The sequence below is a fragment of the Vanessa cardui genome, chromosome 7, assembly GCF_905220365.1.
Source record: "Vanessa cardui chromosome 7, ilVanCard2.1, whole genome shotgun sequence".
Classification (NCBI taxonomy): domain Eukaryota; kingdom Metazoa; phylum Arthropoda; class Insecta; order Lepidoptera; family Nymphalidae; genus Vanessa; species Vanessa cardui.
In genome coordinates, this window is record NC_061129.1 from 9,300,263 (window position 1) to 9,848,825 (window position 548,563).

The 548,563-nt window shown below is 32.2% G+C and overlaps 31 protein-coding genes and 1 non-coding gene across 39 annotated transcripts; 18 read left to right on the top strand and 14 right to left on the bottom strand.

Annotated features, from left to right (window-relative positions):
• Positions 1-102,450: 102,450 nt before the first annotated feature.
• On the bottom strand, positions 102,451-108,557 carry LOC124531040 (5'-AMP-activated protein kinase subunit gamma-2-like). Of its 3 annotated transcripts, none has more exons than XM_047105455.1 (2): positions 108,181-108,557; positions 102,451-104,797 (listed from the first exon to the last, which is right to left on the bottom strand). In XM_047105455.1, the coding sequence occupies exon 2, from the start codon at positions 104,717-104,719 to the stop codon at positions 102,647-102,649; it is 2,073 nt and encodes a 690-aa protein (XP_046961411.1). In that variant the 5' UTR covers positions 104,720-104,797; positions 108,181-108,557; the 3' UTR covers positions 102,451-102,646. The 3 variants fall into 3 exon arrangements, with proteins under 3 accessions (XP_046961411.1, XP_046961410.1, XP_046961412.1); XM_047105454.1 differs by having other exon boundaries at positions 102,451-104,796; positions 108,177-108,557; XM_047105456.1 differs by lacking the exon at positions 108,181-108,557 and adding an exon at positions 105,170-105,304.
• Positions 108,558-116,623: 8,066 nt separating this feature from the next.
• Positions 116,624-131,782, top strand: LOC124531332 (probable nuclear hormone receptor HR38). The gene is made up of 4 exons (XM_047105855.1): positions 116,624-117,037; positions 127,498-127,574; positions 127,818-129,246; positions 129,531-131,782. Exons 1-4 carry the CDS (start codon positions 116,974-116,976, stop codon positions 129,788-129,790), a joined length of 1,830 nt encoding a protein of 609 aa, XP_046961811.1. The 5' UTR covers positions 116,624-116,973; the 3' UTR covers positions 129,791-131,782.
• A 2,066-nt stretch (positions 131,783-133,848) lies between these two features.
• Positions 133,849-136,761, top strand: LOC124530776 (vacuolar protein sorting-associated protein 52 homolog). Its single transcript, XM_047105049.1, has 7 exons — positions 133,849-134,231; positions 134,319-134,464; positions 134,650-135,217; positions 135,300-135,455; positions 135,656-135,774; positions 135,846-135,969; positions 136,093-136,761. Exons 1-7 carry the CDS (start codon positions 133,980-133,982, stop codon positions 136,720-136,722), a joined length of 1,995 nt encoding a protein of 664 aa, XP_046961005.1. The 5' UTR covers positions 133,849-133,979; the 3' UTR covers positions 136,723-136,761.
• A 601-nt stretch (positions 136,762-137,362) lies between these two features.
• On the bottom strand, positions 137,363-144,122 carry LOC124530775. The gene is made up of 12 exons (XM_047105048.1): positions 143,943-144,122; positions 143,639-143,706; positions 143,338-143,476; positions 143,122-143,223; positions 142,781-142,946; positions 142,400-142,578; positions 142,170-142,212; positions 139,608-142,091; positions 138,798-139,328; positions 138,389-138,568; positions 138,049-138,300; positions 137,363-137,786 (listed from the first exon to the last, which is right to left on the bottom strand). Exons 1-12 carry the CDS (start codon positions 144,012-144,014, stop codon positions 137,590-137,592), a joined length of 4,413 nt encoding a protein of 1,470 aa, XP_046961004.1. The 5' UTR covers positions 144,015-144,122; the 3' UTR covers positions 137,363-137,589.
• A 1,068-nt stretch (positions 144,123-145,190) lies between these two features.
• LOC124531291 (BTB/POZ domain-containing protein 3) lies at positions 145,191-147,441 on the top strand. Its single transcript, XM_047105804.1, has 2 exons — positions 145,191-145,346; positions 145,626-147,441. Exon 2 carries the CDS (start codon positions 145,626-145,628, stop codon positions 146,964-146,966), a length of 1,341 nt encoding a protein of 446 aa, XP_046961760.1. The 5' UTR covers positions 145,191-145,346; the 3' UTR covers positions 146,967-147,441.
• A 1,412-nt stretch (positions 147,442-148,853) lies between these two features.
• Positions 148,854-150,676, bottom strand: LOC124531377 (spermine oxidase-like). Its single transcript, XM_047105939.1, has 2 exons — positions 150,322-150,676; positions 148,854-150,156 (listed from the first exon to the last, which is right to left on the bottom strand). Exons 1-2 carry the CDS (start codon positions 150,588-150,590, stop codon positions 148,854-148,856), a joined length of 1,572 nt encoding a protein of 523 aa, XP_046961895.1. The 5' UTR covers positions 150,591-150,676.
• A 1,077-nt stretch (positions 150,677-151,753) lies between these two features.
• On the bottom strand, positions 151,754-161,096 carry LOC124531378 (aromatic-L-amino-acid decarboxylase). Of its 2 annotated transcripts, XM_047105941.1 has the most exons (8): positions 160,975-161,096; positions 160,909-160,937; positions 156,160-156,244; positions 155,758-155,992; positions 153,844-154,093; positions 153,539-153,687; positions 151,890-152,617; positions 151,754-151,852 (listed from the first exon to the last, which is right to left on the bottom strand). In XM_047105941.1, exons 3-7 carry the CDS (start codon positions 156,237-156,239, stop codon positions 151,898-151,900), a joined length of 1,434 nt encoding a protein of 477 aa, XP_046961897.1. In that variant the 5' UTR covers positions 156,240-156,244; positions 160,909-160,937; positions 160,975-161,096; the 3' UTR covers positions 151,754-151,852; positions 151,890-151,897. The 2 variants fall into 2 exon arrangements, with proteins under 2 accessions (XP_046961897.1, XP_046961896.1); XM_047105940.1 differs by having other exon boundaries at positions 160,909-161,067.
• A 20,032-nt stretch (positions 161,097-181,128) lies between these two features.
• LOC124531024 (trifunctional enzyme subunit alpha, mitochondrial) lies at positions 181,129-187,018 on the top strand. The gene is made up of 14 exons (XM_047105416.1): positions 181,129-181,353; positions 181,492-181,598; positions 181,858-182,044; positions 182,187-182,379; positions 182,485-182,606; positions 182,919-183,148; positions 183,304-183,483; positions 183,566-183,732; positions 183,925-184,154; positions 184,617-184,809; positions 185,549-185,684; positions 185,824-186,047; positions 186,124-186,240; positions 186,459-187,018. Exons 1-14 carry the CDS (start codon positions 181,284-181,286, stop codon positions 186,595-186,597), a joined length of 2,295 nt encoding a protein of 764 aa, XP_046961372.1. The 5' UTR covers positions 181,129-181,283; the 3' UTR covers positions 186,598-187,018.
• A 1,756-nt stretch (positions 187,019-188,774) lies between these two features.
• On the top strand, positions 188,775-190,880 carry LOC124531300 (probable palmitoyltransferase ZDHHC24). The gene is made up of 2 exons (XM_047105817.1): positions 188,775-188,916; positions 189,098-190,880. The coding sequence occupies exon 2, from the start codon at positions 189,241-189,243 to the stop codon at positions 190,081-190,083; it is 843 nt and encodes a 280-aa protein (XP_046961773.1). The 5' UTR covers positions 188,775-188,916; positions 189,098-189,240; the 3' UTR covers positions 190,084-190,880.
• A 4,045-nt stretch (positions 190,881-194,925) lies between these two features.
• Positions 194,926-219,567, top strand: LOC124531145 (junctophilin-1). 2 transcript variants are annotated; one of them, XM_047105612.1, is made up of 8 exons: positions 194,926-195,290; positions 208,913-209,124; positions 210,527-210,804; positions 212,483-212,656; positions 213,614-213,948; positions 214,340-215,816; positions 217,862-218,068; positions 218,158-219,567. In XM_047105612.1, exons 1-8 carry the CDS (start codon positions 195,061-195,063, stop codon positions 218,242-218,244), a joined length of 3,000 nt encoding a protein of 999 aa, XP_046961568.1. In that variant the 5' UTR covers positions 194,926-195,060; the 3' UTR covers positions 218,245-219,567. The 2 variants fall into 2 exon arrangements, with proteins under 2 accessions (XP_046961568.1, XP_046961569.1); XM_047105613.1 differs by lacking the exons at positions 194,926-195,290; positions 208,913-209,124; positions 210,527-210,804; ... (1 more) ...; positions 213,614-213,948; positions 214,340-215,816 and adding an exon at positions 216,836-217,434.
• Positions 219,568-221,921: 2,354 nt separating this feature from the next.
• Positions 221,922-226,267, top strand: LOC124531162 (carcinine transporter). The gene is made up of 8 exons (XM_047105635.1): positions 221,922-222,041; positions 222,174-222,410; positions 222,475-222,645; positions 222,822-223,080; positions 223,430-224,056; positions 224,223-224,404; positions 225,013-225,191; positions 225,664-226,267. The coding sequence occupies exons 1-8, from the start codon at positions 221,985-221,987 to the stop codon at positions 225,857-225,859; spliced, it is 1,908 nt and encodes a 635-aa protein (XP_046961591.1). The 5' UTR covers positions 221,922-221,984; the 3' UTR covers positions 225,860-226,267.
• A 199-nt stretch (positions 226,268-226,466) lies between these two features.
• Positions 226,467-232,738, bottom strand: LOC124531163 (major facilitator superfamily domain-containing protein 1-like). The gene is made up of 11 exons (XM_047105636.1): positions 232,463-232,738; positions 232,182-232,309; positions 231,946-232,096; positions 231,646-231,771; positions 230,131-230,336; positions 229,400-229,613; positions 229,106-229,319; positions 227,982-228,079; positions 227,759-227,871; positions 227,551-227,644; positions 226,467-226,800 (listed from the first exon to the last, which is right to left on the bottom strand). The coding sequence occupies exons 2-11, from the start codon at positions 232,303-232,305 to the stop codon at positions 226,590-226,592; spliced, it is 1,551 nt and encodes a 516-aa protein (XP_046961592.1). The 5' UTR covers positions 232,306-232,309; positions 232,463-232,738; the 3' UTR covers positions 226,467-226,589.
• Positions 232,739-234,142: 1,404 nt separating this feature from the next.
• On the top strand, positions 234,143-235,345 carry LOC124531056 (protein catecholamines up). The gene has a single exon (XM_047105501.1). It carries the CDS (start codon positions 234,254-234,256, stop codon positions 235,307-235,309), a length of 1,056 nt encoding a protein of 351 aa, XP_046961457.1. The 5' UTR covers positions 234,143-234,253; the 3' UTR covers positions 235,310-235,345.
• A 1,135-nt stretch (positions 235,346-236,480) lies between these two features.
• Positions 236,481-237,505, bottom strand: LOC124531058 (40S ribosomal protein S18). Its single transcript, XM_047105502.1, has 3 exons — positions 237,358-237,505; positions 237,035-237,220; positions 236,481-236,774 (listed from the first exon to the last, which is right to left on the bottom strand). The coding sequence occupies exons 1-3, from the start codon at positions 237,358-237,360 to the stop codon at positions 236,505-236,507; spliced, it is 459 nt and encodes a 152-aa protein (XP_046961458.1). The 5' UTR covers positions 237,361-237,505; the 3' UTR covers positions 236,481-236,504.
• A 619-nt stretch (positions 237,506-238,124) lies between these two features.
• Positions 238,125-248,416, top strand: LOC124531053 (importin subunit beta-1). Its single transcript, XM_047105498.1, has 10 exons — positions 238,125-238,301; positions 238,792-239,033; positions 239,130-239,310; positions 240,386-240,645; positions 240,846-241,032; positions 241,108-242,249; positions 242,333-242,503; positions 242,582-242,704; positions 243,855-244,147; positions 245,837-248,416. Coding segments are annotated over exons 1-10 (2,658 nt in total). The 5' UTR covers positions 238,125-238,243; the 3' UTR covers positions 245,838-248,416.
• Positions 248,417-249,983: 1,567 nt separating this feature from the next.
• Positions 249,984-252,690, top strand: LOC124531054 (adenosylhomocysteinase). The gene is made up of 4 exons (XM_047105499.1): positions 249,984-250,186; positions 250,633-250,823; positions 251,341-251,493; positions 251,630-252,690. The coding sequence occupies exons 1-4, from the start codon at positions 250,165-250,167 to the stop codon at positions 252,554-252,556; spliced, it is 1,293 nt and encodes a 430-aa protein (XP_046961455.1). The 5' UTR covers positions 249,984-250,164; the 3' UTR covers positions 252,557-252,690.
• Positions 252,682-254,482, bottom strand: LOC124531055 (39S ribosomal protein L15, mitochondrial). The gene is made up of 3 exons (XM_047105500.1): positions 254,249-254,482; positions 253,801-253,955; positions 252,682-253,386 (listed from the first exon to the last, which is right to left on the bottom strand). Exons 1-3 carry the CDS (start codon positions 254,348-254,350, stop codon positions 252,759-252,761), a joined length of 885 nt encoding a protein of 294 aa, XP_046961456.1. The 5' UTR covers positions 254,351-254,482; the 3' UTR covers positions 252,682-252,758.
• A 271-nt stretch (positions 254,483-254,753) lies between these two features.
• On the top strand, positions 254,754-256,741 carry LOC124531167 (conserved oligomeric Golgi complex subunit 6). The gene has a single exon (XM_047105642.1). It carries the CDS (start codon positions 254,853-254,855, stop codon positions 256,695-256,697), a length of 1,845 nt encoding a protein of 614 aa, XP_046961598.1. The 5' UTR covers positions 254,754-254,852; the 3' UTR covers positions 256,698-256,741.
• A 2,562-nt stretch (positions 256,742-259,303) lies between these two features.
• On the top strand, positions 259,304-260,722 carry LOC124531013 (probable tRNA(His) guanylyltransferase). The gene is made up of 2 exons (XM_047105401.1): positions 259,304-259,973; positions 260,377-260,722. The coding sequence occupies exons 1-2, from the start codon at positions 259,377-259,379 to the stop codon at positions 260,701-260,703; spliced, it is 924 nt and encodes a 307-aa protein (XP_046961357.1). The 5' UTR covers positions 259,304-259,376; the 3' UTR covers positions 260,704-260,722.
• Positions 260,723-260,866: 144 nt separating this feature from the next.
• On the bottom strand, positions 260,867-263,055 carry LOC124531012 (V-type proton ATPase subunit d). The gene is made up of 4 exons (XM_047105400.1): positions 262,805-263,055; positions 262,165-262,673; positions 261,824-262,078; positions 260,867-261,717 (listed from the first exon to the last, which is right to left on the bottom strand). The coding sequence occupies exons 1-4, from the start codon at positions 262,923-262,925 to the stop codon at positions 261,556-261,558; spliced, it is 1,047 nt and encodes a 348-aa protein (XP_046961356.1). The 5' UTR covers positions 262,926-263,055; the 3' UTR covers positions 260,867-261,555.
• A 1,196-nt stretch (positions 263,056-264,251) lies between these two features.
• Positions 264,252-264,999, top strand: LOC124531023 (succinate dehydrogenase assembly factor 4, mitochondrial-like). Its single transcript, XM_047105414.1, has 2 exons — positions 264,252-264,416; positions 264,502-264,999. The coding sequence occupies exons 1-2, from the start codon at positions 264,371-264,373 to the stop codon at positions 264,807-264,809; spliced, it is 354 nt and encodes a 117-aa protein (XP_046961370.1). The 5' UTR covers positions 264,252-264,370; the 3' UTR covers positions 264,810-264,999.
• On the bottom strand, positions 264,922-268,181 carry LOC124531022 (pre-mRNA-splicing factor ATP-dependent RNA helicase DHX16). The gene is made up of 5 exons (XM_047105413.1): positions 267,820-268,181; positions 267,524-267,660; positions 265,853-267,416; positions 265,333-265,735; positions 264,922-265,249 (listed from the first exon to the last, which is right to left on the bottom strand). Exons 1-5 carry the CDS (start codon positions 268,149-268,151, stop codon positions 265,025-265,027), a joined length of 2,661 nt encoding a protein of 886 aa, XP_046961369.1. The 5' UTR covers positions 268,152-268,181; the 3' UTR covers positions 264,922-265,024.
• Positions 268,182-270,004: 1,823 nt separating this feature from the next.
• Positions 270,005-429,987, bottom strand: LOC124531011 (E3 ubiquitin-protein ligase MIB1). The gene is made up of 17 exons (XM_047105399.1): positions 429,758-429,987; positions 429,456-429,651; positions 429,002-429,198; positions 428,320-428,487; positions 427,968-428,075; positions 427,211-427,396; positions 426,167-426,349; positions 421,953-422,097; positions 421,533-421,714; positions 420,145-420,414; positions 375,032-375,183; positions 275,762-276,020; positions 275,129-275,315; positions 274,723-275,003; positions 274,096-274,354; positions 273,421-273,632; positions 270,005-272,883 (listed from the first exon to the last, which is right to left on the bottom strand). The coding sequence occupies exons 1-17, from the start codon at positions 429,866-429,868 to the stop codon at positions 272,743-272,745; spliced, it is 3,237 nt and encodes a 1,078-aa protein (XP_046961355.1). The 5' UTR covers positions 429,869-429,987; the 3' UTR covers positions 270,005-272,742.
• Positions 405,231-405,310, bottom strand: Trnal-uag. The gene has a single exon. It is a non-coding gene; the product is annotated as a tRNA-Leu (tRNA).
• Positions 429,988-430,406: 419 nt separating the features above from the next.
• LOC124531373 (CDK5 and ABL1 enzyme substrate 2) lies at positions 430,407-437,633 on the top strand. Of its 2 annotated transcripts, XM_047105926.1 has the most exons (9): positions 430,407-430,841; positions 430,916-431,022; positions 431,111-431,294; positions 431,371-431,631; positions 431,924-431,959; positions 432,687-432,801; positions 433,515-433,705; positions 434,123-434,330; positions 437,240-437,633. In XM_047105926.1, the coding sequence occupies exons 1-9, from the start codon at positions 430,504-430,506 to the stop codon at positions 437,378-437,380; spliced, it is 1,581 nt and encodes a 526-aa protein (XP_046961882.1). In that variant the 5' UTR covers positions 430,407-430,503; the 3' UTR covers positions 437,381-437,633. The 2 variants fall into 2 exon arrangements, with proteins under 2 accessions (XP_046961882.1, XP_046961883.1); XM_047105927.1 differs by lacking the exon at positions 431,924-431,959.
• A 9,533-nt stretch (positions 437,634-447,166) lies between these two features.
• LOC124530959 (radial spoke head 10 homolog B-like) lies at positions 447,167-452,022 on the top strand. The gene is made up of 8 exons (XM_047105332.1): positions 447,167-447,503; positions 447,696-447,759; positions 447,833-447,980; positions 448,309-448,539; positions 448,823-448,936; positions 449,004-449,970; positions 451,450-451,668; positions 451,742-452,022. The coding sequence occupies exons 1-8, from the start codon at positions 447,167-447,169 to the stop codon at positions 452,020-452,022; spliced, it is 2,361 nt and encodes a 786-aa protein (XP_046961288.1).
• An 8,194-nt stretch (positions 452,023-460,216) lies between these two features.
• Positions 460,217-464,388, top strand: LOC124531165. 2 transcript variants are annotated; one of them, XM_047105640.1, is made up of 4 exons: positions 460,217-460,487; positions 460,823-461,131; positions 461,842-461,971; positions 462,598-464,388. In XM_047105640.1, exons 2-4 carry the CDS (start codon positions 460,833-460,835, stop codon positions 462,817-462,819), a joined length of 651 nt encoding a protein of 216 aa, XP_046961596.1. In that variant the 5' UTR covers positions 460,217-460,487; positions 460,823-460,832; the 3' UTR covers positions 462,820-464,388. The 2 variants fall into 2 exon arrangements, with proteins under 2 accessions (XP_046961596.1, XP_046961595.1); XM_047105639.1 differs by having other exon boundaries at positions 460,218-460,436.
• A 792-nt stretch (positions 464,389-465,180) lies between these two features.
• On the bottom strand, positions 465,181-467,169 carry LOC124531203 (neuroguidin). Its single transcript, XM_047105693.1, has 2 exons — positions 466,940-467,169; positions 465,181-466,822 (listed from the first exon to the last, which is right to left on the bottom strand). The coding sequence occupies exons 1-2, from the start codon at positions 466,946-466,948 to the stop codon at positions 465,944-465,946; spliced, it is 888 nt and encodes a 295-aa protein (XP_046961649.1). The 5' UTR covers positions 466,949-467,169; the 3' UTR covers positions 465,181-465,943.
• Positions 467,170-467,553: 384 nt separating this feature from the next.
• LOC124530884 (transmembrane 9 superfamily member 4) lies at positions 467,554-471,166 on the top strand. The gene is made up of 9 exons (XM_047105239.1): positions 467,554-467,717; positions 467,790-468,178; positions 468,309-468,464; positions 468,592-468,869; positions 469,023-469,226; positions 469,323-469,740; positions 469,823-470,006; positions 470,085-470,223; positions 470,689-471,166. Exons 1-9 carry the CDS (start codon positions 467,709-467,711, stop codon positions 470,787-470,789), a joined length of 1,878 nt encoding a protein of 625 aa, XP_046961195.1. The 5' UTR covers positions 467,554-467,708; the 3' UTR covers positions 470,790-471,166.
• A 1,333-nt stretch (positions 471,167-472,499) lies between these two features.
• LOC124530885 (carbonyl reductase [NADPH] 3-like) lies at positions 472,500-473,543 on the top strand. Its single transcript, XM_047105240.1, has one exon. The coding sequence runs from the start codon at positions 472,634-472,636 to the stop codon at positions 473,456-473,458; it is 825 nt and encodes a 274-aa protein (XP_046961196.1). The 5' UTR covers positions 472,500-472,633; the 3' UTR covers positions 473,459-473,543.
• Positions 473,544-479,728: 6,185 nt separating this feature from the next.
• On the bottom strand, positions 479,729-493,589 carry LOC124531322 (zinc finger protein 771-like). Its single transcript, XM_047105838.1, has 6 exons — positions 493,164-493,589; positions 490,937-491,166; positions 490,059-490,190; positions 487,662-487,987; positions 484,485-484,635; positions 479,729-481,699 (listed from the first exon to the last, which is right to left on the bottom strand). Exons 2-6 carry the CDS (start codon positions 491,163-491,165, stop codon positions 481,434-481,436), a joined length of 1,104 nt encoding a protein of 367 aa, XP_046961794.1. The 5' UTR covers position 491,166; positions 493,164-493,589; the 3' UTR covers positions 479,729-481,433.
• A 20,530-nt stretch (positions 493,590-514,119) lies between these two features.
• Positions 514,120-545,562, bottom strand: LOC124530863 (schwannomin-interacting protein 1 homolog). 2 transcript variants are annotated; one of them, XM_047105211.1, is made up of 12 exons: positions 545,323-545,562; positions 528,814-529,177; positions 528,561-528,721; positions 527,363-528,399; positions 526,678-526,769; positions 526,335-526,432; positions 525,008-525,134; positions 524,540-524,746; positions 523,434-523,609; positions 522,546-522,686; positions 514,792-514,925; positions 514,120-514,219 (listed from the first exon to the last, which is right to left on the bottom strand). In XM_047105211.1, exons 2-12 carry the CDS (start codon positions 529,169-529,171, stop codon positions 514,138-514,140), a joined length of 2,613 nt encoding a protein of 870 aa, XP_046961167.1. In that variant the 5' UTR covers positions 529,172-529,177; positions 545,323-545,562; the 3' UTR covers positions 514,120-514,137. The 2 variants fall into 2 exon arrangements, with proteins under 2 accessions (XP_046961167.1, XP_046961168.1); XM_047105212.1 differs by lacking the exon at positions 524,540-524,746.
• Positions 545,563-548,563: the final 3,001 nt, after the last annotated feature.

Genomic DNA, 548,563 nt, shown 5'->3' on the forward strand with positions numbered 1-548,563 from the left:
GATAGTAGTTAAACCCTACGGGATAGGTAGCTCAAAATAATATACTACAATATCGTACACCTTAAAAAATTCTTCAAAAAAGTTCACGATGGTATATATCTATTTCTTAGGGATAGCCCACAGCAACCATTCTCCTACACTTTTTAAGAGAAATATTAAATTCGAAGATTTTTTAGCAATAAAGCATTAAGCTTTATCCTATTATGTGCCATATTCATTGTGCATTTAACATAGATCAGTATGGCCCTTTGCAGCGTGTTTGGCTTTGGATGCATTTTTATAATAGATAGAGTGATTCGAGAGGAAGAGTTTTGTATATAATACATGGACAATATAGAAAAAAAACGGGTAATGTTAGAAGTTTCTAATGTGATGTGAATCGTAAATAAACGAATTCTATAGTATATTTAGTATCAGTTGCACCCGTGCGAAGCCGGGATGAGTCGCTATTACTGTAATAATTATCAAAGTAATCTTATAAATGATGCATGAAGTTACATGTATGAAAAAAAAACTTAAACAATCGACTAATCATATAAAAAATATATTGAGAACAACAGAAGTAAAAAAACAAAACAAGCTTGAACAGATAACAAAATATCCTATCAGTATTTGACGTAGAACATTTAATTTAGCCTCGTTATCAGCAACCATTAAATACAATACGACCATTTAATGCAGATGATGGAACGTCCTAGAGTACATGGCTCTAGACGGCCATTATTCCATGACAGCCTGTGACTGATCGCTCATGTGGTGGACTGCTTCCTACATGATGGCCAACACTAAACAATGGCCACCCAGCTATCTATGATCGTCACAAAATGGCGTCTAATTGGATCCGCAAAACATTGTCAGCATTTTAAAGTGGCTCGTCGGCTGCGATAAAGTAATCATTCAACTCAAGGCTGAGATAAATGGGATTGTGAAAGTTTTAAATGCTATGCACATTTTCGATCAATGCTCACCGATATTTTGTTTATTACTCGCAGTCCATCAAAAATAATTGAAAACTGTGATAATTATTGAAAGAGATAAATTTGATTTTATTCATCATATTAACTGATTCGATAAAGTTATATACTTGAAAGTTTACGTTAACTCTATATGGTGTAGTAGATAGATTTATTTCAAAATGAAAATTTTAAAAGATTATATCTAAAATTTGTGAAGCTACCGCAAATTTGAATGTAATTACCTTAAACCAATTTACTTACAGTGAAAAACTTGCAAGAAACTCGGTAGATAGTATTTTGTTCCGTTTGAATTAAATATATAAGTCATCCTCTTTGGAAGTGATTAATAAGTCCGTGAAAAACTAGGGAATTTTAAAAGATAAAATTTATAATATTCAGAATAAAGTTCTGGCATATTTAAAAAGAGTAGTTATTTAAACATCTTTTAAAATAATTTCATACATTAGCAAGCCTGAAGTAATCGGGGTTGCATTCATGAAAATACAATAAACCTTAAGATGAGTTTTCGTATTTTTTGCGTCGGTAAGTGTTTTTAAATTAATTAACAAAGTTTTGAACCAAAAAGTATTTTATTATTAAAATGAATTGTTTTTTTTTATATTAACAAAAATGTTCAAATCGATACAAAATATTGCCACTGTAAAGGAGTTTGTATTAAATAACAATATTTTGTAGACTTATTGGACTTAGAAGGTCTGCCATTTCTTTATAATGACACTTTTTCTGAAAGAAGCCTATAACTGGTTTATTTTGAATATGACAAAGTTGCATAACATAAGCAATATTTACTGAGAAATATTAAATTTTCTTAAGAAACTTAAGTTAGTAAACTTAAAGATAAACATAATTACAGTTAATTATTTATAGCATGTAGTTAGTCAATTGCATAATATCTTTATTACAGTCAATATATCATTTTAATTCTAAAGCAAATTATAAACTGTAAGCACGTTACAGGCTGTACTGGGAATCTTTATTTATTAGGACATTAAATTTACCTAGATTTACTAGAAAACTATAAATTAAATTCAACTACGTCCTTTCAAACTTATGTATATGCAATAAAATCTTTATCAAAGATTCCTGATCTTACCTAACTGTAACTACCATTTGTCTGCGACTCTGTATATGGTATAAATGAAAGTAATTGTATTAATTGATGAAATGTTTTTAAAAACAATTATATCTGTGTCTTGCTTTTTCACATACAATTCGACCAAAATCTACATCTAATCCTTTTTCTATTGGCATGAGTTTTTTTAATAAGTTTGTATATTGTATGTTAAAAATATTTTAGACCATGTAGGCTCTAACATGTGAATCTTAATATATTATTGAACAGGGCCTGTTAAGAAAACGTGAATAAACCATCATTTCTCGGATGAAAAGCTTCAAGCTTTATCCTCAAGAGAGAGGTGGCCTTGGCCAGTGTTTTTATGACATAAATTAAAAAAAAATCTTTTTATTAAAGTATTTCATGTACACAGACATTTTATTTACTAAACGGGTGTAGGAGGTTGTATATTTACAAGTTTGTCTTTGAATCACATCTCAAAATCTGTCGTAATTTTCATAAAGCTACTTTTTTACTATTCATAAAATAAATTTTACTTATAATATCACAAAAACCATATGAGAAATGTCTTCAAATAAATAAACGATTAGAAACAACACATTTCTCGATGAACTTAGCGCGATAGTGTTGTTTATTTATGTTTGCAGTGAATCGTGTATAAAATCATAATGGCGATTAATCTGACACAAACAATATTTTGTTACTGAGCTAAAACTGTTGCGAGATCCGAACGTGGCGTGAAATGGCCAGTTAGTGAGTAATATCATGTTATTTGGAGGCGACGAGGGCGAGGGCGGTCGTGACGCTGGGAGACCGGTGCCGGCGCTCGGTCACGAGTCGCTCTGCTGACCCTACCCGGCTCTGCCTTTCCTCTTCACATCTCACAATAAATACTTATTTATGACAAACATTCTACGACATTATGGTACACGTTACTTCTCGTTTTCAACATAAAATCTATTATATTCGCTGACTTATTATACTTTTTATGTATTTTGAGAAAAATAATATAAAAAATATATCAGTTAGATTTATATTTACTATATGTTCTACAAGCATACAAGTAATGAAACCGATATTAATTAGTTCATTAATGGTATTGAATAATTGTATAATTTTTTTTTGTGGCAACCCTAGCAACAGTGTTACAAACAAGTGTTTTAAACGATCATATATATTTCGATGTCTTAATATTAAATATTAATGTGTGTGATAAAGTAAATGAAACACGAATGTAATAGACGAAACTCTTCGATGCAAGCTTAACTGGGCGCATTAAAGTAATGCCTGTTGCATACAACTGCAATTTTATTAACATTTTAGTGAAGGCAGTCATGCCGCTGGGAAACTACACAATCGGTAATCAACGAGCACGTAAATTATGTTCCTACTAATGCATTAAATTACATACTTCTAACAGACACTTTTGCCGCGTTAAGATATGAATTGCAACAATTAAATATTACAATGAGTATCCTAATTAAAAAAAATAAGAAGCCCAACATAATCGTGTTTATTAATTAAACAATGTAAATGAATCTTAGTTAATTATTACTATTTTATTAACGAAGTCGTGGACGAATGGTAATTATTAGTGGTGCCGAGTTAGGTTAAACATGCTCTAAGAATGTTGTGCTAATTAAGTACAAAGTTAAGAGAAATTTCCATTTGAATTGGTACATTACCTGTTTCAGCTGTTAGCAAATACCAGTAGAAGTAGACCTTAGTAACCCCAATTTTTAAGTGAATTATTTTACTGTTTTCCTAATGGGATACTAAAATGCATATCAGATTGCATATTTTAGGCAATTTCTTTGTATTCAATGTTGTATCATGTTGAATAACATGTTGAATATTGAGCTATGTTTTGTTTTCATCCATACGTGATATGATTAAAGTCAATGTATTTTCATAATAAGATTACGAATACATATAATTCATATACTATGTTATCATTCAGAAATTATGAGTAATAAAAATATGTAATAATAATAGAACCGGTTCAGCTTCTTGCTAGAAAAGTCATAATATCGTCTCAGTAGACAATAGAATTCCTAAAATTAAAAGTGATTGTTACTGTACTAAAGTTGCAGTAAGATGTTATTGTTTATGCAATATTTAATATAAGTTTAGTAAATAAATATAGTTAACACAATAGATACTATTGTAGTACTAAGTCTAATTTACGTGCAGAATTTCACAATTACAATAATTAGCGTAAATACGATGTAGCCAAAGTGCTGTAATAAGTTGGTAGATATTTAAATAAACGTTTGTGACAAAACAAGAAATCATTACGTTCTTACCGCATAGTACGTAAATTAAACACACATTCTACATTAATAAAATAACCGTGAGAGACTATTGCGTTGCTGCGCCCTGACTGCCATGTTTTGCATACATTTGGTTACATTACAAAGACACCGACACAAGAAATTATTCCATGCTATATTTTCAGTTGTTTAGTTTTAATTTTTGTCAATTTGCAAAAAAATCTTTGGATTTCTAACAATCTTAACAATTGTCTACTTGTTTTTCTATAATACATAACGAGTTGAAAAGGATATTAAATTAATATACCTAATGAAAGCTTACTATAAATAATAACATATTACAGTTAGTGAATATAAACTTCGTTGTTCATTAGTTTTCCGAATATAAAACTACCGACTCGAAAGTGTCTTCTATTTTTGCCGCGTTATATCATATATTATCATTAATACACATGACATTACTGTTCATTATAGGAGCAGATGGTCACGATATTATAGTGGGCCATGCAGAGCACTATTTTACGCGGACCGGTTGTGCGCACGCCGCCTACGGTTTATTCTATGATTTTATCAACAACTTATCACTTAGATCCTGTTTTAGTGTTGAAGTTTTCTGCTGGTCTCTAATGGCATGGGAACCAAACAATAAACAACTTCATCAATTTATTATGTACACTAACAAATGTGTGTTAAAATATCTTTGTAGCTAGCCACGTAATATAAAAATACTAAAATATGTTATTAGCATCGTCTAATTAGGCAAAATACATAAAATGCAAATGATTAATATGTATTTTGCGGCTAAATAAAGGTAATAGATAGAATAATATTTAAAATTCAAACTCGAGGTCGTCTTCTTTCCTAAACGATTGCATCCGTAGGTAGATATGCTAATGACCACAAGAAACTCAATAAATAAGACGTTACTGTATAATTTCCAAAATAAAATTGCATGTCATTCGAGGGCGTGTTGGAATCGAAATTATAATTCATGATTTATATTACGGCGTAATAAAACACAGTTTTTACGTTTTCCACTTCGAAAATCGGTGCAAGTTGAGCAATGGCCATGAATTTAATCTGAATCGTGCGGTTGGTGGGCAAGATGAGTGATACGGTGCTCGCAACTCTTGAAATTGTTTCAAGGGGCGTGCGTGTTATTTGGGTGTTCGATAATGCATTTTTGCAAGCGAAGCGGGCGCGCGGTTGTTACGCAAGGATGCCCGGCGGACTGGTCCGACCGGCTCCAGATCTGGGCCAGAGCCATCTCTCCGCTAAGATATTACCGCTAATAGATATTGAACACCCAGCCGTTAGCTGTATTGCTCCCGCGCTCGCGTTCGATCCCTTCAATTTCCTTTTATAATGTGGATTGTTGTGATTATGCTTGTATAAAATATTTGTAAAGAAAATTTATCTTTTTTAATATATGATCGAATACATTCGTATCAATGACTCGTTTGTGCAGTTTTATCAATGTAGCTCACAGACATCGATTTAAATATTCGATTTTTATGACTGTCATTACCTCTTATTTAAAATTTAATGATGTCTCGATATTTAGCCTTCATCGGTACATTTGATGATCTTAAAAGATTACCGACAGTCATGTATACTGGAGCATCAAGACGAGTTCATCTACCATTTTGTTTTCAGGTTCTTAAGTATATGTAAATGTATATTTCATATAAAAATGTTTATTAATCGTCTATTCTTTGATTTTATTTTTGAATTGTGAAAAACAACCTTCAATACCTATTTATGTATACAGAGAGAAAAAATAAATATGATATCCTAATATAGAGATCGAATTAAATGATCATATGATATTTTTAACTTATTATCAAATATGTATAAATAATAAACAGATACAATAAAGATACCACGACGAAGGTAAGTGAATATACTAAAATGAAAATAAATATCAACTATCTATTTTTATTAAATAGTTATACTTTCATTAATTTCAAGGTGATATTACTTTTAAATGATGCCTTTAATAAAACATCATGTAAAATTTTATGACAACAGACGATTTAAGGACCTACAATTTATAGTAAGTTAAAATAATGATAATATTTAATAAGATTTGTACATAGTACACACATTGCTGCAAAATTATGTATACGATTAATATTTGCAACTAACTCAGTAATATTTACAATGTCTTAAAACCTCAATTTAACGGTGTAGATGAAGAAAAGAGGATTTTCTCACGATCCGCAATATATGAATGAAATAGCTTTTAGTTATAGTTTCATCTTATGTACGATATATATAATCTGTTCCGACTTTCTAATAAATTGTATCACTAAGAAGAATAATTTTATTCGTATTGCACAATTCTTTCACGAGTTCTGACATTTCATTAAAATTATATCGAAATCGTGAAATGGAGCTTGCATCCGATTGATTGAAGCCGTCGGTGATCGTCTGCGCGTGCGTCGGTTACTGCCCGCCCGATATTGATTTGTATAATGTTACAAAATGTTATTACTGTTTATTATTAAGGTGTAACTGTCTATTATTAATCAATCATAATGATGTAATATAAATCGGGGAAAACAAATTCAATGGAAACCCGTGTATTGCTCTTGATGTTTTGTATGTGAAATCAAGTTTTTCCAGTACCATAAAGCTCGAAGGTTCTATAGCTTTATCCCAATATTATTGCCCATTTATGCAATGTGTTCAGAGGGTTCTTTATTTTAACGAGCATTCCGTATAAAATTGGAAATAATAATGTTGTTTATATCGGGTAAATTTATCGAAAATGAATTAAGCTTAAAATAATATAAAAAGTTTGATATGCATAAACAACGCCTTTTCATTTTGATACATATCATGACCTTGAGATTTTACTTTCAAAAACTGTCAATTTTACACCTCAGAATAAAAATAATAATCTTGAATTATAAAAATATTATGCCCAGATTTTATTAAAGCATTATTTTATTGTAGCTACGGAAAATATTTTATATGGAAAGTGTTTACTTTTTCCGAAGATATACACTATAGAAAATATACACAAGTAGATAAATGAGGATGGCGGATACATGAACTTGTTTTCTGTAGTAATAAACTTAAGAAACCCATTGAATTATAAAACAAGACGTAATATCTCATTTGACGTCTCCTAACAAAGCCGTATGTGTGCACTTCCCTTAATTCCCGATAAATCTAATTTATTGGGAGCTCGTGCAATCATGCGCGTGTACCCAGTAAACACAGAGTTTATCTCGGTAAATAACTAGACAGGGGAAGATTCATTAGGCGTCGATCCGTGTCGAGCCGCGCTTTAATCGAAGCAATTGTTCTCCGACGGAAATTCAATTATAAGCAAAGGATCCGCGGTGAAATAGAAAATAAACTATGATGAGACAATGTTGCTTTGTATTATAATGGTACTGTAATAGTAGATATCTTATTGTTTATTATAAATGTCGGCAGAGTCAACTAGCTTACCAATTACAATTAATGCTTTGGTAATTGAAGGAGCATTCGTTGTCTGAGCTACGGGTATAAATCGTTGACATCGCCCTTCGTCCTGTAGCGCGGTGCGATATTGCGGTGTCGTGCTCCGCGCTTGTTGTAATTTTGAAACAAACGGGCCGAGGGTTGTTTACTCTCACGCTTCCAATGAATTATCATTTTATTGCATTCTAAAATTATCTAATTGTAGATTTTTCTTGACAAACAAATAATCTTACACTTTATACTTTTGCTTTAAATATTTTCTATTATATGTATCATATTTGAAATCAGCTCGTGACTGCGACAGGTGCAAAGCTTTCGAAACATCGGAAAACATAATAAAGCGAATGTAATATATGAAAGAGATACGATTTCAGTTATTGATATATTTTGAAGTATAATTTGTTACTCTCATAATATGTAAATTAATGCCTTATAAAGTTAGAGACAGACATACGAGAAATTAATAAATTTGTAGATGATCTTTATTGTCATACCATTCAAATTTATTGCCCAGGTCGAAAGCGATGCTAAAGCGAAGAAAATTTATACAATAGCATTAAATTGAATTATACGAGAGCAACCTCTTAAGGGTCCATAATGGCTCACAATTATGCTATTCCGGCCAACCTCTAAACTCTTCAATAAAATTCCTCACGTGGAATACATAACTGCTCGACAAGACCCCGGCACATTGTAAGCCGCTGGGAATATGGAAAACATGATCCTAACTGTAAATTTATTTGTAACGTATTGCGCTAAATGGTGTGCCTTATAAATTTTGCAATTGTCTATTGTCATTAAATATTCCATAGTATAAATCAAAGCGTTATCAGGAGTCGTCGCAGTGTTACATCGCGGAGGCTTAGAGAAATAATTTAGAGATATCGATAGTCCGGATTACGAACAACGACAAAATAGAAACGACATCTACACCTAAGAAATATTTATCTTCCCATAAGAAAGCTATAAAGGGGTTTAAATTGTATCTCTATCTTCAGAGGACCAACCGTTGCTAGACCATGTTCGCGGGAGCTAATTTGCATTAGAATTATAGAGACCCGCTTTACGATTAAATAAATCTGATATTATATATAGAACTACATTTTTCCGGTTGAATAAATATGAAAAGAAACTCAATCAAGTAGAAACGAATTATAAGGAAAACGTTTTAACTTTTCTATTTTTCTGAGATATTTTTTTATACTAACAATAATGGTAATTAAATTGAAAAAAAAAACCTTTATCTTAATTAATTATCTGCTTAAGATACTATTAAACCATCCATCAAATTAATTTATTACGTATACGTAACGTGTAGTCCTATTAATAAATTTCATCAGAGTGTATAAATTATTACTGTCATTAAGATTAATACATTATTTACGACAAAGAGAGATTTGACATTAGTAATTATTAACTTTTATTTTTTTGTAGTGGAGTGTTTCGGAAAACATTACGGATTATTATTATTATCTTATAGAAATATATTATTTATCCAAATAATAAGTTTTAATTTCAACAGTGGCCGAAAATTCGGTTTCCACTTCGAATTTCAATAATGGTGACGTACTTCAAAGACTTGCTAGGAGTTTGCGAAGCAAACACAGGTGGTTTGTCAGAGTCTGACGTGAAACAGTAATCCAACATGACTGGATTGGTATAAGACACAAGACCAGCTGTATGTGTTTCTCGGACTCACGAGTGTGCGATTTCCAACATCGGGATATATCGCCTTATAGCTTTTCAAACCGAGTGGGTTAAACTATCTTGGGCTGATAATAAAATAAAATTATAGACGTTAACATATCTCCTTCGTAACCCAAGAAATATTAAATTAAGATAAAAAAAAATAATACAAATATTACTATGTCATTTTTGTTTCTACGTATAATCTATTTCAAATGCTTAATTTTTTACTTAATTTTATGTATTTTTATAAGATACATAAATAGTTTTTATAATTAAAATTATCATATTATTGTTTCATTCCGTTTAGTAAAGGGTCAATTAATTTTAAATTTATTAAAAATCTCATAATAAAATATAAAATGACTTTAATCCACCCATCAAAGTCATTATCTCCATATAAATGGTTAAAATTTAAATGATTAATCAATAATAAATATTAAAACATTTTAAAGGGTATGTTGTTATTATTTTTTAATTTATTTAAACGGAAATATGTACGATTAGTAAGACTATTTAATGTTTTTACATAACAAGTATTTTTATTAAATTGATTTGATATATTTTATGAAAATATATGATATTAAGTATCCTGAAACACGAGTAATATTCTAATATTCCACATGTTGAAACAGCAAGTACCAAGTTGGCCAATATAAGGTTTGTCACGACCAGGAACCAAAACCGTGACCATGATACAAAAGATACACAAGTTACTGTTAGAAATGAATTAAAAACAGCAAATTTATTCGATACGTCAGCTAATCCAAAGTAAAATTGTTTGTAACTTCCATACTAAGTAATTCATTTCACTCTTAGTGACATTTTGTTTCATAATTTATTGAGCCGTATCGTCGAGTTGGTCTGAGTAACATATGATATTCTATTGGCATCGGGACGTTATTAGCATATACCTAAACCGTGAGATACCGTTCGAGATTTGGGTGCCATTTTACTTGATAATAATTACGATGTGCGAATATTGCGGTTCTTTAGATTATGCTTTGACAAATCACGACTTTGCAATTCCAATGCAGCAGATTTAATGTATGGGCGGCAGTTTGCATTCTAACCGCGACCCGGGGCCACCTCTTTCCTAATGCACGCTTATTTGAGCTTTTTAACCTTTCATCTATTGCTGAGTTTGGAACATTAAACAATAAACATAAAACCGATAGTTATTGTACCGATCGCGTCTAATTACAAGCACTTGTCTGCCTCCGTGCATATTGTTTACGTCTCGACATTGCGCTAGCATATCGTAAAACTACGGTACGTTTTATTTTATTATTATTAATGACATTTATTACGCAAATGAAACATTGGTTCGTTTTTAAAACAAAATATTGTCATGCAATTATAGTAAATTATTTATATTGAAACTAGGTAAACAAAAGAGTTTTCATGTGTCTTTATATCGAAGATATCGCGTGGTGGAATATAACAAGTAATAGAATAAGCTTTAATATCCAGAATGTTATCCAGGTTATTAAAGTTGAGTTATAGTACGAAAATTACGTAGGCATATAATTAAAACATATTTTTAAATGTTGGTAATAATTTATAAAATGACTGAGTTACAACTAAATAATAATCAAAATAAGCTAAGGGTCAAAATTGAGTCTAGACATGTTTTGAACGCAGAGATTGCTAGCAAACAATAAGCACTTAAAGTAATTGCAACGATAAATTTTCCCAGTTATAAATTGTATTGATCTGCCAAAACAACGAGCATGTACTGTGAACTGTTATTATTAATCGAAGGACCCGGTCTAAAATAATTTAAATTTAACGAACCTCAGCTTATTCAACGCACGATAGTACACGAACATAATTAAAAGATCTCCCATGGTTATTTCATGCGAGAGTCGACAACAAAGCGGTTCCATGTTACTGTTAATTTGTTAAATCGTGACTTCATACAGTGAGGGTAGCACAATTAATACTTAAGATACTATAATATTTTGCAAGTCGGCTGCCCGAATGAGGTCAGCCGCGGGCTCTATTATATTCTGGGGGCAGTAAGGGTTACGTAACTCAGACTGTGCTGGTGGTTAAGGGTGGGAGTAGGCGGCGCAGTGAAAGGGCTGGGCGGGGCGGCGTGTTTCGCGCCGCCCACCACATTTCACCACCGCTTCGCGACGCTCCTCGTGCGTCCTACTTCCATCGGCAGGTTCGCTCTTGGTGTTCTATTGTGTGCCAACATCCTCGAACAATAGTCTTGTGAAACAAATAGATAAGATTTACGTTCCGTATACATTCAGTAAGTGGAGTATACAATTTCTATAGCTAACGGTGGTATCTGAGTGTTATTTAATTTAATGAAAGGTTTTAGGAGTACGAAATGTTATCATTGAAATTAATATCACCTTATCTTTCACATAAAGCATAACTGTTATGTCAAATAAGATTAAGTCAGTCATAATAACTGAAACAGCGATAAGTAAGGATTGATTAACCAAATATTGTCAAATACATCTCATAATTCTATTCAACCGCGTCAACTTAAAGTAGTTTCTAAATAAGACGTTGCTGAATGACGCTATAACAGACTGCATTACTCTCATTAAAGCCGGGGGCCAATATTATCGGCTCGCCGGGGGCGGCCGCGCGCCGTCCAACACACCAGTCACATGAATTTTCCTACAAAATATGTTGTACCTACTAAATCTTTTGGCGATACTATATTTCAAACAGTAATCGAAGTGATTTGTTATACGAAAATTATGTCTATAAGGTTTATTCATAATGTAATGAGGAAATGGTTTACAAGGTATGCAATTTCCTCATTACAATAACATTCAAAATATCCCAAATTACGTACAGTATAAAACCGAATGGAGTTTGGTGATGAGGTGTGTTAAATAGGATGTAAACATTAGCATTTCGAGTGTTGGATGTTAAAATATAATAATGAATTGACTGTAGATTCCGAGAGATCCTGGAATTTGTCTCCAGTTTTTCGTAAATTCGAAATTCTCCGTACCACGTGAACACGTCGTTAGGTTCGGGTCATGGTAGTAAAGCGGTATGAGTATAGAACCTTTACCTATTTGCACACATTTGTACTACAGCACCTCCTACACAATAGTCTAGTGTCTATTGTGCTATACCGTCTTGACCGAAATCGGTCAGGAGGACATGATTAATATCTATTTCTCTAAAATCAATGAATGTAATTTATCGCAAATGTAAACGGATAATGGACCATATTTGTTGGTCATCCTTTTTAATAAAAACAACATTATTCACTATACTACGACAGTTTCTCTAACGACGTGTTGCTTACGACATTAACATTATTATTTCTCACTATGACTCATAAAGAACGTCATTTCAATTACCCAACAAGCAATAACTGTCCTAAGCTTAGAATCTAATTTCGAATTCAACAACAATATCTAATTGAACTGGGCGTATCATAGCACGAACGGTGCGCCATTCATCGCGTCATCATTTATTGTTGCGTTAATACAACACGATATTAAAAAAAAACCGTTATGCTAATTTTCTAAGATAACCAAGTGAAGGGAGGAAAACTCTTCGCGTGACGCGCGCTCATAAATCACGGAACTATTTTATTCGTTATTTAATTACGATTAATTTATTTTATTAATTACTTTTTATATTACTTATTTATTTATGTGTTTACGTCAAAAACTCTGAAGAGAACATATATGATGTATTAATTGACTTAATCTCTCGAAGATGAATGTTTATACTACAGGACGAGTGTTGTGATGTGAAAAAGAGATGGCGAGATGTTGTAGAAATATTAACTATTCCTAACATCGTCAATGCGCCAACAACCATGGGAACTAAGATGCTATGTCCCTTGTGCTTGTAGTTACACTGGCTCACTCACCCTTCAAACCGGAACACAACAATACTGCGTACTGTTGTTTAGCGGTAGAATATCAGATGAGTAGGTGGTACCTACCCAGGCGGGCTTGCACAAAGCCCTACCACCATGAATGAAATGGAGACATAAGTACTGATAGAGATGATTGGAAGTAAAAATACAGTCTGCAAATCCTCCAAATAATTAAAGACATGTATACAACTTCAATTCTTTAGAGACATGTCTCCAAATATATGATTCATTGATGATGAGGATGGATTGATTAAATCGTGATTGTTTTAGAATTTTCTCTTACACACCTACAAATGATCTTATAAGGAAGTGAATCCTTTGGTCGGATGTAGAAAATGAGTTTTGTATCATTGCTATATACAGCTATTAGAAGTAACTACCTACATATATTATAAGTTGGGCAAAAAGTTTTTAATTAAAGACTAAGTGTTGTATGGTATAGAATAAAAGAAAATAACCCTTTATGATGAAACCTCGTCGAGCAAGTGCCGATTATCTTAATGACTGCTATTATTTTGTCAATCAGAAAATTTGCTCGCATCTATTGCAAAATAAATATGAAGTTTAGTGGTAGTTGCTTTTTAAATTGATGTCCATTATGAAATTTCATTAAAACGTTTCAAAACTATTTTTAATCAATATTATTAATTTACGACTTGAATTAAGAGCTATATCAAAAATTTACTGTATATGTACAATTATTCCATAAAATTTTGTAATTCAATGTAATCGAATAAAAATAAGTAAGCCGTTTTATCCAAAATTGATATATTTTGCCAATTTGTTGCGTACAATTTTTATGCTCAGGGCAAACTGACGTGGCTGTATGAAATATCAAAAATCTATTTTAAAGATACATTTCTATCATCGTGTCACGAAGATCAGCTAATATAGGCATGTATGTATAGTGTAGAAACATCTTAAGTACACAGAGTTCTAACTAAGCTATGCTGTGCCCATATTTTCGCGGCGTTGTCACAGATCCCGAAAGGTCGGTGAACCGAAATCCCATTGTTTCGTGTTGCGTCAACGTATCGTCTGCCTCGAGCTACAATGAATTGAATTTGTATCTTACTATTGTTACAGTGATTGCGTGACTAATTTATTTTATTTATTACTATTTTAATATTGCTGAATCTAAGCACCGGTACAGGTGAGGCAGCTGCATATTATATATACAAAATGCAGCATTAAAACATTTTTTTTGTTTAGTTTTTTTATTTTTTAATTAATATATTGTGTTTTTATACGTGTTATAAACGTACTTTTTAAGAATAAATGTACATATTCGTGGGAATATGAAATCTATATCTGTACAAGTCCATTGCCCCATTAACGATTTTCTATTAAACACGATTCGGCTTAGAGCGTTACAGTTACAATAAACTATATTTTGCTCTCACTTTTGTAATTGGAGTAAAAATTGTTTTCAATATCATTGCGATATCTTCAAATTTGAAGGCACTAACAACTAAAATAAGTAAGTAGTGAGCACCAGGAGTCCTTTCAAACAGTTAAAATGTTTAGGAGAGAGACGCACAAGTGGGCACGAATTGACAATAAGATCAAAGTTCACCGCGATTCAGGACTCGGCAAGAATGCCGGGCGCAGCCGCAGGGGAACATTTTGCTAGGTGCCGATACAAAGTTCTACTAAAATCACGATTACTATTTTATGTTGACGTCTCTGCGATACTGCATGAGGTTAATAATATAAGCATTGTTAAATAAACTTATATGAGTGTGGTATTCAAGCCTTGACCTGGTTCTTCTGGACCTGGTGAGCAATATCGTCATATTAATAAATTACTAACATGAATAAATTGTGTACATTATATTTTATTATTATTGAAAATATGTGTGATTTATTTAAATACGTGAATCGTCGTGCAGCATGGCAGTACTTGTTACTGACCTATTTTCTCGCCATTGTTAGAATGATCGCAACTGATTGATGATCATAGTGTCTAATTTACAATAGTCAACCAGCCCGCGGCCAGTACCTGTACCGGCGAAAGTGGTGGAATGCAAGAAACTGTTCTCACATGACCTGTAGGTCAACCGCACACATTCTGACACATGTCAATTAAGGCACTCACCGCCGCCGGGCGCGGATTGAGTGCTTGGACATGTTTGTGGAAACCCTACGTCCGCTAGATTGATTCATTACCTTTCGAAAGCGAAAGACGAATTGCTGATCCTTTAATATTTATACAATTTGATTCCTATCTACTTCAGAATATATTGCTTGCATTAATTTCCTAAATACCATCTGCGAGCTTGTTAAACTGTCAATAATACGGCCATAAATTTTCCCGCTGAGGTACGGATGCAAAAGTACAAATGTTATTGCGGTGTACATGTGCATTCAAAGTGACAATTAGAGTGTTTGTTGAACAAATACACGTTTCAATGATATACAGTTGCTTCGTTATTTCCCAACTATGTCTTAGCAATTTACCGCCTCGGCGATCGATCAGCTCCTATTATTGGAAGAGGTCGGACGTGTACAAACATCGATTTCGTGTCGTTAATCTGGCGCCCCGTCTCCGAGGTGAGAGCCAATACTGCGGCTCACCTCACGTATCGAGGAGATAACGACGTATAACAATCATAATGATACACTTAACCGATAAACAGCTGCTTTTGGGTGCAATTTGGTATGTTTTCATTCACATCTAATCCTTATGTACGAATATTATTGAAGTAAACCTGTGATTTCAAAGCGCTATTAAAGTCGGTAATTGTATAAGCAACTAACTGGCTAAGTGTGTACCAATATCATAATATGTTTAGGGTTAGGCAGTTAATTGTAATATATAATGTTAGGATGTTGGTCTTAAGCGGTTAAATAACTAAATGCCAGTAAATAATAACTCGGTTATTATTTGATTCAAACCGTGAGAAGTAGAAAATTATACTAGGACAAAATTTAATTAAGAAAGAAAAAGAAAACGAATATAGAACTGACAATTAATATCTGAACCATGTAACTGATGATATATAAGATATAATAAGAGACTTTGGAAAAACTTATTCATCAAACAATTTAGACAAACTTAAAAAAAAATCGCAGAAGATCTTAGTAAAATATAATATTTTCACTAAGATATTTTTGGCTTATAACAAGCCGAGCTGTCAGCTTTCCGTTTTAAAAACCAAGTTATAAAGATCCCGACTATAACGCATGTAATATTTATGGCAAATACCAATAAATATCTGTTTCTCTATTCGAGAGAGACTTGATCCTAAAACCATTGAAAGCTGATACGTGGCTCTTACATTCGCTAAGTTTATCTATCTAAACTTTCTGGTACTTTATTTTAATTAAATGTTTAAGAAACATGGAAACATAACCACAGAAGACAGGGCTGAAGCATTTCATACCAAAATGAATATCTGTTATTATTATTATTATTGAACTGTATCTATACTGTGTCTATCGTTAAACTGCCTCGTTAGTCAAATCGTCCGTTTATAGTGCTATAAATCATGAGATACCGAGTTCGAATCTAGGGTTAGGCAAAACTAAGGTGTTGGTTCTTTTGCCAGAAATAACTAAGTAGAAGGCCGGATTTAGGAAAATTGTAATTCCATTCACCCCTCCATCCGAAAGCACGTACGGTTAATAAAGGCTTTTATTATTATGAGTACACCTCTGTTTGCAAATTGTATCAGCAAATCGGCTTCTTTAAGACTGGTCGCCAAGATATAGTTCAGAGGACATTATTTTAAAATTTTAATAAAGTTTTGTAAATGAGACGATTTGTTCAATTTGTTCCGTCAGAATAAAAACAGCTGTATATACACGTGTAATAAACCCAAAAACGTGTTTCATTTTAAAAATATAATATAAATTTTAGGGGTATAAAAATATTTAAATTGTAAATTTTGCATAATCTATTAAGCCGTGTACAAAGCAGTTACTAGTATTAGTATTATCTAAAAGAGATACGTTATCCAAATGTTTACTTGTACAATTTGCTTGCGATATATATTATATTTGCTCAGTATTATTCAAAGCTATTAGAGCGTCAGTCTATTTGCATATTTATTTACGTTTTAATCTAAGCCTTTCCACGCTACTGAGCGGTGTGACTTAAGCTTTAATTGTTGGTTTCAATCGGTCCACAAGGTCAGGATAATTTATTACATCAGTGAATTGATGGAATATATCATTTCGTGATCGACATTAAGGATTAAATTTTAATTCTGAAAACGAGGTTATTCATCATTGAATCCGCCTTGCCAAGGGTAAAAAAAGATTGTAAAACATATTATTTGAATTTTATTTTGAATAAAATACATTTGTACTTTAAATTGAAATTACTTATAAAATAATAAGGAAATAGGTTATATATTATCGGTTTTTTTAAATGGCAACATGGAGAACTATTTTGATAGATTATTATCTATATACTTTCTCTTAAAATGCTTGACTGATAGGATGCATTACCTGTGTGGGGAACGATGTTATGTTTGTGTTCGGGCAAGCGAGTGATTGCATGATTTTTTCGTTATCAAAAAATATTTAGCAATAATTTAAACCATTAGTCAACACTCAATACATTGTTATTATATCTTGTACCAAACATCTTATTGACGCCCTTAAAAGTAGATAATTGTTGACTAATCTATTTTAGATTATACTGTCCGTAAGAAATATTACTAACATGTAGTGGGCTGTGATTAAATTACATTAAGTCATGTCGAATATCTGTGTAGCGATTCTGTTTATAATTCAAAGGTAAAGAGACAGGTCATATAAATGGTTTCCCAGACTATTACTAATTGATTGAACATGCTATGAAATATTGTGCCTTTTATTCAATCCGACCTTTGAGAGGTTTATGTTTCTAGTTCTTTTTATTATTATTTACAGTTAACAAATAACTTTAATAATTTGTTGTATTACATTTGCACGTAATTAATGCGTAGTATAACAAGATGTACAACATTATGTCAAATATTTATAGTGTTCTGTAGGGATTTAAAGTAATATAAATTTGTGGGTTTTAGTTTGTTCTTGTAAGATTAAAGAAAGTATCATATTCCCCGAGCGAGTGACGAGATTTATTCAATATCGGAGTCGCGTATCTTGTCCAGTAAATACCGTCGGCACTGAAAGGCCTAAGGAGCTTCCGCTAGCTAGAGCTTGTAAATCGCAGCTCGCAGGTACCGCCCTAGCACGTTCCTTATACCGCGTGATTGCGGCCAATTATTTTCTGTTTATCTCTAATTACGCATGCGCTGCAGACGTCGACGCTTATCAGTTATCTGCCCTTCGGCCCAAGATTCAATCGCTTTCGCTAATCAGCTCAATCCGTTTGCATAGACCATCTCCGCACTCTCAGTATATCTTAGAACGGGAATTTATTACAAACGGTTTTAGTCAAAACAATAGCATAGATGCCTCTGGCGTCTGTTTATAATAGGTTGGGGAAAAAGTTTCTTCGTATTTTATATGAAAATTCAAAAAGTTTTTTTTATAGTTTATTTACATTTGACTAAAGTATGTAGGTGCCATTTTGTTCCATAACTTTTTGCCATCTTGTTGATAGTGACATGATCCCATTGCTGTAAAAATTTGGGGCTTCTGATCAAAAAACTGCGACAAGTGGTTTTGGCAGTCCTCTCGTGATGTTAACCTGACACTGCCTAAGGAATTCTGCAGAGACCGAAACAGATGAAAATCTGAAGGTGCAAGGTCAGGACTAAACGGCGGATGCATTAATACCTCCCAGCCAAACTCTCGTAATTTTTGTTGAGTGGCTAAAGATGTGTGAGGTCTAGCGTTGTCATGGTGAAAAACCACACCCCTACTGTTGATCAATTCTGGCCGCTTTCTCTCAATTTCTTGCTTCAATCTCATCAATTGTTCGCAATACAGTTCTGAATCGATGGTCCTGCCGGGCGGTAACAGCTCATAATGAATGATGCCCTTCCAATCCCACCATACACACAGCATTACCTTGTTGCGAGTTAATCCGGGTTTTGCCACAGTCTGTGAAGCTTGACCGGCCTTTGACCACGATCTTTTTCGCACGTTCTTGTCGTATGTGATCCACTTTTCATCACCAGTTATCAGCTTCTTCAAAAATGGTTCGGTTTCATTACGTCGTAATAAAGAATCACAAATGAGTACACGGTTCATTAGGTTTCTTTCAGTGAGTTCATGAGGCACCCATATATCGAGCTTTTTTGTGTACCCAGCTTTATTCAAATGTGTCAAAACCGTTTTGTGGTCAATTGCCAGTTCTTCAGCTACATCGTAACTACTAATATGCCGATCTTGCTCCACTTTTTCAAAAATGGCATCAATTTTGTCCGTAACAGGGCGACCAGAGCGAGATGTATCTTTGATATCAAAATTTCCGGCTTGAAAACGCTTAAACCAAACTTGCGCTACTCTCACAGATACTGCATTAGGTCCATAAACATCACAAATTTTTTTCGCGGCTTGAGTTGCATTTTTACCTTTTTTATAGTAAAATTTTAAAATGTATCGAATTTCTTCTTTAGATTCACTCATTTTAACAACAAAAAAAACAAATGAAAATCACACAAATTCCTAATTTGAATTTGGAAGTGCCTTCTTTAAAATTAAAACTTTTTAATGATACAAAAACCAGCCAGATACAAATGGTATAAGCCAAAGAGATTTTATTACAAGTTCATACATACTATATGCGAAAAGACTTTTTCCCCAACCTAATATAATATTTCTCAAATGACTCGAGCTCAGTACTGCGCGATGACGAAATAATGATAAATTTTATTAAAAAAAATGTTGTCACATTTGTACAATGATATCGTATAGTTTTGTCGAATGCACTCCAATTTTAAATTGCGACGTCACGAAAAATTGGTTCCCCGTGCGTCTTATGTCGTGTGTTGCCATCAGCGGCGGGATGGCTGTGCGGCGTCGAATCGTGCGTGTCTCACTCTCGGGAGCACTCGGACAGTATTAATTTATCGACAAGTCGTGCAAACAGTGACGTGCCGGTTTTCGGCATGCATTACTGCGACCGCGGTGAAATTAGGGTGCATTAAGGCAACAAGGTCAATGCGCTCGGTCAGGGTGCGGTCTGATACGCTTTTTTACAAAGAACTGCTTGCGGTTGGCCGTTTCCGTACGAATAAATTATCAATTATTTTTTGATAATACGTTATTATATAGGATACGCTAATGAGTAAATCCGTAATTATGTACGAGTGAGGTCAAGTTATGATTGATGTTTTTATACGATGGACATTCCTATAAAATCAGCATGCTAATTAATTTAAAAATAACCTATAATTATTTATCGATATATTTACAAACACAAAATTTCCAGTTAATATATTTTAATACTAATTCAGTGAATATATTTAGTTATTTTATTTTATTATATTAAAATAATAATCCGATTGATACGGAACTAAAAATGATAAAAAATATCCTCGAAATCGTCTTTAGAAAGGTATAGATTACTTAGTCATCAACCGCAGATTTATCTAGACGCATTTATCTGATGTGAGAAATCCTAAGCCCAGCTCTGTCTGCCGCGTCGACCTAATCCTTGAATACTAAGTCGACTAATAAATAATGTACCTACTGCAATATAATATAACATTTGCGAAAGTCAGTTTGCGAATTAATTGGAATTAGCCGTCAGCATACAAATAACATGCTCTTTAATTTTACTCCATCTAAAAATATTAATAATACAACTCAAAGAAATGTTTAAATTAAATATTGATATTTCCGAGGTAGTAATGTATTTGATTTTCATATGAGAAATATTAGTAAAAGAGTTAACTGCTTTGTTTCTTGTTGGTTTTCTTCAGTACAATTTACGTTTTAAACCCGTGGTAGCTTAAATTTCACTTTAATTGTAAGTATTACTCAAAAATACTTGTAGGAGCCAACTCGAATAAAATAAAATAAATCATTTTGATTTCACAAAATCTCACACATTACCAGAAATCATTAAAAATGTGAGTTTAAGGTAAATACGCACAGAATTAACTTGAGATGTCCTCTGTATATTAATTCGAGGAACTTACATAATGACATCGATGTACAAAATAAGAAATCGGTTTTAATTTGTTATTTTATAGAATCTAATCGAAATATAATCGTTACCGTTTAGCCGTTTTCCTATTCTACAAACACAACGATCGAACGATCCAGTTGTAGTCGAAGTTGCATCGGAATAGAATCGGAAACGTATAGGAGCCAATACGACTATCTAACTAGGATTACGAATAGAATTGGGATTGTATCGAAACCATTATAGTCCAGTAGAATTCGACTCATAATATATATGTTATGAATGATATGTATGGTTATGTATATAATTAAAATTATGCAATGCAAAACTATTTAACATAAGAATAGGCACACATTTGTCAACGTGTTACGAAATTTTTTTAAATTGGACATTTTATAAATCGATCTAGTTCGAATGGATTATTTTGTAAGTCCGAAATAAATTACACTAAAAAGGATTAAATGTTGTATCAATACAATAATATGACAAAGAATATTAACATAATGACATAATTCAAAGCGATTTCATAGTCAAAAGCGAATGGCCGGCTTACTGAGATTCAGCCACTCCCAGCCAGTTCAACGTAGATAGATTCTGAGCATGGAGCGAGTGGTATCGAAGGCTCCGTCCGATAGATTAGATTAGACAGATAAATTACTCGGTTCTCACGGGGCTATTGCCACCGAGTGGTCGCTACTGTTTAGTCATTACTGATATTGTATCATATCACTCATTAATTTAATTAAGAGATGATTAATAGAATTATTTTATAACTGTAATATTCACACTAAATTGATCTTATAGAATTCAATGATGTTAAAACTTTTACAGTAAAACCGTCGAGAAGACCGGAAGTATGTTATGAACGCCTCATGACGCACAGCACTCGTTCGTTGCTTTAGTTTATGATGAATCTTCCGACCGCCGTATTGGGTATGGAGTGACTTGTGCGTAACAGAAGTGACCGCAAAGCAATGATTTAAACGGTTATACTCGTCACGAGTATTTGCTCCCACGATATGCAGATAAGATTGTGGTTGACTGATGCATAGGACAATGTAGTAATAGATAAGTAAGCCTAAAGTGAAACGACTCGCTCTGAATAATAGCTCATTTATCGAGATAAGTGTCCATTGACTGGGCGTTTCTTCGAACGAATAAATCGCCGAGAGAAAGAAATATGCGATAAATATTCTTATTAGTACCTATTTTATATCAATCTAATATTTGTCATATTATATTTGTATTTTATTATGTAAGAGAGTCAAAATATTGCATAATATGTAATACATATATAAATGTTTTTCAAATTCCAATAAAAAGGTACTGGATGTGTACCTAATTATTTCGCAATTATAAAAACTTTGAATGACTCTAAAACTATGATAATTATTACTTAATAACCAAGTCAGTATAAGAAGTAATTGTATTAGCAATTATGTATATTTAAGCAAAGCGCGAGGTTGTAAATTAAGTACTTATATCTAATCTTGTTTTCAGATAGTAACAATATTATTCAAGTGCTTAATATTCAGTCCGAAGAGGAAATGTTTTGACTTATGGAGCAACAACCCAGTACATTTCCATGCGATATACTCAAACTCAAAACAATAAAATATCCATTCAAAAGCGTTCGATCAAACAACCTTTTATTTAATTTTGTAAATAAATTGCATAAGCCGGAGGTAAGGTTCAATTTATTCGTGTACTATTTTAATTTTAATATTTAGATTTATTTTTAGTCTTTGGTAATAATTGTTTATGTCAATTAATTAATACCTATTTTTAAATTTCTTTTTATTTTATCGCTGTTTACCTTGTTTGTAATGTCTGTTTCAATTAAACTTTTCTTATTTTTTTTTCTGTATATTTGCAGTCTACAATTATTCTACCGCCGATAATCATGGTGTTGCTTTGTTCAAATTTGACGCAGCCAGTGTTTTAAAGGCACGTGTTTACAATGGTTTATAACGGCTTTAACGGGCAGAGGTGATCTCTACCTACCTTCTTAATAATGCAAAGAGCACATAAAACGTATTACAAAATTCAACCTTTTAAAATAACACAGAGGTTTTGAAATTTTTCTTTATATTTTTTTGTAAAAAATTCCTTCACAGTAATACCATTACTTGGCAATTCTGTTAATTGATATAACCCTTAAATTATTTCAATCTCGCGTCGATGTCATCATGTACGTAAGTTTGTTTGGCCTCTAGATGATTTCATATTAACATACAAACTAACTTACATTATCTCTTGCCTCACATATACTAAATGTTGTAATTGCGAATAAATAATAATTAAAATTCATAATCTGTTGAATTAAGGTAAATTGTTTTATGAAATATCAAATAACCATACGTTTTCTTGTAAATATTGTTATTATTACCACAACGCACCTATAACTTTTTTAATTAATTTTGAGATAAATTATTAACGCTAAGTCCGAATACGCTTAATATATTTATTATAATCTTTCTCCTTTTGAATAAAGTTTTCTTGGCAATACAAATAATTTGTGCGAAAGAGAGAGCATTATATGAAATACTCGTTTATGCAACAACAACAACAACAACAGCAGCCTGTAAATTCCCACTGCTGGGCTAAAGGTTTCCTCTCCCTTTAAGGAGAAGGTTCGGAACATATTTCAGAATTTCTATGAAATTTGTCACATGCAGGTTTCCTCACGATGTTTTCCTTCACCGCTGAGCACGAGATGAATTATAAAGACAAATTAAGCACATGAATCAGCGGTGCTTGCCTGGGTTTGAACCCGCAGTCATCGGTTAAGATGCACGCGTTCTAACCACTGGGCCATCTCGACTGATGCAAGGTTGAATGAAATACATTTCGCTAGTACATTGATCGAATTGGCCAAAACAAATCTAATATAAAAAAATCTGGTTTTAGTGGGAAAGGTCTTGAGAAACTGCCACTCAACAAACATTGTAAAACGATTTAATAATTAATTTAAAACGCATGCAAATGAGCAAGTAAATATTTCTTTCTTTCGTATTTATAAGTGCTAACATGAATCACTAGATGGAAATCAGATTACATACGAATGAATCGGTGACATTAATATGGCTTGAGGCCACAGATCAACCTCTTTAGTTCAAACCGCGGGTCGGGCCATTAAAAATTTAATTGGTTTTTCTGTCAAGAAAAGCTAAGTAGCAGAGAGTCTGGAAATTGTCAGTATAGATATCACCCATGTTTCTTAAAACAAGTGAAATTCAATTATAAGAATAAGGAAAAAGTAGAGCATCTGTGTTTGAGTCCATACTTATGCAATATAACATGCCCACTTGTCTGTCTCTATAATAACCGGCGTGAAACTGGTCAGGAGGACATCATCATAAATGTATGTAAAAATTAACCTCTTATATGCAAAATCGGGTCATATTTCTTTCTCATTCCTCCTTCGAGTGACAAACTGCGTTTAAATGCTGTTGTTAGGCGATATGTTCTTATGAGATTTATTGAATGATTTAATATATTTTTGGAATTAAAATCCAATTAACCACGTTTCATAATTATTACAAATGATTAAATTTAAAAATATATTCATTCAGATAAATTGCTTCAACATAATCTGTTTAATTTAAGATTCGATTGTGCAAATGAATTTATCTTTATACGATTTATTTCAAAGAATTTTATTTACCTCAATTTTAACGATTATTTTATAGTTTAATATACAATCGATATCAAATAGAGTCTATAAACACCTAATGATATAAAACATTCATAGTTTTAATTAATTACGATATTAAGATGTATTGTTAGACCATTACTTAGTCATCATACAACGCTTCTGTCAACAAGTCATAGTTAGACATTTGAATAGGATTTCAGAATTAAACTAAGAGAAAATTTCATTATGAACAATGATGAATAGGAGTCGTTCGGATATAAAGCGCACGTTAATGTTCCCCTTAATATATAATAGGATCTTGAGTAGTATCGTCGTTAAAATGGCGCTTCAAATACTAGTATCAGAAGATTACCTGCATGTCCGATCTACGGTCATACTATGTACATAATCATAGAGTGGGTGCAACGAACGCTTAACCTCTTTGCGATGATGATGCAAATTCGGCCGAGAAATCGTCGTGTATCGCACACTTTCATAACAAACCTGTGATTGATTACATAAATTTTGAATGCTGACGCCGTTAAAACCAAATTAAATTCATCTGCGGCATCGGATAAAGGACGACGCAACGTCTGATAAATTGCCGGAATAATGGCTAAATGAGTGTTGCGTACACATATCTGACTGTAATGTGTTGTATCGCATACCGTTAAGATACATTATGGTTATTTAATTGATATTATATTACCTAGTAATCAGTTGAAAGTAAATACAGGATTGATATTTACACTATAGTTATAAAATTACATAAATTTTTGTATGTATTGCTTTAGAGATAAGCGTAATCCTTTTTTAAATTTGGGTTAACTTTTGGTGACTTATTTTGTAATGTGGTATAAATACATTTTACTATAAATTGTACGATTAAGTTCATAACGTAATAATAATAATAAAATAAATGCGTATGATTGTTGGTGAACAATAGATAATGTACGTAGTGGTTCCTTTTAAAAATATTTTATGTACTTTATTAGATTCAACAGTGGTCATTTTAATAAAAACTTTTTCTTTTGTAAATATGTTATCGTTTATAGAAAAAGCCTTAAATGTATTGATAAGAAAGAAAACTAACAATTAGTGAGAAATGATATTTCGTTTCGACAATAACTGTCAAAAGCACTTGTCTAGACCACAAAGATATGACTTCGGCTTCATCGAATTTTGGATTAAAAGTTGTGTACTATTAAGGCACATTACATGATGTATTTTTAAAATATATTTTTACGAAATTAATTATAAGGGGTAGTTTCCAGGACATCACAAATTAGTAGAGAGCGGTGAAGCGTATCGAGTAGCCACAATCACCCTTATTATTGTAATTAACTTTATATAAAACCAGCTAATAATTATTTTAATGGTTATTAAACACGTGCGCCGGAGCGTAACGTTCCGTTTTACCAGTCGAGCACAATTATCACCATTGATTCTGTGGTTAGAACGACCGGCTAGAATGCAGGTGTACGTTTTATATCATATGTTCCCATGGCTATTATTTATCATCGCTGTGTTTTTTTTTTTGTGAAATTCGTCAATAATTAGTACATTATAGATTTTTCGTAATGGATTTTTTCCTATCATTATTTTCTATAAGATGAAAGTTTAAAAAATATATTGATATAATGTTTTACGTGTTGTTTAATTTACCATTTACCATTACTGTACTACCAATGTTATGCATAAAAGCCGCACTACATTTCAGTAAATACAAGAAAGGAGAGTAGACCCAACAAACAGCTTACACGAATTGAAGAAATACTTTGTTACTTGTTTATGTATACGTAAGGAAGTATTAAATATAGCGTATATTTATATGTAGAACGTATTAAAAAGTAAATTTGGTTAATAGTGTAAAATAATTGGTAAAAGTGTCGCTAACATAATTATGTCAATATTAACATTAGGTGAAAATATACAATGTTTTTGTTGCTTCTGAGTTATTTACTTAGATTCCGTAGATTTATTATTTAGTGTAGAAAAGAGCCACCTTATTTCCACTCATGATGTAGTAAGTATTGCCTATGTTCTGTTTTCGGTAAGCACAAACACTTAAATAAAATGTCTAGGTTAGCACTTGAGCGTCTAATAGTAAGGGGTGGTACATCGTAAGGTAGAGTGCGATTGCCTAGACGATGTCAATACGCGCTTGATTTTAAGGATTAGCCCGTTGTAAATAATTGCCAAATACATTTACCTAACACCTGATACTCAACTAATAAATAACCTAACTTAAACTCATATAAACAAAACCGTTTTTTATTCATCAATTCATCAAAATTTATCCACACAATAATCGAAAGCTTGAGGTTAAAACATATAATTCCTAATTAGGAGAAACGATAGTTTTCTTCCTTACCAATGTTCAAATTCATATAATTTTTAAACAGTAATTAACACCAGTATTCACTGTTGTGTACCTATATCATTTTTTATACCATAGGATTTAGTATCATTTAATTATCGGGGTAGCTACCATAATTTTTATGAGGTGAATAGTGAGTGAGTCAGTGTATCAATAGAAAAAAGAGGCATAATCATCATTATTTTCATAGATCCCATAACTGGCAGTACATTGACGTTAAGCCTTGTAGGGAGTGGTTATTACCTCATCCAGCACCAGGTGAACACTGACGATCTGGAAAACAATTTGCTCGTACGCGAAACTAAAAAATAAACTATATTTAATATTATAAATTTGAAAGTTACTCTGTCTGTCTGCCTGTCGCTCTTTCACAACCAAACCGCCGAACCTAATTAAATGAAATTTGGTATGAAGCGAGCAGTACGAGCCGAGATGGCCCAGTGGTTAGAACGCGTGCATCTTAACCGATGATTTCGGTTTCAAACCCAGACAAGCACCACTATATATATGTGCTTAATTTGTGTTTATAATTCATCTCGTGGCCGGCGGTGAAGTAAAACATCGTGAGGAAACCTGCATGTAACTACTTTCATTGAAGTTCTGCCACATGTGCATTCCACCAACCCGCATTGGAACAGTGTGGTGGAATATGTTCCAAGCCCTCTCCTTAAAGGGAGAGGAGGCCATTAGCCCAGCAGTAGGAAATTTATAGGCCGTTACTTTACTACTTTACTTTGGTATTAAGCAAATATGAACTGCAAGGAAGGACATCACAGGCTTTTTTACCTAACACATGACAACAAAATATATAAAACGCGAGTGAGGCCGCGGGAGATATCTAGTTAAAAATAATCCTTATAGTAGCATTGAACCTTTGAAATTTACACTGTAACGTAACATGTAGTGCAAACGATGGCACAAGATTTTGTTTCTGAATAGTTGTAATAAAAGTTTTTTTTATAAACATACCGTTCATCTGTTTCGCTATCAAAAGGTACCGAATAAACATGTTATGTTAATTTAGTCGACATCATCCATAAGGAATATAAATTAATATAATTATTTAATTGCACATTCGGATACTCGTATCAGTCTTGTAAACTAGCTCCCAAAGAATTTGCGTCAAAACCGGCATTCTGAAAGCACGAAGATATAAAGCAACTTCCATATTCTCGCCTGAGAGACTAACGTAAGCGTTTATTAAGTGTTCATTTTGTAAAATTCAGGTCTATCTTAATATAGATAAAATAGATAAGTAATTGAAATGTTTTAACGTCGTTAAAACGAGGTTAGTAACAGTCACAGGTGAGGACGCAGCTGTTTACATATATTTCTTTCAATACGTTAAACATTCAAAGTTCTTCTAGACAGATAAGTAAATGCCTTACATAAAAGGCTTTCTGCTTTCATAACAATCATTGTCGGAATGAATGCCTCGTAAAATTTTCTCGCTTATTACATTATGCCCTGGTCGAATTATCTTGATAAAATCCGGTTCGTATTATTTGAAAGAAATTCTTTTAATTTCTTGTAAGTATAAAGGTATGCCGCTTTTATCTTAAATATGATTGATGAAAACAGTTTGTATCTTAAGTAAAACCTTTGGTTTTATGTTTTAAAGTTTAATATTAAGTAAGTACATTGCACATATTATTGTATGCTAAGAGATTTAATAATTACATTTATCGCAAACTCAATTAACGCTGATGACATTTATTTTATTGTTTCTACATGATTCATAAGTAGTGTTTAAATTAATTAACTGTTAAACTTTTGTTACGGAAATTGTGAATATTTCGCCAATATATCTTACAAACTACTAACGCCGATAACATAACTATGTAAACTTGTTAAGCCTTAAGGCCTCTACGTACTCTCTAATTAGGCCTCCAGTTTGATATTTTTATACATTAATTGGTGATGAAACATCATTTAAATAGCATATAACAATAATATAAGTTTAACAACTTTATTGTTTTATTAGCTCGCTGACTTTTTGCGCAAGCGTATCTGGTTAGGTTAGGGTGATCTAGTATATATTCTATCGCCAAACAGAAATTCTATTAGGTTTTCGTTTGAAGGACGAATGAACCCCGGTAAACAAAGGGAATACCATCTTAGTTTCCAAGGATGATTGCGCTTTCCTTACGATATACGATTTCAGGAATGGTTAAAATAACGGCACCCATGTCTATCAGTAGTGAAGACCACTCACTAATTAAAGTTACTTAAAGTAAAGTTGATTTCAGGTTTTAGAAAAATTTGAGCACTGTTAGAAAGTTAGAGTTTCTCTGTCAAAGCTTTTCAATCGCAGCTCGGAATTACAATTATTATAATTCTACAGAGACCATGTATTGTAATTGAGAGAATTATCACCGTTTTTCTTTTAAGTGAAAATACTGTTATTGTTGCCATAGGAAAACCTAATAAAGAGCTCAGGGTACGATAACCACCATGCCAGTAACCGATCAGTAGGATATAATTTATATATCACTAAACGAGCATAGCTCCACATGATGCCTTAAATGAACAGTTTTCATAAAAATACATATATTAAGGTTAATAACAGAATTATATTTATATATAGCACTTGCATGTTTTGTTTATGATTACTGCGGAAACATTTATTTACGTAAGAGTTATTTATATCGGGCAAAATATATATATATATATATATATATATATATATATATATATATATATATATATATATATATATATATATATATATATATATGGATGAAAATACAAAGAAGCTACTATAGTAATTATATATATTTACGCATAAGTAGATTCGTGACATGAAAGCTAGTTTGTATTGTATATATGTATGAGAGAGTGTGTTTGTATCTGTGAGTGTATTATGTTGAATAAAGAATAAAAGTATCTTCATTATTTCTTCAAATTTGTCTTGATTAAATAAATTATCAATTGGAATTGTTACAAGAAATTGAGTTACACGAATGTAATATCTACATAATGTTTACAACGCCAATGGTGTTTATTACACGGCGCGTCGCATTACTTTATTCTGCAACACGTTACTGGACTAACGAATTAACTTCTTGGAATATCTTTACGTCATTAGATGCACTTGTAGCCGCGGAGATTAAGCAAAACTGCAGAGTATTCGCGCAACAATATATGTCTGGACACTAAAGGAATGTTATTTATGCGCCATGCAAATACTTCAATAGGCAAGTTTAATATTCAGAATATAGTTATGTTACAAATACATTGTATATAAGTAGGTTTTTCGCAATAATTATTTTACATAATTATTGTCCATATTTTATTTTTTATACAACAAAATAAGTGTAAGAAAATATTTCTCATATGGAATAAGGTGCGATATATTCTTTTTAAAAAGTGCATACATTTATTTTTAGTGCTCCTTCTTAACAATATAAGAGAGGAGTAATCAATGATAATAGAAAGATTGCTTCTGGGATATTCCTTCCTTAGATGGAATATTAAAAACAATGACGACAGTTTTTACTTTAACTACAAATAATGCACTAACGTGCTCTTATTTATAAAAAATAGAAAATTAAAATGATTACCAAATGGACAAAACAAACAAACATACAAATATTCCATTCATTATTATAATATTAGACGAAGTTCGTTACATTTTACAACAGTGAACATAATACAGTTGATATTAGTTAGTCATAGCTGTACACAGGTGATCATAAAGCAATAATGTCGTTGTAAAGCTTTAACCATCTCTGAGTTTTATGAGATTTAAGATTGGCGTGTTCATTAGCATTGACACGAATAGCGCTATCGACACAAATAAGATACACGATTGTGCCTCTAATGATGAGCTTTGTTCGAGTGCGGCCGTGTTAATTAAACGGATGCCATTTAACCTCGGACTTGCTTTCGTACTTTTGTTTAAAACTTTCTGATTTAACAAAAACACTATTTCACAAACGCTTCTACAAATAATAGAAAATTAAGCTTTTCATACGTTACGAAAATAACATACATAAATATTTTCTATTCAGAAGTAGGTATATTCTTAAATGACTAGAAATTTGAATGATTGTTTTGCACAGTTTTATAACTTAATAAGTCATTAATAACATCAATTTAAATAAAATACTAAGATGAGTGGAAAGGTTAAGGAGTTAATAGTGAAAAAAGTCGATTGCGAATGGTTTCATTCGGCGTCGGCGTTTCATTACGTTTCGATTCCATAAACAACAATTAAGGAATGCGAATGAAATTTGTTTTTATAACTTATCAAATTGGGTAACGCAGAAATGACGGTGAATCAGTGATCGCGAGCAGACACGTCCGTCTAAAACTAGTTCCACCGATTCGTTCTTGTAATATCGCTGTAATTTATTTAATGTTAGAAATAGACCTCGCTCAGCGCCACAAAGAATATTGGCTTTCACAACGTAACCCCGCAAATTTATGTGCAGCGAGATTTTGCCAATACCAAGAACAAAGCGTTACTGCAGTCTGGTGTTATTTTATGAGTTTCTAGGATACAGTTACATTAAAATATCTGTTCCATTGTAAGCCTTAAGCTTTGTATGGTAAGGATCTGCGAATCTAAACTCTTTGTGAGCGTCAGGCGCACCTTCTAACAAAATCTATGCCTATTTCGCCCAACACTTCCTTCTCATTAGCAGTTATTTGAATTACAAGTTCTCTATAATTAAAACTGATAGATTTAGTTGGCTATTTATTTGTAAGATCGACAATAATTATCTACCATACTGAAACGCCGCAACTTTATGATAGTTTACTACAAAATTGACTATTTAATAGAGTGATTAATTATATAAATATTTAAAACGATGCCACAATTATTAGTTTTATTATGAAGGCATCTACTAATTGCACATTGCATGGCAGTAAAAAACAGACAAGTCTATATTAAACAGCGCAGCGTTCTTCCATCATCGCAAACTAGATACGCTTACACAATAAACAATTGCCGTTAAAATGGTCAGGTGAAGTAGCTTAGAATTATACAGAGATCGATTATAGTGAACCAGTAATTTTGCAGCCTACAAGCACGCTTCCCTAGTACAGCCTTAAGCCAAGTCCGTTACTAGGAATTATGAGTTGCTGTCGCAGTTTACACCTGCTCTTGAAACCGTTGTTGTAATTACGCTAATTGTCCCATAATACGGATGCATTTTCTAGACGTAGGTATTCGTAATATGTACTTCAATCAACAGTTATTAGATAGAAACGATGTTTACTCATGAATATATGATATATAATTTCCCTTTTTTTATAATTCTGACTCAGTACCTCTTGCTCGATGTATTAACACTTTAAACATTGTAGCTACGATCATATTTGATTGGTGAAATACGTTTGTTAAATTTACTGAAAGTAATCTTCGTTCTAATTAAAAATTGCATAGCTATTTATAATGAGATACTTTTTGCTACCAATTATTATTTAATACGATCGCGTAATTGTATCAACAAGTCCGACTGGTTTCTTAATATCATCGCTTGCTCTAGACATATGACGGCTTGATTGACGACAGATGAGGCGTTACAATTACACTTCATCGCCTATATAATTGGCTGCATCATGTAAGTTGATGTCAAGTGATCACGATTGAAAAGCTTTTATTTTGATCATTGTTCTTAATATTATTTGAACCAACGATGTAACCCTGATAATATCTTCTAATGTACGTTCTAGTAGTCGCTGTATTGAAATTAACTAAATTAATTTTGATCATACTTTTCTTATTTTATCTCTTTTAAAGAGTAAAAATATAAAGACGAGACAAGTTATTGGAATAACAGTTTATTTAATTATAATTAATATTACAGATGATAAATATAAATAATTTAGCTTGCAATACACGTTTTTGAAGAACACATTAGTTTGAATGTCGTTGACGGTGTTGCAAAGCTTATCGCATACTTATATACTAACAAAAATATTTTCGATAATATTTTGCACTTAATTTTTGTAATAAATGGTATGGCATTGGCATTGAATGAGGATAGTGAAAATGGTTAATAGACGCTCTGACATGACACCGGGTGGGTCCCGCTGAACGCGAGCACGCGCCTCGTCACGCGCATGCGCCGTAGACGTTCGCGTGCGCAAGCGCAACGGATCAGCAGCTGAACCTAGTCATTGTCTTAATTAAAGTCAATAATGCCATCCACTAACAAGTCTACATATTTATGCGACGATAACGCTATTAAATATTTTATATAACGGAACGAAAGCTACACACAATAATTATAATTCAAAATAGCAATTAAAATTATCGATATTTGATACTATATATATTTTAATTTTATTACCGCCTGAATCCTGTTATTTTGTTTTAAAACAGGATGTAATAATTTAAACAGGAATTTAAATACATGGTAGTCAGTATTGAAAATGTTAATTTTGCGCATCTATTAATCGCTTCTGTACTTAAAGATAAACGTGTTAAGAAAATTTTGCATTCGATTGCACTAATGATGCCTGGAATTGTGCAAGTTTCACATAAAGCGATGCGACGGTCGTATATTGCAGGAGAAGGCCGGGTGGGTGCGGGTGCGCCGCAAGCGCCTGCGCCGAGGCACTGTCTAATTAAACGCGGTTCCAACTAATTTGACGCGAGAGTAGTTCGCCGCCGACTAATGAATGGTATCGCACACGTTCATCGCGCCACGTCCTCGAGCCCAGCTCAGCTGCGCTGTGCGAAGCCGACAGCCAGCGACGTGCTCGCCGATAAAAGAAATCATTTTCGCTAATAGCATTACCGATTCAACGTTCCAAACGCTATTACATATATGAGGAAGTAAAGGTACGCGCTTAAATTGGCTCAGCCATTCTCTGACTCCAGAAAAGCGAACCTAATGCTTATTCAGAATGTTTGCATCAGTCGGTAATGTTGATTATAGTCATCGTTACGAACAGCGTAAATGCAGTCACTGCATTGATGTATTCATGTACGCAAAATATTACCTTCAAAGATTAACATCTTGTGTAATAAGGTTTAATTTATTATTGCATTCCACAAGAACATCATTTATAATAGAATGCAATAGCTTTTTACATAAGTGAAAACTAAACGACTATTTCCATTAAATAAGAAAATATCTTAATTATATTGATGACATAAATAATTATATACTGTATTTCATATATCGTTCATTTTTATTGAACGCATCGGGGAATAAACTGCAAAAAACTTAGAAAAAAATGTGCATTTATTCGAATAGTATTTTCAAATTAGCGGAATATTTTGATTGGTATACTAATATAAATTAGTAAACAAAATCCATTAGCAAATCCGCCTGAAACGACAATTTAGCGTCTACATCGAATTACTTTCGAAATTATATTATGTAAATAAGTAATTATTACATTAAATTATACTTTATTTTCAAACTCAAACTCAAATTACTTTATTCAATATGCATTACACTTGCTTCTTGATAGTCAGAAGAATGTAAAACGAAATATTATGTATGTAAGTGTATAAGAAAAAGTATATTCAGTGATTTTTTTATTTGCTTGCTAATAATAAATTGTATTTTCTGTTTTTATTTGATTTGGATGATTGAAAATGCTTGTATCATTTATCACAGACATTAGACATATATATAAACTTATTTTTTAATTACATATTTATTTATGCGTATGTAAGATATTAATGTTATCTACACCCAGATTCGACGAAACTTGGAAAATCGTATTATAATATAATAAATTACTTATAATTTACCGTGTCTGATATTTTAATAGCGAGTCTTTACAGATATATATATATAAGTAAATAGGATCTATTACTGTCATATCATCATATTTCAAGCGCAATAAACTTATTTATAGTTAAAGTAAAGTTAAGTAACAGCCTGTAAATTTCCTACTGCTGGGCCAAGGCCTCCTCTCCCATTAAGGATAGGGTTGGGAACATATTCCACCACGCTGTTCCAATGCGGGTTTGTGGAATGCACATGTGGCAGAATTTCGATGAAATTAGACAAATACAGGTTTCCTCACGATGTTTTCCTTAACCGCCGAGCACAGGATGAATTATAAACATTAAGCACATATGTATATAGTTGCTTGCCTGGATTTGAACCCAAAATCATAGGTTAAGATGCATGCGATCAAACCACTGAGCCATCTCATCTATTTATAGGTGTTTTGTATTTTATAACACATACATAGTTATTCAATACAAAATAATACGCAAACGTTACAAGTACATACGAAATATTAAATAGTAATCACGTCAGGCGTCACGTGGAAGAGGTTTTCGTTACACAATCTGATTATTTATTGATATATAATAAGGGTACTGGTTACTCGTTTTAACCGACATCTCTTACCATTGGTATTGTCATAATGGGTTATTTCATTAAATTTGTTATACGATCGAAAATGAAAAATTTAAACGGTTTAATTTGTCTTGTGAAAAAATAATCACGTCAAAATTTTACGTAGCGAAAAACGAAGCAAAAAATTCTGCTAAGGCTACAATATGGGGTAGGTTAGGCGTTAATACATTAACGGTAGGATAGAAAAGCGATATTGTGGCGCCCGCCGAAAAGAAGGAGGTTACCGCTGGTTTTTCAGTGGGTGTTCCGGTGTAATATATATATATATACACTTCATGAGGGTAAATGCGTTTTTCAAGGGAGAAAAAAAGTAACCAAATTTAAATAGCTTTTACAGGTAAAAGTTTTTAAAAGATCTATGTCTTAATTAAAAAATGCAATTAAGACATGTATTTTTTTTCTAATAATAATTTCTTTGCAAAAGTCTCGTATATCGTAGTTACGTTAACGATTGATTTATTGTTGCAGGTTTATGATGAAGCGCGTTGTCTAGACGTCATTTCCTTTGAAAAAACACAGATTACAATGTACAGGCGCCGTTCTCGTAGTTTTCTTAGTGTTCGCTTGGAATGCGCTCGAGTCAACATATTTCTTGCAGACGAATTGAATAAGCAAAAACTTTAAAAAAATATTCATCAAATAAATTATATATTTTAAAATTTAAAATGTGTTAAAAGTTTCTTTTCAATTCCTTATTCATTTAGCGGTAGGGTTTAAAAAAAAAAACAGACTAGGTGGTAGGTACGACACACAAATCTGATGTCTACCGCCATGTGGCAATATTTATCATTGCTATATTGAGATTTGAATGGTGAGTGGACCAGTGTAACTAAAGGCACATGTTAGTTCCCAAGGTTAATGGCGCATTGGCGACGTAAATAATGCTTAATATTTCTTACAAAGCTAATGATATCCATTATGACACGGTGGTGACCACGTATGATCTGTCTGCCTAAATCTTACCATTAAATAAAAATAAAAAACGAATTCATCCAATCCAGTCCGTATATAAATATATAGCGAACATAAATTACCAGCAACTAAGATTGTCATTTTTCTGATAGCAATAATGTCAACGTATTGGATTAAAGCCAAACTGTAGGATTTTAAATATTGGGCTTAAGAATCTGCTTTAAATATGCTTTTTTATACTAATAATAATCGAGACGATGTGGGGGTCTCTGATTATATATTAAAAATGTATACACTATATCCATGCGACAGCTACTAAAATCATATACTACAGTGTAGCGATTAGTAAATTTCTTGAATTTATTATGTCTATGTGTGTAGTTTTATTGGTCAAATATACCTACTTTAAGATTTATATATTTAATTCATTTATAAATGTTGATTACCGCATACAAGAAAAAAGCTGGAATCTTTTTGATAACATTATATAATACAAAATTGAAATATAATCATTGAGAATTTAGACAGCAGTAAAAATGTTACGAAATTGAATTTCAATATCTCAAAATGTGTGTTCGAACAGTTTATTATTTCGTTGCGTATTTTTTTATTACATGAATTGAATTTCTTGAAGCTAGCAGTGACAGCGTTAATAAATTCGACAATTCAATGTATAATATACTTATCGCGTAATTTGTCACAACATCCAAAAGCTTTTCGTGCAATTACCACAAAAGTGCAAACAGTTTACAAAATAAATGGCAAGGATTTTACTTTAATATCATCAATTTTCGAAAGTGTGATAGGTAGGTATATAAATCTAAAATTTTACATAAAAATAGTTGCTTTCTTTTATTTATTCAACTCTTAATTTACTAATCAGACATACTTCTATGTGTATTACAAGTATCATTACAGTTTAATTGGTTTTTATTTAGTATAAAAGTATTCGAACCATGTTACGTTAGCATTTTTAAAAATTAAGTTAAGATTCGCGGTAAATAGTTTATGATAATTTCATTAGTGATTACACTGCAAGGTGATACAGTAAATTCACCGAGCATATTTATACTGACCTTAGTCAATTAAAATGAAGATAGCATTACAGATAAGGTGCACGCTTATTAAATACTTCGTAAAAAATTAGCTCAGTACTGTTTCGATTCTTTAACCTTTACTTGACCTACAGCTGACGTTATATCACTTATGACTTATTTAAGTGGTTCACTTATAAAACAGCAATAAGTCCTGCGCTAAAATCTCAAACCGGAACAATTTAAATATTATTAGGTTTTTCTCACTAGCAGTCATTTTTGAGCGTTTACAAATGTGCACTTATGTTACGGACATATTTGTGTATTATAATATCTTTTGCACATTTGGTTAGTCTCAATGTCTGCTGACGCTTTATTCAAGTAAGCTTTAGAAGCTCTTCTGAATCTTCATTTTTCAACTGTAGAAAGTGAAGTTAGCACCGGTTCGGAATGTAGATTCTGCTGAGAAGAACCGTCAAGAAACTAAGTAGTTACTCTTTTTCAACATTTGAAAAAATCAAAGTTATGTTACTTAAATACAATTACATATATGTCATATATTCTGCCTGGAAGTCGGCACGTATTAACTCCGCGCTTTTTCATCGTCAGTATAATTTTGTCATCGGTGATATAAACGAATATAATATTAGTTTTGAGTTAAATCGTCATTATGTATGCAGAATATTATGTATTTTTCTAATTCCAGTGTCCGTGTTTGTCGTGGCGGTCACTGAGCACAATCAGTTGCGGTTAATTACTCCAGCGACGACTCACGACTCGACCGCTTAAAAGGCATTAAGCTGTATCATTTGTTTCAATCCATAATGGACTGATACCGATAATGCCTTTTTTTTTCAATGCTTGTCTCTGATTGCGAGATGAATTTCGAAGAAATATTCAAAAGGTTTACATTGCTATCGTTATATAACGTTCGTTATGATTTAAGCTTCACTATATCGAATTACTATAATTTTATAGTTAAATATTACACGTTATTACAAAATAATCTTATAAATTTCTACATCAAATAACAAGATTTTACATATAAATTAAGTAATAAAAATATACATGCTGTAAAAGTACGAAGAGGTTGCGCGGAACATAATAAAAGTTTGTGAACTTAAGATAATTTTCACGTTGACCACAGATATCATAAATATTTACTTTTTTTTTTAAATATTAGTGGCTAAATCTTTGCTTTTTGTTTATTTATTTATAACACTTTACACACAATAGGTGAAAAAACGCGGTCGATTAAATCAATACAAAATGTATTTTAATGATAGGTGATAATTGGACAATAATGCAATCAAAATTTATAACCAATTTCTTTCTCTTTAATTTAAAAAAGAAATATAAATATACCTTTTTAAATTTTCTTATGTAAAACAAAAATTGTAAAGTATAATGTTTTAGCTTAAGCTAGTACCTATAAATATATCTTCTAAATTTGCCTACGCTGGTAGGTGTTGCTGGATTTGCTTATTAAATAAACGTCACATTAATCATATCCTCCGTGAACACTATGAAACCACTTAAGTAATTTACGTGAGAATTGCGCTGACGTACATTTAAATTGAAATCTACATTAATGTTCTTCAAAATATTTTAAGAACATATGAAGCAGCTATTAAAGTACAGACTAAAAATTAAAAAAAAGCAGACATTTTACGAAGGAACGTAATGTTTGGACATCCATTTAAAATGCTAAGAAAATTATAATAATTTCACTTAATTACAGCATTTATTTCGTGGCGAGGCCGCGCGCTCCGCTTTTGTGTTCACACTTTATAGCTCGTTTTGCTGTTTAATCATTGCATATAGAGATAATTAAAAAACTTTACCATTTTAAATTTCGAATCCCAATCATACGCTTTATTCACTCTACATCAATTTAATCAATTTCCGCTGCCTATTCAACTGTCATCTACGAGAACTGTGTTCTCACTCATACGTCTTTCACTTCTATCGTAAATACTCCGAGCTAATAAATTATATATTCCGTATGCAATCATAGTCATGTGTATGCGACAAAAAGTAGAATTGTAGATTATTATATGCGTGAAAGGAAAATGTTCCTTTGTTATAATTTAAATCAATTTAACGTGGTCGTTGGTGGCCTCAATGATATAAAATTATCCTCACAAAACATTTATAGTGTTTTTAATGAAAAAATAATAAATTCAACACGGAAAAGGGACATTGCTTACGAAGTTAAGAGACTGAAACACCAGATTATACGATTGTTTTATTAGACAAGTAGTCGTAAAACGGAAGGTTTTAGTGGCAAGTCTCGCCCGCACCGCCCCTCCGGCTACGTCGTCATCAGAACTGATTTTTGTATCTGGTCACTTGTCGATTAATAAAATATCGATTTTATTACATTGTATTTCTCTCGAGGGGAAAGTTGGGATGCTAAATAACACCTTAAATATAAAATATTTGAACAATATAAGTACTATTAAAAATGCTCGTTTAAACTTTCTACAACGTGCACTTTTACTATAATTCACTGAAATTATCGGACAGATAAAAACCTTACCACAACTAATGTAAATATACACGCCTTACATAACTATAATTAGGGTGAAAATTGCCAACATTATTTTTAATTTACTTTTTTGTTTGAAGTTTAATTTCCGATGTGATATGAGTTATTTTGCCGTACCTCCCCATTTGCGATCAGTCGATACAAGTTATCATTTACTATAAGTAGTATGGCCTTATTTATGTAGTTCCTTATTTTGTATGAAATAAAATAAAATTTTGTTGACCAATAAATACGAGGGACATTGGGAGCACATGAGATTTTGTTACATAAAGCAAATTGCGAAACAAAAGATTTCAACGCGCTCGTGATATGAAGCTAAGGTAAAGTATACGAGAGTAGAGTATATTAAAATGATTATTTCGAATACTTGTAATTAAATAGGTTTCTTTTTTTTCTGCAATTAAGATAGACATATATTTACGACTTAAATTTTTTGTTTGATTTTATAACCAGACGGAGCCGAAACAACGCATATCTAAGCATTAATATATAATAAATAATTCACGATATGGGTTCGATCAAATTAATGGTTAGCATATAAATTATAATAGCACTTATTAGTTTAAGCGATGCAGATTTTGTGCAAAATTTAAATTAAAAGAGAGAATGTTTATTAACAAGGGATAATAAACATTCTATTTACATTTCATTATAACAACAACAGCCTGTAAATTCCCACTGCTGGGCTAAAGGGCTCCTCTCTTTTTGAGAAGAAAGCTTGGAACATATTCCACCACGATGTTCCAATGCAGGTTGGTGGAATACACATGTGGCAGAATTTCTATGTAATTTGTCACATGTAGGTTTCCTCACGATGTTTTCCTTCACCGCCGAGCACGAGATGAATTATAAAAACAAATTAAACACAAGAATCAGCGGTGCTTGCCTGGGTTTGAACCCGCAATCATCGGTTAAGATGCACGCGTTCTAACCACTGGGCCATCTCGACTTATACATTTCATTATATTTAACATAAATGTTTATAAAAGAATAATACGAATTACTTATTACATTATACAAATTTGTTATTATTATAAATATTGCGTGTTACAGTCTATCGTACATTATATGAATCAGTTTAAAAGATTAGATCAGATAATATCGATGTTATTATAAATTCATTTTTCATACGATAGTCATCAGCGTAATCCGGAGACCGTAATGGTTCTCACGTTACGGATATACCTCAATCTCAGATAAGGCATTCAATGCAAAATTAACTGTAACTACTTTAGGCGGAGATGAGTTCCACTCATGATAAAAATTTTGCTGCGTTGGAAACGTTTTAACAATTGTATTCGTCACATCGATATAATTAAAGTATTCGTTACTGTTAATAATTGATAAAATTAATTTAAAATATTAATAATTATTATCACACTTATAAAAAAATGATAAGGAAAATATAAATAATTTAAAATACATACCGAGACAACTTACGTGTTGTTTCAATTGATTCAATTAATTTCTTATTAAAAATCGCCTTGAGCAATATTACCAATAATTTATTAGATGCTATAAAGTCAAATTCATAATGTTAATTAAATAACATTTATTTCTATCAGCATGCACTCTTGTGGATTTTAATGCAATTAGCCAAAATCATTAATTGATGCCATACATAATGTATGCATCGTAAATGGAACTACATTCACTCAGTGATTATTACGAATTATTTTTATTTACAAATAAAATAATAATTTGCTATGATAAACTACTACATAAATACTAATGGCAGAGATATCTTTAATAAGCTTACGTCTATGTGCTAAATCAAACGATAATAATTATTAAAATAAGTAATAATTATTTAATTAATTTATACATATTGCCGGTGAAGGAAAACAACGTGAGGAGACTTCGATGTGTCGGATGTTATTGTGACATGTTTTTATCCATCCGTTTTGCAACAGAATGGTGAAATAAGTTCAAAGCCTCATTTTCAGGAAAAGCTTGTCAGCAATGTAGCATATACAGGGTCATTTATTATATTATAGTATACTAAAAACAATTATTTCATGAAAATATCTCAGCAAAGAGATAAATATTACTTCATCCTATTAAATGTACTTGAAGTTAGCGCAGTGAGCTTTTCTTTTCCTTTCACCTTTTACCTCTAGTTATATGCTCAATAACTGCTCTTTTCACATTTTGCAAGTTTTATGTTTTGAAAACATTATTTTTGTAATGATTAGAGTAACTGTAAAAATTATTACAGCTGAATTTTTTTTTGCTAAATTTTTCTTAAGCAGAAAAAAGCCGAAAACGAAAGTATATTGTATTATCAAATTGCTTTACTAAGACTATTCAGATTCCTCATAAGAAGAAATACTCATAATGTTTTAGGTAATAGAATGTGATTATTTTTTTCTCATTAATATTCTTTGTATTAAATGTATTCACATTGGTTACAACTATATATGTAGGTACGTGTGATAATATTTTAAATTAAATTCTTATCTGTTAATTAATTATCACTATTTTCACCCAATCCGAGGTTGAAATGTGAATCACGATGATTGTCAACAACTCGTATAAATGGTCACTTAATACGACATTCTTCCGCAATAATATATTCTTAAAGAACGTGGAGGCGATATTTGTATGCAGTGTTGTTTAACCAAGGAAGTAATTATTTTTGACCGCTTTAACATTGGATCCAAAAAAAGGAGTTTTTTTCGCGTCCAAGTATGTTAGACTGTATTTTGATTAAACAAACATTCCTTATCAATGATATCCATAGACACACAAAAACTCAATTTACATTAATGGCTATTATAAATCAATGATAATTTAATTGTTGCTAATAATAAATATATGGGCCTTTTGCTTATTGCGGTCAGGCCGTGAATAATAGGATATGGGTATTACAAGGCCAGGTCGCTCGCCATCGCACTATCGAGCGCGGATCCGCAATCACCTCCGAATCCTTGACCCATCCAGAAGAGGCTACTCAAATAGAATGCACCGGTCCTGTCGCCGTACATAGATAAATAGGTATTTAAAATGCCGCTCTCCGTGGGAACTGCGCCGCGCCGGGCGCCCGGACCACGATAACCCTGCGCCTGCGCCGATCGCGCTTGCGCCTCAACTCGAAGAAACCACATCGCGAATCAAACAATGAACTTTGTAATCGAAAACGATTTGGTTGCTTAATTTCGTAACTACCTCTATCTATCTTTTTTATCTATGCTTTTATTTTCAATAAATATTCAAGACGTTTAAAATTAAACCCTAAGTATTCAGGCATAGAAGTGCTTTTGATTGAATCGTCTGTGAGATGTAGGAAAATAAACTTTATTAGTAGAGCACGAAGGTCGTAGGAAAGAGATGTTTAGAATGGCGCACGAGTTTAGAAGTAAGGTTGCACGCTGCGAGATGTCATCTCGATCTCCCGCTGTGACCCGCGAACAATATTGTCTCTGCTATAATGCATTGTGAATTTTAAAATCAATTCATATTGACTTGAATAAACTATTACGTTTTGAAATAGAGGGTCTTAATATTTTATGACTTTTTTATATTATTATGTTAATGAATGATAGTAAGTAATCCTACGAGTTTCTAATCCACTTACAAAATAATAAAGTTTCACATGTTCAAGATAAAAAATATATATAAATAAGATTTTAAATAATTAAAAGCTTGAAACATATCACTAATAATTAGCCAAATATAAATTAAAAGCTTCCTTATTTAAGTAATTAATTGCATTATAAAATTGATTTTATATTATGACGATAAATACGTTTGCAATAAAGTTATTTAACGACATCGGTTGGGGCTCAGGGCGAGAGAATAACTGGTTGTTGAACAATTTTATAACAGAATTGTTCAATAACAATCGTCGTGTTAGCGATAGGAATAACAGTTACCAATAAAATTTCATTACCACTTTACAACTTTTTATTGAAACAATACGTTGATCAATGTCAATCATTTCTGTTACATTGATAATGTAGCAACTTCGCTTCATGTATTTCAATGGAAATAATAAGTCACAGCTTCGCCCGACGAATAATTAAATAATTTTCGGTTAAACCGCAACAGGCACGACTAATCTCAAGAAAAATCTTATAAACGAACATAATATTGCTATACTTGATGAAGTTCAAAAACGCTACCGACAAAAAACGACAATAAACTATTTAGGTACTACCTTCCATCAGCTAAATTACATAATTATAGTTATTTATACAGATATATTAATTAAATGCAATTAGATAAAAATGTTGCATGAATGAATCAGTAAAATACTAAATCCACGCTTCTTTATCGTCTATATCATCTTGTATTGAATAATATGCCTTATTTATTAAGGATTTTCGGCATCAAATTAAAATATTTTGATTAGCTAAGTTAAAAATATCTGTGACGTTTTATTTAAGAAACGAACAGCTTGGAAGGAATATCCCAGTGTTTGATATTGCGAGTTGAAAACTTAGTATTATTAACAACAATTATTTTGAATACGGTTGTTCATATAAAATATAAGTTTGTTTTTGAAATTCAAAACCAACAGATTTTCACACAAAAATTACATTCACAAATTAAAATAACTATACTAATTATATATGTATTAATACTGTATACCTATGATGTATATAAATGATTGGTGTAACAAATATTTTGGGTAACTAAGGATTTTAAGAGACTTAAATTCACCAAGAATATAATTCTGCAAAAACATGTTAAATGGAAGTTAGTCGAAATATTTTAACCGTGATGGTAGGTAGGGCTTTGTGCAGCTTGTTGGTAGGCAACACTCACTCATCAGATAATCTACCGCCAAACAACAGTACTTTGTATTGCTGTGTTCTGTTTTGAAAGGTGAATGAGTCGTGTAACTATCTGTGTAAGGCAGAAGGGACATAACATCTTAGTTCCCAAGGTTGGTGGTGCATTGGCAATGTAAGGAATGGAAAATATTTCCTACGGAACCATTGTATAAAATTAATAATGTTGAATGAGTAGCAGAACCAAACAAGACTTTGATTTTCAAAATTATAGAAGCATAAGTTGAAACTAATATAATATAATTTTAATCTTCTTCTTCTGCCTGGCATTTATTAATCCCGGCTATATCCAGGGTCTGCCTTCCGACTAAGTCTACTCCACTTTGCACGGTCTTTAATATCATTCTGTGTGAGTCCATTGGGTCTCATGTCTTACTTCACGACATCCAGCCATCGCTTCCTTGGGCGCCCGGGAGGCCTAGTTCCAGGTACCAATATATCAAGGATATATACAAATATATAATATAATTTTAATATTATATATAAATATAACTTTCTTAATTATAAGCATATCATTATAAAATCCGTCGATAACACATACATTTATAATAGAATATCTTTATATAGTATAAAACAAAGTCGCTTTCCGCTGTATGTCCCTATGTTTGCTTAGATCATTAAAATTACGCAACGGATTTTAAAGATTTTTATTTCAATAGATAGAGTGATTCGAGAGTATATGCAATATAGTTAAGAGATACTGATAATTTTAGAAGTTTCTAATGCGATGTCGCGAATAAACAAATTCTGTGGTATATTTAGTATCAGAATTGCGTCTTTCTTATAAATTAATATCACTTTTTTATGGTATAGGTTGGCGGACGAGCATATAGCCACCTGATGGTTAGGGCCACCAACCTTGGAAACTAAGATGTTATGACACTTGTACCTGTAGTGGCTCACTCACCCTTCAAACCGGAACACAACAATACTGATTGTTATTTGGCGGTAGAATAACTGATGAGTCGGTGGTACCTACCGAGGCGGGCTTGCACAAAGCTCTACCACCACTACAGGCCTTATTTTAATATTGTAGGTGGCAAACTAGCAGGAGGCTGACCTGATGGAATGATGGAAAGTATAGGCTTTTTTTGAAGATTCCTAAGTCGTACCGCCGTTGAAAGCTGGTTTCACAGAAGGCAAGGCGTCAAAGACTTCTCAATGCAAAAATATATTAAATCTAAAATATTGTCCCTTGTATTTGAACAAGCAAAACCTTCAAACAAAAACTCCTTCTTAATACTTAAACGATAAAATAACAAACAAAATCTCGTGCCAATATAATCGCTCTAGCACTACTTTTTAACACATCCTATTCAATAAGGTGTTCTATTTAAATAAAATAATGTATTCAAAATTTCAGAATTGACTATTGTTTATTTAATAAGATTGCTTTATACTAAATTACAACAACGGCGTCTGCTGATAACGATTAATTAATTATTATTGATCTATTTTTTGGCGTAATCTGCCATAATATCTATTGAATAGATCACTAAAATTAAGACTGCTTCTAAAATTTGCATTTATATATTGTTTTATCTCAATCTATTCTAAAATGAATATTTTATCGAATCGATTCACTAATAATCTTATAGCTCACGTGTTTTGACTTCCATACCTAATCGCAAAATAACTAATAGTAGCAAAAACTTTTTTGGATATTTTAAATGAATATGATGCTGAACTTTGTTTTTTTTTTTATTTTTTAACTTGTATATACTCTTACGAATATTTTATTAATTTTATTTTATTACGAAAGCTGTGAACTATTAAGACAATGATATAAGTGATTAATGTTATATATATATGATGTTTTCAAAATTATTTTACTAAATAAAATTATACCCTACATTTTAATGAAATATTAAATTTAACATTCGTGAAATTGCAAACACCATCATTAATCTATAAACATTAATGTATAATACTTTAATTTATCATTTACTCAGCTTGATTTAAACGAAAGGGGACATGATGCGATCATATTAAGATATGGCACCACCATAGAAAGCTTAATATCATAAACGTTTCGACACGTTCTCCGATCCATATCTTCGTAATCGTTTTTTATTACTTTCTGAATGGATTTATGAAAGTACCATCTGTAAAATTTAAACATATAGTTCACATGACAATGGAAAATAAAATTGCCACCGTCGTTAGTTTGTATGTAACATATGCGATACAAACAGGAATCGTTCGAACCGTAAAGGCGTTATGAACGAGACAGTTAAACTAAAATAACACATCAAAATCGCCGTTCACCTGCGCAATCCCACGATCTGTTGTCTTTATTTATAGATAGGTATCGCAGAATCGAGAGGCGCTTCGTATTTTGCATAACGCTTGTAAGTTGTGTAGCGCAATGCCCCATGGCCCACAATAAATACAGCAAGAGATAAATAAAATGGTTTACACTTACATAGATCTGTATGTACGTAAACTTTCTATTCTCATTAAAAATACTTACGAACCGACATCACGACAATGTAATCTTAGCTTGAAGTATTTTTTTTTTTAATTTAAATACGTCAGAAAAACACATAAATCTTTTGTTGTCGAATTGGATCAACTTCCTGTATGGACCAGTCGGCGCTGGCGCGATCGGCGCGGCGTCAGGCACTTCCAAAACGGCGTTCTGATATTCTTTTTCTTCACGAATAAAAATAGAGCAAAAACAAGACGCCGTTTTTTATACTCGACGACCTTGCAGCTGAGTGGATTCAGATTGTGATACACAGTAAAAACCGGAGAGTGTGATGAATCGCAGCCATTAAAACGGACCAACGATAAAAGATTGTGCAAATAATAATTAATTTTACAGATTAAGCACTTCCTAGATATGCTACTTATACTTTTTGTACATATTACATGTTTCATAAGTTGATAAGCTTCCGTGCCTTTTATCATAACAATCGTAAGATTAAATATGACCATTAAATAAGAGTTAAGTTCATATTGAGACTAGACCTATAAATCTGCTTCGTAGGTATGAGAATTCAATTAAGACGCGAGGCGCATGCGCCCGCCATTAGTCTTTGTGAATTTACTTTTACTTTTCTTTAACAACACCTAAGTTAACTTATAAAATATTTATGAGAACAGCATCAGTCACCGGATATAACCGAACGCCTCATTTTTTACAGCTTATTCATCCATAACCTTCGTGTATTAAATTGACGGACAAGTAGATAACATCGATATTACTTATTTATATTTCAGTGGGCATGTTAGTCGAATATTCTATAAAATTGAATTGTAATAGTGTTACTGAGAGGGAGGTTTCGTTTGTTTATTCGAATTATCGATTAATAACAAAAAATAATCGAATTATAAATTAATTAAAAATTAAATAATCTTTCTGTAACGTTATGTTTGTCTTCACTTCATATTATTCAATACATACTGCAAAACAAAATTTCATTGAACTATATTTATTGATCCTTTCCTTTACATTATGATGTTTCTGACTTCTATAGAGCAGGTACAATTTTTTATTAAAGAAACAGCCGTAATAAAATTTCCTGCAGACTCACATAATCGTACTCAAAATAAATACAGTGACTGATAAAATAAATAAAAAATGCTTATTAATTCGATTGTTTTCATATATATATATGAAAATATAATTTAAAGAGAGTATAAAGAAATATAAAATTGTGTTCACAGTCCGATGATTTTTTACCATTTCTTAAGTTAATATATAATTCAACTATATAAAAGTGACAAAATATCTTAATCTGTACATAAAGTCGGGGCGAGTCACTAACTAGTACCTGCCACTTTTGCAATGTCTAAAAATATTTCTTGAAGATTATTTTTGTGACGTGTCGGCCTTGGTTTCAAAACGTATTAGTGGAATTGCTGCCTTTTTACGAGCAAGAGGAAAAATAACTATTCACAAATATTCTTACTGATAGTTAAATTAATAATATAAAATTTCGATCGAATTATTTGTTTAAGTAAACTTATACTATTACATTAAGCACATAATTGCATGATCGTAAAAAGATCAGGGAGCTTAAAAGTTTTTGCGAGCTTTTAAGGATAAAATTATAGATTAGTAATGTAATAATTGGTGTGTAATTTATAATAATTATGTATTACACCTTCATATAAATATATTTGTATCAGATTTGTTCATGTCATGATAATAATTTAAAATGTATTTTCGAGTGTCAATTCGTTGAAAAATAAAATGATCGATTTGCTACGACGAATTTGAATACATAGCAATTTATTTTTAAATAACTTTATATTGAATATAAGAAATAGTTTAACTTTGATGTAAGTTCGACGGACAACCGTAGGAGCGTATGTCTAGTCTGATATAATTCCGAATCATACACATATATATGTATATAAAATATTTGCATAAACATGATACAGTGTTTAAGAATATTGAATGTTAATAATAACAAAAGTAGGAACACATTATCACAGATCGCTTTAATATTTATGGAATAACAACTAGCTAAGATAAGCAAAAGATATCCTTACAAATTTTTATTTTATCTTTTTTGTCACACACACGACATGTAGCTATTATTATAATAATAAAAATTTAATAGATATGCTATAATAGCCTGTTGAACTCATTAGTATGTTCTAGATCTAATTTAGCGAGCATTTTATAATTAAAAAGTGGTTCCAAGGACTCACCTTATTTGGAGTTCTTACATAAATTTGTTTTATTAATTAATTTCATGAAACAGAATATTACTATATATATAATTTTAAATCCTAAGATTATTTTTATTAATTACTATTCATAATTTACATACTTGCACTTATCATTCTAGTGATTAGCTTATGTGGTACGTGCCTGTGGATCAGTGTTCAAAGCCTCTGAAATTTTAAAAAAGGATTAGAACTACTTATTATTCATGTATCGATATATGTCATATATTTTTTTGTAAAGTAAAAATAAATTTGTAATATTAAATAAATTAACTGTAAATCATGAATTAATTTCTAAGTATAGGAGTTTGTATTTATTTAACTACATGAACTAATTCAGCAATACGCTTACCTTAACGTCATCACTTACCCAATAGATAAAAAAGTTCAACACTTAATATCTACCAGAATATATATATATAATATAATCAGCTTGTTTACCAAAACTCAAGAGTTAACTTTTAAAAACTATAGAATATTATAGACAGAAAAAATGAGGAAGCGCAACAGTTATATTATTATAACATACGCCTATTATTGACGCCTCGTTGGGGTCTAGATATGAGGTCACGGATCTCGAGGTCATGGGTTCAAAACTCAAGTCGGACTAATAAAAAATATTGGGTTTTTCACTCGAAAAATTCTCAGTAACAGCTCGGAAATTTGAATTTTTCCAAGTTGAAAATATGTACATTCCCGTGTCTCGGAATACACGTAAACCGTTGTTGCTGCGTCTAATTTTATCCGGTCGTATCGGATTAGCCGCTCCATCGGATTATGAGGGTGAGGATATAGAGGGGTACACCTGATTTGCGCACAAACTTGTGCACTATAATGTATCCTGCGCAGTTAGCCTTGAGAATGGCTATGTGGCGGAAATCTGTCAAGACAACATTATTATTAATAAAATTATGCGTACATGACTTATTTTGTCATAAGAATGAGAAGGCTTGGCAATAAGTACTTATTCCACGCTAATAGTTTGAGAACCGAAATGCAAACACCATTAAGATGATAAAAGATTTTAGTATCATCACATTTAAGCATATTCCAGAAAAACAAGTGATAGAAGTGGCATAAAAAAAAACATCTAGGTAGCTAAGGATTCGAGACTCAATTATTATTCACCATTTACACAGTAGTTGCAACGACATTATGTGAGACCTAATAAATTGTTATTTACTTCAAGACATAGCGTTTATAAAGACAGCTCTAATACATGCCCTTAGGTATTCAAAATAATTTACACATGTAGATCTGATTTTTTTACAATGAAACAAAAAATAATTGAACATCCTTGCCAATCATTTTTAGTTGTATTCAATATTTCAAAATTCCGATTTCCACTTGACATTAAATTTGTATCTTTATTATGTAATTATAAAAAAAACTTGACAAAAAAGCTTATGTATATGTAGTAACTGATACGGATGCTACACAATGGCATTGTAGTGTGCACCTCGGTGCTTCTAGCTCGAAAGAAAGTTCGCTTATCAATTCAATTGTCTGCCCGCCCGCGGTCACACTGCGACATGCTGGCGCTGCCCAGCTCATTGTTACTACAATCATCAACGCCTATCATTTAAAATACAAAAAAATAATCAATAGCTCGATTTCCCGTTATAAGAAGTACAGTTTTTGCTTGTATTGTATCTACTACGAAGTCATAATCTCGTACTGCAATTCGAATGAATATAGTATTATGTACCATAATTTAGAAGCTGATGAGCTTTTCTTATTGGATATGACATGATTGTATCCTATATATTTAAATGTGTATCTTTATCCTTTCAATAAATTCTAGAAAGGGAAATTAATATTTATTTAGTTCATTTGTACAATAATAAAACTACTGTGAATAGATTCGGCAAACTCTGTCTACTTCTAGATCTCCGTTGGTAACGGTTTCATTTTTCGCATCGAATTGGGTCTCATTGTTTATTTTTGTTTAATAAATAATTTTTAGGTGGCCGTACAGATGGGCCAGCTGGTTATAAATGGTGTCCAACGCCTATTAATATTGGCATTGTAAGAAATATATTCCTATCGTCGCTTATGCACCGTCAGCCGAGCTGTGGCAACTGCTATGTTATGTCTTTTGTTACACTCACCCATTAAAATGGAATATTCCGTATCAAATGAGTGGGTAGCATCTACTCTGATAGTACCTACGCTGATACAATACCTTGCATGAATGAACCCTGAAATACAGTATGGATTACTTTCTTCAATTGTTTGTACAATGCAAGACCGCTTATAGAATAATTTTTAACTGGTTTTGTTAATTTTTACGAAGAAAGTTTCTAAAAATCATATTATCAAATTGAAATTGATTCATTTCGGTTTTTATCCACTTGTTGTTGGTAAGTTATATAATACTAGAAACTATAGTATGAAAATTCTAAAGCCACAATCATCTCTATGACATCGGAGAAATCGGCACATACAGAATACTTTTGGTACTGTCCCGCGTCTGGTGCGACAATGAGGCACATATACGGCAATAGTCTTTCATATGTGAACTTGCAAATACCCCTAACGAGACTGCTACGGGAGCCAACTATTGCTCTGAATGAGTTATTAGCTTATTGACTCAAAATAATAAATACATTAAATTTAGTGTATTAATATATTCCAGGCAGTAGTATCGCAGAATATGATTGATTTTGACAATAGGACAATTTAAAAAATATATTCACGGTCATCGCCAGTCATTTCCTTGTTGTTTATTTGAACTAAAAACTAGTTTTAGAAGTACAATTTTGTGCCAAATGAATACATATTAAATATTTAAGAAGCTACTCGCAGATGCATCAACATTTGTTATGTATTATGTACGCATATACGTTTAATAAAATCTGTATTTTCTTGTACACGGGTTTATTTAGCCAATATTCACCCTTTATTGAGTATTTCTAAAATCGAAAACGAGTCGTTAAAAATTTAACTGAAAGTTTTTTTTTAAGTTAAACAATAGACGATAATTCTTTTTTTTTATCTTTGTTTCCGTTAAACACTTATAAAACAGCAGAAATAAGTAATTCTAACAATTCAAAGAAAAATGTCCATGAAATAAAATTGCACATTTATAGACAGGTGTATAAGTAACTAGTAGATTCCTGACGATAGATAGGGAAAGGTAATATTTTAGAATTTTTATTTATTTATACAATTATTGCAAAGAACTACTCACGAGTTAAATATTTATATATTTACCTTTATAACGGATATATACTTCCTTCATATATATTAATTAATTCAATAATATAATCTATTATGAATTGACAACCGCAAAGAAGGTCGACATTCACATTTTTATCAACAAAACATCTTGTTAGAGACGTCTAACAATACGATAAGGAACATCCTTTCAGTTTCGACACTCAAGGTTTTTATTGAACTTTGGCTATATCTGACATCTTAACAAGGTTGCCTAATACGAGGTCGGAAAAGATATTTACCATAAAACAATTACGATAAATTATATAAAAGCAAATAATTTTTAACGTAATATTTGTTAATTACTTTTGAGGGTCTGGCTTTAAATAATTAAAATAATGGATTCTAGGAATATTCTAACAACTTTTGACAATTCTTTATAAAATTTTAAAATTGCTTAAGTCCTAATGTAGCACACACAGCATTTAGGTTTATGACACGTTTATTTCAAATACGCACACAGATGCAATAATACAAGTTAATATCTTAAGCTACTTAAAAATAAATTACACCTATTTTTTTATAAAATTGGGTGTAATTTACTTTTAAAAAATAGTCTGATTAATTCATAACATCTAGTTGGCGTCATTAAAGCGAATGTGAATTAATGTGCTTATTAAAATTGGTTACGACGCACACCCAAGTTGCTATCGGAACCTGTCCGCAGACAGTCCGTTGTGTAAAGTGACCGTTCTTTGTCCGGATCGTCCTAGACAGCCGCCATCGCCGCCGCCGCATTCATGCATAGTAAATAATTACAGTGATCAGCGGCAGGTGGACGCGCACGCGCACCGCGACGCGCGCATAGAAATAGAAAGGCACATTGCAGTAATTATTTAGTACAGTTATCCCTAATGGGCCGTTTTGCGAAAGCTGTAAAGTAAATAAGCGTCAACTTGTCCCGTAGTTCCTGCCCGGTGCGCGTGCGCGCAACTCCACCCCAGTGCACGCATAGGGCGGTACTTACCTACACGTAACTTATTTCATATTCAGCCAACAAATTATTTTAATACAGACTATAAAACGATTTAGAATTAAATATTAATGCTATTCTAATTTTATATCACAAATCTGTTTGTCTAGGTATGCATAGCTAAATAATTAAATAACTATTCGAAATGAGTCGCAAAGCCGTAAATTATAATTATCAATCACTCTTAATTACATAAACGACCTTCAGAACGATGACAACTGTACTAGATGAACGAGTTATTAAGAACCCAAATTAAGATATATTAGCATACCTAATAATCCTTCTATGTGAATATATAAGTTTTTGCGTCGGTAATATTTTTATATGTTAATACTAGTCTGTGTAAAAATACTGCAATATCGATTGGTGCTCCTTAAACAAAAGAATGACTTCGGACAACACAGAGACGGCCGCGTAGTGCAGCGAACGTGCGGCTCGCGGCAGCGGGTCAGGGGTTAAGCGATACTTTATTTTGAATAATTTATATGTCTTAGCGCGATAGACGGCGTGCCCTCCGCTTGGTACTGTTTATGGTAATGCGGGATATCGCGCATTGCAAATTCGCTGAATGTGTTGGCCGCGGCTGCGCCCGCACCACCGCCACGGCTCGCCTTCGATAAGCGCTCTGAGGAATGTACTTCTGCTTAGAAATTGCCATGTTTTAGGACAAACATTTTACAATGTACTTTCTACATATTCATTGTTTTTCTACACGATACGATTAAATCATTGTTACTTTTCGATATCTTTGAAATACGTGTTTATTATTTGTGTTGTTTGTTAAAAATCAATAAAAACGAAAAATCTTGTAAAAAAGAACGTGCTGAGACTGTTGATACAGATTAAAAAGGAGTATAATCACTTAAAAACAAAATAATTAAAACGTAAAAGGTTCACCGGCATCCAGGGCAAGATATGTCGAAGAACGTGGCGTATACGATGGTTAAGTTAAAAATCACTTTTAAGAAATTGTCATTAATCAAAATTAATGGAGTTATTATCGCACTGGAACTTTCAAAAAATATTTATTGCGCGCATAAATCAGTCTTAAGGGCCGTAACGAAGCAGTTCGGTGAAGTTTCTAGGACGTTGCTCAAAGCAATTATATATCGTACCTACTCCTTTAAACCTTCGAACTGTGACATAAAATACATAAAAGGCTTAATTAGAACATCTTTATACAAAATATTTCATTTAAAAATTGTTGTTGCTCGTGAAGACGTTTTAATCTGATATCATATTTTGGTTGTCATTAAATTATATTTAATTATTAACAATAACTTTCCAAATAAAGCGATTGAAATTTCGTTACGACGAATAACGCTTTTATTGTGTTTCGTAACAGAACATTTCTCTAACAAAACAAAGCATCACAAAGAAGTCCTCTTCACAACAATGCGACCTAATCAAAATATTTATCATAAAGATCTTACTTATTTTGCATATTTAGGTTAAGAGGGGGGGGGGAGCAGTTTCGTAATTATTATAGAAATGATTTATAGGTGTAAGAAGATGTAACAGCGATAGCGCGGTGTAGTTGTCAAAAAGTTGTTTTATTCAGAAAGCGAACAATATGACGTGATATTTTTAATAGATAATGATGTTGATGAACGACAGCGCCCCGCTACGGCGCGCGCGCACCGTGGGAACAATATTTCGACTCTTAACGTTTTGCAACAGTTAACCATTTCAAATATATCTAGTTAAATATTTATGGTTCATCATCTAGATACTGGAGATATATGCTTCAATTTATGATATATGGATTAATATACCGACCTATACGGCATTAAACGTTCCCCTATAGCCGTCTTCTTGTACGACCATAATTATAATCAGACGTGTCGTTAAACATAAAACGGGTATAAATTATCTTATTAATTATATAATGGCTGATGAGACAAAATTAATATAGAGGTGAACATTGGTTTTTACCGGTTAATTACCTACGTGCTTAAATTAAATTACGTGTATAATTAAAAGCGCAATGTTTCTTACGTTGTCATCCGATTTAAATAAAATCATAACGTTAAAATGGAAACGTAAACGTTAACAAGTTTGCACGCGAAAACAAAAGTGGCCAAAGAAATGTATTCCATTTATGGATTAAGAAATTGGCGACTGACAGTGGCGAGTACGGTTTGATTATAATTGGCAGTATATTAACAAACACAGTGGTACCAGGGGCGAGCTGTCGACATATTTATGTGCGACGAAGCGGGCTGACCTGCGTGGCGGCGACTTAACGAAAGCTCACGGAGGTCGAGACACTTTCTACGACCTGCGAACCAACATTTTTATTCATCGATCACGTTCATAATTTATCTGACATTTTTGTACCGTTCAATTGCTTCAGGGCTCTTTGCCGAAATTATTTCCAATTTTAACAAAGTGTGGAGGTTAATGGTTCGTCTTATCACACCGTGATTTGCTTTTCCAAGTTTTTTGCTTTACTCAAACTGTTATATACAATTAATTACTCATATAAAAAAATAACAAAAAACTTAAATATATGATGACTTATATGTATAAGCATTGAGATGAAACAAGAATTTCTACGGCCATCAATGTCTACGTGAAACCGAGGAATCGTCGTCGCCATGAAAAATATTTTAATGTTTAAACTTGTAACTTTTTGTGTAAATATGTATCACTTTCCTAATCCCTAATATATGTAAAAATATGTTTATAACTTTCATGTCGTTAACATTATATACATTTATCATTACCATATATACTTTAAGGAAAATACTGTGATGAAACATTACGAAGAATTAATAAAAATAACCTTTTATTTTAAAATAAAATACCTCTTGTGTTTTTGTTTATTGAAATGAAATGGAAAATTAGTGTTTCATACATTACGGTTTCGTATTTAATTTATACCTTCTATTACGCAAAAGAATTCTTTGTCAAGCATCGCTCTGCCTATATAAATATAAATTCCAAATTACATTATTCCGCTATTTATAGTACGTACATCGTTAAATAACGATATTATTAAATACGCAAAATTGTATAAGAAGATACGAAAATAATTGACAATTAAAAAATAATTTTTATTGCACAACTTTTATTTATATCAATACACTGGGCTTACACAATTACACGCGGTAATCAATTGAATTATATTCACGTAATCCAGTTACGATTGAATATGATTACTGATGCAGGTTAAATTAAATTCAAATTCAGACATTTATTATTAGCAATAACTTTAACCTTTGTGCAAGACATCAGTATTAGTTTAATTCTTATATACATAGTTACGCTATATATTTATAATCATTGAATCATAATCCTTAATTAAGAATGCTAGTTTTTTTTTCTTTAAAATTTCATTAAGTCAGGACCACATTTTAAACTGGCTACTAAATTGCTTCGTTGGTCATCACAAGACTTTATAATAATCTTACTAGGTCGGTTGATAATTCAGAAGATCTCAGGGTTCTGAGTTTGATCTCCTCGAATCAATGATATTTGTTGAGCTGATCTTTCAAAATAATTACAGTAATAACTCGGTAAGAAGTAGAGAGTCGCTATGTGCGTTTATCGAGAAGCACACAACGCGATTTGACCTGTATCTTTGTTCTCAACAACAACAGCCTGTAAATTCCCACTGCTGGGCTAAAGGCCTCCTCTCCCTTTGAGGAGAAGGTTTGGAACATATTCCACCACGCTGTTTCAATGCGGGTTGGTGGAATACACATGTGGTGCTTGCCTGGGTTTGAACCCGCAATCATCGGTTAAGATGCACGCGTTTTAACCACTGGGCCATCTCTGCTATCTTTGGTTTCGATTCGTGTCAAATTGCCAACTCATCGGATTATGAGTACGAAAAATAGATAATACGCCTCTCTTAAGCGCAATGTTACCTAACAATAATAATCAACTCTTTTTCCTGTGCGTGGATGGATAATGTTTAAAATTTATCACGGTGGCAAATTTAAATAAAATTCATGAGTCTTTCTTAAAGTGTTTAAGGAGTTAGGACATGCTTTGCTGCAGCGGCTCTCTCTTATTGAAGTCCTTGAAAATTTTCGTGATGATAGCAAGAGACCTGATGGACTAAAATAGGTACTCTGTGGGACACTACATGAGACCCTGATCCCCGATCTCACATATCAGAGAAACATAAGAGCCGAAATCATCGCGAAAAATCATAGTCTTTTATTCCAAATTATGTCTTTATTCCTTTTAAAGCCAAATTATTTGGCTCTTGTAATATGAGTGGAAAAACTTTTATTTAAAATTAATACAATTAATTGTAGTGCCTCCTTTAGTGCCGGGAATCCCGATCATTTTTTTCCTTGAAGATCAAATTGTGATTCAAGACGAATCTGTTAGCACCAGTCACCATTTTTCACGATCATGATTTGTGCAATTGCTATTTTTAATTTATGTGTAGATAAATAATAAAAGCCATTGTGTAAATAATTCTTATGTAGATAAAAAGAACGAATAAGGTAAATAACATTTTAACAAATTTGTTTCTATTCACTAATTAATACGACCAAGTAACTTTCTTAGTTATTAACTTTTTGGAAAGTCAAAACTTTTATTAACTCTACAAAGAAAAAGTTACCATAAAGTTAAGTCGACAATTACTGTACCGTTCTCAATAAGTGGTTGTCGACGAGTTTACATGAAGTAATTATTCATTATAACAATTACCGACATCTAAAATTACAATCCGTAAGTTAGCAAAATAGAAATAAATCATCGTCGGCAAGGAACATGTTGAAGATAAGCGCGCCGATGAAATACGGCCTGTGTCTATGTCGTTTAGCGAACAAGTAGACAACACAGCGTAGTGTTTCCCGACGAACGTCGCAGCCCCACCTGCAGGATTCAACAAGCTGACATCTGTAAACATAAGAAATTACCGTTAACTTATAAGCTTCGAAGTAATATTTTAATTTATTGCGAAAAAATCAATCGAAAATAAATGATGCTTGTCCGAGTAGCTTAGTTTTTACGACGCTCTGTAAGTACATTCTCTGTGATAAATTATACGTAATTTAAATCATAATTTAATCACGACAAATTATTTCGATAAAGTCAAGTGCTATTTAAACGAACGATCAGTTTAAGACATTATATTGTAAGAATGCCAATTTCTCCAAAGTGAAGTAGGTCAATCTGATATAAAGAGGCTATTGAAAAACGAAACCAATAGCAATAATCGCAGCATGCAAAAAGGCCTCGAATCTTGCGGCAACATGCCACAGCGAGCCCGCTCGCCATATTGTATTTGCTTGAATATGTACTTTTGTACAGAAATGATCAATAAATTTGTGCCGCCAATAAAGATATCGATCAAAATTACAGGGTTCTGTTGATTTAACAAATATAAGGAGATCGCCTGTGTGCTGCATGCGGGGTGGCCGAGTGACTCTTCCGTGAAAATGTAATATTATGGAATTAAACAATAATTTGCTTTGTCGGTTAAGGCTGGACCAATTGCTTTAATTATAATTCGAATTGAACTGTTGGAATCACATTATTGAAGACAAGGATCTCAATAGCATATAGTTAACAACAATTCTTTTAACCCATTCAAACTCAATACGAGAAGCAAATATTGCATAACATGAAAAAACTGTCTTAAGATACTTTAAATACAATAATAAAAATCGAATATAAATTTATATATTTTATATACATCGCTTTCAGAATGAGTTTAATCCATGTTAATAACAAGTCTTTTAGGATTTCAAAATTACTTCACTGAAACTTAAATTTAAGTTTTGAGAGTCCAGTTTATATGTAATCTTTATTTGAATAAATTTAATAAAGCAATACAATATATGCCTAATATAATAAATAATATACACAGTGCGAATACACAAGTACAGGAAGATCGGTAATGATAAAATAAAATACATAAAGACTTTTATATAAAATAGTCCTCTTAAGTCATTGACTTATGTGTATTCTTAAGTACTAATTAAAACATAACTGTAAGAAATAAATGTCGTTATTTGTAATATGGAATCTCTTAAAAATCTGGAACTGCGTCACATCTGAAATAACGTTGACAAAAGTCTCATTATCGTTTTGCGTAAGCTCGAAAGCGGCCCTTGGGCCACTCGTTGCCAGAGACAAGCAACGCAAATTACTTTGGCACCGTTTGACGGCGGGAAATTTCATTACCACGAGCACATATCATTATTATCTCGTTGGCAATCTACATATTTTACTTGGTAATAAATGCTCGGGTAGTTTCACTTTCGGACACTGGTTTTCGAAAATGACCCGACTTTATAAATTTGCGGCGCGGCTCTCTCGAAGGGCGTGTTACAGTTTTAAGTGAATTTCTTTTTGACCTCTCGTTCCAAGGTGCCGGTCGTAATTATTCGAGACCCGCGTGACATGTAATTCCGCGTAAATAACATCAATTGACATTTACGCAGTTTACGTTCGAACGACACCTGTAGGGGCAGGGCTGTGACAAACTCTTGCAGAGATTTGTGAATATAACATCTTAAAATTATGATCATCATTTCTCGAGTTAGTATGAAATCAATTAATGTTATGCAATGGTGCTTTTGTGAAAGGATATAATCGCTGGCTGTCTTCAACTATAATGAAGTTTGCCGTCTCAACGTTTATTTCAAAATAACACGGCACGTGACGTCATATGTTGGAGATATGTCAATATAATTATTTTAAGAAACACTTAGTCTTATTTATACACTATATATAATAAATATCTACAAATAGATATTATCCAACGTTATTTACGTTGGCCACAAATACTTTAAAAACTGAAGATTTCATTTAATTTATTCAGATTAGTATTATTAAACAAAAAAAAATATTAATAAGAGGTTGCGATGTTGCAAAACCTGCGTAAGTAAATAATAATTGTCATATTCCTTATATGTATTTCAATAAAGTTCAAATTTTCGAATAATAAATTATATATAACGGCTGTTTAATTGGTTCAAGTGGATCTGGAGCTCTTTAGCTACCAGAGCCGGACAAGGTAATGACAGGGAGCCGCCTCCGTAATCAGCCACGAATTTACTCCAAAATCACACCTTGAAATCATTTTACAATTTCTTTTGGATGTTATCAAAGTCGTCACACGTCCAAGCTCGCCAACTTAGTATATCATTATTTCTCTTGCCCTCTATAATTATCTGTTCCCGTTGAAGCAGAACGCTTTTCATAAAATCTTTACTTGTAAAAGATTTAAATTTTTCTGTATAAATCGTACGTGGATATCGATAAATTTATTTGTACTTGAATTTATGTTGACAATAAAATTTCGTTTCGTATTTAAATATTGTAAGAAGGACATTAATACGATTAGCTGAACGATAATTGAATGAATGTACGGAATATAATATTTTAGATTCTACAGTAGACAAATAGGCTGATTCTCATTTTTTTACAGTATCAATTTCTGTGAGTGAAGAAGATCACTTAAAAAATGATTTGACTGAAGTCATGCTCGCTATGAACTGTATCATAAAAAGAGGCACGAAGGATAGTCTACCGAAACTATTGAAACTGTTTGGTTCAGTTGATAAGCCTATAAATATGTTACGTCATTCTGAAAGCGATGAAACAAAACTGACGTCGATAAAATAAGATTTGGCTACTTATGTCTACTGATTCTACTGAAATCAAATTAAGATCGTTTTCTGAAAAGAAGTTTTAAATTAGACAAATATGTATTCCAAATGTAAAGATTCTTAGAAACATGCACAGGTTCGTTTCGATTGGATTGCTGAATTACTAGGCTGAAGCACTATTTTTTGATGAAGTTAAGTATGTAAGTTGAATTAAATCCAATGTGATCGGAACATCTCTCATTCTTTTGACTTATGATATTGTAAAGATGAGCAATTTAAATTTAATTAAGTCATCGTATTTTATGTCAGGGGCTTCAGTTAAAGATATTATCTATACATATAATAAAATTGGAATGTCTATTTGTAATATTAAAATAATCGCGTTTTACAAAATGCAGTACTTATACCAATATAACTTTATATACAATTTTTGTCTGTTTGTCAGTTTGTTCCGGCTAACCTCTGGAAAGGCTGGCCCGATGTATGGACGCTTGTTTTATTTAGATGAAGCGACGGCTATTAGCGAAGGACACGGTCTACTTAGTTCTATACACTTATCTATACAGATGCTACGTAACAACGTTTCTGTTAGTGAGACAGTGGATATTTGTCTCAACAAAACCCATTACTATTCGAAGTATATTCTTATTTATCTCATTGACTGACTTCGACAATCCTAAAATTTTATCCTGTTCAACATAGGTGCTACCAACACATGAGCAAACAATTACTTCAAAAATACATTTACATCCCATTCGATTATGAAATCTCTTAAAAAGCAAAAAAAGCATTGTGATATTATTATTACCGCTTATTAATTTTTGCTTAAGAATGTATATTATTTAATTATTTTAATATAAAAAGTTTCAAACAGTTTATTTATATTGCAGTAGGTAGGAACAAATACGAATGCTTCAATGAGATGTGCTGAATAGCTACGAACTGCGGGCGGGCTGTTAACGACTAAACAATAGTACTATTGAGAGCAAAATCTTGAAACAATTATAAGCGTCTATTTGTAGAAAAAGGATAAAAACAATCGTAGACATTTATGAAATTTACATAAATTCAAATATAACACCATTATTTATATATACCAGAATTTAATGTGAAATTAACATTGATTATTGACATATGGTTGCATATTGTTTTTTTTTTATTGAATTGCATCGAGATTTAATTTATGATAATAAATTTGGACAATATATATTTACACCTACATTAATATATCTTGTATTAAAAATAATTTTATCTCTTTGTATTTTGATGTCCAAACATAAAAATAAATTAAGTACGTGATCACAAATACACAATCTCAATTAATTTAATTAAGTTTTAATTATTACTAAAGCAATATTTACAATACTTTAATAAATATTTTTAATAATTGTGATTTAATTATTTAATTAAAAATGTATTTTTTTATCCTGAAATATCAGATACCTACGCAGCGCACAACTGTCATCGAAAGCTTGCCGCGTGAACAAATTTGAGTCAGTAATTATTACACATCGCCGAAATATTAAGGCACAGATACGATATATCCAAGTATTATGTGATAAAAACCGCGAGGGAACAGTTTGAGCGGAACGCGATGTCAACGGAGCTGAAACGATGTCGCTGAAGGCAAAGAGAAATGACGGCTCAGATGTTGTAAGGCCGAGAGAAATGACGGCTCAGTTGTTGTGCCTGTACCGTAAATCGATTAAGCTTTATTTTCTTTTCTCACATTTGCGTGACAAGCTTTAATTACTAGGAGGTGTCGATTCGGAAATCGGTACAGCGTCCACTTAGCGTTTCTGTAAATAATTATTATTACTGTCCTGGTCGGTATTTATTCAGTTTATTTGATGGAAATGATAAAGACAAATAATATATCTTTCAATGCTATATGTGCAGTAGTATCTTACACAAAATATATCCCAAAATTAATTAAAATAATCAACAGCTTTTTTTAAATTAGAATTTTTTAAAAATTATTTTAAAACGAAATTTAAAACTGCCCTTGCTTGCATATTTCATAAAATTGTTACGGTTTTTTAATGGAGATAAAGAGTAAAATTTGACATGACATGACTCTTATGACATTACTCTTTATCTATATATGCATAGCTTAAGCAAATTAAATAAATCTTTTTAAGTTTAAATCATAGAATACGATTTAATATTAAGCACTTTTACTGCGGTACATTGTTACAATAAGTATTACTATTAATAATTTCGTTAGTATTATACCACTAGACACTAGGCTGTAGAGACAAAGAATAGACAAGAGTCAAGTTTCGTTAGGAATGGCGAGGCGCGAGGGCGCGGGGCGGCGCGTCGGAGCCGCGGACGGTATCGGCCGTTCTATCTCACGCCCTGTTACCACGTTTCTCACCTCCAGACGCCACCTCCGAGCTCGCCGCTCCGATGTTTTATCTCTTGCAATCACACCACTCATCTATTACCCAAGCCTCACCCACTAAACCGAATGTCGATGACCTACATAACCTTATTTGGTAATTAGTGTTCACCTTTGAGCCTAATACAAAATGACGGTACGATAATATAATTACAAACGAATACCATCTATCTATATTATCCAAAATAAATACGTAGACTATAGATGGTATTTCTATTAAAACGATTACAACATTCAAACAGGATATGCATTTTATTTATAACATTTTTATGTTTTATTTTTCTAGAATTTCAATGAAATCTTCACACATAATCGAATTAATAAGCGACCAATTTTAATTGCCGGATATTATTAGCGATTGCCACTAAAATGGCACTTACGAAGCAGCTTGTAATAGGATTAAATAAGGTTAAATAATAAGTATTATTCGTGCATGCTATAGGTATATTTGAACTTAGCTACTGGGAATCTGGCATTTAATTTGCCGCAATATCTAGGCTGATCAGTCAAGCGGTAACATCTAGATTGCTAAGCGGTTTTATTGGTCTAATCCCAATTTAGTTTTTATACGTCTAGGTCTAGTCTAGCCTTCCGTTTGACAAGCTAAAAATCACAAATATACTTTCACTTGCTAATTGTTTATAATGGTAGCGTCATGCAGTCCGATAACAAAATGTCAACGTGTCTGCCCACATTTCAGCCAAGATCGTTATTCATCTGTTACACTTTTATTAAATACACCAAGGTGAGTGTGCATTTAGCCGTCGTGTTGTTTATTATCTGGCACTTTAGATTCATCAATGAGACAGTTCTAATGGTTGAAAATATCTTAAAAGCGGTAGTTCCTACTTATATAATGAATTCTAATAAATCAACAGATTGGCCTTTAAGCTTCTTGCACAGACATCCTGGCTACACTTCCGTATGCGAGGATCTATTTGCATTTATGGGTTTGGCCCAAAGGTTCTAGTACTAGTAATGCAAATCAATTATATTAAAATAATATCTCATTTTTATGAATACAGTATTACGTTAACACCGATACTTCGTGAGATTTCATAGCATTTGTGAAAGGAATTGAAAAGAAATAAATCATCATCTAATAGGTGAAATATACGAGTGGGTACGTCCGCAATTTTGTTTCTTATTGAGTCGTAATTTTTACGCGTTTGCTTCATGATCGGAAACCGTAATCTTAACATGTCGAGAATTTCTTGATAAATTAATATAAATGAAACATGAACATTTATTAATAATAATAAGTTGCCAACATTACAAATGATGCCGTTTTAAAATTTATCTTATAATTTATCATTACCCGAACTGTATTGCATTGTCTTATCTTCTTAATGTATTTTTTAACAGTTATTTCAGTCGCATTTTTAACAATCTATTGTAAGATTCCTAAACATATTCGAAAAAATATATTAATTGTTTACATATTAAGATTACATTGAAATTATACATAAGTATAACGCAACTGTACGCCTACAATCTACATATACTCGTTGCCATTGAACAACAATAAATAATTAAATCGTCTTCTAAGTAAATATGCTATTAAAATGCCAATAATAATACACAACAATATATACAGATGAAGTCTAAGTTATTTTATTTTAACTTATTACTCCTGTGACACATAAAGCAGCTGTCATCGTTTATCAAGTTATAGTCGAAGATACGATACGATGCCTGGGATTACTCAGCACGATACGAAATAAACAAATGCACGCAACTGTGAATTGTAATTAAACACGTCCCTCGTAGTTGCTATGAATGTTTTGCTACTATTTAGACTTGGAACACCTTACACGATGTTTCCGATAAGGACTTGTCTATAGTACTATTTTACACAAAACACACTCGCTGTCTCCATCATCAGGTGTAATTTTAATTACAATTTCAAAATATTACCGATAAAACTGCAGGATTATAAGACCGAAGTAGTCAATTAAAATTTATGGACTCGATCGAAATTGCAACATGTTTTTATGTTAATAAAGCATGAGAATAATAATATGTAATAGTAATATATTATATTATGTTTTGACTGCTACTTTTTTTTTTAATATAGTTTTAATTATATAAATTTTATCTAGAAGGCGTTAAATTGTGTTTTATGCTGCTACAAAAAGGACAGCTTATATAACTTATTAGTCAGAATTGTTCCGTACATATTATAATAGAGGGAAACGTCTATTCAAGGCGAAGTCGTTGGTTGGTCAGGATTTAAGCTGCCTACCTTGTTCCTACCTACCTCAACACGCGTAAATAATAATATAATTAACTATTTATAAGTTAACATATTAAAATATTTTTTTTTTAAATAAATAGGTAACATAAGGAAAAATATTTGAAAAATTGCATACGTAATTATAAAGAGTTAGATAGTTACTTAATATTAAAGTTAGGACAAGACATTCGTAGACAATGTCGAAATATCGAGCTCCACCGAACAAAAATAAAAAACATGGTAAATATCCCGAAATTAATAACTTTAATAATAAAAAAATAACCATGTTAATTTAAAATCTTATATTGATAGTTACTGATGATCTAGTCGATCTCCTGTGTTCTAGACAGGCTAAAAGTACAACTAATTCATCTTTAATACGGTTTTAAGTAGCTGGCTTGAATTCATACGGTCTAAATACATCGACCATCACAATGCATCAACGCAACAACGAAGTGAAGGGCACTTGGAATTCTCGGATTATTTCAAGTTGTCTTTTTCAATGTCAGCGTTTAAAATAATTGCATCACAATTTTTAAAACGCGAGGCTTTTATGACAGTTTAAGGAACAAATAATATTATTTCCTGGAAACTGTTACATATATATGTTATATCAAATTCTTGGAGCGATAATCTACGTTACATAAATTCTATCACAAATACGCCATATTATTGAACAATGAATTTTTTTGAAAAAAGAAACAGGTGTGTTGCTGGACATCAGAATCGTTTTTTTTTTTATTCATTAAGTGTCGTTAACTTTGAAATTTTATAATTCATATTTTATAATCCCTCACCTTAATAAGTTTCAGTCCAAATTAATAACCATTCTAATCTTCAACCTCGTGATCTAAGTTCGAAAATTGTATGCCCATCTGTAGTAACGTTAGCCAATAATAAATCGACGGTTAACTTAACAAACTTTATTAACAAGAACAATGGATGTCAGCTCGTAGATCAGTTTCTGTATGAAATCTACAATTTATACCTATTCATATCCGAAAAAATTAAGTATTTCGTACCCTTTATAAATACATTTTTTATTATTAAATTGTTATAAATTATCTGTTTTAAGGCCTTAAAAGCTTAGCAGTTTTTATTACAAATGCCCAATATTCTATTATTTAAATAATCAATTATATATTACCATTGTTACTAGGACCTCATAAAAACAAAGAGAAATTTAAATAATAAAGTTTACAGATAATATAATGAATGTCAATTTATCGCGACGTTTTAAATTTTATCAATCTATAATACAATTTCGTTATTGTGACGAATTTTTTTTTATTTTTTTTTTATACCATGCTTATCTTAAATATCGGTATATACAAATATGATCACTATTTACTTCCAAATAACATCCATTTTTTTTAATACATTAATAATGAACAAAGAGTGGCAATTAGAATATGTATATTCCTTATGTGAAATTTAATATCCTGTCGTCCGTACGTAATCCCAATACAATATAAGGCTTTATATTGTAATTGCGAGATTGAATAAGCTCAAACTTTTAGAATATCACAAAACTGTAATGTATTTAAATATCTAAAATGTTATATAATTATTAAACATTGGTTTTAAAGCATATTTAATAAATAAATGTCTGCTTTAATATGCGAATAAACTAGTATTACGAGAAAAGTTGATGATATCCACTAGTGTAAGATCATTTGATGCTCGCGTGACCGGATCGTGACCTCCTTCTCAGGCAGACCCAACAATGCTTATTTATAATAAGACTATATGAAAAGTATTACCCTACTCTCTACAGTAGGTCATTATAAAACGGAATACTGCAATGATAATAGTTACTTTGAAATTGGAGATAGTAATACTTTCTTCATATTAATTTTTATGTTCAACTATGACTTCACGTATGTAAACTAAGGAGGAAAATCTTACCGGATACGATGTTCTTGTACAAGTAACTTTTTTGCGATTAATGACTAAGCGTAGGCTGTACTCTATTGTGTTACGATCAGACCATTGGGTACTTAAATTCCGGCGACATTGAATGCTTCTCCGAAATAGATTCTGATTAGATAGGCCGGATGTTCTTCGAATACAGTTATGAAATTATGATCATTTAAGATGCAAATCGAATATTACGAAATTCTCTATTACCCGTCATTTATATAATGGACCAATTTGTGATATTAAGATTAGTTGTTCAAATCCATAAACAAATGATTGCAATTTTTGGATACGCGTAACAACAAAGATTTTATCTTTAAACTATAAATAATATACACGCTATAAGTTTCTTAAAAATAATAACAAGAATTTATAATGATACAAATGCAGGTATCGTGTAGTTAAGATAGTAATAATTGTAGTTACATCGTTAATTTAAGCCGTCAGTTTGTGGTGAGCGGCTATGAGACGTAGATTTCGGACGAGAACCGCCGGAGGCCTGTGTTGCATGGCTTGTTCTTGTAAAAACAACAATAGAAAATCACTTCGCGCATCACAGAATGTCACACATGCAGAGCTTATCCCTATATACTGGTTGCCGCTTCTGGCCTCGCTCGTATTTTGGGGATTCTTCGTCAGGTGGTAGGCATATAGAAGTACCCTTTATCCTCCCTTGGATTTCCAGCTAGCTGCATACTAAAATCCGTCAGATTCGATTCCGCAGTTTGACCATAATGAGTAACAGACATTACACTTACTTTCACATTTTTAACTTTGAAAACTACATATATTTTGGATCATTTTTGTTATAATGGGTACATTCTTACTATTTGCCTAGGGCACTAAGTTTGCTCGGGCACGTTTTGCACACATAAGCCGTTTAATACACATTGAGGTAAAATTTTCTATAAATATAGTATACAATAGCACTATTGTTAAATACTATAATTAAAAAAAATAACTTTTTATGTTTATATGTATAGATAGACAAAATATTATAATTTTGGTACTACATTGGTTTACCCATTACTGAAATTAATTTACAACAAAGATCAAATTATTAAAACCGATTTTAATATAATAACGTTAAGATACGAAGATATATCCACTAACATAGTCATAGTAAATTGTTCTCGTAATAAGGAAAAGTCGTATCTTAAGCGATAATGATCCTTAAACTTTAACCTCCGAACAGAAAACTATGTTTCTATCAATATATTTAGCGTGTACCACGAAGGACGATAATATCTTTAATATAACTCCATGTAAATAAAAGCTATGATGTAAATTAAATTTACCATACACGATAATTTTGACAGCCGAGATGTTTAACTAGTCGCTTGTTCCTTTTCCCCTTACATGGGCGAAATAGGCTTATCTTAATAAGCCTGCTAAACAAAGAGCTTTACTAGAGAGAACAGACATTTACGTACAATACAACTAACGAGACCTAAGTCGGGTCATGACCGAAAATAACTTTAGCGCTATTATAATAAACATTTAATTTTTACTTGACACTATTAATATTTATGCCGACTCAGTGTTCTTATGATTCCAGGTTCAAACCCAGGCGAACACCATTTCATGTGCTTAATTTGTGTTTATAATACATCTCGTGCTCAGTGGTGAAGAACAACATCGTGAAACATGCACGTATCTAATTTTAACGAAATTCTGCCAAATGTTTATTGACCAATCCGCATTGGGCATTGTGGTGGAATAATGTCCAATCCCTCTGATCCGAAAGGGAGAGAAGCAGGAGGATTAGGAGACAGCCTACAAATAAACTATATTTACTTTAAATTGAAAGTTAAAGTTAACATATACATGATATAAAAATGATCACTAATAATTTAAATAATGTTTATAATTAATAAATGTTTTAACTTAAATGTGATTGAATTATTATGCGTTTATAATATTCAATTTATATTAATATAATATGTCATGTCATGTCATGTTATATCAAAAAAAAAAATCTTTGATAATACGTAGTTTTATTTGTAGACATGTTTATGTGTTATTTGAATGTTAAGTTTACTAATTTGGGTGTGATTCAAAATTTATTGTTATTGATAGCTAGAGGATAACTACACAACTACTATTTCACAAATTTTAATGTGTTTTTTGTATGTTATTCGTATAAGGATATATTTTTCATAAGATTCTTGTTATATTATGGTACTTGTTTTTTATTTTTTTTTATAATAATATAAAATTTGCCATAAAAGCTATTTAGAAGAACCCTTGTTAAAGCTTTTACTTTTGAGTAAATTTTCGCTAATGCCGCTACTAATTTATTGCTGTTTTTCCGTTTGAAGGGTGAGTGAGCCAGTGTCATTTAAGACACAAAAGACAACATCTAATCTACCAAGATTGGTGGTGTATTGGCGATGTAAGGAATACTTAATTTTTCTTACAGCGCCAATGTTTTTGGGCACTTTGGGCAAGTGGCCCATATATATCTTCCTATATCATAAAATAAACAGTAAGATAGAAATTTTCTGCACGCATCACATTGAAACCAATGTAAGGAATCTTCATTAAACACAACGTTTCACACGATAATCAATAAATAGCTTACATTGCAATATGCAATACAAGATACTAAACAAATTGAATTTTCATGTCCGATTTAAATTCGAATGAAGTAGTTGGCACTGTTTGTATTAATAACGTTAGTTTAGACACTTTATTCTATCAAACATGATAATTAATATATGTTTTAAGCCAATCGTCGATTAAAGGCTGTAATTTATAATAGGTACGCGTAAGCGTGGGCTTACTCACAGACAAGAAGCCACTTCCGAACTGTTATAACCGGTCAAGTGTGTGACGAATCAGCCATGAAAGTTTCTAATAATAGAGTCATAATCGCTAAACCATGAAGCAATTAAAACATTGCATTAAACTATAGTATAATCTGTAAAACTTACAATATTATCTCCATTAAAATTTATCGAATTATGTTAAACACAATAAATTAATAACTATTGAAATAAATGTATTATAATATCTCTTAGGTGACTCAAAATCATTTACCCATAAATCTCAATGTACATAATTGAATTAAATGGTATCCATATTTCTTTTATATTGAAAATATTAAACGTAATTTTATATATTTAAATTATATCCTCGATCATCTGTCAAATGTAAGACCTTCATATAATATTGCTGGTTCTTTAATTCTTAAAAATAAAATTTAATTGCGGCAACATTAAATTTCGAATTTCAGATTTGTGTATTTTTAAACTTATTTATGTAATCCATTGATAAGATTCAATATATGCATTATGGTAAATATAAATAAATATCTAAAACGAATTTTATAAAGAAAACTAGTAATTTAAAAAACGTTCTTAAGGCATTAAAAGTCTATTATTTAAATTGAGAATATAAAAAGTAATAAAACAAATGATCTTCAATTGGTCACGCTCTTGATGAGGCTGTCTCTTTTCGAGGTTATATTGTATTGTATACAATATGGATTATATTCAAGTTTTAAAGGAATGAAAAATACTACCAAAGCTTATTAGTGATGGTAAGTTTATATTCTCATTGTTCAAATTTATCATTAAATATTGACAAGTATTATTCAATTTTTATAGCTGGCAATTATTGCACTTGACGAAGCAGAAAAATTGAATTTATTTCTTTGATTAATCAGCTTATCGGAGCCACCGCCACGGCGAACGCAGATACAAGAGTAGTTATTTTGCAACCTTTTTTATGTCGGCTTAATAGGTGTAATATTGAGTTGCCCACCTTTGAGTATTTTTGACGCTAATATATATTTTATCTGTATTATAATATTATTACTTAATACAATAAACTCTATGAACTACTTAAGAAGTCTAGGTATAAATTAGAAGAAAACGATACTCAAAATAAATTAGTACGTGCTTTTTAGAAATTATACAAAAAATATTTGACTAATTTAAAAAAAAATAAAGCATAAGACACAACGCCTCATCAAAATGATATTGTACTAATCATAATAAACTTTTTCGTGTTGGTCATCAATCTTCATTTCCGTATGTAAGCGGCGCCTTACGATTTATTTTAGATGTTGGTAAGTGAAAGTTGAATCATTACCGTTAAACAAACGCAATAATATTCATAGAAAAATGATTACAGCATTCAAGTTTTAAGGGATATATTGTTTCAGCAATATCTTAATACAGCTTGTACAAAGTGCATGGTACACAAAAGTACTCAATATATTACCAGCGCCATAATACAGTTTTGATTATTATTAAAACCAGATTCGCATTTGCCAACCGACACTGTGTCTTCGGTCCGTGCCCGTACGCGGGCGCCTTTCACCGCAGGTCGTAGGTCAGGGCGCGCTCAGGTGCTCCGCCCTCGGCCGCGTTGTCGCCCCCTCCGCCCCACCACACCGCACCTCAACCCCTCGGCACCCTTCGCGCCGCACAAACAGTGCAACATTGCTCTATTCAGCTGTCGTCGCGCAAGCAACATCGCCGTCCCTACGAACAACGACGCTTATGAATTATTCCAACGCTCTATAGTACTCACCGTTTTGAAACAATTACTAAACAATACGAATTCATATCATAAATTTCAAAGCCCTTTGTAAGCTTTCAGCTCAACACAGCCATATCTTATCTACCTCACATAGACGTCGTGCGCGTGATATAATATATATTACAAGTGACTATAATATCGATAGACGTGAGAAAACATATCACAGGCGTGCATTGCATAATCCTTCATTTTGTTGATTATAATGAAATGTTACTGCGTCTCGCAATCAAACATATAATTATTGTTCGAAGATTTTATTCACATCACACTAATTTAGCGCTAATAGTAAAATTGTGAAAAGTAACCGGCATGAACGTTTTTTGTTTTATTTCCTGTTTCTAAAGATAATAACCGTTTTATTGTAGTTGTGTACGGTTACCGTAGTGTGTGATGCATCGTTAGTTTGATTCGGGCGTAGCGGCGGAAGCTGGGCATAGCTTTCGGCGGTTCCCACGGCTCCCCTCCTCCCAGCGGTTACACAATGAGAGGTGAACGCGGATCTAAGCAATCGCTTAACCTCGCCCACTGCGCCTCTATGCTCTGTACCAGTGCACCTTCGATGCGCCTTCTATTTGTTAATTGCGGAATGATAAAATCGAACAATCGATTTAAAATTTATGTGTATCGATTTGTCATTTATATTCCGACTTTACCGCTAATAACAGTATTTATGTTACTGTTTTATTTTAAATAGTATATTTGCAAGATAGTAGATGTTAATTAAATACACCGAGTTTCCTTATGTATATTAACAGAGGCGAAAGTTTGACAAAGTACCATTGTGAACTGTTTATAATGCGCCTACGCAAGCTCACATAGATGTAGATATTTGTTCAATTAGAAATATTAAGTGTCACATAACTCAAAATTGCATTACGGAGATAGCCGCAGGCCGTCGTGATGAGCACTTTCGATACATCCGGCAGGTCGACAGAGGTCACGTTCTTTTTGTACGATACTAGCTTTGTCCGAGCACGCGACGTGATTATGTTCGATGCGCATAATTATGCTGTCACATCGTCACTTGATGGGTAATAGTGAAAGCGAACGATACTCGCCGTAATGATAGAGGAAAAAGATGCATTGTAATAAAAGTATGCCTAGAAAAAGTATACATTGGGCGTGAACCGTGACACGAAATTGATGCTTAACGGTATGTAAAGCTTCGATATTATATAACGCGTGAAAATTATACAGTGAATTAAGTTTTATTTATGAGACTTTTGAGTCTGCGGACTTGTTCTCACCGTTTCATCGCGTAATTCTCATTTTAAAATGTGAACCTTATTGAATATTTAGCTTTCCGTGACATGAGTTTTACAAAATACGCAATATTAATACTTTAGCAATAACAGTGGAACTGGTTGTATGAAATAAACCCTTCAACTAGAACATGCGTATTATTAATAATTGATTTAACAAGTAAGATTATAATTTAAAAATTCGTTTAAATCATAAATAACAGAGACACAATTTATTACACGGTAATAAAGAGAAATCCCAGATATTTATGATAAGCGGTATCTGATATCTCTATTTATGTGATTCAAATGTACACGATTGTTTCCTGAATATACCTCGTCTTATATGTATACGTTTTCTGTAGGTGTGTATGTAACTGAATTATTTGTATACACTTACTTTGATGATATTTTTGTGAATATTTGAGTGGGTCATTAGATGTTATTGTTTTGGCCTGGTAGGTAGATTGCAAAGTAAATGAAATTATTATGTTACACTGACGATGTCAGGATGTACAAATAGTATACTTATATAACATTAAAAGTTTCTACATTTGTTCTGTATGTTTCCTGTATCATTCAACCGGTTGAGTTGAAACTTTGCATATTTGTTATTGATACTTCAGACTTCAGCGTACAATGGGTGATACGCGGGAATCATATCGTAATATTGTTTACAAAGAAATGCGAATCTTGTAACTCGCATTTAAACCCACCTTTTTTATTTTTGCTTGCCAGAGGAAACACCGCTGAATTTTCATGTGCTTGATCGTGTACGTAAACATCGTGAGGAAACCTACATGTTTTCAATGTGGTTGGAAAAATTGGCTGGTTCATTCACGAACCCTTGAATGAGTGTACTAGAATAAGCTCCAAATTTCCTCTCAAACGGATATGATGCCTTAGACAAATTGTGGGACTTTTGAAGCTTGTTACTTTTACTTTTATTGCTACGTGCGTTAGCGTGAAACACAAACTTTAATATTGTATATTTTTATAGAATTATATTCTTAGTGATTTTTTATCAATTTTTGGGTCTAAACCCCCTCAAAATTATACGTAGATCCATAATTTTAACGACTAAATAATTTCGCATGATATAAAAATTACCCAATAGTTTTGTGATAGTAATAAAATAAACTTAACTTATTAAAGAAATTAAACAAATAAAATAATTATTGCGAATGATTTATTGTTCCGTGAACAATTTGTGAATATTAAATTTGATTTGTTTATGAGTTTATTTTTTAAACCTTTCTAAGTTAACCTTCGATCATATTCATTTTTAAAGATACTCGAAATTAAAAAGAAAGATTATCTGCAGAAATCTTAGTTAAAGTTTTTGGACGCTGTTTTATTATATATCAAGCCAGTTATTGGTTCATATTTCGAAACTATGCTTTTGTTGCAAGCGCATTCTTCGACGAAATAAATCTTAAAATATGTTTAGAAATTAGCATTTTTATTACACTATTTCTATAATTTAGAAAAAAAAAACTAGATCAATTTATAAAAGGAAACAAATTTGAATAACAGCTATTTTAATGATCCAAGCATTATACTAAAGTGTGATACAGAAACAAGTCGTATGACGGAAAGCGTCCAAGTCTATAATATATAATGAAACGGTATCGAAGAAACTCATTGAAAATGTTTTATTATATATTTCGCGAAGTCTCGATTATGCTGGTGAGCGATATTCATGTACGAGTCGGTTCCGGCTCAAGAATGGCCCGGTCCTCCTTGAGCGACAGACCGACGGGCTCGACCGAGATCTTTAGATCATCGCGTTTTACATGTGTAGGTACGCTGTACATAACTGGACTGATTTTTTGTTTTTTTTTTAATATTTTAAATTAAGAATCATGTCTGTGATTTAAACATGTAAACAGAATCCAATAAACTTGCCTTTTTAATTACAATTTTTCATTCCATCGAACACATGCAAATAATACGTTATTTATAAAACTATTTTTTATTTATAACGATATTGTAATTTAAAGAACCACGCATACGTTGTTTAATCAGTAGTAATACAGGATTTTTCTTTATGATAATTCCTTGGTAGACTTGCAAATTTTCAGCATATCATATGTTGGTAGCATTGTGTGCCCCACGATGGTACCAACATGGTGGTGTCTAGTTAAACTGGCTGAGACGCTTATCAAACCAGAACACAATAGGTTTTGCTATTTTGCTGTAGAATGATAAGTGAATTATACGCACTCAGACAGGATTGAGCGAAGGCCTATAACCGTTTATTTTAAATTTAATAATAATGTATAATATTTTTTGTAAAGTATATTTTATATCGCCGAAACGCAAATCTTTATAATCATGGCTCTCGTCACTCGTCTCGTAAACAATATCATATGTCATTAGTGTCATCGTCATTTTGCCGTATTGATTATACGTTTAATGATTATACAGTGTGTGTTTTTCTTAATTTATCCTTTACTTTATAATAAGCATCTTATTTGTGAAAAGCTAATTGAGGTGAATCCATACAAAACAATCTTTACCGGATATTGTAGATTTAATATGAATGTTTAATGAAGGATTTTTATATGTGATATTATATATTAATATATACAGTAGGTTTTAGCTAAAGAATGATTGACACATATATCACGCAAACGCTGGCGATGACAGCATGCAATCACGCGCCTCAATTAAACTTTATATCGAGAATATTATAAGTTACGGGAAATATTTATTTTAAGCGGTTTTTTTTTCGGTATTAATGATTCCAAATTACGTTTACATTAACACAAGTGTCCATAATAGCCGTATAAAGTTTCGACTCTCTCATATGTATGATATGGAACGCATACGGAACTAACAAACAAGCATCTGTTATATAGATACTAACTGTTCCCCACAAATAAATCCGCCTCTGACAATTTTTACCGTATATGAAGTTTCTTTCATCTTGGAATGTATATCCCTATATCAATAACTACGTTTCTGGCTGACTATATATAATAATACAATTATAGGCTTATTTGTAGTGTGTGTTTTCTTGATTGTGTAACAAACAGACAACCCGATATTTTTTTAACTTTAATATAATAGAGTTAAGTCTGATAAATTTTAGTAATGTTAAGTAAAATAATACTGCGCATGTTATTTTTTTTTATGGTATACGTTGGTAGACGAGCATATGGGCCACCTGATGGTAAGTGGTCACCATCACCCATAGACAATGACGCTGTAAGAAATATTAACTATTCCTTACATCGTCAATGTGAAACCAACCTTTGGAACTAAGATGTTATGTTCCTTGTGCCTGTAGTCACACGGGCTCACTCACCATTCAAACCGGAACACAACAATATGGAGTACTGTTATTTGGCAGTACTGATGAGTGGGTGGTACCTACCCAGACGGGCTTGCACCACCAAAGAAAATAAATTTTCATGTTAAAGAATTTTTCATCTGAATAATTAAGTTTTTTTTTTTGAATGAAATAATTTTATTACATTATTGATTATTAGTATAATACATAAATAGAATAAATAAAGCGTAGACAGTTCCTAATTAGGTATTGTCAATGCTAATAGCATAAATAAAAGTGTAATTTTTTTTTTTTTGAGATACCTACTACTTTAATTCTTTGTCTGTATCTATAGGCTGACGATCATAATGAGACCTTTTTCAAGACGATATATCTTCCGTTTTAAAGTTATATAGTATAACAAACAATTACTTCGAAAATTAAAAAAATATGTACATTATTTTTATTACTATATGACGTAACATACCAGAATATTGCGATATTACACTTTCTTTACGGTTATAATATTATTTGCAACGTTAAAAAGCACATAAATGTATTGTTTTATGGATATATACAATATAGGATATGCGTGAGGCGATTTGTCATGACAATACTGATAAAGGCACGTGTTATAATCAATGCCTTCACGGAAGTACAACTGTGTACGTTCTTACTAATTCAATAACACTTTTTTTCCACTGCATGCTTATTCATATATATCAAATCACAGGCCTGCATTTAACTTATCAGGTGATCAGTTATGAATCGCCATGCACGTCTATAACCTTATTGGCATAGATAATATGTGTCAATGAGTGTTACCGGTAGATCTAAAGTGATACGACTTTATTGTATCGATAAAGGATTTCCATTGTGAGTGTTTCGCTTTTTGCAACGTTTACTAGTGATCTCAACATCCTGTCTAACAATTGTACGGCAAATGTACAAGTTAAACGCAATTATTATAAACATACTAATATTATACAGACGTATTAATACGATTGATATGGAACTTTCAGAGCAGATCGGAAATATATTATATGTACCTAGTTAGTTGTATTTTCAAAATGCTTTTAATAAAGTCACCTTACTTCTTTTATAAGCACCTCGTAATCTTTGTTTTTAAAAAAAGTGAGGCAACTAACGACGACTATTTTTAAGATTTATTGTAACAAAGCACGCCTTATCAAAATAAATAACATATTAATTTTATGTATCTATCTAATTTGCTTAATAACTTTAAAATTCGAACTGGTAGCTGTTGAAATATTACAAGATATTTCATCAAATGTGTATAAAAATAAGCGGGCATATTGTACGATGGACACGTTTTCTCGTTGGTAGTCCGTCTGTAGGTATCGCCCACTCATCAAATATTCAACCGCTAAGGAGCAATACCAACTTAGTTATGTTCCGGCTTTGATGGGTGAGCCAGTGCTTACAGGCACACAGGACATAACACCGCAGTTCTCAAAGTTGGCGGCCCATTTGTTATGTAAAAAATGATTAAAACTTCAGATTGCGCTACATGCTGTGGTGACCACTACACCTGCCATATAACGGGTGAATAAATCAATTGACGAATGCTTAAATTGTCATTAGTTAATATATACATATATATAAATATAAAATGCCTAGTTTACCGGTACGAAGTCTAGACGGCCAGCGCGTTCAATTTGAAAAATAATATTATTCTATTGATAACCATACAATAAATGCAAATGAAACAATTAATCAATATGACAACTGATATTGATATTAAAAAAACTCATTTAAGATTAGGTGACAGACTAAGAAGCGAGGACACGTTATTTAATATTCCATGAATGTCAAATTAAAGCGTAATAAATTATAATCAAGCTCACTTCTAAATTCGTACGAAGCGCTGTAATAGCGCTGGTACAGAGATTCATATCAAGAGCCTTAATATTTATACAGCGCTGTCAGATAGTTAAGATCTGTTAAGATTAGCGCCAGAGGAGTGCCAAACGTCGGTCAACTTCTCAGACTAGTCGCACCTAACGAATGCAGAAATAGGTAAATTAAAAATTTTAAGTTATAGATAAGACAGTCTATTCAGAAGTATTAATAAAAAGTAATGGACTTCTTATTCATAAAATTGACTATTGTATAATTTCAGTAATATTCTTAGTCAATTCTTTATTGTATATTTCTTTTTATCACGCTTTTCCTTTGATCGTAATTAATAAAATAAAAGATCGTATGACGTTCTTTTAAATATTTGCATTGAATCAACAAAACTTAACTTGGAGTGGTTATTAGGAATAGTTTTGATAATATTTCTGGAATTTTCTAAATTAAAAGACGAGTAAAGTCACGCTAATATATTTATAACAGATATATCAATCATCACAGGAGCAATGTTGTCATATCAAAATAAACTAACAATATTTCATATTGTTCACCAAACTATTGATTCCTCTCTTTCTGTAGTAATTAATCTGACAGTTAAAATAAATCACAGGATTTATCAGTTGATCACCCTCTGGCGTCTAATGAAATGGTAACAATAGATAAAGCAGTAACTCATTTAAATAAATAAACTTAGCCCTAAGATTATCTATGCTATTCGGACGACATAATATACTACATTCTATGCATATATAATTTTAATAATGAAGCTCATATTCCAGTAGAATATTAACCATTTGTGATTAAGCTGATACTAGCTTAATAAATAGTGTCTCTTACAACTAATAATGGCATATGAATAGACGATTTATGATATTGTGCAACATTGTTTGAATGAAGTCACTACGCATAACAACGTTCGATCATTCCATTATACATATATCTAGTGCGTCAAACAAGCTTACAATTGATATGTTGGCTAGTGAGCAGCCTATTAAATAAAAATCGATTTCATAAATCAACCAATCAAATTAAGATCCGCACGTGACAACGTGGGCTGAATAATGCAAGCCTAATCACTCTCAACCATTCGTTCAATAGTGATGTGACATTATCTTCTACATAATTTTTATTTTAATTAATAACTTTTTATTCATTTTATTTCAAGGCTATTGTCAATCTTTTTCTATAATGTTTAATCATAGTTATATTAAAGTAGACAAGTAAACGTTTTACGCACGTAGTTTAGCCATCTACTAATATTTTCTTCCAATAATCAGAACAGGCTTTCCTTGTTAGATCTTCGAAAGGCTGTGCCAGTCACTTTGCTGAATCAGTACCAGGAGGATTGACCTTTATGCTACCAATGTTGCGTCGTGCATTTGCAATGTCCGACAAGCACTTTGAAAAGTACTTAATAAGATATCGACGACGACTTCCACTTCGATACATCGAGAGAACCTATTGTAATAAATCTGAATATTTATGTCAAATTTTGTATCTATATACAACAACAACAACAACAACAACAACAGCCTGTAAATTCCCACTGCTGGGCTAAAGGCCTCCTCTCCCTTTGAGGAGAAGGTTTTGAACATATTACACCACGCTGTTCCAATGTAACCCGCTGGAATTCACATGTGGCAGAAATGACATAATCGATAATATTTAATACATACTTTAATCGATTCAATATCGCAAATTATCTTATCATATCGTCGCCTATTAATCGTTTTCGCATTAAGCTTTACTTCCTCGTCGTATTCGGGTTCAAGAAAACATATTTTTTCGAATAATTATCGTCAGAGTTTAAAATACAGGAAGTGCTTTATAGTTTGCAAGAAGCGACATAATAATATCGATATATGTTTAATATAGATATATATAATAAATGATAAATATCTCCTTTGTTTGATACGAACTGATAAGTTCCTATAAACATTTATATGTCACTTTGTTGTAAGATATCATGTTAAATAGAACCCAAAAGTAAGCTATCCTTTTTTGTGAAAGCTTTTGTTTTATTTTCAACGTTTTAATCATCACCATAGGTAGCACACCCATTACTATTTACTTACTACCCATACTTTTATCTACCTTTAGCAATAAATATAACTGCAAATACCGTTAAATTATAATGTATACAAGTAAATTTATATTAAACAATAAAAAGTCTAAAATAACTAATCACTAAGTTATAATTATAACGGTACATATTTACAAATTTTACAGTGACATAATATGTATGTGTGAATATATATGTAATATTTAAAATGTAACGGCATCCATATTTTAAGCTACATATAAAAATTACATTGTTTCATATTATTTTATTTATTATAATGATTATTATCTCATGATCGAATTAAGCGGAATAACCCTCGCCTTTAGTCAGTTCCTTGAACAACACAATTTCTCTGTTATTTAAAGCCATTTTGATATCGTTATTCCTTATAGCTTTGTTTGAAGGTTCAGTGTGTGACAATATTAATTTTTCTTTTACAAGATAATTTCTTTAGACATATTTATTGGGTTAAGGCAGCAATATACTTTTATGAACAAGCTTACCGCCACAAATGTGTTGTTCTGAAACTCACGTACACACAGCGACAAAATATATTTGTTGGAAACAAATCATGAATTTGATTCCTTACACGAAGTTAAAGAAAAAAAGATGCAATGCAACCTGAACATTTTAAATTTCTCTAAACTTTTCTTCAGGATCTACCTAAGGTTCCTTTTATGTTTGGTATTAAGTAAAAGTTCGTCAAAGCTAACATTCTACCTACCGTTTCGCCAAATTGTCCTTCTATAAAACTGACTATTTTTATCAAATTTGTTTGGTTATGCAAAAAAATATTGAATACCTACTTTCTAATTTTTTGACGTTAAATTGATATCTAAATATACAAGTTACATGGGAACATAACTGAATAACTTTGGACGATCATAATACAGCCATAAATTGCGGACAAACAGAAGTTACGATCAGGAATATCTAATTAAAAGACGCCACCTTCGACTTAGTTAGTTTCTAGAATACTATTATTAGTAAATGCACACTTTCAAATTAGAATAATAGCCATTATAGCTATTATTATTTTGTTTGAACTAATGAGAAAGATAGGTGGGGAGTGCTATTGTGAAACTGTAGTTTTGTATAAATTAATCACAGGTACTGCTCATAATGTAACACCATCTTTTCGGTACATATTTAGTGTCCAGCTCTTAGGACCATATGCAAGAGTGGGATGGACACATATCACACACTTTTTCTTATATGTTCTACCTCTTTTGAGTTCGTGTGTTTGTATAACAGCTGCTACTGATTACTCTGTTTATCTGTGATTAAGTTTGGACTACTAAAAATGAATTTGAATAATTGAATGCTACCGGTTGATTTCGATAAATTGCTACTGATTGATGTCGACATTAAGCGAGGCCTTCATCGCATCAGTAATCTTTAACGTCCATTTAATAGCTTTAGGGTATTTAACATGAAGTTCGGCCAAAATCAAAGTGTTTTTTAGTCTTTGAGGTCACTTACAAATACAAACGTCAACGAAAGATGTTTGCAGTTGTTACCGATACATTACTAGCTTTTTTCAGAATCATTAACGAATGAGGTTTCTGAGATAATGAGGTTTCGTAGGCTGTCATGATTCTTGTTTTGGTTCTACTACTCAAGTCAAACCTTTAAACTTTACCAATTTATATTATGGAGGTCCACCAACATGCTACTAATTAAAACTTATCTTTATAAAATATCACAGCAAATATTTGAGAAATGTTTACAATATTTTCATTAAAATGTATTTAACTATATTAAAAAATACTGTACCTATGTTACAATATTAAATATTAGCTACATATTGGTTATGATTTATACATATTTGTAGTTATATACAAATAACAATAAATATAGGCCTCGGTGTGACCTGGCCTGGCCAAGGTCTATACTAACTATAGCCTAAAAGTGTTAATTTTTTTATATATTTACTTTCTTACACAATTAAGTTTGCAAGATTAAGTAAGGTGTCGAAAAAAATCCCGAAAATACTTAATTAAATATTCTAAAAATTAATTAAATTTAAACAAAAATATAATAATTATTCATTTCGTAACTAGTGTACATATACATTCTTTATATATATTTTTAATCAAACTTTTTTCCTCGACTATTTGCCTATAATCGCAGATATTAATTGACCGGAAATATGTAATAAAAAAATATATGTCAGATCAAATCCTTACCTAACCTAATACATTTTCTTACGCCATTAATAAACTATGCCACTCATAAATGTATTGTATTAAACTGTACAATGTCCATTATAAAAGTTCCATAAAAGGATCGATCAGGAGTTTGTAAATGCGAGATATTTATATCAAAATGCAATAATCGCCTCATCCAATAAATACAAAAGCTGAGTAAGCTCGGAGCGTAATTGTAACAATTTACAATTAAATCGAAGGCTTTGCTATGACATAGATAAAAGCAAATAAATAGAAAATATGATAGATTAGTTATTTTTATATTGCAAATAGACGGATACAATGGCACATAAATATTGGCACCGTAAAAAAATATTAAGCATTCCATAAATCCTTATATTGATATCCCTTGTACCTGTAGTTACACTGACTCAATTACCCTTAAAGCCAGAACACAACAATACTGAGTATTGTGTTTGGCGGTAGATTATTTGGTAAGTGGTACCTACCCTACCCTTTTGCATTTTTCACTTTCATGTTAGTGTTTGCTTTCACTAATTAAATTTATATTTATGTTTTGGGCAGCATAAAATAGTATACTTCCAACTGTAAAAGGAAAAAAAGCTAATATAACCAAACAATATTTGACAACAACATTGACGATATGATTGGTTGAAAGATTGATTAATAAAACTACAATTTTCACTATGGATTTGCGAAAAATTTACATATTCGTTTTTACGAAACTGCTATTGGAATTTTAGAAGTAAAATAAGAGTAATAGTAATTTTATTACAAATAAAGATATAGATATTGAGCTGAGATGGCCCAGTGTTTAGATCACGTGCATCTTAACCGATGATTTCGGGTTGAAACCCAGGCAAGCACTATATACAAGTAAACACTATATATATGTGCTTAATTTGTGTTTATAATTCATCTCGTGCTCGGCGATTAAGGAAAATATCATGAAGAAACCTGCATGTGTCTAATTTCATCAAACCCTCTCCTTCATGGAAGAAGAGGCCTTAGAATTTTGCGGGCTGTTACTTTACTTTATTATATACATATTAATCAAAAACTTAAGTTTTAAGTCTTAGTACTTCACATTATGGCTGAGTTATTAGCACATCGCATGAAATACGTGAATTTAAGATTTATTGATCTTTTAATTTCCATTCCATTGGAATAGGTAAAGATAAGGTAGGTAGGTCTTTCAAAATATTAAATGAACATCTTAATCTAACAAACATGTAAAAATGACACCTGTAAACATTTTACATAAATAATATACATAGTTTCATACAGAATATAAATCTATTCCTTACAAACTAAAGAGAACAAAACCGGTGAAAGATACTCAATTACTCAGTGAGTTTTTTTTTTGTCTATTTTATTATTTACATATATTAAATACGAATAGAAATCGATCGAATCGCTTCAAGCTTCGCTCGTTAAGCATGCATTTAAATTTGGCCTGAGACTTGCACTTATAATGATTATAATGAACTTCGTAACTAATAATGTAATAACACAGATAGGTAAAGATAACGATCACAGGATAAATTTTAAAATTTTATGAAAGTTCAGAAATAAGTACTCGTTAATCTACACATATTAACTATACCAGTTCAATGTGAAAATGTTCTTTAACGATCACACTTATGTAATCTTAGTAAAATGTACGAGCTTTTTATTGCACATCTTTATTTATATCTTAAGGTGGATTAGCAAATGTGCCACTGAATAGTAAGTAGGTGAAGACAGGCACTGAAAGCAATTCTGTTGGCTAAAGTTGAAGATTTAGTGAGTGTTTATGCGTTTTATGCGCACCATGTTTGTCTTATTTATTAACTATCATGTGTTTGAAAATAATGACAGTTCAAACGGTTTTATTAAACGTATTTGTTGATTTATTTGTTTGTTTTTTGTGTGTCATGTTTGTGTAATGAACATAACGTATATAATAGCCGAGATGGTCCAGTGAGTAGAACGCGTGTAGCTTAATTGTTGATTGGAGGTTCAACCCCAAGCCAGTTTGCATTGTGATTTGCATTGTGCTTAATTTTTAATTATAATTCATTTCGTGGTTAGTGTTGAATAGAAGGAAACTTGCTTAAGTCTAATTTAAATGAAATTTTGGCACATGCGTTACCATCTGTACTTGGTTCTAGGACTTAGTGCTTGCTCGTCTGCGTAAACACCACCCATACATATACTCTACCGCCAAAGAGCCTGTATTGATGTGTTTCAAAGGTGAGTGAGCCAGTGTTACTACGGGCACAAGGGACACAACATCGTAGTTCCTAATGTTGCTGGTGCATTGGCTATGGCGGGAATGTTTAATATTTCTTAAAGCGCTATTGTCTTAGGATGGTAGTGATCCTTTACCTTCAGTTGGCACATTTGCTAGTCCACCTACTCTACTTATATTATAGAAAAAAACAAACCCATTATTTTTGTTATGCTAAGAAAGATTAAGGTAACTAAAAGTTACTGACCTCTTCCCCCCCATTAAAATAAAAAAGTCCTGAAATCCTTAAATTTCTTACTTCAATCGATTGATGCACGAATGCATGGAAGTACTATTACAACTACTAATTTATTCGAAACAACTCGCACGCCATCTACTTAAATGTCAAACTTATACACACCCGCCAACTAAAACGGTAAGAACTTACAACTCAATTCAATTAATGATTTAAGAAACCATAGAAGACAAACAGACAAATATTACTTTTACATATATGAACAAATTCTAAGTGTTTTTTTTGGTATTTGGCTGCGATTACAAAGACATGTTAAACGAATGTTAACGCTTTTAATCTATTTATCTAGAACTCAAACATTGACATCGATTTTGATGTACATTACAGCCTTTACGAAATTTCTTTGAAGTAATAAAATCTATCAATTGAGACTAAATATTGCATACCAGCAATAATACTATAAATATTTCAATATACTATTGTAACGTTTGCAAATGTAAAAACTATTCAAATAAAGAGACTTTTGTAAACTATTAAGCAAATAACAAACACCTTGCATAAGTAAAGTAAAGTAACAGCCTGTAAATTACCCCTGGGCTAAGGCCTCCTCTTCCATTAAGGAGATTGTTTGGAACATATGCCACCACGCTGTTCCATTGCGGGTTGGTGGAATGCACATGTGGCAGAATTTCGATGAAATTAGACACACGCAGGTTTCCTCATGATGTTTTCCTTCACCGCCGAGCACGAGATGAATTATAAACACAAATTAAGCAAATATATATAGAGGTGCTTGCCTGGGCTTGAACCCGAAATCATCGGTTAAGATGCACGCGTTCTAACCACTGGGCCATCTCAGCTCTTCTAGCCATAACACGTCTCAATATTTGTAAGTAATTGAATGTAATAAATTCAACTTTCTCAAATTTTATTTTGAAATAATGACATTTATTTTTTGCTGTATGTAGAACTTGCAGATCAACAAGGTGCAGTATTTTTTAATATTATTTCAAAAATATTCGAATTTCAGTTAAGCGCGATTAGTATACACTGCACGTATTAATTTCGATACTAGGTATAACTTTCAAAACATATATTTAAATGAATATTATGTTTACTTAGTGCTAAAAGTACCCACTATATATCAGGAACGCTTAGAATGATTGCAAAAATTCTAGCAGCACCTTCCCGTTACATCGAGATACTGATTCTCTTGGCAAAGAATGAATCAGTTTCCTTTCTTCAATTGACCTCATACTACCATCTTGACCTCAACGTAAAAAAGTTTTTGCTGTATTATACCACAATCTTATTTTTTTTTATATGTGTAATGTAACAAAAACAATCGCTAAGGCATCAAAACATGAAAAAAATCGATGTTATTGTGATAATATTAAAAAAAGTTTGTCTCTTATATCAAAAGAAGCCGCGGTCTGCGGTTTCACTCGTGTTTAATTTGGTTTATAAACTTATTCGTACAAGATAAGTACCTACTCGGCATTTATAGTTGATGTTTGATACTCCTAAAACTAATCCGGCTTTATCACACATTTAATCGGTAAATTAAATAAGACACCTCTTGAATAGGATAACATATGTATAATACACAATACAATACACATACTAAGTTACTTATTTAGCGATAAGTAAAAATATTAAATTACATAATAGGAAATATTGATTGTTTCATTCATTAACATAATATACTGTAATACAGGTGTACCTACTTAAGAAGGTGTGTATGTTGCACTTTGCAATGAAACAGTTAATTAAAGAAAGAGAAGTGACAATAACAGGTGACAATAAGGATGTATCCTCATTAATAAATAAAACGGTTGTATACAGAACCCTAAAAATAGAAACAATAATTATTTTTAAACATTTATAAGGCTACTTTAAGACCAAATTAAATGCCAATTTAATTTTTCAAAGTCACGATTTCATTGTGCGGGCTCAATATTTCTTTGATTGGCCCGGTCCGACCTACAACAACAAAAATGCGACTCACGCGAACTTCCTTTAACGAGTTGAAAAAGTATTAACTTGCAAAATTTGCTTACAAATGTTTGATATTTATATAAATTAATCTACATATTTTATTGTATGACTATCGAATATTCTGGAATGTTTTTAAGTATTTATTATGAAATCAATTGGTAGTGGCTAAGTTTTGGATCCCAAAATGTCTCGAGTTTCGAGATTTTTCAAAATTAGCATTCTCGTTAAAATTAAATCATGATGGTGTTCTCTTCATATAATAATAATATTTTGTTCTTATGGTATAGATTGGCGGACGAGCATATAGGCCACCTGATGGTAAGTGGTCACCATCACGCATAGACAATGAAGCTGTAAGAAATATTAACTATTCCTTACATCGTTAATGTGCCACCAACCTTGGGAACTAAGATGTTATGTCCCTTGTGCCTGTAGTTACACTGGCCCACTCACCCTTCAAACCGGAACACAATGATACAGAGTACTGTTATTTGGCGGTAGAATAACTGATGAGTGGGTTGTACCTAGTACCTACCCAGACGTGTACCACCAAGTAAATTCCTATTCTGTCACTGAAATTCTTCATTATATTTATTTAAAAAGTATTTGTTAGAAATACCAATGCACAATGAGGTGAGGTGATAAATAATTTATAAACAGAATGAAGAGAACCTTATACCCAATGAGTACAAAAATACCTGAAATAGCTGCATGACAATTGGATAAAATCCTCATGTTTAGAGTTTGTTTACATCTTAACATCGAAAAGAGACATAGAAAACAATAAATAACAAAATACATATATAGACCTCTGGTAGTGGTTTTTGCGTCTCTGGGCGGAAAATAAAAATATTTTGTAATTTTTTTTTGTGAACTTTTATTAACACTCCACTGTTACAGACTTAATAAGCTTAGAAGTGAAATTATATTATTTTTATTATTTAAAATAAAACTTCAGTTACTTACTACTATTATATAAACAAATAATAGCAAAATTAAAAGATTTAGAAATTAATGAAAATTGCACTTTACATCTCTGAAACCTTATCTGCAGGTAACATCAAAAATATAGATCGAATATAAAGTATACAAAAAGTAAATCATTAACATAGACTATATAAAATACACAAGTTAAGGCTTACACGGTAAACAGTTGTTGTTTACAGTTACTACATTAAAGAGAATTACACTTATACTAAAACAACAACAAACTTTCTACTCCATAATATATCAGTATATTAATTTATTTTTTTCACTATTAATATGTATGTAAAAACTGGTTCTGCTAACTGTATTGTAACGTTGTAAGCTTACATTGTTACACGTTGTAATGTTTGTGCAACATACAATGTTTGCATTTGTTTGCAATAATAATGTTACAGAAGCCGGTTGCATGTCTTGTTGGAAAAAATTTGATCGTTTTTTGTCAAACTACTTATTTTAATTGATGATAATCAATATTATCTACAATAATGTGTGGAAAGACTTTGTTTTGTAACTAGCTGTGCCCGAGACTTTTAATTTTAATTTGCCGCATTCTCCCATTCTCTCCCGCGCATTTTAATTTGACAATAACGTTATTGTTGAAGCCTGAGTTACTACTTATTCCATCAGCTATTTGCCAGTGAAAGTCCCATCAAAATCGGTACAGCCGTTCCAGAGATTAGCCAGAACAAAAAAAACGAAAAAATATATATGCTTTTTTATATGTACCGTGTCTGTTTGCAATAGCAAAATAACCGCTTTTTACTAGATACATATGCATTTAGTAATAAGCGGTTATTTTAATATTACAAAAAGGCACTCCAATTTTATCATATGTGAAGATAACTTATTAAAAAATTAACTCAATTGTTTTTTATGATATAGGGTATCAGACGTGCAAATGGGCCGACTAAGGGTAATTGGTCCCCACCGACATAGGCATTGGTGCGCTAACAAACATAAACCAGGTACCCAGATACCAGATACCCAGAGAAGGTTGTTTAATTTAATTAAACGATTGCATCGCGTTTTATAGAAGGTTAGTGTATATTACTTTATACATTTCATTTTTCTTGTTAGTATAGAATATTATCGTATCTCAACTAATCAGCTAGTGACATGCGTTAATTTCATGTTCTTGTCAACGAATATAAATAAAAATATGAAATGATTTAGTCATTCATTAAAAAGAAAAGCGTATAAAGCTTAAATAGGTAATAAGAACATTGTTAATATATGTCACTGTGTAAAGATCATGCGTCATAATGTAATAATAATAATTTGTTAAAGACAATTAAAGAAATACCTTTTTCTGTATCATGTTGATGGAACGTTACACTTAATCACATGAGAAATATGCTTGAACGGTACTTATTCTTCAGTGCAAAAAGTAATAATCAATTTGTCATAAAATAGAAAAAATATACATCAACATTATTATATTTCTACACACATTGTGTTCCTACTAAATGAACTACAAAAAAAGTCGCAGTTTACATTTGTTACATATTTTATACATAAATTTTATATATAAATACAGATTTTATGTTATTGTTTTATCACAAAATATTGATATTTTATGAAAGTAAGTTGTAACGTCTAAATATAAGTGATATTTAGACGTTACAACATCAAAATTACGTGATACTATTCTGGAATATGTTTATATGAGCACTTTTACCTGCTCAGTTTGCAGGTAAATTAAATGTTTATTTGTTTACTATCAGCAAACATTACACTTACATAGGTTATTTATACTTAATATAAAGACTATTTAGAAGGCCGCAATTTACTTAAGATATTGTACCTCAAAATGCATATTTTAATGTACGGCACTCAAGTATATACTTTTATTTTCAAAAACAATGCAATAAATATTATAATTAACAAGTGTAGAAATATAATTTATCACATTAGTAAAATATAAAAAAAACAGTAAATATCAGCTTTCACAGTTTATCATTAAATCTCATCTAGCTTTTAAACCTCAAATATTCTTATTCTTAAGACATGCCTCCTGACATTACTTAACTGTGTTGTATTTCTAGGCTGCTAAAATTTAACATAAACATTTAACACACACCCATTGGTTTACTTTCAAAGTATATGAGTTTTTCCACCGATGCCTAAGACTCATATATAAAAAGGCTACAATAGCGCAAGTTAGTGATTAGCTCAAACCTGCCTGCCCAGGCGCTGCTGTTTAAACATCTTGATATACCTGCATTCCATCAAGTCAAATGAACAAATAGGCCCCCTGAAAAAAGTATTAACATCTCCAGCGCTCGCGTCGAAAACACAGGCCGCATGGGCTCGCATTTAAAAATCAAACATAACATTGAGGGTATAACTACAGTTAGATGACAGAATAATTGATTAGAATCCCGCATTGTACTTACCACGCAGGACACGCAGTACTGGAGAAATTCAATGATAGTGGCTTAATGAAAATAAATTTATAAACCGTTAGCAATTGAAAAGTGTTTTTTTTCCTTTTGTAACATAATATATGCATATAAAGTTTTTCTTTAGAATAATGACATCACAATTCATTAACACTTTGGTATTAAATTCTTATATCAAACTGCAAAAACATTCGTAAATTATATAAACAAACTTCCTTATAAAATACAATGATACAAACAAGGTGTTCCGCATAAATATATTTTGTTTCATATTTAATGAAGTATTTTAAGTACATACATTTAGAGACTAGCATTCTAAGTTAGGAAAACAACCAGACATGGGGTCCTCGAGAAAATATGTTGCTAATGAGTCCTTGGTACACGAAGTAACATTGAAAAGAAAAAAATAATAAATCTCGCTTATTTATAGTCCTACTAACGAGTAATAATAATAATAACATAAAATTTAGGTCAACTTACAATAAATAATTTTGTGCTAAATATAATTTAAATTAAATAAGAAAACAAAATATTTTTTAAATCTATACTGGGCTGTTACAAGGTTGTCAACTGTTTATTTTTGTTGTTTACCTATCACTTGTCATAAGCGACTGACAGGCGTCAGGAAAACATTCTCTTAACGGTCAGACTTACCAAACAATGATGATAAATGTTTCAAACCCAAAAAAATAAAATAATAAATATAAATGTTCGAATGTCTGGTCTATGCATTATTTTTCGACTTTCTTTTGGACGCAACATCTAATCTCACGAATAGCTTCAAGAGAAAATATTTGATCGTTTGCCTTTTACCTGTGATTCGCGTAAAACTTGTTTCATTAATATGAAACTGAATTTAAATTGCAGCTTGTGTTATATTTTTTAGAATGTTATATTGATCAAGCAACCATTAATAAAAGTAAATGTCTTACTGGTGTGCAAAAAAATTCCATGCTTCTGTTTATGTTTATAAGTAAACATAGCATTTCATCCAAGACTCACATATACCTAGATTTGCTTGGGATATCAAAGACAGTAAGATACGATATGAATTATATATAAATAAGTATAATATAAACTCGTGAAAACTTATGTGATGCTTAGATTTGAATTAAAATCCAAGCGTTCTGTCCATTCGGCCTTTCTTACCTCATTATTTGTATAAAGTACGTACCTTACAACAAGATTAACATTTTATTGTAGTTAATAATATCATATACCGCTGTTGTTCCAGAAAAAATTGTAGCATCTAAAAGAAAACCTCTGAAGTTATAGACTGAGGGCGACTTCCTGTCCCGATTCCGATAACGGTGACCATCATCACCGGAGTCTTGCCAACTCCGCAGGAGGAATTAAAAGGAATGGCGGAAAAATCTTTATACAACAATATTTTATTCAGAAAATTCCAAAGCTCATCCAAACATATTAAGTAATCAATAATTACTGTTTAAAATTTTTTTAGTTCATCAATTAAGTTTTTTATAAAACTTGTATTCAACTTACGGAACTCTAAAGGATATGAAAATCGGCCTCCCGCCTTCTAACTCTCAGGCGTTGAGTACCGCAGAGTATTATATCATCAGACGTTTCTCTCGTTGTTAAACAAAATTACATTACGTAAATGGGTATTCACTACCTGCATATTGAGTTTTAACTTCCTCAATACACTATAAAATTTGCTAATAATAGACCTACGAATCGCTACTGTTTATACCTCGTTCAATTATTTAGAGCTTACGCGTAAAGTCTTTATTTGTTACACAAACCAACATACATTTCCAGATTAGAATGATTTTTGTAATTGCTAGCACAGCCTTTCTATGTCGAATTTAAGTGAAAACCGACCTGCTCATAATTTATGCAAATAATTTACTCAAACAATCATTAGCTCTAAAGTAAGCATTGTTCGATCCATTGCCAAATAACTACATAATGCTTGAACTTAAAATGTTAACGTTTTTATTATAATTATTTTTTTATAAATAACAAGTTATTTTAATTTTTATCATTTATTGATTAAACTGAATAGATATAAAAGAAGGAATATTAACTTTGTAGTATATAAAACATCAGTATGTACTACAATTATTTTTGGTAAATGCTACATATATGTTAGTATCACACACGCTCACACAGCAATTAAGAATGTTTACATTGTTGCGCCAAAAACATTGAATTAGCAGTTTGCTATTTATATTCTTATCGCGTAAATGTTTAATTCAAATAAGCAAATTAAAGCTAATATGCAAATTAACTGAATTATCAATAATGTAAATAGTAATGAAGATATTTTAATCGGTGATTACTACTACAAATTATTTTATAAAATATTTTTTTATTTTAGTATCATGATCGTTATAAATAGATAAGTTTATGTGGTGGTAGATGATGTTATGTATTATATAAAATAGATAAACATATGGCACGACACATCAAAACTGTTCGTAAGTGTATTTCAATTTACTCCGTCGTAAAGCACTAGACTGAACCTCAACATGTAATTACAAGCAACATCTTATCGTATCTTGTATCGAATTAACGCGTCGGTCACTGTCTATCCTAGGTGCATGCATATAACGACCGTGTCAAGAGGTCATCGACTGGCTCCCAATCTCTATGACATCAGCCTCACTACTTGCGATTACAAAATGCTCACTCTCGCTGACGTAACACGACAACTTAGATAGGTTTTGAGCGTAATAATTTGGCTGAATTTAACAATCACAGTAAGCCACGTTTGTAAATAACTCTTAATTTTAGTGACATCTTTGATGTAACAGTTCCACTATCAAAACCTTGTAATAAAATCGCTAGGAGAAGATCAAATAATATTAAATATGTATGTCTAAATTTTGATATAACCGATAGATCCAAATTGTATTATACATATTCAACACCTGTTAACTCCTGTTAATGAAACGGTTATGGTACGGTCTACCACGCTGTTCCAATGCGGGTTGGTGGAATACACATGTGACAGAAATGTATTCAATCACGCTTTTCTATTACAGGGATTATAAGTCTTAATTTTATACACATGTAGATCTTCTTCGACGTTTTCTGTTACCGACCACGATGTCAGTACGAAAATAGTGCAAACCAAGAGTCTTTGATTTGAACCCACAATATAACTATTCCATGTGATTTACTCATTTGACCAAACATAGCAGATTATTATATTCGTACTATTTATACATCGCAGTTCAATTGTTTTTGTTCAAACAACATTCGTATTTATAATATTCATCGAGTCAATTTTTAACTATTTAATGTTGGCTTGATATGTACTTAATGTTATAAAGGATTATTGCTAATTCATTCGTATGGAGGTTTTTCTTTTATTTTAAATTATTTATATATGAGCATATATAACAATGAGTTTCAATAACATCCTATTACCAATGGAAACAGCTATTATACCGATTGCCTAGCGCCTGTTTGTCTCAACTGAAACTGCACCTGCCCTTGGCATTGCACGTAAGACCAGTTCTTACCTACCTATTTGTATTTATGAGCTCGTTGAAGGGATGACTTGAAAGTAAACCAGGCTGTTTAGTTATTCATAGCATGCTATTACTAATTAATTCAATAACTAATAATAATAAAAAAAATATTTATTGTTTATTATTAATATTTAACTAAAATACTCGCATGATACGACACAAAGTTTGGTCTGGAATAAAAACAAGTTTTAATAAACAACCGAAACAAAATGCTAAATTGCTGGCCAGTTTCGAAAGCAAACGTCTGTTGTCAACTTTTAATATCGCACCTTTATATATTTTTATGCAAAATAAATGTGATGTCTAAAAATTAACAGCGATCATTAATAAAAAAATTCGAGAATGCTAGTGTCCAAGCCTTAAGGCATTTTAGTTACAAGCAAAATAATCATAGAACTTAAAAAGTAATCAATCCATTCTCTTTGGCAACGTTTACAAATTGTGTCTTCAATGACTTGTAAAATCTTGACGCTCTCGCCCAACACAAATTGTGAAACATTTTTAACGATGCCCGAGTAACTTTAATGTGCGCTTACTTTCAAACGATTTTATGTGAACATGTCAACGCGCTACCTAATTATGCATGAAAATAATACCTAGTCCAATATCACATATGTAAAAATAGTAAACATTGGCTAATAAAAAGATACTATTTTTTTTATAAAAATTCCGGTATCCAGCTGACTTGTTACAATAATTAAAGCCTAATATGTCCTTTTGACCAAATTACATCTCCGGTAACCATACTCGAAGATTAGTAAAAATATCAGAGACCAAAAAATGAAACACACCTGTGTTTCCTCACCATTCCTATAACCCCGTAATCTGATAAGAAAACACTCACTTGCAAAACTAAGTAACGTGATACGATCTAATTTTTCAGTGTCGCTATTATTGAAAGTATCTTATAATAGTAATAGTAGTAATACCCAATCGATTTCATTGACCCTGTCCGGGATTCGAACCCAAAATGTCTACTACGCCTCTGAGTAATTGAATACAATATAATAGCCTAATAAATAATAAAATACTTACATTTCATTCGTATATTTTTTACTATGTAGAGTACATCATTATGAACATTTTGAAATATTCCGTACTACTATGAAATAGTTCTAATCAAACAAAAACGAAATGTGTTTCATTATTACATACTTACTGCTATGTAAACGACAATTATTATACACAGTTCTACGAATCATAGGCATACAAAAAAACTTGTTAAATTTAATAATACATATACAAGGTAAAACGATGAATTATCTAATTCAAATCATACGATTTCATTACCGTTTAAGTATATGTATACAGTAAATAGTTGGTCATACGCATCACTAAAAATATCCGGTAAAGTAAAAATAGGCCGGGGATTTACCTCTTATAATTTCGTTGTGTGATTGCTAATTGTTTTATTTGAATTCCATTTGATTTTTTTTTAAATCAATAGTTATCAATAAAAACTTAGGAAGATTGTATTAAATAAAAAAGTGATGTTACTGTTTCGTTTATGTAATAATTCGGTTGTATTTTGTTTTTTGTTATAACTGTAAAGTGATCGGACAAATAGGTTACTTGATGTTAAGTAATCTTAGTCCATAGACATCTCAGCAGTGGCATCACAGTTCATGCGATAATGTAGTACAAACAAAGTTATTGGTATTGATATATTATATTAGTATGTACTTTAGTATTTACTTTTACTAGTTTTCGCTCATTACTTAAAATTTGAGGAAAACTAATATGAATATTCTATGATGTTTGTATTTGTGACTTTCGTGCTCATCAGCTAGCAAAAAAAGTAATTACTTTACAAACGGAAGGCAACATGGTTTTAAAATGTTTATGTATAAACGAAGGGCACTTCGATTTAGTTTGCCATACTCTGGGTTACATTAGTGGTACGGCTTTGTGAAAGCTTGCCTCGGTGGTACCATATAATCATCATATGTTCTATTTCCAAGCTGTAATACTTTGGATTGCTGTTTGAAGGTTGAGTTAGCTAGTATAGGTACTTATAATAACAAGAAATATAAAATTTTACTTCCTAAGTATATTCCCATAATTCATTAATTTATATTGATAAAAACTCAGTTTTTTGATTGAGTTTTTGAAACCATTTTGATATGTAAAATTTATACCGTATTGCAGTTATTGTTTTTGTTTTTGTTTTTGTTTTATTTTTAAATTCTACATTTTCAACCTTGGAATCGAAATTGAATCAAAATAAAAAGTCAAAAAGTTTTTAAATAACTTTTCCTTGATACCAAGACGGTAAGTGAAAAAATCCTTTAAAAAAGGTGTTGAAGAAAACAGAACGAGGTAATACTTATACTTTTCCAATTTATATTTTTTTAATAACACAAAAAAGTATTTATTTATAAATTAGCTTTTGAATGCGATGACTTCGAAATCATGCACTAAAATTGAAGAAAAAAAAACATTTTTTTTATATAATTATAATTGGAACAATAATTTATTAACATATTTTAATAGCTTTTATTTCGGCATATTATAAACAACAACTCAATAATTAATATACCAAAATAAAAATATTAATTCCGTGTCAGAATATATAAGCTTTATATTTATTAATTGTTCTTGACTAACAAATCGATCCCAGATTTTAATGTCCTGCGGCTTTATTCAAATTAATTCAAACATTTCCGAAATAAAGACTAAGATTTATAAAATGATTTAATATAAGAATCGATTTGATAAAAATCGAATAAGCAGGTAGAATACAATGTCCTTGATATAACACTGACTGAAATAATATCTATCTCGTCTTTTCTAATTGTACAAATACTTGTATATTGTGTATAATTCCGATTGAACAAATATATTGTGTATAATATATTTGTAAAATCGGAATTTGTTTTCATTTAATGTTTGTTGGTTAAGTGGTTTTCTTGTTCGGCTCAGGTATATCGTGGTTTTAAATTTAATCACGGGATCGTGCCAATAGAAAAATGGTACTTTCTGACACTTTTTTTCAGAAGCAAGTAAAGTATGTATGTCATCCTATAGGACTATAAGAATGTGACTGATTGAATTAGTAGATTACACACTTTTACTAAATACCACGTTTAAGTGGTTATAATCCGACAGGAAAACATCATTATGAAGTGCTGTAAAAATGTAAATGAAATTCGACCTACACTCAACAGCGGTTACTGGGTAAGCTAAAAATACCCCGGCCCATGTATTCTATTCATGTTATTCCAATTATACTACTTTTATTTGTCCTTCATATTTATTGGACCACTTATTTCCTATTCTGCTTTAAAAGTAATCTTAGTTTTACATAATTGCAGCACATATGTACATATGCTTATAAGATAATTAAATCTTCATTTAATTTATTTATCTTATGGACTCCTTACCATCGTTCCAAGGTCCAAGGTCGTGTCATCGTACCAAGTCGATGTTGTTATTTTTCTTCTATCATTTATTACACTGTGAAACTAATATGTTATATTTATGATTGCAATGTATCTTCATGTTATTGTGGTTATGAAATAGTTTCGAGCCAAATATACATTATAAATAAATTTCAAGCAATTAAATTAAAGATACGGGCGCTTGGTCTTTGATGATTTAATTAAAATTATTAAAAATTAAAAGATTTCATTGAAATGTAATTAATTACATATTCATATTAAATATATTTACTATTCGTAAGGCTTTATAAAAACATATGTAAGTGTTAGGAATGTGTGTATTAGGTTCATAAAAGTAGAGATTGTCTATAAAACCATCTTATAGCCTTTGATAGGATTAGACTTCATAATACTGCGCTTCCATACATAATGTAGAGACTCATTGTGCATAGATGTCATCATCTGAAATTTCATGGTTGGGAAAACATTACTCATATATGAAATAGCGTGTACTCCCTGTCTCTGTGCAGATGTGCATTTAGATATCCCATATATCTTTCACATTATAAATATATATAATAAATTTACCAACAACAATTTAAAAAAATATATCTGTATGTAAAATCGTTATAGTTTTATGCATCGACCGCCAAACGTCAACAGACTGGGCAGTGCCGGTTGCCGTTGTGTAGGCAGATTTGTCTCACAATCGCGCGGCAAGCTTCCATATTTATTTTGCCAGTGTCAAGTGACTTACCGGTTTCACACGAGTGGGCCGCTACTGATTCTTATTCGTATGTTAATTTGAATAGAATGAAATGCCGTCACAGTACTCTCTAGTCCTAATTTTTACAAGCATACGTAACACTATTATTTAGAAAAGTATGTTATATAATTAGATATTGGTCCCAATTCTGTTGTGCAAATTCTCTAATCTAATTTGACAGCACTCAAAACATAACTCTCATAAATATCTTTCTCATGTGCATGATCGGAAAGAATAGCAAATCTATTGTCCTGTCAAATAATATCAACATGGTAGACGTCAGTTAGACTAACTAAAATATTCGAGATTACAATTGTAGAAATATTACGAATATACAAAGTTGCGATATACGATACGACTGGGTAGATACAGTAATCCATTCTGCTTTAAAGATACAGTGCAACCTTGAGACATAGTGGTTTGTTCCGGGTTTGGTCCTGCACCCGCGACCGGTCGCTGCGTCTCTCCGCCGCGCCATGCAATCGGCTGCACTCATAAAATTGTCTACACATAATAAACCGCTTTTGAGTTTGTATTTTAGGGATCCGTTTTAAAATTTACTCCAAAAAAATATTGCAAGTGGATATTGAGTGGGCCCTGTCTGTCCTTGACAAAAATCCTTCTTCCCCGTGCCTCATGCTTATATGGAGCGAGATTATCGGCTTATAAATATAAAAATAAATATCAATATAGATTAGACGTATGAAACTCATTACGATTAAAAGTAACAAAAATTTAAGTTTATACTAACGGTATGATGACACAAATTACAAACAAAGTCATTCTCATAGTTATGCCCCATTTCTTCATGAAAAGTAGGAGGTGAATCAAAAGAAATCGATATTTCAGTCAACTTTGGGAACAACGGCCGTAGACGTAAATACATTAAATCAGATTGTATTTAATGTTAATCTTGCAAATAATATATTTAATGTGCTAATTTATTTTAATACATATGTAAGCCTAATAAATAATGGTTATTTGATATAGTAATTCAATGATAATTTCGGCTATACTGATTTGTATTAAACATATATACGGTATACTATACAACATTAGTATCTTAAGTCATCGCGATTGTCCTTGTAAATATTTTAACAGGTTTCTGCACCACCTTGTTGACCGCTTCAAGTTCGGAAACAACAAACGAAGCTCGTATATTTTGATGCAGTGGTACACAGCTCTCTGAATAAAATATTTCTTGAAATATGATCCTTATTAACATAGTAATAAGAGACGCCCTCGCTGCGATGGCACAGACAAATTCATTAATCATACATAATAATAATAACCAAAGAATTATTGCAAAAGTGAGCATCATGGTCACATTGGAGATTTGATTACTTTATGATTTTACACATTCTGTTTTATTTGTAACTACCTATAGTCGCGACTTCGTTGGATGAGATTTCGCCTTTGTAATACTATTCCCATAAAATTACGTCATAAATGAACTGAAAAAACTTCATATATTTTTTTAACGAAGGCATGTCCTACCCAATTTCAGTTACTTAATAAAACTGTGACAAGGAATCACTTACCGACTAAGATTCTAAGCATGCCTTTACTTGCATATAATCTCTATTATGTATGCTTCTAACTTACTATAAACTTCTAACTTAGACATATACTAAGAAAATATTTTAACCTAACAGGAAGAGCGTGTTCTGCATGTCTGCATGGTTTGATTTAAACTACTAAACACATTAAAAATATTTGACCATAAAAACACAACATCTGTGGGGGATTTAAAATAAATATAATATTTAATAACTTATTTTTGAAAATCCATCGACTGAGGGGATTGAATCATTTAAAATTATTTATGTGGCAGTTCGTTTTTTAATTAGAAAATGCTTAGTTAGAGTACGTTTCTCAAAAACACTGAATTGTCGAATCTCCTGACAATACCTAATGCTATGCAAAATCCCATTATTCTGACAAATAATAAATATTAATTGTTGTTTGTACGTTACGTTACAATTATATAAAATTAGTCGTGTGCAATTTGATCTACCCACATGATTAACTTCACAGTTGACATACACACAGACAAGAAAACTTGTTTTTTTTTTCAATTCCCATTTTATTTAACATGTAATTTAGTTGGTTTTCAAGGTAAGTTACAGCCTAATAAAATAATTAATAAATACATAAACACATACAAATACGAACGGCAGACGTACCTCTATTAAAATCAAATCTCAATATTCTGTAGCAATCTTTGTTTGAATTATAAGCGAAAATTATTTGTCCTGAGGGGTCTCTTTCTAGTCAGAGTCTCAGTCTGTCAGATTGCCTTCCCATTAGAGTGAGAAGTGATAGACTCAGTGCTGCCATGGGTGCATGAGAATATTACTAAATAGAATCAACTTTTGAATAAACATGTCTTTAATAATAATAATATATACAGTTTTTATATATTGTCACTTAATATTAGCACCCTATAAAGATGTATATATTAGATTATTTCGCACATCAGTTGGAGAAAGAAACTCCTCTCAAAATTACGGTCTATTTTTTTACAATAGCGCAATCGGGCCGACAAAAAAGGCGACCTTGGTTTAATATTTCAGGGTCTTGATAATTTGACTGTCAATAATGTGTGCAAAAAGTATGTATATGATTACTATTTCGCATAGTTTCTTATGCAAATATTTTAATTAAATTTGGGACAAAGGATACAATATCAATGATAGGAAATGTTCTTCGATATTGAGCATTTACGAATGGTATCATATGGCTAGGCCGTATGGTGATGTTTTTTTTGTACAATAAATAAACTTACTGGCAAAGAGATGTAAATTGACACTTTAAGAAATATTAAGTAATTATACAATCGTGAAAGCGCCACCAACTTTTGGAACTAAGAAATTATGTCCCTTATGCCTATAAATTATAATTATTGACTTACTCATCAGATCAAACCAGAACAGCGGTAATAAGTAGTGTAGTTTAGTTGTAGAATAAGACATGAATACCAAAATCAAACCACCTAAAATAATTTGTTTATTGTTTACAGGTAAGTACTATCCGTATTTAAAAATATAATTTCAGATTTAATAATCCATTCAGAGTTAGTGTTAACGTTAAAGAAAATATACTTTTCTAAGTGTTCAGATTCTGTCTCTGATATAACTTACAGTTTATAAACACGTTTCGGATAAAATAACTATTATGTGCGTTCAAGTTCATGATTATTTAGTGTCATTTATTAGATATAAATCATTCTTAAATAAAGCTGTTTAAAAATCGAACAGCATGTTTTTATTGTTTTATAATAAATGATTTAATTAACGAAGTGGTCATATAAACTATTTCTCTTTGTTTTCATCTTACGTTTAATGCTAAATGACAACATTGTGTGAGCATTTTCTTTATTGATTATATTATAAGTTTTCCATTTAACTGTTAGAGACTTTACTATACTACTCAGTTTAAAAGTATAAGACTACTACATTTTTGGAAGTAAAAAAAAAATTAGATTTTCCTTCTTACTGTAATGTTTAATAAATGATGTAAACGGTCTTTACGTATTTATCAATAGCCTCACATACGGATTAAATTATACATCTTATCAATATAGTCAGATTTTATTACATTAGATTAGAAATTCAAAGTAAAGTGACATATTAAATTTAATATACTTTAAAAGATTATTAATATTTTACTGGACTAAATAAAAACATACAGAAATGCTGCTAAAATATTTTATTAGGTTTTTAGCGATATATTATAATGGGTTAAACAATAAATAAGGCATTCACGTGGTATTGATTGCTACTATTAACAATTAAGTAATAAGTTAATTTACAATATCATAAGTTACAAGCAGAAAGCATATTTGAGATGAATACACTAATTGTATTTATATCTTTGGAATTATTTAAAATTACGAATCATCATTTTTTATATCTACGTTCGAATGAGATTGTGGTATGTTAGCTGACTTCGTAGTATCAATATCTGTCTCACCATTTGGACTAGTGTCTTCTACTTCAGTCTCCAATTCATTAGTCATTACTTCCTTATCGTCATCTGTAGAATTATGTGACTCACAAATGGCTGTATTTGCCTCAGGTACATTTTGCGCTCTTATATTAGGTACAGTAAGAGTTATGACTTCATTCTCACTTTCTCTTAATGCTTCGGGTACTTTATTTACTTCCAATGGCCTAAATATTTCCTGCAGTGATGAAACTTTCTTTTCGGTCGGAATTATCCTATTTAGGTAAACTAAAATATCTGACAGTGAAACAATTCCTATAAGCTTATCATCCTTATTTACTAATAATAATCGATGACTCTCGGTTCTAACTATAATTTCTAAGGCCTCATATAAAGTAATACTTGAAGGACATTTTTGTAACTTTTCTTCCCAGTCTTTCTTTTTGTTTCGTACGTCACCTATGGTTAACGATAAATTCAAATATAACTTTTCACTCACCAAATTCAACACTTCGTATTTAGCGTAGACATTAATAAGAACACCGTTTTCATCTAAAATTGGTAAAGCTGAAACATCTTTCTCTAATAACAGTTGAAAAGCTTCTTTAATATTTGTGTTATCAGTAACAGATATTATATCTTCATATGTACCTATTTTTAAATCAAGCAAATTTTTGTGAAAAAACGTTAATTCTGGAAATTCATTCAAATATACGAACAAGAATCGTAATATTCTTTTATGTGATAATATATACAATACATCTCCCGTTAATGGATCGATCATTAAAAGGCGGTGAACTCTATTTTTACTAAGTAAATTTATAGCATCATGTAACGATTGATCAGGACTTACACTACATAAAGGCTTACGCGTAGGCCTTAAAATTTTCTTCCAATTATGAAGAGTGTGTTTCTCTAATTCATCCATAGACCCGTTTTCATTTTCAATGTGTAAAAGAATTCTAATGAAATCAGTGACAGTAATCATACCTACGAGTAATTTTTTAGAAGCATCCCACAACGGAGCCGATCGGATGCCATGGGAAACCAAAGTAGGAAACGTTTTCCTAACTGGGAACATAGTATCAAATATTATCACTTTTGCTGACTTGGGAAGAATTTCATAACACTTGTGGTATTTGAAAAAATTCAAAAGAAGTCTTGTTTTGTCACGACCACCTAAAGAAATTTGCACAATTGATAAGTATGGATCATACTTCGGTAGCCCACGAACTTCCCTAAACAATTGTTTAGCTTGCACAGGATCTAAGGAAGCGTACGAATTTTTATGATAAGTAGGTGAAGTCGTTCCTATGGAGGATCGCCGAGCTTGTTTCGTATTCTTTTTCTTAACAGTTTCAGCCGCATTCTGTTCCGGCTGCGGTTGGGGCTTACTTCTGAATATATCCATGACTCTAGTGATGGGACTAGACTTCCTTGAGGAGACTCCTGTTACGGTATAATAATATTTTTTATGAGACTCTTTTGTGTCTTGTAAATTTGGATCTTCTTTAGAATTTTCTGGAGCTTCTGCAGATTTGGTGGTCCCACCCAAAGCACCTTTAACATTTTGAATAAGCGATTGGTGCTTTTTGGAATCACTTTTCCTTCTTATTCGAAATATATCAAATATAGAACTTCTTGGACTAGACGATGTTCCGTGAAAGGTTTCGTATTCTTTTTTATTCGCCGTTTCCCTTTCTGCACTTGACGGCCTCGATGATTCAGCAGGTCTATCTCTAAAAATTGATCTTACATTGGGCCTCTGCGATTCAACGCCACGTGTGCCAAAATGAATAGTATGGACATTGCTTTGCGGTAAATGTTCAGAAGGTACATTTTGATCATCCGAGGTGGTTAAAGTCGTGACAACAAATTTTTTCCTTTCACCAACAACTGTCTGACTTTCATTATGAAATTCTAATTGATTTTTTTTCTTTTTATTTCTATGTTTAGATTTTCCATGTTTGCTTCCTGATTCCGAAGTTGCTGATTCATTTTCCAATATAGGATCCATTATTGTTATTAATATTCTTTACTATATATAATTTTTAAATTTATTACACAAACCAAAATCCAAAAGAAACGATGTTACCTGTAAAGAAAAAAAAAAAACATATTGTTAATAACACATTTTAGTATCTTAATAAAGCACAGTAAAATCATCATCAAACTAAAATTAGAACGAATTTTCAAGGTTACGTCGTTGCTAAGCAACGTGGTGAAGTTTAATGCGTCAATTTAATGCACCACTATTAAATTTCTGCTGCAATGGACATAATCAATTTCTGAATGGTAACGATTGATGAGACAAATGATAATTAAATTTTGTAATAAGATTTTACCGTCGAAATACACAAATAAATAACAATATTCACTGTTTCACGCGTGATAACCGGTTCACTAATCAATACTCAAGAGAGGAGGTGAGCCAAACACGCCACTATTACGTAAACACTTTACGTACCTGTTATAAATTGATATAATGTATCCGAAATCATTGTAACAAAGAAACAGAACCTTTTTGTTTAAACTAGAAACAAATAAGGAGTATTAAAATAAAATTACTTTAACTAACATCGCGTGTAATTCACGGCGACTGTGAATGAAACGCCATATTGTTATTTGGCGGTAGGGAACTCACGCCATCTGCTGACGGGTGGTGTAAAACGAGGGGAGTTTGAGCATTGGCAATGAAAAGCTTTATGTTGTGCACATTGTGTTCTGTAAATTTTCGCAGAGATGTCATGGGCGAAGTATTAGATGTTATAAAAACATATGTTTTCATAAAATAATTTCCGTTTTATTATTAATATTTAAGAAATATAAATTGAATTTCAATAAACACATACACTCGAATTTTTTTTTTTTAAATTAGACATGACAAAATTTTAAAAATATGTATTTCGTTAAAACAGAACTGAATTTTAATTAATACAAAATTTTACATATAATATAGAATAAACATCTATATTTAGAAAGAAGGGACTAGATATCTTTACACTGCGCATGCGTGGTAACTATGACGTCATATTTCGTCACAAATTCATGACGTACTAATGCGGGGGCGCGTGGCTAACGATGACGTTAAAGAGAGTCGGGGGAATCTGCGATCAATACTCTCCCGATATTAATAATATTCAGTCCAATGACGCTCGATTAATGACGGCACGGGAGTAGAAACGGCCTTTCAATCAACTACGGGTCGGTAGATCACGTGTTAGCCCCACTTGCGCTATAAAATAATATCGAATACACAGGTCAGCCGCTCGCGAGTAATAAGATGTGACATTCTTATGTTCAAGTGTAACAAATAGTTGACCCGTGAAGGATCAATGAATTTAAATTTTATCTCCCACGCTTTTTTTTTACCGCACAACAATGTTGCAGTGATAAACAAGGTTTAATAGTTTAACAGTAAGCCCGCGTAAAACGCATACATATTCATTATATTGTTTTACTTAAACTGCAAATTTTGATAAGCTTCGTAATTATAATTTCATGACGACAAAAGATAAACATTGAATGAAACAAGTACGTTCTGTTAATAGAGATTTGATTTTCATTTAAATATAGTTATTGTAATTTTAGTTAAATTTAACCAATGAAATAAGATTAAAATATTCTTACTTGCTCACAAATATAACACAGAACTTGTTTTATTTTTCAGAACTTATTTTTAGATAAACGTTAGATACAATCGAGATTGCTTAACAGATAAACTTTTAACCTTAGAAGGAAAGATTCTTCGCAGATACAAATTCGGATAAGCACCGGGTTTAGGTCGATATATTTTTTTACAATACATATTACGTTTCCGTTAGGATAAACTCGTAAACGAATACGATAAGAATTCAGAAAGAAACATCTAGTCCGTTATTGGCGTTGCTTGAAATTACTACCCAGCAGTTACTATTATCAGGCCGCCGCTGTTATTCGTTCACTGTAATTAATTGTATTACTTTCTAAATGAGAAATTAGATACTTGTAACTTAATAAGTGTCTAACGCCATACTATTGTAAAACTTGTTCAATAAAAAGCAAATTAAAATAATACGACCATCATTCATAGAATTTTTCAACCCTTGTCAATAAAGTACTCATATTTAAAGATATTCAATATTTTAAACTCGTTCATTTGTTTTTTTTTTTTTGTCAACACAGATAACATCGTCTGGAACAGTAAAACTAATGTATACAACTGGTCATTCCAAAATCGCAGCTAATAACTAGTTAATCCTGACATCTCAGTGATAAATAGCTCTTAGGTAGCCACTTATCTTTGAAGCAGTCTCGTTGATAAGATAAAATTCATTTTTGAGTCGTTGAAATATACTTAAGTAGGACTAATATAAGTGTTTCTACAAACTAGCAGCAGATTGATCGTTCGTTCTTTTGACTTATGAGAAATTTTATGCAGCCTCCACAAAAATAATAGTTGTGCTAATTGTATCGGTTTTTACAGAAATAAAATATCGCTATCCCTTTATCGGATATTGGAATGTTAAGGACATGGAATCTTTTGTGTTTTAGAATAAGCGGTAGTTGTTTAAAATACGATTATTTAACTACTTATTGCCAGTGACATTTAAGGCATATTCCAGACACTTATTAAACAATAGAAAAATCGTCAAAATCGGAAATTTCCGATCTCAATACTGTTTCCAATTCTCGTATCCATCTTTACTCAAGTTGAAAACCTAATTGAATAATTGATAAGGTAAACAATATGTATATATAAACTAAGAAACATATTATTGCTTTTACTTGTTGCTTGTTTTCACTGAAAGGTAACATTATCGTTCACTGTATATTTTTTTAAATATTGTAATCCAAACGTTCTTGGGTTTAATCTTATCTTTAATTTCGAAGTCATTCGATAAATTTATCGATTGTTTAGGCAATTAATTCGTGCCCTCAATCGTCTTGCATACAATCAATTATTTACAAGGTCAATAATATATATAAAACAGGCGTACTATGTAATTGGAACAAGACAACAAGTAATAAACCACATCAATATTCATGATTAAATATTATAATTAAAGATTACTTATTACATATTTAAAGCAAATATTTTAATATATTTTTCAAAATCTATACTTGATATCGGCTTAATTATTCTAGAACGTAGGTAACATCTTTATTACATTTTGCACAGAAATTAAAATACATTTATATTACTCGTATATTACACATGAATCGAGCCCAGAAAATGATGTCCCTTATTTAATCGTGACGAATTTAATTGTTGGTATAGTGCCAAATGAACAATGTACCTATATGAAAATTTATTTATTAATTATTGGCATAAAATGTTCCATGAATGACTATATGGCAAGGCAAAGGCGAACTTGTTTTTAACAAAATGAAACATATCCATAATCATTACACAACGATAATATAACGCCTCCGTCTCAATGTTAAACATAACCTCAAAATGTATCATCTCGTTCGATTGTAGTTATATTTACTTACAATAGTGATCATTCCGAACCCCTTTCGCACCGACTATTTGTGAACACTTCACGCACACATACACTTGTTACATGCATAATGCACCAGTCCTAGCAATAGTCTTGCTCGCATATGATTATAATTATTGTACCACTGGTTTTTGTTTTACAGGGCGAATGCGCGGTTGTTGTATAATATTGCCACTAGGATAGTAATTGTTGAAAGCACTGTTTTATCAGTAAAGACCGCCATGCCCAATTAGTACAATTTACAATCGCACTCAATGTACAGACATATGCGCTGACGGCATCGAAACAAGCTAGTCGCGTTCACGTAATAATTCTCTCGCGGCCCGCTGATGCCGCTGCGTTCGCGCTCAAATATGAACCGCACGCACACTACGATTCTCTCTCATGCATGAACTATAAACATCCAGACGCGCATATCGTATCGTAGGTGCGTATCAAATATAGACGAACGCGACTCATACTTGAGTTGCCTATGCTTGACAAATAATTATCATTATGGTAATGTTTATAATAAATATAAATATTTTTTTAAAAGTTATTATAAAAAAAAGTGTATATATGTATATTTTTCTTTGACAAATCGAATTACAGTGATATTAATTAAATAATTTAAAGAACATAATAGAGTAGTCATAGTATTGTTTACTGTCATAATTATTGTGTATTTGCTAATTACATTACATACCCGTCAGGTCCAAGCTTTATCTACATATTTGCCATAAGCAACATTTGTATATCCACACATTATATAATACCGAGGAATCAGGTTAAAGGTATGCTTACTTTTACATAATGAGCTAGGCTGAATTAGAATTAAAAAAAAAACAGTTTAGAAGTCTTCATGTACTTACGTAATTGTGTTGTCAGTTTTTCAAATAAATGGACTATATAATTTAGAATGTTTTCATCATCACATAAATATAAAATAATTATACGCATTTGCTATTAATTATCAAATACCGAGATTATATTATATAGCTATGTATGAGATAATAATATTTTGCAATAATTTAATTACAATTCGCAGTTCACAGATCACACAGCGGCTGTAATCTCCGAGCCGATACGCAGCGATAGTGACTCACTGAGATTACTGAACAGACATTAAGACCTCAGAAGCTGAAATCAACAAATTAATGTTTATAAAAAATGTGTTTTAATGTGTTCAAATAAACATTTTTAGACCCTTGTTATCCAATCAGTTTATTATTTATTATCAAATATCCTTTTTATATGGCATTATAATTTATAAACAAGAAGTAGATAAGAAAAGGAAAGCTTCAAAAGTAAGGAAATAAAAAAAAATATTAAATTTTTTATATTCAAATTAAGAAACGGACATTTTCCAACATGGCAGCTTTACAATCTCATTAAAAGTTTCGCTGGTATCTCAAACCTACGTATAAATGTTACTGTAACTGAATGTATTAACAAATTAATATATTTCTTATGACGCTTTGAGTTATAATAATCCGTAAATAAGCGCGCTTGCCTGAATGAAGGGATGATGATCCTACCTAATGGAAGTATTACGTCACATAACCTTGTTTAAACTCTCCGAACAAAAGATATAAAGGACTAATAAGTAAGCTATTTTGGGACGATACATCGCCGATGAGTCTACTAAAACCACTAAATAAAGTGCTTCAAACTGATATTTAACTGAGTCATTCCAATTCCATCCGGTGACTGCAATACTTCATACAACCGAACCGAGCCTTATATCAAGCATTTTTAGTAGTTTTTTTTTCACGAAGGATCGTTGAAATATACAATAACAAAAAGAAAGCATGACATGAGAAGTGCATGCTAAAAAAGCTAGCGTGCTAACTGCTAAATACTTTAAAAACGCATGACATGTTAAGGCAGGTTACCTAACCTAACCTTACATGCCAAAAGCTTACCCGTCTGGCTAAACTTTATTCTGCTTTTTCAATACCGTTGTCCCGAATGCATAAAGTTAGAATAAATATATATTACGATCTTGTTTAAAGCAACCGAAACATAATTTGATATAAATCTCAATTATAAAACCTTTGATTCGAAAGCTCTGAAACACTAATTGCATAATACTAAGGTCGTAGGTGCCAGAAGCTTCCATAGTTCAGAAATCAACTGACAATATTCACTTAATCGTACAACACTTAAGTCAGAAGTAAAAGTTGTCGTGTGTACTTGTATTTGTGATAGTATTCATGAGATTTCAATGAAAGATCTAATTTGTCTTATAGGATAAAGTTTTATACTCGGATAGTCCAGTTACACAGAAATGACGTAAACATTTTTGTCAACCGAGAAAGGTTGTAACACCGGTAAATGCAAAATGTATTAAAACACCTAATTCATCATCCATCTGCCCTTATCCCAATTTTATTTGGGGTTGGCGCAGCATGTCTTCTTCTTCCGTACTTCTCTGTCAGACGTCATCTCACAAGTAACATTCTTTCTAACCATATCGTCTTTCACACAGTCCATCCATCGTTTCCTTGGTCGTCCTCTACCTCTTTATCCATCCACATCCATGCTCAAGGCCTTCGTCACAATATGTTCCTCGTTCCTCCGCATTACATGCCCATACCATGATAGCCGTATTCCACATAACTTCTCGACTATCGGTGTCACTTTCAAACACCTAATTATAGAGAGTAAAAAAAATAATTTACTTACTTTCTATATAATAACGCAGAGCTGTGTTATCGTAATAAAATTCTTTTTTACCCTTAGTGTCATTGCTTATATGAAATGATAGACTACAATATCAAATTAAGCTTGTCTAATCCAATATCTAAAAATCAGCATGTTTTACACGCATTTTGAAATACATATATGTATATAAGATCTTTATAAGTGAGATACGCATTTTTAAGTTATTTGCATATCGACGCGGAAAATATTTATTAGTCGCATATGTATGGAGACTTTCTTAAATAACTTTAGTTACTTACTTTTTAAATTTAAAATAACATAAATAAAATAATAATATTTGTTAAATTAAAGTCATACAATATCAATATTTTTTTATTGTAAAAAAGTTATTAGTGCCTTTTTCTATGAGAATAATTTATTAAATAATATTTAATGTTTTGTTATTATTCAGGACGTCTCGTCTTCCATCTAATTTTATTCCATAATATTATAGTCTTTAGCTAATTTATCTAGCCTTTTAGTAGATTTAATTCGTCAAACCCTAGTAGTTTTCATCAATTTCTTCAGCTCACATAGGGTTGCCCATGCAAAATAAAACTTTATGAGGTACTTCATTTTAAATAGTAATTGCAATGTGGAATGCAATGTGTTATTTATGTAATTTCATTTTCTTTTATTGTATAAATAATTTCATTAATATATCTTTAAAAAATGTTATGCTCACTATTTACAAAAATAGCAGTTTAAAAGTATTCCGCTGCAGGCCTGAGATCTTTCTCTAGAGTAGACTACCACGCTACTCCTATATAGGTTGGTGTACACAAAAATATTCGAATTTATTTATTAGATAATTGTCATTATCACCAAGTACACCTACACTATTAATCACGTGAAAGCTCAAAGAAGTTTGCTTGGATTTAACTCAATGAAATACTAAGAGTTTTGAACCTAAGTAATTTAGATTACTTATGAGATTTATTTGTATTTTAAATGCGTACCAAGTTTTTTTGTCATTTTGTATTTTTTTACCAATATTCAATACAACTAGAGATAGCAATGAGGTGATCGTTTTATGCTCAAGGTGTGCTATCTTCTTCATGTATATCCATACAGTTACACTCCTAAAACATATTTCAATAAGGTTATTAAGTCAACTATTAGTTCTCTGGCAAATTGTTACTATAAAATTAAGAGTTTTATTTCATTGTTATGAAATTTCTTATGTGGTTCTTAATAATTAAATCGTATCAAAACCAATTAAAATCTGTTATATTTAATAATTTTTGGTTTTCTGTAAAAACCTAAGACAGAATCGGAATTAAAGCATTTTTGAAGGGAATTGGCTTATATCAGCCGGATCAAAAAAAAATCGTAATTGGATATAAATAAAAAAAAACGTTGTTATTATGAAACGTGATAGAATAATTTATACGTTTATGAAATCCAGAGCCTACAGGTTATACAACTTGACACGTATCTCGGCAGTCTTCGACTTTTGATGGACGAGCACATCTTTCGTCGGTGAGACGGCGTAGCGATGGCATCGATTATAAGTAAAATTAGAATAACTGGACGTGTGCCCGCCGAGCGAGCAGCAAATAGTACTAGGGCATGCGACCAATCGTAACAGCCATAAATATATGCAACGTGCTGAATGCGGACACATCGCGGAAGAAACAACCCTCCTTAGCTAAAATTAATACCATAACGAATTAGAAAAATATATTGATCTTTCATTAATATCGAATTCATTGCCTTTTAATAGAAATTTAATTAAATTAGACTGTATTCAACTAAGTTTTTTAAAAAAAAAGTTGTCGCCCAGTATTTTAGGAGGTTGATAAAAAGCCTGTGTTCTTCCTTTTGTTATGAATCAAACTTGAACCTCAAGTTTATAGTATGCTTAGATCTATAAAGTTACAAAACGGATTTTGATATGTTTTTTTATTAGATTGAGTGATTCGAGAGAATTATTTTGCGTATAAAACATGTAACAATATAGTAAAGAAACACATAACGACTAAAAAACTGTGAGCAGTGTAGGACATTCTGTCGTATATTTACTGACAGCATTGCACGGGTCGTTAGTATAAGCACCGATTATGAGAAGCTATGATTTTGTTTAGTACTTTGTAAAAAAAATATACTGTTAAAATATATGTCTTACTGTAATTGTCAATCAGGCAAAAACCACTTAATGAATTTTAATGAAACTCTGCCGATCAGCTCGTTAATTATGGAATTATATATTACCTAACAAATTTGAATAGCTAAGTTATTTCCAAGAATATTTAACGAATGTTATCGAAAGAAACACGTTAATATTATTAAAATCTTAAAATTATTGAAAATAAGTTATTGATAGGCGTTATGGTTTCGTAGATGGACGTAGGTTAATAAATAATAATCTCGAATAAACTTTGAGGAAAATAACGTGCAAATTATATAATCTTATGTGTACCATAGTAGTATGTAACCACAAATATATTGTAGTAGGTGCCAGCATGTATAATATTGTAATATTAATTTGTCATATGAATAATCAAAAAATATAATGAAATAAAACCTCTTTTAGTTTTTATAATATAAAATAATAACGAAACATCAACATCAGGTAAGCTCGCTTACGTTTCTGTGATGAAACACAATAAGTTCGTCGAGTTTTACAACGTGTAGGCGTTGCTTTAACACATCAATATCATAATATTACGCTTGCCTACGTAATAAACGAATCCGCACATTATATAAGCGATAGAATACATATAAGTAGCGTTAATAAAGTAACAACACTTGATTGTAGAGATTAAATATTTTAAGTTACTGTATAGAAAGACATATTAAACGTGACTTTTCAACCGACCTCAAAAAGGAGGAGATTATCAATTCGTCTGTATTTTTTTTTAAATAAAAATAGTCTTCATAGCAAACATATTTATGCTATGATAGACATAAACTATGTATATTTTTTTTAAGTGCAAAATATAACTAATAAGCTTTAACACTATAGCATGTATGCTCTTAAAATATATTTTAAGAGTCAATATTATCGTTATCGAAGTAAAACTTCTTTGGACGCTATAATAGGCAAACTCGAATCTTAGTGCTTTAATTTTTATATTCAATAAAGTTGCATACATTTGATTGAAATCTTTCTGATTGACGTCTTTCACTTGTACTGCTTTGCATACTCCTAATTTTTTTTTATAATATCATAATTATCTTAATTCAAGCCTACCCATCCACCAATAATGATCGGATCTATTTCTGGTCCTGACGTCATATTGTAGACAATATAATTATCAACAGGTAACCGCTCAATACCGAACCATTAATTTAGGTTTGTTTTTAATTATCGTTTTACTATAGACAAAATAATTAATACATGAAATTATATGTGTATCATAAAAGCTTTTTTAATTTGCATTTCATAAATTTATCATATAAATAATATCATTAATTTATTCTTAATAGTAACCCAAACGCTTACAATGTTAGTGTAGTAAATAAAATTAGCAAGTAGGGTCAACAAAGCTTACCTCATGAAAATTATAGGACGATAAATAATTATTGGCAGTACACCTACACACGTAGAATAATATTCAAACTTTCGTTGTGTATGTGTGTGTGTTTAGTTAAAAGTATGCGTATTACATCTTACAATACTTATTTAGACGTTCAGAAGATACAATCTCTTTTATAATAAATAACAAAGGCTTTTTACAAAGACTGTGTATGACGATGCTGTGAAGGTTCCCTCTGATATAATTTAAAAACTATTGAGTTTTGAAGGACGTGAATAAAATTAAGTATACTATTACTATGTTATTTTTATACCAAATTATTATTCGACACTAGCAAAAGTAATAGATATTGAGTAACGCGTAAACGCCTTTTAATACATGTAATATTGAAAACATTATTTAAAATTAAAAGCTGTTCCATAAGGGAGACAAAACGATGTATGCCTATTTAAAAAGAGGAGAGAACTGGGGCGAGCAGCTAGTGATGCGAGTAAACTGAAATAGCATACTAGTGCATTCGATCTGGCGCTGCTAGCCGCCCTATAGATATCCTGTGACGACTGGCGCAATCAATGCGGAAGCGCGAATGAGAGCGGGATGCGACCGTCTTCGCCGCTGCATTTGTCTACCGATGCTTTGAAACTAGCGCGTATATCATTTAAATTATATCTAGGCTACAAATTTATAGTAACATTTTCTATAAATTAAACTTTCCTTTGCTGTGGTTTACCTCATATTTAAATAAAACGAACGTATGTAGACAAAATATATTTTGTATGTAGAGAATCCTTGCTAAATGATTACGGTAGACACTTTGTTTGTTCACATTTATGTTTCAAGGTCAAATTTTCATATAACTTAACACAAACAGTTTTTAAAACGGAATGAAAAAGTAATCGTATTTTTCTCTCGAACGATTGGGTATAATTATTCTATAAAAGCGAAACCGCGACTAAAAGCGTGTATTGTATTTCATTTTAAACAAAACGGTCTTATAGGCACTAAAACATTTCACTCTCAGCGGTTTCGCTTTTTTTTACTTCCTTAGCAATAAACTACTTGTCATTTATTCAAAGCAACACTGTAAACTTAAGCTTTTGATAAGAGAGCTTTTAAAATTTATTTCGTTGACTGTAGTCTGCATCAATATTTCTTTAATTTAATTTTAAACGCTGTTGAAATACGTAACAGTCATAAGTATAAAAAGCCATCGCTTTAATTATTTTTCTAAAATTTCAGTTTATTAATATAATTGACTAATTCTGAACGAAGATTGCGAATTAAAAGCATGTTAGGCATTACTGAGTTTTCATTTTTACAATTCATCCTCTACTTAAGAGTGATGGAAAACATCGTAAGGAACAAGTAACACATGATATTCTGCCACATTATAAATAATTATGGGAGTTCCCATTGGAACAGCTGGAGAAATAAGTTACTAAACTTTTAATCGATATTTCTCTCGGGGACTTTTGTTAAGCAGTAAAAATTTTAAAACAGGTTTTTTTAAACAGAAAACACATTTACTAAAAAGGGGTATTAAGATTATTAGTTAAACAATATATGAATCGATCGATAATTACTTATTTCTGAAACCTGACTTTTAAGGTCGTTTTGTTTTATTAAAGTAAACATTTCATGAAAAATTTAACAATAGTAACTATAATAGTAGTTACATACATTCGCTTCATGTGTAGCTTAAAATATATTAAGCAAATTTTATACTTATTATAATATAATCTAACCAACTCGTGAAAAAAATACTTTTACTATTAAATTATTTTATATACGAAGGATGGACTTTCGATTTTTAATTGGTTTTAGTTTCTATGTGCAACGTTAGATATCACATTAATTTTTATTGCTTAAAGTGTTCAAAATTCAAATTATAACATAAAGCTTTGATTAAAATACAACACATTTTGTTTGCTATAATTTTTTTATCTTTACGTAATATAAAAAACAATTTAAAAAAAATAATTTTATAACGAAGAAAGCCAATTCCATAGTATAAATATGGGGCACATATTTGACCGTGAAAAGTGTTTTAGACGAGAACCTCGAAACGTGGCGGGTAGCTGCGATAGCAGTGGCGGCGGCGCGGGCGTACGAAAGCTCCACTCCGTACTAGCGATGCCGTTAGCGCAGGTTCGGGCGGGCGGCGAGGCACGAGGCGGCGGGCGGGCTGTGGGAGGTACCGTTAGTGACGTCACTACTGTGACGTCGCAGTCGTGACGTCAGGCAGCGCGATATAGCCACCAGCCTCGGCGGCGGCGGCCTCAGTATCGCACCGCCCGTCCGCCAGCGCGTACTTCCGCGCGCTCCTTCGCGACTATCTCTACTACCGACTGACTGTGAGTGAGTGCGCGTGCAGTGAGTGCAATGTGCTCGGCCGCATGAGGATCCTGCTAAGCGAACTAGGACTGTCTGGCGCGTGCCTCGGTCTGACCCTGGAGTCGCGCGCCGCTTCTCTGGATCCTGACAAGCCAGCGCCAGGTCAGCGCCCGCACGACGATACGCGTCCTTCCATTTCTGTGTTTATTTTCGCTTTCGTTGTGTAGAGCCTCTGGGTGCGTAGACTTTGTGTGGAACTGTCGTGACGATGGCCATCGGCTAGAATGCGAGGTGCGTTGCTGACGCCCTCCAGCCAACACTGTGGCCTTAGACAATTCCTTAACACACGTATGTACCTTTTATTTTGTTTTATTTTATTTAGTTCTGTTTTAATTATTTTTTCTCCCTTAATTTACTAATTTTATTTATTTTTATTTTTGTGTACACAATGCATTTTGTCGTAATAACTAATTATTCGTTGCAAGTTTTAACTTGCGAATGAAAAAACTTATACGTACAAAAAAATTTAATCACTAAGGTATTGGGAACAATACTTAAGAAACTTACGCGCATTTTAATCAATCAATAATAAACCTACTTAAATATAAACAAAGCACCTTTACAGTTCAGCTCACCGTTACCCGTTGACCCATAACTATAGTGTGTAACCTATTTGTAACCCATAGTAAAGGAGAAGTTCGATTAACCTAATAACATTTTATAAACTCTATTTTCTTAAACTATTTTCATTTGACATTTTCAGTTTCATGGTTAAACTTTTATTTCTTAGCAAAATTAAAGGAAACTTTTTTATTATATTAAAATACAGGCACTAATTTTGTCTACAGCCCAATAAGATAACATAAAATTTACTCTTAAATTTAAGTTGCCAAAAATATCTAATATCCATCGATATTTTTTTTAAATAGTCATAACAATAATTTACGTCCTTTTAAAAATAACGTATTTATAACAAGCTTTTTCGGTTAAAGGACAAAAGTTGTATTTTAATTAACGGGAAGATAAAATTTTAACAACTTTAATTAAAACGTTTCGCACATTTAAATTAATCAGAAAAAAGCAATTTACATATACCTTAAAATTCAACGGCACTATTATTGTTTTTTAAGCCATTTAAATAGTTGAGTTTGAAAAAAAAATTATTGTAACCTAAAAAAGATATCGCGATTTCGTTTTCGATTCTTAATCCTTGCAAACTATTATGACTAAATATTCCTACACGAATTTCCTCATAATAAATTAACAAAACAAAATGCGTAATATGCATTTGCAAAAAATATTAAATGCGTATTTACTTATGCAAAAAGCTAGTTATCAAATAGACAAAAGATAAACATTCGAGACAAAATAAATTTCAACATATAACTATGATGGAAGAAGACATATGCTCCTTTGTTTTATTCGTATTCATTATATATAGCATGTTATGACTTCGTATAGTAAATATTACAATTTCGTACATAATTAACATAAATACTAGACAATAATCAATGTAATTATTTGCTTTGTACGTTTTGAAATTTAACGAAATCCCATAGCAAGTTAACGTAATCGTTTCTTAGTGTAATATTAAGTAAATTTTGTAATTTTCAAATAGTTAACTTGACAAGAAGCATTTTAATGAAACTTTAACTCAGTGGTATAGCGAAATTAATATTGTTTTTGTTATGCTCGCGGCAAGTTAGGTAATGTTAGTATAATATGGGATGCTTGTGTCGCGATCGCCTCCGGTTTGGAGCCGTTGGCCTCAGCCGAGTTGCCTTCCACTTGCCCAATAGGTTGTCGCAACCGGCAGACGTTGCACCTGCCAATAAGATGTGCCTCCGCAAATTTTCATTTGATCATATCGCATCACGATCTCATTGTTTAAAAAGCTTATGTACTACGCATACTGTCGTACTTTTACCGTTCTCTATTTCGTGTTCGACTAAGTGATAAACGATTATGAACACTAAACAAACACCGGTTTCCGAGAGATTCCGCGCGGCAAAACATCACTTTCACTTTTGTTATCACTCGATAACTGGTAGACATAAAAGGCATTACATATTAGATGATTTAACAGAGGTATTAAGTGGTTCTATAAAATAAGAAAAAAAAACCGATTCAAATAAAATAAATTACTAATTTATGCCCGTCCAACGAATATATTTGGGGCCGGAATGCAAATTTTGTGACAAACGTGGTTGTATCATTGCTATTTTGGCTTTATATAAAATAAATATAATATATATATTTATATCGCTGAATAGCAGTGATTTCGTTTATCGCATTCTATTAGGGGTAAGGATACAGTGATAAGGCACGCTATCACTCGTCAGCTGTAATGACGTCAGGGCTCAATAAAGTCTCCCTCCCGCTTACGTCACGCCCACACCGCCCCAGGGAAAACTATTTATGGCTTAATTTATTGAATCTGTAAAACGCGTTAAGGTCTTATATAGTTAAATATAAGAATAAAACTTATTATTAGTATCAATGTAACTAATTTAATATCAAGTAATTTCCTTAATAATATTAACAAGTATAAATTATGGCACCCGAATAAGTTTTGTAGCACATTTAATAACGGTAGAACATACGTAAAATCTGCCTATATCTCATTAAGGTGTATTACATTTTAATTTGCTTAGCAAATATGTCCTTACATGTTCTATAAACAATACGATTACCCGCTGTTTTGCGGGAAATCGAACTATCAGTCATAATAAAAAAATGACTTTTAATTAATTTTACTACATCAACAAATATTTTTCAATGTCTATAAAATATCCAAGAAATATTTCAATCCAGTCAGATGCATTAATAATGCAAAACAATATGTCATTGGTGCAATTTATTAAACATATCTTAAAATCGTCTATAAGATGTAAAGTCATATTACCTCTAGGTTTGATATCTGTTATACTTTCACAAATTCAGGGATATAAAATATATTTAACTGACATTAAAAGTTGAAAATTCTTCAGGGGAAAATTCAATAGCACTCATTTATACAATATTAAAGTATGTATGTAACGAAAAAAAAAAACAAAATTGAGGAAAAAAAAGAGTTATAGATAAATATTTTTTATTTAGCTTTGCGCTAATTTACAGCGTATTTTTAGCCACACTTTTAGTCTTGCTCTATCGCTTTTTGTGGCGGAATAACGTCACAGTATCTAAAAATACACGGGTGGTGTGGAAAAGCAGCAGTGAGGGGTGTTGAGGCGCGGGCCCTCGGCCCCGGCCTCCGCATCGAGCACCGCCCGTGACGTCACGAGCGGCGTTACGTCACGCATCGACCCGCGCCCCGTTTCAAGGACGCCCTTGCTTACCGGCTACCGACTTCCTTAAACTTGTTACTTCTTATTACAACAGTTTGCTAGACATCCATACTACGGTAACGTAGACGTATTTGTAACCACTACTCTAGATATTTTTTTTTAAATTAATAATGTTTTAAATACTCATCAAATCCATGTTTGAAAAAATCTTACATGAATACTACCTGAAATGCTACAAAAATCTCAAAGAACTCAAAAATTCAATAGATATAAAAGTTTGTGTATTTCGAGTATTCAGTTAAACGTTACACGAGTATGAAATATAAGTTTTTTATCAGTAAACTCGCATTAATACAAAATTATATAATAAATGTAGCGAATAAATATCCACCCCTATCTCTCTTTACTTCAAATTAAATGGATATAACTAGCAAAAATATTCATGATATAAGTTTTCGAAATATTATTTCATAGTTTTAAATTGTCGTCAATTAACACATTGCTATGACTATGGGCTAAACCAAAAAAAAATAAAAAATTATATTACAATATTTTTGAGCCTGAACAACACTGTAATTTATATTTTTTATTGATGGAGTAAAATTTGACTGGATTGACATTAATTAAAACAAAGAGTAGGTAACCACTGAGCTTTTTGACGACGATTTTCAATCTTACATCTACTTTACTAAATTCGTTACTATTAATTGGTATTCCAAAATTACTATACATATGTGTTTTAATAGCACACTAACAGTAAGTTAAAGTAGTAAAATATTTTTTATTATATTTATTTAAAAAATATAACTTTGGCGATAAAGGCAATATGAGACAAAGATGATAAACTCCTTTCATGCATTTATACAATCTATAAAAAGAAGGTATTACACATAAATTATTAAAAGTTGAATGGTATTATTTCTACCATTCACGAGATTACACTAATCATTACCTAATGACTCGTTTCTATGTAGAACAGACATGCGTATCAATGTTTTATTCGATTTTAGAATAAAGTCAAGAAATTATATAAAACGAGTTCCCCCTTATCACGTTCTTAGATGATTAGACACATAAATAAATTCAAATTTATTCTTCTACAATCTTATAATGTTCTTAAATATCCACTCGTAGCGGCGGCCAGTCCGACATCAAGGTCGTTATTAATACAACTTGATAAATTATTTTTAACGTTTTATTAAATATTTGTACATTATTTTTATTATATGCAATATTTTGTAATTGATTTTATAACAGTTAACCTTATAGATGATACAATAAATCATTTATACTAATTTGTTTATCAAAATTTATGTTATTGAATAGAAACGTAAAATTGATTTAACATATTTATTATTAAATTAATTGTGCTAGCAACATTTGTTCAGAAGTTTATAACTACTAGATTACTTACGGTTTTACTTTTACGGGCGCTTTAAGCTACAAGTAAGTTCCGTACATGTAAAGCTTTAAAGGCATACGTAAAAAACCTCATTCAATATATACTATGGACTAAAGTTCAGACAATTTCGTCTGTACGTTTATATGCATGTATATTATTATAGTAGTAGTAATATTGATTTCGTAGGCTCGTATAGCGTCATAACTGCATTATAAAATTCCAAGACTATCACTGAACATAAATCAATTTTAGTGTGTGGAAATTAAAATTTCTACTAAAAGTAAATAAAATATATTTCTAAAATTTCACAATTCGACTAATTTTAACTAGAACTAGTTAGAATTACCATATTTGACAGATCTTTACAAAAATATCAATTAATGTATGTATTATCTGTATATAAAAATCAATCAGATAAAGAAAATATGAATAAAATTTCATTTAAAATAGTGTTTGTTAATTAAAAATTACATGTTGTACCACTTACAACTATTTATAATCTTATATACATAAAACATAATACATAGTTAAGTATTAAGTGGCGCCTTAAATACAAAATGGTATAATTTTGCGACAACATATTGATAATTTGACCGGCTCGAAACAGGTTTTATTTTACAATTATTATAACTAAATCTTAATATTATAAAATATCTGTACAATGAGTACAATCTAATTATAGATTAAATCTGTAGATTGCAAAGTATAACAGAAAAAAACATTTTCTAGATGTGTGTGTGCGTCATCTAGGACATTTTGTTTTTTTAACTAATTTTTTTTATTCTTAAAAACATCTATTACTTTTTGTAGAAGCAAATATCCAGTAAACAAACTGAATTCCAAAATATATTTTATATATTCCAATATTATAATCAAATTTTCATGTAGGTATATCGGTATTACAGAATGTCGAAATAAAATCATTGAAGTAGTATTTTTTTAAAATGTCTCAATATTTATTTAAATCTCTATGACCATAAAATTTTATTAATCAAATGAAACTTTCATTTCACATGATTAGCAAAATGTAAGTATTAACTAATCAGCAATAAATATATATAGTGTACATAATCCGTTGCAAATACATATATAAATTAGCCGCAAGAGTGAAATGCAATAAGAGATTGATGTAGTAGGTGTTTCATGAAAATTTTACGATGTTTTAATGTCCTCAGTGACGTATACAGTCGCTTTCACAATATTCAGCTGTCGGGAACGAGACGCTATACATCTATGTAGCGTCGCTATGACGTCACGCGACGCGCGCCACCGTCCGCATCTCCCTTACCAGCTGTGAGATCGACCGCCCAAACACGTAACTTATATATTATAAAGCATAAGGTTTTGCAGATTGAGAAGCTATATTGTCTCTTTACAAAGTATTGATTGAATACGCTATATACAATACTAAAGGTTATTTTTATTTAATGCCAATATTATCGAGAAATAAGTTTTTTCATCACCAAAATACATTTTTCAGCACATAAAAAAATCATATATTCATTATTTATTTTAAAAAACAATAAAATATAATAAGCAATTGAACTAATCGTTCGTGCAAATTTATAAAGCTCTACATAGAGTTCCAAAATGAATTCATCAAATCCGCACTATATTCACAGTTTTATTGTATATTTATCTTAAAACTATAAGGATTAATACGTGAATTTCAATCTTTACCCATGTGTTGTGTTTGTTTCAATCTTTATTTTTATTTTTTATTATTTGGGTACTATAGAAGATGCATCATTTTTTAGTATAATATAGTACAAGAGGTAAAAGTAATCTTCTTCAATAATTGTAATAAAAAAAAAACAGTATCCTCAAGAGGCACTCTAAATAGATTTCTCTGAATTGGAACATTTTGTATTACATGCTAATATTTATGTTAAGCCGTTTGCCTTGAAAACGTTATCCAAAGAATTTTTTTAACACCAAATTCATCATCACTGGTAGAGTAACACTTTTTTATTGCTCATTAATGCTGTAAAATACGGAAACACGTTGTTTGTCACTAATAGGTTCTTCCCCCTATAATATTTTTTTGTTAGCAGAGCCACCTATTGAAAACTTGTACGACTATGCCGCGACTAAGCGCCCTACGAACCTTTTCCAAGCAAACGCCTCGCTCCCTCAAATAACGAAATTCATCTCTATTGATAGATGTCGTTGCAAGCTTACTATTTGTTATAAAATCAAATATATTTGAAACGACAAATATAAGGTTTTATAAACAAGAATAAAAATTACTAGTTCGTAAATGTGCTTAAACTATTTATACATATAGGTATTTATTAGTATCGGTTCGCATGCAGATTTTTTTCCTGTTATTTTATTATTGAAATTAATTAATTCCGTCAAATAAAAAAAATATCAAGGTAATAATAATATTATTATCGCAAGTCGACTGTTCGAACTAGCCTTGTTTTCGAAACCGACTGTTCTTAAAATAATTCAATAAAAAAATTACTATAAGGATACTTGCACATACAAGTTACAACTGAGCAGCGCTTAATTTATAAACAAACAAAATAAATCTGATAAATGTTTTTCAAGAAATATATTGTTTTCCGATTTAAATAGTGAGTGAGCCAATGTTTGCCAATGACACCATGGTTAGCAGTGCCCTGGCGGTGTAAGGCGGGGTTTATATTTGTATTTCTTGCACTGCAAGTGTGTATGAGCAGGTTAAATAAAATTGCTCGTCTTAGATCAAATTATACCAATATGTAATCTTAAAATATGAAAAATTATTAGTTTTAGAAAAAAAAAGCTTCACATAATATACGCGTATATATGATATTACAACTGATTTATTAATTAATAAATAATAGTAGATCAGTCATGGATACGCAAAGATATTAGGAACTCATACTATTTTGTCCCCACGCGGGTAATATAATTATTATGTTAATGTATTGAGAATTTTAAGATAATCAGATCGATCGATTCAAACTTGCAGGATTTTAAATAATTTTCCGTCAATTTTTATTACCAATATTGTAATTAATGATTCAAAAGTGGTTTGAATAGTTTTCTTCTTTAAATTTTATATTTAGCAAATCAATAATCAAAGTAATAAAACCACTAAAGATGATTGTGTCACACGTTTTTTTATACATTCAAAAATATTTATCGTTACTTGTATAATATTCTATACACATGAAATAAATAACCTCAGTGGACGTGACCAAAGGCAACACGGTCAGAACGTACAAAGTATACTGCAATTAACCAATTACATTACTTATTTAAAAAAAATATTGCGTGTTTCTAACTTTAAAGTTACTTTAAGTTTACATCTTAAAAAAATATTATTCGGTATGTGTCCGGCAGAATAGACTAGATCCACTTCATTTCAAAACATAAGTGTCGTAATAACAAACAATTTTTTTGCCATCCATATAGTTTTTCCAACACGTCCATAATCACACATATGGTGGCTTCGAAACCCACTACCAAGAGCACTCTCAACGTGAGTCAGACCGTCAGGTTATTTCCATTCAGCTTACATAGTGTTACGTGTTACCCTAAATAAATAGGATGCGAGCGAGCGAAATATTATTTTTTTACTTTAAAAATGAGTAAACTCAGTTATTCAAAGAATACAACTTAATGTCAATCAAAAGATTGAAAAGAGCTTTTTGTATTAATGTTCCATTGCTGCTTTAAGTCTAAGTGAGGATCGTTATTTTTATCTCATTCCCAAAGAAGTAGTTTTTATTATTAATAATTTTATCGATAGAGGGACTGCGGAAATAATTTGATTTATTAAATTCAAAAATAGAAACAAATTTAAAAATGGATAACAAAAAGGTTTTTATAAAAAACGTCTACACGTTTGAACTTGTTTATTTCATTATCTTTAATATTAAATAATAATAATATTAATATATAATTAAGTCAGTAAAATAAATATATTGCACGTTATAAACACGTATCTAGTCCGGTTCTCTCAGTTAAAATAAGGTTTGTTTTTATTATTAAGGTTATGAGCTGATTTGAGAATAGAAAACCAACATATTCATACGCACACATTTATATGCACATAAGTACATACACTCATTCGCTTAATAAAACATATTTTCTAATTAATTAATTATTTAAGCAAAGCGTATTTTAATATAATTACCTTTACTTTTCTTTAACAAAATATGAATGAAATTTTACAAACATTCTGCAACGTGATCAAATAATTTAAAAATATATAACAATAATATTATTTTGCCATGAAATTAAAATACTTATCGATTTTAATATTAATGAACGAAAACCTTATAGATACAATTTCCTCAAAGAAATAAACATAAATTAGTGTAACATAAGTAAATTGGTAAGTCATTTACTTATGATTTGTGTTAATAAGAATTTGCTTTCCATTCTTTCTTTCAAGTTAATTATATAATTTAATGTTTTTTTTTCATAATCCGTTTAAAATTAAGTTGATGTTGGATATGTAAGAACTAAGAAGTGACTTGAAATAATGACGTCACATTTATTATTGATAAACTTAAAAATATTACATATGAAATTAAAGTCCGAGTAAAGCACCATTTACTTTTTAAGTGTTTATTCGTCTCTAGTTAGACTTTCAGGCAGAATATCGTGATGAAACCTGCTTATATTTGATTTAAAAAAAACCGCTCGTTTTTATCCACCAACAATGGCACATTGTATGGAATAAGTTCCAAACCTTCTGTTTTCCAAGCCTTCGTCCGATTGTTGGACATTTACATTTAACTTTAATTTGGAAAAGTACTTAAATATAAGTACTTTTGGCGATATTTTAAATTGATCCACATTCATTACAAGACGAAACTACGGTAAATTAGACTTCGTGTCGTGATATCATCTAACAGTTTAAGCCAAATACTTAGAGCGGGTTTGAACAAGTGTATTTTAAAACTGTATTTAGATATTAAAATACTTTAATATGAATCACTTCAACAAATGCTTTGCATTATAAAAACAACACAAACTGTAACTAAATGGATAAAGAATTACAATTAACTAGACGAGACTAGGAAATAACGTGACGGGAATATCAAATGATAAATTCATCCAACGTTTAAAATTATAAATATAGCATAGAATTTCCCACAAAACTTTGAAAATGAATGCTTCTTAATACAATTAAAAAAAAATGATTTAAAAATTGTCTAAGGTTGTTATCGAATATTTATCGTATTAATAAAAACCAAAATACATTGTTAACAAAACAAAATATCGAAACATAAACGTAGAGATTGTTTTTCAAACCTTAGTGCATGTGAATAAATCTTTGTGGATTCAAGTTTGTTAAAAAAAACTAGCTTGAGTTTTTGCCTTTATACGTACGTGTCAATGATTGATAAAAAATATTGCTTTATTAATATTGTTTGTAGAACGATAAAAATAATAATAACAAAAGATTTAGCGTTTTGTCTATAACTTAATAAGACTGAAATTAATGGTTCTTAACATAATAGAAACTGCAAATGCCAGTGATTTCATAACCTCCCAAGGGATCTATCGCCTTTTCGCCCCAAAAACTTGCTAGCAGTGATGCTATGTAACTTTGTATCCTAAATTTGTTATTCTACGGTTGAAATTAAAGTACGACTTAGAGAATTGTTGTAACGCTTGCAATAGACATGGTTGAGGTGTATACATAGGATTCAATTTTCGGGGCGTGGCGAATCAAGCACCGTGACACAATGTATTCAAACAGGCAATATTGGGCTGACAAAACTGCTGTATAAATTAGGAGACCTTTCTTTTTCGTCGCCATTGCTAATCGTAGAAGGGTAGCGTTCAGTCATCAATTCAATCCCGCAGAAGTTATCGATTTGACAATTACGTGTGCCTGTGTTTAAGTCGGAATCAAAGTATGTTCGCCGAGGGTAAATATAAATCATGCATGGCTTGTATAGCGTGATAGTTCAAAGTCCGGTGCCGTCAACACGCTGACCATACGCCTTCGGCGGCATTTACAATCAACCCTCTTTAGTTGTTGCTCTTGTAGTTCAGATTACGTAGGCACCTCATGTTGATAAAACAAACATCTATGTAATTTAATTTCATTATAAAATAAATACGTATTGTAATGTAAAAAAACTAATAAATCTTTTTTTTTATAGGGCCGAGCGCCATTGAGCCGCGCTCGCCAAGCGCTTTCACGACAAACTCCTCCAGCATGCTACTGCTGCAAACACACGTAAGTTTGAATATTTTTATATAATTGATTTATCAAAAAGTAAACAATATCAGTGCTTTAATATATTTACGAAGGATGCCCCTGATTAGAACACCTGCACTTGAAATAGGCGGTGTCACCATTAAAGAATCATTGTGAAACGATTGATTCAAATTGCACGCCATTGGTGCGTCGTGACCGCCCCTGTATTGTTCCGCCTACCGTAAGTGTAACGCCTTATACATCGTTTTTTTTCCATTACAGAGCAACTACGGTTCGTCCTTCACTGATTTACTGTCACCGCAATACCAAGAAGACTCTTCTGAAATTTTAGAAGAAAACTTAGATCCATTTCCCGACGTCGAATTTCATGCACCTATTCCACCTGAAGTTAAATCTCAACGAACAACTCCAGTGAGTGAAACTCCGTCACCTACGCTCGGACCAGCCTTACCCAGTTTTGAAGAAACGTATTCAGTTCGCTACCCGAAACAAGAAATGGCGGAATTTGGATTAAAAATGGATGAAGATTGCTACAATGTTAGCGCATATTCCCACCAAGGGCATGCGTCAACTCAGTTGCTATATCAATATCATCAACCCCCTTTACCATATGTACCATCACCTTACTACGCACAGGCTCAGCCGTGCTCTCCAACATTTGATACTGGTGGAGTTACGAATACTCAAGATTCTTATTCATTGCCACCTTTTCCAAGCTCGGTGGATTTGCACATTACCACTGACCAAAATAGGCAACGAAGGTCATCGTTACCCGTTCAAAGATCAGAATCTAGTAGTTCTAACGAAAGTCCTAAGCTACATGGCAGCAGAGTGCACTGTATGCAAGCTTCGGCACCAAGCTCTGCCTCTAGTTCACCTGGCGGCCCGCCACAAGAGAATACCGCGTCACGAGCCGCGCCACCCTCACCAAGTCAACTCTGTGCCGTTTGTGGAGATACGGCTGCATGTCAACATTACGGCGTAAGAACTTGTGAAGGGTGTAAAGGATTTTTTAAAAGAACTGTACAAAAAGGTTCTAAGTATGTTTGCTTAGCTGAAAAATCTTGTCCAGTTGATAAAAGAAGAAGAAACCGATGTCAATTCTGCAGATTTCAAAAGTGTCTCGCTGTGGGTATGGTTAAAGAAGTAGTCAGAACTGATTCATTAAAAGGAAGACGAGGTAGATTGCCATCTAAGCCGAAATGCCCGCAGGAATCTCCTCCAAGTCCGCCAATTTCTTTAATAACTGCCCTAGTCAGAGCCCATGTTGATACGTCTCCTGATTTTGCCAATCTTGATTATTCACAATATAGGGAACCCAATCCTATGGAACCTCCTATTTCAGATTTGGAAGTTATTCAACAATTTTACTCGATACTGACTACGTCTATTGATATGATTAAAGTTTTTGCTGAGAAAGTACCTGGATATGCAGATCTATGTCCCGAGGACCGTGAACAGTTATTTGCTTCGGCACGACTTGAGTTATTTGTGTTACGCCTTGCATTCCGCACTCGTCCTGAAGACACGAAGCTAACTTTCTGCAATGGACTGGTTCTTGATAAGAGACAATGTCAGCGATCTTTTGGAGACTGGTTGCACGCTGTGCTTGATTTTAGTAACACCCTGCATTCGATGGATATCGATATTTCTACCTTCGCCTGTCTGTGTGCACTAACTTTAATAACAGGTATGTATCAAGCATTATTAATTTAGATTTATCTATACCAAAATATATATATTGTACTTATTAACATATGCATTCTTTACTTGCTTATTAATTAATTATATACTGTTCTATACAAAGCACTGAGTGTTTGCTTATGTGATGACAATAACCAAAAAATATTACCTACTATTCTTATTAGTTCAAAAATATTAATGAGGATAGATAATTATTTATTTTTTTTAATTTGCAAGGAATTTTATTTTTGTAAAAATGAAGTAATCCACGTAATTAATTTTGTTCATCAGAGAGACATGGCTTAAAGGAGCCTCATCGGGTTGAGCAGCTTCAGATGAAGATAATCGGATGTCTGCGTGCCCATATGCCAGGCGGCGGAAACACGAACGCAGCCGGCGCCCCGCACTTCAGTCGTGTCCTTGGAGCTCTGCCCGAGTTGCGATCACTTTCCGTACAAGGTCTTCAGCGCATCTTTTATCTGAAATTAGAGGACTTAGTGCCAGCGCCGCCACTTATTGAGAATATGTTCCGCGCCAGCCTGCCGTTCTAGGCGCCTCGCACGCTTTCCCTGCTATGACATCCTGAGGACCACTCCCGCCTTCTACGCATTCTCTTCTAGAGCCGACTCCATTATTTTTATAAGTGTTTACTTAGATTAAAAATATTTTTCTAGAGACTAGTAGAACTCTACAGGACACGATCTCCACGGAATCGGTTTATGCTTGTTGTATGAAATTATGAATAATATTATTAATTAATTTTAAGTAAGAAAAATAATCTTACCGCGTAAGTCCTAATATATTGGGCACTTATAGTTAAGCTTAATTTATTATAAATGTATATTTGTGTGTGATTCCGTTTTATCTTATAAAGGTATCTATTTAGTAGTCTGCATTTAAGTTACCGTTCGTAATCAATGGCATCTCGTCGTACAAATATTCCTACGTTATTTACTTGTGTATTATTAAATAAGAAAAATCTAGTCACAAGACTTACAAATGTTAAAAATTTGGCTCGTAAACACCGAATTTTATAGAAAATTTATGAATAATTAAGGTATTTGTTGATATCTAAATAAGTGTGGTGTGAATGAAAGAAATGAGGATTTGAAAGTCTCGCTGACCGCGCTCGGCGCTCCCGCTCCGTGCGTATATTACGCGAAGGGTAGTGTCGGACCAGACCGCAGATGGCAGTTACCTTTTAGGTTTAAATTATTTTATAACTATTTCATAGAATGTTAATGTGAATTGTTAAAATAAAAATATACATATAAAGTAAGAGAAAAAGTTCAGCATTTCTATTATAGACTCTCAACTCCAACGTGTCTTAAAGAGTACCTTCTTAGATATGTAGCTAATAAATTCCCTGGTATAATTGATACTTTTAAAAGTAAAACTGTAGAGCTAGTTACCCTAAACATATCAATGTACTTATTTAGAATGCTACTTGGTGTGCATGTAGGCAATTAAAAATGTTTTTTTTGATACGCATAAATGCTAATTCGACCAATAACATGCTGAATATAGTGTTTTTATATAAAGGTACTTATAATCCAAAAACAATTTCAAAATATTGAAAAAATCCTCTATATTAATTATAGCGTCAGAAAATCATTTATTTACAAAATTCAATTCAATGCTATAACAAAGTTATACATTATAATTTAAAGAAACTAAAATAAAGACATTATAAATAAATAAAAGATTTAAAATTATTATAAACATTTTGTACGAAAGGGAATAGTAAGTCGTAGGTTTAACGTTGTTAGGATAAAAAAGAATGCGTGATAATTTTATACTATATTATTTTGTACTTATATATATCTTGTAAACAATGCATATGCTGAACTTTTTGCTCGAAAATCAATGCTCCTTTATATGTATTAGTTAATTTTATAGATTTATAAGAATAATTAACTTTTTTCTTTCATAAAATATTGTGGCGCCATTACTGTTAAACACATCATAATCAAACTGTACGAATCAGATGCCTACCTACTTATATTAAAGAAAGACATAATATATTTAAATATATAACATTTGTTCAAATTTGCTATATGAAAACGTGTCACACGACCTTTCCTAGCTTTTGCGAAAAACTTGGTTGTGCTTTCATATCATTACAAAACATATACAAAACTAGCAATAAGTATTTATATGGTGCATATCATAAAAAAAGGTAATACTATAAGATATAAAATACAGATTATATAAAACTTTATAAACTTTTGAAATACATTCCGAAAGTCATTTATTATTTTATTTAGATTCATGGCATAAATATGAAATTGTTGTTTCACTAATATTTTTAAAAGTAAATCATAAAAATGTAATAACTAATTGTTCATTTGCATCCATGTCATAAAGTAGGTAAGCTCTGAATTAACAAAGTAATTAATTATTTTGAAATAAACATAGATCATTTAGTCTTACATTTCTAAATATTGTAAGCATTCAATAAACTTCCGATTTCAATTGCATTTCTTTTGTCTCGATATAAATTGATGTGCTTTTGTTATATGTTATACTTTTTCTTTGTAAATATTTCGTCACAATTATATTAACGCGTAAGCGTTATTTAAAACTTGTTTTTTTATTTTCATGTACCTATTCGTTTTTTATACTGTAAAGCTAAAAGTTTTACTCTAAATTATACAATATGAGTGCTTTTTCATATAATTATCAACTAACGAAGTCTAACATTCTGCAATGCACTGCATATTTCATTTATATATCTGTCCTATATGCAGCGCTGGATTTAAGGCCAGAGCAGAAATTTTTCTGGGGTGGCAAAATTAGAACAGTAAAAGTATTTTTTTACGTAACCGAGGTTTTCCCTATCTTTCAATAAAAAAATATATCATAAATTTTGTGCTATGAATGAGTAATTACATTTTATTTTATTTTTTTAATAATCGTGTGTCGCAAGTTTCTACAGTTTATGCAAAATTGATTAAAGGAACGGCATTTTTTAAACATGTTGTCTTTCCATGGGATAAACGTTGAATTACGATTTAATAAATAACAGTTCAAAGAAACATTGATTTACACATAAATATCAAGATGTACTACCTAACCCAACTATTTCTCGCAAATTAAGTTACCTCCTAGCGTGCAAGTAACTACTTTCTTCCTAGTAGTAGTTATCCTATTATTTCAGGCTATACTCGTAGTTTCTACAATAACAGATAATCGAAAAGAAATTGGTGTTTACTTGATTATTTTGTATTTTTTAAATACGTATGCAACGCGTTATTATCCAGATCAGCATTTTATTAAATGAAATTTTAATTCTAAATACCTTATAGAAATACAATAAAACGTATTGAATTGGTATTATGTGGCATGTTGTAGTGATTATATATAATTCTTGGAGTGGCATCAATAACGGTGCTAAAATTATAAAATATATTTTTTAATTCAAACCGATAATTAAGTGACGCTTTTCACTAATTAATTTACAAATACGTATTATATAATATTATTAAATCAAGTCGGCCGAATCAAATCAAATACATAATGATCCATCAAGATGAGTTAATATGGCGAAATATTTAACTTTCAAAACTAGTGAGGGTCGGTCTATCTAACCGACTTATTTGAAAGAACTCTGAACTTTTTTTATGCAAGTCTCCGATGTTGTAGATGTCTGCGGGTAGTAGTAATCACTTCCCATCAGGTGAGACTCCTTCTCGTTGGCCCCTCGTATAACATTTAATGAAAATGTTAGAATGAAGAAAATGTTTTTCACAATCGCAAGAATAGCTATATTATCAACTTTTCAGTGTGGTGGTGTGATCTCCAATAAATTACCTCTTCCCAAAAACAAAGAGTAGACCTTACAAAACCTAACCAGTTATGGGAAGGTCCCACGTTAATTACGTCAATTTATTGTTTTTCTGTTGAAACATGCTCAGGAGCAGTTTCGAATCTGGATATTGGAAGTGTTTACAGTCCCGTGTTTCGATAAACATTTCAGGAGCCTTGGCGTCTGTACCTACTCTTTGCAGTCTTGTCGGATACTTGTGCACGTCCTTCTACACTATAGTATGTCTTGCATCATGCGTCGTCAGAAGAATATTATTAAGTAAACATTTATTATTTAAATATATTGAAAAGCATTTTTGGTAGTTAAAATAAAATATTAAACACCATGAACACACAGATAAGTACATTATCATTTTTGAATCCTATATCTTTTACTTAATTCAAAATAAGAAAGTACAATCACGATTGTTTTCTAAAAATTTAATTCCATATAACCTAATACAAAAATATAAACTTTAATTGATATAAGTATACACTTTACTGTAAATCTACATAAATATATAATATATACAAACAAATTTTTAATGATTAATTATTAACTTTATATTGGTAAATGTAGCGAAAGTAACGCCATCTATACAATTTTATATAATAACTTATATTCAAATAGTTACTTATATCCATGTAAATATTTCAGATATAGATATAATTTCTGCAACTATAAGTCATACCTAACTATTAATTATTACTGCGTATTAATGCAAACGCATACTTTAAGTAATTAATGAAATTTTGTGTACAACGAAACGTAAGTCGTGACTTACTATAACTGACTAGTCAAAGTCATGTCAAATTAATTAAATGACATGAAGAAACAAATGAAACTTGTTATGTTGTTTAAAAATATGTGATGATTTTCAATTACTGAAAATCCTGAAGTAATATTAAATTGTTTCTTAAAAATAACAAAAGATGAGTGAAACTACAGACATGACCGTAATCCTAGATAAAAATCTAGAAGATTTGGAAATTCAAGAAGTACTGAAAAATGGAACTGATTTAAGGGAATACGCTTTACAAATCGATAAGAGTATAAAAGAAGCAGAAAAAAATTCTGTAGCTGATTATTTAAAAGAAAGTGAGAATATTGCATCACTTCACAATCAAATTGAGGATTGTGATTCGATTCTGGAAAAAATGGAGAGCATGTTACTAGTTTTTCAGGTAAGTAGTGAATACTAATAAAATATGTTCCAATTGTAATTAAAAAACTAATACCATTTTAAATTAAAAACTCATTAAATTTTCTAGAATGATTTGGGAAGTATAAGTAATGAAATAATAAGCTTACAGAAACGTTCTGTAAATATGTCTGTTCAACTTTCTAACAGACAAGCTCTGAAAGGTCCACTATCATCATTTATAGAAGATATGGCAGTATCTGAAACACTTATTTTGTAAGTATAGTAAAAGTAATAAAAATAATTGCAAATAGTTTAGATTATGTTCCTGAAATTGATATATGTAGGTACTTTTATTCATCACTATCATATCTTTATGTTACAAAATTTAATAAAATGATTTTGAACTGTTTCCCTCGGAAAGTATATGAAAAATAAACAAATTAAGTTATTGTTTTCAGTGGCATCAATAATGTTCCTGTTGTTGATAAAGAATTTATGATTCAATTAGCCATTTTAAATCAGAAATTAAATTTTGTTAAAGAACAAGACTTTAAGGAAACCAAGGCCTGTCATGATGTAAAAGATGTTTTAGAAAAACTAAAAATTAAAGCGGTATCCAAGATCAGAACCTACATCCTGGAACAAATATATAAGTTTAGGAAACCAATGGCTAATTATCAAATACCACAGAACGCTATGTTGAAATATAAATTTTTCTTTGAATTTATATTAGCAAATGAACGAAATGTAGCACAAGAAATTTGCAATGAATATATTGACACTTTGAGCAAAGTTTACTATTCATATTTCAAATCTTATGCATCCCGATTAGACAAGTTGAAATATGAAGAAGTACCTACTAAGGATGATTTAATGGGAATTGAAGATGGTTCAAAGGGAGGATTCTTTCAAAAGTCCAATTTAAAAAACAAAAGTACAATATTTACAATTGGCAACAGAGGAGATGTTCTGGCCCAACAGCTAGAAGCACCAATAATTGTACCTCATGTACAACAAAAAACCAAGGTGAACTTTATTTAAAAATAAGTGGTTCAAAATTACTTAATTTGTAATATACTATTTTGTAACTATTCTTAATAATTTTCAGTATTCATATGAGGCATTGTTCAGAAGTCTACAATATGCTCTGGTAGACAACAGTTGCCGAGAGTATTTGTTTACTACAGAATTCTTTCATGTTAAAGGAAGCCATGCACAGGAGTTATTTGACAGAATTCTTGGAAAAACACTTTCCTTGCTCGTAGTAAGTATTTTTGAAAATTATGTTGAAATATATATTATTATTATTATATATCATGGTTTTGATATTAAACAATTTCCGTGAAGCTTATAAACTATTATATAAACAATGTTTTAGTTGTATTTACTACTGACTGATACTACTGATTTGAATAATTATTGCTGACCAAAAATTTGTAAATATTGTATTAATTAAATTTTCAGAAAAATGTCGAAAGCTATGTTTTAGAATGCTATGATTGCCTTGCACTGTTTCTGTGCATACAACTTATAAACAGATATCGCTGGATGTGCCACAAAAGAGCAGTGGCGGCATTGGACAGGTAAATTCATAGCATACCTCTCAAATACCTTCAGATAAATTCAAAATGAATATATTTTAATTATTTTGTAGTTATTGGGATTCATTATTATCATCATTGTGGCCAAGATTGGAATTTGTATTAAAATTAAACATCCAAAGTGTTAGAGATTGTGACCCAGCCAAATTATCTAACAAAGAAATGGGACCACATTATGTAAGTATTTATTTGTTATTAAAAAATCCAGAACGAAACTTATCAAAAAAGTTTCATTTTATTTGATTATAAAAATTATAAAATTCCTTTTATAAATATTAAAATTATCAAATTATATTTCAGATCACTCGGAGATATGCAGAATTTTCAGCAGCAATGCTTAGCTTGAGTGAACAGTTTCCTTCTGAGGAACTCAGCAATTTACTTTTGGTTTTACAAGATGAAGTCCATTGCTTCTTACTGAAAATGGCAGCTGAATTTCCGCAACGTATACAACAACTGATATTCCTAATAAATAATTACGACATGGTCTTAAGCATATTAATGGAGAGAACCAGGGATAATACAAAAGAAGCTGAAAGTTTTAGAGAACAGTTACAAGCCAGAAGTTCCGAGTATGTTGAAGAGATACTTAGTCCACATTTTGGAGGTCTGATGCAGTTTGTTAAAGAAGGGGAACAGTTACAGGAGGGTGGTAAAAAAAGTGAATTGGCAAATTTAGAAAAGAAGTCTTTATCACTTGTCGCTTCATTCACATCAAGCTGGAAACAGAGTCTTGAAGAAATACACAGAGAAGTACTTGTATCATTCCCAAATCTCGTGACTGGGTCAGGTTTACTACAAATGGCTCTCACTAACTTTGTACAGTATTATCATAAATTTGTTAAACTATTAACACCAAATGCTCGAACTCAACTTGTTAATATTCATGTTATTATGGTAGAAATTAAGAAATACAAGACAAATTATTAACCAAATTAAATATATAATCCTGCAATACAAAATGTTAAACAGTTGTTTTTATTTTAGTAAATTTACTAACTTGATCAAGATATTGGATAATTATAAAATATGGTTATTTTATAATTTAAATTCTTTAATGCTAAATTACGCCTTATCTTATTATCCTTTCTGATTTGGCTGAGATATGAAGTTTTTTTTTATTTATTTGTTTTATGGTAACTAAAGATGTCGCTTAAAAAGTAAAATAATATACACGACCTGTAAATGTCCCACAACTCACCCCATGCTGTTCCGATGTGGTTTTGTTTTTACACATGTGGCAGACTTTCATTTGAATTATACATGCGGATTTCCTCGGGATTTATTCCTGATAATTCACGAGATAAATTATGAACGCAAATCAAGCTCAATACACGCATTTCTCGTACTTGACATTAACTTGTACAATAGAACAAGCATACTTAAATATAATTTAGTATTTTTTAGTATTGCTACAAATACTTATATTCTTTTTTTAAGCTATTTACTAGTTTATTAATTTTTTGAAAATAAAATGTATTGAATTCCACAACTGATTTCTATAGTATAGGAATAGCTTGTGTAGAAATTAAGTTGCAAATTGGGTTTTCAGAGAAATTAAACTACAGAATAAATGGTACTTTTTGTTTTCAATACAAAACTTCTAAAATGAAGTAAATATTACACAAATCACAGAACACATGGAAAGATTGAGATACCTTACCATTACAGTTATACTCTTAAGACAATAAAATAAAGTCCTTAAAACAAAATTGAATTGTTTTACAATAACTTAGACCTTACGTAAATTAAAATTTTATCACCAACATAAAACTTAATAGTTATTTTTACATTATTTTACAAAGCCGTTCGTGTTAGGATACCTTTCCATACTTTGAGTGGTTTCTCTCGAACAAAATCTCTCATTAGTTCTTCAAATTCTGGCGACACGCGTTTCGGCGACCATGAAAGTAGTGATTGGGTAACACGATTTTGATTGTGTTTATTCATGTAAATTAAACTCGTGAATATTGATTCCTTCATGCTATCTGGAACTGAATTAACAAAATTAAACATATGTTAACCAAAACAAAACCTTTTAAATATTTTAAAAATAAAAAATCATTATAAAACATTAATATGTCAATAAAAAGAATAAATTTTAAAATTATGTTTTAATTCTGCATGAACCCATACAATAAAAAACAAATATAATAATCAAATAGATTTACCAAACAGCACTTTTTATTCTAATTAAAACCAGAATATTTAGAATATTATGCTAACCTATATTATATTTAACTAAATATTACTTACTTTCTTGTTCTAGCATATCAAGTAACTGATTAACTACAATTTCACAATGTACTTTCATATCACTAGGATATGGCTTGAGCAAAGGGCCCAGCAGTTCCACAGAAAACTGTCTTATTCTCATTGGTATATCTTCTTTCTCAATCATAGGTAATAACATATTTTTTACTATATTCTTCTGACACCATTTTGGCCCTTGACGTTTAGCCAGAATTATAAAAGCCATTCGTAACATTTTCTTCTCTACTTTTATATCTGAAAATATATTTTAATATACAGAAACATTTTATGAAAAAAATTATAACTAGGATCTGTTTTTATATAATTAGTGTATTAAACTTACCTCTTAATTCCTTAATAGAATTTCTAAACATTTCCAAAATTTTAGTTTCATTCCAATCTGTTACTTGGTAAAAATATTTTTTATTCAATATAAATCTTATGTCCTGTATTCTGTTAAATTTATCTTCACATTTATAAAAGTGTAACAGATAGACTAAGCAGGTTACTAACGGACTTTTTGCTGTAATATAAAATAATAACATTAAATTATACATAAAAATTAGTAATAGAGGGGAGTGGGGGGACAATTGTTAGGCAGTTCTCTGTACCTCTGACAATGTGTAAGCAATATGTCATACTGATTGGTTGATTAATAAAGACTTAAAAGCGTAACAAACTCTCAAAGTTATATTGTAAATTTCGTATTTTAAAATTATGCATGAAAGAAAAAACATAAACCAATAACTTACCAATTCCCATATGTGCTAAAGGTAAAATATGCATCCACACATCCAAGCACTGCTTAATAAGTGGAACTACTTTAAATTGTAGACAATACATAGCATCCAACAAGAACTGTCGTAAACGATTTTTAAAACCGAAGTATCGACATAGCAATGCATAGAAATGTGCCAAACTTTCAATGACATCAAATTCTGGGCTCTTATTTAATTGGAAAAGTGAAAATTCTATGTGAGTTAGGATCATGCTGACTGTATTAGGTGAAGACATTTCTAACTGTCTCATTACAAATAAAAGAACTTGTTCTGATTTGGTCATAGGAGGTGCAGGAGGAGAGGTAACTTTGTTAAACAACTCCCGTTTTCGTGCAGGATCTTTTAAGTACTTCATAAATCCAGACAAGAATTTTTTCATCTTCCAACTATGTTGTATCTCATCTACTAGCTTAGTCATAGCAGATTTAGTTTTATCTATTGGTAATTCAATGATGTTTGCTATATCATCTTCTAATTTCTTACATATTGTATTTGAAACATCATCTGAAAATACAAAATGTTTCACAAAAAACATCCTTGCAGCCTAGCTATCCAATTACACATTTTATCTAAGAAACTACTGATCATTATGTTAGTGAGTATTAAATTTGTTATATATTTTTTGTATTATTACATATTATATATTGTATTCTTTATCTTGGAACTAAACTATCATCTTATGTTTGTATTAGTATAAGAAAAATTATATAATCATAAATTTATAGAAATTATTTTTTTAACATAATATGTGGAGGTTAAATTTATCATACTTTTAAAACTTACCAGGAATTTTTTTAGCAGAATATTTTATTTTTTCTTTACCAAATTTTTCTAACATCTTGCAGAGAATACTTTCTTTTGGATGATTTAATGGTTGTTTTACATCAATATTTTGCTCTGTATTTGTATTAATGCTATCTGTAAACTTAGAAGATTTACTTATATCTTTATTAAGGATGTCATGGTTCTCATCTGCTCCATCACTCAACTGTTTCTTGTGAGGTGAACTATTTGAGGAGTTTAAGATTTCGCTATTGGTGGATAAATCAATATCTTCTGCATTTGCCTGGTCATTGAACATCTCTCTCACATTTTGACTACGTAAAATTCTTTTACATTCTACTGGGGGATTATCAGATGCAGCACGCTTTAATCTTTTCTTGCTCTCTACTGGTTTAGTACATTCCTTTGTATATTCTTTAGATTCTTCTAATTGTGACTCATTATATTTACAAGTGCCACTGTTAACTTGTGTTGATGTTATAGAATCTTGAATTGACTTTGTACGACTCCTGGTATTGATAAAGTTTGTTGTTGGTGATGAATCTGCACTTAAAATTATATCCTCTGTCCTTCCAGGGCTTGTCACTTTTGTTTTCTGTTGTTTGTCTTTGTTTTTTGGGCTACTCAATCTTATTGGAGAAAGACAAATAACTGGTTGTTTAATTTGAACAGGACTTTTATTTATAGATGTAGATTTTTCAATTGAATCACACATTGAATCGTTTCTATTATTATTAAACTCTTTTTGTTCAGAGTTAATTTTATTGTTACCTATATTATTCAAAGCGCCTTTTGTTTCATCATTGCCATTTTTTTGCTTTAATTCTTTCATGACTCTGATTGCCTTTTCATATGCTGACTTGTTATTTACTAATAATTCAGCATCCATGGTTTTACTATTTGTTGCAGGTATTACTTTAGATTTAGTATGTAACTTTCTGATAGGAACATTTATTCTTTTAATTTTACTTTTTGGTAAAAGTTTTTTTCTAAACCTTTCAAGCCTACTTAATTTTTTATGTTTTATATTTTTATATTTACTATCATTTAATAATATTTCTTCATTGCTGTCACATGCATTATCTTCAATACCTTTTCTGCTATCTACTAAAGAAACACTATCAAAACTTTTTTCGTTTACGCTTTCTGAAGATTTATAAGGTTCCAATGCAGTGGGTAAGCTTATTTCATTTCTTATTTGGAACCCTGCAGGAAAAACTTCTATACTATGTATTACTGGTCCACGGTTAACATTATTATCTACAGTAGGTGGGGATCTCGGAACATCCATATTTGTAGAATTATTTGCAAAACCATCATTGGTAATTTCATCATAACCTTTGTTGTTTTCATGGCTATTTTTTTCACCGTCAAAGTGTATAGATATTGCTTCATGACTAGAATCATCAAACAGCTCTGAATTTGTAATGTGACACTTATCTTCTTCAGATAAATGTTTTTTGGGTGTTTCAGGCATCAAATGCTGTTTTTTTAATATGCTCTTTATATTAATTATCTCTTTTGATAAATCTGATATGCTTGTTTGAAGAACCCTATTTTCTTCTCTCAATTTTAATGATTCTGGACAAACTATGTGTTTATTGGGTAAATTTAGTTGTTCTTTTATGGGTGATATTAATTTCTTACCCTCTTTTTTACTTATTTTTACAGGAGTCCTTGGAATAGGTGTAATTAATTTTTCAGTTAAACGCATTGAATTTAAAATCATTTCAATTTCAGAATCATTACTGTTTTCACAACATATGTTATTACTGTTATTTCTTTCCAAACATCTTTTTTCTTCAAGTGATTTGTCACTAATTTCAAGTTCACATTGACTCGACAAGTTTTGAATAATTGTATGTTTCACTTCAACACTTGGCACTGAATCTGCTATCACATTATTTACTGCATTATCATGTGAGAGCAATGAACTCACATCTGGTTCAGTAATTACACTACAACAATTTTGAATATTTTGAATTGGTGATGTTGCAGAATGTGTTAACTTCTTATGAACTAACTCAAGTTCTTTGAATGCTATAGGACTTGTGGCCACATTGTTCACTTTTATATCCATACTGGTTCCAATATCAACAACATTCTTCTTTTCTTTAATTGTAACAATTTCTGAGCTCAATGGAATATCAGTAATATAATATTCTGCACCATTAGGTTCTTTTTCAATGGGCGTAATGGTATTATTACCATTAAGTATAGCTTCATCATCGAACAGTAGGGGACTAGTTGCAATATGTACTACCTCTGAAATTGTTCTTGGACTTGTACAGGCATCCACAAAAACCCTTTGTTCCTTAATTTTAGTACATTCTGTTGTAAATGGACTATCATTATTGAAATAATCAGGACTATTAAAACATTTCTCCCCATCAGAGAATGCCAAAGAGGAACCTCGACCTGTATCTTCACTGACTCTTTCATTACTGCAATCTGAGTCATAATCTTTATTTATTCTTGTTGACTCTGAAATATTGTTTTTAATAATCTTAGACATTGCTTAAAGATACTTGCATAAATTAATAAAAAAGAATTGAAATTTACCTTTTTTGGTACAGGTTACATTTTCGTTTGACTTGAGGTCACTCTGAAAATATGAAAAAAACATTAATATGAAGTCCACAAAAGTCAAAGTTTTCATCACAGCTGATTAATATGTTAATGGATAGCTTTCTAAACTGCTGGAATTGACTGATTGGTTTTTAAAATACCTACTTAAATCAAATTTATTTAGAAAATATGTAATTGAAAATATGTAAATATGAACATATTACCTCTTTATTTTTGTCATCGGTGGTCACTCCAAATGGACTAAACAGTGGAGAAGACGGTGAACTATCGAACAATTCTGTTTCATCGCTACTACTTTCTGAAGCTGAATCATCTACATTGCACTTTCTTCTGGCCTTATCATACTTTTGTAAGACTAATTTATGACGCTTATTTAATTTTTCTGTAAATATGAAAAACTTTAAAATTTCTTTCTATTATAAAAATATTTGAAAGACATTATTTAAGGAACTACAAGTTATTGAGGTATTTTCATACCTTTTGTACAGTAGTCACAACTCTACGTAATATCCATTTAATTCTTAAAGCAAACAAATGTTATAGTAATAAGTTTAGTTAGTTTTAAAATAAGTTTTAGTACTTACTTTTACCCAATACTATATCCCGAACCAGACATAGATCATTAAGAAGTGTCTCATTTTCTTTTTGTAGATTCAAAAGATTTTTCTCATAGTCTTTGACATTATTCTTTTCTAATTGGTTTTCAATTTTTAAGGCCTCAATAACTGTTTCATGTTCTTTAACCAGTACCTGCAGAACATATTTAACATACAAGTTACAAATATTTCAATGTTGTATAGATATAACAGACTTTGTTGTATATATTTTTTATACAGATATACAAAATAATAGATTTTCTGTAATTTTAATATTCGTAAAATTTAATTTCTCACTATTTGTTTTGTGAATTATAACAAAATAATACCTGAAGTTGATGTGAGTGTGATCTGATTGCCTCAACCTGGTTTTGTGTCATCTCACAATTCAGCCGCAATTCTTTATTTAGGTTTTGAAGTGATTGAACATCCTAAAACAAAATATTTTATTTATAAAATATATCCCATGAACTTGTAAATTAGTTAAATAAAATATTATATGAATTATTTATTTTATTTCATTGATAAACTGGTTTAATTAATACCTTCTCTAATTGTGTACATTTTTCTAAGCTTTCTTTATAATCTATACACACTTGCTTACACTCTTCTTTTGCTGTCAACAACACTATTTCGGTCTGTTCCAATTGTTCTTTTTTGGCAAAATACTTTTTAATCAATGAACTGAAAAAAAGTTACATATATATGTTTAACAAAAAAACTATATAATTAAAAACATTTACACATATTTATTTTATGGATGGCAGCTAAACTTATAACAAGCTATTAAATAAATTGTTTTCAGAGGAATAAAAAAAAACATAAAATTTAAAACGAAAATCTTACTCTGTAGCAACTGTTTTCTTTTTTGCTATTAGTATTGCTTTTCTCTGCTTATCTATTCTGCAATCATTCTGAAATAAATAGGAATAGCTTATTTTAAATTAATGTCACTGGTGTGTTATAAAATTTTAAGTTACGATACAGGTGAAGAAAAAATTGTAACATTTATTTAGTATTATTTCACAACATTATAATAAATTATTTAAATTATTTTTATCACATACATTTTTTTAGAACAAATTATTTTTATTCGTACGATGAAATGGGTCTTGAGTTAAACAAAATTTTAACATAACCTAAACCTTACCACTATATTTGGCGATTGCTGTAGAAAATTTAGGTCAAAATCTAGGACTGTGTCTTCATACGCAGAACCCATTATGAAATAAAATATATAAAGCTAATAATTTTTCAATTCTCATCTTCATCTATCATATTCTTTTTAGATAATAACTTTATAATAACACAACACCGGCGCGCTCCACAATTCACATAAAACAGATACAAAATAAAAATATGTTTGAAACTTCAGTGTTGCAAGATAATTATCATTTTTGGTTTCAAGTTAATTCGCGCGAAAAACGAGGAACATGTGATGGATTTATTTAATTATTTATTTAATGTAGTATGATATATATGTTTTTTATTCGTTACCACCTAAATATTGCCAAACAATTTGTCAAGTGGTGAGATTAAGAAGGATTACAAGTACACATATAAGTTAAATGAAAATAACGTATTATCTTTTACTAATATTAAAAAATAGCCTTAAGGCTCCAGTGAAGTTACACAAAAATAATAATAAAATTTTAAAAATAATCTTAGTAATGTCATGCCTACCTTTCTCGACAGCTAGGTGGATCAAACGACAGTACCTACATATTCATTGAAAGCAATAATTTCGTTATTGCTTCAATTTTATCCCATATATTAGATTTAGATTATTTCTATATATTATAATCTAAATCCTTATGAAACTGAGAAGAACTGAGCCGTAACGTCGACATACTTCCGTTGCTGGCTCTGGCTCGTGAAATGTGTTCGCTTGTTATAAAGTATGGAACTTAAAATTATAATTAGACTAGAGTAATTAGTTTAAACACAAGTAAAGTTTTATAACAAAAAAAAAATCGAAATTAAGTAAATTGAACATATACATACAAACTTCTACGTTAAAAATAAATATAATACATATTACACTGCTTAAATCTTATTACACTCTCGAATTAGAAATATTTTTCTGAATTTTTTTGGCAACACTCCTTTTTACTTATCATCAAATGAATTATTTAAACATAATAATTGTTGTTAAATTGTAAATGTATGAATACTAAACAGCTGAATTCATACAATCCTTTTTTTTACCGACCGAAGAAATATACACGAATATAAAAAAACTAAATATTATACAAATATTATTCATATTATCTACCACTTATTGATACACCCCTAATATGTTTAAGTTGAGTATAAAGATTATAATAATGACTCTGGACGTCCCTAACGCCCCAGCATCTCTATTCTCTATTATAAATATAATTAAAATTAGTCTGCTTCTGTTCTGCGATTTTAAGTTTTAAGCGGCAACACTATTTAGACCTCATCACGATTCACGCGCTCATCTTTGTTTGCAAACATCCGCAAATTATTAATATCAGTGAATTTAATTAACATTTTCCGTATATTTCTTCACTCGTCACTCATTTTCAAGGTTAGTATATGAATATTTTCACTATAAAGAGATTTAGTAAATTCGTAATATATAAGGTTGTTTATATTTTTAAATGCGTCCCTGGTCATATTCCAAGTTCAAGGTTGATATCGAAGCAAAACAGGTACCTAGAATAAACCGTTATACTTAACTCGTTCTAAAGAATCTTAATTAAATTATGAATTTTCTTATAAGTTGGCTCTAGTAAGTAAATATGTAAATTTAAATAATGGTAAAAAGTCTTTCTCATTTTATTTAATTTTTTCACATTATTTTCAGATGGGATATAATATGAATGACCTTAGAAACAAAAGTTTATATGACAGAGTTAATAAATTATTAGTATCATACGAGTGGAGTGATTGCAGTTTCTCTGTACATGGCAAAAATTTTAAAGCTCATAAATTAATATTAGGTATCAGTAGTCCTGTTTTCGAGGCAATGTTTTACGGACCCTTATCCACAAACGATGTAATAACCATTACGGACATAGAACCCAATATATTTCAGCTGTTATTAAATTATATTTACACAGACAAAGTTGACATACATTCTATAGAGGAATCATATGATCTTATGTATGTCTCGAGGAAATATATGTTAGAGTATCTCACAGAAATTTGTATTGCATACATTGAATCAAATATAAGCATTGATAATGTTATTCCTGTTTTAAACTACCCTGATCACATGCAAGACAATCAACTTGTCTCAACAGCACTTAAACTATTTTGTCAACATGCAGGCTACCTGTTAAAAGAATATAAAAGTTCCATTACTTCAACATGTATGAAAAAAATTCTCGGATGTAATGAAATTAATATATTAGAAAAAGATCTGATTAAGAGTGTCTTTGAATGGACATCATATTACTGTGAACAAAATGAAATTAAAAATAATATTCATAATCGACGAGAAGTATTAATAAAGAATGATTTATTGAAATTATTAAGATTTAATACACTGTCATTAAATGAATTAAATGAAATAACAGCGTGTAAAGAGAACCTTCTATTGAAATGCGAAGAAGAACAAATTAAACTAGAAATGGAAACTGAAAAATTGAATAACAGAGTCCTAAGTACCACAGATAACAATTTTTTACCAAGAAAGACATTAAAACAACAATGGTGTCTATGTCATCGCCCTCCATTAAGATCTGAATCTCCTTTAATAGTAGATTTAGCAAACTATACAATACACACAAAAGTAAAAGCTAACAAGTCCACATTTATTAATACTTTAAGTGTACATTCAAGAATGGCTCCAGTGGTTAGCTATTGTAATAATTTTACTAATATTTATCATGAACAATTTACGATTTTAGTCACATGCGAAGAAGACAATAGTGTAATAAAAAAAATATACTTTGATAGTAATGTGGAATATGATTTCAACATTGATATTGAATTTGATGAACCTATGTTAATAAAAAAAGACTGCTGGTATAAAATAAGTTTCATATGGCCTCACCAAAACACCTTTTACTCTTATCAATATGGTGTGCAAAGCAGAGCTCCATGCTATAATAATGGTAAAATAAAATTTGAATTTAATGATGTTTTGAGAGTTTCTGATCATGGAGGTAGCTTTCTCAGAGGTTTAAAATTTTGTATGTAAGATTATTTTTAAGAATTGTAAAATGTATTTAATTTATTTTTATTTAATCATTAGTTATATATTTTGTTATAAGTAAATAAAACAATTATCTCAATAATAAAATTATTAAGCTGGTTTAAGTGGGATTAAAAAAATATTTTTGTTTATTGGCTATGAATAAATAAAAGAACAATTACATATGATGAATAATAAATAAAATAAAATGAATAATTAGGTATTACATATTATGTTTAATAATTATCGGTTTTTAAAATTCGATGAATTAAAATGAAAAGATTGTAAGTATTTGCAATCTCAAAAGCTTTACAGAGAAAAATCCTCTACAAAAAAATATAAATAATTAAGTGTTAATTTATAAAAAGTAACAAAAAAAAAAAGATTTTGGAATATTTTGAATTAAGCATTAAGGACTTCTAACATGTAAGAGTATATACCTCTTAAGATCAGTATTTTATTTAAATAAAGAATTATTTATACACAATACAAGACTTTTATTCAGGCATTTTCAAGTTATATAAAAAAAAAAAGGATTTAATATTGGCTTGAAATTTTTAAAGTGAATCTACTTTTTTATGTATCCTTTTTGAAAAATAGATAAATATCAACTCTGAATTCTATGTTGTAGTACATTTATCAACAAAATGAATTTTATAACTTAAATGTTATTTGTGAATTGTAAGAACCATGTTGCTATACTAAAAATTCATCATTCGGCTTTAAAGCGGATTCATTCGCGCTATACGGGTTGGGCGTCTGGTGCTAGGCATAAAAAGCAATCTCAATCGGTTTCTGGAAGGAGCAACAGCAGATAGAGTGACTTTCGCATTTACAGTATTTATAGATTAAGTTGCGGCTACAAATTTTTAATCTCTTGATATTTTGATTTTGCATTAAGCATATTTATCGGTTGACTACCTATAGAACTATGATTATCAAAGACGCTTTTTTTGTAACCAAATATAGTGTACATATACTACAAATGTAGTGTGCTTGGTAAAATACAGTAATGACATCATACATACAGATTGGAGATAAACATGCTAATAAGCATTACAAATTAAATATTTCCATTTCTGCTGTTAGTTTTTGTAAATAAAAACTATACCTACTAGTTATTTATTTTATTGTTTAATTTACGTTTATTGTTATGGTTTAAAAAAATATTTCAAACATATAATTATTCATAAAAACATATGTATGCATATATTTTAAGAATTTGCGAATGTTTAGAAACAAATGTCACGCATGTTAGCGTGATGCGATGAAGGCAATGTTATAACTAGGGTTAATGAACTTATTCTTGCTTCAACTGCTATTTTTTTAGTAATGAATTAGGTTAAATGACTGCCGCATTAGTCTAGTCTAGTAGTTAATTCATTAAAACTGCAAGTCTTGAGGTGCTTAACACGGGCTAATAAAATGTTTTTCTACTAAGATATTTTTAATAGCAGTTCGCATTTAGTAAGTTGGCAGTGTTAATACTCTCGGCCCTCCAAGATCACCCTCCGGTTGTATCGGATTATGAGAATGATAGAATATAATATTGTATTTCTTTTTTCATACTCTCGAACACTATAATACGTCCTGCGTAGTTACCTGCCTAATTTCCATATTATCATCACTAGATTCGGCCTTTATGCAGTGTGTTTGCAAAAATAGTTTAATAGCCATTGAGTGGATGAGATGTGAAAAAGTAATAAACTAACTCTTTATAATATTATAAGTTAGGATTCCAAATACAAATGGCTTTAAGGATGTAATATTGGTAACAACAAACTATTCACTTTGGAAAATAAGGAGTAATTTTAATAGACGTTTTAAAAAAGTATTAAATAATATTTATTTTAAAAAACAACAACAAATGATAAACAACATATAAAAAGATAACTAACGCGGAGGACCTTCGAATTTTTTAGTCAATAGTACAATACGTTCAGCTTCGCGGACACCACTTAATCTAGCGCCGTGGGCGGTACCAAAATGACCAGGTACAGTTGCTTCACCAGCAAATAAAAGAATAGGCGGTTGGGAATCACAAGGGCCTGGTATCGGAGTACCTAGTTCACATTGTTGGCTAACAGTTGAACAACAACTCATATATGAATAAGATCCACAAAAATGTGGATCCAATGCCCATCGAGATCGTAATAACATTTGAGGATATGGAAGACACGGGTTACCCGTGAATCTACGTAATAGACATGTCAATCCTTCAGCAACATCATTTTCTGATAAGGACTCCATCATCGCAGCTTCTTGCCCTGATATCCAAGCACATAAAACGTGTTTACTGCCTGGCATTTCATCAACGGCACATACGCCTCTAGTCCAGTCACATCTGCATTGCAGTTCTTCGGCAGACCACGCAAGTTTTAAATTACCTTCATGACAAACCCAATAGGGCTCTGCATATTCCAAAAATACTTTATTACTAAGACCGTAGCCTAGATTACAAATTGCATCTAATTTACACGTGGGAAGAGGTGGAGCAAAGAGTTTATCGGCTTGACATTTCAGGCATCCCAGGGACACAGTAATAATTACGTAATCGGCTGTTAACTCTTCGCCATCGCAGCATTTAATTAAAACTCGACCTGGACCCGTTTGTCCTTTGCCCCAACGTATTACGTTTACTGCTTTATTATAACGAACGCTATTATCGGGTAATCCTCGAAGCAAAGGAGCAATTACCCCAACATATCCCAACGGAACTCGTACGCTTCCACCCGGGAGTTCAATATAACTACCATATTGGTCAGCACTAACAAGAGATAAATCATCACCACATTTATTTCTTAGTATATTCGTTAGCCCAAACATAACTCTAGCGGCGTCATATCGTTGATCTTCAGGAAAATTATGCAACTCTTGTTGTATTCGTAATCCTACGAAGTTTAGTAATGTTCCATGTTGTCTTTCACAACCCAAACGAAATAGATTTGCGGCTTGCTGTTCTATTTGTCTAAATGTGTGGTATGCTGTTATTGTCACTGGTAAATCTATGGCACGTCCCTCACTTGTGCAAAATAAACCTTTCGTTGAATCTAAACGAGGCAAAGGTGTCTGCAATAGCCTGTCTTGCGACGCTAATGTATATATGGAGTTAGGTAAGCAAGCTCCATAGATCCATTCAGCACCCATTTCAATGATTGCGTCTCCCAACCAACAAGAATGAATTCTTCCTCCTGGCCTAAAAAAAATATAATTTGAATGTAAATTTATTAATGATAGAACATTAATGAGTAGGTATATTTAAATAAACTTATAAAAATATTTAAACAATATTGTTAAGATTGTATTTTATTTTTTCTTGGTAGAAAGACGATAAATAATAATAAAATAATATACTATTTACCTTTCCTTAGCTTCCAAAACAAGAAAATTTCGAATTCCACATTGGGTGAGCCGATGAGCTGCTGATAAACCCGCCATGCCAGCCCCTACGATTATAACGCGAGGCTCTTGACAGGTTGAACCGATACTGCAAGAATCTAGAATGCATTGCTGCTGCCCCGCAGCGCTGACAGCTTTACTTAAGTTTCTGTAACTTTTCATATCAGAATATTCCGTGAGCAATATTTTCCAATCTTTAGCCCATAAATGTTTTCCACGTAACGATTTCATCTTCTTCCATTGAGTTGATTAATTTATCACGTTAATTTTTTAAAATATGTCTACCATAACTACTAAATTTTGTGTGTTGAAATGTTTTATTGTCTACAAGACAGTTATGTACGTTCCCATAAATCAAGAAGATTGTCTTATTACCTTCTTTTTCGAGTTTATTGCGTGGCCATTACTTTTTGTAATAACTTTGAGTTTGTTATACATATTAAGTTACTTTAGTTTTTATTTCTATCAATAAACAAGCCAAAGTCTAATATTACTTAGGATATTAGAATTATGGCAGCATATATCTACATAAAATTGCACTCGCAAAATGTGCACATCATATTTTGGTGGCTCTTTCGTTAACTCCTATTATAAGTTAGTTTCTGTTAGTATATTTACCTACTTATAAAGTACCGATTATAACATATAGTGTTCTAAAAATTAGCAGATTTAAAAAAAGACAATTTTAATACTCTGGGAAAAATTATTTTCATACAAAATCTTCTTTACGCTGAAGTAAATTGCTCCCTCTTTAATTTTAACAAATTAAAATATTTGGATTCCTTTAAAAATAAAACAAAGAAATATTTTTCAACATTTACTATACTATTTCATAATAATAATAATGCTTACAATAAATAAACATAACATCACATATCAGCCATATCAAATATAAAAACAAAAGGTAAAAAGCGTAGATTACCTATTTTCACAGGTTCAATTAAATTTCTAATGTAATAATCTATATAAGTCGGACAACAGTGTTATAAGTCAAAAATGTAGTTATTTTCGATATTTTAATAGTTAAGCGCTGTATTTTTTGCATAAGAGTGGCATGGTTATTTATTTATTGTTTAACTATGGATACAAGCACATAAATGGGATTGAATAATCATACCAAATTTATTATGAAAAAATATAAATAATATTATGTTGGTTATTAATAAAATAACTGTATATAAACAAAAAAAAAACATTCATCAAGTATCACATTTTTGAAAAAAAAAACTCCTCTGTCAAACAAACTGATACTGCTTTTTTTAACAATATGTTTAGAGAAACCACAGATTATACTAGACAAAAACGTGAATTATTTAACTTTCCATAGATTATATGATTTATACTACGATTTTTTATCATAGACACGTAATATTAACAAGATTATTTTTCTGTAGGTACCTTATTAAGTACCATAATTTTTGTCGTATATGTGATTAAATATATCTCTTTAAAACATTCAATTACAGGTAACGATACACTAGTAAGTTTTTTTATTAAATTTATTTTTGTACTTGTAGTACGTTTTTTTTAAAGGAAATTTATTTTTGTACTTGTAATACTTCATCAGCAGTAGCCTTTACTTCCTCCCAGGAACATTGGATATCACTCTCTTCAGAGAACCGTGAGCAAATAGCCAACCTCAGGAAATAAACATCGTCGACTTTAGACGGAACAAGATGAATCTTACCACGTCCATTAATACGTCTTAATAGCTCTTCGTTAATATCATTGCTCCCCTTCAGACGGAAGCAAACAAGACCCATAGTAACCTCTTCAAATATTTCGAACCTTTCATCTTCTAGACATAGTTTCTCGAAAAGATGCGCCAAAGCGATATGCTTACGAATATGTTTCTGAATATTTTCGATACCGTACAATCTCAGCACGAACCAAAGTTTGAGGGCGCGGAAACGACGGCCCAGGGGTATCTGCCAATGACGGTAATCTGGTGCGGATCCCTGTTGGTCGTGTTTCAAGTAGAGAGGATCAACGTTAAATGCATCAATCACCCAGCGAGGTTGTTTAAGCCACATGGCGGAACAGTCGAAGTTTACAAGCATCCATTTATGAGGGTTCAAGTTGAAGGAGTCCGCCTTTTCAACACCCTTCATCAGGTAACGGTACTCCGGGCAGACGAAAGCAGATCCAGCGTATGCGGCGTCCACATGCAACCAGATATCTCGTTCTTTACACACGTCACCTATTTCATCCAAACAGTCGAAAGCGCACGATGATGTGGTACCGAGGGTGGCCACGACCTGAAATCAATATTGTAATTATAGGTATTTGTGGCATGAAATTTTATTTGTATAAATTATTCATAGTATATATTGTATATATAAAACTCTTCCGTTACTGAGTGACTGACAGACAACGCACAGCCTAAACCACTGGACCAAGAGACTTGAAATTTGGCACACGTATGTATACCTTGAGTGTCCTAGAGGTTTACTAAGAAGGATTTTTTCCAAATTCACACGGTATAACGAATAAATGGGATTTATATTTTCAAACCAAAATAGCTCAACCTCCGCAACTATAATTATTTGGGGTTTTAAATTTAACATGCAAATAGATTATAACAACAACTAAAAACTATTTTGATATGGATAGGGAATAAACGGGAATTGATTTTTTTTCTTGAAAATCTGAAGTTCTAGAATGTTGGAAGTTGGCATGAAGATAGTTCTTATATGTATGTCATAGCACAATAAACTAAAAAAAAATGAAAATCCTGATTGTCAAATATTAAAGTTAAGGCCTTGAAATTTAGTGAATAGGATGGATTTATATAGTAGACACCCACTAAAAAAGGGATTTTGGAAATTCTACCCTTAAGGGGGTGAAAACGGGGTTAAAAATTTGTGTGAAAGTCCGTCATTTCTTAAGTTAGAAACATTAAAATTTATTTCTGAGATACTCATTAACAATGAGTAGATATATATTTAAGCGTTTCTGGATATTTAACCCCTAAAATGGTGAAAAAAGGGTTAAACGTTTGTTGTTAGTCCATTATATTTATTTCATATCATTTTCTGTATTTACTAATTGCTCCCGTATGATGCTGGGTACATCACTAGTCTTGAATAAATAAATAGGTATTGTGTCTTTAATTTTACCGGTTTTCCTCTGCTTTACTATTTTATTAAACCTATAGGAAAGATCTAAGATCAACTTACGTAGAATGGTATCAGGCCGTTGCTGATGTCTTCATCAATAGCCTCCTTTAATGTGTCACCTCTTAACCTCCTCTTATCATCTGGCTTCAGATTGCGAAGCTTAACGCCACCGAGAAGTCCAGCTCGCTCTACAGATGAATGAGCTTGCTCTGCGAATAGAGATTACCATATTAGCTAAATAACTAATTCTATATTATTTGTGATATTTGTAACAATTAATGGGGAATATTCGTAAACAAATAAATCATTGTAAAGAAAGACGATAAATTTATACATCTTAAAAAGCAATTTCAGTTATCACTTACTGTTACAATAACCCACGAGTTTGGATAGAATCTCGACCTCAGTCCACTCTGGGTGCTCTTCCTTCACTCTTTGCATGGTACGAGCCTTTGCACCAAGAAGCGCCACTAATGTAGCTTCACTGGCTGTGCCCTGGATTACTCCCCCGGCTTCCCCTCCAGAACGAGCTAGAAACTCTTCCGGGAGTCCGATCATCTGACCGAGCCAATCCAACATAACCACTTCTAATTCGGTGCATGCAGGGCTAGCAATCTGTAAATTAATGGTTTAACATTAAATCACTCGAATAAGATTCGTAAAATTTATGTTTCTACATAAAGGAAAGTAATCTTTTTATATTTCATTGATAGACAGTTGACTCGTAAAATTGGCTGCTAAATTTTATTGTGTATTTATGAATAAAGTTTACTAAAATGTTAACATTTTATTGTCTATACAATGTTATAATATATAAAGTCTAAAAATCGTAATTGTATTAAAGTAAAACATATTTTTTTCGTTTGTGTCTGTTTTTAATAATTATCTTAGAAAATTATTCATTGTGGGATTCATAATATATAAGGTTTTTGGTTATAGAATCTATAAGAAAATCATTAAATTTGGAATTAAAACGAATAAATGGTGTTAGAGAATAGTTGTGAAATGAAATGTTGTTCAAGATCTTGTGATAGAATCCATGATGAATATTTTTAACCTCGATTATTTTTTTGCAATTAAAACATGTAGTCTTCTGGAATTCATGCATGCATAAATTTACGTAACGAGTTACGTTATATTATAAGTGACGTTACGATTTGTAACCATTGAAATAGCTTTGTACTCGTACCCGTTTTCCTTGTACGCGTTTTTACAACTCTACGAATTTGCCATTGACATTGATCCACAGAACGCTATGTAAATTATTCAGATTATTTTATTATAAAATTGATTTAATTGTTTTCTCGAAGACGGCACAGAAAATTATGAATTGTTTTTTCAAGAGATTATTATGATCGTCACAGTGAATATGGCATCTGGGCTATATTTAGAGCAGCCGAGGCAACTCCCCAGGGACTCCAGAGTGGGTCTCAAGAACAGATTCCAAAAATCATCCGACGAGTCAAAAATCTTATTTAAGTAATTTGCTGCGTCGAAAATGATAGATTAATTTGTAAAGTAATTAGTGGCTCCAATCTACATTGCTCCAGGGCCTCCGGACCTCTAAATCCAACACCGTGTGGATGAGTGGCGATAGGGATGAATTGTAGAGAAAAACTTGATGACAAAATATAACAGGATAAGGACAATAAACGTATCAATCGTTATGCGGATATTAAAATAATTACCTATGACATATTAACGTATTCTAAATGAGGTGACCTTCAGTTCCCCGGTTTGCCTTGATCGGATCGGAACAACAGTTTTTTTTAAATATTTATTTAATCACAGTTATTATGAATGTGGTTATTGCGGTTTATTGGTTTACAATTCACTCTTTTCGGTCGGTCACTGTTGCACATTTAACATATTAAAAAAAAATTAAAATGAGTTACTGACAAAAACCCATCTATAGCATTGGGTCCAACGAGATGAATTTTTACCTATTAAAGGGATCATTTCTAATCTTCTGTTAATAAGTAAAAAATACCTACTAAAGCATTTTTATAATTTTCACAAAAGGGTTAAATTGTGAGTGCAAGATTGTTTAGTATTTTGTCATTTTTAAGTTAAAAAATTGAAAGTCGGGATTTTGGCTTTTGTTTATAAGTAAAAGATATAAAATTCATCTCTCAAGTGAAATGGAAGATTAAATATACGTTTTAGTTTAAATAATATTTTCAATTGGATATCCTATTGGCAGTTATTACATGGCTTGTAAATGTTTAAAAATTAACTTGTATATGAATTAGTCTGGTTGATATAGTTTCAAAGCTCACCCAAGTGAATCCAATGCAGGCAATGGCCCCGCTGAGCATGTCCGCAACGATGGCTGGATAAGAATTGGCCGTCGGGAAATAGGCGTGAAACCTTGGCGAATGCCAGTGCGTCACTCCAGACATTATAACGCGCTCGATGTCGTCCATCACGGCGGTCCAGGGCTCCGGCTTCTCTGGCGCTTGCTCAGGGATCAATGGTCGGAGGTAGCCTGGCTTGACAGATGGTACTACTTGCCTGGATAAAATACAAAAGGTTATTTAGAAAATACTACGAACAGTCATAATCAGTCATAAATCAGAAATTATATCATTCTATATTTAAAAATGTTACAAACGCAGCTTCGGGCATAAGTGAATATTTTAATCGCCTGCGTTGTTAAAATTCAAAGACCTCTTCCTTACCTATCACGTATATTTTCTAAATACTCAGCGATGTAATCCACCATCGCCTTCGCGAAATCCTTGAACTCCTTCGACTCCATTGGTTCTGCATTATTAAAAGTATATATTATTATAATGGATCCACACTTTAATTCAACAACTACGTAGTAAAAAGCAAAATGAAAATTCAGCGACATTAATTTTGATTAGTAGCAATATTGCAAAAAAATTCAGTAACAAGTCGGTATGTAGTTTAGTCACAAACCAAATTGCAGCTTTAAATTCGGATCCGACATGACAGACCTTAAAAATGAAATTACGACCACGTGTTAATTATCACTCAATCTAATTAATTTCTTTGTTTGGTGTTAAATAAAAACAATTGAAAAATTCTGCATATCTCTCAATGCCGAGAGAACGGCGCAGCAGTAGTTGCACAACGCAGCGGACAAGTGGTGCGAGGTTACCCACGGACCTCGCAAGCACACGGTTAACGAACACTGTTAGAATCCATTTTCAATCGTAAATAAATGTTTTTTAAAAAACCATCAAGGTTTCAAAATTACTTTAAATTATTAGGCAATAAATTAAAATGATTGCTTTAAACTTTACATTCAAATACAATTTTTTTATTAACACGTTAAAAATATGGTTTTCCTGATGAAGCTACAGATATTAATTATATATCTTTGTGTTATTATTATTATTATTTTAAAATTTCATATGTTTCGTAGTCTATTCCAACAACAACAGCAAAAAAGACAAACAACATTTTAGATCGAATTGACGCGGTATCATTAGTCGTCAGCTTTAATTATCTTTGATATGCATTATGGTATTGCAAAAAATATTGTTTTGTGTGTCGACAAAACGAAATTATAATAAGTGGAAACATTAATTATGAACGGCATAATTAAATTGGTACTGTACGATATAGTTGACTTATTAAATTATATGGAATATGTAAGTCTTAGCTTTCTTTATCTTAATTATTTCTTCGATTGGAATAGATTATAGGTATCCAATATTGTCAAAAAAGTAAAATAAAATAGAAAATATTAGACTATAATCTGCTACTCTTCAAACCCGTAAAATTATAAGTAGACTACACAATGTATATCGAGGAAACGATTATATTTCTCGATAGATATCTTTCCAATTAATAAAATTGTGTCAATTAGTTAAATTCATTTTCCGATACTAAAATATCAATTTACTTAGTCAATGAATGACAATGTATGATTATATACTACTGAGTAAAGTAATATATATATATATATATATATATATATATTACTTTACTCAGTAGTCGCCTGTTAGTGCTCATTTTTCTCGATCAACATTTGTTACAGTTGATAAGAAAGCAAAATATTAGTAAAAATTGTAACTGTCTATGTCTAAATCCTATTGTACGGACTCTATAGTAGTAATCAGTATAGTCTAAATGAACGAGACTAGAAACTAAATCAATTTTTCACCAGTAAGAATGGCTATCTATAAAAAAACTGAAAATTTACCCAAATTTTTTTTCGCTTCCTTTATTGGTAGTAGTATTTAAACTTTTTTGACTTTAAATTAAAACAAGGCATTTAAAGTATTTTAAACTAAAAACACGAGTTCCTATATTGACGTTTTAGTATATTGCTAAATATGGAACAGGTAGGTACTTACTTGCCTACTAATAAAAAAGATTATAAATGTAAATATTCAACTGGAGTAAAACCTTACCATTATTTCTACGAACTAATTTAAAGTCGAAGAAAAGTAATCTTCTCTTGCATATTTTGAATAAATTGCTTTCATTTCGCATTTTTTTTCTGTATTAATTGAATGAAACAAATTAATTATACAAAAACTATGAAGCGCAGAACAAGAGTTGTTTGGATATTGATGATATTCCTTACGGTCAAGGTAAAAATGGTGCGCACGCAATATAGCGTTCAAAATCTTAAAGAACTATGTTGAAATAGCCACAGTTATCATTAATTTGACCAATTATAGATAATTAAAACAAGTAATTTTATACAATAATATTAGATTACTTGATTAAAAATTGCTATTAGCTATGAAAACTCGAGAATATTAATTTAATTTTTGTATTTACACAATTTTTTCCAGCTTATAACTAGATTGACTATATATATTTAACATTTTTATACCGTATACATAAAATTTCCGTCAAGATCATACTTGTCTACAAGTTACACATTTGTGCATTAATCTATTGGCTGTATTCGTAATTAATAAATAAGTATTTAATAATTGGCCCTGACGCGTTGTCAAGATAATTGACATTGAAAATATATTAAAACTTAAACCAAGAAATAAGAGTAGGTGATTAAGTGTAAACGAAGCGTTATTTCCCAAGCTGGGCTCGACGGGTATTTCCCTTTTTGTTTATACTAAGGAGAAACTTAAAACCTGTCACACACAATTTTCCTTGTGTGACGTGTGTGACGCTCAAAAGAATATCACCAAATTATTATTGATAAATCACTCAAAGTAGTAAAATGATAGCCATAAGTAAAGTATAAATCAATTATGTTTAACTTAAATATAATAAAACTTGTAATTTTGTATTTTAACCTCGACGTTGAGCATGCATTATTACGCATTGGAGAATATTATTATAAGATATTGATAACAAATACTAATGCAACTCTGGTTCCAAAATAATAAAATGTTTTTTGTCAAGTCTGTTGGTCTGATTTCTCAAGTATGTAACAATAGAGTGTACATAGTATCTAAATCGATTTTATCCAATAAACTTTGTGAATAAAAGTTTATGATTTCATAATTTACACAACAATGAATAATCGAGTTTAACGAAAATAACAATAAAGTTAGAAATTTTACAGAATGACTACTCAACTCTTTTATCCTATTATATATTATGTAAATAATTAAATATGTATTCTACAACAATACGCATTAAATACATCCGCTTTGAATATTTTTAATATTTGTTTTCGAAAGGATTTCAACAATTTTTAACCAAGGCTAATAGGTGTTGTTATCATTAATAATATTAATCTTAAATAAAAGTAAAGTCGTTGACCGTCACTATGCTCATAAGGATACTATATTAAAGACACTCATGAACTCAAATTACGTGTAAATAAATTTATTTTTTTAGGAAATTAGACACCTATGATTATTTCGATTTTATGTCATTGTAAACTGCAATACAATCGTCAACATTTGAAGCCAAAATAAATGATGTTTTTTAAACGTCAAATTAGTTAGTTCTGTTAGAATAATATTTGTTGAATATAATTTAGGTACTTTCATTTTGTTCATGTTTATTATTATTTTTTTTCTTATATAGACGTAATACTGCTCTTTAACCGGCCAGTAATTTTTTTTCAGTAACATTTTTAAACAGTAAAAATTTAGTAAATGATATCAACGACACACGCATTTCAAAATGAGCAGCTACCGTGCAGTAATCAATCGGACAAAAAATCGGCGTACGTTTCTAATATTTATAAGATAACAAGAAAATAAATTATTTAGTTAAAAAAACACTATAAAAAGCGTAGTGAATTTTCATATATTAACTAATTAATTACAACAAGACCCTTTTTATCAGCTATTTTTTTGCATTGAACTAAATATATAACGACAAGCATAGATTGTCGTAGATCGAAAATTGCAAGTTCAATGTCAACAGGTTATAAAAAATGAACCTACTCGTTATTTTTTACCAATGTCAATAAGCAAGGCTACCACAGGTAAGTGTCCACTGGGTATTTCGTATTACATTAAAATGTGCCAATCACACAGGGCAAAGATTATAAACAGAAAAATAGGTAAGTAGGTCAAACATTAAACGTGAATAATTATAAACAGTCGAACCTTTTTCATAAATGACTTGGTTTTACCAACTAATTCGCTATTTTAAATATTTCTTTTATAAAGATAACAGTTCGTTTGAGCTTTTTTTATACCACTGTGCAAGTTTAAATTAAATATCAATTAATTTTCCTTTTGACTGAGATAATGGTCATCAAATATAACAAATTATTTATAGATAAATATTGTAGGTACGATAACAACATCGACTTAGTTTCTGCAAATTCTTGAATAATCATGTATGCATTTTTTGTGAATTTAGTTTTTGCGCAAAAAATGTGTTGATCATGTTATGTTCACCCAATTTTTGTCCCTTATGGCTATGTAAGTGTAAATACAAAATATACAATACTGACAGTATTGTATATTTTGTTATCGACAACATTGAGACCTGTTTCGGTATCTCGACAAGGGAAGTCAAGGTTACAAGATTATGATTGAAAGTAAATATCTATCTATGTGAGTTTAATTCGGTCAGTTACTTTTCAAGAGTCAATTTTGAGTCGGTCAAATTGTTTCTCAAGGTTGTTTATTTTGCTACTAAATTCTCTCCGAAAAGTCTACTACAAATTCTATTTTAATAAGTTAACTACAAATCAAAAGTAAAGCCAAAACGACCCTTTAATGTATTTCTTATATACACTAAGGGGTAAAATTAATTTCGTTATAGAGCAGAACTCTACAATTTATTGTTTAAATTTTAAATTCAATTATATTTTATATCGATATTATTCAACAAATAATTTACTAAAAAAAATGTTTGTGCCATTATTAATTAAATCGATTATTGTTTCGACATTTTACACTTTGTACGATTTGTTAATTTACAATGATACAAAATTTAGATCAATGTCAAATCGATGAGAATCACTTAACTAATTTAAAGTTGGAATTTTTTTTCCAGTATCTACTTACCAAATTTGATAGCACCCGCTTATTAATACTATCACTCAAAATAAATCGAAAGTAGGAAATTGATTCGGTCTGTGTGATTCCCACAGCAGTAAATCACGGTTAGCTCTGACCAATACCACTCGCACACTACGCCCGCCGCCGCGCCTGACACTTTATATACGTAGTATAGGCGAAGGATCGCTGTATGTATATACCCGTATATTCAGTATTCTATTTACTAGATTAACTTTAGCGCATGAGCTGCGCTACTCGAATAATACAAGCTGATTAATTCACCAAGAATTAATTCGGTAAGTTCGAATCGAAAGTTTGAATATGGAATAGTAGAATCAAATCGTAAACTTAAACTATCTTAAGAATTTTTAAACGAGAATTGAGAATAAAAATATGTCATGAGATAAAAGATACGCTTAATATGTACAGTTGTTATTATATTTACATACAGCGACATTATAAGTTAGAATTTCATTAATAAAATTAAACCAAACTGTGACGTATGTAACGAAACGGTATTTTGTAAACGATTAAAAATGTGTTATAAATCGTCAATATCGGCTTACGTGAGAGTAGTATCAGCGGTTTTTTTAGTGTAATTAGGGAAAAAACTATACTTTATAAGACAGATTGTTTTTTATATAAAATTATCAACATTATCTAATAATATTGAAGATTTGAAACTGCGACCACTCACTATTGTCTCGAACTAGTTAGCACTACGCCTCTGCTTATTAGGCTGTTCTTTTGCAAGTAACTGACGAGTAATTTAAAAAAAAAACAATAAGTTCTTATATTTTGATTTTTGTGTCATCTATAAAAGTACAATTAAGTGTCCATAGTTAACTAAAGTGTATTGATAAATGATAAATTCGCTATTTCGTAATGCACAAAAAACTAATTTGCTACTTTTGTTTCAAACTAGTTCTTATCTAAGTACGGTTTAACTAGTTACATATCTATAATATAATTAGCTATTAGTATTTCCCAAATGGTTGAGTGTTAAATGTGCGAGAGCGAAACAATATTGCGTAAAGGTTTTGGCTAATAAATTCAAATTAATTCATGATTTTTACATATTTCTACTACCTACCTACGCTTAATTTTTGTAATCCAAAATTAAGATAATTATTTGCATCATTACTTTGTCAACGGCACCTTTCACATCGAAACAATGTTATTTGTCAAAGATAATTAACAAACATTTGAATTGAGGCTAATTTCGGTTGACAAAATAGTTTCTTAATCTCCGCTGTTTCAATTTTTTAAGTAATAATTCAGGTGGTTAAAACAATAGGAACTTTTTATTTAGAATCACTTATATTTATTCTTTGAAACCGGAACTAAATCATTAGTGATATTAACATATTTACGATATGCGCGAACAAGTTTTTATCGAAAAATTTTTTCGTGTGTTTTACAAATTCGGTCACTATTACGCCTTAACTCTAACACTATTTAAATATTATATAGATGTGTTATATTCTCGCCTAAGTTTTTAAATATTTGTTTCCGTTTTACAAAATGATTACGTTATAAAAAATGCGTTATATGCGAATTACTGACTGTAGCGTTGAGTCGTCAATAACGTATAATTGAAGTCAATGAATACAGTCGAGACGCTTCAAATCTTTAAAATAAAAACGTGTAATTCCAAAGAGAAAACATCAATGAATTGCTTATCCGGGTTAAAAATGTTCTGAATTCATAATTATAATTGCTTTCTTCAAATACACCACTCCCTAACACGCAAATCCCTCATCGCCACCGATAAGTATCCACAAGGGATTTGATCATTCTACTTGAAGTTAACTTAAGGTGTATAAATAAATGAAAATCATAATTTGAGATGTGGGTTTCCAAGATCCTTTTAAAAATATATGATACTTGCTTATCATATCTTACAACATACAAGTACAGTCTGTAATTTTTCCACTACTGCGATGAGGCCTCTTCTCCCTTTGAGAAGGTTAGGAGCATACTCCTCCACGCTGCTGCAATGTGGGTTTATGGTTTCTCATGTGGCAGAGTTTCGTTGAATAGTGTAATATGCCTTAATTCGTCTTACTCTACAAATAAAAGAGCTATCATTTAAAAAAATAAAGAAGAAAAATGTAATTTAAATAATAATATGTATCAACATATTTATTTATTTTATCAATGCATATTTTTTACATAAAAAAAAAAAAACATGTAAATAATTTGGTTTTACCAACAATTATTTTAATAAAAGAGCAGATATTTTTAAAAAAATAAGGAAGAAAAATGTAATTTAAATAATAATATGTATCAACATATTTATATATTTTGTAATGCATATTTTTTACATAAAAAAATCATGTAAATAATTTGGTTTTACCTTATTTTAAAAAATAAGGAAAACAAATGGAATGTAAATAATAAAATGTATCAACACATTTATATATTTTGTCAATATATATTTTTTACATTTAAAAACTGGTAAGTAATTTGGGTTTTCCGGCAATAATAAATATTTCTAACGATTTTATTGTATGTTTTAGAAACAAAATTAATAATAAACCTAATTCATAATCGACGGCCCAGTGTTTAGAACGCGTGCATCTTAACTGATGATTGCGGGTTAAAATCCAGGCAAGCACCACTATATATATGTGCTTAATTTGTGTTTATAATTCATCTCGTGCTCGGCGGTGTAGGAAAACATCGTGGGGAAACCTCTAATTTCATCAAAATTCTGCCAAATGTGCATTCCAGCAAACCGCATTGGAACAGCGTTAGGGAATATGTTCTAACCCCTCTCCTTAATGGAAAAGGAGGCCTTATCCCAGCAGTGGGAAATTTACAGGCTGTTACTTTACCTTACTTTACAATCGACTACCATATTTCAAGATAAATTAAATTGTCCACTAACATTTAGAAATAAAACTGTATTGTAACAAAAACGTATATAACATAAAAGTCAGATATAACTGTACTTGTATTTGACGTCGAGAAAGTTGAGTAAGGCGCTTGTTCAGTATTTTATCACTGATTGGTGTGCTATCAATTGGCAAGACACTCTGAGAAATAAAATTTATATATTTTTTCTGGTATCGATAAGTTGGTAAAATCTTTTAAAATTATCATACTGCAGGGGCTTACAACTCCTTCGCGACTAACTCAGTAAAGCTCTAGAACAAATTGATTTTTTTTTTATGTTATAGGTTGGCGGACGGGCGTATGGGCCACCTGATGGTAAGTGGTCACCATTACCCATAGACAATGACTCTGTAAGAAATATTAACTATTCCTTACATCGTCAATGCGCCACCAACCTTAGGAACTAAGATGCTAATGTCCCTCGTGCCTGTAGTTACACTGGCTTACTCACCCTTCAAACCGGAACACAGCAATACTGCGTACTGTTGTTTAGCAGTAGAATATCTGATGAGTGGGTGGTACCTACCCAGGCGGGCTTGCACAAAGCCCTACTACCAAGTAAATTGATGATTGAAAGTAAAATTTGTCATACTCAATCCTTATCAAGTTTGAAGTTTCGTTTAAAACGTTATTATTATTTGTGTTTCTGTTCATAGCATTATTTATTTTCATACTATTAGTATCTTTTGTATGTATTTAAAACTATATTGAGTTTAATTTATTATTTATAATCAAAACATTTATTGCTTAGTTAAGAATTCTAATTTAAACAAAATACAAAGACATTGAACTATTTTCTCATTTTCGCTTTATGGATGAATTTAAAATTCGACTAATATTTCAATAATATTACTCGACAGTACAATATATTTACAACAATATTATGTATATTATTCACTGTAACATTGATGACACTGATAAAATCAGTGATAATAATCATTGTATGTGCATTAGGAGTAAGGATAAACTTATAACGCCAAGTTTCCGACTCCGCAAATTCAATAAATCCTTCCTTAGGTATCTGTTTCTATAATAAAATTTCGCAGACATTTTTAACTTTGCCGTTTCGTAAATTCAAATCATTTGTAAAAAATACATTGGTAAAAAAAGCATATATTTCGATACAAGATTTTATAGATGATAAAAAAGCGTGGAGTTAATAACTGTTGACTTCCGGGCAGGATATATTAATTTAAATAATTGTATTTAAAAAAAAAATTGTAGTTAAAAAAGAGTAACTACTGAGTTTCTTGCCGGTTCTTCTCGGTAGAATCTACTTTCCGAACCGGTGGTAGCTTCACTTAATTGTAAAATGACGTTTCAAAAGTGCTTGTAAAAGCCTACTTGAATAAAGTATATTTTGATTTGATTTGATTAGTAGTGTCTTAAATTTTAACAACTATTACGGAGCGAACACTACGAATGAATGTACTAACATCAATTAAAAAATCCAAACGGAAGCACCGTTTTGGACCAAAACCTACAATAAATGAGGAATTAAAGATTGTAGCGCTCATTGGCATATTATCGATTCATACTAAAAGCAGAGGGAATAAAGATGAACCAGCTAGAATCTAACTATCTACGCATATCCATGAAACAAAAAATATTAACAAATTCTAATTACAATCATCTATACATATAATCTTGTATAGAATAAAATATCTTATCATAACTTTTGAAGTAAGTGTATATAAGCTACAGTTATTTTATTTATAAATTGTTGAAAGATAACTCTTGATATTAATTAATAAGGTTCTTCTTTATTCAATTTAAGTAAAGAATATATAAGAGATACAGTAATGAAAATTAAAGTTAGCACAATGTTCCCGGTTCCAGCATATTCTGCCGAGCGCCAGTTTTAAATTCCCGCCAATATTTTTTTTTTTTATAATGTTGCCCACTTCAAAATCTGTAGCGACAACATCCGGCCCTCCTGCAGACGCATTCGCCCTCGAATGACGTTTTAGTCTGGTGTATATAGCTGTAAACAGAGGTTAAATATTATTTCAAATTAAAATTATATAGATAAATAGTATTCATATAAGGATGTACACGTGATATCCCATAATGAATACTGCCGAACCAAGGTTCTACCAGATATCTCGTATATCATCGTGGTAATCGTGACTGTAGTAGCATAGGTATTCTTATGGTTTAACCAACAGCACCTTAGGTCACTGTGGTTGCATATCACCATGTTATCATTCGCAGCCTCATGGCTTAACCAACAGCACCTTAGGTCACTGCGGTTGCATATCACCATGTTATCATTCGCAGCCTCATGGCTTAACCAACAGCACCTTAGGTCACTGCGGTTGCATATCACCATGTTATCATTCGCAGCCTCATGGTTTAACCAACAGCACCTTAGGTCACTGCAGTTGCATATCACCATGTTATCATTCGCAAGAGACAGCGTTCACAAAGATGCCTGTCACGTGCTTTAACGATCACAGTGATTCACTCTGTTGAAAGCTTTGTACACCAGACATTAGACAATTTCTATATTTTTAAACATTGATATTCGTCGAAGGTACTAAATTTAAGTAACTTACAGTCATTTGCGTTCCTTATATATATTTGACAACATCCGCTTTTACTCATCATTGGATATGTTTATCCAAGCTTTCATGTTCTCGACACAAGCGACGCCGTTGTATCGCTTCGAAGACCTTTCAGCTCCTCTCATATCTTCCACGCGATATCTATCTTTCCCTAGACATTGCTTTACTTGAAAAGGCCCTTTGAACTGAGGCATTAACTTTTTACTCTGCCCCTCATTATTATAACTAGGAATCTTGATCACCACCAAATCACCTACTTTATAAACAGGAGCTTCTTTCCTCTTTGCGTCAAAAGCTTGTTTTTGTTTATAAGCATTTTCTTTAATTTTAGCATGGACTTTTTCTCTTAATTTAGTCACATCCACAATAGGTTCTTCTTCGTCCATCATGTTTTCGTGGCTCATCTTTAAACGATAGCCAAAGAATACTTCACTGGGAATCGCCGATGTGGTTTTGTTAATAGTGCTATTTATGCCTTGTTGAATTGTAGGTTTATGTTGGTCCCACTTATTATTTTCGCTATTGGCCCCCATTGTGCGTAACGATTCTAGTATGGTTTGGTTGTATCGTTCAACTTGCCCGTTGGAACGAGGAACGGCTGTGGCTATAATGTGATGTCGTATCCCTCTATCTGTACAGAATGAACTAAATAAATTAGATGTGAACGCAGTACCTGCATCACATATGAGTCTCTTTGGATTTCCAAATACTTTAAATATTTTGTTAAGGTCATTGATGACACTTTTACTTTTAGTACTCTTTACAGGTGAAATAAAAACGAATTTAGTAAATGAATCTACTATTACCAATAAGTAAGAATTTAGTTGAGTGGTTTTTACAAATGGTCCTATATGATCTAAGTGAAGTGTATGAAACGGTCTCGCATATTTAGGAATGGGAAATAGCTTGCCAGGCTTTTTTCCGTGCAAGTTTTTAAAGTAAATACACTGAAGACAATTTTTGATATATTTAGCAACAGTTTTCTTTAAGCGAGGAAACCAATACATTGAACTGATTCTATCTACCGTTTTATCAACCGCGAAATGACCAACTTCATCATGGTTTGCTCTGATTACTTGCCAGATACATTGTTTTGGAACTAGCCACCGTCTACCAAATTCCGTGCGCCTATACACTTTATTGCCCAGTAATTCGTAATTATTAAATATTTGCCTATTAGACTCGGCCTGTCCTGATTGTAAAATATCTCTAATGCTACAAATTTTTGGGTTTTGTAACTGCACCGATAGCAACCAGTCGCCCTCTGATATGTACAAAACACTACTCTCTACACATGTATTGTGGTCAGCAATGGTGGCAGGGTTCCTGCTTAAGGCATCCACGTGTTGCATTTGAATTCCTGGTCGATGGACTGTCTCAAACGTAAATTCTTGGGTTTGCAATACCCACCTGCTAATACGTGGAACAATATCCTGTTTATTTAAAGCATGACGAACCGCGTTACAGTCTGTTATGATTTTAAAGTTTGATCCTAATAAATAGTGTCTAAATTTATTTAACCCTACCACTATCGCTAACAACTCGAGCTCAAACGAGTGGTATTTTTTTTCTTTATTACTTGTTTTTCGGCTATAAAAGTAAACTGGCCTCTCCCCTGATTCGGTCATTTGCATTAGAATACACCCTAAGCCCTCACGACTAGCATCAGTATAAAGAAGAATAGGTAATTTAGGATCAAATATTAACAGTATAGTATCACTTGTTAAGATGGATTTTAATTTAACAAAGGCAATTTCTTGTTCTTTTCCCATTTCCATGTTACATCTTTCTTTAAAAGGTTACTAAGTGGACGGCATGTCAAGGCACAATCTTTAATGAACTTTCTAAAATAATTTATTAACCCAAGGAATGGCCTTACTTCATGAACTGACGTAGGTTAAGGATAGTTATTAATAGCTTTAATTTTTTTTTGACACGGACTTATTCCATTTTTCGAAATATCATAACCTAAAAATGTTATAACATCTTTAAAAAAATTACATTTATCGTAATTAACGGTTAAGCCGTTTGCAAGCAAAAGATCTAAAATACTTCTTAAGCAGGTGACATTTTCCTCTAATGTCTTTGTTGCTATTAAAATATCGTCCATATAATTGATGACCCTATTAAATCTTAAGTTACCTAATACAGTATTCATCAATCTCTGAAAAACGGCAGGAGCATTGCACAAGCCAAAAGGCATTCTCAAAAATTCATAGTGCCCGTCCAGAGTGATAAATGCTGTCTTATACACGTCACTTTCTTTAACCATAAGATGATGATAGCCGCATTTTAAATCAAGTACCGTAAAATACTCGCATCCGCGTAATCTATCAATTAAATCTTCATTCAGTAGCATGGGATACTTGTCTTTTATTGTAATTTTATTTAATTTTCGGTAATCTATACAGTCTTTTCTCTCCGGAAGCTTTATCAACCAATAATGCCGGACTAGCATATGGCGAGTTACTGCAACGAATGATTCGGTTTTTCAGCAAATCTTCGATAATTTCCCGTTTAATTATACGCTCGCGATCTGACATACGATAAGGGCGCTGTACGACCGGTTTATTTGTCGTTAGTTCAATTTCCAGTTCAATACCAGGTACTTTGCCCAGATTACTCAAATCGTTTGTAAAACAATTAGGATAGTCTGACAAAATATCTTTAATAAGACAATCTTTAGATGTTTCGTTATCTATGGTATATATTTTTAATTCACTTTCATTATTAAGGTCGTGAATGTTTCTAAATTTCAATGAATCACCGATACGGCAATACATTATACTTTTATTTTCAGTAAAGTTTCTACCTATGAGTACCCCGCAACCAGACAACATTTTAACAATATACATTGTAACGTAAAGTTCGACATCGTCTATTCGTACTGTACAAGATACCCCATAATCAACAACCATCTTATGATCATTTGTAAACCCGAACAACGAAACTGGAGATTGTAATTTATATGGTTGTAATGAATATTTTTCAACAAAGTCAGAAACAATTAAGGAACAATCACTACCCATATCAATAAACGCACAACATTCAAAAGTATTATTAATCAAAATGTATTTAAAAAAAATTTTTGTTTCGACTCAGACGCGCTAATTAACTTAACTTCAACATCTTTTTCTGGTTTCGTTTTTAACCTACTCATGCAAGCCAATTCTAAATGACCTGATTTTTGACAAAATGTACAATTTATATTACCCTTTACATCACAGACACTTCTTTTATGTCCGGCTTCGCCACAAACAAAACAACGGAAATTGTTATTTTTAGTCCCTGAATCAGCATAACTCATACTTAAACTATTACTTGTATTATTATTATGCACAGATACATTTCGTGATGAACCTTGTTTTGATATATAATTGTTTTTCAAATGGTCGTCTTTCTTTTCTTTTTCGGACTCATAAATTTTAGAATGTAAAAACGACGATAATTCGTCGCAATATCTAAAGCTACCCGATTCCGATGCAATTGAAATACTTTTGTCACCTATTGTTCCTACAATAATCGAAATGATATCTTGTTCCGAAAAAGATAGTGATAAATTATCGATTCGAGATTTTTGTTGAAAAAAAAATTCATATAGAGATTGCCCTTTGAAAGGCCTAGTGTCAATTAATTCTTTTAACAAAATATAGGTATTTCTTTTTACCTGAAAAGTGTCGGATAGTCTATCACGCCACTGCCGCCATTTCCACGTAGTCCAACGCGTTTCAGTCTTTTGTAATGAATCGTACCAAACCTGGGCAGTTTTTCTTAATTTTTGTAATGCTTGGAATTTAGTCATGGCATCTGACCAACCGAACGCACGGGCATTAGCTTCGACCACATTAATCCACATATCTATATTATCATTCAAAGGATCAAACTCTGGTACCACAGTCGACAAGATGGTATTTTGACTCAAGGTTGATGATTTCTTTACATGGCGGCGACGCCGCCGATCCCTCTCACTAGACGATGATGATGAACTTGATGAGGTGGAACTTGACGATAATGTTTTCCTCCTAACTGTGCTACGAGTTCGCTTTCTGTTTCGCGGCATCCTGTGGGTCAGGTTATTCGATCCCACTTCTGATATAAGCTACAGTTATTTTATTTATAAATTGTTGAAAGATAACTCTTGATATTAATTAATAAGGTTCTTCTTTATTCAATTTAAGCAAAGAATATATAAGAGATACAGTAATGAAAATTAAAGTTAGCACAATGTTCCCGGTTCCAGCATATTCTGCCGAGCGCCAGTTTTAAATTCCTGCCAATGTTTTCTTTTTTTTATAATGTTGCCCACTTCAAAATCTGTAGCGACAACATGTATAAAATATTTGAGTTTTTTAGTTGTACTTTCATCGAAACGCAATACTGGAAGGTGAGATTAATAGGGGAGGCACCCTCTCGAGACAAGAGGAATTGAATCAATTCCCTATATACTCGAGAAGTGGTGAAAATCTGACGAGGATTTTCTATACCAATAATATTATTTTCTTTTTTTGTACGATAACGATATCAGCTTTGGTAAAACTCAAGGTTGCATAAAAAACGTTTTGGAAAACTATGATTAATTCGTAATCTGTATATATCGCAATATGTAAGACATTAGCTTTGCTTTTTAAATAACATAAAGTAAGGAGGTAAGTAAGTTTAAAAAAAAAGGCTGAATTTTATGTCAAATTAGTACGGAAGTAAGCTCTTTAAACGTTCTTCTTCGAGCCAATTATTGAAACTCGCTTTTCTTAAAAACATATGTTAGTAGTGCTAGGTGCCATTTTTTTCTTTTGTATATTATTTAGTTCCTTACTTGGTTTTACTTTCATAGAAACAAAAAAGAAGTGTTGGACATTTTATGAAAGAAAAGAAAATGGATATAATTCTTATTCTCATGTTACACTCACAAGTTGAAAAATCTTAAGAGTCCACTTGTTGCAGTCGGTACTCTGTTGCTATGGCGACGACGACCGGTAGTCACCCGCCACCCCCACTTAGCAAGTCAAGAGGAGATTACTAGGGTTGGCATTGTTTGTTTAGAAGCAAAGAAAAAATATATTTTCTTCGAGGTATTGAAAATTTATTAATTGTTACCGATAACATTCTTTTAGAAGCTTAACTTAGGTTTACAAGGACAAAGTCTTTTTTAATCTTCTATAAATACTTTATAAATATCAGATACACTCCACTACTATTCTCCTCCTCATAAATGGTTAAGGTCATATGGGCATCATCGTGGTTCAATACACAAAAAAAAGTATAAACTGTTTCGTACGATTGACTTTAAGTAATAATATAAAAATTATATACACAAAAGTTACAATCGAGTCACGAGTTCGCGAAACCCAATCCTAATATTTATATGAAATTTTCCAACTATTCACTCCGACTACAAGAAACTACTTATTTCCCGCCAAAACGTTAAGATGGCGCCATGACTCTGATTGGTCATTCCCGTCGTGATGTGTGATGCAATATTAAAATAGTAAGTTAAAATGTATTAAGAACGTTTAACATAACAACAAACGTGGTAATACAAATAAAATTTAAAACGTAAACAATAAATTATTCCGCCGTTTCCCCCTATATGCTAATATGTATAAGTCACATACTTATTTTTTTTTCATTTTTTCTCTCCTATATCTAATAATTTATTAATATAAGAATTAATAACATGAAATGCTTAAACATATACAAATATGAAATAAATATGAAACTAGTTACTGTATAAATCTTGACCGCGTGGAATGGTGGCAAGAATGCTAGCAGCATATCAGTATGTGATAATAATATGTATTATTCTTTAACATCCAAGTTCTACCATAGAAAATACAAAAAGTATATGATTATTAACATCCCATAAAAATCGGTGACGAAGTTCTTTCAAATTACAATAGAATCTTTAGCCTTACGTTATTTTGAGTCATTATAAGAAGAATTAAAACAATTATATATTTCAATAACTACCTTGATTGAACAAACTAGACTATAATTTGACAAGGATTTATATTAATTTAACGAAACTGAGATAGAAATCACTGTAATTAAAAAAAAATCAAGTTGCATTTGTTATCCGTCCCTGTATTCATGGCTATGAAGGCCAGTAGTTATTCGCCACCCCATTTCAGAAAGTCAAAAGCAGTCGCTCTTAGGGCTGCTACTTACTGAAATCAAAAATCTACTATTATTTTGAACCGTGACTAAAAAAAACCCACAAAATCACTTATATTCTTATATTAGTTTTACCAAATGTTCGGCTTAATAAAATGCCTATTGGATTTATTTCCATGTTAAATACAAAAAAGTATATAAAAATGTTACATTGATAATAAAAACCGCCTATCTGATCGTTTACATACAAATAATTTTTTCCAATTACGATTGATATTTACTATTAAAAGATAAATATTATTAAAAAAAGGCTATGCTAACCCTAGATAAGCCTGCGTCACACTGGGTAATTACACTTCTAAAGCTTTTGATGGAGTACAACTTAATCCAGTTATTGATAGGAAACGAGCCGTAACCGAGGCCTTTGACATGTTTAAGTGAACAATTTACCATAGCATTTTAAGAAAATTTAGATTTTAATAATATTGTTTTGATTTTTGATGGTTAAAATCTTAGTCTCTTTTAATGACATGTAAATATAAATGAAAAAAATTAGATGTTTTTTTATCGTATTTTGGCGTAATCGCACATTGGTCACCTGATTGACGTGGTTATCACCCTCATACAAATTGGCGCTTAAGACAGAGTAACCAACCCTTCTATAGCTACTCTGCCACCAAACTTGCCAATTTAGCAATGTCCGTGGTGCTTGTAATTAATTACATAATTAGATACAGAGCATTTTCGCACTTCAATTTTAAGAACTGCTGAACTGCACAATGGGATTACAGAAATAACTACCGCCAAGTCTATACATTATGAAACTTGTTTCATAATGTATAGACTTGGCGGTAGTTAAGGTAGTTAATTGTACTAATATTGCGATTAAATGTGGGTACAATAATTTATGAAAATTTCGAATTTTACAACATCAAGATCTAATTGTCCAGTCCAATGTCCAGTTCATATCGACCAACCCACACTTTTATAAAATCTTTGCAAAAGTCGAAAATTTATTAAAAAAGCCTAGTAAATGACTAATCCACACAAGATAAGCCGTTGGAAATAATGAAATTCGAGTTGCTATAACAAGCAATGAGGAGTCAAATATATACCTTTTTTATTTTCATATCTGTCATTGGCCCAAAGCGGGAAGGAGAAAGCCAATCTTTTAGGCTCTGTTTTAGCGTCCAACTCGACTCTGGATAACCGAAGAAATTCATCCTTATCGTTGGAACACACCGCGTGGTCCTACGATACCGGAGGTTAAATTCCGGCAAAGTCGAGCGGATCCAATGGCATCCCTCCATTCGTGCTAGGGATATATATTATTCTGAAATTCTTATTCTCCATTATTAATACCATGCTGCTAGTTGTTGTCTATTTGTATCTTGAGTGAGTTTTCAGAAGCGACTCGAGTTTATGCTACTTAAATGCGAGAAGATGGCGCTCAGCAAATAAAGGCTGACTGTGTCAAAAGTTTGTCCTTGGCTCTAGTTAATCGACATGGCAAATGCCAATTTGACTGGAAATAAAGTTTTGACGAGTTTGCTTTGTAAAATTGTCCATTACAACGGCGGTGATGCTTTGTACCTGTTGATTATTTTGTCACAGTGTTCACTCTTAGGCCTAAAAATTTCGTCGCCTTTATGCTGACGCGCGGTCGTCGACGGGGGGGATTGCGGGGCAGACCAAGATGTAGAAGCGTGTCCTGCGTGGACCGCGGAGAGGCTGGTCTTAGTCCAGGAAATCAAAAATACCTTTAACATAGAAAGGAAGATCATTTATATATACTAGGAATAGAAAGGGACCCAAAATTGAACCTTGTGAAATCCCGCAGCCTCTCCGTGTCCGTGCTGATGGCGGCCATCGCAGGGTTTTTAATGAGTACAATCTCACATAACCCAACATCGCCCCAGGAGTCGGGTATCTATGAAGATTTACCCTGCGTTAAAAAAATAAAACCGGCCAAGAGCTTGTCGGACACGCACATGAAAGGGTTCCGTAGCCATAAGATGGAAAATTAGCAATCTCTATTTCTAGCCTGGCCCACTTCCGTATGTAGATATGTAACATTCCTACTTATTTTCTTAGTTTGTAGGTAGTTATTTCCATACAACAACAACAACAACAACAACAACAACAACAACAGCCTGTGAATTCCCACTGCTGGGCTAAAGGCCTCCTCTCCCTTTGAGGAGAAGGTTTGGAACATATTCCACCACGCTGTTCCAATGCGGGTTGGTGGAATGCACATGTGGCAGAATTTTTATGAAATTTGTCACATGCAGGTTTCCTCACGATGTTTTCCTTCACCGCTGAGCACGAGATGAATTATAAAGACAAATTAAGCACATGAATCAGCGGTGCTTGCCTGGGTTTGAACCCGCAATCATCGGTTAAGATGCACGCGTTCTAACCACTGGGCCATCTCGACTCTCTAATTTAATGTATTTCCATACATTACCATTTAATTAGGGCAACTGCACGTCATAAGTTGGTCGAGTTGTATAAAAATAGCTATGTATGATACAGAGTCCGCTATAGTTTTCGTTTCGTTTTCGTTAAAAGTACTTACTTGGAGATAAACAGCACATTTTTTTTTTCAGAATTATTGTAATAGTATTTCAAAAGTTAAGGGGGGACGCTCTAATTTTAACTTTTTATTAGTATATTACGAGACTGGGGATTTGATCCACATGGTTTCATGGCAATTTTTGTTGTATTTAAACATTTAGAGATACCTTTTTAACGATACCCACATCATTTACCCCAAGTTGCATTTATTTTTTCGAATTAACTTTTCGCTGTATGGGAAGGGGGGTAAAAAATTATTATTTTTCGATAATTTTAAAAATCAATTTTTGGATTATCAATATACATCTCTCCACCAATTTTGGCAATCGGTGCATAAACGACGGATAACGAGCCTGGACAGACAGACGGACAGACATAACGAAACTATAAGGGTGCCTAGTAGACTAAGGAACCCTAAGAAGACCTAAAAATGGCACAGGTACCTTTTTTATTTGCCCTGCTATTAAATCACGAATAAGTTCATAATTTGGCTGTGTTTAATCTTGATCAACACCGATACGACGAAGATTCAGGAAAGTAAGGTAGTGCCCAAGCTGAGATGATACTGAGTTCGACCAAAATGTACTTCGCTCTGGCCTCTGATTCAAGTTCGTAACCTAGCAGTTAGTTATAAAATATCTTTATTAAAACACAAATGTTGTATTAGTATGTTGTATTGTATGTCGTAGTTGGTTCAAACGTTTTTTTACTTGTTTTTTTTTTTATATATATATCCGTGCAGTCGCTCCATAACCGACCAGTAACTTTTTTCAAAATAAATTCTTTGTTTAATCGTAAAAATGTAGTAAGCTGTAATAAAGAATCATTTTGTTAAGTGCATCTACCATCCTTTTTTCTGTTATAGGTGGCAAACGAGCAGGAGGCTCACCTGATAAAAAGTCACTAACACCGCCTATCGACATCTGCAACACCGACTTTACAAGTACATTACCGGTCTTTAAAAAATGATTATGCTCTTTTTTTGAAGGTTATCAAGTCGTATCAGTTCGGCAAAACCGCCGGCGAAAGCTGGTTCCACAGAGTGGTTGTGCATATATATATATATATATATATATATATATATATACTTACTGATCTGCTTGATCCTCTGGATTTTTACAGAGATGTTGGACTACTCTGCATCTTCTACCGAATTATACATCCGAAATGTACTAATAACACACAACGCTGTTCTTTAGACATCTTCTGTCTGGCACAACCACTCTGTGGAACCAGCTTTCGCCGGCGGTTTTGCCGAACTGATACGACTTGATAACCTTCAAAAAAAGAGCATAATCATTTTTTAAAGACCGGTAATGTACTTGTAAAGTCGGTGTTGCAGATGTCGATAGGCGGTGTTAGTGACTTTTTATCAGGTGAGCCTCCTGCTCGTTTGCCACCTATAACAGAAAAAAGGATGGTAGATGCACTTAACAAAATGATTCTTTATTACAGCTTACTACATTTTTACGATTAAACAAAGAATTTATTTTGAAAAAAGTTACTGGTCGGTTATGGAGCGACTGCACGGATATATATATAAAAAAAAAACAAGTAAAAAAACGTTTGAACCAACTACGACATACAATACAACATACAAATACAACATTTGTGTTTTAATAAAAATATTTTATAACTAACTGCTAGGTTACGAAATTGCATCAGAGGCCAGAGCGAAGTATATTTTGGTCGAACTCAGTATCATCTCAGCTTGGGCACTACCTTACTTTCCTGAATCCTCGTCGTATCGGTATTGATCAAGATTAAGCACAGCCAAATTATGAACTTATTCGTGATTTAATAGCAGGGAAAATAAAAAAAGGTACCTGTGCCATTTTTAGGTATTTTTAGGGTTCTGTTGTCTGCTAGGAACCCCTATCGTTTCGTTATGACTGTCCGTCTGTCTGTCCTGGCTCGTTATCCGTCGTTTCTGCACCGATTGCCACAACATTGGTGGAGAGATGTATATTGATAAAATAATAATTTTTACCCCCCCTCCCATACAGCGAAAATTACAAGTACAGTGTGGGGTATCGTTAAAAAGGTATCTTTAAATACAACAAAAATTGCCTTGAAACTATGTGGATCAAACCCCCCAGTATTGAAATATACTAATACAAAGTTAAAATTAGAGAGTCCCCCTCCCCTTAACTTTTGAAATACTACTATAATTATTACAATAATTCTGAAAAAAAATGTGCTGTATACCTCCAAGTAAGTACTTTCAACGAAAACTATAGCAGACTCTGTATCATACATACGTAGTTATTTTTATACACATCGACCAACTTATGACGTGCAGTTGCCCTAACTAAATGCTAATGTATGGAAATAACTACCTACAAACAATGAAAATAAGTAGGAATGTTACATACATATATCGAGCAGATCAGTAAGTATATATATATATATATATATATATATATATATATCCCGCAAACAATTGGCCGTCGACTGAAGGCGAAAGTGCATTTAAACTGACGTCCACCTGCTTTTGGCGTATACCGGACGCCACTTTTTTAGCCGGTGGCACTGAGGTCCTATTTATCCTAGGTAGCTGTAGTGCAAAAATCGACGGAAGGTAAAAGTCGCTTAAAATAATTGAAATAAAATATTGAAAAGTTCCCGAAGAAATCACCGCGCAGGTGAGGCGCTGCCGCAGCGCGTATATCGCACACAGTATATCTAGGGGAATTCCTGACTACGGATTCGCTTATTTGGCGTCCAAAATTGCGACGTTGCCGTCCCTCTCATTTCACTTACGTCTTGCATAATACCTATTCGGTGCTTGATTATTGTTTGTTTTACATCAGTGTGTAGAAATAAACTGTTATTGGAACTTATTTAATGTTTAATAAATATATTAATAATGACTATATGAATTCCCGAGGACTTCGTGGAAGAAATTTTTTAAATATTTTACAATAATTAATATTTATATTCATTATAATAACATAAAGTATGTCTGTCTGTCTGTTATCTTTTCGCGCTTAAACTGCTGAACCGATTTAGATAAAATTTAGTATGGAGACATTGTAGAGAAGAACATAGAATAATTTTGTCTCCAAAATCATACCCTAACGAGATAAAAAAAAAGAAAGTAGAAAGTAGAGAGAAAGGATAGATTCCATCCACGAAATCATCCTCTAAGGGACTAAAAGGGGGTGAAAGTTTGAACAATATCTATATCAATTGTGATTGGTATCTGTACTGTTAAATCTTCTGTTATCTGTGATTGATAGTTTTTATTATTCGGTGTAAACAAACCAAATTGCCATATACGGACGCCCAATAGCTGTATACAGACGTCTAATAGCTGTATACGGACGCAAAATAGCTGTATACGGACGCAAAATAGCTGTATACGGACGCCCAATAGCTGTATACGGACGCTAAATAGCTGTATACGGACACCCAATAGCTGTATACGGACGCCCAATAGCTGTATACGGACACCCAATAGCTGTATACGGACGCCCAATAGCTTTATACGGACGTCTAATAGCTGCATACGGACGCCCAATTAAAAAAACATAATCAAAATAAACTTTATTTAAGTACGCTTTAACAAACACTTTTGAATCGTCATTTTACAATTAAGTGAAGCTACCACCGGTTCGGAAAGTAGATTCTACCGAGAAGAACCGGCAAGAAATTCAGTAGTTACTCTTTTTCAACATTTAAAAAATACAAAATCGTGTTAGTTAATACAATTATATAAATTAATATATCCTGCTAGGAAGTCAACAGGTATTACCTCCACGCTTTTTTATCATCTATAAAATCTTGTTTCGAATAATATGCTTTTTTACCAATGTATTTTTTACAAACGATTTGAATTTACGAAACGGCAAAGTTAAAAATGTCTGCGGAATTTTATTATAGAATCGGATACCTTGCCCCAAGAAGGATTTATTGACTTTGCGGAGTCGGAAACTTGGCACGTACAATGATGATCACTGATTTTATCAAAGTGATCAATGTTGCTGTGAATATACATAATATTGTTGTAAATATACTGTGACGGAACAGTAAGTACTCCTACTTTGTTTAAAACATCCCGAAGAGAGTCCCTAGCTCCATGATTATAAATAAACCGGATTGCTCTCTTTTGTAAAATAAAGACAGATCCAATATCTGCAGCGTTACCCCAAAGTAATATGCCATATGACATAATACTGTGAAAATAACCAAAATATACTAGACGAGCGGTATCAACATCAGTTACTTGTCTAACTTTTCTAACCGCGTATGTTGCGGAGCTGAGTCTTCCTGTTAGGGATGATGAATGAGGACTTCACTGAAGTTTGGAATCCAATTCTATTCCTGAGAACACCGTAGTATCGGCTACATCAAGATGGTCACCGTTTTAAGATATCTTATAATTATGCTTTCTAACATTGATGCAACTACACATTTTGTTTTTTTAGGTATTCAAAACTAAATTATTTACTGTAAACCAATTGTGTATCTGTGACAACGCACCGTTCATGTCGTCATAGTCAGTTTTTTTTTTTCAACCTTTAAAATCTGTGTAGTATCGTCAGCAAACAACACTATATCACAAATACCTTTAACATAGAAAGATAAGATAAGATCATTTATATATACCAGAAATAGAAAGGGACCCAAAATTGAACCTTGTACGATAGCCGAGCGATAGTGATCTTGAGGCCATACAGTATTATTTGAGGAGGTACTATGTGGCTGCAAGCTACCAACTATAAAATGAAGCACTGTTCCCAGTAAATTCATTTTATTAGAAGTACTATCATTTTATTATTGTAAATATAAAATTTGGTAGGTAGACTTTTATGACATACAGGAAAAATAAAACACAGGAGATAATAAATACAAAAACAAAATAATATGATAGAGAGGACATAATTATTCCGATGAAGTTTTGTAGGCAGAGCCACTTGTGCTAAGAGCGAAAATGAGAGACACGATCATATTTACGCAAACCAAATATGAATCTTATTTAGAAATTTTGAAATCGCCCAAGTTTTTCGCTGATCCTCCGTGAGATGTGTATAACAGTCGTCGGCGTAATCCAGGATAGGAAGCAAAAGATTCGTATTTACATATTATGACATATTGGGCATCCGTACATATATAAGCCTTACGAATATTGGAACAAAATAAACGTTGAACTGCTTGTACAGAACAGCGATAGGAAAAGAAACAGACAACAAACCTAAAGCTGGCAACGTCGCACTTCCAAATACAGTCCATCCTGTGAGGACGCTAAATAATCGATGCCATAAGTAAATTATGATCAATATATCTAGGATGCCTTAAATATATCATCATGGTTAGGGGTTCAAAAATGTTTGGGCATGACTGAAAGACGAATATCGCGGATTTTCTTTTTATCGGAAAACAACGTATCCCAAGGACATGGAAATCAAAAAACTAAGCAGTATTCATTAAGACATGTTAAGTAAAGTAAGGGGAAGTTGGGGACGTCGTAATAAATGCATGTAATGCAATGCACCACGTACATGACGCCAAAAAGGTTGTAGGATGTATATATATATAATACGGCCACATTGAAGAAGCTGCTATTGAGGAGCACTCGCCCAAGGGTGAGAGTTTTCCTACAATCACTGGGACAAATATATAGAATAATTTTTATTATTCCCTATATTTGTCCCAGTGATTATTACAAGTACATATTTTCTTTCAAATATCTCGGGAATAGCTTGGCCGATTGACATTGGAATATAATTTAAGTAATCCAAATCTTTATGAACGTCTAAATATCGTATAAAATACATAACTTCTGTGTTTGACCAACGCGTTCTATTTCATAATAATAGTTAACACTATGCATTTATAATGAGTTCTACAAAACTTTCCTAAGTTGAAGCGAAATTAAACATAAAGAAACTGCGTGATCATCGATAGTGGTCTATTGACATTTTGAGATGATTTTATTTTGTAAATTATATTATTCAGAAATATAAAATTATTCAATATGTGACATTATGATTAAGATTACTTTGAAGACTATAATAACATTATCTGTTAACAATTATGTATATTTTTTATCTGTGGATCTGTCACTATTCATTCCCCTCACGTTTCAGCCTGCCCTCACCCCCTATTTATCACCTCCATCTGACGAGAAAGTTTAGGTTCAAAGTCTGGGTCCAAAATTTCTTAGTTATTATTAAACTTTTTTAGATTTAAAGTTATTATTTACATAATAAGTGTTTAAATATGTCTAATAGTAAGATGTTTAAAGCACTAAAAATCCTCAAAAGCCGCAATAATGTAAATTTCTTAAATAGTAAGTATTATGTGATTTATTATACTTTATAAGTACTTTATTTTTTTCGTATATAAAAAGCTTTTCTTATTTATCTTTTGATATACTTATCTAAACTATAAAAGTTTTTATATTCTTCTAATCATGATACTATTTTAGGGCTGCCTAGCAGATCCTATGCGGCGGCAGCAACTTCGCAAGTCCACACGAAATGTAAATTAGTAAATGGAGTATATGTTGTTACATTAGATTCACCTAATGTTAAGGTAAGGATTGCATATTTTGTATTTACAATAACTTATACGAGTCCAGGTCCAAAGAAAACAAAATAGCAATTGCTGCCGACCTATGTGTATTGTAAATTATGAATTTAATATAATGCTTTAGACCTGGATATACTAATTTATTAATAAATATTCATATTCAAGTTTCATATTATTTTTATCAATTAGTAAATGTATTAAACCTTATAAATTTATTCCATAATTCATTCTTTAATATTTGTATCAAACTTTATATGCACAGGTTAACTCGTTAAATGTAGCTGTTATGGATGAAGTGAGAAACATCATCAATGAAGTTGAATCAAATCCTGCCATTGAAGCCGCTGTTTTGATATCAGGAAAGCCAGGATGCTTCATAGCAGGGGCTGATATAACTATGCTTGAAAATTGCAAAACTAAAGAGGAAGTTGTAGCTCTCTCTAAAAATGGTAAGTATACATTTGTCATTTATAAATCATTCCTCATATACATATATTAGGAAAAGTAGTAGTAGTACACTTTAAATTAAATTAAAAAATATATATAAAGTACTAAACATAATATTTTCAATGATTTTTATGGTTTTGGTAGGTCATGATATCTTCAAAAGAATTGAATCATCACGTAAGCCATACATAGCAGCCATACAAGGCAGTTGTCTTGGTGGAGGACTAGAGACAGCTCTTGCTTGCAAATATAGAATTGCTGTAAAGGATGCAAAGACTGGATTTGGCCTTCCCGAAGTCATGCTCGGACTTCTGCCTGGAGGTGGTGGTACTCAAAGGTAAAACAATTTGTTAATAAACTTCTCTAATTTTAAAAATAAATTATCTCATTTATTTTTTATTAGTATAAGTAAAGTTTCTAAGACATATAATTTTTTTATTAGGATGCCTAAACTAACATCGATTCCTACAACTTTGGACCTAGCACTTACTGGAAAAACTGTCAAGGCTGATAAAGCAAAGAAACTTGGAATAGTTGACTTATTAGTGTCACCCCTGGGACCAGGCAAGTGATATGATTGATTATGTTTTAATGTTACATAACCATAGCAACTTGTAATTATCATGAGACAGCTTGCCAAATTTCCAACTATTAAATTAGTATCAACTATTTTAAACTAATAGAGTATACATATATATTTTCAAGGAAAATATATAATGGGTAAAAAGCTAGATAACAACCCAATGAAGATGTTGATTATTCTAAACTATAAATTAGTTGAGTGGTTGCATAGTCCTTACAAGATTATGATTTGAAATTTAGTATATGAAATAAGAGGAATTTAAACTACTTAATTTTATTATTGCTTTTTTTAAGGTATGGGACAGCCCGAAAGCAACACAATGAAGTACCTTGAGAATGTTGCTATCCAAGTAGCAAAGGATATTGCCTCAGGAAAAATAACTGTCGATCGCACTAAAAAGGGGTTGGTTAATAAAATAACAGCTTCCGTCATGCAGTGGGACTATGTGAAGAATATGATTTTCAATAAAGCTAAAGAACAAGTAATGAAAGCGTCAGGTGGTTTATATCCTGCACCACTGAAAGTAAGACCTACATTTATTTTGTCAACTTACAAAGTAATAATATATAAATAGACTTTTATTTAAAAATAGTAATTTTTAACAAAGTATTTTTTAAATTATTTAATTTTAAATATTCTTTATAGCTGATCTTTACTGTATAATTCTTTTTTTTACAGATCCTTGATGTTGTAAGGACAGGAGTTGATAAGGGCCCTGTTGCTGGATATGAGGCAGAGGCCGATGGTTTCGGAGAACTTGCCATGACACCCCAGAGCAAAGGGCTTATTGGCCTCTTCCGGGGACAGACAGAGTGCAAAAAAAATAGATTTGGTAAATCACAAGTTGAAGTTAAGAATGTGAGTATATTTTTTTTATGAATAATTCAATAATAATTACTATTATTTATTTACGAATAAAAAATATTTAACTTAATTTCAGATTGGTGTCCTTGGCGCTGGGCTGATGGGTGCAGGTATTGTACAGGTATCCATTGACAAAGGCTACAAAGTTGTAATGAAAGATGCCACCAATGCTGGTCTATATCGTGGTGTCGGTCAAATTCAAAATGGCCTTGTAAATGCTGTCAAAAGGAAGCGAGTTTCTGCGTAAGTCATTAATGTAACTTGTAACCTATTTAATTTACAATCAACTTCAGTGCATAACCTATTAATAAGAATTTTTGTTCTTAAAAACAATCATTTATTATGTTGTTCTAATCACAATATTATATTTATAAATTAATTATTTAGAAATATAAATTACTATTTATAATAAATTCTTATTTATTTATTTATCAGCTTACAAAAGGACAAATTCATGTCAAACCTGCTCCCAACTCTGGACTATGGCAAGTTCAAGGATACTGATTGTGTGATTGAAGCAGTGTTTGAGGACATCAATATCAAGCACAAAGTAATCAAAGAATTGGAGGCAGTGGTGCCCAAACATTGCATTATTGCCACCAACACCAGTGCTATTCCTATCACTAAAATAGCAGCTGGTAGTAGCCGACCAGAGAAGGTTATTGGTGAGTTTTAATTTTTTTGATTATGCTGTACCATGAGCCTGCCTACACTCAGAGTAAGTGATAAAATCTTGGTGACACCTACCCAGACTACATTGTACATTGCATAATACAAACAACTTATTAGTATGTCACATATTGTATTAGTGTGGCATAGTGCAAGGGATTAATAAAAACAAATTATTTAATATCCTCAATTTATCCTCCCCAAGCGGTGAATTTTAAATTTTTCTTTACTTTCTGTGCACACCCTACTGACTACTCTCCTACACTATTCTGGGTTGGCTGGCAGAAAATGCTGTTCTAGCGTTAAGCCCTAACCCTTTGTACAAGTTTTATTTGTGCAATAAAGAATAAAAAAAAAAAAATTTAAAGAAGTAGACCATTGTCTTTTCTTGGAGTTTTAAACCATACTTCATGCTGAATTTCATCAAAATAGGTTAACTGAGAGCTTTTTGGATACAGGTATGCACTACTTCTCGCCGGTGGACAAGATGCAACTGTTGGAAATCATTCGCCACCCCGGAACCAGCGATGACACGGCGGCGGCGGCCGTAGCCGTCGGCCTGAAGCAGGGCAAGGTGGTCATCATTGTCGGTGACGGACCTGGCTTCTACACCACGCGCATCCTTTCCACAATGCTCAGTGAAGCTATGAGGTATGTCAATATATTAATTATTAAAATGAAAATAGTGAACGATATTGATATTGTCTAATGTTGTCTTAGATTTTCGCGATTGAAATAAAACTAGTTTTAACGGATTTAAATCGCGTATATTAATTATTTTTATCATCCCGACGTTTCGAGCACTTTACAGTAAGTCTACCCGTGACCACGAACTTTTATTTCAATGTTATTGTCTATTTAACACTTTTGATTTTGAGATTGATTACAAAATTCGTTAGATTACAATCTGACTTCAACTACGAGATCGCTATCCCTTTGTCGTTTTGCCAGTGACCTTAACAGCAATCACTCGTCTAAAAATTGATAGTTTCGATCCATCGTTGGCGCCAATCTCTTATATATATAAGGCGAAAACAAAAGTTTAAAACTATGTGTAAAAAATTTAAAATACTCTCCAAGTTAATCTCAATCAAGCCAAAGAAATCTAGACATAAAAATACTTTATTTTGCAATGCCTTACCTTCAAAAATGTATCGAAATAAAAAAATATTTAAATTTTATTATAACAATATAAATAAACTTTGCTTTGACATTCTATGAATGTAATTTGATTGAAAAATTTAGTCTTTACAATGACTTTCATATTAATTATACTTCACAGTATGGATTATTCATGAAATGTGATTTAAATTTTAAAAAGGTAGTGTTATCTTGATTTATAATTTACATATAAAATATTTATTTATATACTTAATAATCTTTTTCACAGGCTCCTTCAAGAGGGTGTAGATCCTAAAGATCTAGACAAAATGACAAAGCAGTTTGGTTTCCCTGTGGGTGCTGCCACATTAGCTGATGAAGTTGGCATTGATGTTGGATCTCACATTGCTGTCGACTTATATAAGGTTTTATTTATTATTATAACATGTCAAGTTAATAATTAATATGAGAATTGTGTATATTAAATATGTCATAGATTTTGGAATATTCACAATTTATATTTTTTTTAAATAATCATGATGAACCAGCAAATATTATTTTTAGGCTTTCGGCGATCGTATTAGTGGTGGAGACTTGAACATAATGCAAGATCTTGTTAAAGCTGGTTTCATGGGAAGGAAGTCTGGCAAGGGTTTCTATGTATACGAAAAAGGAACTAAAAACCGAGATGTAAATCAGGAAGCTGTACAAATATTAAAAGACAGATACCCTCTTGAACCCCGCGGTGCTAACACAGTTGAAGATCAACAATTAAGGATGGTATCTAGGTATGTTTCAGGAAATATGACCTGACTATACAATAAATTTTTGTACACCTAATCTAAAGGTTATTGTAATTTTTAGGTTTGTTAACGAAGCTGTATTATCATTAGAGGAGAAAATTCTTCACAGCCCCTTAGAAGGTGATGTAGGTGCTGTATTTGGACTAGGATTCCCACCTTTCACTGGTGGACCTTTCAGGTAATTATATCAACAATTTAATCTCGTACTAAAAGGGTAGTTATTTTTTTACAAGGTTATATGCTTTTTGAATTAATGCAATTAATATTATAAATAAGTAATAAAAACTAATAATAAGTAATCAAAATAAATAAGTAATAAAAAGAATTTTGTGTCAAAAAAAAACAAGTTATTTTCAGATCAGAAACATTTTATTGATAAGGAAATTAAAATTACAGATGGGTTGATCGTTTTGGTGCTGACAAATTGGTAAGAAAAATGGAAGAATATCATGGACTCTATGGAGCACCATTCAAACCAGCACAAACTTTGGTAGACATGGCGAGAGACACCAGCAAGAAATTTTACAATAATTAAATGAGCTGAAGAAATGGACCTGCTATGACTACATTTACTTCCTCATCACAGCTCTTCCATATTTTTAATACTGCCTTCTTTTGCATGATATTTCGAAAACTACTAATAATTTACACAAAAAAATAAACCTGTAGTTAATTATGAAGATGAGATCATAGTCAGAATTGCATTGTTATAATTACGACATATTTAAAACCCAGATTATTAATTAAGTGTGGTTGATTTTTAGCTAGAATGATTGAAAATATATTGGTCATATTTATTTAGTCTTAAGGAAAATATATTTTTGCTATATGTATAACCTAATGATACGAAAATGAGCATGTAACTTGGGCGTGTTTTGTATTCCTATTTTCTGGATTGATGAAACGATATTATCGAAAATCATACTTTATAAATAAACATTAATAGTATTTAAAAACATGTAGTTTAATTACTTGACCAGCCTAATTTAGAAAATATTGTTACAATTTCTGTTTCCAGCATATGGACGAGATAAAGATTAAGTCCATATCCTATAAAAAAAAATCTATAAGCCTTAGCAGTGGGCAACAAATTCTCAAAAACTGATTATTAGAAATTGAACGAAATCATACTTAGAGTATTAAGAAGATTTTGTGCTAGTTAAAATTGAAGAAGAGAGTCCGCCTTTACAAAAAAAGAAGTTCTAGATTTGTCTCTCGATGTTTGTAGGAAATTTTGCTTTTATGATCTTAGTTTAAGGCTTTAACATTTGTTATTATAAGATCATTGCCTTAACGTCTACCATCTATTTCATTTGCAAATTTTGCGGACGTATGACATTTGTTTATATATATATATATATATTTTTTTTTAATGCTCTGTTTGCATAATTGAAGTGCAACAAAGTATACTCCTACGTAAAAAAATATAGTCCACGTCTCTGGGTATTAAAAATATTACAATATTATGTTTATTTTATTGGTGGAGTGCATTTTGCACATAGGTGCGTCTCTTTTTCTCCGATTGTCTCTGGTTTGGCGGGTATAGGCACATGTTTTTTGTTTGTCGGCCACGATATGATGTCAGACTTGCCACCTCGCTATAAAATATAATAGAGTTGCTACTCAGTAATCACTTAACAACGAGCTCAGCATGGTACCTATCACTTGACAGCAAAAGCTTACCACTTATCACCGCCGCAAGGGAACTTCTAATCAAATCGAATAAAATCAAAATAAACTTTATTCAAGTAAGCTACCACCGATTTGGAAAGTAGATTCCACCGAGAAGAATTGGCAAGAAAATCAGTAGTTACTCGTTTTTAACATTTAAAAAATACCAAGTCATGTCAATTAATATATCCTTCTCGGAAGTCAACAGTTAATAACTCCACGCTTTTTTATCATCTATAAAATCTTGTATCGATTAATATGCTTTTTTTGTCAATGTATTTTGTACAAATGATTTGAATTTACGAAACGACAAAGTTAAAAATGTCTGCGGAATTTCATTATAGAAACGGATACCTAAGGAAGCATTGATTGACTTTGCGGAATCGGAAACTTGGCGTTATAAGTTTATTCTTACTCCTAGTGCACATACAATGATTATCACTGATTTTATCAAAGTCATCAATGTTACTGTGAATATACATAATATTGTTGTAAATACATTGTAATGTCTATGAGGCGCACTGGACCAGAAGTGAAAGACAGCGAATTAATCAATGCTTCTTATTTCGGAATCAATTTGTAGCCAACTGGTGATTCCGATTCCTACTTTAGTCACTGCGCTCAATGACTTCAATGATGAGCAGCAAGCCAGCTGCTAATGCCGTAACGTTAAATAAATTAGACGTTAGTTAAACGCGTGGTTGCGAAAAAGGAAAGAGAAAAGTATTATAACATCATCTTATAAAACAAAGTTATTGTTCCTAAAATTATGAACTTTTTCTATGAAATTCATATTTCATATAAAATATGAAATTTATCACTATCAAAAAGCTGTAAATTAAGATAAAATTGTAATCAAATTAAACAAATTGTATTAATAACAGGTAATTTTATAAAATAGACTATAAAAACTATATGTTCACGTGATTTTTAAATAGACACAGACAAATGTTTATAATACATGTCAAATGTCATGTCAATATTGTTAATTTGTTAATGTCAACGACCAATGTAAGAAATAAGAATGTTTAAAAAGACGGCGATTTATGATGAACTTACGATAAATTATATTGTATTTATTTAAAATACTACAGTTCTATAAAATTAAAGGTGTTTGCCCTTTAAGCTTTTTATGATAATAATTTGTATGATGAACTACCCCTATAAATTAAGACAGAACAAGGTATGTAACTGCTTGATAACACTTCAGTTGTTCATGTTAGTATTCAGATGATATAATTAAAGATACTTAATGTATATTAATATTTTGTGTAATGTAAGCTTGCATAATAACATCTTTTACAGTTTTAAATTATTTATTTTTACTTATAAATTCCTATAACAAAACTATGTTTTATTTTCAGATTTGAAAATGCATCTTAAGACTTCATTTAAAATATTAATATAACCACCCAGATAAAATTTGTTAAAATCTACTTGAAAACAAGATTCTCTGAAGGCTGAATTAGGCTTAATAATCAAACATTAGACTAATTTTAATTTTAAAATGCTATTAACATTACCAAAACTTCAAAATAAACAGTTGAAGCGATTTTTGGAGCACAGTGTGTATCTTTTAATTGTTTTTGTTTTAGTACCAGGGTTTGTATATTTTGAACTTTGTGTTGTGTTACCATCTGTGGTTGAAATATGGAGTATTTCTTATATTATACATTATGTTTGTGCAACGTTTCTATTAATCAACATTATAGGAAATATGATATATGGTATGTTTACCAATACAAGTATAAGAGGAAAAATTTTGGAAAGTGAACACAAAGAAGACTGGACTATGTGTACCATATGTGAGTGCTTGCGACCTCCTCGTGCCTGGCATTGTGATACCTGTGATACATGCATTCTAAAGAGAGACCACCATTGTACATTTTTTGCTTGTTGCATTGGTTATTATAATCATAGATATTTCATGTTCTTTACACTATACATATTCATTGCTATGGTGTACTCATTCTATTATAATGTGATATTTTTGAGTAACTTTATAAAGTGGAACCATGGACTAGTCATAGTTCAATTTGTATTTCCCCTCGCTACTTTTGTAATTGATTTTGGAGAACAGACTTTATATGTATTTTTAGTTGAGATAAATTTCATTATAGGTGCATTTACGGGCTTTCTTTTTATATTTCATTTTAATAATATATTGAAAGGTAAAATAACTCCCGAAAGAAAACCAAATGTTAAAGGAGCATCTTATGACAAGGGACTTAAACTCAATCTAATTGAAGTATTTGGACATAGATGGCACCTGTCATGGATTTCTCCCTTTATAAAGAGCCCTTTACCGGGTAATGGTTTGGAATGGATTGTTGAAGATAAGCATAAATAGACAAAACATTCTAATTTTTAAATTGGGCAACAAACTATTGATGTGGCACAAATTATACTTAAAATTACAATTAACATATTTTCACTTTGCCTTATTTTTATTATTATAAATGAATATTGTAAGTTATCTTAAGTATTAACAAAATAATTATATTATTATATTTATATATTGTACTTAATTTATTGACGATTATTTACAATACGCCATTATCGAGTTTTGAAAACCGAGCAAATATCAGCGCATGGAGCGCACGGAACATAAAGTGAAGCAAAAAAGTGCATCCAAAGACCAATAAAAATGCAAAACGAGACGTCTAATTTTTACTATGTCAATATTCCAAAAATTATACCGTATTCGACATAGAGACCTTAGAGATTCAATTTGTTTCACATTACAACTTTTCAAAAGATTTAATGACTGTTTTTCAATGAATCTTTCAAAAGTAATAGTTACATATCTAAATCAGTTACAACTATTCTTGGAAAATGAATAAGAACCACAATTTCAAATGTTGATAAGAATTTAGAAATAAGTTAAATTGTGATATTTTTTACTAATTTAGGACCATACAAATACATTCATCATGTTAAATGTTCAACAAATTCTAATAAATCACTGCCAACTGTTTCAATTGGAAACGCATTAAAGTTTATCATATTTATTCTAGCGAATGTGCTGACAAAAGTGAATTCAAACTCTGTATGTTTTTGTTAGACAATTGAGATCGCCTGTATTTTAGTTAGTTATTTATAGATTACATTTTTAAATAATTTTATTGATTAAATTGTTGAAATAAACGATCTTTTTTTTTTTTAAGTTACAGAATTACACGAGGTTACGATTCCGTCACTCAGGAATACTAAATTATTTGATATACACTTGGTATATCAATACAAGGCCTGTTTTAGTTTAGTAGCTTAAATTTTCTGTTAAAACAAAAAAGTTTCTAAACAAATCGATGACATACTTTAACCCTTATCGTGGCAAAAAAATTTTTTTAAAGAAAAGCAAAAACAAATTATTTCGGTAGTTTCTTTGGGTTATAAAAAACATCAAAAAAATAAATAAAAAAATCATGATATGGAAATTTTGGAAAAACAATATGTATACTATAATATACATTGCTCCGTTTACTGTGATTAGCGCCTTTTTGGGACAGTATATTATACTATACATTGCTTCATTTAGGCGGGGTTTGAATTAAACTGCTTTTAACGTTTACAAAAAAATAAACGGCATAATTTTAAATAAAAATACAAATATTACTGATAATAAAAATATTTAATCAAAAAGAAATATTTTTTGAATAAAACTTTACCTAATTAAAACCCAAAAAAATGTTTTTATTATAAAAACAGGGTCTATGTTTCGCTTTATTGCTTGTGGTGACTGTAAAAAACAATTTAGTTTTTTCACATAACAAAGGTGAACCTTACACACCCCTACAATTGCCTATAATAATAATAATCGCCAAAAAATCTAGTATTTCTTCTCTTGTAACTTTTATGGATCTTCCACTTCCTTGTATGCTATTTAAATTAGTGTGAGTTATAGTGATATCTACTAAGTCTCCTGTAAAAAATCTATAAAATTTAACTAAAGGAGACCAATTAGATGGAATATCTTCCAGAAACAGAGGTTTTGCTATTACTGCATTGTTTTTGAACTGTGCTTTTTGCGAACTAAAGATAAATTGATTTTTCTAGTACAGTAAAGAGGGTAAGGATAAAATTGAAGGTACTGCGTCATAATTACTCTCTGATGGATTAGGAAACACCTGAGTAAGAATGTAAGTAAGAGGAACTTCAGTTGTTTCGGCATAAATGTCATCTGTATGCGTTCCGTCATCATCAGAACTTTATAGGAGGTTTAACCTTTCGTAGCTGGAAATTATCGAGGCTGCATCGGAACTTTCTGCCGGTCCAATCATTCCAGCTTCATCACCGCTATTTGCCCCATCACTTGAGTCAGAGTTTGCATTCTGTTCAGACACTAAGGATAAAATCCGCCTAGCTTTTTCACTCATAGCAGTCTAAAACCAAAGCAAAAGAAACATGCAAAACAACCATCCCAACCATCATGTTAGTAAAGCAATAATGTGTAATAGATAGGTAAATACTTTGTTATTGGTCCCATAATGAAGATGCATTATTAATGCAGCAATTCATGCAGTAATAATAAATAATTCATAACACAAAATAATAATATAAGTAACAGTATTTTTATGGGAATCGAGCCCACAACCTCGTGAGTGTCTCAGCAGACGATTTCTAAAAACACCTGGGTAGTAGATTCTTTTTAAATTATAATAAAATTGATTCAGTAGTTCAAATAGAAAATAAGATTGGAAGTATCTTAATTTTTTTTAAAGTTTAGTTGGTTTAGAGTAAAACAATATGGATCCCATGAAGTAAGCAATGTATATTATTCTATACACATCAAATGAAAGGTAAATTACTCCTATTGTGGCATTGTATAGTATAATATACGTTAGTAAAAAATACGACAAAATCATGCTAATTCGTATAGCGAAAACAGCAATTTTATAAAAATATGTAAGTACAGACATTAGAGAATGTTTATTTTATAAAATACATACATATTAAGGCGCTTAATAATAAAAATAAAATAAAACTTACCTTGGATAAAAAGTAACGGTTCATCTTGACAGTTATTTTTCAAATTTGATTTAACATTACTACAGATATAATAATATTTTTATTTTTTAAGTGTAAATAAACGTCTAGAAATGTCAATGGTTCAATAAAACTATGTTAAAATATATTTGTTGTAATTGTATATTTTTGTGAAGTTATACGTATAGTATACTATACAAAATAAAGATAAGGGTTAAGTAAAGCATAATAGGACGGAACAATCATAACAAATGTTACTCAAATGAGTTCATAATTTTATTGGAACATGATTTTACTTTTTTCCTACCGTCCTTCCATGATATGTTAGGTAAGTGGAGTAGAAAAGCTAAATCATTCAATTATATGATAGAAAAGTGTACCCATATATAAGCTGAGATGGACCAGTGGTTAGAACGCGTGCATCTTAACCGATGATTGCGGGTTAAAACCCAGGCAAGCACAACTATATATATATGTGCTTAATTTGTCTATAATTCATCTCGTGCTCGGCGGTGAAGGAAAACAACGTAAGGAAACCTGCATGTGTCTAATTTCATCGAAATTTTGCCACATGATAATTCCACCAACCCGCATTGGAACAGCGAGGTGGAATATGTCCAAAGCCTCTCCTTAATGGAAGAGGAGGCCTTATCCCAGCTGTAGGAAATTTACAGGCTGTTACTTTACTTTACTTTTACCTATACATTCAATACGCAATATAATCTGCATTATTCAAACAGGTACAGTTTTCATTTCTCCTCTCCCGCGCTATGCCATTTTTTCAAATTGGTTATTGAGATTTTAGCATAAATACAGAAAACAAACAAAAGCAAAGTAGGTTTCTAATTTATCATTTTTAAACTTCTAATTGTTTGTAAAAATGTAGGAATGGAAAAGGGTACTTTACGCAAATCTGACCGAAACTAGGATCTTCATATTATATTTGAAGCAAAATTGTTGTATCGGTAATGGGTCTGATTATTTGAAAATCAATTTTTTACAAATTACCTAAATTTGAGGTTTAAGTATGTTGAGTTTGATTCTGAATTCGTAATGAATTAATGATGTAAGTAGGTATATTTTCGATGTTTTATCCGTTTATCTAGCAGAAAATTTTGACACCAACAGCAAAGCAATTTTATCTGTTGCGTAAAAGTATACCCATGATTATTTTTAAATTTATTTTAGATTATTTACAAAATACGATATGAATATTTGTTGTATTAAAACGTGATGTTTTCGAATGACTATAATAGTCTAATAAATGATTTACATAATTCAACCAAGGATAAAAGAAACCTAGCTTATCTGACTGAAGTCCATCAATAAGTATCTGTATACTGTACATAGATCATTAATATAGACATCAAGCTAGTGAGGCCTTAATTTATTATATTCAAAAAAAGGTATAACGACAGACAGGACAGTATGAACAACATCCTTCATGTAAATAAAAAATGGTATACCAATGTTATCCGACAAGTCAATAGTAAAAATAGTATCTATAATTCGGTTACTTATAATAAGTTTAGAGCTTATTAATTTTTGTATTGCAATGTAAACATTTTACAAAATTGAATAGTATAGTTGAATACAAAGTAGTATAGTATAGTTGACACTGTTTTAGTAAATACACATTAAATAAAGTTGTAGCGTAGTTAGCGCAGACGCAAGCTTCTAGCTGACTTTATTTTGATAAGCTCTTCTGAACCCACCTATCTAAAAACCATGTAAAGATTTGGAAGGTCTGTAAATAATTCGCTATATTCAAATTTGATATAACTGTATTTTACAATTTTGACAGTTTCGTCAAGCGTAGACATTAAAAAAAACGGCCATTATTTATATGATACTACAGCAAGCAATAAGCTTAAATAGATAAAGTCCTGATAAGTCCTTTTTAATTATTAATAAAGAGATCTTCAAAGGTATACGTTATTCATTTAGTACATTACTTCAAAGATAATATGTTATAATTGTTTTGGTGTGCTAAAAATCAAGTAAACAGCTAACATTTTACTGACAAAACAAATGTTTAAAAGAAGTCTTAACATTTACTACACTAACGTTGAAATAGTGGCATATTGGTAAAGAAGATGGACCGCGAACAACAGTAGAGAGTAGTAAGAGTGCGCAATGCGCAGGGCGGGCGGGACGCAGCGGGCGGCGGGCGGGCGGCCGCGGCGACTCAGCGGCAGTGCTCCTCGCGCAGGACCGGAGTGGTGTTCACTCGGCCGCGCGCCACGGCGCGACATGCCCAGCTGATGTTTATTTATACCGCGAGCTCGGCGGAGGGCGCGCGCGGGAGGCCCTCCCCTCCGCGGCACCACGGTTTCGCGTGATGCAGCCGAGCGAGCTAGCCGACACCGCGCACGCCGCTAGCGGAAATCCCCCGCAGCGTGGCCTCAACGGTGGCCGATTCGACTTTGATGATGGTGGTACCTATTGTGGCGGTTGGGAGGACGGCAAGGCCCACGGCCATGGTGTGTGTACTGGACCGAAAGGACAGGGGGCGTACGCCGGCTCCTGGCACTTTGGATTCGAAGTATCCGGCGTCTACACCTGGCCCAGGTGAGGTAGTGTCTCCGCCCGGGCCTCGCACATGCCCGAAATCCGCGTCCGAAGCCGCTCCAAAAATAGTCTGCTATTAATAATTGAGTTCGGTGTTTCGCTAGAAAACGCGTGTAACGGCGGTGAAAGTGCCTAATGGTCCAACCACGAAGAAAATAGTCATATCGATCTGTAGCTACTGATAACGATAAGTGATAAGAGTAGGTATCGCGATGCTGCGGCCTCGATGTCAATTGACCTGCTGTCATTGTTATAGACACATCCATTAAGGATCTAATAACGCGTGGTGAAGGAAAACACGATTTTATAAGTCGCAATTGAGGGCAATGTAGTGCAGCTGTGTAATGTCTTGATCACGGGAGTTGACATGTGACTTGTAAAAAAAACACGTATTATATCATTTTTATGAACTACTTATATAAATTACACTTACTGAACTTTTCATTGATTATTTTGACACTTGACTACCTGATATTAATATTACAATACATAAACTTAATTAAGCATTTATTTATGAGTTTCGTATAAATAATATGTAACGGTAACCATTATTTCAAGCATAATTTAACACCAGTACTTTATAAATCGAATTATACATTAACAGAAAGGATGAATATTTTTTCAGAAGATTAAAATGAATTGATTAGGTATGACAGTAAGGTGCATTTCATAATGACTAAATGAAATTATTTTTATCTGGCTTTTATATGGCTATCGATATTTACCTACACAAGAGTTATACAGACATCACAGTGTGAGTACGTGGCTCTGGCAGAATGCGTTACTGTGCCAGACCTTCCTATAAATCTCAGCGGACGCCTGCTCTCATCTAACCCACTTTCATCGGGTCGTTGCTCCATCAAAATAGGAAACTCCCGACATTGTGATTTTAGACAAACCTCAATAGTGTATTGGCCTCTTTTTACGATACGGTCAAAGATTAAAAAATATATAAATATTTTAAAATTAATTGGGTCAAAATTTAGATTTCTTTATGCAGCAGATTTAAAAATTCATTAAAAAAATTTAACAGCTTATTATATTTCATATAATATTTTTTATTATGCTTCTTATCCGAACAATAATTTTTTTCCTAACCGAATTTTTTAAGTTATTATTTCTTAATAAAAATAAAATGATGGTTAACATAAGTAATAGTTCAGAACTATTTTTAACAATAAAATTAAATATACTTAATGTTTGCATTATGAACGCACGTTTAAAGATGGTAATAGGCTTAGATATCTCGAAAGGTCTCAGGATATAATTGTTATATAGATTTTCAAGTAGCACTTAAGGATAACGATTAACTACATAAACTTTCTGTAGGGTTTTACTACAATAAAAACTGATACTGAAAATTATATTTAAGTAAATTTTAGTGGCGGATTTTTATTACATTTTAATATATGGATACTGTTGACCAAAATTGAACCGTCAATAATTGTTTAATTTTATTTAAAATAAAGTTTTGTAGTGTAGATTTTATATCAACATTTAGTTCACGTATTATAATTCATTTTGATTATACGAAATCTCTATATTGTTACTGTCCCTTTATATATAATAAAATTACTAACAAACAATATAAACTCACAAATCCTATTCAATTGTTTAATTTATTAACTCTTTCTTATTTCCTTCGTCATTGATTCTTTTGACTACATTGAAAAATATCCTTATACATTTTAATTAAACTTTTGGTAAATTATTTTGTATTTGTATTGCTTCCTTTCTGAAGCCATAAACAGTAAAGTTGTCCATTTCCTTCACAAATGTTAGTAAACTCTATAACCTTTGTATTGTAATGAACAATATTTCTTTGATTAATTTTTATTTTGTTTTAACATTTCGAAAGCTGTCTGTTATGTTATAGATTCTAGACGTGGTACAGGAACAAAAATAATATTATTATGTCGATTTCAGATTGTCTTTGTTTATTGTGTTTTAGTAAAAATCAAACAATAAACATCATGATTTAGGGTGAAAAGGGAATTAGCTGTGAAAAAGTTACCTGTAACCTACTAGGTTATGTTATGTTTTTTGTCGTTATGTTTTTTTTGTACCCAATCAATACTTTAAAACTGATAATGATAATTAATTCATTTCTAACATGTCATAACCAATACATTTACAAATTACTAGAAAAATCAGTCGTTTCGATACTATTTTCTTTCCTACGAATATTCCTTACAATAATACCTTATTTTTAAATTGGTTTAAAAGCTAGAAAAATATGGCAAGCCGTCACTTAATGTTAGTTTGTTGTTTTTGATTCGCTACTTCAAGGCTTGTGTCCCGATATCCTTATGTCATAGATAGACATGCATACATAAAAGTTACTATTAAATAAACGTTAATAGTAACAAAAAATACAATTGAAAAGCACGTTCTATCAGTTGCATGTGGAACCATGCTTAACTAATAGCTTGATTTATAAACCTCACCGTACTATTTTAACGACTTACAAGATGGAAGCATTAAATATGTATTGATATAAACTGACAGGCAAGCATCATTTGAATTTTACTGTGTGCAGATAAATCCATGAGCAACGGCTCATTAGTGTTCGTCATACTATTAAAGTTTCATTCAAGAACTTTCATAATTTTTCCCTTCGATTATAAGTTACTTGGTAAACAACAACATCAATTGGTCTAATCAAACGGTAGCATTATATTTAGGAATTTATAGTTTCCATTCAATTGAAGATGAATAATAGTGGCCCAATTTTTATATTTTATAGCGCTTTGCTAAAAGCGCTGGAATATTATCTCTTCTTGTGATTGGAATAGGTTTTACGGGTACTGTAACATGTGGATTTTATTCCGTCACGATTCAACATTACAAATCTGCTGCGTATTTCTTCTGTTAATAAGCCATAAAGTATTCTACTTCTATACTCGAAAAATATTTTTAATACAACATAGTTTTGTTCATCAGAGTAACCAAATTACACAAATCTTAATAGTCAATCAATTAATATATGAAATTAAAAATCAATTTGATTTTTTTTTATTTTGTTATTAATATCTTTAAACGAGTAAAATTTAAAGGTATATTATTTATGAAGGTGACTAAATACGTAAAAAAAAACATGTTGCTTTTTAGAGGTATGACTCAGACTTTTTGGTGTATCCCCTTATAAGTACCGTCTCGCTGCGCCTTCGTATGGGTACAGATCATTATTAATAAAGAAAATATTATGATATAAATATAATTTATGCTATATAGCCTTTAGGAATGCAAGGGTATAATAGTTTATATAAATTTGAGTATATATTAAATAGGTACAATGTATCTAAAACTATTTTAAGTACAAATAATGGGTACAAATTATTGTGTGTACCATTATTACCGAAGCGCCTATAAAAGCGTTCAAAGTGTTTATTGTGGACAGTTTGATTTTTGGAAATATTTTTTTTTAAGAATTTTTTTTTTAATGGTTTAAGTTTTATAATAAAGATCATTTACATAATTATATAATGAAGATTATTTACATAATTAGTAAAGCAGAACACGTCGCGAATAAAGCAGATTATCGTTACTGCATAATAAGCATATAAGAGGTTATTGATGAAACAATCGCTACACCAATTCAAAGGATTTTTTTTATTTATATATTGTTTACTTTTCTATGCTATATCCTTTTCCAAACGTCTTTCATTGTATTGTTAGTGCTTAACGATTTTGACTTCGACTACATTTGTGGCATAAATAGAAATAGTATAAACGAAAAATTTAGCAACTGAATTGTCTTCACTACGCTTCATAAAAAATATTAAAAATACATACGCAGTTTAAAATCAACCAATCAATCAATCAATAAATGTGCAAATGGGCTAGAAATATTGCAATTTATTTAACTTTCAAAATCAATGACATAGATATTCCATCTCTTGTGTATTTTGTAAAAAAAATATCATGATTTTCTACTTGAGCATTAGAAAAAGTTTCTTTAGAAAGAAAATAGTCAGAATGTCTGACTATTTTCTTATGATATAATATACTTAATGTTCAATACGTTTGCTGTATTATCATACAAAACATTTATGTATAATACATACAATCCTAACTCGAATACTGTAATACTAATATTATAATTGCGAAAATAATATCTGTTTTCAGTTTATTATTTTGTAATGTCTAAACCAATGCCCCAATTGTATTATAATTTTACATTGAGGGAAACAAAAATAAATAAATTATAAGTTTCTCGCAAGAAAAATATACCGGAATCAATAAAATTATGTCCACCTTACAAATGAAATTGAAGTGTAATGTATATGATTGTTATTAATATGAATGAATTGAGTAAATAAACAACACTTCGGAAAACCTCAAGCTATAACATGATTATATACTCTATCTCCTTACAACATACTTGAGTGTAAGACTTACTTATTTAATATATATATATATATATATATATATATATATATATATATATATATATATATATATATATATATATATATATATATTCAATTTTTAAATTTTATTCGGATTAATGAACACAATGAGATAGCCTCTGTCAGTTTGAGTTTATTTTGTTTATATTCCTTTTAATTTGATTTCTTATAGCATAAACATAGGTAATAACATAAATAAATTACTATTTTCTTCTTTAAAGCTTTTATTACAACAATTTATACGGGATAATTAACGTACTTAAGTAACTTTTTAAATTAAATTTATTTAAAAACGTTCCAAATTAAAATATATTCGATAAATAATTAAGGTACAATTACATGGTATCTATCCTACAGAGAGGGCAGGAGAAACACTGAAAGTATTTATAAGATGTGTCATTTCTAAATATATACCATTATTCAACTATAACGAACTAGCAAAACCCAGGAGACGTTCTCCTGACTGTGTATTCTAATTATATTTAGATTTGTAATTAATATACTGATATGGTTCATAGGCTTTATTAACCCTATATTATTTCCATGGAGGAAAAAAACCTAGACGAATCATGACTGTGTGGAAAGGTGGTAAAAGTGCTAGTCCTAGCGCCCGTTGAGTAACCGAAAGGCTGTTTCTTCAACATGATCCGGAGCCAATAAGTATGTTATATGACAGTGTATAAAACGTCCTACAAAAGCCAGTTCCCATTCCCAGGACACTAACGTGCACCTATTCGGTATTTTGCCATCGGTATAAACAATTCCAGGAACTAAATAGCAGTAGGTAGTAGTGGGATTCTGTAAGAATTCACTTCGTATTTCACTCGTGAAATGTTTTCAACCGACTCACAATTATACCTACCCCGTTTTAATCCGTATATCATATACATATAATTGTACAAATTGTCATTGGTTTAATTTATGATAATAATTCGTCTTGATTATGAAGGATGATGTCACTTCATAGTATGAAAACTGTATTTGTAAAATTAAACTTATAAGTGACATAAAGCGGTCTATCCATTCATGAAAGAAACCCTAAGCCTAACATTTTCCGACTGTAACTGGTAATTTATAACAATATTAATAAATTATTTATTATTACACATGTTTATTATATCCATACTTAAATAACTATACAATAATGCTAGAATGGATATACTAGTATATATTTATAATATTGCACAGTCTGTTCGAAGGCTGTAAAATTTTCTGAGGCTGAGTATAAGACAGAATGAGTTCTTAATATTAAATGTGATTATTTGCTTTACATATATTTGATTATATACAAATAAAACATTAATCGAGATATGTTTTCTGTTTTCAGTATTCATGATTAAATTTAAGATTACTTTGATATCTACTAATTCTTTACTGCTACAATTGTAGCGCATACTTACGACTCCATAGAAATAAGTATATTACGCATCATAAAGATGATTTTAAATAATAATTTAAGCTGCTATTAATTGTAGGTATATGAAATTAATTTCAGGTAAAAATTGTATGATAAGATTTAATGCAAATACACGAGTACAAGTGATGTGAAGCCGGCTATAGGTACGTCGGTACGTCCTAGAGGACTTGGCCTCTTACGCTGCCGTGTGCGGAGATTTTAAATAATGAGGTGACTGACATCGTTTCGTCGAGAAACGGAGCAATACATTAAAGAAGTAATTACGGCTTTTAATTAAGTAAGAATTTCAATACTAGGTATATAAAAATTAGTAGTTTCGGTTAAATTTGAATGCTCGCAAATTAATGACTATTATACGTAAAAGAAATACCGATATTTATTTTGAATTTTTTTTTTATTATATATTTCCTTAGGATGACTTTTATGTGGTATCAAATATTAAATACTGTTAAATATTATTTGTATGTAACATATAGTGCAGCAAAGTCTACGAATTTCTCCCTCGGGGCAACTTTAAAGCTCTTGAATTTTTTAATTTCCTATTTGCAAGCGACTTTATTGACTTAGACTGTGTGGAATTTTACAATTATTTAACATCCTTACTTTCGATCTGAAAGTATTCTATTTATGCAATAAAAATAATGTAGAAAATACATAACTTACGGTACTTATAATTTATCGAGTTTTATCACAGTAAATTGCTTATATACATAATATTCAAATACATTTAAATTCTAAATAAATACTTATAATTAATTATTAGGAGAATACAATGGCACTTTTGACCCTCATTGAAATAAGGAAATATGTAAAAGAAATGAAAATACCTATGTAGTAAGAGTTTGTATTCTTTATTCGATATGACCTATTGCCACTAAAGGTAGCTTTACGCTTAGTACCTACAAACACAGTAGGTGTTTATATACCTATACAAAGTACAAGCAGTATAACGTCATTAGACAGCTTCTAGAAAATTCTATTATTATTAATGCATTATTTTAAAATTTATAATCTATGTTGAATAGATTATTTATTCTAGTATATTCATGTGAAATAACGTCAACCATCTTGTGTGTTTTCCCTGAGTATATACACGAAAAATATTGCAAAATTGAACATGTCAACGCAAATGAGGTATACATTACATTTTGTAGCCTTTTGTACTGAAATATTGAAATAGATTAAATCAGTAACACGTGGCAGGCGAAGAATTCAAAACATTCAAGAATTTTTTTATGTCGTTCTTGAGTCGAAACCATTGTCGTTCGCGTGACAACTGACAAGCAAGGTGCGTCAGTCGCGTGGGCGTTTGACGCGGCCTGTAGCCAAATTGTAGGTCATGTAGTTTAGTAAGCACATCAACGACTTTGTCTCACAGATAGCATTTAGCCATTAAATCAGTACTTGGGTCAGTATTTACCACTAGTTGATATAATTAGTCTCTCGCTTCAAGTGGGCTTATACGTTGCGATCATTGTTTTATGAGATGATTCTTGGCTGGCAACCCGTATAAGAGCCAGCTAATACGTGCTACCACATCTAAAGATATTTGGCCAGCTTGCAACTTGTAATATTTTAAATCATGATATGAACTTTAACGTAAGCAGCGAAACCTGGTTTTGCTGTTGATAGATTGCTCTATTTATTCATTCAGAATATTCAAATGGAATTGTTTCTTTTATGAAAAAGTAAAATTCTAGTGGCACGATGAACAGGTTAAAATAAGTATGAACTGGCCGAACATTTTACGTCCAAGGTCGGCATTCAGTAGGTCTTACAATGCGCCGGTTTAACTTGCAGTATTCAGTTACGCTACCGCAGAATATGTAACTGGTGAGATATAAATAGCCGTTAGACTCGACTGGTTCCGCCCGTGTTCATGTGTAGAACAGACCAATCCATTATCTTACCGCAACTAATAAAAACTGAAAGGAATTTCAGTGTTACTCACGGGCCGTACATGTGTTGATGTTTGACTTTAGCTACGAATATATATACATATATAAATGATTGTTCTTATATGAGATTGAGTTTATTTGTCAAACACTGTTCAACTGATTACAATAAAATCGCACATATATACAGTTGGCTTTAACTTTCCTGCTGTCTATACCGTTCAATCGATCATAATGACGAATATATTTATATTCTTTATTAACATAAGAATTAATAACATTAAATGCTTAAATATTTACAAATATGAACTAAAACTAGTTACTGTATAAATCTTGACCGCGTGGAATGGTGGCAAGAATGCTAGCAGCAATATACCTACTTATAGAATATTAGCTAAAGTACAAGTTGAAGTTTTGAAGAGGTATTCTAATGCATGCCGGGCCCTAGCTAGTATAATATACATAAGTGTAAACAACCACGTTATACCCTCTATGCGGCAGTGGGGCGCTTAGTTACGGATCGAAACAATCTGAACTTTGTTTGTTTTGCAGTGCTTGTAACAAATATATTTTCATAAAAGTCAAGGCTAATGTAGCAAAATGTTAAGATTGTATATTTTTTTTAATGAAAATTTATCAGCCTTTTTCAATGGATCTTTTTATATTTCGCTACAAAATTCAAAGTCTCAAAACGAATTGTTATTTAATTTTATAGCTGGAATAAATAATAGTTTTCTTAAATAACTATTGATTGAGTATGATATTAATGTCGTCTGGGTCGTTCATTTTATTAAAGATATGCAACATTCTATTAATTACGATAAATACAGACACATACAAAACATTTTCAGCGCTATGTTATTGTTTGTTGAGATTTATGATTTTCAATACATGACTTAGTAAGAAGATATAATCTATCGTAGAGAGCGAGGCGAGCGATGCTGACTTACACTTTACTTTTAAACGTTGTAATAGCAGTTTAGAGTTTCGCAATAGTTTTCTAATGATAGTAAGAAATCAAATTAGTAACGTAATTATATATCAGTTACTTCCGTACTAAGTTGGCTAGTAAGACCGTTATTGTATAAAATAAATAATGTTTTTAAATTATTTTATGGATTATCCCAAGTGTAAAGGTATTATTTTCTACACTTACACTTTTTTTCATATTTTTGTCATTTAACTTATTATTAAACTAAGATACACGTGTATTTACAGGTAGATAAGTGTTATTTTAACAATAAACTACTACTAATATTATTACTATTTTACATATAGGTACATGTAATAACACTAACTAATAATTTTAACTTACCATGACCTCGAGAAATCGTATCAATAATACTAGCCGTATTTGCCAGTTCAATTTCAATATTATTAGTGGATACATATATTCATATGCATATATATACATATAAAGCTACAACGTCGTGATAACATCTATCAAAATAAGTTATTAGTTAAAAACTTTCTATGCTAGTGTAATGAAAATAAAGTTAGGTATTTAAAATTGTTTTGTCACAAGCACCTATATTATGTGCCTACCTACTAGGCGTGTAGGTGTAATGGTGGATTTCTTTAATTTTATTCTATATCATTATTGGTTTTGAAAATGATGATTAGTTGGAAATGTGATATATTTTGCGGTGTTGAGCTGGAACTAAAGGTAATATTTAAAAAAATTAAAAGTTTACCAAAATTATATTCACATTGGGATGCTACTTATTTACTTTTTTTTAGGCTGACATAGGTATTAGTAAACTTAATAATTATTTCTAAGTTCAAAAATATATTTCACAAATAGGATTTCGTGTGTCTACATTTTATTTATTTATAGACATTTGTTATGATAGTGTAAGTCGACATTGGTTTATTTACTATACCGTCTTATATAAATAAGGTATGCGTTCAGGAATTCTCGACATGTTTCGGGAAGGTTTCCATCAACATTTAAGGAACGCGTCGATAAATAACATAAGTGAGAACGAAATAGTTGATAATATATGTTATGTAAATTATAATCACTTACGGTATATTTAGTGTTGGTATTTGGCTTGAGGGATTGATGGTGAATTGAATTTAAAATTCATATGTGTACATTCTGCAAACTTCATTAAGAAAACTATTCCCATTCATGGGCAAACTTTTATCCTCGCTCTTATAGACCAATGAAACGGCAATCTAATGAAGCCGTAGAGACATTTAGCGCAATATGTAATGATGTTTTAATTGTTTTTATATATAACTATTTAGAAAACCCTAAGCTTAATATTTTCACGTGATTGAGCAATAGACGAACGAGGTTGTTAATGTTTACAACGATTACCACGCCTATAATTGTCAGATTCGTAGCTATTGTATGTATTGTAATGGCCAATAGAACATTTGAACAAACAATGCTACGACAATATACACCATGTCCGCGAGCTATTGCTAACATCAAAGCAACTATGAAGAGGATGTAATTTTCTTGCAATAAATCGCTTCGTTAATTGGCGAAATAGTACAAAAAACTTTTCATCTCTTTGATAAACTCAGCTTTGAATTTTATTTTCAAAGCAAAGATCGTATTCGTCACCTTCGTCTATAGCGACGAACTTCTCAAAATTCAATGGATTAACCGAGCGGGTACCTCTATACTTGTTACCCGGATGTTCAAGGTGTACCTTATAAAAGTTCGCTTTTACTGCTAGTGGCATCCCCCAGCCTAGTCAGTTTGATAGGAACCTGATGTACTTGTAGGGAGATGTACTTTGTAAAATAAGTTACTGCTGTTCGACCGACCAAGACCTTATAAGAGATAAATAGAAACTTGAAAAGGGATTTTGCTGGTTTACCTTTTTTTATGGTATAGGTTGGCGGACGAGCGGCCCATATGGCCGCTTGATGTAAAGTGGTCACCTTCACCTATAGACAATGACGCTGTAAGAAATATTAACTATTCCTTACATCGTCAATGTGCCAATAACTTTGGAAACTAAAATGTTATGTCCTTTGTGCCTGCAGTTACACTGGCTCACTCACCCTTCAAACCGGAACACAACAATACTGAGTACTGTTATTTGGCGGTAGAATAACTGATGAGTGGGTGGTACCTACCCAGACGGGCTTGCACAAAGCCCTACCTCTCGATTCTACTCCCACCGCATATAACCGCGTACCAACTTTTGGTTAGGTTATTTATTAAATCGGTCTTTAGGTATGTTCGTAATCCACGGTACAGTGAGCTCAACAAGTATACATTTAATTTGCATACAAAAAAAATCTAGCCTGCATGTCGAAACCCCCCCAGGTCCGTTGGGATTTGATAGTGCTTTTCATTAAAATAGTCCAATCAGGTAAACGATGGAACGATGGACACAATTTCCATCTCCAAGTTGTAAAATGTGTTGTAGGTAATTATTACACATATTACATTATTATAAATTCCATATTTATAATAATGAAATGTAACAAAAATAATGTTTATTAAGTCAAATTTGAATTTTTTTAAAAATCATCTCAAGTAAGTAAATAAAATTCTAGATATTATATATTTATACAGGTATGATGTATCACACTGAATTTGTAATCCTTAGTCCTCAACTCTGGATGACCCAAATTTCACATAAAAGGACTCGCAAACAACGCCTCATAAATAATATAAATTTATTAGCTTTGCGATAACGGTAGATTTTCCCTACGGTTTCATCTGCAATAAATTTTAATTATACGAATCTGTTACGTAAGTTAAGTAGTAAGTCTAGTAGGTACTGGCCTTTATAATTACTGTTATACAATATACTGTTAATAATATACTGTTATATGTTACTCGCTACCCTGTATGTAAGTGTACAACTTAGAAACTCTCTCAATAAATCTATCTAAAGCAAAAAAATCATAATATTCAAATCGACCTCGTAGCGCTACTGTTGCTACGCGCTGATATCAGGAAATTAGCGCGTTTAGCGAACGCACTAGCAAAATTATTATCCTTCACGACTACATATTTTATATAACATATATCTTGTTTTGCCCCCCACACATAAATGCTATAAAAACATATAAAAATTCAAATACGTGTTTAACGTAAAATGTTTTTGTTGAAACTTTTTCCCCATGCTTGCCCAATATTACTTAGTTGATCTGAATAAATAGTATATGAAAAATTTCTAAACATTTGTCTTCACCAAAAAAGTCAAGATGATCCACAAGGCGATTCGATCGTGTATGAATGATATAATTTTATAGTTTCATAAAATTATTTTTTATTATCTCTATGTACGTTATAAAAAAATATTTTTATTTATATTTGTAGATATTTTTTGTATCTACTCGATATTTTGGAATTCAGCCAAAATACATTCTCGATAACAATCTCGTAGCGACTTGAACCCTAAGCGAAACTTCTTCTTGTACTTGGGAAGTAAAAAAATTAAAAGAACACCATAAGATGCCAACCTCTCATTGATTATTAAAATGCTTAACACCAGTTTTATTGAAGTTTCGTAGAGAGGCAATAAGCAACAATTTTATAAATTTCAAGGTACGGATTTTCGTAATCGTTCTCTTCCTAAACAGCTAGACCGATTTGTTGAAATTATTTCTGCTAATAAGAGGATTTGGATGGGTCATGTCATGGTGCTGTAGCTCTGACATCCAGATTTCTTCCATAAAAAATACGTAAAATACTTAAATTTTAGCCTCCTTTCAATATGTTTATTAATTAATTATTAATCTCATGTTAGTTTAAGAAATATCTCGGTAATGTATATGGTTATTACCAGCACGAAATCGGTACAGAAAGCCAATAGGCAATATAAAGATTGGCCAATATAGAGGCATTGTAATTTGTATCATTACTTATAAAGGGCAAGCTTTATAGGCTATTACAGTCTATTACATATTCTGTAAATATATAATAATAGTCGTAAACAGCATTTTAAATGTAATCGATATTAATAATTCGCAATGTGCCCAAAATTGCACCTAACCATCATTATCACGTATTAAAAATAAGGATATATTTTTCTAAAACTCCCGAAGAAAACGAGGTCATCTATCGCTTACATTAAATTACATGTTTAATTATATATCAACACTTATCGCGCACACTACCCATTACTAAATTACTGTCACACATGTAAAATCACAGGCATTTCAAGAAATAAAGTTTTGCTGAAAATTTTTACTTCTAATACGGTAGAATGGTTTATGTTGACTAGAGAAACGTTGTAGGACATATCTTCAAGACCTCCAGAGTGTTTTAGAGCTACAGTGAAGTTAAGAGAGATGAAGTACGTCTATGTTGCTTCGCCAGCGAAGTTTTTGATGTAAAATAAAGATGATATATTGTAGCGATACTTACTTTTTTTGGTAGAAGATATGGCGAAATTTCATATTAACTTAGACTATAATATCATTCAGTATAACAAATTAATTTTATTTTCATAACGCTAACAATATAATCAAATACATTGTTCGGTCGGTTATATGAAGGAAAAATTCGTGTCACGTATATTTATAGACGCTAATGAATTTCAAACTAACGGAACGTGTAAAACAAAAGAAATGATACAAGCACCAATTTTCAGTTATTTATTGCAATTTTCTTCACTAAAATAGCTTTTCGAAATTTGTAGAGATTTATTACATAAATACAGCACAAGATTTCGCAATTAGTTTCCAACATATAATGTATTATATAATATATATTTATGATTATCTATAATTATTTCGTTACATTACTAACGTTTCCTAACCTATATAAACTCATTAATTTATTAACGCGTCAAATATCAAATATACGTGTACACACGTAAAATGTATTGAGTCTTGTCAAGTTACTAAAGATTATTAAAAAATCACATACATTTATTACGACATATTAAAAACAAGTGAATTGTATTATTTTTACAGTGGAAGTTCATTCGAGGGACAATGGCAAAACGGCAAACGGCACGGTTTGGGCGTGGAAACGCGCGACCGCTGGCTGTACCGGGGCGAGTGGACTCAAGGCTACAAGGGTCGCTACGGCGTCCGACAGAGCAGCACAAGCAACGCCAAGTACGAGGGCACCTGGGCCAACGGCCTCCAAGACGGATATGGTTCAGAAACATACGCCGATGGCGGTAAGAATCAAGCCCGATCCATTGCCAAATTTTTAGAATGCAGACATAAATACTTTCATTTACATGACCATGATATTTTCATTTTGTATAATCTGAGCCTATTAAACTGTTTAATCAAAGCAATTAATGCTTTATAAAAATCATTGGCACAGTTTCTAGATGATTATTTATAATAATCCGTTGAACAAACTATCGCATGATATTTTTAATACCAGTGAATATAAGTCTTTTATTAATATGAGGTACCTGATCTAATATTATTTTATATTTTTTCGTTCTTTAACAAATAACAAAATCATAAAAATCTTAAGAGTAGCGTCTATACTAATCGTTATCGTTAAAGAGACGTTTATACACAGTAAGATATATCGGCTACGCGTTGTTTCTTTCTAAAAGTATAAATGCTTTTAAACATAACTTAAATCTGTCTTCGCCACGTCTTCTGTACGTCAGCTTAATAATAGCCAAGCACATGAATATCACCTAATGACCTACATTACGATTGCGTGAACTAAAAAGAACCCCCTTACTTTGCGCAATGTTTACACTCATAGAAAATATGTGGAGGTTGAATATAGCTATTAATTGAGTTTTATAGCTTAGAAAGTTAATGCTAGTTAATGCTGACTAAATAATATCAATTTGTTCAACTTTTTATGTACGAATAATGTATAATTTATTTATTCTTTAATATATTTTAATGTACCTACAACTTATATATATGCACCTTACATTGAAATAACCTTGAATTAATACCAAAAATCAGTAATGCGTAACACAGCCCGTGCCGTGCATTACCATGAAACAACGTCATACAATTCTCGACGCCTTTAGTTGAGTCATGATCGTATTAAGATTTGTCATTCATAAAATCGCAAATATGATACTGTGAACATTTTACTGACATGGACATTACTCATATCCGCTTTACGGTTAAATTCAATCGAAAAAGTATACTGGGTCATGAAATGTATCTTATTCGAAATATTTTTACAAAATGGAAGGAATTAAGTTTTACATTTGACGTTAACCGCAAGTTAAGATATGATGTGTTAAGGGTTTGATTGCGAATAAGCAATTTGATGAGACTTGTAGGTGAATGGTTCGAGTGAGGCGGCCCTGCAGCCCGCCCCGCCAGCCGCGGCCCTCGCTGGTTAAATATAGCAACGGCACGCCTGCCACGCACGCCACCTCGACTCACAATCATGTCGATGGCTTATTTCATGCTATTACGAAAAAACTAAATGTCTTTAATGTCATTAGTGTTACTAAGCTAATGAACGACTGACTGATGCTCTAATCAATAATGATGACGCATATTACAAGGCAAATTTAGCTCTGCGTCACAACATAGTTTGGTATAAATAATATAAGTACTATGAGACTGCGTGTTTTTCCACAGGAACATACCAAGGACAATGGATGCGAGGACTCAGGCATGGATACGGAGTGCGCACATCGGCACCCTTCGGCCTGGCATCTCACTACCGCGGCGGTGCGCGGGATCATCGCGGATCGCTCTCATCGTTGGCGGAGGCGACGGGCACCCCGGACCCTTCCGACCGGCGAACAACACGCATGGACGATGCCCGGGGTGGCTTCGTACTTAAAGCAAGCTCTGATGAGCCATCGGGTAGACGAGGTTCTCTTGTTGAGAAGACTAAAAAGGGACTTCTTGCCGTAAGTTTTAACAGTAGAAATTATATCTATCAATATGGATGCATATAATGAACTAAATATCATGACAAAAAACTGAAATGCTGTTATTATTTCTATATCATAATTGCACTATTTTAAATTATTTTGAAGCAATGTTAATAAAAAATATATAAGATAAAATATTGTTTCTCGAATGAAAAACCTTGAATTATATTAAAGTACTTTAAGTAACGTCGATACGAGTCCCCAAGTTAAGATAATCCACGCAGACGAGGTCGTTCATAAAGAATACTTAATGCGATGTCGAGAGGGCGCCATCTAATATAATATTATAGACCATATTTCAAGTAATAACTCTTACAATTTTCAAAAGACAAGAAAAAATATAAAATAGATGAGACGTGTAAGAAAAGCTTCTTTAACGAATATTTTTTTTAACGACATTAAAATAAAAACTAAAAACATAGGTCTAGGCAATTTGTAACCCATATGTTAGTTTAAATAAAATAACAGTATCTAGGTAGCGAAGGCATGCATATGTTTTTAATAAAGCAACATTAAGAAAATATCTTGAAAATGTTATCACTAAATTAAATATCTAAAAAATGGATTCACGTTTATAAATAACTATACCTACTAATTTTATGAACTGGACAGATCTTAATGAATGATAAAAGAATTTCTAGTTGTCTCACTAATATATTTACGATAAATCTAGAGTCAATCAATCAATGTGTCCATCCAAATGAAAGAATTATATTTACATTTTATGTAATTCAATTAATGTTTTGCTTATTGATGTCTTGCCTAATCAGAGTATTATTTGACTAATATATTTAGTTATTGAGAGTTTTTATAGAAACAAGATATCTATCTGTACACATAATAAACGTAGGTAGGTAGATTTTGTTAGCGTTTATTACAAACCTAAATTCAGACTCTCTAATGCGAGCAAAAATATAATTATTTTATAGTTAATTTCATTTATTCCGTAACTGTATATAAAATAAATAAAAACATATTTTTTAAAAATAAAATAAAATTAAAGTAGACGTATTAAATCTGGTTTGCCCAAAACATCAACTACTTATTCAAATATAATTTTATTTCGGGTATTTAGTTTCGGGTTCGAAAAAAAACATTGACATACATTAGTCACACAAAGACGGTAGACCTTTTAATTTTAACGGAATCAAAAATTCGCAAAACTCAGCAAAAAATGTTTTTTGTAAAATTCAAACTTCAATTGAGATCAATAATACATTTTAATAGAATATTTCGAGCTATACTGAATATCACGCAAATTCAGCTTCGACTTAAATTTTACAATTTTGCTTTTGCTGAGTAGTAAAACATTTATGAACTTTAACTCGACACTCTAACTTAGGAAATTTGAATTTATTTAAATTTTTTTTATATAAATTTTAACTTCTTCAATTATTATGAATAAAACAAAAATTGACTGACTTCCTAACGCTCTAGACTGATAGCTCTACTTGAGGGTGCTTTGTTGATAGGTATATAATAATAATACTTGATAGACCGCTATCAATGTACCTAATTGACACAAGTAATCTTACTTACGTCACAAAGTTGAGAGGTGGAAACTTAGGTTAACAATTTATAACTAATGAATATTGTCATTTTTTTGTTACTTTATTTATTTAATAATTGAGACAAATTGTACATGTGTTCGCAGAAGTTACGTAAACAACGAAGTGCCGGTGAGTTGGACAAGCGCGGCACGGGCTCGGTGCGGTCAGGTGGTTCAGGCGGCTCCGCTTCATCCTGGGTGTCGTCGGTCGAAAGCACGCATTCCGCTACTACGCGAGGCTCCTTGCATACCAACTCTAACACCAGTTTCATAGTTGAGGTAAATCTGCTGCAACTGTTGTCTGACTTTGAACAGAACATAATTTTCTCAATTTGATAAAAAAAAATTTCGCGTTGTTAATACTAACTTTCCATGATTTTGGCAAAAATGGTCAATTTTATGGGAGACCAGAATTTGCGAGCGACAGGACGCGCACGCAAATAATTGGCCACTCTTTTTTCCATCATTCTTTCCTCCTCAAATAGTTGTGACGGTCAATCCAGCACGATTGTAAATTGTGTAAAAGCGTGACCTGCTCTTCGTGCTTTTAGAGACCCGAAAATATATACTCCCAACTTCCAGACTCATTCATTTTTCACAAGAAAAATCTAATAACTTAGTATTTGCTAAACCTGGGGTTTGAACCCAGGACCTTGATATCTACCATCTTCTATCTAGACAAAAGACCAACAAGACAATCGTTAGACAATATTATTAGATACTCTGATAGATGTCAAACATGAAAGCATCATATACCTACCTATAACTTGATGTGGGTAGTCTAGGTACTTCACAAAATTATGGCCCTAGAATAGATTACATTAAATAATTGTACCTCCTAATAAAAACTAAAGGCAATTCGAATATTTTCAAAATTTAATTCAATTCATAAAAACAATATAAAAAATAAGAAGAATGAAACAAATGCTGAAGCTGTATTTTTAAACGATATATATTTCAATAAAGAAAAAAGAGAAAAAACTCTAACCGAAATATGTAAACATGTGTATGTTTATAATTGCAAATCGATATATGTAAATCTTTGTTTTGAGTCTAATCTCTACTTATAGACATTTAATAATTATCAAAAAATATTATTTAAAATAGCTACAGCAATAATCATGACAATAAAGCTGACAGCATTTGTATATCATAGTTGTGTCATTGACTTGAAAACTTTATTTTAATATGCCCATTGCACCTTATTATATTATAAAATAATAAAAAATCTTTCAGGATGAACACTTGGATGCCAGTGTAACTGAAACCTATATGGGTGAATGGAAGAACGATAAGCGTACCGGGTTCGGCGTTAGTGAACGTAGCGATGGCCTTCGTTACGAGGGCGAGTGGTTTGCGAACAGAAAATATGGCTATGGTGTTACGACGTTTCGAGACGGGACCAGAGAAGAGGGAAAATACAAAAACAACGTACTTATCACGAGCCAGAAGCGAAAACATATGTTCCTTATGCGATCGGCGAAATTCCGAGAACGAGTTGACTCAGCAGTTAATGCAGCACAACGCGCGTCGAAAATAGCGCTCCAAAAAGCCGACATTGCTATTTCTAGGTACAGCTTCAGATATTAAAAAGATCAATAAGACTTTTATCGGTACATTAAATGTGGTAAATAGATTTAAATAGAGTAACACCAATAATTAGAAGAATCATTCTAATTCACAGCGTTGTAAAAATTAAAAACTATCATTAAGCATTTAGTGTTTACTTGAATATTATATCTATTTTTATTTATATCCTTATCTTTCCATGTCCATATTACTTTACAAAATCATATTACGTTAATCACATAAAAATAGGTGTAATTATTATAAATAATCAGTCGATAACATGTACGTTGTTTTTAAAACAAAAACATTTTAAAAACGTTTGTATTGTTTTACAAAAAACAATATTTTACGTGCTACTTCAAATAATTAAAAATAATGCTTTTTCTCTAACAGAACCGCTACAGCACGAGGTAAAGCCGAACAAGCAGATGAATCCGCAGACCAAGCTAAAGAAGACTGTGATATTGCACAATCAACTGCCAAGCAGTTCGCACCAGATTTTAAGCATCCTGGCTTTGACCGCATAGGGTTAAGAGAAAAGTATCGACAAAAAGTCTACGAACAACAAATTAATACTCCTGTAACACAAGAGGCCGACAAAATCTTAGACGGAAAGAGCATTCCAAATCATATCCCTCCGATGCACCAACAAATACCCCAAATGAATAAAATGCCAAACGCGATTTCTTCTAGAAGACCATCAACTCAATACCAACATAACACAGGGCAAACTGTGGATCCAAGATATCCAAATAACCCTCATTTTAGTACCGATGATAGAAATCAAGGTTCGCAATTTGACCAATATTATAAACCTAACCAAGAAACATGGAACGCTCCTGGAACGATGCAAAATCAAATACCAAATCAAAAACTATACCCATCAAACAATCCACCGAGTGGATATAACATACCGGATAATCAATCAGCACCGCAATCTGCTTACCAATTACAACACCAGCAAAGTATGGACCAAAGTAACCAACAATATTCTAACCAAAATCGTAGATTTTCGTCTTCCGTACGCCCATCACCTAATCAACGACCGTCACAAGAGTGGAACGCTGCTCCGGGTATAACGAGACGGCAAAGTATTCTTGCTCAACCCACGAATGATCCTCAAAGTGAATCGTACGTTGATAGTGCTATGGCCGCATATCGAAGAAACGAACTTCGTACTGGTACTGTGCACTCAGAAGGTCCTCTAGATAGACAAGTTCCAAATACAGATTCACAAGGATACCGTCAACCTATGGATCAGCAAGCTTACCGGCAGCCATCCGATCAACAAATGTATCACCAATCTTCCATTAACCAACCAGGCTATCGCCAAACACCAGACAAGCAAATGTATCGTCAACAAGCGATGGACCAGCAGTCTTATAGGCAACCGACCTCAACAGAACAAGATATAATTAACGGGGAACGTGAGTTACGGCAGCAAGGATCACGCCCGTCGATTGATTACTTCGATCATTACAAAAGACCTCCGAGTAGAGACTCTAGCGTGGATCGTTATGGCAGACGATCGAGACAACCATCTGTAGAGGCTGCTCCGCCTCCGGGTAGTGGTTCGCGAGCTGGATCCGTTGCACCTCAACCATTACCTGCATCTCGTCCCGCATCCCGAGCAGCGACACCAGCAGGCAATGGTCATTTAGCTTCCGGGCGGGGCTCTATTTCTAGAGCTTCTTCAAGAGAGCAACAGCCCTTCGAAGATTCTCTTCTACGAAAAAGAACCCTCGGTCAAGAAATTTCACCATCACCCTACCAACCTAAACGAACGGAAAGTTTATTTGTAGCACAAAATCCAGCACCATCGCCTCCGGCTCCCATGGGAGGAGGAGGAGGAGGCGGTGGCGGTCGCAAGGTAAGTTAATGTAGAAGTTAATTATTAATGTTCAAAACAAATCAGTTAATAATTCCAGCCAGCCACCAAGAATACAACAACACACAAACATTTAACATTTCTTAGTTATATTTTCACAAATGATATCTTAAAAACTACGGTAATATTGTATTTAATTATATTAATTAGTGCGCATAATAATTATTTCAACATATTTCATATTTCAAGTGAATACAATTCTAAATTTAAAAAATAATTGTAAGTTATTGAAAAAGATACAAAATACTAATGTGAGGCGAAGTAAATAATAATAGGGGATGTACTCGTAAAATAATAAAACCCGATACGATGTAGCCATACTTTGTCAAGATAACACTTATGATTGTGCTAGATAATAAACGAATTGTAGGACTTTTTTCAGGCTAGGCTGTAAGTAATGATATAGCGAATTTAAAAATAGTGATGTGTTAAGTATAGTTCTCCTTATACATGATGTTAACTTTTTTATCAAATTCACCTTAAATTAGTTTAATAGGGGTAAACCTAGTATATTTTAGGTTTTTAAAAATATAAATTTCAAGTAACATAAGTCCTAATTCTTTTTATTACAATGTATACATAAAAACGTGATTTCAATGACACAATAGCAACAATACCTGAATAAAAATAGCCGCACAATATTATATTAGATGAACACGATACACAACAGGCGTCTTTTTAGATTTGACGAGAAACCATAGTCCGCGCTATCTCATTGCTAGTGCTGTATCTTATACTACTACTACTACTACTAACACGACGATGATTTATTTCTTATATACATCGAATTCCACGAAGGCGAAGTCGCTTTATCAGACATATCAGGTCATATTATGTTCCTAAACTTTCATTTAAATTAAAATAAAAAAACATACATAGCAAGAAGCAATTTTCTAATTAAATTAAATTATTATTAATGAACACATGTATCACAACTATAACATAATTATAAAATATTTAAAGCACTTGTTATCTAATGACATAACAATATAAGTTCTTCAATGACACGTAAAACGGTAAATCGAAGATAGAAATAGATGAGATCAAAAGCTCTTAATCGTTACTGTTCACATTTAGCATTAAATTGCAATCTGTGTTATCCCAATCTTTGCTTATGAAACAAACATTGCTGATATTTACATGTTCAATAAATGGAGGTATATACAAGAATATAAAGTTAGTAGGGTGGGCGCGCGTTTACGTTTTGCTATGTAGGCGGTGGGCGGCAGAGCTCCGCCGGTCAGCCCGTTCTATTTCTAAATTAAGACAGTCATTCGCTGTCGCTTTCCGCGCATCACCTATTCGCTGAATATATAAATAGAAAATTATCAGTTCTGATATTTAATTCAATTCAATGCAATACAACACTCGTGGTATTATTAAATACTACTTTTTAAAAAATAAATAATAAAATAATCTATTCCTATCGGAAAGCACTCTTAGTAGGCGAATACTTGTTGTGTGACATTTAAAGTCAACTCAATATTTTAACAATAAAATGTGGTATCAAGAAGAGGATGAAGATGAGGACCTCTTGTGCTCGCCTGCTATTTTGGCCAGACGTGCCTCTGAAAGTTGGATAAACGTCCCTCCTGTAGAGGTAAAATCTACCTCCGAGTATGTATCGAATGATAACTTTCAAAAGTTTAAATGTCTTGGTATTAAATGATTTGTAAGTAAACTAATAATTATTAAAATAAAAGCACTTTAATTACGAATGTTAGGAAAACAAACCAGATTACTTTTTGACTACGTGACTTATAATTTATCCATAAGTAGCCAATTGCAATATATACTTACAAATATCACATCACAAATTATCTAATCATTTGATTGTAGAAAGTTTCATCACTTATTATTTGTTAATAGTATATTTATTTGTTGATAGTGTTATAATAATTTTCTGTTTATTTATTTTTGATACTATATATTTATTTCTGTTAGTGTTGTACTTGTAAGAAAGACGTAAAAAAATTTTTTAGAATATATTTTCCAAATAATTATTAAAAAATTAAAAATGATCACAGATGCTAAGCACGCCGCAAACGCTGCAACGAAAGAAGTCCCTGCCCGATGTGGCGGGCATGCCGCGGCTGCCGGACGGCGGCGGCATGTCCCGCGAGGAGGTGTCCGCGCTGGGCTCCGCGCGCCGCGAAGAAGTTCGCCGCATGCACGAAGAGTCCGAAAAGCTGAGAGCCAACCCCCTCCTCTACCTAGTTAGTCCACAAGTGAAGGTAGTTATTTCTTATCAAATTGTACATAAATTCTGCACAAAATTTTGTAGACAAATAATATCTACATAATTAACAATTATTTGTTTCAGGACTGGTTCTCACGGCAGCAATTAGTGATCCTAGTTTTGTTTATCAACATCTCGTTAGGTATTATGTTTTTCAAGTTGCTGACGTAGCGTCGGCGGGCGGCGCCGTCGCGCCTTCTATCTCAGTGTAACGACACTCGTGTACATAACAATTGTAAAAAAATAAACACAAAAACAATATCTGACGTGCAAATATTTCGAATAGTACATGTTTACTTCAAACACTTTTAATCGATCATAACTCCTATCTAAAATACTATCATTTTATGGATTTCAATTAGCCAGTGTACTTTTGTAAAAGTTGTGAAAGTGGAAAATCAAAGACACATTATGAGAATACAGTGCATCCCTGCCCTCCCCACGCCGAGTCAATGTAACTTCTAATAGTGTGAGAGTGCGATTTTTGTGACCACTAGACGAAATTTCGAATGTAAGCACGATTTACTTATGAACCTGCATATTGTAGGTTTTGCTCGTATTATAATGTTAAAAGCTTGCCTTATTAAGTAAATTCATTTAAGTGAAAATAACATCGGAATGGAAATGAGTGCGGTGAACGTAGCAAGTTCCAGGAAACGCAATGAGACATTTATTAATAGTAAACTAAATGATAAGATATTTACACAAATTAATATTTTGGCATAATATTAGAGTTTCAATATTTCACAGTTTAGTTAACATAGCGTAGACTCGTCATTAAGGATTACATTGAAAATTGTAAACGCCAACAATTAAAAATTATTTGCTTGTTTCGAAAAATATTATATTATACTTAGTATTTTATGAAAGATTTTGGAATCTTTTAATAAAAAAATCCTTACCGAAAAATGTTACCATAATTATATTTAATGCTTAAATTAAAAAATCTTTTAAAGTGCTAAATATATGATAGATTAGTTTACTATTTATTATTTAACTTTATTCAATGTATTGTATTGAATCTGTTACCCCAGTTTTTTATAAATATTTAAAATAAATTTTGTAATGTTTGGTGCGCGATTAGAACAAATTGTTTGTTCTTAATTTCGTATATTTAAATATGAACCTAGATTTACGAGAAAACGAAATCTATTTCAATTTTCGAAAAAATGAATATCCAATTTTTATACAAATAGGTATACTTATAATTTTGTGTTGTAACTATGTCAATTTCTTGTATTTGAAAATTTTATATAAGGAAATTAAATTGTACCATATTTATTATATAAAATAATTTATATAAAAGTGTGCATGCGAGATTGTTGATACGCTGTACAATTACGAAAGTTGTGGTAAACGCGCAATTCTTAAATTGTTAAAAGTAAGACAATTTCCGCAGTTTCTTCATTATGTAAAAACTTTAAGTTATCTTTAAGAGTTTTAATTACTTGTATCAATTTTATCTACGTTTCAGAAATAAAATATTTTAACAAAATTTCTATGTTTTTTTTGTGAACTTACAAATAACATAATTTGAAATACAAATCTTACTAAAATAATTAAATATTCTTCTGAGGGCCATAATTACGTTATTGGTACACAAAGGTGGCAGACTTTAATCCGAATCGTGCAGAATATTTTCCTGCATAGCCGAGCACTAGATCACTAAAACAGAAGCATGTAAAGCTTAGTGTTGCTTACCCAGATTTTAACTTACGGTCAGTTAATATCCATGCGTTCTTATCACTGATGCAATCAAAAAATATTTTTATTTAGTAACAAAAAGTTTGCGTAAATTTGATAAAATTAAGCTTTCATACTGACATCACAAAAGAGAAACATTAATCGCACGAATAAAATACGATATAAAATCAAACGAAGCTATAAAAATAACAATCCTAAACAATGATCCTAGATGGGCCTTACGATCGATGGGGTTTACGAAAACAAGCTTCTTTAACGTTGCTTGCTAAGCTAAGCTGCGCTTATTGTGAGCTACACGACTAAACATAGTTGCCTACAATAAAATATAATAAGCTATTTCAGTAAATCATTTGAATAAGTACAATATGGAAACTGGAAACAGGATGATAAGTGACAATAGCTTAATGATACAAGGGCCGCCTAGCGCTATGAATGTCGCGAGTTCAATGCTACTATGAATACAAGTCTATTTCCCTTTCCAATCCTTACATATGTTTTTCCCTAAACTGGGAGGTAAACTAGAAATTTTAGTAATTCCTTACAAACAGTAATTGTGTATGGATTACCTTTTTTTTTGCAAAAGTCTTTGTATTACAAAAGCTAAACGCCTTGTTTTACATTTTTGTGTATACGTTTACAATAGGAAAATGTAAATGTACGCAATTAGGTGAGATTTCAGTAGTTTGGGTAGGAAATTTATTCAGAAATTCCCGTACGTAAACATAGCTTACGTAGCCGAGATGGCCCAGTAGTAAGAAGGCGTGCATCTTAACCGATGATTAAGGCTTCAAACCCAAGTAAATACCACTGAATACAATACACATGTGCTTAATTTGTATTTATAATTCATGTCGTGCTCGGCGGTGAAGGAAAACATCGTGAGGAAACTTACATGTAGTTTTTTTCATAGATTTTTTTTATTTTTTTTTATTTCATAGAATTTCATAGAAATTCTGCCACATGTGTATTCCACCAACCCCCATTGCAACGCATTGGAACGCAGCGTGGTGGAATATGTTCCGAACCTTCTCCTCAAAAGGAGAGGGAGGGCTTAGCCCAGCAGTGGGAAATTTACAGGCTGTTGTTGTTGTAAACGTAGCTTAAAAAGCATTCAGCAAAGCGACGCGTTACATCTTTTTTTACATTTAATTATTATCGGTATTGTTATCAAGATCTTACTGGATATGCATTTGTCGACATTTGTAAATTAAATTCAACATTTTGTACGTTTTCTATCTGCCATACAAGACGATAAATATTTCAAATTATCTTATGCATCATATTTGTTGTAACAATATCAAACATTGGTAAATAGATGAATCTGATATTTTCGTAGAAATTATACTATAGATTTCTACAGGACGTATTCTGTCCCAACCAAACCAAAATGGGTTAATCGTTTTTGGTGTTCAATCTCATTAAAGACTTTATTTTTTGTTTGAACACACGAGTAATGTCATAACGATTATTGCATTTGTTGTCGCATTGTCCGAACATTAAAACTTTTTATCTCCGGCCATTTTGGTCATCGACACCGTAGACTTACGTTATTCCGGCCTCGTCTAATCATAATCCTCTAAGCTTACGTTTTTGTATGTTACGGTTCCTGTTATAATATATTAAAAATATGAATACAAATTAAATAATGACGTTTCTTATGTATTAACTTTTTTGGTTCAGTCAGTAGAGTCAGATCACAAATGAAAATTTATCTATGTTTGCATACATTTTAATTCGCAAAAGTTTAATTTCCTTTTCATGTTTTGGCTTCACTGATTGCGACTATTCAGAGACGACAATTAATGGTGAGAGAATGCTACTTCCCCTTGGATTGCAGTGTAGTAACATCTAATAATAACAATTCAAATTAATAATTTTCGTGTGCTTAAAGGAAAAATCGTTTTTAATGAAAACAAATTATTCGCCTTTTTAACGTATGATAATTTCAATTAATCTTTCTAAAAGAGAGCTACTGAGATAAAATTTCTAATGATAAATATATCGACGACAAATTTTCGGCTGACGTAATAACTTTACTGGGTCACATTTGGTATATTGTGTACATATATATACTAAGTTTTACTTTAATCAATTAGATTAATACTGTATGGCTTCTGCCAATACCAAGGCAGTTACTACAACTATTGAACTCGAATGGCTCGTTCTGATAAGTTTTCGTATTTATAATAGTAAATAAACAAATAACGATGCCTAATAATTATAATAATTCAAGAAAGTACAGTGACAATTTAGAAAAAACATCGGTAAATTTTATTACGCCTAACCGTAAATTCGCAAAACAATATTTGATATTTATTATTTAATATTATTATTATTATATAATATATTATAATTAGTCAAATAATATGTATTAAATAATTAATGTGTATTCTAAGGTAAAAGATACAAGTGACGATGCCATAGATTTGGATGATGTTCTCCCAAAGATTGGTGAATTTGGAATATATCAGAAGTTTCTTTTGTGGTTCGTGTGCTTGCCCGCTTGTCTACCGTGTGGATTCTGTGCATTTAATCAACTATTTATGACCGACACGCCTGATCACTGGTGCAAAGTTCCTGAATTGGAAAATATGACCCAAATTAATCGAAAAATGTTGTCCATTCCTCGTAAGGTAAAATGTAAGAAACATACTTGTGCACTTAAAGTATTTTACCTTAATAAGTTTCAATTTTTAGGAAGATAACAACGCAACTTTCGAAAGATGTTTACGATATTCGGTTAATTGGACAGAATTATTAAAAACCAATCAAAGACCGTTGGAAGTAAATGAAAGTTGGCCAGTGGAACCATGTTTTGACGGATATGAGTATGATAAAACTGAAGTAAAATCCTCAATTGTAATTGATGTAAGTTTTATCTATACTTTGTTTATAAATTAAACAATCATAACCATAAATTACCAATGTAGTCGATTTAATAAAATAATTGTGTTGTATAATCTCTTTATTTAGAAAAACTGTAATTATTATATTACTCTACGGCCAACGGAAATTTGTTTATACAGATATTTTTAATTTTTTAGTTCGATTTAGTTTGCGAGTACGATGTATATCCTACCCTTGGATTAGTGGCTTTAAACGTCGGAGGACCTATAGGTGTATATTCTTTCGGCTTATTAAATGACCGGATAGGACGTAAAAAATCGTTTTTCGCCTGCTTATCGACACTCCTACTTGGTAGTGTAATGACAGCGTATGCCCATGAATATTGGTTTTGGGTAGTAGCAAGAATAATTGTCGGCTTAACTATACCCGCTGTTTATCAAATACCATTCATCATTTGTGAGTATTACTTTTTTATTTGAGATCAAGGAGTATTCTTCCCCTAACCCTACCTCGTTAACTAATGAACTTTAATGCCGTGGCTCGTTTTCTATACGCTACAAATACTTATTTTTTAAAAGGACATTCAAAATTAAGTATTTTTTTTATTAGGACCCGAGATGTTATGTCACTTTTGCTTTTATACTGACTCACTCACTTGTCAAATTAAAAATTAACATTTTACGGACGATTAAATGATTATTGAGCCTATTCAAATTAGGCCATTTTAGATCTCCACTTTAGATCATTGTATTCATGGTAATGAAATCACCGAAAAAGGTTATTTTCAAATACTTATATTTTTCAGCTCTAGAATTAGCAGGACCTAATTACAGATCTTTTGTTACCGTAATGACTTGTATATTCTATACTCTGGGTTTAATTTTACTATCTGGAGTAACATACGTATTACGAGATTGGAGATCACTAGCACTGGCTACGTCCGTACCGTTCTTTTTTTATTATCTTTACTGGTTTATCTTACCGGAATCTCCAAGATGGTTACTAATGAGAGGGAGATTGGAAGAAGCTAATAATATTTTGAAAACGATAGCTAGAATTAATGGCAGAGAATTACCAGAAGAATATACGACTAAACTTCAAAAACAAGTGCTTGAGCAAAAGGAACACGGGATGAAAGAAAAAAAATCGGCTAGTGTTTTTGCTCTATGCAGAACGCCAAATATGAGACTAAAAACTTTTTTAATTACTCTCAACTGGTGTGCTTCAGAAATGGTTTATGTGGGCCTCAGTTACTACGGACCTGCTATTGGAAGCAATCAATATATGAGTTTCTTCCTCTCATCAGCCGTAGAAATACCTAGCTATATAGTGTGCTGGGTTTTAATGGATCGAGTTGGACGCAGGTGGCCACTTTGTTTATCCATGGTAATTAGTGGAATATTTTGCATAGTCACTGTTCTTTTACCAGAAGGTAATATTTTACTTATTATATCTTTCAATAATTAAAATTGTTTTGTGCAAAGAAAATCCTTGTTAGTTTATATACGTTTTTTTACAGTGTATAATAAATGTTTATCAATTCATTTTTAAATTTATTTCAGGATAACATTTTTTACATTTATGTTAATTTGTTCCAGATGCCGAAAATGAGACCTTGATTTTGTTTTTAATATCTAAATGTTTTATATCAGCATCTTTTCTTATAATTTACCCATATGCGGGTGAACTGTATCCCACAGAACTGAGAGGAGTCGGAATCGGTGCATCTGCTTATATTGGCGGATTGGGATTAATAATAATTCCATTTATTAACTATTTAGTAAGATAATATAATTTTATTTTTCAATATTATATACGATCCATAACGTAATGTTGTGAATTGGTATACTTATTATATATCCTAGTTAATGGTCTTTAGGTAAACTTTCATAGACCATACCATAATAAGCAAGTAACGAGAGTTAACTATAAAAAACTTATGATATTAGTAATAAACAATATCATGCATTATATTAAATTTTAATGTTTAAGTATAACTTTTTCAATATTATGGGAACACATTTAGGCACAATTAATCTTCTACGATAAATTATATATCGATGATTATTATTATTAAGTATGTAAGCACGAAATTCAGGTGAATATTTCCTTATAACGTACATTTGTCTAGCTGGGTAATCTCCCACGAGATTTTTAAGTTCTCGTTTAAAGAGTGAGTAATATAAATTCCTTGAAACAAAAAAATATCAAAATTTTAATGAGTAAATATTTTGAATGTATCTAGTAGATATAAACCTTCCTTTTTATGTGTAAAACAAACACACATTTTAGACATTTTATGAAATTGATATCAAACACATACTTACAGTAACAATTTCTGTTATTGCAAAAATAATGTGTTTTCCTTAATTGAATATTCTTACTTAGGGAACCAGTAATCTAGTATTACCCTTGGTGCTCATGGGTGCTGTGTCGGTTGTCGGTGGGATAACAGCTCTACGCCTGCCAGAAACATTGCACTGTCCGTTACCTCAAACTGCTGAAGAAGGAGAAGAATTCGGAAAAGACTGGACTTATAAGGATTGTTTCGCTTGTGGAGGCCAAAGGTAATTTTTTTTTAATTTCTAATAGTCTAATGCGAAAACTCTGAGATAAGTATTGACTAAATCTACACTTGAAACTCTCGACAGTGAAATATCTTTAGATTTTTTCGAAGATATAACTTTTTTATAAATAATTATTAATAACACTGTAAATAACATGAATCATAAAATATCAAAAACATTTATTAAAATTGATGCATACTAACGTCAATATTTTCTAGTATTATAACAATTGAAAATTATACTTTATAAATTCTACATTAATCTTATACACATTAATAAACTAACATAGGTATAGAATGTTGTAAACCTCAAATAGAGTGGACTAGGAATGTGGCTTATGCAACTTTTTTCAAGGTTCAATTTAGGTTGCAACATACAATGTCACTTTCGCCTTGATAATTATTTTCTAAAACAGTAATGTTCATCCTATCGAATATTTTATGAGTAATGTAGTTTTGTGTTTCTGTTACAGGATCAGCGTAGCAGAGTCGGATTCGTACGAAAACTTAGATCAATTAGAATTAACTCAGGCTCCGTCAGTGGAAGACATATTGCCGGACTTGCAGCCTGTGCGTCGAAACTCAATGCGAAAATTGGTTCGCCAAGCCAGCACGTTGGAAACACAACGAGATATAGACGGAAGCTTAAAAATGACCTATTGGTTTTAAACGTCTTAAGTGTAGTCACTTTAAGGTTTTTTTTTTATTTAACAACGAATATAAACATATATAAATATGAACATATGCCCGCGGTGGGTTCGAATTCACTCCTAAAGTAAAATTATATTCTAGGCGATTCGTAAAATAATTACTTAATATTCATACCTTTTTTCTATAATAAACTGTATAAAAAACGTATCCGTAAATCTGTGCATCATATATATCTAAAAAATATCTATAAAACTAGTTATAAGGCATTATTATAAAACTAAATACATATGTAATTCTTAAAATAACTATTTTGTGAGATATGAAAAGTTAACCTGTCTTATAAAATTAGAGGGTTCCAATGAAACAGTCGAAAACTTTTCAAATCGTAATAAATAAATAAAATGTCAAATCAATCAATTGACCAATTAATTTGCAGAATATACCTGCCAAAAATTCAAAGTAATTAATTAACTGAATATTTTTGTCAAACGCTAATGTGATTACGAGCCATTTACATCAACATGGCGTGGATCTTAAATTTGTAACAATTAAAATTAATTCCAACAGTTAACCACTAGCAATACCATAAAAAATAATGTATTTCGAAAATAAAACTTAATTATTATTGGGTGTCATATATCATTTATTCGATTTTATAATACAGATAATAGAAAATAACGTCACAAATAATATAATCTAAATGTATCGATACATATTTACACATACAAATTCGCGTTCGCGTTCGAGCCTAAGGTCTATCTGGAATGTTGGTGGTGGGCAGCAGCTGCGCGATGTAGCGCGAGCGGATGCGGTCGGACTGCAGCTGCGCCGAATCGCGCGCCGGATCGCGCGCCGCCGCCCCGCCCCCCGCCCCACCGCCCGCCGCGTCGCCCTCGTCCGCGTCCGAGCTGTCCGCGTGCTCCAGCAGGTTAGCCGTCTCGTCGGTGCGAACGCTCGTCCTGGAACATATTTTATGGCGGCTGTACACTCCCGGACGAGAGATCTTGTACTGTCTCGCCGAGAACTTCACGCGAGTCGAGCTCAACCCTGTACATTCATCGAGAATATGGACGCCTTGGAAGCTGAATGTTAACAAAAGGAAAGGCACGAGAGTGTACAGTAGTGCTCTCGCCGTCGCTCACGAGGCAAGAGAGACCCTTTGACTCGGGCGCAAAAAACCGCCACGGGAGCGAGAGCAGGCGAGACACACCGAAACATCAGGAGACTAGGCGAGCGCTATCATGTTCACTCTCGTCCAGGAGTGTACAGCCGCCTTTATGTTAAAGAAATTTACTTTACAATTTAAGTGTTAATTGTATTAAATGAAATAATGTTCTCGTTGAACTCTATGTATTATTATTAATCCTTGGTTTATTATTTTTAAAAACACACATAAACTTTTATAGAAGTAACATAAAACAATTATAAATAAAAAAAATCAATATCTCAATTTCAAAGCTAAACAGAATAGGATCGAATTAGTTACTCAACATTATGCTGAGTCAACGTCTTTTGTGCTTGCGTATAGAGCAAAATCAGGTCAGTCTTAGTCAACGTTTCGTAGTAATCACCGTGCATTACACAAACAAAACCATAACTACGATTAAAACATGTTTTTATAGAAGGAACATAAGAACATTGCTTCATGTGGCACTTATTAGCAGTGTATACACACTTAAGGTAGATACGCGAGTTAGAATAACACTTACTTCTTCAAAGCTTCCCTCATACTTGGCGAAAGATTCAGGACGCCCTTATTGGCCGAGTCCAGAATGTAAATGAGGACAGCCGCAATCAGTGACACTATAAAATTTTATAAATAAATAAATCCATGTTAAGTAAGATATATATAATTTTTATATTTGTGTTCAGATAACCAGGTTTGTGTTAGTTGAGTCGAAGAACATTAGAACTTACCAAACAAGCATCCCAAGAAAAACATTTCCAGCATTAGATATCCATATTTGTCAACAATCGCTCCGGCCAAAATGATAACGGTCGCCAAGCCTAAGTTCTGAACTGCTTGACATCTAGCAACAATGATATATTTAAAATAAAGAGAAAGAGACACATATTTGAAAACACAATGCAAGGTTCTATAAGAAAATTATCTCAATAAAAGAAATAATACCAAACTCACATTCCAAAAGCAGTACCTAATTGATTCTCTTGAACAATCATAGCCACGAGGGGCCATAGACCACTCGCCAGCAATGAGTAAGATATTCCCAATGATACCTGCAAAACATTTACTTCAACTTAGTAACTAAAAGACAAAAAATTAATTTTATACTTAGAAAAAACATATTTTAAATCTATAACGGTGATTTACATTGAATTTTTAATGAAGATAAAAAAATTATATTTTTATTACATATTTTTTCAATACTTGATTTAATTCATATGCCGAGCAAATCGAGAAGGTAAATTTTTGGTTATTATTTAGGAGCTTACAAAAGCTCAACTTGATATTGTCGGCCAAGATATTCAATTCTTTGCGTTGTTTTCGCTATCTTGAAACGAGAAATAAATTTTGATTTTGTATCGATAACTGTTCTAAGATATGGAAATTGTATAAACATTTTAGGTGCAATAATATGCGAAAATCAGCCTTCACGGTTCAGATGCATTATGAAATGACTAGAAATATAAAGCAAAAGGAGCATAATTCTGCCTCGCTCTAAATATTCAATAATTGTTATAGTACAGAGACACATTTATTAATATATAACAAGATTTTTTGAGTATAGCAAGAGATGAAAATCATAGTACACCAATAGGCTATTTGACAATGCGAAAAATAAATTGTGAATTATTGTAATCGGTGTATATTATGAGTTTAAAAATGGTTATTTATCAACTAAACTTTAAAATAATACTTAATTTATTAAAAAATCCATAAATAAAAATGCATTTTTACAAACGTTTGTCACGTGACACAAAACGCTCCTGATTGGCCGGGCTTATGATGAAGTCACTTTCTTGTAAACTTTGCTTTTCTACTATATGTACCACAGATTAAAATACAAGAAAGTGACGTCACCGACCCCATTGCAGCGCCATATTGTCCAAGTAGCGTTTTTGCGCGCTATTTAAATATGGAATTTTTAATATGATATTTTTCGGCAAATATGTACTAGAAATAAAAACACAACTTTTACTGGGTTCCTTAACTTCCACTAAATAATATAAAATGGATTTTAAAAACCAGCCAAATAGCCTATTATAATTTAAATAAATAGGAATTTATTTCAGAAGTCTTACCACTCCAACATAAGGATTGACAAAAGTAAATGCCATCAGAAAATGAGATCCAATCGTCGTTATTATACTTAAAATAACCCACATCACGTTCCTGCCAGTCTTATCTATCAAGATTCCAAAGAATGGACTCAGGGCAGCCGAAAAGAGATATACCATTGAGTTCACTGTGTTCGCGTCTTGCGGGATGAAATCGAATTTACGTTCGAAGAACAATCTAGAAAGCAAACATTTTTAATAAGTTAAGAAATTTAAATGATGACGTCATAACTCAAATGAACAACTCAATCCACTTACTTTCCTAAAGCGATGAATGGGAAAATTGCCAAATAATATGCAACACAAATGACAGATACCAGCCAGAATACCGGCTTAAAATGCAAGACATCTATAAGGTGGAATGGTTCAGCTTTAGCTTGTTCCTCTTGCCGACCCAGTATCCTCTCGGCCCGGTGGTCCATCCATCCCAAAATCAAACCACATATAAGAGATCCCAGACATGTCATTGAAGCTGAAAATGAAATGATTTTATGCACTCAACTTCTTAAAACATTTTCAAAAATAAATATGAAAGAAATCTAGACCCGAATTCTACTAACAAACTGTCGTCGCAATCGAATCGAAACGTACTCGTTTTCCTGTTCTACCAACGCATAGACAGGATTAGGATTGAGAACGTATCCTAACCCTTTTATGGCAGTAGAATTAGCTCTTTGAAATTAACTGATTATTGAGGAATTGTAATGGGAAAATAAAAATCATATTAAAACATTCGCGTAAAATTGCCGTAGTCTAGTAAGTGTCTGTATTGCTAAATAGTATATCGCGCTTGTGATTATGACGGAGTTTATCTATACATCTGTTTAGCGCCGCCACAACGGGCCTGACCCGAGTCGGCACCCATACCCCTAATTCTGTCGTATGCCCTATGTATGGATATCAATGTCTATTAGTCACAGCAATATCAAAAAATATGAAGATGAAGAACATTATTAATAATAATGTATGATAATATATAAGAAACAAACCAATAAACAGGGCGACACCGAGCTTCTCATAGCCTCCATAATAATTGGCGACCCATCGGTATATGGGTTCCATGACCCAGAAGTTCACAGTACTTCCAAACCTCGAGAAGGACAGTTGTAATCCGAACACCATATTGAGTTCTTTTCCATTGAACCATAATACCACATAACTGTTCACAGCTACCTGCAACGACTCGCCTCCAATACTAGAAGTATGTTCAATACATTTTTAAATTAATAAAGGTTCATATTTATTTATACATCATAAAATTATTAAACAAATACAACAATATTTAAAAAAAATGTTTCACCCAGATTATGTGCAAGTTCTCCTAAGAGCGTATTAGAATACTAAATTATTAAACAATTATCGGTATCGGCGTTTATATGAAATGGCAGGGTAGGTTGACTTATAAATACCACCTTTTATTTCTTATTCCAGAATAGAGGATATGTTATTATATATTGGGTAGTATCAGGCACGTCACTCACCCAAAACATGTATAGGTGGCAGATGAGCGACAATAACGGAAATGCAACATACAATGATAAATACGCACAAATTTCCATGTATCTTATTTTTGAAAAAAGTAATTAGAATTACAACAAAATTCTTATTAATTTTATATTAGATAGTTACAAAAGTGAAGTACAACAGACTGTTGTAGAAGTGTGCATTTACGTTGGCGTTAAAGCAACTATTGACAAGTTTATTTCATATTATAAACTAACTACCCAGTCCCGGATTCACATGGGTACTAAAGGCTACATAAAATTTTGTTATTAATTTTAATTTAACAATCTTAGTAAAAACTCATTAAGGAAACTTTAGGGATTTAATGGAAATGCATTAGCAATTGGTAGCTGGTTTCGTACATAAAAAGGGGCGGTACACTTGGCACGGCGGAGTTCAAATAATAAATTAGTTTGACGGCAACGAAAGTCTCGTAGTAATAGTATTCGTAAGGGTAGCTTAGGAGTGCCCTCAATCATGTTGATAATAGTGCAACCTTCACTTCGGAGAAAAGGCAAAAAGGCCTAGGTGTTTTTTTTTTAATGAAACTGTCATAGTCTAAAAGGCCGTAAAGCGACACTGGTCGAGCACCGAACTATTCAACATGGACAACAATTACATGTTACGGCCCTCCAAATACATGCCTTATGGGATTTTGGAGGTGTAATACGGAAGCCACAGCCTTTTAAAAGCCTTGCGTGGTTGTTTGCACTGAAGATCCTGTAAAATTCTCTTTCCACCCTTGAGGCAAGCACTACCAAATATGTGCAGAGCACTAACCACAAATTTTCCCATTGACTTTTTAATTGAGATATTATCTTTTTATTTATTAAATAATTTGTTAACTAGTTTAAACTAAGACTACTGTTTTAGTATTTAAATTTTGTAGCATTCACCAAAAAATATTTATGTATACATATTATCTTAAATGTCTTACAAATGTTTATAAATTGTTTATCCATATTTCATAAAACAATTAACATATCAACTTTTTTGCTTACCCAAATATGAACCGGCCCAGTATCATCAACCAATATGCATTTATGTAAACACCTAATGCAAACACAACTGCTCCTACAAATACAATAGCCATATATATGATTGTTCCTAAACGGATGCCGAAATATCTGTAACAACAGATATAAATTATTAAAACTACATATTTCAATAATAATACCTACTTTGTAATAGTAGCCATAAAAATATAATTCATGCATTATTTTCAATAAACCATTGCACAGATAAAATAAATTCCAATCAAAATAAGCTATTCATTTATTTTATCAGAATGCAATACAAACCTATCAACGAGATAACCACCAATAAAGCATAATATTACATTTGGCCATGAGTATATAGAGTACAGCAGAGCAAACTGGGATGTATTCAAGTGTGAATCATCTTTGAAGTTATCAGCGAGTGCTCCTGGTGTGTCGTAACAAAAGTATGAACCTGGGGCAAAGACATTAAATGTTATTATAACTTAAGAAACATTAACATAAATTTACAACCAAAATGACAACATCATCAAACATACCAAAACAAAGGAAGCACATTAATATGAGAGCTATAAATCTATGTACTCTATTTGAAGGATGACACCATGAGGTAGGTGCTTCCTGAGTCGCTCCCATAATTCCACTTGATTCAGGATTCTCCATTATACTAAAAAATAGCAAGATATCATTAAAACAAATCACAAACAAAGACAAAATAATCAATAGTTCTTAACTAATATACATATGTTTACTTATATTGATTAACTATTACGATAATATTGTAATTTTATTATAGCAACAATAACAATATATAACTCACACAATGAATATGTTGATTTATTCTTTATATGAAAAAGTTTATAAAAATAACACTATATAGGAACGCAATAATAACACTACATGATCTCTTAAGGAATTTACATATTATCTCTGTTTAAAATATGGTATATCTCTTGTAATTGCAATTTATTTTAATCATAAAAAAAAATTAACGAATATGGTACGCCAAAACATTTAGAATAATACACTTCACAAGAAATCTGTATAATCAACCCACTTTAAATGTCAAATGTGTCACTTGTCAACATTAAACTATCAAAAGTATCAAACTGCAGGCAACAAGGACTTCGCCCTGTCTTTACGAGGCTTTATTGAAGATTGATTATTATTTTTATATAATTTTAAATTAACGTATTTTTTGGGCATTTAATAATGTAATTTTTATTATACAAAAGTTACATAAAATAAAATATCAAGAATGGCAATTTATAGTCAGGGTAAAAAAAATATATCTTATGCTAAACGTAAATAAATAAAAGTGTAATAAATTACCTAAAGTTATTTTTTTTACATGTTTCCTCTCGATTTCCTACAATTTATGGGAGAAATTGTGTAAATGGATGTGTTTAAAAAGATTATGAGGAAGTGCGCGCTATTTGAAGAACTTCAAAGGTAACCTGCTTTTCTGAGAGAATATGATACTAAATAAGAACTTATTACCGAGGTGAAATGTCAGATATTATACATGATATGTGACTAGTGAGACTTACATAATTATGTCTCGTTTATGTTTCCACGTAACCTTATAATGATGGACAAATAAGAAAAGAACGAAAAGATAGATAGTGAAGGTTGTACTCTTAATTAATCGCATATTAAAATTTGTCTAGAACCAATTAAGTAGCCCAGAAACATTCATAGGAAAGATTCTCTTAACTTAAACTGGACCGTATACGCGATTTTAAACGAAAGGCTAAGTTCCAATCATTCGTGTTACTCGACTGCATAGTCAGTAACTCTTTTGTAATGCTTTAAAAAAAAAAAGGAACGATTATATGGGAATGGTTAGGTTTATCTAATATATTGAATTATTATAATTAAATATTATAACATATTAAGCATATGCATTTGACAAAAAAAAGCTTTTGACTATCGCCAGTTCTTCTTAAGTTAGGGTATTCTCTTTTTCGAACCGGTCGGTGGTAGCGTTTCATTTGACTATCAATAAGTGATATAATGCTTCCATATAATGCTTCCATAATGTGGAAAAACAATTAGAGTATGATTTTGTATCCCATGTCCCATAAATGAACTCCATGTGCCCCAGGACACCGACAATTTATCGACATATCTATATGTTTTTATTTAAAACCTAAGACCAAGGTAAATCACATGAGTTAAACGATGTCGCAGAATTAGATAAAAGTACCTTAAAAACTTTATAAGCTAATTAAAATTCTAATTATCCTACCTACGAAGTAACATTAACATTGCCGAAAAATATTTTAATAAACAACAAAAACATTAACCAAAAATGTATTTGTATAGTTTATATTAGTACCATATTAATTTCAAATTTATCTCATAAATTTGTATACATGTTTATATAATTGTGTACATTAAAATTTACATTGAAAAAAATAAGCAAGCCTTAAAATCTTTATCTTTAAACATCTTTACCAAAAAGTTAAAAGAGAATGTTGATGGTTGCTGACTAGCAGCCAGCACGCACGTCAATTGTCACACGTCAACAGTTCAGTGACATTGTCATATAAATATAATATTGTTATCTTTTATAATAAGTTTAATTTTGTATAAATGTAAAAGTGTAATGATACTTACAATGAATAATCTACATAAAATTGTCCTGCTTTGTGTTGCTACAACATTAGCAATTACTATAGTTTCGGGACATTCTCATTCACATTTACATGGAGACGAGTCCCCGGCATTTAAGTATAGTAAAAACGCTAACGAAAAATTGAACTCAAAACAGGAAATCATCCTTGAACCCGATTATGACTTATATATGAAAGCTCTAGGTTCCACAGTGTTTATAAGCATTGTACCATTCTTCGTATTATTCTTTATACCTATTGACGGAACTGCCGAAAAACAACCTTTATTGAAAGTTTTGTTATCATTTGCATCAGGTGGTCTCCTCGGTGACGCCTTTCTACATTTGATACCTCATGCTCTTTTACCTCACAGTGACGGTGGAGGTCACAGTCACAGCCATTCCCATGAAGGGGAACACCATGAACCTCATGACATGACTGTTGGACTAGGAGTACTTGGAGGAATTATTACCTTCCTTGTCGTCGAAAAAACAGTCCGCTTATTTAGTGGTGGTCATGGACACTCACATGGTACAGATAAAAAAAAGCATGATGATAGATCTAAGAAATCTCAAAAAAATAAGAAAGAAGAAATCAAAATAACAGGCTACCTTAACCTAGCTGCAGATTTTACTCACAACTTTACAGATGGTTTGGCAATAGGAGCTTCATATATTGCTGGGCAAAACATTGGACTTATTACCACTGTAACAATTTTGTTACATGAAATCCCTCATGAAATAGGAGATTTTGCTATTCTGGTTCAATCGGGATGTTCTCGAACAAAAGCTATGATGCTGCAACTTTTAACTGCATTCGGAGCTATATCTGGCACATTCTTGTCCATATATTTGCAAGGTTCTGGAGATGGAATTGTGTCGACTCTCATCCTACCATTCACAGCTGGAGGTTTCATATATATTGCAACTGTTTCAGTAATTCCTGAACTTTTAGAAGGATCAAATAACAAGCTGTCACAGTCAATAAAAGAAATACTTGCACTTCTAGCTGGTGTATATATGATGGTGATCATTGCACAGTATGAATGATAAATTTTTACTTTATTATTAAAATTGTAAATTGCATGTTAGTGTATTTTATTAGTTTCATTAAAACATCACAATCCTTCAATAAGTTTTTGTTACTTGTAAATGTAAAAAAATTATGCAAATTAAATATCCTTTCCTTACATACTTTAAATAAATATTTTTAATTACACAGAAACTAGCTTGATGATAAATGTTTATAATTCATTACTTTTTTCTTTTTTCTACGAACATAGCTCAAATACTATTTAATAGATAAAATTTGAATTTATAATACCTGAGATGATCCAGTAAAAATAAAATGTACATTATAAATTAAGATTGTAGGTTCAAATCTGAAGGAGCATCACTAAGCATAATTAGTGTATAAAATAAATTTATCTTAGATTCAAGAAAAATATTCCCCTCGTGTCTATTTACTTCCCCGAAGTATTTTCTATTCTATAGTTCTTAACCTACCAGCTGAATATTCAAAATATTAGTAATAGTTTCTGAAGTTGCTCAACAGATTTATTAACATAACACAGTTTTTGCAAAGTAATTTTTATTTGACTAGTTACTAAATTAAGTATAGAAAGTTTTTTTTAGATAAATATTTTATGAATATTTAAATAAATGTACTAGTGCAATTTCTGTGTAATACAATTTCTCACTAAAAAGTAATATTATAAAACTTAAAATATCAGTTCTTGTTCTAAAAGCAGAAACATTATAACTAATTAATCATGACACTAAATTAATGTTTACCTATCAATTTTTAATGACCATAATGGTAAATTAGGTTTGTATTTAATGTATTAATGATGTACTTGCTCAATGGTTTTTTATTTTAAATAAGTGAGATATGCAAATGTAGACCACCTAGTCTCCATTTGCATTAGGTAATGCAAAGCAAATTATAGTAACCAATGTTTAAAAAAGTTTAGTTACTTGAAGATACACATCTTGTATGACATTGGACATCATACTTTATATATTTTATTTTTATTAACTTTATAAGTTGTAATAATAACAGAATTCCAGGATTAAAACACAAAATGTCTTTTCCTAGTTTAGGTAAACAAGCACATCTATTTCAATCATTAGCCTATGAGCTTAACCAAAATAAAAATGAACTCTTTTTATTCTATTACTTATTGTAGAACAAGTAGAAAAATGAAATAAAAGAATTTCATGGAAATGAATTTGTTTATTATGATTACTTCTTCTTGGACACACCGACAGTTCTTCCGCGTCTACCAGTGGTCTTAGTGTGCTGACCACGTACACGGAGGCCCCAGTAGTGTCTCATACCTCTGTGGGCACGGATCTTCTTCAACCTTTCCAAATCCTCACGGAGCTTAGAGTCCAAGTTGGAAGAGGTCAATTGGCTGTATTTGCCATCAACTATATCCTTTTGTCTGTTAAGGAACCAGTCAGGAATTTTGTACTGTCTGGGATTGGACATGATAGTAACAATTTTTTCTACCTGAAAAGAAATTTAAATATTTTTAAAGAAGAATTTCCTAACTTTGTAATATTAAAATACTCTCATTAAATAATAAAAGCAGCAATAAATATCATGAGACACATCCAGTTAACAATATTATTATACCAATTTTATTCAATTACTTTTAAAGTTATGACTGACATGATAGAACTGAAAATAAAACAATATATTTTACGGAAAGTGATCTCTTGGAGGAAAAATAAACATTTTGCTATGAAAGTAAGGTAAAGTTCTCTAACCTCTTCTTCAGTACATTCTCCAGCACGTTTGTCGAGGTCGATGTCAGCTTTTTTCAGTACAATGTTGGAGTATCTGCGACCTACTCCCTTGATAGCAGTCATGGCAAACATAACTTTACGTTTGCCATCGATGTTCGTATTCATTATACGAAGAATATGTTGAAATTTGTCCGGTATTACGAGCGACTGAAAATAAAAACACTTGTCAATGTATTTAACAAAATACACACTCAATATTCACTTTAACCATCTTTAGAACGAAACTTTAGAAGAATATTTTATAAATAGTTTAAGATTACTTCATATTATTAAGATTTTAGTACCATTTTGTTAAATTCTATCGGCTCAACGTTCACGAAGAACCACCGTCAACATGAAAAGGATATAAAAAAACTTCACAGATAAAAGTAATATGTCAAAACATAACCATAAGCTAAAGAGTTTTTCCGAAAAAAAATATTCACACTATCGATATTTGATCTTATGTTGTTGTAGCAAAAAGTTATATTATATAAATAGATAAAATTTTCGAAAGTAAAATAATATAACCAATATCATAATAAGATTGTAATGGCGTAAATCTTACAAATCGATAAAGAATATCAATAACGCAAGTTCAATGTGTTCTATATTTATTTAAATATAGTTCAATAATAAAAAAAATATAAATTTTCGTGTTTTGAAAGTGTAACACGATAATAGCAAAGAATATAGAAAATTGAGCATCATACATATAAGGCACATTATGTTTGCCATTTACAAACATCGACGTTGTTGGAAATATTACTTTTCTTACATTGGCAATAGCATCTTACTTAGGAGCTAAGATGTTATGCTTTTCTTGCCTTTAATTACTTTGGCTTACGCTTCAAACCACAAAAATACTGAAAGATAATGCGATTCGATACTATGATGATTAAATGATGATGACCAAGAATTGTAATTAAATTAATTAATAGCACTACTCTATTATTCATAAGAAAAAATAATAATAAAATATTGCTTATTAAGTGAAAGCCTAAGTGATATTATTACTCTATTAGGCCTTAAGATTTTAAACTTAAGCCAACATCGTTGAGAAATAGACATTGTCTATGGGTAACATTTTGTGAAATTTGTGAGTGTTCGTTCGTGTGCCGGTTGCCAATTTTTCTTCGGTTATTAGGTTTCCAGATAGATTTAAGTTCAGCTAGAATAAAGTGTAACAAAATGCTGACGGAAACGACGCTAACACTCATACAAATATTAGAAAAGACTATATCACCAGGTTTGCAACGCTTTCTTTAAATACTATGAGCATGGCGCTTCTTTATTGTCAACTGACTTTTATAGTACGTAGCACAAACGATTATAAGATAGAAGGAAACAATGTTATCAATATGAAAAAGTGCTTAAGTACCGAGGTAACCTCTAAAGTACCTGGCATTAATTATAATAGTTTTGATTTTGAATATGTCCAAGTTAAAGGGATTACAACGTAACAAATTAGTACTGGACTGTCATGTAAAGAAGTTTCTGGTCGGTAGCATTATATCTGGGTAGATTATGTGTGTTTTTTCAATTTATTTTACTAAAAACTTTAGTGTGCTCTAATTTTGTATTTACAACTTAGACTTTTTCTAGAATTAACCTCACCATGTGTTTCTTCATAATGCTGTTGAATGTCTTGCTTGTCTCGCAAATCTAATAGGAGTTAAATTACTATTTCTTTTTATTTTAATGAAACTTTTATTTAATCTCACTAACAACTTTTGCAGATCGAAATGAATTGGAAGCAGCTGAAAAATACCTTGACCATGCAGCTGTCACCAACTTCACAACCTTTATCAAGATGCTGTCAGATGTGCTGGTACAAGGGGGAAATAGCCAAGTTGCTAGGATGGCTGCTGGATTGCAGCTGAAAAACCACTTGACATCCAAAGATCCCGCTTTAAAATTGCAATATCAGCAACGATGGCTAGCACTACCAGAGGATATAAGACTTTACATTAAAAAAAATGTAATAATATAATGTTTTATATTATAGTTTTTCTACCACCATTTATTAATAATGTTGTGCAACATATTATAATTGTAAATTCATTTGATGTTTTAGATCTTAGCAGCAATAGGAACGGAGAACAGTAGGCCTAGTTCTGCCGCACAGTGTGTTGCATATGTAGCAGTGGCAGAGCTTGCTGAAGGACAGTGGAATGAACTCATTCCCATGCTCGTAGAAAATGTTCTTAATGCTCAATCAACAGAATTGAAGAAAGAAGCAAGCTTAGAGGCTATTGGTGAGACATTTGTTTTCTACTAAACATAAACAAATTAGAATATACAAAGGCATATATATTTTAATAATTCTGTAGGCTCAAATTTTGAAATTGATAGTTTTATGAATATTCATATATTGATTTACTATTTATGTCAGTTAAGATTTGAATTGAGTATAAACTAGTAGTAACCAGACAAACAGGTTCTTTTTTATATCACTTGTGTTTTTTTAGATAAGAATGATTATTATCCAATACTGATATAAGACCTTAAACAATTATCTTATACATTTACATTCAACAATAAAAAATAAATAAATAAAAAACATTTTTTTTTAATTTTTATAAAAATATAAGATTGCCAGAAAAATTTATGATATCCAAAGATGCAATGAACTACTCCAATCAATTCTATTTTTATTAATGTGTTGCAATCATATATTTTTTACTTACATTTAAATATTCAAATAAATAGTATTACATAAATTGTTACCTGACTATTTTGGGTTACAACTTGTTTTGTGAGGCAATGTATAATTTTACAACAGGATGAATGATAATGATACTGAAAAACATTCAAAACATTTCTCTTATAAGGTTAAAAAAACCATTAAATAATGTTTATGTGCTAATGCACAACCCAAATTAATATCACTTTAGGGTTGTTAAAACATTAACATCTTTATTAACTTAATTGCCCTGGGAGTGAAACAATAGTCTCCATTTCAACATTTAATAATTTATCATTATCAAAAATAATTGTTAAAAAAAAATGAGGTGTTTCTATTGGTCAGACAGAAGGTTGTAGAATTTTGACAATTAATAAAACAGCATAATTTTATGTTGAATAAAAATATCTGAATCTCTTAAATTTTTGTATTTAAATAATGACATTAAGAATCAGAAAATACTAAATATATAATTTGTAAATTCTTATTTGTCTAAGTTGAATTATGTTACCTGTTTAACTAACATCACACTCACTAAAGAGTTAATGAGACTTATGATGAATATTTAATATAACAGACATGGAAGGTGAACTCTTCCTTGCCACTAGATGGTATAATACTCAAAGGAATTCTACATTTTTATGCAGGTTATATATGTCAAGAAATAGATGCAGAAGTATTAACAGAAAAAAGTAATCCAATTTTAACTGCTATTATCCATGGAATGAGATCTACTGAACCCAGTAGTTATGTTCGCCTTGCTGCAACACAAGCACTGCTTAACTCACTCGAGTTCACAAAAGCTAATTTCGATAAAGAAAATGAAAGAAACTTTATAATGGAAGTTGTTTGTGAAGCAACACAATCTAGTGATATGAGGATAAGTGTAGCAGCACTTCAATGTTTAGTAAGTATTCTTATTGTTATGTTATGTATAATTTGTTGACTTCATACTACCATTTTCCTAAAAACTGACATTTTATTAATTTAATGGTAATGCTATTGAACTTTTTTTTTTCTAATTAGTTCATAGCTTATGTAATCCTTTGAGTATAGAGTAATATTATTATATTGGTACATTTTTTTATTAACATAATATATCACCAGGTAAAAATTTTAACTCTATACTATCAATACATGGAACCATACATGGGACAAGCTCTATTTCCTATTACCTTAGAAGCAATGAAATCTGACATTGATGAGATATCATTACAAGGTATTGAATTCTGGTCAAATGTAAGTGATGAAGAAATCGATCTGGCTATCGAAATGGCTGAGGCAGCAGAAGCAGGTAACAATTTTTTTAAATAAATTTCATCACTATTTAATGAGTTTGTACTCACTAATAATTTAATTTTAATAACAGGCCGTCCACCCGTCAGGACATCACGATTTTATGCCAGAGGAGCACTACAGTACATAGCTCCAGTCCTAATGCAAAAACTCACCAAGCAGGATGACTCTGATGATGAACTTGAATGGAACCCATCTAAAGCCGCTTCAGTGTGTTTGATGTTACTTTCAAACTGCTGTGAAGATGAGATTGTTCCAAATGTTTTGCCTTTCATTCGTACTAATATCAAAAATGAAAACTGGAGATACAGAGAAGCTGCATTAATGGCTTTTGGTTCCATCTTGGGAGGTCTTGAAGCAAATACTCTTGTTCCTCTTGTGGAAGAAGCTATGCCTACTTTGATAGAGGCTATGTATGATTCTAGTGTGGCGGTGAGAGACACAGCCGCATGGACAATTGGTAGAATTTGTGAAATTGTTCCTGAAGCAGCCATCAATGATACTTATATTAAACCACTATTAGAAAGTCTTGTTAGGGGCCTGAAGGCTGAGCCTCGCGTAGCCGCAAGTGTTTGCTGGGCATTCACTGGTCTAGCTGAAGCAGCTTATGAGGCTGCTGATAGCAGCGATTCACATCAACCAAAAACGTATTGCATGTCATCTTACTTCGATTACATTGTTGAGCGACTTTTGGAAACAACTGATCGTCAAGACGCAGCGCAACATAACCTAAGATCAGCAGCTTATGAAGCACTCATGGAAATGGTGAAAAATTCTCCTACAGATTGCTATGTCACTGTGCAAAAGACGACAATGGTTATACTAGAAAGGCTGCAACAAGTGCTACAAATGGAGAATCACATCTCCAGTCATCTAGATAGATCTCAGTTTAATGATCTACAGAGTCTCTTATGTGCCACTTTACAATCTGTACTTCGGAAGGTTACACCGGAAGATGCTCCACAGATATCTGACGCTATAATGACGGCACTTTTAACAATGTTCGCTGGTAACGCAGGTAAGACAGGTGGCGTTCAAGAAGACGCTTTAATGGCGGTATCTACCCTGGTTGAAGTATTAGGTGAAGGCTTTCTTAAATATATGGATGCATTTAAACAATATCTTTATGTTGGGCTCAAAAACCATCAAGAGTACCAAGTATGTGTGTCCGCTGTTGGTGTAACTGGCGATATCTGTCGCGCTCTAAAGAGTAAGGTAACTAGTCGTGTAATATTGTTATACTGATCCCTTATCTAATATAATATTCAGAATTATAATCTTCGATTTGTTGTCTTCAGGTGCTCCCATATTGTGATGAAATCATATTTCTCTTATTAGAGAACCTTGGTGATCCATCTATTCATCGCTCAGTGAAACCTCAAATTTTATCTGTATTTGGAGATATTGCCCTAAGCATTGGTCCTGATTTTAAGAAATATTTTGATGTGGTTATGCAAATGTTACAACAGGTTGGTTGTTGTATTCCTTATTTCAATTTTAGTGTAACAATATCTATCCAAACTTATTTTTTTTTTCTAAATTTACAGGCAAGTAGCGCACAAGTTGATCGTAATGATTATGACATGGTTGAATACTTATGTGAGTTACGAGAAAGTGTTCTGGAAGCTTACACAGGTATCATTCAAGGATTGAAAGGGGCAAGTGGAGAGGTAAGATTATTATACAAAAGTTCCTTCAAAAAACTAACCACTAAACATCTAGACAAAGAATACAGAAATATATATAAAGTATATATAGTTTTTATAACAAACATTACTATCTTAGTAGGACTATTATATTTTTTAGAAGAACATTAAATAGTTATAGTACGATACAACTTAGATGTTGCATCGGCAAAATTCGTAAAACCGATCACATCCGAATTGAGTACGCTATCCCAAATTATCAATATTTATTTCTCATGCGAATATGATCTTTGCACAAATGTAATAACTTGTAATATCATATGACCTAATATATTCGTCAATTTGACGCGTCGATTTACATGCACTTGCTTTCTCTAACACGTGAATTTATAGCGACGAATAGCGTCGAATGGCGCGATAGGGAGCTATTTCTATTGGTTGTGTAAATCGATAGTAATCGGTTTTATTTTCATTCCATTGCATTTTCCGATGCTACATCTAATTTGTGTCGTACTATACATAATCGAGTCGAGTCATAATGGAGTCGAGATGGCCCAGTGGTTAGAACGCGTGCATCTTAACCGATGATTGCGGGTTCAAACCCAGGCAAGCACCGCTGATTCATGTGCTTAATTTGTCTTTATAATTCATCTCGTGCTCAGCGGTGAAGGAAAACATCTTGAGGAAACCTGCATGTGACAAATTTCATAGAAATTCTGCCACATGTGTATTCCACCAACCCGCATTGGAACAGCGTGGTGGAATATGTTCCAAACCTTCTCCTCAAAGGGAGAGGAGGCCTTTAGCCCAGCGGTGGGAATTTACAGGCTGTTGTTGTTTGTTGTTGTTGTTGTTATACATAATATCTTGTTTACCATCATTATCATTTCATCACAGATGAAATTGACGACCTCCATGGTCGAGTGGTGTGTACACCGGTTTTCATGGGTACGCCACTCCGAGGTCCCGGGTTCGATTCCCGGCCGAGTCGATGTAGATTACCATTAGTTTTCTATGTTGTCTTGGGTCTGGGTGTTTGTGGTACCGTCGTTACTTCTGATTGTCCATAACACAAGTGCTTCAGCTACTTACATTGGGATCAGAGTAATGTATGTGATGTTGTCTCAATTACTTACAGAAACAATGATCAGTAAAGACGAATGGTATCTCGCAGGTGCAGTCGGACGTGGCGCTAGTGGAGCCGCACGTGGGCGCGATCGTGAACTTCATGATCCAGGTGGCGTCTGAGCCGGAGCGCACGGACGGGCACATGTCTGTGATCGCGGGGCTGACGGGCGACCTGTGCACGGTGTTCGGGTTGCGAGTGCTGCCCATGCTGGAGACGCGGCCGCTGCTCGACCTGCTGCAGGTCGCGCGCCTGTCGCGCACGCCGCGCACCAAGACGCTCGCCAACTGGGCCACCAAGGAGATCCGAAAGCTCAAGCAGCAGGCGCCCCTCGCTAGCTGGTACGCACCCGAGACGCTCTCGTCCACATAGACTTGGTCAACTCGGTGGTAGGGCCTTGTGCAAGCCCGTCTGGTTAGGTACCACCCACTCATCAGTTATTCAACCGCCAAACAACAGTACTCAGTATTGTTGTGTTCCGGTATGAAGGGTGAGTGAGCCAGTGTAACAGGCACAAGGGACATAACATCTTAGTTCCCAACGTTGGTGGCACATTGACGATGTAAGGAATAGTTAATAATTCTTGCAGCGTTAATGTCTATGGGCGATGGTGACCACTTACCAGCAGGTGGCCCATATGCTCGTCCGCCAACCTATACCATGTGCCAATCATCATGTCATCGATATACTTTTTAATAATCACAATACGAGATTTATCAGTTAGGTTTTAATTGTAAATAGTCTTAGATATTAAAGAAATATGACCGATATGTCCTATCGCACACTATTGGAGCCGATACTTAATCACTTATCAAATGATCCATTATTTCTCGTGTCATATTCGCATGTGCGAAATATTTAAGTGATACAAAAATATTTTTTAAAAATATATCTTATTAAATTACACTTTAGAAACATTTTTGTCCTTTTTAGTGTTAAGATTGTTGTCTGAAAGACAATTACAAACTACAATTCCGAAAGTTAAAAATATATAATCCTAATTTAATATTATATAGTCTTTTTTTAATTATTTCATACTGCGTAACGATTGTAGCATCTATTGCCGTATTATCTTGATAAAAGTAATCATTTAATCTACAATAATCCTTTATCAAAAACACAATAAAAGTCGGGCGAATTGTTGCTAAATCTTGAAATGCAGTTTAAAAATTAAGCAATTAATGTTTGAATCTCATTGTTTTATATAAACAATTACACGAAAAAAAAAATTGTATTTCGTTATACGGATATAACTACAGTCAGAAAAACAATCTGATTAATTTGGTAACTTTTGCAATCTCAATATACAGTATTATAAGCAGTCATACCCTTACTTATTAGTAGGGTAGGGTACGGTGTTCCGTAAATGCGAAATGTGGACGAACCACATGAAAATTAGTCAACCGATCAACGTAAAATTATGGATACATGTTAAGGGTACAAAACCTACCTACCATCATAACTCCCTTCGCGAAAACTAGCTGTATAATTCTTTAGATTAGAAAATTGACGAAAAGGAGAACATGCAAAACTTTCAGAATTTTTTTAAAAAAAATGATGTTTACAGGCACATATATATTAAAAATCTTTTTACTATATGTATTTTTTAAATAGTACAAAAGGCTATCATTATAATTGTTTCCCTAAAACCAGCCAGTTAATATAAATCGTCTTGTAGCACTTACTTTGGCCGAAAACTACTATAAAAAGATAGCCTCGATAACATTACAAATAATACTTACAGGCATCTGTGGATATTGTATGGTAGTCTTTACCAAAAGGTCCTACAGTAACCGTTTTTTTTACAAATTCACTTCTTCAGACATGTACCTTCCCAATGTTGGGCTAAGGTCTTTACTATTTATTGAGAAGTATTGGACTCATTTCTCAAATACAAATTTCCAAATGATGTTTTCCTTCATTGCTGAGTGTAAGATGAATTGTAGACACCACTTAAGCATGAATATTCAGTGATGCTTGGTTGGCTATTGAGTAATGTTTTATTTTAATAAATATTTTTTTCTGTACAGATTTGAAACCACGTGGAACAACAGTGATGTAACGAAGTTTCAGACAACTTATTGCTGGTAAACTCAAATATAATATTGGGAGGTCATATCATGTCATTATTTGTAAGTCGTTAGGTGCATTATTTTTAGGCCTTAGAGAATGCTTATTTTCTTTTCAATTATAAAACTTGCTCTCTGTGACCATTGTCTATATTTACTTCATATCGCAAAAAAATACATATTCTAATCATGTATGTGTCTATTATTACTTATTTGAATTAAAGCGTAAGATCTAACAACGCAATTAACAATGTTTTCGAAATGGATAATGAATTATTTCGAATTTGATAGCTATTTATACTATATTATATGTTGTTAATGATGTTTTAAACTAAAATTTAGGAGCCAAGTGCTAAGCGCGGGGCTTCAAATTTTGTAAAAATCAAATTCGAAATATAATTTTTACTCGTTCATTAAAAAATTAATTAATTATATTTAATTTATGAGTTACTTGTTGTTATATCTTAAGCAATGATATGTGGCTTTTGATATTTAATGGTAAAAATTCCTATTATAGATGCATTTATCTATAAATATTCACATCCTATAATATAATTGTAATTCAATGCTTAATACGTGTATAATAAGCTGCTTCCGACAGATGTACAAGGAATTAATTTAATTTGTGTATCACAAAGTGATCAACGTGCGGCCAATGCACCTAGCGCGGTATATTTGAAACATTATGTAAAGCCTCACCATTATCATTTCATAATAATCTTAATAAAAAAAAAAACGTTAAAGCATTTTCCTATTTGGTATTATAGATACAGACAGTGGCTGTGGTATCTTTACTTATGTGAAGCGAAAGAGATTTGAATGAAAGTTGAAGTATGTTATTATAGGCATGCACATATGCAAGGGATTGTGAATTTTATAAATTATTATTGTTTTGTAAGATATTTGAAAGGTATCGTGAATGACGAAGAATGTTTGTGTGATGTGTGTGCGATCAGCATTTTGTAAACTTAGACATGTTATCAGCCCTGACGAAGGTTTGGTATTAATGTATAAGGTTCCGTCGAAGTTACGAGCGAGACTTAAGGACGCCATATTGGTGTATTATGCTTTTTATTCATCATAACTATTTTAATAAGAAAACGTCACTGCCGACCTCTAGAAAAAGATCAAACTATTAAATATATAATTTAAAAACAAATATTTTTTATATTAGCATGTCAAAATGTATTTTCTACAGTCTTATGTAATCATTTTTAAATATCAAATTAACATTAAGTGTTTATTACATAATTAGTAATTCATTAAAATTATTAAAAACATATATTCATATACAATAATATCGAATAGAATTGCAACATATTATGACAGTATATAATATTGTTTTTGCTAAAAATTAGAGATAATAATACTTTAAGCAATTCTATTGTACAATTACTACATACACGATTTATGTTTACTAATTTAATTATTTTATTTATGAATAATATTATTAATAACAAGAAGTATTAATAATGTTACTATTGTGATGAATAAAAAGTCAGCCTGCCTTTAGTCTCGATCTCATGTTTTGTACATATGTAATTAACAGCTCTTTTTCCTTTACATGGTACGTTTTATTAGCGAAACATTGGCCAAAGTCAAGCACTGACACTAACAAATTATTGTATAAATAATTAATTGTGCTTCCGTCGTTTTCGAAGTTATCTTATAAAGAATTGTTTTCGAATCTCAGACGAGTATAGTAGTGTAAATTTCTTTCCAGTTTTATACGGCTAATTTGTTGAACTTACGTATTGTCGCTTGTGACTATTAATTAATTGATTACGTTATTAAATCCTGTTTTTCTTGTACAATTTACACGTCAGTGCCTTTATGCATTCGAAGTTTTTATCGGGTTCGCAATTTCTTATCGCGTCAATGTTAAACATTCGCGGAATATAATTTGTAACGGATACTGAGCGATAAATCTATTTTCCAATAACAGTAGTTGTAACGTTATGGACTGAAGAGCTTGATGAAAGCAGATTGTAAAACAAATTGTTTTAATTTAATTCGTATATTGAGTGTTTGCTAGTCTGTGAGCATCACTGACAGGGATGATGTTTGCGCGAATTATGCAAGATTTTTTACGAGATGTGTGTCGTTACTTCTAGAGCTCATAAACATGATATGGATGTGCTTAAAAAACTAACCAGTGATTGTATACCGTCTGCCAAGCTCGAAGCTAGTAGATACCGTATGGTGTTTATGAGACTCATTGGTATTGTGTTTTTACATAATATGCGTATATATGCTCATGTAATACGTACTGATTGATAATTTTTTCATTAATCTGTTATATTATGTAGGTACTTATATTAAGGATGATAGGAGAATATGTATGAGGACTAGTGCCATGCCATGAAAGGTTCTGAATTAGAATCATAGGCATCCGAGTCGATGAATACCACCCACTTTTCCTGCGCGAAACAAATATTATTTAAAATATTATTTTGTTACATCTTTTAATTTCTTTTGTTTTGCTCATAAATACTATCCTGTAAACCGTTCTACGATATTAAAAGCAATTTTAAAGTTAAATCGTTTTTTTTTTTCAATACCTACATTTGTTTGTATATTTTGAGTTTTATACTATATTATTAACCATTGATATTTTATATTCATAGTTTTTTAAAAAGAAAAAAATTTTAGTGTCTCTATTTTAAAATATTTAGAATGTGATTTTTAATGTCCAGCCTGAAAACAGCAAATATTTTACCGTTATATTATAATCTTTATTAATAAATCAACAGGTACAGGTGAATAGATTGTAAGTTATTAAAATAAAACATACCATAACAAACGAAGTCAATTATTTATACAATGAAGCGAAGTGAAATATTAAGGCTTTACTACGCCCCCGGTTGTCCAGTTTTTAAAATATAATCGTGATATTAATGGTACATTTATTCATCAATAAATTATCATAACTTGTTTCAACGTACAAAAAGTTTAAAAGAATAATTATTGGGCAAAAATTAAGGTTTTTCTTTATTCTCCAAAAACAGCATTCAGTCTAGAATAAAAAGTGATTTGCATTGGACTAGTGATATCATGGAATACCTATTTGCCAAATGACTAAGAATACTAAAAAAAACTTGACCCTAACATATTTGTCATAAAAGTCGTGTACAGAAACATTTTCGATCGCTAGAAATGCACAAACTCAAAAAGCAATCTCTTAAAAATATACAAAAGTTATGCTTTTTAAAAATTTTAATATTGAGAACTTTTCATTATTAAAATTTTAAAACAAATGGATTAACAACAACAATTGGAGTTGTAGTTGTTGTCCAGAATCTCACCACTCACGTTTTTTTATGTACTAGCCACTTCACTAAGCGTTTATACGAAGATGTAATATTTATACCTACTAAGAGTGGCATTAATCAGGCATCAACGACACCGGCAGAGGCTTACACGCTATAATTGCTTCATCATCTTCTATACAAGTTGTTAATAAATAATATATCCCATTCGGATATATATACGTCCCATTATAAAATATAAATTATTGCTGAAAGAAATGCATAAGGTGTTATTGTAATGCAAAGCAAAATCTAACTATGATTTATGTTCGTTTTTTAGACATTATTACTTTAAACATTATTTTAAAGTAATTAATTTATAGTCTTATTTTAATTCCATAACTAATGGACCATAATAAATTAACCTAATTCCATATAACAATTTATTTTGTTTTAAGCTTCATCTTTAAAAGTTATTGTTTGAGTAAAGTATTATTTTAACTCTTGTATTGTAGCAGATAACCTTATTAGTAGATAAAGAGGTACATCCATTAGAGTGCCGGATACTAAAAGGTTATGATCAAATATTGAGCAGGCTAATTAAACATTATAAATGGTAAACAAGACAAAAATATGATTCCGTTTTAAAATTATAACTGAACAAACTTAATTTTTCAATCAAAGTTTAAAAAAAACTAATTTATACATTGGGTTAAACTCAAATACATATTATACAATATTTGTTTATTTTTAATACACAATATCTATATGTACAATTAAATGATACAGTGTACTAACGCTGTTATGATATTTATTCTGTACTATCAATTTGTGACGTATAATAACATCGAGAATAGATTTCGTTTTTGTCGGTTTGACGGATTCGTAACTTTGTAATTCCTTTCTGCTCTGTCTGTCATTCAGTTAACCACGTTCTTCAGTGGCCGTGGTCTTTCTTGTTTCATTTAAATATTTAATTAAATACCGGATTATAAGCTTATTAATTATTTCTTTTATTGTAATATTTTAAACTCAATAACAATGAAGCCACCATACAAAATCGGTAAGTTTTTTTAAATTAAACCATTTGTTATTGTTCATTTAAATGTTGCTTTTTTATTAAAATAGTAAATTATTAGTAAAGTGAAATATATATGTAAAATAATTGTTAGTAGTTGCAAATCCTCGATCAAATTATATGTTATTTTTAATTTTGTGAAGGTTATGTATACTACATGTGTTTTTATAATTCTTTGCAAAAACCTTTTTTATATTATTATTATTAGTTCATAATAATTAATAAATAAGTTAAAAAACCAGAACATGGTTAATATATGTTATCTTTTATTTGTTTACATATAATAATTATTGATACCGGTAATCAAAAATATTGCTGATAGTTCTTAAATTATCGATATTCGCCTAATCTCTATTAATAACTTTTATATTATAGGGTGTTACATATTATACTTACATTAAAAATAAATCATTCCATATAATATGTTACAGCTGACGAAAAATTGGCCGAGCTGGGTCGTAAGGAAATAATGCTAGCCGAAAAAGAAATGCCTGGACTAATGGCTTGCCGCCAAAAATACGCCTCATTAAAGATCTTAAAAGGTGCACGAATTGCTGGTAGCCTTCATATGACAGTTCAGACAGCAGTTCTCATAGAAACTCTTATTGAATTAGGAGCAGAAGTAAGTTTTTTAATTATTGCGCAATATGCCGATTATGATATAAATTAAATTAAAAAAAAAAACTAGAAATACTATAGTAAAAAAAAACATGATACAGATAACTTTGAAATCATTTTTTAATTTAGTAAAAATATCATTTCATATAGGTACTATACTCAAAAATATTTTATTGTTCTTTTTCTAAAAACCATATTTTAATACCATATTTCTTCATACATTTTTAGTGTAAAACATGTTACATAAACTTAAGGTAAAAACAGGTTCATGAAAAGAAAAATAACTTATTCATACCAGCATGATAACCGAGATAAGATAAACGTGTGTAGTATAATCATGTGTCTATGAATTTAAAATATATTCTTATCGTCACCATATATCTGTTTTGACATTTCCTTAGTTCACCTCTGATCCATAGTTCATGTGATGCAATAAAAATATAACAAAATATGTGAAATAATTACTCATGCCTTGTATTTATCTTTTGTTATCATTTATGATTTTTTTTTTCATTTTTTAGGTTCAATGGTCAAGTAGTAACATTTACAGTACTCAAGATGAGGCTGCAGCTGCATTGGTGGCTGTTGGAATTCCTATATATGCATGGAAAGGGGAAACCGAGGAGGAATATCTTTGGTGCATTGAACAAACTCTTGTATTCCCTGATGGAAAGGTATTTTTTCTTTATAATATTATGAGTTAAAGAGAAATAACTGATAATTTGACTTGATCTTTTTTAAAAATAGTACATTAAGTTTGAACGACTTTGGTCTCAATTTGAGTTTAAGTTTTGTGTATTATTATTCCAGCCATTGAACATGATTCTGGATGATGGAGGTGATCTTACAAACTTAGTCCACACCAAATACCCCCAGTATTTAGATGGTGTTAAGGGTATCTCTGAAGAAACAACTACTGGTGTACATAACTTATATAAGATGTTCCGTGAAGGTCTTTTGAAAGTTCCAGCCATTAATGTTAATGACTCTGTCACCAAAAGCAAGTTTGATAATTTATATGGATGTAGAGAATCTCTCCTTGATGGGATCAAGAGGGCCACTGATATAATGATTGCTGGAAAAGTTTGTGTTGTTGCTGGTTATGGAGATGTCGGAAAGGGATGCGCTCAAGCATTTAAAGGTTTTGGAGGTCGAGTAATTGTCACAGAAATAGATCCAATAAATGCACTGCAAGCGGCAATGGAAGGTTTTCAAGTAACAACAATGGATGAAGCAGCAGAAATTGGCCAAATATTTGTAACCACTACTGGAAACATTGATATCATCTGCAAAGAACATTTTGTCAAAATGAAAGATGACGCCATTGTTTGTAATATTGGTCACTTTGACTGTGAAGTAGATGTAGCTTGGCTGGAAAGTAATGCTAAGAAAGTAAACATTAAACAACAGGTTGACCGTTATGAACTTGAAAATGGTAACCATATAATTGTTCTTGCTGCCGGAAGACTTGTTAACTTAGGATGTGCCACTGGCCATTCATCATTCGTAATGTCAAATTCTTTCACTAACCAAGTTTTGGCACAGATTGAGCTCTGGACAAAACACAATGAATACCCTATTGGTGTTCACACTTTGCCTAAGAAGTTAGACGAAGAGGTTGCAGCTTTGCATTTAGATCATTTAGGTGTTAAACTGACCAAGCTTTCTCCCAAACAAGCCAAGTACATTGGAGTACCAGTTGAAGGACCATACAAACCAGATCATTACAGATACTGATTTTATTGAAATGAATTGTGTGTGCAAATTAACCTCCAATATAAAGAGTCAGACTATTGACTGCAACTGGTCTGTGGATAATGGTATAATATTATCACATGTATTAACAAAATAAAAACAAAATATTAAATGTGGAATTTTATTTAATTTAGCACAAACCTGACACTATGACAAGTAATAATTAAATCTTATAACTAATAAATTATGATGCATAGAACTGTAATAATTCTTCATCTTTAGGTTTTAAGATGCATTTATCCTTTAAATTTATTACCCATCCAGGCTCTAAACCGTAGAATATTTGTCTAGGGTCTTTTCTTTCACACAACATGTTATAACTTTTATCACTTTCTATAATTGGTAGTTGGTAACCATATTTTTGTGATAGTCTAAGCCTTTCTTCAGAAATCTTTTCTGGGTCAGCTAAATACCCTCTCATTTCAGCACTGGTATAATATTCAATGACATCAGGTGGAGGAATCATTCTCCTAGGTATTGCTTGACCAGTTTGAAAAAATGCTTTGGGGTTTTTGAGTAAAATCAGACTGTGGGGATCATAATATGCAGTTGTAATGACCCCACCATTCTTCTCAATAGCAGCAATAACTTGTTCACTTGCCCACTGAACCTCAATGTTAACTTTTGCAGCAAAAATATCCATTCCTTCATCTGTTAAATGAATTCCAAAATGCTTTTGATCTGGAAAGAAGTTGTAAAGACCAGATCTGACAATACTTGCTATATCTATTGGCTTACTTATGTCCAAGCGATTTGTATCAATTAACTTCTGTATTTCAAGTAGTGAGATGGGTGGATACTGTCTCCTATGGCTAAAACAATATATTTTTTTTAACATACAATTTAGTTTTTTGTATTAATTCTAGTGCTAAGCTCAAACAGGATTTTTTATAACTAAATCAAAATAAAGAGTATAATCTAAAATTGAAATGTAGAACTATTTTAACTTAACAATTTTCTTTAGAGAATTGTTATGGTCCTATTGTTAGAGCTCTTGATGATGTGTTCAAAAACAGGCAAGTACCATAGAATTGTTTATTATTGATTCAGTGTTCATAATTTATCTCATGCTTTGCAGTAAATATAATATCTACAAAACTCTGCCACATGTGGATGAACTAACATGGTGAAATAAGCTCCAAAACTTTTGTTCAAAAAGAGTGGTGGCCTTAGTATAGCAGTGGGACATTTAGAGGCTTTTAATTTTACTCAAAAGAAGTACTTACTGATGGCCTTTGTAATACGGCTCATGAGGCATTCTTAGATAAAATGGATTATTTCCGGTTTCATAGCCAAGTCTCATGTAATTCTGTCGCTGACCAGAGCCTTTATTACCAGCGCCATGCTTGTCACCACCATGTTGACCTCGGCCTCGTTTTATCTAAAAGTTACTCAATTTTATCATATAAACACAAATATTCTACTTGGTATTAATTCATGTGCTTGGATAGATTCACTGAAAATACAGCTTTATTATTTTAGCACATTAAATACACTGTAAATCATTCTTAATTTTTTTTATATTTATTTCTACTAATTAGTAATGAAGGAAGCATTTGACTGAGTTTTTGGGTGCGGTGCTAATATATTATAATTAAAACAATTAATCAAAATTAATACTGAATTAAAATAATTCCGGAAGCTAAACTTTTCTTGGTTTTTAATTTCACTTACATTTTTTCTGGAACCAGGATTATCTCGAATGTTACCTAATGACAGTCTTGGCAGGGACCGCAACATTGCAAGCGATTTTTCAGTAATTTGGCGAGACCCCATGGTGAGGTTATTGTATTTTACTTCCTATGCGATTTATTTTATATTGTAATCAGTAAATTTTAGGTTATTTTTGTGTTCAATTACAAAAAGACAAAAATCCGTCAATGTAGCTGACATCTGTCTGTCACTGTCAAAGAAGAGATTTTGGAAAAGTTTAACAAATCTTATTTTTGTTCTGTAACAATATGCTAACTCAATCAACATAACGTGATCAATACAATAATAATATGCCTATGAAATGGAAAAAAGAAATCAAAAATCAATGAAAAACGTTCATATATTGTATCATAAACATAATGTGCATGCATGCAGTGTTAGTATATTGCTTATGATCTATATGTGGTACTTCGTAATGATCACAGGTAACCGAATGTCAAATTTAAACGTCAATTGTCATTTGTCAAAACTTAAAACAGTGTATGACGTATGTGCCACTATACTAATTAAAAATACACTAATAATTAACATATTGCAAAACTGTTTGTTATACTGATACGTAACTATGGATTATGTTTATAACAACCCTATACGACAAAGAATTAATAAAATCTTCGACAGCCATATTATAACTGATAATAGCGAAGCCTTGTACACAGTTTCTGGATTATGTTCTTCAAATTCGTCATACACCCGAAGAGTCTTGGTTAATGAAATTGAAAAAAAGGATTTATTAGTGAACAAAACTATTTTGAATGAATATAGTAAAGTTAAGGATAAATTGCAAGTGTTGATTGATTCCTTAAATTCTGTTGACATTGCAGTCAAAGATATGTCAAACAGGTTACACGAATCCAAAACAAAAACTCATCACATCATTGCTCAAACGACGAAATTAAAAGATGAAAGAAAGAAAACAAAAAAGAAATTAATGTGGGTGGATGCTTTTGTTAAAAATTTCCAATTATCTCCAGAACAAAATAAAAATCTTTTCAATTTATCACCGCTCACTCCTGATTTCTTTAATTCTCTAGCACATATCGAGAAATTAAATAATAACTGCAGAGCACTTGTGAAATGTTGGTATCAAACACCTGCATTTGATATAATGGAAACAGTTGGACTTCAACAAGAAGCTGCAATTGAAAAATTATACCATTGGACAATTGGAGCATGCTTAATTGTAGACTCTCCAAATAATGCTCTAGTCCCAAAAGCTTTAGCTAAATTTGAAAACAGACAAGTATTGTTTTCAAATATAATAGATGAATATTGCAATGCAAGGAAAGCAACTGTTGTACAGTTATTTATTGATGTTTTAACTAAAGGTGGTGAGAATGGCTCTAAACCAATAGAATTTTATGCCAATGATGCTAAACGCTATATTGGGGATATATTAGCTTGGGTTTATCAAATAATACCTATTGAGAAAGAAAATTTATCTATTCTTCTCAAATACTGTTCTATGCCTGATAAAGATATTAAGATCACTGAAGCACTTACAAGCATATTGGAGGCTTTGTGCCCACTTCTTAAAGTCAGAGCAGAACTTATACTTAATCCAGATAAAGATCCACTGGTTCTTTGGGCAATTACAAACTTAATAATTTATTATAAAGATATTATACAACTTGTTATTGCTAAAGGTCATATGATTGACACTTTTGATGAACTTTCAAAAAAAAGTGAGGAAGTATTTCTTGTAACTTTAGACAGTAAAATACAGAAAGAATTGAGTCATGGTGTCAAAGCACCTCCCTCAGATTTAAATCCATCTGTTGTTGTCACTGACTTAGTGAGCTTTTTAAGGGATTTGATGAATGTTACAAATAACACCAACTATACTGATAAAAAGATTATAATAACTCATATTTTAGATCCCCTTCTGCATGCAATAAATGAAACAGCATGCCATTTAAGCTCAACAGACATGTCTGTTTATACATTAAATTGTATCTATCATATACAGTGTACTCTTTCCTTATATGCTATTTTAGATGAATACAATGAAAGACTACAAGCCCAATCAGAGGCTCAAGTTGATACTTTAACATCTGAACAAGCTAGTTTCCTTGTTGCAAATCTAAATATGGGGCCTATTTATACCATATTACAGGAAAAAATTGATGGACCACTTTCAGCGATACCTGGGATGGATACAAATTCATTGAAAACATTTTTGAATAAGTTTGACATGTTTTTGGTAACACCTGATGTCTATATATTGCCCCAATTGAATTTACTTATAAGTCACACTCATAAATCATTTGTGAAGAAACGGGCATTTGAAGTTATAATGGCGATATATGAACAACTATATCAAGCAATACATGATCCCAAAAATGGTTATGCTGAACCTCAAATAATAGTACGAAGAAGTCCTGCTGAAGTTAAAAAGTTATTGGTTTAAAGTATTATATGGCAAATGTTATTTAAAACTGATCATTATTGAATGATCACTTTTAAGTCACATTTTTTTTCTTTTTGAAATGATGTGTATTCCAAGTAAAAAATATATATAAATATTGTTAATCTTATTTAAGTTAAGTAATTTATATTACATACTTTAGTGTATATTTCAATGTTTTTATTAATTAATATTAGGAAAGTCAAAAGGTTATGATTAAAAAAAGAAAAAATACTATTAATTTGGCCTGGGCATTTTTTAACCCATTCATTACTGAGGATGTCCAACAGTATCAACAATGTATATTAAATACCAAGGCCACCAATTAGCTCAATTTCTTCTCATTATTAGGGTACTGTTAAGTACTGACTAAAATTTAAAAAGGTACAGCTGTTTTTCTATACTAGCTCGTCGAAACTCTGAATTTAGTCTCTTACAGAATACTAATCGAGACTTAAATATACAATACAGGGCAGTCGCTTGTAATGGAGAATGTTACTAGGTATGCCAAATCACTTGAATTTTCTCATTAAAGCCTGTACAAATACACTAGTTTTTGTTTTAGTCAAAAATACCTAGTAGTTTTGATTTTATAGGCATTCAAAGTTTCGAAAAATATCGAGTCCCGCTAACAGCCGCGCGAGTGCTGTGACGTCATTTCACAACGCGCCGCGCGGGAAGCGTACCGCTTGGTATCACTTTTTATCATAACTCGGTTCCTATCGAGATACGAATTTTTTTATAGAATACTTTTTTTTTAAAATACACGAATTTTGGCAGAAACAAATATTTTTTCGCTATTAAAATCAAAATAAACTTTATTCAAGTAGGCTTTTACAAGCACTTATAAATCGTAATTTAACAATTAATTGAAGCTACCACCGGTTCGGAAAGTAAATTCTACCGAGAAGAACCGGCAAGAAACTTAGTAGTTACTCTTTTTCAACATTTAAAAAATACTGCCTGGAAACAGGAAACATTAATTCCAAGCTTTTTTATCAGCTACAAAATCTTGTATCGAATAATATGCCTTTTTTACTAAAGTATTATTTATAAACGATTGGAATTTATGAAACGGCAGTTTCCTTTTTTCTCGTGAAAGGTATCGAAAAATTACTGTAATGAAAATTATAGAGTGTGTTCCGATCTACAAATTCGTAATAATTACAAAAAATAATAATTATACGTGGTCATTTTTGTGACACGTTTTTCGTCTTTTTCATTAACTCGCTAATAGAAAATTGACATTAGTTGGGAGTTTTCTTTCAGAAAGGAATAAATTACCTCCATCGCCTCGTCTACTTTGTCGACCGTAGGTCGTCCTTTGATTATTCCTCTCTTCAGGTAGAGCATGATATAGATGAGAAATACATGTTCGATGGTAACGAGCTCTGCGACTAGATACGAGTATATGTACTATGAATACGCTATTGTATAAATAAAACTAGTTATAACGGATTGTAATCGCGTATATTAATTATTTTGGACATCCCGACGTTTCGAGCACTTTACAGCGTTCGTGGTCACGGGTAGACTACGGGATGTCCAAAATAATTAATATACGCGATTACAATCCGTTATAACTAGTTTTATTTAAATGTGTAATAATCGCGAAAATTTAAGACAACATTATACGCTATTGTAATCGGTCTAATCGCTTTATAGCTTTTATTTTTTTTTTTTCGCGTTTTAACATCTTTTGGAACTATAAAATACAACTTTTCCGGCGAAGTGGTAGGACGGACCAAGTGAGCCAGACTGAGCGTGTTGTACAATGACGTCACACCGTCACCGGCGGCCCGCGTCGTGCGTTACAGCTTGTTTTACTAATTATAACTCGGAAAGTAATTTACGTATCGAATTAATTCTTTCACTATTATTTATTATTTTTGACAGACAATATAGAGCGCTAATAATCAAAATTAGTGAACTTTCTCCATAGTAAGGCGGCACGGGTAAATGCGTTTTAACCAGCTTCAACTACTACTTTACGACTATTCCATTCTGCGATGTAATTCTCCGGTTACATATAATATCTATATCAATTTATACTAGTGGGTTGCCCGCGAACCATTGTGTTTACCTATTTTTATTTCATTTTGTTGAAACATATAGTCATCATTTCTTTTTTGTGGTATTCATTTTAATTTTAGACGATTTTAAAAGTTTTTTTACGTTTCATCTTTTTCCTGATACTCTAACCAGTCGGTAGTATTTTTCTACTCTTTAAAATTAATAATTTTTTTAGTTGTAAAATGTAGTAAATTGCAATTGACATTCCTTTTTATTTTTTGGTCATATACGGTTGGAGCTCTTGAAAATCAGATCAAATTGCAATTGAGTTTTTTTATGTGCATCTAACGTAACGTCCCATAATCACTGAGAAAAAAATCAATTCAAAAGTCAATCGGGGACGAATATTATATACATAATAAGATGATGTACCTACTTGTTTGTAAATAGAGAACATAAAGCATAAGAATAGAGAGTAACTATGATTTTATTTGTGAATTTAACATTTAATATGGCTTCGTATGGCTGTGTAATGCATACCTTTGCATTTTTCGAGAAAGAAAAAGCGATTAAATGTCATAACATGAGAAGTAAAGTTGAAGTTTGAACTAAGTTTTGAAATAAGAAAAAAACTACACTTAGCTATAACGTGGCTAATTAAAATTGTATATGTTGTTCAAAAACATTATAGACGGTGTAGCATTTTTAAGAACAACACAATGTGCTTATATTAAATCTTTTAAAATGGCTAAAAGTACCTTTGAATATGTTAAAACATTTGAACAGGATGATACTTTACTGCCTAACACGTGGATTGTAGTAAGATTAGATGGTAAATGTTTTCACAAATTCTCAGAAGATCATAATTTCAAAAAGCCGAATGATATCAGAGCATTAAAACTGATGAACTATGCCGCTTTTAAAGTCTTACATGAATTTAATGATGTACTGATGGCATTTGGTCAAAGCGATGAATATTCATTCATATTAAGAAAGAACTGTTCTCTTTATAAAAGGCGAGCAGCAAAATTATTAACGACATTAAATAGCAAATTTTCTTCAACTTATGTATTTTACTGGAAAAAATTTTTTGACCAAGAACCTTTAAAATATCCACCAACGTTTGATGGACGTATAGTTTTATATCCTTCTGATGAAAATATTATTGATTACTTGAAATGGAGACAAGCAGATGTGCATATTAATAATCTTTATAACACATCTTTCTGGACTCTGGTTTTGCAGGGTGGACTAACTCCTACTCAGGTATGTTAAATTATTTCATTAAAATTTATATTCAATTGCGGTGACTTGATAATTACATTGGAAACGATAAATATTACATATAATCTCATACATTGTAATTATCTATTTTGTAAGGTCTACAGACAGACAAAATTAATCTGAGTTGTCACTTTGTTGTTGATGCCAGTACATCTTATTTTTATAAAGAGGCATGCTGTGGCATTTTTTTTTGTGAATGTTTTATAGAAACAGAATAAAACAAAAATAGTGTGACATGTACTATTTACTTTATATTTTTAATACCTTTTTAGTTCCTCAAATCAATTCTTTTTAATATATAACATTCCATGACAAATTAAAATACTTAGCAGAAATAGTTATTGTTCTATTATGAAATATCTCAACTTATATTTATTTTGTTTAGGCAGAAAAGCGTTTATGTGGGACTGTGTCTGCTGATAAAAATGAAATATTATATAAGGAATTTAATATTAACTATAACAATGAACCTAATATTTTCAAGAGAGGAACAGTGTTAATGAGAAAATCACTATTAAATGAATCATCAAAGAAACCCATCTCCATAATTGTAGATGGACATGATGACATGTTGAAAGACACCTTCTGGAAAGAGAACAGTAATTTATTGTTACCAAAATCCAAAGTAAGTATTAACCATGAAGGTCCAATAACAGACATTATAAATGAGCAAATTAATAAAGGAAATAAGACAATAGCTATGTGTGAATAAATGAAATATGTAAAGTTTTTTTATTTTATTTTATTTAACCAAGAATCTATAGTATTTTACACATTCAACAATAAGGAATTACCTTATTGCTAAAAATATTTGTCTATAGTAAATAAAACAACTCTACTAACATCAAATAGAACATGGGTTGACAGTGGCATAATTGGTATTTTGAAAAACATCTACAAGTATATTTACACTACACTAAAAATTTGTCATTGATAAATAGTATTTGATTGAAGCAATTTTTAAATAGCCTTTATACATAAGCTGGGAATATAATTCCTTTTAAATGTGAAATGTTTCATTTGTTTTTCAAAACATTAATTCAAATCCTTAATTTGTGCTCTATCAAGATTGAAATTACAATATTTGTACATGGTTTACAGAATAATATAGAGTTTACACCAAATATTTGAATATTTTGTTTAATAATATCTTATTTATTATAACAATAACAGTATGACCAGGAGATTTATCATAATTTTAATGAAGATACCAGTGAAATAACATAATATAATAACACGGAATGTTAAGATTTATTAACTGTTTATAACATACAATTTATAACATTTTTTCTTTTAAATAGATATTTGAATACAATTTAATAAAAAATAATTTCACATACTTTTGGTAAATTATCTATTTATTCAATTTATACTGTTAGGTACAATCTTATCAATTTAAAAAGAAAATTGAAGAGTTACATTAACAAACCTTTCATAAATAATGTCTTAAGAGAATACTTTTGCACAAGCAACAAAATGGAGCAAGTATATAACTTTATATTCAATTACAATCAATAACATTATGTACATTGCGAATAGTATATAGATTTCAATTTTGCAACTTTTAGAATATAGGAATGTAGTTGTCAATCTTGGCTCGGTGTTTTTGGGCAACACACTCGCTGATCCATACAATATTTCTGCATTCCTGTTCCTTTAGTTTAAGGTAGGAATAGAAAACTCCGAAGTGGAACTGTTGTAAGAAAGCCATTACATTAAGAGTTACCTGAAAATGAAATAGGTCATACTTTAATATACAGTCACCTACATAATCAATACTAAAAATAAGGTTATAATAGTAGTAATTTTGTTTTATTATTATATTTATATACCTCATGTTCAAAAAATTTGTCCTCAAGAGTTTTGTCTCCAACATTATTTCCAGCACCTTCAAAAAGTGCAGAATATTCTGCATAGTATTCTGCAACAGCTTTAACTTGTTCGTAATCATCAGCACGGGCAAGAGCAGCCAATCCATCAGGGTTTAGTTTACCGCAACGTGGGTACAGCTTAGCACGGTCATCCTTGGATAGCTCAGTTCCAAAAGAGTTGATGGTAATAATAATAGCACGACGATCTGCCTCAAACTAAAATAAGTACATCAATAGGAATTAGGAAATTATCAATAAATAATTTAATTTATTTCAATAGTATAATATGAAATATAACTCACAGCCAAAATTTCACACATCACATCAGCTGTTGTTCCCCCAATTTGTTTACAGAATTCATAAAAAGCCTCCAAATAAGCCTTGTACAAAGTGTTACGAATTATCTCAATATTCATTTCATCCAAGTCTTGCTCACTGATACAATCAACGAAGAAGGGAGCCAATGGTGTGTCAACCAGCACAGCATTGTACAATTCAGCAGGTGTTGCAGCCACGTGAATAGCTTCCATTTGCTCAAATGAGCCAAGGGGGTGGCACTTGGGAATCAATTCTGAGATAGGTCTCTGATGAAGAGTACCAGTTATCAACAGAATAATGTTATCAATCATGTAACTGTATGTAATGAAATCCAAGAAAGTCGACATTGGCTCCACAGAGTGGTTTCTCAGATGTTGAAATTCAATGACAAGCTTCTCACGCAACTTGTCATCGATAGTCGATACAGAAAGAGGGCTGGGTTCGTTAGCGAGGAAGGTACCATAGTCAGTTCCTTGCAAGTGAAGTTTCAAGTCTGAAAATATAAAACACAGTCTTCACACCCACTATCGATTTCGTCTTAGCATATACATAACAAGATTCTCATTTTAAATGAGTGATTGAGTGTACACTTTATACTAAATGTACTATACTCTATATAAATACCTTCTAATGTTTCGCATTGTACCAAGTTCAAGTAGTCTGATTGCTTGAGTATGCCACACTTAAAACCACGGCACAGTCCTTCCAAATATCCAGCGTCGATGTTAAAAATGCAGCCCTTCATTTTTATATCGTTTCGCTCCCAGAATTTTTAGCAAAAACTACTCGTTACACTACAATCAAAAGATTGGGAGGAAGATGGAATTCAATAGATCATTGATCATATGATAATTCCATAGACAAAAGTGTCATTACCTATAGTGTTGCCAGGAGATTTATAAGTAATATAAGTATCGTATTCTTACAATAAAAATCAATATGGATTATGTGTATTCATTCTTCAATTTTTATATATTTATTTAAGTACTTTAATACTACTACTACTACTAATACTTCTAGATAGATTCTGATTCAAGAATTTGAGAACAAAATGTTTGTGAACTAAGCAAGATACACTACGGTAAAGCCTCAATTAGTAATTTAATACATATAGTTTTTATACTACCCTAAAATTTAAGATTATGAAATTGTAAAAAAAAATCAAAGCTTGGTTTGCTTAGCTTAGCTTGAAAAGTAAGTTTAATAAAAATTTACTTTTCATTTTAACATTGACCGTTAAATAAAAGATAAATGTTTCTTTTAGAAAAACATCTAACATTTTAATACGTACTCATATTTATTATTAAAATAAAACAAATCAAATCAAAAACCTTCATTCCATGTGTGCATTACACTTATATAAATAATAATATTAATAATTAATTATAAAATTAGAAACTATCACCAACTAGGAAACAATATAATATATATAATATATATATAGCCGTTTTGCCTTTTTGTGACCATTTTTAGGAAGTACTTTTTCAAACATACTTTACTGTACTTTTTCATATATTATCACAAACGTAGAGTTTGAACGTAAAGTTAGAAAAAAAAACTTAATCTCTGCAAGCTAACCATTAGGTCAAACAGAAAACGATGGTTATTAATAATTGAAATTATTAATAAATAATTGTAAACTTATACATAAATACACATTTAAGTATCTATAAAATAAATATCGATCTACCCTACCTATAGTAAAACACAATGTGCTATTTATTATTGTATAGTAAAACAATACAATAATAAATAGTAGTGCACTGTAGATGTCATGATATTTGGGGATTTCTGACAATATGTGCTCACGTATAGGAGTAAAATTTCATAATTTATTTTCCACTACCTATAGTGTACTACTAACTAACTATGACCGATGAATTTCATAATTTTTATAATTAATTACTGAATATTGTAATCGCATTCGAAGTTACTGATTTGCTACCTATATTTAAAGGTAAATAATACGTGATTACATTCGTTTCGAGGTATGTTGAATTTATTCAAATTTATATTTTATTTTAGCTAACATTAAAAGCCTTGTCACATATTAAACCCTTTGTCTTTGGTAGCTGGCAAGTGGCAACTCTCAAATTGAAGTATTATTTATTTTTATGTCAAAATCAAAAATCGGAAAATAAATTGGTTACCTATTTGGTTCATAGTTGTTAAATATTTTATTTAGACAAAATGATGTCGAGATTTAAGAATATTATTAGTACAACTTGTACAAAAGGTATAGAGAACATAGTATTTACCATTATATAAGAAAAAGTGTTTAATATTTTGTATAATAGATCAAAGCAATGTTTTTGTTTTAGTTTCGTACATTAATTGTTCATCGATAAGCAAATATTCTCAAAAGTCACAGTCGGAGACCGAAGAAAATTTAGAGATTGCTAAAAAGGCAGAATCTAAGAGATTAGCAGAATTTAGGAAGAAATTAAGAGAAACAACGCCAATAAAAGATTTAGGCGAACAAGCAGAAATGCAACCACCCAAGGAAAACCCTTTGCCTGCATGGCCCAATGATACAAATCCTAACACTGGAGAAGTTGGTGGACCAAGAGGCCCTGAGCCAACCAGATATGGCGACTGGGAAAGAAAAGGCAGAGTCTCCGATTTTTAGAAAAAAATGTTTTGCTTTAAATTATTTTATTAGCTTATATTAATTTATCTGATTCATAGATATAGATGCTAAAAGGCATAGAAATTTAAGGTGCTTAAGAATGTATATTAAAGTTGAAGAATTCATTTATTGAAGAACTGTTAATATAACAGGGGATGAAGAGTTACAAATAAAAAATATTCTTCTTAGATTAATGTATTTTAATTATGTATATATTAGGTACTAAGAGCTGATTTACCAACAGTTTTTGGCATTTTTTTGTTAGTTGAGTCTTCTAATTCTTTTGCCTTGTAATAATGTGGAGCAACTTCTAAAAGCCATTTGCTCTCTATTTCTGTAACTTGTCGCATAAATTCCTTTGATGTGAAAACAAGTTCATGGTATATTAACCATCTTGGTAATTCTTCAAATAAAGCACTATTTGGATGAATCATAACAGTCTGTAATAGAAATCAAAAATGGTTTATGTATTATTATATCTTATATATCTTATTATCATATTGAATAACAATAAAATTCTTACCTGGTTATGCTTAACAGTTTTATAGTGACCTCCTTTAGAAAACTTAGCAATGTGATAAAAATACCCTGCCGTAATAGCTTTACGAATATTGGCATCATCTGCTAAGCTGGAAACCATTTCAATTTCAACTCTCTCCATAAGTCCCACTAACTGTTCTCGTACATCACGAGCTCTCTTCATGGATCTATATTGAATAAAATTTTCATAACACCATTGAACTGAAAAGTCTGATTCAACCCACTGATTATAGACATTCATTAATGTTAAATGATCTCCATGGGGATGAAAAAAGTTTTTTCTTGCAGTATCAGCATGTATTATTTTATCTTTTGGTCTGTAAAATACTGAACTGTTAACAGATAACATAGCAGCTATTGTTACAACTTCTTCTGAACATTTATACCTGTAAGAAAATAATAAGATTTACAAATATCTCCCTAATGATCGAGTACAAATTTTCAAAGCAATAATATAAACATCAAACAATTAGAATTATTAAAAAAATATTAATGCAACTCACTTTTCACTGGCTAATAACATTTTTGCGAGCATAGGATCAGTTGGGAATTCTGCCATACGTCTACCAGCTTTAGTCAGTTCCCCATGATGATTAAGTGCACCCAGAGCATATAGTTGCTCTAGAGCTAGCACTAATGTCTCATGTGGAGGTGGGTCTAGAAAATCAAAATGTATAAGATCATTGATACCCAGAGCTTTTAATGTGAGCACTGCATTTCCTAAATTTATTCTTTGAATTTCAGGTACAGTATTGTCTTCTAGTTCATATTTATATGCCCATGCTGTGTACAATCTAAAGCATTTTCCAGGGGCAACTCTTCCGGCTCTACCTGCTCTTTGATTTGCTGATGCTTTGGAAATGGGAACAACCATTAGACTTTCCATACCAGTTTTAGAGTTAAAATTATTTTGTTTAGCAAAACCGGGATCAATAACGTAGATAATATTATCAATTGTTACTGATGTCTCAGCAATGTTAGTGGCAAGCACAACTTTTCTTGCTCCTTCAGGAGTAGGTTCAAAAATTTTTGCTTGCATGTCACTAGGTAGGTTTGCATAAACTGGTAATATAACAAGTTCTTTTAATTTTTTTCCAATTCTTTTTGTTCTTTCTTGTAACATTTCTACACAGGTTTCAATCTCTTCTTGACCTGTCAAAAAAACTAGTACATCACCAAGTGGTTGAGTGGCATGTATTTGCAACACTGTTACCACACAAGCATCAATGTAATCTGCTTCTGGTGCTTTTGTATAATATATATCAACAGGAAACCGTCTGCCAGGAATTCTAAATATTGGTGCATCATCAAAAAATGTAGAAAATTTCTCAGCATCTAATGTCGCACTTGATATTAGTAATTTTAAGTCTGGTCTAAATCTTGTGATATCTTTCACAAGACCAAATAAAATGTCTGTATGTAGTGTTCGCTCATGAGCTTCATCTATAATCATCACACTATATGATGCTAAATCAGGTTCTGATAAGAATTCTCTATGCAGTGTTCCATCTGTCATATATTTGATTACAGTCCTGTCCGAAGTACAATCCTCAAACCGAATGCTGTAGCCGACTTCATTTCCTAATTTGACATTCATTTCTTGAGCTACTCTTGCTGCAACTGACATTGCAGCAACTCGTCTAGGTTGAGTGCACCCAATCTTTTTACCATCTTTTGTAAATCCTGCTTCATTGAGATATTGAGGAATCTGTGTTGTTTTACCAGAACCAGTTTCTCCCTCTACTATTAATATCTGATAATTTTTTATTGCTTCAATAAGGGCTTCCCTGAAAGGGTAAACCGGAAGAGACTTTTTTGTCTCTTCTATTGTCAAACGAACTTTTTGATGTTCAGATATTTTTTCTTCTTCTTCTTTTTCTTTATTTCCTTCCAATTGTAGAGCTTGAATAAAATCAATCTGTTCATCCAACAACAGTTCATATTCATCATGACCTTTCGCATCCTTTGCTCCAAATTTAAAAAAAGCTGATTTAATTTGCTCTTGCTCCCACTTCCGTTGTTCCGAATGTGGCAACTTTTCATTTTCATCCACTTCTATGTACTCCCCTGTAATTGAATAATGAATATACATATTTTGTTTTTTTAGAGCAATATGTGGTACAAGTAAAACAATTTAATGTGTTCAATAAAAGGAATTAGTAATATAAGAATACCTTTTTCACCCTTTCCAAGATCTTGTGGCATATGATATCTTTGCACATTTTCCAATTCTCTTGCCTTTTCATGTTCTTTAGCCAACTGTAATATTGTTTTTTTGTGTTCTCTATCCCTTTTTTCTTTTTCAGTTAATCTAAATTTGGAAAATACCCATTGAATAATATTTTTTTTTAGTGTTTATGTTAAATATTTCTTATAATAAACTATAACAACATTTAGTATTGTTTATAGAAATTATTTATGATTATAAACTAAATATTAATTGATTTTAAAAGATTTCATATGAACTTACATGCTTTCATCAAATAAATATTCGTCATCTGCTATGTCATCTTCTAACTCTATAACTTTGTCATCCTTCCTCTTTTGTAAATATTTACGTCGGGATTGGACTCGCAGCTTAGGTAATATTTTATCCCGGTCTTCGGCTTCTAATTTTAATCGTTTTGCTGCTTCTTCGTACGATCTCTTACTAGAACTTTCGGCGACTTTTTTCACCTTGTTTTCATCACGTTTTCTGAGTCTAGTGGCGAATTCATCTCTCTCTTTAATATCTTTTAAACGATTCTCTTCAGCACTGTCCGAGTCTGAAGTTGAATACTGTCTCTTTCCGTGTTTATCCATTTTTGGTTGTTGTTTTATAGTGGTATAGTACTACGTACTATAGTAGTTGAAAAATTAAAACAAGTCGACCATACAAATATTGTTTACATGAAAGTTAATCATATATTGAAACGTGCATAAAATTCATCGGATATTCAAGAAATAGACAGTCACTGTAACCATTGTTTATTCTTAATTCAAAATGCAGACGTATTTCACAAAACACTTATTTAACACATTACAATAATAATAATATGTTTGACATATGTCTAAAATAGGTTGTATTCAATTCTGTCACCCGTATCAAAGTCTGACGTTAGACCTGTCAGTCTGGCATTTTTGTTTTATTTATTTTTAATCTGTGCCTTCGCGGTACAAATAAAGGGCAGAATAAGTACATATTATTTGTTTCTTAAAAAGGCAAAAGTTATATCCAATCCAATCCAATTAAACTAATTTTACTTGACTATAGAAATTAAATCGAAATAAAAAGAGCGAACCTTGATGAAAAACCTTACTTTTGAATCATATATGTAACAAATATATAATTATAAAAAACTCATACTCGAATGGCTTAGTGACTTGTTTTAAGAAAGGCTTTAAGAATCCGAGCAAATACAATTATTTTTATTGTTCTCTAATCAGATGATATTACTATATTTCAAAGAGTATGGTAGTCTGAAAATGAGTAAGTCATCTGGTCTCCTTACTACAATGTCTATATTTGAAATATTTGTCGTATCCAATCGTAATTCTAAAATTTTAATACTGTTCACTTTAAAAATTTAAAGTACTGTTCTTAATTTAATAATTATTTATTGAATATAATATCTATATGTATAATCTATTGAACACTGCATGTCGCATATTTCCCTCTAATGTGTGTATTTCTGTATTACTTATTCAACCTCTGTTCATTTATACACCGACTCCATTTTTTTAACGTAGTCAAACTGTTGAACTCATTTGAGCGCTCTATTTGCAGTACTTGCTGGTACAAATACCTAGATTTTAGCAAATTCAATAGAAATTACTCACTTCCTATTAAAAGTAATGATGAACAGACATCAGATTTAAGTATTCCATGTGTATATGCACTTACTCAAAGCTCTTCTATATTAAACACTACAGACAATTCTCGATAAATATATGTATAGGTGTAATGTAACAATGGAATAGACCGCTTCACTTCTTATATACATACATACATATACACTTTAATTTTACTTTCAAAGTTTTTGTAACAATTCAGGCAATATTCGAGGCACCGTATTTCTGCGAATTCATAATGAATACCATAGACCATTCAAGATCTTGACCAAGGACGTCGCGCCAATTCAATGCTTTACTCCTCTTTTTAAAGAAAATAAATCTGGAAAAAATCCTATCATACGGTAAATAGGCTAATTGACGATGCGAAAAATTAATCGTGAATTATTGTAATCAGTGCATATTATGAGTTTAAAAATGGTTGTTTACTAACGAAACTTGAAAATAATACTTAATTTATTCAAAAATCAATAAATAAAAATGCATTTTTTCAAACGTTGGTCACGTGACCCAAAACGCTCCTGATTGGACGGGCTTATGATGAAGTCACTTTCTTGTAAACTTTGCTTTTCTACTATATGTACCACAGATTAAAATACAGCAAAATGACGTCACCGACTCTATTGCAGCGCCATATTGTCCAAGTATCATTTTCGCGCGTTATTTAAATATGGAATTTTTAATATGATATTTTTCGGCAAATATGTACTAGAAATAAATAAAATCAACTTTTACTGGGTCCCTTAACCTCTACTAAATAATATAAAACGGATTTTAAAAACCAGTCAAATAGCCTATTGGGAACAAAAATAATAGTATGTGAGCATTTTTTTAAATAAGTTTATTTAAAGAATACAAATAACATATAGGCTTAAAATAGGAGTACAAATAATAAATACTAGATAAACATAGTTCAGATTTTTCCTCAAACGTTTTAAATTTATTGTAACTGACACATACATTAAGAGTAAATCTAAAATAATTATATTCCCGAAGCGGAAAACAAAAAAATATTAGTTTACACAAACATTCTTACTTCTTTCGCTTTCATATAAGAAATAAAATTTAATTGATTCCGTGGAATATAAAATGTTTCATTAAATTTATCTTGACGTAGAAGGCGAATTACATAATTTTAAAAAAAGAACTAAATGTCAAGTAAATATAAATTTTTTATCAATCTCAAAAAAACGATATATTTTAAATGAATTTCATCCTTCCACATAGATCTTTCCATAGACATATTTCATTATGTAGAAAAGTTATAATATGACTATAACTGAAAAATTGTATTACTGTATTTGTTTATAATGATATTTTTAAAATTAAAAATAATAAATATATTTTTAAGATTAAGTAAAAGTTTTTCTTTCGTTTGTAAGCTATAAAATTTCCTAGGTAAGGTATCGATATACCTTGTTATTACAAAATAGAAATATTAATAACAACCAATTATATATATATTGTTTTTAAGTAGGTTTGTCATAGCTTAAATAACCTCGGTACTGTTAAAGTTCAGCCGTTGTGAGAACGCTTCCATGAATTCATAGTTATATCATAATCATAATAGTGATACACTGTTGAAATAGTCGATAGAAATATATCGGCAGTATTACCATTTCTATCAACTATACATTTCTATCAAAATTTTATTGTGAGTAGAAAATTTACATAGAATTTAACAGGAATTTCATCGGACTTGCTGAGAAGCATTCTATCAACGGTCGTAATTCAGAGCTATGTCTACGAAACACATAATTATATCGAATAGGGTAACACTGTTTTTTTTTTAAATTAAAAGTAAATGCAATTCGAATGTATCATTTGCTAAGTCGACATCTTAACCAATTATAAGAAATTGATAAGTACAACAATTAAATACACTACAAAACTTAAATAAAAATTAGCTAACACAACAATGAAAACTAAGTATGTAACAGTTGTCGACAGATTGAACACAAAGAGTGTTACAGATTTTATACAAACAAAAGTATAACTAAAACAATTAATAAGTTTATTTAGATTGTATATCTATTTGAAGAAAAAAAACAAACAAAGTATCATCAAAATATGGCGATTCGTTTCATCGATGTTTTAAGAAAGCTTTCTTTCTATCCTTTCCTTAAATACAGCCTACGTATATTGTTATATTGCCACTGGCGTTTGTATTGCAAGAAGTAAAAATTACCCTTTATTCTTTTAATTTATAATTAAACGGGTTTCCTAACCTTTAAAACAGATTATTAGCAATACAATATTTTTCCTTTAGCGTCGGAATAACTGACGGGGACACCAGGCACACATGGCGCAAATGAGTGGTACAAACAGACTGACGTGCGCTACATACAAATTGTGATAAAATCTCTGAAAATCAATTGATTGAACACGATTATAGTAAAAGTATAAAATGCATTAATAAGTTAACGTAATTCTACTTATATCGTAGTTTTTTCGATAATCTATCTGTGTGTAATTTTTTCGATTATTATTCTCCCTGGCCTCGGTCAATACGGAAAGCCGCGTACGGTTTGACCATAAAAGTAAGGGAATATAGAGATTTTATGGTATATCTTTATGGGTTACTTGGCTACCTGGTCCGAAATATTGCATGAAGGACTATTTTTTAAATATTGTTGAAATATATTCATTGTATACAAAAAAGAGTAAACCGTACTTAAAATTAACAAAAACATACAATTAATATAAATTTTATTAATATTAAATATAAAATGAGAATTATTTGTTGACCGTTAGGTAATATTATATATAGGAGATTATACTATTTTTTAAGCATTAATTAAAAAAGTACATTTTAGGTCTGCCTATGTAACGGCAGTCTAGAAAAGTTTATTTCTGGCCTAAAACACCTCTAAATTGTATAAATACAGTTACTTGTGCGTTCACTTAGCCTCTTCGTCAAGACGACATCCATTTTCCATTATTACATTTCGATCGAAGTTCTTACCTCTAAGGCACTAACATATTATTTCATAGGATTACAAATCTACTGAAATATATTTTTATTAACAGTTTAAATTAAAACTTAACTTTTAACAAAATACGTTTTTTTTTTCTTTTTTGTAATTTTCGAAGCTAAGCACATGAATGCACAATAAGACAAATTGATAAATGCGAGTACTCTATCATAAAGTACACTTTAGTTCGTACGCTTGTATTCACACATGGTTCGTTTGGCAACAAAGGTATGGCATTACTTTATTAGGTAAATGTTGTACGATTTGATTGCTGCTTGCATAGACATAACACGTGTCGACAATTATAATCCTTTAATGTCGAACAATTAACTATACATATAAAAATTTCAAAATTTGGCAGTCATGAAATTTTATTATTATGATCCTTACATTTCAAAATAAACTTTCAGACTTCGAATAAACTGGAAAGCGAAGCTTTCGTAAGCATTTCTTCTTTATCATTTAATAATACTAACATGTTACAATGTAAACATACACTTATCTAGAATTAATAAAACTTTGGTACAACAATATGTAGTTTTATGTTTAATTTAATGAAACGATAAATGTTATGCTTGATATCACGGCTAGTAGAGAAGAATGCGTTTCTCGACCTGCTTGCGGCAGATCGGACAGACGGTGATTCGGTCGCCGCACATCTGGCACATGCCGTGTCCGCACAGGAATATCATATTCTTCAGTCGATCCAGGCAGATCGGACACATGGTCTGCAATCAAATCAAATCAAATCAAATCAAATCAATTTTATTCAAGTAAACTTCACAATGAAGCGTTTTTGAATCGTCAATAATCAAATACTACCACCGTTTCGGAAAGCAGCTTCTAGCGAGAAGAAACGGCAAGAAACTCGCATAGTTGCTCTTTTCAAATAAACACATTTACAATGCTGTTATTGACAGTAATTAGCGTCCTATCATGGAACCCGATCCTAACTCTAGGCGTTTCTCTCTAAAAATATGTAACACTCATTAATATTCCACTGCAGTAGCTCACTCATCATTCACCATTTATTTACTCGCGGTCGGTAGCTTGCAAACTACAGGGAAACTAACCGTCATACTTTTATGTACGGCCCTTTCTGACGAATGAGTGTTTCATTGGGATTAATTTGGTTGAGGGTTATTTACTCCTTATGGTACATGTGGTTGAGGGTAATGGTTTCGATCGATTAATTCGCTTACTGACTTAGAGGACACGAGTAAAGTTAGTTTACAAATTAATATAGTTAAATAATCTAAGCTGACCTGTTCCTTTATGTCTTGTAGTTGCTGTTGCAATTTTTGGACATCGGCGGCGGCGGGAACGGAGGCGGTAGCGGAGGCGGCGGCGGAGGCGGGCGCGGGCGCGGAGCGGGAGCCGTTGTTCAAGAGATGCGGCGCGGCGGGCGCGGGCGCCGGCTGCCCTTTGTTCACCTGCACCAGAGCTAGGTTGCTGCCGCCCTCGCCACTCCCAGAAGCTGTATAATATAAACGATAAAAGTAAAAGTAAAAGTAAAGTAACAGCCTGTAAATTTTCCCACTGTTGGGCTAAAGGCCTCCTCTCCCTTTTTGAGGAGAGGGCTTGGAACATATTCCACCACGCTGTTCCAATGCGGGTTGGTGGAATACACATGTGGCAGAATTTCTATGAAATTTGTCACATGCAGGTTTCCTCGCGATGTTTTCCTTCACCGCTGAGCACGAGATGAATTATAAAGACAAATTAAGCACATGAAACAGCGGTGCTTGCCTGGATTTGAACCCGCAATCATCGGTTAAGATGCACGTGTTCTAACCACTGGGCCATCTCGGCTCCGATAAACGATAAGGACTGACTAAACCGACATTAGTGGAATCCATTTGAGTACCATACTTTTATTAATTAAAGGTAAAATGTCAGTTCTAGACTATGTAATCCGTGATATTGCAAGGGATACTCACGTTCCTGTTTCGGGAGCGCCCCGTGCGATGGTAGAGCGGCGGTAGCAGTGGCGGCGGGCGGGGCGGGCGCGGCGGGCGGCGGCTGCAGCGGCGTGCGGCACTCCACGCACTTGCGCATGAGCGGCGCGCAGGCTGCGCAGGCGCACACGTCGCCGCACGGCCGGAACACCACCGTGGCCGGCGCCTCCGAGCACACCACGCACTCGCCCACGCGCTGGCGGGACGACACGCCCGCGCGACACACCAGGCACTTCTTCACCTGGAAGGAGACATGTTTATTGTGGCTGGGAAGTTTCAACGGGAAATAGAATTAAATTTTTAAATAATTTTTTTTTAAATATGAGACAACATCACATACATTACTTTGATCCCAATGTAAGTAGCTAAAGCACTTGTGTTATGGAAATCAGAAGTAACGACGGTACCACAAACACCCAGACCCAAGACAACATAGAAAACTAATGATAATCTACATTGACTCGGCCGGGAATCGAACCCGGAACCTCGGAGTGGCGTACCCATGAAAACCGGTTTACACACCACTCGACCACGGAGGTCGTCAAAATTGAATTGAATTTAATAAAAACCGAGTTCAATGCAATACTTAAAATTATGATGAATACTCACTCTTGCAGCGCAGACATTGCAGCAGCAGATGTGTCCACACGGGCGGAACAGTGTGTCTCGCTTAGCGTCAGAGCACACGAGGCACTCGTCCGCGGTGGGATCACTGGGCGGGGCCTCTACGATGGGAGCTTCCGTTGCTGCCGCAGTACCGCTTCCACCGGGTGTGGGTCCACTCTCGGTTTCTGGTGTTCCGTCGATGGGCATTCCAGTACCTTCTTTGCGGCATGTTGTCAAGGTTTTTTGGAGATTCGGATCTGGACATAAGTCCAACGGTGTCTGGCCTGTAAAATATGTTATTTTATAAAATTATTCAGTTCTCTATGAATAAAAAAATTGCTAGAGATTTATCCAGTAATTTAAACGTATGGAAAATAATTTTATATGAATGGAAATTAGGTGAAAATACCTTTCTTATTCTTGACCGTCAGATCAGCACCATGCGCGGCAAGGAAACACGCGATGGATGCAGAGGACTTCTTGTCGTGCGCATGCGCGATGCCACTGAGCAACGAGGGATCTCGCGCGTCTTGTAAGCGTCGCAATTGCTGCAGAGTGTGATGTCTGAGCGCCTCGTGGAGGGGGGTGTCTCCGTCCTGAGCAAGATTAATAGATATAATATATTTAGAAAAAAAAAACCTTAATTATTATCCTCCTCAAAATTCTTTAAGAAAAATTCATGCCTACTCAACATTTATTTATTTTGTACGTATTGCATTTATTTTTTATTTTTTATTAATATGCAACATTTCAGTTAGTATTTAAAGAATTTGAGCGGTTACGTGAGAAAAATGATGCATAAAATGTAACATGTTTAATCTTCACATAGAAGTGAGAGTATAACGATGGAAACCTTTTAAATAAAACTAGTTATAACGGATTTTAATCGCGTATATTAATTATTTTGGACATCTCGACGTTTCGAGCAATTTACAGCGTTCGTGGTCACGGGTAGACTGTTCCCGTGACATCCCGTCGGGATAACTAGTTTTATTTAAATGTGTAATAATCGCGAAAATTTAAGACAACATTAGATGAAAACCTTATCGCATATGTTGAGATTGGCCCCGTGCGCGATGAGTAGCCTGACGATCTGGGTGTGTTGCCGCTCGACGGCGAGGTGGAGCGCGGTCTGCAGGTTCGCGTTCTGGAGGTCGGGGCGCGCTCCCCCGCGGACTAGCAGCTCGGCGACCTCCGCGTGGTTGTTGAACGCGGCCAGGTGAAGCGCGGTGTATCCGTCGTCCTTCGCGTCGTCGACTATCCACGGACGAGGCAGCTTGCCGAGCATTATCTTCATGGCACTATAACGTTCATAACAATTAAAAAAAAAATACAGACGAATTGATAACCTCTTCCTTTTTGAAGTCGGTTGAAAATATATATAGTGCTTTCTTTGCAAACTACTTTCCATTAAATTTAGTACATCGGTGTTTTAAAAAAAAATAGGTGTCTATTGTTAAGTATGTATAGAATACTAAAACCCAAACGATAATACTGTTATATCCTTGAGAATCATAACGAAAAGTGCAATTATATAAAAAATCATTGATGTCATATGTCACGAATGTGGTTTAAGTCGCGGGGGACTTTTCAGTTTCATTCTGAGATTCGAGAATTTGTTGTCAAAATCATATAACCATATCATATGTTAGGTTATATACACCTAATTTTTTATTCCGCTATTTGTTTATGATGTTTTTTAAACAAGATTATTAAGAAAAAATAGAAATTACATTACATTCAAGTTAATTCTTTCATATCATTCAAATATAATTTTATTCTATGGAAACAATATGTAATTCGGCTGATAAAGTGATAAGAGAGACAAATTATACCTAAGACGAAACTATATAAAATACATACTACTGAAGACACCCGCTTCCGGAATGTTCTAGCGCCTAGCAACAATTTCTTATAAACACGTTCTAATAGGTTAAGCCAAAAAGCTATTTGAATAGCATAACCAAAGGCACGTTAGAATTTTTATCATTATTAAAGTTTCTGTACCAAATCAAACTAAAAGAACTCGAGAAACTTATCGGTATCGCTGAATTCGCTCATTTCCTAACTTGATTACCGATAAAGTTACATAAAGAGTATCGAGCCGACTTTGTTAAGCTAACTAGAGAAACGAAGTTTAAAATACCCCCACGCAAGGTTAAACTTAGACCTCCTGCCACGAATTATTATTGACGTTCCAAATTTGAAAAAGTTAAAACGAACAGAATTTTTTTCTTATTTTTATAGTATTCAAACCTAATTTATCTTTTAATGCTAAAAAATAATTACTTTAGTTGCAGAAATTCATGATTGCTTTGAGGTTGATGAACTCGAAACAGAAATAGCTCTTATATTAGGTGGTAGAGATCAACAAGCTTGCGTTTATACAAGGGAATTTAATGAAAATCACGATAAAACGACGATTCTTCAAGAGTTTTCGTTTAAGGAACTAATTTTTGTATGTAAATGATCGTAATTATGAACATCAACTATGAACAGATTAAATTATTATGAAAAGGGTAGAGTCATGCTTGCTGTACTAACCCTGATAATCGTATAGATGGCAACAATAAATTAGGCGGTACTCATTTTAATAAGTTGTGTTACGTTTAAAGAGTAAAAACGAACGAACTAATTAAATAAGGTCAAACGTCGTGGCCAGCGAGCGGCGTTCGTCCTACGTACACCAACAGTTGGAATCCGAACGCCGCGCGCCGCGTCTCGCGCGCACGCGCACGCTATCCTTGCCTTGAAGTGCATATCCTTGCACTTATAGTATATTCAAATAACCTCTTCAAGGGCCACTGTCTTAAGCGACTGCTATCTAGTGACACAAACGATATTGAATAAGTGATCAAACACAATCATATTTTATATTTCATGTGTAATGGTAAGGTTAAAAAGTTTGTAATAAATTACTATATTATAATATATTATGATTATATTTAAATTAAATATCCACTACATTCTAACAATAGATGTATTATTTCTATTATATATAACGTTACATATTTCATTTTGAACACCAGTTTCATAAGCAAAATGTAGTGAAGTAGATAGATAAAACTGCATTTATATTAGTTGAATGTCACTGTAAACAGTTTTGCATAATGTAAAACAGTTAATTCAAATGATTATATACGTTTTCGTTGCTCAGTGAGGAGTGTAGTATAGTATTTATTCCGACAAGCAACACAAACTTTTTTGGTCATATTTAAATTTGTAACATTTGAAATTCAATATTTCTACAGTTACATGACAAGGCTTAGGTCAACCGAATACAATAATGTGTAAGCCACGAAATGTGTTATAAAACAGGATTTCGATTCATGTTTAAAACAACGACGGCTATAATTAATAACCATCACTAAGGAATATTTCACATCTAGAGCAGTTGCCAGGCACGATTCATTCCTCTTGTGTCTACCACACTGGGTGACGCCATTGTAATAATGCGTTTTTTTAATTAAGCGCGCTTCTAACATGTGCTCATCAATTTACAGTCAGCTCATGTTTACATAGATATAAAAAGTGACGGCTAATTTGACTTCATATCACCGAAATACTGAAATTTATGTTTAGGATAAGAAATATCATTTGCTATGAATAATCGATGGAAATATATCAATATAGGCATCAAACATAATAATGCTGACTAAATCTTTAATAGGAATATACCTAACGCTTTTCTTTATTAGTATTAGTATAGAGCTATTTCGCGCATCACATAAAATTAGTAAATTATTATAACCTAATCTTAGCCTCAAAATTAAATTCGATTTTATTATTTATATTATTTTAAGAAAGTGTTACTCCGGCTAGTTCGTGTCACCTTTGATCATAAACTACTATTACGGATTTACGACATTTTTTCTTGTACCTGTAGTTACATAGTTTCACTTGCCATATAAACCAGAAACAGAAACAGCTCTACAGAATATTGCTGTTTCGAGGTAGAACAAGTAATGTGTGCGTAGTAAACATCCAAATCCAAATCGGAAATACTATTAACAATATATGTGTATATTTGAATATAAATGATTTTTATAATGCAATTTCGTGTAAACAATTCATATGATTAAAACAAGACACAAAAGACATTATAATTTTATTATAATCGCCAAAATACCTAAAAAGTAGTTTCAACTCTGCTATCGATCCAATATAATGTTTAAATATACTTCTTTTGTAAAACACGCTTTAGTAACAGGCGTCTTCTGTCACTGTGGATACAACAATATATTGTCCTTAAAAATAAACGACGGCGTATTCATTTAATTTTATTTTTTTACTTTGTATATGATACAATAGATATGAATAACTTTAATATACACAGTTTCAACAAACAGCCGTAAAAAGTAAGATAGTTGGGTGTTATGTTACGTTCCAAGATTATCTAGTTTCACACAACACTAGCAGCTTTGAAATTTAGAAATAAAATTACAATGTAACCTTCCTTAACAGGATGCCCAAGCTACGGTTTACACCACCATTTTGATTTAAATCACATCAATTTACACCGACTAACCGTAGTAATACCGTATTTTAATAGTTCCACTGATTAAGTATAAATAATAATAATAGTATAGTACCAATAATATGCTCGAGTTATCTTACTTATGTTTAACTAGGATTCTCTTTTGATGGGGTGCCGGAAACAAGCTGAGAAAGCATACACAATTGCGCAACAATTCCTAGGGCGAGACAAAACGAGTATTTTATGACCTAGATAGGAACTAGTCACATAATTTTTAAGCGACTCTACGAAGGCAATTGCAGTAAATAGTAAACCATAAAGAGTAAAAACTATTTGATTATTTCAAAATTAGACTATTCGCTTTTTATTATTAATGGATAAACATTATTAGTAATAAATGTTAGTAGCTAATCAAGAAACAAGGGATAACACCTTTGAATAAATTTCTGATAGAAATATTAAATTAATTAAGTTGATTAATATTTACTATTTAAAAAAACATCGAATTAAAAACACCCGGTTTTATTTAAATGTAAAAGTTATGAGAGTAATGGTTCACCTACCTGCATGATATAGGTATTTTAAATTTTTAGCAATATTATATAATATGTATAGAATACTTATACACATTTACTTGTCCTAGTTTAAACTAGGTCGCAGCCGGGTTGCAACTGCAAGAATAAAATGATTTAGTTTGTTTAGCAATGTTGCCTTAAGTCGTTAAACAGATAGGTACAAAAGATGGCTTTTTTTGTTGTACATGTGGTTTATTTTTATCGCTCCGAGCTGTAAATAATGTTTTCATTACGGCTTGTATCGGCGCGCAAGAGTCAAATGTTACATTTCATTCATGAGGCTAAATATATTATTAATAAAATTATATTTAATTCAAAACCAAAAGACAACATAGCGTCGGCGTGTTATTCTAGATTTAATTTCAATAAAAAATAATTGTATCAGATAAGTTTCCTATTCTGTATATTTATATGTTTGCTAGAGATAATATAATGAGTTAGTTGTGATCAAAGAAGCTATATTTAAATAAATATGGATTCATCTCCTTTTCTCTATTTTAATAACTAGAAGAGATTACTTTTCTGGGGATATGTCTATTCATATGTGTATTTACTTCTTGCACATAGTGTGTATATAAGTGTAATTGATGTATAGTACAGAGTTGTATTATGTGGGTTTAAATAATTAATGTTTTTATGATTGGCAGAACAAGTATTCGAAGAATACGTTGTTTCAGAGAGACACCTAATTATTAAGTAGTTAGTAGTACACAGAAACTCATGAAAATGGAAAATATGATAGTGTCGGAAGTGTCTTTCCCATCTTCTTACAGATAAATTCTATAACAACGTTATTAGTGCAAAATGATTATTTACTATTCTGTTTAACAGTTATTATTCTTTATATTTATATATATATTTAATGTAATTTTTATAACATAATCATGTGTATGTAATGTGTGTAATAAGTAATCTTTGGATACAATTATTATTAAAATTGAAATAAACCTTTTCATTGATTACATTGAAATCGCCTGTAATCGAAGTCAGAGGTCGCATGACAAGCGCCGCATTAAGTGCTGTCTCGGTATACATACGAAACAATCGAGCCATGAATCATTGCGCGGGCTCTGCATTGATCAACTGAGTGTTTCAGAATTGTGGCCGGGAACGCTTGCCTACTTACTGATTCTATGTAATGAATAATTGACGTTCAGTCGCGACAGACTTTATAGGGCAGATATTAGTAGAGGCGAGTGATCATATTCTACAACAGCGAGCTGATTCCCCGCGGATCCAGAATAGTAAGTTATGGAAATGTGCGTTTGGGGCAGCAGCGGGCAACTGTGACCAATAACAATGTCACATTAATATTCAACAGGCGCTCTTTGCTCGTTTATACTTTACGGCCAGCATCGCGCTATTCTTTACTCAGAAGTGCATCTCGCTTGATCGCGTTTTACATTATTTCAGATAAAATTCAACTTTTTTATGGTTTAATGATGCGCAAGGAAGACGTAATATGCAGACAGAATGTTTAACGGTTCATATCTAAGTGATTTCATATACTCATGTTTCCTGTTTACTGCCGCGATATCAAAAATGCTTACAAACTATGTTGCTTTCAAGTAGACAAAAGATGACTTGGCTGTCGTCCCACTTGTTTGTCTACGAAAGTTTGCCAAAATTCTTTTATTGACTGAGCGAGCGTAGAGGCGAGCTTTAGAGCCAACAACGGAAATTCTCGGCCACAATACGCCTGCATTAGTAGTTCAATAGTTTAATTCTGCAAATACACTCTATATGGATGTGTTATGACTGAATAATAAATAATATTTCAGTTTTTAAATGTGAAAAATAACTAAAGTTCGGGCAACTTTGGTTCTTGCTTAGTATGTACACATATGTATATAGATTAGTCATTTTTTTCTACTTTTATAAGAACGTTTTTAGAAAGGTCAGTGAACGCTGAGGATTGCCAGATCTTCTGATGGAAACTATGTATAGCGTGACTACCCCGCGGGAGGTGACAGTGGTGGATGGTGTACAACTAATAATAGCCTCCCCTCCAGCGCGCAATCCTCGGAACGCTGACGGGAGCGCGCACATGTGGCGCCCGTCGGCGGCGTCGTATTCTGCGTGCGCGTTTATTTTCGATACAGTCGTCACGCGGTGCGGTTTACAGTGTTTCTTACATAAGCGCCTTCGGCGAGTCCGCGATCGGGACTCCACCGCGCTTCGTGCACTTCGAATTGCCGTAAGCTGCAGGTCGGTGCACGTTTGAGTAACCGATCCGACGGACGCCCGCCGTCGGATCTATTTCGGGAAAATACAAATTTGGAATGGATGGTACTCGCGACTCGAAAGCGAACTCCGTCGGTTGACTCCATTTTTAGACCTGGACTGCGCGTGCGCACTGAGCCTGCTGCCAGTGCCCCACGAGCTGCCATGTAGCCGTGTCGCTCGCTGCCACCTCCTCTTATGAAGGTGGCTATCGCGTACCATCTTCCTAGAGATGGCGCCGCGTAGACCGCGACCTTACTACAGAACCAATCGTCATCAAGATTATGACAGCAAAGAAACCGAAAAACATTGAAGAGCGAAGAAACATAGCCTTGCGCTAGTTCCGTGCTTCCTTACTTCCCATAGTATTTAAATCGTATGGAATGTAAAGAAGTATGGAGCTGCGCGGGTATGCCTGCGTGTATGAACCGGACCATCGTGTGGCCTTTCCTTCTTTTGTGTCACGATAAGGATTTATTTGTGATTTTGATTTGCAAGTGATTACTTTATGCACAATGTGTTTGCCAGGGTTTAAGTTAATCAGCAAATGTGGAATTCGTAAGAGATATTTTTTTTACATTTCTAACATTTGGTTTTTAAACTAACTGAAATTCATTAATTGTGGCCATTTTAAATGTATTTCATTAAAAATCGATCAGGTTAATAGTATCATATCATATTAATTTTTAATAGTGTTATGAAACTAATACTAAAAATCCGATATGGATAAAAATAATATGGATTTTAAATTGTTCAGTAAAAGATACATTTATTTATTGGGTAGCGACTTGTCGTAAAATAACATCTGGCGTGGTTGAGTTGAGGCAAGAGTTCTGACTAAGGCAACATAAATAAACGTGAGGCTAGCAGTGGAGTTCGTCTCAGAGAACCGTATTGTATATTTAGATATGGGAAGTAAAAGCCAAGGAATTTTATATATAGCCATACAGATGTTCATTCGATGTATTTTTAAAATGGGAGATTGATTTCATATCTGATATTTAAAATGTTAGCACACAATATATTTTTAATGATAAGGTGTAAGAACATCCTGACTGTATTTAAATAGCACATTTTTCAATGATTTTATAACTTTCATTCTTTTGTGTTTTTATATATAATTACTATTATAATGGTTTAATTCTCTGCATTAAAATTTACTTCTACGACGCAGTATTGTAACATTTAAATATATTTTTAAGAACGATATTTCATTGTCGTTATATCAAGAATGTTGTATGAATGACTAACTATTTACTGTATAACTTTGAATAATTCTTTTGTTTTAAGGCAATATCCGAGAAACGTGACATTGTCAGTAGTAAAAGTCGTAGCAAAAAGGGGAGCACAAAAAATAGCCGCGCCTGCGCCACATCTGGAGGAACACTGCATCTCATTATGCGGATCGGTCTCGGATGAATGGCATCGTGCCCGTGCCCGGCCCTGCCCGTCGCCGGCCCTACAATACACCACGGACAGCCGCGCCTTGTTCTTGATCCTATTGTTTCTTTAACAATCATTTCTAATCGATGCTTGCTTATAAGCTACAAATTGTGTACAGCTGAGTTTTTGTTATTTTATTTATCACATGTTCATTTACTTAAGTCCAAAACGAATTACAGATTTTTTTTGGGTATTAGTTTCTACTTTAAAAGACAAACACTGAGTTATTTATTTTAGTTTTGTTTAAATTTCATAGTATAGAAGTTATGTATATTAATTGATGAAAACTTGGTTTTTTAATTAGATAGAAGTAACTCAAATTGTTTTATAATAGATTAGGTTGAATTTTTGATCTAGGATAGTCTATCAAAATCAAAAAATTAAAATTTTATTATATTATATTAATTTATACACAATGTAAAGATTTTATTTTAAAAAAGTATGTATATAAATTAATGTTTGGTAGAGGTCTTATACAACAAAAACTACAAATCACGTAAATGTAAAGGCACGTAACAAAAACAGAAAGGTCGTTTAGGGTGTCATTAAATCATAAGGGTGAACCATAGCGAGCATTACGCCAGGTTCCGTTCATTGTTTCACTACGAGAGGGGGCGACGACGGGACCAGGGCAATGACAGCACACGCAACATAATCAAAGACAAACTCACACCAAGACGGTGCATTGCGTCCAACACTTCTACGAAATGTGATTGATTCTCGCGTTCCTTTCGTGCGTCTAAGGGCGCGAATTGATACCTATCTTAACTATCGGATTTAACTCGAAATCCGAAACATCGATGCTTTTATCTTAATGTAATGTAACAGTTAAAAATTTAGAATAATGCAACATTTTATGACGTATTGACCCGTTCCGTTTCTCATGACTACGTTTAACATGTAGATCTTAAATCTCAAACGAAAGCTTACCTATGGCAATGAATGATGCAGACTACGCTATAAACGACCGACCGACCCGATCCGCGCCCTTTAATAGTGCACGCCTTTTACTATCGCACAAAGGCGTTTTCTATGAGAAAGGGATCTTGACCTACCAGTTAGTTGAGAATGTTCAATTCTCAAAATCACGTTGAAAAACAATTTATTCATGCATCCATGCAACGACTGTCGCTAACAAAAGGGAATGTAAAACTAGACAGGGGGATAATGAATGCTAGTCAACGATTTTAATAGAGTTACTTACATGCAATTCGGCTTAGCATTATTTTTTTAATTGAACGGATGAATGGTTTCATATGTCTATACGAATAACAAAAGTTATCGCCGTAACACCGGCTTATTCATGTGTGATACGAATTATGTAATTTTGCCGTAACTTGGAAAAAAAAGGGAATAATAAATAAAGAATAAAGATATTGATTTATTAAATAAATCATTATAATCTCAACAATATTTTTATTCTTTGTTCTAGAATTAGAGAACCTAGGAGTAAAGATTTTTATATTAATAGCTATTGTTCGTTCGCTTCGATATAGCAATAGTTATTTTCAAGCATTTGTAATAGTATAGCTTTAACACGGGGTGGGACGCTGTCATGGTATTCGTGTGGATGACGCGAAAATAGCCATCAGAGACTTTGGCATCGGTCCAGAGGCCGCTGAAAGTTTCCTGACGACTGCCCGAAGCCGTGTATATATATCGTTTCTTATATTCATTTGGATATAAAAATATACTTTTATTACTTTTACTGGCGTAAGTTTGAAAAAATATGTACTTTTATACCTCAAGATATACATACATTCGATAGAAGACACTCTTTTCAATTTCAGACTAAATAAATATTGCTAACTTTTAAAATAATAGTTGAAAAGATTTAGCATAATATGTTTTCTTGTTGCCAATGAAACAAAATACATTTCGTAACCTCGTATGTAATTTGTTTTTCTTTTTTTTTATTTCACAAAGCGCGGTTCGACTGCGGAACTTCAATATTACCGATCCGATTTCGATGATTTGATCGGGATTAAGAGCAGCTACAATTTTAATCTGTTAAAATCTAGTTGTATTAAAGAGATATTTCATTTGATGTTTTTTTATCGAAAAAAGCTTGTATGGTTTTATATTAATGGGTTATTTTTGATTTACAATATTTTTTAAATTTTTGATCATATGTCATGTAACCATAGTTACATGACATACAAAGACTAGGTGTCATGTTTCACTAGCCGTGATGAAACTCATAATACAATATTTCATGTAGATCTTAAAATATACCAGCGTCTATAAATATTCCTTTCCATTTCATCACAAACATAATTTAAACTTATGTTTAAATATATTACGACTAGTAACACAAACGTTGTTATTTTATTACATTTTAGTTAAAATAAATAATTAAATAAATTTCTCTATAGTTACTTATTTGTTTAAAGTTCGACGAAACCTTATACGCGAAGAGATCTAGAGTACAGATTAAAACTTTGCCTTTATGTTAAGCCCGGGCTAAAAATTAAGCTACATTCATTGATCTCTAAGCCGTACGAGAGAATGTCGTAATAAGAGAAAACTTCCTTCTTTATTTTTAGATCATCATAAAAACAAAATCCTGAACGTAATTAAGAATTAACTATAATAAAGTACAAAATAAAAATTCCTTATTATATGATTGTAGAGTAATAAAGATATTAATGTATAACTATTTATGTTGTATGATTGTAATTACTTGGAAAATTCCATGTTTTTGGATACAATTATATCGATAAAAATGTTCCTATATTAAAGATTCATGTCAGTTCGGATAGGCTCTGGCCAGGCTCAGTTTATATAAAAATGAAATTACAAAGAAAGTATTTTTTTAGATTGTAGAATAATAAGAAAAATTTAATAAATTGCTTTCAATTTGTTCATGTGTACATATGAATCTCTCAGTGTTTGCATGTCGTGTGGTCAAAGATATATGTATATTGGCATCGCTATAATTGAATTCCTTAGATCTAATTAAGGAACAGAGTAAAATCGCTATTCAATAGAAAGAGCCGAGAGTAATAACGCCACGGGTGGATAAGACCGTGTAAATGATTGAAGGCGATCATAAGACAGGCGATCACTTATAACTTGCTATGAAAGCGTTTAATCAATACTAAAGTTCACTACTAAGAAAATAATAAAAGGCGTCTTTTTAAATTATATAAATTATAAAACTAATTTAAATCTGAATAATAAAATGTATATAAAAATAATATAAAGATATATAAAGTGTATCCATATGTTACACAAAAGTTTTTGGGTTTAAATATCTGTAAGTATATCACGTTAAAACGAACAGAGACAGGAAGAAAAGAAAGAAAGAAGGAAGATTTGTAAATTTAATTATTTATGATTTTAATAAATTAAAAATATAATTATTTATATATTCTAGTTTAAATTATTAAATATTACTCAAATTCAATTGACACATATCAATTGAACTAAAATGATGATGATACTTGTAAATAAAATGTAATACATATATGTAATTTTATACATTTGTCTTGGCACTCAATACAGCATCACAACGTTGATAAATAACGGAGTTATTAGTTTGACAATAAATTAAAATATTAATTATTTAATAAAATATTATGTGGATGTCATAAGTTAAAAGTAGTCACTACGTTTTTTTTTTATTTTCGACTTTTATAAGAGTATAATAAATAATTGTAAGTTTGTAAATATTACATGTATTGATAAGTTAAATAAAAAACTATATTAAAGATTTTAAATGTTGATTATTTTGATAAACATCAAATCACATTTATGTGTAGATCTTTGGACTACTGTAATAATTGTGATTGAATGAGAATCTTGGAATACATATCTGCTGATTTGATCGTGAGATAAGTTCTAAAACATCTATTTTGAAGATCTTAAAGACTGTATTTTCTTAATATCGTTGTACATTCAGTTCAATTAATTACTGAATTCAAATGTAATATAGTTACATCACAAAATGACACGCTGTATTTTACCATTTTATAATACTAATTGATAGTTAAGACGAAGAGATTTGATGACTATTGAGTTCATTCTGTCTCATTAATATAATCTGTTCTGAACCGTACTTTGAGTTAAGCTGATATGTGTTTCCTCTCAACAAAGAATTATTAAAAATCGATAGAGCGTCGCATCAGTGGTGCCTGTTTTTGTAACTACTGACGTAGAGTTAATGCTACACTGTTCCAGCATCTGCCGCTAGATGGCGATACTTGTATCTCTGAACGAATTGCAGATATACCAATGACATAATATACGTTACAGTTAAGGAGCTCGAGTGCAAAATTTCTTTAGGATTTGCTTATGTGGCAGATTTTATTAATAGATTTGTAAAGCTGCGTCCATCACCATGGTAATTCAGCGTTATTAGATAGCATATTGTAAAAAGAGCAAGAAAAGATTCAAAATTATTTTTTTCCTAATAATAAATACACCAACCAACTGTCTGTGTTAGTAAAACTTATTATTGTACATTTTTCAACGGCAACCAGTATTAACGCAAAGCTCTGGATGTCTGCGACATATATTTAGTTCGTATTTAGAATAATAAATTTAAATGATTTAGTTACAGTGTTTTATTTAAAAACCCTCATTTTAATATATTAAATCAAAGTGATTATTCGTATTGATCTAAATTTCAATTGCTATTGTTATGATAAATTACCAAATCACACAACGGAATGATGGCTAGCTCTCTGATCATTAGGCACAAAATATATAAAATTCATTTTAATGAAAAATAATCAATAACCGATAAGACGTTTTATTTTTTGTCCATATTTATTCAAATATTCTGGAATATAATTCGCACCAAAATATATGTAATTTTACTAATTATTTTTTATATCACTTTGTTAATTAAAGGCGTTTTCTCTCATCCCATAGCAACCTATGTAAATGTCACTACGATAAACGTAGAACAAAAACTTGATCTTAATCTAATTTTAACGATAGTTCTGTTACGAAAATTCTATCAGATGGAACACAGTATTTATAACATGAGGATATAATTTATATTTAGACTTCACCTACGTCTAACGTAAGGTTGATGTTTTAGAATCATTATATGATTAAAACTTTGAGGCCACGTAAGGCGTAGCGCATTACGCCTACTTCACGTTACTTGGCACGCTGCTACGATAATACTTTGTTTTTATTGAGCATTCCCTTATCGCTTCTGCTAGTGAATACAATGGAGAATTTAATAATACACAAAACGCAGCATGCCCCTCTTTATAATAACTCCTTAATAATTGAATGTCTGAATGTTTTGAACGATGAGTATCGTTTACCAAAAGTACGTTTATCTAAGATTATTTTAAGTTTGGGTTATTTTTGGACTTGTAACGAATACATAAATACGAATTTCATTTCGATTGACATTTAATAATTAATAAAAATTCAAAGGAGGCCTTTAGCCCAGCAGTGGGAATTTACAGGCTGTTGATGTTTGATGATGTAAAATTCAAATTGTAAGAATTCGTATCTATTATAATATCTACTATTTTTTTAAATATTTATACGTAAAATAAAAGTATAACAATTGCTTCTACATGTATATCAAATCTATTTTATGAAAAAACTAAAATATACTATTCTGAATAAAAAATAAAATTTATCATTTGTATGTATATCTGTGCAAATTTCTATTATTTTAAACTATTGTTTATAATTAAAAAAGTCGAGAAAAATTCTCGTTGTTTATAGAAATAGCTACAAGTACAAAGGTGATATATTTAGTTTCCCTGTATATAGCAGACAGTTGGCGTACTATAGTACAATTATTAGTTTGCATATAAACCGGTTGAATATATGAGATAAGAGCCATTGATAGCGTCTTGGCTACGGTAAACAACGGAGGCTGTTTGGTAATCCCGCTTTACTAAACAGAGCGGCTTATGGCGGAGACCAGGTATGCACATTTTATCAACGCATGGTTCTAAGACAATTTAACATTAAGCTTTATTATATTTATATTGTACACGTTCTTCAATAAGAAAACATTAAAATTGACACTTTTAATTAAATTAAAGTTAATTAAAAGTGTTAATTAAATTAAATTAAAGTTAGTACACGTACACTTTGCATAATTTAATTAATTATACGTAGTTCAAATTCGAAGATTCTTTATATATAAATAACAGAATTAAAATTCCATATTGATGACGGGAATTCTAAGAGAATAATGCATATACTTAGGCCTTTGCTAAACTAAATTGGGTAATAAAATTGAGTTACAACAAATTAATGTATAGTTTGCTCCAGATAGTCGAACCTTGCCGCATAAACTCATCTTGAATTCAGTGTATGATGCAAAATAGTTAAGAGAAGGTGGTATTTAAGCTCGTTACGTCTAGCAGGCCGACCTTAAATGAGTAATTAGTAGCATGTGTGCCCGAGCCTCCGCCATCAGTAACGCGCCGCCTGCCCGGGACTGCGCTCAACCGCCCATGTTATAAACCCACGCGAAATTATCTTTCGAAACAATTAGCTCAGACACACTGCCGAATTAAATGTTCAATTTTTAAATAATTTTATTAAAATTTTCTATAACAACTGTATTAAGAAGATTCCCTAAAATGTTATTAAGAAGATGTCGTACTGAAAATGATATGGTCGTACATTATTTTTTTAATCTGGAACGATAAATTTATCGACATTATAATATGAATATGAAAAATATTAGTTCAATATGAATGATTATTGAACATAAAATCATATTCGTACAGCTTTAAATATATGTTTAATATGTTAAAATATTTTAATGACATGAAATAAATACAGGTTGTACGTAATTATCGATTTGTAGGCAGGACCGATCTGGACATGAATCGGTATTCAAATGCTGGTTTCGGTCGGAATTTTCGGAAGAGAATCTAAATATATATAGTTATAAATAAACGATGACTAACAGGAAATAAAAAAATGTATATAACCCCACTTTATTTTTGCAGTCAATTGATAGTCATAAAATGGAGGCACAACGTTTTTAAAGATAGTATCAAGGCCAGTTTCCGCGCCTGAGAAAATAATCGTAAGCCCGGCTTTAGGAAATATTAGAATAGAGGTAAGCTTACCAGATTTCAGCTCCATTGAGAAGCTTAAGTAGAATGTAGAGCGTTTCGCCTGGACTTGCATTAAAAATATGTTTGCCTAAAAGGATTTTTTCAGTTTCAGGATTTTAGTACCCATTATACTTACAAACTGTAATATATTTTTTGAACTTATACGATTACAAATATAAACTTAGAAATTTAAACACAGTTATTTTTTTAATTTTTCTCTATTACATGCATGCTTGCATGCATGCATATGCATAGTGCGTATCCGAGCTATATTTATATAATATTTATAAATAAACCCAATATTCATTCAAGACTTACAACGTTAATTTACAAATATTTCCCATTCATTTTTTTCGAATTCTCAAACAACATTGTGTAGAGTCACTGAGAAAAATTACAATATTATAACATTTGTCGTTATGTGGGTTGTCTTGTATTTAAGCAAGTCACGACGTTGTCAATTCTTAAATATAATGTAACAAGATGTGATTTGAGAAGTAATCTTATTTATTACTCCGTTAGCTTATCGATTGTAAGATTTGAAATGAATATATAATAATATAAAATAAAATAATAATACTGTATTGGTAAAAAGTTTTTATTATGTTATGTTTAGTGGAATATTTTGCTCACGTAATTAAAGCTCTGTTGTAGCAATATTACGTTTCACACTTTTAAATATTGGAGCTGCAGATATTTATGTTAAAATTTCAAATGTTCGTGTATGTTTGTAGGTCATCATCAATTATTAATTTTAAGTAATAAAATTATAGTTAAAGATCTTCAACTAGTTTACTTTGTGCTATTTGTTATATTTTAACATTAGTTACAGACGCCGAGCCCCAGATTTAAACTAGGTAATCTAAATGTGGCTTGACTATCGAGTTATAGATTAAGTAGGGAACTTAGTATGGGATGGACAACGTACTGTTCTGCTCAAGGCTTCGGTTAGAGATACCAAGTTCAAGAGAACAATTTAGATCTGTCATTTATATTAATGCAAGCTTCCTACGTAGCGGTTTGTACCACGACCGATTTTATAAAATAAACCATACAAAATATAAAAAAGATATTCTACAAATACTTTTGTGGCACATAAGGTTAGTGTAACCCTAAGTGTGCGTTACTAAATATTACAGTTTTAAATAAAAAAAATGTGTATTTATAAAAAACCTAATAGTAACCAATTTAAATTGACCTGTGCATATTTGTTGCAAGTACGTTTTTTTTTCTTTTTTACCAATGAAAAATTTCATTGGAAAACCAGAGAAAATATAAAAGTGATGCAGGTTAACACATGTATTATTAATGTTTTCATGTAAAAAAATGCGATAAGAAGGAATCAGTGTTAATTAAATGAAACCATTTCACGTATATCCACGTGTTAACGCTCAATATACACATTAATAATTCGCAATCGGATTAATTGGCACTATTGTTTATTCTTTCAGACTCAACTCATTTTCACAACGGGTAAATTATTTTACATTGAAACTAGACATTATACATAGTACTACATAATCAAAATATGTTTAGATATATGTATAGGGACCGTTTGAGTTTGATTACAAGTTTATGAATATTATTTAAATGAATCAAAAACAAAATAGTTTCAAAAAATATTCCTTGAGAAACTCCTCATCATATTAGTTTTTGTGTTCCTTAATCTTTACCACCAGAAACAAATCTGAAAGCTTACATAAGACTTGTCAGAAATATCTACATATATAAGAAATTTTAAAATAAACATACAGTTTCCGTTACGTTGCCGTGAGGAATAATTGTTTTATGTCTATAAAGATACCGACAGAAATTTGCTATATATATTTTTATATAAGCTACTTGGTCAATAGATATAGAGATAGCGTATTGGACTCTGCTCTGAAACGGAAATGCTTTGAATGCAGAATGTCAATAGTACTCAAGTTGGATTTTAGTCAATTATTGACATTACTGAAAGCACAGAAACTTAAAGACTAATAACTGGAATCAGATTTTAAAACTGATTTAAAGAAATCCCTGTTATGTTGTTTTTTTTTTAATGTTGGGAATATTTATTGGGTTTAATTTAGGTACTTAAGCGCCGATGGAAAACCAGTTATGTTATTATAAATTTAATATTTTCTGTTTTTATATTTTCAATTCTTGCTTTTCTGTATTCACATTGTATTTACTCTTAGCTTAGAAAGCAAAATATAAGGATTAATTATATCAGGAATATCATTGGTATTTATTTCATTTTCTTAGCTAGTATTTTTAAGTTTTTAATTTATGAATAGGTGTACTACAATCTACTGCTATTCAGACTATAGATTTTTTTTAAATATTTGTTTTATTTATTTAAAAAAAAATAAGAAAAGTTTGTTTGTTAAATCGTGGTTTGTTTTTAAATAATTTCTTGTTATATAATAAGTTTACTATAAAGATTTAGTAATCTTACTTTACTTAACACTATTTCTGAAGGAAAAACTGTTAAAAGGAAGCGAAATCTTCTCAGAACAGTGTATTACTGCTAGAGAAAACATGAGCAAAACGTATGGTGTAAAAAGTAGCGTGATGAATAAGCTGCAGTTGTTGCAGTGCTTGCTGAATTTTGCTACTGAAGCATGGAAGATGGAGCGAGAACTTTTTGTCGAAATTGATTGCAATACAATGTTTTCTTTTGTCGTATATTTAAAAGTATTTAATTATCGATTACAAGTCATTTCAATATTTATCTAAGAACAAACAACAAAAACAAAAATCTAATTTAACAACGCACGATTGATAAAGAAAATATATAACTGTCCTTCTATTTATAAATATTCTAAAGATATTTACTTTAAACATAACTTTATAATCTATTAAGATGTGGAAAAGCGAGTATACTCGTGATCAGATGGATTTTAATGATAGTTATAGTTTTTCTTGAGTCAATAGTGTAATAGATATTATTCATTCGTTGTAATGACAGATTTCTCGAAGGAAAGTTAATAGTTCGTCCGTCACCTATGTCTAAATAACATAATGTTTATATTATAGCTGATTTTTTCTTAATTTGAAACTGATTGTCGTCGTGTAAGTTTTCGTAACTGCATTTACAATATGACAGTATAGACGATATATATCATTTCAGTAACTATAATAGTTTCCGTGATAATTAATCTCATGTCGCTTAAACAAGATACATAGGCACTCGTGTTCAGCACACGTAACTCAACTAACCATAAATTATCATGTCAAGTCAAAGGAACTCTGCGACGGGGTTAAATTATACCCGCGCTAAACAGACTTCGTATCTTAGACGTGTCTTCGTATCCAAGGTGCGTTTTAGAGATGCATCATCAAAAGCACGCGTCGAGTTTTGCATGCACGCGAGGATCGAGGTTCGCTGCACAAAGGAGACGTTTTGATGAATTGAAATAGAAATAAAAGATTCCTTCGTAGAATTTTATGTTGGAAATAATCCCGAAAGCGGCCGACACAATTCCTCATTTCATTCACGTTCCCTTGCGATGAAACTTTTTCTCTGCAATTTTTCTGTGGAGGGCGGGGAGTTATCAGGTGGACCATTTTGCAAGTCGCAGCACGTAGCGCCTCCGAGCCCCGCGCGGCGCTCTGTGCCCGCCCGCTGAATACAAACTTCATTAGCCGTTTGATAATTAGCCCGTTAAACGCCCCTCACTACGATCTCCTAAGCCACTCCACACACACATACCTACTATTATCTACAGACATAATTAATTTCAGTAATACGAAACTTGCTTAAGAGAAATCATATTTATCTTCAAAACTAATCATTAATTAAGTATGTAATAGTTATCTGGAATTTAATTTGAAAAATAATATTTGGAATTATATTTGGTTCTGCTACTTTTCTTATTTAAGCAAGAATTTGTGTTTCACATGTGATTCTTACATTGACTAAATTGTGCTAAATTGTTTAATTATTTATCAAGAACAAACACACATGCACGTTCGTGAGTCGTATTAAATTATAAAAGAAATTGATAAATTAATTAAAAACTTGTCGTAGTTCAATCAGCTGATCTGATCTGATGATGATGATCTGTTTGTGAAGCGATTTATCTTTCTATAGTTAGCAAAATTAATCTTATTTTTACATTTTTTTATGAAAATAGGGTAAAACCCGCAACGATATCACATAATTTCAAATTTTTCACATTCCACAGAAAGTTTATAATAGGTTTTGATGTGGCATTTTAAGATATGTTTAGTAAATTATTTTGGTGACCTGGCATGGCACTCGATTTTTTAAATTAATTTATTGTCTGTTTGAAAGAGAATTGATAACCTTCATCAACTGCCCTTCCTTGTTTTACGTTTCTTATATTGCTTTGCAGATTTTGAATTAATTTCATAATGCTACATGGGGGTGGATTGTTATAGCGGCTGGTGTTTTTATATGAATAAACTTTTCTTTGAGTCAGTCGTCACTGTTTCTGCATATATTTGACATATTCGATTCTGAGTGGGTATAGATTTTTTTATTGAAACGTTTAGAGTGTGATTGTGGTCTCGTATAAATAAAAAAATACATCGTTCCACCATGTAGGATGTAAAAGGAAGGCAGCCACAACTTGGTTTTTTAAATTAATCTATTTCAGCGTATATAGAAGGGCCTACCCATATCTTTATGTATACATAGGTATAAATCTTCCATACGTGGTTATGTACCTGAATTCCTAAACGCTTGGGCCGATTTCTATGAATCTTTTGGTGATTAAGTATTTGGGTTTCACCATGGGTAGATATTTATAACTATTTAAGATCGAATTATTGTTCATATATACTATTATGTAAACATATGTATTTATTTAGAAACAATTAGTTATGACAAATTTGGTTACTTTGTAATCTACTGCAGAACTTTGTAGATAAAAATGAAAATAAGGGCTAAAAAATATTTATTATTTACTTAACGTCTTCAATAAAGTCATTAGTTAGATAAAGTTTGTTTCAAAAAACGCGTTCAAGTAATCATATTCAAAGAACTTTCAACTTTATTGATAAGACTTTTATAAAAACTGACTACTTTGCCACATTATTGAAAGTGAAAATATCAAAGTCCATTTTAAGAAACCAACATTTCCAATTATTTATGCTAATTTAAAACCTAGCCATTCCATTCAGGCGAATACAGAGGTGCACTCTTTATTTCGATACTTTTATAAGGACGGGGATCCAAGCCGTAGCGCGTGTCACTTTATAATTCATTTAAATAGAATGATATATAGGATATATGTATAGGATTATATATATAACACGGAATTTGCAATCCATCTGATAAGGCAATTCATCACAACGGTTACTCTATCACTGAGTATCAATAATGTATGTTGTAATGCTGTGTTCCGGTTTAAGGGATCAGTGTGATTACAAGACAAAGCAAGTGCCCTTGGTTAACAGTAGTGAACGTTACTTATTTCTTAGAGTGCCAATGACTATTGCTGCTGGCAGCTTATCGCCAGGTTTGAGTTGTCCGTTTACTTGCTATAACAAATAAAACAAAAAAAAAAATGAAAAATTACTTGAGGTATTTAATATATGCAGGAATCCTACATAAAAATATTTCCTACGGTAGGATATATTTTTAGACATACATAAAAATGTTTGTACATTGCTAATTACTCAATATTAGCTCCACTTGTAAATATACTATATTTGGAATAATGATGGAAATAGATAAAAAATATTATTAAAGTCAAACACAAATTTAAATAGGAAAAAATAAATTTTATAAAAACAATAAATTCCACGTGTAAAACGAATAATAGTTTTGTATCTGCTGACAGCAGTACAAAAAGTGTGCAATAATGTAGCTCACTACAGAAAACTAGTTTAGAATTCATTTGCAAGCTTTACTACCACATACTTTACCCCCCCCCCATCTATCAGGTGAAAATAAATTAAAGTTCGTATATAGATAAAACTGAATGAGGAATGAGGACCATGTTGTGAGGAAGGGAACGATGAATGGATTATATGAAAAATGATACCGCTGGAAAGAATGTTAATTATGGGGTGACGTCAGAAAGAGAAGTATGAAAGAAGAAGATATGCTGCAGCGACTTCAAGTAAAAATTGCAAGGGCAGGAGGATGATGATATAATTAACTGATTTATAAACATTTTTAATATTTTTTGTTGTAATGTAAAATAAAAAGAAAATTGCCAAAATTAGTGTCTCAGATTTTTGTTCAGTTTAATTAAGGTTGTTTCAAATTTTAAGTAAAATTAAATATAGGTACAATTTGCACGTGAAAATTTAGCGAGACGAGGTCGGCGAGGCGCTACGATTTCCGGTACACCGTTTGCGTGTTATAGAAAGGTTATTTTAACATGAGGTCATTTTACAGTGATGTTTTAAACACTAGCTAATGTCTGGTAGGAGCTGCAATGTCTTTTTAAATTTGTTTGTGAAGTATCATCCGATACAACTTGCCCTAACATATTTTCTTATTAGAAATTGATGTGCTGTAGCGTAGGGACGCTGGGAAAAGAAAGAAGAGGGAAAAAATGTTAATAGTGAAAATATTTTACTATAAAAAAATATTTATATATACAAACTTGACGGACGACCGGTCGGTCTATTACTATCAAAGAGATGTAATAAGATTTATAATTAAAAGGTTAAAGTTTTAATCCGACGGTTAAATCATGTTTCTAACGGACAGACATTCATTGTAAGGCTAAGTAAGTATATATATGTATATGTTGAGTTAAGAAAGAGAGAATTCCCTTATATTTTTACATGTAAGATCTGAAATGACTTCGGCGTTCGGGAACTCCATCATAATTGGAACTACATTCTTTGCGAAATATACTACGGAAAATAAAAATTCCTTGTGTCCTGTTGACCGGACCAAAACTAACCTAACAAAAAATCAAATTCATGTCTCATCTCCATATTTTCATAAAGAGAAAGAGGCCTCTCAATGAGAAAGAGTAGGATACATCTGCTTTTTTATATTTTGTTATCATAAATTAAACACAAACTTTTTATATAGTGTTATCGTAATGGGCTTCATACGTCCAATTTATTTCGGTTATTTATTTTAATATTAATCAGCCGAAAATCACGCCTTTAATTCCTGAAGGTACTGATGGGAAGGAGGACTTAGATTAATCAAACTGGCAAGGGAAGACAAGGATAGGCAGGGCAAACCCAATATTCGCATGCGACCCACCAGAAGGTCGCGACCCATACTTTGGGAAATGCTGATTTAAGGTATTCATTATGGTTATGGTTTATTTTTCACTGTAGCTGAATTTGTTTTGTCGAACTTTGGAAATAGATATAAGTAGGTAAATTGTATAGTGTTGCTATATAAATAATGAACTATTGAACTGTTAGTAGTGCATACTATCAGGGCTATCAAAATCACATGATAATCACATGGAATATGTAAAACTAAGATTAGTTTATATCTGCTTTTTCTATCTTCGGAATATTTTCTATTAATTTTCTAATCTTGAGCTTTGTGGAACTATGATCTTAGAAAATTATAAGCTAACTGTAAGAACATACAAATATCTTTTGCGCTAATTATGTGACGAAAAAAAGTCTTCAGTTACAAGAAAAAATCATTGTTGTAAAATAAGCATGATAATGAATTTATAAAAAAAACCTCATTTTGTAATTAAAATAGTGAATTAATCTTAGACTGCTCGTTACTTTGATATAAACTGAAACTGAAACTACAATTTGAACTGTAATTACAATTAATTGTCATATTGAAAAAATATATTCCTTTTATTTTATATTATATGCAAGCGGTCCCGCAAACAGGCCCCATAGTAATTGCTGCCCACAGACTATAACATGGTAAGATTTTAGCTATTCTTAATTTTTTTATTTATTTTTATTTATATCTTACATTGCAAACGCTCTACCAACCTTGAGAGGAGATAGTAGTCACACTGGTTCAACAAACCTTCAAAACGGTAACCTACCCAGAACGGTTCCCACAAAACCCTACCACCAAGTTGTGGAGCATCTGTGCCATGTGATACATGCAGTTTATATACGCATAACGGTGATAAGACAAAATAGATAGAAGTCAATATAAAAGAGCGTAACAAAAATTACACCTAATTACTAAAAGGATCGGTTAACTCAACAACTATATACGTGATCAGAATGATAAATAGATTTAAATAAAAAAAAATGTAAATGCTGTCTGAGAATACATAAACAAGTACCCGAGTATTTATTTCACATTGTATGAAATCGTTATCTATAGAGGTAATCTATTTCAGTAACCGTATATTCAGGAAGTTTAAAGAGAAGCTTGGCTCGAAAGCGGATAATAAAAGTGACAATTTAAACGTAACGTAGTTTGGAAAGGAAGCGCTGAAACAAAAGAAGTGCGGAGTAGCAAAATGCGAAAAGAACTTAGGGCGGGCACCCACATTAGACAACACCGTTTGAACATATATATCTATATGTATGCTTAGAATTATCCATTGTTTTACAAACTTTACAAATTACATTATATACGGAAGGATCGTTTGACGTAAATTGACTTTTAAAATATAATAAGGTGCTTTGCGATCCAAGGATTCATTTGTACCTTAAAAATAATGATTCTCGTAAAAAATGTTTTAAAAATATTATAAGATTTTGCAAAATAGGTTATGTCTTCACCGTGTCTAATTTTTAATTATTATCTAAGTACATCGGAGTGAATAATTTTGAATACAATTTATTTTCTTTTATAAAACAGGCTAAAGCAAATTTAAAATAAAGTTAAAACTTGTTGAAAATTAACCGAGAACAGTAACATTTATGGGTATAAATAATTTTTTATTATTATAAAATCAATGAATCATATTGATAAAATAAAAATTAAAAAGGTACGTACTTTCTCTGAATCATGAGAAGATTACAAAGGCGGTTGATATAGTATTTTGAGCGGATAAAAATTACAAAATACGTTGTTTTTTATTTATTTTAACTGGGTACAAAATTAGGTCCTTATAGTACTTTGTATAATAAAAATAGGGTTTTGTGCAAGACCGTCTCAGTAGGAGCCACCCGCTCATCAGATATTTTACAGCCAAAGAACAGTACTCAGTATTATTGTTTTACTGTAAAACTACGGGCAGAAGGGACGTAATACATAATCTTAGTTCGCAAGTATGGGGGCACAATGCTGCTGTAAGGAATGGTCATTAATTCTTACTGTGCCTCTGTCTATGGGCGGGGGTGACCACTTACCATCAGGTGGCCATTTGCTTGTCCCTAACTACGTATCAAATAACAAAAAAATTAAACCAATTTCAGCGTGCAAAATCGGAGCGGGTGGATAGTATATTTGTAAATTGATTCAACAAACTTTACTAGTTGCGTCTCAGACACGGAATGCGTAGAGATGGGGACAATGAGTACAACAAAATAAATATTGAATTTGTAAAACGGGATGTTTATTAAACCGTCCCAAGCTTGGTTATTGAGTCCTTTAGATAAATTCTCATTTAATTTTGATTTAGTAAATTCAGCCTTAAGAATAATCTCAATTGATTTTTGTCATCCTCAAAGCTGTGGAGATTATTCGTCAAAACTACTTATTAGTTTCACCGAATGCTAGTATGATTTTTGAAATTAATTTTATCATAACTATAATAAATAATCTTTTTTGTTCCTAATATCGGCATGTATATAAATAAATGTTTATATATACATTCATGTTGTTGATGCAATTGTGATGCAAATATGGGGAATTGTTCTTTGTACTCAATGAGAAAGTACCCAGTCTCAAAAAAGTCTTATTCTGTATCTACGAGTACTAAAGCTACTAATAAAGTCGACGACTTTATTTATTTTATTTTATTTGCGAAAGAACTACTTGTGGGAATTGTAAAAACCTTTTGAATTTAATAGCCAAATTCTTGAGGAGGTCATTAGCAAGGACGCTCGCGGAGCGGCTAGTTTCATAAGAAAAAGTAATATTTTCAATTTTATATCTGTATGAATTGTAAAATGTTGAAGAGTAGCTGATGAGTACAATGCTAGATTGTCAGTATGATCCATATTCTGAAACGTTTAGTTGACTTTTTTTATTTTAGATAGTCAGACGAGTAAATGGTGTGTAAGATGCGAGTGGAAAGAAACTTAACTAACCGTAGACCCTGGTACTGGAATTTTAAAAAGGTATTTAAACTAGACGTACTTACCCAGTTTCACACTTTTGGGTGATGAATTTTTAGAAACGGCTGTTTTAAAGCCATAAAAAGAAACCTTTATTTATATAACACCAGAAAAGTCGAATTTTCATACAAGCTTTTATCCCTCATTTAAAGTGATTAGGAGATGAATTTAGAAAAATGCTTTCTTAGTACTCACCTCGCTTAATCAACCAACTTAAACAGTGTATGTCAGTCAGTCATTTGAATAGTAAATATATACATATATACACAAATACATACATATATTCAATCATATAAAATAAATCGTTTATAACTGACACAGCACCTAGTAGTACTTTCGTTATACAAATTTTAAATGCAATCAAAAATCACTGACAAATAATAAATTCATATTAATTTGTATACAGTATTTATACGAAGCGAATGTTGTTTCGAATTCACATATATCAGGTTTTTATTGTCCAATGTAGATGAATTTTCGATAACTAATGACCGTGAGAATAAAATATTATTTTTATGAATTAAGTTGCGCTCCCGCCAACCGACTCAGCTTTGTCATTGGAAAAGTAAAATTTATAATATATTACTGAGCTTTCAGTGCCATAAGACCGTCTCAGTCGAAAAACGTATGTGACAATATTAATGTGGATGTTCGAAATTTTGAACGGATCGATTAGATAGAACGGAAAATTTTGCGATTTCATAGTAAGCCTCTAAAGTACCAAACAATACTCTTTAAATTCTCGACATAGTTCAGTTGTGTGTGTATCTTGAGATATGTAGGTCTCAATGTAAAACGAATCCATTATTATTATATCAAAGAAATTGATACTTTTAAACTTTTTTAAATCAAGTATTCAAAACATACTGTGTTTAGTATTTATATTATAATTACGCTTATATAATATTTCGTTGTTAAAGATATTTTAATTAATAAGAATTTTACTGTAATTATATTCTAAGCTATGTTAAGCCGTTTTAATCTGTAGTAACATTTTGCTTGGTTTCCTTTATTCACTAATTACAACACATAGTACAGAATTAGGTAAATATTTTCTAGCCCAAACATCGGGGATCAAGCAACTTAGTTTAACAGGAGTTTACAGGGCAGGATTATATAATCCGATATACGATTTAATAATATCGTTATCGCACTAAACTCGAAATTAAATTACAAATTAAGATCTGCAAGACATTAGGTATTACAAAAGAGAATGGAAATGTTTTTCTTTTGAAAATAAATGCGATTTGCAATAAAAGTGGATCGGACGGGGCTGTACGGTTGCGGGCAGCGCGGCTGGTTATTTCGACGTAATTAAAACAAACAGGAGGAGGCTCGCCACTCCTCTCTAATTGCGTTCATGTTGAAATAATCACGGGAACTGTGACAGAATACCGTCGCTGAACATTCTCTCGTGTAGACTGGAAAATATGAGATTCGCTGTTCAGCTCTTTATCGAAGCCGCTAACTGGAGCTAGAGCTTTGTACAGCTGTGCGGACCTGTTTGAGTAAGTGCACACTCCACCAGATATTCTACGGGTTGTTGCATTCCTTTGTGAATGATGAACGAGACAGTGTAATTACAAGCACAAAAGTTATAACAGCTTGGGTGCCACGGTTACACTGTTCTACGGCGTGTTTAACACCCCTGACATTGTTCAATGTTCACAGACACTGGACGTCGACAGAGATGACTACTCACCAATTTATTATATTTATTTATGTGACGTTTGTGTATCCATACCATGTGTGGTGATGAAATATTTCAATAAATTATTACTACATAAATTAATAAACAAATGCGTTACTATTCATAAAATATTAGCTATTTTAATACATCAACACATTTTCGATTATTTAATGAATTTTATTACGGCGATTTGACGATTCATTTTTTTTATAAAAGAAGTATTGTATATTTCAAGTTTTTGCTGTTGCATTCATTCGTATTCATTTGGTGACGGGTGTCACAGCAAATGAATACACATAAAAAAAAACTAACGTCTCATTTTCAATAAATGTCACACTTCTTTTTTAATTAACCGACACAATCGATAGTTTAAATAAAACATTAACGAAACATTCAAAAAATAACAATATGTATCTGTTGATGTTGTAGATGTTGCAGAGTTCGTGCATAGTCAACGTGACGAATGCTTTCTATTTGGGGAAATGAAATATTTTCAGAAAAAAAAATACAAATTTTCTACTCTAATCTTCATTAGTTACGTCTACGTGAATGAAAATAGAGGTAGATAGATAGACTAAAGCGAAAAGATTTTGTATCTAAAAAAATTACCCAACATACAAATTTTGTTATCATTAAAAATCTATGTCTAAATAACATAAACCTAACAACAGAGAATAAGTTGATTTTTACCTGTAATTAAGTTGGGATAAAAATTATATAAATGTAAAAAAGAAAATAATGTATTTACATTAAACTAGGCAACACAAGTAAATTACTAGTACTACGGCAAGGAGTAATTTAAACTCCACAATTACTAACATAAATATTTCTAACAAATAATTTTAAGCATTTTATAAATACATTACCCCAAGAAATGTAATAAATTGAATACGGAAGTATTAATACGTTTATTTCTTCACCTGTATATATATTTAAAGAATAAGATTAAGCGAGCATCATGTCGGGGCATCGACAACAACGACAGACTTAGTTAACTTTTTTCTTGCGTAGAGGCAATGGTAACAGGCGAAGGTGGTGGCGGGTGGTGTGTGGTACGAGGTGCGGGCGCGGCGGGTGAGCCGGGCGCGACGGGCGGGCGCGGCGCGAGGCTGCAGCGCCGCAGACAGTGCGGCGGTGAGCGCGGCGAGGGGCGGTGCGGGGCGGCGGCGCGGCGGCGCGATGCTGCGCGCCTCTCAGTCGAGACGCGAGGCCCGCCCGCCCTAGCCGTTCGTACTGACGCCCGCCCGCCCCGCGCGCTCGACATATTATCTCTTTTGCAAAACCTCCAGTTTTACTATTCTCAAAACGTTAATGCAACGATATAGACGATTCAGAAATTTCGATCGGTGTTGGCTTATTCCAATGTAGCGTCGCTCCTACTTTTGGACGGATCCGTGCGGGTTACACGTTAAGTATTTTCCAAGCTTTCGGATGGACCGGAAGGGGGGTGCGGGGCAGCCGGATTCGGAGGGTCGCGGGGCGCAGGACCCCTTGCGGCGCGGGGTTAGTAGGTTCGCAATGTCGCGTCGTTGTCGGTCAGAATGCATTCGCGAATGTAAAGTAGCGACCTAAGGTGTCGTTGTATTTCTCACCTGAGGTCGGTCAACTCTTCGAATTTTTTAAATTCTAAAATTATTTTATTTATTTTATTTTACGCGTTGGTAGTTTTCTTTATAACAGTATATTTTTTTAATCAAATAAATTTGGGTCAAACATGAGATGCAAGGTCATCTAGTAGATGTCAACGAACCCCTCGTCTGGTGTTCGCGTCAGGTCGATGACGCCGGGGTCATCGGGTTAGAGTTTCGACTTAGTCGGCTATCGAAGTTGGTCGGGATATCGGGTACTTTAGGATCGCGGATGTGAATGTGCGCGTCACTTGGAATAACTAAATGAAATTCTCGTAATATTTTGAGTGTCCGCGTAAAATACGACGGAAGTGTGCATCGGCTGACAGCGATCAGGGAAGCCGCCGCGTTAACCCTGCCCGAATTAGTGCAGCGAACGAGACTAAAATAGCAAGGCGGCGTGTACAATTACATGCGGCGCGTCAATGTCGGCGCGGCGGCACGCGCTCGCTTGCGCCGCGGCCCGCCTCTCGCCGGTAAGTTTACACTGTGTGTGCTTGCAGAGCGCGCGACCAGCCCTATATGTGGCGCCGCCGACGTCTTGCTGCCGCCGACGGCGCCCTCGCGCCGCACCTCTCTCCTCGCACCTCGAACGCTGTTCTATTCTGGGACTCATCTGTTCCACTATATACACGCTAAATTTTACACGATCCTAAATATATCATCAACGATGAGAGTTAAAGTTTTGAAAAACACTGGTGAATCTTTGAAGAAGAAAAGGAAAAAATGCGATGAAAATAAGAAGTCTATCAAGAGGATGCTGTTCTCACGTGAAAGTGTTAGCGTTGTTCGCTTTAGCTGGTTGATTTCGGGTCAAATTGTCATTTCTCTATCATTTGGTCCCCTTCAACCAGCTGTAGTTGACATCTGCTTTGCTTTCCCATTCCATCGACTCGACACTCGACCACAGAAGCAATAATATTATTATTACATGTAATTCGCGATTTGTTTTGTAAATGTGTAACTAAGCATAAAACTGTTATAAGTTTTTACTTGATCAAATTCGTTAAAATAACTCAGTTTTAATACCGACGTAGTATATATAAAAATCTATCTAGTATACATAACAGTTTGTTATGACAGTTAAAACAAATTGTAATATCTATTGAAACTAATATTTTTACATCTAATAGTAATATATAATCCAAATTGAATTAATTACAATCAGCATTCGTTAATTAATTATTTCCAAAGAAAACGTTACAAACGTAAAGAAAGACATTATGTTAAAATTGGTAGTCCTACTAAATAAGATAAGGAATAAATCTTGCGGAAACTAGTTATGTATGTCATTATCATTATAAGAAAAAACTCTTGATTATAAATAATAGCTTTATGACGTCGAATTTATGAACAGTTTAAAATTAATAAAATACAGTGATTTTTACCTTATATTTTTAGCATAAAGTATAGAGGTAACATTAAAGAGTAACAGAGATCAAAGTTAACAATTCCAAACATCCTTTGAAGTCACGAGGGCAAATTTTATATATAAATGCTTAAAATTTGTTAGTGATACCATTATAGGTATACGTTTGCGGCCTTTGTATCGTAGAGATGACTTTGACAGATATTTTCCATTCGTATGTCACTTTGGTAAACAAGCTTTTAGGGGGATACGGATAAAGTCGTTAATGGCGGAGGCTTTAGCATTATCGATTCGTAGCATAGAAGGTTTTTGGGAGTTCACACGCGAGCGAAGAATCATAACGCGATGCGTACTTTTATACTATAAGATTACCGAACAGATATCATCGGGAATAGTTTCAAACCACCTTTATGTTATACACTTGACATAACTCTACACATTATTTATATTTAATGTTAATTATATTAGAATTTAGACTTGCCAGTATTATTTATTTGATGGTTTTATACATTATATGTGTCTTCCAACATAATGTTCATTTCCAATTATAAGTTGTGGTAACACACAATTTAATAGAATAAATGTATATATAATATGTGTGAAAAATTATGTTAGAATTAAAAATGTAATTCATATTTTCTGAATTATTAAATATTTTCAAAATACTCTCTATCTGTTAAATATATTCGACACGTATTTGTTACTAGTGATAAACTAACCATAATAGCAAATATATAACATAGATTTTAATTTACGACGATACACTTGCGTTCATTTTATAATATGAAACAGGAGCAGACTTAATGACGTCTTTATTTCAATATGAGAGAATATAACGCAGATCCGAGCTCTGGCTGTTGTATGATTAAGTTTTGTTAGCTTTTACAGTCTGACAGTAGTTTGGGGAGGAGGGTCGCAAAAACGCCGGCGGCATTCGCTGGCAGCGTCGGCGCTCTGCGGTGCGACTTTGTACCATAAATCAAAGGCCTTGGAGAGCCCCAAATCTCATAATATAGCTACGAAACGATACGACACTCTACAACAGATCGTAACTTTAATAAAATTTGAATTATTCGCCTTATCGGGAATCTTAGACGGGCGTCGGTCTATAATCGTGCACTCGCGTGTACGTTCAGGGAGTGAATTGCCTTTTTCGTGTTACGCATGTCATGTATAAGTTGAACATTCTTAGCTGTTTCAGTGACATTGGCGTGTTGAGGTGGTGCCTTACTCAAAATACGGCTTAGAAGGAAATCACCTGGCAAGCCATTAACCTAATTCACGGACGCAAAGACAGGGCGGAGACGCGGGTGGCGGCGGAGCGCCCGCTTTAATATCGCTCGCTGCTGGTAATAAGATGGAAATAAGGCGGCGGTGAAGAAATCGGGCCAATCATCGCCGTTCGCTACTTGACGCCGACGACGCCTTGATAAGCGTATACCTGGTAAGATAATATTTAAATAACATCGCGGCTATTTGAATACATCTATTTATTATTTCATCGGAGACGGTTTAGTATTCGTTTATGCTATGCGTTTTTATTAAGAGATACCTGCTTTTCATTTTAGATATAAATTAAACAGTTTCCATTTATTATTTTAAGATTTGGTTGCATACTGATCAGTCGATTTAATATATATAAACCATGATATCGCAAACGAGAAGTTATATTAATATTAAATATGAGTTTTCATACGTCACTAGTTTTTTGACTAAAATCGTTAATTTCTGTTAAAATAATATAGGCATTAAGAGAAATAAGGTAGAAGATAGATATAGCTAGATACAGTTTTGATAAATACTAACAGGCAAGTAAAATAACTTATTGAGAAAATCAGTTAAAATACTGATAAAATAAGATATTTTACGGTATTTTATCTTTTTATATTATTTATAATTTTGTTATGAAAGATCTAATTGTGTAAAAAATGTAAGTGTTTCACAGTTAGTTTTTTGAAATAATATCACTTTTAGCGCGTACTATAAATCGTTAAGTAAGCGTTATAAAAATGGAAGTTTAAATGAGAAAAATATGTATTGTTATAGCAAAAGTGCATTTTGTTGATTGACGCTAATTTGGTGCTCACAGCTCTGCAGGCGAGGAAAACCTAATTACATTCGTTAGTCGGTTGGGTTATTCAACCGCCTGTCACACAATTGCAACCCTTGCTATTGCATAGTTTTACACCCAGCAGCTTTAACGTATAAATACAATTATTACTTTGAAACCGCTGAGTAAAATCAAATCATTTATTTTACTCACACAAAATATTAAATTTTAAAATTAATTACCGGTCGAGCTTTGCCTAATAATAATAAGAAAAAAAAACATTTAAATTTATAAAAAAAACTAACATTCATAAGGAATGAGTGAAATGTCAAGAGATTTCATTTCCGGTGCATTACAGCACAATGGCGGGGCGGAATTAAATATTTCAGGTGGTGCGGCGCTACGAGTTAGTGCGAAGGTTGATGAAACGACACACTCCGCACTCTGAGCTGAGGGAAAATTTAATTATTGTTTCACTGCCACGGAGCACGGTTCAACACACTTCTAAATGGCAAAGTACATTCGCGTGACATTAAACGAGTTTTCATGTCGAGTTATTATAATTACTTAGAGAGCTAAAGTCCACTCTTGGACATTTTTTATACGAACTCAAATAAACAGCAAGCGACTTTTACTTGAAGTGAACGCTTGGGCTAGTTTTGTAGATAATGTTTCTTATATTTGCATTAAATAATAAAAATAGTCTAAGCATTTATAATATAACAATCCCATAAGACTAAATCTCGTTCAAACACTGTAACAATCAAGCCATTTGAAGTGAGCTTCCACAGCTACTGAGCTTGTCTATTGACTATTGAATGGTATTTAACTTGACCATTCGACATACACGTAAATAGCTAACACCGTATTTGAAGCGCAAACGACTCCGTAGCTAAGCTCAAGGCTGCTTGCATAAATGAGTACAGCTCTTGTGAATCGATCAGCTAATGGGATATGAATGAAGCGCAGAGTTAGAGTCTGTGGTACACGCGCTGGAATCTAATGGAATTCACTTGTACGCAAACAAGCCGCCGTACGCCCCCGCCTCGGAGCGAGGCATCGACGGGCATTAGACGAGTGGGACTTGGACAACGACGAACATCATTTAAAAGTATATTACAGTTATGAGAAATTACTAATAAATTGAACATTTATTTGATATAGGTAATTGTTTGTTGTTTTTCCTAGAGATCGTGTTCTATATTAATAACTATATTCTTTATAGGACGGGAATTCGGTGCGGTTCTGCAAGATAACATTAGTATCTTCTCATCCCAACAATGGGTAGTCGTAAGAGCACAAGGACGTTGTATATGCATCTATTAATATCGATAATTTAAACGCTTATGGTATGCATTGTATATGGCATATCTTGTACTTAGATATGGTAGATGGAACTAAACAACCAGCAAAAGGTTGACTGATCGTAAGTCTAGTCTACCTAATATTTATACAAATTTTAAAACACTGCGCGGATCAAATAATTGACATATAAGAAAGCATATGATGTTTTAATATTGATTTTCAACTGGGATTTTTTATGTATTTCTTAAACTTTTTATATTATAATAAGTATTAAATTTATGTGTCTACAAATGTCATACAAAAAACAAATAAAATTCATTTTTTAAATATTACTTTTAGCTGGGACCTCCCAATTTTACCATTGCATATAATTTAACCTAAGATGTTAACTTACCTATATATGAAAAGCTTCAGCATAAAATATCAGATTACGTACCTGAAATAAAATAAAATGCCAGTTAGAAAAACTTAAACTTTTTTCGTGTATTTTTAACACTATAAAAATAAATTACATTTTTTTTAAAGAGATTTGTGATATTTATTTTGACTAATTGCAACATATCTATTTATAAATGAACTTCTCAATCTATTTATGATTATGTTTAAGGGCAAAACACAATTACTAAATAAATAAATATTTATTTTCGTTTCCACATACGAGTATGCTACCTATAACTTAAAAATTATCATGATACGTTATTCAATTTTAAAAATATAATATGTATTATAGGCATAGTTGGTGCAGTAGTTAAGTAGTAGTCTTAAATAGAAGTTTCTCTCGTATAACAGAAGATTAACGTATATCCAGAAGAACTCCGTGGTCGAGTGGTGTGTACACCGGTTTTCATGGGTACGCCACTCTGAGGTCCCGGGTTCGATTCCCGGCCGAGTCGATGTAGATTACCATTAGTTTTCTATGTTGTCTTGGGTCTGGGTGTTTGTGGTACCGTTGTTACTTCTGATTTCCATAACACAAGTGCTTCAGCTACTTACATTGGGATCAGAGTAATGTATGTGATGTTGTCTCATATTTATTTATTATTATTACTTGATATGTCATTAAACCAGATTGAAGTGCTTAGAATTCCTTTCAATAAACGTTGGGCTATAATATCGAAAAAGAGATCAGAAGTTAATCTATCGGCAACATTCTTCGCGTTTCGCCGGAAGGCACCGCCGCGCCGCGTTGAGCCGCCCGCCGCCGGCCTGCTATAGCCCTCCTGCACGCGACCGCCCTCGTGTACCCTGTGCCTGTACCTACTGGCTAATCGATCCTTTTGCAACGCTATGCAAATGTCTTGTATGCGCACAGTCTAGTTTACATTCAATTTATTGTTAGTTTCAAACAAAATTTGATGACTGTCTTTATACTGTAGGTTGTATGTTTAAGCATTTCATTTCTTACATAAAAATCAAGAACGTGTATCATTTATAATAGTGAAAACTCCACTTAAAAAGGAGTAACAGCACTCTAGATAAAAATGAAAAGACGGAAAGATATTTATTAACATAAAAACTCTTTGAAATGGTTGTTTCTGAGTCTCCATTTTTAAAAATAATTTTTAAGTTGCTCTCATTGCAGATAACAATATAGGTTTTTTATTTTAACTAAATTCGTTTGAAAAATAAACTATGCTTATATTGCAGTCATTTCAAGTTAAGATTTATCAAGATAAAACATGGAGTAAACGATTGACCTACACTAACACACACTTACACAATATTGGTGTCAGTAACAATACGAAATATTGTAAAATTGGGTTTCTTTCATATAAAAGATTGTTCAAAAGGAAAGTTGAAGGTTTGAAGGTTGTTTTTGAGTATATTTTCGTTTAAATTAATCACTGTATAATGAATTGCAACCTCGTCAAGTTTCTTGGTGAGCAACGGCTATCTTTACTCGTAATGTTTCTTAGCATATACTGCGGGGTGTCGCAGGATGTATATGTGTATAGATAAACACATATATGCTTACTCACAGCGTTTCCTTCGCCATAGAGTACGAATTGAATTGCAAATAGTCATTAAGCATTTGATACCCAACTGGGTACATACCGTATTGTTAAATTCATGTATTTTACTAACGTATTTAAATTGCTTTACATAATATAACTGTCAAAAATAATTGAATTTTATCTACGGAAGTATAAGAAAAATCATGTTGCAATAATTTTGCGCTTTTTTATCAAGAGTTTTTTTTTTAAAAAGAATACAATTTGATACAGTAAAAATTATTATTTTAGTTAGTATTGTATGTGTATAATATAAGGCATAGAAACTTAGAAACTTGAATTTTAATGAAAATGTAAAATAGGTAGTTTCGGTTGATGAGAACTAGAAATTATTCGGACGAGTTCGTGTCAGGCTACGTAGATAGTGGGCAACTAGGCGGTTTCCGCAGCAGAGCTAAATTACACGAAACAAAGTTATTTGCGTAATCACCCACTGTTTATTCTGTAGACTTATTCATTTTCATTAGTTTATTTATTAGTTTAAGCTAATGTAAATATTAATAGACGTAATTTTAGTTTATATTAGGAATGTTTGTACGAATTTCAAAATAAATATCTCCATATGTATCAACTAGCTATTTACCGATATGGATTGACGATGAAAGGAGTAAAGCGATCGTTGCACTTTTCATATTGGCGGTATGCATTGCAATGTAGGTATTAAAGCATATCGAATGAAACTTATGACTAAAACCTAAACAACTTGTTTAAGTAACATTAAGACAGCCTTAACTTTTCATGAGACAACAATTTCTTTGTTCTTGTAAAAAAACAAAACACTTTAATTAATAACTACTCTGTGAACCGTATACTCTATATGATTTCAATGTAAAATTTTAATATATATGTGTGTCGAGACTGTATTGTACCCGTTATATTTATTGGACGTTACGACGCAAGCGTAAAAATATAAATAAAAACGATTTAAAAAAATGAAATTATTCTGGTTCGATGAATTTTATATTCGATAACTTTCGGGATATGTGACGATAGTATTATTTATAAGTTCAATAGTCATATCGTATAATCAAATAATTCGATTTATTTCGATTCGTTGCACAATATAAAACGTAATTTAATTTAGATAAAAAACAAACTTTTTCTAAAAAAAATGTATGGACGCAATAATTTAGTTTCGCTTAGGTAAATTACAAGTGCAAAAGTAAAGTAACAGCCTGTACATTTCCCACTGCTGGGATAAGGCCTCCTCTTCCATTAAGGAGAGGGTTTGGAACATATTTCACCACGTTGTTCCAATGCGGGTTGGTGGAATGCACATGTGGCAGAATTTCGATGAAATTAGACACATGCAGGTTTCCTCACGATGTTTTCCTTCACCGCCGAGCACGAGATGAATTATAAACACAAATTAAGCACATACATGTGGTGGTTCTTGCCTGGGTTTGAACCCACAATCATCGGTTAAGATGCACGCATTCTAACCACTGGGCCATCTCAGGTCACGTGTACTAGAATATATATATTAACAGTTCCTTTGACCCAGCTTATGCGTATATTTAAGTCTAGGCTGAAATCCGAATCGTGACAATCAAAGGGTATTTCCGTCTAGAAATCTCAGTTTGTAAGCACATAATAAGTAATATTATGCGCCTGATCTTTCTGCGATGGGTTCAGATTATTTAAAGTTCTTATCCATACATGCAATAAAATTGGAGTGTCTGTTTGTAATATTAAAATAGCCCTTTTTTTCTCAATGCATATGTATAACGGTACGGTAAATATACCAAAATAACATTTATTAGAATGTTTGTCGGTCTGTCTGTCGGTTTGTTCCGGCTAATCTCTGGAACGGCTGGACCGATTTTAACGGGACTTTCACTGGCAGATAACTGATATAATAGGGAGTAACTTAGGCTATTTTTTTTGTAATATTCAAAGGCGTACAAGGTTGCGGGCACAGGTAGAACTTATAATGATTGGACGTACATATATTATGAAAGCATTATAATGTAATTTTTTAGTGATATATTTATATTCTAGATATTTTACAAAATTCACAAATTTATATGAAATAAAAATAAAGTATAATTAAGCTGAAAACCAGTGCTCTCAGCTTTACCATTAAACGTCAGTCAATCACAACTTTGTCATTTCTGTAAGTGTATAGCAAAAATTGTCATATGAAATAGAAAGTAACAAATGAAACGTAAACAAGTTTTTTAAGCAAACTTTCTAAGAAATCGGCATCAGTGAGAGCGAATGTATACAACAGCTTAGTTTTCGATAATATATAATCGGATAATCTTAAATGAAAACTTAATAACTCTCAGTAAAAGCTTTGAGAGCAAGAATCACATGAACTCTAAAACTTATGTAGGTATTAAACTAGTAGTAGCAGTAGGTACAGTGCCGGTAGATTCGAGAGAAATCTCGAGTGCGACTCCCAAGTTACATGATAAAGAACAACAGACCGTCCGGTGCTGGTAGCAGCGGCGCCCTGGAGTGGGCGGCGGGTGTTTGTTCGAAAAGTTGACATTTGTTGATGTCGTAAAAATAAGGCTATTGTATTTTTACGAGAGGTAGCATCGGAAAACGGCCGGGATAAGTGAATGAGTGTAGTTAGATTTGGATCGCCGCTCTAACAAAACATAACAACAATGTTCCCATAAACTTTTTACCTTTTTTGATGAAAGTTGACAAAATTAATTTGCCGTACCAAAAAAAAGGCAATAATACGAAGTTTATTCTTCCCTTTATTTTAAATGTTTGTTATAACTCAAAATGTATTACAATAAAGCTTACGTAGAATATACGGTGCGTAAATAAAAAAAAACGATTTTGTTAAAACGAGAGAAAAACCGATGTATTTATTATAAGCTAGTTTCACCGCAATTCTCTAGTAATTGAGAGTCGTGTAGCTGCTATTCACGCGCCGGGGCCGGCTCACAACAGGGAATAGATTCCTTTAGTCACATTTATGGCTAATATATTCATGAAACTTCTACAAAAATATATCCGAGCGCGCTTGCTTTGTTACAAGTATGATAAAAAGCATACATTTATACACCGGACGTATGAAAGTGGGCGTGTTATCAGTGATAGAAGTTATACGACACCGTCGTATTATTTTAAAATAGCATTTTATGAACAAAAACATTTTAAATAAAACCTTTTTAAGAATGATTAATTATTTCGCGTTGTCGCATTTTTTCAATATCATTATACAATTTTAACAAAAGTGACATTCTGTTGCGTTTATTCGAAGTGCAGACTTGGGGGGTGTTTAAGGTCGTAGGTAACGTTGCGAGAGGTTCGGTCGAGGCAACAAGAAACGAAGCAAAATAAAGTACGGAGTGCGGGCAAATGGAATGCACGTCAGACACATGCGAAGAGAGGCGCATGCGACGCGTCGCGCAATTTCCGCTCAGCTATCAGATGCCGTGCGAGTGCGCCGTCACGCCGGCCGCCTCGCACCCATCACTGAAGCAACACTCAAAAACGTGAAAAACTGAGTAGCAGAAACGAATATAAATTCACCTTTAGTGAATTCTATTTAAATATATACCATGTCGTGTGTGTACCAGTGCACTTGCAGTTATGAGAACAAACGAATGGTAGGTTTATTATTTACCCTGAAATAACATATGATAGCCATTACTTAGATTAGTTTTTAGAACTAACATAGAGTAACCATGGATGACCATAGGAAAGGTTCAACGGTAGTATTATTTATTAGGGTGTACCCCTTTCTTGGCACGCAAGGAATGGATTTAATAATTACGGGGCAAAGAAGCATACCGTGTGGGGTCTCCGTAGAAAGACAGAGAGGGGGCGCAACGCGATTAAATCGCGGGCGTTTCGGCATGTAACAGGAAGTGGGTCAAGCGGCGCCGCCCGAGCTATTTATTGCGTTTCCGACTAAATTGCAATAGCTATCTAAGAAAAAAGAAAGCTTAAGTAATAACAAGAAAATTAAATTACTAACAAAGGACCTATTAAATTTTCTGGGCTGATTAATCACGAGTTGTATTTCGAAATAAAAGTAATATCAAAGGAAAATTAATCAAATGAGGTCGCCTTCAAACTACTGCGGGCTTCGCGAATACCCGTAGAGGGTCGAGAAAGGCATACCATTAAAAGTTCTTTTTGTTTGATAGTGCCTGCCGTTCAGGCGGGCTAAGTCTTAGTCGCTCTGCAATTACAGACAAGTGCCTTTAAATGAACCGAGCTCTCGAGCACGGTGCATCGCTTCGCACCCGACTGCGCCCTCTCCGCCGTCGCCGCCACGCTATTTCCATTCAGTGTTAATTTGATTTCAAACGATTATTTCATTTCTGTGCACTTACTTTCAATTCATTACGAAATCGTGTTTATGATTAATTATGGCAGTTATAAAAATGTTAAGATCCAATTCTATGAAGTACGTAAGTAAGTACAAAGACATATATGTAGGTATATATATTTTTTGTAATTCACGCAAAAATGTTACCAGCTGCAAATACGGTTCCAAGGAAAGGGCGTCAACAAAAAGATATATTTTCATGCATTATTCATTCATGTGTCCTCGAACGTTTGCGCGTCGAAATACGTGATATTTTGGTGGTGCGATAATGATATTTGTCATAAAAGCCGTTATGATGTTCCGAGAAGGATAAATAAGATAGTACATCCTATCCACTTTCACCGCGCGGCTATTTCATAAGGAAAAAAATATTAATCGCCAAAGAAAAAACCATTACAACAGGCATAATATTTTTTTTTTATAACAATATATATTTGACTAAATAAATTAAAAAATACTAGCAAAAAATTGTTAGTTCGTGTGTATAACAAAGTATAAATAGTAAAAAAAAATAAAAACAGCGTCATAGCGAAGCTTAAATGTGCATCCTTGGCGAGCAATTATCGTGACGTAATTATTAAGGCTTGTGGTTGCTCATTGGTTAAAATACAACCGTTTTTCATTGGCAACCAAAATAATAATAATACCTATATGGAATATAGGATGAGGCTCAGTTGGGCTATTGCTTGTTATTGTATATTATTACAATAAAAAAAACCAAGTGTCAAAAAAAGAGTAATTGATTTTCAACTTGGACATGACGTGTGTTATATGAAGCTTAACTGTGAATGTTTCATATCAAATATGTATATATGTATATGTGTGTGTGAACCATATGATTTTGAAATACAATTTCAAAATGATTAGGAAGTTTCAAAGCTGACTAACCAAACGATCAAAGCAAAACTGGCCATAATGATAAAGGATAATTAAATGGCGCAATTATAAATTCGGTCATCACAAATCACGGCATGATAACAAAGAGCATGTTTATTCATAACTAAATGCAGCCAGCAGTTTTGCAGACGGGATTGTTTAATTTTACGGCTGCCTGATTTTACGATGTCGTAGTTTGTGTCGCTTTAATACATATATATAGAATTTATAGTAACAATTCTAAACTTTATCTGCAATCGTATTGAAATAAAAGCATATACAATGTTAATATGAACAAATATTTTCAACTATAATTATATAATATCAGTATCAGATATTAACGTTTTATTAGAACGAAGTCTGTAGCATAGTCCAATCTGATAAACAGTAAACGCAAAGCGATACGTTTAGATTAAAGTTGTATTTATTTGTTTATTACAGCCAATAATACGTTTAGACCGTGCGAGTTACCTTTTAGATAGACATCTCAGCCACATGCCGCTCTCGGGTGAGATTAGTGCAAAATGCGCGACGGCCTGTGTATTCGAAGATATTGATTTTGGAATGTGGCCAAAAAAACTCCTAGTAAAAGCACGCGTCAACTGCCTCGCTGCCCGGTTCCGACATCAACCCTTTTACGAATATTAAATTTTGTTTTGCCACTTCACGATTCCACAAATTCTCTTCAAAATATGATCAGTTTTGTACTTTTACACTGTTTTTGTGTTTTAGAATTAATTTGTATATATTTGTTGCTTGATAAAAATGTCTTAAATATTTCATATCTTTATATTTGGTTACGTCATGTACGTAGTTAGTATATAATGGAGATTGAATAAGGTAATTATTTGATCAGCAGGTTATTTATTTAAAAACTATTATTATATAAAAAAAAACAGTAAAAAATTATATTTTAAAGAAAGGAAAAAAAAATATATTTTTTTGCCACACACAGAATTAAACAAATAATGTCAATTTGAATTGAGCTTATATTGTTGCATATTTTAGACTTTCTCTTAACAAATACATCTTTTATAATATAATAATAAATAACATAATAGTTTCGTATACGATTGCTAGACTAACACAAAAATTAAGTATTCTAATTACCATAAGACTTTTATATGAGGGTAGCTTCCCAGATTTCTACACGCCATTTAGTATGTTGTATATCACGAGATATAGTTAATTATGTTAACGTAGTGGAAAAGAAAACTGCCGATCCACGAGCATTAGTGACTAGCAAAACTATTTCAGATACATTTAATCTTTATTAAATTTGTAGAATATTTTTTTTTATTATGAAAGCTACTCTTGTAAAGCCAGTTAATTAAATTAAACGAAATCTTTTAAGCTGTACTCAAAGTAATCATCCATTTATTTTAAAGTTCCGTTCCAGTCACTTTGTCGAGCTTGCTTAAATCAAAGTGTAATAATGGCACTTCTATGTTGGTGCCACCTCTTCAAACCTCACGAAACCCCAAAAACTTGCGAAGCGACACTCAAACTTTTATTTTTTCAACTTTTATTCAAACTATTCGTAATAGACTTAACACGTAATTTTAAACTAATTTGGTGTTCTTCAAGCGAAATGTAGCTTTTATATATAATAAACATTTTGTAAAAATGTTATGTGATTCTAAAAAATCATGTTTAGTAAGCAAAAGTATATAAAATAATTGCTTAAGAAATCTAGATATCAAATTTCCTAAGGATTATATTACTTAATTATTATTATTACTGTATATAAAATAATACTCAGTTTATTTATCTTTCCTTTATAAATGTAATTGGTAAAAATCATATTTATACATTTTAGTAGAAATAATTACAAAATAATAATCTATGACAGTCGTGATAAAAAAGTAATCTAATTTTAATTGAAAACAAAACGCTTGTTATAAATATTTGATGCTACGAGCTTTATGTTGTTGTCGAATGACAACTCTGTGTTTTAGAATTTTGTGTCAGATAGTCGGACGCAGAATTATAACAATTAATATAGCTTTATTTCATCCTCCCTAACGGTATTTGTTCATACATTTTTTATTTCTGAACAAGACTGATTAAATTGTCTATATTTTATTCTATAAAATTTGAATGATTTATTGATTAATTGCGTCGATGTTTCTAAATGCCTTGCGATCGTTTTCATGTTTCATCTACAATTTCAAATTAATAACGGAATTCTACTTAAAGTGCAAGCGATAATACAATAAGTAAATAAGTTTGTTTCGACATATACAAGATACATTATTACAAAGAATAGCCGGCTAAAAAGTGGCCACAAAGTTTTCTATAAGAGAAGCTTCTACTTTTCTCTATGAGCGAGTCTGTTTCCGTTTATCTTCAGTCGTTTTTTTTGTTAGCTTTAGTTTCGTTCGTTTCTTTTCTCATATTTCGTCGTCGCATTTGTCGCGACGGAAGAGAAATGCAGTCATGTCACTACGTAACGTAACATGAACGCCAGATATTGGTTTCATATTTTTATTTTTATTTAAAATGTAAAATATCAGGCGGGCATGAAATAAAAATATGTCAATGTAATCTTGCTACGATTTAACTGTGCGGAATAAAAGTTTATCGAGAGTAATGTAAAAAAAGCAAATGATATTTCGTAGATTTATGTACGTTATCTTAGCTGATAGGGAATTTGCATTCGACAATCGAGTGTTCTCTATACTATTAATTGATGCCTCGCTGAGCTCGGTCTTAAATTGGTGTAAATCCTCAAGGCACAGATCATGCCAACCGAGCGGCAGCTCTCAACGTGCCTCCTCCAATTACTTTAATTAAAACAATACCACGCCACCAGTGCTTCGTCGACTCACTGCGTCTGTTTCCCATTTCCCTATTTAAATACGAAAACGAGCTCGAGTTTCGCGCTTAGCATACAAGATGTTACTGTTCTGTATATTATACGAATAGCAACCCCCATATTATTCCGTTTATAACAAATGCTTCGGCTAATTTTAATTTGTAATTAGTTTTATAAATACAACGCCGGGATCACAGCTCACGGTATCGATTGGGATGAAAAATGTTAATCATATTTTCATATTCAGAGAAAAGCAAATACGGAAATATAAATGATGGATGTGCTTAAGGGATTTTTAGCTGTTGGTTTCTTGGCAAATGCCATTAATATAGTTGATGTCTCGTTTTCTTGAGTGGTTTGAAATCGATTAGGGTTGATTCAGCGACTTCGAAGCTAGTAATTTACTCTCGAGTTGGCTGAAGGCGACACCTGTCGAGAGAAGTGACGGCTGATAATGCGATGCGAGTGCCATTCAAGTGCAGTGAAGTGCGAGAAAACGAAACTTCTTGCTACCTACAATTTTAGACCATGTTTAAAAACGTCCCTCCATAGCGGTTGATAATTGTAAGGTTCAATTTTAAATTTGCATTTCAAAGTCCGACAAGTTTACCCCACGCGACTATTAGATAGACTGAAGCTAATTTGTAAAGTTAACATCGACTGTAGTGCGAGTATGTATAGACGAGGTTTATCAAACGACTTCTGACGGAGTTATATAAGCTGGTAAAGCCTAGTCTCATCTGCGGGATTAGAGTTTACATGAGGTTGGAAACGTAGCATGGCGGCACAACGCAGCACATCTCCGACGGGAGGCAACTTTGCCAACTTTCTTAAGGACGGTTACCGAAGTTTGACGTGCACGCGCTCGCACCGTAAGCTTTAGGATTCGATACTTGGTAACAAGTAACAACATCAAATATATAAAACTAGGGAAAATGTTACAAGCTAGCTCAGCGGCGCGGTATAAAGCAACTGAAGTAGAATTAACGACTGAAAAAAGACAGGGAAAATGGGACATTACAAACGACTTCCTCGGCTTATAACTTGTCGCAATGCCCAAATTTTATGTGGATAGGTAACAAAAGGGAGTCGGCCGCGAATACAAGTCTTTTTTCGTAGACAGTGAGAGGTAATGGATTATAAGTTGAAGAAATCTAATTATAAGTAATTAAAATAAAAAAAGAACAGTTAAAACCTTCTTGTTTATAATGCAATATATTTGAATTTCATTATGATAAGTGTGAGACAACTTAAATAGAGGTCAATTAATATTCACATATAGTCACGATATCATAACAAATACATTCCAAATATGATAACATAAACGTTGCAAGTGTAATATTTGCAGTCATCTTAATCTTGGCTCGGAAACCACTCGACTGTGTTATTAAAAGGTGGCGCTGACGACGGCGAGGTAAACGGGGCAGGCGGATTAAGGGGTAGGGCGAATATAACTTCCACTTTTCTATCACGGAGCACTGCGCCGGTCAATGAAACTGAGAAACTAGGTAGCTGGAGTTTTATGAGTTTAATCAAAACTCTTTCAAGGTGTCACGATGCATTTTGATAGTGGATTGTGTTGTGTATTTGTGAAAGACGGGAGGAACAGATTTTCCTTATCTAATACACTATTTTTAGGAGCTATACACATCAAAAGCGATTTCCGCAATTGATGTCAATTTAGTATATCGCAGCGAACATGCAAACGTAACATTAACATGGTCGTATTTTTTTATTTCGATAAATTACGCAATGTTAAAGTGTTTCGTATTATATAATTGTGTGTATTTTAGTACGATTTCTGTAGACTTTAATACCACTATCATACCTCCTTTGTTTAAAAGGTTTAAGACGAAGACCGTCGGAACGATGGGTCTTTTTATGAAGGTATACAATTTATCATATTTATTTTATCAATATTTTATGAGGTAATTTACGATGTGTTCTATTTTTTGTAAAAATTGCTAAAACATTATTATAAATTAACTGGAAGTGAAATCAAAATAGTATTGATACTATATTAACCTCTAGATTCAAAGCTTTACTTTTATTTTGTAAATATTTTAAAATACCACTCTCCGTAAAAACAATACCGAAGCATAAATTAAAAAAATATTATACAACAATATTAACGAAACTAATTTATGTTTTTAAAAGCCTATCTTATAGGGCCGGCCTCAGTAATTCTTTTCTAAGCAGGACGTAAAATTATTCAAAATATGTATAAGTTACGTCCTAAGCCGGTCGTAAAACGGTATTACAAACGTTATGACGGCTAGGGTTCGACCGGATCTCATCACTTAGGGCGTGAGTGTAAATCATCTTAAAAAAAATCTATGAAATTCTCTGAAACAAATTCAGACCTCTTCTGATACCGACCTCGCAAACATCGATATTAAAATTTAGGCGGGATAACAATATATCGGCGTTCAACTTCTTGGAGTAATATTCATCTTCGAGAGTTTGGCGTTCCTTTCTAGATGAAAAATGTTTTCGAGCTAGTCGTCGTGGAATATTCATGCATCGACAGAACGATCGTAAATTATTTACGTCATCGATTCTTCGTACCGGACAAATTTCTTATGCAGATGCTGACTTAGGCCGTATATTCTATTTTATGAAGCGTCATCTTTAGCGTTATGAAATTTATTTCATGTACCTACTTTCATTTTTTTAATTATTTATATAATTGTTCGATGATGACTTTAGAAAGTAATAAAATAAATATAGTCTTATAGCAAGTATAAATTATGTAATTACTAATACTTAGCATTTTCTCATGTTAAAAACTATGTAAGTTGATTTTGATATATTAAAAAATACAATTTTTAATGATAATAATTAAGGGACATTAATCATCAGCAAAAGGTCATATATTGCGTTAGTCGTCGCGTCAATGAGATGAGGGCGGCGGGTGTCGTATGCATGTTAGATGAGCCGCCACCATCGCTCGCCGTACAGGTGTCATCCACCTTATTTTTAATTTATGGTGACTACTACAATCATGAGTTTTGCAAATTTACTATTCTACGTCACTCACATTCGCGCGTGTTATTGTTATTTTATAGTTCAACTATTGCAACTTTAACGAGGGGCATACAGACGACAAAGTGTTATCTTTTTTATTAGTAAATAACAGGACTCGATTAAAAATAAAGAATAATACTGATTAATACAAATATCTAATTACAGCAATTACTGTATTAATGTTCTTATTCATAGAATTATCTGAATTTGGCAAGCGGAATGAAAAAAAATTACTGAATGAAAATAATGATCTTAAAACTAATAACAATACTTAATTACTTATTGAAGATATTATAAAATCTAGTATTGTGTTAAACTGAATCATGCCACTTAGAAATAATATTAAATTGTCTGTTGGATATTGGTATCTTTCCTACTCGTAGACCCTGTCTACGCTCGTAGCATCAGCGCGACTAAGCGGAATTTAAACAGATGTTGAAATGTTTTTAAGCAACTAATGTGTAAAATGAAAATGTTCTTAGTAGCATGAAGTAAAGTTTAATTTCGGGATGCAAAGTGGGCCACATTAAAATAAAAAGGTATTTCAGGCTCTCTTAAAAAAGACACCGAATGGTCGGCTGAAGATTCGTTTAAAACAAGGATAGGGTACAAATTAAAAGAACGTTGGAACGCTAATTCCATTACGATTCGATAGACGGCAAAAGTCCTCCGTTAGAGTCAAAGCCGGTAAAACGTAATTGCGACTTCACTAAGCTGGGCTCCGCGCGGTCTGATACGGACGAAAGGGGACCTCTCCGTGCCGCCTGATATAAAAGCGCAATAAATTTAGCAGGATGAACGCACTACTTATATACAATGAGCGCGCATAGTGACTGCTATATTCGTAACGAGGGGACACGCAATCGCATGCCATTTTTTACGCGTTCATTGATGTTCGAATGGCAACCGATTTAAACTTTCAGAATGGATATATTTGTTGGATTTTATTCTTACTGTTTAATGTTTTTTATTTATACATGGTTCATTATTAAGTTTAATCGGTAAGTATTATCTGTCAACACTTATTTACATAATATCTTTGTAAACAAATATTAACATTGGATTAACGTAAAATGTATATGCTACTTGATTTTCAGAATGTTGGTGGTAAAACAAGATTAAAACCTCTTTAAGTTAGAATTCTCAAACTTTTGGCGGGTTCGGAAAACTAAATCGAAATAGTTTCGAGATTCATTGTACAACAACGCAAACAATGTCGGAAGAAAATAACAGTAAGTAACGTGAAACAACGGGCAAAGGAAATTGTTAATGTTGTTATTTTGGATACACATGTTTATTGCTATGAAACATGGCAGCCTCATAACAATCCCTTTCACTCTCCACAAATTGGAAGGAGCGTGTAAAGGAAAACATGGTCATAAATAAAACTGGCAGATCAAACTAGATAGTCGGCCATTACCCGAGATAAGCGCAACTTATATACTTGCTACATTCGCCGGGGCTGATTAACGGGAAGGAACTGCGTTTGTTTGCAGATATCGATACGGAGGCATTTTGGCGAGTCACAGCTGAGAAATTTATTGTAGTATTCCGGGAGATATCTTCTTACGGACTCATTAAAAAGGAGACACGCCGTCCATAAATCAGGGGCAGGCGTCGGCAGCGGCGTGGAGCGGGTGCGGCCGCGGCGGTTCTTATCGGCACCGCGTTGCCGGCAATAGGCGCTATCCGGTTCCGTCGGCGCGCCATCGCCGCCATTGTGTAGCTGCGCGCTCTGCCGCTCGGAGCCGAATACCCGACCATCTCGACTTCATTACATTATCCACTTTCTCGATACTTTGCCTCTCACGGATGTACTCCTCGATGACTTTCTTTATTCCCTTTTTCTTTAACTTTGTCTACGGCTGGGCGTGTTATTGTAACCACACCTTTCTGTTTTTTTAACACAAGCGCTGTATTCTTTATTATTTCCATTATAAATTTGATTAATTTTTATCAAGTTATCGATTTGTTTAAATATAAGGAAATATTGTACACCGTATAAAAGTATTATTCGTGTTTACGTTGATCTATAATAAATAGCTATCCTTGTTTAAGTATACACAATTAATTGTCTCCATAGTCTCATCGCTACCAAAATTTGGTTAAAGTATGTTTCTAGTACTCGAATTATGTTGTGCTGTAAATGGTTTATAAAAAAATACTATTGATAATTCAATACATTTTGTAATTGCTTATAATTGATACATGACAAATGGTGTATGTCGTGAATAAAATTAATTTGCTTTTCCAAAGTAGCTGCATAAAATATTCATCTATTAGCACTAAAAAGTGAGAAACAAACCAGGTGGCTTTAACATGAACAAGAAGTGGCTTTACGCAGGTGGAGGCTTATTTTATTAGTTGGAAACATTTCTTTAACTTTACGTAATAACTTTTGTTTCAAATTTTCACGCAGTCTAGCTTAAAATTCGTTTTTTCAGTTTATAATTATTTCATATAAAAATAACTACTATTGTATCTACCTTTTTGATTGTTTTTTTTTGAGATTAACGACAAGTACTAACCAATAACGATTGATCACGTATACAAGTTATATATATCAAAATAATATTAAAATATATAATAATGAAGACTAGACATTAGGTTAATACATAAAATAAATATAAATAAAACATACTACTTTAATTTTTTTCTATGTTTATAATCAACTAGCGACTCGAGCCAGCTTCGGACGGGTGCAATGCTGATATTAAAAATGTGTCTATTTATTATCAGTGTTTCTCTACTATTATGCATGTATTATACGTATAAAAATTTCTCTTCATTCAATCTATCTATTAAAAAATCGCATCTAAATCCATTATGTAATTTTAAACGTCTGAGCATACATAGGGACAGACAGCGGCAAGCAATTTTGTTTTTTACTACGTAATGATAATGATGATAATGATAATTTAACAACGCTCAGCAAGGTATGTAACAATATTTTAAATTATATTGTTAAATTTAAATATTATTAAATAAAATATGCATGAAAACTTCATTCTCCATTTGCAAAATAATATTTCTTTAAACTACATATAATGTAAAAACAATAATATAATATATGAAATTGATATTTAGTAAAGAGGTTGTGAGCCGCAATTGCTTTACGATTAATTATGTTGTAAAATGACGATTCAAAGTGCCAGTAAGAGCCTCCTTCAATAAAAAGTACTCGAGTAAAGCTCATTTTATTTTACTTTTATTTTTATACGAAAAAAAAAACAACATTGCTGTTGGAAAATATTGGCAAATCTCTAAAATATATTTATCAGATAAACAGTATTTGTTACAGCTTCGTTAAAAAATACACGTTCAATGCTGAAATTGTGTTTAATCTCGACGGCAGTAACAGTACTGGCTTAGAATTGTATTTTAGATAAATACTTTCTCAATACGCTACATTACAAAAAGTAAAGAAAAAAAAGTAAAAGAAACAGCCCGTCAATTTTCCACTGCTGAGCTAAGGCCATTAACAAAGGTTTGGAACATATTCCAACCCGCTGTTCCAATGCGGGTTGGTGGAATGCACATGTGGCAAAATTTCGATGAAATTAGACACATGCAGGTTTCCTCACGATGTTTTCCTTCACCGCCGAGCACGAGATGAATTATAAACATAAATTAAGCACACGGTGCTTGCCTGGCTTTGAACCCGAAATCATCAGTTAAGATGCACGCGTTCTAACCACTGGGCCATCTCAGCTCATACAAAGTACTCTAAATATATACATACGTAAAATGTAAATTGAATTTTTTATCTAAAATTTTTATAAATCTTTTTATAACGATGACGTTAAATTGTTGTCGTGTATTAACAAATACTATCTAATTTAATTATTTTTATTATAAACGAACGTCTCTCGTACTAATGCAAGCCAATTATTTACGGTGGAAGCGCGCACTTCTGTGTGATCAACAGATCTTTTCGTTATTTATATTTTTATATTACGATATAGCCTATGAGCAAAACATGATAAGTAATTTAAATAGAGACCGAAATTTTCTCAGATTATTATTTCATGAAACTTATTATATTTTGCTTCAGATGTTATAGAAATGTATAAATCAGCTTGAAAAGGCTTCAATAAATTAATATATAGAAAAGTATTTACTTTAATACGAGTAAATATGAAATATGTTTCTTCTTAGAAATCTTGGCGTCTGAGCCTTTTATTCATTTTTTTCTATTCAAACCTATTTATGTATCGTTTATGATTTGAGTATTAAATTATTAAAATCAGTACATAGAATAAAACAAATTAAATTTACGATTATTTTATATGTCTATGTTTTAGGTACAAACCATAATAACAATTTTTTTATCATTTATGTCATCAATCCTAATCCAATTAATTACTTTAAAATACATTGTGCATTTAATATAGACCAATATGGAACTCTACTGCATGTAACTCAAATTAATATTTTCGAAGATATTACATATTTTAAACATAGAAACCTAGCAGTTTTGTATTGTCTAATGACCAAAAAGCTGTGAAATGTATATATAAAGACATGTTGTCGTACATTTAGTATCAGCACTGCATTCGTGTGACGACGAGGCCGGTCACTAATATCTTATTTAAATTTAATTTAAAGAAGTGTCAATAATTAAAACTTATATCCTAATACAATGGAAATGTTATCAATATCAACCCTCAGCTTCTTATGAATTATAGCTTACACAATTACAGTTTGAATCTAAACACATGAAAGTTCATTTTATATTTGCGTAATTTTTATTGAATAACTTTAACATTGTTCGCCAGATTCTAACGTTTAGAAAACATACTTCCACGACGGTAAACATTGTTTGACTATAAATTTGAATATATAAAATTCAAGTGAATAGTTTATTTCGATGTTTTCAAGTTCCCTTCTGCTTGCCAACAAATGACGATAATGTCTTCATGCTTATAATGGTTTAACAATAAAACAATGAGTAATCGTCGTTTATCATTTTCCGTGAACGTTTAGATGGAAAAACCATTTATTGCATATGTCTGAACTACCTTAAAAAACATAATGCGACGAGTACATAGCTGAAGGTAAATGATTCTGTGACAACGAATACAGTCAATGATTGAGCCAACGACAATAATTGGTCAGTCGAACCGCGACATCGCAGCCGTCACGGCCATTAATTGACTGGCAATTTCAATTATAACGCATTGGTAAGTTCACGAAACCCTCGGCTCTCTCTCTGCAGCAGTAGCCGTAGATATTCACTCAAAATGTCGTTGGCAGCTCACTCACTGTGAATTTACGACATTGAAGACGACCAATAAATGCAAATTTTATCGTTTATGGCAGATTTAACGGTAGTGAACTCTTTTACCGAAAAGCACTAAAGCGGCTCTTGGAGGGCAAGCCGGACAAATCTATTTACAATATAAACGCATTATTTTTTTTAGTAGAAATACATTGGGGTGCTATTATTATTTAAGCATTTTTAAATTTCTTTTTTCATTATATATAAGGTTAAATTATTTGATTTAAATTTAAACCCGTGACCCTATTAAGTGATATATCAGATTATTGCATTCAAAATCAAAATACATTTTATTCAAGTGGTATTTATGAGAATTTCAAAGATGTGGTGTGGAATAATCTGAACGAAAGTGGAAAAGTTGAACCGCCTGTTTATAAATAAATACTTATAGTTGTTTATTTATTAATTCAATTTCTTTAAATTCAAATTGCGTATATACAAAACTGTGATTATACTTACATAGATAATCAAGGACCGAAAAGAGTCACAAACATTATGAAAAAAAAGCTCAAGTCAGACTCAAGAGGACTTTTTTGACGTGAAAACTGTTTCAATATATTAAGCATTATTTAACATTTTGCAATTTTCGTTTAACTTCAAATAATAATATACTTTATTAAAGTAGGCTTTTAGTCGAGCACTTTTGAATCGTCATTTTACAGAATTGTTTTGAATAAAGGTACCAAATGTAGATCCTACTGATAATAACAGACAAGAAACTTAGTGGTTTCTCTTTTCAAATATTTGAAATACGAAGTCCACAAGTATTAACTCCATGATTTTTTATCATTTAAATAATTTTGTATTTAAGAAGATGCCTTATTTACTAAAGTTTTTTTAACAACAACTAAATTTATGCATCGACATCTCAAAAAAAATTAGACTACATTACATACACACGAGTAGCAAGACAGCTAGTGATCCGAAAGAACATCCGCATTCCTTACATTGTGTATAAAGGGTGGTTTCTCAAGCACGGGGAAAGAGGAAGGTGTAGAAAGTGGCCTGTCCGAGGTTGATAAGGCTATTAAAAGTTGCGCTCTAGACTATCATCGTCCGGATTAACCACACGCTTTCAATTGATTTTAAAGAAAACCTCTTACACGAGAAATAAAACAAGTAAGGCTTCAGTCAATATCAAGATACATCTTTTGAGGTTATATTACTTGGAAAGCTAAATTAATTTTATGGATTCAGCGTAATAATTAAATCGTATTAAGCGTTTACGTTTTTTTTTTATAAAAACTGTAATCTGTATTCTCCGTTATATTGTACTGTAGTACAAAGATATATTAGAAATATAACGTAATGTGTAGGACATTACGTTATTATTTGTATTACCATTTATCCATTATAAAATATCGACATGCTCGTAGTTCGATACACGTAGCACGTTCTAACTTTAAAGTAAAAGCGAATTGTGTGCTCGAATTAAAGTTACATGCCATGAAATTTTGTTCAAAGCAATTATTGTGAATAGTGCTCACTTCAGCGATGGTAGAATTTCGCGTATAAATCGCGTCACAGACCACAAACAAAAACGTGCATGTGGACCGGCGCCCATTATTCTCGACTGCATAATCGCTTCGTCCGACGCCCGCATCGCTTCCCGTGCTATTTTATTTCCTCCCAGCACAGTTGTGTTTCAACTAGGCGGAGCTTTTTCACTGGCGCTTCGGCAGGGAAATTAAACCATGTTTAACTCTGTTTAAGGTCTGGTTCCGGTTAGAGTAGGCGGTGAGCTGGCGAGAATGGCGACAGACCAAAGCCACCACGCTACAATTCTGGCACAATGTGTGTCCGTTTTAATAGGATTAAACTCATTGTTACATACGATCTGAAAGGACCATGAGCCAAATGAAATTGTTTCTAGCGAAATCGAAGAGAATATTGCAATTGGTGTTGTCCGATGGATATAAAAGGTTGTTACTAGTTCGTTCCGGGACCAATAAAATGATTGCATTTGACGATTCTTTTGTTTCTAAACTCCTTTCACAAGTTACGTATATTTTGGACAAATTTCAATTCTTAATTACATTCTTGTGAAAATATGTTCTTAAATTTAAAACTTTATCAGAAATTGTGAGTTATTAAAAATATAAATATGTAGCGGATTGTCCTCTAACCAGTTTCCTATCGGTGTATCCCATGGAGGCACAATGGTTTGGTGTGTGCGTTCAGTACTGTCAGTTTTTGTCCAATATTCGCTTCGAACTGGTGATTTTTTGTTAAAAATTTCACATACGCAAGATTTAATAGTCATTTCTGTTCTGGGTAAGTGCGTTCCACCCTAATTTCCATCACGTAAATAACAGTCAAGTATAGTATAATAAGATCACTTATCCAAAATAAAACTTGAAACGTATCCCTATCCCCATTTAGAATAGTATCTTAAGTATCATGTTATATTCTGATATATCTGTTTAAGACTAAAATTCTTCGATGTTATTTGACCGAAAATCATGAACATGATTTTATTTTTATTTTAGTGTTTGGTTTTTATTAACGGAAAAAGAGATTATACAACCGATTTTGTAACTCACTGCTGGATGGCACTACAAATTCTACGCATTTCAACAAAATGCCATTCCAATTGGTATATATGATATGTACATATGAAAAAGATCGCTGAGGTTTTGTCATTACGATGTTAATTGTTATCACGATAAGCAATCATGATAGGAAAGTTTGATATCGATTAGATCAGTAGCTGGTAGTTAGTTACAATAAATAAAAACTTAATCTTCTTATATCCTTTTAGTTTTCTTAATACGATATAAAAAATGAAATTATTATTATACATAATTTTTGTATTTGGTTAAGGAACAAAGAAAAACGCACATTTATTTAATATCGGTTTGTATTTAAAGTACAATGAATGAATTATTAAGTAATTAATTAAATTTCTCTTAATACAGTTATGTTATTTCGTTAAATAATTGAGTGATCCAACAGAGCGTGTCGATAAAATTATTTGTTAACTGTTCGACAAAAGCTTAATAAGCATGGAATCCAATTTATAAAACTTAATAGTTGCGATACACGTGACTTTGCTGTGTATACAAATTTATCACCATCAATCAGGACGTTCATTTACATAGACGAGCAGACGGAAATACGGTAAGAAGATCGACAGCTGTAAGATATTTACAAAAAAAAAGTTAATTGTATAAGTGTATGTAGAAAATCATGTTGTTTTCATCCCTCAGCCTCACTTTTTTTCTTTGTCAATTATTATAATAATGTGATAATAAATAAGTAATAAATGTCTGGCATGTGTTGCAATGAATCACACAATTAAGAGGTTCTTTTTTTTTTGAATCTATAAAATTAACAATTACAGTCGTACATTTTTAACTAAGTTCGTTAAAATACTGTTAAAAACTATTTTACTAGCTCAGCTAAAACATTACAGTAGTTTGATTTGAATAATAATGATTTATAATTAATCAATTCGTGATTTATTGGCAACGCGTAACATTTAGAAGAGAATAGCAGAGACGTCTTATCGGACAAATCTGCTCTTAAAAAGTAGTCAGATACGAAGTTTGTCAAGTAACGAGGCGAGTGGAATGCTAATCACCAGTCTGTAGGCAGACAGGCACCAGTTCCTTGTTACATAAATTGAATTTACAATAATTGGGTACTTAACGTCATTCGTAATAAAGTAAATTCAGCGGCGTGACCGTTCATCTGGACGTTTCGGCCGAAGGTTGTTAGAGAAGTTGGAATTGAATTACCGTCTGCAGGCCGTGTTGCCGATGATCGCCCATTTTCGTCTAGCAAGCGACCATACGCTATTCGAAATTCTTCCTTTAAGATTTACAATTTCAAATTGAAAATATTTGAAATTGTAAATCTGCTGATTGTTGAACGATACCAAATGAAAACAAAACTATTCAAGATGTCCGGTACAGTGGTTCGGCGCGAAATTTACAGGTACGAGTATAGAGCTACATTTTCTCGAAACTTTCCTCCTCTTTAAACCTCTGTGTCGTTTCCAGATGTGAAAGGAAACTTCAAATACGGTAGATTGAATTTCGATATACCAGATTTGATAAAAAATATTTTAGGTATTCATTTAGGATATGAAAATAAGTCATAAAAAAATGTGTCGACATTTCTGTAATAGAGTAACTTCTGCTTTTTTTTTCCTTCTATCAAAATTCACATTCCGACTTAGTAATGATTTCTAGTTTAAATAACAAGGTATACTTATTTAATAGTGATTATTATCGGCTATAACGATTTTTATGATTCGTTTGTCGTTGATGCGACGCACTATAAGCACAAGAAAGATTTTTCTAATCTTAAATATTTAAACTCTGCATTTCTTTCCCGTTCCCTTTTTTCATGTCCGTCTGCTTAGATGCTTTTTAAGTTTACTTATGTCCTACTTGATTTTAAATTGTGCACAATTTAAAATGTCGTTAATTTAATGGCAATAAAATAAATCCTTTGTGCTGTGCTTAATAGTATCATTAGAAGTTGTTAATGTAAATAGCAACACCGATTTTCATCAAACGTATAACCATATCTTTATACCTCTCGGTTGTAAGTTAAAAAGACTTCGATATGTTCGCTTGTCTGTGTAGGGTTTTCAGGTCAAACAAGCATACAAAACCAAAAAAAATATATAACTCAATTATAATTACATTGAAGTAAAGTAAAAATAATTTTAAAGACATGGTCATTAACATTAATTGGCTGTTTCAATAGCGACATAAAATGTAAAAAAATATATAACTCAATGTTACAAATAAAAAAGAACCCAACAGTTGATATATTTGTAATGTACATTATAATAATTATGTTAGATGAATGTTTTCTGTTCGTAATCATATGTATTAATAAATATTGGACAAATTTACATGAAGTTTCAATTGTAATCTCTTTCAATTGGTAATGTATGCTATATCTTGTTGTTATTATTATTATTATTAACTTTAGCGTATAGATAAATAACTCTTAAAATATTTTGAGTAATTATGTAAAGAATAAAGGCAAATATTATATTTTTTTTATCATTAACATTCTTAGATTCTCATTGTATCTAAGAAATTTTGATGCAGGCATCGATATTTCTAAAGTGTCATCCCCTTAAATTATTATTCTCTTGGCACAAATAAAAGCCAAATTAAAAAATAAATTGTTAATAGATAATTGTATGTATAGTAGGTATACTGTTCATATCAATATATTCAGAGAAGAAAGAAACTTGTTTTAATAAGTTTATTTGGTTAATCACTGCGTTAAGAAAAAAATATTACCTATCTTTGTTCCCTCGCCTCCCATCGGACTCATTTTGAAGGTGAACAAACTTTTAGTTTTGTAGGTTAATAGAGGAAAGGGGCACCGTATACGCCTCTGGAGGGCATAGAACACAAATGTTCACAATAGAAAGTGGCATATATATTCCGCACATTGGGGAACGGAGGTGATAACACGCAAATAAGTGAATAGAAAAAGGCCACGGAGGCCGGAATACGAAAATGAAACATTTATACTAAAGCTTTTAGCAAAATATATTAATAAAACATAATTTAAGATATAGTAAATAAGTTTTATTATAGTTTTAACCACAAATCCACGTTATTCCGTTCAATATATTAACAATGTGAAGCTAAACGGAATTAATGTCTCGATATCGGATCGGCCTCTTTAATTGCCTAACCGCGTGCACATGCCGTGTTCCATTTTCCTTGTATTGATAATAGGAGAGCAAAAAAAGCTAACGTAGTGAGCCGGCGTAGTGCCTCGGAAGCAGAATGGAGCAATCAGGACGAATACTTTGACACAGCGATTCGACGGCGCATCGTCGATGTGTTATTGTTAACTATAGACTGTAGCGCCTTTGTGCGCAGTTGGCTTCTACACTCGCTTTATGATTTTTTGGGTCCAATATTTTTTACTCAGTCGAACCTATTGTTACCTAACTTTATAGACAATGAAGCTGAAATTCATCGACAAACATTGTCTACGCAAGCGAATTGTTTTCTTTATTGAAAATCAGGTCTTCATAATGTTATCATATTCGGTTCTACAAACTGAGTAAATGAACGTGTACATTTCCGTATATACATCATTTCTATATATTTATTTTTACAAGCAAATAGTATTCGATCACTGTTTACAAAACACCTTTTAAAATGTAAACGCCGTTACGCGATCGTTTAAAAAAGGTCAACAGCACAACGAACATATATACGTACATTTTTTTGTATAAAATCAGTATGTGCATTTAAATGTATTGTATGTTTAAAAAGTAATTGAAATATTATTAAATATATTATAATAATTAAATTAAACATCATTATTTTGGAAGAATTTATTTTGACCAATCTTTATTATATGTTAAGAAACTTAGGAACTTTTTGTTAACAATCTATTAGAATATTATTTGTATCCATAGAAACATATATTTAAAATATTTACACGAAATTTGTGATATTCTAGTACGAGTGGTAAATACAGAATATTATTCACCAACCTATTTAAAACAATTACATCTGTTAATAACGTGTGTTACGCGCAATCCTTACTGCAGATTTTATGTGACAATTCCATTATTTGCAGTATTGATTGCTTCGCATCAATCGCGATATGCAAATATTTGCGTCGCTGCCTGACCGGCAGGCTAGTGATTTACGTGTCGCGACGCTCTGTTATGCAATTACGTTGCATTATTAAAAATTAACCGCGACCCGAAAAATTGCTACGGGTTCAAAATATTGAAATCGTAAAGTTAAGCAGAGGCAGTGAGTGTTAATCGTACGAGATGAGTGCGAGGTTCGAAGTCGTAAAGCAGTCTCCCAGAAACGTTGTGCGCGGCTCGTCACTGACTCACTGGTTGCGGTACAAATACCGGGGCACAAACTCGAGCACCGGGTTTCGGGTATGTTACGTTTTGATGTACATTTGATTATAAATTCCTTATTAAAACCATTAGTTTAACCTTATTAAACCGAGCACCAACATTTTTCTTTTAACTAGAACACGTTTTCCATAAATATTGTGATATCTCAAGTAATTTTTTATATCAGTATGTTAATATTAAGTAAATCGGCGATAAGCAATGTTTTTGTTTTGTTATATCACAAAAAACGCAAAAAGCCGCAAGCGGTCCTCAACGAATGGTGAATATAATGTATGCTAATGAGGGCGGGCGGAACCAGCGGACGTGACGTCACGCGTCGGACCGCAGCCGCCGCTTAACGAGCGGGTGTGCATTTTCAATACAAAACCCACCGCTTGCCAGCGAACTATTTCGTAAAGACAAAATTAATTTAGTAAACTATAACAGATTTACTGATGCCATTACTAAAATTTCGTGACTTTTGCAAGTATGAAATGCATGTACAAAAATTTTATAAATAATTAATGTTAGTCGCATGATAGTGCGAGGGGTCCTCGTTTATCCAGTGTAATCCTTACAAAAATAATAAAACTTAGCGAGAGCCGCCCATGAGGCGCCGCCACAGAGGGAATGACACTCACTTTGAATCTAGCCCCCGTCTGTCACAGACCCTGTTTACTATCACGAGGGAACTTTCTTTCTTATTTGTGTAAAGCTTTTTACAACTTTGAACATTAGCACTTTTTAACGTTATATGAATACATCACTTGATATACATCACGTGTATATATCCCAACTTTTAACTGTAAATTGATATGTTAATAATAAAATAATAGTTTGTATGAGCGGGACATATTGTGTACAGTGACTGAATTAGATACTGTGTTTTTTCGCCGTGACTGCGTCATCCATCACGCAGTGTCGACTGATTTATGGCAGTAGTGTAGCAGAGCGACATGAGCCTAGTCTACTCTCGATGACGACGCGATTAAAGGCTAGGGGCTGAGCGGGCGTTGGCGAGGGTATTCGTAACTCATATAGACTAAGAAGTTGTTTTTACAAGTAATCACACTTCAATATTATCCACAGATAATAAAGCAAATCAATTGAAAACAGGCATAGCGCCTAAGTGTAATGCATAAAAAGAAAATAATATGAATGACCGCATTATAATTATAGCATTTAAAAAACTAACAATGAAATGACATTTAACAATGTTTTTATATTTAAAAAAACCTTTTGGAATAACACGTCGCTATGTCGGAAAGTCATAGCTATCTACTCGGTGTTCCCGCGAGAAAATTGCGAGTATTCATCATAAATGCGTGACGTTTAAAATTTCTAACCAGCCAGCCTGCTGCGGTGTGGTATAAATCAAAGCAAACAGTAGTTTGGACACTTTCGTGCCCGCCGTGTACATTTAAATAATCGTATATTTACTGTACAACGCCGTCTAACGTATTATATAGAAAGAGTCAGTACATCATTTACAAACTAATTACGCGCCATTTCAAATTAAAGTATAATTTGCTTTGTAATTTGTCGGTATTTGGTTTTGGTACGGAATATTTATTGCAAGCTAAAATCGAAAACCAAAAACGGTTGTACATACAACAGTGGAAAACTGAATTACACGCTTATCTACGAGTAGATAAGTTCGTTACGCACATTAAACAATAATATTAACAGTAGCCGTAATTTATGCCTTTTATTTTCATTTACAATATACGCACTACGCATCCCACCTGAATGTGTAATTAAGTAAATTAAGCTTCATTATTGCTTCCACCGTAATCTGCCTTTGTTAAAGTATTCGAGCATTCGAAATCGTAGCAGTATTTGTACAGTCGGGACTTCGTCTATTCGCGCAGTCGTCATAAAAGTCCTAACGAGCGCTGAGCATTTCCCCGCGTTCGCCTTGAGTCACCACTCACCAGCTACCATTCCCACGTTCCTTGCTGCCACACAATCGCGTCCGCGAACCACCCTATTGCATTTATTCATGTCGTTACCGCTAACGATAATTTTATCGTGTGCTCATTTGCCGGCGTCAGTATTGCAACCATCCGTCAGCGAGTAAATCGACAATTTGTGCGGAACACTAAAACTTTTATTGCTTCATAATTGACCTCGTCGCGTCTGACTAATCCACGAATATAGGCTTTTATTTGAGTTGGGATCGTTCATTTTGTTTGCGATCTTGACGTGTACTAACTATTATTTATTATTAAATTTATATTCCTTCATTTTGTTAAAAAAGTACTTTATTTATCTCGACAAAACGACATCACATGAAAATGTTATTCTATATTCCGAGCCTAAAACGCTGCGAAACGAAAACAAGCCTGAATGCCTCTACGTTTAAATAACGGCTCACAATTCAAACAATTGCAGGTTATATTGTCATACAGTCAGGTTATTGTTAGCTATTGCAGTAAATGTATGTATTTTTGACAGAGATAACCATATTCATTTTATTAATTGTAGGTTGTGAGATTGAAGTAGAAATAGGATTCATGAAAAGGCATATAAATATTCTGCAATATTCTTATATGCAATTCCAACATGGCCATCTTGAAAATTTCTCTCGTAGCGTTGTAGGTAATTGAATAGAGCAGTAGACGGTATTGCTCGGCAGTTAAGGACGTGGCCAGCCACTGCACGGCGCGGCGCGGGCGGTTGCGGCATAATTGCACAAACTTTCATGTGCTTCGCATACATTTTCATAATTAAAGGGGCAGTTCGCACCAACTGGCGAGCTTGGTCGACATTATTTACACTCACTTGTCTTAATAAGGTTTATTTCTCTTGTTCTACATTTATTATTTGTATGGTTTTAAAATTCAACGTGTAAATAAATATACAATACCCACACCATAAATCACGTAAACACGATTTATCAAACCATAAAATTCATACGCGTTTGCATTTCAGTCTAAGAGCCACGTTTATTATTACGTTACAAAAGATATTTATTGCTATCTACTTGAATAAATGTATCATTATTGAAAATAAATGTATCTCTGGTTTAAGTTGCGGCGTAACTGGTAGAACATTCATACGATTATCTGAAGTTAATTAAGATTTAAATGCGCCGAATCCATTCTTTACGATTTATTCATGACGCTTTTGTGATCTTTTACATATTATGAAAATGAAGGCGAAAAGTCTCACCGAAAAGCTAATGTAAATGTATAATCTAACAGCCTCGTTCACGTCGAAATCGCATAATTTTCAGCAACGACCTGTGGGGATACAGCGAAAAATGTAAAAGGAAGGTCTTTTTACAAGTCCGAAGTAAATATCTTACTTTTCCATTAAGGACATAAAAGCAATTCCGCGAGAGCCGAATAATAACGAGGGGCAGCGCTGTCCGGCCGCGGCCTCCTCCGAATTTATTTGCATCGCGGGGCCTCTCTCGGGCGCAGTATAGGGCGCTTCCGATTGCCCCAATAATCGCTTTTGCGTGGCGCCGGGGGCGAAGAAATGCGGGCGCGGTCGCGAGCGCGGAGAGCGAGGGACGCCGCCGCGCCCGGCCGTGCCAGCTTTACGCGCTCCACGATCATTGGCCTGCCTGTGCAACTTCGAAATTGCATCCGCCCGAGAAAACTTTTACCTTTGAGAAAATTCCGAACGATCCGATGTGTTCTTGATGTAAACCGGGAATACTGAATGCTTCACTACATAGAATTGACGATTTTCGAAGTTTTTATCCCACACATTACAAATTGCTAGTATGTTATGTAAGAAAACGTATGAACTATTTTAAGTTCTTTTTTATTTAAAACCATACTTTAAAATTGAATAAAAATATTCTTTAATATTCTTCTCTCATGAACCAAACAAATATTATTATATTATATTAGTATTAAAAAACTGATATTAAATTGATATTTTTAATACAAGATATACCGTTAACGATAGAATCTTAGAGAATATTTCTACTAATTGTAACAGTAGTCGGAACAGCATTTTAAAACAAGCTTCCATTAAAAAGGGGGAAAACCTTTTGCTCGTGCTTAAACAAAGAGTTGGGAAGCTTATAAAAGCTAATGTATGGAACTTTTAGTTTCTTTATCTGGTTCCGAGAGTAAAACTTTCCGGAGGATTTATTAATTTAAAAAAAATGGCCGTAGTACGTTTCCGATTACAGAGAAGAGAGACGATCGTTTGTTGTTAGTATCATTACTTATATTTGTTCACATACGAAAACAAGAGATTTATCGGTGAATAACTCTAAGAATCCCGAACACAGAGGGCAGTTCCGATAAAATTATAAGCGTTGAAGTACTACAATATCAAAAGGAAAAGTAAAAATTATTTCAGAGGCTAAACACACACACATGTGTATAAAAATATAGGCGAGTAAATTATATTATGATAACTAGCATTACTGTTGTTACTCTGTTCACATTGTTACACAAAAGAACACTCCATTATTTATTTGCACGAAATGAAACATTTTCAAGATGTTGTTTTTAAGGAGGAAAGGTTCCATTTAATTACATCCTTTAAGTCTATCCTTGAATGGGTACGCGATATCTAGGAGTTACTTTCATCAATTCATTAAGGCGATGGAAAAGTGCATGATAACACCCCTGTGAATCTTTCAGCGGTACGTTCACACTTAATTTTCTTGGAACAGCGGTAAGAAATAAAGTTAAAATTAAGACGCGAGTTTATGGGGCGTTACGGGGTGTGGGCGACCGGTGGAGGCGCGGGAAGGCGCGCACGGGCGGGGGAGCGGGCGCGGTGTGAGAGGCTATTCGAATTCACCGCGCGAGCTGCGCCGTAGATAGCGGCAGGCGGAACACGTACTTCACTTCCACTAACTCCAACTATTGACAATATTAATGCACGCTTAGCAGGGCCAACCGCCTCCGTGTACCGCCTACGGAATATTGCAAAAACATTAAAGCTCCCCCTGAAACACTCGCCTATTCCGTAGGTGGTCATCACATTGAGGATGTTTTATTCTCAGCCCTATACGGCTCCGACTCGTTCGCACTAATTTATTCCATATCCATCGCTAAGTGAGTCTCCGGAAGTAACGCAAATATTAGACGGGCTCGGCCCACGTCGGTTGCCATTAATTCCAGAATTGAAATCTGGAATTGCGGCGGCGGTGGTGAATTTACATTCATCGCAGTAAGAACTTAAATCAAGTTCTCAGTTACGATTCAGTTGCGATATTATTTTATTAAAATATGTAAATTATGCCATTCCAGCGCGTAGATACAACGCTGAGGGCCTTACGAGCGCAGGGGGTCCCTCTATTATCAAGATATTTTAATTAATAAGATGATTATTGATAGAATTGCCATTTAAGTTGATTAGTTAGCTGCCATATTAGCTACTGAAGTTCTTTGGTTACTTTAACGCAAGGCTCAACCCTGTGTTAAGTAATTGAAATAAATGTTGGAAAATACGAACAGAATTCCAAGTCAGTTCGAACAACAAATGTCCAAGAACTTAAAGATAAGCTCTGCTCAATCGAAAAAAGCTACCCGCAGCATCTAATGATTTTAAGCACAAAAGCAGTTTTCAATTTATCGGAAATAAATGCCCGGGCTGGCAGCTCAGACACCCAATTACCGCGCACAAAAGCTGATTATCGCGCGAGTGCGAGCTGCGGCTCACCTCAATGCAACGGTTGCTTGCTATACGAACATTGAAATACTCCTGAGGAAGACTTCATTTACTCCGCGGCTAATGTGCATTCTTTGATTGATTTCGACGCTGCGGTTGAGTTACTGTCAATAATTATCAGCTTTCCATATTTGTATAGAGCATGTATTATTTGAATCAATGAATATTTCATTACTTTAATACAATGTAAAATACGATTATTGATTCGGTTTACGTCAATAGTATACGCTCGTATTTACAATCTGCAAATATTGGATATGGTAGGCGTGGAGATGATTGTATAATATGTATTTTAATGTACAATGTAAAGTACGCTTTTATGACAGAATTGTTATTTGTACATTTTTTTGGGTGGAATTAGTAATTAAAATTCAATTTGATTGACATCGAAAATAGGATTTCTCGTCATAAATTATCAGTTAAAATTCTACAAGCTATAGGAAAAAAACTGCACGCTTGAATCTTGCCTTATATGAAGTTTACTATTTATACTCTGTACCTTTTATGTTTTATTTTTGCAGGATATTTATCTAATTTTTATTTTAATGTAGTTGTAGAGTATTGAATAACTTGTAATATTACTTAGTTGCAGGCGAATAGGTGGTATAATTAATATTATAAAACAGAAAGTTTCTATGTATGGATGCATATTAATTTTCAGCTCAAAAAGTACTAAAGGTATTTTATTATTACTTTGCAATAATATAGCTGTATATCAGAATAATACAAACAGTTTCATTAATAAATATATTGTGCGAATAATACCAGGCACCTAACACTTACAAGCAGAGGGCCAATACTGACGGTTAATATTTCATACAGTACCTATATTTCCCATTTCCCAGGACAAAAATGTAGTAATCACTTCACGTTCATTATAAAATAATTTAAATTAATTGATCGATTGATGGATTTGCATTCTTTTTCAAATCTTTACGAATTATAAAAATCTGTCTACTATGGCTAGTATCGTCTCAGGATTCAAATTCCTGGTTAAACCAATAAATTGATATTGGATTTATTTCTGATTCTAATCGATCTTTAGTTGTTTGTGCAGCAGTGAATACCCAAATAGACCAAGGGAATATAAATACACATGGCGATATGCTTGAGATCAATGACAGACAAAATTTAGCACTTTGTATACATTGTTATTAATTAAGAATTAATATTACATTCAACAGTTTAGTTTGAAATATTTTTACTCTCTAAATGGTCGCACTTAATTGTACCCTTTAGTTACCTATAGATTAATAGCATATAATTTAGTTTTAAATCACAAAAATTTATCGCAAACATTAAAGAAAAAAAAAATTTCGTAGATCTTAATTATATATGGATGATAATAAATTGTATGCCAATTGTTTGCTAAAACAATGTGTTATAATTTTAATTCATTGGTGTATTCTCTTCCCGTGTTGCTTTGTGAGCGTTAAACCCGGCTAAAGGCTCAAGTATCGCTACGCGCTTACTTTTACAGACAAGTTTACGCAGTTAAGCGCATGCGTATGGAGGGTAAAATGGCAACTCGAACAAACCCAAAAAGACGCGACTTCTGACATTGTTATAATATTAAATATTTCGATATAATTTCATGTTTTGCAATTTTACTCTAATACTAGTTTAAACTAAGAGGTGCGACCACTGTTACGAAATTACAGCAACTTGGTTTAAATTCAGCACACAAGTTAAATAGTCGCTTAAAAATGAAATATGTCATTTAAAGATATATAGGTAGGTTTAGTTTTAATTTAATGATAGAATAAACGAAAAAGTTTTTTCAGAAGTGTGTGGGGGTTTTGTAAATGGGGGGGATACTTTGTATGAATTTTATTCATAAGAAGTTGGAACGGAAAACTAGCTATTCATAGAGTTAAAATAAAAATAATTGCCGATAGTAAAAGCTAAACTAATAATCCCATATGAAATTCAGTACATAAAAAATGTTGTAAAATGCAAAAATTCAAAGTATTATAAGTTGTAAGGAGACGAGCAGGAACATGCACGCGGGAACGATATCGCGACGGTGACATGATTGCAGCCGGTTTTCATCTCGAGTTCGTCGGGCTTCGGAAGTTAGCGACTCAGATCTACTCGCGACACTTAATGCCTTGGGAAATCATTACAGTCTAGTAATACAAAATTTAACTAGATAATAGCACCTTATATAATTGTAATTTAAAGGTTGATGTGAATCAATATAATAAGAGAAGTTTTGACTTTTATGTAACCATTACATATTTTAATGGAGCAAAATATTATATGTGCATGACATTAAGCCTTTACAGACTTCAATTGTTAAGGCCATGACGGTATTCAACGTAAAATTCGAAGTAATTCGAATCGAAATCGGAAACTAATTCGAATTCCTTTTTTAAATTTGATAATTAATTCATTATACTCACATACTTTTCCAATAATATTATAGTATAAAACCTACATTGCGTTGATTCGAGCTGCTATTTGAAAGCCACCAAATACAATTAATACCGAAAGTACGATTAGTTTTAAATTAACATATTATCCAATTGATGAGAATTACTGTTAAATAATAATTAACGATACCTATTTTTATTTTATGATTAATTGTTATAGTGGTCACTGCAAATGACATAACAGTAGTTCAGATTATTAAAAAAACGTTTATACGAAGTAAGACTTTTATAGTTGCATTGCATATTTCTTTTCTAGGTACCACAGTGAAGATAAATTATTGTGTGATAAGTGACTTAGATGTGAATCATTCGAGAGAAATTTGCATTCAAAGGAAAAAAAAAGAAAAAAGAAGTTTTTTGTCAATCTTAAAAAAATTAAAAGCTATATCTTATTGCCTTCCGCTCTTAATTAGACTACATTGAATGCGTATAATATTATTTGTAAATTTATCGAAACATCAAACAGTATAACATCATACATTATTCAGATTAGTATAAAAAATAATGGTAGTAAAATTATTCCATACTACCCGCACTGTTGCATTTTTACCGAATAGAAAAAAAAATCGCTACGAGACAGAATAAAATAATTGATCTCTTGTACTCTGAGTACCGACGCTCGAAAGTAGCGTGAGTTTGTACGAAAAGCAAATACATTATGTATACAATCATATAATACATTTAATTTATTGATAACATTCAAAGACAAGGTATAAGACGCTGTAGTCTCCCTTCATTAGCAGTGTTAACCTAAGCCCTGGTTGAATTATGGCGCTGCGTCACACGCTTAAGACGTATGCAAACAAGATTTATGTAATTAATTTAGGTGATAAGAGCATGCGAGAAGCACAATATACGTTATAGAGGACAAAGGACACCTTCGCAGCTGTCACTAATGTCCTGACTCCTTAACTGGGCTTGCTATCTCATTTCCTACATTTTACGAGACCAGCCGTATGCACGTCGCTCACCATTATATACAACTTATTACTCACTGTAGTAAATTATTGTTACAGCTAATTCTATTAATTTGGTTTTATTCATTTGTATTTGAAAAGAACATACCTATAAAACATACAAAACATTACTATTTTCCCAGATCGTAGATATTTATAAGGAATATAAAGTGAAAATGCTATTTCAATATATTTTTCCAATATCCAATAAACATTAATTCCATGATTTAAAATAAAAAATAAAAAGAATTAAAAGCTCAGTCACTGATTAACGGTGTGTTCCAGCGAACAACGTACGGCCTGAGATATTTACGTTCATCTTTGGGTAACGGCTTCATCGCGAGCTTTATTACGACATCCACTCACGTAATCCTCCGCCGCCGTCATAACTCCTCGTTTCTTACTCCGTTACAAAGTGCTACACAGCTCTCTCGCTAGCCATAGCCAAACGATGCAACTTCGTTCCACAAACATAATTATATATATGGCGTAACGACTTCCACAGTTTCTGTTTTGATTAGTGTTGTGTAAGTGAATTGTTTAAATCATATTTATTCGACTTAGGAGTTATTATTATGTTATATACTTGATGAAAGTTACAATAAACATACTTATTGTTATATCTTATAATTTTTATGAAATATAATAATAAGGCGGATAACACGATATACGTGATATTTAATAAAATAAAAATTATTTATGAAAATACCTATGCGGTAAATATTTTTTCGGGAACGTTAAATTATTTATCAGAGTGAGTATAACCTTAAACGATATAAGTAGTATACCGCGTTAGAAACATTTTATAAAAGGCTACCGCTGTTAGCGGTGAAGGTATTTACAGTAAATGTAAGAGTTGAATAGCTTTGCAGAAAGGCCTAAATTGAACGAGTGGATTGGAACACGGCAGCTTAGTGCAGCCGCCGGAAGTAGGCCTCTAACGGCCACCGTATAATAGCTTCTAAATTGACCCTTCTACTTCGGCCTTCGCTTGCTACGCTCGGTTGCCATTCGAGTCAGCATTATCGCAATATTTCACGATACTTTATCTAATCTTTAGCCGAGAAACTATAAAAAATATGATTTATATAAACACATAACCAAAATATATATTCACGTAAGAAAACCTGGTTATTTTTAATCAATGAAATAGGTCGAAAGTAATAATAAAATTTATTTACGTTCGCTGTTATAAACGCAACATCGTAACAAAGTTTCGGAAGCGTTATTTCCTTTTATAGCGAGGCAAACGTCATATAACCGACCGGGACCGGTACAGGGATAGTTAAGTACATAAAGGGACGAGTCGCGCGAATACTGGCGCTGTTGGATCCTAAGCCCTGTTTAGATTAGATCAGACCTTCGAAATAACAGAGAATGAGGACGTGGATTAACTACGGTCCGGAGCACTTCGGCCCGTGAGCCTAATGGGCCACCGTTACGGGTAATGAGGGGTGCGGGGATGGGACGGGATCGTCTCTCGATTTGCTTTACAACGCTTTTCTAAAAATAGTTAAAGTCAAGCATCTTCTGTATTGACAGAACATTTTATATTACCAAATGGCCAATATATATCGTTTAGAAATTCTTTGAAAATAATTTTATAATATAAATGTGTAGAGCTATTAAATATGTGAAGCATGTTATATATATGCGGATCTGGAATTCAGTGACACAATTTCTCTACTGATCCTAAAATCGTTTTATAGCATTGAAATATGTAAATGGCGGGGCCACGAGTGGCACCGTAGCGCGGTCCCGGCAACCGCGGATCGATGTAGCTTCAGTACGGTGCGCTACAGATGTCCCGATGGTAAAAGTAAGGGTCGAAATTCATTTTTCAATGTCAAAGAAGAAAATTCATTAGAACTCTGAAATTACTAATGGCTAAACGGACGGAGTAAAATTCGCTCTTAATTTGTACCAAAACTTTTTTCGCGAAATTTAAAGAAAGTTTGCGAAACGAGTTTTAAAGTGAGAATGATGAGAAGAAATGCTAACGATTATTGTTTTGTTTTTATAACTCATTATTTTTCTACAATATTTTAAGTTTCATTTCTAATAAGTCTCAAGGCAGAACTTGTTGGAAACTTTAATGCCAATTTATTTCAAAATAAATTAAACGAATTATTGCAAATATTTAAATGATAAATAGATAACAGGTAGGTAGATATTTTTCATAAAAGTAGAATAAAGTAACGGTGACATTCATAGGCGGATAGAGTGCTCATATTAAAGTAATAAATCTGTAGCGAGTATGACGTCCCCGTGGCGCTTGCAGCGGCCACCGGCAGCGGCGGTCGGCGCTCAGAGCCATCCGATATTAGTTTACTTTTCCTCTCCAACTTACTTTATTAGTTATCAACCCGCAAGAGCTGCCGGTGATAGTTTTCAAGTTATTGAGAAGTCAAGAAGGCGAGGAAAGTATGCTCCGTAATCGGCCTTATTTTTATTGAGGCGCCAGTAATATTGCCAATTCGATATATCATTATTTTTCTAAGACAGTGCACAAAACAAAACCAGTTCAAAAGTAAATAATATCACTGAATTCGACCGTACGTTCATTGTAACTGCATTTATAATAATATAAATCTTTCTAGGTTTTTATTTAATCTAAATTATCTTTATTAATATTATAAATGTGAAAGTACGTCTGTGTGTCTTTCGCTCTTTCACTACCAAACCGCTGAACTAAATTTGATGAATTTTGGTATGAAGCAAACTTAAACTCCAAGAAAGGACATAGGCTTCTTTTTCGCGAACATCAACATCATCAGCCCGTTTTTGTCCACTGCTGGACGTGGCGTGGCCTCTCCAAGCTCACGCCACTGTGGTCTTTCTCCGGCAACTCGCATCCAGCTCCTGCCTGCCATCTTGCGTATATCGTCACTCCACCGTGCCTGAGGACGTCCTACACTACGTTTGCCGGGACGCGGTCTCCGCTCTAGAACACGTTTTTTCCCGAACACATGCCAACAACTATAAAACGCAAGAGATGTCGCGGGCGACTACTAGTAATTCATAAGCTGAAACAAAGCACTTTCATCACATGTACGCATTAACTGGGTAGATATTTAATACTACAATAATGCCTATGAATATTCTTAATGTAAAATGACACAGTGCTTTCGGAACTCTTGATTTTAGGGTTCCGTACTCAAAGGGTGAAACGGACCCTTATCGTGTAAAGACTAAGACTCCGTGATAGACACTTGAAATGTTCACATGATGTTTTTTTTGCTGCCACTTTAATAATAAATACTAAAAGACAGAATAAAATATATTTCAGATATCAGACTAAGCTTCATATATTTATTTTACTATATATTAGGTGACGTTAAATACGTTTTCTAACTACAGTAATAAATTACCTTGTTGTTAACAGGTTGTGTTATAACACAAACTAAATTTGCATACACTTAATAATTATTTACATGAACAAATTTCGCTTCCCGTGCAATTTACAGAAAAAAACTGATGTATTACTTTTGTAAACACGTAATCGTACGAGAACGTGACCAAATAAATTTAAAAACATTAAATTATTAAATCAAAATATCTCATTTTAATATTATCCTTTTGAACATTATTGTTATAAATTATCTTATTTTACTTGCAAATGCATATACATGTAGGAACCGTTTTCAGACTAAGACTCTAGATTAAATGTTTGTTTCATCTCTAGTGTGTCTTCAAATGAATACCAGAATAAATAATATGCAGCTGATTGAGTAACTAGTACTAGCGTAAATGCAACATGCAAATGCGACGGGACGAGGGATGCCGCAGGGATCGTAGCGTGTGGTTTCTATTCTCACACTACTTTACGACTATCGTAAACAAATGGTTTCTCGTTGAAAGAAATTGCAGAATAAACTACAGCTTAACGATATATTTACGAGTTCTAAAATACTTTAAAACGTTAAATCTTAATGTTCTACTAAGTCATAAACGAAGAATATCAAGGTGTATTCAGTCACTTCACGACACTGTTATCACTACATATTATAAAATCTGTATGTTCGCGATAAACTACATAACTACTGAACGGATATTTATGAGGTTTTCACTTATAGATTGAGGACCAGGAAGATTTAGGAACGTAATTTATTAAGGTATTTGTATGAATAACATGAAATAGAACGATAATTGTTAAACATGTCGAAAGGGGTAAATATATTAAAAAAAAACTTAAATATATACCCGTACGAAGCCGGGACGGGCCTCCAGTGTTGGATATATTATTGGGCAATCTAAGCCAGCGAGATGTAAAATTATTTCTTCACAATATTGCTCTTGTGCGTAGAGCCTTGTTATACGAGACGTGTGCGTACAAGCTAGCAATATAAGATTTATTATTGACTTAACAAAATACATGAGTGATGGATAGAGAATGACATGTACATACATTTTTGCTTAATTTTCGCCGACCTCGGACGAGACGAGACGCAACTTATTGATACATAAAACATTGTTTTAATACGTATAAGTCAAGATATCCAATACATCTATCAAAGCTAAGGGAGAAATCACATTCGACAAAAACGGACGAAATAATAAGCACACGTAACCTATTAAGCTCCGACAGAATGACAGCGAATTCCGTGACAGACAAAAACGGGTCAGACGATTTTCGTTGACAACAATAGCTTTGTTAGGGGATTTTATTAGCACAAATATTGTCCAAGTCAAGTTGCGCCGCAGTCTTCATGATTTACTGACATGTTTACGTGAATCTTCATAGTTCCAACGAAAAACATTTTAGATTTATGTAATACCATATAGATAATGGCATTCCTTTTAAAAATTACACGCATGTTACCAAAATATCTTTTGTATAACAGACAATGTAGTCATTAATTTGGAAGGTATACATTTATGTAGCCGTAACCCTTTGACCCGCGCTGCCCGCAACCCCTATTTAATACTTGCCACGGGAATATGACCGAAATTAGACAAGTTTTATTGCATATGTCCTAAAGCAAGGATGTGTTGGTCGTGTAAAAATGTGTAACATTTATTTTTTGAATGTTCAGATCATCTCTTTTTATTCCTATATATTTATTATACCATTTAAAAGTAAAAATTAACTATAGTTTTTCCACTGCCAGGCTAAGCTAAACTCCCTCTGAGGAGAAGGTTTTTAGTGCGTATTCCACCACGTAGCTCCAATACGGATAGGTTACAGATGTATGTGCAGATTTTCCTCATAATAGTTTTCTTTCACGAGCACGAGATTTATTATTACAAATACAAGTTGAGTTATAAGCTTTTCGATTTAATTTAATGTAACAAATGTTTTATCCTTTAACTATAGAATTTGGATTACACTTTATGACATGTATATATATAAACTACAAACATATTTTAGATATGATTTTACGGAATATATAAAGAATATCGAATATTTAGTATGAGAAAGTTTCAGTGACAGATTCCAATCTCGGAGCCCACAATGTCACTCGAAAAGAAAAAGGTTTGTCATTGTGGCGGCGCGTGCCGAGGTCTTACGATACTTGTGTAAAAGAATTGCTATTCGTGGTAACTAATCGATTTCGACACATTCATCATAACAAATACAATATTATATTTGTAAACGACAAAGAATTATTTCAGAATGGTATGACGAAAAACGAATAAAATATAAATTTAAGAATTTATCGTAAAAATGATAATTATTCATATTTGATTACCAAAATAAGATAATTTCAACGAACGAATAAATGTGACAAGTGCTAAAAAAACTAAACTTGAATTTTAATAAAAGTAGAATAATGAGTTACCAAGTACAATTGGTTATTTCCAGCAAGAAGCTAGTATCGGAACAGTGAAGATGAAACTCAGCAACGATATCGAGTATTATATAGTTCCGTTTTCGAGGTCTTTGTACAGAACCTCCGCCGGCAAAACAGATACCTACAATAATTTTATTAGACTTAAAACATCTTTGTACGTAAGCGAATAAAATAAAAGTTACAATTTGTATTACTAACGACCTAGACCACGACCTTCAAATTTATATAGTTTTATTGCTAAGGTTCTAATAACACTCGTTTTCGCACGCGGCTTCGCCCGCGTTTTATGCGTTGGTTGTCAGGTATTATTCACACATATATTTATAAATTATAGTCTACGTGTTAACCTGATGTATAAGGTATATTATTGTAAAGTTTCATTAAAAACTATTATAAAGTTTTGCATGAAAGAGTAACATACATGCATACATACAAATTTCCTAGAAAAATTACTGAATAATCAAATAACAACATACACTTAGAAAGTATTATTGTGCACCTCTCTGACAAAGCCAATATAATAAATTTGTAAAATATTTGTATATATATTTTATACTGTATCTTTAAAAATACGATTAACATAGAAGGAATATTATCAACCACGTATTTAGTTTGAAAGAGTTAATTTTGAAACGAATAATACCAGAGTATTCGGTTCGTTTTATCATCGATTTGCTTCAGGAGTTGTTAAAACGAGACCGTAAAGGTAGTGGCATTTCAACTAATCCCCATGTTCTAACCACATTGAGGTGTTGGGATCAAAGTGATGTTATTTACCCGCCAGCGTCGAAGCGATGATAAAAATTACTAACTACATTCTACATTTAATTCATGCCTTTAAATTGGTTAGAATATTTATTACCTATCATTATATACATATATATTCTTTTTTTATATTCAGTACAAGACAGAGCTAAGAAGACCATGAAAAATAATCAATTTATTTGTTGAAAACAAACCTTTTGAGATTGGATGTAATAGTTCATGTTATGATATTTATTAATTATATTGTAGGTTATGTAGGTTTGTTATTTGTTTTAAATTGTAGAAAAGAAACTACTAAGTCTTGTCAGCTCTTCTCGGTAGAATCTACATTACAAATTGGCGGTGCCATGATTTAATATTATAAATTGAGTCAACGGGTTTGAATAAATGTATATATATTCAAACCAAATAATCTCTCTTATTCGTGTCAATTCCCTGACATAGTATACTTAACTGGCATAATTAATAACTAAATACGAAATTAATAAACTTTGTATAAAAATTGTTTCATTTCCGAAATCGAATAAAATTATTATAATAATTTTAATTTTCTTTTATTAAAAATGTATATTATAATGTAACGCATGTAAATAGATTACGATATATATGTATATGTGAATATTATGAACCTATCCTAAAAAACGTTTTATGAAATTAGAATTTGAGATAAACAAATTATTTTTTTGTAAATGTATACATATACAATTCGTTATAGCTAATGTCATTAAAATGTAAATGTATTTATTTAATAGTTAAAAAATACACATCTACATTTTAAGGACATTTCTACTGTGGTCATAAAATAGTATGTAAAAAACTCTAGTAAATATGTAAATCAGGCTTTAAAAGTTAACTTTTCTAATATATAAGAGATTTAATGTACTTGCTTATTAGCATAGTTTTTAAATTAAACGGTCATGATTAAAAATAACAGCGTCCACATTGGAAATTATAAGTTAGTGTAATTCTAAACTAAGTGTACTCTATTCAAATCGTTACTAATGAATGTGAAATTTTCCATCAAAATTTTGTGAGCTGGTTATTTTATATTGTTTAAGGAAATGATATCAAGCTCCAACTCCGTCTTAAAGACGATGAATAACTAAAGGCTGAGAGATTGCGTCAAACTGTTCGCATTGTGCGTATAGATTCACTAATATGGACAGCTTTAATTTCATTTTCTAAGTCATTATTAATACTACTTATCTACGTATCTAAAAAAAGTTCATTTTTATTTATTTATTATATGCAAATAAGGTTATTTTAAAATTTTGGAATGTCTCTGTTCGCTTCTCGATCTGTGACGAGGCTAATCTACCCTCTTTTCACTGTTGTTCCGCAGCTTAATTAACGAACCACCCTTAGCGCCAAAAGGTAGGCCTTATCTCGGCCGTCAGACAGCGATGAAATCCGCGGTAGCGAATTGTGGACATAAAATCTCTTTATTCAACTTCGCCTGTATCTTTTAGCTTATTATTCGATTGAAGTTAAAATTATATTTTTTAAAAAAGCTATTTCAACTAACTGTATTTATAATAATTAACATTAAAGAAAAATAACTCTGAGGAAAAACATTTTCGTATTAAAATATGAAATACTCCCCTATAGTATATTGTAATTATTATAGGTAGTCGGATAAAATAATGTTACACGTTTTTTTTATAAGACAGTTTTTAAAACAAGTTTACCTTTAATCGTGTAACGATAAGAAAGGCACATTAAAAAGGTCTGGTGTGACAACAAATCTAAAGGAAAAATCTCCGCCTCTGAGTGCCCAACGGTGATAAACGAGAAAAACTTTGGAACTAAATGGAGCATTCGAGACGGCGGAGCTACGCTACTCTCGTAGAATAATACTTCTCCCGAAGAAATAACACTTATAGTCCGCGAGGCTTAAAATCAAATGTCTCCGTTCCTACTCGGAGTTTCAAGCGAACGGTTCCCCCGTATCTTGAGCGATGGTGACAAAAATAAATGTCAATTCTCGTGTTAAACTTTTTAAATTATATTCTAAGAGAATTTTATATCAGAGAGTATTTATGACTATTCTTACACCGTGACTTATGACTAATGCTTACAACAACGGAATTGAGAATAGAATACTTACATTTTCTAACGACTGGTTAAGTTGACATTTCTCTTACCTGGAAATAATTAATAAAGACATAAATGAATTATAGTTTTATTTAATTAATAAAAATACCAGAAATTTGAATTGAATTATCATGGCTTGTCGTATTAATAACGAGGTAACATTACAACGCATCGAAGCCGAGCTGGCGGTCCGGACACCAAACGGACCAAATCATGTGTCCCCGGAGACTACACACATTGCCACACCAGAATTTTGATAAGCCATAATAATAAATGCGCTTTGTATGGATCATCTGCTGTCAAAATAATACAGTTTTATGTTCATGTCTGATATTCAAAGTTTGTAAAAGAAGTAGATTTCATAGATATGTTGATATAATATATTCATATATGTAATAGGTAACAAGTGGTGCATGGGCGATAATATCGCAGAGAAGTGGCGGCGATCGGCACGTGCGCCGCGTCGAGTGCAACGCCTGTGTCAGCGGGCGCCTGGCGAGCGTTATACGCCAAAGAGCTACATCGTCAATTACGTGATTGACAAGTTAACCGACCGTGCCCCGGACGCGGCGCAATGTGACGCATTGACAGCGCAATAAAATCCAAATCATACGTCACTGCTTGCTGAATGCAAACTTTTGTCTGACAGTTACACGCGTCATTGAACCGATAGTGTCACGCCGTCGCAGTGTAATAAATTAATTTACTTTTAAATTTCTCACAGTACATTAGCTGTAATATAAATTCATCACAACCTGTGGCTTTCTTTTTGGTAGGACAAAAGTAACGCTCAAATAAATGGCTATCATTACGGGGGTAATGGCAGAAACTTAAGTTCCATTCCAAATTCAGATAAGCAGCAAGAGCTGTTATGCTTCGAGAGATTCGCTGGAAAAACATACTTTTATGAAGCTCGTGAAAACAAATTTCACTTAGCGGGCAATATCATAATGGAACCGCGTTACTTCGTGTTGTATATCTAGTGGCTGCATTGAATCCGCGTACTCTACGTAACCGCTACATTTCTATTACGCGAGTGTGGCTTCGAGCTGTATGATAGGTTAAATTACTTTTTAAAAATATTTCCTCCGCTGACTCAGTACACCTGACAGTTTCTCACTTTTGTTTATTCATCAAACATTCTTCAAACATTGCTCCTTACAAATTCCATATTCATGAAATACGATACGTGTTGGTACATTATGTATGTTTAACATTGTTTCATAAATAAGAAACTCATTTTGTGTATATTCGAAGCAAATTATTTAAGATAAAGTTACGTTAAATAATTTAAAATTTAAATTAAGGTAACGAGAAAGGAAACTCAATTTGCTTCTTTTTTAGTCTCGTCCCAAAAGACATGAATCACGATAGGGTGACTTGGCAGAAAGTAAAACAGAGAAATGTTGTAGAGACCGTAGAAGTGATTTCATTTGAACAAAGTTTCTCTCTATCAACGAAATTCAGAGTGTAATTTGCGAGCAGGGAAAAGTTTCACCTTATCGCAGAATTCCACGTGGAGTGTTTTGTTGAAATTTCTAATTTCATTCACTAAACAAACTTTTTCGGCATTATTTTCTATCGTGTATTCCTATTACATACATATGTACACAATATTTGCCTAGGACTTTATAAGTACATATGTATGATAATATTACCATATGTATTTAGGGTCGTGAACAAAATGTTAATCTTTATAAATATTCGTTCGATAGCGACTATGTAATATATTTACTTTGATCTTATTTATTCTGATATTTTTCATTTTTGTTGTAAGTAGATAAGATAAGGTACTCGTAGTATACATGTTTTGCATTATACGTATTAATTATTCGCATTTCGGCAAGTTAATGGTATTATCACTTTAAATTTATATCGTATTTCTGTATACAGACATATAAAGAAATATTTTAGATACTGGAGAAATCTGAACTAAAAAAATTGAATTCCTGTCTATAAAAATATGCAGATGGAAAAGTCAATAACTAAAATCGAATGCAAATTATCGGGGTTATGGCAGGGTGCAGATGTTAGTGGCACGTCCCGTAACGAATGGAACGCGGCATAGCTCAGCCCGTAGCCGCCTGTCGCCTGCCCTCGTAGCACTCGTAATTGGAAAGGCGCTACGTGGCTACGATTGCTAAGCGTCCTATCATTAGCGTCACTCACAATTTTGCTAGTGTTAATGAATCACACCTCATAAAATAACGCAAATTTATAAATTAATGACCGTTTTTGATGTTTCGCTTGTTTCGTTGGAAATATATTTGATGATAGATATAATATTATTAAAATTGCTACTTTTGTAACAGTTCAATGTTTTAATTTAAATGATTGCTAAGACTAGTATTTAAAGGCGTAATTAAAAATGGCCTTGACTTGGGCGCTTCACAAAAAAAGTATTTTCGTAATTAAACGTTCAGGGGGCAGCAGTTTATGTGACGATTAGTGAGCAGAGAGCGCAGAAGGTTCGGCCGTTCAATTTACCGGTTCACTTGACACAATTCGACGCCTGACTCGGGGACAATCGCACTCCAAGCCCCGTCGACCTCCTTATCTCCCGCCGAGGTAATCTTTCCTTCCCTCGGCGGCAATAACTCCAAGTGGGCAGGATTACCTGCAAAGGGGCTTCGTAAGGCAACCACCTCTACAAAGGTTATCGATTTAAGCAATGTACCTTGATCTATTTATTTATTTTAGTGCTCTTCTGTTTCCACCACCTGAATAGTTTAGTAGACCAGAGCGTAACTAGTTTTAGAAAAAACCAATGATACATTGAAAATTACCTTAATTTGGCTTTTATGTTTACTGATGACATTATTATTATTAAGAAATAGAGCGCGTACGTAATATGATGTATTAGTATTGAAATATTACGTAACATTTGAAACTAAGTCTTATTGATAAAACGCTATAAATATGTCGCGTTGCGAAACTAAACCTTAAGCTGCAGTATTCACGGAATAAATCATAAAATATATGGAGATGAAACGTTCGAGCACCATTTGCAAATTATTTCGTTGGCATGTAAATCTGCGCACGTAAATTCAGCCGCTGTCTGCGCACGGAAATTGAATCGTTCGAAAACCATGCCAATATATAATATTTAACAAAATACGACCTGGCCACAATGACCTTATTCGCAATGCTTTAAAAAACATTATCAGTACGTTCGTGATCATAAAATATTATGTTAATCATGGATAATGTTTCAGCTTATAGTAATAATACACAAAAGATAAGAACGTATAAGAAGCGTATAAAATGAAAATATTCGAGTCGCAACACGTTTTTGTATAGACATGTCTTAGTTAAGTGTTGTATCTATATGGAGCGGGGAGGCGGCGGTGATGTGGTGCTGTGTGCAAGGAGTGGAAGGCAGGGCAGCGGGGATATTTCAATTTGGCCGGAGACGTGACCCGAGAGGCCGTGCGGCCGCAGTACGGCTCGCTGAACCGTAAGCCCGTTGCGGGCTCCGCCAAAGAGCAAACAGCGCCTCCGCAATCTTGTGCCACGTGGACCATGCCAAACACTCGACCACGACAATCTACTACTACAATTACCCCCACAGCGCACTCCTCTACACAGAGATGGCACGCTCGTTGTTCTCATCACTCTTGCATTCAATAATCGATTGTTCCAATATTCGAATTTGGATCTAATATTAAACCCATTCACTACACGTATTCGAGACAATACAAATTATGGAATTCGCAATATTGAATCGACGATATATTGTAATTTACGTTGAGTAACGGAGTGTTATCATATTCAAGTTATACCTATAAATAACTTGTATTTTTTAAGAATAAACGAATTACCGTAGGTATAATTTAATTAAAATTAGTAATTAGTAGGTATAATTTAAGTATTTAACACATTAAATACAATTGTAATTTACACGTATAAATTGATGAATGTAAAACGTAATGATTTTAAAATATAAATATTTTTATGATATCCGTGTTTTAATACCTGTAAATTATCAAATCAGTAAAATGAAAAAATAATAACAATATTAAATTAAAAATCTAAAATACAAAGTACTTTAATATGAAGGCTTCACTTCCTTCCTTAACGGAAAAGGTCTTTGGAGAATTAGGAATTATTTATGAAGCCTTCACAAAAATCGCACCGCTATCCACTTAGAGCGAGCAGACACATTTGTTTAAAATCCTACTAAGGATGTTTACCTATCCTTAGTAGGATTCTGAGGTCTCTATTTTATTTTATTTGAATATTTAATACAGTAACGCAAATTTTACATATGTGGACAAAGTTTTGTTATTTGCAAAACTCATCACTATAAAAATATACATAATAGTAATGTAAATGTCCCACAACTGGGCTACGGCCTACATACCCGACCTACCCCTTCCAGAATGAGGGTTGGGATCTAATTCTACCACGTGCATATGGATTAGTGGATAAATAGGTGTTTAATTTCATAGAACTTTTCTTACCATATTTCCTTTCACCACCAAGCCTGAGATAATTTATAAGTAAAAAAATGAATAAACATAAATTAAGCCCATGGAAAGTCGGTGCTCGATTGCGTTGGTTTGATTTCGCAGTCGTTGGTTAAGATACACGCGTTCTAACCACCAGGCCATCTATCATTGATTTATTTTTAATACTTTGAATGACAAGAACAATTTTAATTAGTGTTAAATAAATATGTGGTACCTTTATCCGTCGTCAAATAAATGAACTAAATAATATCGGTGTATTTATTATTTAAAAATCAGTAAAATGAAAAAATAATAACAATATTAAATTAAAAATCTAAAATACAAAGTACTTTAATATGAAGGCTTCACTTCCTTCCTTAACGGAAAAGGTCTTTGGAGAATTAGGAATTATTTATGAAGCCTTCACAAAAATCGCACCGCTATCCACTTAGAGCGAGCAGACACATTTGTTTAAAATCCTACTAAGGATGTTTACCTATCCTTAGTAGGATTCTGAGGTCTCTATTTTATTTTATTTGAATATTTAATACAGTAACGCAAATTTTACATATGTGGACAAAGTTTTGTTATTTGCAAAACTCATCACTATATAAAAAGTAACATAATAGTAATGTAAATGTCCCACAACTGGGCTACGGCCTACATACCCGACCTACCCCTTCCAGAATGAGGGTTGGGATCTAATTCTACCACGTGCATATGGATTAGTGGATAAATAGGTGTTTAATTTCATAGAACTTTTCTTACCATATTTCCTTTCACCACCAAGCCTGAGATAATTTATAAGTAAAAAAATGAATAAACATAAATTAAGCCCATGGAAAGTCGGTGCTCGATTGCGTTGGTTTGATTTCGCAGTCGTTGGTTAAGATACACGCGTTCTAACCACCAGGCCATCTATCATTGATTTATTTTTAATACTTTGAATGACAAGAACAATTTTAATTAGTGTTAAATAAATATGTGGTACCTTTATCCGTCGTCAAATAAATGAACTAAATAATATCGGTGTATTTATTATTTAAGGGAAATATACATGTAAAAGTGTTCATTACTATTAATAATTAATTAGTTATTTACTTAGCACCGTCGTATAAATTTATTAACTCACATATTTTTAGTTACAAAATTAATGAGAATTCGACATTTTATATATCACAAATGTAAGAAGACCCGTTTAACGATTTATATTGTGAATAGCTCCATCTGTGACAACAGCAATAATCCCTACGATATTTTATAACTTTATGTAAATAAAGTGGAAGGCGAGAAAAATAATTACTTTGTATATATATTTGTTATTTAGTTTATAATTTTGCCTCTTTAAAGGAAATACAATCATATAAAAAATATTAGTAGGTACACAATGTACTTAAATACCTCAAGGTCACATATGATCTCACAAATATTCAAAGTATACATTTTTTTAAATTACACTAACATATTGTTGCAGAATATCTATCAATTAACAGGTATTTGCAAAATTGTCGTAATGTTTATCTTTTGCAGATATCGTTATTGCAATAATTTTTACTCATATTGCCTAAAATATAACTTTTAGGTATTAAAACAAGTACTCTTAAAGTTATATAATTTTTGTTTTTACTGAATTCAAATTACTCTCTACAATAATCTCAAAATATATTTCGCTGTTAAAATCCATAAATGATTCACTATCAACTTGAGACTTGATATTTAGACGAGAACATCGTTTTTTCACGTAGAAGCGCGCTTTAAAAATAATTGGGAAATTTGGTTTTAAAAGGGGCGTTGCACCCTTCATTTTAATTAAAGTTTTCTTCATACAAATAAGCCTAAAATGTTTATTATTTCATCACACCATGACATGACATGAAATTAATATGGTCATATGACGTTTTTGGATATTACATAAAGGTATAATGCTGAAAATGTGCAATTAATTTTTTAGGTTTTCACGAGCGGATTCTCTTTCGATTGTCATAACGCTAAAAAAATGTCATATAATCAACATAAATGGTATAGTAATTTTGAGTATGTTAATCAGTTATTTCAGACATCTGAAAACCACATTGGAATCTTTACATAAAGATTGCGACTTCAAGCTGATTATTTCGTTATATCTACGTATGTTATGCGTGGTACTAGTTTGTATTATACGATACGGCACTCCAATCGACTTTTATAACTCCACTGTATGAATAGATTTATAATAAAACGTTACAAGATGTATTTAAGCGTAAAATAAGGCGTGAAGAATAGCTCTCCAATAACTGTAAATCTCGGTTGTTCGATAAGAGGAGGTGACAATAAAGAGGATTCTGCATCAGAACTATTGGAGTGAATAACAATGAATTTACGGGCGTCGTAAATCCAGCAGGTGCGCCTGTTTCTGAATACCCCGGTACTGGTAGGCATTAATCGTCGCTCGGGTGTCATGAATCAAAAATCTCATCGAAACATATGAAAGAGAATGTCTTTATTAGAGCGCTGGGTTTTATAGCGCGAATTTATACAGGCGATGAATTTAAACGTAACGGTGTTACGTATAAAAATGTTTAAATTTGTTCGCACTTTATGTCCTTAATACTTTTATTTAAAAAAAATATTTGATGACTCACATTTTATTACATTTACTGTTTCAAGTTGTAAGTAAGTATTTTTTATCTACATTCTATAATCTTAATATTCATAACTTAAAACTAAATAAACATAGCTAACTAAAACACACATTTGTTTGAAATATTTCATTCACAGACATTGGCATTGTAAGATATTATGCGTAAATACAGGAACTAAGATGTCTCTGATGCCCGTTGTATGAAATGAAAAGCTAAGTATTATTGTATACTAGTAAAACCGGGTGGATGTATTTTCTCTGTGTATTTATATCGAATTCCATAGCGATTGCTTGAACGGTAATGAAGTTGATGTATTGTAGTGCCATCTAGCGGCGACTTATAACAAAATGAATAAAAACCTTCTCGATGAGAAAATACTTATATACACCCTTTCACGGTACGGTCAAATGTTATTCGAGTCTACAAATCTCAGAAAAATACGAACAATCATTTTTGTATATGAGTATCGCTATTCAATCATTGTAAATTAAAGATTCATAACCATACGATACGATATCAACTTAATATGTAACAAAATATCAATCATTTATTTATTAATATGAAAATACGCGGTCCGTAAAGTGAACTTGTATAAATAGCCGAGTACATTTGGTGATATTAAAATAGTAATTACGTATTGAATCGTTGGTATTTACAATTGTAATTATATTTGCCCGTACTTGTATGTTGCAAGTTTATTCGTGTTCCGTGGCAAGCCATCGTTATTATCTCTCATTTTCTTTCTAAGGTGGGTAACGAACTGTGTAATTGGACTGGGAGACTTTGCCAGGCGCTAGCGACATTTGGCCTATTCTATCTCAATTCTTTGAATTCTGTTAGAATATAAAAACAGTTAAATAAAATATAAAAGACATTGAAAATGTAATTCATTTATATTTCTAATTTAATATTTAGAACTTAATTAAATTTTATGATTTTTGACTAAAATATTAACAAATTGTAAGACTAAATCGTATCGTAAAAGGTTTTAAAAATAATGGTTTTATGGTAATATTAATCGAATTGTTATTTTACAATTAAGAGTTGTGTTACTCTATGCATATTTGTTCTCGAATATTAAATGAACCGCATTTATATAACGCAGACTAAAAGTATTTTTTAACTGTATGTTTACGAATAATTCGCATAAATGCTTACAGTCATTAAATACTGACAAATTAAATCAACGTTATATTTAGACGACATCAACGACAATTCATTTACTTGCACACCGTTTAAATATTTACAGTAACATAATTCCAAATAAATTTAATGAATATTAAACCGCAGTGTTATTAAATTATATCGTGCCAATTATACGTGTATTCATATTAATGAACCATATAAATTAGTACCATAATAGCATGAGATATATCGCGTACATCAGTTGTTAACAAATCTATTGTATCGACTATATTCAAGTAATCAGAAACGGAGGATGGTTGTGCGTTGACCGAAACTAGCATGATGATAAAATGATGCATCATTACACAAGATAAATATGCAACAAACGGTGGGTAAGATACCCTAATAAATCCTTTCTGTCCAATACGAATTAACGAAGATTTAGGCTTAGATTTGAGTTTAAATAAAGCCTGTAATAATACATATAATGAAATAAGTAAAACACCTCATTTGTACTTATTATTTATACATTATTAACATATTGCGCTGGCAACATCGATTTCTTGACGTTATGGATATTTCCCGTGGTGCCGAGATGAGTCTCAGTTAAAGAACTTTGAATTGAACAATATGACAATAATTTTATATACATATAAGTCTCACAAACTGGTCGCTAATAATGATTGCTGTAGACCAGGAAAACCTAAAAAAGTGACGGGTGGAACGACTTGGCTACCTTACCTGAAAGATATGGCCGGAAAAAGCATTTAATCGTGATATATAGTGTAACGGGACTTTTATTTAGCAGTGAGGTATAAATGACAGTTAAAATAATAAGATAAAAATCATTCCACATTTTCTTATCCCTATCAAGATAACATTTCGACCGTACTTTGTTATATTTATACATACGAGTTATAAAATTTTAGATCTAACTCTATAACACCTATCGGCTTTTTACATGCGTAGTGCGAAAACGTGTCAGTCACTTCGGTTGAGTAACACTTGTGTCGGATAACTATTTGAATAAAGGATAAACACAAAACACACATATACCAGGACAGTCTAATGCTCCGGACCGATATAATTAATTAATTATTTAGCTGACGCAGAATGGATACTGCACACTATTTACTCGAAGCCTACATAATCAACTAGCAGTCTTACGTCTGTTCAACACAGCATTGCATCCATGAACGTATAGCTTGTAAAATATATACTTTTATTCTAAAATGCGCTTTTATATACAAATGAAAGCGCTTTCGTATACTACAATAAATTTCTTAGTAAAATAAACGCGCTGTCGACATCGGCGGGCGGGTCGAGGCGCGAACGAGAGGGGCGAGCGGAGTGGCAATTTTTCTCTTCGCTGACAACATGATGTAACGCCAATATCGCAACGCTGAGCGATTAAGCCGCGTACGCCGATATTTCAGACTTGTCCCTACTAACTGTCAAAGCTTCGACGAAGGCTACATGTTATATTTTCACATATCTATACCGAGCGAGGGGTTCTATTGTTGGCTAATAATATTTTTGCAGACGAACATTTTGTCGATATAGCGACATAAAAAAGTAAGAAAGAACTTATCTTGTATACAATGACTCGGTCTTGTAATCATGCGACGGACTATAAAAAAGATATAAAAGAGACTAATCCTGAAGCGAAACGTTCGTATCGCTTCAAAAAGATAGTTGGCGAGTCGGATCACGCAGGCAGGCAATCACTCGATAATAAACGTGGAGCGAGTAGAGACACGTGCTGCTGACGCGCGCTTCCTGCAGCGCCGGCGCCGCGCACGCCTCGCGCTCTACAGAATACCTTCACGAAACATTTCTAATAAGCTATTCATAAAGTAAAATTAAACATAGCTCGAATACATAAAAACACAATTCAGTTGAGAATATAGACTAGACAGACAGAGTGTGTTTATTATCTAATTTGTATCCTATTAGGTCTACTTTTGTTGGAAAGAAAAATATATACATATATTTTCTGAATCATCCCGCCCCAGCTAGATTTTATACATAATCTACATTAAATGTATATACGACGAGAACGTATTTAAATACATGCTTATATATTACTTTATTTGTTTTCACAATTACTCCTCCGAGTTTTATTCACATTTAATTCAGTAATGAGATAAATTTCTCTTTCTCTCAATATCACATTAAATTATAGGCGTCCAAGAGTGACGCCTCAATTTATGACTTAGTAAATAAGTAATTAGTGCTTTTTTGTATCGAACTACGAAGAAGCGAAAATAATTGGATACATCGAAGTATGTAAAGGACCCATAATTTCCAGTAGAGTATCCGACGAACTAATCTTGTATGCGCTCCACCACGTGAGTATATTTAGTTTCATGTAGAACTCATATTTGCATTACACTCTAGCGGGGTTCTGATCAAAGCGGCATTGGATGGTAGTACGGCTTTGAGGTTCGTAAACACCGGCATGATGAAGTATAAAACCTAATATGTAAATTGCAAATTATGGCCCATAAAATATCGCAGTGTTCAGTTATTATTGAGACGAAATTGTAAATGTCTCACGAAAACTGTCTGTTTCATCAGTTCGGCGACGAATATTTTCGCACACCAAAACCTTCAACCTTCTTGTTGCTTTGATTTTTAATTAATAACTTTGTCTATTAGTGAAAATCGTACTTTAGTCACCCTACTTTAGGATTTACATTTATATATAATTTGGGTGAGCTTTAAACCCATTTTTATTTATAAGTGCGTTATTTATGTATTACTATAAATATCGCTGCTTTTGCGTCATGTTATTTATAAAATTTGAATCATTTTTAAGGTTTAGTTTAGAACTGTTACAAAATATCGTTGGAGATCATGCCAAACTACCCAGAAATCAATGCACATAGCTTCAAACTATGCGGCATATAATAGATGATGATTACTAAATTATATTTAATTACTCTATACAACGTATTAAACTGTTTATCCTTGTTTCACGCAACCAAAAGTTGGATGGCGATTTTTTTTTTATAGTTTATGGGTCAAAGACTGACATGTGATATGTATTTTCCGTCACTTACTAGATTTTTTCAGTTAAATGCGATTAAAAGCTTTAAAGTTTATACTTATAGCACTTATAGTGACTTTTACCCTCATTACTTCGGTTTATAATCGTGCATAAAACATCAGCGGCACGTGCAAAACACAATTTATTGTATTTTATAATATTAATTTGCTGCGCCGGTAAAAACAACGTCTCTTCAGTACCATGCAATATACAGTCTCTTGACTCTTGATGACTGAACTGTATATATATTTTCCTTTTGCTAATCAAGTTTTTTATTTGTTGTGAAGGGGAGAGCTGATTTTGCAAGCAGCTTATATGAATGACTCTTTACTTTTTGAGGGTATATTCATAAATAAGTAAGGGCTAGGACACGGTGGCGAAGTGGATGATAAACGACGCTGAGCCGGCGCCTCGGCGTCGGCCGCTAGCCGCGAAAAATACTACTGTCATTTTGAGTGATAGTAAAATAATGCCCGAGTCATGCTCCATTCTGCATGCCAAGAGCTATTGTGATTCTCTTTGTGACCCAACTCTTATTACATAGGTCGTATAAAGGCTGCTCGTCAAAGAATGTCTTTTGACTAATATATGAGTACGTTATCATGATGACGGAGTTTGTATTATGAAGGTAGGAATACTATTTCACAATCAATTTAAGTTCAATAAAATTATTCAACCATGAGCATAAACATAAAAAAAACCCTCCCGGAAAGTTTAATTTAATACTCGTATTATAATAAAAACATTACGACTTCGTTCGCCAGTAACTACTGATGAAAAAAATAGAGTAAACTATTTTGCCTTGATGAATTATTTATTATTTGTTTTGTTTCTTTCTGATACTGGGGTTAGAATATCGTTAATATAGCGGTGATACCATAAAGACATCTAGTGTTACATATATATAACAAACATTAACGATATGGACTTTTGATGTAAGATGAAAATAATAATAAAGTTTCCATTTGACGGTCTGCAGAATGTTACTCATACGTTACCTTAATGTGCTTTTAACTTTTCCACGATATAGTATCTGTGTTGTGTTTATCCGAAGGGTCTAGTAGAAAATAATTCGAATTTTTTTTAATCAAAATACTCTATGTATAACAGCATCATAAAAAAAAAACCGTACAATTTTTCATCGCTTTGAAATAGTTTCGCTTTCACAGCACGAAACTAATAATGTAGTTTTCCTTGTCGATTAATTGAATAATAGAAATTATTATATATTGCTCGTTTCCTACGTGCTGTTATTGTTGATTGTTCAAAATCAGTGTTTCGACGGGAGACACCGAGCGCTGCGAACGATAAAATATAAGACAATTGATTGTTGGTATTGCAGTCACGTTGTTCAGTTACTATTTTCACGTCTGACGTAATGACGTTACCAACAAAGTTATATTTCTTACGTGACCAGTTACACACTGCCATACCGAAGTTGATCTACTTTCGATCATTTCTCATCTAAGAATCAATAAAAGAAAACGAAACTTATTTTAATATTACTATACATATTATTTTTATATATTTATTATTACTAATTCAATTACAGGTCGGTGCTTTCGTAATGAAATAACAACAGATTGTCAGATGAATGTGCTAATAAAGACTGTTAGGAAAGTAATCGTCACGCCAATCAAGACAAATGGCGTGTATGAAAGTAAGAAACAGTTCTACATATGTCTACGTCTTACTGACACGAGCTGTGAGTGATTGGCAATATCGCGTAAAACATTGTTGAGAGACGTTTTTCTTCGGGCCGGGAAGTATCGATATACACGTGCCTTGCATACCGGATAGAGAATATAAAGTAGGATTTACGCAGATACGTACATACTTACATTTATATGCAGCCGTAAAAATAAAATGTTATAAAAGACGTATACATATTAAGTAACGGTGCAAGGGTTTTCAAATGTAGTTGAATTAAGAAGTTAATATAACGTAAATCAATTGGAAATCCGTTTATAGAATTAAGGTATATTCACTAGAAGAAATAATACATTTGGCAGCGCAGTTTTTGTTTAGAAAAACGTATATGTAGGCATGGAGGAAGTGGCATAGTGTAGGCGTCACCTGTGATGAATGGCGATGTCCGTTTCACTCGCGACGCGAATATTTCATTAAGCGAGCTTTTGCGGAGCCGCGCTATGCGTCATAGGGTACATACGAAGTGGCCGCGTCGACACTGATCCACTAAGCTTAGCATAGAAATTAATAGGTAAACGCATATAGCCTGCGACTATGCGACAAACACTGCAGATGAAATTTAGATCATGTAACATGGATTTTTACAAGCCTGTGTGTGTAATTTTGAAAAATACCTTTCTAAGTAATAACCGACCTTATTTTTATACTTGTATTTCTAAAAAGGTTTATATTATTTTATGGTCATCTTTTGTTTCTCAATCTTTGCTTAAACAGTACTGAATTGAAAGGAAAATTTTAATAAATACCTAATCGTCGCATATATCGCGATTTATATTAAAAAACATACTATATTATATGCGTGTATACTGAGTTGTTTCGAAGATATATAATATATACATATATAGTGGTAGTCAGTGACGCGAGAAGAATCTTGTGTGCTTTTAAATTCTGAAGAGTTCAAAGAAATAACTTACGTCTTGGAAGGTGCCCAGCTCAGAGCAAGACGAAGTTTGGTATTTGCGGAAGGTACAAGGAGGGCGGTGCGGGTAAATAGGGGGATGCACGTACCAAATTCTAACAGGCAAATCTTAGCTAACTCTCTTCGGGAGTTTATTACTTTACTCATATGTACACAATTCGAGTGGGCGTTAGCGGTCTAGGCGCGACCGGCGAAGTCGTATTCCCCTCGGTCCATACTTCTCGGTTCTCGCCTCTGAATTCTTTTTGATAGAAAACACTTTGACATTTTCACTGTATTCTATTTGCGATATCCCAATAGATCAAAAGAGTATCGTATCTTTAAGAAAACTCATCGTCTTCGAAACGATCATATACATAATATTCGTACTTGCGAAAATATATACCGACAGTTTTGTATAGGTCGTGTAAGATCATTCACGAACATAAATCTCTACTGAATAGCGTTGAATTAATTTATAAATTATTTCTCTATTCGGAAGAACATTTCAGTGAAGAGAAAATCTTTGTAATGTAGTATTTAATTAAAAACGAGAAATAGGCGAAAGCTAAGGTCAATTAGTAAGTGGATTTATGTTTAGGGATATTAAAGCTCGTAATGAATGAAGACAACAACAGCTATAAAGAAGGCGAGGCCAACTCGGGTGATTAAGTATCTCATTTAAATGCAGTCTCCCGATGCGGACGTCTCAAACGCAAAGGGAACGGCACTCGCGGAAAACGGAAGACGAGTCTCTTCGCAAAAGGAAGGAGAGGTATTTAAATTAGCGTAGTCGCTGAAAAAGTGCACTAACAACATTAGCGAATGGAACAATGGTAGGGCACACAAAGGAGCGGAACGCCCAGACAGACCGGCTACGCGCTTACAGTTTGTGCGGCGCGGGCACGTAACTACTACGAGTACATACCGACACCCGCATCCGCGCACAATGAACCGAACTTACACTAATGAACCTCTGTATCCACTGAGGAGAAACTACGCTGTTCGGGAATTAAGAAAAGAGAAAAACCAATACATTAGGTAGCAGCGTCTAAATCCGCCTTGCAAATCCTCTTCACAAAACTATATTTATGTGTATAAGATAAACACAAAATTGCTTAACTCATTATAAATAAAATAGTTCATGACATGTCATTTGTGTTTTCACAATAAAACTTTAATAAATTTATAATAACATTTTACTTAAACTGATAAAGGTTCTTAATTAAATATCTGTCAAATAAACTAAGACAAAATACGCAACAGGAAACTTTAGATTACAGCAATGCACTTAGAGGTTCTCTTTAATTTATTTCCCGTTTCCAAAGTTAGGAAAATACGATATTCTCGATTCGTAAATCGTAGTCTATCTCAACACTGTCTGTATTTTATGGCTGTTGATGATAACTTACGGCTCCATTTAATCCACTTTAAGAATACGGACATCTGCAGGCTACGTTTAAACGGGTACGGGTATTTCTTTAAAGATCGAGTTACAAACACAAAGATAATTGCGATTTCATGAGCCGCATCAGAGTATAAAAACATTTTTTAATTCTTTATTACGTATTTCTTGTACTTTGTTTTGGTGTTTTAGCCGAAATAGTGGACAGATCTCGTCAATCATAAACTATCGTGATCGTGTGTTGAAATTCAGAGAAGCATACGTAAGCATTACGTAGCTATCTCGAAAAGACGTGCAGGTGGAATTCTGCTATTTGTGAATCTATAAACCCACACCATATAGGGATACGAAGCTGTAAACTTTTTCCACAAAATGAGAAAGCCTTGACCGGGCATTCGGACCTTCATGTGCCGTTCCTTTACCTTATCTATGTATTTTAAATTGTATTCCAAATTAGGATATCTCCTGATCGTTAACAAATTTAGGTTTACATTATTGCTGTAATAAAATTATACACAAAAAGTTCGAGTCGTTAATCAGCTCTAACAAAAGTAATTTTGACCTAAAAGCGTTTAGCGGATAAACGTTTACTTTATTAAAGAGCAATCAAAACTTGTTATAATCAATACGCTATCATAAAAAAAGGATTAATTTAATTTACCAGGAAATGTAAACTGTAAGGAGCTCAAAGAATTTTAAAAATGGAAGTGTTCCACTGTCATGTTTTCCTGTAACATCTGACGGGCAGTGGCTATTAGATAGTTATTATTCAGCTTTGCTACATAAACCTTTCTACATTACACCCCACAGTATCTACGAGCCACAGGCAGATGATAGTTCTAAATAATAAATACTTCGAGTGCGTAAAAATTTCATTTCTATATTTACTTTTTCATATTTTAATTTAAGGTTTATTCTGAAAATTAAAATCACATATATATTTGCAGCATATTCTACAGCCGATTAAAATGTGTACATTTAGTACTCGTTGATTTATATACGGGATATATTTATGTATAATAATGTAATGTATCTCGCTGGTGACGACCATAATTTTCCATTCAATTAACAGACTAACCATTTTGCTAAGCGACACCGTTCAACCAACCTCTGGACTAACATTCGCCAGTACATCTTCCGTTCACGGAAAAATAGCTTTAAACATTCTTAAAAATATACATTCAATTCAAGAAAGGATTCGATTATATTTAACCAAACAATTACGCTCTGACTGAAAGTCAGTCAAACCTTATTGAAAAGGAAGGTTAACGACATTCATAAAATCTCTATTAATTAAAAGGCTAATTAAAGTTATAACAGCAACATATATACTATGCCAAATAATATATAGTATGCCATAATTACACGCTTTAATTATCTTCAGTCTTATGAATCCATTAAGTTAGTATGTAAACAAATACAGGAAGTCGGTTTCAACCGGTATACTCGTAATTGGAGCTGAACTGACGACGGAGCCTGAAGGTGGAATTCATAATTGATTAATAACAAGCATCTTTACTATTTAGCTTGTTAAAATGAGTCGAGTATATCACAAAACAATGTTAGTTACAAAATCATAATTTATTTATTTTTTTAATTGAATTTACTGCATTTCGCACTTATCTTTATAATCTGTATTTCAAACCGTTAGTAAGATGTATTTTAATATTGTAAAGTTACGATCACTTCTTATTTAAAAACCTACATCAAATATATTTTGATTTTATCGGAATCATATTTCAGAACGGATAAAATTTATATAATGTATTAGTTTTAATAGCTTTAAATTATCGAATGCAACGTTGGACGACCTCGACAGAATTGCTGGACTTGCATGCTCCTACAAACTATTGGAATCAATTTCTAACTTAGCCTCCGTTTGAAACCGCACAGTCGAACTGAATTAGATTGCATTAATGGCGAGATTCTCCATCATGACGCCTCAGCGTTGCGGTCAGTCAATTCGATCTTAGACACCCATATTTCAAGACGATTATAAAATATGCTGATGCTAAAATGTATATGCTCCGTTGGAGATTACTTCGCTAAACAATAATAAAACGCCAAATTATGCAAAATAAAGTCTAGAATAATGATATTACATGTAGCGGCTTTGTCCGGGGAAAATTTCTGCTACGTTTTAATAGCGACCTGTTAATTTAATCACAAAAACATTTATGATTCATATTTCCTCCATATTTTGTTTTAGAATTTAGCTATTAATTCATTTATTTATTTAAGAGAATACAGCCAGTCGATTACAGTTGGTAAAGACCGTAGGAGTGTAGCAGCTTCCTGTGAGTCAAAAGGTCGATAAAATGTCATCCTTGAGTGTATCTCAACATTAGAAACAACAGCCTTTGAGTTTGAGCTGAACGTTGATTACCATTCAGTGATAGCAGAACCAAGATGGAACCACTAATGCAAATTAAACTTACCTTTGTATGTCAAGAGAGCTGAGATGGCCCAGTGGTTAGAACGCGTGCATCTTAACCGATGATTGCGGGTTCAAACTCAGGCAAGCACCACTATATATATGTGCTTAATTTATGTTTATAATTCATCTCTTGCTCGGCGGTGAAGGAAAACATCGTGAGGAAACCTGCATGTGTATAATTTCATCGAAATTCCACTAACCCGCATTGGAACAGCGTGGTGGTGGAATATGTTCCAAAAACTCTCCTTAATGGAAGAGGAGGCCTTATCTGAGCAGTGGGAAATGTACAGGCTGTTACTTTACTTTACTATATATCATACTTTACTTTACTACATATATGTATCTTAGAAATTATTGAAAAATAATTGTGATCTTACTAAGATATATTTAAATTAAAGGATGTTCAGATGCTTAAATAATTATAAAAAAAAAATTAACATACTAAAATTAAATCAAATAACATAATATATTTTTTTAAATAACGTAATGAATAATAATAATCATAATTATCCGCTTTGTATTAAAAGTTTTTAGCTAATGGAGGGTCTAAAATACTTTATGTAGGTTAAAGGCTATGTTTGAAAGTTGCGAGAACGACATTGTTAATCCAACACTACTGCCCAAACAAATTAGGAACAACATTAATATATTCTCTGTACCCGACAACTTTCCCGCAATAAGCAGAATGTATTAGTGTTATTTATCTTAGCTCATGCGCTAACAAAGTTTTAATTGCAAGCGCCGATACGATTTGCGTACAAATGAATTTATTCGCTGAATCCGCAGTGCATTCGTGTGCGAGCCGCGGCCTGGTGGCGGCACAGTGCGAGTGCGGATTATCCGCGTGTGTAGAGCCGCTAATTGCGGGTAACAACGAGCAGGCCTCGCTCGCAACAACGATACTTTACAGCGCCAATCAACGCACGTTTTTTAATCATTTAAAATAACAATGGGCTTATGTGATTTGCTATTTTCATGTAAGAATAATGAACTTACGACAAATAGGAACGCAATCAAATTATATCAAATATCATCAGGAAATTTATAAAAGGGTATGGCACATCAAAGAGAGGGCTGCGGAACTGGCACAGTGTTCAGTATTTGGCCAAACAAAAGGGTGATAGCGGTACGTGCGTAAATCAAACGTCGAACAATAACAGAGCCGCCCGCGACCACCCCAGCTCGTCCCCGGGTGCTACGCCACCGAGCCACCACGCCGGCCGTCCTTTCTAGTTTGAGTTGGCTTCGCTTCTATAAGCGACGTCAATGGTCGACTATAATAAATCTGCTACATAGATTTTTTTAAACTATGTGTCTTTATTCTTAGGGTTCGTAGTCAAACCAGATACCTTATAATTCCATAATGCCGCCAAACACACACGATTAGTTTTATGGCTTTAAATCATTCAATGCATACATTTCCCTCCACAGATAACTCAAATAGAAGTTTCACTAAGCATTTCTCATCTTCTCAACACGCTATTTCATCGATCAAAGTAAAACTTTGTACCTGTATTAACATTATTTAAAACATTTATCAATTCTTTCAAAATATTTTTGAGATATGTTGCCAACTACAATAAATTTATTATAAAAATTCAATTATTCATTCTACGCGTACGTTAATGCAAAAATATGTTCGTTTTCTTATAATTACAAAGCATTTTGTGTAATTATTGGACTTCGCTGAATACATAAACGTAATAGATTTAAAATATTGGATACAGAATAAAATTTTCACTGTCCCTAACTACTAGATGTTTTTTTGTTTTTTTAATCAATACGGGCAACAATATAACAGTTTTACACAATAACCTAAGCCATACAATCGCAATATCTACGTAATTCGTATCATATTGCCTCCATCGAAGCAGTGGGGATTACAATTCTCGTTCGGACAGTACGATACCATCGCACTTTGCTCCATTCGCTGCAATTAACGCGGTACAATGACCATATAAATCTCATCTGAATACCGTGTTCATTCTATAGTTAACTACACGTATAGAAGCTCGATACGTCTGGCAATTATTGCTACAAAAGTTACTCAAAAGTTACTGGTAGCCTTTGATAATACGAATAGACGGCATTACAATTACCGTTGATATTGAGCGGATCTTATACAAAGAAGAGGAAAGGATGATAACGGCGAAGTAAATTAGTTGGGCGGGCTGCTGGGATCGAGAGCTCTGCTTAATCTTACCTATACGTCTTTAGCCGAAGAACAAACAAGCCGCGAGCTGAGATTACGCTCCGAATAAATCAATGTTACGACGCGTTAAAATATTTAAGCTCACGATTAATGCTGGGCGCGAATGCTCGTCTTATCGAACCGAACCGCACCAGACGCAGCTGCTCGAGCCAACGTGATCGTCGGATTCAGCGACAAATTAATCACGACAATCCGCGAAATATTTTCAAATACAACAATAACACAAAGCGTTTACTTTGTTCTTCTTCAATTTCAAAAGAAATTACAGAGAAACAACGATAAATATACTTTAATGTGAGTATACGTACGTCGTATATAAATTCACTTGTTTTGTACAAGTGAAATCTATAGTGATTTTTATCAAATCTAGTTACACTTTGAGATTGCTCTATATTATAATTGAATAAATAATATTATAAAAAAGCTTACTTTTACTTAACTGTTTACCGAACCGTATAAATAATAGTTGATTTTCTACCAAGAATAAGAAGAAAATAAATTATAAAATGAAATAATTCTGTAATGAAATATAACCGGAACGTTGTATAAAATTTCAAAGACTAATAATCTCATTGTAACGTAATGTGCGACATAAAATTTTGTAAAATCCCTATTTAGGAAGCTCATCACGAGTTAACAATGCCATTATACTACGGTTGGGAATTAACGTATAACTCGTACAAATGATCAACCGGAAGCTTATCAAGCCCCCGTTATATATGACGAAATTACTGTAGAAGTTTTACAAGGGCTCGTTAGGGCGGCTGTAACGATAACCGCACGAGATAACTGTTTCTAATCAGACGTAATGACGCAGCGCCTCGCTCTCTGCATGACTCGATGCTACATACGAATTTCCATTCCATTTCACACGATCGCATAATCGAATATGATCAAATTTTCACAATAATCCTTAATTTACATTTTCCAAAAAAAAAACTTACACAAAATACAGCTAATTAAGCAGATGAAAATATAATGAAATAAAAACAGTAGTAATTTCCTTAACTAATAAAGTAAAATGAAACTAAAAAAGTTTTAACTCGACCTCCTTGGTAATAAATATTCAAAGTTGCTGAATTAAATTTCGTTCAGATTTTTATTAAGAATTCCGTGGACCGAAGAGGATGGATACTTCTGATATAACGATATACTGGCGGAAGTAATAAAATAAAACGATTTTACATCTCTAGGGGAAACGAACGTTTTTGTCGAATGGGAAAAGTCGCGAGCGACTTCTCATTTTGCGATAAAATCGGGAACGTTTTACGACAATCTTCTATTCGATTACCATTAAACAACAATCTTAAAAAAAACTTTTTTTAGCGATCCGAGTCTTAGTGCTTGCGTTTGTTCGGAAAAGACATTAAGGTTCTTGCTTACGTCACTTTGCCTCGCAGTTGGCCTAATTCACGAGTTTTATATCTGATCAAGTTTTTGATAGGAAATCTCAAAATATATAAAAGTAATTTTGAACATATGTTACGTTTTATGCTTTTCTGAAGCCGTTTTGTTATATTCGTGAGAGATTTTGTATATAACTTGTTAACTCTAATTTATTTTTTAGGTTATTTATAATTTTGCTTGAATATCTTAACATGTTGTATACTAGCGACCGTACAAGTCATTTTTCCTCGTAAATCCTTCAATTTAGATGTCTATCCTCAAGCAGGTCCCAGGTTACCGCATTTTTAAATTGTATTACGAATGGTTGAGTGGTTTACAAGTAATGAACAGGCGGAGTCACTTTAAAAATTGTATGAAAATTTTTAACATATAAAACACTTTAAACATTAGTCATACAATTCTGTTTCCGAAAGTAGTCAGGAGTTACATAAAAAACCAAAAATGCGGTTCTGAGATGACCGTGACTCTGCTCCGTCATACAACGAACCGGTCACGTAGTCGCATTTCGTATTATTTCCCTAGGACTCGTCACGTGACTTGAATAATATTCTTGGTCACCGCTACTCCGGCCTGGCTGGACCCTTCACAAATAAACCGCTTTACGCACGACTCTCCAGCGGAGATTCATTATTCTACGTAACTTTTGTTCACTGATTCAGAAAATACGTTTAGTTTCCTTTATATTAAAATAGATGATAGTTACCTTTGCTTATTACTCCAAACGTATACATAAAACATAATCGCTTTCTATTTCTTTCTGTATCCTTATTAACTTCTTCGAAACCACATACTCAAAGTAAGAGCGATGAACGAGGACGGCTTGAAAATTTAATTTGCAATAATTTTGGCTTCATTAAATGGTGAAGCAGTGACCATCACTGCGTTTTAAATCACATTGTGTGTCAAAACTGTTTTCTTACGCTTACATTGGTAACGCTGACCAAAAACTTCAGCATTCATCAAAACAGGCCTAAAGTTAAGTTTAGTACGACACAACTTAGAAATCGCATCGGTAAAATTCGTAAAACCGATCACATCCGAATTGAGTACGCTATACCAAATTATCAATATTTATTTCTCATGCGAATATGATCTTTACACAAACGTAATAACTTGTAATATCATATGACCTAATATATTCGTCAATTTGGCGCGTCGATTAACATACACTTGCTTTTTCTGACGCGTGAATCTATAGCGACGAATAGCGTCGAATGGCGCGATAGGGAGCTATTTCTATTGGTTGTATAAATCGGCAGTAATCGGTTTTATTTTCATTCCATTGCATTTTTCGATGCTGCATCTAATTTGTGTCGTACTATACCTTATGTCTAACTCCTAAGCTCATAATAACTATTTTGATATACTATTTAAATAGTTTAAAATGATAGGTTATAGATAGTATATTAGTCTTATTTATTAGATACTTATATAAAATTGTAAATGAACGTTATAAAATAAAGCTACTTAATAATTTCTTGCTAAGCGCACTGTTCATTTTCTTTATTAATAAATTGCACCAACCGGAGCGGGTTATTAGTAAGTATATAATATATATATTTAGTCTTTTAAATGTTTTAAAGGACCCGGATTTAACAAAAGATTTTTTTTCATAGAGAACATAACTTAAAATGAAAGTCGTAAAACCCCTATTACGATCTCATGCAGTTAATTACGGATGAGGCTATTTAAGAATTGCATTTTGTCAAGGACATATACATTAAAAAAATAAAACAGTATAAAACGTAGAGGTTATTTAAACATATTGTTCGGGTAATGTGTACATTCGTATGTGTTTGGGAGCAATAAAGACGACACATGAGCCTCTCCACCGGCCGCGGCATTAGACGCGTAGCAGTTTATTGTGCGGCAGGCTTGCTCATAACTACCCATTTTCCTAGGGATAATGACGGACAACAAGCGACGTTATGTTTATTTCAAAGTCCCCCGAATAAAGGTCTTACAAAGATAGTCCTTTGCTTAAAATAACCTTAGCTCTAGGTAAGTATTATTGTAATATTTAATACTGCAATTTTATCATGTTTTGATATATCGATATATGAGTATAATTTAATTCACTATGAAAAATAAATTGAAGAGGAATAAGTATATGATATTTTTCGTTTTTATGTTTTAAAAATCTCGTTGAAAAGTTACCTTGGATTGCCTCGAAGCGCAGCGTGGTGCAGAGCGTTAAATCCATTGTTGTTCGTGAGTGTCATATCAGCTCCGTGGTCCAATAGTAAAGTCAATATGTCGTCGCGCTTCTTCGATATAGCATCGTGCAAGGGCGTGTCTCCTTCAGAATCCTATAAGAAAAGAACGATATTTTACAATTTATTTCAAAGTATTTTCTATTTAAATAGAAACTTAACAGGGGCGTTCTATAATAATTTCATCAATTTAACTACCATATGCATGATAATTGTACGATTGATGACGCGGAGAGGACTTGGGAACCCGCAACCCAGTTTCATGTGCCAGCTGTGGAGGGCATTATGTCCCTGAATTATACAGCATCGCCCGTCTCGAGTATCGAGACAATTTTCTAAAACATCAAACCACCCGAATGAATAATTGAGGCGGCGGAGAAGGCATTTAAGGCGTGGATTATGGAGACTTGCATAATTTATAAGCGTCTCAGAGTAGTTAAAACAAGCGGCGTAAGGCGAATGACGAGCTCAGCTGCGGCGCGGTGCGTCTCCCGTTGCACAGGAACAGGCAAATCTAAAATGGTGTCGAGTCCGTAGTGTTGTAGGAGCGACGCAAAAAGCGCGGCTACCGCGTCATTATCATAATCACCACCGCTACGTGCCACTACGGTGCCGCCCAAGCCGTTTCGCTTTGTGAGCGTGCATTAAGAGAGCCGAGCGTTGTGCTCTGTCATTCCACAATTAATTTGCAAGATACCGTAAGATGAGCGATTTTCCTTCCTCAGTACTTTTCAAAATGAATATTGCATTTTATTTTTGCATTTTTGTCATTTTTCATTTAGTATACACCGAGCAGAATATAATTTACATCGGCCGTGATTGGCCGAAGTTACTTTATAACTAACACTCTTAAATATAATAATTTGTATACCTTTGTGTATGTAAAATAGAATATTTAATGTTTTAATTGTTACATTACTCAAAATAGCAACTTATGTTTTTAATATATTTTACATCACAAGTAGGTGCAGTTAAAACTGTACGTATTGACCGCCAAAGAGTAACATTATTAATAAATATATTTTACATTTTTAAATTGAGACATATTACTTAACAATAAATACATATAACCGAATTGGCCTAGTACTAAATTCCGGGCTGGGTAACTGAAATTTTATGGGATTGATTTAAGTTAATTATTTTTTTAATTAATTAATATCATGGTCATCGGAGCAGGAAACCATCGTGGGCAAATCACCGCCACTCCGCATTGGAACAACGTGGTGACATAATATACAAAATAATCTCCTCACACGCCTTACCTGCTGTGGGATATTTAGGCTGCTTTAACTAACTCATTATAAATATTAAATAGTTTTAAGCGAGCCAACGGGTAACATAAACTGGTGTGCGCTCATTTAAATTTCATGGACATTATAATCCCTCATTAAATGCGTTAACTACAGTTTATGACACATAATATTTCTACTTTTACAAATGGTGAAACGTATGACACAAACAGCAGCTAACGTCAGTAGGCAGTAATTCAGGGGAAGCTCAACCGCAGCGTCAGAGTAATTCCGCACAGAATAGCAGCATTAAATATTAATCCTATTGGCATATAGATGGCCATTACGGCCTGTAATTCATGCTTTGGTACAGCCGTGTGCTTTACACGCCATAGCTAATTATTTAATTGCTGACGTAATCTACTATACTAACAAATTTTAGTATCGCGATTAGCACTGTCGAGCCATAAAAACAGGTGCGAGTTACAATTATTATGTTATTACAAACGATAAATAGATCTTAGAGCTCCAAGTAAATGGCTAAAGTAAAATAAGTGCTGAGAAGAAATAAGAAATTTGATTTACGTGGCAATATCCGCAGGTGCACATGAGCTGCCCCCCTCGTCGACGACATCGGTACGTGTGTCTCTTACCTTACGAATATTATAACACCCGAGGCGGCCCGTAACACACTCGTCTAGAAATTTTAAATTAAAGCTACAACGTTTCGACTCTCAATCACCATTTTTATGAGGTTATAAAAATTGAAACTCAGTGAATTTCTGTCTGGTTAATATTTCATCGCTCAACATTAAGCTGATTTAAATATTCAAAACAAGATTCGAGATAACGAATGGTCTCATTATACAGTTAACATAAAAATAAAAGTAATGTGACTGTAAATTGTTTGTAAAATTACTATACAATAACCTTTAACAATGACAAAACAAAACAACAAGGTAATTACAAAAGAGATAAGAACAAAGCGATAGAAAGTGGGCGACCGTAGAATGCGTAAAAAGCCATGAGGGTGAGGAGACGGCACGAACGTCAGAACAGATAGAAAACCACATTAATTTATATTCGTATGAATAAATTCCAGTATAAGAGAGAGAAAAACAAAAAATAACATGGGAGATAAGAATTCACTATGTTACAAGTTTTTGGAACTATTTCTTGTACCATACTTTTATTTCCTGATTTTCCAAAAAGAATAAACTATAAATATGTTTTTTAAATACTATTTTTTTATTGTATTTATAAAAACACGCCGTATTTCATACGTACGTTTTTCTAGTCTTCTGAGCAAGGTTGTCGTAAGATTAATCTATGCAGGCAAGGTTGGGTGTCACGGCTAACCCCCTGATAAGACAGAAAGATACAATTTCACGACACGGAAACCCGCCCATTACAAGTTCTTGCGTAACGAATAAAAAATGTTTGCCTTGGCATAAAGGTCAATCATTGACGAGGCAAAAAGAAAACAACTAATTGTTTAATTCCAAACCATTACGCCTAGTATTACGGGGGGATTATTCACGAACCATAGAGCACGGCGTCAGGGAGCGGCGCGCCATTGCAGTATGCGCTGACTTATGATGGAGGCACCAGCTCTGCCCACCCTGCGACGCCCGCGAATAACATACATTTACATCTAACTCGCATTCGACCACGATTCATTACACACAAACACCTCCATGTACGCAACGGACCCCAATTCTAGCCTCATATTTTCAAACGCACTCACATATCATTACTGCCAAGCAATTTATGGAAAATTTAATCTTGTAATAGTTTCTTATAATTTTTTCGATTTATTGCAAGTAAAAGGAACTACGTATAATTTAGCTAGATAAAATCCCGATGGCAACTATTATTTAAAAGATTACACATTCATAAGCAATTGATATATTACGCAACGTTTTGTAAGTTTTATTTTTACTTCATCAGGTGATCATAATGGTCATTTGTTTCCATATTAATTGCGTTTCAACAAAACATATGTATCATATAAAATCAAATAAACAGATCTAATGCGTAGTCCACTTGCAGTTATCTTTAAAATTATTAATCAACAAAACAACAACAACAACAACAGCCTGTAAATTCCCACTGCTGGGCTAAAGCCCTCCTCTCCCTTTGAGGAGAAGGTTTTGGAACATATTCCACCACGCTGTTCCAATGCGTGTTGGTGGAATGCACATGTGTCAGAATTTCTATGAAATTTGTCACATGCAGGTTTCCTCACGATGTTTTCCTTCACTGCTAAGCACGAGATGAATTATAAAGACAAATTAAGCACATGAAACAGCGGTGCTTGCCTGGGTTTGAACCCGCAATCATCGGTTAAGATGCACGCGTTCTAACCATTGGGCCATCTCGACTTTTTAAATTATTAATCATTAAATCGGAATAACTACATTCGTCATCGGAAATTTACTAAAAGGTTAAATATTAATATTCTCCCAATAAATATGTGTATAGACACATTTGCGTACCAACTATGTATGCGTAATAGTAAATTGTAGGAATTTAAATATCGATAATTGTTAAACTACGCGGTATTTATTTTTATTAATAGTTATTTATAAATTAAATAATAATTTTAATTACGTGGAAACCAAGAACTTATTCCACGTCCACTATAAAAATAAATTCATATTGTCATAATGGAAAGTTGCCAAATAGGAGTAATGTTCAGGGATAATTTTAAATTTATGGAAATCCGGCGGAAGATAAAATATTTCGGGGGCGTTGGAATTCCGAGCACGAGTTATTAACTAAGTGAATTAATTTGCCAATTCATATCGATAGCAATTATCGATTGGCTCAACGAGTTAAGTAGTGCCGGCTCCACGCTAGCTGGTGCACCCTCATCAGCCGCCTTGATTGATTGTGCGGAATTAAGCCCCAGCGCTCCACATCACTACGTATACGTATCCCGATCAAATTAAATAAATACTGATATTTCTACATTTATATTATGTATTATAAACGTAATTAATAACAAAATTATTAACGAAATTATATTTATATTTAATCCTGGTACTATATCCAGATTGTACAAATATTAATGCGAATTTAATATAGTTTTTAATGAATTCAAGGAATTTAGGCAAATAATAAAAAAACATGTTAATAAAAAATTTAAGAAACAGCAAGAAATCTAGTGAGCAGACCTAACGACAGGACTTGTAGAGGCAGTGGTCGTTCGTTATGTTACACATGTGATGCCAAAACTTTAATGAATCTAGATCTATATCTAGCTATATTCTTAGTGCAAGTACTTGTTTTTTTCCAAATTAGCCTATATATATAACATTATCAATGACACGATAGTAATTCCTTCATAATGGGTTGAAAATGCAGATTTAAGCTTATAAATAATTTTTGGTAAATATTTTAGCTCGAGTGTAATCCGTGTTAATTAATATTTATCGTTTATCCTGAGCTTTAGCAAATAAAGATAGAAGAAGTCAGTGTGATAAAGTAGGTCGTTTCATAAATACCGCAGTCCATTAGTGGCCCAATATCTCAACCACGCAGTTCTTTGTTATTCTAGGAGCGCGGCCGTGGCGAGCGCTTTGCTTTAGATATTGGAAAACGGTAATGTACTCGGCGAGATTTAGCGCCGAACACCCACCGCTGTGGTCCACACTCTAAGCTACATCTCTTTACTTCAACAATAGAACTATGGCTTTGGGTAACTACATTCCAACTACTTAAACTGATTACAACTTTTACGTGTCAATATGTTTTTGTACGACTCTACGGTGTTAAATTGTGATCTTGTAGCGAACATATTTCACAAGTGAAATGAAATCTACGAATACTAAGAATTACATTGTACACGAAAAATTATCTTATTCGATATTGTGTTTTTGTTTATTGATATATGAGTATAATATGTTTTATACTCATATATCAGTGAAGTCCTTCATAAAGTTATAGATCCATCATTATATGAATATTCTTTGCGAAGAGCAGCATCTGCGCGCATACGATGTATGAGGCCCAGATCGTACGAGAAAGTTTGGTTTGTAAGACTTTCATTTATCTTAAGTTACTAAATTAAGTTTAATACACAATATATATTTTTCAGCAGATTAGTCCCGCCAACTTTATTAATAACGGTCCTAAGAATTGTCCGGTAAAATATTTATCGACATGACGGTTTTAGCAACATTCCATATTTTAATTTCCCCGACATAGACAAAACACATTATTTCATGAGACAAAACAGGTTTTATATGTATTAGTCTTAATTTTTATTGCTATAATTAAGCCATATTTTCATAAATAGTTTTTCGTGTTCCATGCCAAATTATAGGAATTAGTTTTTTACAATTATTCGGTCTCGATTTTCTATTTTTATTTTCATACATTTGTTTTTAGTTGGTACGTACTGCTAAAACTACCGATGGATTATTGCCATAATTGGTTTCGATTATTAAGTCTGTACTGTGGTATTTGTCAATTTTTATTTATGTTATAGGTAGCCGGACTGGCAAACGAGCCACCATATGGTTAGTGGTCATCCTTTCCATAAACAATGGCATAATAAATATTAAACATTCCTTACATCGCCAATGCACCACAAATCTTGAGAACCAAGGTGCCCATTGTGCAAAACACAAAAATACAGAGTTGCACAACTTACCTGATGAGAAAATAGTACCTTTTCAGAAGAGCATTCACAGAGCCCTGCCATAAAGTGAATAATATTATTCCTGCATCTATAAATACAAGCAAAAATTCAACTCAATTAGATATTGGGTATGATAGGGGCAACAAAACTCGATGGGGTGGGCGTAAGACGAATTCTGATACGATGCGTTAAATTTTTTTAAATCTATACATTAATAATTATTACCACTTTTAACGTAAAAAAAGTTTACACTGTACTATGGCGTAGATAAAAGGCTAAGATCAGCCAAGATCACTCAGTACATGTGAACACGTGAATCTCAGCCGAATTAAGAATTAAGGGTGGAACCTAGAGGAGCTTTGATTTATGGATTTAATTTGTGTTTATAACTCATGACATTGGAAAAAAATAAACCTTCGGATAAACCCACATTCGATCAGCGTGGAACATTTTCCACACGGGAAAAGGAGGTCGTTGTCCAGCAGTGAGATATTAATGGTCTTTAAATATAAAATATTAGAAGCTATCTATATTGATATATGTTTTTTTTTTCGTATTTGAGTTGTGTATGTAGAGACCTCTGGATTTTCTCATATGTCTTATTGTCCAATGCGATTGCACTGATTGTTAATCATTGGTTGTATATTCACTTAAAAAAAGCTACATTCATTAAATAACTTTACATAAGGGAATATTATTGCTACTATCAGATTATTTGTTAGATATAAAATAACTACATACAATCTATACAGATTTATTTTGAATATATACCGTTAAAGGGATATTTAAAGTGTGGTAGAATGAATTTATAGGCGTAGGTTTTAGTCTGTCACTGTAATTCAGAGGCTCTCTCATTTAAACAATGAGAGGTGATTGGCGTAATCACTACGCTCAACCTGCGTGCCGGCGGGCCATAAACCGAGGCTTTATTCACAACACAAACATCCTTTACCTAACTTGCTAATCGAATCTCAAAAGCTATGCCATGTCGATGCGAGGAAAAAAAAACAAAACGAAACATACAAAAGGTTTGATAAAAAAAACTAGATCTGTTATAATAAGTAAATATTGAACATTTCGATGATATAAAACTTTATAATTTCTTTCTCGCTTCTCAGAGTGCATGGGTTAGATTGATGAAGAGCCTAACTTTGAGCGCCTACTAAACTTCTGGATGAGATTAGCTTTTAAAAGTTATATAGGTTTGTAAAACCTAAATTGCTTTTAATTCAAGTTCCTAAATTACGAAGAGCAAAGTTTATTTGATAAAAGTCGATTTTTCTCTATATTACTCAAGAAATACAATGATAAATATGTTTCGATAGTTTTGTTTTTGTTATGTCATATAATCCAGTTTTATTTGAACTTTATTCTATTATTATTAATGGTACCGGCAAGTATTTTATGTTTGTTTTATTTCATATGTATGTGCTCGTCGCAAACGTCGGATTTAGCCAAAAACATGCGACACGTGCAATAACAGGGCGCGTAAAATATTTGGGTCCGCATTTCCAATAACAATTTTCGAACTTTCAATAGGTACATAGTGAATGTTCGGAATGGGAAGTATTTATTAGGTGAATATTACCAGAAGCGAGTGTGCCGCTGAGATTACGGTCCGGAAAGTATAGGGCTTTTTCTGACTATCGTCGTACGCGGTGCACAGGTGTCCGTAATGTGACACGAATCGAACCCTGGGTCAAAATGGCCGAAGCAGTAAAGCTTCGCATCAATATCTACTCCTACTTGTAAGTTATTTTCAGAGTCCAAAAAATAATAGCAACAAAAATATTTTTAGTGAAGTGTACAATTTCTGGTACTTCTTATTTAAATTAAATAAGACATTCGGTTACGGAGTAAAATAAATCAAGAGAAAGGATTATAATTGAAATATATGCATCCTATGTAGTACATTGTAATTGAATTTTTGCAAATTGTTTAAATTATGGCTTTCGTCGACATTGCGAAAAGGTTGCCAGTAATAAAATTAAAGCGAGGAGTGCAAAGAAAGGAAACATAAAATTTCAGGTGACGTCGGCCCTTCCATTAATTTATCGACAGGTCGTGGTAGCAGGCCATGAGGATAATATTTATGAAGTAAAACGGCGCGGCACGATTTTCATTAGTTAATTATTGGACTTAATAATTGTCAAATGACGATCGAACATTTTATTCTGTCATTGTGAGAATTTCCTTGTCAATTAGCGCATTGAAAATTGTAAAAATATAATTGCTTCGTTAGCTTAATGACAACGTCATTAAAAAAAAAATTGCAATAGTGCTACAATTTGAACAATTAATACTACTAGTTCACTTACTATATAATTATGTTAAACCGTTTTCTAAGAAAATATTCTTATTTTTCTTTACAAAACTAATATGAGTTTATGCTTTGATAATAATTAATACATTTTACTTTACTAACTTGTAACGTACTTTTATTATAATCGAATCGATATCGATTTTAAATCTGGCATTTTGATAAAATAAGTTTGCCCAGATCTATTACGACTGAAAATATTTCATGAAATTCCAAAATGTGATAACTTGATCGAGTATCATACCATGTAAGATATAACTTTATCTATAAATCAAAAACTTTGTTTTGTTTGAACAATTCAACTGTTCTAGTAAAACATTTTTTCGATTAACAAAAAAAAAAAGGTTTGAGCATTATTTTATATAAGGAGAACTGGAATTCAAAATAGTTTTATACATCATTACATGTGTTTGTACATACATAGATAATCTATATGCTTCTATTTGCACGGGTTGCTTGGATGAAATGAGCCTGGCGTCAGGCTAGTATCCGATGCGTAGCGTTTAACTGCGCTATCTCCGACCGAATTGGCACGTTTAATTGAACCCCTGTTTCAGCCATTAGTGTACGAGACAACAGTTATTGGCACTAGGCGGTCGTCCTGTTGTACATTTGTACGTACACTTCGAACATAGTTCCTAAACATTTAAGGTGTTAAATTTACATTCGGACATACAGTCTTCGTGATTTAGCGAATGCGGAACTATTTTACTGGATGTGTGTTATGTCTATTATATAATTTATACTGTATTCATATCATAATTACATATAAATGATGATAAATAAATAAACAAAGTTGCTTACTGCTGTATGTATGCTTAGATCTTTAAAATTACGCAACGGATTTTGATGCGGTTTTTTTAATAGATAGAGTGATTCAAGAGGAAAGTTTTTATACTATATAATACATGGACAATATAGTAAAAACACTGACAGTTTAAGAAGTTTCTAATTTGATGTCGCAAATAAGAAAATTCTGTAGTATATTTAGTATCAGCATTGCACACGTGCGAAGCCGGGTGGGTCGCTAGTGTAGTTACTTGTATATAATGCAAATATACAACCAAGACAAATAAATGATTAAAAAACATGTATAGGAAGGTAATATCGTAAGTACCTAAACGAAATACGGCATTTTAGAAAAATATTTAAGAAAGATAATATTCTCGCTAAATGTGACACGGCTAATAAATCCCATAATGGTGTCGTAAAATTTCGGTGGTATTATCTCGGGAAAAGCCGGCTATTTTACATTCACCTGCGAGGTTTCCCTCCTCATCCAATTTATGTTAGTGGGCACAAAACGAACGCTGACAAATGTGAAAATAAAATGAACATACGTTTTATCTCTACGCTCACGGAATCGAATTCCATCCTTGTTGGTAGAGTGAAGGGCGAGGCGTGCACAGGACGCGTAACCGACGTGCCCTCTTACGTTACTCTTTATCTCGGAGAATACCAATTTTTAGTTTTTTCGACTGTTAACGTTTGTGATTTTAAAGACTTAAAAATATTAGCATATAGAGAAGTCGTCAATTTCAATATATTTATTATTTTTTTGCATTTATATGTTAAAAAAGTTCATTAGTTTTCTATGATCTTTTGGGTTTGGGTATTTGTGTACCGTCGCTACTTCTGATTTTCCACAACACAAGTGCTTTAGCTACTTACATTGTGATCAGAGTAATGTATGTGATGTTGTCCAATATTTATTTATTTATTTTATAATTACAAATTTAGTTACATTGCAATTTTATTCTAAAAATGTATAAAAGTGAAGATTCACTTTAAAATTACAATGTAAGGACTGCTTTTATTTTGGTTGTTTAGTTAAGTCCAGGAACTTACTGAGAGTTATGTTTTGTTTTAAGTTGTTTTTATACATTAAAAACTTGAATTTCAAGACGCACAGCTACCTTGTAGTTTGTAGCTAACATTTATTATGAAAACGTCTTAAAAGTGTCCCTGGATTTTGCAACCACTCGCGTAGTTTCTACTTAGATACGGTACGGTTCGGTACGAGGGCGCACGAAACTAAGTGGAACTTTTCCCAGGTCGGCGTATATAAAAAGAATTTTAAAAGATATTCCGAGTTGCAATTTAACAAATGACGCTCTAACTCAAAGATAAAAATATGTTACTTTGTGCGGTCAATCAGTTTTGAAAAAACTTATTTATTACAACAACAATAAAGACAAAATTATAAAAGATACATTTACTTTAATACTTATGCAAGTAAGTTGGTGTCGCATGTTTTAAATAATTGTTTCCATTTTGCTCATAAAAAGCGTAAATACTCGACGAATCGTCGGTTACCCGTTTGTCGTGATTGTTATTTCGTATGTATAACAGACGACGAGGTAATAATATGTGCTTAATTTACGAGGGTTGAGAGATAATGAGAAGCAACGAAGGACATTTAATACAGTTGTGTGAACAAGCACAGCCCACGTACTGATGAGTCGAATATAGCTCGACGCACTTCAGATAACTCGCGTATCATAAAACTTTGCCGCTATTTGCTACCTATAATTTGTCTTTGCAAAAGTTTGTCGCATCCGATAAGATTTCTCTTGAACTTCGTTCGAACTTGTTATGAGTATCCATATCTTGGTTTGTATTTTGTATCAATAAATCTTTCTACGTGTCAATAGACTCTTGTTTTATTTGTTCTACTAACTGCTATTCGTAGCTCCATCCATGAAAAGTTATTTCGTATTTTTTTTAAAACTTATTCGTAACATTTTATATATCATTCTTACTGTAGGACTACTCCTCATATGGGTAGGTATTACATACTCATTAAATATTATTCCGATCCGCTGTGTAATCATTTGAAGAGTTAGTGTGCCAGTGTAACTACAGGCACAAGGGACAAAACATCTTAATTCCCAAAGTTGATGATATATTGATGATGTAGGCAATGGTTACCACTTATGCAAAGTATCACATACCCAAATATCAATTCCCCAAATTAATTAAGAAATTACTAATACTCCTAACTTACTGACCCCTCCTTTTAAGGTTATCACTTGTGTGTGTTAAGAATGGGTATGACAATAGTCTAAGGGATCAGAATCGATCCTACGACTTTTACTGCCCGTAAACCATTACGCTATTAACACTTCTCAGCTGTATGTTGTCTTCAATTAAAATAAAATACCCTAGTTTTAAATAAACATACATATGTATATTTTAATTATATAAGAATAATGACATCTTGTGGTATTTTTCATAGATTCATAACTTTGAATGATTTTGTATGTTTTGATTTGAGCGATTTCGTTAAATTCACTTGCTAGATATAGCAATTATTAAGGTCTTAATTGATTAATATATTTTAAATCGTACTTATTTTTATAAAGTATTTTCTAAAAATGAATAAAAACCTTTTACGCGAAAATTGTAGCACAATATCTAAGTGTGCAATTCTAAAAATAATTCAACTTTGATCTACATTAATTTAGCGTAATCATACAAAAGCGCTCTAGCGCGCGCTCTGTGAGCTATTTCCCATAGTCCCAGAGTAATTATACGGGGTGGTTCACAAAGGCCGAGGTCGTGGATGAGGCGTTTCGGCGCGCGGCGCGGGCGTCGAGGCTCTGAACAGCCTGTAATGCATTACCGACGTCGCTGACGCCTTGCAACTAACCAAATTACAATTATACTACACTACATTAATCTGTTAATGAAATATTAACATATACTACATACATACATTACGCAAACATTTTAAGTTTATTTCCAATTTATAAACTTGATAATATTATCAATAGGTATATTTTATAATAATTTTGCTGTTTTCCAAATATATATAAAAAATATTCGTTATTAAAATAAACAGTCAGACATTACATATAAGTATGTTGAAGCTTCGGAACCATAATCTCTTCGTCTTATTACGAATATAGCATAATACTTATTATTATTGTTTAAGTAGCAACTGAAACTGCAACAGAGTTTCGTAATGAATATTTACGAGTGTATGGTTATTATACTAAATACTTAAGAAGTTTAATTGAACGAGATGGAGAATCAAGTAAGTATATAATGAGTATAGAAATGGAAGCATATAAGAGGCTCGAGTTAGAACACGCGACGCCGTCGTTCGCCTAATGAAGCCGTAACGGAATGGGGGCAGGCAAACTGACACCGTCGCACTCGCACTGTCGCAGCTGTTGTTATTATCACGATCAGCATAAGGAAGATAGCAAAATGCATTGTATTTAAATAACTTCAAAACGAAATGACTTCGAAACATCCGAGACCAAAGGAAGATAAGGATATGCTTTTATACAAATAGAATTCGATAATTTTTTTATCATAATTCATAAACATGAATAAAATGTATTGTGTAATTAAAAACAAAAATAATTAACTACCACATTATACAATGATAACCATCAGTTAATACGAGCATATATTCGAAATTACCAAACTAGTCTAGTTACTGTATATGACTAATTGTTGATTTCGTAATTAGTGCATACCGCTTCGTATATACGGAACCTATAAACATGAACGATACAAACGTAACATTTATGTCGGATTTAACAAAATGAATCTGTGTTATTAACATAATACTGGCGAGTAAAAATGAGGCAAAGGGGAATATGTAGAAAGCTGATTCACATCACGGCGGTGTAAAGCAAAGATCGAGTTCGGAGTAGGCTGATGGCCCCCGTGCCGCTCGCCACAGTCCGTACTTATAATCTAATATTCGCAATTTACGAGGATCGCGGAAAGGGCCCACGGGGAGCTGTAGCACTGTCATCGTGCCGGCGTACCTGCCGGCTGCATTTACCCCCGCGTTAAGTCTATCGCTGTAGCTTTTTACGCTTTTTACGAGGCCAATGTTAGCGTACCTTTGAGGGTAACGTTTATTTTTCGTGAATCAGGTGACACGGGTAAAGTAAACACGAAAAAAAGGAGGATTACATGAAGTTATCTAACCTCGCTAAATAATTCAGCGTTTGTTAGTATAAAAAAGTGGCAAATGAAAAAAATAACATTCTGTATAATACTGTTATTTATTTGTTTATATATTATCATGTAAAAAAAATCTTCACAAAAATATTTACGATATATTTTTTTGTAAATTTTCATTTGATATTAATTTTTGATAAGCAATATTTTTGATCATAAATGCGTTATAAGTTGATTCAGGATAGAGGATTTGAGGGAAGATATGATGACAAGGGAAACTGTTACTAAAATAGAAGAGCATTGTGTGAGGCTTGAATAGAATAGAAAAGCTTCGGCACGGCAAGTCTTGTACGGATCTCGTCACACTTAGGTTAATCTCCAATATCCGCGACGAGCGGCTTCCGAAACGCTATACATTACGGTATTATACAAAGCTCTGCAAAGAACTACGTAACACGCGAATATGGCGCGGTAACAAATACTTATTAAATATAACGCTATAGGATTTACCGAGGCCAACAAATTCCAATAACAATTACAGTTATAACTATTGTTCTCATGAATTGTATTGAATTATGTATGTTACAAAAAAGGGATGAATAAAAAAAAATGTAATTTATCAAACATGCCTCAGAAACAACAATTTCAAATTACACGAGCAAAATTAAATAACAAGAGTACGGTCCGAAATAACAGGAAGAAAATGAAAACACAAAGGCGAAATACAACAAGAGGGACGACACAAAGCGACATATTTACTCAAATTTGAATCCGGAACGTGAGGAATCAGCAGTCTATTACGTGACCGTTAATAGCATTCTGCTGGAGACCAGACTACGTACTAGCGACGTCTTAGTTGCTACTCCGAGCCCGGGGCGGGGTAGATCTATAAATTACCGAACCGAACTTACGACAACTCGTTCCATACCAGATAAGCTAAGCCACAAAACAATGCTGCAGATAAACGGCTATTTCGTTAGCAGCGTATAATATATACTTTGTAAGGGTTGTGTACTCTTAATACAAAAAAAATATATTTTTGACTTATAAGAGTCGTATCATCGTATCGTCGTTTGGAATGAAACAGAACAATATTTTATATTAAACAATAAAGGCTGCAATCTAAAAATATAAATCTGAGTGTAATATAAGTCACGGCTATTCTTTCAATTTACACCACGTTCAAGGGGGGAGCGCTTCTGTACTTCTGATAATTTAATAAGGAAAGTTTATTGGAGTTAGGAGAACGTGCGTGTCTGGCACGCTCGCCGCAAAAAGCTGAAAACTTTGATTCAATTAAAACCGAGAGTTGTACCGAAGACGTAACAAATTTGGCAAAAAGTCCTCGTCGTAGCTATACTTGGAGCCGAAAATAAAGCACATTTCTGGCGCTACACAACACATAATGCCCATTTAATCTCGTTATAATGTATGAAACAGTAACGAGAAATTAAATCAAGCGTTAAGACTTTAAAACCCAAAAATCGGTCCGCCAAAAAACCTGCGACATTAACATTGGTTCGGAACATTTATTATCATTTTATTTTAATTTTACTGGCGTATTTTATGAATTTTAATAGACAGCTCATACTGGACAGATTTTATGAACAAAAAAAGGTGTCAAGTCCGGTGGGACAGAGCCGCGTCGCCTGCGAAAGCCGCTGGTGGGGAATAAGGGGTGACGAGCATTGTTATGCAAATTGAGGTCGTTATTTCGCTACGAGTGAGGAAAGAGCGCGACAGCGACCGCCCTATTGCGCCCCGCGAGCACAGCGCCCGCGAACAGCGCACCGCAACGCGGAAGACGCTTTGCATAATTGGTTATACAAGTACCTACATCGACACACTGAAATGATCTCTGCGGCCCGGCTCCTCTCCGCTCCCTGTGCTACTGTTAGGATCTCTTTACTATTCATGTAATTCACAGTAAAGTTTCAAACAACAAACTTTACTGAACGTTAAATCATAAGTGTTCAGTTTGTAATCGGTGGTGTATTTACATATTAAAAGTTTTAGTTTTTAACTATCTATTTCAAATGAAACTCCAGTAACTATTGTGATATAAACAATTATAACAGTAGCAAATCCTTACATATAATTTACTCCAAATTTTTTGTTGAAATGAAATTTCCTTGTTTTTTTTTTTATTGTCGTATAACCGTTGATTTTTACAAAGTGTATCAGGCAAGAACCACGTTATACTGGTTATCATAAGCCCGCCTAAGATATTCATTCAAACGAGGCTGCGGGCGAAATATAATGGGAAAGAATGAACTGTTATCTTAGTATATATTATTTACAACCTTAATCGAATTTTTTATGGCTTCATAAATTCTTTTCTATATTGTAAGAGCTGATTTAGTTTCGATCTTTAAAAAACTGTACCTTTATGACGAATTTGTCGATCATAACAAAACTATAAACATAATATGCCAAAAAAACTATGTAACTAATTATTTATTTAGGAACAGTGTTTTTTAACATTATTACTTTTCATCAGTAGTTAAGACTTAACATCTACATATATATGTATTTTTCGATTTACTCACATGTACATATGTGCGTCAAGCTTGCTGTGTGTCAATTAAAGAAATAATAATTATATATTTATACAACACTGGCATATTGGCAAAATTCAATTTACATTTTAACTACCAAATAAATATTAGGGAAATAAAGAATAAAATATAACAAAACATTCACACAAATGTCCATTTTCGCATGCTGAATGTGAAACTTGTTCCGATTCGGTTGTCGACATGCTTCTGACGGACGGATTGACAACCAATCAACGGCATACTCATAGTCGAGTTCTGATAACTTTTCATTTCCAGCCACATCACTATTTTATGATGTTAGTCTGTGTTATTGGCAACATTTTTACGAAACATGTACACTGTGGTTTAATTACGATTCGAAATACTATAATAGCTAGTAGGTAATAGCGAATAGGTAAGAGTTTTAATACAATTCGTATCCTTAAATTTTAATGACGATAACGACAACATTACGATCGTGACTGCAGCAAAGTTTGAAGTATCGAATGAAATACTTTTCTTACACAATAAAATTACCAATTGAAATATCTACGACAATAGGTTATCGGAACTGTTTCTTTTCATTCGACATTACTGCTATGAATGGAAGTCCTTAGCGGACTTTTATGATGCATTTTCTATCTTTGATTCTCTAGTAGACACGTAGCAATAAAATGATATACATAGGTATACGAGACGGGTGGCCTAGTGGTTGAAGCGCGTAAACTTATGATTACAAATTCAAAACCTGAACTGAAGTTTTGTATGCTTGATTTATAATTAGGCCATATGGCCTCAATAAGGGAGGGAATAGCATCGCATAAGCTCTAAAATTGCTACACATAAGGAGATATATTTGCTTAGCCTCGGGAAATTTACAGATTTATTAACATAAAATAAAATATTAGAAGACATTCAAATTGTTAAGAAATACTGACAAGACAATTATATTTTGAATTGAACAAACTCAAACTAGAACACGATAAAGTGTATAATAATAATTACCTTATCTATAATGATAGAGGGAAAGTTTCAAAGATATAACAGTTTATAAACTCTAAAACATAATAATAGATTTTCGTTAATGTTCCGACGCTTAACCCCGTTGGCGGTAATATTTCAACTGCTAACCGGTGAAATTTTTTTCTTGACTAGGTAAAATTACTAAAGTTGTAGCCATCATATTCATATTTCTGCCCAAATTATCCAATATAATAAGTTTCAAAAGAGTAAGAGACGACTTTTAAAAGGAAAAGTTCTGCGAAAGCAAGTAATGGCTCATCCCGCTCACGATTTCTGCCCCTCAGGCGGAACAGGCGGACCGGCAGCGTCAAATAAGTTTCTAATTGCTTATATTACCAAGTTATATTCGCTCTTGAAAGTAATTAAGTCTTAAAGTTAAAACCACATTCACGTATTTCACCAAACTTTTAACAATTTTTCATGTCCAGTGTCAAAAGTTTTTGTATCGAAACAGAAAACGATTTACGATTTATCGAGTTCTCTACCTTTAAAGAAAACTACAAACGCGCTCAGCATGTTTATTACATGTGAAACATGTGCCACGTTACGAATACTGTGCTTTATCACGCGCGCGCTACTTCATTTTACAACTTTAATGTTCACACTTTTTCCCGATTTCGAGTTGAAACAAACTGGTCGTCTCGCTTGAAAGAAGTCCGGTTCCTACAAGATTCAGAACCATTCTCTAAATGGCGTCTGTCTAAAGAACCGTTATTAATTCGCATTGCATTTAAGTATATACATATTTATTTAAAATTTCTGATATAATTTTTCCATTTTAATGGTGGTGGTAAAACAAACAAGCGACGTACGAAGTTATCAGTTGGAACAGAATTGTAAACATCGCTATATTTTAAAAATAAAATTGCTTAAGAAACTTTACAATTCTCGTTCGAAGATTTAAAAACCTACAAAATATATAAAATTTTATTGACCACACGTTTTACAAAAATAAGTTTTCATTTTATGTTATACATATACACAGATATACATATGTACTGACTATTTTGTTTCCATTTTCATGTTTAAAATTGACGTTCAATTATAAGACTAAATTCTTTATGCTTACTTTTGCAAAATGATAAAGTTTAAATATAATATGTTTTATTAAATAAATACAATGTTAACATTTGTTTTATCAATGTGTTCTGTTATGCTACGGTAAGCAGAAAGTGGATGCCACCTACACTTTATGAATTACCTCTTCTAAATGAGATTGTTTGTATAGATTTAAAATAAATAAAAATATATTGGTGTGTAAACAAGAAATTTACGTTATGAAAAGCAAATGTTGCTCGCGAAAAAAATCATAAATACGTTGTAGCATGACACTTCGTGTCTCTGTTATTATCTTTTTTAAAGATTTATTCAGTGAAATTATTTTTGTTTATTATATAACATTAAAACGGTTGAGATGTTAAAATAAACCACGATAAGATATATTTTAATAACCTACAATCATTAAACAAAATAATACGAAACGTAAAATATAAAGCAATTTATATGAGAACAAATATAAAAGTTTCTTAAAATTTTCGTAGTAAACGAGAACAACAACAAGTACTTGAAGAGTCTCGAGAATGTGGAAAACGTTAAAGGTGGAGTAGGTAGACGCTTAAATTCAGGAGATATGAAGGAAATGTGTGTGGCATTCTTATTTTCAAGTTGGCAATAACACAGTGGATATGGAGCGTGCATGTGGCGTTACTGTGGCAGTAAATTAAGTAGCTAGAATAGCTCCCAAAGATATACGAGTTCAGCGCTCGCTATCTGATCATTCCCTGTCCAACGCCACTGCGGTCTGTGCTTTCAACTTATCTTGTATCTTGTTTTTTGTTTACAATAAACAATGCGTCAAAATCGAAATTATTATGAATATGATTATGAAAACATAAAACAGAGTATAAAAATATAAATCGAAAGACATACTGCAGTCAAGCGATGTCTCATTCAAAAGAGCTTTCAAACGCATTTTGTCACATATTCAAAATCACATACGTACTAGTATGAAAGACTATGTGTAAATGTATAACTACAGAACATAAACAGAAAACGTTTTTAATGATGACATTAAAAATAAAAAAAAAAAAGAAATACAAAGAAGTTTGTTTAACGCTAAAGAAAGTTCTCGGGAGAAAATAAAGAAGGCCAACTTAAATTTAGTATATCGGTCTGCGAGTGTTTACGAGGCAGGCCCCTGAAATAAACAAACCGAAGGCGACGGCAAAGCACAAAGGCCAGGTTTCGTGAAATAGCCGCCTGTTTTCATTTTCTGTTTTATCGCAGCTGGAAAACAAATGAGAAGCATTTTTGTGGGCGACGATGAAGTAATTACATCAAAAAACGTTGCTTGTTTTTACGCTATGACACGACCACTCTTATTGTGGTAACTGATGTTTCATTAAACATTATACATTAAATTATTATACAAAAATGAAAATAATTATTACTTTATATAAACTCGTTTCCCAATTTTCATCGTGAGAAAGTATTTTCACTTTTAATTATTATTGATTTTACGTTTAAGTGTGCATGGAAACTCAATTAAATGTGAACTTGTGTGTGACGGAAATGGAATACAAGCCTCACAGTTATTATAAATTAACATTAAAATAGTGTTTATAAGCTTGTGTAACAGTTTCTTTTGCAAAGAAGCTTTCTTTCAGGAAGGAACGTCGTGCTGAGTGCAATGCAAGCACCTGACGTGCGAACGAATATCCGTGCCATCGATCTATGTAACTCTTGTTAAGTGACAAACGAGAAAAACGAAGTAAGGTGTGAAATGGAAAAATAATAATTATAATCACACCTTCTATATGAAAACAATAATGTAGAACGATATGTAGAAATTATTTTTTTCATTTCCGCGAAGTTACGTTTATCTAAAGGCTTCATAAACTTCTACTTCTAGGTGCTATACAAATTAATCTATCCTGAGCTAATATTAAAAAAATTGCCATTTGCAAAATTCTTATGCAACGTTCCAAGACATAAGAATGATGTCACATCACGGCGGTGTAAAGCAAATGTATTCTTATGCAACGTTCCAAGACAAGAGTCGAGATGGCCCAGTGGTAAGAACGCGCGCATCTTAACCGATGATTGCGGGTTCAAACCCAGGCAAGCACCGCTGATTCATGTGCTTAATTTGTCTTTATAATTCATCTCGTGCTCAGCGGTGAAGGAAAACATCGTGAGGAAACCTGCATGTGACAAATTTCATAGAAATTCTACCATATGTGTATTCCACCAACCCGCATTGGAACAGCGTGGTGGAATATGTTCCAAACCTTCTCCTCAAAGGGAGAGGAGGCCTTTAGCCCAGCAGTGGGAATTTACAGGCTGTTGTTGTTGTTCCAAGACAAAATTACCATTATATTTTCTACACGCTACACACGTATTTTACTTGTATTTGTTTCTACTGTATACTTTATTCTTTTCAACATTTTATATTAAATAATGTTTGCAAATTATGAAATATTTCTTTGCAGGATATTGTGTACTCGAAATTTATTGAGTATACTCGAAGATAATTTACGTTATATTTTTTTTATTTATTGTTAATAAAGCTTGTATTACTCGCAAATCGGCGTACAATAAAAAATGTGCTCCTTTAATATATTTTTTAAATATTAATTATTTTACGAGGTCAATAATCGACATTATTTCATTTGCACATATATGTCATAATCATGGATCTGTAAGACATGTTTGTGCAAGCCGGACATCGATTCTTCATAAATTTTATATAACCTTTACACAGACGCGTCTTAACTATTAAACATATTCGTTAAAGTCGACGTAGAAACAGTGATCTATCGATATGTGTTTGAAAATAATAGTTAAGAAAAATAATTACATTAAAAGCTCATTATGTTATTATAATTTACAAAAAAAACCAAATCGAAACTTGCTCGCTTATTTGGGGATCATTTTTTCAGATACGTTACTTTATACGTAAAAAAAAAAAAAAAAAAAACATATAATCAACTGCTAAAAAGACTACTAAGCTACAGTTATAGATAAAGAAAATAAATAACATATTAAAAATATACAAACTTTTTAAAAACAAGATTTTATTTAAATGCGCTAAAAATTTAAAGTAAACTTTTAGCTAAAACTTTTCCTATTAAATTATAACGTCATATCCTTTGGAACATTCGACACAATTTACCTATATGAAAAAAAAAAATTGTAAATTGTGTGATTCAAGTACTCCTAATTACTGTTTGAAATTTTGAATAGTTAAAATTGTCACATCAAATTATTTAATTTACCTGTTTATCTATACAAGTAAATCCAGATCCGGTATGTTGGATTTAAAATGACAAACTTACCCATGCATTGTCATCCAAAACGAACGTGTATACAAAATTTCAGCTCAATCGGTTAAAGATGACTGTTTCGAAATGGAGTTGCAAGATTTCGCCCGTACATACTCTGTACCCCTATAGACATTGCAAGTGAGATACAAGCTTGTTAAGTAGCAAAGGTAAACAGAAATATTTTTATTACATTAAGAAAGCAATAGAAGAGAATAACCTAATTATATAACATCTAATGTAACTTTAGAAAATGTAAAGAGTACCAGACGCATAAATAATATATACATATAGAAAACAGTATATACTTGTAAATATAAATAATTCATACATAAATTTAATTCCAAACTTTAATATAGAGAATAGACTACAATGGTTCGGTATGTCGGGGTACACGGTAAACGGAAGGGGAGGATTCAAATTAAAACATTAACAATAGGTAATTCTCACGTGGTTAACGAGCGGCTCGAACCATTTTCACCTTTGAAACTCAATTATTATATTGTATATATTAACGATACTGTGCTCGGCTTTGACCAATACAATTACGGGAACAATAATTTCATTCTTCTGGCTTGCATTAATTTATACCATAATTTTATCATGTAATGATAGTCTGGAGTTTATAGACGATAATTATTTGGTGTATAATGATAAATATATGTCTCAAAACACGCTTTACATTATTTTTTAAAGATATTATTTAAATTAATGAGCGTAAAACCGTTTAAATTGACATAATATTTTACCTATACTTATATATTTTATTACTTCTTGACACGGTTGGAAAAGCACATAAGCCTTGATCATCAAATAGAAATTCGATCATCTAACACAAGACACATAGAATACCAATGTGTATCGTAAAAAATCGTTCGTTCGGGAGAAGCGCTAATGAGAGGGCATAAAGCGTGACGTCGTAAAACCAAAGCATTAAGCGCCCGCTGCCAGAAGCTGCCCCCTAATCTATTCTGAGCTATTTTAATTAGCATCGTAGTAATAATAAAGTGGGGGCGAAGTTTTTGTGGCGTCTCGGACGATGTTTCTCGAGCCGTGGCGGAGCCCGGCTGACGCCACCCGAGCCGACCACGCTCACTGGGAATACTTATAACTTCTCGCTCTGTAAACTTATCAAGTTCCGCGCTCAAACTCATGGCTATAATAAATGTTTGCCGATGAGTTGGGTATTTGCGGGTCTGGGATAAAGTGGATGTCCAGCCTGGCAAACGCTTTCTTTCTCTCTGAAATTAAAACTTCATGCAGATATTTTAAACGTAATACGTATTTCCATGCACAATGAGCTCAGTGTGATCCATATTTCAGATATTTAATTTCATGCAGCCCGCCTTTATATTAGTGCTCACGAAATAATTAAAATAAACTCATTATATGGTCCGCTGTTAAATTCAATTTAATCTTTTAATTAATCACACAAATATTTTAAGTTGAAACATATCATTTTGTATCTTAATCGTTTTAAACGTTTAGATGGAAAATTTGTTACATCAACAAAGGCTTTTACGGCTATGAGTTTAAAACAAAAGGGAAACATTTTTTTAACAAAAAAAACGAAGCAATAAAATTGTAGTGAGCCTCGGACGGGGTAGAGGTTAGACTGTAAAGAAAAACGTATCTCGGGGTAGTAAATCTCTCTGAGCTTGATAGTCCCACAATCGCTTTCGCAGCGGCACTTGTTTCACGCACCGCCTCCGCTTGCACTACAATAATTTCCTTCCTGCTATATTTTCTTAAACTCTTAAGTTGGCTCGAAAAAACTTTTCAGAAAATTTTAGGGGCATGCAAAATATTTCCCACATAAATGGATTCCGACCCAAATAAGTCTCTCTTAAACATTTTCTCCCATGAGATATCTTATTCCTTAAAGATTTCCTTGTATCTATTGATCATACGCTTGTAAAAATATATTTGGATGAGTTTAATTTATAGTAATGGTTAAATTTGTAGTTGCAAATGTAAATTGTATAAGACTCGAACAGTTTTTGGAATAGCCAAAGTCAATTCGATTGATTGTTAAAAAATCTACCAATCTTTTAGCCAATCCATTATTTTGCATGACCCATTACAACTTAGCATCAATGAATTTAAAAAAATAAGGTCTAACACTTCCCTATTTGATAGTGCATTAGTTTAACATTTGGAGTAATAAATTTGATAGCTTCATTCTCGTTACTATTTTACAATAAATTGACTCTATTAACATTCAATAAAGTACATAAGCCTTGAGTAGACGACAGCTAATTGTTATATGCTATTTCGTAAGTGAATGTAAACACATACCTACCTAAGTATAATAACCTTGCAACATTTTGCTTCGACTTCACATTTTAGATGATTTTTTTACGTACACCTAATCTATTGCGTGTTCGAATTTTATCGCCGGCATTGTAACGTCCATTCCCGGTTATTTTCTAAAACTGAAACTACTGGTACAGATTTTTAGGGTACTTTTATTTGATTAAAAATTTATTCTGCAAAAGCGAAAATATGTTGTAATTTAATTTAAAATGATTTAATTATATGATATAAATCTGACGCAGTATACTAACTGCATAAAAATATATTGGAAATTTTATTAATGTAGTTTCAAAAACTAAAATAGTCGATATGACCACGAATATTCAATATTTATTGACGACAAAATTTTAGTGTACTAAATAGTTCTATCAGCATTTACCACAGTCAAAAGAACATGGTTAACATGGAACATGGTTGGTAATTTAACATTTTCTTCTCGCCAAGACGTGAAACTTTAGTTGATTCACGTTAACCTTAAGTGGATACATATGAACACTATAAAATTGATATATGTACATATATGTTCATTTAATATTATATTAAAAAAAAACCACGTTAGACTAAATATTCTCAGAAACTTCTCTAAAAATCCTGTTAGGGTTTGTTAATTAATTTTGTTTCTATAATAATTCATATAATAAATTTAAATTTTCATATAGTATTAATATTCATATTCATAAAGTAAATGCTAATTATATAATACATATTTACAAATGATTTTATTAGGTACAGGAATAAATATTATTATACAAACTGAAAATAAAAAAATAGTTAATGAACCATATATAATTTAAAATATTGGAAGATTATGGTCAAAATTATCAAAATAAACAAACAAAACTTTTAAAGATGTAGAAGCATACTATGTATATGATTAGATACAATTTCGTCCTTATATTTTTTAAATTTATTTTTTACAAATAAAATTCCGAATAAGACTTAATTTATCTCTCAATTAATTTTGTACATATAGGATTATAACATGTAGGTAATATTTTTAATTTTATAAAGCTATTTTTTGTATAAAAACGTAAAATGATGACGACGTAATCTTTATTTTTTAAGTATTATTTTTATCCATAAATGAATTTCTCATTGGAAATATTTCAAATTAAATCCTTTGTTTTACCTGCACTAAGTGGGGACGATTTATTAGCTTAAAATTTATTTGATCGCAATGAGCGTAAAATAAATATAATATAGAAAATTTACTGCAATGTTTATAAGTCACGTTTAAAATTAAACTACTACACCGAAATAAGATTTCACATTTATCGTGCACTGAATTGCGTGCGTCTTAATTGCGCTTTCATTATTATTTTATAATACAATAATTCATATTCAAATCCTTAAATAAAATTTTAGTTTTGCATAAAATTTAATCTAGATCAATAGAAATAGAATGGTAGAAATATGTTAACAAAATTTTATTTTAAATATCTGGAGCAGCACGTAATAACTTTCAACCCAGTTAGGCTTAGGTCAGCGCGAACCCTACACCTTGAAGTGGTAACATTTCCATTCCGAGATTAACGAGACCATATAAGATTTAAATTTAATATTATTATATTTATAAATTTGCATACCTTTTATTAAAACATTTAAAGTATATAAAATATAAGTAGGTACGTATCGAATTGAGTTTATCATTAAATGTTAGTGTGACAGGTTAATTTAAATTTCTACGAGTAGGCAGCGCGATTCGGAGAGGGTTTTAGTGTATAATATTATTGGATAAGTAATCTTATTTCGTAGTTTCAGTCGCATTAATGTTAGAGTATGGACATGATTATCGTGAATTTCATTTTTCAATTAATAAATTACAAATTACTCAAAGAAATATGTTCCAAACCCTCTCCTTAATGGAAGAGGGGGCTTTATCTCAGCAGTGGGAATTGTACAGGCTGTTACTTTAATTTACTTACTCTACTCAAAGAAAACAAGCACCTCCACATGTACTTCAATTTATGTGATTGGACGAGTTGAAAATGTTTGATAACATCAAAAAGGTAATCTTACGCTGAAAGGCCTGGCTATCTATGTACTAAACCTAACTCTCTTCTGGGTTCGAGTTATGCCAAAAACCAGACATTTTTCGTTACTGTTACCACGTATTACTTTCATAATCATAATCTTTCATTACTTGATATAATAAACCTCCAGTTTTATTTAATTTTATTATTGTACATATACATAGGCCAAGACGACAATAACAGACAATAGGTTTCTTTTTTGTATAGCTAAATAAACTAACATTAGGCAATAAGACCAACTTGCCGTGATGGCAAACGGGAAGCCCTCATGCCTCTCCGCTGCTGCTCTCTAGAACCTAGACTGAACGTGGCGCGTGCCCTATATAATAACATATAGAAGCACGTACTTCGTTTCTATATGTATATGTATTGAGATAAAATAAGAATTAAGAAAATGCAATTTATTTTATTTTCTTGAAAATCTATAATTTTAATATCATAAATGTGAAAGTAACTCTGTCTGTTTGTCTGTCTGTCGCTCTTTCATGACCAAACCGCACAACCGAATTTCATGAAATTGGGTATGAAGCAAAAATAAACTCTAAAAAAGGATGTAAGCTACTTTTTTTACCTAAAAAATGGCAACCGACACCCCAAAACTCGAGAAAAGCCGGGGGCAACTATTCGTTTAAATATAATTTATTTTAAAGACAGTCAATTTCTATGTTATACATATGTATTTGATGACTAATTTGATTCAATATACTGATGTGAATACTTAAATAATAATAATATACCTGTATGTATGACTTTTACAGTTTCCACTGACTTTTCGGGTTTTCGGCTTTCGACTGTTTCACTTTCTTCAATAACCTCTGATCCAGAGGACAGACGTGTAATATTTTATATTAAAAAAGTTTTTATTCGCATTCTTTCCCTGCCATGATTTTTACAATCAAACGAAATGGTTACATTTCTTCTTTTGATTTTTTTCATTTGTACTTCATATGAAGCAAAATTATTATCAATGTTTGTGTAATGATTATTTTGTTTTACATTTAAAAAAAGGTTTATTTTTTAAATCGAACGTAACGTCAATTAATTATTATTTAAAGTTATTTTTTATTTTCAGAATCAAATAATACTATCCTCCAATGTCACGAAATAAATACTTAAGCAGAAATGCTTGTTCGTTTAAATCTTAGGAAGAAAGCAAAAAAGGTTGAGGGAAACAATAGATCCTGTTAAATCCAGGCAAACGTTTAGAACACATAAATTTCAAACAAAGAAAATAAAGTCTTCCGAATAACGTAACGATTGCTCCAGTACACGAGTCAGTTCGGAGTTAGAATAAGTATCCAATATAAATAGGGACAGGGAGACATTTGTCCGGCGAAATGTCCGCCTAGGTCAGGTGGCACACGGTAAAAGCGTTGAAAGCATACATAAATTTACGCTACGCGGAGCTGTATAGGACGCAGGTGGCCTTAAGTACTGTAACTAACAGAAACTGTGTACATACATCTTGATGGATCAGTTTAGTAAGAGAAAAGTAATCGTTATTATCATACTCGCTTGTCCACTATTGAATTATGGTTTTATCTTTTCAATATTTATAAAGGGGGCGTGGCTTAGGAGATCGCTTACAGTCTAACTCATTCCAGTAATATAATTAATGCTGGCTTCAGACTTTGCTTCATTCGAATATTAAATATGTTAAGGTTTAGAAAAGAAGACGATTAGTAGCTATTCCCTCGCTGCTCTCTCTCTACGTAAAAAACTATTAATTTATTATTATTTAAAATTATAAGAAATTGAGAAATTCAGTTTATTAAATATGGTTGATTAAATATGCAATATTAAAAAAAAGCAAATTATTATTTTGTTACCCCTAAAGATTTTTAATGGAGCTACGTATTAATATGAATTTAATTTGAAATATTACTAGTTTATATTATAACAATACATACATATGTAACAGTGAAACCGAAATAAAAGTCCTTTTCTTAGAGACACATCGTTTCAACATTTTTCATAGCACAAATTTATTGAAGAAGGGAATATTTACCCATAGTCTAACAATCAAAAGCCGTTGAGGCGCTGTGCGGGAGATAGACTTCGCTAACGAAGTAAACAATCGACCGACATTTTGCGACCGGAGGACGGGCCAACGCCAGCATCAAGACAAAGCGCTGATGAATCTGATTATTTCGTTTCAATGTCTTCTATACGAAATTCAAGCTTGAATCAGATGTTTTTTTTTTTACTTTAGGTATGTAGCATATGACGTTTTTGTAATAGTCCAATATTTTGTATACGAATTCTAAAGTTTAACATCTAGTCAATTAATGAGAATTTCCTAATCAACACAGTATTACTTATTATTATTATTGAGTTAATCAAAAATTATAAAAATCCATTTTATTTTATTTTTCTTTTTTAGCTTGTAATTTATGTTTACACAAAAAGAAAAGAATGATTAAATAAATAAATATAAATATTGTCCAACATCACATACATAACTCTGTTCTGTTCAAAGCACTTGTGTTATGGAAAATTAGAAGTAACGACGGTTCCACAAACACCTAGACCCAAGACAACATAGAAAGCTAATGAACTTTTTCCACAACGACTCGGCCTTAAATGTTGATGAAGAATTAACAAGTAAGTACTAAGTTTTTTAACGGTTCTTCTCAGTTGAATCTGTATTCCGAACCAGCGGTAGCTTCACTAATATAAGACATAATAGGTTGGGGAAAAAGTTTCTTCGTATTTTATATGAAAATTCAAAAAGTTTTTTTTATAGTTTATTTACATTTGACTAAAGTATGTAGGTGCCATTTTGTTCCATAACTTTTTGCCATCTTGTTGGTAGTGACATGATCCCATTGCTGTAAAAATTTTGGGGCTTCTGATCGAAAAACTGCGACAAGTGGTTTTGGCAGTCCTCTCGTGATGTTAACCTGACACTGCCTAAGGAATTCTGCAGAGACCGAAACAGATGAAAATCTGAAGGTGCAAGGTCAGGACTATACGGCGGATGCATTAATACCTCCCAGCCAAACTCTCGTAATTTTTGTTGAGTGGCTAAAGATGTGTGAGGTCTAGCGTTGTCATGGTGAAAAACCACACCCCTTCTGTTGATCAATTCTGGCCGCTTTCTCTCAATTTCTTGCTTCAATCTCATCAATTGTTCGCAATACAGTTCTGAATCGATGGTCCTGCCGGGCGGTAACAGCTCATAATGAATGATGCCCTTCCAATCCCACCATACACACAGCATTACCTTGTTGCGAGTTAATCCGGGTTTTGCCACAGTCTGTGAAGCTTGACCGGCCTTTGACCACGATCTTTTTCGCACGTTCTTGTCGTATGTGATCTATTTTCATCACCAGTTATCAGCTTCTTCAAAAATGGTTCGGTTTCATTACGTCTTAACAAAGAATCACAAATGAGTACACGGTTCATTAGGTTTCTTTCAGTGAGTTCATGAGGCACCCATATATCGAGCTTTTTTGTGTACCCAGCTTTATTCAAATGAGTCAAAACCGTTTTGTGGTCAATTGCCAGTTCTTCAGCTACATCGTAACTACTAATATGCCGATCTTGCTCCACTTTTTCAAAAATGGCATCAATTTTGTCCGTAACAGGGCGACCAGAGCGAGATGCATCTTTGATATCAAAATTTCCGGCTTGAAAACGCTTAAACCAAACTTTCGCTACTCTCACAGATACTGCATTAGGTCCATAAACATCACAAATTTTTTTCGCGGCTTAGTTGCATTTTTACCTTTTTTATAGTAAAATTTTAAAATGTATCGAATTTCTTCTTTAGATTCACTCATTTTAACAACAACAAAAACAAATGAAAATCACACAAATTCCTAATTTGAATTTGGAAGTGCCTTCTTTAAAATTAAAACTTTTTAATGATACCAAAACCAGCCAGATACAAATGGTATAGCCAAAGAGATTTTATTACAAGTTCATACATACTATATGCGAAAAGACTTTTTCCCCAACCTAATATAAATAACAGGTACACTGAAAGTAACTACGTAATTTACATTATAAATATTAAGGTTCATACAGGAAATTATTGTACCGTATTAACTCAAAATTAATTTACAATTTGATTTAAAAATAATTTTTAATGAGCTTAAGAGAAAAAGATTAAAAGGACATTTTCACAATACTGACCAAATATTCAGTTTTTAGTATTTTAAACTACAAGTTTGGTAACACTTTTTAAATAATAATATTTTAAAATAAAGACGTAAAATTAATATTAATTTTATTATTTTTAAATACTTATAATTTCTTAATCCAAAAAGTAATTTCAAACGAATCAATAAAGTACATATTCAACATTTAGATTGGAGAACAAGCACAAAAATAAAAGTTTATGTTTTATTCCGGTTAGTGTAGTTGCAAATCTCTGCTTGACGAAAACCACAATTAAATCCTTTGAGTTGTTTAAAATATCTAAGCGTAAAGATGGCGGGAATACCATGTAGAGATAACTGAGATATATATGAGCTATCGAAAAATGACAGAAAAACACATAAAAAAATCTGCTCAGTGTGGCACAACATATTCCCCGTTGGGTGATAGATGGTTGAGTATGGCCGTAGAGATCCGTAGGCCGTAGTTGCAACGTGATTTTTTTACATCTGATTGATTATTTGCGTATTGCATATACTAAAGTTATTTCACTAAACATAATAATAATTTACAAAATTAATATATACATTGAAGAAAATATTAACCTGGACTCAATCTAGATAATATATTTATATAATTTGGTTGTAAAACAGAATTTTTAAAAAAAAATACACTAAATAAAATCTGACAGCGGTGGGATTCGAACCCACGCCCTTTCGGACTGGTGCCTAAAACCAGCGCCTTAGACCACTCGGCCACGCTGCCTGTGACTTGGCAATCGAATTATGTATCAACATTCGTTTATTTTGGTTCATGTCGTTTAACTTTTATTCATTTTTCGTAAATAAGCTTAATATTTATTATAACAAGTAATATATATAATATTCTTAAACAGATATAATCGACGCACATTTATATAATTTAATGCCCGCTTAACATTACAATGTAGGTACAATCTGTTAAAACATGGATTCTTAAAAATATTGATTCTGTTTAATTTGATTAAAATTTTTGAACATTATTAAGTGGGCACTTAAAATCAATATAATATTAATAGGTATAGATAGTATCTATCGGGAGCGTTAATGTTTATGTATGAATTATTTAGGCGATGCGAATGTAGATACTTGTAGCTGCACATTCCGTGCGTACGTTAGCCAGGAACGGTTTGCCGCCTGCGAACCCTCTAACCGACGTCGACACACAACCCTGAGTGGCGCGCTTACCAAATTCCATTCCTTGATACAACACCTCCCATTTTGTGTAGGTATGCCTTGTTTCCATTTTCTCATTGCATCATGTGGTATGCTCGTGTGCAGTATGGTCGACGAGAAACGTTAATTTAAATTTTTTAACCAAATTTTCTATTACCGCGTAGTTTACAACACAACGACGGCACAAACAAACATGTAAAGTTGGAACAATAACCGCCAACTTTCTCCATATTTTATAGCAACCGAAAACATTGAAGGTTAGTTCTCCAACGCAGAAGTAAGGAAGCAGGCGTGCAGTGCGCGTTATTTACGACTCCCGATTCCGGTGCCGTTAAGAATTCAGGAAATCTAGTTCAGTTGTAGCCGGCGCACGCTCGCCGACATAACATTCAACGTTACTATTATTCTTGTATATTGCTGCTGTTTGAATACACTTACAGCGAACGCAACGACGTCAATGAACGCGGCAAAGCAGAAAGTTATACTATGAGATAACAAAATTAACATTTTAATTTTGAATTATTTAACAGAACAGTAGTCGTAAGTTTTAAGTGCAAGATCCGAGATACATTTTTATCTAGGGAGCAAACTTGCAGGCGTTCCAGAGACATAAAACCTTACTTAGTGAGCCACAAATCCCCGTAACGTTAAGCCGAGATAAAACAGCCCGCGCCACACTGAAACGGAGCTCAAATTTTTCACCTGCGGGCCGCGTTGCGCCGGCCGGGGAATGTGTGCCATACAAGTTATTACTTACACAAGAATTATGATGCCCCATAATGAAACTTCCGTGCGTTAACCACACCTAGCCGCCTTTTACTGTGTTTATGACTATTCATGACATTCTCTTAAGCCAACTTAATTATGATGTTTGTATTAACAAAAATAAAACTTATGGAAGCACCATTACTATCTAATCTGTAACCATTTGTAGCTAATTTTTAAATATTGATGAGAAATAAAATTTTCCTACGAACATATAAAAAGGATAGGAGTAAGGTAGCAAGATTTTTCATTTGTAATATTTCTTGTCTTCTACATTTATTTGCTTTCTCGGAATATAACTTTGGCTCCATAAGAAAAAGTTAACGACATCGTTTTTACGGCCAGATACATTTATATAAGATTAATGGTTTGTATAAGACTAAGAAAAATGATATAGTAAGTCAACATATGTTTACCTCGACATTATAAAAATATTCACAATATCCTACGATTTAATGAAAAATATACGCTATTGAATGAAATTTCAACTGATTTATAACATGAGTAATTAATGTTATTATTTAAAAGTAATTTATCACACTAAACTAATGCACTAGTTCTCAAACTAATATACAGGTTATTTGCACTCTTAGGTGCAGAACCATAATCTCTCATAGAAATCAGCAAATACAGGGATTGAATGCGCTAAATTTTGTTTCTGTCTCTTAAGTTTTTTTTCATTAAAATAATTCTGCATAAAAAAGCCTATTATTCGTTACTTATTCCATCGGTAATTTGTACACCATACACATGACAAAATTTCATCCATCACATGCAGGTTTTCTCACGTTCGTTGAAATACGCACGACATTAATTATAAATAGAAATTACACACACGAAAACTCAATGGTGCCTGCGCGGAATTAAATCCTCGTTTAAGATTTATGTGTTCTATCGACATAATCTCAAAGGCGACTTTAATTTAAAGCCACCCCATTATTTCCGCATCGCATGTGCACGCTCGAAAACTAGAATATTAAAAAATAAAAAACTTCTACAGCTACGATAAATTGATCACATAATACTACCGTACAATTATTAGTATTAAAACATTGTCTACGTTATTAAATACTCGACATATCATTTATTATAATCATCATACGTATTAGAGTTACGAAAGATATACACGACCACTCGGAGATCCCCAAACAGAGAAGTGTAATAAAGCCATTAATTCCGCTTTACGCGCAAATAGCATAAATCAGGCTGTAGCGCCTCGCACCACAAGACCGTAGCAAGGCGCAGTGAATTAAGGCTTGTGTCCTAAGCGACAAGCCACCATCGCTCGGAAATTAAACTGAACTCGGTAATCTCCGTAATATTTAACTTATATTGCCGCCCTACAAAATACAAGATTAAATGTTACATACTCATTCAGAATCTTGCTTTATGTGAATTCGACTACGTTCTGCTTGTGTAACGACACAATTTACATTAATCAGATCCAAAGAACTCGCATGCAAATAAAACTCTACTTAAAATGTGTTTTAGTATAATAACGTATTTAGTATATATCTTTAATAGATTTCATCAAAATATTGAAAAGTATGTTGTTATAAATTTTTAATTAAAACTTCTTTCTATAGCAAAAACAAAAGTACTGAAACACTTTTCAATCTCTGGAGCTTTGACTTCCACAGTATAATAGTGACGCCTCTGTGTTATCAATACTGTTTACTGAAAATAATCTCCTACATTGATAAAAATACTATGTTTTGCACATCGGTTTTCTTTTTAAATCTATTGCTAATCCAATTGTCTTAATTATACAATAGATGTCGATAAATGTTCTTTAAAGATATCATTTTATTTTTATGTAACAGTATCAACGACAATTTGGCTTAACAAAAAAGTACAAGAACTAAAGAAGTTTACAACAAATTGAAGAAAGTATTGTGCACTAAGCAAAGCAACTACAATAGAAACACTAATGGCTAAACTGCGGATTTCCAGTTGGACTCGGTCGGGTCGTGGGATTAACGAAAATTAGATTTCAATAAGACGCTTGAGTCGTGGCAAGGAACAAATCTAAAACGGAACGATGTAATGCGGAGACGGTCACGCTCCTCCCTTTTAATGCAATGTCAGCAGTCCGCAGTCGCAGTCAGCTTTGGCCGGGACGACGTGTATGATCGATATTTGTAATGATAATGTCTGCAATGAATTCTGCTGGACTGATACTGAATTTAATTCTTATAATATTTATTATAACATTTTTCTTTACTTAATCTGGCATTGTCGTTGATCGTAATTAAATTATTACTACAGATCACATTACATTACTTTACTACTTCTATCATTAATTTGCAATAAAACAATTAAAACTAGAAGATATTTTGGCAAGTTTTTCTTTTATTACGATAGGATGCATGAGTCGAAAATTGCAACTGAATTTTAAACCGGCACCCAAACTATTAAGCTGTAATTTTGCGCACACTTTAGGTGCTTCGTCCAATACAATTACCTATGTGTCGTTTTAGTACACTGATTAAATGAAAACTCGTTTATGAAATTAAAAAATATCCGGTGACATTCTAAGAATTCCTTTTTTTACTTTTAAACGTACTAGTAGTTATTATGTCTTATATAGAAATATAGATCGAAAGTAAAACGATGAATATGTATACATACATATTTTAATAACTACAACAACAACAGCCTGTAAATTCCCACTGCTGGGCTAAGGGCCTCCTCTCCCTTTGAGGAGAAGGTTTTGGAATATATTCCACCACGCTGTTCCAATGCGAGTTGGTGGAATACACATGTGGCAGAATTTCTATGAAATTTGTCACATGCAGGTTTCCTCACGATGTTTTCCTTCACCGCTGAGCACGAGATGAATTATAAAGACAAATTAAGCACATGAATCAGCGGTGCTTGCCTGGGTTTGAACCCGTAATCATCGGTTAAGATGAACGCGTTCTAACAACTGGGCCATCTCGACTCTTTCATAACTAATATTAAGCCTATCTTTTAGAGCAGTGTTGTTGAACATTGTTGAATATTAAATAGGGATTTTAAAAAAATCTAGCGACCCCCGGAGGTGACTTATCAAAAGAAAGGAGAGCTATAATTTAAAAGTTTAAATTATCATTATGAGTTTAGTGTGTGGCAATAAAAAAAAACTATCAATATATATTCTTTCCAACTGAAATACATATAAATTGTTAAAAAATAAACCGGCTCAGAATTCTCACTGGAATTGTTTTTTTATCTTAGTTGGGACCTACAAGCACTTGCCTTTTTCTTTTGGCCGCGAACCCCGAGTAAGGCATTGCGAACCCCTAGGGGCCCATGACCCACAGGTTGAAAAAAAATGTATTAGAGTATTGCCGGAATTCGCCACAAAGAGAATAACTGTTCCTTTCAAATAGCTTGTCACAATATCCTTTTGAAATTAACAATGTTGTTATTATATTACGCTAATCGAAACCGAAGAAAAACAAACTTTTTTTTTTCAATAAATATGACTGAAAATTTTATTCTATTAAGACTTTTATTAAATAGAATTCTTCGCATACCATATTTCGATGGTTCTGAATAGCTTTATTCCACCGAAGAAATCACAACGTGAGATGTAAACTCCAGAAGAAAAATTCAAACATAAAAGAGTACGTTAAATGTTTACGTGTTCCATATGGTAATAAATATTTATTTTAAAACATTTGTACTACATAATAATTCCGTAAATCAAGCAAAGACAAAATCTTTATACTTGGATTTTCGTCTTAATTCTTCATTTCATCTCCCAACATGCGAAAAATCTTACCAAAAATTTTAACATCGCTCAGTGCTACGTTACAGGAAGGCAGAAATCATAATAAAACCGTACATGTAATTTTATTGTATAAATGAATAATACTGTAGCTTTTCTCTTTATTTAGGAGTTTCGCGGAAACACTGCTACGTGCTTTATCACTTTATACTGAAGTAACTTAGTAATTCATATTAACTTTTCAATGTATTCCACCGAGTAATTTTGCTTTCGCAATTATTTTTTTTTTCTTTTATTCTAATCTCATATAATTGAGTAATACGATAATGTATAATTAAAGTCAGCACCCCTAAATATCTGTCTACAAACGTGACATTAATACTAATAGAGGTAACAAAAGGAATATAAAACAGGTGACGAAAAGTTCAATGGAGGTATGAAATATTTGTCTGTTCTGAAGACAAGCAAATCAATTGGTCTTTAAATTTTTTTAAATGTTAAAAAAGAGTAACTACTGAGTTTCTTGCCGGTTCTTCTCGGTAGAATCTACTTTCCGAACCGGTGGTAGCTTCACTTAATTGTAAAATGACGATTCAAAAGTGCTTATAAAAGCCTACTTGAATAAAGTTTATTTTGATTTTGATTTTGATTTTGAATAAAGACTCATTCATCCGTTTGTCACAGACTGTCATATCGACAATATCATACTATTTACTAATTAATTTTCTCACTTCCTTTGGAGGTGATAAAAAAGAAAGTTATTTTCAATGATTAAACATACCAATATTTTACCAAAATGATTAATACTTTATTTAAAAAAAAAATATTATACCAAGCTTTTTGATATATAAAAGTATACAATACAGATATTGATCATAAATTTTAAGGAACATTGGTTATATGTTATGAAATATTTTTATAGCCTATCATGAATAACATTTTTTTAAGCACAGAAAACAAAACTGTCTAATTGAGCATTTTATAAATGAAAGAACAATTACTTTACGTTCCGTAGTTATTAATTCAAGTCTTTCCTTTTGTTTAATATATTTTTAACTATCAAATTTAATCTCTTTTTTATTGACTACACAAGAAGGCAGTTGAATTTAGTCTTAAATTTGAATATAGTAGAGAGTTATTTGTACAAAAACACAGTTTGCAAAATAATGCCCAAGCAGACTGTAATACAAAAATGTAAACTAATAAAGAATTGAATCAAATAAATGGTCGCAGACTAAAAATAAATTACTCCTCAATTCGGCTATTTCATTTCAAATCGAAAGAGAATGTCTACATAGATTCTCCTAGGCACCGCGGAAAAAGAATACAAATAAGCACGTAAACGAAAATGGAATGCTTCCCTGAATCCAATGGGCATTCGAAGAATTTCAATATAAGAAAACTACATAAAAAATGTTATTACATTTTTAATTAGAATTACCCAAACTCCCTGTAGATAGTTGCAATCTACAAATCAATATGTTAAGATTCGTATTTTTAACTATTGAAACTTAAAGAAAGTTAACAAAGTTACAGTATAGAAACATTTACGATTTCTATTCATACATTTTGTCGATAACAAATCCATCATTATTCTGTATAACAAGCTCGAATTATTTATTCATTACATACCCGTACGCCGCGCACGTTCCCAATAGATAACTCGCATAATTCGCACAGGGATGCTGCGCAACCGGGCTATACAATAGCAGATTATCAAACAAAATGACGTAAATAGTCCTCGAATAGTAGAAACTAGACGCGGGTTAAGGGTCCGCAGGATGTCCGGCTCGCGACTAGAATACCAGATGAGCCATTTAAACTGGGCCTTGGTTAACCGACCAGCCAACAGTTTTCTTAAGTAAGCTATACAAACCCCAATTTCATATAACATGTATCCATTTTACGACAACTGTGATCCAAGAGATTTTAATCATATTAAAATGTCTTAAAGGAACTATTCTCTAGTGGAATTTTTAACTATCATGTTCTATTTTTATGGTGCACTACAAAATTCAAAGCAATTTTAAATTGTCGGAGAAAAGTGGCTATCGAGGAAACGTACGTTTTGTTGCTTTCAAAGGATCGCTAAAAGAAACTTAGACTACGTACCGTTCTTGTAAAATGGAGCTTCTTAGACACGTTTTACTTCGATATCTTGAAATTTCTTTGTTGATCATTAGGTTTGTTTGATACTTGTACAAAATTCTACACATATTTTTAATACTTGTTTCTATAATTATGAAAAATTTTCGTTAAACTTTTACCTATATTATTATATATTATTATAATGTATAATTTGAAATAAGTTTCTTTCCAGAAGACTACTCTCATAAATACAAAACAGGGGGACAAAGCGAGGCAGTAGTGTGCTGATGTGACAATTCAATTATCTATGAGCGACGGAATCCGATTGTCTCAAAACAAAGGCCCTGCTAATAGTAGCACGCGACGGATAAACAGTACGACACCGAGTTTGTGTTCAAAAAATAAAGGCGCGACGACGCCCGAATAAATGAGAACGGCGATAAACAGGAGGATTCGTTCTGAGCGGAGGGTCGATATCGAAATACATTATTCCCCGATCCGAGTGTTCCGATTCAAATTGAAAGAGCACCTCCAACATGAGATTTCTCAGGCGGCGAGTGGGCGCAGAATATAAATCGGCAAATAACCAGAAATGGAAAGGCTGTGAATTTACGCTCGTGGTAACCTATCTCACTGTTTTATAATACACTCGATGCAATAGATTTATAGTTTTAGTGATCTCCTAGTATTCATGTACAGATAGTTTGTTGTGTCGGACTATTGAGCATTTACATATTTTACATATATTTTATCTTATAATGATTGTTTGGTGTCGACCCAAAGAATAATTATAAGACCTTCTATACTTTTAATATTGCTAAATATATCCTAATATATTGCTGTCTTTATCTAAGAAACGAAATGAAAGCATTATTAAATTTTTATGTAAGCTCCTAAGCGAGTAGCATAAATCTTTCATTAATAAGGAAAGCTGTTTCCTGATCACAGAGCTCCCGAACATAAACTGAATACTTCTACTTATGCAGCAGAAAGGACATACGCCACCCCTCATCCTGTATTCTGCCCAATTCGCAACACGCCCAGCCGATATTTACGTAACAAACGTCTTTGCTGACTCCTGACATACTGTGTCGTTCCCCTATGTTATAACAATGATAAACTATCTTCAATATTTACTTTACTCATATTTGTAAATCTACCGTGCGTTATACGAAAATACATCTTAGTTTCGAGAATATTCTCCTAACTTAACTTCGATAACAACTCACATCACGCAAACTCTTCGAGTACATTTATCATAAACTTTAATGTGCATACGTCTGGAGAATTATTTGAAACAATAAAATATCGCGAAGTGATTTTCACTATGGCAATGTTCTTGAGAAATGATTTTATATATTCTTAATTTAAAATATTAATCAACTTCTAACATATAAAAAAAGGATGCTGCTGGAAATGGACGACTTAAACATCGTGGGACGATGGACGACTTAAGCATCGATTAACATGTAAATTGGCTCATACTTGTTTTTTTTATCACATAGTCTTTTTATTTTAGAGTTTGTACTTTATTGTAACGCGCCATTAGATGGCGCTGTAGCATATCAACTTGGATGCTATTCAAATACCAATCATTACAAAAATAAATTGTTAAATATTTATCCCAATTTTTCCACATATTTTTGCCTTTTGCACCTTATGATTGATATTAAAATTTATTACAATTTTAATTGTTTGAGATAAATTGATTGTCATAGAAGCTATTTAGTAATTATAAAAAGAGGTGTCTAGATGGTGAATGCCGGTGGAAGCAGCAGTGAGCGATCAAACGGGAGACCGGAATGCAACGGCACTCTAACTTTATTAAGGACGAGAAGCCAGCGCTGTCACTGAATCAAGGTGACGCGCCTTCACAATGCCCTATTCAGATTTAAATAGCTTTACGCCCAATTGCGCTTCAATATGGCGCAAGCTCTCAGATAGTTATTTCATTAAACAAAGATTTCAGAGATAAGTTCACTGCAAGGAAGGGAAAGTGCCTTAGGCGTTTAATTTTGTTGAAAATTTGAGAATAAAGCTTCGGAGATGAGCCAAAAATTAGTTTAAAGAAACTTCATTATGAGATCAATTAGGAACGATAAGTCACTGAAAGTTGAAATTAAGTTTTATTAACACAGATAAGGTGGATTCTTAATTAAAATGATTTATGTAACAAAGTGTACGAGACCCCATGCGACAAAGAAGTAGCATATGGGTTGCTATGAAAACAGTGGTAAGCGACAAGTTGGAAGGGAGGGGCCTGGGTCGACGTAAAGTTTGGCAATTACGGCGACCGCATGTCTGAGAGCGTCGTCTACACTCATTACAGACTGAAACTCTACTTGTCTATATTAAAAGTACAAATGACAATAAGACTACACGAAGCGATACAATAAAACTTTATTCTTATATTATTCAAGTACAAAAATAATTACATCAACGTACTGAATGACTTAATTTTATGGACTCTGTTTTAAATTGAATTTACGAATAATAAAAGCAAGAGATCGATTCATTATTTCTATTTCATTTTATCAAATGGAAACTAAAAATAACAGATGAACACCATATAAACTTCGCTAGACTATTCGACGTGAATGAAATAGACGTGCTTCTATAGAAAACGAGGTGAGCGGAACCAACTAAACGAGTAAATAATTTCAGGAATATTGCGAGCGAAACGAATTCCGTAATAATCCGCCCGACTCGAACGCATAAATTGCATGCTTCGGTCAAAAACATATTTTTGGCGAAAAAAGAAACGGTTGTTATTTTTAGAAAAATTTTAACTACATAAAGCGTCGACCTGTCATTTTGCCTTATTTTATTTCTGGTTTTATTCATTAAAGTTGATATAAATTATGTATAATGGCATTCGAGATGTAGAAAACATATACTCTTTTTTCAATCTCCAATAAAACATAAAATAAGGCTTATTACACAATAAAAACTATATAGAAAACAAAAAGTGTGGAATTAGCATTCGTTGATTTTAAAACAAGATAATATATAACTTTATTAAATTGATTAACACACCTAAGTAAACTTCATCGTATAGTTGTTTAGTTAACCTCTCACTTATCATATAATTTACCACCAACAAACAAACACACAGTATTGCGTGAGTAAGTGTGGGTAACTCAGTGTAAAGTCACATGGGACGTATTTTAGTTCTCAAGGTTAAGGCGTTGGTGATGCAAGAGATGGTACGAAAAGCTTACGTTATAACTAAAATTTTACAGTATATTAAAAGAACGTCCCCCCCCCCCGTCATCCCTACCGCTGCCGTATGCGTAAAAAGGAAAGCTAGACTGGCAACGTAACACGTTACGTAACGAAGACACTTCAAAAACTTAATATCGGTAAAAAGAACAATCGTTATTCTAGTTTCTTGCTGGTTCTTCGTTAGAATCTATGATACGTACCAGCGGTAGCTCACCCTCTGTAATCTGATACGAAGTAGTTTCAAAACTTATATCTCACTCGAACAAATAACATTCAAATTTTGATAAATTTACTTAATTTAGTATATAATAAGTTTCTTAGTACATCGTGAAACTCGAAATGTAAGTTAAACCTTGGGATTCAGTCGTTACAACTAAACCAGATAATAATCGTTAACCCTTGAATGTAAAATTGTATTCTGATCTTATGGGTTACTGGTTTAATCCGGTACTAGTTAATCCCGGTTACCGTATTAGGGTAGAATTTTGTATATACATACATATATCAATACTGTTCTAGATATTACAAACTATTTTGTTAAAGGGTTTGTAACCCTTCCCAGGCATCTATAAAATACTGCTACTAATTTTATAGTTATAAAGACACTTTGATAAGTTTAGTATTTACGAATAGTTTTAATACAAAAATGTTAAAAAAATATTATACCAACACCTTCACAAACTTATGTGTGAGAGAGACCGAATTGTATCATGGATCACAAAAATGTATTGTGTAACTATTGAAAACGTCGCAGTCATTTATTTTAAAGTCGATTAATTTTGTGTACCAGAATAAAGAATTAATTTCTTATAAAGAACACAGACTTGTTATTGAAACAGCGATCACGAAATGACGATTTTAATTAAAATATATTTATAAGTAAGTTCCATACAAATATTACTCAAAACACGTACGGTATGGCAGAGTTCTATCCAATTTAATTTGAATACTTAATTAAAACCAAGAACAATGATCGCAAGAGACATGTGGTTAACGTAAAAGTGAATACGTCTTTAGGGAAGATTTCATAGAATTAAGTTATAAAGCATATTATTAAATAAGACAATTCAAATAAAGATTTAATTTAGAGCATGTGACAGCAATATATTTCATATATTTTATTTATTAACGTTCCTGGTTACACACGCGATCAACTTTACTACTCCACGCACTAGCTTTACACGTATTTGATTTAGTCCTTACAAAATCTATATTATTAATATTATAAATGTGAAAGTATCTCTATCTGTATGTCTGTCTGTCGCTCTTTCACAATCAAACCAATGAATTGAATTTCAAGAAATTTGGTATGAAGCGAACATGAATTCCAAGAAAGGCATAGGCTACTTTTTTTGTCTAACCCATGACACCAATGCCGTAAAACGCGAGTGAAGGCCTACTAGCTTATCCATAAAGGGTTTTCTTATTGCTAAAAATATTTCTGAACTCGTGCATGTACATCCTGAGTTTAGCGCTTTTAAATTATCAAAAATAAAAATCTTCGTCTTCATATAATGCGGGTAGTATATGAATGTTTTTATATATTGCTCCAAAAATGATATAGGAATACTGACTGAAACACGTACTGTTAACAAAAATATAATAGTTGGAATGTGGTTATGAATTTTGTGAGCATATAAAATTTGTTGCTGAGTTTTAATCTAGGGTAATGGATAGTATTTGCCAGTAATAAATTTATTATTAATCTGTATCATTGGATTACTGAATTTTAAAACAATTTAACATTTTAGATATGTGTTTTGTTTTTCATATAAAAAAATAGAATTATTATTTTTAAATACGTATTTAAATCTATGCGATAATATAAACGTAATAGAATAGTGGAGTCACGAGAACTTTTGGAAAAATATTTTTATTAGTGTTGCTGTCTATTAGCAATGTAAATGTAACTCTTGTCCATCTGACGTTCTTTCACAACCAGACCGCTGTGCCATTTGATGAAATTTGGTACGAAACAAACTTGATTTCTCCCAGAGAGGATATAGGTTAATTTTTTTTTGCCGCACACGTGACAATCAACACAAAAAAAACGCTAGCGAAGGCGAGGGCGTCTACTAGTAATCAAATAATCCCTTATAACAATTCCAAATGGATACAAAATAAAATTAATACTTTCTGTATTAATTAATAAAATTAGTACATAATTAAGCAAGCATGTTAATATTACAAAGTAGAAGATTTTTTTATTGTTTTCCGTGATTTACGTAAAAACACTAATCCCAGTGACAAATTACCCACCATCGGTCATATTTGCAAAGTGGACGTAGGCCATAGCGCGTCGTATATCATGCTTATATACGAGATGTAACTGATTATGCTACCGATGTCGGAGAGAATATCATCGATCCGAGCGCGTTATTGGCAAACATTGGCAAACACCGACAACTACAAACAGATACAAACTTTGTACGTAGGTTTTATTGACCTTAAAATTCCTACCGAAAGAACTTAAGTTGGAAATATTTGCACTACAGTATTATAACGTATTTATATGTATATAACAGGCAAATAAAATAGTTCAGTGACTGAAGTGAGTTTTCATCTGTTTTTTGTTAACCGCTTTTATGTTGTAATTTTTGATGGAAAGTAAAACAAAAATTGGGATCGAATACGTTTTTTTTTTATTTGTGCTGTATTTACACTTTTTATTTAATGATAAATTCAATTATTTTTCCACTGCTGAACCTCTTTTCTCTTTTGAGGAAAAAATGTAGAGCTTATCCCAACAGCATTTCATTTAATGATGAAATGATGATGATGATGATTTCATTTAAAAAAGACACAAACAGGTTTCCTCACGACAATGGCCATAACTCCAAAGCACGAGATGAATTACAAAAACACAAATTAAACGTTGCTTGCCTATCTTTGAGCCCTGGATCGGCTTATTAAGAATTAATACTTTGTGACAAATAAACTGAAATGTAAATAACTCGATAAAGGCATAACGTTCTACGTTCAATGCTTATTTATTCTATCAATTTAAAAATGTTACAGTGACTTATGTATAAACATATACTGTCAAGTTAGCGTATACCTGTTATTGCTTTGGCAGCGTTCGCTTGGAAGAGGGTCGGGCGAGCAATTTTCATGACATAATAAGCTACATCTCAAAGCTAACGCAAGAAATAATCGTACTCTTTGTACGTTATTTTCTGGCCTATGCTCGTTCTAAAACTATAACGATGGATTTTCGAGTGAACGAGATTCAAAGAAAACTTAAGGTAAGTTTTCTATATATAACATAAGTATGACATAAATAGATCATAAACATTGTTTGTCCTTAAAATTTTTAGTAAAACATAATAAAATGTTTTAGTAACAGTGTAGTAATTTGTATCAGTTTGTATTTGGTGAATATATTCATAAAACTAAGTATAAATTAAATATGTGTTATTATTATTTAAAATAAGTAGGATTTCTGACAAATATTAGGCAATTTGTCAGTTAGGCTACCTGATAGTAATAAATCGCTACTTGTTACTGTTTTAACATTATATTATACAAATATTGGATCAAACAGATATAATTATTATTAATAAGATTCTGAAATGGAAATTTCATATAATCATTTTTAAAATAAATGATTTATTGGATTAACAATTAACTCTCATTATAATAATATTGTTTTATATTTTAAGTATAAACCTTGACTCGAAATACAATTCACTATTGATACCGCTGTATTGCACTAGTTACCAGTAGTATATATATATATATATATATATATATATATATATATATATATATATATACATTTAAGAAGTAACTTTTCTTGGTCTGGATTAAAATAAATAAAGTGGACCAGTTATGAAAAACGACGCGTCATTATTCATCATAATAATTGTCGGTTACGACTGTTTTAACTCGAATAGATCATTTTCGTAGCACACCTCGTGCTTTTCGTAGAAGTGGTGCTACGAACCCTTAAACGTATAAAAGACGTAATCGAAAGTCCTATGTATTTAATAAGACGTTCATACATGCTAAAATCTTTGTATTTGAAAGTACATATTCTGGAGAAAAGGATCATCACTAGATGATAATGTCAACATTCTCCCCGCCCATACATGTGACGTCGAGACAAGACCACTTCGACGACCTCCATGGGCGAGTGGTATGTACACCGGTTTTCATGGGTACGCCACTCTGAGGTCCCGGGTTCGATTCCCGGCCGAGTCGATGTAGATTACCATTAGTTTTCTATGTTGTCTTAGGTCTGGATGTTTGTGGTACCGTCGTTACTTCTGATTTTCCATAACACAAGTGCTTCAGCTACTTACATTGGGATCAGAGTAATGTATGTGATGTTGTCTCATATTTATTTATTTTATTTATTATTTTACATATTCTGGAGAAAAGGATCACTAGAAGATAATGTCAACATTTTCCCCTGCCATAAAAATGACTTGGAGACTAATAAGAAGTTCATCTATGGTGAAATCTCTGGGTTTGAAAGTACATATTCTGGAGAAAAGGATCACCATACTCTCTACATTGTCAACATACTCCCCGCCCATGTACATGACGTCGAGACAAGACCACTTCGTTTGGGGTAAAGATGAACTAACCTGAAGGCTGGGATGCACGCCGAGTTGGAGGAGCGTGCGCACTACGGCCAGGTGGCCCTTGTTGACCGCGATGTGCAGCGGCGTCTGGCGGCGGCGGTTCCGCGCGTTGAGGTCTGCGCCGGCGCTGGCGAGTACCCTCAGCGCGGCGGACTCGTCCCCGAAGGCGGCGTGGTGCGCCGCGCGGTCGCCGTCGCGGTCTTCCGCGTCCGCCTCCGCGCCCGCCTCCACCAGCGCGCGGACCGCTTCCACGTGCCCATTCTGTGCCGCCGCCTACATCAACCGATACTATATACCCTAATAATAATAGTATTGCTTACCGATAATATGATAATTTTAAAGAATACAATATTGTAATGCAGTTTTTTTCAAAATCCAAACAGACACTCAACAAGACAGATTTTCCTGTAGTGTCTATATTAGCTGATAGGAATCTAACTCAAGCAGATCGCCTCCGCGCCCGCCTCTACCAGCGCGCCGACCGCTTCCACGTGCCCATTCTGTGCCGCCGCCTACATCAACCGATACTATATACCCTAATAATAATAGTCTTGCTTACCGATAATATGATAATTTTAAAAAATCCAATATTGTAATGCAATTTTTTTCAAAATCCAAACAGACACTCAACAAGACAGATTTTCCTGTAGTGTCTATATAAGGTGATAGAACTCAAGCAGATCTAGAATCTAACTCAGAAAGATCAGAGGTTAGAAAGGGGAGTTCGATATGCTTCTCGAAAGGCAATAGTGTAACATTTGCTTCCTATTTCCGAGCTGTTGCTGAAATTCCAGGACCCAAAGCTTAAGGCATAAAGAAAAAATTTAAAGGTCGCATAAACTTACCACTAGAACGACGAGGTAGTGGGTTCATATGTAATAACTAGCAATAACTTATCTACAAACACATCAAATTTATTTTACTCCCCCGGTGCTCTAACTTACAATCAGATCTGATAAGAATTTATAAATTACGTAGTCACAAAGGGAACCCTTTTAGATTAACTACTATACTCATTTCTACATTAGTAATTTGTCTTAATTCAGTTCCTGTAACAACTTTTGGAAAAAAGTATAATATATTTTATGGACCATGTCCTTTGGACTATATCTATACACAGTATAACCCCTTCCCCACGTTAAGGCGCTGTTTAATAAAAATGTAATATATATATTACTGACAGTTGTTGTCTTAAATTTTTGCGATTACACATTGAAATAAAACTAGCTATAACGGATTTGATGTTATTTTTAACATCCCGACGTTTCGAGCACTTTACAGCGTTCGTGGTCACGGTTAGACCACATCGGGATGTTAAAAATAATTAATATACGCGATTCAAATCCGTTATAGCTAGTTTTATTACTGACAGTTGGCTCGTGATGGCTTACCTGCAGCGCAGTGTGCCCGCCGTAGACGCCGTTGACGTCGGCCTGCGCGCCGTCCGTCCGCGCGAGGATGTCGGCACAGCGCGCCGCGTCGCCGTTCGCGGCCGCCTTCACAAGCTCCTCGTTCGCATCTCCCGTCACGTGAGTTTCAAATAACTTTTTCAATAGCACTGACAGACGATCTCCTTTAACGGGTGAATTTTATCAATACTACTAATATTTCAATTGCTAAAAAAACTGTACCAATACATAGACAATATTTCACATTTGAATGATGCTATAATATTATTAACTTGATATAATCTGTTCTGAGCGAATAACCCTATAAATAAATCAAGTCATGTCAAAATGTCTAAATGACCTCGAAAAATGAGATAGTTTCAAAAGTACCATCGATATAAGTCGAGGCAAAATTCAATATACCTGATGAATTCCCTGGAATGCTGCCATCGAACGACGCCACTTTATTGACCGCATTCGGATTGTAAGTCCATGAAGTGTTGCAGACTTCCACTTTGAGATCGTTATCGTGATATATTTGCTGCACGCGACCAATTTTGCCGAGCGTCTACAACAAAAGTAACTAGTTTATCATCATAGTAGTGCCATCGCTTAAACGCTTGACACGTGACAGTTCTGATAAAACAAAAATTGATACATTGGTACACTTTTTAACGTTTTAAAGTACTAATAGTTGTGTTTCAATTATAAGTTGTATTTGTGCTAGGGCCCTGTAACTTGAAATATAGTAAATGTCATTTAGCGTCGTTAGCATCAAAGTCGGACCCTCTGCCCCAACTAAGGGAGTTAGAATCCTATGTAAATAGAATCGTTATATCTACCAGTCCTGTGACTTAGAGGTTTACATATTGTCTGCAATCAATTAAGAATAACCTTTATCATTTTTTTTTAACTCTAACATAATATAATTAAATTGCATGAAAATAAAATATTATTGTACATACCAAAAAATATATAGAAATAAAAATGTCATACCATAAAAAGTTGAAACCGTTCGTTCAAAAATATACAACAAAAGGGGTGTTTATACTTGCGGCAGGTCAAACAATGTTATGGGCCTGAGATGGCCCAGAGGTTAGAACGCGTGCATCTTAACCGATGATTGCGGGTTCAAACCCAGGCAAGCACCACTGATTCATGTGCTTAATTTTTCTTTATAATTCATCTCGTGCTCAGCGGTAAAGGAAAACATCGTGAGGAAACCTGCATGTGACAAATTTCATAGAAATTCTGCCACATGTGTATTCCACCAACCCGCATTGGAACAGCGTAGTGGAATATGTTCCAAACCTTCTCCTCAAAGGGAGAGGAGGCGTGTAGCCCAGCAGTGGGAATTTACAGGCTGTTGTTGTTGTTGTTGCTGTATGGGGCTTTCTCATAGTGCGGTGTTTAAATTGACCATCAATAAGAAAGTGTAATGCTTCTTCATATAAAGTTATTTGAGTTTGAGTGCGAGTTATTGCAAATTTTGCCCTTGACGCAGGTAGTTACCGGGCACGGATGCTTCGGTAAGTACCTGCACGGAATAGCGTGGCGGGAGGTATCATCCTCCTGCCACGAGTGTGGTGCGCCAGTAGACACGCGGTCCGCGTGGGGGCCCCAGAGGCACTCCTTGGCGGCGTCTATGGGCGGAGACCTCTCGCTATCGAGCATCGTAGCCGTAGAAGAACGGGGAGGAGGAAGAGGCGCTACGCGCACCTTCTCCTCCCGCCCCAATAGGCATCGCAGGGACCAGGGGGGTCTCAGTACCCTGGGAACCCCCCCTAGGTATCGGAGGCCCGCATAGGCGGGCCGACCGTCAGTGCGTCACGGTAGCATGCGTAAGCGATCCCGTGCCGCCCGCCGAAAGACGGTGAGGGTACCGCTGGTTTTTTAGTGGGTAAACCAGATGGACCTGGGCGCACTAGGCTTTCAGGAAAACGGGGAGTCCCACACACCCTCCCACTTTCCATCACGTGGGGGAAGCGCGTAAAGCGTTTTTCCAGCGTAAAAAAAAAGATCAAACAATGTTCCACAAATTTAGAGAGTGCGTTTATAAGTTTTACCTTCGCATTGTACGGCTGAATTAATTAAGTTCCTTAATTAATTCAGCCGTATAATATAGCCGTTAATTTTCTTTGAAACATCACAGGACAGACTTGTTATCTAGAAATTTCAAATTATATTTTATTTAGTATATTTAATTTATGAAATAATTTCAATAGCGGAAACGAGTTTATCGACGCTTCCGCGGTGGACCCCGCGTGTTTTAGTTCGAAAAGGTTGCATTCCATTGCGATCACGGGCGGGTTCTAACTATATTGAACTTCAGTCAGGAACTGTACGTCCATAATCAGCAGGTATCATTATGTACCTGCTGATTACGGATTACCTCTGGTATACAAAAACATGAAATTGAAATTACTTTTTAAAAGATTTTAATAATAAAAAAAAATTAAGTGAAGCTTCTTTAAAATCGCATTGAGTTAAAAGTCGAATAAACGAAAATGCCTCACGAAACAGAGACAAAAAGCTTTTAAGTTGCAGAAACACGATTTTTTTTTAATTAGTATCATTATTATACGAGCAAGAACTGCAAATTATATTATTCAAACAACGAAATTTTGTATAGAGTATAACATTGTCTCTCCACTCAAAAATATAAACTAATTTTTCACGAAATTTCACATTCCAGATGATATTCCACTGACAAAGCCTCAGATATTATGTGTTGATTGTTGAAGTTGATGGGGCGTGTCTATACAAACAAAAAGATGTTCCCTGTTTCCATAGACACGCCCCCTTAGATACGCTCACAGCAAAACTTAGGTTTCAGATCCAGTTATCTTCGGGAGGGTCGCACTACATAATGTCCATTGCATTGAAAAGCTTTTCCTCATAATCTTGAATGCCTGAATTAGAATCTTTCGGTGCGCTGTCTCTTCGGTGATGGTGTACTCCTTACCGATTTTATTATGATGACATACAATCTAACCGCGCGTAACATATAGTGCATAAATACGAAGCAAACACAGATGCACTCTCAGACGGAGGACCAACAACTTAACATGCTTTCTGAGGCTCAGGAGTGTCGACACAAAAATGTATAAATTGAAGTAGCTCCATAGCACAGCAATTACACATTATTTTTGCAACTATTTGAGCAACAACATTTGGTATACATCTGTGCACTCACGAAGGCGCGCGCTTTGAGGTTAAATTATCGCGATGTATAATTATACGTGAGCTGACTAATGTACAGACAGCAAAACCTACATATGGTTGTTGATCTGTTTGACGCATGCTGATAATTTAAAATGGCGCACGCCTTCGTAAATGAACAGATCTATACCGATGAAATGAGACATATCGGTCGACTCTACAATTTAAACTTGACATCTACGCGTTTGCACGTATATTGAAATGGTTCTCAGCAAATAGATAGACCATGGCTCTAATTTCGTTTAGAATAGGACTTAGTTTATTTATAATTTTGAACAGTAGAGTACTCTGACAGTCATATCCGGTTTTTATTTTAGTTAATTCTGCAAAGACAGTCAATTGTCTTAATCATAAGAACATATATAAACTTCAAGAAAAAACATTTCGTTCAAATGATATTTACAAATATAACTTTCCCTTGTCATATAACTTTGTTATATTATATGAGGATGAAATTCGCTGATTAAAGAAATAATAATGAAAATGACATTTACCTACCTATAGGAAAGAAAATATTAAATAATAGAATGTAGACACCAATTAAATTAGATAAATTAATATAATAAGTGACAAATACGAAAAAGCATTTCCTCTGAATATTCAATATCTTCCTGCAACTTTTTGTCTTTTTGAGAATCTTTTCTTAAACGATTCTTTGATAGATTATACATTCTATAAATAAGGTAATATAAATAATCCTTTTCAAATTTAATCAAAATTCAACTTTCAACAAAATATTTACGTGACTTGTAATGAGAGATATTCAAATATGTATATATTCTTGGAATACACGAGATTGTTTAAATAAACACAACGCAATTACAATTCATCGCAGATGTTCTCTGAGATGAATCTACGATTCCATTTATTTCTGGATTAAGTGGTGCCTGGAGTAATATACCCAAATGAAGCGCAGGCATATAGGATAACATCTTAATTCCAAAGGTCTATTGTAGTAATGGCTATGTGAGGATTGATGAAAATACTGGCACTAATATCATAACAGTAGTCAGCATAAGCCGGCCCATTTGCCAGCATAAGGGCCAATATAATTAAAAAAAAGTAAACAACAACAACTTCGAGCTAGTCACGAAATATAGTTTAGTGGAAGTTATTGTCACAATGAAAGCAACTTTAATGTTGTCTTAAATTTTCGCGATTATTACACATTTAAATAAAACTAGTTATATCGGATTTTAATCGCGTATATTAATTATTTTGGACATGGAGAAATCTTTGTTCTTCTAATAGACATATGCCACCTTAGTCTACCCGTGACCACGAACGTTGTAAAGTGCTCGAAACGTCGGGATGTCCAAAATAATTAATATACGCGATTCAAATCCGATATAACTAGTTTTATTTGAAAGCAACTTTTTCATAGACAGAGCATGGTAGTATAGTGTGATAGTCACCGGCGCCATTGCCTCGGCCCACTCGCCGTGGCCGCGCTGCAGCAGCTTGACGCGCTCGCGGTCGGCGCACACCTGCACCAGGTCGCCCACCGCGAACGCGCCGCCCGCTCCGCCCGCGCCGGCCGCGCCCGCCGCGCCCCCCGCGCCCGCCGACGTCGACGCGCTCAGCGAGCCGCTGCACACCTGCGCCGACCGAGCATTATTTATTTATTTATTTTGGAAACATACAGTAACTATTGAATACATAAAAATTTTAACACAAAAACTATTACTTAAACCTAAATTGTTTGCAAATAATTATTATTAAAATTTAATTAAAATTTTAAATTTAACAATCTTCAAAGCTAATTTAAGTTAAATTATAAGTAAGGACCACATCTTCGTAGAAAACGAAATATATTTCGATTGCACATGATTTAAAATCGGTGGTATTTTCAAGACGCAAACAGTTTCAAGAGTTATTTCCGTTTTATTGTGATAAAAATAGGGATATCCGGCTAATATGTTTATTTTGACGACCTTCGTGGTCGAGTGGTATGTACACCGGTTTTCATGGGTACGCCACTCTGAGGTCCCGGGTTCGATTCCCGGCCGAGTCGATGTAGATTACCAATAGTTTTCTATGTTGTCTTGGGTCTGGGTGTTTGTGGTACCGTCGTTACTTCTGATTTCCATAACACAAGTGCTACAGCTACTTACAGTGGGATCAGAGTAATGTATGTGATGTTGTCTCATATTTATATGTTATATTTACATTTATATTTTTAGTATGCATATAAATACACCCAGTAATAATATACTTGAAATAAAACTAGTTTTAACGGATTTAAATCGCGTATATTAATTATTTTTATCATCCCGGGTAGTCTACCCGTGACCACGAACGCTGTAAAGTGCTCGAAACGTCGGGATGATAAACATAATTAATATATGCGATTTAAATCCGTTAAAACTAGTTTTATTTCAATGTGTAATAATCGCGAAAATCTAAGACAATAATAATATAGTTTCGGACATTTATTATTAAAATATTTATTAAATCACCTTTGTCAAGACAGCCGGGTTAAAAGTCCATCGATTACCGCTAGGGTAGGTGACCACTATGTCGTGGTCCTCATCTATCCCGACGACAGTGCCAGTGGTGCTGAGACATTCGAACATGCCATCTGTCCACCCGCCATGGCCATGCTGCAAGGATTGAACTATTTCCAAATCTAAATCAACATTCACCTGGAATAAACAGAAAATTTGGATTTTAGTTTACACATTCTTTACGATAATTAATCTAAACGAAAAAAAATTAAGATTTTTGTAATTTAAAAAAATATATAATTAACACTTTTATCATAGATATCTAATTTATATATTTTTTAAAATTATAAGATTTTAAATTAACATGGTTATTTTTATTACTACAGTTATTATTTACGGGATATTTACCATGTTTTTTATTTTTATCTGGTGGAACTCGATATTTCGATATTATTTACGAATGTTTTGTTCACAAGTTTTTAAGATTATAGAATTTTTTTTTTTTTAGTAATTGCTTTAAAATATAGAAAATAACTTTAAGCTTTAACTGTTTTACATTATAAATTAAATTAAATTTAGTAAATAAAGACTATGTATTAAGACTATTACTTCCTTTTGATCCAAAACCTGTTTATATAAAAATGTATGAAAAATTATTAAAATTATCTAGGACTATATATATCTAGGACTATATATATAATTATATAGGACTATATATCAGGCAGGATAATTTTCTATATTAAATGTCCAAATAAAAAATAAAACTTACTTGATCACCAACTTGCAACCCATGAGGCCCTGCACGACCAGGACCCAATTCTCCCAAGAGTGGTAAGTGCTCTTTATAAACATTTTGACCTTTTACATCATTCAGAACCTGAAATATATAAAGAAACAATTAATTCTAAATTTTTGATGACCATATTTTTTAAGTTACAGTAACTTTTATAACAAACAAGAACTATGCTTTGTAAATCTTAATTTCCAATTGCTTTATTTTTCTGACTGTACCATTTTTTAGAAGAGAAAAGATTGATCCAAATGTCTTAAAATAAATGAATATACAAACTTGATAGGACCTTGTGGTTTCATTACACGTAAGTTGTTGTAAATTATAATACCTTCAAATCAGCCATGCCTTCAAAGCCAACTCTGTAGAGGTTTTTGCTTCCATTGTCCCAAACAACATATGCTGCTGATCGTGGACTGGCTGCTGACCAGTCTTGAACCTCATTTACTTTACCCCGCCTGCCATTTCCACCATCTTGATCTTCCCACTGCCAATCCACCTGTGATAATGTAAATAGAAAAAAAAACATAAAATGCTAAATAAATTAATAATGAATAGATTTCAAACTTACAATCTTATTTTTTATGTTAAATCATTAGGTGATTTGCACACTAAATTAACATATAAATATTTTCATACATAAAAAAAGAACTACAGATATGGTATAACTCTGATGTCATATTGTGCATGTCATATTGGTAATATTTCCTAACAATATTAATGGTAATGTTAGAAGCTTATGTTATTCCCCAATAACAGGATATAATGCAAAATTAAGTGTAAATATAATCTAGGTATATAATAATAAATACAAGAACTCATCATTACATGCAGGCAAAGATTTATTTCTTATCAAGAAAATTAATAATTTCAATTTTGGTTAGAAAATATAAACTTTTTACTCAGGAAGCCATAGGTTAATAAATTTTAATGTCATAGTTTCTTTTGGTTATAAAACTGTGTATTATTTCCATTTTAGGTACTAAATAGGTGAGTACTTATATATGACTTACCCCTCTCACAACTCTTGCTCCTGGAAATATTCCTTTAACAGCTTGCTTTTTGCTCTTTCTCCGAGGCTCAACAAGACAACGCTGTGCCCCAGGAGCACTTATACGGTAAAATCTATGACGCAAGTGATGCTTATCTCCATGATAGCAAACTGAGCATAAGTCGTAGTTACTACATTCAGCACATTTCCACCTTATTCCTTAAATAATATACAAGCGTTATATTACTGTACTCATAATTATGATGGATTATATATTATTTATTTTAAAGGATCCAATTAGAAAATGAGATTTATTTAGACAGTTGGTTCTTCAATCAATTAAGAAATAGCATAGCCAGTAAAGATCTTATTATCGATCTTCAGAGAAAGTGGTTAATAACAATATAAAGATATGTATGAAAGATTATGTTATATTTACTCTCTATAGTATGTAAAATTACTTCAAAGCCTCTTACCAAAAATTGGCTTTTGTCGGCAAGTATCACACATTGTGCTCTCATGTTTGACACCTGTTGGGGCACTATCAAAAATCCGTAAATCATAGGCTCCTGAACATCTGTAATTGGCCGCAGTTCCATTATCCCAAACGACAACTACTTCTTCTGGAGATTCAAAGTTTCTTACAGTGCCAACATGGCCCTCTCCACCATCCTAAAACAAACATGTAGATAAGTAACTATTCTACATAAAGCCAAGTATGATACAAAAAATAAATAAAATATATGTAGCCCCAGGTAAAAGGAGTAATTCAATCTACCTGTTTGCCCCATTTCCAATCAGGTCCTCTAATAACTCTTGCTCCAACACCTTCCATCATGAATCTTGTGGCTCTGGTGGCAGACGATGAGCTGGGAGTATTAGGCTCCATCCATACCACAGTAATTATAATCCAAATAAAATAGCGGCTTCCTATGTCACTTCTCAAACGATATTTAGATTTTAATAACAGTAACAGACACAACAGTAAGGCCAAATAGTTATGACACTGACATATGACAACGTAATTTTGACAAGTGTTAATGACATCTTCCTTTTTTTATTAAATACCTTTTATCCGCAAAAGTGTAAAATTATGGAGCATTACTATGCTCCATATTTTTACACTAAAATATAATACTCCAAGTAATTGAAGGATTTTTTGCTTAAGTATTTCTCCTTTTTAAATTAAGTTGCTGTAATACTATTAGCATACTCAAATTAAAAATTCCAGTTTTCATTTTGCGAACCTTTAAAACATAATATAATTATCTAACATACCTTAATATAATACTTTTTCATTTTGGTGATGATTATACGTACTAGCTATTGGAAGATTATGCTATTAGCCAAATTATTTCATATTGCCAATCCATAAGACTAATAGGGCGGTATATTAAATATTATTTAATCTATTTTAGAGTCAAATTGTCATTTGTCATTAACAGCTGTCATTATTATTGTTTAAATATTTATAGTATTTTAATTTTTATTGAATAAAGAAATATTTCTTTTTCTATTAACATCATGTCGTATAATCGTAATAAGTATGAGAAAGCTCGGAGACGACTTGCCGCTGTGACTTTCTTATCCAACATTTCCTTAGATGGCTCGTTCAAGGATACGGAATTATATCAAATTATTGATAAAAAGCCATCAAATATCGACAAATGTGACTGTGAAATTAAGGATAATCAAAGCTATAATCATAAAGATGGCTTGCGTAATAGCGTCCGAAATCGTAACAAAACACAAACAAGTCCCGTTCAAAAAGCTAGTGGCGATAATCAATCATTAAGCTCTGATTCCGAGCAAGCTACCGCAACCCCAGTCAAGGGACTTGGTTTCAATTCGTATCGAGAAAGGTAAGTATTTTTGAAAGATAAACAAAACAATTTTTTTCTTCCGAAATAAATCCACTTCATAATTTTCTTATTAGGTGCTCATCTGGGACTACAGACCTATTTAAAGATAGACATTCTTCTGTACGGGCCAGAAAAGCTATTAGTCAAGATGACAAAAGCAGTTCCGAAAGCTTGAATTTTGGTAAATGAATAAAATAGAATTGAAAGAAAACAATATGCTTAGTAAGAAAAATAATAATTAGCTATAAAAATAATTGATAAATTTACAGGTCGTTTTCGTACAAACAGTACATGCGTGTCAGAGAGATCTGCTTATAATAAGGAGCTAAGATTTGTGAAACCCATTAAAGGAGTTTCTTTTAGGGATGAGAGACTTGCATTTGTTCCTGGTCAAGGTCCTCCATGTGCTTTGTTTAGTACCATACCTTACTCTAAGACAATCAGAAGTGCACGGTATGTCTTTTACACTTAAAACATTATGTATTCTAATTCAAAATTGTTTAAAAACATTTTTTTTTTTATTTTGTAGCTCCGATTTAAGGAAGGAAGGTGTCAGAAGGCGTAATACGTCAGGCCCCAGACCTCTATCGGCTATCACAGATAATGGTATTGATCCATTTGACCTGTTAGGTCTTGAAAGAGAAGAGAATGGCCAAGAAATTTCTTATTCAAAGCTATTGATACCATCAAGAATCTGTACACGAGAACAATACAAAAAGATGTACGAGGGAGATTTCAGTGACAAAACGACATGGAAAATAATGACTCGTCATCCACACGTCATTGCAAGGTAAACTATTAAAGCATATCAGTAATTTAAATGTGTGTATTTTCTTTCACTAAATGTCATAAAACTTACGCATGTCTTATTGTTTTCATTGCCATTTTTTTAATGATTTATTTTTAATCTTGACAGACATGAATAAGGCACTCACAAATCTTACAATCATCTTTATGACAGTGATAAAATAATACCTAGTTTTGTATTATATATATATGGTAATTTTAAGAATTCCATGTTGCTTTGCCATAATGGAGTACTACATACCATCTCATGCCATCACTAACATTTAAATTTTCAGGACTAAGTTATTGACGAGACACACGGATAAAAAATGGTAAACAAGAAAACGAAATATATTTTGTAATGCTAAGCTAAAAATAGTTCATATTGATGCTAAACAGATTCACAAACACAAAATTTGCCATAGTTTATTTCAGATAGCACAACCTAATAGAGAACAGCTTTACTTTTGAAATCAAAGAGTTATTTAATGCAAAATTTAAATTAACGTTATTTTAAAATCTTGCTTCATATTCAATAATTCACCAGTATGATCATTTGTTTATCAGAGTAATTTTAAGTCTGAGTTAACACTTATTTTAAATTTTAATAAGAAAATAAGTTATTATTGCACTTGCTTAAGTTAAATTATACGTTGTAATATATCACTAATGTTACAATAACACAAAAACACTCCTCATACTACTAATATATTTGGACTATAACAAGTGTTGCAAAAATAATTGTATCATTATTTTTAAGTTATTATTAAGTTAGTACGAAGCCTGTGGATTTGGGGATAAAATATAATAGTTAATATAGAAAGCTTTAGTAAGTAGTTATACTAACAATTAATATTAATAACCTAATATAGTAGGTACATACTACTAATTTCAAAGGACCAGAGTTGGACACAGTTTTAAAGCATGTTAACACATTGTTTTTAAGTTTTTATTTAATGCATGAAAATTTCATGGCCCATGTACGCCTTTAGTTATGCCTTAATGCATGATAAATGATAATTGAAGGGCACATAAAAAAATTACTCATTGAAATTTTAGGTGTTTTTCATATGAATCTTCCCAGCGATCTACTGCAGCTTCATCTCCTCCTCATTCAACGATTGAAAATAAAACCTTCGATTGGGATGAGACTGCAATTCTTTCTCAAAAATATGTAAGTTGAAATTTATAATATACATACTAGCGACCCGAGCGGGCTTCGCACGTGTGCAATGCTTCTACTAAATATATTTCAGTTATTTTCCTGTTTCTTTACTATTTTCGCTATTTAATATATACAGAAACCTTAATCTCAAATCACTCTTAAATATATCTCTTAAAAGAACCGCATAAAAATCCGATGCGCCATTTTTAAGATTTAAGCAGACAGCGAGAAACGACTTTGTTTTATACTATGTAATGATCTGAATTAATGTCGGATCTTTTTTTTATGGTATAGGTTGGTGGACGAGCATATGGGCCACCTGATGGTAAGTGGTCACCATCACCCATAAACAATGACGCTGTGAGAAATATTAACTATTCCTTGCATCGTCAATGTGCCACCAACCTTGGGAACTAAGATGTTATGTCCCTTGTGCCTGTAGTTACACTGGCTCACTCACCCTTCAGACCGGAACACAACAATACTGAGTACTGTTATTTGGCGGTAGAATAACTGATGAGTGGGTGGTACGGGCTTGCACAAAGCCCTACCACCAAGTGAAATTGATGTCTCAATACAAATTAAATATGACGCTGTCAATTAATATGATAGTTGAATATATATTTGTATCAAAACAAAAATAAATAGGAATATCCTGTTCCATTATTTTTTTTTATAGTAATGTAATAGTAAAGGAACTAATGTACATGTTAACATTATAGGTACAATACTGTCCCAATGTACTTGATGATCCTGAATTAATTGCGGGAAAACACAGGACCCTACTTACTTTTACGTCTTACATGACATCTATTATTGATTATGTCCGACCACAAGATTTGAAGAAAGAGCTGAATGACAAGTTCAGAGAAAAGTTTCCTCATATCAAGCTTACTTTAAGTAAACTGAGAAGGTAATTTTAATTAATTTAATTGACATTTACAAATTTATTCAGCATCAATGATGTTTTAGTAAACAGATATGTTATTAACGCGCAAAAATTGAAGACTAGAAAACGTCTTAATTGGGACGTTTGTCTTAGTCGTTCTACGAAATAATACGTTATAATACATCATAATTACGTAGTAATGCGTTTTGCGTATTTAAAACATCTAGTTATCCCTTTTACTTATTGTTTTTATCAAGCTATCCTTTTTACTTTTAACGAAATGTAAAAATAAACTAAAATAAATATAGTAAATAGTTTAGTATGGATATAACATATTTGTTTATTAGAATATCATTGTTCAGCATTAAGAAAAATAATGAGCATATTTGGATAACTGTTACTGTATTTAATGATACCAAAATTTAACATAATTATTTTCAGTATAAAAAAAGAAATGCGAAAAATAGCAAAACACGACAGCGGGGGTATAGATTTGTTGTCTGTGGCTCAGGCATATGTTTACTTTGAAAAATTGATACTTGCAAATCTCATTAACAAAGATAACAGGAAACTCTGTGCCGGAGCCTGCCTACTGCTGTCAGCCAAACTAAACGATGTTAAGGGTGAAATGTTGAAAGCGCTTATTGAGGTAACAATATTTTTACCATTAATATATTTATAACATTTTTTCACTCATTGAAATATATTCAGATTTTGGCAATAATCTTAAAAAATAAAAATATAACCTATAAAAAAAAAAACAAAAATATTATAATGAAGTAACACACATATAAGTATTGTTTTACGTTAAATGTAAGTAATGATTTGTGAGGTGTATTTTATAGCGTCGTAATTTTGGTAATTATGTCGAATCAGGGCTGCAGCTCAAATGTGCTCCAATTTTTTTTTTTACACTATGTGGTTAACATATGCTATCCCATGTAATATTATGGTGGGGGACGAAAAAAATTTGGGGCACTTTTGAGCTGCAGCCCTGATTCGACATAATTACAGGTCGCGCGGTGAGTTTAGATCGCTCGGCAAAAAAAGAAAGGGTATGCGCAGAAGTCATATTTAGGTGTCGAAGGGGTGAGGAGCGGAAAGGGGGGACGGGTGCGCGCTCGCCGGCCACTGCGCCGACACGCTTATTGGTTGATCAGTCGCTCTTCACTCTTCGCGCCATGCGTTTATTCGTTCCGTGTCTCGTGATTACAACTTTGTACTGTTGCGAACAAAGCTGTTAAATTTTATTCGGTGATTTTATTTGTATTATTTTTTATAAATAGCGCAATTAGATATTTTCATGTTTGTGTAATTTTTTTGTCATTTTGTATAGTTTTTTTATAGTTGTATAGTTTTTGTAAATTTTGTATACTTATACATATTTTGTAAATAAATTTGTTATACAGAGTAAGTTATAATAATAGTTAGGTAGTTGTGAAGTACATAGGAAAGCACATTTGTAGTGAACAAAAATGCCCAAGAAAAAAGTTTTAACGCGGCAAGCCAGAAAAATGGTTTACGATGTGAATTGTTTTATTATTAAGGAAACAAATGAGATCGTTGGAAATTTAAAGCAAGTAAAAAATAGAATAGCAGAAGCCATGATTTCATTACGGGAAAACTTAGTAACACCTATACAAAATTTACACTTGATTGCAAATAGAAGAACAAATGACGCTGATAAATCCGTGTTTATTGAAGTATGCAATACATTAGAGCGAATCCAGGCAGAAGTGGCCGAAGCTAGCAAGATAAATAAAAATAAATTACAAGAAATTATGAACAATTTAAAACAACAGTAAAAAAGAACGGCACTTGCTACGAACACATCTGTTATAACAGTAAGGAGGCTTGCCACACAAGCAAGTAGTTCAGAATTTCTTACGGTTTTTAGAACACCTCAAAAAAAGAGACAGCGCACGAAAATAGTAACCGGAATAGATAACTTTGATCAAGGCGTCATAAAAAGATGAATCCATAATTTCCATTTAACCAATAAAGAGCTTCCCACTATTGAAAAACTCAGACAAAAATTACAGGAAGATATAAATTTTCAGGGATCAAAAACTAGTCTTCGCCAAATTATAAAAGAGTTGGGATTTAGGTGAAAAAAAACTGAAAACAACAGAAAAGTTTTGATTGAAACAACAAACATTCGACTGAAGCGCATAGAGTACTTAGAAAAAATTAAAAAATACCGCGAAGAAGGACGTCCTATAGTATACACCGACGAATCATACGTAGATTCTTCACACTCCAATCCCAAAGCTTGGACGGACAGCTCAACGAAAGGCCTTAAAACACCTATTTCCAAAGGTCAACGTGTGGTTATCGTACACGCTGGGCATGAGGCGGGCTTTATCCCAAACGCACTGCTGACATTTAAAGCTGGAAGCAAATCGGGCGACTACCACGACAACATGAATTACGAGAACTATAAAAAGTGGTTTAGAACACAGCTTATACCTAACTTACCACCTAAATCAGTTGTCGTGGTAGATAATGCTTCATACCATAATAAGCAGTATGACCTCGCGCCCACATCCAATTCCAAGAAAGTCGATATGCAAGCCTGGTTGTCCGAAAAAGGCATACCATATGATAACAATATGTTGAAGCCGCGGTTATATCAGTTTATAAAAACATACAAAGAACAATACAAAACTTTTTCTATAGACAAAATTTTGGTCGAATATAATCACAACATTCTAAGATTGCCTCCGTACCACCCAGATCTCAACCCCATTGAGATGGCCTGGTCTATAATAAAACAGTATGTAGGCAGTAAAAACGTAAAATGGAATGTTAACAGAGCTATGGAGTTGGTGAAAGAAAAAGCGGATCTTATGGGAGCACGAGAGTGGGGGTTATTATGTAATAAGGTTAAATCTATAGAAGAAGAATATGGAAAAAGTGATCATATTATTGATCTCATGACAGATGAGTTAGTCATTCGTGTCTCTGATGATGAAGACAGCTCGGACAGCGAAGAATCCCAAGAAAGCGATAACGCCGAAATGTCTGGCGAAGATAACGTGCCCTCATCATCGTGCTTTCATTCTGTACCTTCTTCTTCGATAGTGCACGATGATTTAATGGAAGGAATATCACGATCACGACTGTCAGATGATTAAATTTATTTTCTATTTCATTAAATATATCATTAAAAAACATGTTTTCATTCTTTTTTTTAAAACCCTACTTATGAGTAATCATTTGTTAGGCAATATTTATTTATTTTAAAAGGTGCGAAAGTAAATAAAATCATATCATCTTAAAATATTTACATTCTAGGTCCCAATAGCACAAACAAGTATAAATTATATTTATTGCCCTTAAAAATTTTGTGCACGACTGTACATGCGCCAGACTGCCCCCTCCAGTTTTATCGAGCGATCTAAACTCACCGCGCGACCTGTACCGTAATTTTATAGGTAAAAAGTGTCTTTAAAAATACTATGACAAAAAAATCGAAACGTAAATAAAAAGTACACTTTGCTGCATCAGACCCCGGACATAAGATACTGTATTTTATGAATAATATTATATGACCAGCGCATCGAAACAACGTTCAGAGTGAACAAGAAGGATCTGATAAAGTTCGAATTCGCCGTGCTGGTGGCGCTGGAGTTCGGTCTGCACGTGCCGCCGTACGACGTGTTCCCGCACTACCAGCGGCTGCTGCACGAGTCCTGACCCTGGCGCCGCGTGCCCCTGGAGTGCGCGCGAGCGGGCCGCCGCCGCACCAGCATCGTGGACAACCTGCGCGCCGGCGCCTGGATGTAGCCGCGCCGCCGCGGCGCCAGCCTCGCGCCCGCCCTCGCCGCCGCCTGGCTGTAGCCGCGCTCGACAATCCCCCCGATAAGATCCGCAGTCGACCACGAAACTCTTCGAGTAGGTAATTTATTATTATTTTTATTAAGTATTTCATTGATTAATATTTATATAGTTTTGTCCGTCTGGGTAGGTACCACCCACTCATCAGTTATTCTACCGCCAAATAACAGTACTTAGTATTGTTGTGTTCCGGTTTGAAGGGTGAGTGAGCCAGTGCAACTACAGGCACAAGGGAAATAACATCTTAGTTCCCAAGGTTGGTGACACATTGACGATGTAAGGAATAGTTAATATTTCTTACAGCGTCATTGTCTATGGGTTATGGTGACCACTTACCATCACGTGGCCCATATGCTCGTCTGCCAACCTATACCATAAAAAAATAAAAATAAAATAAACTTCAAACATTTCACTTTTTTGTTGTAACGTTTCTGTTCACATATTTCTCAAAAGAAGAAATAACGGGTTAATTTTTATACACGCCCTCCATAAAAGATGAGCGCACAATTAACTTTGTTTCGTGTTCTATCGACCCCGCAGCGCATATGGTATTGTCCGTATTAATCATAATATATATGAGAATTAATGAATAAAGGTTCTTTATTTTTAATATTTAATTATGTTCTGCTAGAAAAATGTAGAAAAGGTTGAGGTTTGTGTGTGCCGTTACAGTATTCTACTGCAATGTGTGGCTATCGCCAATATAACCTGCATATTTTTAAATTCAAATTTAGAACAGGATTTCAATTAAAAGTGCTTTTTACGAAGGAATTCCCCTTACATCAATTATTTACAATTTTGAAAAATGAAAGACGAGTACAAGAGTTCGACTGGTTCGATCATCCGAAAATATGCCGAAGGTTTCTATAAGGAACCAAAATTTAAAAAAAAAAGATCTTAAGAGCGCAATGTAAAATATATGGTCTGCGACTGATTTGTGACATCCGGTCGCTATCGCCTGGAGTAAATCAAATCAAAATATGCTCGTACCCGTCTATAATTATTTAATGAATTAACTTTAACAAATTTCTTGAGTAGACCAGTTAACCAATACTCTGTAGCAAACTTCACTAAATGTGTTCTTATGTTAAGTTAAATGATAGCAGCTTGTTGCTGGTAAAATATTAATTATTTATAATTATGATTATATATTTTACCTAATTATAACTTTCTTATTTAATTTGCTCAATTTAACGTGCATTTATTATCGTAAAGTCTTTATTTTGTAGTCTATTTTCACTCTACTCGAGAAAATCTGCAATTTATTTTGCTAATTACCTTTAAGTTACTTGGTATTGTTTCCAAGTGTAATTATTTAAATATTATTATATATTATAACATAATTTTATTTTGAAATTAATTTCTTGTCTTACGAAGCAGTTATTGGGTGAATAATATCGTTCGGAAATAAAAGTGGCAAATATATTTCAAAATGTTGATAAATATCTATATATAATGATCTGATATCTTCGTCTGGATCATTCTATATTTCGAACAGCGTCACATTTTTGTCCAATTTAGACCGCGGAGACAAATTTTAAAGTTTATGATGAAAATGCTTCAAGAACTTGTATGCATACATTTTATCCCTAACATTTCTTCGTCAAAGGGTAGAAAGAAGTACTATGTCCATGGGGCATTAATTACGTAAGTCTATTTTCACTAGTTTTTGACAGCAGGTAAGAAAAAATAAGAATAGTTCCAACCTCTTCCCCCCGTTTATAATGTTTATTACGTAAGAATTTAAAAGAAAAAATGAATGAACGTTTGGTTTATTTTATTAATTCTTTTTTATAAATGTTTACTTATAATTTCAAAGGTTCTAAAGGTTCATTTGAGTGACCCTCGTCAATCGCGCGGTTTTCCGGTCTTTTTCAAATAATTTTAACTTTGCGCATTGTTTTGATCTTACGTAAAAACTGTCGACTACCGCCGTGTAAGAAAACATAAGATATGGTCGCCCTCCTAGATAGTCTTACGTAATAGATGAATTACCCCCAACCTTGGGTACGCGTTTGATTTAAAATGTCATCAAAATCTATTCATTGGTTAAGCCGTGAAGCGTAACAAATATACAGACTTACTTTCGCATTTATAACATAAACACAGACAACAAAAATAACTACATCTAATAGTAACAACATGGTCGTATGTATTAAATTTATTTCGACTAATATTCATGGAGTTTCTTCGTAAAAAGCACCGTAGATAACATTATAGACATAGATTTAGGATAAATTTCTCGCGTGATGCCAATTTTTCTCAATAATATTCACTTGATTTACACTATATTGTTCAAGTAAATTACTAGAAGCACTTTGGATATTTTGTATCGATGACCAAATAGTAAACAGTAGTTCAACTTATATGGTCATCTTAAGTATTACGAATCTAAACCCCACTGTAGGTATTTCAATTCAACGATATTTACATGACAATAAAATTACCGTAATCATTGTAAATAGGCAATCATTATGTTTTTATCTTCAATGAAAAATTTAATAAAGTGTGATTAATTAGTATGTGTATCGAATGTAAGGAAAGATAAAGGCCTATATTTTTTTATTTAATCTATTGAAAATTATTTATTTCGTAATATATTTTACTTTTCGATTTATTTTAAAGTACATTTTATTGAATATGACATCTTTGTTTTTAATTATGATAATATGGGAACATAATTATAAATAACGATTTTTTTTAAGCAAAGAACGTCTGTTGCTCATTGACAATGCCAAAGATATTTTGTTTTATAATTTATTAAATTAAGTAAATATAACTTAGCTTAGCAATGTTTCAGATATTCTGCTCCTGCCTTTATAAGCCTAGTGAGATGATTGTATATAGGTAACTACTATTTAGATATGTAGCACAAACAATTGTTAATCATAATTTTAGTGTAACATAAATGTTTTAAAGTAATTTCAGTTTAAAAAGTTCCATCGCGTGCCTTTTCGTTTATATATTATACATAAATTATTCAGGCTATCTGCATCATAACCGCCTTTTAGGTATAAAAAGGTGATATTTTATTGTTAAGATGTAATTTATCCAGAATAGTATTATTTTCTGATAGGGATGTATGTAGGCCGTCCTCATTAGTACCACACATGTGTCGGTTATTCTGCCACCCAACAGTAGTACTTGGTACTCCAGTCTAAATGACCGACCCAATGTTATTATAGGTACATGGAATTTGAAATTTTAGACAGGGTGACAGTGTAAAGATGATATTTTTGTATCAGAGGTAACACTATTATTTTTGTATCTTATTGCCAATTTTTCAGTTAGTCTACCTCCCTATCTTTCCTACTACGAATAAAAAAATATGATTTTAACAACTAATTTGAATTAATTAATATTTCTAGTCATATTCTTGTGATTTTGTTATTAATAAATTATTAAAAAAAATCAATATCGGTACTATTATGTGTGGTTTTATTACCATTATAACAAAGCAACTGGTGCTGTCAGTAATATGGAGTATTATGTTACTACATGAGTCCATAATACTGATTTATATATTTTTTTATTTGATTTGACATCAATCCGCAAAGTATTTTTGATAGCAACAGTTGTTATGCTATAATCGTAATGACACCACTGTTACAACGGCAGGAGGAAAAGAAACAATTTTGATCTTGAATTGATAACATGTAATGTGAAGATATCTTATAATCTGTGCGATTTATTATAGATCCATGAAAAATTTTTGTTTTGAATTTTGACGATATATATCGGAACTTCGGAGGTAAAAAAAGATTATACTTTATTCAGAATGTTGTTCGATGACCATTTTTAATGTACCACTATTAAAAATGCTCATCGAACGGATTATGTATATTAATGATTTGTTTATCTGTCCCCTATTCCTCCTTCCATTGGAATATTGTATACGGGGAATTGTTTTACATTAAGTAATTTAAAGTGTTAAGTGATGTACCCAATTGCATTGACATTTTATCATAATCTTCTAGATATTGTATTTTCATGACATTAAAAATGTAAACATCTCTAGTATAGAACAAACAACGGCCCAAGAACACTATGTATAGCTTACATTATAATATCTAATTTTCTTATTTGTACAATAACCATTTATATTTTCATTTTTATTTACCATTTATATTTACTTATTTATTAAAAGACTAGTTTTTATGCCTTACTTGTAAAATTTAGTTTTATGTTTCAGACCATTTGAAGTGAAACTTCTACGAACACGATTAGATTAAAACTTTAATATACAAATTTGATTACAATGTTTCACTTCGTCACGGCTAGTGTTACGCGCGAACTTCACTTTTAAATATTTCTTTATTTAAAGTTTTAGTTTTAATATAAGTAATGTTTGCTAGAATTGCGAAACCGTTTAAACTTACAATTATTTTCAAATTTTGTAAATTTTGCACATGTTTAGTCTTATATAAGAAGTATACTACCGGGCGGTAGTTTTAGTTTGCATTACGATGGTTATTATGTATAAAAACCAAGCCAAAACGCTTACACGTGGTTTAGATATAATAGCACGTAGTCGTAGAGTGTAAAATAGAAATGTGTTTGACTGATGAAAAAGATATGAATCTAGCAATGTAATGGTGTTATTATGTATAACTGTTAAAGGTTGTAAGTTTAAAAATGTTCAAATATATATTATTCTGTTAATCATTTAGTTTCATTTATAAACAGTTTTACAATCGTTGGTGTTATATAATTATTCAAATTTTAATTCACTTAAATTGCACTTTAAATTCTAGTTTAATAGGTCATGTTATTTGAAATTTGGATTTAAAGACCTTATTATATTTTTAATCGCAAATACATATAATGTGAATAAAAATATTTCGTTTCTACTTTAGTTCATAATAGTAATGTTTTGCTGACTGAAGTTAATCAATTGCCCTATTGTATAGCAGCTTAAATTCATTCAGCTTAGACCAATGATATTCTAATAAACAGATATGTTATACCCATACTAAACAACAGAAAAAATTGTGCCGCGCCGGGGACCGTTTGTATTACATTTCGTTACAAGTAAAAAGGATAGCTTGATAAAAACAATAAGTAAAAGGGATAACTAGATGTTTTAATTACGCAAAACGTATTACTATATAATTATGATGTATTATTACTTATTACTGGCATAATTATGATGAAAACGATTAAAGGCAAACGTCCCAATTAGGACGTTTTCCAGTCTTCACTTTTTGCGCGTTAATGACTTATCTGTTTACTAGAACATCATTGGCTTAGACCGTCAAATGTTGACTGATGTCTTCCTGAACAATAAACACCAAATTGTGACTCTAAATTACAATTGCACTTTTCTGTTGTCTTGTTCAGATCGTACTTCGATCTGTAGTCGCAGTTCTTATTAGTGCGTTTTTTCTCAGGCGACCGGATCTCATGTTGTTTGTCTGCCGCTTACGAGTATCTTATTGCTGCATTTAACTCTATTTTGAACCCTATCTAGAACGCAGAACGGTTTAGAATTACAATTCACGAATTTAAATTAATAAAATAGATTGTGTCTTTGAGGCTTTATTGGATACAGAGTTAGACTTTATTTTTAAAGCTTGTTAAAATATTTGCTATACACAGTTGAAGCTTAATTGCGGCTTAGAATAACAAAGATTTTTTATTTTGTGATTAATTAGCAGATGGTCCGTCTGATGGTGTCACTTGGTCACCGTAATCTATGAACACATCTGATCCAAAGTATGACAGTATTCTCCCTGAGTCAAAGTGGATTTTATACGGTTTTCACTTACTGCTTCGGGTGTAAAAACTGTTTATATACGCAGCATTAGAGAACTAAGAATACTGTAATACAAATTACATTCCTATTTCCTTTTTTTGGAAATCAGTTATAGGAAATAAATTTATTAATGTTCTCTCTTAGTGCTCAGTTTCGTTTTCGTGGAATTCGGGAGTAAGCTCTGCGTTGTGTGCCAGTTATTCACTAGTAGCATATAATAACTAGTGTCCGACCGTAGTTTAGGTTTCGGCTAAAAACCAAGTTTCGGCGGCAGTTTCGGTTTCGTCTAAAATGGGCCGAAACTGAAACTGATTGCGGAAGTTGTCGTGGACGCTCGCCTAACTTCGATTCTCGCGGCAACGCTTTGGCGGCCGCTGGCAGCTCTGTTCGGTAATTATCGCGCGACGTTCATTACGTTACGTTGTATAGGTAAACTTATTTCATTATATATTTCATTCCGATGATTTATTGATGTATTTTTGTTGTATTCCTTTATTATTACAGTTTTTTTTTGTTTTGAGTAAAATGTCGCAAAAAGAAAACAATCCAATTTGGCAGTACTTCGACAAAAATATTAGTGAAATATCAAAAGCAAATCAAAGTATTGATAAAATTTAACATAAGATTTTAAAATACCAATACTTAGTACATTTACATTTAATAACTATAAACATAGTACTCATATTTCTATATTTTATTAAACTAGCTGTGCCCGCCACCTTGTACGCCTTTGAATAGAACAAAAAAAATGTTATTGTACCCTAACTTACTCCTTATTATATAAGTTATCTGCCAGTGAAAGTTCAATCAAAATAGGTACAGCCGTCCCAGAGATTAGACGGAACAAACAGACAGATAGACAAAAATTGTAAATAATGTTATTTTGGTATTTGTTCCGTGTATGTGACAGGGGCGTAGCTACCGCCGTATCTGCCGTATCAATTATACGGGGCCCCCAACTAGCATAAGCAAAAATTAATAAAATCTTACCAACTTTTTTTTTTATTTCACAAATGACAAAAGAAAAAAAAAACAATATCTCTTATTCCCGCGTAATGGCCTCTGCACACTGTGCGCGAGCGACGGGCGACGAGCGATATCTAATGAGAGCTCTGCTTTTAAGAACGGTTCCGGGGGAAGCAAAGTTCTCATTGGACTCATTTTCCATAGAAGCAGAAACTAAAATCGTCATCAACTATAAATAAATGGGAACATTCACTGCTATGCAGACGAACTGTCATCATGGGTGTACTGACACCCATGGCCGTCGGCAGAGATTTTTGGGGGTCCATTGTTTAGTTTTTTGTTTTTAAGGTATTTTTGAGGAAAAAAGCAAAATAAAAAAATCGTTTCCCATCCCGCATTTATAAATTTGGACCGATAATTATTGTTTAAATATTGAAAAATTTCCAGTGTTTAATTTTTTTTATAAATTAGAAGACAAAAGTTGATTTAAATGATACTTTTTTTAAAATAAATATTTGAAGTTGCATTTTTGACAAACTTTGAAAAAAATCTAAAAAACGTGATAACTCAAAAACGGTTCCCTTTTGCATGATACATATGGGGGTTAAAAACATTGCAAATAGTCACCCCTATCACCTCGTAACGAAAATACGTCGAATTACCAATAACTCTGTATGTTTTATTGAGTAACTCCTGGGAGACTGCTTTGGTGCATCCGATCCCTAAAAAGGGCAACTGCCCAGACCCTTCCAGTTAATTATAGGCCTATAGCCATCACCTTCTTGTTCTCGTTTTCGTCGGGGGCGTTCAGCCGATGATCTTCTAGATTACCTTACTCATAGATGGCCAGAAGCCGTTGAGAGCAAGGAGGAGGCATCATCGCAAAATTTCACGGGTTTCCGGGAAATTAAGCTTTTTGGCAGGTCGGAGCATTAAATTCGTTATACATGGTGAATACTCTGATTTAAAATTCGTTAATGATGGTGTTCCACAAGGTTGCGGTCTATCACCCACTCTGATTCTTCTACATATCAATGACTACTGTAACATTCATTCCTATGAAGATGACAGTGCCGTAGACACCTCATACACCGGCCACCGGCTGGAGAAAACCGGAACAAACTTGTGTGTGAAATCGAGTCTTCATTATACAAATTCTCGGACTGGCTAAACTTAGTTCATATATGATTGCTTTATTACTATTACTATTAAGATATCTGATGGTGGGAAGTAGACCGGCTCCCTGCCTTCACCGGTTCACTTAGTAGCTACGGACCTTCGGCTAAACTTCCACTACAACCCCAAAAAAACGAAAGTTTGCGCGTTAACCGCTAAAAACCACCATTTGTCGTATCTCCACGATTTGAGAACACACCGATTGCCGCTACAGAAGGTAAAACCAAATTGGCTTCAAAAAAGCTCGGTGTGCTCAGCAAGGCGAGACAGTATTTCACATCGGCCCATCGCCTAAAACTTTACAATTCGGCCTCAAATGCAGTACTGCTCTCACCTCTAGGCGGGTACTTTCCAGTATCAGCTCCTTCTATTTGACCGTATCAACCGTAGAGCGGCTCGAGTTTTCGACGATCATGCACTTTCTGATCTCCTTGATCCTTTGGCTTTGCGTAGAGATGTTACATCACTCTGCATCTCCTACCGAATTTTTCACGGGGAATGTTCCGAGGAATTGATCGAATTAATGCTGTTGACTTTCACCTTCGGACATCTCGTTAAAGTTTCACCCGCACTACCTTACCTTACCATAAAAAAAATATTTGATTTAAAATTTTATTTGCCGAAAAAAAAGCAAGGATAATAAAAATACACATTGTATTTAATTTAAATTGTTTGTAAAAATTTTGGAAAAAGTTACAGACAGATAATTATGATGAATAAATATTTCTATTAATTTTATGCATTTTTTTTTGTGAGAAATCTTTACCCTTCCTAAGGGCCCCCAAACAATTTTTATACGGGGCCCCGCTAAGGCACGCTACGCTTCTGGTATGTGATACATATGCATTGAGTAAAAAAGGGCTATTTTAATATTACAAATAGACACTCCAATTTTACAATATGTATAAATAAATGATTAAGTACAACAAACTTAATATACTGTGTATTTATTTCCGGTCCTAATTAATACAGAATAATGGATAAAATGCACCAAATTTCAACATTTAAAGGATTTTTTTTATTTGACCTGAGTTTCGGTTTCGGCCGAAACTGAAGCTACGGCCGAATATTCGGTTTCGGTTTCGGCCGGAAAACCAGTTAGGGTCAGACTCTAGTTTAAACTTTAAAAAAATATATTTTAATAGTTAATAATTTAAGTCAAATTACAAATAAACGACGACAATGGTGATGTTTTAATGTTTATTAACATATTATTATTAATAACGCATCTCTCATATCTCTCACCTTGACAAAATATTTTTAGATTTAGAGCTAGTGCGCACCGGTGCTTTTGTCATGGTGACTTTTTCTTCACTCTTGTCAAGTCCATGAATATGTATGGAGTTTCACGAGTTTACAGAGAACGACCGTCTCTTCGAAATCCAAGTGTCAATGACACTTCGATTTCGAAAATGTTTTGTCACTGTCTATTAATGAGCGCACTCCACTTTAGAAACGTGACGTGACAATGACAAACACTTTAAAGTCACCGTGACAAAAATCACCAGTGCGCGCTACTCGTATAGGAATTATTGTCCAAAAAGTTTTTATTCAAAAGTGAAAGTTGTCATTTCTTTGATAATATTAATACCTGCCAATGATCCAGTCAAATAGTTATATGAATAACTTACGAACATCATTGTCATCGTTTATTTGTAATTTTCCTTAAATTATTAACTATTAAAATATATTTTTTAACGTTTAAACCCTTAAAATAAACTCTTTATTTATCAGGACTTTAAAAGAAAATGTATTATATTGACTCACAAAAAACATTGACACGTCGGGATAGTTCCTTGATTTTAACTGGAAGTTCTACAAGAAATAACCATGAGTTTGAATTATTGAATGCACATATACCATCAACGGGACGCCTTACTAGCGAGTCTGGAGTGTCCCTTGCCCAGCGTCCAAAAGGTTCTGTACGGAAGGAAATCATTACGGCGCTCTTTGAATCTATGCTGGATAATATTATCGAGTCTTGGGAAGTTATTGGACAGCGCAAAAATGAAGAATTTGTTTCCGAGCTACCCAAAACTCCAAGTGAACTAATAGTTGTTAACAAAAAAAAGAAAAATGTCGTAGGTTGGTTTTAATTGGTTTTTATTTTGTAAATGATCCATACGACACATTCATTTTTTTATTATACCAATACAATTTTACTATATCCCTTCCAAACTTAGCTGAATTTTTTATTTAGCCGATCATACCTTAAAATATAAAAAAAATCTATCCACTAAATGTTAAGATATAATTAAACTTCGGTATCAATTACAGTAAAGAGATCAAAAACTAAGAAGAGTCGCTCCAGAATTGAATTGGATGAGAGCACACAGGTAAAGTGTAATATACTTAATAGTATAGGTATTACTTGGTAATCAATAAAGAATTTAATATATATTTCCATTAAAGAGCGACTTATTACAACTGTGCTGGTGGTCAGCGCCCGATGAGAGAGCATATATCCGCTTTCGTAATGGAAATATTTTTGAAGGGAGCATTTCAATGAAGTGCATGCATGGCGATGGTCGTTATCAGTGGTCTGATGGTACTATATACTTAGTAAGCATGTCTGTAATTATTTAATAAACATAAACTTATGTTAATGACAGGTTGAATAAAGTAGTAACTAATAATTTGAGCTAATCCTGTTAGCAATAAGAATTGGTATTTAATTAATAATAACTGCTAGATCGGTGTATAGGCTTTGTGCTTTGTCTGAGTAAGTATAACGCACGACAGATTCTTTTGGTTTGAAGTGCGTATGAGCCAATGTTAATATCATGCAGAGGTAAGTATCATTTGGTTCATGTGTCAATTCGACTTCGTATTTAGAAAAAAACTTAATTTACTACTAACTAATCAAATTTAAAAATTACTTTATTTATAGGGTCAATTTAAGGATAATAAAATCATGGGAAAAGGTATTATTCAGTGGAAGGATGACACATGGTATGAAGGTGATTTTGTTTCGAACCTCCGTCATGGCAAAGGTCTTTTCGTGGATTCGCGAAATCAATGTTCCTATTCAGGAGGTTGGCATTACGGAACTAAGCATGGCGAGGGCGTCATTCACTATTCAGGATTTTTTAAAAATTCTTACGACGGACAGTGGGTTCATGTAAGATTACCATACATCTAATCTAAACCTTGTAAAGTATCAATTGTAAAATATCAATAGTAACGTAATATAACATAATAAGTAGTATTCGCCCACCAATTTTAATCGAAATTTAATCATCTTTATACTCAAATATTTGAACAAAACATAAGTATATGAATTTCTATATTTCGATAATTTAGGAAAAAACGGTACTGAACTGTTTTATCTCTTCCTCTTTATATAGTCTTTATGGTAAATATTATTCATTATAAAAATAAAATAATACCTCTATTTTTAAAAGAACGTTCGTCATGGATTTGGGTCCCGAGAATATTGTGAGATGAGTGGTTATAAGGGTGAGTGGGATACATCTATTAGAGAAGGCAAAGGTTTAATGATATGGCCAAACCATGATGTAAGTAAAACTATTATCGATATGCTTATAAAATCAATGAACACATTTAATAAACAAGCTCATATAGTTCTACAGAGGCGAATGGAAAAATGGAATAATGTCTGGATATGGTGTGTACATTTGGGATGCATATTACAACAATTCGATGTCTTCTCCGTCTCTTTGCGCATATCGTGGTTCGTGGGAAAAGGGCAAACGAAATGGATACGGTGTATTGAATCTTGGATTAGGACTCGGTTCTTTTTACAAGGGTGAATTCAAGAACAATAAAAAACACGGCGTTGGAAGATTTGTTACTAATAATGGACTTATTCTGCAACATAAGCAGTTATTTTTTGATGACAATATTGGTCACCTCACTCCGAAGGTGCAAGAAAATGAATTTACTAGCAATCTATACGCACAATTGGAGGAACCTTATACGTTTGATATATGTGATAATTCTGTTGGCCTTTTATATCATATTGAGCAAGCAATCAAAAATATCGATAAACAACATGAAATAAGGGCCGCACTTATTAACGATTTTATTGAACTTAATAAAACAACTCATTCTTTATCTACTGCTGCTAAAGAGGATATACGAGGAGAAATAAGTAAATTTGATTTTGATGATTTAATTGAATTCGAAGTGGACTCATTGCGTAAGGCCCTAAAATGTTACGAAAGCGATTTAAAAAAGATATACTACCGATATGCTACGATATGTAACCGAGAGGAAATACACTTTACTCCTGTTCTCATCAGATTATATTTGTGGCAACTATTTTATGATTGTAACATACATGCAAAAGGATTAACGTTAGTTGAAATTGATAAAGCATTTCATGAAAACCCGGACTGGATATCGAAAAGGCCTCAAGATCCATTTGAAACTATATATTTTTGGCAATTTCAACACTATTTAATAACGGTTTCAAGAAAACTGTACGTCAAAAAACATCTGCCAACTAAAAAGCCAGACAGTATGGTTGGTAATGCATTTCGAATATTCATGGAAAAAGATGTTTTACCTGGAATTGGCCGTAGACGAGGTAATTGTATAATAATAATAAAAAGCCGTAAGATTTCCACATTTGGGTTTAGGCCTCCTCTCCCCTCAAGGAGAAGGTTTGGTGGATATACGTGTGGTAGGATTCCTCAAGATGTTTTCCTTCACCGCCGAGTTCGAGATGAATAATTAAACACATGAAAATTGATTGGCGCTTGCCTGCGTTTGAACCTGCAATTATCAGTTATGAAGTACACGTTCTAAGCCATGAAGACGGTTGAAACAAATATTTATATGTTTTCAATTTCATGTATTTCTAAAAATAGTTATAACTGTAATGCTACAACCATATTGTAGCTAAAAGTATACCTTTGAATTTCACGTGTCATAATCGTCACGTCATTGGTTAATAAGTAAATAACAAAATGATAAGCGATAAAAGCTAAATAGTTTCATCCGTACCCAGTCTCCCCCTACTTATTGGGGAATTGTAAAGTGGTATTTGTGTAAAAAAATATTTAAAAATATGGCAACTGTCTCCATTTGGCATGCACAAGATATTTTACGTCTTTATAGCAAATAATATACTCTTAAGAGTTGTTAATCTATGCTGTATGACAATAACAACTATAAAGGTAACACCCACGATTTATAGTTTTAACGATCATGGAAGATCAACGAACTTACATCAAGAAAAAAGTATCTAAGAAATAGTTTAGTTTATTAATAGTCGAATAGAAAAAAAAAATCAGTAAAATTAAAGTATTGCGAAGATTCTTTCGATCGTCTTAAACTGTTTTTCAAACTTATACTTCGACTTGCTGTTGCGCACGACTTTGTATACCATATCGGTGTATATTTCACCCTATTGGGTGAATATCCAGAAACGTTTAAATTCGTATCTATCCATTTTTAATCAGTATCCCAAAATTTCAGTTGTTTGTTGTTTCCAACTTAAAAAATGACGGACTTCTGTGCAAACTTGAAACCCCTATTTATGATTTTCCTTAGGAAAAGAATTTCCAAAGTCCCCGTCCTTCGTAGGTGTCGACTCAGTAAAACATTCCTACTCACCAAATTCCATGGCCCTAATTTTAGTAGTTTATGCTCGGAGATGACGAATCAGTCAATCAGGACATTTTATTTCATAAGTATAGATAGAAGATATTAACAACTGTGTACAGGATATTGCTGTAATGAGAATACAACACAGAGGAAATGGAAACCAATTAAGAATGATTATATGACATAAACCATAAACATTAACAAAAGAATAATTAAAGATTTGCTCATCACCATGCCTTAATATATTATATGTATGTGTATATAAAGTTCAAAAGCTTTTCTTGTCTAGCAACCGAAGACCACGAAACGAAGCCAAGTGCAACAAACAAAAGATAATATACAATTTTCAAATTATTTGTAATTTTTATCACGTTTTCTTAACCAATACAGCATATAAGAAATCTAAAACTCCGCTCCACCTAATAATACCATTGTTACCAATGTTTTATTTTTTAAGGAAAACTTGTAGAAGGATATGGATCTTTTGTCCCATTAAAAGGTCTTTATGAATTATACTGTAGCTTAGGAGAACCTTGTACCGTACGCAAATTTTTATGTGCTATCCGACAATCTCCTCATTGCTCTACCCGACCACAGCAATGTATTGTTGAAGACCCATGCCCTATAATGGGATCAAACGCATATATTTTTGGTAACGAGATGACGTTTATAACTGGTAATGCTTATACCTTTATTAGTATTTTTTTAATGTTATTTATTTATTGAGTAATCGAATAAACATGTTTCAGATGATGCTATTGAGAACAATGCGCAGAAATTAAACACTTGCTTTAGATTATTTAATATAAGCAATTTGTCGAGCAAAACTGTTATAAAAATATTTTCATACATATTTCCCCAAATCTGTGTAGCAAATAAAATAATAGACTTAAACGTAGAAATAACTTTTTTCGAATTTTTTGAAGCGTTTATTATATGTGTTGAAGAAAGTATCTGTGTTTCCAACGAAAATCAAGAAAATGTTTCGTTGAGCAATATCCCTGAAGCCTTACACAAACATAAGATATAAAAGTACTTAATTGAAAAAATTGTGTTGTAGTAACATTCAAATATATTTTTTAATTTCATTATTTTACTTTTTACTATATTTTGTATATATATTACTTGTAATGAAGAATTTTGAAGGGGGCCAATTGTAATATATAATTGGCTAAAAATAAATTTACATTTAAAAAAATATATTAATTTTCTTCGAGGCAAACTAAAAATTCGGTAGAGCTGGACAAGATTTTTTAAATTAAACAAATCCTCGACAGAAAGTGCTCCGGAAGTCAGTTAAATAACCCTTCAACATTACAAGTAGATTTACAGAAAAGGCAAATCTATGTTATAAATTAATTTATTCAAAAAAAATATGTCGAAATAATTTTAACAATTAAAAAATCTTAAAGTAACAACAATAACAAAATCGGGCGCCTGGATGTTTACATCCATTTAAATTCACTAATCTTAATTAAATATTTACTTATTGTAAATGTTTTAAAGTTAGCAAAAAATAGTTTAAAGTTAGACTAAGTTATGTAATAAAAGTTACAAACAAGTCAGAAATCAAGTTTAAATAACGTTACAATAATGTATAAATATCCTAAAAAAAAAAAATGTTTGAATGCCAAATTTTCATAAAGTTATAAAAATGTATACTAAATCCCACGAAGTTCCAAAGTTGCGGTAAAATAAATATGTAAAAACTACATACCGAAATCCAGAAGTTAAATAATTGTTATAAAGTTTTCACTTCCTTTACGGTTTCTAAAATTTTATCTTCAAAATATCCAAAGAAATTAAGTTCAAATGTTCTTCGAAAAGCGTTGAAAATACTCCACTTGAAGATACAGCGAAAGTAAATAATTCCGAGGAATAATACAGTTGTAGAAAATAACATTGAAAATAAACTTTTGAAAACAACCATTGAAAATAACTGCAAAAGAGAAACAATTCTAATTAGAACCTAACACGAATTTCGAAAATCTATAGTTTCACTTTAATAATCCAAACAACTTACCCGGTCAATCCCGGTTATTTTCCAAAAATAACAAAATGCATCATGGGAAATATTCTAAAAATTCCCTGTAAAGAACCACAATCGTTGTTACGAAACCGAACAATTGAAATAAATTCAAATTTCGAAGAAAGTTTTTCGACTTACCACGAGGCGACAAATATCCAAAATAATTTTTGTAATCCGACATGGATTTACTTCCAATCGTTTAAATTAAGACATATCGTGCCTTAAAACTTCAATTTTCAACAATATTAAATTATTTAAACCAAATAAAAGTTACAAAAACTTTGAAAATAATTTAGCGTCACATTTCGACTTAAAAGGCGGAAGGAAAGTGAGGTCTTAGACAAATGTCAAAGATCATCTCAAAGATAATATAAAGATAATAAATCACAATTAGGTCAGGAACGCATAATGCATAAAAAGTGCATTTTTATTTTAAATGTCAAATTTAGCGGTATTTTTAAATGACGCATAAACATAGCCTTAGAAATGGTTGTCAAAGTCAAATGACAGATGACATCCGATAACCTATGTTAGAAATTTAATATTTTTTGTTGAAATTATTTAAAAATGGATGAAACATGTAACGTGCGCCACAATTACGTTACATACTTTATCGCAGAAAATAAATAAAAAATAAATACGGCATTTGTCCAGCCAAAATAAAAGAGGCGTACAAATGGGCGACATACGTACATAGCGATTTTTTCCAGGCAACCAACGGTGTAGAATGTAGATTAGGATAGCTCATAGAATATGAGATGGGTGGTGCTGTAATAACAAATAAAATAACACGAATCTACTAAGAGTAATATATTAATTAATAATTATTTTCTGTATTCCTTAAATAAATCTTTGTAAAATTCAAATTGATAGATAGAGTAGATACTAAGTGGTCACTACCTTCTTAAAATCGTAATCGACCATTAATCTGGTCGATAAAAAGGAATTAGGTTTTCTAACGAAAATTTTATAGAAACAGTGGAAGTGCGTACACTCTCTTGCCTCGGAATGCATATGTAGACCTGCTTTTTCAATTCTTTCATCATGCCATCACCCATGGCATAGTAAGAATCAGGGTTTATTGAATACACCTCTGTTTGCTCACACTTGTGAACTATAGATTCTGCACCGTAGGCTGATCTCCCTTGAATTTGACATTTTAACGACGACACCAACAATTTACTCTATATACATATTTACATTCATGACTATCCGCGAATCTATGCGTGCCTTTATAGGTCCCATAGCGGTAAAGCCGAAACCGACCGACTGGTTGAGCACGTCCAAACAGATTCCGTGCTGCAGCAGATTCCATCCGCAGAGATCATTATTCTGGGCGACTTTAATGCTCATCACGCTGAATAGCTAAGCTCACCGATCATGCGGGTAGATTTGTTCTGGACTTCGCACTAGAATATGATCTGACACAACTGGTCAACTCGCCAACGCAAATACCGGATGTGGAGGATCATACAGCTTCCGTGTTGGACCTTTTACTTACTTCGCATCCGGATGGCTATCAGGTTATCGTCGATCCCTGGGCTCGTCGAACCACTGCCTCGTCCAGAGTACAGTGCCGGTTGTGCGGTACTCACGGCCTCGCTTCATTGGGTGCCACCGAATGTGTCAAGTCTACAAGTCAGCAGATTGGGATGGGATGCGGTCTTTTTTTGCATCTTACTTATGGGGGCAGATTTGTTTCTCGCCGGATGATCCGAACGCTGCTGCTGACTCTGTTGCCGATGTGGTGCTTCAGGGTATGGAACTATTCATTCCTTACTCTGCAGTACCCATAGGTCGCAAGTCCCAGCCTTGGTTTGATCGCTTCTGCAAAACGGCATCACGCCGAAAGTGGGAACGCTATCAAACCTGGGCTAATGCATCTGCGTCTCGTGATGTAAATACCAGCGCATTAAAAAAATAAATATAACTCTGCCACTAGGTCCCTCAAAAATGTGATTGCTAGACGAAGTAAATTGGCAGAATTGGCGAGAGACTGGTGCGCCTCCCTTCAGGAACTCGTGCGTTCTGGTCTCTCGTCTCGTCTCGTCTTAGGGATTTTCTGTCAGCCTTCCTTTCTATCTCTGCACAGGGATGGTGAGTCATTGGCCCATACCGCGAAAGAGAAAGCTGATCTTTTAAGCTTTTTCTTCGCGTCGAACTCGATTCTGGATGTCCAAGGAAAGTCTCCACCAACAATTCCGCGGTGTGATACCACGATGCCGGAGGTAAATTTTCCGGAAAAGTGCTGTTCGCAAAGCACTTCTTTCCTTCACACACTTTGGATATTCATAAGTCGAGTGGACACGATAGCATCCCTCCAATCATGCTACGGACATGTGCTTCCGAGTTGGCACAGGTCTTATTGCGTCTTTTCCGGCAAGCCTACACATTAGGCGTCGTCCCGAACTCCTGGAAGCTAAATATGAAAAAACTCCTGGAATAGCTTTGGTGTATCCAATCCCTAAAAAAGGCAACCGCTCAGATACGTCCAATTATAGGCCTAAAGCCATCACCTCCTTGCTCTCCAAGGTTATGGAGGACCTTACTAACTGCCAGCTCCTGTGGTATCTAGAGGAGAATCAGCTGATTAGTGATCGCCAGTACCCACGGGGTCGCTCAGCTGGTGATCTTCTGGGTACCGCAGGAGCTGTCAGTTAATAAGAGACTCCATTGCCTCACTCACAGGTGGGCAGAAGCATTTTAGAGCAGGGGGGGCATTAGTAGCCAGTTTGGACATAGCGAAGGCGCATAGATCGCGTGTGGCACAAAGCGCTTCTTTGGAAACTTTCTATAATAACCAGCTTATTGGTAGATCGGGAGCAACAAGGTCGTTGTCGACGGATCATGCTCTGACTTAAAATTCGTCAATGCTGGTGTTCCACAAGGCTGCGTTCTATCACCCACTCTGTTTCTTCTGCATATTAATGATTTGTTGCAAATCAATAACATTCACTGCTATACAGACGACAGTACCGTAAACACCTCATATACTGGCCGGGCAAATATTTCTCGGGAAAACGTCGAAGAGAACCGGAACAAACTGATATCGAGACTACATTAAACAAAGTATCGGAATGGGGCCGACGAAACCTAGTCCTTTATTTTGTTTTACGAGGAAGAAACGCATTTACGCCTCCGGCCCGGCCGGGGGACCGGGACGGGTATGTGGGAATGAACCGGAGCCATAAGGGCCCCGTGCCAGGGCTGAAGGCCCTGTCCTACCCACTAAAACCATCCTCGGATTTCCACCATGCCGCCGAGTGGTGAAGCAACGGAATCGCCTAGGGCATGCAACCGCGACCCCACCAGCGGCAGCCACCGTGAAGCGGCTGAATGACTAACGTGGAAACTAGTGCGCGCCTTCCTCCTCATTCTCTACATGCTGTACGAGGAGGTGACTGACATGCACCCCACGAAACCTAGTCCACTTCAACCCCAATAAGACACAAGTTTGCACGTTAACCGCTAAAAAATCACCATTTACCGTATCTCCTCTATTTGAGAACATTCCGATAGCCGCCACAGCTAGGATTGAATTACTTGGCGTCGAAGTTTCGAACCTCGTTCAGTCAATTGGAAGCCAAATTGGCATCAAAAAAGCTCGGTGTGCTCAGCAAGGCAAGACAGTATTTCACGTCAGCCCATCGCCTAAAACTTGTATAGTTTTAGGCACAAATTCGGCCCCACGTGGAATACTGCTCTCACCTCTGGGCGGATACTCCAGCATCAGCTCCTTCCATTTGACCGTATCCAACGCAGAGCGGCTCGAATTATCGACGACCAAGCCCTATGCGATCAGCTTGATCCCTTGGCTTTGCGCAGAGATGTTGGATCACTCTGCATTCTACCGAATTTTGCACGGAAAACGTTCCAAGGAATGGTTCAGATTAATCCCAGCTGTTGAATTACACCTTCGAACATCTCGTCAAAATTTAAATTCCACCCCCACCACCTTGATGTCCGAAAATCCACAACAGCGTAATTTCTAAGACATTTTCTACCTCGCACAGCCACTCTGTGAAACCAGCTTTCGCCGGCGGTTTTTCCGAACCGATACGATTTGGGAACCTTAAAAAAAAGAGCGTACTCCTTCCTTAAAGGTCGGCAACGCACCTGCAAGCCCCCCGGTGTTTTATATCCATGGGCGGTGGTGATCGCTTTCCATCACCTGATGGAAAGCGAAGTCTCCTGTTCGTTTGCCCCTTATAACATAAAAATATATATATATTATAAGAGCATCAGGAATATAATACTCAAATGTGCTCTTCGGGCTTAAGCTTATTATGAATACTAAGAGCATCCCATAACCTACACAATAACTATGTTAGTTAGCAACTTTCACAAGTTAACTAAATGCAATAATCGAATGTAATTTCAGTAGTTCGGGATGGCCAAAATAATAATAAGTGTTTATAATAAAGTAAATTCAATAGCTCCTGCTATACTAATAATAATAATGTGATATAAATTATGATATTGAATCAAATGTCATAACACCCTATTGTAGGCTAAGGTTACTCTCAAATCAAATCAAATCAATTTATTCAAGTAAACTTCAGAAAGAAGCGTTTTTGAATCGTCAACAATTAAATACTACCACCATTTCGGAAAGCAGATTCTAGCGAGAAGAAACTGCAAAAGAGAAACTCGCATAGTTGCTCTTTTTAAATAAACAGATTTACAATGCTGTTTTAAATGTGCAATTTACAGTAATTAGTGTCCTATGATAGAATCCGAGCCTATCTCCAGGCGTTACTTTCTAAAAAGTACTCTTTTAATGAATAATATGATTTATTTATTTATTTAGTCTTAATAATCTTTTTAAATTTTGAGAATGGTAAATTTATTATATTTTCCTGTATCTTATTATATGTGCGTATACCATTGCTCAAAAACTTTCTATTTACCGTATGCAAATGGAAACTGGGAGTTACAAGATTATTCTTATTTCTTGTATTAATAGTATGTATATCAGCATTGATTGAATAATTTTTTATTTTCTTTTGTATAAACATTATATTATCATAAATATATTGTGAAGCAACCGTTAATACACCAATTTCTTTAAATTTCTCGCGCAATGATGTCCTAGAGCTAATATTGTAAATAGATCGGATAGCTCTTTTCTGTAGAATAAAAACAACTTCAATGTCTGCTGCATTACCCCATAACAACATTCCATATAATATAAGACTGTGTAAAATTACATAAATAAACTAGTCTAGCAGTACTTATGTCCGTGAGTTTTCTAATTATTTTTATTGCATAAATGGCACTACTTAGTTTCCTTGCTAGGGCATACAAATGGGTGCCCCACTGCAGTTTGGAGTCAAGGGTTATCCCTAAAAAGACCATTGACTCAACAAACTCAAGCCTTTCATTTTTCAAAGTGATTGCAGAAGGATTTGATTTGACATTTGGCAAGGAAAACAAAACACATTGTCTTTTTGGCATTTAGTACTAAATTGTTTATGTCAAGCCAACCAAGAACCCGCGACAGAGCACTGCTTACAACGTCATAGTTGTTTTTTTTTCTGTCAAGTTTAAAAATAAGGGATGTGTCATCTGCAAACAGTACAATATCGCAAGTATTTTTTTACAAAATATGGTAAATCATTTATTTATATAATTATTTGGTATATATAATACATATGTATTTATTAAACTTATCTTACTCTAGGCTAGGCTCCAAATATACCAATAACTATAACTACATGATATAATCGTTAATCGACTTTTAAGTAGTCTAATATTTTTCATTTCATTTAACTTAGGAAGACTCTAAAAAATATGTTGAATACGCAATTATTTTTATTACTTTTTCTTGCATATTCATTTGTTTTAAAATAGTGTTTTGTTTGAAGTCGGTTTTTCTTTTTGTTAAAATTTTATTTATTTTTGTAAAAAGTTTTTAACTGGAATATTTTATTGAATTCGTTATCAATTAATTTTAAAAGAGTATTATATAAAGAGTTGGGATCATTTGAGCTAAGATTCAATTTTGGAAGGCTACGTTGTAAAGCATCATTGAAGTTGTTTAAAACTTTTACAGTAATTGGCCTACAAGTGATTTTTCGTTTGAATTTTTTTTTATACCTATTGACACATTTGGCTAAAGTGATCTGATGTTACATTTGTTAAAATTTCCTTATTAACGGCCTCACAATTACAAAACACGTTATCTATACAGGTTGCGGAAGTCGCTGATATTCTTGTAGGTTCACAAAACATGTTATTTAGATTAAAAGATTGAAATAAATTTATAAACCTAGTACTTATGGATGATTGCATTAAAATGTCAATTTTAAAATCTCCACAAATAACGATATTTTTTCGCCCAGTAGAGACTCGCTTAACTCGCGGGCGTCCGCCATCACACATTCAAAAATGTTAAAATCCGATTGTGGAGGTCGGTACACGCACATTGCTATAGTATGCTCGAGTTCCACGCATGACAGTTCAACAGTGCGCTCTATGGAAAGATCCACAATGTCTTTTCGCTCTTTACAGTTTATATTCTGTTTTGTGTATATTAATGATCCTCCATGTTTAGTTATATTTCTAAAGAACGCACTTGACAATTTATAATTGTTAATACTAGGTGGTAGCTGATGTGACAAGATCCAATGTTCGCTAATACAAAATATGTCAATATTATAATACTTTAAAAATAATTCAATTTCGTTATCTTTGCTGGATAAGCTTTGTATATTCTGATGTACAATACTAATGATATATTTACAGTGCTTATCTGTTGTCTTATTACTTAGTTTTCTAATTTATTATTGTTATTTATTAAATTGTAATATCTACAATTGGATCAAATATATTATAAGCTAACAATGTAGCTATATGTCGTTTATATTTACATTGTATCCTTTGTGAGCTTAAAGTTAAATATAAATTTATTTATGTCAAAATTAATAAATACGTCACTATAACGGCATGTCATGCTATGTAGAAATTGATTTAAATTATAGATGTATTTATTTTGTGCTTCCGTTAGTCAGTTAGAATATGGGAAATAAAAAAAATCACATAGTAGAAATTTACATTTATAATTTTTATTTATGTCAAGAAGTGTGTTCACTGATTTTAAGACATCTTTTTTTCTAACTGATAAACTGTCTCCGTAGAAAATTATAATATTAGAATTTTCCTTATATTTAGTTTGATTTTTTTTTGTTTATCATTTCTATGTATGGTATCCCTAGACTACAAATGTTAATTACTTTTTGCTTCAAATTCTTACTTAATAATGATCCCATGCCCTGGCCTACCTTGTCCGAGTACATATATGTATTATAAGTATTACAGACTGTGTCAGAAATTGTATCCAGGCCATTTGGGCTATTACTTCCTGTAATGGCACGTTTCTGGGAAGTGGTCTCGTAACACAAATTCTATAAATGGTATATAAAAACTCTAATTACAAATTATGGCAATTTTTTTTTATTACAACTGTAAGTATATTACAGAATAATATCAGGTAAATACGGTCGATACTACCTAATCCAATAAAATATCAATGGATAGAATAACCTTTGTCTGTCTATAAGTTTGTTCCACAATGGTGACTTAATGAAAGTATTGATTAGACCTTTTATTGTTTACCATGAAATCCAAGTAAATAAAATTATAATGTCATTTTATAAACAAAAACTGCAGCATTCAACGCGCCAAAACGTACTGGCTAAATAGAGCACCTACATATTTGAAATAAATGACATTTTATTAGTAAGTTTATAATTATTATTATTCACACATGTTGACAAGCATTTTTTAATTAATTTTATAGATTTCTTACAATGAGATCTAAAAATGCAACACCTAAGAAGCCACAACAAATTCTTTTCTGCAAAAATACCTATGGACCGAAAGTCAAAGTTCAAAATTGGGATTATCAAATGCACGTGGAAAAGAAGGATAATTATGTATACCGGGATAATTTGAGTAATCACATCAGTACGTATTTGCGTTGGGGCGATCAAGATCAAAACATAGGCAAAAGTGAAACACGAGCTATGCTTGAACAAGTATTTACAAAAACAAATCCAGTTTATGCTTTTAAGCCCCTCGTTAATTTTACTTCATATCCATGCACCGAGTAAGTAGAAAGTATTTTAAAATGGTAAATACCATATACCACAAATAAAAACAAAGACGAGTCTTATTGATATATTTATTACCAATTTTATAATAAGCATTAGTTACTTGTACGATGACCTATTGGGTTTATAACATTATAAAGTCTTAGCCAAGAATTAAAATCCAGTCAGGCACTACTAAATTTTTTTTTTTTTTTTTTTTTTTTTTTATGGCATAGGAGGCAAACGAGCAGGAGGCTCACCTGATGGAAAGTGACTACCACCGCCCATGGACACCTGCAACACCAGGGGACTTGCAGGTGCGTTGCCGGCCTTTCAAAAAGGAGTAGGCTCTTTTCTTAAAGGTTCCCATGTCGTATCGGTTCGGAAAAACCGCCGGCGAAAGCTGGTTCCACAAAGTGGTTGTGCGAGGCAGAAAATGTCTGAGAAATCGCGCTGTTGTGGATTTTCGGACATCATTACTAAATATTACAGTTTGTAAGCACGAACAAAATTACTTTGAAAGTTCCATCCAAACATAACTATCGTAAGACTTTATTAAATAAAGACACGATTGCAGGCATAAGTTTGTTACGGTTTTCATCTACGTGCTCCCAAGAAATATACATAAGCACATCTGGTATATAAGGTGTCTACGGATATGTGACAATCACATATGCGCTAATATTTTTTCCAATAATAATACTTAACATGCATATTGAATCTTCAGTACCCCTGGTCGAAATAAACTGATGAAAAATGCAAATTTGGCACAACTTCCCTCAGACTTCGGTGTTATGGATTATCTTACAACTCAACAAGACGAGTACAGAAATCCTTTTGCAACTGTTACTCCACCGGTATGTATAATTAGTTACTTATGCAAATATAAAATTAGTCACAGTACAAATTTTATACCTACTACATTTTCAAGTTAAAGTAAATAAAGTCGCCGGAGTATAAATTTCAAAACATTTATAAGTGACTTAGCTTGTGTCGAATAGAAAAGTTATAATTTTAAAACCCCAAAAACAAACTACCACCGTATTAATAATCCGGTCAATATTTACTATATTTTAAATAAGTATAGGTAATGACCCACATATAATAGTTCCAGTTCTATAAATTACATAACGCATGATTTAGAAAATAAAACTTTATATACCTATTTTGAATTAGTTTTATAGCTTATCTTTTATTATGTAGAAATATAATAATAGTGCTTTTTATTGGCCCAACTAGAAATAATTACAATTAAATGCACAAATAGTCCTTACAAATTGATCATCTGGATTGTCATCCATACGCCTAATGTCGTAATAAACATAAAAATTGCAAAAACATCTTTAAAAACAACGTAATCTGACTAAGATTACGTTGTTTTTGTTTAAGTTGGAAGTTTTCGGAGAATCTACTACGAACCAGCCCACTAACATTTCTCGTATTGTTAAATTGTAAACTATATAATATATTGTATCTTCAACAGTTAACAATGGCTTCACCTGTGTGGTTGATGAACAGAGTAATTCGGTCAGATCTTACGCATAACCATGGAACAGCACCCCCCAAAGGAGAATATCAATGTTTGGACACTCATACGCCCATTGGCCATATTCGTCAAATGAGATTATTTCGATACCAGTCATTTAATCCAGCAACATGCGTACAAGATTTTCCTTCTGTTGATTTATCAGTCGACAGTAAATAAAATACATGAGTTTTAAAATTCCTTTATTACGTCATAATCTAAAAAAATAATCAAAAATGAATATCATAGAAAAAATAACGATGGCTTGAAAACGCTTAAATTACAACATGTATAAATTAATTAAAAAAAACTAGTTGTTTTTTTTATATAAAACTTAAACCTTTCCGTAATGGTGCACATTGCGAAAAAGAAAACAAATAATCAAAGCAAACATTAAAGAAAACAATAAACGACGTAATTCAAAGTTCTGACACTGTATCCAATATAAATATACCCAATTTTATAAATTATCCGTCATTCGATGTAGATACTAGCTTGTTTCATAGTTAGTACCATTAGTACCACGTATTTTAGATAAAATATATTTAATTTTAAAAGTCGGTATCTCAGAAAAAAAAACTTAAGAAAATTAAACTAGTAACTAAATACAAATTAAAAAGTTTTCAATTACAATTTAACAGTATCATGCAATTTTCTTCATCTTTAATTTCCATTACTATAAACACTTGCTTTTCTTAAAATTAAACATACTTACTTAATGTAATATTTTAGTTTTTATATTTTATTTTTTTTTATATTATATAATACACATAGTAAGGCAAATTTAAAATAGATATTTGCACTGCAGTTTTAAACATTTGTGATTCATGAGCATCATTAAAAAAACTGTAGGTATTTACAATATAAAGTTCTAGCTACTGTAAATGTCACTCATAATGTAACAGTCATTTCAATTGTAGTTAAAACGGGAGCACAGTAAATAGTAATGAATTTGTGAATAAGATATATATACACATACCCACATAAATGAAACGATTTGGTATAACATTAGTAAGCAAAATGTAGCACCTCCCTGGACGTTTTACTAGTTAAGCAGCAAAGAGTTCCAAAAGGTGACTTACATAATTATTGTGTTAAAATGCTATGTACACATAAATTAACCAACATTCTATAGCCAGTATGATGTTTATAAATATTTTATAGAGTAACAAATAAGAGCTTAACTTTAATAGTTATATTTTAATAGGATTATAGGAGCTAAATTTTACTGTGCATGTGCTTAGACAAATGGAGTACCCTGTATACTAAAATCTCTTTCTAAATTTTTATTTTATAACAGTTGTAAAAAGTGCGTCTTTATAAGGGAGGTGATTGATTGATCTTATTTCACCTGTTTATGTTAATGCTGAAAATATGTTTAACCACAAACAACTTTTCATTAGCTTCAATTATATATTTTTTTTATCTGCTTTACTATGAGATAAAATGGCCTTCTGTACTTTAAATATGTATAAATTTGTTTTGAAGATTAAAGTAACATTAACAAATAACCATTTCATTCAACCAACAAAAAATTAAAATGATCAAATCACATGTAAATACATAGGACATTGCGACTATTACTTTTATTTTCATCATTAGTAAAAAAATATATCACTTCATTGTTATGTGCTTATGCTTAAACTATTTCTATATTAGATTTTACTTCAAAGATTGGCTAAAAAAGTAATCAGTATTGTGAACGCTGTTTGTATCAATAATTGTCTCATCAATCTATAATCAAGCAAGCAAGATAACAGACATATTATTATAAAATAACATAAATCAGTGCCATATTATTATTTTACATTTTAATTAAGCTACTAAAACAGTTTGAAGATCAAATATTTAAATTTTTTATATGCCAGTTTTTAATATTTTCGTAATAAAAATATAGGTCTGATATGATATGTATGGGGAGAAGCTGTTATTTTATTTAAATATATGTAAAATTTATATTTAAAACGTATATGTATTACGCCCATTCTAAGATTGCCTTTTTGAAGGGTTTTCTTAACGTTTGCGCCTGTAAAGAGTAAAAATATTGAAGAAGTTCCTTATGCATATTCTCATCTCTAAGTCATCTGATGGATGTCTCTGTGGCAAGATTGAACATATTACGACCACATTCTTGTTTATAAAGCTTCATACAAAATAAAGGCACGAATATTTCAATAAGCGCACACACCTAAAAAGTAAAGTGATTTTTACTATGTTTTATTTAAGCTTACTTTTCTTTCATTTAGTTCGAGCACATGTGAAATCGGTTTTCAAATCAATTTCTAGTAAGGTATACTTGCATCTAGTAAAAAAAATGTATGTGCTGAATATCCCCACGAATTTTCGCATTAAATCTATAAACAAAAAATAATATGTACTAGACGATCACAGTAAAGTATAGAATTATAATTTAAATGTAGCTGAGAATGACGGAAAATAATCTGTATTAATTTAAATGTAATTGAGTTTAAAATATTTTGTTGGAACATAGGAATAGGAATAGGAAAGCTAGATTTTTTTCTATATATACCTATCTCAGACGAAGCGTGCCTAAATAAATAAAAAAAAATAATACGGTTGATAATTCGCAGAACAAGGACATCTGAATTATATTTTGGCAAAATCCCAGACCTCAAGTGAGTCATTTATCACATCATAGTAAGGTTTTAAACTAAACCCCTCTATATTACTCACTTAATGTTATAATTCATTTCAAACATAAATGAGTGCATCACAAGTATGATTCAATATTACAAAATCAGTATCCCACTGTTATTGGGTGAGTTGCACCACCTATTTGTCATTAGAAGGCAGTAGACCTTTATGTCCAAATTGAGTATTTAATCTATCACTAACAGCAATTTGTACTACTTTTTTTTCTGTGTGAATTTCTGTGCCTATACTTTTTATGTTACTTGCCGTTAGTTATTTGACTATTCAATTATCTTCACAAATTATAAAACATCATTTTTCCATGTGCAGTTTTCAACACAATTTTGGAGCATGTTTGAATTGATGTGGTTTGCAATTGATGTGGCACATGATTTATGTTATTACTAGTTTTTATTTTTAGTAATGTAAAATTTATCATTACTTCATTCTGAATACCCAAATTAGGACTATTATTCATTATGTAAATAATAATTTATTTATATTGCCAACTTTGATGAGAAATTGTTGACATGCCTATAATTTAGTTATGTATTTTCATGTGAATTTATACTTTTTAAATATTTTATTTCATACATATGCAATGTTTGACAATAATACAAATTGAGAGAAAATGTGAAACTAATTAAAGGGATCAGTGAGTACGCCGTCTTTTAAACCCTTTACCTTTTTTAGATTTTAGCTTATGTTTACGTGCTGTACTGCGAGTGCCAGTAACTTCGTCTGCTAACATACCAACTGTTGTCAACTTTTTCCTTCGATTTTTTTCTGCCTTGGTGACTGGCAAACGAGTCAGATAATTCTCTTCATATTCAGTTTTTTCTTGTTCATACTTAGATATTGAGTGCTTAACATGATTTCCTGTAGTCATTTCCAATGGGGCTTCGGAGTATTCTTCACGGAGTTCTCTCATTACATTTGAATTAAGAAACTGTTTTTTAGCTCTTTCCTTATTCTTCTTTTCAGTGTCATTCCTAGATATACTATCATCAAAATGCACTGCTGCCAATTTAGGAGGTACATATACGTTAGATTTTTCACTTTTTTCTTTTTTATCGCCACTATCTGATTCACTGCTATCTTCTTCATCATTTTCTATCTTACTAACCAGGTTGCCGGGGTTGGCGTGATATGATTGAGGATCATCTTCTGTATTTCCAACAACTGCTGTTTTAACAAGTTTATCAATTTGATATTTCAGTTTAGAATCTATTGGACGAATTTTTTCCAACACAGTTCGTATTTCAACAAGCCTGTCTATGGAAGGGTCAGATTCAATTTTCTCTCCAGAACATTTCCTCAACACTATATATGTTAAATTAATTAAATAACTGAGAAGCATTTGATATTTCATTTCTAAAAAACTCAAACCCTTGTCCGTTGTTATTTCTCCACTTTTAACTCTTAACAACATATTATCTACTAATTGTGAAACTTGCTGCACATTCATATTCATTTCTTTTAATAATTTTACTGCTTGTGGCAAGTCTGGTTGTTCCATTTCATCCGTAGCCTGAAAATGCAATTTATTATTCCTTACTAAAATGTATTTACAATAACAGTTTATTTTCAAGAAAAGCAGTTGTAACTAAAATATATGAGATTTTTAAGAAAAATAAAACAAAAATACCTGAACCATGTTGCTCCTTTTGCTACGTGCTTTTTATGTAACCTAAATTCTTTATAATGTAATAAACTACATAAAACTTTTAAATTTACACTTTTCACATAAATAATGTAATAACAGATAAAGTACTTATCATATTTCTCACATTATAATTATAAAATAAAATAAAAACATGAAAGCGACGCGTTCCGTGCGATCTAAGTAATAGTCCAAAGAGTATAAAATAAACTTCATGGAGCAATAGCCAATATTTATGCTATAGAATAAAGGTATGTCTTAAAATTCCTTGCGACATTAGGGATGTGACTTAAAGTACAAAACATAAAATAAAACAATGACTTGATCTGAGATAATTTTTTGTTTTCAGAAATTTCAGTTATAATCCCAAAGAAAATAATACAATTCAAAATACTTTAATTTTTACAAATTTTTATTTCTTTATGAGTCGGTTGTCGATAAGCAAAACTCTACTACTACTTATTTGAAAACAAATGGATTTATTGGGTAAGAAACCCAAATTGCAAAAAAAACTTCACAAAGTTGAATATTATATTAAATCAATATTTCATGTTTCATGGCAATAACGATTATACGTCAATATACAAGCCTTAAATTGTTCATATTTCATAATCTTTAGTTCTTGTCAAATAATTGTCATGTCTAAAATCTAAGTAAATTGCAGTATACCGAATATTTTTTTTTCTTCTACTAATAAAATGAATAATATTATGATTTTATCACTTTCATAACAAAAAACATCAAATAATCAAATATGTGTACTGTTAGTATTCTGTTATGAAATTAATTTTTGTTATTGTATTAAAATTATAATAATTTTCTTTTTCTTTCGTAGCTTACTTTACAGATTTTAACATTGTTGGTAAACTTAATAATATATAGTCATGGGTTTTATGTCCCTGGTGTCGCACCAGTGGAGTTTAAGAAAGGTCAAAGGATCGAAGTTAAAGCAGTTAAAATGACAAGTATACATACACAGCTACCATATGAGTATTATTCTTTACCACTCTGTATACCAAAAAATGGAACATTCGTATACAAATCCGAAAACTTAGGTGAAGTTCTACGAGGAGATCGAATCGTGAACACACCTTACGAAGTACACATGGCTGAAAATATTAAATGTAAACTTTTGTGTCACAAACAAAACGATCCAATCAATTGGAGCGTTGAAGAGTCAGAAAAAGTTGCAAGCCGAATTGAACATGAGTATTTTGTGCATTTGTAAGTCATTGCTATTTTTGAAATCATATAATGTGGAAAAGCATGTCTATATATATATATATATAACTAAAACATGTTTCAAATTCAATTTCTCATGATACTTTTATTCACTTTATATTCTTTATTGTAGATTGATCGACAATTTACCAGTGGCGACAAAAATCATTAATGTTGATACTTCTGAAAGAACAATTGAGCAAGGTTATCGCCTTGGATTTATGTCTAAAGGAAAAACATACATTAATAATCACCTGAAGTTACTTCTCAAATACCACAAACATAGCCAGTGAGCTACTTTTCACTTAATTTTATAGGAATCACATGATTCTTTTTCTTTTATAGACAATAAAATATAGTACTTCAATAAGTAAAATATTTTTTTAACACAGTTTAATAGATAATATTGTTTACAGGGATTCATATAGAGTGGTAGGTTTTGAAGTAGAAACATTTTCTGTTGATAAAGATCAAATGACTTTTGTCGATGACTCTTGTCAATTTTCATCTGAAGCCAAGCCTCAGCTTGTAAATGAGGATACAGGGACAAAATTATACTTTACTTATTCGGTGGAATGGGGAGAATCTGAAATTGAGTGGGCTTCTAGATGGGACATATATCTTGGCATGAAAGATGTGCAAATACACTGGTTTTCTATTGTTAATTCTATTGTTGTTCTCTTCTTTTTGTCAGGTAAGATTTTGTTTATAAAATAATAAATAGAGAAATCTTTTCTCATGTACTATTATTGTTTGTCTGCAAGCCTTGAGTTTTTACACCTTAATCAAATGCATAATAGTTTAATATATGTAATATCATGGAATTAAGTATATCATTAATGTTTAGGTATTTTAACAATGATAATTGTCCGTACATTGAGAAGGGACATTGCAAGATATAATTCTGATGAAAAAATTGAAGATATGATTGAAGAAACAGGCTGGAAATTAGTACATGGTGATGTGTTCAGACCACCTCCCAAAAGAATGTTGTTTGCTGCTGTTATTGGAAGTGGTATTCAAATATTTTTAATGTCCCTCATAACAATATGTAAGTCTTTTTTATTTCAGCTAATATCATAATAAATACATCATTCTCTGCAAATTTGAATAATTTTAAATAATAAAAATAATCTCATTATTCCAGTTATTGCAATGCTGGGTATGTTGTCACCAGCTAGCCGTGGAGCCTTAATGACTGCAGCAATATTCCTCTATGTATTTATGGGTCTTATAGCTGGTTACTACTCAGCACGGTTGTATAACACAATGAAAGGAAAGCAATGGAAACAAGCTGCATTCTTGACTGCTACACTATATCCCGCAATTGTATTTGGATCATGTTTCTTTTTAAATTTCTTCATCATGGGTAAACATTCTAGTGGAGCAGTACCTTTCTCGACAATGATGGCACTTTTGTGTCTTTGGTTCTGCATATCTCTGCCCCTAGTTTACTTGGGTTATTATTTTGGATGTAGGAAACAACCATTCCAACACCCAGTTAGAACAAACTTCATCCCTAGAAAAGTTCCAGAACAAGTTTGGTATATGAATACTTTAGTTTGGTAAGCAAAATAATTTAATTTTTAATGATTGTAATAGGAAATTCAATTTTCAATTTAATAAATTTGCATTTTTTGTTTTCAGCATTTTGATGGCTGGTATACTTCCATTTGGAGCAGTTTTTATAGAGCTGTTCTTCATTTTTAATGCTTTGTGGGAAAATCAATTTTATTATTTGTTTGGCTTCCTATTTTTAGTATTCTGCATACTTGTTATTTCTGTGTCACAGATTTCTATAGTAATGGTGTATTTTCAACTATGTGGTGAGGTAAATATTTATGAAAACACTAATTTAGATACATCACTTTTTAATAATATAAAATATAATTTCTTCCTTAAATTCTAGGATTATCATTGGTGGTGGAAGAGTTTTGTTATTTCGGGAGGATCTTCCGTATATATATTGATTTATTCCATATTTTATTTCTTTACAAAACTGGAAATAACAGAATTTATACCAATACTACTTTACATTGGTTACACAGGTAAGAGTTTAATAGGCAAGTATACATATTGTGTAAATAATGTCTTGAAAAATTAAGATTCATTTGCAATAAAATTTACTGACCTCATCTCCTGTTAAAGAGAAGTTTTCAAGCTTGTTCCCATCTTTATGGTAAATTTGCTTTGTGGCAGATTTATTCTTTTACATTTGGCCAATTTTCAAGAAACAGAAACATCAAGTGGTCCTTGATCCATATTGATTTAAAAAAAGAACACCTGGAATGTACATTAAAAGTAGATTTTCTATCCAAAATTATTTACTTGTCATAAAGAATATCCGATGGAATTTGGCAATTTATGTTTCTAGTTTAGAAATTCATCTTCAATTTTAAGACCTTTTTTGCCTATGTATAACAAATTATTAATTTGCCAAGTATTTGTTTAGTACTGCAGTTTTATGTTTCGATGATATAAACATTTTAAAAAGACGACATCACATTTTACAGGACTTATGGTGTTAACATTTTGGATCTTAACTGGAACAATTGGGTTCTTTGCAGCATATACATTTATACGAAAAATATATGCTGCAGTGAAAATTGACTAATTAAGGACTTGAACTGGAAGCCATTTATTTCTAAGCATTAATTTAAATATTGATTATGTGCGTGTAATTAGGGAATGCATATGTGCAGGTTTGACTGTGTGTAAATAATTTTAACTAAATAGCTTTTTGTTGTATTATAACTTGAGCATTACAAATAGCGAAATGAGTCTGACTTAGCTCATTTTTTAAATTTTTAATTAAAAGGTTGTTGGCCTAATTTTTAGACAAGACACAATGCACAATGCTAATTCTAAATATTTAATTAATAGAACAAACATTACGAGTGTATTTTAAAGCATCATAATATGGCAATCGTCACCAGGTCTTCGCGGCTTTCGGTCCACGGTAACCCTTAACTTCAATGATGTTGTAGTAAACAGATATGTTATTAACGCGCAAAAAGTGAAGACTAGAAAACGTCCTAATTGGGACGTTTGTCTTTAGTCGTTTTACGTAGTAATACGTTATAATACATCATAATTACGTAGTAATACGTTTTGCGTAATTAAAACATCTAGTTATCCCTTTTACTTATTGTTTTTATCAAGCTATCCTTTTTACTTTTAACGAAATGTAAAAATAAACTAAAATAAACGGTCCCCGGCGCGGCACACTTTTTTTTTCTGTTGTTAAGTATGGATATAACATATCCGTTTATTAGAATATCATTGCTAAACTTCAAAACTCTTTGTTAAAAGAACAGTTTTGCTAAGTATATTTACAGATGAAATTAAACATATTTAACAAAACTGTTTTTAATTTTATTTCCTGTTAAAAAATATTTTTGTAATACTGTTTTTTTTCTTTTTAATGTAAATATCAATCAGCAAATGAATCTCAAAAGAAAATTTAATTACAATGAAACGTAACATAATTGCATTATAATTTGGATAAACTCTAAAGATAATTATCTCATCTGCTGGAAACTAGATAAACCAACTATTCAATCACTTAGGTCGTAGGTACCGCTTTGAACGCATTTTTATTAAATTTTTGTAAGATTAGAAAGATATTACAAATCAGATGTCATCGAATCATTTTCATCAATTTATTATAGTATCGATCTGCAATAATCAAAACTTATATCGATACATATGAAAGAAAAGGGATTATCAAAAAAAAATTTCAGGTATGTACAATTGTACTCAAGCTATTTTATGCGCGGACCTCATCCTTTTAAAATGAATAAATACTTCACATTGCTATGAGTGCTTTAACTTGCAATAAATTATTTCAAAGAGAAATGACATTTATCTTCGCCTTTTATTTATTATATCATCATCAAGTATTTACTGCTAGATATATATCATTTAATGACTTTTGAGCAGGTTTATATGGTTTTAGTAGGTATTCATTTGTAAACATATAAATCATATATATCAAATTAATCATAGGTATAAATATCAAATAAGAAAATAATTTTACTTTTTTAATTTAAGTAATGTAGTTTTAGCTATATCTAGAGACTGTTTTATAGTTCCAATAATGTTATCATATTTAAGCGTTTAAGTACGACGTTATAATAAATATATGCAATGTCAAATTTTCCTTTTATTTTGAGTAATTATAACCTCAATATTAGAAAAGTTGAAGCAGTAATTTATAATGTAAGCGATCATAACATTGATAATGATTTGCTGCACTACTCTTCAACTTTTGTCTGTTGCACGATTGCATAGTCTGCGTAACGTCATAAGTCAACAAGTGTCAATTGTGGAGTTGTCAATATTGTGAAGTCACAATGGCAAGTGAAATGTCATTAAAAAACTGATAAATAGAGTATATATTTTAAAGTTATATTTTTTATTGTGAATTCTAAATTGCTTATACATTTTTTGTACAAAATGGAAACCAAAGTAGCAGTTGTTACTGGTAGTAATAAAGGTATAGGGTTCGAGATTGTAAAAGGATTATGCCAAAAGTTTAATGGTTCTGTATATCTAACTGCTAGAAATGAAGAACGAGGCAGAAAGGCGGTGCAAAAACTAGAAAACTTAGGTCTCCGACCTTTATTTCATACGTTAGATGTTACAAGCGAATCTAGCATAGAGGAATTTGCTAAGTTTATTTCTACACGTCATTCCGGCATTGATGTGCTCGTAAACAATGCCGGTATTTTAGATTTTGATAAGCCTGTGCCAACTTGTGAAGAAGCTAAGAAGCTTATGGATACGAATTTCTACAGTCTTCTTACAATTTCTAAGATACTTTATCCACTACTTAAAAATGATGCTCGAATTATTAATATGAGCAGTGATTGGGGTTTGTTATCGAACATCAGAAGACAGACGTGGCTAGATATTCTTGCAAAGGATGACCTCACCACAGAGGAGATATTGCAGTTTGTTGATGACTTCTTGCAGAATGTTAAAAATGGTAAAACTGCATTTGTGTCTTTTGCTGGCCACAATGGTGACTATAAAGTTTCAAAGGTTGCTCTATCGGCTCTTACTTTTGTACAGCAGAAACAGTTCATTAAACAGGGGAAAGATATATCCATAAACTGTGTCCACCCTGGTTTTGTAAAAACAGATATGACGAAAGGAATGGGTGATTTCACTCCCGAGCGTGGAGCCCGAGCTCCTCTGTATCTAGCACTGGAAGCACCACAGTCTCTTAAAGGCACATTTGTGTGGCATGATTGTCATCAAGTGAACTGGGATGATTAGTTATAAAGAAAAGTTAATATTGTTTTAATTCTGTGATAATAGTGTCACATACACTTAAACTTTAATATATGTTTTTTTAGTAACATTTGTTTTTATGTCATTTGATTAACCTACAAGATTATGTCAAATAAGAATTGTCATTGTTAACCTTTTACAAAAAGGATTTATTCATTCATCGAAAAGATCAAATCAATAAGTTAACCATACACTGAAAATAAAAATGATTTATATATATAATTTTTTTTAATATTTTCGTATTTTTTGATTGTGTCAATATTTTTAATAAAGATCACTACACCAAACAATATACTATGACTACTTTTCCTTAATACAAGCTATAGTGTTAAAGCTGTGAAGTCATACAAATACAGTATGTTACCATTATGTACAAAAAATCCCTACATCTCCCTTATCTTCGAAACATATGATTATATATTATGTTAATATAAACAGATTTCTTAACTTTTCTTTTAATTCCACTAATTGCAGAGTATATTGTAGCTGCATGTGTAATTTGTGCATTAAAACAAATTATATTTTGCAGTTTATGCTAAATAATAAAATTACAAATTATATAAAAAGCTCCATAATATAACTACATTAAAGTTAATTATATTTTTCACTTATGAGACTTATAATGGGTAGGCTATGTAGAGATAATCTGATTGTAAATTTAAAATTAATATATACTTAATTTGCATATTAATTGATAACAGTATACTAAAATGTAGTTAAACAATTAATACTAACTTGTATTTGAGCACAATATCTTAAAGTTTAATAATTATGACATAAAAAACATATATAGTCTGCAACTAAATTGCATTTTTATAGAAAATATAATAAATTTTTATAAATAAAAAAAAACCGCCTTCAAAAATGAACTAAAAAGAAAAAAATAATCAGTTACATCCATATCCAATTTACGATTTTTTAATCACCTCTCAAAGTCGGTGCCATCATTGCTAATATAGGTACATAATACATACATACAAAAACTAAATCTATTTATTGTATAGATGACATCATTAGACAAACCTTACTATCGATACAAATTAAATGATTTCAATATAGGAATTTATTTACTTTGTTGGCACCGACTTCAAAAGGTGATTAAAAAATCGTAAATTGGATATGGATGTAACTGATTATTTTTTTCTTTTTAGTTCATTTTTGAAGGCGGTTTTTTTTTATTTATAAAAATTTATTTACTGCTTTTCAGTGTTGTTTTGTTATTTATAATTACAATTGGTAAATATTCTTATTCTTATATATAATAGTTGTTCATAAAGAATCCCATTATTTGGCTTTCGACTCTAAACATAACTCAACGCCGTTTCAATACGATATGGACTGCAACTCAAATTAAGCGTTACCTAAGTTACAATAGCCTAATGTTAACTGTTCATCGCCAATTAGACAATACCATTTTTCCCGATGCAATGCCGTTAATCATTGAGGAGTTCTCCTGGTAGTCCACCATCAGCTAGACTTCATCATAGGCATGTTTACTAACATCAATTGCTTGCCGACTATCTTAAAGAAAAAGAACTAAACCCGTAAAATTGTTACTTACTAAAAGGTTCTGATTACCAGTTGTGGTCTTCATCATCAGTTCCACTTCATCAAATGTCACTTTTCGTGAGCATATGACCAAGGCATTTTGAATAAAACCGAAATCACTATAGGTGCGCCTATAAAATTTGAGGAGTTCCCTCGATTTCTCCAGAATCCCATCATCAGATCCTGATCTCCTGACAATGGGACCACCTGTAAAACATGCCCTTTCAAACAAAAAAAGAATTGTCAAAATCGGCCCAGCCATCTTCGAGTAATTCGGTAACATACATAAAAAATTAAAAAAAAAAAAAAAAAAAAGGCCCCGACGAATTGAGAACCTCCTCCTTTTTTTGAAGTCGGTTAAAAAGTTACAATGTCAGTAAATAAAACAAGGTATAAAAAATTAGAACAAATAAACCGTAATTTATTTGGTATACTGATTTAATTTCAAAACATATGTAGATAATTTTAATCATATTCTGGTAATTAAATTGAACACTGGAAGTTGACTAGGAACTCCAGAAATATTGCAAGATACTTGAAAAAGAGCGTGAAAATCTTGTGAATAAATGAATTAAAGTGTACATAATATAAGCATAATTCCACATCGAAGATGTTTGACTCAATACTAATAAAGTACATAAATTATATAGTTAGTTATTCGAAATTTAACAAAAACGTGATTATGGTGCATTTGCCTTGCCATGGTTAATTGGATAAATCATCATTCGCAGTTATCTTAATAACTCATTTAGTTTCTAATTAAATTAGTCGATTTGTAAAGTTAGGCTCCCATGCCAGATATGTTATACCCATACTAAACAACAGAAAAAATTGTGCCGCGACGGGGACCGTTTATTTTACATTTCGTTACAAGAAAAAATGGATAGCTTGATAAAAACAATAAGTAAAAGGGATAACTAGATGTTTTAATTACGCAAAACGTATTACTACATAATTATGATGTATTATAACGTATTACTGGCATAATTATGATGAAAACGATTAAAGGCAAACGTCCCAATTAGGACGTTTTCTAGTCTTCACTTTTTGCGCGTTAATGACATGTCTGTTAACTAGAACATCATTGCTCCTATGACAATTTTTTCTTAAATATAAAAATACTATAAAACTGTTGAATTGTCGTGTACTAAAAGTAATATTCGTAACTTTCGCGTGGAAGTTAAATATTACAGGTGTCAAGTTAGTTTTTATTATTTATCTATGTTTCCTGTCTGTATGTATGTGGTTGGGCACACAACAGTAAAATACAAACTGAAGCATTAGCATATAGAATATAGATATATTTAGTTTTAGTGATGTTCAAAATTAACGTTTGACTTTGCGAAATTTTAGTTTGACTCAAATAGTTGAGTAGCACTTAAATATTTATGAGACTTTCAGTAATTACACTATTTGCCCTATTTCGGCCGATACACTAGTAGTTGGCCCTATCACACGTATTATACGAGAGTAAATAAACGAACTGAAATAACTTATGGAGAGTAATGTTATGTGTGGATTATTTAGAAAAAAAAGTAAGAAAAACAAAAATTTAGATAGTCACCATAGAAATTGTGATAAGTCACCATCTTTATTTTATTTTATACTTTATTTAATACAAAAGGTATTGTTTTTATTGTACTAAAGAAAGTGAAGTTTTTTTTCTTATTATACTCTTACAAAGTAGCTGCACCATTAGAGCATTGGTTATATATTTAAGTATCATACAGACAGCTCGTCTAGCGCTCACCCGGGAAAGTAGTGTTCTGACGATCTTCCCTACCCAAAAATTAATTTTAAGACGTCTTCTGGTTCTGGGTCTCACTCATTCTCCAGGAATTGACCATCATCGGCAAGGCACTTGAATATTTTTGCATCCAAATTTTTAAGTGTCTGACGGATTTTTGACTTCTCCCGGATTTGTTAGGCAGATTACAAATATTATTAAAAAAGCTTTATGTTAAAAAATTATAAATAAATACAATGATAAGCTTTTAAGAGTTTGGCTCAGGCCTCAGATTTTAAGAAACGTGACCAAAGTTTTTGTATATACCTAACAACCAAAATCTGAAAACTGTGATAGATTGTATCTGGAATGTACACCTTCAAATTATTAGTACCTATGCGATTTATATTTTATTTTGTTAATTTTAAAAAAAGTGTAATGGCGACCTTGGGATCTTGCTGTGGGTATAGTCAAATATATAATTTTTACCGATAATATGTACTTAATCGATATTTTTTACCTCGGACGATGTTAGGATGGGCAGGGCATAAATAATTGATATAGTAATAGGTAGATATATATATATAAGATATATATTATTACAATACAAATATTTATTATTTATTTTAAGAAATGTATGTTATCCTATATTTATTTAATATCTAAGCGATTGAAATAGTGAGCATAACTTAATAAGGCTGTGACTTTGTACAATATAAAAAAAAGAATAGTCGAGTAGGCACTTACATACAGTTAAGTAAATACGGATCTATGTGACAGCGATAAATCTCATTAGCTTTATATTTCTCATTGTGTTAAAGACTGTCATAGGGATTCACTTGTTCTAGCCCACTTATTGTATAGAAAAATCGTAATGGCGAATAGGCAAAGGGTTGGTGCTGTATATACTTACTTAACTTATTGCATTTATAATGACTGAAGCCTTAAAATGGCTATGTTTGCAATAATATATTCTTATTTGTAAACCTTTTACTGAAGGGTTATGAGGTTAAGAAGGAATTACCTTTATAAAGACTATTATTCAAAAGGCTTCATAGTAGTATGATTTCAAAATATAGACAAATAAATTTAACAGTAAATACGGCTATCACACGATAAGAACTCAAGGCAGATAAGGTAATACCTACAAATAAAAATGTTACATCACACATAAAACAAAATGAACACGTAGCACGCAAACTTCGGTATTTTGATTTCATTATAGTAGAAGGAATACCTATCTATTGCCGCTTAGTGAAATGAAGGGCAATAAACGAAATTAAACGTGTCGTGGGAAAGCTTGATTGCATTGTCAACAAATATGTATATCGTAATTGTTTACATCGTCCGGGTAACATGTTTTTTTAAATCTTTTATTTATTATTATTTTATTGTAGACCTGCGAGCAGACACTTTACAGATACGCTTTTTAAAATTGTACTAAAACTTCGTTTTAACAATCTTCTCTACAAGTTTTGTTTTCTTATTACATATTATTTCGGTATAAAAAACTAGATTATGTATTTGAAACTACCTTAAATATTTATTAAAAATAAATAATTTATACCCACAGATAGTCAATATGACAACAGTGCAATGCTAGCGTAATTGCATTTGGATTGTAAAATTTATTCGATTAACTCCTATAATAATTATTATATACTTCATTCGGTGTTTATAAACAAAGATTTTATCTATAAAATAACAAAAGTTATCAACACAGGTCATTCTTTGTTTGTTATGAAATATTAATAATTTATATAAATAGTGAATAGATTATATATTTTGCGTTTTGTGATTGCAAAAACAATATTTTATAAAATAATGTCCTGTTATTTGTGTTTCAATCAATAGATAGACCAGCAAATGTATACTTACATGTATATTTCTATATAATATATAAAATATAGAAGTAGGTAGCTATACTGTATACTTCTATATTTATCAATTTTGAATAACAGCAACTTTCAATAAATTAAATTTTCCTCTGTACTTGAAATATGCCTAGTAGTTTATTAGTAGTTTTGGTTGTTCGTGTACAAAAAGAATTTAATATTATCTTAATAACGGTAATTTTATAAATTTGATCGTTTTACTTCACATGTTATAAATATTAAGGCCCTACAGTCTTTCTAGACTGGAACGTATCTAATAGATGTTCAGATGTTCTTATTTATTGAATCTATACAGTAGTTAGGTCCACTACGGTATGATTTGATAAAATTAAACAGAGTAAATAATTTGTTGGCATTCCTGAGTGTATTATTGTAAAAGCCGTTTCCTTTTACATCAAGAAATATTGACTTGATAAAGTAAAATATTTTTTTCCAGTCTTTTGATTAACTTACTAATAACAAAGAATGCAAAAGAATCTAATAACAAGGCACAATTGTGCTTGCCTGCTATCTTTACATTAATAATGTAAAGTACCTACTTTTTTCAGGATTTTACTCAGCTTTCTCAATAGGCAATTAGCAAAACGATAAATGGTATCTAGTTAAAAAAAGCTTTCTCATTAAAAGGGGAGAATTAATTGCCATAAATATCAAATAATGAAAAAATACGTCAGGGAAATGTATTCATAAACTAATATAGTATTATTTCGTATTTTTTATTTATGTGATACAATTTTTTAACTTTGTTTCCTGAAATTGGTTGTTTCTCAATTATCAATAACATAATTAATGATACATGCGTATATGTAATGGAATGTTCTGTAAGCAACGAATTTCAACAAACCTTTAATGGGTTAAAATATGAATTTACTTGAGAATTTTTTTTACTTTAAAATAAAATAATTTTTCAACTCTCATTGCTTATATAAAGTAAATAGCATATTATCTGTTGCCGCATCATATTTTATTAAATCTCACACATGTATGTACTTATGAATTACTATACAAAAGTATATCTACATTTGAAATGACTGGTTTACTTAAGGCAAAATTATAGTGTTAAAGGAGCGTGAGAAATAAAAGAAGTTTGTCATTAAAATATTTGTATTGAACTGGCCTTAATGAATTACACCTTAAAAGATACAAAAAAAATTCACTTGACGAAACTTTGTACCGCCAAACTAGTTACTATTACAAAAAAATGTTCTTATCACGTAATGAAACTGAAACATACCTACGTAGTTACGCGGTTTTACCGCGCAAGTTCAGTGCGATGTGAATAAAGCTTATCTACATTGCAATTACACTTAAAACGATTATAAAATATCTTTGAAAATGGTCCACATATTTTCAGTCATAAGAAGGTTACGGTATAAGTAAACAATCGTAGCTTTACTCTTTGGTGTTCTAGCCGTTAGTCATTGCACGTGTGTTTCCAACGTAAAACGTCCCTCTATATTTATAGACACGTGATTGTATTTACTATACCTATATGTTCACTCAAGAGAACGAAGCTCATTTTCAATTCTTAAACATACGAAGCATTAAATATGACCTATATGGCTGCGGACAGTCTTTGTGTGGAAAATGAAAATAGGGAAACTTAAAACTAGAGAAATGCAAATTAATGACGAAAATATTATCTAATGGTTTATCTACATTAAGAAATTCACATTTTCACTTTTAAATTGCTAAGTTGGGAATGTGTGAACTTATTTTGGAATGGTAACAAAACCGACAAATTGGTAACGATTGGTAGCATTTGTGGTGATAACATTACTAATTTTATGGTTTCGAATGGTAAAAAAAATCATTTTTGTTTTTCATTTAAATCTAGTGACATAAGAATGTCTAAATATGTACTAAAATAAATAAAAATGTAATTACAATAATTATATTACAATTCCTAAACTATATAAATATAGCGTTTTACGACTAAAAGAGATTTTACTTTGGTTTGTATTGGACTGACTTTATACATTATTTACTTTAATATTATACTTAAGTGCTAAAGTTTGCCATATACTTACGTGAATTATCCTGTTGGTCATAAAAATTCATAAGTTTTCCTTCAGAAAAAAGACATACAAAAAAAACATCATGTCCTACATTTATACGAACTCAATATTATAGTCACTTGGAACAATTTGCAGTAATATACATATATTAGAAACTCAACATTAAGATTTTGTTAAATGTATGATAAAACCAGAATATTGACGGACATGTTAATATTATGAATGGTAAAAGAAACCATTCTAAATTAACAATCTATTGAATAAAATTAGGTATCCTTGGATTATTGAACTTGAATGGTAAAATTTCATAAGAATATATAATCCTGATAAATTAATAATTAAATATACGTATATATCACAATAAAAAGGACGGAGTTACAATGTTTCATGCGACTGTTGTACTGTCTACACTTTCGTTGTTACAAATCAGACAATTATGTGATGCACATTAAGGCACTCTAGAGGTAACACACATAAGCGATTTCTATCGTTATAGAGATAAACACTATATTTAGGTATACTATGCACATTATAAATTGTTTTTATTTCACACGTACTTTAGGTCTAGTGATAGTAAGCATACACATAGTTGGACGAAATAATTAAAATAATTGCTCGAAATCTTTGGCTACATTACTAAAAGTGTACATGATAACTTCATTTGCATTAGTTGTTTTATTTATCAACCTAACCTACGTCCTAGTTAGCTATGTTGAAAATTTTGGTTTCGGTGATATTATAAAATAAGCTGCAGTTGTGGTATTCAGCTGTTTTCAATTGGAACTTATAGGTGCGAGTGATGTTTGGTCATCTCCGTAGAATCTATAGCGATTCTGGGAGAGAGCAATGCTGGATGGAGGGTCGACTTCCGAATGCTGCGACTCTCTGTGGCGACGAAGATCGACTTTGCGCTGGAACGCTTTATCGCACAGACCACATGAGAAAGGTTTATATCCAGTGTGCTTGCGCATATGTGTGATGAGGTTTGAACTTTGACTGAACGCTTTGGAGCACACCACGCACTTATGTGGTTTTTCACCTGCAACAAAACAATATTTATTAAATAATGTCTTTTTATATACCAATACACAATAAATATAAATTTAATGTATATATTCTCTTTGAAAAAAAAAACCAGTATATAAATAATTATGATGGAAAACATATAAAAAACCAATAAAACAAATAAATAGCGAATAGTATTTAAATATCGTATGTACCTATCCTATATATAGTTTAATACTGATAATGCGTTATTAACATGAGTTATGAAACTTACATATAATGCTTAATAAGGTGGAAAGAAATTAAACGTAATGTTTTATATAGAAAAATGTAAAACTCCGTAAATGTCCGTTTGGTAGAAAAGACCGTTTGTTCTCTCAATGAGAAGAAGCTTGTTAGCTAACAACCTGTTTCAATATGCGGTGGAAATATGTGACATGTGCATGTGAAAGACTGTGAAAGAGCCGAAAACTGCGCGGGGAAGGACAGTTACACGAGTTTTCCTTTGAAATCAAGAATTTATGAACGCAATCAATTTATTAATTATTTGAAACAGTCATTACTTTTTTTTATTTTTTTAAAATGTGAACTTTGATTAAGACCTATGAATAAGGTTCGCGTTTTCTATCAGTTGAGCTAACGCAGTATTTTATTTAATTATACATATATGTACACTCCACTGAAATAAATCAGTAATCAGTCTTGTATAAGTTCTTACTAATATTAAAACTTGTTTTTATTGAAATTAAAATTTCATGTGATTTTTGTACAAAAACAAAAACTCTTTCGAAATTTCATACATTATGGCAAAACCATGAAACAAAACTTTAAAAAAATGAAACTACTCTGCGTACATCATAAACAAATTGTAATATAAAACATTTAATAAACAAACTTACTTCCAGATACTGTTTTGTTATACGTATCATTACTTATAATGTAAGTGCCTAATATAAGGGTACCGTTGTGAGGATGAAATATGGTAATTAAAGCTTGTGTAAGTAGACTAACAACTTGTCGTATCATAACTAGTGTTACAATATTAATGGTTTCATGAACATTTCCTTTGTTCTATATCACTAGAAATTCTATGAGATTTTAACCTATTTATTACAACCGAAATGAATTTTAATAAAACATTTTAATGTCTCTGGTAAGTCACTAATAATAAAACAAGGTTCTATAAGGCAGAAAAACTGTTTGTCCCAGCAACCTACATAACGAGAAAAGTTTAAAAAGAAAAAAAAAAACGCAAAATAATTTATAGATGGAACAGGATTTACGGCGACTTTTTGTTTGCGTCGTGATGTGAAGGTCTTCGAAGGCTACCGCTAATTGCAGGGCGAACTGCATTTTGGAATATTGATGATGAGGCATTTATCGGGAGGACGAACGCCATTTATGGCTACTGTAAATCATTCGATCTGCACATACGTGACGAGATGTCTCGGATCGGGACAAATATGTCAATTGTAGTTTTTAGACGTTCAGTTCTTTCGATGTTGTTTCTTGAAGCTGTTAAATACAAAAGTAGGTTTTGTTTTGGTTTATTACTCGGTTCTGTAATTAAGGCTTATTTTTGTCCTGGAATTTGAAGAAAAAAAATGCTGAAAGTTATCGAGGACTCTTTAGGACATGGAGTTTAAATTTATTTAGACAAGAAAAGGAAACATGTTGATCAATTGTTTCTAAAGTTAAAAAAATAATTGTTTTTTTTTTATTTATTCTTCTTTTTTATATTGCAGTACTAATGGATTTTTAAAGTAAAATAATTAATAACGATTATAAAAAATATACATAGTAAATTTAGTACCGCGACGTTTGTTACAAATATTTTTTGCTCATGAAGAACATTTACAGTTTTCACATGTGTCGGCACATATAAATCAACAATCCAGTCCAAGCAGTGAAACTCCCGTCAAAATCGGATCAGCCGTTCCAGAGATTAGCCGGAACAAACAGACATATAGACGAACAAAAATTGTGCAATATTTTGGTGTATGTACCATGTAGTCATACAGATGCATTAAGTAAAAAGCGGGTATTTGATTATTACAAACGGACACTCCAATTTTATTGTATGTATAGATGAATTATCAGTATATCGGAAACTATTGGTCATCAGTATTAAACTTTGTTAGAATCTTTAGTTCGATAATGACGACACAACAAGTGTGAAACAGAATAATGGGAAAATTGGAAAACTTCAAGCTTCGGCTGTTATTTTCTCACGAAAGTTTAAGTACAGTTGATATGTTAGAGCGTACTATTATGTGATGTTTAATGTGAATACTTACAAAGTTTACTGGCCATCTGTTATTCGATATAAACTTTTAAGTTGTTATATCGTTGTAAAATAGTTTCATAACGTGATAATATTTAGAGAGCTATAAATATATATAACATGCTAATTATATAGTTAATTATTATTAAATATACATATACTCATATTATGAAGCTGTAGTTAGTATTATTGAACCGATTTGACAAAATACTTGGCGTTAGCTCGTTTATTGAGAAATTTGTAGACTCTACACATTTTGCCTATATTTCGCATCAATTATTATACCTATACCTATTTATGTAAAGAAATAGTTCTGTTCGAATTTTTACGAATTTTAAGTAAAATATATACATAAACCCGTAGAACAGTGATAATTACGTTTGTGACATTATAGCAAAATTATTAATTCTTTGAGCGAAAAATGTAACAACCACTACCGAACTACCTCATCACCAGTAGCGATAATAAGACCGAGCTTTAACAATTTCAGTAGATATATGTATTTAAAAATATTAGAAATATAAACAAAGCTTACCGGTGTGAATGTAGGTATGTTTCTTCATATCAGATTTCTGGTGGAAGCGTTTACCGCAGTACTGGCAGGGATAGGGCCGGGTGTCCGAGTGGATGAGGAGGTGCGTGGACAGAGTACTGGAGCGCTTGAAGCACTTGCCGCACTGCTTGCACTGTACAAAGGAAAAAATAATAACATTAATAAAATTGCATTTGCCTTAACTTATATATTTAGTATTAAGTTAGTAGAAGCCCATTTAATATGTTTCTTTCTTTGCAATTTGATTTCTTACGATTTTTGTAAGTTGACTGGTAAATAGGTTATCTGCTAGTACGTGATGAAATTTAGGATTTAAGATATTATGCCACTTAGTCCTGAAATAACATTGACTTGCTCATCCTTCAAACCGGCATACAAAACATATTAAGTATTCCTTTTTTGCCGAATGTCTATTTGAATGGCGGTACCTAGCCATTAGTAACATATATTAGGTAATTTTTTGCAATAAATGATAAAACTGTGCTATGTAAGTCAAATAAAGTATCAGCAAGAAAAACCCACTGCTGTTACCCAGGAGTGGTCCTTTCTCGATAAAAATATTTAGAGTTCAATCGATAAATAGATTTAGATCCATTCCATCACTCGCCCACAATGTGTATTATTTTTAGGTTAATTATAAAATATAAATATACTTTACGTATTGTAATAATTGAATTTGTCTTAACATATGTATGTTGTAAAAGGCCTACAATTAAAAGTACATAGAACAAAATATTATACCTATATAATTAAAAGTATCATGAAATTGACAGTGTCTATCACCTCCGCTGACAACCCGTAATAAACTAATAACAGAGTAGTTTTTTAACCCCTTTCTACACATTTCTTTGATTTCATTTCAGCGTTATACTTTTTTTTATTTAAAAGATTTTAATTCCTTATAGTCGACAAGAGAGTCACTAATGAACCTTTTATTTTAAAGAAACGTCTTTTGTAAAATATATCGCGTTTGTTACTTGGATCTACAAATCTTAAATTTACATACCGAGCAAACAAATTCTCTTGCATTGTTTCATATTCTATTACCAAGTAGGTATTAGACAAAAGCCTCCGGCGCACCTTAGATTTATTTGATCAGTTGGTGTAGGAATGTATTCTGTGCTGTGTCGTATTTTTAAGCATACAATACGAAGGCTATAACGGTGTATTTCTAAAGGAATCGTATTTTAACAAAATTATGTATACATTTTAGAACAAACCGTACAATTCCCCTTTTTTAATATTAATGATCATATCTGTATTGCTTATATTATTCTTAAAATTGTAGTCGTATTGTATGGTAGCTTTCACTTAACTCTCCTTGGCCTCTTGAAATTATATTTGGAATATAAAGTCGTAAATAATTTCAATGGGTTCTAGTAGGGTACCAAGTTTTATTTTCACCGAAGACTTAAGTCACGTCTCGACTTCGTATATCTATATAAGTAGTTTTATAATGCTATTTTTTAAACAGAAAATCAAATTTAAATATCAAACATTTAAAAGGTCAAGGTGTGATAAATCAATAAAGTATAAAATAAGAAAAAAAGGAATAAAATGCGGCTATTAATCGAAAGGTTAGTCGTTAAGTGTATGACCAATGACAATCCAAGTGAAATCCTCGTGGCCTGTGACAGTTGGCGGGGCAGCTGCCTGCCGCCCTGCCTCGCGCCTACAAAAACTACTAGCTTTTTCAACCTCTTTTTTACCGATGCACTCTCGTATAAACAACACAGGTGCTATGCCGCGACCATCCACATATGGTTATCGCTTTATAACTGGTAAGGAGGTGATTTTTTACAATGGTCAGATGATTTCAAAGTTAAGGTGCAATTTCCTAACAATTAACTGTTATGAATGCCAACAGTGTTTGAACGAGACTATGATGTTAATAAAAACAATAATAAAAAAATAGCAAGCCAGTTTTGCTTATCACATTATTAAAAAACGAAGGCATATATGTTTAGGTGTGTTTCGTTTAAAGCGTTACCAATACGAGGGTTACATCAATTTATGCACGGATAAAACTAAACATACAATTAATACTGTTTTAGTTTTAGTATTTCAGTATAATTAAATACCTACTAGATTTTATGGTAATATAATAAATTAAGAAAAACATTGATAACGCCGTGCTAAATGGGCATATAATGGAAATGGCACATAATGGAATGGAATGAAATATAAAAGTATTAATTTGATAAAATACAGGTTTTATCAAAGTAAATACTTTATATTTCAAATTTATTTTTCTAATAATTTATTCAAGTATCTGTTATTGTAACTACAATATTTAACTTATAAGAATTTTTCCTTTTTCTTAATGTTATGTTTTATTTTAATAATAGGCGTCCATTTATTTAAGGACATTTTATAAAAATTATAAATCGTCAGCCGGCGGTAATTAACTGAACGCTCAAGTCTCGTGCCGGCCACGCGCCACTTTTCCGCTTGATGCCCTCACAAGTCCACACATTATAAAATGAGTTTATGTTAAATTAATTGTTATGTGTAGGTACAAATTAAATTGGCAATAACAACATCATTGAATAAGAAAAAATGAACTTCACAAGCTAAGAATAAAAACATATTTCAGTTATCAATTACAGTTAAAATTTACAAATAACTTAGTCTTGATTATTATCTTTAGTTTTTAAGCACCCACATTTATATCAAATGTTAATGTACGTTATAAGTTTGAAAAGATCATTATTATAGATAAGTGGTTCTTATTTTTCACTTAAGCGCATATTTTGAAGAACACATGTCATATTATTATAGTTTTATATAATGAATTGTATTGACAATGTTATGTGTTGAATGATAGTCGATACAATTAGGTATAAAGCTCGGTGTTCTGATTAAAAACGGTGCGATTATTTATAATGATGTAGCAGATAAAAATAAATATATAAAACGGTGAGAAGATGAGCGGCGAGTACTTGACTGCAAACTGCGTGCGAGAGGCGCGACTCGTTTCGATGCGAGAGTACTTATTAAGACAAGGGCAGTTTTTTTATTATTCGATTTGTGAAAAAAATTAAACAGATACAGGTTTGCTATTTAAAAGCTAGTCTGAACGGAAATTGTACAGTTATTCTGAACTAGGTGTATGTCGCATATTTTTATACGTTTTTTTTTAATAAGAATTGTAAATACCTGAAAAGATTTCTCGTTTTTATTCTCTGTTTTGAGAAGTAGCGAGATGTTGATGTCTGCTGGAGGCGGAGGTGGTGGCGGGTAGTTGTGGTAGGCGGGCGCGGAGGGGCACCGCAACGGTTCAGTGCTCGAAGAACGCTTCTCGTCGGGATTGCTCCGACATCTCTTAACCAGCTCGAGGGGACTGTCCGGGTCGTCGTGAGCGTCCCATCGTGACATCGGCGATTCCCTCTCGGTCTCGACTTGTTCGCGTTCGCAAACACTAGCCGGTGACCAAATTTGACGATTTTTCATCGATAAGTTTAATGGCAGCTCCTCTTCGTCATCTACAAAACAAAATAATGTCATTGCAACCTTCACGCTCTGCGAAACTATTTATTCGGTCAAATCGGTCGATTTCTGAATCGCAATTATACATGTACAGGTGCATTTCTTTTGCCGTCGAGGTTACGTCATTGTCTGCCATCACAGCGTTTCACTCGCATACATATATCACATCAGAAATAAAATATTTATATTAATCTATAGTTCAAGTACTCGTTCTGTTTGTTATCTATACTAGGCTGCTTAGACTTCTCATCCTTATAAATTAACTGTTTGAGTTTGCAATCAACTGCGCCAACCAATTAGATTGATCGATGCACATTGGACATGTAGAATGTCAAATAATGGTTAAAATAAAAGTGATTAAGTGAACACTTGAATTGAATGTCACATTTACGAAAGTAAAACAGACTATCTCTTACGTCTTTACGACTAAACTATTAAGGCTTTCGTAATGAAATTTGACATAGAGGCAGCCTGAAAAAATGATAAGGACATACGTAGGTACAGAATTCGGAATTTAGATGAAAAATAAATTTTATGTAAATTGAGTCGCGACTATTCAACAAATATTGCATGTATACAATTATAGTCATGAAATAAATAAAGAATAGTTAAGAAATAAAATAGTGAAAAAGACAATATTTTCACAATTGGTTTTTATTTACCAAACTCGTTTTTATCGTACGTGACGTAATTTATACTTACTTATATTTAAAAAGTATTTTCTGAATCCGTTAACTAATTTGTTTTAGAGAATATACCTATGTTTTATATTAGGTCGAATATAATAACTAATCTAACGATTGCCTTTAAGCATTTTATTAACTTATTAATTGCGAAATAATCTGTGCTCACATGGCACAAAAAATAAAAAAAGCCTTATTAATGTTTTGTAAGATTTTTTTGCTATATTTGCAGAAAAAAATTATATTCCCACAGTAATCTCAATGATCGTTTTCTCTATGTTTAATGAACGCTTATGTTCGAACGATATGAATGTAAATTCAATATCACCTGAATCAATATATTCCTCAAGTCGGATCGATTTTATATTAAAAATAAAACAAATCAAAATGTAAGCCTTATTATTAATATTAATGATATTTGACATAAATAAATCTCCTTAAATGTTTAAATATGCTATTAATGATACTAAAAATCAGTAACAATTTTGCAGTAAGCTTTATTTTGCAGCCACGTCACCGTCACATTGATTCTTTAAGGGAGTAGAATTTATTTACGACAATTTTTGTTATAATTTGCGTTTATATTAGGAAATGTAATACACATGTAAGAAAAACGTTGAAATATTTTGTCTTTAATTGTGATTGTGGTGTGATAATAAAACATCTGATTCTGTTAAGAGTAAGTCTTCGATTTATATTCGTAACCGGTAACGAAATGGACAATTAATTTTTTGCAATACTTGAAGAATTTTAACTTAACAATGAGTGCTTATAGGGTAGACGTGGTAGTCGCTTCTCCTTAGCAAGTAGAAACGTTAAAAATACTCAGTTCTCGAGGTAAACGACATGTAAACGACGGCATATCAGTAGTTCGCGGGTTTATTCGACAACTTACATTGATAGCTATTCTAATGAGGAACACACTCGAGAAGTCATGTAAGGAGGCCGAGGCGAACACAGGTTTTATCAATCGACCCAAAATCCAAATCGTTTTAAAGTATTCTTTTAAATCTTGAAGTACATTTTACGTGTCAAGACTTTTTGTTCTTTATTTCGCTTTTGTTGAAATAATTTCGATACTTTTTTAATTCTATATTATCTGTTGAAACTAAGTAGAACTTATTATTTTATCATTTCTTTCTTAACAATAAAGGAAATAGTGACTTAGTTTTACACTATAGTAAAGTTAAATGATTTCATACGGTCTTCGAATCGGAAGTTACAGTTTTCGACTAACTATAAATTGATTCATTTTCATTCGAATACAATAAATTGATTGTTTCGATGGGCTAGCGAGTTAGTTGTTGATTGGTATCGATGAAGAAGGCTTTGATCTGTTTATCGCCTCGCTGCCTTATTATTATATGTATAGTTAAAATCTTACCATCTCTGGGTGGTGTGTGTCGGGCATGATCAACGCCGGGTGGGAAGTGTGGAGCTTGTGGTAACAACAGTGGCCACACTCCGCCGCTGTACAACGCGCCTAGACCACTGCAGTACATCAGCGCACCCAGTTCTACAGATAAAGGATTATTATAAACAAATTCAAGAAAATATAAAAATCGAATCTACAATTTGTCATCTGTTATATGTGCTCGCGGCTTCGTCTGAATAAATTTTAGCTTAAACGGACTTTCCTACTTTTCTAAAATGGTTGTTATGTAGGTATACAACTTTTATGTTCGTAAAAGATTGATTGAATTTTTGAAATCAAAAACTAAAAGTTAATTCAAAATCTTTTTGGAATTTGTGGTCTTTGCGTGATTCTCTTACAAACAGACCACTCACATTTTTATATTAGTAATAGTTTTTGTTTTTGAGGTTTTGTTGTAGTGATAAATAAATCACGGTTTAATTTTGTATAAAAATTTTGATTATAATTAATCTCACACATTGACAATGATAAATTACGGGTGGATTGGGGATATATTCATTGAATGTAGTTAATATTGCCTTACATGCAATGTTAAGTAAAAGCCTTTTACAACTAATCAAATTAACCCTATGAAATAAATATTTTACTATCTTAAATGTCCTTTAGACTAAATAATCTGATCGGGAAGCGATCCCATAATTATTTGTGCTCAGGAAATTTTGTCCCAGAAACGCATAACCTAGCATACATCTTTTCATTAGTAATACAAAAATGTAGTTCAGGCTAAATAAGTGTGATGTAATAGACTTTCGTAATATATTTTTAACAGATGCATTAAACGGAATAATACGAAAGAAACAAAGAGATCGAATTAGTCAAGTACTTGCCTGTAGCTCTAGCGTATTGTTTCAGCGCTCTTCCAGCAATTTCAATGTCTCCAAATTGCAATAGATCCAAGCGTTGCTGCGAAATTGAGTCTGGTGACTGAGGAGGTGAGCTGACGGAGGTCGGCGAGCGGGGTGACACGCTTCTCTCTGGTGACGGAAACCGTTGTCCTGGAGGAGAAGCGGCTTGGAAGTGCTCCGCGAGACGAGATAGCAGCACGTGACGGGACATCCTATAGTAATGATAAAATTTAATTGTAGCAATTAAGATTTTACTGAGAGTTAAGACCTAAGAAATCGTTACTCTATCCAGATTTTTAAGTAATTGGGTTATCATTTAACCTTTTATTTAAAGCAACGTTAAAACAACCCATTTTAAACAATTACAAATATTCGCAGGTGGTTTACTAAGTATATGAAAAATAAAACACCTTCTACGTTGAATAATATTCGTAGTTACCTATCTTGAAATGTGAAGATGATTAATTGAATTCAATGTATTTTTCTATTATAATATTTATGCAATTGACCTAAATGTATGAAACGTAAATAATAATAATTAAATTGATAGGCCATGTAGGTGGTCTATTGCGCGATCTATGCGGTGATCAGTTAAAAAAAACACCGTCATCACTGTTATTACGTGACCATCGCCATTAGCGTCTATTTGTTGACAGCTCTCGCCCTGATTAATCCGACCGGTGTTTGTCGACGAAGAATCATATTAAAAGCTCAATCAAGCAAATGAAGAATCAGAATAATGGACGTGGACGTCACCCGCTGCGTACGCGCATTAATAATTCACAACATATCGGAGTAAAACAATCTTCATTAGACTAAAACACATTTGTTTTCATAGTACGAATCTATATTACGTAGCAAACACAACGTCAAAGCGTTCAAACGTTCACATTTCTTCATTACTTAATTCAACGAAATCAAATATGGACGATTGTGTTGTTTTATGGGAATTACTTAATGTTGTAATGAGCGGAGGAGTATCGGGGACAGGGGTGATAAGAATCTAGCGGCACCTGTGTTTAAAATTCGTTTGTCGAAAAGATAGTATCATGTCTCCCGATTTATTCCCGTAAACATTTGCCACCCGCGCCGTATTAGGTTAATTGCGATGTCTATCGTTGTATTTCAAACAGGTGAATGCAATTGATTTCAACTATTACGTGTAATTTGCTAACTAGCTGACGGTGTATGTGAGGGCTGTGTCGCAATTTCTTATTTCAATAAAGTAAGACTTCATTAGCCCGTAAGCGGCAATTACTTGCCGCGCAACTGTAGTCTTATTTACCATTTTATATGCATAGCTAGTGGGAAACTGAACAAGTGCTAACATAAAAATCAATCAAAGTTTAACTTCATTACTTGTGTATGAAGAAGTTTTATATTGCAAGTTATATAACGGTATTCAATTTCATTAGGTAAGTTTATCGTTTATAAAATATTTATTTATATTAACAAATAATTAATTACGTACTATATACTAAGTAATACTATACATGTTTATGCGATCTGAGTTTATTTTCGATTTATGAATTTCATGATCATTATATTATATGTATTTATAAATTTCAGGAGTAACTGATATTTGGAGAGTTAAGAGGAAAAGATCATTACATGACATCAAAAGACTCAGTGCAAGATGAATTAATTACGATCCTTTACATTTTTAAGTACAAGTGAAACAATCAATATATAAATAAAAAAATAAATAAAAAGACAAAGTTTTAATAAAACTATGCCCGGCAAATTTATTAACATTTAAAACAAAGCTAAGAAATAAAGTAAAGGTAACTCTAGGTACCTACTTAACAATACTAATGTACTTGAGTTAATAGATATCTTAAATTTGTATATTTTAATGGTACGTAACTGTAATTATATTTGCAAGTAATTACTTTAAACCTAATAGTTTATTTTAACGACTGCATGAATGTAATCTAAATGTCAGTTTAATTAATTAAATTAAAACAATAAATTTTATACAAATTACAAATAAAACGCGACGAAATAAAACACGTAAAAGATATAAAAAATATTGTTTTTCAGAACACTATAGATTATGGCTTAAAGAATAAATTAGCAATGAAAACTACACAATAGCATATAAATAATTAATAGGTATAAATAACTTTAAAGCAAAAAAACTGTATATCTATAAAAGTTAATGACTTTATTAAAAATAATACAAATATTTTAGGAAAAGTAGGCTTACCTTACGCGCCAAATTTGAGCGCTACGGTCTTCAATACACTTATTCACTTTAAAGTATCACAACGTTGTAAAAACGTAAAATCCCTTCATCAGAAACCGGGAACAGATATTTGAAATCAAAACATTTTTCATAAATTTACAGTAAAAGATTTAGGAACGTCAAGATAGGGACAACATGCGATCGAGCACTCGGAAGGTTGTGTGGGTCGTATCGAGCCTTACACGGTCCTTCGCGTTCGGCGCCTGGCACCTGACTGAAATGAGGCTCGCGCGCCCCGACCTACCCGACTCATCCACAAATAACGTTCTTTTTTCAAAACTAACAAAAAATAACAGGTCCTCTGGAGGCTGCGCAATAAAGAAATGATTTGATGAAACGGTCTCTTGACAGGTGGCTCGCGTCACATTCCTTCAAGCACCGAATAATTACTGGTTGTTCTTTCGCTGACTATGCGCAGAACGAACTGAAAAATGACTTTAAAGGATTAATGTTTGCAAATAAGCGGTTTCCTCTGTATGACATTAATGCTACCTCGTTACGTATAGCAAATTTTACTTTTGGGTTTCCTTTATCAATGCGAATGCTAAGTACACAAAAAGATGTATGTATTATACTTTTCATTTAAATAAATTATTATTAAATTGAAGATGAAATATGATACTAGAATGGGGAAAATCACAGCACGTGATGAGAGTCAGATTTGTTACATCGAGTGCGGCGCGCCCCGCCCACCGAGCGTATTGGCTGCGACGTAGAGTTGGGCGGAGTTTAGATTAGATGTTAAATTAGAAAGATTTTCCCAAATCTCTGACGATCTTAAAACTTTGGACTGTAAGACTTTAATTTTTACAGATTGTAACAGATTTTCACAACTTGATGGAGGATGAGAAACGAAACTTGTTACGACTGATTATTGTGTGTCTAGACTCTACAATGGTATAGGTTATGAAAAAATATACGGGGTTCAATACATTTTGTAAATTAATATTACTTTTGTATTCAAATTAAATGTTTTAAACAGGTGTTGATTAATGATTTTATTTTTTTAATTTAAAGGGAAAATTTGGTGTAATCTGTGTGAGTGATAAGTTTAGGTGAGATGAACTTATGATTTTAAATTTTAAATCCATGAAGTACCTAAGTATGTTATGTACTTACTTCATAGATTTTAAATTCTTTAAATGTGTATTTAAGAGTAGTATCGACTACGTAGTGTCCCATATCCACTGGAATATGCTCTATATCTGAATTAATAATTTAATACATTTTAAACTTACAAATAATATTATTTAAACCATAATAGGTAGATTTATTGTTTTGCTTTTCAATATTATATGTAAATAAAAAACCTATTGATCAGAAACAAATCCTAATCGTATTAGTTTTACTTTGATTTTCTTTATTTAACAGAATAAATGTAACGGTGACAAGCAATGAAACGTTGATAGTAAGTAGGTACCTACGTTACTAAACGATATATTTTACACTCGATTAACCCCTTGTTGCAATCACGGGAAATTTAATTAGGCGGCTAATCTGCTTTGATACGACGTGTTTTGTTACCGGCGGGAAATGTATGGTTTCAGGGGAAGTGCTTCAGTTGTATTTAGGGGTGTCAGGGGCAGGAGAGGGGGTGTCGTAGTGTTCTATATTCAAAATTATGTTAAGAGGGATTTTAGATTGTACAAAATATATAAATGTAATTGCGGTAAGCGATACGGGCTCCGGGGTTAGCGTACGATTTGTGTATGTGAGGATAGGGAAGGGTGCGGTGAGTGGGGGGTGCTGTTAACGGCGCGTGGCGGCCCGTTACCCCGCGCGCGCACATGTCGCGCCGGCACGCGCCCGCGCCGCTTTTTACCATTCTTTTTCTCTTTTTGTTTTTGTTTTCTCCCTTTGTTCGAATTTTGTAGCCTCTTCCGATTGCGGTACTAACAAAAAATCGGATTCGTGATATCGGAATGAATGAGGTTTTTTATGATTCCGTTCCTCAAAAAATAAACTTTGTATTGCTTTGGATATTCTTGTCTTTGATCTTATAACATTTATAAAAAAAAATATTTCTTATAATTTAACAGATTTCATAAATATTTGTTGTTACCAATTAATAGAGATATTGTTAAATCAAAATAAAATAGTCAGCGGATAGTTGCGAGTCGGTTTCAGCTGCGGACAGAACCGGTACTCTGGCTGCCTAGGCGGCTGTCGCCGTCGCCGTCCATACCTTACAGTCAACTTTTATTAATTGGGCAGATGAGAACCACGGCGACCATGATGAATGCCTGCACCTTATATGGACAACGATTCGCGAAACCTTTTATAGATTCTCAATTAAAAGTGTCTATTATAGTTAATAGGGCGGTTGGACATTGTAGTTTATAGAAACAAGAATATTTGCTTTAAGTGTAGGATAAAAAAGCAGGCATTATAACGGAAAGGACGATTAAGTGGAATAAAATATAGCGTGGGGGTGCGGGCGGCAGGTGGCTCCTTGTAGTGATGTCTCAAATCTGCCTCCTGTCTTATCATTGTCGATTAGGTACAAATTATTTTAATAACTGTAATAACAACTACAGCATTCATTACATGATTATATTATACTTATACATGTGTAAGTAGTTATAAACATTAGCTTCCAGGCTTAGAGTTTATGTGATATTTTAGTATTTTTTTTAATTGTTTATATTAGTGCGTATATAAAAATAAATTAAAAACTCGCATCAGTAGCAAACATTTTATAAGTTTAAGAGTAATTTCATATAATATTATTTAATATAGGAGAAGGTATTAACAATTAATCATTTTATTTCAGGGATTAGTGATTGTATGGTTTTATCGATAAAGACATTAAATCTTAGGGACTTCACTACGACACCCTCTACAGTCTCGGTCGACAAGATTCCGCGGCATGTGCGCCTTCGCCCTTAACGGATTTATTCAAACGATGCCGCGTGGCGTCACACGCCTTATTGCCTCACACCAATTGTTACTGTATTTTATATTCGTATCTTATAAAATATAAGATTGTTGCGAAAAATTTGAATTGAACTCACTTAAATCAGAGAATTATGTACCTAAGTATTTCTAAAAGATATATACAGATAGATATAGAGATTATAAGAAAAGTCTTTTATAGAGACGAAAATAATAAAACGTTTCTTTTACATTTTTTTGCAATTGACCATGTACATATTTGATGTTTGTGTGGTTGTAAAAAAAACGAAAACAAAAGAAAAGACATAAAGACAATAAAAATACAACGTCTTAAATAAATCCTATTGTTCAAGATCGATGAAGAGTTTAAGATAAAGAATTAAACGAAACCATAGGTTAAACTATTTAAATAAAATTGCAATACAATCTGACTGACTTTAATTTTTGGTTTATTCAACATTTAATCAAACTCATCAGTAATGGTCTACAGATACAATTAGGTAAGGACGTCTAAAGAGATCTGAGTATATGCTTTAAAGATACTTCTTCTAGCATATTATATCTCAATAATGATTTTGTAAAATAAATAGTAACGTAAATATTTACTGTATTCACAATTTCGTTCAAATTGCAGCTTCACTTTTACAACCCGCTGCGAACGTCAAGAAAATTATTTATATGGAACCCATATTTTATAAATTATTTATCTAAAGTAAAATTTACACAATGCGCGAAGCTACTATCAATAGTCATTTATTTAATTTATAGTTTTGCAAAATAAACATCGGTTTTGTGAAAACTTTGATATGAATGCAAACATTGAATGTTTCAAAAATTTATTGCAGTGAATACTATTTCTTATAAAATTATAACTAGGTATGCTAAAATCTACCAATAACATATACGTATTCATAAAGTAGTTTCTAACACATATATAAACAGATATAATAGCAGTGTCGTCACACATATTGAGACAACAGATCGGCGCGCGGCGCGGGCGCATGCCTGAGTCATATGGCGGGCGTTGCGCCGAAACCGTAAAAGCTCGACTCGGGTGCAATGAGCACATGCGCAGCGCTGACAATGCCGAGCAATTGAACATTGTGCACGCGCCCCACCCACTCATTACGATATCTTAGTTAGCTCCTCTTCCCTAATTACTATAATTCTTACGCACTGGATGTGCACATGTTCTCGTCGGCGAGGTCGAGCGCGGAGCTATGTTGCGGTTTTTGATTACGGCGACCGTAATGTGCGCCTCGCAGCTAAAACCTACGTTTAAGGTATTCATTGCATATTTTATGGGCTTAAGTGATTAATAAACCGATATCAGTTTGCGGTGGCTCGTTGTTTATTTAAATTTTACTTGTAACGTCTAAGAAAGCCCTCAGTTAATCTTTCGAGTTTTGATTACTGGATTGGAAGGTATCTGAGGGCGCATAAAAGTATGTACATACGTTGTGTTCTTTGACAATTTAATAGCATATGCTCGAGCACCTGCCGCTGCAAAAAGTAGGAGCACGCTTCAGGCAGTGAAGCTCGGAATTTGTCGCAACAGTGGCTCTCTTAGCCTATTTTATTCGCTATTTATCGGTAGTTGATTGGTAAGGTGCAATAAGTTTTCCACATTAGCGTTTACTTTATATGGATTATATTGTTTTCATAAGTTAAATTCTTCAGGTGTCACGCGTGCAGCCTTTCGATGACTAGTTTTTTCTCTGAATTCTAGGTTTTGCTACAGCGTCATGTATAAACTAATACCGTTATAGCAGTATTGCAATATTGAGCACTATTATATACAAATTAAAAAAAAACCCACGTACAACGAGAATGAGCATTTAATTCCATTCCCAATCAAATATTAAAGGTTAAATGTGGTCGATCGACATTAACAGTCAATGGTAACGGATCCATATTTTAAGTAGTAGATATAAGCTTTAAGACATAACTTCTGTATACTTAAACACTAAATTTAAATATAAGAAGTATTTGTGATAATAGTTAGAAAAATCTTTTGAGCTATTTAATCACAGTGATTCGGTTTATTTAATAAAATACTACTAACATTTAGTATCTTGTTTTATAATTCTTAAAGCGATTTCTTAGATTGGATTACAAATTAATAAGCTTTCCTGGCTAAAGTACCCACAGCGTTTATCAACGTTTTCATTAAGTGTTTTTTTTTTCATACATCAGGTAATTTCTTATAGATTACGTGGTAGTCATTATATTATAAACCTAGTACGAAACATACGTTCACAAATTAAAACAAAATATTTTGTTAAATTAAGGAATACGTTTCTTTCTTCTTCTATTATTTAATATTTTTTGTAATTATGTACATATTTTTATATGTTTAGTTTAGTTTAAACCATTTCTCTATTTGCTACTTAAACAGGTAATATTATAACGGCAAAGACTATAAAGCATTAATTTGCTTTAGCTAAGTTTTTTAGATTTTGGAGAGAAGACACACGATTCCATTGATGCGTTCGCGTCTGGTCGGGTCGCCGAACAGGCAGGTGGCGCGAAGGCCAGCCCGGGAGCGACTCGCCGCTTAATTGATTCCAATCTGAGACCAGATTCAAGATAATTCACTCGTATGTTCACTTTCGCTCTTCTCTGCGACGAGGTATTAACGGTGGTTTGTATATCTTACAGCTTGTCTGCGACTTGTGAGACGTTCAGTTTATACGATACTTCTTTTGCAACTAGAGGCATTTTATTCTTGCTATTTATAAATGTCTAGCGTAACTAAACGTGTAGCGGAATTCTTAAACATCATTGATTTGTTTCCATATTAATGAAATGCCTCTTACTCGCCCGTTTCGATCGACGCAAATTAAACTTTAGTACTGATATTTTTATAAATAATTTTAAAAGCATGTAATATGTGTTCAACTACTATACTAATTTTAAATTCGGTCAGCACTTTGATCATGATTAGCAACTAACGATATTTCAAGTTTCAGAAAATTAAAAATTACGTTAAAAACAACATTTGCTCGAAATAATATAAAGGAACGGAAGCACTTATGTATTTATTCACATTTAATTATTTAAAATTAAATGAAAAATGTATATACTTTTATAAATACTACTTATATGTAGTAAATTACCAATAATTGGAATTAAGGATGGCTTTAAATCTGGCCTTTTTGCAACGTCTATTTTTATATGTCATGAACAATTGTCGTTAACTCCATTAATCTCGGAGGCATGGGCATAATAATAAGGGGCTACCGATTACCGAGGCGACCGCCGTCGATGCTATTGCAGAATACATCACGTTTTAGAAATGGCATTAACAATATCAAAACAAACAGTATTTCAATACGCAGCTATTTAAGGGGGTATCCTTAGCCTTAGTTACGACTTACGACTGTTTCTAACTGTATTTAGGTATTATTAATGTATAAAACAATGCTGCAAAACTTCCGTTTAATTATCATATTAACTTAATGATATTAAGTTATCATTTTTAATAGTAGGTATATTTTTCAAGATTCTGATTCATGTATATTGTGTATGGTATTTCTGAGCTGACTGTTCTTAGGAAGCACCAGTTAAATTGCGACCATTAATCCGTACTTCATCTCCTGTACGCGGCAACTTTTTAAGCTTTTATTTCAGGCATTATTTCCATAAGAAAGCCGATTAAAACGATTGATAAGTCATTATGGGCTAGAGCGTATCTTTAATTGAATCTAAGTAAATCTATTAATGTCTTTAAGTTTAAATATAAAAATGATATATATTCAATATTTCATGAGTGCAAGCGACATAAAGAAGAGCATATGCTATTAAATTGTCAAAGAAATGGGACGTCTGTGTTTATTATTAATAAGAGACCAGAAGAATAAGTTGAAAAACTAGACGGATGCTTAATTATTTATGAGATAAAATTTAACAAGTACGATATTCAATTATCCTTATTGCTAATAACAATACATACAATCAATAATTATGAAAGCATTACAAAACTGTTTGCTCGCCATTTCGTTTAGTAAAACAATGACAGGTGTACTTCAATTAATCTCTGAGCTAAAAGTATTAGGTATTTATATAGTTGAAGTATGAGTAAGTGTGGAGTTAAGCATATACATATTTTATTTAATTTCTATCATACGTTAAAAAAAATCAAAGAAAACGGTGACTTTCGTACATATATTTAGTTTATTTAAAATGCAGCAGTTAAATGATAAGCGTAACCTATTACTACAACAAAGTATAATAAAATATATGCATATTTCAATACATCAACCGCATAATTAATAATTATTAAATTAGAATTACGTACCGGTATAATTTGATAGTAAAGTTTTAAAACGGTACCGTCATAAGAATAATACAAAGTTTCGCTATTAAAATAAGCGTTTTTTTTGACTTGATTAAAAGAGTAGAAATATTTACGCATAAAGGCCATGTAAATAATTTTGATTAAAATCAGTTAAAAAAAATAGTCACTGAGGGGGAGTGTGTTGAAGTAGCACTTTCCATATCAGTAAAGTAGACATCGCTTGCGGTGCGTGTGCGTCGCACGCGCTTAATAATTACGCGAAAGGTCGCGCGCGCACATTGCGCTTGCGCAGCCTGCTGCCGTCTTCAACACTGCCGCCCTAGGCTTCATTTTGATATACAAACGTATGTAGCATGAACCACTAACAACTGATTGTAAATTGTAGTCGTAAATATATCAAGCCGACAATTGGGTAACTGTAGTAATACGGCTACACCGTGTGGAGGCGTTCTTTGATTATGTTGTACTAGCTTTGTGATAAGGCTACAAACTGTAATTATTTAGGTCACGGCAAAGAATATTTTATTACTTAATTTAATTTTTAGGTAAATTAATGTGCGATTTTTTATGTTGTGTATGATTTCATTTATGAATGATTTTATAATATGAGCTACATATTTTAATTAGATATAATTAATACACTTTTGTTCATTTTCAAAAACAAATTAATATGAATGACTATTATAAGATTGATACTAAAACAATTTTATGTAACAAATAGTTATTGCTTAGTTGTAGCAATCATTTTTGCAACTCACACAATATAATTTTAAGATAGAACAGGTATATGTGAGTTGATCTACATATGATCAAGGGTTATGATTCAGTTCTTCAGCATAACAAGACAAAAAACTGGTTAAGACATCTGCATATAGGCGAAACATCTACTGTGTATCAAGACTATAATCTTCTGCTACTTATGCACGCCTGGTGAGCCGCGTCAAGATAAACGTTGGATTAAAAGACATATCCTTAATAAGGTGATGATATCGAGTGACCAAAACAATTCTACCGTCTGCACGAATCTTTATAGAGATTACGTGATTAACGTATGATAGAATTGCTTCGCAGCGAAGAGATTAGCGATTGCAGCAGTAATAACACTTGATTAATTATTATTATTGACATACACCTGGTGTTTTGATATTGTTTGAATATAAACATACATTTTAATACAAAACGAACATTAATTACGTAGGGCTGCCGTTGAGGATGCAGAATGAAACCGAACGAATTTAACTTATACGTTTATTTAAGTAATTCAATTTAACAATTAATTATTTCTAATTTATAATACGTGACAGTCTGTTCGATGTCAGAACAAAAAGTGAAGTTCTGTAGTCTGAATTACATATTTATAACGAAATCGGTAAATCACTGAATGGTCCCCACGGTATGGTGATTCTTGGTAGCGCTCGATGTTCGGGAGGTCTTGCGATTATTTCTTAACACATTTATTAATACTTATAATAATTGTTGTTGATTGTAATGTTAATAATATAAAACAACATTATGTTTATACAATAGTCAAACATATATATTATCGAAATATTTTTTTAAGCTTATATATACAGCACTTTGTCCTTTATATAATTAATAATAAAACAGAATCGTTTGTTAACTCTATTTTTGTTAAGCTTACAACTTGTTTTTTGTTTCATACTGTTTCTGTCAGACTAATAAGTAGCATATATATGCTTCCCGCGTCCTGTACTATCTTTGTGATCAATTTCACGTAGGTTAAATGAAGAGCTGAAAACAATACAAAGTAACAAATTGTTTTTCACATTTAAACATACATAGCAAAATAGGCTGTTTGGTGTTTTATTATTTGAATAAAAATGTACATTCAAGATAGTTAAAGTTTTAATTGAAATTTTATTATTCTTAGTTTTTTTTAATGGTAAAATGACAAATAAATTTTTTATACCTTTAATTTTGATAACAGAGATAGAATTACCAATGTTTGAATGAAGTCATTTAACATTTGTTGATTTCGTTTTCATTACACGAATTTCCATTAAGATTAGAATTCTATTTGAATATTATATGTAATTTAAAATAAAATAAAAGTACATAAATCCTTATTTTCTTCATGGTTATACTTTTACCTAAAAGGTGTATCAGACACATTGTACGAACACTATAAAGTAATATTATAAATTTCTAAACGTTATCATATTGAATATTAAATCCTTGTGCAGTGTAATCGTAATCGCTATCCTCGGTACGTTGCGGTGCGGGCCTATAAATAAAACTTTCGCAGCGCAAGCGCGTTAAATCGAATTCAGCGATGGCTGGAACTCGTCCTTCTGCACCTGCGACAATTTTTATAGTATACATTTACATTAATTCATTTAGTCTTGTTTTCAACGCAACGTATAAATAGGTTAGCCGGTAAGTGGTGGGTCTAGCCGGTGGGACGTCCTGTGATGGCCATACGGAATATGGAATGCACGCGGCCTCGTCGCAACGGTTCGTATCCCGATGTTTCGTCGTAAAACGTTTTACCATACAAGGAATCATGCAGCAAGGTGCTAATAATATTTCTCAATACATTCAAACAGTATCGAGAGTCGAGACAATATTACTGAAATCAATCAAATATTATGAGATCCTTAAGTATCTTGACGATTAAATGAAACTTCATATCCATACAATGGTATGAAAAACGACAAAATATTCCGAAATTTAATGAATTCAAGGGAAATAAATATTTATTGTGCAGATAAATTATATATCTCGGATTACAAGACATGTAAAATAAATAAGCGTCCAGTCATTATAAATAAGGTAATTGAGTATGGCTAATTTGTTGTGGGAGCCGCGCACGTAAGTGGAAGTGTGACGGTCTTTATCAGTGTCCTGTCGACTGGTCGGCGAACATCTTGCGGAGCTGGTCCTGTCTACATTCCCGCTTGCTGTTTTTAAATATTTATACATTAATGATTTACAATCGGGTTGTTATAGAGATATTGGACATGTTTAATTCTCAGATACGGCTATTAATAGCGAAAAGAATATTTAATTCGTGTATTATACGTGTATATACATATATTTAAAACTATTTTGAAATACTAAGTATTCGGTGAAAAATATGCAATCGATAATTACGTTTTACTTCAAATAAAAAAACATAATACAAATATTGTAATTAATTAATTTTACTATTAATAATAATCAGAGTGAATAAAAATTTGACTTCCGAGTGTCAAATGTCAATATTACGCCTTTATTTTTAGAGCTTATGTTGTGCACTATAATTACTATAATCAAACATTAAAATCAGGAAAACAATATTATAAAACTAAATTTTAGAATGGGTTAAATTATATACATAGTTAATAAAAATAACAAAATTAAAAACAAACAATGAGCATTTAATTACAGTTACACGTAATTATCTAATCACTAATTTATTAGTTCACACACAATTTACTCCGTAGAAACACACGTGGTGTAGACAAGGGAAGTCACTTAAGATTCTATTAAGTGGACATCATATAAAAGGATCCGGGCTAACCGACTACCACTTTTTATTGCTTAACTTATACTTTCCCACATACGTTATAATGATAATTCTATTACAGGTCTCGAGACTAGAGCAATGCAGCTGTTTTGTTACTCGATTTGAAAAATAAAAAACAAACTTTAGTAGTTTCATTGTTTCGTAATTGCTTATTTTATCAATCGTTTTTAAATTACTGTTTATATATGAACATGGTAAGGCACCGTGTGTCGTTACTTTTTAGGGGTAGTAATGAGTTTTGCATGTTAAAATTAGGCAATATGTCATAGCCAAAACTGCGCTGTGCTTATTTTGTACATGTAATTTATTTTGTGCCTTGGCGACGATTAAAATATCTTAAAATCTGCGCGTAGTGAATAAAAATTGAGTTGGAGCAGCGTCGAGGAATAAAATCACTATACTTTTCTCAAAAAGCAAAAAAGACCTCGGCCCTGCAAATGAACATTAATAGGCTTTACTTTTTTATATGATAATTAAGATAAAATAAATTACGCAAATAGTAAAATGACAAAATAATAATATTGTAGGGTGAATATAAACTGTAATATCGAACTTAGTGAATATTTTATGAATATTTAGACAGACAAGCTGCTTGATATCTCATATTCATAGCAAAGATATCAACGGGTGCACTCTGCAACAAGCGAGACCGTACACTCTCCATTACGGCATATGTATAAAACCGCGACATTTTTTAGTCCACGCCTTATGATGTACTAAAAAACTGATCCTTTTTATGTTTCCACAAAAAGTCGTGGGGTAAACAGTCCGCTCGTCGGTCAAACTTATAAGAATACTTTGTAAGGATATAGCGACGCTGAAAGTGACTTTCTGACAAATTATTTTAATAGTATTAGTAACTAAACAATAAAATGATCTAAAAAAAAATGATCTAATTTTTAATACTAGAAATATTTGAATTATCTCTTAAATTTTGAGAAAGAACGAGATAAAAAAATATAACCGCTTCGTAAGGTTTACATAAAAAAATATATTATGCATTATATGATACAATTAGCTTTAACTTTATATCATGGCATGGCATACTGTTTATTATATTAAAAAAAAAAACTATTCTTAAACCATACTATTAGCTTATATTGTGCCCAGATATGAAAATGTATATAGCAAAAATACCATAATATAAAATAATTTTGTATTAAGGCATGGTTATCTCATCTAGAAACGGTAAGTCCGCCTGGATAGGGTTTGGAAGACTTCGCTTCAGTTGGCCACCATGGATTCCCGACATATGGCGCTACACATGCGCTAAGCCCTCCAAAATTACAGGTTACTTCGATTGCTTTCATTGAATTAAAGCGAAGGGCTATCTATCAAGACGCCAAACGTCAAATGTTATGCAAATTGATCGCTGTTTTGCGCATAATCATTATTCTCTGTCAATAAACGGTTAGATTCATCGATGAGGATATGGTTAAAGTCCATTGAAGATTAAATAAATCTTCAAAAGACTCCGATCTAGAATAGTTGATGTTTTAATAAACATAGTGAAAAATATCTAAGGAATGATAATGATATTTAAATTAATTGTCTATTTTTACAAAAGCAAATATTAGATAAATAAAATGAATATAGATAATCAAAACTCATATTCATCTCTGCCATCCAATCACTCATCATGCCGCCCATCTCATTATCGTTCCCGTCATGATGAAAGGCATGGCAAATTGGTGGTGCTCTATGACGTTTAATTAACAATGTATAATAATTGTTTTAGATTGTTCCAATATGTCGGAGGTGGTAGGCCGTTATCTGATGAAATATGTCCGTTATGATTGGCAAACAAACAGTATGGCGCAGCCATATGTCGCGGCACGTGCGCCCGCGCATCGCTCGTGCTGCTCACTCGGGGATGAAAAAGTAGCCTTGTACAATTTATAGACGCGTCATTATTTATTATTTTATTAAATATAAAAATACTAAAGAATTAATTATAAATGCTTTAAAATACTATTGCAGAACCAATTCTAACTATATCATAGATTTATAAGTTTTAATTTATATGTAAATAGACGTTGAAACACTTAGTGAGAATACTCTAATATATTATTAGGGTTATTGTATGAGAATCGACAGTCTATGGAGAGGGAAGCCATCGGAGTCGCGCTACCCATCCGTCAGTATAATCGCTTGTTAATCATTTTTCGGTTGATGGAGTTCATTGTTCCCTCTACGGATTACATTATTTACGGCAAATTTGCAAACATTTTTTTGTATTGAATTTGTAAGTTATTTGAATAATGACGCGAAACGAATCTAGTAAACATAAAAGTAATAAAACGTATAACGTCAGCGACACAGCCCGTATCTGTTGCGGTTCGACCATACCATTGACATTGAACTTAACATTCGACGTACGGGGAATAGTGGTCTATAGGGCGCAAATTATTGGTTCTTTTTTTAAATGGTTAAATAATGAAATAATAAAAATATATACCAGGATAAAATTAAATAATAACATATGACAAAGTAGATATACATCACTGTCCAAAAACAGTTGTAATATTTTTTAGTATCAATTGTAATAATAGTACTTGCATTGGTTTAAAGAGTACGTATGTTTCACGAATATCATTTCTTATTTAAGAAGTAAATATAATCCGCTATATAATAAAAAATCAAATGACATGTTTTATTTATAAAAGACAAATATTCTGGGTAAATACCATAGAGTTTCTTTTACCTTTAATTATTGTGTATGTATACCATACAATACATACCTTATTATATAAATAAAAAAATAAAAATGACTTGTTACTGATTACCCTACTCATCGCTAGTGACGCGCGCCCGCATGCTGCGGTGATTTCCATGTTTATGCGAAACAGATCAAGAAGTCAGATAAGTGTCAAATTACTCGATTTATTTTAAATAAATCAAAGGGGCGGTAATAAATTCTACCTATATACCTATTGATTTAAAGAATGTCGAAAAATAGCAATATAAGTCTCGAATTATCAAGAAGTTTTAAAAGAAATACCTGTGTAAGTTCCTACATTGAATAGGTACATAAAAGTATTAAAAATAATTTAGCTACAAGATAAAAATAAATAAAAATAATTTAGATACAAGATTAAGCCAATTCACACATTAATCGTCTTTTAATGATTAATTTGTACCATAAATTTAAATTAAATTGAAACGTTAAAAAGGTCCCGAAACCCAGAATATAAATTAACACTTAGTAAGTAATAACCATAAAAAGATAACATTGGAAATGCAATTCGCACAACTAAAAACCTCTCTCATTTCTATTTAAATTTCGATTTAGATAAAGAATCGATTGGAACGATAAATCGTATAATCTATTGAAACGAGTAATATCAATTTGAAATAGGAAACGATCCATCTTTCGCTAAAAGTGCCAAATGGCCTTATAGATAGAGACAATAAAATAAATAAATTGTCGAGTGTACGTAGGTGTTATTAGAGGATGATTTTAATTGCGACGGCGCACCTGGGCCCCGCAGGTGAGCCCTTCGTTTTGGGGTCAACGTTGGTTTTAACATCGTGCCGAGGTGCCCGAGAATTGTGGGAACTGACCCGTCGCGTTAATTAATGCGAACATAGGTGATAATTTAGTCGATAGCATTTTGGATGATTTTAGGTTTTTTTTTAGTATATTTATGCGAATTATAAATATTATTAGTAATGTTTTTCTTAGTAAAATATAATTTAACAGTATATTGTAATTAAAAAGTAACATTTAATATATTATGTATGAGTCCCATATCGATTTTATTATTGAGCTTGCTTATCAGTATTTTTGGTTTTAAGAATGAATAAAAGTAATGCATAGTAGGTTTATCAGAGCCTGTGTGCTTAGGACTTCATTCATCATGAGGGCTATCCGGTCGTCCGTATATTCCTATTCTCTTTAATTGTCATAAATATACTACCGGTTCTGAATGAAAGACTAAGACTAACTAGTCGAACCGTGGGATTCTGTAAATTATCTTCGTATATCACTCGTGAAATGTTGGCAATTGACTCACGATGCTATAAAATTTTGATGTGTATTCTAATTATCGTTACATCAATTATATGTCGAAAAAGTCCTGCGGATCAGGACCATGATTAGTTTTTGAGTTATTGTCATTGATAAATTCGTCGTCGTTGATTTTATTGTATAAATTTTAAACAAATATATTAAGACATTCACGCGTGTGTGTCTTATATATGTATGCGTATATCGTTGTAAATAAAAAAAAATGTCATGTAAATAAAAGACTATGTAAACACTTTCTTATTTATTTAGAATATTCAATAGTAGGTATGTATCACATGTCTGTAAGAATTTGTCAATAAGCGCTCCAAGCTACACATATCTTTATTTCAAAGTCGATTTACATCATCTATACGATTTTATTATCTATGTCTACCGTTTTTTATATAGCACAATACTTTCAAAATAGCCGTCAAATTAAACATAACTTAAAGATGAAGCGGAATTAGGTTTATTTTATTTAAAAAAAAACTCAAACTTTCACTATGTAGCATGTTACATAGACTACTTTTGTTTCTGGCAATACAATAAATTACTGTCAAAGGAATGCGTTAATAAGCACGTATTATTTTTTAAATAATTATTTTTAAACTGCAGAAAAAAATGGAGTCTTAAATAGTGCCGAAATAATGAAATGTTATATATGTGTTTTAGCCTCACGAGTTAAAACTAACTGAGCAGAAAAAATTACGTCAATTGTACAATATAAAAAAAACGGCTTACAATATGTAGACATTATTTTTTATACTAATGGTTATCAATTATTTACTTACACCGTAAATTGTATTACAGTAATACAGTGATCGTATAACATTATACAATTAGAAATTAAATATAATTAAGAATAAATATACTAATACTTATATAAAGCAATCATTAATCATACTCTATGTCGTATTAAGAGACAATCAAAGTATTATTCATAATAAAGAGATTTAATATCGCTCGTAATTGAAATCGTAAATAAATAAAAGGATTGCGCTTTAATGGGCCCTGCCTTTTGCATGTTTTGATTTCACAACCTTTATTTATGATTATTTAGTTATTTAAAAATAAATATAATAAGAAAAACGAATGCAATTTTCTTATATACGACGACATTTGGACTCAGTAATATGTAAATGTCAAATAATTTAGAAAAAATCAAGTTAAGTTTTTAATTTTACGGTATTGAAGTAATAGAAGCGAAATAAAATCTTTTAGTTTTGTGTATTGAAAAAGAAAATATTCATTGGTTTTGTCAGTACTAATGTCTTTTTTACTAACACTTTAGGATAGATTACCATAGATATAGTCGGTATAGGTACATATTAAATTAATTAATATATAAGATTAAGAAGTACTAGTATAGACCAATAGCTTAGTATTTAGTTTATTAAAATGTTGTAAAAGTACATGTCCATTTATATTTATTTCACCAAAGAATTACCGGCCCTGTATGTACCGAAGAAATTTAAATACCGTTCGGTTACAATCATTCTAGACTTTGAATTCTGTCAAAAAATAGCTAACAATAAAACGTTAGTTTACAATGTACTAGTTAGATTAGAGTTTTTATAATTGATTTGAAACTTTCATCGACAGATTATAATCCACTATAAAAAAGGATGCGTTCATTTGTAAGGAGTATTATGTTTTTTTTTTTTGTTTTGTTTTGAATTGAGATGTTTTTTTTGTTTATGGGTTATGGTTTCATTCAACGAGTTCATTTAATGATATTAAATGTTCATTTAATGATTTAATACTGTGACTTTATTATTTATCGCTCATAAAATTATTTACAATTACCCGTTTAAAATTCGCGCAACATAGGATCTTTTCACATAGAGCGCTGCATTATTTTAATTAAAATCAGCAACAATATTGAGGTTATTCATTATATTCATTTTGTATAGTCTCACCTGAGAAATGAAATATATTATTTTTATGTTATTTTTATATTTATTATACAAATATATCCGATTAGTTATTTATGAAATCAATAATGTTACAAAATATTATATCTCTTTTTATTTTATAATTAATTAATATAGGCTAAGACATTTGATTCCAAATTTGTAATAAACATTATTTTTTTTAAGTTTCTATTAAATCATGTATTTAGTTGTTATGACGTTCAGTTCAAACAACGATATGTATCGCTTCGAGTGGAAATCCAGATTTTAAAGAATAATATTTTAGTTCCAAAACATTATAGACCTGATTATGGACCTATTTATCTTTTTCAGTAAAAAAGGCAGATTATAATATAAATACATATCGAAAACCTAACTTAAAATATCGAATTTAAAGATTAAATGAAGAATAATATTTTCAGAAGAAAAACTTTTTCCTAAAAAAATGAAATAACATAATACAAAGAAAATGGTAACTTCGGTAAAGCTAAGTAAAACTAATATACATCAAACGTAAAATAATATCAGTAAGAAATTCATTAAAAATTAAAAATAAATTCGAAGAAAGTATCTTAAGACTACTTTGTTTTTAGATACCTTTTACAAACACATACAATACATACTAGAAAAGTATTATAAATAATGTCAACAATACATTTTTACTGGTCAAAGTTTTTAACAAAAATGATTGATGATATTAAAAAAAAACTTAAATCACTACACGTGACAGAAGTAAAACCTCTTTGACTTAGAAAAGTTGCACTTAAATTTGGAATTTTGTTGTCATCGCACTCAAAAAAGTTTTACTGCAATAACTATTATCACAACGATGTTTTATCTCAAGACACATTAAACACTAAAAACTTATCACACAAGATGAAAAATTGCAAGGAGTATTGTGTTGTATAAATGTATATCTCTTCAGCAACGATGCTTTTATTCGCAAGATATATTCTATCTCTTTTTCGCGTTAAACAGAATATACTTACGTTTGTTTTGAGAAGAACGTCGTGTTTTTGATGAAATGTTATTAGAATTATAATATCATGTTACATTCAAGTGAAATCACTAATTTTTTTGCAACACTTAAACAAAAATTTTACCAATTACGTATATTATTATAGTTACTTCGAAAGGCTTACTTTTGTTTAATCTTTTTTATATTAGTCAAGATTATTTTTAAGGCTTTTTATTGATATACATATATTACCGCAGAATATTAGTTCTAGAAGCTATACTTAAAATTTGAAAAGATTATAGCTTCTTTATGGCTAGGAATTAGCATAGATTTATCCGCAAAAGCGCGCATCAATGGACGCCATATTTTATACCATAGACAAATACTTACAGATATGATTTGAAGAAATCAGTTTAACTACGAACTTTGATATAATCCTTGAAGGCTGAACTATGTATTGATAATAATTGATGTTTATGAAAGACATATGACTAATATAGAGTTCACAGCTCTGTGAATAGAAGGAAACAAGTACATGAAGGATCAACCGACAAAAGAATATCAAGACGACAAAAACAATGGTATAAATACGAGTCGTTTAAAAATCTTGCGACCATATATTTTATTTCACATAAATCTTGTACTAACAGTTAAAATTCATTTCTAAGTTTATAATAGGAGAATTTTATCTGTAACAACATACCAGGAATAATGTAATCATAAATTAATTTTAATTATATCAATAAACAGGATCGATAAAGTTTGTCTATGCTCGCTATATTTTATCTTTATTTGGAATGCATGCGCTTAGTTTTGTCCAAATTTTTAACAGATTCTTCAACTTCGAATACGTGTGTGTGTGCTTAACTATGTGTATATCTATTATAAGATTTCTAAGCTTTAAAGATATCTACTACTTGATACTCTCGAGCTGACATTAGAATACTTTGGAACGACATTTATAGCACAACCATTATATAGACGGTATGTGCTCTTTATATCTAAATAATTTTAGGGGATGTATTATAGAATTTAATAACACCGATGTGATTATTATAGAAACATTCCAATCAACACAAAATAAACACTGGGTAGTATTATTTTTTTTTTAATTAATCATCATAATTTTTCAAAAGTCGAATTAATTATCTAACATTTTCCATCTCGAGTAAAGCCGGAAGATTAACATTTGTCCACCCTGTGATCGTCGCCGTTAGCCTTGCAGGCGTGAAATTCACTATTCTATTAAATGAGCACTATCATGAAAAAATATTTCTCTAATTTGCAAATCACAAATATACGCTATACCCTAGATGAGCTAATGTCTATTTTAAAGCGGACAATTGAATATACAACTAGATATAATATACCGGCAGTCAGCGTTTTACGTCGTCGACGATTAAAACGCTTGTATCGCTCGTAACTTTTTATAACAAAATTAAACGAATTTAATGATGTTACTGTGTCGAATTTAACCGTCAGGCAAACAACACAACTTGTCGTTAGTACGTAAAACGAAACGTATATAATATTTTACCTTTGTTAGTAAATGTTATTTAAAAACATCGATTAAAGTACTAGTAGCACTTCCTTACTAACGAAACGAGATCTACCTCATTAAAGGTAATTGTGTTAGTATATCGAATCGATCGATCGAATTAGTACGACGAGATCCATTTTATTGTTACTGTTGTTAGTAAATCGAATTTAATACTTTTTATTAAAGCAATAGTAACTTTTGACGTATACGACTCGTAGACGATGTACTCGTATTGTGAGACATAAAAAATATATATTATATACAAGGAATGGTGTGAAACTAATGTCTTGCGTAAAACGGATCGACGTAAAACAAAGACTGTCCGTAACAGCGCCCCAGTCGAAATATCAAGGAACCTTATATACAAATATTAGAAAGGTAACACAGTTTAACGAAATTATACAAACTTTATATATAGAGCTAGTGTTAAGTTTTGGGTGATCTGTGATAAACGGTGAACGGAATAGGTAGCGTTAACATAACATGTCATGGAGTGTTACAACTTTGAAATATCATACTTTATATAATATATTAGTAGTCGCCCGCGGCTTCTCTCGTGCTTTAGGATGTTGGTTGTTATATGTCAGGCAAAAAAGTAGCCTATAATCCTTTTTTGGATTTCACAGTTGCTTCAAACCAAATTTCCTCAAATTCGGTAGATATACAGAGACACATTTACATTTATAATATTAATACAGATGTTTTTCATTTATTTTAGGGCTATTTAGATTTTCTTGAATTTAGAAAACAATTAAAATATTTCAAAATTATAACAGCATTGTTCTATAGTCTCGAAATCCGTTGGAATATTACTATTACGTCGAATCTACTAGCTTACTTATTATTTCCAGAAAATCAATTTGCATGTAATGTAACGCACCTCTTCCAATCACTGTTGACGACAACAACGTTGAAACACACATGCGGTACAATGGCGGGTCCAGTCTGTACGTACTTAATGGCACTTAAGATATTGCTAATACAAATACCGCAGGTACATTAACTATAGTTACATTAAGTCCGGCCGTTGAGAGATTGCTTTCCTGACGTCTGTCAGTTGATACCATACCACCTATTATGGACACCGTACGATAATAAATCGTAATAGACCGGGAGATGATAATGACAAAATATTTGGTCATTTGTACGTATTGTACGTACTGGTACAAATGACCAAATGTTTTGTCATTATCATCTCCCGGTCTATAACCGTTGACGTAACTTTGCGTGTTAACGTTAAATTTCAAGTAATAAAATTACTTGTAAGTTAACTTTATTTTTTAAAGTTTTCAATGATATTTTCTTTATCGTCCATTCGATATCGGACCCATCACAAATGCATTCTCTTACCGCCCAGACTTTACCTATTGTGTTTTAAGAATGAATTATATTTTATCAAAAATTCAAAGAAAAATTACATCAACAAATCAACGATAATAAAGTAAATTTCACTAAACACAATAAGTTCCATCAATTCAGATTAATTTTATTTAATAATAACACATGAATTGTACTATAATGGAGCTAATTTAATATTATATATAAATATATATGTATTTTATATGGAAATTATGATATATTTATTCAAACGCCTTACTTGGAGACTGCGTAACTACCTTCAGTATGATGTTTTGACAGTTCGAAACCGTTACACTGTTCAAGTATTTCTTGAAGTATGAGAGTCGATAGCTTTATAATATAATTGATTAAACATGATTAAGGCAATACAATTAGAGACCAATATTAACATTAACGAATAGAAATAAACGTAGCTAAGATTATATCGTGTATTTATTTGTGCACCAGAGATGTGAGCCTCTTGACTCCGGACTTAGTAGTGCCTTTGGTCTTCTTTGTCTGCTCTTTAACACCTCTGGAAATAATAACATTATGTGTGAAATTATTTATGAAAAGTACTATATATGTTTTTAATCTATTTATCAATTAAATGCAATATTATATTTGACGACGTCCGTAGTGGAGTAGTGTGTACACCAGTTTTCATGGGTACGCCACTATACGCCGAGGTACCATGTTCGATTCCCGGCCGAGATGTTGTATTGGTCTTGGCGATTGTGGTACCGTCGCTTTTTTTGATTTCGATAACACTAGTGCTTTAGCTACTTCTATTGGGATCAGAGATAATGTATGTGATGTTGTCCAATATTTATTTATTATATCAAATAATTAATTTTAACATTCAAAATATGAAAATTCTTGATGATGAATGTTATTCAAAACTTTTTATTGTATACCTCTTCGATTAAAGTAATTAGAAATATATGAAAGGATGGTACAATTTCGCAGTAAGCGTTCCTGTAACGTAGTTACTATAGAGATATTTAAAATAATTTAATTCGATTTATAGCAAAACAGAAATTGCTTTCTGATATTTCCCAAGCAATGATGTGACGTCACTCTAAATAAATTAATTAGGACACTTACAAGTATCGGGTGAGATCTTCGATATCCACAAGCATCGAGTCCTGTCCCATGTGAAGTTCGTCGCGAGCCATCAGCAACTTCACGAGGGAATCGTTCAAAGCCTCGATCTGGGAGTGAAGTTCGTTCACTATCACCTGGAACAGACAATAACGCTTTTAATTCTTTTTATCTCTACTTTAGGCATCTTATTAAAAATACATGCTGTATGATATTCAGGTCCGTCTAATCTAAATCTCTAAGCAAACTACGAGGATTTGTTATTGTGTTGTAGGCTGTGGCAAAAGATGAACAATGAACAACAAATGCATCACATTTGTAATGCACAGTTTATCTGTGCATTGACATTTGTAGTTGAAAAATTTATAGGAATAGAAGAACTTGTAAGAAAAAAAAGACAATGTTTACAGCATCAATATAATATATAAAGTTTATGAGAAATACACGCTGTCGATTGTACTCGTAACCTACCGATCATACGAATGAGATGGGATGTGGTCAATTGTCTTCGTGGGAGTGATTTGAATAGATTTTTGTATTCAATATTTCTAATGTCCACACCTATGTGGATAGCTCCTAGAGTTATGCTATGGTTATATTTTTATTCTTATATTCAATTAGGTAGTTTTGACGTGTTTTTATTTTCTGTTATAGTAGCTAAAATTCAAGAATAAAATCTTTGGACGAGTGTACTTCTGTATATAGACACTTCACAATCATGAACTTTTCTATAAATAGTTTGAGAATAATCAAGCCCACGTTATTTTCATATGATATTAACTATTTATATTGTACATGAAGATACTCCGCTTTGTTTTTTTTTTCTGACAGAATCGGTGAATACGTAGTAAAATTTTTCTTTGTGTAAAATATTCCCATTTATTTATAGTATATGTAGTATCTTTGACTTGAAATCATATACGTACGTTTGTACAAAGTTTTCGTGAAAAATTAATCGTCATGAAAAATGTCAATAGGTATTATTTATAAATATATTTACATTTTCCTTATCATTAAAAATATATGATTACTAATTTACAACTTACTTATCTAAAAACCGTTTTATTACATTTGAAGATAAACATGTTTATTGCTCGTTGAACAAAATGAAATAAATCGTATATTGATCAAAATAAGATACAAATAGTTCCTGTAACATAACGAAACCTTAAAATTGACCAATAAACAAAAATACATACACCGTGACATTCTGCCACAAATCTTGGTCTGATGATCTCATATGATTGTTATCAAGCACAAATATAATTTCGAAACGCGGACAGCGAACCGCAATATAAGTTATTATCAACTTGTAGTAGCTATACTTTTAATAACATCTTTTGGTAGGCAGACGAGCAAATAGGCTATTTGACTGGTTTTTAAAATAAATTTTATATTATTTAGTAGAAGTTAAGGAACCCAGTAAAATTTGTGATTTTATTTCTATAGTACGATTTTTAATTCGAGTCAGTAAAATGACAAGTGCAACTGTCACTGATACAAAAAAGGGTTACCCGCTACAATAGTGATGTTCGGCAATCAATAGACTTCGACATTTAGACATGCTTTATTTTATTAGATATCAAAGCGTTTTTTTTATTGTAAATTAATACATACCGTATTAAATAATACGATTTTAGAAATATGGACCTTACCAGTGTATTAAAATTTCTCTCAATCGCTGTGAGCTCAACCCGATAGAGTTAATTTGGGCTCAAGCAAAGGGGTACATCGCCAGGAACAATAAAACTTTTAAAATAAATGACGTGAAAAAATTATTTGAAGAAGGCCTGAAGGAAGTGACACCTGAAAATTGGAGACTGTGCATCAACCATGCCATAAAAGTCGAAGATAAAATGTGTCAATTCGACCACATCATAGACGAATATGTGGATTCATTTGTTATAAATGTAACTGATATCGATTCCGATTCTGAATATACCGATTCAAAATCGGAGCCGGAATCAATAACAACCGTAATGAATAAAAACGTATAAAATTACTTGTATTTTCCTGACCTTTTAGTGTTAATTCCTCTGAACCTCTTTATACATTTTTTCCCAGCTTTGTAATAATATTGTAATGAGAAATTTTAATACGCTGGTAAGGTCCATATTTCTAAAATCGTATTATTTAATACAATATGTATTAAATATTTATAATAAAAAAAAAACGCTTTGATACTTAATAAAATAAAGCATGACTAAATGTCTATTGATTGCCGAACAGTATCAGCGACAGTTGCACTTGTTATTTTACTGACTGGAATTAGTAATAGTGCTTTAGTCGAAATTCCCAAAATTATAGTTGAGATTCTATCACATCACTATTTATTTGAGATAAAAAACCTGCAACACTGGAAATGTCATTTTACTGACTCGAATTAAAAATTTTACTATAGTACATATTTGCCGAAAAATATCATATTAAAAATTCCATATTAAAATAGGGCACAAAAACGCTACTTGGACAATATGGCGTTGCAATGAGGTCGGTGACTTCACTGTATTTTAATCATCAATGTACATATAGTAGAAAAACAAAGTTTACAAGAAAGTGACTTCATCATAAGTCCGGCCAATCAGGAGCGTTTTGTGTCACGTGACAAACGTTTGAAAAAATGCATTTTTATTTATGGATTTTGAATAAATTAAGTATTATTTTCAACTTTCGTTAGTAAATAACCGTTTTTAAACTCATAATATACACTGATACAATAATTCACAATTTATTTTTCGCATTGTCAAATAGCCTATTAGTCGTCTTACTGTTAATGGTGATATTCACTTTTAGAGAATTTAAAATAATATAAACGATTATTCAATTATCATCAAGGATTATTGTATCTGTAATCACACTAGCATTACAATGTGTAGCTTTTTATCCACAGAATTACTGTTGTGTGACCGTGATAAAGGTGATATTATAAAGAGTTTATTCAGTGACAGATTATTGATGTAAAATTTCATGTATTAAAAAACCACTGTGAAATTGCTAAATTAGCGTTTATAATTCGATTTCTTATAAGGTATTCAAACACTATCGTTTGGGTATAGACTCAAACAAACTGCATCGAAGCATCATCGTAGAATAAGCTCGAAATCGTCACTTCAACCAGATAATAGAGTTTTCATCCATATTTACAGGAAGCTATTAGTTATCGAACGTTGGCATGCTCTACTTTAATGTATTGTACCAAGTCCAAATCCGTGAAAACGGAACGCGGTGAATAAAGTATGCGCCGAGATATTAGTAGTTGGTACATTTACATCATCAAATAGCAGTTTTTTAAAGAAGCAGTTGTGACGTTGAAATGACGAAACAATGCATTAGCACAATAGCCATTGTAATCGAAATGTAACGCTTGACTCGGCAAGATTCGAACCTGAGGTTGTACGTAATTGCAAGGTCACGGAAAAAGATGTCGAGTATTTCCAAGAATTCTTTTAGCCGAGTTTTAAAAGAGCATGATTTAAATCTGCTTTGATTTAAAAATAATGAGGAAACGTTGATTATTATAAGACGACAAAAACTTGATAGACTTTTTTTTTTCTTTTGTTCGATCCAGTAATTATAATACGGCAAGGTTAAAGATTGTATGTCGACCCAAAAGAAGTATAATAATATAATTTAATATCATTTTATTAAATAAATGCTTTTATCTTTTAAGGACAGAGACTCAATAAACCCGTTTTGTTTTACGGTCTTATCGTGATCGAACCGTTGATTTCATTTATCATTAAGGATATTTTTCAAAGACAATGTATAGTGTATTGCAAAATGTTTCCACTACGAATAAAAAATGAATATTCCTCTTGTTCAGTTGGTCTGTTTATCTTAAGCGAGTGAAAAAAATCTTGTTATATCTAGATCTTATATTGCAACAAGGTTACTGAATAAATTAAGATTTTTTTTTACTCGTTTAAAATTACGCAGTAACCACCATGTGTAAAAAACATTTAATTATAATGAACAAAAAAATGTATATTATATTATGAAATTATTATTATTTTTAGTTCGTAATTAGTAAATTTTTTTTTTCTTTTGTTCGATCCAGTAATTATAATACGGCAAGGTTAAAGCGTAATTAAAAAAAAAAAACGATAACAAAAAACGACACACACTGAAAATCGTCTTTTTATTTAACCCTATGCTTGTATTTTTAATTAAAAAAAAATTAACTGACAGGTAAAAATTGTTCTTGCACAAAGTTCCGTACCGATTACACAAATAATTACTTACATATTGTAAATATTATTTTATTATTATTTATAGTTAATTATTGCATTAAAATCGGGCAGTAACACAACAACTACATATGTACATTAGTAACACAAAGTCACGGCGTCATCAGAAAAAAAAAGTAAATTTTAAAATTACCACAGCCTTACCACATCAATATAATTTGCGTCACTCTAGATTTTTTACGGATTCTAATGTATGAATAAATTCAAATATATACATAAATGAACCCTGAAAATATTAAACTTCATTTTTGGGAAGTCGTATAAAAATGGCCTGCTGAAGAACTATCGTCCCATATCCCTACTGAGCCACGTCTATAAGCTGTTTTCAAGAGTGATCACGAACCGTCTTGCGCGAAGATTCGACGAATTCCAACCCCCGGAGCAGGCCGGGTTTCGGACCGGATACGGCACCATAGACCACATCCATACAGTGCGGCAGATTATACAGAAGTCCCATGAGTATAATCGGCCCCTGTGTCTTGCATTCGTGGACTATGAGAAGGCCTTTGACTCGGTTGAAATCTGGGCTGTTCTGGAGTCCCTGCAGCGTTGCCAAGTTGATTGGCGATACATCCAAGTGATGAGATGTCTCTACGAAGCTGTCACCATGTCCGTCCGAGTACAGAATCAGCAAACAAATCTCATACCATTGCATCGAGGAGTGAGACAAGGGGACGTTATTTCCCCCAAATTGTTCACTAATGCAATGGAGGATATGTTCAAGACGCTGAACTGGAAAGGACGTGGCATTAACATCAATGGCGAATACATCTCTCACTTGAGATTCGCAGACGACATCGTCATCGTGGCAGAAACGCTGCAGGACCTACAACAAATGCTGAACGAGCTGGCTGATTCTTCTATGCGTATCGGCCTACGGATGAACTTGGATAAAACCAAGGTCATGATCAATGAACATGTTCTACCGGAACCGACTACGATACACGGTACCGTTCTCGAAGTTGTTCAAAAATATGTCTACCTCGGGCAGACTCTGCGATTAGGTAGAAACAACCTTGAGGACGAGGTGAATAGAAGAATTCAGCTGGGTTGGGCAGCGTTTGGGAAGTTACGTCGAATCCTAACATCGTCGATCCCACAGTGCCTTAAGACGAAAGTCTTCAATCAGTGCGTCCTACCCGTCATGACATACGGAGCCGAAACGTGGACACTCACGACAAGGCTGGTCCACCAACTTAAAGTCGCTCAGCGTGCTATGGAAAGGGCTATGCTCGGCGTTTCTTTGAGGGATCGCATCAGAAATCAGGTGATCCGTCAAAGAACCAAAGTCATCGACATAGCCCACCGGATTAGTAAGCTGAAGTGGCAGTGGGCTGGTCATATTTGTCGTAGAACCGACAACCGTTGGGGAAAACGTGTTCTAGAGTGGAGACCGCGTCTCGGCAAACGTAGTGTAGGACGTCCTCAGGCACGGTGGAGTGACGATATACGCAAGGCGGCAGGCAGGAGCTGGATGTGAGTAGCCGGAGAAAGACCACAGTGGCGTGCACTGGGAGAGGCCTATGTCCAACAGTGGACAAAAATAGGCTGTTGATGATGATGATGATGATAAAAATGGCGGACATAAGAACCTCCTTTGACTTTATTTTTCGAAGCATTTTTATTTGTCATAATTAAAATCCAACGCATATTTTCTCTTTTCTTTTGTACAAACATATCTCGATAGATATTCTGTCTAGGATTTCGGTTTCTTTTATATTATTTGCATCGTCTTTGCTGTTGGTGTACCTGAATTTTATTGAAGATTCACAAATGGAAATTTTAGTTACCGATTGTATGTCGACCCAAAAGAAGTATAATAATATAATTTAATATCATTTTATTAAATAAATGCTTTTATCTTTTAAGGACAGAGACTCAATAAACCCGTTTTGTTTTACGGTCTTATCGTGATCGAACCGTTGATTTCATTTATCATTAAGGATATTTTTCAAAGACAATGTATAGTGTATTGCAAAATGTTTCCACTACGAATAAAAAATGAATATTCCTCTTGTTCAGTTGGTCTGTTTATCTTAAGCGAGTGAAAAAAATCTTGTTATATCTAGATCTTATATTGCAACAAGGTTACTGAATAAATTAAGATTTTTTTTTACTCGTTTAAAATTACGCAGTAACCACCATGTGTAAAAAACATTTAATTATAATGAACAAAAAAATGTATATTATATTATGAAATTATTATTATTTTTAGTTCGTAATTAGTAAATTATTTTAAACGTGAGTAATTATAATGTTTATTGATAGTTTTACAGTTCTGACTTAAGGTACACCCTATTTCTTATCTAGGTAGATCATGATTGTATAGGTATACAATAGGCTATTTGACAATGCGAAAAATAAATTGTGAATTATTGTAATCAGTGTATATTATGAGTTTAAAAATGGTTATTTACTATCGAAAGTTGAAAATAATACTTAATTTATTCGATAAATAAAAATTTACTTTTTTCAAACGTTTGTCACGTGACACAAAAGGCTCCTGATTGGCTGGGCTTATGATGAAGTCACTTTCTTGTAAACTTTGCTTTTCTACTATATGTACCACAGATTAAAATACAGGAAAGTGAAGTCACCGACCCCCATTACAGCGCCATATTGTCCAAGTAGCGTTTTTGCGCACTATTTAAATATGGAATTTTTAATATGATATTTTTCGGCAAATATGTACTAAAAATAAAAATCACAACTTTTACTGAGTAGATTAACTTCTACTAAATAAAATTAAATGGATTTTAAAAACCAGTCAAATAGCCTATTGTACCCAAACATTATATTACCTATGTTTAAATTGCAACTTTCTATTAAGTTGCAACTTCAAGTACAGATTTGGCTACTGTCACCTGAGCAAACCTCAAATTAAGCAAGAAAGCACGTTGGGAGTGTATATATTGCTGTCCCAATTTCTCATCGTTCGCTTGTGCTCACTTATTAGTAGCGGCAGTGAGGTATTTTCCTCGCCGCACCTTCATCTTATAGTCATATCCTCATTAACCTACACACACACATCCTTCACACAAGCTATATATTGTTTTGGGTATTCTTTTTGCTTTATAACATTCATACTCCCTTACTTTTTTTGTAATATGAGTTATTACATCCTTCCGCAATATATGTGCCAATACATCCATCCATATACATCCGTTACAAATAGCTTTGAATTTTTTACTTGCTTATTTGAGAAGTATCTAAGACAATTTACAAAAAAAAAACTCTCAATATTAGATATAAATAAATTATTTTTAACATAAATTCACGTGAGTCCAGATAGTTTATGTCGTATATGTAAATGTCGTGGTATCATAAGATCCAGTGATATCGGTCCATTTTATATTTATATTAAATATTAAATTTTTAATCATGTGAAAATAAAAAAATAAAACTTATTATGATCTGTCACTGTCAAGGGCATCACAAAAAAAAATAAAAAACAAAAAACGTTCGAATACCAAACTATTCCATTTTCAAAAAAAGTATTTATCGACGAACCTGCAACTGTGCGATGTTCATGTCGGTGAGCAGGTGTCGCGACACGCGGCGCCGGTCGGTCGCGAGCGGCGCGCTCGCCTTCTCCATGCTGCGGCGCAACATCTCCGTCACCGGCGACACGGCGCGCGTGCGACGTTCGCGCTACGTCACAATATGTACATACATTCAAATATTTATTGCATTATTACATACACCATATACAATAAGTATTATATTTACTAAAAATGAAGTCATCATTCCGGTCACGTATTCGCTTAGACATCTGTGTATTGTATTTCCTCAACAACTTTAAAAACTTTCGTACTACTCATTTCCCAAATGAAAGTACAGCACTATACTTATAATGGCTCGACCTACATAAGTCGGACCCGAGTTTGAACCTTAGACGTCGGAATCGCCATCTTCAGAAGCTAACCACGACATCCAAGATACTCCGTATATTGGAATATGAGATAATTAATTATTTATAATAGGATGTGCAGTGTCTAAGCAAGAGATTTAATAGATAATGTTTTTAGTGTGTGTCTGTGTTCTAAATTCAAATGGCAATGCACACTATAATTTACAAAATCATTCAAGTTATATTTTAAGAATAAAATATTTAGTAGTAAATAAATTACTTCATTTGAATACATCCTTGTGAATATAAAATGCTTTGTACAATATATCCTATAGGTAGACAGACTTGCAAACCACTTGCTGCTAAATGTGTGTATGAAAGAATAATTAATACTGTAAGAATTATTAGCTATTCCTCATACCACCCATGCACCACCAATCTTGGTAACTAAGATGTTATGTCCCTTATGCCTGCAGTTACAGTTGAAATCAGCGATCTAATACTTTGTTAACATAAATGTAATTGTATTAATGAAAAACTAGATTTACCTCCATTTGTATACGAGCCATTTCTTTAGCCTGAGCCAATGCTATCCTAGCCTCAGTTTGAAGTGTTGCTTGTAAAGCAAAAAAATCTGATTCTTTGAATTCGATTTGACCGAGGGATTGTGTTGATCGTGACTTAGAAGATTTAAGCATTAGAGATGTTGGACGTGTCTTTGCACCTGCAACATACACATGAGAACCGTTTTATATGTATATATAAAAAATACGGATTTGAAAAATAATAACATAACATACAATCACAACAAAGTTTAATTCTGAATAAAAGTAAAAAAGCATGATGTGTTAGATTTTATGCTTAGCGTTAAAGTACATAATTTCTTTCATTTACATATAGATATCAAGCATTATACAATAAAAGTGCTAATTTTTATTACTATGAGTCTCTAGAAGCAAAAGAACACTCCTAAATATACCTGACCTTGTATTTAAATATTATTCAAACCTTACTAAAGGCTATGTGAGTAAAAAATTTGACATATTCAGTTAAATTATTTTATACAGTTCTTGTTATAAACTACAAAACATCACAGATTAGTGGAAAATATATAAATATTATATCAAGCATTATTGCCAACAATTACAAAAATTACTGGATTAGAAAATAAACGAGGCTGGTATTGATATTTTACTTAAATTAATGACTACAATTGTAGATTATTAGATACATCAAATATTTCAATTATAATTAATACCTGAATACCTTTAATGTATTAATATATGTTATGTTGCCAGAGACTTTAGTGTATAAAATTATATTTTAAATATTAGATAAGCTAGTATATGTTAATTATATCAAAATGGTATTTTCTAAAAAAAACACCAACTCTAATGAAAATAAAAATCGTTATATTCAATAAATAATAATAAACAAAAAATTTAATTATCAAAATAAAAATAATATTCAGTAAATGTTACTCGATTAGGTATTAGGTAATATTGACTTTCTTAAAAATGGCCATGTCACTCTTTATTACACATTTGTTTCAACTTACAATAGATATTATGTATTTAATCTGTAATAACTGTGAGAAAGTTTGTAAACAATTACATCAATATCTTGCCATGCTATATAATTTCCAACAACTTACCACTTTGAGTATTTGTATTTTTCTCATGTTTTGTAATATTTACTGAGAGCGGTCTCGTTTGGTATGGATGATTGAAATTGTTCTTGCTAAATAAACTTGATCTTGAAGAACTTTTACTATTACAGTTGAAATTTCTTTCGATATCTGACGTTTGAGATTCATTGTCAGATGCGGTTTCGTTCATAAAACATATTTGTAGATTTTTCCCTGCACCACACATAGCACATATAATTTTAAGCAAAACAGATAGTATAGCATGAAGTAATGTGCTAATATTCCAAAAATAAGTGATAAATGTTATATACAACACACTTTGACCGCCCAGATTGTTACACTCCCTTATGTATGTACTATGAATAGCATACTAATTTTTAAACACACTTTCCCATCCCATAAGAATTAGAGGAACACAACAAAGTTATTATATTGTCATAATACAAATTTTAAATTCAGAAAGAATGCGCTTACCATTTTGAAGTCTTGAATGTAAACTGGGTTTTTTTCCTGGCCGATCTATATGACCTAAACTATAATACTCATCCGTATCAACACCCATGGCCAATCGTTTCCTGATCTCTTCTCTGTCATTGCGTTTCTGTAAATATTATGTTGAAAAGTTAATATAAGTGTATAATATAAAGGAAAATTTAAATAGTCAGTCAATATATTCATTATACTTCTCTGTTATTAGCAACATCTGGCGTTATAGTAACTATTCTAGTAAATTTATCTAAAATATTAGGATTATTGTCTAAAAGTGTTGGCCATTCAATTTCTGTTTGAGCACATTCTGCCGCACCATTAGCACGAGGGCTTAGAGCCATATCATTGTAATAATTATTATACATTGGTATATCAGGAACATTTGGTTTCAATAACTTAGTCTTTATTGTATGTAAGCTTCGTTTAAATCCCGTCTTTTCATTATCAACAGTATTTGGTATTTCACTAGACGTTTTTCTAAACTTTCTTTTAACATTTGTAAAAAAACTTTCAAACATCTTAATACTAATCAGTCTTTCAATTTTTGGTAATAAATGGCACAATTGTTTTTTTTTTTCAACGTATAATTAACATGGGTAAACAAAAAAAATAAACTCTGCTATCCTGTCATTCCTGTCATAATTGACATTTAGGACAAGGACAAATACGTGTTCCATTTTTAATCTTTTCTTTCTCCAAATCGTACTTTATGGTTTGCTTTTTATTGGAAATTTATTACACCTCTCACTGTGTTTGTCGTTTATTATTATAAAATATAAAAGGTATACTCACTAGACAGCAAATATTATCAACGGATTCGTGATTATCATACGTAATAGTATATAAATCTAAAAGAAATCTAGTATCCTTTTTATAATGCCTTTGTTCGGAATTGAAATACGGCATTGACGCCATCACACTTGTTTATATTTTAAAGAAAAAGACGATAGGCAGCACAACGTAGTACGAACACGCGTCAAGCAGTCTGATCTGTTCAACTATTGAACAAAAATGAATGTAACAAAACATTAAGAAAAGAACGGCTGACTGCCTACACTGTTGAATCACGGTAGAAAGCTAAACTGAGTACCAATTGTATTGGTAATTTTAACGGTTAATGCATGGATGAAGGAGACGTGGATCAAATGTGAATGTATACATTTACTGTTATATTATTAAGCGCCAAATTTAAAGTTATAAGATAATTTGAATATTAAACGTTTAATACGGCACTTAAAGAGGAATTATTTTACTTAGCGATTGTATTATTCGCTAACTATTTCAATCATTAATATTATAAATATTTACTTACACGTCTTTCAGCATCTTTAGCTGCTCTTAGGTGGCTTTCGATTGTATCAAAGTCTAACTTAGGCAAGGCTGTTTCTATGTTATATACATCGAAACTATCTGAAATATAAATTATAAATATAAATTAAGAACCAGTAGAAGTTATGTGTAAGTATGTAGGTACTTAGAATAGATATTGCAACGTTAAGTTGAATTTTTTTTCCCGTATTATAAAATCCTCGATTCAATTTATAACTAGTAAACGTATTATATAAATGATTTTCAAATTCTTATATAATATTATGTATAGCTTTTATAAATTCGTAACAAATCGCTACACCTTTTTTAAAATACATAAAACTCACCCAAATCTGATTCAATCTGATCATTTTTACGGACGGACGCATTTTGACATTTAGGTAGAGTTTTTGTAAAATTTTGTCTAACTTTTGATTCACTGAAAACATACATAACAATATTAGTGTTAGAGAACAGTTACTTGAGGTATATATAAGTATTTCACCACACCTCATTTCGAACTAACACGATATATTAAAATCTACGTCCACGAACAATTTAAATTGACTTAACAAGCTACAGCTGTTCCTTAATAATACTCACTACCTAATTTGTTCGAATTACATATTGACCGCGTCAATTCTATTTAAAACTTTCGTGTTCGATCAACATTCGAACTATATGTACACAAGGCTTATTGATTTAAACATGATTTTTTTCCTACTAACTACGATGAAACTGAAACCGAATACCGATTCATAGAACGAAAATTGGTCACGACCTGGATTTACGCTTCGAATTCTATTAAAAAATAGAAAAGTACCTAATATTTTATATCAAACGACATCAGTTTTTCGATTGAGCTGATGCGATAGGAATTGGAGATTAGAAATAAAAATTAACGAAAAAATCTTAACTTTCTCATCTCGATTTGATTTGGAAAAAACATATTTCAACTGAATCAACTCTAACTCGTTCATATTTACTTAAATTTACCATTATAGTTATACGCATAAAATAACAAAGACATACACATAAGTCTTGATTGAATGTTGATTAACTTTCGAAATTAGCTTATTTTGTGTGCTTCTTTTTGTACTATCTTCATGATGACGGGGCCGTGTGCTTGTTTCACAATTACGATTCGAAGAGCAAGGTAGTATATTATTCGAATTTCCATCAGTAATAACAGGAATTTCTTTTTTATTTTCAGCCCATAGTTTATCGCGTTCCCGCATTTCATTTAGTTTTGGTATAATTTTTCTTAACTCTGTACTTAATTGCTTAATTGTATTTTCGACGTTATGACTCAGCTGTTCCGTGTCGTACTCCTCCTCGTAAATATTAATTTCATCTTTTCCATCAGACAAAATTGCATCAGTTATTTTGTTGCCGACACTATTATCGATTAATAAAAATGTTGGTCTACTTATATTCATTTCGGTCCTTGTATTACTTTCATTTTCTTTATTGATATTAGTAACGTCTTCCATTTCATGGTCATTGACAAGGTCTGGTGACACAGTGTCGTTTTTATCGTAGCCGTCGTTTTCTACTAATTTCTTTATGACGTGATTTACTACGTCACTTATGTTATTAATTGTGGTTTCTATTGGTTTCACAAAAGTTTCTTTTATATCTTTTCTAAGTTCTTCTAAATCATCTTCGATATTTATATTGTAGTTTAATAAGTGCCTTATTTCATCTTCAACTTCCTTATTAAAGTCACCTATGATGTCCGTCGTGTGAAAATTATTTTCAATATCAGTGGTCGAACAATTGAACTCATAGTTTGCTGAATCGACATTGTTATTATTATGAGTAATAGTTTTTAAAAGGTCTGGAATGTCATTTCTAGAAGTACATATAGATTTTTTTTTCTCCTGTCCATTGTTTACATTTTCTTTTTCAATGCATTTAATTTCTTCATTATTATTATCTCCTTTAAGTTGTTCATTATTAAAATGTGTAGTAATATTGTAATTTGATTCAATTATGTCTGCATCCAAATCGTCGTCCGTCATGTCATTTTCCGAATTATAATAGGGCTCAATATTTGACGAATATTCCTGTGTAACAGAAATGTTTATTAAGGACATGTATACTAAGTTATAGAAATAAAGTAAAAGTGCAAAAAAAATCTCCTTCATTCTTATGGCTTCGTTTGTATTTTTATTACGTACAGGTTAAGTTGTTATACTTTAAAGGTTTCAAATAAAGATTATGTCACCTGTAAAGTATGAGCTAAGTGCTGAAAGCCAGGATAGTTTGGATTTACAATTCCACGAGGCACGGGATGTACACTCTTTTCAGACATTTCATCAGAGTCCGAATGATCGAAAGCTCGTTCTTCATCTGCAGGTGTTGTATTTGTTGAAACATTCGCGTCGACTGCAACATTTTTTTTTTATTATTTACTTAAATCTATGAAATAAAACTTGATTTTATAACAAAGTACATATATTAATGTTTACTATATTTACCAGCGGAACTCTCCTGGCAACATAAATTTGTCTTCTCTCTCTTCTCCGCGCTGTCTTTACTAATATGTGAATATCCTATTTTCTTATGATTTAATCTATATTGTATGTTACATACAATAGCTTCAGAATCACTTTTCTCTTTCTTTAATATTTTTGAACTTAATATTCTATTCTCTACAATATCAGGAGAATATATATTACGGTTTAAGTTAAATTGAATGTTTTCTTCTACACTATTGTTTATTTTTGATTCTATATTGTTAGAGCCTAACCAACTTATGTTGTTAATATCCTCAGATATTACGTTTACATCATCTACAACCACATTGCCGTTATCGTTGACGCTGGGGATCTTCATGGTTACCTGTAACAAGATAAAAACATGTTAAAACATTAATTTAAGCCCTCAGAAGTAATAACGGTTAAGCTCGCCCATGAATGCTAAAGTAAATTTCGATATCATCTGATTACAAAGTCAAGAATAATGAAATGCTTTAACAGTAGATAAAGTCGTTTTAATAAAAAAAAATGAATGTAGAAGAACTGTACTATAAGATGAGTAAGAAACAATAATGAAAATAAAAAATATCTCATATCATAATTAGCAAACAAGGTTGGAGTCCTTGAATTTATAATGACTGCCTCGTTGACTTAGTGGTATAAGGGCACATACGCCGAGATTCTTTGTTCAGACCCCAGTTGGGGGCGACAAAAAGTTTTTGGGTTTTTTTGTCAACATATTCTCCGTAACAGCCGGAAGCCTGGAAATGTGTAATCTCCAGTGCCTAGGAAAGAACGTAAAGGTCCTGCGCCTGAACTATATGTTATTTTATTTAAATGTAGTACTTAAATAAATTAACGATTATGCCTAAATGTACGTTACTTAAATATGTCACTTTATACAAATTAATACATCAACTTATGATTACATTTCGTAGATCAATAAATCAAATTAAAAACCTGAAGAAAAGAAAGTCACGACACGACAACTCGCAATTGGAATGGTCAAGGACATTGTGCAATGCAGAGTTTTAGTGTAGAAGTACATATTATTAAACGAGTTTATTATTTAGTCCAATTTTCACGAAGCACCTATGTGTGTGATGACCACAGTGGCGTGCACTGGGAGAGGCCTATGTCCAGCAGTGGACAAAAACGGGCTGATGATGATGATGATGATGACCTATGTGTGTATGAATATATTTGAAATTTACCTTCTCCAATAAATGTTTGAGCTTATACCCTAATAAAAACGAATATTAATCGGACATACAATTATTCGATTCTATCTATTTCGTAGAATACAATTTGCGATAGGGCTTTATCTGGGTACCATCCCCTCATCAAATATTTTACCGCTCAAAATAAATAAGTACCTACTTAGTATTGTAAGTATTGTTCCGGTATAAAGGATAAGGCCAGTATAACTACAGACATAACATTTTAACTTCCAAGGTTGGTGGCGCATTGGCTATGTATGGATTTCTTATAATTCTTGGTAATGACCAATCTGATGGCCCACTTACCCATCCGCCTAACTATGCTGTAAATAAGTCAATAGATACTAACTGTGTAGACATCATAAGTATTTTTATGAAATGAATCAATACAAAAACGCGTCATATATTGCTTACATCATTACACATATAAAAAGGTAAATTTTTGAAAAATCGACATTAATAGTATTTAAATATAAAAAACCTACTTATAATTATACTTTTCAGAGGTTATTACCCCTTAAACTTATAGAGTACATTTCATAAATGTATTCAATGTGTTTTACATGTAAATAATAAAAAAACAAGAAGTCACGTAGTACTCGTACACGAAATGTACTGGAATTTCTTTTTGTTTTTTGAGACCTGTATTCGCAATTCCGACCGATATTTGAACGCGGCGCAACTAGTTTCATATAACGGAAATGGCACATGGTATTGTACCTTTGGCGTAGAGATAAGCCCTGTAATGCCGCCTGGTTTAATACTCAAAGCAATAGAGAGGGAACAAATATCGTGTATACAAGTTTTATTTTATGTTTTACTGCGATACAACTTTTCGATATAAGATGTATGTGGTTACTATGTAGAGGGAGGTACCATGGTACACGATACAAGTGTAATAAGGGCAAAGCAGTTTAAAATTTGTAGACTAAAAAAAACCTTTAATAACACTTGAATATCTATTGAATAAAAGTTTTGAGATTTTGGCGATCATCATAGTTCCTCTTCGGCAACATCCTGGTATAACACTTCCAGCATGGGCGGAGTGTCGTAAAATGAAAGGCAAAAGCATAGAAATTAAATAAGATAGAGATCACAATAATTGGGATTAGGGTAAGCGAATAGCAATGGCAAAACCATTCATTTTCGATTATTCATAGTACATCACAGTACCTACTTACATTTTTTTATGTCATAGGTTGGCGGACGAGCATAAGGGCCATCTAATAGTATGTGATCACTATCACCCATAGACAATGACGCTGTAAGAAATATTAACTATTCCTTATATCGTCAATGCGCCTCCAACCTTGGGAACTAAGATGCTATGTCCCTTGTGCCTGTAGTTACACTGGCTCACTCACCCTTACCCTTCAAACCGGAACACAATAATACTGCGTACTATTGTTTAGCGGTAGAATATCTGATGAGTGAGTGGTACCTACCCAGGCGGGCTTGCACAAAGCCCTACCACCAAGTCATTTTCATCAAAGGCTATCAATTGTTTTTATTCAAATTATTATTACTTAATACACGGATTGATAATGAGATTATTTTCTTTTGTATTGAAATTCATTTTATATGGCTCATACACACATTTACTTAACTAAGTAAATGTGTGTATGTGTATCAACTATTAACTAAAGAACAATTAGGTGTTTTATATTTACAAAATAAAATGACATCAGATTTTAAAAACAATATTGACAATTATTTTATTTTAAATCCAATTTTAATTATTTATAACCTGAAATAATTACTTCAGCTTATAATAATGCTGAAATGACGATTCAAAAGTGCTTGTAAAAAAGGGGAGCTGAGATGGCCCAGTGGTTAGAACACGTGCATCTTAACCGATGATTTCGGGTTCAAACCCAGGCAAGCACCACTATATAAGTATATATCGCCGTCCCCGGGGAACAAAATGATAACTTCCATTATCATCGTTTTAGTGTTTTGTCATTTTTGAGATCTTTGGATACTAATACACCTGCTCAATTTTTTTCATAAATATTGTAGTGATACTTACGAAGTTACAAAATATTACACTACTATTCTACGATTATACTCATGCCTGATATTTCAAGAACAAAAATATATTGTACTATTATCTAAATGTCTTTATATCTTACTGTAGGACAAACAGACTAACAATTATTTTCTCGTGAAAACTTCTCGACTAGCTTGTGATAAAAGCAGTTATCATTTTATTCTTGTGCAAAACAGTCTACGTGTTTCGTATAAGGTGTGTTTGTAATAATACTTTTGATGAAGTAGTTATAATTCATACCATGTTATATGTTAAAAGAGCCCAAAAGAAGGAATTTATTACGAGGAAAATGATATAGCTGAAGATTTCTCGGCGGACGAATCAGAGTATTAGTCGAGTCTACGTAGAACATCAAAAATATTGCAACTCAACTGTCTGTCAAGTACTGGAGGCAATTCGGATTACATAGAAAATGCAACTAAAAAAATGTAAACAATATCCAAAATTTATTTATTTTAACACAAGAAATATCATAGCATCGCTATGAGTTATATACGAAGCTCATGAAATATCACATAATCCTACACCAAGACAGAATGTATTCTTGACTTGACTCCAACTAAGATTTATAATATAAAAGAAATATCAAGGAATTAAAAAAATATATCAAGGAGGTGCCAATGAATGGTTTCAAAATCAAAATGAACCATCAAAAGGAAAGATTGGAATAAATGAACATGGCATACGAGAGCAACAAGATTTTGAATGTATTCATCATCAACAGCTCATGTTCGTCCACTGCCGGACATAGGCCAATTGCACGCATTGTGATCGTTCTTCGGCTACGCGCATCCAGCTCCTGCCAGCCGTCTTGCGTAAATCGTCACTCCACCGCGCCCAATAACGTCCTACACTCCGATTGCCGAAACGCAGTCTCTACTCTAGAACACTTTTTCCCCAACGGCTATCGGTTATGTGATGATGTTTGTTCTGATGTGATTCCGCAGAGAAACGCTGAGCTGGTTTAAAGTCTTAAACTGGTGGACCAGCTTTGTCGTGACGTGAGTGACTACGTTTTGGCTCCATATGTCATGACGGGTAGGAGGCCCCGATTTAAGACTATCGTCTTAAGGCACTGTAGGATCGACGATGTAAAGATTCGACGTAACTTCCGAAACGCTGCCAAACCTAGCTGAATTCTTCTATTCACCTCGTCCTCAAGGTTGTTCTACCAAAGCAGTCCGAAGCCCAGCCTGTCCAGGGGGTTGGAATTCGTCGAGACTTCGCGCAAGATTGACACCAGAGACCATAGATGTCTTCAATTTTCGAAACGGTTTTGAGTATCTCATAGTCTGAAGTTGGTACCTTTTACTATAAAAGAAAGTATCCTATTCACAACTTCACTGTATATGATGATATTAATTGTAAAGGCTTGTTAGGTATTGCTATGTTTGGCATGCTCAGATTGCGAAAAGAGGTGCTAATAAAATAGGTACTTGCTTGAGGCAATTGCTACTCCATGAGAAGAAAAGAGGCGTCTATAACATGTTATTTTACTCCGATGTATGTTATGGTCAAAATAAAAACAGATTTATTTTAGTTCGATATATATTTACATTACAAAAGCTTGGATTTTATACAATGGACAGATGTTTTGAGATCGACCAAGACCAAAGTGTGGGAAATTCGATGCATTTCAATATTGAGGGTTAACTGAACTAGAATAGAATATACTCCCGATTAAATTTACTCAATTATTAGGAACACATGTGTTAATGGTGGCAGATATAACGCCAAGGAAATGGTCAATCAAAGTTTAACAACCTAAGGGGCAGCCTAAAAAACTGGTAAGATGGTAAGAGAATATTGTGGACTCAAATTATGGAAGAGAGTGTCACCCATTCACAGCAATCCGTATTAAAATACAGATATGATTTAAACATAGAACCTGTGAAGAATCAGTATGAAACGAGATACCCGACAGATAGTGAGTCCAAACCCCAGCGATGTGACGGAGTTGCCGGTGCTATACATATGTATTCTAAACTTTTTCCAGTAAGCAAGGCTATATATGACGGTTTTATGTGCGTTTCCAAGTCAGGACATATCTCAAGCATTATCACGCTCTTAACAAGTTTCTAACTCATCAGGGTAACTCTGGAAGCAATACTGATGACGAGGTAGAAGATCATGATCATGATCTTATAGTGACGCATCTCAATCTATGCTGTCAATTATTACGTAACAACTTAATGCTCCGAGTACTGAGATTCCAGATACTATTGATTTTTAATTGTTATGGACCACGATCGTGGTCTTAGGGAGTGGACGTATTAGGAAAGGAAGTCGCTTAAGTATTACATGGATAAGACTTGGTATTACATGGATCTCACAACTTTTTACCGCAGAACAACTGAGTTGCGAGACTTGGTTTTTTTGACAAGTATTGCTTTTGATGGGATTACTTATTTACTCGATTTCAAGAAGGATTAAATATTGGACGTTTTGTTGTATTTCCTTGGTTTAATTTTGTTTTAGTAAAAAGGTATCATGAGAAAAGCAAAACTAAACGTGATAACCATATCAAAATTTTACAAGAAAAATCGATTACAGTCATTAAACATAAAAAGGTAAATGAATATTTACGAGAACAAAATGATATTATGGTATTATCATTTGCGTTTGGACTCTTGAAACCCTAAGAATAAAATGATATAGCTGTTGTACAATATTTGACTTTGGATAGGAAATACTGTGAATAAAATGATAACGGGCGTTAGGCAACACAGGTGATGATTGATTTTGGCTAACTTCTTATTTTTTAAATATCTCCGTTTCAACATAGTTTACAGGTTCTTCTCGTTATTAACTTATAGCTTATAAAAATCTAATTTTCTATAAACTTTAAATCACGCTTCTATGTCCAGTATTTAAAAAGTTATTGACGAAAACATGTTTTTTAATTCTCCTGAAAATTTACGTTTTGTTAGTTATCTTTTTATTCCCCGGGGACGGCGATATGTGCTTAATTTGTGTTTATAATTCATCTCGTGCTCGGCGGTGAAGGAAAACATCGTGAGGAAACCTGCATGTGTCTAATTTCATCGAAATTCTGCCACATGTGCATTCCACCAACCCGCATGGTGCGTGGTGGAATATGTTCCAAACCCTCTCCTTAATGGGAGAGGAGGCCATTAGCCCAGCAGTGGGAAATTTACAGGCTGTTACTTTACTTTACTTTACTGTAAAAGCCCACTTGAATAAAGTATATTTTGATTTTGATTTTTTTTTTATTTTGGGCATTTCTGTCTTTGATTAATTATGTATTCATTAAAAAGAAAACAATATGCTCGTATAGAGTACGTATATATACGCGGACGTACCAAATATATGTATTGGTATTTTCCTTTCATTTCAATTTGATTTTAATAAACAAAAGCTTTATCTGTTTTTTGTCGTATATTTTTAAAACTTTATTGTATCGGACTTAGGAGATCCACTTAAACTTAATTTGGGTTTCATAAAAAATATAATATCTGCAGAAAGTATAATCTATTTCAAATAAGTTACATATCAAATACTATTTAATGTTTAAAGTTTACAGATAAAAGCGAATATCGTAATAGGTATTCTGAAGCATATAGTCGACCTCAATCCTTATTATACCCACGAACAGCAGATAAGCCGTTATAAACTTCGTCGGTTAATATTTACGTAAAATATTAATATAACTCCTTATATATCCCATAATACGAAAATAAATTACATTTTTTTTTTCTGAACGTGGAATTTGATTTAATATTATAGAAAGCACCCATTAAATAATTTTGGTGTCTCCCATAGCTTTAGTCTAGTTTTACATAAATTTAGTTTAATTATAAATAAATAAATAAATATGAGACAACATCACATACATTACTCTGATCCCAATGTAAGTAGCTGAAGCACTTGTGTTATGGAAATCAGAAGTAACGACGGTACCACAAACACCCAGACCCAAGACAACATAGAAAACTAATGGTAATCTACATCGACTCGGCCGGGAATCGAACCCGGGACCTCAGAGTGGCGTACCCATGAAAACTGGTGTACACACCACTCGACCACGGAGGTCGTCGAATAAATGTTTTTTTAATTGTAATTCATTAAAGGATTATGTAAATGGTTGTTGTATATATCATTGACTTATATTTCGTCAATCCATAAATCATAATAATATTTATTTACGTACGAATTGTTAAAATAATTGTTTATTAATATATAAATACAATAAATCTAAGTTTTTATTGATGTTGGTTTACCTCAGATAAGACACTTCATAAATTATTAAACAGTGGATGAAAAGAGGCCGTTAAACTAACAAATTGAAAAGGATTTCATTAATTTACGCTTCAAAGATGAAAACATAATACTCACTCAGCTTAACACCTAGACAAGAGACCCAATTTCATTCCTTTAAATTCCACTTGTTGCCTTCAATATTCAGCCAAACAACTTTAAGTCGAATAAAATAACAAAAGTGATCTTAATGGAAGCCTCTCCTTTCTTTGAATTCAAATTTCAATTTGTGCCGTTAAATGACGTTCACAGGTACATTTATACATATTTAATTTTAAAATAAATGATTTATTTCTAAATAAAAAAACTGTAACGCTTTAAAATACACATTCCGTAGATTATTTCTTACGTTTAACGCTTGTGTCATATCGTATTTACTATTTATAATTTAACAGAATTATGTATGAGAGTGAGTAGGTAAGTACTTAAGTACCTACTGCTAATTTAAAAACGGAGACCCATGCCAGTAAAGTGAAGTTCCCTTTCAATTAACTGAATAACCTGGTACGAGGAGTGGTTACGCCAAATATCCGGGAATGAACTGGTGTATTTTCCACCGCTAGGCATTCTGTATACACGTACCCTTGAGTTAGTGATGCCATAGATAGCAACTACTATTCAAATGTCCCAATTCAAAAAATTGCTTTGTAGCGACGTAAATTACGGCTGAAAGTCGTAATACATAGCTGCGCCAAATGAAGAAGCACTACCATAGACGCGTACTGCACATGGCTAGCTGCCAGCGAATTGATTTTTTGCTTAGAGCCGGCGCCCAAGAGCTCATCCATTTATTAAGAACATCCTTTTTTCTTGGTAAAATAAAATTCCCTTTCCGCCTATACGTAAAGCAATATCAGTCGCGTAAGTAAATATCGTTCTCCCCATGGAAGTCATAAGCGGATATTCTTCGGAAGTAGTTTATTTTAAAATGATTTTATTGAATTTTGAGAAATAATTAAAATGTTACCAATATTATTAATGTTGTTGTTAAGTCTTCGCAGAACATAATCAAATACGAATTAAAATCCCATATTTCTATAATTTACTTTTTAAGGTTCGAGAATGAATGTTAAAAAACTATTCGTTGCGTACTTGCTTCATTATTTTGTATTAACTTTCTTCTGATATATATGAATCGTACCTTCCAACTTACAGTTAAAACCAGTTCCGCGTAATCAAGTGACCTTAAATTTTGCAAACATTATTTAATTCTGGAAGCGATATAATATAGAATACTGAAAGCATATTATGATTTGTTCAAAATAGCCAAATATAAAGCCCGTTAATAACTATGATTAATTGTTTATCAAAACTTGATAATTGCATGAAAGAAGCCAAACATTCTTTGTATTTTAATAATACAATAAGCTAAGGCAAAGGCCCTGTATAAAGTAATTTTCCGTCATAATTGTTAATTGTAGAGACGTAACAGCCTTTGTTTAGTGTACTTAATTTGGGCGCAAAACGGCGGAGCTTCGTACTAACAGCCGCAGAGCAAACACAATCGGCCAGCTACCTTATTAAACGTAATACGTATACATTTACTGTGGTATAAATTGTATTAAGTGTTTAGAGTACCTAATATACATTATACATTTCTAATAATAAATAATAAAAATACTTTTAACGATCACTAGGAAATACTTGCATTTGTTAACTATTTAGTACCTAATTTATTTAATAAGTGAATATAAAAAAGGTATTGACCTGCTAATTCTTATATCAAATTAATTAATTTTAATGTGCATAATATGTAAGGGCTACGTTAAATTGTGTTATTTATAGCAACGTTTTTTTCTGATTGTTTTGTATTATTGAGGAAGAATTCAATACAGCATATTCCTAACCACATTTTGGCATGGTTGAATGAGCGTAGAAAAACAAAGAGTAGGGCATATAGCTGATGAAGTCTCATGTATATAAGTACTAGGAAGGCTGTTTGTGAAGAGGTCGCTTGACCCGATACTGATTGTATTATGATATTTGTGTATAGCAGCACGATTCAAAACATATCTGCACAATAAAAACTATATTTAAACTGTGGTATATTTTGTGTATCGTGATAGATAATAAAATATATTAATACAACATTAAAAAACAACTCAAAAATTGCCTTCATATACGTAAAAAACTTAAACTACATATAACTGTAGTTATCATTAACATTTAAATACTCAACTTATGTATTAATTTATTTACATAAATTGTTTGTTATGCACGCTTCAATGTTTAAACTTGGTTGGTGTCATCAAAGAGAAATACGACCTATATTTAAATCGTGCCTGAATATAAAAATAATCTATTTAGCAAATATCAAAACCCACAATATGAGTCAATGAGGATACTAAATAGTAACAAAAGGTAAACACTCTAAAACCATTCTCATATTGACTACTCAGTATTATATAAAATATACTTTTCAAATTGTTATAAATATAAAAAGATGATTTTTTTTTATAATAAAACACAATACAGTTAGTAATTATAACATCTATTATAATGAACAATTGAGATGTATGACAGACTTAATTATAACGACGATAGTATTTTTATTATGTGTAACATGCGAACTTTTAATTAATTAATAGTTATTAATCACATACATGTCATTGAATTTAATAATAACATGTATATTCTAAACAATGTTTTAAAATAGGTATAGAATATAAATGGGTAAGAATGATATTCACACATCCTTTTAGCAAATTCGTAGTGTAAGACTTCATATTGAAATGGTATAATAAGCAGATAAGGTAGGTAATCATACAAAAATGATAAAACTCTCTCATATGTGTCAAGAATTAAAGAATTTTATATATAAGGTGTATAAGGTTTGTTACTAGAATGTATATTACAAGGATTATATACCAAATACCCCCAGCAGGTATTATAAATTACCCCTAGATACCCTCGATGATCGACGGTATTTTTATTTTATTATTGAATAAAGATTGGCATTCGAAGGGCACACGTAGATACTACTTTAATCCGTTGTCTCAATAGTATGTAAAAAAATACTCCTGAAATGATAGGTGCGTGCAGTTCGTATTGATAGAAAAATACTTACGTTTAAAGTTCAAAAAATTATTTATTATAGTGTCTCAAAATTAAAACATTTTTCTATTAAATATTTCTTATAACTTAAAGTTGAAGGCAATATAAATAGCACTAAAAATCAAAAACATTTTTCCATATCCAACCCTACATATACAATTTCTTAGACAATAAGACTTTATATCTGACAATAAAATGTAAGATTTCTCTCAAAGTATTCAATAAACGATAAGCATCCCCTTATTGTCCCTTCCTTAGACCAGAATGCGGCGTAATAGCAATAGTTCCGTAGTTATTTGGCATGATAGAATTGGCCCTTCGATATTATATTAAAATAAACTCTACGTATATATTAACAATCTAAGATCTAACACTAATATATATTGTACTGGCTTAAAAGTCCTTATTATTCTGGTATGCCTACGAATTGAAATAATAATTGAAAATAAGTCTTTACTATTAAGAAAAATAAAGGAAAATATTCTGTAATTTTTATTTTGTTTGTTTTTCTATTTACGATGGTGACTTCTCAATAAACTGAGGAGTTAGAGTTTATTATAGGTATAAGTAGTTAATATGATTTTTCGAATAGTACATTCTTTAAATTTTCATATTATTTGATGAATTCATTAATGTATATCATTAGATAGTACAAAACAAAGACTGTCCATGTATGCTTAGATCTTTCAAATTGCGCAACGGATTTTGTTGCGGGTTTTTAATAGATAGAGTGATTCGAGAGGAAGGTTTTTGTATATAATACATGCACAATATAGTAAAGAAACAAAAAAACTGTAGCATCTTAGTATCAGCATAGCACCCGCGCGAAGCCGGGGTGGGTCGATAGTAAATATTAAAACACAATTTAGGTACCTATAAAGAACTTTTATTTTATCAATACAAAACTTATGTCTTTAAAGTTTTGATTGACTTATCCGAAATAACTTACAGCTGACAATAGAAAAGTTTCATCAGATTTGACACTTGAATGAAAACACACTTTAACGTTTAATAAATTTTTGAAAGGTTAAAAATGATCTTCATTAATTATCTTTAATTATCTACAAAATGGTGTACAATATAAACTAAACTCTTGAATTTGTGAACCAGTTAGAGTATCATAATAAAAACAGATGCCGAAATGAGGAGAAAAAAAAATTCGATCGTAAAGCACTCTCATGCTTCATCATGATGAGTCGTGCAATATGTTTGAATTTGCGCAGAAAAAGTGAGTAGGACGTATGTCTGATGAAGATATATACTCGTTTAAGCACTGGGCCTGCTCGTGGAGAGGTCGCTTGACCTGATACTGATTGTGTATAACATTTGTTTATATCTATATTAAAAAGCATCTCGGAATACTAAAAAGGTGGACAATTATTAGATATTCTTTTTACAAAATTTATCATTGAAACAATTTGTAAGTACGGACACTGAAAAATTAAAAACAATATGTTTCAAAACATTTATTGAAACCCTGTTTGTTATTGAATATGATACGATACACAATATGATACACCTATGGTGTAATTTTAATTAAAAATTCAATTCAAATAATTTGTTATTTTATTTTCATAAGTCGTTTGATGTGTATGTTTCTGCTGCGGAAATATTTCTGGTCTTCTGAAAGCTCAGTATGACCTATTTTTTAATTCAAATCCAAAAATCCAAGCACTCAACCGAATACGAAAAAAATAGATCTATTTAGTAATACAAAAGCGCGATGCGAATCAGTGGCGGTTTTAAATAGTAATAAAAGATAAAACTCTGAAACCATTCATCGTATGCAATAAATATATATTCGTATTTGTTTTATTTACAAAATAGTCGTACGACTTATTACGTGTTCGCTTCGCTCGGCGTAAATTAAAATATAGTATCTCATATATCTTTTATTTAATAGTTTTTTATTTCGTGCTTCTACCATGTAAAAAAACTATTAGATATATATGCAAGCACGCCTGGGTACCACAAAGGACATAACATATTAGCTCTGAAAGTGGGTGGCGCATTGACGATGTAAGAGGTCGTTAATGTTTATGAGCTATGGTGATCCCACGATCATGAGACCCCTTATTTGGTAATCTGTGTGTCTAATTTGAAAAAAAACACTTTCTGAAACAATTAATGATAACTAACACGTAAATATTCGCATTCGTATAAATGACTAAATTTATTAAGAATAAAAATAAATTCAATCATCTGAAAAAATAAACTTTAGCAAATATATACCTACCCATACTCTTAGGAATATTCTATAAAAAGTTAATTGGATCAAATAGAAAATATGAAAAGAGAAACTTGAATATGTTATACACTGTTAGACAATTTCAGGAGAAAACATATTTTTAATTAAAATCTGACACATTTCATCAAGCCGTTGGAAATGTAAACGTGTAGAGAAATTCAAAGACTTTTAGCGTCACAGGAGCAGCTTCAAGTGTCTGTCCTATTAAAAGTTCAAGCCGCACTCATGAGTAGCATAGAAAACTTTGGTTTATAAAATGGATAAGGAAAATTTACTGTAAAGACACATACGACCAAAATTCCTATAATGTTTGCAAACCGTAAAATAAAAATTGTTGCTACTCGCTCTCAAAATTCTGGAGAGAATACACAAAACTTTGGAAAAACTTTGATAGTACTGTGGTATATTAGCTTTGTCAATTTCGAAACGGTTCTATAATAGAATGTATTTAATCATGTTTTTTGTATAAATATACAAAAAGTATAAGATATACCAAAATAATCTTATGTTCGAATTCATTTAAATTTTTATTGATATAATTAATAAGACGATGTGTTCTATAATAGGGCATTGATGACTGTCTTCTTAATATATTGACCAAAGACAGCGCGGGCGTGATCTAACATTATTTGCAGCGAAACGGACGAGCGTTGGCGTGACCCGGCGCGCCCTCGCCCTTTCCTCTCTAGTTAATGGCCACTACAATGATGGATAACTCAAGCATGTGCTTTCAGCGACACTGTTAACCCACACCAGCCCCTCATTTACATATTCCGAATTCTAAAAATGTGTCTCATGTAAATTACGAAAAAATAACGATCTTTAAAAGCAATTTATGCTAATTGTCATTTATAAATATATGAAAGGGACTTCCATATAAGCTCTTATTCTTTTATCGTTACTATTAAGATACACAATGTTCTTGGCAAGTTGCTATGTATTTTGTTTTGGTATTGGTTTTAAGTTTTGGTTTTGAAATTATATTGTATGTATAATTATTACTGTTGAGTTTTTATAAATAGTTAGTGAACAATTCGTTATAAAAAAATAGTTCCTGGTTAATTAAATTAATTAAATATAGTCATAATCCTCAGCCAGACCACTGCTGGGTGGGCCTTCTCTCTCTTTGTCTGTGCCACTCCTTATGTTCCTGCGCTAACCTCAATTGTTTGTCAATACGTGATAAGTACTCATTTATATTGTAAATTAGAATCTAATCATCTTTTTACATCGGTAAAAAGGCTCACGGAAAAATTATAGGTACGTCTTTTTGTAGACGTTTAAAGAAAGGAGCGCTACATAAGCTAAGACGTCAAGTAGAGTACGCCAATTAGAAGAAGAATCTGTAAAGCGAGATAGGAGCTCATTAAAACATAGAGTCTTTAAGGTTTGCTGAATGCTTTTAAAGTAACACACGTAACAAGGGAACGTACAATAAAAGAAAAAATAATTAATAAACATTTTTTCTAAGCCAGGAACCGTAATACTATAAATATGATATACATAGGTACATAAAGGCTCAAGGGAAAAGTTAATAAAGACTGGAGACTTTATCTATTGTATTGTTTAACACGTGGGTATGAAGAAAGATATTTTATTTAGCTCTGTCCAATTTTCTTTGTTTGACACAAATTGGAAAATGAGACGCTGCCTTATGTTACTTTATTTAATAAGCAATAAAAACCGAAGATAATACCCATAAAATTATATTGATTTGAAAGTATCCGTACTCAGGCAACCATATAATAACGTTTTAGTCACATTAAAGATAGCCCTCTAAAAGATCTCATTTACCTCGCTCATATCCAATTAAACGAAATTCAATAGCTTAATACATCGAACGGGTCTCAAATAGCTGGGGAGAATGAATCAGTCGATATTCCCAAAGGGTGTTAGAAAATGCAATTCTTAAATAAAATACTGTGTGTACAATAAAGTGAACCTAGAATAAATGGATAGATTAGGACGTAAATAGCCCCTACGACCGTCGTAAGCACTTCTCACGCAACCAATTCAATCAATGTACTCGACAAACTGTATAAAGCCTTGCTATTAATGTTACAAAGTTATTTTATATAAAGTATAAATACGTCATACAACAATTATCTGAAATAAATCTAAATTGAAAATGTATAATGTCTATATCAACAGTGAACCTTCTACGTTTCTTGTTGAAGAGGTTTTTAAAAAATCATTTTTATAATTATGAAGTACTGATGCTGCTGCTCACGACGAAAATAAAACGTTGTTTTTGAATAAAATATTTTCGCTTGTTTTCATTGAAAGGCGTGTACTCGACATATTTAATGAGCACCGAAACTAATAAAGGCTGGGTAGCGCTATAACATCGCCTACTTGTACTTAAAGTAGCATTTTAAGATAACGTATGCGTAATAAAGTATGATACTTACACATTGAAACGCTTACTGAACCCAACAATTTGTAGTTTGATAGTCAATGAATACTTCATCAAAAAATGAATAAGGATTACGTTCGATCAAAAGGTATATTTTTTCTGTGTTATATCTCTGACATCACAATTTAGTTAAAAACTTTTAATATTTTTTAATATATATATATGTAATCGTTTTTGATTAAGTTCTCAACTGAGAACTACACATACATGAAAGAACAGTAACTATTTAAAAACCATATTACATAACATATATATGGGTTCCGGTTAAATAAAAAGCAATTTAACTTTTCAATATGAAACTATTAAAAATGATTGCTTGTACGTTTTATATAAGACAACACCATAACCAATATAAATGGTTTTCGTATCTTGCATAAATTATGAAATATTGGTATAAGAGTATGTGGCTGACTTAGAAAATAAAGAAAAGGCACGATGTATATGAAGGTAAGTTCTGTACACAAATAAGAAATCATATTTATTAACAATTAATCAATAAGTAGAAATATACATGTGTCATATTGTATCATTCAACAAAGCTGAATTTTATTACAACGTTGTGATCTATAAACTAAAAATTACATTCAATCAATACCAGTTAATATGTCGTAACTTGAGTGATAGCTAAAATTAATGAAGTATTTTTTCCATTTCATATAAACGTGTAAATTAATTTATTACAAGTTAAAAATAAAAGGTGGTCAAGCTCATACGCTTGCTTAAAACATTAAATTGTTAATAATTTATAATCGTTTTAATAAAAAGTATGTATTGGGAATTATATAGGCAATAAAAACTTAATGAGAAAATTTTGTAGGTTTTTCTTTTAGGGGTTATTTATAGGTTTTTCTTATAGGGGTTAAAAGGAATTGAAAATATATTTTTCCAACGAATTTTATAATATATTAAGAAGTATATAAGAAACACGTGTCACACAAACCGAATAGAAATAGGCTAGATCTGAAGGGAACAAAACATTTTACGAAAAACAAATTGCAAAATATCGTAATTTTTTCCTAATACTACATTTTACAAATTCTTAATATTGTAATTGTTATAAGGTAGAGCTAGTGTATTGTGTGTTGTTTTTCCGATATTATAAAATGGAATATCAGAAAAAAATGTGCATCGTGCAACATAACGCGCAACAGACTAAAATAAAGCTATATAAAGCTTAAAGCGAAGAACGAATAAAAATACATTGTACAGGACTCAGTCAAACAAACTATTTCAGTAACTGTACCTGTAAAGGGCGCCATCCTGACTATAGCTTAGCGCAGCCACTGAATAATAAATGCAGCGAGCAAGGTTATCTTTAAAAGGTTCGCGGACACTGGTTTAAAAGTAGCGATGCCACGTCCCCGATTGTCGTTCACTATACACGGTTAGTTATAAGAATGCTTTACGTCACTCAAGTTAACGAGGTTATGGCATAAGGGATGGTTTGGTCGTGGGCGGCGCGGAGGGCGTGCAGCCAGCTCGGTAGTCGCTGCAAAATGATCGCGTGGCAAAGGCACGCACCCGCCCGCCGCCAATGTCGCGCCGGTTTCCATGAAAACCGACCAGTTTTTCTCATTAATTTTCTATTATTCTTCATTAAACAAATAAATTTATATTGTTTGCATCTTTTATTTTTAAAAGCATTTAAAAAGGATTACTTTACAATGAAATGGAATAAAATATAACCTACTCCTCACTGTTCAGTATTTAATAGAAAAAAAATTTATTATGCCTAAGCATGTGAAATATGTATTTAAGATATGGAATAGTAGTATCTACTACATATTTATTGATTAGTCGTTTACGACCCTTAACCTTTAACCAGTTACTAGGGGTTCCTGAAACTTGGTTTGATTACAACACTCAAATATAATATTACTCTGAGACCAATATAGTACATATAACGTCAATAAAAAATATGCTAGTCATTACAATCCATTCAATTTCAATTTCTAGAAAACAACGTAGTACGAGGTGGAATATCGATGTAGTAGATTCTAGACCGAAGCGCCTTCTACCGCTTGTAATGAAAATTTAACAAGAACTTGGAAAATTCAAACAAGAACTTACTCGGATAACATAAAGATGTCGCCTTTGCCCTGAACCTAGCTGACAATTAAATAACTTTTAAAATGCGCCGACCTCTCAAAAGATGGCGCTAGACGTTTATTTGTACTTTCGTAGCAGTTCGTAGCAATGTCGTAGCGAAATCAAACATTTTATTGTAATCTGAATAAATACGCCAATCTAAATGAAATACATCAATCTAAATGGATATTTTAGTTTTTGTAAAAAAAACAAGAATTTAACAAATTTTGAATACGATTGCGGTAAAATTTTCTTTACTTTTATAGACTAAAACGAAATCTTTGGCGACAATTTAGTATAACTTATAACGAAATTACTGTTTTTATCAAGAAAACATAGTTGTAAGAATATAGGTACATTAACATGCGTCATAAATAAATCACAGTTCTATTCGGGTCACGCACAGAACAACAAGAGAGAGTAGGTAATCAGCACGAAAACTGAAAGTTAGCAAGTTTTTATATCTGAAAATATCACAAAGAGAATAGTTTTCTCTATTCAATACGTACTTCTAGATTGTATTTATTATTTATATATTGTCTAATGCCTAGGGCGTTCATTAATTACTTTTTCTGCACAGATATCTGATATGACGTCTCTACAAAAAGTAATTCAATAAGATAAATTAAATGACTTAAAAAAAGACATCGGGTGCCATAAAATCTGACAAACCATACCCGATATAAACAAAATTACCTTATTTTGAAATTGGCACTGTAAGAAGTATATATAACTTGATATTTGCTTGCACGAAAAAAAAATGTAAAGCTTATTTAAAACAAATGTAGCAGCAGCCTGTAAATTTCCCACGGCTGGGCTAAGGCCATCTCTCAACTTGAGGAGGTCCACCACGCTGCTCCAATGTGGATTCATATGTGGCAGAATTTCGTTGAAATTAGACAGACACATGCAAGTTTTCAGTTCGGTTAAACATTGAACCGTCTCCGTTAATATTGGTATATTCATTTCCTTCGCTTATAAAACGTACAAATAAAAAATAGCTGTTTTGAGCGAAGTTTACTGATTTAATTGTAATATAAATTTTTGCTTCTGTTATATGTAATTTGTGTGTTGGTAGTGTGTTATACAATACACAACACTACAGAAAATAAAAATAGACCATACCTACATTGTTCGATGTCCATTGGGAGTTACGTGTTTGCACGTAAAAATCGATCATAATTTCCTCTCGTATTAAAATTGTCTAACGGCTAGATTTCTATATAAAATAAATTTTATAACAAAAACAATGTAATAATCTTGTTTATCCCGAGATATCATAATGAGTAGAAAACATTCGTCATTCGGAGTTTGGTAAGCACCACTAAGTTTTTATAGGTTTTTTTTGGGGTCATAATTTATCTCTTCGGTAGGTGAAGGAAAATATTGGCAGGAAAGCTGCATGTGATGGAAACTTTGCCAAACGTGCATCCACCAACCTACATTAGTGCTTAGTAGCCTATTGGAAGATCGTGTCTACCTCCTCAAAACAAGAGGAAGCTGTTAAACAACTGTATGACATACGAGCTACTTGCATTAATTAATACAATAAAATTTATGAATTTTATGTAAATTATAAATGAAATAGGCTTATTTCTGTAAATAGTTGGTATTTAAAATTATATTTACTATATAAACCTACTAATTTCCGTTTACGGATTTTGGAGTTCACTGGTCAATTGGTCCAATAATTAATTTATTGGAAAAATTAAAATTGTAAAAATAATTTTGTTTTTTTTTTCAAATAATATGTAAATTTCGGCCTAGTTGTTTTTTTAAACAAATAACATTTTTAATTTGTCTACTGCCCCAAACCACGCTGTCGAACTCGCATTTAACAACGCATTTAAGGGCTATTGCAGTTTTCCAATAAGTTATTGTTGAGTCCATTTCTTACGGTATAGCATTAAAAGAAGCCACTAATTAATAATGGTCGTTCCTTAATAACACAGTCAAAAGTTTTATGTGGTTAAGTTCATCGTGAGTGACCAAAACACAAACACTTGAGAAAAGTTGGAAGAATTGGTGTGTATAACTTTTCACTACGTTAAACACAACCCACAGAAGTCCCCTCTCCCCACGCAGCACCCCTTTATAATCAAAACTTCGCAAAATCCTTACTAATTGCTCTTCTACACTACGTAATGAATGTTCCTTAAAACAATTCACGTTTTTATACATATAAATATTATAAAGAGTTTGTTTTAAAGATATAATTAAAGAGTCCAAATACTACCTCGTCAATTATAGCTTATGCTGTTAGGTGATAAGCAACCAGAGAAGGCATTACATTTAAATAAATATTTCAGTACCGTTTATTCTAGTAGTAAGTCATAAATATACACAATAATAATAAGGAGCGATCTACATCAATATTCTAAAATTAGTTAGTTACA

Coding starts and splice junctions, on each gene's coding strand:
- LOC124531040 (XM_047105455.1), bottom strand. CDS start 104,719: ATGGATCCTATATTGGAAAATGAATCAGCAACTTCGGAATCAGGAAGC.
- LOC124531332 (XM_047105855.1), top strand. CDS start 116,974: ATGCGAGGTGCGTTGCTGACGCCCTCCAGCCAACACTGTGGCCTTAGA. Junction 117,038..127,497: donor TAGACAATTCCTTAACACAC/GTATGTACCTTT, acceptor TTTTTTTTATAG/GGCCGAGCGCCATTGAGCCG. Junction 129,247..129,530: donor TGCACTAACTTTAATAACAG/GTATGTATCAAG, acceptor TTTGTTCATCAG/AGAGACATGGCTTAAAGGAG.
- LOC124530776 (XM_047105049.1), top strand. CDS start 133,980: ATGAGTGAAACTACAGACATGACCGTAATCCTAGATAAAAATCTAGAA. Junction 135,218..135,299: donor ATGTACAACAAAAAACCAAG/GTGAACTTTATT, acceptor AATAATTTTCAG/TATTCATATGAGGCATTGTT. Junction 135,775..135,845: donor GCAGTGGCGGCATTGGACAG/GTAAATTCATAG, acceptor ATTATTTTGTAG/TTATTGGGATTCATTATTAT.
- LOC124530775 (XM_047105048.1), bottom strand. CDS start 144,014: ATGGGTTCTGCGTATGAAGACACAGTCCTAGATTTTGACCTAAATTTT. Junction 142,092..142,169: donor TGTAACCTGTACCAAAAAAG/GTAAATTTCAAT, acceptor ACAATATTTCAG/AGTCAACAAGAATAAATAAA. Junction 138,569..138,797: donor TTTAGCACATATGGGAATTG/GTAAGTTATTGG, acceptor TTTATATTACAG/CAAAAAGTCCGTTAGTAACC.
- LOC124531291 (XM_047105804.1), top strand. CDS start 145,626: ATGGGATATAATATGAATGACCTTAGAAACAAAAGTTTATATGACAGA.
- LOC124531377 (XM_047105939.1), bottom strand. CDS start 150,590: ATGAAATCGTTACGTGGAAAACATTTATGGGCTAAAGATTGGAAAATA. Junction 150,157..150,321: donor GTTTTGGAAGCTAAGGAAAG/GTAAATAGTATA, acceptor TATTTTTTTTAG/GCCAGGAGGAAGAATTCATT.
- LOC124531378 (XM_047105941.1), bottom strand. CDS start 156,239: ATGGAGTCGAAGGAGTTCAAGGATTTCGCGAAGGCGATGGTGGATTAC. Junction 155,993..156,159: donor TTAGAAAATATACGTGATAG/GTAAGGAAGAGG, acceptor TATTTTATCCAG/GCAAGTAGTACCATCTGTCA. Junction 152,618..153,538: donor ACGGCCTGATACCATTCTAC/GTAAGTTGATCT, acceptor TATTGATTTCAG/GTCGTGGCCACCCTCGGTAC.
- LOC124531024 (XM_047105416.1), top strand. CDS start 181,284: ATGTCTAATAGTAAGATGTTTAAAGCACTAAAAATCCTCAAAAGCCGC. Junction 181,599..181,857: donor TAGATTCACCTAATGTTAAG/GTAAGGATTGCA, acceptor TTATATGCACAG/GTTAACTCGTTAAATGTAGC. Junction 185,685..185,823: donor TTGCTGTCGACTTATATAAG/GTTTTATTTATT, acceptor TATTATTTTTAG/GCTTTCGGCGATCGTATTAG.
- LOC124531300 (XM_047105817.1), top strand. CDS start 189,241: ATGCTATTAACATTACCAAAACTTCAAAATAAACAGTTGAAGCGATTT.
- LOC124531145 (XM_047105612.1), top strand. CDS start 195,061: ATGCAGCCGAGCGAGCTAGCCGACACCGCGCACGCCGCTAGCGGAAAT. Junction 210,805..212,482: donor CTAAAAAGGGACTTCTTGCC/GTAAGTTTTAAC, acceptor ATGTGTTCGCAG/AAGTTACGTAAACAACGAAG. Junction 213,949..214,339: donor GCCGACATTGCTATTTCTAG/GTACAGCTTCAG, acceptor TTTCTCTAACAG/AACCGCTACAGCACGAGGTA.
- LOC124531162 (XM_047105635.1), top strand. CDS start 221,985: ATGCCTAATAATTATAATAATTCAAGAAAGTACAGTGACAATTTAGAA. Junction 222,042..222,173: donor ACAATTTAGAAAAAACATCG/GTAAATTTTATT, acceptor GTGTATTCTAAG/GTAAAAGATACAAGTGACGA. Junction 222,646..222,821: donor AATCCTCAATTGTAATTGAT/GTAAGTTTTATC, acceptor TTAATTTTTTAG/TTCGATTTAGTTTGCGAGTA.
- LOC124531163 (XM_047105636.1), bottom strand. CDS start 232,305: ATGGAGAATCCTGAATCAAGTGGAATTATGGGAGCGACTCAGGAAGCA. Junction 232,097..232,181: donor AATGTGCTTCCTTTGTTTTG/GTATGTTTGATG, acceptor TCTTTGCCCCAG/GTTCATACTTTTGTTACGAC. Junction 227,872..227,981: donor TTAGGTACTGCTTTTGGAAT/GTGAGTTTGGTA, acceptor CATTGTTGCTAG/ATGTCAAGCAGTTCAGAACT.
- LOC124531056 (XM_047105501.1), top strand. CDS start 234,254: ATGATACTTACAATGAATAATCTACATAAAATTGTCCTGCTTTGTGTT.
- LOC124531058 (XM_047105502.1), bottom strand. Junction 236,775..237,034: donor GAGAATGTACTGAAGAAGAG/GTTAGAGAACTT, acceptor ATTTCTTTTCAG/GTAGAAAAAATTGTTACTAT.
- LOC124531053 (XM_047105498.1), top strand. CDS start 238,244: ATGCTGACGGAAACGACGCTAACACTCATACAAATATTAGAAAAGACT. Junction 238,302..238,791: donor AGAAAAGACTATATCACCAG/GTTTGCAACGCT, acceptor CAACTTTTGCAG/ATCGAAATGAATTGGAAGCA. Junction 241,033..241,107: donor GGCTGAGGCAGCAGAAGCAG/GTAACAATTTTT, acceptor TTTTAATAACAG/GCCGTCCACCCGTCAGGACA.
- LOC124531054 (XM_047105499.1), top strand. CDS start 250,165: ATGAAGCCACCATACAAAATCG. Junction 250,824..251,340: donor TTATTGAATTAGGAGCAGAA/GTAAGTTTTTTA, acceptor TTCATTTTTTAG/GTTCAATGGTCAAGTAGTAA. Junction 251,494..251,629: donor TTGTATTCCCTGATGGAAAG/GTATTTTTTCTT, acceptor TTATTATTCCAG/CCATTGAACATGATTCTGGA.
- LOC124531055 (XM_047105500.1), bottom strand. CDS start 254,350: ATGGGGTCTCGCCAAATTACTGAAAAATCGCTTGCAATGTTGCGGTCC. Junction 253,956..254,248: donor ATCCTGGTTCCAGAAAAAAT/GTAAGTGAAATT, acceptor AGTAACTTTTAG/ATAAAACGAGGCCGAGGTCA. Junction 253,387..253,800: donor CCGTATTACAAAGGCCATCA/GTAAGTACTTCT, acceptor ATATTGTTTTAG/CCATAGGAGACAGTATCCAC.
- LOC124531167 (XM_047105642.1), top strand. CDS start 254,853: ATGGATTATGTTTATAACAACCCTATACGACAAAGAATTAATAAAATC.
- LOC124531013 (XM_047105401.1), top strand. CDS start 259,377: ATGTTGTTCAAAAACATTATAGACGGTGTAGCATTTTTAAGAACAACA. Junction 259,974..260,376: donor GTGGACTAACTCCTACTCAG/GTATGTTAAATT, acceptor TATTTTGTTTAG/GCAGAAAAGCGTTTATGTGG.
- LOC124531012 (XM_047105400.1), bottom strand. CDS start 262,925: ATGAAGGGCTGCATTTTTAACATCGACGCTGGATATTTGGAAGGACTG. Junction 262,674..262,804: donor ACAATGCGAAACATTAGAAG/GTATTTATATAG, acceptor TTATATTTTCAG/ACTTGAAACTTCACTTGCAA. Junction 261,718..261,823: donor ACAAATTTTTTGAACATGAG/GTATATAAATAT, acceptor TTTCATTTTCAG/GTAACTCTTAATGTAATGGC.
- LOC124531023 (XM_047105414.1), top strand. CDS start 264,371: ATGATGTCGAGATTTAAGAATATTATTAGTACAACTTGTACAAAAG. Junction 264,417..264,501: donor TAGTACAACTTGTACAAAAG/GTATAGAGAACA, acceptor TTTTTGTTTTAG/TTTCGTACATTAATTGTTCA.
- LOC124531022 (XM_047105413.1), bottom strand. CDS start 268,151: ATGGATAAACACGGAAAGAGACAGTATTCAACTTCAGACTCGGACAGT. Junction 267,417..267,523: donor TCTTGGAAAGGGTGAAAAAG/GTATTCTTATAT, acceptor ATTCAATTACAG/GGGAGTACATAGAAGTGGAT. Junction 265,250..265,332: donor AAACTGTTAAGCATAACCAG/GTAAGAATTTTA, acceptor TTTCTATTACAG/ACTGTTATGATTCATCCAAA.
- LOC124531011 (XM_047105399.1), bottom strand. CDS start 429,868: ATGGAGCCTAATACTCCCAGCTCATCGTCTGCCACCAGAGCCACAAGA. Junction 428,488..429,001: donor GAGCAAGAGTTGTGAGAGGG/GTAAGTCATATA, acceptor ACATTATCACAG/GTGGATTGGCAGTGGGAAGA. Junction 276,021..375,031: donor GCGCTTCGAGGCAATCCAAG/GTAACTTTTCAA, acceptor TGAACGTTATAG/TGCCATGAAGATAATGCTCG.
- LOC124531373 (XM_047105926.1), top strand. CDS start 430,504: ATGTCGTATAATCGTAATAAGTATGAGAAAGCTCGGAGACGACTTGCC. Junction 431,023..431,110: donor TTCCGAAAGCTTGAATTTTG/GTAAATGAATAA, acceptor ATAAATTTACAG/GTCGTTTTCGTACAAACAGT. Junction 431,295..431,370: donor AAGACAATCAGAAGTGCACG/GTATGTCTTTTA, acceptor TTTATTTTGTAG/CTCCGATTTAAGGAAGGAAG.
- LOC124530959 (XM_047105332.1), top strand. CDS start 447,167: ATGTATTATATTGACTCACAAAAAACATTGACACGTCGGGATAGTTCC. Junction 448,540..448,822: donor ACGACGGACAGTGGGTTCAT/GTAAGATTACCA, acceptor TATTTTTAAAAG/AACGTTCGTCATGGATTTGG. Junction 451,669..451,741: donor CGAGATGACGTTTATAACTG/GTAATGCTTATA, acceptor AACATGTTTCAG/ATGATGCTATTGAGAACAAT.
- LOC124531165 (XM_047105640.1), top strand. CDS start 460,833: ATGAGATCTAAAAATGCAACACCTAAGAAGCCACAACAAATTCTTTTC. Junction 461,132..461,841: donor ACTTCATATCCATGCACCGA/GTAAGTAGAAAG, acceptor TTGAATCTTCAG/TACCCCTGGTCGAAATAAAC. Junction 461,972..462,597: donor TTGCAACTGTTACTCCACCG/GTATGTATAATT, acceptor TATCTTCAACAG/TTAACAATGGCTTCACCTGT.
- LOC124530884 (XM_047105239.1), top strand. Junction 468,179..468,308: donor CATGAGTATTTTGTGCATTT/GTAAGTCATTGC, acceptor TCTTTATTGTAG/ATTGATCGACAATTTACCAG. Junction 470,224..470,688: donor ACTTTACATTGGTTACACAG/GTAAGAGTTTAA, acceptor CACATTTTACAG/GACTTATGGTGTTAACATTT.
- LOC124530885 (XM_047105240.1), top strand. CDS start 472,634: ATGGAAACCAAAGTAGCAGTTGTTACTGGTAGTAATAAAGGTATAGGG.
- LOC124531322 (XM_047105838.1), bottom strand. CDS start 491,165: ATGTCCCGTCACGTGCTGCTATCTCGTCTCGCGGAGCACTTCCAAGCC. Junction 487,988..490,058: donor ACACACACCACCCAGAGATG/GTAAGATTTTAA, acceptor TTTGTTTTGTAG/ATGACGAAGAGGAGCTGCCA. Junction 481,700..484,484: donor ACATACCTACATTCACACCG/GTAAGCTTTGTT, acceptor GTTTTGTTGCAG/GTGAAAAACCACATAAGTGC.
- LOC124530863 (XM_047105211.1), bottom strand. CDS start 529,171: ATGAAGATCCCCAGCGTCAACGATAACGGCAATGTGGTTGTAGATGAT. Junction 526,770..527,362: donor CATTCAATCAAGACTTATGT/GTATGTCTTTGT, acceptor GTATGTTTTCAG/TGAATCAAAAGTTAGACAAA. Junction 526,433..526,677: donor TCAGATTGAATCAGATTTGG/GTGAGTTTTATG, acceptor TTTATATTTCAG/ATAGTTTCGATGTATATAAC.